Source organism: Balaenoptera physalus (genome assembly GCF_965194825.1).
Source record: "Balaenoptera physalus genome assembly, chromosome: X".
Taxonomy (NCBI): Eukaryota; Metazoa; Chordata; class Mammalia; order Artiodactyla; family Balaenopteridae; genus Balaenoptera; species Balaenoptera physalus.
In genome coordinates this window covers 130,166,505-130,743,220 of record NC_138903.1, presented here as the reverse complement: position 1 = coordinate 130,743,220, position 576,716 = coordinate 130,166,505, and the positions used below count along the sequence as shown (strand labels likewise).

The window sequence follows — 576,716 nt, the reverse complement described above, 5'->3', positions numbered from 1 at the left end:
CATATGATGTAAGCCTCTGGTGGAAGCTTCAGATCCATAAGGCAGCACCAAGATTCTGTCTGCCACCCCAGAAAGGGACCAGGACCAGCAGGAACTGACCTCTTCCTGCAGAGGCAGCCAGAAGCCACATCACCCCCTGGGCCAACAAGGCCTCACCTGATCTGGTGTCCATAACCTGTCTGAAGTTAGCTCCTCCCGCCCCTCCTCACTCCCTCTGCTCTCGGGCCACCAGCCTCCTTGCTGGACCTCCAACATTTTAAGCACAGTCCTGCCTCAGGGCCTTTGCATGTGCTGTCCCCTCTGCCGGTAACACTCTTCCCCTAGATACCCAGGGGGCTAGCTCCCCTACCTCCTCCACAAATATCACCTCCACAGACAGGCTTTCCTTGACCATTGAATCTAAAACAACACCCTTTACCCCTCGCTCCATCTTGATTGTCGTTGATAGCACACATCCCTTGTAGACGTGGCTCCTATGTATCTGCATGTTGTTTGTTTAAAGTCACACCGCACTAGAATGTCAGCTCCACACAAGCGGGGGCTCAGACTCTGTCATTCACTGCTGTATCCCCACCCCTGGCAGAGGGATGGTTTGTTGGATGAACAAACACAGGTAATCCCACCTCAAAAGCCAAAGTACGAGAAAAGAAAGCACCCACCTATTTCCAGAAGGAAAATAATTTTATTGTGTTCTCTGATTACAAGGGTAATATATGATCATTATAAGCCTTTAGAAAATAGAGTGAAGTGTTCAGAACAAAACAAAAAATGACATGTAATCTGGTTTTCTTGAGAAAAATCACTGTTACTATTTTGATATGTTTCTTCTCTCCCTCCCTCTTTCCTCCCCTCTATATATGGATAGATGGATAGATAGGTAGGTAGATGATATAGATAGATAAATAGAGATAGATGTGTATAGAAATATGTATACACACCTCAAAAAAATGGAATTCATGCTGTACAGGTTATTTTGTAAGATTACTCTGCACTGAATATCCTTGTAACTCAGTCTTTGCCCACATCCAGAATTATTCCCTAAGGATAAACTACTAGAAGCAGAATTGCTGGGTCAAAGAAAATGAACAGTCACACGGCTTAAACTGTGGGCTGACAGTTGCCTTCCAGAAAGACTGAACCATGTGCAGTCCCCAGTGCTGAAAGACAGCACCCACCGTCTTGTACCTGCACCAACACTGGCCGTTCTACCTTCTTAAAAATACTTGCTCATTTGATAGGCATTATTGCTTTCGTTTGCACTTCTCTGTTTATTAGTGAAGAGGAACTATTTTTCACATCTGTGGGCCGATTGTAGTTTATTCTTTTGATGCTCATTGTTATTCTAGGGCACAATCAAGCCCAATCCTTACCACCACCACCCCCACCCCTGCCAGCCACTGGCTTTGTGTCGTAGCTGCCTCCCAAACTTGCTGAGTGACTTTGCAACAGGGGTTACCTTTGCAGGGCCACCATGTCATTGACTGTAAAGAGAAGATACCACAGACCTCATAAGATTGGCATGAGGGTTAATCGCATGGTATGTGTAAGGTATTTATCACAGCATCTAGTGTTTAGTAAGTCCTGGTAAAAGGGCAAGAAGAAAAAATAAGTTGGTGTTACACTACTGTCAGTAATCCCTAGGGTTTCACAATTAGCTACAATTTGAGCTATTCATTTGGAATTGTTTTTTTTTAAATCAGGGAGCTTACCAAATCTTTACTAGAAATATTTGTTAAATTTTATCAAATATCTCTTTGGTATCTATTGAAATTATCATGTGCTGCTCAGTCACCTCTGAACTATTGGTTGATGTGATTAATGTTAACAGTGAATTTTCTGACGTTGAATCACCCTTACGTTCGTGGATTCATTCAGTGAGAAAATATTTATTCAGCATCTACTTTGTGCCAGGCACTGTTCTAGGCTCTGGGGATGCAACAACACAAGAGCAAACAAGACAAACCAAGTCGCTGCTCTCGTTCTAGTGGGAGAGTCAATACAGAAACAAATACAGAATGTCCATGCAAAAGACAAGAATACACTGGGCATTGTTTGAGGAATGACAAGATGACCTGCGTGGCTGGAAGCCTTTGGTGAGTATGGGGGGGAGGGGGTGTCTGATTTATGTGTGAAAACTTTCCCTCTGACTGCTGTGTGGGAAATGGGTTGGAGAAGAGCTTGGACCATGGAGCTAACAGTGGAGGTGCGTGTTGGACATATCTGGATATGTTTTGAAGGTGAAAGCCCACAAGAGTCACTGACAGATGGGCTGTGGCGCATGAGAGAAATAGAGGTGTCACAGGTAATAGAATGGATTTGCATATATTCAAATAAGGAGGACTGCAGGAAGAGCAGGTATTGGAGGGAAGATCAGGAGTTTGGTTTGGGACATGTTGAGTTTGGGATCCCTGTTTAGACACACAGGAGGAGACGTCAAGTGGGCATTTGGATACATGCATCTGGAATAACACTTGCTGGATGTGTTTCATCATTCATTTAATATTGTGCTGAATTCTATTTTTTGGCATTTTATTTAGGAATTTTTATTTTATTAGTCTGCACTTTTTTTCTTTTCTTCTTGGGCTATCACTTTCAACTTTTCAAACCCAAATTATGTGAAAGATTCTTATCTAATCGGTCTGGGTTGGAGCCCAGGAATATTCATTTTAAAAGCACTCCATAGGATTCTGATGCAGGTGGTCCAGGGACCATACAGCGTGCTTTAATGTTTTCAATTTCTTTCAATATTATTCATCCACTCAACTCTCTATTTATCCTTTGGTCAATTTTGGTCATTTATATTTTCCTATAAAACCATCCATGGCATCCCAGGTCTTCAAAATTTAGCATAGAATTTGCATAATAATATCTTATAATTTAAAAGAAATCTCTCTCTCTTGGCCAGAACTACCCTTTGGCATGCTGAGTCATGTAAACTTGTATGATCCTTTTTTTTTTTTTTTTTTACTGATAGTATTTGCCAGAGTTTAGACAATTTTACTTTATCTCTTCAAAGAACAAGCTCTTCAATTTATTTTTCAATTGTCTTCAACTTCAGTAATTTATTTTGTCTTTATTAATTCCTTTCCTTTATTTTCCTTACATTTTTCATTATTGTTGATGTAATAATTTCTCTCTAACTTCTTGAATTCAATGATCAATCTTTTCTTGTTAGTCTTTCTTTTTTACAAAAGGGGTTGACTTCTGGGAAAGATGCCAGTATACGTGTGCCTTGACAGAAATCTCCCATTGAAATGAACAAAAAGGCCCAAAGAAAGAAGAAAAAATTTTCTCTGGTGAATGCATATGCCGGGCACAATATAACTTATACTAAAGTGAAAGAGGATTCTAGGAGACAACACACAACCCTCCAGCTCCTGGCCATAGGGCAATGAAGATAATTCCAGCTGGTCTCACTAGTTCTCTCTGGTTTGGAGGGATGACATATAAAAAGTGCTTCAGAAAGGAAAAGAAACACTCCTCAACCTAAGCCCTTTCTTCCACTGAAAATCACTGGGGAGTGGAGTAGAAATCTTACTGGGTAATTATGATTTTTTTTTCTGCTAAAACCAGCTTGCAGTTGTGAAAAAAGGGAGGTAGAGCTTTACCACCTAACACAGGGGGTGGGCGGCAGCAGATTTAAACACAAGACAAGCTGCCAATACCAATAGACAAAAGAACAGACCACAGACCATCACTGGATATATCAGGAGTATCAGCAGAAAAACAAAAACAGTTTACAAGAAAGATAACATACCTTGACCAATTTGAGTTCATCCCAAGAATACAGGGATTTTGTAATGTCAGAGTTTTACTTTATTTTCTAGCTTTATTGAGATATAATTGACAAAGAGCATTATGTAAGAGTAAAATTATAATATGCTGATTGGATATACATGATATATTGTGAAACGATTACCACATTAAGGTTAGTTGACACATTCATCACCTCACAGTTACTACTTATGTGTATGTGTGAACATTTAAGATCTTCACTTAGCAAATTTCAACTATACAACAGTATTGTTAACTATTATCACCATGCTGTACATTAGATCCCCAGAATTTATTCATCTTAAAACTGAAAATTTGTACCCTTTGACCAACATCTCCCCAATTTTCCCACCCCCCAGCCCCTAGCAACCACCATTCTACTCTTTGTTTATATGAGTTTGGCTTTTTTAGAGTCCACATATAAGTAATACCATATAGTATTTTTCTTTGTCTGACTGAGTTATTTCACTTAGCTCTCAAGGTTCATCTGTGTTATCAGAAATAGCAAGATTTCCTTCTTTCTTGTGGCTGAATAATATTCTATTCTATAGCAGCTTCTTTATCCATTCATCCATTGACAGACATTTAGGTTGTTTCCGTATCTTGGATATAGTGAATAATGCTGCAATGTACATGGAGGTACAGATATCTCTTCCAGACAATTATTTCATTTCCTTTGGATATATACCCAGAAGTGGAATTGCTGTGTCATAAGATAGTTCTATTTTTCATTTTTTTGAGGAACCTCCATACTGTTTTCCATGATGGTTGTACCAACTTACATTCCCACTAACAGTGTGCAAGGGTTCTCTTTTCTCCACATCCTCACTAATGTTTGTTATGTCTCGCCTTTTTGATAATAGCCATTCTAACAGGTGTGAGGTGATGTCTCATTGTGGTTTTGATTTGCATTTCTTTGATAATTAGTGATATTCAGCACCTTTTCATGTACCCGTTGGCCATCTGTATGTCTTCTTTGGAAAAAATGTCTATTTAGGTCATTTGCCCATTTTTAAATCAGAGTATTTGGGTTTTTGCTATTGAGTTGCGATGAGTTCCTTACATATTTTGGATATTAAGCCCTTATCAGATATATGGTTTGCAAATATTTTCTCTCACTCTGTAGGTTACCTTTTAACTCTATTGTTAGTTTCTTTTGCTGTACAGAAGCTTTTTACCTTGGTGTAGTCCCACTTGTTTGTTTTTGCTTTTGTTGCTTGTGCTTTTGGTGTCATGTTCAAAAACTTATTACCAAGACAAATGTCAGAGAGCTTTTCTCTTGTGTTTTCTTCTAGGAGTCTTACAGTTTCAGGTTTTACATTTAAGTTGTTGATCCATTTCCAGTTAATTTTTGTGAGTGCTGTAAGATAGGGGTCCAATTTCATTCTTTGGCATGTGAACATCATTTTCCCAACACTTTTTGTTGAAGAGGCTATCCTTTTCCCATTGAGTATTCTTGGCTCCCTTGCCAAATATTAGTTCACTGTATATACATGGGTTTATTTCTAGGCTCTCAATTCTGGTCATTGGTCTGTGCCTATTTTTATGCCAGTATCTTACTGTTTTTAACTATTATAGCTTTGTAATATAGTTCAAAATCAGGAAGTGTGATGCCTCTAGCTTCATTCTTTTTTCTTGGTTTTGCTTTGGCTATTCAGAGTTTCTTGTGGTTCCATATGGATTTTAGGATTTTTTTTCTATTTCTGTGAAATATGCCATTGGAATTTCTATATGGATTGCATTGAATCTATAGATGACTTTGGGTAGTATGGATATTTTAACAATATTAATTCTTCTGATCTGTGAACATGGGATACCTTTCCTTTTCTTGTGTCTTCTTCAATTTCTTTCAGCTATGTCTTATAGTTTTCAGTGTACAGATCTTTAGTTAAATTTATTTAGAGATCTTTAGTTAAATTTATTAGGAGGTGTTAACAGTGTAACATCTCCTTAGTTAAATTTATTCTCAAGTATTTTATTGGATTTGATACTATTATAAATAGGATTGTTTCCTTTATTTCTTTTTCAGATAGTTCATTGTTATTGTATAGAATTGCAACTGATTTTTGTATGTTGATTTTGTATGCTGCAACTTTACTAATTTGTTTACTAGTTCTAACAGTTTTCTGGTGGAGCATTTAGGGTTTTCTATATATAAGATCATATCATCTGCAGAGACAGTTTTACTTCTTCCTTTCCAATTTTGATGCCTTTTATTTCTTTTTCTTGCCTAATTGCTCTGGCTAGGACTTCCAGTACTATGTTGAATAGGAGTGGTGAGAGTGGGCACCCTTGTGTTGTCCCTGATCTTAAAGGAAAGTTTTCAAACTTTTACCATTGAGTATGATGTTAGCTGTGGGCTTGTCATATATGACCTTCATTATGTTGAGGTACATTCATTCTATACCAAATTTGTTGAGAGTTTTTATCATAAACAAATGTTAAATTTTGTGAAATGTTTTTTCTGCATCTATTGAGATTATCATGTAATTTTTATCCTTCATTTTATTAATGTGGTGTTTCACATTTATTGATTTGCATATGTTGAAACATTCTTGCATCCCAGAGATAAATCTCACTTGATCATGATGTATGATCCTTTTAATGTGCTGTTGAATTTGGTTTGGTAGTATTTCGTTGAGAATTTTAGCACCCATGAGGGATATTGACCTGTAGTTTTCTTTTCTTTCAGTGTTTGGTATCATGGTAATGCTGGCCTTATAAAATGAGTTTGGGAGTGCCCCCTCCTCTTCAGTTTTTTTGAAGAGTTTGATAAGAATTGACATTAATTCTTCTTTAAATATTTGGTAAAATTCACCAAGGAAACAATCTGATCCTGGGATTTTCCTTGCTTGAAGGTTTTGACTACTGATGCAGTCTCCTTACTCATTATGGTCTATTCAATTGTCTGTTTCCATATGATTCAGTCTTGGTAGTTTGTATGTTTCTAAAAATTTATCCATTTCTTCTAGATTGTCTAATTTGTTGGTTTATAATGGTTCATAGTAGTCTTTTATCATCCTTTGTATTTTTGTGCCTTTTACAAATACAAATCATTTGTGTTTGCAATGTGTCCTCTTTCATTTATAATTTTGAGTCTTTTCTCTTTTTGTCTTGGTTTGTCTAGCTAAATGTTTGTCAATTTTGTTTATCTTTTTAAAAAAACCAACTGTTATTTTCATCAATATTTTCTATTGTATTCCTATTCTCTGTTTCTTTTATTTCTGCTCTGATCTTTGTTATTTCCTTCTTTCTGCTAGCTTTGTGCTTAGTTTGTTCTTTTTCTAATAACTTGAGATGTAATGTTAGGTTGTTTATTTGGGATCTTTCTTTTTTCTTAATGTAGGTGTTTACAGCTATAAATATTCCTCTTAAGGTTGCTTTTGCTGCGTCTCATAAGTTTGAGTGTGTTGTATTTCCATTTTCATTTATCTCAAGATATTTTTTGGTTTCCCTTTTTATTTCTTCTTTGATCATTGACTGTTCAGATATGTGTTAATTTCTACATATTGGTGAATTTTCCAGTTTTTTTCTTCTTTTTTTTTATAATTTATATAAAGGTTGTTTTTTGTTTTTTGGCTGCATTGGGTCTTCGTTGCTGCACATGGGCTTTCTCTAGTTGTGGCGAGCGGAGGCTACTCTTCATTGCAGTGCGCAGGCTTCTCATTGTGGTGGTTTCTCTTGTTATGGAGCACGGGCTCTAGGCACACGGGCTTCAGTAGTTGCAGCATACGGGCTCAGTAGTTGTGGCACACAGACCCTAGAGTGTGCAGGCTTCAGTAGTTGTGGTGCGTGAGCTCAGTAGCTGTGGCTCGTGGGCTCTAGAGCACAGGCTCAGTAGTTGTGACGCACGGGCTTAGTTGCTCTGCAGCATGTGGGATCTTCCCAGACTAGGGATCGAACCTGTGTCCCCTGCATCAGCAGGCGAATTCTTAACCACTGCACCACCAGGGAAGTCCTCCAGTTTTCTTCTTACGACTGATCTCTAGTTTCATACCATTGTGGTTGGAAAAGATTCTTGATATTATTTAAATCTTCTTGAATTTAAGATTTGTTTTGTGGCCTAACACATGATCTGTCCTGGAGAATGTTCCATGTGTGATTGAGAAGAATGTGTATTCTGCTGCTGTTAAATGGAATGCTGTATACATGTCTGTAAGGTTCATTTAGTCTATAGTGTTTTTAAAATCTGCTGTTTCTTTATTGATTTTCTGACTGGATGATGTATCCACTGTTGAGAGTGGGTATTAAAGTTTTCTACAGGGACAATTAAACAGACCAAAGGAACTAGAGACACCAGTGACTGATTCAGATATATATGGGCATTTGCCATATAAAAGAGGGGGCATGACAGATCAGTAGAGATAAAGGGATTATTTGATAAGTTGAGTTGGAAAACAATGGTTGTCCATATAAAAAGATGAAATTTGATCACTACTTTATACCACAATGAAATGAACTACCTTACACAACAATTAACTCCTGATGGATTAAAATTTGATTATCAAAAGAAAAACATTAAACTTTTAGTTAAAACTAGAGATGGATGAATATATTTCCACCTTGGAGTGGTGATCCAGTTATAAAAACAAAATCCACACTGGTAGATCACGAGAGGAAAACTAAGACAAAACTAGTTGCAAAGGTGTTGGAAAGGTGAAAAGGCAAGCAAAGGACAATGAAGCAACCCAGAGATTAACAACTGTAGAAAGCCCCTTCCACCCCTACGGATGGAGGGGAAAAAGGGAAGAGATGATATCACCAGATCTCAGGAGCTGGGGTCACACAGTAGGAGCTGGAATTGTAGAGTACAGACTATTCAGGTGGGGCAGAAACAGGTTTGCCTAATAGGAATTATAACTATGGAGGAGACATGGCCACTGCCAGAGATGCCACCCAAAGCAAAGAGAGAAGGGAGAAAATACCCTGGCTTCTCCCTCCTCTTGCTTTTAGATGTCAGGCCAGTTCCTCCCTTTGGCCAAACTCTAACTGGCAGCCAATGGACATGCGAGCCTGAAGGATGCCAGCCCCTGCTGTTTCAAACCAGAGCAGGGAGAGGGCAGAGAATGAATCTGAGAGCAAACAGGCAAATGGCCAGCACAGGTTTCCTAAATTAGTCACAAAAGCACTAACTAAAAGAAGACAAATTTACAACATTAAAATACAGAATTTTGGCTCATTAAAAGTCACCTTAAAAAAAATGAAAAGACAAGCTACAAATTGGGAGAAGATATTTGGTAGTATGTATGATTGACAAAAGATTGGTATATAAAGGACTGCAAATCAATAATAAGGAAAAAACTCCAAATAACTCAACAGGTAAATAGGCAGAAGACATGAACAGACATTTCATAAAAGAGGAATCACATATGGCCAATATCCATATGAGCAGATGCTCAACCTCATTAGCAATCAGGGAAATGAAAACCAAAACTACAGTGAGATGCCACTTTACACTCATTCAACTGGCAAAAATTAAAAAGTCTGGCAATTGTTGGAGAGGATGAGGGACATCAGAATAGCTTATGCTTTTCTGATGGGAGTGAAAATTGGCGCTACTACTTAGCCAAAACAATTTGGCCTAATATTGTGGAGTAGGATGTTCATGTCCCCTACAATGTAGCAGTCACTTCTAAGTACAATAGGAGACCTGTATAAGAATGTTCACAGCAGCACTGCCCACAATAGCACAAAACAAGAACAACGCAAATGACAACAGGAGAATGAATAAACAAATTATGGTATATTATTCAGTGGTGAAAATGAATGAACTAAAATTTTAAACAATAACATGGAAAATGTTAGTAACAATGTTGAGTGAAAAAAGCAAGCCAAGATTACACATATGGTATGACCCTTTTTTATGAATTTTGAAAAGAAAATGACAATCTATTGCATACATATGATAAAATTACATATATAGATATGCATTTCGATTATAAATACAAAAATTCAGGATAGTGGTTACCTCTTAATTATGGGAGAGACAGGGAATAGGATGGAAGATGAGCACAAAGCCAGATGTCAGGTAAGGGTAATGTCTTAGTTCTCAAGTTGGATATAAGGATCATAGGCAGTCTTTATATTAATTTAAATAATTAAAATGAATATATTAAGGCCGTGAAAAAAACAGTAGTGATAGTGCATTGTAAACCAAGGGTTATGGTTAATCTAATTCTTTGTAACAGAGGTTCTAAAGAAAAGAAAAAGAATTGGTTAACAATTCCGGTTAAGCACAGCAGATTTATTGAACAGATGAGTTTATTCTGCTCCCTCCAGAAACCTCACTCAGATTGAGTCTAAAATGATGTTTTAAAGTATTATAAACTCACAATGGCAAAAAGAGCAAAAGAAAAGATCTGCAAGAGAAATGGCAATTTTCAGAAGCGGGAACGTGGACAGAGGAACAGTGGCTGACTTAACCAGCTAGAGGAAGCCATCAGAGGGGAGAAGCAAGCTGATTTCCAGAGAACCCAGAGAGCCTTCAGAATTGGAGATGCCAGGCACCAAGGAAGGCAGGGTAATGCATGGGGCTGAAAATACAAGGGTTTATTAAAAATCTTATAAGGGGCAGGTCCCCATTTCTATCCCAGCCAGTCAGGTATCATACCTCCAGTCAGGAGACAAGAGGTTTATTCTCTGTGAAACTGTGAACACCAGGCACTGTGAAGGATGGGAGGGCAAACAGAGAGATTAGCAAACCTGCACGCTAAGTGATGTCTCCCTCTCCCCCAGCTCCCAGAACTCTGGAAGCTAAGGCCACCAGGTGACCAGCTTCCCACCTGCCCGCCGGCAACACATCCCCACACACAGATTCCAGCGGAAGCAGAAAAGGCACATTTCAAACAAACATTAATATTAAGGGAGATAACAGCAAGATGTTGCAATAATTAAAGAAGGAGAGGAGGTTATGGGAAAGGAAAGAGGAAAAGGAAAAGCTATTGGTAACTTTAAAAATATGATAGTTGGAATTTAAAATTCAAGAGGAAGTTTGAAAATAAAGTCGAGAAACTCTCCAAGAGATAGAGAGAGAAGAAAGAAAATATTTTAAAAATTAGGGTATCAGTCTAAGAGGTCCAAAATTCAATTAATAGGAGTTCCAACAAAAGAGAACAGACTAAATAGAGGAGAGAAAAAATAATACAGTGAAATTTCTCAAAACTAAAGGACATGAGTCTTCATGAAAGATGTGAAGTTGAAAAGGCCCCACCAAGTACCTATCAAAATAAATGAAAAAAATACCCACATGAATATACAGCATCATAAGAGTTCAGAATACTGTGGATAAGAAGGAGATCCTCAAAGCTTCAGAAAAGGAAAGGTGGTTCCAAAGATTGGTAATCAGAATGGTACATGACTGACTAATTGCAGTAATGGAAGCTAGAAGACAATAAAGGCATGCCTTAAAATTTTTCAGAAAAAATTGTTTCCAAGTTAGAATTCTATATCCAGCAAAGTATCAATCACATGTGAGGGGGAAATAAAGCTATTTGCAAACATATACAATCCCCCAAAATATGTAACTCCCATGCACACTTTCTCAGGAAGCTACCAGAGGATGCCCCCTCAAAATGATGAGTTAAAACATAAAAGAGGGTAACATGTGATCTAAGAAAATGGGAGAGAAAGAGGGAGGAGAAGAATATCTCCAGGATGAGCGCTGTGCACTACGTCTAAAGAACAAGTCATTGTAAGAAGGCGACCTCCAAGGGTGAAAAACAAGGAAGCAAATCTAATGTGTGTGGCTGTATTACAAGGAATTTTACATCTCTGATTAGAAAGCCTGGAAGAAAACTGAATCATAGGTGCAGAGAAAGTGAAAGCAAATCAACTAAAGGCAGCAAGTATTGACTCCAGGAAAAATCAAAAGGTGTGTTGTAATGGGAAAGAAAGATATTGTTTGGCTGTGAACGATATCTACATAGTCATGATAATGTAAACACTGAACATTTATTCCACCAAAGATTATGATAGAACTATATTGGGAGCAGGGGGAAGAGGGAGTATAGGGGTGCCCACTAGTGCGAGAGAGACCACTCCTCATCTTAAAATAGTTAGGCCTTATTAAATCATGTGTAAAATGAAAAATCAAGGAATATTAGTATAAGAATGTTATTTTGAATATAGGAGGTTAATACCAGTTTAAAAAGATGTGATTTGGACATGTTATCTCTGTAGAGTGATGTGCAGGAATGGGGAGGAGAGTGGGCCCTGCTGTTTTTCAAGATCAGTCCACTTATATGGAAAGTGCTACGATTTTAAATCGCATTTATATATTACATTGATAAAAGATTAAAAAAAAAACAACTGAAAGTCGGGACTTCCCTGATGGTCCAGTGGTAAAGAATCCGCTTTGCAATGCAGGGGATGCAGGTTCGATCCCTGGTCAGGGAACTAAGATTCCCACATGCCGCGGGGCAACTAAGCCCGTGTGCCACAACTACTGAGGCCATGCGCCTCAACTAGAGAGAAGCCCATGCGCCACAAAGAAAGATCCCTCATGCCTCAACGAAGATCCCGCTTGCCACAACTAAGACCTGATGCAGCCAAAAATAAACTAACTAAATAAATAAATAATAAATCTTAAAAAAAAACAAAAACAAAAACTGAAAGTCCTCCACCCGCAGAGGTCACCACTGTTAACTGTTGAGTATGTAGCCTTCCGAATGTTTTGCCCCATCTTACACCACGCACAAAAATCAACTCCAGATGATGGATCAAATGCTTAAATGTCAAAAGTAAAACTTAAAAACTTTTAGTGGACCATAGCGTTCTGACTTTGGGGTGGGGAAGAATTTCTTAACCAAGCCCCAAAATGCACTAACTAAGAAAAGATCAATAAGTAGGAAATTCTCCTACTCAAAAGACACGATAAGGGACTTCCCTGGTGGTCCAGTGGTTAAGACTCCACACTCCCAGTGCAGGGGACCGGAGTCCGATCCCTGGTCAGAGAACTAGATTCCGCATGCCTCAACTAAGAGCCCGCATACCACAACTAAAGATCCCACGTGGTGCAATTAAGACCAGGTGTAGCCAAATAAATAAATAAATAAACAAATTTTTTTTAAAAAACAAAACACCATAATCAAAACGAAAGGACTAGTCTGAGATTGGGAGATTTCTGCCACACATATAAACAACAAAATATCCAAGGCAAGGAACTACAAATCATTAAAAAGTGGGTAAGCGTTGCAATGAAAACAGGCAGAGGACATGAGCAGGTATTTCACAGGAAAGGAAATATATATAGTCTCTCTGTGTCTCTGTTTGTCTCTCTGTCTCTCTCTACTGTCTGTCTGTATACACACACACACAGAGAGAGAGAGAGAGAGAGAGAGAGAGAGAGACCACGTCATTATTGATCAGGGAAATGCAAATCAAGAGAAGCTGAAGCCTTTCTCAAATGTCACCTCCTGCAGGAGGCCTTCCCTGGTCACCCTATTTAGGATTCTAGCCCCATATATTCCCTGATTTATATAGCACTTATCACCATCGAATACACTATCTACTATATGTGTTTATTTTGTTTATTTCCTGTTACCTTCATCCCACTAAAATGTCAACTACAAGAAGGCAGGGATTTTTATCTGGCACAATGCCAGGCACTTGGTGGACCCTTAATAAATATTTGTTGACTGAGTGGATGAATGGATTTAATAAGAGCTCAAAGAGAACTTAATAAATAAAATAGGAGAAAATATTCAGAGGTCTATTGAGAATAAATTTCCTCAAAATAAAGCAAGAACTGAATCAGCAGGTCATAAAAGCATACCACATATGAAGAAAAGATGGATACAGAATCATTAACTTGGAGGCATGTCTTGATTAAATTATTTAACTTGAAGCAGAGCGTTCTTCAGATAGTCAAGCAGAAAAAGCAAATCACCAAAGGGAATAAAAACCAGACTTTCCTGTACTTCTCCATAGATACTATCAGTGCCAGAAGACAGTGGAGCGATGTTCTACAAAGTTCTGAGGGAAAGAAAGTATGACTCGAATATTTCACCCAGCCAATATATTATTCAAGGATAAATGCTATTCACAGTCAGGAAAGACTCAGGGAATTGAGTATGCATTAGCCCTTCTTGAAAAACATACCCAATGAGAAAAATCTTGCCAACCAAGGAGTAGATCAGAATTCAGAAATAGATAGCTATGAGCATTAGCTATCTATTTCTATTGAATCCATTAAAATATGAAACTAAGGCTAACTATAGAATCTCCACTAAATGACCGGAAGAGTCACAGCCTTGCAGAATAGAGTGCATTATAACCATTTAAAAAGTGAAGCCAAAATAACCAACAAAAATTGGAAAGTGGGAGAACAAGAAAATGAGGTGGAAAGATTGACTAGATGAGAACAAGTCTCATCTTCCATTGTGGAGAGTCAATTAATAGTAGCTATGTAGATTTCAAAAGGGGGGGAGAGGGGAGGGGCAGAGAGGAAGGGGAGAGGAGGAAAAGGAAACAATGTTTTCCAATCACTTAACCCACTTGATAATCCTTCTGTCCCCCAGAGGGGCCTCTCTGGAGCTAATAAACCTTAGGGGGAAGGAACATTTACATCAATTTCAGCAGTACCTTTATTTTTACGCTAGCTCCTTTTTTATACTTTAAATTCAAGTAAAACCAAATTTCACACTTTTTATTAAAAACAACATGACTGGTATGATCCCAGTATTATAAAATTCTTTCTAGACAGCTTGCTGTCTTCTACCTGGACATGTGTATAAAGAGACGGTTGGGAAGCTATTCCCCAAATGGTAACCGTATTTCTTTCTTTTCTGGGTAATGAAATTGTTGGCGATCTACTTGTTTCTTCATTGTAATTCTTAAATTGCTTCAGTTTTGTAATCTGCATTACGTACTTCATAAAAACAATAAAGTGATTATTCTCTTAAAACTATTAAGAATGAAGAAGCATTCTCCCTGTGTGCAAGCCAACACATAGAAAACCGTTTATCGCTGCATTTTCTTATAATGGGGAATAATGAAAACAACATAAATGTTCATGTTGGAGGAATGGCTAAAGAAATGTGACATTTGCAAAAAGAGCTACAATGTAGCAACTTTAAAAAATTAAGTAGAATTGTCCTTGGAAAGACTGCCAGGACAGGTGAAAAAAGCAAGTCACAGACCGATGTTTATAGTAAGAAGCCGTTTGTAGCTTTGGATTTTTTTAACACACACCAAAACTCTACATTTCTGTATATGGGTTACTGCAGAGGAAAAGGTCAGGAGAGAGATGCACCACTGAAGAGCAGCCAGGGATAGGGCCAAGGGCTGGCTTTATCTGGGAAGAATGACATTTTTAAAAGGAAGATTTATCATGTATTAATTGCATAATTTAAAACTCCTTTGTTTTTAAGACAAAATGTTCAGCTTGATAGTTTAAGGCTCATAGAAGGGTCAGCTTTGACAGTAGAATAATCATGATCTAGTCTAGACCCAGCATAAAGGAGCTGGGAGAACCTGCCCCCTCTCTCCCCAAGATGGGATGTGGTGGAGGAGTTGGCACCCTAACAGTGGCAGGGCGGGGGTGTGGCCATTCTCCAGTTAGGGCTGCAAGACAGTGAAGAAAGCCTTCTGGGAAGAGACTGAGAGGATAGTGGCATTTGTTTGCAGTGGAATGGGAGTTCTTGGAAAGAGCTTGCCGGGGAGGGGCAAGAGTTGGGAGAAGCCAAGGTGAGAATGGTCATAGCTATAAGGGGATGGGGACATTGGGTGAGGAAGGAGCTTGTCTTTCCTGAAGTGTCTGAGGATTACAGTGATGAGAGATCTGGTTGGAAATGACGGGCCTCAGACATGCCCAGGTTGGCTTATGGTCCCACTGGTGCCTGACAGCCCCAAACTGGCAGTGGGGCAGCAAGGAACCCCTTCTTGGTAAGGGCTGCCAAGAGGTTTGTGGAGGGCTGGCAAGAGCCCTGCTTACCCGGTGAGGTGGTGGTAAAGCGGTTTATCCCTTATTTGCAGATGTGATGGATATTTTATAATAGAAATAGCAAACACATATAGTGCTTACTATGTGCCAGGCACTATTTGGAATGCTTTACACATATATTCAATCCTCACAACACCACCAGGAAGTTGATCCATCCCCGTCATACTGTCGTGGAAACGAAAGCACAGTGACAGTGAGTGACTGGCCCAAGACCCCAGAGCTTGGACACGGCAGAGCTGGGATTCAAACCCAAGCAGCCTGGCTCTAGTATCAGGGCTCTTAACCATTACACTAATTACAAAATGCCATATTTTAATGATTCTGTGATGCACTTTTCTCATCTCTGAAATTGAGACGCATCTTACAAGCAATGGTATTTCATGGTTTAGCTGGCAACATATTCACTTTGTTAGGGGTATGCAAAATAACAGTGCTTCTTAAATTCAATGATACAGAGTATTAAACTGTCCAATTACCCGTTCTCTTGAAATCGTGGTGCCACGGCACTTTGCACACATTCGTGCTTGGGGAAGATCTTCAGCACCAGTAAGACCCAAGGTTGGGCTGCGTGGGGCAGTGGTGGCATGATCAGGGCTTGGTGGTCCACCCCCCGAGTTTCATTAATGCACCCTTCAGCAGCAGATGCCAGCAAGACACTCAGTGACCAGGTAGGACAAAGGACATGGCCACAGCGGCCAGCAAGAATGCAGAGGGCAGCACAGAGACCCCCGTGTGGATCTGGGACTCCCTCTCCCTGAAGATACATAGGAATCTCCCCATGCCAGATGCCATCTTGGATAGCAGAAGTGTTTGGAGAAGAAAGTCAAAAAGACTGAGCATTTAGTTAGATTGAAGTACCTAAAAAAAAAATGGCCTTAATCTGCAGAAGAGTTCGTATCCTTTAATTACCAAGTCCATGATTTTTCTCTTCTATGTCAATGGGAACAGGAGTTTCAAAGTGAGATAAGAAGAATTATAGGAAGTTAGGAAGGCTGAACTTCTTTGCCTATCTGGGTAGGGTGAGTATAAATTGTCAATCTCACAACATTAATTATTTCTTTATTTGTATATTTAGTCATTACAAAAAAGAGATTTAAGACAGCCTAAATAGTGTTATGACTAAAGGATTTGGAGAGAAGTGCACTCAGAAAGCCAGGGATGCCCACAGTGGCGTGTACACTTGGGTCTCTCAAGGCCCCAGTGACGCGCTCCCATCACATGGCAACCAGCAGCGCTCCATCCCTTACTCTCCCAGACTCCTCTCCTCTCCACTCACCACTCACCACTCACAAGCTGCGCTTGCTGGGGCCCATTCCATGCCCCAGCACATGATTCTGCTTCCTCAAGCACAATGCTGACAAATGCCTAGCTCTGCCAGGAAGGTCACCATGCCCCCTTCTGCTGGTACAGACTCAAATCTCTTTGCTGTTTCCCCTTACCATGCCACACAGAACTTCCCTAAACACCAAGAAAACCAAAACCAAAGGAGAGACATGACAGGCAGCACTTATTCTAGGGAGAGCCTTCTGGTTCCCAGAAAGAGATTCCTTCCAGTTTCCTCAAGTGGGGAGAGAGGGGACCCCATGGAGTGGACGTGACTGCTTTGGTCAGCCCATAACCCTTCCTCCGTCTTCTAAGAATACTGGGTTTCTCCTTTAGGAAACTACTCCTCCTCAATTAATATGGTTAACTGAGGGAGGGACGAGGCTGTTAATCATAGCCCAGGCTGGCCAATGAGGGTAATCTATCTCTCTAGCCAGAATTGGTCTAGGGGTGAACACCTGACTGAGGCTGGGTCGGTGAGACTCTTCACAGAGAAGAAGTGCCTGGTGGGTGAGGATCTCTCTCTCTCCGCTAGCACCAAAAACACTAAGAACCAACTAACTTCAGTCATCAGTGGCCGTCTACAGAAGAAATAAATTATCTACAGAATGAAGTCAATTTTTGAGAAAAAAACATCCCAAGACAAGGAAGGAGGGGCAGAGCCCTAGCAATTTTAAGCCCCTAAAGCCAGCTCAAGCCCTGAACTTCCCAGTCTAGTGAACCAATAAATGCCTTTTTGGCTCAAGCTAGTTTGAGGTGGGTTTCCATCACTTGTCACCTAAATTGTCCTGACAACTGCAACGCACATACATGGGAACCCAGAATTCTGTTTATCTTCACTCAGACCACTAACATGGCCCAGCTACTCTGCATTGATTGCCCATAGCTACTGTCACAGACTGATTTCCTCACCCTCTACTATTCATGCTCCCTGATAACTTCAGCCCCCCCAAGGACTTGGCAGAGGTACGTCTCTTCTTATGGCTCCTCTGCTCACTACCTCATCCTTTAGAAGTCCCCAGCCACAAGTTCCTTAGAGGACCTGATGGGCCAGGCTCATCTTTTTGTGTTGGGCCACAGCACAGATCAGTACATAGCTACACTGCAAGCTCCTTGAGGGCACCTAAGTATATCTTCTCCAACTTTAAATGGTATTATAATTTTTATTATCAGTTTCTACATGTTCATTGCTAGTATACAGAAATACAATTGATTTTTGTGTGTTGATCTTGTATCCTGCAACATTGCTGAACTCATTAGTTCTAAGAGTTTTTTACATAGATTCCCTGGGATTTTCTGCATAGATAATCATGCCATCTGCAGATAGGGACACTTTTATTTCACAAGGCCAAAATTGCTAGAACTGAAAAAACAAATACAGAAATCCACAATTATAGTTGGAGACATCAACAACCCTCTGTCAGTAATTGATACATCACACAGGCAGAAAGTCAGTAGGGATATAGATGACCTGAACGGCACTATCAATCGACTTAATGTAATTGACATTTATAGAATACTCCATGCAGCTCTTTCAGTACCTAGCGCAGCCATGGCTCATAGTTCCAAGAAGGATCTGAAGGGTGTAGCAACTCCAAAACATTGGACACTGGATAAACTGTCCAACGTGTTTGCTCCTTGTCCATCTACCAATCCCCACAACCTGAGAGAATGTTTCCCCCTCATCGTTTTCCTAAGTAACAGACTTAAGTATGCTCCAGTAGGAGGTAAAGATCTGCATGCAGCAGCTCATTAAGACTGATGGTAAGGACTGAACTGATATAACCCACCCTGCTGGTTTTATGGCTGTCATCAGCATTGACAAGACCAATCTATGACACCAAGTGTTGCTTTGCTGTTCATCATATTATGCCCAAAGAGGCCACATACAAATTGTGCAAAGGGAGAAAGATCTTTGTGGGCACAAAAGGGATCCCTTCTCCGGTGACCAGTGATGCTCAAATTATCTGCTACCCTAATCCCCTCAGCAAGGTGAATGACACCACTCAAATTGATTTGGATACTGTGTACGGTGGTGACCAGAGGTGCCAACCTGAAAAGAGTAGGTATGATCACCAACAGAGAGACATCCTGGCTGTTTTGATACGGTTCATATGAAAGATGCCAAAGGCAACAGCTTTGCCACCTAGATCTCCAACATTTTCATTACTGGCAAAGGCAACAAACCATGGATTTCTCTTCCCTGAGGAAAAGGTATCTACCTCACTATTGCTGAAGAGACCAGAGACTGGCTGCCAGACAGAGGAGTAGGTAAAGTGATCTATAGCAGGTAACATAATTTGACAAGGTTTTTTAAACTTAAATCTAATACAGCATGAAAATATAGTAAAATAATCCATTCAACAACCACAGAATACACAAGCTCACATGGAACATTCACCAATATAGACCACATTGTGGGTCATAAAATACACTTTACAATTTTAAAAGAGTAGAAATCATATAAAACATATTCATATATCACAATGGAATTAAATTAGAAATCAAAACAGAAAGATAGCTAGAAAATCGTCAAATTAATTAAACAACCTACTGATAAACAACACATGGGTCAAAGAAGAAGGCTCAAATAAATCTAAAAATATTGCTAACTAAATGATACAACTTATCAAAATCTGTGGGATGCAACAAAAGCAATGCTTAGAGGGAAATTTACAGCATGAAATGTACATATTAAAAAAGAAGAAAGATCTAATATCAGTAATCTAATCTTCCACTTTAGGAAACTACAAAAAGAAGAGCAATTTAAGCATAAAGGAAGTAGAATAAAAGAAATAATAAAAATTGGAGCAGAAATCAGTGGAACTGAAAACAGTAAAAACAGTATAGAAAATCAATGAAATCAAAAGCTGATTCTTTGAAAGATCGGTAAAAGTGATAAAACTCTAACCAGTCAAACCAAGAAAAAAAAAGAGAAGAAAAAAATTACTAATATCAGAAATGAAAGAAGAGCCATCACTACTGATCCCATGGACTACAGGATAATAAAGGAATACTATGAACAATGTTATGCTCACAAATTTGATAACTTAGACGAAATGGATCAATTCCTTAAAAGATACAAACTACCAAACTCACACAAGGAGAAATAGATAATATGAAGAGGTCTATATTTTAAAATTGAATCAATATTGTAAATCTTCCAAAACAGAAAACATGAGGCCCAGATGGTAAAACCGGTGAATTGTACCAAACATTTAAGGAAGAAACTATGCCAATACTCTACAGTCCCTTCCAGAAACTAGAAGCAGAGCAAACACTGCCTAACTCATTCAATGAGGCCAGCATTACACCAATACCAAAACCAGACAAAGGCATTACAAGAAAGGAAAATTACAGATCAGTATCTCTCATGAACATTAATGCAAAAATCCTCAACAGAATATTAGCAAATCAAATCCAACAATGTATGAAAAAATTATACACCATAACCAAGCAGGATTTATTCCAGGTATGCAAGGCTGATTCAACATTCAAAATCAACTAGTGTAATCCACCATATTAACAAGCTAAAGAACAGAAATCATACAATCATATAAATTAATGTAGAGAAAGCATTTGACGAAATCCAATATCCATTCATGATTTAAAAAAAGAACTCAGCTAACTAGGACTAAAGGATCTGTTTCAATTCTTCATTTTTTCCTTTAAGTATATGGATCATATCTTGTCTTCTTTTATCACTATTTTTTACTAAGTGAAAAATATTGTTTATTAAGAAAATTTAAGATACCATGATATTGTGAAGCTCTGGTTAATGATATATTCCACTATAGTTTTGTTTCTGGCAGACAACTAGGCTAGGAACAGATTAGCTTAATCCATTTCAGGACTGAGATGATTTTAAACTGAAATTCTGTCCTTTTTAGGATTAATCTAGTTTTGGTTAGCCCTTACTCTTAGGATGTAGCCCTTCAGGATCCCAACTCAAAACCTGGGGGTTGAGAAGGTGTCACCAAGGCTCCTCTCTAGTGGGTCCTGAATCTGCACAACTTCTCACCCTCTCAGCTATGGCTTTCAGAATTGGCACTTTCCCCTCCAGGGAAAAATCAGAGCCAAATGCCAGACTCAGCTCTCTGGACTTGCCTTCTTTTTCAGATCTTGGCCCTGTAAATTCTCCCTGCCTTTAGCTCACTGATTATCTTAATACTTTTCTAGCTTTTCTAGTTGTTCTCAGCTGGAGAATTGAATTGAAACAACCGAGTCTGCTGTTTCTGAAGGCAAAATTTTATTTCTACATTTTAGAATATATTGACATTTTATTTGTGGGCCAACATATGTTCAATTTTTGTGAACGTGCAGTGGTACTTACAAGCTGCATTACATAGTACAGAATATGATATATATCAGTAAGATACTGTGATTGTATTATTGTTCCCAACCATTTGCTGCCATCCATGTAAAAAGACTACACAATTCCTGCCCGCTGCCACATGACTTGCATTGCCATCCTGTGGATTGAGTATAACTCCTTATCTCAATGACATCAGGCTTGGCCATGTGACTTACTTTGGCCAGGAGAATATGAATAGAAGTGATCTGAGCCACAAGGAGCAGAAGCTTTGAGCCATCACTGGCTGTGCCATTGCTTTTTTCCCTCTGCCACAATGCTGATATATCCTGGAGAGGGGCTCCTCTTTCAGTTTGGATCTCAGAATAAAGAAAACCGATGGATGAGAGCCAAAGGCGACACCAACCAACATGTGATGTGATCACGAAATAAACATTTGCTGTTGCAAACCACTGAACCTTGGAAGTTGCTGTTATACCACAGCATAACCTAATAAAAGATGATACATATAGATAGACTTTATCATATTCTTTAGGTCTTCTATATATTTGCTTATCTTTTGTCCACTTGCTCTCCTATGTGCTGAGAGAGATAGATTTCCTTACTACAAATGTGTTTCTATTTCTCCTTGCACTTTCTGTACTTTTTTCTGCATGAACTTTTTTTTTAATAAATTTATTTATTTATTTATTTTATTTATTTTGGCTGCGTTGGGTCTTCGTTGCTGCACACGGGCTTTCTCTAGATGCAGCGAGCGGGGGCTACTCTTTGTTGTGGTGTGCAGGCTTCTCATTGCGGTGGCTTCTCTTGTTGTGGAGCACGGGCTCTAGGCGTGTAGGCTTCAGTAGTTGTGGCATGCGGGCTCAGTAGTTATGCCTCGCGGGCTCTAGAGCGCAGGCTCAGTAGTTGTGGCACGTGGGCTCAGTAGCTGTGGCGCACGGGCTTAGTGGCTCCGCGGCATGTGGGATCTTTCCGGACCAGGGGTTGAACGCGTGTCCCCTGCATTGGCGTTAAGTGGATTCTTAACCACTGCACCACCAGGGAAGCCCTCTGCATGAACTTTGATACTCTATTATTTGGTTCACAGTTTTTCTGGACTATTAGATCATTGTGGATCATATCCCTTCCTTTGTTTCTTGATTCAACCTTCTCTGAGAACAAGATTGTGATCCCAGCTCTCTTTTACTTTGACTTCACCTTTGCCTGAGATAGAGTACTCTTACTGACCAGGACTGAGTCATGCAATATCACTCCTAAGGCTGAAGTAGCTTGGGGACCATTCACCACTCTGAACCAAGTAGAATAGATAGGGATACTAGATAACAATCGTGATACTCATAATAGTAGTAATGCCTATTGAATGCTTAGTATGCTTCAAGCACTCTTCCAAGCACTTAATATATTAAGTGAGTGTGTTGTATTATTTGAATAATGTATTATTTCTCATGGAAACGCTATGAGGGAGGTACTGTTACTAGCCTCACTTTAAAGATGGAGAAACTGAAGCACAGAGAGGCTATACATCTAACAGGTGGTAGATTGAAGAGGAGGTGCTGTTGGCCCAACAAACAAGCATGTATTCGCTACGGTTAGTAAAACTGTGTTAATGCGAATTCTGCTGTAGCTGTGAGGAAGAGGACGCAGGGTTCTGACTCCTAGCAAGGTAAAGTTTCAGAACTCTGCTATGCAACTGGGACAATTTATCAAGATTTGCCTCCAAGGGACTTCCCTGGTGGTCCAGTGGTTAAGACTCCACACTCCCAATGCACGGGTTCAGTCCCTGGTCGAGGAACTAAGATCCTGCATGCCACACGGTGTGGGCAAAAATAAAAATAAATTTTAAAAAACCCCACAAAATTAAAAAAAAAATCTTTGGGACTTCCCTGGCTGTCCAGTGGTTAAGACTCCACGCTCCCAATGCAGGGGGCACGGGTTCGATCCCTGGTCTGGGAACTAAGATCCCGTATACCGCATGGCACAACCAAAAACAAAAAATCCTGTATAAAAGTTATTTTATGATTAAAAAATCCTGTATAAAAGTTACTTCAAGATCAACCAACCCCCTTGGTTCCTGAGAGATCTGTACTGACTAACTTGATTTTCCAAGCGCCCTGAGAGTGAGACAGAAATCCCCTGACCAGCAGGCTCCCATCGCTGTATAGCTCTCTTCCACAGAGGGATGAACCACCGATCACTTGAGGATTTAGGTAGAGTGAGTTACTGTCTCTCCTCACTCCCACTATGAACTTCCAACTTCAGGGTGAACTGACAAGAGAAATATTTTGGTTCCGCAAATTTAAAGGAAAGAAATCATGGGTTTGAGTGATGGATTACCTCCCCCGCAATAACTGCTAATGTTATTATTAGTATCATGTGCTTTTCTCTTTTCCCTGGAAGTGGGTTAGGCATGTGGTACCATCCATTACAGGCCAGGCTCTTTTCATGTAACGTAATGCTCTGGTCAAGTGTTTGGGATTATGATGACAGAAAGCTGTCTGTCCTTGGGTCCTCCAACATTCCCACCAGGCCCTTGAAACTGCCAGCACGTCGAATGGGCCCTTAGGAAGGAAGTGTTCCTTCATTCCTTCCAATTCCCAGATGGGGACATAGAAGCTCAGGGAGGTTAAGTGACTTATTCAAGTTCACACAGATAGACAGATGAAGAGAAAGTCCTCAGATTTTCTGACTCCAAGACTAGTGCTCTTGGCCCTACACCAAGCTAAGTTCCAGAGTGATGCCAAGACACAGTGACTGGGGCTGAGGGAGGAGCACAGGCCTGGTGTCTAGGTCTGTTGGGCTAGACCTAGGTTCAACACCAAGGTCACATGGTCTTCCCTTTGCACACATCTATGTCCTAACCTCCTCTTCTTAAAAAGACACCAGTCAGATTTGATGAAAGCCCACTCTAACGGCCTCATTTTACCTTAATTGCTTCTTTCAAGACCTTATCTCCAAATACAGTCACATTTTGAGGTACTAGGTGTTAAGACTTCAACGTATGATGTTTGAGGGATACAACTCAGTCTGATTCCATCCTGCAACTCCTGGCTGTCAGCCTCAGGCAGCTCCCAGACCTCAACATTGCTCCCTATGAAGACAGTTGGCCAAGGTCTCTAAGGCCAAGACAGTTGGCCAAGGTCTCTGTTCAACCCTGGTATCCTCAATGTCATAAACCCTCTCATCAGAGGTCTATGGCTGGGCAAATTTCCAAGGGACCCCTGTATGCTGGAGTAGAGGCTGACTCTTAGGAGAGCATCTGGGCAGGAAGGATTAGGGACCCCGTATCAGGGCCCATAAATTCCACAGCACCAGGGCAGGACAGAGAGGTGGGCCAGGAAGATAGGAGGAGTACTCAACTGTCCGATATGAGTCAACGTAGTGAAGTGGTGGCCTTGCCCTTGGGCTGTATCAACAGAGGCAAGGCATTCGGAACAAGGGAGGTGAATCCAGCGGTTAGGAGCTCACTCTTTAGAGTCAGATACATCTGCGCTGGAACCCCCATTTAGCTGCCTAGTAGCGTGGACCTTGGACAGGCTACTCAATCTCTGGGTCTCTTCTATAAAGTGAAATTAATTGTAATACTTAACTCACAGGTTTTGTGTGACGACTAAATGAGACCATTACAAAGTGCTTAGCAGAGTGCCTGGCTTAACATGAGTCCTCGGCGCTGGACAATGCAGTGGATGCTGTGGTGCACCCCCCAAACCTCCCTTCAGGGCTGAAGCACTTACTTCCGCAGCTGCTGGGCGTGTGGATTCTCGAGTGTCAGTTTCCCTGAGTGTCAGCTTCTGCGGGAATGGCCCACCCCTGATGAGAGCAGCCTGGCCCCAGGTCACATCCCCTCTGAAGGGCAGCCCCATCCAGTGACTGGTGGATGTACGGGGGAGGGGAATAATGGCCCAGCCCCCTCTCCACAATGCAGGGTGATGCTAAAGGGCCATCCCAGCTCCAAAGTTCCCCATCAGGTTGGCTGAGTCCTTGTTCCCTCTTCCCAGTGCTGCTTCCTGCCCTTCCCTTGCCCAAATATCGATCCTGAGAGCGCACTATGCTCCACCCCAAAGCCTGTGTCCCAGGGACCCCAATGGTGCAATGGGGGGAACCCCTCTGCGATCTCATTCCCTGTAGCTCCACCTCACTCACTGCACTCCAGGCCCACAGGCCTCCTTGTGTTCCTCATACACACCGAGCATGCCTCTCCTCAGGGCCTTTGCACATGCTGTTGCCCCGTGCCTGGGACGCACTTCTCTCATCCACGTGGCATCCCGCCTCTCCTCCTTCACGTCCAAAATTACAGCATCACCTCTACCACTTGGCACCTGCTGGCCTTTCCCATGCTTGATTTTTATCCTTAGCACTTACCACCTTCAAATGCACTATGGAATACAATTCTTCATCTTGTATATTGTCAGTATCTCCCAGCTAGAGCATCAGCTCCACGAAGTCAGGGAATTTTGTCTGTTTTTGTCTCTCTTGTCTGTTTGCCCAGCACCTTGATCCGTACCTGGCATATAGAGTTCTCAGTAAATACTTATTGAATGAAAGGATGGATGAATGATTAATTAACCCATAGGGGAATGAGGGCAAACAGGGGTAGGGGCCCTGAAAGATTTCCTGAAGGAAGGGCCATCTAAGCTGAGTGTGACCTTAGGGGTTTTTTTTCCCTGAAGTGTCTCCAGGCATTTGACTTGTGAGTTTTCCATCTTAGACTTTTGAGTAGTTTAAGGCTAGAAGGTTTTTTCGTTTAATTTCTTTTACAGCCCCACAGGAAAAACATTTTTTTCATTTTTTCACAAGTGTGAGCACTTGGGGAATGTGGGTGGAGGTGGGGGCCCACACATATATGGAAAAGGCACTCTCTAAACAGGTTTTACAGTCAACAGAAATCTTTGCCTTGAACATTTTTCAAGGCACACAAGGCCTTTGTGTGATGGGTAGAATTCAAGCGTAGTGTCCTTCCTATCTGCGTTGTCCTCATGTGAGAAACGTTTGGGAAACCCACTGAATATATTTTCAGTAAAATCTCTGCAGTAGCCTGGGAGACAGGATGGTATGTTCTGGTTAGTACAAGTCTCTTGCAAGCCTCACAGGCACCTTGAGGATCGTTAATTGTCAGAGATCTTGTGAGTCTGAGGAATGTGGGTGTAACTGACCTCTAGTTGGGAACGTGTTCCGTGGCCTTTATAATGAACTCATTAAATGAAAGTAAGTTCCTTAAGAACTTGTTGCCCACGTACCTTCCAATGAGGTAGTTCTCAAAGGGTGAGGGGGTTGGGAGAAGCCCTCTTGCGAGGAGGAGGGTCTCCAAATTATCTGGCGACATTTTTCAATGTGGATACCCTCACTCACCACAGCCAGAGATTCAGACCCTTGCATGGTGGATCACAAAGCACATTTATATCTGCATCGCTAACGCTAGTGCCAATCAGGCACAAGTTCTGAGCTTCAATCCCCGCCCATCACTGACTCAGAGTCCAACACTGGGCAGGAGGGTGGCAGAGATCAGCCTGCCTGCCATCTACACACTCACGGTAGGACCTTAGACAAGCTTAACATCTGTGAGCCGCAGTCTCCTATTCTGTAAAATGGGGCTAATAATCCCCGCACTGAGTGCCTCTGAATATTTTCTTTTTTTAATATTTTAAAATATTTTTAAATTTATTAAAAATGTATTTAAAATTTTTTAATTTATTTATTTTTGGCTGCGTTGGGTCTTTGTTGCTGTGCGCAGGCTTTCTCTAGTTGCGGCAAGCGGGGGCTACTCTTTGCTGCAGTGCGCGGGCTTCTCATTGCGGTGGCTTCTCTTGTTGCGGAGCACGGGCTCTAGGCGCGCGGGCTTCAGTAGTTGTGGCACGTGGGCTCAGTAGCTGTGGCGCACGGGCTTAGTTGCTCCACGGCATGTGGGATCTTCCCAGACCAGGGCTCGAACCCGTGTCCCCATGTTCTTTCCAGAACCTTCTGAATAGGGCAGGGATGAGACATCAAGAGGAACTTGCAGAAGCAGAAAGCTGTCTCTGAATATTTCCTACATGCAGGAAGGATGGCTATTTGCCACAGAGCCACCTGAAAACGGCCTCATCTCTGTGTGCGAGGATGTGAGTATGCACGTGCGCACACCAAATGGAGTCACACAGACTGCACTTCTATCCAGCTGAGACAGATTCTCAGTGCTGTGTCTCTCCACTGAGCTATCACATTCCCACCGACAGATACCCTTCCTTCTATATAGCGCCATCTCTGGTCAACCTCACACATGTCACCCCTGTGTTGGCACCATCTTCACGGCCACAGAACTTGCCCGCAAGGGGGAATGGGTATTACTGATAAAATCAATCAGTACTCCAAAGGGCCGGCTGCTCTTCTCAGACAGACACTGTCCTTTGATAAATTCCAATGTGATGCTTCTGTATATGTATTGAGTTCTACTCTGACATCTAGATCATTCTCAGTTTTCTGTGTCTGACCTGCTAGGAGTGGCCATTTTGAACTTGAATTCAATTTCGGTTTTCCAGGGTGTCCCTCACTTTCCCACGTTGTTGTCCAGGGCCAGCAAATCCTCAGAAACTGAGTTCAAGTGCATACACTCATTCATCTGTTTAACCATTCTTTCGTTCATTCAGCAAACAGGTGCTGAGGACCTGCTACGTGACAAGAACTGTGCTAGGCTGTGGGACACGATGATGGACAAAACAGGTAGAGTTTCCACCCTTATGGAGCTCATAGTCTAGAGGGGAAACCAAAAGTTAACAAGGAAATAGTTATTCAAAACCCATGACAATTGTCATGAAGGAAATGAATGGGGTGCCATGACAGAGGATGGAAGGAAAGGGTAATCTAGGGAGAGAGGATACTAACAGGCTATGTCTCTAAGGATGAGAAGCTAGACATGAAGAGAGGAGGGGAAGGACATCTCACTCAGAAGGAAGAGTAGGTACAAAGGCCCTGAGGCAGGAAGGTGTGAGGAGAAAAAGGATGACACCCACGCCCCCAACAACCAGGAGGTTACGCTGGCACTCCTGCCCTTCCATAGGCAAGAGGAGTCCCCATTGTCTATCCTGGCACAAGATGGTAAGGGGGTCCCTGCCAGCCCTGCCTCTCTGTACTGGGATGCCAGCACTGGGATGGAAGTGGCTTCCTTGCTAGTCTGGAAAGATGAAATGGAGGAGGAATGGGTGTTACTATGGAGATATCTTTGAGACAGTGCCATCTTCCTTAAAAAAGAAACCCCCAAAACTCCTGGTCATCACTAGAAGACTTCTAGGGGTAAGAGAGGGCAATATAGGCCCCAGACACTCACCCTGATCATTTTTCTTCCCATGGATGCCCCTTGCTTATCACCATTGCCACCCCCATGCCAGCCTCTGAAGGACACCACTCTTTTTCTGTTCTCTGAATGCATGTCATTTTCCTCAGCCCTAGGACACAACTGAGACAATGTTAGGTATCTAAAGAAGCCTCACCTGAGGGCTGAAGGGTAAGAAGAAGTTAAGAAACATAGAATCTGTATCCAAAGAGGGACTCTTTTAAGACTGAAAGAAAGCACTATTACTATTTAGGCTGGGCAGCATGTGTAAATTGCCTTGGCCAACCAGGACATATGTTAACCCTCCCAAAGAGAGACACAAGGGAGAGAAAGAAGCAGAAGCCCCTCCCAGGCTTCCTAAGGCCTGTTTTTCTCCAAATATTTCCAGTTCATTTTCCAGGCACGTGGTAAAATTGTTTCCCTGATGCCTTGAGATTAGGTGTGAACATGTGACCTGCTTTGGCCAATGGCGTATAAATACAAGTGTGGCATCTCACTTCTGGGCAGAAACATCAACAGCCAGTATACAATAGGCCATGCTTCCTTTTTCCTGCCTTGGGGATAGTGAAACCATGATGATAGAGCCTTCCTCAGCCTGGGCTCTGAGTGAGGAGGATATGGAGCTTAAACACTCCAACTGACCCATGATCAACATATTGCATAGTGAGAAATAATTCTTTGTTGAGTTAAGCACTGAGATCTTGGGGTTATTTGTTACTGCAGCACCACCTAACTCAACCTGACTGACTCTCCTCCAAGTTCCAGTTCTAGGTCTGAGGAGCCACCCTTCCCCCAGACCTCTGCCTCATAGGCCTGTGCCCTGGGTTGCCCTGGAGCTACCTTCCCCAAATAATGGTAGTGGCCTTCTCAACTAGCTGTCCCAGGCCCTAATGAGAACACAGAGCAAAGCCAGTCCGAAGGATGGAGTCAGAATCTTGTCAAGGTAAGAGCTTGGCAGTGAAATGAAGGACTAAGATGAGTGTTATGTGTTGAATTGTATCCCCTAAAATTCATAGGAAGTCCTAAGCACAAAAGTGTGACCTTAGGGACTTCCCTGATGGCACAGTGGTTAAGAATCTGCCTGCCAATGCAGGGGACATGGGTTCAATCCCTTGTCCGGGAAGATCCCACATGCCGTGGAGCAACTAAGCCCATGTGCCACAACTACTGAGCCTGCGCTCTAGAGCCCGCAAGCCACAACTACTGAGCCCATGTGCCACAGCTACTGAAGCCCGCGCACCTAGAGCCCGTGTTCTGCAACAAGAGAAGCCACTGCAATGAGAAGCCCATGCACCGCAACGAAGAGTAGCCTCCGCTCGCCACAACTAGAGAAAGTCCGCGCACAGCAACCAATGCAGCCAAAAATAAATAAAATAAAATAAATAAATTTATATAAAAAAAAAGTGTGACCTTATTTGGAAATAGAGTCAATGTATCAATAGATGTCATTAGTTAAGATGAGGTCATTAGGGGACTTCCCTGGTGGTGCAGTGGTTAAGAATTTGCCTGCCAATGCAGGGGACACGGGTTCGAGCCCTGGTCCGGGAAGATCCCACATGTCGTGGAGCAACTAAGCCCGTGTGCCACAACTACTATAGACCGCGAGCCACAACTACTGAAGCCCGTGCGCCTAGAGCCCGTGCTCCTCAACAAGAGAAGCCACCGCAATGAGAAGCCCACGCACCGCAACGAAGAGTAGCCCCCGCTCGCCGCAACTAGAGAAAGCCCGCGCCCAGCAACGAAGACCCAACACAGCCAAAAATTAATTAATTAATTAAAAAAAAAGATGAGGTCATTAGGGTGGACCCTAATTTAATGTGACTGATGTCCTTATAAAGAGGGGAAATTTGGACAAAGAGGCACCCACACAGGGAGAATGCCATGTGAAGATGAAGGCAGACATCAGTGATGATTCTACAAGCAAAGAAATGACAAAGCTTTCCAACAAACAACCAGAAGCTAGGAGAGAGGCATGGAACAGATTCTCCATTACAGCCCTCAGAAGGAACTATCCCTGCCAAAACATTGACCTTAGATTTTTAGTCATCAGAACATTAGGACAATAAATTTCACTTGTTTAAGCCACCCAGTTTGTGGTAATTTCCTACAGTGGTCTCAGGAAACTAGCATAATGAGAAGCAATGTTGGAACTAGCAACAGAGCTAACAGGCAAATTTTGTAACCCTTCCTGCAAGTCTCAGAGCATCTCCAAGTTCCCTTGACACATATACAGGTATGATACAGACCTAGATACAGGGACAGATAAAGACACGGATACAGGTATAGGTAGACAAACAGATTCGGGTACACATAGAGACGTAGATACAGGTACACAGAGAGAGAGAGAGAGATACAGGTACAGATAGACATCCAGATGCAGGAACATACAGAGAGACAGACATGGGTACAGATATGAATGCAGATATAGATAGGATAGAGGTAGAGACACACAAAAGAAGTGCAAAAGCAGCACAAACACAGGAACTAATAGAGGTAAAGATAAAGAAATAGATACAGATAGACACGGATACAGGTAGATATTGAGACACACATAGAAATACTTATAGCAAACCAGATAAAGGTTCAGAGAGAGCCAAAGGTATAGATACATACAGAAACCCAGATACAGGTAGAGATACATACCAAGAAAGCATTATAGGGTACAGTACAAAGATACATTTACAGATAGAGGGACAGATGAAGATACTGGTACAGGCTGATAGAGACCCAGACACAGGTAAAGAGATAGATCCATATACAGATCCAGGTAAAGACACTGATATATAGGTACCTACAGAGACCCAGATACAGGAACAGATAGAAACACAGATACAGGGGCAGATAGAGACATAGTTACAGATACAATTACAGACGCAGATGCAAGTACAGATAGAGACGTAATTACTGGTAGAGATAGACACATACAGGTACTTATAGTGACAAAAATACAGGTACAGATATAGGTAGTTACAGAGACAGACACAAGTACAGTTAGAGACACATATACAGATACAGTTACAGGTAGAAGCCCTGATACAGGTACAACCAGAGAACCAGATACAGGTATGATATAGAAACAGATATACGTACAGATAGAGACACAGATGGATCTACAAGGTAGAAACCCAGATTCAGGCACAGGTAAAGACATCGATTCATGTACAGATAGAGACCAAGTACTAGTTAAAGACAGAGACACAGTTTGAGGTGCAGATAGAGACACAGATTCAATTTCATATAGAAACCCAGACACAGATACAGGGATATACAGAGACAGAGATACAGATGCAGATAGAAACGCTGACAGTTATATAGAGAGAGACTCACAAAGAAATACAAATAGAGACACAGATACAAGTTCTTATAGAAACTCAGATAAACGTACAGATAGTGAAACAGATATAGGTATAAATAAAGAAAAAGATACAGGCACAGAGAGAGACACAGTTACTAGTATAGCCTGAGACACAGAAATAAGAATTTCTAGAGATACAAATGCAGGTACAAATAGAAACATAGATACACATACTTATAGCCACACAGATACAGGTATAAACAGAGACACAGATAAAGATACAGGGACAGGTAAAGGCACAGATCCAGATAGTGAAATAGATGCAGGTACAGATAGAGACACAGATAAAGTATAGATATACTTCTGCCCCATCATTGATATCAGGACCCAAGGTGAGCTTAATGGCATCTGGGATGTGCCAAATGCTGACAGTTGACAATATCATCGATAGTATTCATACATGGTTTTTAGAATTCTTTGCTTGCTACATTTTCTCTAAAGAACTTCTTACTGGTAATGAGAATTATAAAGATAATTGGCTTTCCCTTTACAGCTGGGCAGCCTGACAGCCTCTGATAACCCTGTCAACTGTAGCCCAGATGTTCTGCATATTCATACATTTCTTTACTTTGTTTTGATTTTCTACTGCTTTTTGTGTTTTCTCTAGGCTTGCTTCTCTATTTCTATTTTATTAAACTGTGCATATTCTAAGCTATCTCAAATTCATTGTCGAATGAAGTCGGGTGTCAATCAATGACACGGAGGCAGCTGTATAATATAGTGGTTCAAACAGACAGACCAGGGTCAAACCCCAGCTTTGCCACTTCCCAGTATGACACTTTGGGCATTCATGTTCCCCTGCTAGGTCTCAGTTTCTCCATCTGTAAAATGTAGATGGTAATATCTCAGTCACAGGGTTGTTTGGATAATTAAAGGAAATAGCATATATACGTCACAACACCGAGCTCCATGCCTGGAATGTACCATACGGTCAATAAGGATTTGTACACTTAGAGGAAACTACTGCTGCCCAAAGTAAAGAGAACGGATTCTGACAGAGAAAAGTTTGAGCCGATTTGGGATTCCCAGTGTCGACAAAAAAAATATTCACAAACTAAAAGTTGAGAGTTATGTTTTATTCGGCGGGAATTTTTAGGACTTCAAGGCCGGGAGGCAGCGCCTCAAGTAACCCTGAGAGGACTGCTCCGAGGAGGTGAGGGGGGGGAACCAGGATAGTAGGAGTTTGGCAACAAAGGGCAGGTAGTCAGAGCATCAAAAGTTTACTGTTAATTAAAGAAAACCAGACATCTCAAGTTAATGAATTTAGCACTTTTCTGTGTATGGGAAGATGCAGGAGTCTGGGCTCATTGAAATCATTCCTTTGATAGGCACCTCAGCTATCTGGAGCCAGTATCCTGTGTCTTCACATCCTCAGAGCTCACCGTGGGGAGTGGCTACAGTCTGATGGCTGCTAGATGGCAGGTATTCTTTCCTTCCTGAGTTCTCTCAGGGCTCACGTTGGAGGGCTGCAATCGCTGACGACCGTGACATCCTTTGTTTACCGATATAGCAGGCAGTGTTCCGTTTATCACCAGTAAGGATGGATTTTCTATTGGTCACTGCCACATAGCGTGCGTGCTTCTGGGCGTAGTGTAAGGCTGTGGTCGGACAGGCAGAGGATGCTGACCTTTGCGGGGCGTGGAGGGAGCTCCTGCTGGCGGGGAGTCCCGCATCGTGCTGGGACGGCACCAGATGATCTCCAAGGCTCCCTCCAGCGCTAAGACACCACCGCCCCACCCCCCGGCCTCCGGCCCTGGAGATGCTCCAGTTCGAAGGAAGAGGCAGCCAGCTGGTAGTGGGCTCCAGCATGGGTAAGAGCCCCTGAGGAGGACTGAGGCCCACGGTGCCGTGGAGAGCAAAAGGCAATGATTAACGAGGCTCCGGGCAAGCTGACCCAAAGCGCGAGCCCAGCTCCAGCCAGCCACCCAACGTAGACGCCTCCGCCCTTGGCCTCAGCCTCCTTTCGCCTTACCCAGAGCCTGTGTGAACTTGCTCTCAGTCACAGGGCGAAAGCCCGAATCCCAGGCTGGGGGGGTGGGGGGAGCTGGCTCCAGGCCCCAGCTACGCCCATCCCCCTTCTCAGCTTGCTTTCCTCGTCCAGTCACCACTGTTCACGTGTTTAATTAGCACTTTATAAAAAGATGAGCTCCCTTTTGTTTTTTTCTTCATATTACCATGAGAATTACATGTGCGATGTACAAGACTGAGAAAATACAGATGAGCAAAAAGAAAATAGTGCCCATTACCCACCACCCAAACACAGCCATAGGCGACAGTTTGCTACAGGGCCTTCCAGCCTTGATTCTATCAGTATGTATTAGTTGATCACAGGAAAGTGTTGTTTTGGTAGGTCAAAAATGGTTGAATATCAACAATTGCATGTGGCTCATCCTAATTATACATTTAGCTATGAATACATATCTATTTTTCAAAATGGGATTATATTGTAAATACATACTTATTTTTTACAACATTTCATTACTTGAAATATACAGTGAACAGAGTTCCATGTTAATACGCAGTGTATATCAGCATGTTTAAGGACATCTTAGTATTTCAATGTATCGATATACGATAAGTTCTTTAACTGTTTGCCTATTTTCAGTCATTTACGGGCACTAACGAATCACCGCAAGCATCAATGCCTTAAAATAACAGTAATGTGTTATTGCTCGTGATTTTGCTGGGAGGCTGGCGAGCCTTCTGCTGGGCTCTCCTGGGCTCACTCGTGCAGCTACAGACCCCCAACACCTTGACTGGGCTCAGAGGCCCCAGATGTTCTCAGTCAGTTGTCTGCCAGTTACTGCTGGCTGTTGGCCAGAGCTCCTCACTGCTCCATGTATGCTCTGTGACAGGGGTCCCCAAGACCACCCTCAGGCTCGCTGACTCACTAGAAGGACTCACAGGACTCAGGAAAGCTGTTATGGTTACGGTTATGGCGAAAGGATGCTGATCAAAATCAGCAAAGGCAAAAGGCACATGGGACAAAGTCCAACAGAAACGAGTCACAAGCTTCCAAGTATCTCCTGTCAGTGCAGTCTCCTGGGGACATGCTGAATTCCCCCGGCAGTGATGTGTGACGACACATGCAAAGTATTGCCAGCCAGGAAAGCTCACCAAACCATAGTGTTCTGGGTCTTTATTGCAGCACACATGTGACTGACCTCGGCTACTCAGACCCCAGCTCCCCAGAGGTCAGATTCATACAGCAGAGTCCAAAGCCTCAGGCATACATAAACGCTCTCAGGCAGGATAGGCCAGGGGCTCAGAGCTGTCTCTCAGGAGCCAGGAGAGGGCTAGCCCTTTCTTTGGGGTATGCAGCTTTGGAGCATTCCGAGCCTGCTGGGTTCCCCCTTTACTGCACACCTCTAATCTTCCGGTACTGGAGGATACCATGGTAGTCTGAGGATTCCAAGGGTGAAAATGGAAACTGCAAGGCTTCTTAAGACCTAGCCTTGGAAGTCACACAGGACCACTTCGGATGCACTGTATTGGTGGGAGCAAGTCACAAGTCTAGCCCAGAGCCAAATGGGTGGGAAAATCCACTCTTCCTCTTGATGGAAGGAGTAGTGGGGTTACATTGCAAAGGAGGATGCACACGGGGAGGTGTAATTCACAGAGGGCACTGTTATAACCACATACTAAGTAAAAATTCTTCTACACTTTTTACCATTATAAGCAAGGCCATGGCAATCAACCTTATTCGATCATTTTTCGTTGATGATGCGTTTTCTTTTTTAAAATGTACTGTGAAGTATTCCATACATACGATAAGTATGAAAATAACATAAAAAGCAGTAGGGGTACCAGGTTTAAGAATGTGTAGTCTTAAACCTGTGTAGACTTCTCCTTTGCAACCGTAGGTTTTACATCTGTAGGACATCGGGCACATGCGTCCACTTCCGAATGGGGTGTCAGTTTCTGCCACTTAAATATATTTAATATGTAATTTGGGAATTTTGGGATTCTACAATAAAGGAATACAAATGGAAAAATCTGTCAGTTTTCTGAAATTTTTAACTTAGATAAGTAGTTGGAAGAGAAATTAGAATGAAAATGTTTTTTACCTTAATACAAATATGCTTGTGAATGGGCTATATATATTTTTTTGAATGGGCTATATTTTTAAAGCACTATAGAAGTTTGCTTTTAATAAAAATTTGAATTATTCAAAAAATTTTAAAAGAATAATATGATGGTATGTACTTACATTTTTGATGTAGCTCAGTTGCTCTTAGGGTACACCCCAAGAGTAAAGCATGTGCACTTTTCAAAAATGTTATACATGTTGCTAAATTCTTTTCATAACTTTTTTCCAGTTTCAAATGTGGGATTTGTCTTTTATCTCTGGCTATTAGTGGCTCTTTTTAGATAAAGGGTATTAACTGGTTATCTGTTCATTCAGGACTTAAAAAGTATGTCAACATGCACGGTCTGATTTTATCTTCATAAGGCTCCGGCAAGGAAGGTATGATAGGGTTGTTCTTAACTCCATTGTATAGATGAAGAAACTGAGGCTCAGAAAAGTGTGTGCCTGTAGTGAGCTCCAGGAGAGGCTGAGGGTGGAATCCAGGCTTCTGTCTCCCAGCCCAGGGCACTTCCTCAAGACCCTGGGGTTCTTGCAGCACTGACATTCCAGAAGGAAAGATGACCTCCATGGGACTTTGACCTGAAGCTTGAATCTTAGCCCCAATAGCCCACTCCTCTAAGGAGACCGTGAACGACACCACTGGCAGAGCGGGGACGCGGGTCCCAGCAGACTTTCCAGGCTTTCCACTCCCACTGGCCACAGTGAGACTGCAGGTTTGAGGAAACAAGTGAACTGGCTAAAGGTCAAAGCTTGTAAAACTGAAAAAGAAAAGACCTATTATTCTCTCCCTCCCCCTGGAGGTTAAGCTCCGCAGGGGCTAAGCATACTTTGCACCTGGTTTGCAGAGGTCAGAGGGTTTGGAGGAGAAATCCATTTATCTTTACTTTTCTCAAGTGACTGTGGTTAACCTGTCACCAGGGCAGAAGACCTTGCTCTACCAGATCAGGGCACCCGCTCGCTAGTGCAGGTCAAATCCAGCTTTCGGCGGCTGCCCCGTTTGTCCATCAACATGAAGCTCTGGCTTCGTTTCTAGGCTGAGAGGCAACCAGCAGGCGCTTGCCCTTCCCCCTCCAGACAGCCCTGCTGCGTGCTCCCTTGCTGGAGAAGAGGGTAGAGGGAGGAATGTTCTTCTAATTCTTCCATCATGTGCACATCAGGAAGAGTTCTGCCCTGTCCACAGCTCCACCACCAGCGTCCTGTGAGACCCCAGACAGTTCCCCACCTTCTCAGCACCTCAGTTTCCCTCTCTGAATGATGAGGGTTTGAACTTGATGCCCTCACAGGGTGCTGCCAGCCCTGGCTTTCTGGAATTCTCTGTTTGCTAAGCTGGGATGCTTGAGTACCTGATTCTGGTAAAGCCACGATTCCCTCTGTAGGAAAGTCCTGGGCAACAAGGAGACCCAGTAAGATTTCAGGGGGGTGGTGGCAGCAGCAGAAACTGACCCAGACAAACCAAAGGCCCCAGCGTGGGGCTGACCTGCTGAGAGAACCCTGCCTTCCATGGACATGGCAGGGGGGTACTGGAAGGAAAAAGGAGCCTCGGACTGCATGATGTGGAATGATTCACTTAACGGCTCTGGGTCTCGATTTCCTCATCAGGGAAGATGGAGTTAACAGTCCTTGCCAGTAAGTACATGAAAAGAAGTTCAACATCATTAGTCATTAGGGAAATGCAAAACAAAACCATAAAGAGGGACTTCCCTGGTGGTCCAGTGGTTAAGACTCCATGCTTCCAACAGCAGGGGGCACAGGTTCCATCCCTGGTGGGGGAGCTAAGATCCCACACGCGGAGTGGCGTGGCCAAAAAAAAAATTGTTTATAAAACCATAAAATGATGCCACTTCCCACCTACTAGGATGAATTGGAACTCTCATACACTGCTGATGGGAATGTAAAATGGTGCAGCCTCTAGGGAAAACAGTTTGGTGGTTCCTCAGCAAGTTAAACATAGAATCACCATATGACTCAGCAATTCACTCCTAGGTATATACCCAAGAGAATTGCAAACATATATCTGCACAAAAACTTGTATACAAATATTCATAGTAGCGTTATTGATAATAGCCAAAAAGTGGAAACAGCCCAAATGTCCACCAACTGATGAGTGGATAAACATGAAGTGGTCTATCTATACAGTCACAAAAAGGAATGAAGTGCTGATACCCATTACAGCGTGGATGAACCCTGAAAACTAAGTGAAAGAAGCCAGACAGAAAGACCACATACTACATGATTTAATTTGTATGAAATGTCCAGAATAGGCCTGTAGAGACAGAAAGTTGATTAGTGGTTGCCAGGGGCTGGTATGGATGGGGAATGATAGCTAAAAGGTCCAGGGTTTATTTTTGAGATGATGTAAACATTCTAAAATTGACCATGGTGATGGCTGCTAACACTGTACGTATACTAAAAACCACTGAATTATTACATTTAAATAAATGAATTGTGTAGTATGTGAATTACATCTCAATAAAGCTCTTTACTAAATAGAGTCTTTTCCAAGTCTTTCTGATAGGATTGGTGTGAAGATCCAATGAGAGCAAAATCTTTTTTCCCTGCCCAGGCCATGCCATTCTTTTTTGGTTTACTCTTTTATTGTGAAATATAATACATGTACAGAAAAGCAAATAAAGCTTAAATATACAACCTAACAATCTATGGTAAAGCAAATGCCTGTGCAATTATCACCCTAGTCCAGAAATAGAAAATTGGAAGTATCCAGGAGTCCTCCCAGATGCCCCCTTGTATTAGTCTGCTCAGGCTGCCATAACAAAGTACTACAGACTGAGCGGCTTAAACAACAGAAATTTATCCCTCCCAGTTCTGGAGGCCGGAAGTCAAAAATCAAGGTGTCAGCGGGGTTGATTTCTTCTGAGAACTCTCTCCTTGGCTTGGAGATGGCCATCTTCTCCCTGTGTCCTCACATGGTCTTCCCTCTGTACATGTCTGTGTCCTAATCTCCTCTTCTCATAAGGACACCAGTCACATTGGGTTAGAGCTCATCCTAAGGACCTCACTTTAACTTAATCACCTCCTAAAGACCCTAGCTCCAACTATGGTCACATTCTGAGGTCCTGGGGCTAAGGACTTCAACATGTGAACTTGGGGGACACAACTCAGCCCCTAACACCCCTCTTGGTAACAATCGTCTTCATCCCCCACCAGGGGTAAACACCATTATGACTTTTAGATTATCCACTACTTGCTTTTCTTTATAATTGAGCCATCTCTGCGTACATCTCTAAACAACAGGGTTTAGTTTTGCCTGCTTATGAATTTTGTATAAATGGAATCATCCGGCTTCTTTTCCTCAGGCACAATGCCTGTGAGATTCATCCATGTTGCTGAGGGTATCTGAAGTTCATTCATTTCCACTGTGGGAATATACCACAGATTATTGATCCAACCTGCTATAGATGGACATTAGGGTTGTTTCCACTGCGTGCACATTACACACTGTGCTGCTCTGAATGCACCTCCGAGCCCTCACAGGCCTGCCCTTCTGTCAAGTGCACACCTAATCTGCTAAATGAAGCTAAACCGTGCTTCAAAGTGCTGGTACCAACATAAGGTCCCATGAGCAGTGCAAGAGTTCCCCTTGTTCCACATCTTCCTCAATACTTAGAATTGTAAGACTTGTCCATTTTAGCCAATCTGATGAGTATCTGAAGGTACCTCATTGTGATCTAAACATTTCATTTTCGTTATTACTAACAAGACTGCGCACCTTTTCATATGCTTGTTGGCCGATAAATAGCTCCTTTTGTGAAGTAACTGTTCAAATCTTTTGCCCATTTTTCTACACGGTTGTCTGACTTTTTCGTATTAACTTGTAAGTGTTCTTTGTATATTCTGGAGGCAAGCCCTTTGCAGTTATATGTACTGCAAATATCCTCTCCCCCTCTGTGGCTTGCCTATTCATACCTTTTGATGCTGATGTCTTTTGATGAACAGAAGTTCTGGATTTTATTGTAGTGCAATTGATCAGTCTTCTAGGGTTAATGTTTGTTTTGGGAGTGTTGATTACAATGTCTTTCCCTACCTTATTTTATGAAGACATTCTCCCAATGTTCCCTTCTAAAATTGTTATTGTTTCACCTTTTAGCCGTAGGTCTACAACCCACCCAGGATTTGTTTTTGTGTGTGGTGCCAGGCAGGGCTTTAATTTCATCTTTTCGTATGGCTCTCTCATTGTCTTAGCACTGTTACACGCTCGCCCTAGCACAGTGACACATCTGTCACAGGTCAAGTGTCCATATATGCTCTTGGTGGAGTCTGGACTGTCACTCCTTGTCCTAAGCCCCCAGCTGCTTCTTCTAGGTCAGCAAACCCCGAACATCTCAGGGTAAAAACAGCTCTAAGTGCCAGGCTCACCTCTCTCCAGTCCCTGGCCTCCTGGATCTTGGCTCAGTCATTTTTTAGACTCTCTAGTTAGCTCACTGATGCTTTTAAAGTGATGTTTTCAAAGATTTTGTCCAGTTTTTTCAACAGGAGGGTTGGTTCACATTACCTAGTCTTCCATGATCAGAAATGAAAATCCAGAATATGTACATCATTTTTCCTTTAAAAAAATATATGTGTAACTTTTTTATTAAGGGATAATGAATATACAGTAAAGTGTATAGAGTCTACTAATCTTACCTGTACATCCAGATGCATTTATATATATATATATGTATACACACCCCCATATATCTATCATTCAGATCAAGACACAGAGTGTTTCTAGCACACCAAAGGGTTTCTTCTTTCCCTTTCCTAGTCAGTACCCTGCTCCCAGGAATATCCACTATGACTATCCATTACTTTTGCTTGTTTTGAGCTTCATATAACTGGAATCACTCAATAAGTACTCTTTTTTTCATTCATCGTTATGTCTGCAAGATTCACTCATGTCGTTGTATGTACATATATTTCATTACCCTGCATTATTGCACAGTATTACACTGCATGAGTATTCCACAGTTGATTTTTCCTTTCTACTGTTGCTGAGCATTCGTGTTGTTTCTGGTTTTGCCTACTACACGTAGTGCCCTAACGAACATCTTGTTCATGGCTTATGAGTATGGAGCCATTTCTATTGGTATACACACCGAGAAATGGAATTTCTGCTTTGTAGGATATGCAAATGTGTATAAGATTTTTGTATAAGAAGGTCAGTTGCCCTACATCCTCACCAACACCTGGTCGTATCTTTTTTTTTTTTTTTTTTTTGATTTTAGCCATTCTGGTGGGTGTGCAGTAATACCTCATTGTAGGTTTATTTTCTTTTCCATTATGGTTTACCACAGGATATTGAATAGAGTTCCCCGTGCTACACAGTAGGACCTTGTTGCTTATCCACCCTATATATACTAGTTTGCATCTGCTCATCCCAGACTCCCAATCCAGCCCTCCCCTACCCCCCCTCCCCCTTGGAGACCACAAGGCTGTTCTCTGTGTCTGTGAGTCTGTTTCTGTTTTGTAGACAAGTTCATTTGTGTCATATTTTAGATTTCTCATTGTAGTTCTCACTTGCATTTCCCTATTAGGTGATGAGCATTGTTTCATGTGCTGGTTGGCCACTCTGATTTTTTTATGGTAGACCTTTAATTTCCTTTATAATTTGTGAATGATTATTTATATCTTTAATTTTTCCAGTTTTTCTTGGGTCAATGTTGGTATTTTATATTCTGCTAGGAAATCATCAGTTTTTTTCCTCTACATTTTCAAATTCATTGCCATAGAGTTTTAACAACAGCTTTATTGAGATATAATGCACATGCCATGCAATTCACCCATTTAAAGTGCACAGTTTGATGGGTTTTAGCATGCAAAGTTGTGCAACCATTACTGCCATGTAATTGTAGAACATTTTAATTACCCTTCCCCCAAAAAAACCCTTAGCAGTAACTCCCCATTTTTCCCCAACTCCCCTTCCTCAGCCCCAGGCAACTCAAATGCCCATCATGGGAGAAAACGAATAATCTATGATTTTATATATATATATATATATATATATATATATATATATATATATATATACACACACACATACACACAATGGAATACATATATATAGATATACAATGGAATACATGTATATATGTATATATATATACACACAATGGAACACAGCAGTCAAAATGAATGAACTAAAGCAACAAAACAATATGCAAGAATCCTCGTCGTAATTTTATGTGAAAAACAAGCCTTAAAAGAGTGCATATAGAATGGTACCTTTTTCTAAAGTTAAATACAACTGAAATTTTCTGACTTGGTTTCCAATGATCCCCACCACCTGGTATCCATGCCCTCATGTAATTTGCTCCCCTTGAGTGGGGACTGGGCCTAGTCACTTGTTTCTAATAGATAGAATACGGCAAAGGTGATGGGATCTCACTTCTGAGATTAGGTTCCAAAGAAACTGACTTCCGTCTTGCTCCTGCACTCTGTCTGACTCTTCTCACTTGCTCTCCCTGAATGAATCAAGCTGCCATGTTTTGAGCTGCCCTATGGGGAGGCCCAAGTGACAAGGGACTGAGGTCAGCTTCCAACCACCAGGCAATGAGAAACTAAACACTCCCTAGAACCATGTGAGTGAGCTTGGAAGCAATCCTCCTCCAGACAAGACTGGAGATGTCTGTAACCCTGGCCAAGACCTTGAATCACAGGATGCAGCTAAGTGGTCTGGATTTCTGACCCAAAGAGCTGTGAGCTAATAAATTTTGTTATATTTTAAGCCACTAGAGTTTTGGGTGATTTGTTCTGCAGCCATAAATAACTAAGACAGTTCTCACTAGAGGAAACTGCTTGCAAATTCCCAGGACTCACCAGGCTGCTTCTCCCCCCCATGCTTTCGTGTGTGCTATCGCCTCGGCCCATCCCTCTCCATTTAGCTAACTCCTCTGCCTTTAACAAATAGCCCAAGCATCTCTTCCTCCAGGAAGACTTCCCGAATTGAGCACTGTATAAGTGGCTCCTCCTCCTTATTCCCTAGGAACCCCCTGCTGACTTCTATTAGCACAGTTACTGTATTTTAATTACCAGTTTACTTAACCCTGCAACCGTCTATGAGCAACTCGAGGCCCAGGGTCATGCTCTAGTGCCATGATGTCCATATCCCCAGCTTTTAGTGGGATACTTGGCACAGAGTATGTGTTCTCTATAGGCAGGGTGGGTAATAGCACAGACTTTGAAGTCCACGGACATCAGTTTGAATCCTGGCTCCACCACCAACTGTCTGTGGAACCTCAGATGAGCCACTTAGACTCTCTAGACCCCAGACCTCCTCCTTCCTGGAGTGCGGATGGCAGCGAGCAGCATCTGGGAGGGAAATTCGTATTTGTACTCTTCCTGCATTCCAGACACCGAGCTAGGTACTCGACGTTCCCTCTACAATCCCGTGTGGCCTCTTAGTCTTAGGATGATCTTCCCAGTCTAAATCAAGGTAGAAACTTTGGGGATTATGCTCCTCAATCAGCTGCTTTCGTTTGATCAATTAAATATATGCAGAAGAGTGTTTCTTGATAGAGGAGTTAAAAGCAGCTCCAGCACAAGAGGATTAAAAAAAAATCACGGCTAACCCAATATTTTTTTTTTTTTTTTTTTTTTTTTTTTTTAAAGAAATTCACGTTCTTTTATTTATTTATTTATTTATTTATGACTGTGCTGAGTCTTCGTTTCTGTGCGAGGGCTTTCTCTAGTTGCGGCAAGTGGGGACCACTCTTCATCGCGGTGCGCGGGCCTCTCACCATCGCGGCCTCTCTTGTTGCGGAGCACAGGCTCCAGACGCGCAGGCTCAGTAATTGTGGCTCACGGGCCCAGTTGCTCCGTGGCATGTGGGATCTTCCCAGACCAGGGCTCGAACCCGTGTTCCCTGCATTGGCAGGCAGATTCTCAACCACTGCGCCACCAGGGAAGCCCCTAACCCAATATTTTTAAGTGACATATTTCAGCCTTCTGTGAATGTTTCATCACAGAAATAGGAGCCCTTTTTCATGTAAATGACTGAGGGTTTGGACAGAGGACAGAAGCATCATATGTTCCACACATCTTGCAATGGGAACTGTCAAATGTCGCAAACAACATTGCCACAGTATCAGAGCTGACATGCATGCAAAAAGCCACCACAAACCCGGAACAAAATACACAGCCTAGGAAAGTGTGCATCTCATATTTCCTATGCGGATTGAAAAAAACCAACTGTGGCCTGAGGCTAACAGCAGGAAGATTCTGTGAGCTTTTCCTCAAATACTCCCGGTTTAGAAACAGATTGAGAAGCGTGAGTATGGAAAGGGGGAAGCCCTCTTCTAGCCCAAGGGATTTTGTTTCCCTCCAGGGACATTTCCAGCGCTGACACTCAGGTAAGATCCTACCAGAGCAGACAGATCCTACCAGGGGTTGGAGCTAGAGATCTCCCTAGAGGGAAACTGATGAAAAAAAGCCTGAAAAATGCAACTTCCAGACTAGTCCTAAGAGGGAAAGAGTGAGGCTGACAGCATGAATGGTCTGTGATTCCAAGTTCCAAATTTTCCCTAGTCGGGAAACGTGAGCTTGGACCTCTTACCCTTTTTGAACACTGCTAATCCTGGAGATGATTCACTCTCAAACCTGCTTCTCCTCAGGGACTCTATCTTGCTGAAAGACTCTGCCACCCCTCCAGTGCCCCAAGTGAGAAAAAGAGGCTCATTCTCAATACCTCCTTCTTCTTCATCCCCCACATCCAACCCCCCACCAAGTCCTAGGGATCCTAAGTATCTCTTGAATCCAACTACTCTTTTCTACCCCCATCAGCACCACTCTGTACAAGCCCCCAGCATCCCTCACCTAGATGGACTCCCACACCACCCCTACTCCATCTCCCTGAATAGAATGGAAAATGCTATGTGTTCACGAATCCATTTCATATTCTCCGTGGGCACACAGAGTGACCACATCTCCCAGCTGCCCTTGCAGTTCATTCGGGAGCCCTGGAATGTGGGTGACAGTTAAGTAATGTCACTTCCGGGACTCATTCTAAAGCCTATTCTGTCCACCTCCTAGAGTAATGAAAATAAAAACAAAAATAAACAAATGGGACCTAATGAAACTTAAAAGCTTTTGCACAGCAAAGGAAACCATGAACAAAGCTAAAAGACAACCCAGAGAATGGGAGAAAATATTTGCAAAAGAAGCAACCGACAAGGGATTAATCTCCAAAATATACAAACAGCTCACGCAGATCAATATCAAAAAAAACCCAAACAACCCAATCAGAAAATGGGCAGAAGATCTAAATAGACATTTCTCCTAAGAAGACATACAGATGGCCAACAGGCACATGAAAAGATGCTCAACATCACTAATTATTGGAGAAATGCAAATCAAAACTACAATGAGGTATCACCTCACACCAGTCAGAATGGCCATCATCAAAAAGTCTACAAACAATAAATGCTGGAGAGGGTGCGGAGAAAAGGGAACCCTCTTACACTGTTGGTGGGAATGTAAATTGGTGCACCCACTGTGGAGAACAGTATGGAGGGTCCTCAAAAAACTAAAAATAGAGTTGCCATATGAGCCAGCAATCCCACTCCTGGGCATATATCCAGAAAAAAACTCGAATTCAAAAAGATACATGCACCCCAATGTTCATTGCAGCACTATTTACAATAGCCAAGACATGGAAGCAACCTAAATGTCCATCAACAGACGAATGGATAAAGAAGATGTGGTATATATCTACAATGAATATTACTCAGCCATAAAAAAGAATGAAATAATGCCATTTGCAGCAACATGGATGGACCTAGAGATTATCATACTAAGTGAAGTAAGTCAGACAGAGAAAGACAAATATCATATGATACCACTTATACGTGGAATCTAAAAAAATGACACAAATGATCTACAAAACAGAAACAGACTCACAGACATAGAAAACAAACCTATGGTTACCAAAGGGGAGAGGTGGGGAGGGATAAATTGGGAGATTGGGATTAACAGATACACCCTACTATATATAAAATAGATAACCAACAAGGACCTACTGTATAGCACAGGGAACTCTACTCACACTCTGTAATAACCTACATGGGAAAAGAATCTGAAAAAGAATGGCTATATGTATATGTATAACTGATTCACTTTGCTGTACACCTGAAACTAACAGAAGTATACTCCAATGTAAATAAAAATTAAATTAAAAAAAAAATAAAGCCTATTCTGCAGTGACACAGAGGCCGTGGATTGAAGATGGTCCCACCACCAAATGGAAGGAGCTGTGATCCCTGAGTCACAATATGGAGGGCTACCTGCCAAATCTTTGACTGGACTGTAATGTCAGTGAGATGTAACCTTCCTGTTGTGTTAAGTCACTAAGAGTTGAGAGTTGCTTTCACTCTTGCCCCTCCCCGTGTCTTCTAATCCAACCTCCTCACAGATGCCATCGTAATTTAACTACAATACCTATCTGACCATGTCATCATCCACCACACCCCAAACACCAACAGATGAAAATTCTTCAACGCTCACCCTTGACCTTAGGAAAGCTCAAATTTTTAAGATGGCCTATGAGGTCCAGCTCTGCTGAATTTTCCCCTTATCTGTCCCTCTTCATTCATTTATTTAGGCAATGAATACATACTTAGCACCAAGTATGCATCAGTGGCTCTACTAGGTCTGGGGATGAAGGAGGGGTAAGAGGGAATGCACGGAAATCATTTGGGAAGCTGTTACATTCATCCAGACAAAAGATAGTAAGGGCCCGAGCTACAGCTTGTCTCCGGCTCTGACGGTATCATGCCAGACAGATACAACCAGGGCATCAGAGTTGGAGATTTCCCTGGTGGGAAATTGGTGAGCAAACGCCTGAAAAATTTAAGTTCTAGGCTAGCTCTACGAGGGTATGAGAGAATTTGGAGACAAGAGCTTTACCTACACTGACAGCATGAATGAGAGGAGGTGTGAGAAAAGGAGCCCAGGATAACTGCTTAGATTTTATTGGTGACATTAGATTAGTGGTTGCATTAAATAACTAAATTCCCATTGTGATTATTAATTGAAATTTGTCTTTAAGTGAATAGTTATTTGTAAATATAAGCTGGGATGGAGTTCCAGATTGCAGGCTGGGATGAAGAACAGATTTGGGAGAAGATGAGGAGTTTACGTTTGAACATATGGAGTTCAAGGTGCCTGTGGGTCATCCAAGTGGCTTGTCAAAGAGATGATTTGATCTAGAGGTCTGGAGGTCGGGGGAGAGGCTTTGCCTGGCGATACACAGGTAGTGTCAACACAGATCACGACCCCTCATGTCTCTCCTATCTCAAAAATAAGAACAGCAACAAACAAAACCACCTACCCTGGTTCTGCTCCTCACCCCACGCCCCCCACTGTCTCCACTCTGGAGTCAGATCTCCATCGGCATCACTCCCCTGAACCAGCTGTCCATAAGGACCACCCAGTTCCCCACGCTGTCAAGTGCAAAAAAACACCTTTCTGCCGCTGCGTCGCCCATTTAGAGTATACACTTTTTACTATATTCACAGAGTTGTACAACTATCACTGCTATCTAATTTTAGAACATTTTCATTTTCCCAAAAAGAATCCCCCTATTAGCAGTCAGTCCTCATTTCCCCCCAGCAACCCCTAGCCCCTGGCAACCACTAATCTACTTTCTAACTCTATGCATTTGCCTTATTCTGGGCATTTCATATAAATGGAATCATACAATATGTGGCCTTTTGTGACTGGTTTCTTTCCCTTCGCACAATGCTTCCAAGGTCCATCTATGTGGCCTCTGTGTCAGTCCCTCCTTCCTTTTTATGGCTCAATAATATTGCATTGTATGGATAGACCACATTTTGTTTATCCATTCATTACTTGATGGACATTTGGATTGCTTCCATTTTTTAACTATTATGAATAATGCTGCTACAAATATTCACGTACAAGTATTTGTTTGAAGATCTGGTTTCAATTCGTTGGGTGTATACCTAGGAATGGAATTGCTGGGTCAAAGTCTATGTTCATATTCTATGTATAACTCTGATTCAGGGACCAAACTATTTTCCACAGTGACTGCACCATTTTACATTCCCACCATTTGTACATCTGATTTGGAGAAATGTCTATTCAGATCTTTGGCCCACATTTTAATTTGGTTGTCCTTTTATTATTGAGTTATAATGGTCCTTTACATGTTTTGGATACTAGCTTCTTATCAGATATATGATTTGTAAATATTTTCTCCTATTCTGTAGATTGTCTTTTCACTTTCCTGATGATATTGTTTGAAGCATGAAAGTTTTTTTTATTTTTTTGATGTTCAATTTATCTGTTTTCTTTAGTTGCTTTGTGCTTTCAGTGTCCTAAGAAACCATTGCCAAAGATTTACACCTATGTCTCCTAGGAAGAGTTTTATAGTTTAGCTCTTACATTTAGATCTTTGATCCATTTTTAATTTTTTGTATGTGGCGTTGAGTTATGGGTCGAAATTTATTTCTTTGCATGTGAATACCCGGTTGGCCCAACACCATTTGCTTAAAAGACTATCCTCTTCCCCATAAAGTTGTATTGATACCCTCGTTGAAAGTCTATTGGCTATATATATATGGGTATATTTCTGGACTCTCAATTTTAATCTATTGGTATATATGTCTGTCCTTATGCCATTACCACACTGTCTTGATTACTGCAGCTTTGTAGTAAGTCTTGAAATTGGGAAGTCTGAGTCCTCCAACTTTGTTCTTTTTCAAGATTCTTCTGGCTATCCTGGGTCCCTTGAATTTCCATATGAAATTCAGGATCACCTCGTCAATTTCTACAAAGGAGCCAGCTGGGATTCTGATAGGAATTTCATTGAATCTGTAGATCAATTTCAGGAGTATTGCCATCTTAACAATCTTTTCTGCCTACCCATGAACATGGCATGTCTTTCCATTTCTTTAGGTATTTAAGGTCTTTCAGTAATGTTTTGTAGTTCTCCCCATATACATTTTACACTTATTTTGTTCAGTTTGTTACTAAGTATTTTTATTTAACTTTTTATGTTGGAGAATAGTTGATTAACAATGTTGTGTTAGTTTCAGGCGTACAGCAAAGTGATTCAGTTATACACATACATGTATTTATTCTTTTGCAAATTCTTTTCCCATTTAGGTTGTTACATAACATGGAGCAGGGTTCCCTGTGCTATACACTAGGTCCCTGTTGGTTATCCGTTTTAAATATAGCAGTGTGTACATGTCAATTCCAAACTCCGTTACTATCCCTCCCCCACACCCTAAGGACTTCTTTTTGATGCTATTATAAATGGAATTGTTTGCTTAGTTTCATTTTCAAATTGTTCATTGCTAATATATAGAAATATAACAATTTTTATACATTGATCTTGTGTCCTGCAATTTTGCTGAACTCATTTGTTCTGACAGTTTTATTTGGGAATTCCTTAGGATTGTCTATATACAAGATTATTTCACCTGCAAATAGACATAGCTTTATTCCTTCATTTCCAGTCTGGACGCTTTTGCTTTGTCTTGCCTAATTGCCCTGGCTAGAACTTCCAGTACAATGATGAATAGAGGTGGCACAAGTGGCCATCCCTGTCTTGTTCCTAAACCTAGGGGGAAAGCTTTCAGTCTCTCATTGAGTAGGATATTAGCTGTGGTTTTCCTAAGTGTTCAATCTGAGGAAGTTCCGTTCTATTCCCAGCTTTCAGAGTGTTTGTTTTTATCACAGAAGGGTGTTGGATTTTATCAAACACTTTTAATGTATCTACTGAGATGATGTTTCCCTTATTTTATCAATATGGTGTCCCAGCTTTTTTTTTTATAAATTTATTTATTTATTTAATTTTTGGCTGCGTTGGGTCTTCGTTGCTGTGCGTGGGCTTCTCACTGAGGTGGCTTCTCTTTGTTGCGGAGCACAGGCTCTAGGCACGCGGGCTGCAGTAGTTGTGGAACGCGGGCTCAGTAGTTGTGGCTCGTGGGCTCTAGAGCGCAGGCTCGGTCGTTGTGGCGCACGGGCTTAGTTGCTCCGCGGCATGTGGGATCTTCCCGGACCAGGGCTCGAACCCGTGTCCCCTGCATTGGCAGGCGGATTCTTAACCACTGCACCACCATGGAAGTCCCCCAGTTTCTTTTTTAGGCTAACATCTTAGGAGGATGCTCAAGATACAAAACAAGGCGGAGGTTGCTCTGTTTGAAGCAGGAAGGGAAGGCTGGGGCTGCAGAGTTGGCCCACAGATCACCTCCTCCCAAATAGCTTTGGGCTCCACATGAAACTAAGCCAGGGGCCAAGTACAGCAAGTGGCCCTGTGGCTCTCATCCAAAACTCCTTGTTGGGCCTGGCTCTGCCAGCCAACTGAGCCCGGACCCTCGGCCTCAGGGAGTCCTGGTTGGCAGGGCTGGCCAATTACAAGTACCCAGCCACTTTATCAACAGCAGCTCCTGCAAATTGCATATTCACCCTGGCATAGGGCTCCAGAGCCAACTCTCCCCCTACCCCTCTGGCTGAAGGGTTGATTGAGTTAGGGGCTTTGGAGCCCTTAACACTTGCTCTTTTTGATGGCATCTTTCCATTAAACCTTAGTTTAGATCTATAGTTACAGCGAAGCTTGTACCTCTAAAACCTTGATTATAATCAGCCCAAAATACAGAGGCTCAGTATCTCAAACAGATTGCAGACAGCCCACTGATTACTTTTGGGGAAGACTGATTAAGAAACTTTATTACAGAAAATGAATGCATTCAACGTCCCCAAATACATTTGTGACAAGAACAGACACACAGGAGACACAGACAATAGTTGCTACATCACAGCCTTGTTCTCTCAAGGATAAAACATCATTCGAGAACGGGGTGAGGGTGTTAGAAGATAAAGCAGATACTGTCCTTTTGATTAAAAAATAATAACAGGTTGGCATTGTAGGAACACATACCTGGGCCCAGAGATCAGGCTAAGCTGAAGCCTTAGGTGGTGACACCATGCCACTTGTAGCATCACAGAGGAGCGACGAGGCATCATTCCATCAAGAGGAGCAATGGTAATGGGTGAAAATCTTACAGTAGTCCTCTTGCTGCAAGCAGCTAATGGGCCAAGCTGCCCTGAGTCTCTTTAGAAGTAAATGTCTACTTAATCAAAGACCACTTAACAGGTCCCCCACTTAGGTTTAACTACTGTAGCAGCACAAAAGAAAGTCATCTCTTTCTAGTCTTTCCCTTCCATAGGTGACTTGCCCAGTTTCCATCAGATAGAGGGGCACCTCTTAGCGAGAAATCTGTCTTTTGTGACTACCGGTTGAGCTTCTCGTATTTGACAAGGTTGGTCACAGCTCCCACGTCTTAGGCTGGTCAGCTGTGTGTCAGGTGGCAGAGGCTTTACCCAACAATGCCAAACAATGGCTGGAGGGAAGTGACCAGGCAGAGCTGAGGCACGGAGGGGCGATCTTGGACAAGCACCTCTGGGCAAACCTCAGGACCAAGGGTTTTTTAATTAGTGGTCATCTTCTAGAACTAGAAAAACACATTTAGGACAAACAGTTGTGATGTGAGAAGGAATGGCTATGAATGCAGATTAGAGATCGGGCCGGTGACCGTGACCATGTCCCTGACAGCGTGTGCAGGATGCTGTCTGCAGACATGCAAGCTTCTAAATAGTGAATTTTAAATAAACTGCTTTCTCCTCAGTGTCATTAAAACACCCGAGCGCTTCAGTCTCCAACACACACATCCGTGGACAAACGCTGGGCAATACCAACACTCACCTACAATATAGTCCCCTTCCTTACGGCCAGTACACAGCAGCACTGAAAACATTTAAGATCACCATCTGCCACTATGGTCAGCACCCCTCAGCCCAACTTGGGACAAAATGCTACATCTTCCAACAAGAATTAACCAGTGAAACATACACCAGGCTGGAAATAACCACTGAAACTTACACCAGGCTTCTTCCGGCTTAACAACAATTTAACATTTTAACAATCTGTGTTCCGGAGGTCAAACCACGGGTAGACGGGTCTTTTCTCCTGATGCATTTAGTGCTTAGAAGCAGTTGATTCCATCGCCCTGCCCTGCAGGTGCCCCATGATGGAAACTGCAACAGGAGCCCAGCCATCTTCCTTGGAGTGTTTGGTTTCTTTAAGTCAAGGGAAAAAAAGGACACTGCTCCCTCCTCCACACACCCCTCCCTGGGGTCCAGGAGAGATTGTTACAGCTCAAGACCGCCTTGATTGTTGAGCAGAACAAATAATATTCTAGTATGAGTACTGGGGGGGGGGTAGGGGCAGGCGGTGAAAGGAAAAACAAAGCCCAAAAGATTTTTTTTTTTTTTTTGCTGTTCAGCAATGAATTTCACACCCACAACGTGGGGGGCAGAGTGGGAGACCAAAAACAAAAACATCCTACACAGTAGTCAGCCTTAATCCTAACCACCCACCTTCCCGAACCTCTGAAGGGTGCTAAATCTGGCAAGGGTGCTAAATCTGGCCTGTACCATGACCTTAGCTCCTATATTCAACAGCTCAGACTTCATCTTAATGCCTCTCAGACACTAACAAAATCATGCAGCAGCTTCAAGTAGCCCTCTTCCATCTCCCTCCTCAGGAGGCTGGCCACATTAAGTCAGTCATTTACCAGATTCACCAGGAGGCTAGTCACCAGATACCATGGAGTAGGTTGTCCTGCTAAAACTGCTGTGAGTCAGACATTTAGACTATCACAGAGCACGATTTTAAAAATGTAATACTGTTTATTTAACTTCAAAAACATTTCAGCATTCTAAACATACAAAAAAAAAATAACAGAACATTGCAGATCGCGTTTAGTACAGAAGGTTCTTGAACTTTCATCAATGCAGTGGCTCTTGGCTTTGCTGACAATGAAGAGTTCTATGGTTTGTTTAAAAAACAAACATTTTAAAACTATCACACTTCAACTAAAAAGGATCCAAAACACTTCTCATGCCAGCTGACCCCCCCCCTTTTCCACAGCTAAGAATGGCAGCGGGATGCTATGTCTCTATATACAGAAACAAGACAACCTGAAGCTAAATGGATGCCCACTGCAGTGTCCACAGGTCCAGCCCCACAGTGCACGCCCTGAGCTACGGCCCCTCCGGAAGGCATCGCTCCTACAGCCTCCACGCCAAGCAAGGAGCGTCAAGAGTGTGTCTCGGTTGCTTTGTTCTTTTTACAAACTATAGATATGTACAGTTGAGAACTCAGGATTCCTAGTCAACGACCATAGAGTTAACACACCACCTCACAAATTAAAAAACAAAAAGAAAATGCGAGAAACTTCTTTAAATGCCTTGTCACACCAACAGCAAAGTGCACAGAGTGAGGAGAACACGAGAGCCTTTTCATTTTAAAAATGTTTGGAAATATGTACAACTTTGATACAGTTTCCGGGTGCTCCAGACACCCATGGCCGCTTCATGTAAACCACTGACAATTGCTAGAGCACTCTGAGACTACGATATGATCATGATCCAACTGGGTAATTCAACCTAATGAGGGCAACAGACACGTCTCGGGCGAGAGGTGTGTCAATCACGGCGCTCCCTACTCTAAGGTATTCACAAGGAGACAGATCAACAGTTTTTTTTTATTCATCCTCCTCCTCCTCCTCCTCCTCCTCTTCTTCGTCCTCGTCGTCTTCATCTTCCACTTCCACCTTTTTCCGGGCAACTTTAGCAGGACCCTTGGCGCCATCAAACTTCCCTTTAGACTTATAGTCTGCGACATCCTGGAAGGAACAGGGACACATTCCCAATGAGCCAAGGGGAGAAGCCAGCCGTCCCCGCCCCAGAATAAGAAAACAAGGGAGGAAGACAGGGCTGCTCTTTCAAGTATTTGTTTCCAGATTCAAGTTGGGTTCTCAGCCATTCCAGTTGCGGATGAACGGGTGTTCAAGCACTCGCAAAGTCCCGTGAATAGCAGTATCAGACCCTATGCCCGGGGCATCCCACATGATCCAAGTTCGAGGCCTGCCTGAAAAGTTGCCCCAGACACAAACATGGGTCAGAAGCCAGACCACCAGCACACCAGGCTGATCTCGAGCGGAGACGGGTCCTGCAGCCTTCCACCCCCAGCCCAGCCCCAGCCAGGGCAGCTGACTGCTCACCCATCCAGGCTCCCAGGGGCCCCGGCCCGCGCACGGCGCGCTGATCCCCCTCACCTTCTCGTATTTCTCCTTCAGCTTCGCTGCCTTGTTGATGTATGGCTGCTTCTCGCTGTCACTTAAGTTATTCCACATCTCGCCCAGCTTCTTCGCCACGTCTCCAATAGAGATGCCAGGGTTTGTAGATTTGATCTTCGGGCGGAATTCAGAACAGAACAGGAAAAATCCAGACCTTGGAGGGGAGAATGGTATACATTAGATGAGAACCCACCAAAATGGGGGCTGAAGTCGAAATCCCGTGTTCCTGAATACACAAATTCCTACCACTACGACTCCTGCCAAGTGAAGAAATGTGTGATGCCATGCACAATGTTACAAAGTTGTAGGTACCAGAATGCTAAGACGCTTCAGAAATATATGGTGCTTTCTCAGTTCCTGGGAAGAGGGTAGAGAACACGCCTACGGACCGGACCCTGACACCCAGAACTGGGCTGTCTGCCTCCTTCCCAGTGGAAAGGCCGACAGCCAACCAGGCACACAGCTCACAAACACAGCCGTAACTCCGGACTTCCCTGGCCCTGCATTTCAAAGCTCAAAGTACAGAATGTTTTGCAGAGGTATCTCAACATTTTTTAGGTAAAGTTATCTTTTAAAAAATCTTTCAAGCAGAAGGAAAGCTCTTAACTGTTATACTGAATCCTATAGTCACTTACGGTGGCCTCTTGGGGGCATTCGGGTCCTTCTTCTTCTTGCCTCCCTTAGCTGGTCCGTAATCCTTCATTTCCCGATCATAGCGCACTTTATCTGCCTTTGCCATTTCATCAAATTTAGACTTCTCTTTCCCAGACATTGTCTGCAAAGAATAGGACCTGTTAAATTCCTCAATGCCGTGAGCACATACCTGTTCAGCTGTCCTGTAATTAAAGTGGCAGCTGCTATAATCACTTGCAAAAGGGTAAGACTTAAACCCTGGTAGAGTCTTCGAAAATAAAAGCACACATGCAAAGTTCTAAAGACAGGCAAGATGAGTCTAAGAGGAAGAAAACAGCCACCTGGGGCTACACTGAAGGTAAGTAAACACAAAGTGTGAAATCCAACTAGGACTGGCTTGAAAGACACAGAAGAAAAATACCTTCCACCTCTCAGAGCATTTCTTGGAAAATTCTGCAAAATTGACAGGGACCTCAGGGTTTTTCTTCTTATGTTCCTCTCTGCACGTCTGCACAAAGAAGGCATAAGCAGACATCTTGCCCTTTGGTTTCTTGGGATCACCTTTAGCCATCTTGACTGATGAAAGGAAGTGAGACAAAGAAAAACAAATACAATGAATATATACAAGATACACCAAAGGTGGCCATTTAGGAAGAACCCTCCTCCCCGCAGCTGCCACTAGCAGCTGAAGGCAGAGTGGGGAGGAAATCAGTTTCACTGTCGCATGTCATTTAACTTTTGACCAGCACGAAGTGCGCTGGTTTGCGAGTTACTTCTCTGAGAGAGATCAAGTTCTCCAAATGGAACCAACCCAAGTGGGGTGGCTCAGAGGTATATTCCGACTCAGAACTACTACGTTTTGAAAACTACAATCACATAATGGGAAGGGCACTGGGGAGGACACATTTGTAGAGGGTGCAGGTGGATGGCAGAAGCTTGAAACCAACGACTTAAGGCTAGCTGGTCATCTGTTTTACTATGTTAGAGACGAAAATACTGTCACCACTGCCAAACACAAGATCCAAGCAGGAGAACTGTAAACAGGGAACATTTGAAATTTCACTATTTTTGAAGCGTTCTGGCTTATAAAAATGGCTTTTACAAGAAGGGTGAGCTGGCAAGTGAGCAGCTATCCCTTGTACTACTAGTTCAAATCTGTCACTTCATCGTTACCTAAAGGGGGAGGGGAGACCAAAAGGGGTAGTCTTGCTCGTCGGTAAAGCGGAACGCATGTCCAGCCAGGAACACTTTCTCCAAAGTTTCCAAATAAAAATGCAGCTGTGGCGTGTCATCGTCCCTGTCCCACCCCCCTGCTTCCCGCCATCTTTTCCTTTTCCCACACCCAAGGTCATCACGCAAAACTAAAGCGCTCCCCTTCGCAGGGGCAGACCGAAAGGCTGAATTAGGGCCCCGCGGCGGCGGCATGGGTGCGGCGGGACGGGTCGCGGGGGGAACCCCGGGCCGGCCACGGGCAGCCAGGCTCGGCCCCGCGCTGGGTCACCGGGACACACATAATTCACCTTCCATTTTGTCAAAAGCTTCCTGATGAAAGAAAGTGCCCCTGAAATCCGCCGCTGCCACCCCCGGGGGGCGCACGGGGTCGGGGGTGGCGGCGGCGGCAGCGCGCCGGGGGCGCGGAGCCGGGCGGGCAACGGCGGCGGCGACGGTGGCGCCAGCCGTGCCTCCGAGCCCCGTTCGCTAAAATGGCTGATCCGCGCGCGGCCGGCGCAGGCGGCGGCGGCGAACAAAGCGGTCCGGGCCCCGCCGCCGCCGCCGCCGCCGCCGCCGCCGCCTGCTCGCCAGCCCCCACCCCGCCCCGCCCCGCCCGGGGCTGCGGAGGCCGCGGGCCGGAGCCCCCTCCCCCCCCGCCGGCGCGGGGCGCACTGCTCCGGATAACAAAGGCGCCCGTGCGGCCATGACGCTCGGCCGCGCCGGGGCCCGCGGCGGCGACCCCGGCTCTCCACGCCTCCGGCCGCAGGCCGCGAGCACCGGGGCCGAGCCCGGAGCCCGCCCGGGAACCGCCGCCGCCGCCCACCCCGCCCGCCCGCCGGTCCTCCGCTCGCCCGAGCCGAGCGCCGCGCCAGCCATGTTCGCGGCGGCGGCGGCGGCGCCCGGCGGGCAGGAGAGAAGCGGGGGGCGGCTGGCCCGTGCCCCCCCCCCACGGGCCGCCAGGCGCTCCCGCGACGGCCATGTTAACGCAGAAGCAGCAGTGCAGCCCGCGGGTCTGCGCGGCGCCCGCCGAGCCCGGGAGCGAAGTTTGCCTGCGCCGTAGCCCCCGGCGGGCAGCGGTCGCCCGCCCCCCGCGGAGTCCGTCCCGGGCCGGGGAGCACCGGCCCCCTTCCCCGGGCCGCCGCCCCGCGCCGGGACGCGCGCCACCCGAACCCGCAGCCGCCCCTCGGCTCGCGCCGCCGCAGCTGCCCGAACATCTGGCTTCAGGGGGCCTCGGTCCCTGGGCCGCTGCCCCGGGGGCGTCGGCCGAGGGTGGCTCCCCGGAGGGAGCCCAGCCCCGACAGCGGGGAGCTCAGCTTGAAGCACTGAAAAGTTGAAACACCTGAATTGCTCCTTCCTTCCCGCACCTAGCAAGAAAGGAGGCGAAGGGGGAGGGAAGGGCGCGGGGAGGAGAGGCAGGGGGCGGCGGCGGAGCGCGCTCGCGGCGGCGCGGGCCGGAAAGTTGTGCGGGCGCTGCTTCTGCTGCTGCGGCGGCGGCAGCGGCGGCGGCGGCGGCGGCGGCGGCGGCGGCAGCAGCGGCGGGCGGTGCGAAACGTACCTGTATTGTTCGCTAGTCTGGGCAGCGCAGGGCACGACGCGCGGCTCAGCGCTCCACAGCCTCGCGCTAGCTGCCTCCACGAGAGCCGCCTGATTGGCCAGCGGGCTCCGCCGTTTAAAACAGCCTCCTCGCCCGGCCATTGGCTGCGGGCCTCATGAATATTAAACAGGCGCGGGCGCCCATTGGGCGCGGCCGCTGGGATCATTCATTCAAACAGAACAACCCGCCGGCGCTGGCTGCAGAGGCAAAACAGAGGAATAATAATAATCTCGCTATCCCACCCCCCGCACCCCCCTCTTCGAACAGAGCTGGGATCTCAAAGGACTTTGGAGAGGTGGCCCCTCCATTCCCAGCGGCCTCGGCCTCTGGTGTCTGGAGGGCGAGGTCGAGCCCGGCTGCGCTGCTCTCTGCTCCCTCTGCGCTGCGGCCTGTGAGCCCCCAGCCCCGACCCCTGGCCCCCAGACAGCCCCCCCCGCCCCGGGACACCTCCAGGGATCAACCGCGAGGGTCGACGGTCCTCCACCTTCACCGAGTTCCGCCGTGACTCTGCCGCAGGGGCCTGGCGGCAGCTCTCTCTCGAATGCCCGGCGGAAGGCAGCTGCTCGCTCCCGAGACCTCTGGGTTTCGGCACTCGCACTCCCCTGCCCCGCCTGAAAAGCACCTGATTCTCCTCCCGCGGATCGCGCTCGACTAGACTCTTTCCACTAATTGCCAGAAAGTCAATTTGTGCTGCAATTGCGGAAACGGCGAGCTAGGTGGGCTAGAGGAGGAAACCGGAGTTTGGCAAAAGGAGAGCAATCGTGGGAAGTAGTAGTTTTGCGGGCGGGGAGTCCCCTCTCCACTGCCTCAGTTCAGGCCCGCGTTCCCTTTGCTCTTCTGACACACACTCTATTGAAGAATAAAAGTTCTTGGAATAAATGAATGAGATTTGACTTGGCCTTGGCTTTGTCACTGGGTGGTTTGGCCTTGAGCAAGTCAATTCTTTTGGGGGGCTTCAGGTAATGGTTTTCAAAATGCGTGTGTTGGAGGGGACAGTGTCACCTGTAAGGGATGTTGGGAAATGCTCCATGACTGGGATTTGCTGCTGGAATTTAATATAAGGACGGGATGGCCAGGGATGCCAAATGTCCTGCATTGTAAAGGAGAGTCACGCAGGAGGAAGAAATGTCCCTTTCCAAATGCTAGTATCAGCCCTGTTGAAAAATATATGAGAGCCCCCTTCCCTCTTGGAGATACCATGAGCATCCTGGAAAGAATGGAAGAAAAAAGGAAGGGGGAGAAAAAGGAGCACATTTCAAGGGTTGAAATTTAGAGAAAATAGTAGAAGAGGCATCATGAGTTTCTATCGAAGTTCACTTTCTAAAGCACTTTGGAAGGCCAAGATAGCCAGCTATTTATAATTCCCATAGTTAGAGATGAGACCCACCAAAAGATGAGTTTTCCAAATGCTGTTTCCAGAAACTGTAGCTGAGTTTGAGGTATGCAAGGGAGCTGACCTCACAAGACACCTACCTCCCCACCCCCACCCAGCTCTTGCCAACTCCTCTGAATGTCCTGGGCAAGTCTGAGCCCCTGCAGCTGGCACTGCTGGGCTTCCAACATTAGGGATCCAATTGAGACCAAAAGGCAAAGATAGTGGTCTTTTGACAAGAGCCACAGGTATCAAGTCAGTTTCCTAGGTCCCTAGTTTACAGACTCTGAGGAATGCAGACATCTTAAGTCTCCCTCGTCTAATCCCCTGCCCTGTTAGAGCCAGCTGAGCGGTTGCCTACCTTCTCCTTGCATACCTCCACTCACAGTGAGCTTACCACCTCCCTTCTGGGCTGTCTTTTCCGTCTGGGGCTATCTCTGAGCCCTGGGGTCACCATCCTACACACAGTCCAATCCCTTACCCTTCAGAGATTTCGCAGCAGGCCAAGTCTCTTCCTCAGGCGGACAGCTCCAGCTTCTTCCACCATCAGGTTCTCAGGGTCTGATCTGCCCAAGCCACTCCCCCCTCTTCTGTTTCTACCCTTCCCGGAGGGGAGCAGGGCCTCCACTTATGGTCTGACCACTGTACAGAGTGCCCTAGCCTCTCAATGTTGTCAGGCCTTTCTAGGCCAGAGATGGGAGTCAGGGTCTCAGGCAGGGCAGGGGTCTCCCTCTGGTCCAGCCACCGCCTGGTGTCCTGGCCACAGTGGGAAGCTGCCCTTAGAAGCTGGCAAGCACCAAGCTGGGGGAACCGGAGTGGTCAGCCTCAGAGCCCACGGGCACTACTTGGCGAGCCCTCGAGTGGTTGGTGAGGGTCACACTTACAAGCACAGGGAAGTCACAAGCAGCACGTGTGTACACACTCACACCCAGGCACACCCAGGGCATTCCCAGGGGCAGGAGTTTGAAAGCCAAGCCAGAGAAATAAGAGCCTCTCCCAGCCAGAAGAGAGCTTACAGTAAGTGGTGTCCAGACACCACCCTCAAGACCCCCTCTTCCCTACCCGCCGCCTCCGATTTCTGTGTATTTACTTCGAATGACGAAAGGCTTCCTCTTATTCTTCAAAGGAAGAATGTCTGCTCCCGAGAAAGCCACTCCTCTTATCATGTTGAAGCACTTGGCCTGAAGCTTTGACCTCTGGTCACCAACATCAGAACTTCACAGAAAGTGTCTATGACATCGCTGACCCGTGTCAGAGATCTGAAGGTTGTTGCCATGGTTCCCTGACCTGCCCCCAACAAACACACATATCACCCCAAGTCTCCATGTCTCCTGCAGGCCCAGTCTCCCCAGTTCCTCCGCCTATTCCGCATGAGCCTCAGTTGGGAGGCTCCTCACAGCCTAGGTTTCTCCTCAGCACGGCCTGTCTGTGGCAGCAGCTGGAGCGCAGGCGGTGCCTGGCAGGTCCCTACCTCAGCAGAAACTCTCTCATAACTCAATCCCATGTACACGTCTTGAATGTCTACTAATAAATAAATAACAGAAGGGAGATGGGGTGAAGCGGGGGTGGGACTGGAGGGCAGGGGCGAGGCAGTGGCTTTGGACTCTGTCACTGACTTCATGGTGGGCCTTCTGCCATGTCACCTCAGCTCTGCCAGCCTCAGTGTCATGTGTCAAAGGTGATTCGACCTGCCTTATCCACACCAGCCACAGTCCAGTCTGCTTGTGAGGGTGTGTGTGAAAGTGATCTGATTGTCACCTGTGAAAGGCCACCCAGGGCAGGGCTAAGAAACAGCCTGGAAGGGGAAAAAAGTGACAGAAAGTCAGGGATGCCCGGCCATGGCCTGGACTCAGGGCTTCCAAGGCAAGTTGCCTCTTCTGTCTGCAGCAAAGTTCGGTGCCCAGTGGCTTGGGGTCGCTCCAGCTGGTCAAGGCGCTGGAAAGCGCTTTAGCCACATCAGTCCCCTTTGAGGTCAGGTGCATCCACGCAGGGGAACCTCAAACAAGAATCCTGTAAGCCACTTTGCTGCCTGGAGATGTTAGGAAACCATTCAAAGGCAATAGGAAATATGACAGAGTGTGGTAAAGAGGTTTTCGATGCCTGTCAGTTCAAGACCCCCTTCCCCCCAAACTAAGAGGAATCTTCATCATTCAACAAAAATGAAACCCTGGTTCCTTAGACCTCACCCTCCCCCAACCCCACCCGAGGTCTCCATCTGAGCACCCAGGGCTTAAAGGTGACATCCCCGAGGCCCAACCAGGCCAGCCTCCTTTGAAGAATCAATGGAAACGCGCCAGGGTGGATTTCGGGAGCAGAGGTGGGGTCAGATTGTTGAATCATTTAAAATATGTTAAGGGCACTCGCTGTGAAGATCCCACAGTGAGCACAGCCTTTCACTAGCCATCTGGGAGCCTTTGTAAATTCCAGTCTTCACAGGTAGGGAGTCTTTAACTGCTGGCTTCCAGGCCTTCCCAGGGCCCTTGCCCCACTCTGCTCACTCCCAGGGGATCCGGGGCCTCCCCTGGCGCCTCCACCTCACCTTCCCTCTGCTCTTGGGTGGGAGTTACATTCCAACTGGACTCTTATCCCGAAGAGAGGAAAGTGTTTTCCTAGCGAGGCTCTCCGGCGCGCTTCTAATGGGATGGTAGAGCAGTAGAGGCGCCTCGGAAGCCCACTAGCCCAGCCTCCTCCTGCCACAGAGGGCCCCGCAGGAGTCAGTGGCTGAGCAGGGGCTGGAAGACTGGTCTCTTGACCCTTAGTGTCACGCCTGTGTTACTCTTTTTTATTTTTGGCCGCGCCTTGGGGCTTGTGGGATCTCAGTTCCCCGATCAGGGAGCAGGGATTGAACCTGGGCCCTTGGCAGTGAGAGCGTGGAATCCTAACTACTGGACCACCAGGGAAATCCCACGCTTGTCTTACTCTTGGTAGCTCAGCTCCACTGTGGGTGCAACAGCCGTTGGCGAGGTGGCAGTGGCAGCCAGCGCCCTCAAGAAGAAGGGGTTCCAGGTGGGGAACAGATGGGAGGGCGGGGCCGGCCTGTGCCACCTCGCCCGCCCCCAAGGCCATGGGTCAGGCCGCTGGGAAGGGAGTGCGGGAGCCTGTGCTCTTTAACATGACGTGGCCGCACCAGCACCTCCAGGCCTGCCGGCCCCCCTTTCACATTGACTGAAAGTGAGAAGTGGGGCAACGACCGAAGGATTTCCTCCACGATACTGCCCACACTGCTGCCCTGTGGGCACACGGTCCTCATCCACGCAAGCCCATCCCGAGTCAAGGACGTGCCAGGCAGGCCAGGGTTCCTGGGGAAGATGAAGATGAAATGAAGGGTCCCTGCTCTCCCAGGCACCCAGTCCTGGGAGAGCTGTGATGGGGGAAGGGCGGGGAGGGGAGGAGACACTCAGCGGGGTCACCTCCGCTGACCCAGCCCGTTCCGGGAACAGCCGTGCCCTGTCAGGCCTTGAAGACTTTACCCACTGCTGGGTGACTGGGTCTAGACGGCCTCACCCCAGACCCCCTCCCACCTAGAGCACAGCGCCGGATTCTCAGAGCCGCCCCGGGTTTCTGACCACCTGATACCGCAGGCCCTTCTGTGACCGCCCAAGTGATGCAAAGGCCCGGCTCTGACTCACTGAGCAGCCAATGGGCCAGCATGCCCCTCTTTGGGAAACGGTACAAACTGTTTCTCCTCACTTGAACCAAAGGGATTCCTGCGGTGGGGAGGGGGAGAGCTGAAGATTGCCACTTTTGAAAACGGGATAGAAGTCGCTGCTTTTAAAATGCTCCTCATGCCCTCTTTCTGGGCCTAAGTTTCCCGTCATGAGAAGGAGGGGCAGCGGCTGGTCCCTGGCATCTCTTAGGGCATCATCGTTCTTAGGATGGCTGATGGGGCTTCACAAAGAGAATGATTCTCCTATCTTCACCCACCCTGCCCCTCCCCCAAAACCAAAAAGAACCTGAAATGTGGCCTTGCAAAGGCCCTCCCTATGCCCAGTCCTCTGGGAAAAGGGCTTTAGAAACAGGCCCAGTGGCCAGTGATAGAACCTGACTCTGCCAAGGATGACACTTGTCATCAGCATACATGTCATCTGCCCCAGCAGCTTCAGTCTGTCTCTGCACAGCGGCCGGAGGCAAGTTGCTAAGTCAAACCCTGTCCTTCCTCTGTTCAGGACCCTCGGACCTTTACCCTGTCCCTTCAGGGTACAGCTCAAGTCACTCCCCCTCACCACACTCACCTCTGATTCCACCTCTCAAGTCTCTCCTCACCCTGCCCCCACCTCACTTGGGAAAGGCCACCCCAGGCCCTTGGCACATGCTCTTCCCTCTGCCTGGGACGATCTTCCCGCTTATATCTGCAAGGCTCTTGCCCTCACCTCCTTTAGATCTTTGCTCCAATGTCACCTTCCCTGACTACCCTATTGAAAACCGAAAGCTGCAATTCCGCATCCCCTGCCTCCCTTCCCCCTGCTTTATTTACCCACATACACTTACCACGAGCTGGTGAGCTCACTCACTGTACCTTTACATTTGTCTTGCTGATTGTCAGTCTCCCCACCGGACAGTGAGCCCCATGAGAGCAGAGACTTGTGTCTGCTCTGTTCTCTGCCATCTCCCCAGCGTGTAGCACAGAGCGGGGACTCCATTCAGATTTGTTAACAATGAGTTTTCCATCGACCTTGACCACTTACACTCTTAAGGCAGCGTCCCCACCCTCAGGCAACTTGCAATCTAGAGAGAGCAGACACACCAACAGCAGTAAACGGGTTGAGGATGAAATAAATGCCAGCAAAATAGGACAAGCGAAGGCCAGAGGAAGGTGGAGCGGGTCTGAGAATGCTTTCTGAGCACAGCAGGTCACTTTGAGCCTGGCATCCAGGGTTAGTGAGGGTTCCACGGGCTGAGACGGAGCAAGTTACCACAGGCCGTGGGGAAAGCAGGACCTGTGAACGGAGGTGTGAAAGTGTGCACTGAACTGGCGTGAGGACTCGAAAGCTACAGTGGCCAGGGAACGGGGCAGTAAGAGCCGCTCTGGAGACACAGAGGTTGTCCTGGCAGACGCCGTAGGTTTTTACAGGCTCCGGAGAATGGGCAGCCATGGCAGAATTCTGAGCAGGTGGTGACCGAATCAGAGCTCCATCTGAGAAAGCTCTCCCCTGTCGCTGCGGGGGGATGGACCAGAGGGGGCTAGAGGCTGGTGTGGGCCTGGATTTGAGACCTTGGCAGTGAGGGTGGGGAAAGTAGCCGGATCTGTGACCTGCCCACCTCCCAGCCAGAGCCAGCGTGATCTTTTTCCAAATTGTAAATCTGGCTGTCACGTGAGCCCTCCGTGGCCTCTCCTCCCCACTTCTGCAGACCAGAGCACATGCTGCGTGCTTCTGCAACCTCTTCCCCACCCTCTGCTCCCTAACCCCAACTCGCCTTCACTCTTTTTAAAAAAATATTTATTTATTTGGCTGCAGGATCTCCGTTGCGGCCCACGGGTTCTCTAGTGCGCAGGCTCTGGAGCGCTCGGGCCGTGGGATCTTAGTTCCCCGACCAGGGATTGGACCTGCGTCCCCTGCACTGGAAGGCGGATTCTTAACCACTGGACCACCAGGGAAGGCCCCCTTCGCTCTTAATGCCAGTTCCCTCCGCAGGCCGTCCTCTCTCCCATCCCTGGGAGTGTGTGCTTACTTGCTGTTCCTGCTGCCTTGGACCCCCTCCCCTTTCTGCTCCTAAGCAAGTGCTGCCACCCGTGAGACCTCAGCCCAGTCCCCAGCCAGTGAGGGGACATCCCCTGCCCACACTTTCCTTGCTTCCGTCTGGTCTCCTTTGTGGCATGCCTCACAAATGTCATTTGGCCACTCTTTAGGCGATTGCTTGTTGAATGTCTGTCTCAATTGGGCTTCTGCCCAACGAGCACATGGCTGGGGACCCAGGAGACACTCAGAGAAATACTAGATGAATGAGCAAAGGCCTGAGAAAGCAAAGGCATGCCTGTGTTATCCGATGCTGGTGTGGAGGGCACGCCCTCTCAGAAGGAGGCGGCGGCCCTCTCTGATTGGGGGTAGAGGTGATGAGAAAACTAGAGGACCAGTGCCAATTCCGCAAAGGACTTCACTCAGCCAAGCAGGGGAGTTGCATGTATCTGCCCCACTCGTAGAAGACAGCCCAAGGCAGGCCCCTTTGGCTGCCCGGTACCCAGGGCAGTGCTGTGGGACCGCAGGGAGGGTGGGGACTCCCATTCTTTGTTTCTCAGCCCCGGAGTCCTGCGGTGGATTTGCAGCATTCACTAGGGCTCTGGCTCACAGAGGGAGCTCCCAAGTCCGAATAGCACCACGGAGCATTGAGGTCAGGCGTGTGGGAAAGAGCAGGGCCACATGCCAGCCGTGCAACTCGGGCAAGCAACCTCGGCTCTCCGTCCCTCAGTGTCTCCATTTGCAAAATTGAGAGTAGTAATGGTACCCACATCATAAGTTGTTGTGGGATCCTATGAAGCGCTCAGTGCGATGTCTCACTCGAGAAGGGTTCACGGTTCTAATGGTCGCCTTGGATCTCACTCTGAGCTCTTCAGACAACGCAGAGGAGTAGCAGTCAGAGGACAGCCCAAACATAGGCGGCACAAGCCTGAACCATATTTGTCCACAGCCAAGAAACCGTTGTCTATGCTGGGAATTGCATCTTCCTTAGCAAATCAACTCTCTCTGGGCTGTCTGCGACCTGAACTATAGGATCAAGGCAAACTGGGCCAGTGCATCTGAATGCACACGCCTACACCCGCCCTCACGCCCACACCAGTCCTACACAACAAACATTTGTCCTCTAAATACCTAGTGGGTTCCTGGTCCTGAATTCCTGGCACCTGAGCGGGGAGTGGGGAGGGGCCAGAACCCTAGCAAGGGGGCAGGTAGGACATGGTACTGTAATCGCCAGGTTCAGAGCAAGGACTGAGCTCCTCATCTCCCAACGGCCCCGCCTCCACAGTCTGGCACAGAGTCTAGGCTCAGCCGGCCAGTGTTTGCTGAGAGGGAGAGTTTTGTCCAAGGTAGAACTAATGTGCATTTGTGAAATGGACATTCTGAGTAATTGACAAGGGCCAACCTCACTGTTGCATTCTGAGGTGACAAGGAATATCGTTTGATGAAGTACTGGGCAAATAGCTTCGCATTTCCAAATCCAAACACACAGAGGTATCTTAGAAGGACTATCATCCTAGGATCACAGGCAGGGGCTCTGCCCTCTGCTCCTCCACAGCTGCAAGAGGCCTTGGAAAATCCTTAGACAAACCCCTGACCCTCACTGGTGCTCAGTTTCCCCTTCTGGACAGTCAGGGAATTGCACTAGATACTAGATGATCTCCAGGGCGCTGGAGCGTAAGCTCCTCGTGGGCAGCCATCCTCCCACCCGCTTTCTCAAATGCCTAGAAGAAAGCACGCTGTAAATGCCCAGTGAATATTGGTCGAATGAATAAATGGGTGGAGAGGCTCGGATTCTACGGTCTTGCAGTGAGGTGGCTGTTTATATTCATACAAAAGTATGTTTATATCCATAAATGGATCTCCTTTGCTTGGTAATCTTTGCAAATGATTCTAGACACATTTTTCAATATGATGTGACTCTCAGATCAGCCTGCCTTGAGATGTTTCAAGTAAAAGCCTTCTTTTTTCACATGATATACATAGATTATCATCTTAACTTTCCACTTACTTTTGGATATGCTCGTACCTGACCTGCACATTCACTGGTTATCAGAGAAAAGGACAACCAGATAAAATGATAAGGGTAAGGAACTATAAACATAAACTACAAATGGCCCAAGTCAGATCAGAGAACATGATAATGATGACGGTCTAATGCTACCTTGTATTTTGTCCCTTCACAGTTTACAAGGTGCTTGCATATCTGCTATCTAACCTGCACCCCACAAAGGTCCTGTGAGATATGTAGGCATATTTTGAAAAACAATTGAAATGGAGAGAAAGCAAGTGTTTTGCCGAAGGGAAGCAGGCCGTCAGGAGCAGAGTCGGGAGTCCATCAGTGTCTCCTGCCTCCCTGTCTGTTTAACAGGCTTCAATGTCAGAATGTTTCCCGTGGGCAAACAATGACCAGCCCAGGAACCTTCTGCCTGCCTACAGCCCCAGTGAGAAGGGCAGCAAAAGTCAAAGGGACTGAGGGCAATTGTTGCAGTCATCAGATGAGTGACCCCCCAGGACCTCACTCCAGTGTGTCCCAAACCAAGCTCCCCAATCTCAGCCCTTCCCCCAACCCCGTCCTGCCTGGCTCCCATCACTCCTTCACCTCCCGCATGCATGCCGTCCCCAAATCCTGGCGATTCACTCTTCTAAGTATCTCCCAAATCCAGCAGCTTCTCGCCATCCCACTACTGAGCCGTGATCATCACTCCCCTGGACCGCCACGACGGACCCCTAACCGGTCTTCCTGCTCAGCCTCACATATTATTCGTTCTCCACGCCAGCGACCCAAGGGATGTTTTATAAATGTGCATTTGTCCTGTTACTGCTCAGTTTAAAATCCTTTCGTGAGTCCCTGGAACCTTGAGATAAAGCCGCAGAAAGACCCCCTCAAGATCTGGCTCCAGCCAGGTTCCTGCCGCCCTACCCCCAATCACACACAGAGACCCTGTGACCCTCCTCTGCACTTCTCACACTCCTGCTAAGGGCCTGAAAGCCCCGGGGGCTCTAGTTGTTTCTGTACCCGCCCCAGGGATAGAACAGCCCACTGCCCCACAAAAGGTTTGGCCCCTGCTAGGATCTTGGAGTAAAATTTGAGTGAGGTAGAATTGGCTTGCCGGTGTTGAGATGAGGGGCAGCATTTGGTAACGAGTGCAGCCAACTAAAAGCTCTGAGAGGGCTTCCCTGGTGGCGCAGTGGTTAAGAATCCACCTGCCAATGCAGGGGACACGGGTTCGAGCCCTGGTCTGGGAAGATCCCACATGCCGCGGAGCAGCTGGGCCCATGAGCCACAACTATTGAGACTGCGCGTCTGGAGCCTGTGCTCCGCAACAAGAAAGGCCGTGACAGTGAGAGGCCCGCGCACCGTGATGAAGAGTGGCCCCCACTCGCTGCAACTAGAGAAAGCCCTCGCACAGAAACGAAGACCCAACACAGTCAAAAATAAATAAATAAATAAATAAATAAATAAATAAATAAATAAATAAACACAAAGTTAAAAAAAAAAAAAGCTCTGAGAAGAAAAACAAGGGTGAAGGGAGAGATCCGCAGTGGCCTTGCTGCTGCCGCCGCTGCGGCCTCTGGGAAATGCCCCCCGCTAGCTTCCTGCCTTTAATCTTAGCAGACGGATGATGATAACGATGACGGTGAGCCAGGGGTCACACGGAAATCCAGCTTCTGGAACACTTGACTGGGGGATCTAGAGCAAAGAGAGTGTCCAATCGGGCGTCACCCGCTCTCTTCCAGGTCGTGCTCCACAATCGGGGTGCTGGTGATTCTGTGATGAGCCCAGCGTGTGTTGCTAGCTAATTTAAATATTTATGATGGGTTCTCAAATCCCCTCTTAGCATGCCAGAGCGTTGACACTTGATAAATCATAGAACTTTACAGGTGGAAGGACCATTAGCATCTAGTGTGAACTTTTCCTTTTCTAGATGGGGAACTGAGTCCCGGGGTGGGGCATGGGAGGTCTCATGCGCTTCTCAGGCCCTCCTGATATAATCTTGCTTTGCCCAAGCCGCTGGTCAACTTGTAGCCAGATGAGTACCCCGTCAACCGAACTTCCTCTCCAGAAACCCAGAGTGGTGCGACCACCTCACGGAACAAAGCTTTGAGCAGAACAGAATAAAAGTGAATCCCAGTGAGGATACACTCTTGCAAGAACGCATCCTAGCGAGGGTGTGTCCTGGTGGGCTAATGCCCCCGCGAGCATACAGCCTTACCGGCAGATTGTTTTGACAGCTCCGAATACAAACTTGTACTTACAGTGCGTGGTGGGTGCAGAGGTCAAGAGCACGGGCTTTGTTTATTTATTTATTTATTTTGGCCACACCATGCGGCATGCGGGATCTTAGTGACCGACCAGGGATCGAACCTGCGCCCCCTGCTATGGAAGCGTGGAGTCTTAACCACTGGACCGCCAGGGAAGTTCCAAGAACACAGGCTTTGGAATCAGGAGTACCTGGGTTCAAGTCTCACCTCCATCCCTTCCTCATGCCCTTGGGCTGGTTGTTGAATCTCCCCGTGCCTCAGTTTCCTTATAGGTAAAATGGGTATGATAATACCCACCTCACGGGGTAGTTGTGAGGATGGCAGAGGATAAAGGATGGAGCTCGCTTAGCCTGTGTCTGGGCAGATAAGAAGCATTCAGTACATGTGGTTGTCTTGGAAAGGTGAAATTATGGGCCATCTTTTATTCTGTTTCTTCATACTTTTTGACCCTAAGCAGGGATTACTTTATGACGAGAAAAAAAATAGAAGGGGGAGAAAACTATCCTTGCAAAAAAAATTCTTTTTCAAACAGATTCTAGAAGGTACCGCTGTGAGGCCTTGCAGGTGTTCTCCCTATTGTCAGAGGGCAGACAGATGCTGCCGGGTCACAGGGCAGAGGAAAGAGGCCAAGCTGGGAGACAGGTGCCGAGACTCTGGTCTCGAGCCCTGGGACCAGCACCGGTGCTTCCCTTTATGCTGCCCGGTGGCCATGTGTGGAGCACAGCATCTTCCAGCAGCCAGGCCAACCAGTGCAAAACCAACTCATAATTCCCATGAGGCTTTTATAGAAATAAAAGCACCCAGGTAGGGTGGGGCACTCAAATCTACATGCATTCATGATGAAAGAATGAAGTTTGAGTTCCCTACTTCTGAGCTGAATGAAAAAATAATGCTGTATTTTTAGGTTCTTTAAGGCATGGGAATATAGAGAAGGCTACTAAGATGGGAATTCGGGGGAGAGGAGGTGATTTTTAGAATCTTATTGTCGGAAAGGTCTGTGGTCGGCTGCAAAATGGGCCCCCCATAGATATCCTTGCCCTAACCATCAGAACCTCTGAATGTTAACTTATATGGGAAAAAAAAAAAAGCTTATGGAGATGCAGATGTGATGAAGTTGAGGATACTGAGATGGGGAGATTATCTTGGATTACCTGGATGAGCCCTAATGCAATCGCATGTTGCCTTATAAGAAGAGGCAGAGGGAGGCTAGACTGACAGAGGAGAAGGAGATGTAAAGACAGAGAAGACAGAGATTTGAAGACACAAATCTTGATGATTGGATAGATTCAGCCACAAGCCAAGGAATGTCAGTGGCCACCAGAGGCTGGAAGAGATGAGGAATGAATTCTCCCTGAAGCACCTTGACTTCAGTCCCGTGATACTGATTTCGGACTTCTGGCCTTCAGAACCAGAACAGAGTAAATTTCTGTTTTTTCAAACCACTCAATTTATGATCACTTGTTATGGCGTCCACAGGAAACAAGTACAGGGCCCTTAGAGTTTATCTAGTCCAGTGGTTTCCATACCTTTTTAGCAGCAAAATCAAGGACTTTTAGAATGAAATCATATGCCACGGGCTTTTAAGATAACAGATGAAAGTACAGGGGCAGTGGTGGACAAAGGGGGCTAGATCCCTACCTGCTAGGTCTCCTTTCTCTGTGGTGGCTCCTGAAGCACCTCCCAGAACTCTCCACCAACAGACTGTAAAAACACATACCTAGTTCCAAGCACCTCATTTACAAATGGGAGGCCGAGGTTCTGGGGGGCTGGGTGATTGGCTGAAGGCCTCTCTTGGTAGGCAGACAAGGAATATTTGTGAGGAGTGAATGAGGTAAGCTACCTCTGTCTGCTCTTTCGTCTTCCCTTTCCTGTTGGACGAAAACCCTGTCTCCCAGGCAAATAGCTAAGGATACATTGGCGTCTCTAGATGAGTTTCTGTTTTGAACAAGGACTGCCAACCGTGTCAAACGCGGCAAGGCTCAAATGAAATATTCGTTCACGAAGAGCACCGACCTTGAGCCGGCTGTTAAAGCATCTTCAGAGATGAAAAGCCACTGCTTGATTCCTCACCTGTGTTTGGAAATTTAGTCTTCCGGGTGTGCCTGTAACAGGAGGGATGAGGTGGCAGGAATGAATAGCAAAATGAAGCAGCTGGTAGTGTACCCGAAAATACGAATCCTTAAGTGGATCAAAGAGAGCCCAGACAAGAACGCTGCTGAATGTCACAATGAGATTATTCTTGTTGCTCGATTCAGAAATACTGAAGGTCAGTTCTGCTAAAAGGCCTTTGTAGGGGATAAAGTAAAGGTTACAGTAAAATGTAACCCGCCCCCCTTTCCCGCTGGCCTTGGTACTAACAGACAAAACATTCTCTTTTTCTTCCCAAGCATAGGCAAGAAGGATGGCATTTTCAAAGGGAACTTTACAGGGAACTAAGAGGAACCCAATGGGGAAGAAGCAAACGCGATCCACCACCCCATCCCCACAGGTTAAAACGGCAGACCAAGTACCAAACTGATTCGGAATCCATGGTGATGTATATGACTGTTTCCAGGGCCACTGGCCTCGTTCTATTTTGCACTCCTGCTACTTGATCAAATGGCATTGGGAGAAGTATTGTACCTGGAAAAAGGGAGGCAGGGTGTGTTCTGCGCGTTCCAAGAATGAACAAAACGATGGGAGGTCTGAACCAAGACCAGTGGGTGAGCCAACGACGATGTCAGGCAATGGCACATGGCATTCATGTGGCTTTCTTTGTTCCTTGGAGTTGCTAGGGGGATGTTCTCCCTCCACTCTGGAGGCCACGTGGTTCCTCCCTTCCCAAAAGGAAAGGAAAGGTGAAGCTCACAGGCATAAAGATATCTTTATGCAAAACATGCCAAGGCGCTTCCAGAGTGGGGCAGCCTTCATGAAACGACTCATCTGGGACTTCTACTTTCCTCAGTTTATTTTGGCCTTCAGGTAAGGACGGTCCTCAATTCATGGCATCACCATCACTGGTGTGTGAGGTCCCACTCTGGCTGGATCAATCCATCCACCCATCCAGTCCCTGTAATTCCTGTTTGCCACCCCAATTTCCCTCCCCTTAGCAGCAAACACTTGAGTGTGTGCTCTGGCAAACGTGTAGGGTAGTGTGTCCATGTGTTTTCAATAAACACAAGTGAGAGTGTCCTGGAGAACTTGTTCACTGTCTTCCTGGGTCCCTTTTCCACTCAGCCCTGTGTATGTTACCACTCCATGCTGCTGCGTGTTTCAGTCTATTGCTTGTAACTGCTCGTTTGCTTCTCCTTTTCCCCAGTGGTAAACACCTAGGTTGCCTCTGACCCTCTGTTAGCACAACAGTGCGTGATGATCTCCTTCCTTGTGTGGGTCCGTGTAGGCTGCACACTGCGTAATGGCCTCCGAAGATATCAGGTCCTCATCCCTGGAATCTGTGATGTGACCTTAGATAGAAAAAGGGACTATGCAGATGTGATTAACTCAAGACTCGGGGGCTGCAGAGGTGTTCCACCTACCAGGGTGGGCCTGAAGTGCAATTGCAGAAACCAGGGGACTTAAAACAACAGACATTTACTCTTCCATGGTTCCAGAGGCTAGCAGTCCAAACTCAAGCTGTCAGCAGGACAAACGGCCTCCAAAGGCTCTAGGGCAGGATCCTTCCTACCTCTTCCAGCTTCTGGTGGCCCCAGGCGCTCGTTCCTGGGCTTCTGGCAGCAACCCTTCTGTCTCTGTCTCCGTCTTCACAGGGCCTTCCTTATGTCTCCATGTGTCTTTCCCTCCTTTTATAAGGGCACCAGTCATTGGATGAAGGGTCCCTCCTAATCCAGGATGACCTCACCTTAACTGATTACATCTGCAAAGACCCGATTTCCTAAGGTCACTTTCTGAGGTTCTGGGGGAACATGAATTTTGGGGAGACACTATTCGACCGGTACACATGTATTCTTATAAAAGGGAGGGCAGGTAGATGACACACACACACACACACACACACACACACACACACACACAGGAGGAGGCGATGTGAAGACGGAACAGAGACAGATGTGAAGATGCTGGCCTTGAAAACTGAAGTGATGCGGCCACAAGCCAAGGACCGCCTGCAGCCACCAGAAACCGGAAGAGGCCAGGAAGCATCCTCTCCTAGAGTGTTTGGAGGGAGTGTGATCCTGCTGACAGCTTGATTTCAGCCCAGTGGTACCGACTTTGGACTTCCGGCCTTCAGAACTTTAAATTTCTATTGTTTCAAGCCACTAAGTTTATGATAATTTGTTACAGCAAGCATGGTGAACTAATAGCCCCTTTGTGGGCCCGCAGGAGAATTTCTTGGGGTGGTACCCAGAAGGCGGATTGCTGGGTCAGTGTGGACATGTACACTTGACCTGAGTAGGTGCCACCAGGTGGCTTTCCAAAGCGGCTGCACCAATCTAGCTGGACTCCCAGTAATAGCACACAGTGGTTCCCCTTTCTCCTTGGCATCATATAGCTGCTTTTTGCCAGTCCGACATGTGTGTATCGTATCTCATTGTTTTAATTTGCATTTCTCTGATTACTAATGAATCCGAGCATCTCTTCACAGACTTCCTTTCTAGCCTTTTTGGTCTCTTCTTCTGGGAATTGCCTATTCATATGCTTTGCTCATTTTCCTGTTGGGTCTTTTTCTTGTTAGTTTGCAGAATTTTCATGTATGTTTTACCCATTAATCCCTTGTCAGCTCTAAACAGCAAATATCTTCTCCCCATCTGTTGTCTGTCTGTTAACGACCTGTGCTGTCCTTCATGGAATGAAATCCTGAATTTTGCTGTAATCAAATCTATCTAAAGCAAGCCTGTCAACAGAGTGGGGGGCAGAGCTTGTCAGGGACTGTTGTGCAAAGAGAATAAGTGCACGTGTGTGTGTGCACATGTGCACACACATACATGTACAACATGGGCCGGACTTGGGTGCACATTAGAATCACCCAGAGGGCTTGCTAAAACCCAGATTCCTGGGCCCAGCCCCAGAGTTGCTGAGTCAGCGAGTCTGGAGGAGGGCCTGTGGTTTTGCCTTTCTGATCAGCTCCCAGGGGACGCTGCTGCTGGCCCAAGGACCACGCTTGGAGAGCCGCTCGGGGAGAGTCCCCAAAAGGTCAGTGACTTGCCCACGGTCACACTGGTGGCCAAGTCCAGACGGCCTGCTCAGCGCTCTCTTCATTTCTTCATACACTCACCTCAAAAGGACTCTTTTAGGACACACATGTGCCCCTCCACGGCGTGGGGACTTGCTGGCGAATGGCCAGAGGGACTCCCGGCAGCCACCCTGTAGTGTCACCACGGCTGGTCCAGCGGAAAGAAGCCAAGAGGTGCCCGGAAAGCATCCAGGGGACACAGCAGCCCTGCCTTCGGTCATCAGTTCCTTTCCCGACCGGGGCCACCGGGTGTGTGCAGGAGGGGAGCGTGGCATGGTGGAGGCGGAGGTGTAGACAGGACTCACCTCTCCCACCCCACCGCCCGCACCAGGCTCCTCCCTGCCTACCTCCCCCACCCTCCCTCTGCTGTGCCCCCTGCCCCTGAAGAAGGCATGGAGACTGGGTCCAGCCTCCTGCTCCAACTGGTATGTTCCCGGAGCTGGGGGCGAAGATTGGAAGGCAAGCACGAACGGCTGAAGGCAGGTGAGGCAACTCCTGCTGTTCCATCCAGCTCCACTCGGAGAGGGGGTGGGGAAGGCGGGAGAGAGAGTGGGGGGGGGAGGGGGGAGGGCACTGGGGGGGAAGGTCAAGGGGAGGAAAGGGAAAGGAGGAGGATGAAGAGACAGGAAAAGGGAACAGCCTTGGCGAGGCGTCTGCAGGGAGGCCGCTGGATGGGGGGAAAGGCCCCTGGTGTCCCCGCCAGAATGGGCGCTAGGAGGCTGGCCTAGCCTCCGGAGTAGGGGGAAGGCTTTGGAAAGGGTGACATGCCGTCTGGAAAAGAAGCAGCACACCAGGATGGTCCCCACCCCCCTGCCGGCCCTCCCCCACCAGTCCTTGCTGGCCCTCCCCCCCGAGTCCTTGCCAGCTCTCCCCATCTTGCATTCCAGGTCTGACTTTCAGTTCTAAAAGTTCAGCCTTCCCAGGTTTCAGTAAAAAGCTGACCAGCCTGGGGAGATGGGGAGGCCATTCAGAGAGCCCAGGGCCCTGGGATTCCCCCACAAGGCCAGTCCAAGCCTCCACCACTCACCGGGCCCCCGCCTGCACCAGGCGCCACGGAATGAGGTCAGGCGCAGGCCCTGCCAACTGGGCTCAGGACTGGGTGCCCTTGCATCACGTGGTGGGGAGCAGGCCAAGGAAGAGAGGGCAGGGGGACGTGGCCTGGAATGACCCGTAGGCTGCTTGGCCTGCCAGCCTCTTGTCTCCTGAGCCCCCAGCTGCCCACAGCTGCAGCAGCTGCCACCACCGCCTGCCCCCTGAGCCCTGCGGGTCACCCCAGGAACCTCACAGGATCTCATGCAAATGGACTCCTGGGAAGACTCTCTCTCCCCTCATTCACCCAAACACATGATTGAGCTCCACCATTTCCCAGGCACTGAGCCAGGCCCTGGGACTTTCTCCCCTCGGAGAGAGGGACCTGTCATTTCAATGGTGGGGATGGTTCCAGCACGGCCCCAGCTTTCCGGACTTTCCCCAGCCCCTGTCTTCCCTGGCTCCCCTAGTACCGCTTCGGCCAGATTTCCTGGCTGCTGGGTCCTGACAGTCTCTCTTCCAACAAACTGTCAAGCCAGCCAGGCCTCGGCTTCAGCACTTGCTCCAGCTGGGGAGCCAGATCAAAAGATACTGTGCAAGTCCCACGGCCCTGACCAAAGCGCTCCCTTGCACCCCGTTCCCCCTCTGCACTCCCCACCCCACTCTCCGCACCACGTTGACCATGCCCTCCCAGCCCTGCCATCTTCGTTTACACACACACACTCTCTCCTCTTCCTCATCTCCTGCCAGACCTCAAGCCCCTGCCCCAGCTTTACCTTCCTCCCTCCCCAGCTGCTCCTCCTGGTCTCATTCAGATTCCTCCTCCTTAACCTGTCCCTTACAAGTCACCATCCCGATAACAAGTGTTGAAGATGTGGAGAAATCGGACGCCTCATTCACTGCTGGTGGGAATGTATCAATAAACTAGTGCAACCACTTTGGAAACAGCCTGTTAGTTCCTCAGTAAGTGAAACAGAGAGTTCCTATATGACCCAGCAATTCCACTCCTAGGTATAGACCCCAAAGATCTCAAACAGGGACCAGGATTGTCCACCCAAACAGGTATTATACATGAACGTTCATAGCAGCATTATTCATCGTAGCCCCAAAGTGGAAATAACTCAAATGTCCATCAATGATGAATGATAAACAAACTGTGGTCTCTCTATACAACGGAATATTTTTCAGCCATACAAAGGCACAAAGTACTGACACAGCTGCAACATGGATGAACCCTGAAAACATTACGCCGACTGAAAGGAGCCAGACACAAAAGCCCACATATTGTATGATTCCATTTATAGAAAGTGTCCACAGTAGACGAATCCACAGAGACAGAAAGCAGATGAGTGTTCACCAGGGGCTGGGGGTAGGGAGGAATGGCAGTGACTCCTCAGTGGGGAGGGGGTTTCTTCTTGGCATGATGAAAAGGTTTTGGAATTTGATAGAGGTAGTGTTTACGTAACACTGTGAATGAATGAAATATTGCTGAATTGTACACTTTAAAATGGTACGTTGTATGTTTTGTGTATTTTGCCACTGAAGAAACATGTCGACATCCAGCTCCTTCTGTCCTTGGCCCTTTTTGCTCACTCCACACCCTTACTCTGCCTGCAACGTTCAGCTCAGGTGCTGGATCCTTGGGACGCTGTGCAACCTTGCCTGCCCATCCACCTGTCCAACGATAACACTCTCTTTCCTCTCTGCCCCCCCAGCATCCTCTGCGCCAAGAGCCCGGCATAAGCCCGGAATACAGGAGGTGCTCAAGGCATATTTGGCCAACCAGTGAATAAACCACTGAATCCAGTCCCATCCCTTCGTTGACAGATGGGGAAACTGAGGACCAGCGAGGGGAAGTGATTTGCCCAAGGTCCCACGGCCCGTCAGTGACCGAGTGGAGACCACAAACCTTGGCTCCAGCCCCTTAGGTGGGTGCCTCTTCTGTCCTAGACCCTTCCTTCCCACTTCTCAGCGTCTTTTCTGGCCCACCTGCCCTCACTGGTTCCTGTTTCTCATCCCTGACTGCTCCTGGGGGCTTGAATTAGATGGCCTCTGGGGTCTCTGCAGCCCTGAGGCTCCGGAGTTGGTGCCAGAGTTGGCGCGCCCTCCCTCTCACTCACTGCAGGACCCAAAGGCCACTGATAAATGGCCCCTGGCAGCACAATAGCCAAGCCACGCCTGAGTCAGTGCTTCCTGGATGAAAAACCCGCTGTGCACAGGTGGGAGACGAAGACTGAGGGTGGCTCTTAATGACTCAGCTGCTTCTCCTGTGCGCTTCTGCCCTGGTTTGCAGAAGGCGCCCGCATGTTGGGGCTCACGGAGAAGCCTCAGGAGCGAAACTATCTGACTTAACTTCACTGCTGCCTTTCTTCTTCTCCAGGGCCCGGTCCACTCAGGTGTCCTCAGTCCCCAAGGAAGGCACCCTGGCCTGGGAGCTGGGTTCCTGGGCTCCTGGGGCAGCCCTTCCCCATTTCTGGGCCACGAGGGGTGGCGTGGCTTTCTGGACTTCAGCTCATACACTGGGGGAAGAAGAGGGAAGGCTAGCAACAGATCAGCCCTCAGGGCAACCTTCCACTCCAGCCCTGTACCCAGGGCAGCACAATAGCGTGAAGAGGCTGTAGCTGAACCACTGGGGCCACTTTAACGGTAGCTAGAGGAGGCCACAGGGTTTGGAAGGCTCCTACAGGCCTCCCACAGACCTAAATTCCACCATTAGAGATGCAATCCTTTGAGTGGAACGTGGCCCTCTTCCCTCTACCCCCTTTTAAACTCTATAACAATATTTCTAACAAGCTTGAAATTCATATAACACACGACATTCCTACTTCACATAGTCATTGCGCTAATGCCTGGAAGCATTAGTGCAAGACAGGACAAGAACTGCAAATCTGATTTTACCACTGCAGAAACCAAGGCCCAGAGAGGGTGATCAGCTTACTCTAAGGAGCCCAGCTAGCCTAGTACTCGTGACCTTGGACTCCTCTGTCTCTATTCCCTACAGCCCACAACTAACTATAACAGCTTCTTCCCCCAGTGCAGGGACAAGTAAACAATTAACTCCAAAATAAACCTTTGCTTGGGGGCCCAGAATCCACATCGAAGCCACTGGGTTTAGAGTTTAGAGTTCAAACTGCAATTCATTCAGCCAGCCCACAAACATCTTTCTGAACACCTCCTGTGAGCCGGGCTCCAGGCTAGAGACTTGAGGGTTGTGGGAGAGTAAATAATGCCCCCAAAGATATCCAGGTCCTAATCCCTGGAACCTACTAATGCTACTTTATATAGCAAGTGGGATTTTGCATATGTGATTAGGTTAAGGATCTAGAGATGGGGAGCTTGGCCTGTGTTATTCAGGTGGGCTCTAAATACCATCACATGTAGCTTTATAAGAGGGAGATTTTATGACACACACGCAGAAGAAGAGGAGGCCGTGTGAAGACGAAGGCAGGCACTGGAGTGATGTGGCCACAAGCCAAGGAATTCTGGCAGCTACCAGAAGCTGCAGGAGGGCAAGGAACAGATTCTCCCATAGAACCTCCAGAGGAACTCTGACTCTGCAACAACTTGATTTCGGCTCAGTGAGACCCATTTTGGACTTCTAGCCTCCAAAACTGAGAGAGACTCAATTTCTGTAATTTTAAGCCACTAACTTTGTGATAATTTCTTATGACAGCTACAAGAACAAGGTCCAAGCTCTGCCCTGGAGGCTCACCTGTAGGGTTAAACTGATAAATCTGCAAGAGAGGGATAAGTACCCTCCCACGACCTCAGGATGCTGTCCTGGGACTAGGGGGCTTCTGCGAGGTCACCATCCACTTTTAACACATAATAAACCTAAAGCTGACCATTTCCCTTTGCTGGGTCCCAGGTTGAGATCTGGATTTCCTGTAACAGCTTCCTGGCCCTCCCGCCGCACCAACCACGTGGGTTTCAAGATCACTTCACCTCTCTAAGTTTGGTCCCTCAGCCATAAAACGGGGGTCCCACTGGATCTACTTTATGGGGCTGCAGTGAAAATTCAAGATGGCGGGTGTGAAACCATTAGGGCAGTGCCTGCCCTGTAGTAGGTGCTCTCTTAGGATTAGCTGCCATTACTCTTTGGTTCTAACCTCCATTGCTGTAGTCCTGGCTGAATAATGCCCCCGCCCCTGATACGTCCATGCCCTAATCCCTATGAATCTGTTACCATACAAGGCAAAAGGGGCTTTGCTGATGTGATTCAAATAAGGATCCTGAAATGGGGAGATTGTCCTGGATTACCCAGGTGGGCCCAACCTAATCACAGGAGTCCTATATAGGGAATAGGGAGGCAGGAGGGTCAGAGAGAAGATGTGATGACCCGAGCAAAGGCTGGGGTGATACGGTCATGACCCAAGGAACTCAGGTGGCCTCTACAAGCTGGAAAGGGGAAGGAATGGATTCCCGCCTAGAGCCTCCAGAAGGAACACGGCTCTACTGACACCTTGATCTTAGCCCAGTGAGACCCTTGTCAGGCTTCCAACATCCACAATGATAAGGCAATATATCTGTATTATTTAAAGCCACTCAGTTTGTCGTGATTTGTTGCAGTAGCACTAGGAAACGAATATAGCTGTCTTTGTATAATTATGAGCCTTTCCTGGCGGAGCCCATTGCTCCCCTAAGCCAGATGTGCTCCTGCCCCTCCCCACACAGACGCCCACGGCAGGGCCTGAGCTGGTGCCGTTGTTCTCCAGTGTGGTCCCCAGACCAGTGGCGTCAGCATCACCGGGGAACGTGTAAGAAATGCACGTGCTCAGGCCCCACCCCAGACCTACAGACTCCGAAACTCTAGGGTGGGGCCCAGGAATCTGTGTTGTAACAAGCCCTCCAGGGGATGCTGATGTGCCCTCGAGTTTGCCGACCACAGAGCTCGTTTATTTGCATGTATGCCGCCCCCATCCCCCAAGCACAGAGCAAGCAGGGACTTCTGTTACACGGTCACCCTGGTCAGGGAGGGCCCTTTCCTTGATGTGCCCACAGAGCAGCTGTCCCAGCAGCCCTTGGGCCACACTGCCATCCACTTTCCACCAGAAAGTGGAATGTGGATGTATGCCTTTCCACTAGACCGTGAGCTCTGCCAGCCAGGGACTGTGTCTTCTTCTTCAAGGTTGCGCGTATTCTTGACATCTGGGTTCTCAGTAGGTGCTCAATCAATGCTTAGGAGTATGTGACAGACAGACTGACTGAATGAATGAATGCATGTGCTGGAGACACGTGTGTCTAGCCCCTGTGTTTCCTGTCACCTGGCAGGGGGCTCTCGAGGCTTGGTCAAAGCAGTGTGTTTCTGCACTGTGTACTGTATTGTCTACCATGTTCTGCATTGTCAACTGCCACAAACGACAGTGCAGAGACCGAGACCTGGAAGGAGGGAGTGGGAAGGTGGATGGGTGTGTGCTTGTGTGACAGTGTGAGCCTAAGGGTGTGGCTGTGTGAAGGGACGTGGATGTGCATGTGTGTAAGTGCAGACATGTATGTGAGTGAGAGTTTGCGTGAGCCTGTGTGAGCGTGTGTGTGTGTGTGTGTGTGTGTGGCAGCTCCGGGGTGTGTGACAGGGCACATGTGTATGAGCGTGTGAGTGTGTGTGTAAGTGAGGGCATCTGTGTGTGAGCGTGAGAAGGTGTGAGCATGGCTCTGGGAGGGCTGGTGTTGGCCATGTGTGGTGTGAGAGTGTCTGGGTGTGAGTGCGGGAAAGGGTGGGGGGAGGGAGGGAGGCGCCGGAGGTACGGAGCCCCAAGCCCCCAGCAGAGCGCCCCGGTCCCAGCGGGCCTGTGGGCTTTGGGCCCCGGGGTCACGTGCCCCCTGGCCCCGGGCCCAGCAGTGCTGAGCAGGTCAGCACCGGAGCTGCCACCTCACCTTGGATTCCCGTAGCACCTGCCCTGGGCCTGTCACCAGGGGCAGCGGTGGATCCGTGGCTGGAATTGAAGGGATGTTAATTACCACCGGCTTCGGGGCAGGCGCCGTGAGCCGGCCTGGCTGCCTGCCGGGCCCTTCCCTGCTCCTCTCTCCAGGCCTGTGATGGCCCTGAGCTCCGCGCCTGCCCATCAACGAATCGACCTCCCCAAGTCGCTAAGTGGGATATGACACGGCTTTGGAAGTCAGCAACAAACAATCACTGACTGCTGACAGTCTATAAAGCACACGCTTGTGAGAAGCTGGATGAATCCAACACGGCCTAAGGCGGCTTGTGGTTTACAGGAAGCCACCTGCAAGCCGGCCTGTGAGCTCTGTGGAGGTGGGTCCCGCGCCGCCGGCTGGGGAGGTGGCACCTGCTTGCGGCAGCACGTGCTTGGTGCTCCTGGCAAGGATGGGGAGCAGCTCTGCGCAGGCAGCGGCAGGAGAACCGGGCCCTGGGGGCCTCGCCCTCCACTCTGGCTCCAGCCCCTGCTGTCATGATCCCCTGGGAACGTGACCTCTTAGAGAGCTTTGGACCTTCCCAGGAGGGTGGAGGCAGCAGAGGAGTTAGAGGTGGGCTGGTGGCTTTACGTAGGACAAGGAGTGGCTGAGAAGAGAAGTCTTGGTGCCACTTTCTGCTCAACAAAGGGACGGGAGATAGACAGAAAGCAAAGGCGCTGAGAAGCACTGGGGCCGAGCGAGTGATGCCGAAGCAGGATGACCCCCCTGAAACTGACCATGGGGAGTACAAGGTGTGAGACTGGATTTACACGTGACTCTTCGGGAACATCTGAATCCTCAGAGCCTCCTGCAAATCGTGGTCACCTGCACGGAGGAGAGGGCGCTTAAAGACTGCAGACTCCATGGGGTTGAATGGGGCCCATATGGATGAGCCTTCCTTCAGGTGGGAGAGGGTTGGGATCTTCCTGCTGGATGATCTCCCGGGGGGGAGGGGGGTTGGAATATTCACTGGAGTTAAAGGACAAGGGCCACTCTAGAGGCCCAGGATGGCTGAGACAGCCTCCTGTCTCGGGGATGGTGCGTCAAGGCTCCACATGGGGATCTGGCTCAGCCTGGGCGCGTTGCTGTTCAGGGCGTGTCACACTCTCTCCTGTCCCCCCTCCTTCCCTCCCCGGGCTCTTCTTTGTCTGCCCCACGCTCCCACCACCCCAAAATGCAGGCCTTGACCTTGGGCCTCACACTATCTGGCCCTCAAAGAGCTCACCCCTTCCCATGGCCTTGATGAACTGTCCCCGGTACAGTGCCTCTTCTGCGTTCTGCATCCTCATCTGCGGTGCGGAGGCTTTACTTAGAAGTCCTGCTGTCGTCTCCAAATCAAAAGAGTCCTTCCTTTTCCCTCCCTCTGCCCTTCCCCTCCCCACAGCCCTCCCTCCCAGTCCCAGGCTCTGACTGAGGCTTCACCGTTCAGGTTGGCCTCTAAGTGCCACAGAAAGGAAAGGGTTTCCCTGAACTTGGCCATCCCTCTCGTTTGCTCCTCTTCTGCCATGGCCACCACCTTAGTTTCTACTTCCATTCCCTCTCCCTGGCCTCTTGCAGCAAACTTCTAACTGGTCTCTGCCTTCTGTCTTATCCCTCTCTCCCATCCGCTTGCCCCTTCCCCTCACACTCTCCCAGGACTGCCAGAGCCTCCAAAGAAAATACACATTTGATCTCCTCCCTCCAGCTCACACTTTTCCTTACTCCTCCGGAGCTGTCCAGCCCTCCCTCTCAGTCAGCAGCCGCCCTGGGGACTCTGTGAGGCCCAGTTTGAGAAGCGCTAACTCACATCTCTCATGCTCCAGCCTTTCCCTAAGCTCTAGCCCCACACATTGCTTGGAAGAGGCACAGATTTCTACCTGCCACTCCTGTTGCCTGGGTGAGATGAAGGGAACGAAGAGAGGGGGCCAAGGTTCCACAGCATGTTGGTGTCAGGTCCAGCGGCGTTGGGCAGGGCCAGGGCAGGGCCTCAGCAGGTCCAGCTGGCAGGCCCAGTGGACCACAGCTGAGACGGCCTTTGTGACCAGGACATTAGTGTCATATGGGGGATCTGAGTGAACAAGTTAATATGTTGAGAATAATAAGGACCAGGTTTCTCATTATTGGAAAAGGGAAATGCAGACACGGAAAAGTGGAGGGCAAGAATAAACTCTGGGTTGTTGGATTCGAAAGGCAGGAATTGGTATGTATTCCCGGTTTGAGATACAGAGATATGGGTGTAGATGTGTGTGTGTGCGTACACGTGTGCGATTATAGACACATATATTTCCTTGCTCTGTCCGTTGAGAGGGCCTAGACACCATGACATCCCAGTAACAACGAGCACACCTAGCCCCTAGATCTTAGCTTCTAAATAATTTTAAATGAACCAGAGTTAGAGAAATTGTTGACTCCCTGGTGGCAGTAAAGTTGCCAGATGAGCCTAGAACATCTTGTATTGCCAAGAGTGTAAGGATGGACTCAAAGAATGATGGGGACAGGTTAAGAGGATGCAGAAGCCAGTTTGAAGGGGCTCCCACGGACCAAGTCTGGGACAATATGAGTGTCAAAATAAAAAATGATAGTAATGAATGATATATTATCTGTTGAATAAAATAGGAACTCCCGAGCCCATACTGATATAAACAAACAAGTGGGAGAGGAGGGAAAGCACTTTCTATAGTAGAATGCCAATTAGTAAATGTAGAAAGAATGATGGAATTGGGAAAACCTCACTTGGCAACCATGATAATAATAATTGATTCTTCAGGCAAGAATTATGAACGGATGCTAAAACCAGTGGGTGAAAGTTTAATGAGGAACAGATATCTAATAATCTCAAAGTATTTCCCCCAATACCTATTAACTACTTATAAATTAATAAATATAAAATCCTTGCTAATTCAGCTTACAGAGGAAAAACCTGGCAAACAACACTTTAATCAAGTGATCAAAGTTAATTTTTTCTGTAATGGGACAAACCAAGATCCTATACCTCCTGATATGATGTCCTGAGGGCACATCATTCCTCAGCTGTTCCTGAGGAGACATCAGCCAAACCCAAATGGAGAGACAATCTACGAAATAACTGGCCTGTGCTCTTCAAAAGTGGTCAAGGTCATAAAAAACAAGGAAAGACTGAGAAAGTATTCCAGATTGAAGGAGACTAAAGAGAAATGTCAACTAAATACAACAGATGGTTGAGGATTGGTGGCCAAGGTGGGGTTTTGTTGTTGTTGTTGTTGGAGACCCATTTAATGTGGACGCTCAAGGCCTGGGCAGCGTGGGGAGTGTCCAGGAGTTGGGCGGGCAGGCAAGGTGGGTGGGCCGCTGGCCTACACCTGGCCCCAGGAGAGGATGCCCGGAGGAGGGGTGGGCCCAGGCACGCCAAGGGAAGTAGCAGAAGGGTGGCCTAGGCAGGCAGACCCCCCAGGAGATCTGTAGGCCAGCCCCTGAGAAGGTGTCTAAGCCAGGTGGTGAGCACTCAGGCCAGAGCCTGGCCCAGTGAGGCAGGGCTGGGGCCTGGCGGGGGGCTCCCAGAGCCAGGGGCTCGCATCGCGGGGGGCCTCCCCAAGCTGCTGCTGGAACTCAAGGTGCGTCTGCCGGTTGGATTCAAGCAGCTCCTGGAGGCGGGCGTGGAGGTGCTCCTCCTTCTCCTCTAGGTCGTCCAGACAAGAGTTGATCTGGTCCAACGTGGAGTTGATGGCAGCGTATCCTGCTTCCCCGAAGCCGTCGTCCTCGCCTTCTGTGCCCGCCTCGCCTCCACCGGCATGCCCAGGTCCCCGGTGGGGCCCGTGCGGGCTCGGGCGCCGCCGCAAGGACCGCGCGACGATGGAAGGTGGTGACAGTCGCACTGACAACCGGCGCGGGGCGGAAGGTGGAGGCGGTGGATGGAACTCGGGGCTGCAAGGGTGGACCGCCGTGGCGGAACGCGCCCGGGAGGCCGGGACCCAAGTAGGTTTTTATTTGTTCGTTTGTTCTTTTGCTACAAAGAACATGGATGACTGGACAATCAGAGAAATTTCAATGGGGTCTATGGATCAGGTAGTAGTGTTAAATGTTAATTACCTGCTTCCGATGTGTATACTGTGATTATATAGGAGAGTGTCCTAGGTGTTAGAAAATACACATTGACGTGTTTAGGGGCAATGGAGCATCACGTCAGCAACTTACTTTCCAATGGTTTGGGGAAAAATGACAACGAGTGCGTGCGCGTGCGAGTGTGTGTGTGTGTGTGTGTGTGTGTGTGTGTGTGTGAACACGTGCTGTCAGGCTGGGTCTCCCTGTCTGCAGTGTTCTCACCTGGCCTACTTGGGTGGCACCCAAAGGGGCTGCTCAATTGAAGCCTTGTAGGGTGGACAGAATAATGACTCTCCAAGATGTCCACATACTAATTCTGGGAACGTTCGGATATCATACCTTACCTGGCAAAAGAAACTTAGCAGATATGATAAGGATCTCGCGATAGGACAATTATCCTGGATTATTTGCGTGAGCCCAGTGTCCTTATAAGAGGGAGGCAGGAGGGTCAGGGTCAGAGAAGGAGATGTGACGACAGAAGCAGAGGTTGAGCAATGCGGTCCCAAGACAAAAAATGGGGGCAGCTCTAGAAGCTGGAAAAGGCAAGGAATTTGCCTCTCCCCTAGAGAGAAAGACTCTCTCTTCTGGAGAGAAGGAACATATCCCTGCCAACACCTTGCCTTTACTCCAGGGAGACCCATTTCGGATTTCTGCCCTCCAGAACTGTAAGGTCGGAAATATGCGTTGTCTTAAGCCACTAAATTGTGACAGTTGGTTACAGCAGCAATAGGAAACTTATATACCCTGCTTCCTCTGCTGCGCAGAACGTGGGGCCCTCCAGGGCCTGAAATGTCCTGCTCACGTCCACATCCCTTGCGGGGCCTCCCCACCTGAGCCCTGGCCCTTAGTAGACGTTCAGGAAACATTTATTTGAATTCACTCAGCCAGGGGAGGCAGTGAGGGCCACAGGGGCAGGGCAAATGTGTGAGGCCACCCAGGGGCCCCTCTGAAGGAATCAGCGTTCCTAAAGATGCTTACATTCTGCTCTGCTTGCCCAAGATGGGCCACACCTCCAGCTGCAGGCATGGTAAGTGTGCCTGCGGTTGGGGAGGGGATCATTTTACTGCCTGGGGAAGGAGTCCCACACCCAAGCACTGTGCCCAGGAAGCCTCTGGAACCTTCCATGCCCCCGCTCTGACCTGTGCAGGTGCCAGCTGGGCCCAGGTGATAGGCTGTCGACCTGCAGGGTTCTGCAGCTCCCTCATGCCAGGGCAGAGATGCCCGCATGGTGCCGGAGCTGGAGGTCCCTCCGAGGGACAGCCACGTCCCCTCCCCAGTGCCATCTCGCCACCTTCCAGGAGGGAAAACTGGCCGGAGAGGGGAACGGCTTCTCCATGGTCACACAACCACTCAGTAGCAGAGCTGTGGGGAGGACCCGGGGGGCTGGCCCCCAGGTCACTGAGCATTCACCTCCAGGAGCTGGGAAGGGGAAGAAAGGGGACATTTTGCACCTCTGGGTTTATCAGAATACGGGGGCAAGGTGGAGTTTAAAAGACATATTCAGTGATGGAAATGTTCTAAAAAGTGATTGTAGTGATGGTTGCACAACTATACAAACTTCCTAAAAATCACTGAATTGTACACCTCAGTTTACATTATCTATATTAAACCTCAATGAATCTGGGAAAAAAACAAAGACATTATAACACCTTTTTGGAAAACCCATAAAGAAACCTATTATTTTCCCAGCACAGACGACTGGAAGTAAAGGCTTGCATTAGTACTTTTGTCTAGTGTGGGGAGGGCTTAAAAAAGCGGGGCCCCTCGGCAGCCCTCCAGGGCCTCTCTGGGGCAGACACAAGCGATCCTCTGTCTGCAGCTGCCCCTCTCTGCCCTCCAGGAGCTCACGGTGGGCAGGGAGATAAGGTGCAAACAGCAGCATCAGGAATGCCAGGGGGAGCCGGGCGACAGGGATCAGTGTGGCCTGGGGGAAGGGACCAGGTACCAGGGCCTCCAGAGTGGGAGTGCGGGGAGCCAGAGGTCCGGGACTTAAGCCGCAGTCCCCAGTGCCCAGTCTAGCACGGAGCGTGCCAGTCACCACATCGGCGCCCCACTCCCCAGCCCCCAGCTAGCTGCCTTGGGGGCCGTGTGGCCGGGCCTCCCGCGCTGCCTTCCCGCTAGCCCTCCTTCAACTCAATCCATTACCTTCTGTTTACAGCCTCTTCAGACAGTTTTTCTTGGCCCGATGCCAAGCCAATTTGAATTCATTTTCCAAGCATGACCCTGTGAGTCACTATATTAAATGCCTTCCAGAGAGTTCTCACTGCTGCCTGCACACAGTGTGCTTGGCCAGCCATCTGCAATCAGATTGCGGCCGCCCGGCCCCGTGGTGCAGCCCCTAGCGCCAGCGACAACAGGCCCGAGAACGACGCCCATGCAGGCCAGGCACAGACAGACAGACCCACGGCATGCATTCCTCTGACACTTCTTGGAAATTTCAAGAGAGGTAAGTCAGCTAACAAAGGACTGCCTTTAAAAAAGGCTTTCTTTAAAAAAAAAACCCAGCTTTACTGACATATGCCACATACCATACAATTCACCCATTCGAGGTGGACGATTCAATGATTTTTAGTAACTTCACAGATATGTGTAACCATCACCAGAGTCCATTCCTCTCACCCCCTAAAGACACCTCATACCCTCTCCATCCTGCCAGCCCCCCCACAGCCACTCATCTACTTTCTGTCTCTATAGACTCCCCTAGTCTGGACTTTCATATGAATCTAATATGTGAACTTTATTTTTTAAAATATCTTTATTGGAGTATACTTGCTTTACAATGTTGTGTTAGTTTCTGCTTTATAACAAAGTGAATCAGGTATACGTATACATATATCCCCATATCCCCTCCCCCTTGCATCTCCCTCCCACCCTCCTTATCCCACCCCTCTAGGTGGTCACAAAGCACCAAGCTGATCTCCCTGTGCTATGCGGCTGCTTCCCACTAGCTGTCTATTTTACATTTGGTAGTGTATATATGTCCATGCCACTCTCTTACTTTGTCACAGCTTACCCGTCCCCCTCCTCGTGTCCTCAAGTCTGTTCTCTACATCTGCGTCTTTATTCCTGTCCTGCCCCTAGGTTCATCAGAACCATTTTATTTTCTTTTAGATTCCATATATGTGTGTTAGCATACGGTATTTGTTTTTCTCTTTCTGACTTACTTCACTCTGTATGACAGACTCTAGGTCCATCCACCTCACTACAAATAACTCAATTTCATTTCTTTTTATGGCTGAGTAATATTCCATTGTATATATGTGCCACATCTTCTTTATCCATTCATCTGTTGATGGACACTTAGGTTGCTTCCGTGCCCTGGCTATTGTAAATAGAGCTGCAATGAACATTTTGGTACATGAGTCTTTCTGAATTATGGTTTTCTCAGGGTACATGCCCAGTAGTGGGATTGCTGGGTCATATGGTAGTTCTATTCCTTAGTTTTTTAAGGAACCTCCATACTGTTCTCCATAGTGGCTGTATCAATTTACATTCCCACCAACAGTGCAAGAGGGTTCCCTTTTCTCCACACCCTCTCCAGCATTTATTGTTTCTAGATTTTTTGATGATGGCCATTCTGACCGGTGTGAGCTGATACCTCATTGTAGTTTTGATTTGCATTTCTCTAATGATTAGTGATGTTGAGCATCTTTTCATGTGTTTGTTGGCCATCTGTGTATCTTCTTTGGAGAAATATCTATTTAGGTCTTCTGCCCATTATTGGATTGGCTTGTTGTTTTTGTTTTTGTTTTTCTGCATCTTGGTGGTCACATTTATTGAAAGGGTTGGAGAAAAATAAAATTGTTTTTTTGACATTGAGCTGCGCGAGCTGCTTGTACAGGCAGAACACTCTGACACAAATCACAGCAACATCATTTTTGACCCACTTCCTAGAGTAATGGAAATAAAATCAAAAATCAACAAACGGGACCTAATGAAACTTAAAAGCTTTTGCACAGCAAAGGAAACCATAAACAAGACGAAAAGACAACCCTCAGAATGGGAGAAAATATTTGTTAATGAAGCAACTAATATGTGAACTTTAATAGTCAACTTTTCAACAGGAAACCTGCCCAAGGCTTGAGGAGCAGGATTTGGGGAATGGGGCTGGGTTCCTTGGTACTGAGGGCAGAACACGACTCCGTCATTGGAGGAGCATTCAGAGGTAAGGCCTGAAGGCGACCTGCCTTCACTCGGGGGCGTGGACCAGCCCCACTCCGCCCCAGCCTCTCCCCCAGGGGAGGGGCCTGTCCCCGCAGACACCTACCCTTCCCTGCGTCTTCACCCCGCAACCCCCAGGCTGGCCTTCCCTGGAGCTGCGTCCCAAGAGAAGAGGAGAAGGAGGGCTACCTGTTTAATTCTCAGGAGGAGGCTGGAGCGAGCAGGGTTTTCTTTGTACCCCAGGAGGAGGGCCACACGCGCAAGCATGCGGACAGTCACCTCCTTACAGAGTCTGTTTCCTGAATGGGGCCTGTCACCGCGTTATTTCCTGTCGTTCTCCTCCAGGTCACGAGAGAGCGCCGTCCCCTGACTCACTGTGGAATCCCTAACATTGAGCTGCCCAAGGTTGTCTGGCTCAGACCGGCCCAGGACCCGTCCAGGCTCTGCTTGCACACCTCCAGTGACCCGCTCCTCACTACCTCTCAAGGCGGCCCACTGCCTCCTGGGTAAAGCCCTGTAGAAAATTCTCCCCAACATCTTTCAATGAATAGTTCCTCATTTTACTGGTCAGGTCTCAGGGAGCAGAGACTGAAAGCAGACCTTTCAGCAAGCAGCTCAAGGGCACTGGCTAGGAAGGGAGGGAGTTGACATTTGAATCCGTGTCCCTCCGACTCTGAAGCCCATGCTCTTGACCCATGCACCCACCACATGCCCTCAGTGCGGCCCGTGCAGCTTATTTTTATTGAGCTAGAATTCACATACCATGACATTCACCCTTTTAAAGTGGTTTTTAGTGGATTTACAGGGTTGTGCAACCATTACTGCTATGTAATTCCAGAACATTTTCATCACCCCCAAATGAACCCTCATACCCGTTAAGCGGTCACTCCCCATTCTTCCCTCCCCCAGGTGCTGGCAACCACTAATCTATTGCTGTCTCTTATGGATTTGCCTATTTTGGACATTGTGTATGTGTGGAATCATACAATCTGTGGCCTTTTGGGTCTGGCTTCTTTCACTTAGCATGATGTTCTCAAGGTTCATTCATGTTGTAGCATGTATTATACTTCATTCCTTTTCGTGGCTGAATAATATTCCACTGAATGGATACACCACAATTTGCTTATCCATTCATCTATAGGTGGATACTTATGTGGTTTTCCACCTCTTGTGAATAGTGCTGTAATGAACATTTGTTTACAAAGTACTTGTTTGAACACCAGTTTGCAATTCTCTTAGATATATACTTAGAAGTAGAATTGCTGGGTCATACGTTCTATGTCTATTTTTTTGAGGAACTGCCAACCTGTTTTCCACCATGGCTGCACCATTTTACAATTCCACCAGCAATAGAGGAGGGCTCCAATCTTTCAATTTGTAGATAGTGTCCTTTGAAGCACAAAAGTTTTAAATTTTGATGAAGTCCAATTTAACTACTTTTTCTCTGGTCACTTGTGCTTTGGGTGTCATATCTAAGAAACCACTGCCCGCCTAATCCAAGGTCATACAGATTGGCACCTATGTTTTCTTCTAAGAGTTTTATCGTTTTAGCCCTTATATTTGGGTCTTTGATCCCTTTTGAGTTAATTTTCATATATGGTGACAAGTAGGGGATCCAAATTCACTCTTTTGCATGTGAATATCCAGTTTTCCCTGCACCATTTGTTGAAAAGACTATTCCTTCCCCCATTGAATTGTTGTGGCACAACTGTAGAAAATCAATTGGCCATAAATGTGAGAGTTTATTTTTGGACTCTCAATTCTATTCCATTGATCTCTATGTCCATTCTTATGCCAGTATCATACCTATGCAATTTTAAATTCAGGACTATCGAAAAAATATAATGGCAAAGAAGTACCCTTGCCAGGATATATCCTTGCCAGGATGTATCCTTGAAACAGAAAAGATTTTAATTTTCAAGAAGTCCAATCTATCTTTTTTTTTTTTTTTTGGTAGCTTGTGCTTTTGGTGTTGTATCTAGGAAACCATTGCCAAGGTCGTGACAATTTGCCTCTGTGTTTTCTTTTAAGAATTTTATACTTTTATAGCTGTAGCTCTCATATTTAAGCCTTAATCCATTTTGAGTTGATAGCAAGGATGGCTGGCCTGATTTACATTCTGTCTGGCTCAAAGTCTTACTCGCTAAGGCTGTTGTTTCATTTTGAGTTTCTAAAGGTGATGTTCAACCAGTGCTAAGTTCTGCTAGAAGTTGATCAGGAGGCTTGGGGAACAAAGCAAGACTCGTCAGCAGGGCCGGAGGAGCCTCTCACCCCTTTGGAGGGAGGGGCTGAGCCCTGGAATTTTCAACCACCTCCCACTCCCAGCCCCAGCCCCCTTTCAAATGAAGAGATAAGGCTCTGGAGGAGAGGTGGCTGGCTGAGGGTCACAGCCAACAGGTTCACGGCTGAACTCCAATTCATGTTTTCTGACTCCAAATCCCACGTTATTTCTATTCTGCTGTGATGCCTGCCTTCAGTGAAACAAATAGGAACCAGCAGGGGACAGAAACCCAGTAGGAAGAGATGGAAGGAAGGGGAGTTCACAGCAGACTACTCAGTGGGTATCTGTTAGCAGTGAGAGATTGGACGTAGGAGAACTTCTGGGTCTTTTAGGAAAACTGGAGTAAAGCTTTTTGCAGTGTGGGTAATTCCTAAGAAAGAAGGCCCTGCACAGAAAGCAGAAAGGAGCTGAAATGATTTCACCTGCTCAAATGGCCTAAGTAAATTAGTGGTGCTTTGCCAGTCTGTGCATGCTCTGTTCGGAAGCGATCGTACACTTGCCCTAAGAACTACACGAGAGCAAAGTAAACTGGCTTCCATCGTGGTAGGAGAGATTTAAAATAGCTCCAGCAAAGAGCTTCCACGAGGGGAGTTGTTAACTGAGAAGTTTCCTTAGTGATGACCTTGAAACAGCCCATCAACCGGGACCCAGTCAGCCTTGAGCCAGCGGTTACCAAGCACCTAGTGTGTGCAAAGCGGTGTGGCCAGGACTGAAGGCAGCAATCCTTCAGTTGGTGGCGAGCCTGCACACGGGAAAGTAGATTTACCTCATGGCATTTCCAAATGGGAGAGGCATCTACAGAAGACGCAGAAGGACTTCACTGTGGTCAGCTGAGTAATGGCCTCACAAGATGTCCATTCCTAAGCCCCAGAATCTGTGACTATCTTATTATATGGCAAAAGGGACTTTGCAGATGTGGTTAAGTCATGGCTCTTGGGATGTGGAGGTTATTTTGGATTATTCAGGTGGGCCCAATGTAATCACAAGAGTTCTTGTAAAAAGGAGGCAGGAGGGTCAGAGTCAGAGAGAGAGACAGATTGGAAGATGCTGTTTCTAGCTTTGAAGGTAGAGGAAGGGGCCATGAGCCAAGGAATGCGGGTGACCTCTAAATGCTGGAAAAGGCCAGGGAACGGATTCTCCCCAAGAGCTTTCAGAAGGAATGCAGCCTTGTTGACACCTTGATTTTAAGACTTCTGATATCCGGAACTCCAAGATAATAAATTTTTGTCCTTTGAAGTCACTATGTTTGTGGGAATTTGCTACAGCAGCAATAAGAAACTAAAGCACTCACTAAGCTAAAGGCCAGCCTTAATACTATAGAACAGAACATAGTGCAGGTAAATACCAATTATCTTAAAGAACTAAGTGTAGGTGATTTAGTAAAATTAGATTTCTTTGTTGCATGTCGACTGAATCCAAGTGATAATTTTAAAATAAACCCAAATTAATTAAAGAAAACAACCATGTAATGACAAGAAAGTTGAGTCTGAGACCTTCATGTAAGCATAACTGAATGGGAACAATGTAATATATATATAGTACATACTATGTACAGATAGCAAGAATTTGTAACATATGTTTTTAAGCAGCTTTATTGAGATATAATTCACATATCATAAAATCCACCTATTTAAAGTGTTCAATTCAATGGTTTTTAGTATATTCACAGAGTTGTGCAACAAACACCACAGTCAATTTTCGAGCTTTTTCTTTTTCTTTTTTTTTTTTGGCCACGCCCAGTGGCTTGCGGGATCTTAGCTCCCTGACCAGGGATTGAACCCGGGACCTCGGCAGTAAAAGTGCCGAGTCCTAACCACTGGACCACCAAGGAATTCCTTGATTTTAGAGCATTTTCATCACCTTAAAAAAGAAACCCTGTACCCTTCAGCTATCACTGTCTTTTACCTGCAGCCCATCCCCCCACCCAACCCTAAGCACCTACTACTCTACTTTCTGTCCCTATAGATTTCCAGTTCTGGACTTTCCTATGAATGGAATCATACAATATGTATGTGGTCTTCTGTGTCTGGCTTCTTTCCCTTAGCATGAAATTTTCAACGTTCATTCATGTTGTAGCACGTATTAGTACTTCATTCCTTTTGATGGCTGAATAACATTCCATTGTATGGAGAGACCATAGTTTCTTTATCCAGTCATCTGTTCATGGGTATTTGGGTTGTTTCTACCCTTTGGCTATTATGAATTGTGCTGCTGTGAATATCACTATACAGGTTTCACTTGATCTAAATTTGGGGCAGGGGAATAAGCACCATTGCTGACAGCCCCTTCTAGCTAGGCCTGCTTGATTGAAGCCAGCCAGGAGATTGATTATTCCATGGTGTGTGGAGCTGTACACATTTCTTCATCTGTTGTCAGCCAGTCTTGAAGGTCCATTGAGCCCACTGGCCAGTCTTGAATATCCAGGCCCTAGAGATGGCTGCTTCCTATCCCAGTATTGTAGCTAGCAGGAAGAAAAGAAACACAGCAGATACTGAATGGGAGGAACAGTCAGCTTTGCCTCAAAGCAGCAAGACATTGCCAAGACTGTTTAGAAGGTATCGTGGGTTGAATCATATCCCCCCAAAAGATAGGTTGGTGTCCTAATCCCTGGTGCCTGTCAAGGTGACCTAATTTGGAAATAGGATCTTTGCAGATGTAATCAAATTAAGATGAGGTCATACTGGATTAGGGTGGGCCCTAAAGCCAGTGACTGGTGTCCTTGTAAGAAGGCCATATGAAGGGACTTCCTTGATGGTCCAGTGGTTAAGACTCAGCCCTTCCAAGGCAGGGGGCCTGGGTTCGATCCCTGGTTGGGGAACTAAGATTGCACATGTGGCGTGGTGTGGCATGGCCAAAAAATAAAAAATAAAGAAGGCCATATGAAGACAGAAACAGAGATTGGAGTGATGCAACTACAAGCCAAGGAACACCAAGGATTGATGGCAGGCACCAGAACCTAAGAGAGGGGCCTGCAACAGACCCTTACCTAGAGCTTTTAGAGGGAACATGGCCCTTGGTGAATGAATAAACAAAGTTCAGACTGTAACCCAAGCATAGTTGAGGGCACAGAGTAGAAACTCATAAAAACCTGATGGTTACTAGACAAGCCAAGAGATACTTAGGAAAAAGCCACTGGATCAGGAGTTCATTTCTCTACCCTGCAGAGTAGATTTGTTAAGACAATGAAAGAATAATACTCTTTTTGACCATATTCTGCCCTGACAGGCAGGGCAGATGGCAGAGCTGGGCAGGACGGGCTCTACCCACAACCCCAGGCTAAGGGAGTAGGATTCTGTATACTGGGAAGCTGGTCTGCTAGGACTGAAGAGTATGGTCCTTTACCATGCCTCCCATTATTCCATGGAATATTCCAGCAAGTTCCAGAGCAGCCAGGGCATTGTACATAAAGGAACACAGGCAGACCAGTGTAGACTGTCTTTGGCAAGGAGCAAATGGACACTGAATGCCCTACTCCTGATCCCAAACTTCTGTGACCACAGCACCTTCTCGAAGCATATCACATCATGGGAGTTGTATTCATTTCCTTCAGCTGCTGTAACAAATTACCACCACCTCAGTGGCTTCAAACAACATACATTTATTCTCTTACATTTCCATAAGTCAGAAGTCCAGAATCAGTTTCACTGGGCCAAAACCAATGTGTTGGCTGGGCCACCCTCCCTCAGGAGGTTTTCGGGGAGAATCTATTTGCTTGCCCCTTCCGGCATCTAGAGCTGCACCTTCAAAGCCAGCATCTTGCTTCAGTGGTGACATTGCCTCTGTGGGCAATGTCCCCCTGCCTCTCTTACGAGGACACTTGTGATTATGTTTAGAGCCCAGCTGGATAATCCAGGATAATCTCCCCATCCCAGGGCCCTTAATTAAATCACAGTCTGCAAAGTTTCTTTTGCCATATAAGGTAATGTTCACAGGTTCTCAGAGTTAGGATTCAGATATTTTTGTGGGCCATTATTCAGCCTCCCACAGAAATGGAGGTGAAAACGTCTGCCTGTGGGTTTAGAATCTACATTGACCAACCCAAACCTTCTCCCCTAAGTAGCAACGATAGAGACTCCAGGATCCCTCAGGAGGCTCCCTTTCTGCTGGTCTGAGTTACAATGACACCAGTTGTAACTCCCATGTGGAGAGCGAGCAACCACCTGGTGGGCCTGAGTTGACTATAGATCTGCTCCACCCCTGGGGCCTACAGTGACCACCAGTCCCGGGCCTTGTGGATCCCCGAACAGTGAGTCAGCCCCACGTCCCCTGATTATTGTTTGTAAGCTGGTGCTTCTCGTCAGAAGGCCACCTGGTTTTCTTGTCGATGTATCATTGCGCTTTCCAGCCTTCATATATGTAACTGAGCCGTTACAGACACAGCAGAGCTGGGCACATCTATTCCCCCGAGGAAAGTCCTACTCTCAACACCTAAACTTCTTGCAAGGGCATAATGGCATGCCAGCCTGCCAACCGGTCTCTCTGATGAACACCCTGACCCCTCACCACCCCAGCGTGAACTTGCTCACGCCCATGTCTCCCCACATCACACCTGAGAAGTCCTTCAGTGGCTCCCCATTGCTGACTGTGAGACCAAAATCGACGTCCCCACTTGGCTTCAACGCATTCCATGATCAAGCCCTGCAAATGGGTCAGCCCCAGGTCTACCAACACCTCCCTTTACTACCTGCAGCCTTTACACCTGCCTCCCTGGACTACTTTTGTCTCCCATCAGGACTCAATGTTTTTTACTGAGATAAAATTCACATAAGATAAAATTTACCAGTTTAGAACTTTTGACACACGCTACAACATGGACGCACTCATCCACGACATGGATGAACCTTGAAAACATTATGCTCAATGAAAGAAGCCAGACACAAAAGGAAAAATAGTCTGTGATTTCATTTCTATGAGGGACCTAAAACAGTGAAACCCATAGAGACAGAAAGGAGGATGGAGATGACCAAGGGCTGGAGGGAGGAGGTCATAGGGAGTTATTATTTGATGGGTATGGAGTTTCAATTTGGGATGACAAAGAAGTTGCGGAGGTGACTAGTGGTGAAGGTTGAATACCAGTGTAAACGTAATTAACACCATTGAATCCATATACTTAAAATGGCTACATTTTATGTTATGTGTATTTTGCCACAATAAAACAAAATTTTAAAGACAAAATTTACCACCTTAGCCATTTTAGAGTGTACTATATCACTGGCTTTCAGTACATTTGCAGAGTTGTGAAATCACCATCATAATCAATTTTAGAACATTTTCATCACTCCAAAAAGAAATCCCACCCTTATTATGCAGTCCTTGTTCATCCCTCCCCTTCCCTCTACTTTTTGTCTCTATGGGTTTGCCCATTTTGGACACTTCATAGAAACAGTTTCATGCAACATGTGACCTTCTGTGATTGGCTTATTTCTCTTGGCATAATGTTTTCAAGGTTCATCCATGTTGCAGCATGTATCAGTACTTCATTCCTTTTTATGACTGAATAATATTCCATTCTCTGGATAGACCACATTTCGTTTACCTATTCATCAATTGATAGACATTTGATTTGTTTCCACTTTGGCTATTATGAATAATGCTGCTGTGAACACCCGTGTACACGTCTTTGTGTGGACAGATGTTTTCATTCCTCTTGTGTAGATACCTAGGAATGGAATTTCTGGGTCAGATGGTAACTCTAGGTTTATCAAGATGCACCTTGCAGTAGAATCCAGTGCCTCAACTCTGGATTTCTATGCTGATGGAGGATACAGACAGCCTAGAAAACAGAAAAACAAAGGTAATTGCAAGAATTTCCTTTTTTAGCTCCTACTTCCCTTTCTCTCCCCTTGGCAACCTGCTACTGGGGCTGTTATTGTGTTACAAAATTGACTAGTTTGCATCTTAGCTCCCCTCTTGAGCCATGAAATGACCCCCAAATCAGATTTCAGGTGTGGGGGAGGACAGGGGAGGGGCATCAACTGGTAAATCTGGAATTGACTTTGGCTATTATCTTTTTAAATCATTGCTTTAGACTAGAAAACCTTTACCTGCAGACCTCCTAGACCATAATCTAAGATCAACCTGTGAAAGGGCTGCCCCACAGATTCCCTATGTGGTGAGAATGTGTCCACATTGAATGCAGGAATAACTCTTTTGTTATTGACTGTTCCTCAACCTAAGTCCATTCAAGTGAATCTCCTTGAAGACATACTACCTACAGGTCAGGGTAGTTCAACATCAGCTGAACTCTTTCCAAGTACAACCTGTGACAATTTCTTCGTGTTTACAAAATTTACCCTTTGAAACAGGCCTTGAGCTTGTGCATTGCAAGTGAGGAGTGGGATTTAACGAATGGCTAGCAAGCTAAATGGTTTGGCTTGGTTCATTCTGTTCAGTGCCCATGAATAGCACTTGATTCATGGAGCGCAAGTAGAACGCCGCACATGGGCTCATCGTGGGGCGCAGCAGAATTAGACTCCGCACACTTTCCACACTTCCCTCTCTCTCTGAGCAGATGGGCAAGCCAAACCCAAAATAGGCACAAATCCTCTGATAAAGGGTAGTATCGTTTGCACTTCCAAACTGTCCACAAGAAACGGCACTAAGAGAAACAGCATGACTTGTAAATTACAAGTGTTAACTTACTAACATTTAAATCAACGATGATCACTCCTTCAAACACTGGGCCCCATTCGAGAGAGTCGAGTTGTTCCTCTGTCGGGTCAGAAGCTGGTCTCTTCTGTGGTTTATTTACAAGTGAAAACCCTGCTGCTGGTTAGAAACGATTCTGCTTGAGCTAAACTTGGCAGAAGAAGCTGGTACAAATGAAAGGTCTTAGAGCTGGGAGATCGGGGAGGCAGGTGTGGCCCCCAGGGTGCTGCTGAGCCGCCACAAGCCACAGCGCAGGAAGCCATGCCACCCACAACTCCACATGAAGGCAGGAGGCCTGGTTTACATTGCCGATGCCTCACCGTGTGACCGTGGATAAGTCGCTTCCCCTCTCTAGGCCTCCGTCTCTTCATCTGTAAATGAGGAGCTGCTGAACTAGGTGACACTGAAGGAAGGCACCTTCTTCACTATTGGGCTGTGTTCGGAAAGCATCCCATGTACCTTTCAACACCAATCTGAACGAAGAACTTTGTAAAAGACATGGATCACATTTAAACGCCAGGATTTCATTTTCAAGAGACGAAGGGGCGCATTGAGAAATGCACTTTAGAGTGGAGATCTCTGGAAAGGATGGACCGGGCTAGCAGCTAGACACTGGCCTTGATCTAGATAGGATCCCAGGAATTATTTCCGTACACATGCTCTCCCCTTCACCCACTCATCCTGTATCTAAAGACAAGATGACAAGTAAAAGCTCCTGGCAGAAGCTCCCTCCCAGCCTCGCTCCCTCAGCTTGGGCTCACAGGGCAAGAGCAGAAAGGCGGTGGGGGGATGGGGGGCAGGAAAAGCAGCTTACGTTCAGCTTGGCCACAGGCGGCACGTGGCAGAGTCTCAAAGGTGTGTCTCAAATTCGGGCTTAGACTAAACAAAGGACCTGCCAAACCCTCTGTTTCCTTTGCTCTAGCAGTTCTGGAAACCAGCCCTTCACTTTTGTCCTGGCCCAAACCTGGTGGGGGAGGGGAGTGATTCACAGGGTCTCCAGGTTAGAAGAGGCATCCAAGGGGGACCAGAGAACCAGACCTAAGCATCCCCAGGAGGCCAGCCGGCTCTTCCATCTTGAGGTTGTTCTGCCTCTTAGAAGGTTCCAGAATCCATCGTCCCATAGCTTGTCCCCTTTATCCTTGTTTCCAAAAGTAGAGGACACACAGAACAGATCAAATCCCTCATGACTCCTCCCAGGATTCTCCGTCATCACTCTTCTCCCCTTCATCCCTTAAAGTCATCTTTTTCTCTTGCTTAAACACTCCCCAAGATGATTGCTCGGATGAGCATCCTGAGTTCCCGTTGACATCCTGATCACTGGTTCCTGAGGTAAATCCAGCTTGTTAACATCTCTCAGCGAGGTTACTGGGAGCCAGAACAGGGCAGGCGGCCAGGCACTGTGACCGTCAGACTGTCACCTGCCTCCCTCTAGACCAGAATGAGGCCCGTCAAGAGGATATATGGAAAAAAGATGTCAAACTATTTCTGTGGTGATTCAGGAAGCATCTATAACCCAGATGTATCTCTTACTGTGTCTCCTTCCCTTCCCATCTGATTAGCCAAAATAATAACAGTTAAAACAAGATGAAACAAAAAGCTACTACTGTTGGGAGCATACGCTGTGCCAGGCACTGTTCTGTGCAATTTGCATGCGTGTGAATGTTTTTCCTCTCTATTTCATATATCCTGACACTGACGTCCAAAAAGGCAAGGTGACTTGCCCCAGGTCACACAGTATGTGCTAGTAAGTGGCAGAACCACAGCTGGAAGCCAGAGTTGGCTGGCTGCAGAGTCCACGCTTTCTACCTTTACCTCTCCGGCTGAATGCCATCCTCTATACACTGAGTGACCCTGTGCCTTTCATCTCCCACTAGCAACAAGCTGTGCCAGGCCCCAATATCGGCTTCAGGACTCCCTTTCCTTATGCCTCTGGTCCATGATGCAAGGTCCAGCACATACAGAGGCCGAGGCCCAGCCCTTGACATCAGGAAAGCCGAAGGCCAGTAATGCTCACCCTGGCTCTCTCCTGGCCCTCCAGAGCATGTCCCCTGGGATGACCAGCACCCCTGCTGGCTTGGCTTGGTCTACTGGCTCAAATTTCAAGGCTGAGGATGGATGGAGGGCAGCAGAAGCATATCTCTTTGTAAACAGGATCTGGGGGCTTATTCTGCCAGAACCCTCTGGGACAAGCAACTTTTAAGGGTTGGGAACCCCTTGAATCCCTCTTCTGGAGTGCAAAGGAGGAACCAATTCTTCCTTTTCTGACCATGAACCCCTAGTAGCACGTATTTGTCTACCTGAGAGGCAGTCAAGTGCAGGAGTTTGAAAGCCAGGCTGCCTGGGTTCACATCCTGGTGCTGCCCCTTACGGGCTGAGTGACACTGGGCAAGCTACTTTACTGTGCCTCAGTTTCTTCAGCAGTAAAATGGATATAAACATAGTACCTACCTGTCTTAGTCAGCTTGAGCTGCTATAACAAAATACCATAGACTTTGTGACTTAAACAACACATATTTATTTCTCACAGTTCTGGAGGCAGGAAAGTCCAAGATCAAGGTTCTGGCAATGTTCACTTTCTGGTGAGAGCTCTCTTCCTGGTTTGCAGACGGCTGGCTTATTGCTGTGCCCTCACATGGAAGAGAGAGAGAGAGCTGCAGTGTTTCTTCTCAAAAGGGCACTAATCCCATCATGGGGCTCCACCCTCATACCTCCTTTAAATCTAATTACCCCAAAAGGGTCCCAAGTCGTAATACCATGACATTGGGGATTAGGGCTTCAACATATGAAGTTAGCAGTGATTCATTCAGTCTATAACACTATCTCATAGGATTTTCTTTTTTTTAAAGAATTTATTTATTTATTTATTGGCTGCCTGGGGTCTTCATTGCGGTGCGCAGGCCTCTTATTGTGGTAGCTTCTCTTGTTGTGGAGCACGGGCTCTAGGTGCACGGGCTTCAGTAATTGTGGCACGCGGGCTCTAGAGCGCAGGCTCAGTAGTTATGGCTCATGGGCTTAGCTGCTCCGCGGCATGTGGGATCTTCCCGGACCAGGGCTCAAACCCCTGTCCCCTGCATTGGCAGGCGGATTCTTAACCACTGCACCACCAGCGAAGCCCCTATCTCATAGGATTTTGATGAGAATTAGGGACTTAATGCCTGGAAAATACTTGCTCAGTGTTGGGCATGGAGTAACTGTTCAATATACACTTGCCAAGTGGTTTCTTTATTTTTTTTAACAGCTTTATTGACATATAATGCACACACTGTATAATTTCCTCCTTTAAAGTGTACAGTTCAGTGGTTTTTAGTATATGCACAAAGTTGTGCAACCATCAGCACTATCTAATTCCATAACATTTTCATCACACCCAAAGGAAACCCTGCCCCTCGGTGCCGTCACCTCCCACCTCCGCCCCACCCCCAGCCTCTGACAACCGCTCATCTTTTTGTCTCTATCGATTTGCCTATTCTGGACATTTCATATATATGGAATCATATAATATGTGGTCTTTTTGGTCTGGCTTTTTTCACTTAGCATAATATTTTGAAGGCTCAGCCATGTTGTAGCATGTACCCATACTTCATTCTTTTTTATTGCTTAACGGTATTCTATTGTATGACTACACTACATTTTGTTTCTTTATTCATCAACTGATGGACATTTGAGCTGTTTCCACTTTGGCTATTACGCATAATGCTGCTATGAACACTCATGTCCAAGTTTTGCATGGACATACGTTTTAATTTTTCTTGGGTATATACCTAGGAGTAGAATTGCTGAGTCATATAGTAAGTCTATGTATAACTTGATGGAGATCTCCCAAATAGTTTTCCATAGCGTCAGCAACATTTTACATATGTCGTAGACTGAATGTGTCCCCCACCAAATTCACATGTTGAAATCCTAACCCTCAATGGGACCGTATTTGGAGGTGGGGCCTTTAGAGGTGATTAAGTCATGAGGGCAGAATCCTCATGAATGGAATTAGTGTCCTTATAAAAGAGACCCCAGAGAGATCCCTTGTCCCTTCTGTCATGTGAAGACACAGTGAGAAGACAGCCCTTTATAAAACAGGCTCTCACCAGACATCAAATCTGCTGGTGCCTTGATCTTGGACTTCCCAGCCTTCAGAACTGTGAAAAATAAATGTCTGTTTTTATAAGCCACCCAGTCTATGATATTCTGTTATAGCAGTCTGAACTAAGACAATGTTCCCAGCTACAACGTAGGATGTTTCCAATTTCTTCATACCCTCAACGACACTTGTCATTATCTGCCTTTTCATTATAGTCTCCCTAGCGGGTATGAAGTGGGATCTCATTGTGGCCTAATTGCTTTCTTCAGAGACTATTTATTGGCTTCATACTGTAGCAAAGTCCCAAGGTGGGAGGAGAGCTGAGGAAATAGAGCTTAGAGAGGAGGTGAACCTTTCAGAATTTGTCTCAGATGGTCAGACATTCCAGGAGGGGAGACTTGCCTGGACTGAGCACCAGAGGCATTGATATGTCCATTTCATTTTAGAAATAAACAAATTGTGACATAAGTGAAGTATCAGACTCATAGGAGTTATGACAGGGGCTGCATCTTGGGGGTCAGATGGTCAGAGTGCCTGGAACCCCAGTCTCAGGGTCTTGGTTTTTTCTCAGAGACAAATTGCCATTTGTCAGCTGGGGAGTAAAAGGAAGAAATCTGTTTTAGGACAGCCACCCTGAGCGCCGTGTGGAGCATCTGTTCATGTGGGCAGCGCTGGAGTCAGAGGGACCAGGGTGCAGCTGGTCCAACAATTCTGATGCAAGATGGTGACAGCTGGAACCATGGCAGAGACAGCAGTGGCAGTGAGGAGGAAGCAGTCCCAGAAGACACAGTAAGGCGTCTGAGTGGGGTACTTTCACTCAGTTCTTTCACTGTTTTTCGCCACAGAAAGATAGTCTTGGAAAAATTCAAAGGTCAGAGTTTCTAAAGGAAAATTCCCACCGATGAAGGAGGGGGGGACTACTGACCTCCCTATGTTCTGAGCCCAGGTCCCAACCCCCTGCTGGAGTCTGATGGAAAGTGTGAAGCTGGCACAGGAAGGAGGGACCGAAGTGCCAGGAGCACCAAATATTTAGAGGTACCCTCCTCTCCACCAAGCCTGCGTGGAAACAATGTTCATTTCATGTCAATGAAATGCAGGGCTCCCAGAGAGAAACACGAAATAAGATGTGTCCTTGGCTTCCACAAGCTTTCTCGATAGATAAAATCAACATCAGGGTATATTTGAAAATAACAAAAGATGGAAATGCCCACCCAAGGCAGTAACAAATGATTCCTTGTTAAATAGATAATATTGGACCTCCCAAGGCTTCGAGAAAGAGGTTTATGTTGACCTTGCGCTTAGGGGACATTAGCGTTTGGATATCAAGATAGAGGGGCTAAGGGAAGGCATGATGGGCAACAGAAACCTCATAAGAAAAGGCAAGGAGGCAGGGAGGCATGAAGCCTCTTCAGGAGACGGTGAGGTCACCTGTTGAGCCAGATGCACTAAGGCGGGGCAGGCTGGGAATTGAATGCCAGGTCAAGGCATGTAGCTTGATCACATAAGCAACAGGGAAGCAGGGGAACGTTACATCCAAAGGAGGAGATGATTGGGGTGGTGGACGCTCTCAAAGACAAGCCACCACTCACCAGCAGCCAGAGCGCGTGGAGCAGCAAGACGGCAAACGTCACTCTCAGGGCTCTGTCAGACTGGGGCAGGGGACCAAAGAGAAGTGACAGGAAGTGGGTATTTGTGATCACAAGTGGGCGGGATGTAGAGGACGATAAAGAGTGATGAGAATAAAAGAAGGAGATACAGGTACATGAAAACCTCTTTCTCCTAGGACTCTGCCTAAGCAGAAAAAAAAGGGTGAAACCCCAGGGAAAGAACCAGCTTCGGGGAACATTCACGGGAGGCAAGGCGAGGCGGCAGGAACTGTGCCCAGCTGGCTGTCATGCATTCGGGGAGCCTCGTGTTTTCTCTTCCAAAATGCTTTCCTTGAAGCTCATATGGTTTGTTTTCTTTTTAAACAGTCTTTTTTTGAAGAAAAAAATTGTGGTAAAATATAGTACATAATATTTATCATTTTAACCATCTGTAAATGCACAATTCAGTGACATTAATTACATTCACAATGTTGTGTAACCATCACCACTATTTATACCCAAAACTTTTCATCATCTCCAACATAAACTCTACCCATTAAATAATAACTTCCCTTTCCCCCAACCCCCAACTCATGGTAACCTCTATTCTATGTTCTGTCTCTATAAATTAGTCTTTTCCAGCTAGATACTTCCTGTAAGTGGAATCATACAATATTTGTCCTTCTGTATCTGGTTTATTTTGCTAAGCATAACTCTCCAAGGTCCATCCATGTTGTAGCATCTATCAAAATTTTGTTCCTTTTTATTTTTATCGAAGTGCAGTTGATTTACAATGTTGTGTTAGTTTCAGGTGTAGGAACTTTGTTCCTTTTTTGGCTGAATAGTATTCCATTGTGAGTATAGATCGCATTTTGTTTATCCATTCATCAGTCAATGGACACTTGGGTTTTTTTCCACCTCTTGGCTATTGTGAATAATGCTGCTATAATCATGGATACACAAGTAACTGAGTCTTTGCTTTCAATTCTTCAGGATATATCTATATCTATATCTATCTATCTATATCTATCTATATACCTATCCATATGGAATTGCTGGATCATATGGTAATTCTATGTTTGATTTTTTGGAGGAACTGCCAGACCATTTTCCATAATGGCTACACCATTTTGGATTCCCACCAGCAATGTACTAGTGTTCCATACCTTTGTCTACATTTATTATTTTCAGTTTTTTAAAAAAATTATAGTCATCCTAGTAGGTGTGAAGTGGTATCTCATTGTGGTTTGGACTTGCATTTCCCTAATAACAGTAGTGTTGAGCATCTTTTCATGTACTAATTGGCTTTGTATATCTTCTTTGGAGAACTGTCTTTCCAAGGCCTTTGCCCATTTTTTAATTGGGTTGCTTGTTTTTTTTGTTCTTGAGCTGCAGGAGTTCTTTATATTAATCATTTGTCAGATATACAATTTGCAAATATTTTCTCCATTCTGTAGGTTGTTGCCTTTTCACTCCGTTGATAGTGTCCTTTGACGCACAAAAGTTTTTAATTTTGATGAAGTCCAACTTATCTTTATTATTTTGTTACCTGTGCTTTTGGTGTCAGAGTCATGAAGTCATTTCTAAATCCAACATCATGAAGAATTTGACCAATGTTTTCTTCTAAGAGTTTTATAGTTTTTAGTTCTCAAGTCTAGGTCTTTGATCTAATTTGAGGTATTATTTGTATACAATGTAAGGTAAAGGTGATTTGGGTTTTTTGTATATCTTTTTTTTCCTGTCTATGAGAACTGAGGCATTAAAATAATACAGGACTGGGCATTGGTTCCTAAGTCACTAAGGAGCTAGCTAAGGGGGTAACTGCTCTCATGTCATGAGAGTGGGCTTCAGCTTTCTCAACTGTAGAGTGAGAATAATATTTCCTCCTGTAGTGAGTTGAATTGTGTCCCCCCAAATTCATATCCACCAGGAACCTCAGAATGCAATCTTATTTGGAAATATGGTCTTTGCAAATGTAATTTAGCTAAAGATCTCCAGATGCACTCATACTGGATTTAGTGTGAGCCCTAAATGCAAGGACCGGTGTCTTTGTAAGAAGGCTGTGCAAAGACAGAGGCAGAGATTGTAGTGATGAACCTACAAGCGAAGAAACAGCAAAGATTGCCTGACAGCATCCAGAAGCTGGAAGAGGCAAGGAAGGAGTCTACCCCTTGACTTTGAACTTCTCACCACCAGAACTGGGAGAGAAGAAATTTGTGTTGTTTTACCAAATTACCAGAGTTTCTGGTAATTCATTACAGCAGCCACAGAAAAACTAATCCTCCCTCACGGAGTATTTAAATTAGTAAATATGATCCTAGTCAAGTACATATCACGGTGTTGGGTGCATTGCCCAAGGCCTCTCAAGAATTTATTCTTCTCATCTTGGGTCCCACTCACAGCTGCCCACATCCACAACATAGAGCCAACCCAGCCACCACCTGCCAGTGTGCCCTCCCCAGCAACCCCAAGTTCTCTGAGATCTCATCAGCTTAAACAATAGGCACTTGGTACATCCATCTTGCTAGACAGGGTGAGGTGGGCTGGACTTGAGTTTGAAGGCCACAGACTTGCTGGGCAACCTGGCCAAAGTCACTTTTCCTCTCTGAAGATTTGTTTTGTCTTCTGTAAAATTGTGATAATGATAGAAATGGCACCCTCCTCGTTGGGTTGCTGGGAGAACTCGACAAGGTGATGCAGGTGACAGTGTTGGCACTATGACCACCAGAGAACTCAGAACTGCAAGGGACCTCAGAGACAGTCTTGTCCAACCCAGAAGGAGAGTGAGCTGCCCAAAGCCTCCGAGTGATCTCCTAACACCTTCCCCTCACCCTCACACACACCCCCACCAGCGCCCATATGAGGGGTGGAAGTGGCCCAGCTCCCAAACACGGGGCACCCGGATCCACCCCCATGGGGCTTCCCCAAGCTCCAGAGAGGCAGCTCCAGGAGAGAGCGGGTTTCCAGCTGTCAAGTGAAGAAGGTATCTCAAGCAGTAGGGTGATCAACGGTGCCGACCGCTGCTGAAAGACCAAGTATGAGAGGACTGTGAATGGATGAAAGCAAACTTTTTCTGTAAAAGACCAGATAGTAAATATTTTCAGCTTGGTGGGCCATACGGTCTCTGTCACAACTACTTAACTCTGCCCTTGTCTATAACAAAAGCAGTTATAGACAATAGGTAACTGAATGGGTGTCACTATGTGCCAATAAAACTTTACTTATAGACATGGAAAGTTGAACATTGCATCATTGCACGTGTCACAAAATATTCTTCTTTTTTATTTTTCTCAAGCATTCTTAGCTGGCAGCCCATGTGAACACAGGCAGTAGACGACCCTTGGCCCCGGGGCCCTAGTTTGGCCGGTCATGGTCTCAGTCAGTGATTCTCAGCCTTTGCTGTGTACTAGAATCACCAGGGGAGGCTTTAGAAAAACACGAGTGCCTTACCCCACCCTGGCCAAGCACATCAAAATCTCAGAGTGGTGCCTGGCAGGGGATAATTTTAAAAGCTTCCCTGATACCTAGCAATTCAGTATAGACCCAAGAGAAATGAAAACATACACCCACACAAAACTTTTACATACATGTTCATGGCAGCATCACTCATAATAGCCCCAAACTGGAAATAACCCAATATCCATCTATTGATGACTGGATAAACAAAATGTGGTGCATCCCTTTTTCCGCCCTCTCCCCCCTCCCCCCGAGCACCGCTCCGGCTGCACCGCGCTCGCTCTGAGCTCCGGGCTCCTACTAAGCTAGCACCGCCATCGTCTCCGTCCAGTCGCCATCAGGATCATCCACTGGGACCTCATCAGCCATGAGGAGATGTTCTCCGACATCTACACGATCCAGGAGGTCGAGGACGGCCTGTGTCTGGGGGTGGAGGGGAAGATGGTCTGTAGGACAGGGGGTAACATTGATGACTCGTTCATTCGTGGAAACGCCTCCACTGAAGGCCCCGAGGGAGAAGGTACCGAAAGCACAGTCATCACTGGTGTGGATATTGTCATGAACCATCACTTGCAGGAAACCAGCTTCACAAAAGAAGCCTACGAGAAGTACATCAAAGACTACATGAAGTCAATCAAAGGGAAGCTTGAAGAACAGAGACCCGAAAGAGTAAAACCTTTTATGACAGGGGCTGCAGAACAAATCAAGCACATCCTTGCTAATTTCAAAAACGATCAGTTCTTTATTGATGAAAACATGAATCCAGATGGCGTGGCTGCTCTGCTGGACTACAGTGAGGATGGTGTGACCCCGTGTATGATTTCCTTGAAGGATGGTTTAGAAATGGAAAAATGTCAACAGATTTGGCTGTTCCTTTGGATCTATCACCTGCTCGTCATAACTGGCTGTCTGCTGCCTTTCATCCACACAACACCAGGACTTAGACAAATGGGACTGATGTCCTCTTGGCCTCTTCATTTTGATGTTGATTTGTTTGGAGCGGAGGCATTGTTTTTGAGAAAAAAAAAACATGTCATGTAGGTTGTCTAAAAATAAAATGCATTTAAAGTAAAAAAAAAATGTGGTGCATCCATACAATAGAATATTATTCAGCCATAAAAAGGAACGAGATTCTAATACACGCTGCAGCATGGATAAGCCGAGAAAACATTATGCTGAGTGAAAGGAGCCAGACGCAAAATGTCGCATATTATGTGATTTATTTGTATGAATTGTCCAGAATAGGCAAATCCACAGAGACAGAAAGGAGATTCATGGTTGCCAGGGGTTGGGGGAGGGGAACTAGGGAGCGAGTGCTAAAGGGTTTGGGGTTTCCTTTGGGGATGATGGAAATATTCTGGAAGTATTGTAAATAGAGGTGATTGTCATGCAATATTGTGAATGTACTAAATGCCACTGAATTGTATACTTGAAGAGTGTGAAATTTACCTCAATTTAAAAAGAAAGAAGGCTTCCCTGATGATCCTATCGTGTCACTAGGGTTGAGAACCAGGGGACCAGTGGAAGGAGACAGTAAATTTCAAAGCAGCAAGCCGGAAGTGAGGTAGAGTCCAGCGCAGAGGCCTTGGGAGTAGAAAGAATGGGCCCTTAACCCTTCCTGGGCTGGGAGCGGCAGTACGTTCTAGTAAGGCCTGAGGGGTAAAGTGGAGCCAGCCAGAATGGCAGGAAGGTCACTGCCGACAGTGGCAACATGTAGGAAAATCTGGAGGCATGGAGCAGTACAGCAGGCTCAGGCCAGCTCATGTAGGGCTTTGTAGGCCGTGGGCAGGAGCTTAGATTTGCTCTGATTGAGATGGAGAGCCCTTAACATGAGATTGACGGATTTGAAGCAAAGGAAAAACGTGATTAGATTTACCTTTTAAGAGGCTCCCTCTGGCTGCTGGGTGGAGAACGGGCTGCAGTTATTCCCGACAGATACGGGTGCGCACGTCCAAGGCTGGTTAGAGGGCAGAGTTTGCGGGCCTTAGTCATGGAGCGGGTGAGACTAGGAGAGGGGTCGACGCTGCTTCCTAGCTTTGGGGCCCCAGCAACTGGGAGATCGGTGGTGCCATTTCCTGAGATGGGGACCACTCGAGGGAGTGGCAGGATGATTTCGGGGACAAGGCTGGACAGTCCTGTTTTGGACATTGCAGTGCCCTCTGAAAAGCCACTAGACAATGCAAAACAGGCCTTTGAATGGACATATCTGGGTTCACAGGAGGAGCAGGTGGGTGTGATCTGCCCGTAGGTGTGGATGAGATGGCCCAGGGAGCGGGGATAGAGCGAGAGGAAGACAGGGCCTGGTAGACGGGGCAGTGTGAGCAAAAGCACAGAGGCAGGAAGGAACACCGAGCTTTGGGGAACAGGGAGTGTTCTGGTAAGGCTGGAACCTGGGGCCAGGAGTGGTAGGAGGGAGACCATTTGGAGAGGTCATCTGGGCCCAGGGCCTGCAGAGCCTTGAATGCCGAGCTCAGGAGCTCAGACCCATCCCAAGGACAATGGGACAAAGGCACTGCGGGGCTTGAGTGGGGGAGAGCAGGGAAAGGAGAAGGAAGGACCCCAGTTAAGATGCTCTGTTTCCACAGGTGTCCTTAGTGGGAATGGAGAGAAAGGGGAGCTTTGAGAAGTCTTGAAGACCTCAGTGGATACATGTTCATCACTTTTTGTTCAAATTCACATAGTCTGTGAGAGGTAGATCCACACTGCCCTGATTTTTCCTTGCCTTAGTTTACCCAGGCCAGGTGAGAAAAGTCTGCACTCAAACAGAGCTTTCATGTTTGCGTAGGAGTTAAGGGAATCATTCACTTGTTGGTTGGACTGGGATTGGGCTCCCATAATATCTGAATTCACATACACTAATGCTCCGTGTGTGTGCACGTGTGTGTCTGTGTATGTGTGTGTAGGGAGGTGTTTGATGTATTAGTGCCCGAAATGGGAGGCGATGCCTATTGAAAACCGACAAGAGGTATTTTTTTAATTTTTTTAACTTTTTATTTTGTTTTTTTTAAAAATTCATTTTATTTATTTATTTTTGGCTGCGTTGGGTCTTTGTTGCTGCGCGTGGGCTTTCTCTAGTTGCGGCAAGCGGGGGCCCCTCTTCGTTGCGGTGCGCGGGCTTCTCATTGCAGTGGCTTCTCTTGTTGCGGAGCACGGGCTCTAGGCACGTGGGCTTCAGTAGTTGTGGCTCACGGGCTCAGTAGTTGTGGTGCATGGGCTCTAGAGCGCAGGCTCAGTAGTTGTGGCGCACGGACTTAGTTGCTCTGCGGCACGTGGGATCTTCCCAGACCAGGGCTCGAACCCGTGTCCCCTGCATTGGCAGGCAGATTCTTAACCACTGCACCACCAGGGAAGTCCGACAAGAGGTATTTTTGAACACAATGTTATTACTATTAATCGGATGCTGTTTCCACACTTGCATTCTGTAACTTTTTCCGGGAGGTTTCTTCAAGTGCTTCGATGACATGCAAAGACATAAAGAGGCCAAACGCTGGTTTCTGTGGTTTGAGTCTCCCGAGTGCTTCAGGGAGACTTCACCGGGTGCGTTAAATAAGGTCCACGTTTGGGAGGCAAATGTTAAGTCCTAGTCCTTCAGAGGTCAGGGTTCAGAGTGGGAAATGCTGCCTCACAAATATTACAGAGAGATAAGTTATTTTTTGCCAAGTGCTTATGCAAATTCCATATTAACTCGACTGAGCCCTAGAAAGAAATTTACAGAACAGTCTCTCGAATTAGGAAAATATGCAGGTATAAGGCTTTGCCCTGCTTGACTTGGCACGCAGGCTTCCAGAAGACGGATTGGTGTTCTGCATTTAGATTTCCAGAGCAGAGGACTCCTTCTCATGGTAATGAGCCTTGAAACTAGGTGGTGACCCACTGGCATTTTGCACCTGTCTTCTTTTCCTTCTGGATTCTTGTCACCGTGACCATCATTGACATGATCGTCACTGTAGTATGGTCCTTGATGTGTTAAGGAAACACTTCAAACACACAGTGGGAATTCTAACAGGGATCAAAAAGGATGAGATGATTTGTGTCTCCTGGGAATTTGTTGCACTGGATTACAAAATGCTCCAGTCCAAGGGTCCCTTCCAGGAGTGAGCAACTGTCGCATGCAGTAGCCATAGGAATGAATGAGGGAGGGGGGTTCTGTGGGAACACGGGATGCAAATCTGCCCACTGTCTGTGAAGCTGAAGCTCCTGACCGGCCACACTGCCTTGTCTCCGGGCGACAGAGCTGGAGAGCGGAATCCCAGCCCGCCCCCTTCCTGAGCCCGTCTCTCAGGACCCCTGCACTGGCCTCCTCACTCTTCCCCCTGCCTCCATGTCCCTGCCCAGTCTCTTCCCCACTTCTCCTAGCTTTTCACTCTTCAGTGGCTCTGGCGCCTAGAGCAGCATTTTCCCAGGCAGATGCTGGGTTCTGTACAACAGAGTCCTGAGTCTCCTGAAAGAAATTGAACCATGAAATACCAATCTGATCTCGTCACCCTGCAGCCTCACCCGAGCCCCACTTAAAACTCTTCGGGGTTCCCAGTTGCGTTTGGATAGAGTCCAAACTTCACCTGCTCTAGGAACCCTGCATGACCTGGCTCCACGCAGTTCAAATTCAAAGGCTCATTTCTGGGCTTTTGCTTCAGCGGTTCTCTTGGAACCCGCACGCCCCGCCATCTGCACGGTGAACTATTCCTTTTCCTTTAAGTCAGCTCTTCCATGCTCCCACAGTGCCCTGGGCTCCCCTCTCTAACTGCCTCTATCACCTGACTGTTTGTTGTCTGTTTCCTCCCTACAGGGCACCCTGGTCATCCTTTGTTCCCTGAGAACAGGGCCAGGTGGACACAGCCATCCCCTCCTTTCTATGGCCACTGTTGCCTCTGCCACATACATAGCCTGAATCCAGACACTTCTCTTCAGCCCCAGGCTCCCAGCTTCTCTGCCGAGATGATGCCAGTAGCCACTCCTGTGGACCACTTTCCCTGCCCCTCACTTTCCCTGTCTTTCTGCTGCTTAATGCTTACAACCCTTCAGTGGCTTCCCTCTGTTCTCAGGATCAAAGCTCTGCTCATTAGCATGGCATTCAAGGCTCTGCCTGACCTTGCCTTACTAGAAAATCCAAGAGAGGAGAGAATACCAACATTGTGGAGAGGAGGAGGCGACGGAGGGATAATTTGCTTACAACTCAAAAAATATGAGAGGGAACATTGTTTTAGAATCCATTTTCAGGGCTTCTGTTTACATATGGGGTGTGTTCCAAAAAATCCCCATGTATCAGGGCCCTGGATGGGCTAAATATTGCTGGCATAGCCAGGGCTTCGCAGACTTGTGAATTTCACTGGTGAGTAGATTTCTTTATTTTAAATTTGGGGACGGGCAGGGTTGCCAACTTTTTATTTTGCAAAGCAGGCACATTGAACAAAACACTGCCATCTTTTTGTGAAATAAAGGACTTCTGTGTACCCAGAAAAGTCCACGATTTCAGGATAAAGGTCAGCCCTCTCGCTTTATGGGGGGGAATTACCGCAACAGTCTCACTTTCTTCTTTTGCCTGAGACTGGTAAAGACTCGCCCCTGCTATCAGGCATTTGGGGAACTGTTGTAGCCCCTGGTGCACCGGCTCCCACCGCTGGCTGTCTGCATTCCAGTGCTTCGCAGGGAGGCTATGTCTCTTAATTGGCCTGCGTGGTGGGGAGCTGGGTGGGTGGGGAGACTGCTGGCCCCTTTCCCACCTACTCTGGAGCCCATCCCGGCCCCTCAAACTACTTTGGTTAAAGGGATTAGGACCCAAGGCTGTGGGAGGAGAGGAAGCAGACAGAAGGGCTGCTGAAGCCCTGAGCACAAGCTGAGCTGCCTTGGGCTCCGGGGCCCTTAAAGGGTGACCCTGAGTCGGGGCAAGTCCTTTGTCCCCGCCCCTGCCCTCACGTGGACTCCCTCTCCACTCTGGCGCCCCAAGGACCAGGAATCGGCACTGCTGACATGGAGAGTGGTGCTCTCCAGATGGGCACCTTCAACAGCGATGGGGCTGATGGCAAGGCCATTCCTAGAGCCCTGGTGGGCAGATGCTACCAGGCGGGTCTAATTTTGGCCACAGGTGAGGGTGGCCCCCTTGGGGGACTTTGCAAGGAGCGGTTTGTGGCACTTGGGAGCAAGCACGGGAACTCTGCGCTAACAGTGAGAGAACAGCTGTTTTGGAATTTAGAACACATCTTCCTAAGGATATGGTGGGGTGTGACGGAAGACCAGGCTTGCCCTCAGAAGCCTACGTAACTCAGATTAGTGTAAGCCCTCCCAGCTCCATCTGTGCCTCTCCTGTACTCCCAGACTAGCCTGGTGGCCATTTGTCCATGTCACACTTCTCTGCCTAGGTCAGTGCTGAGGCAAGGTGGGCGTTTTAGGAGAGGAGCTCGTCAGGCCAAATGGCTTCCAAAGTGGTGAACATCTGCAGGATATGAGAAGTTCAGGAAGGAGTGAGGAGTAGCAAGAGGGTGAGGACAAGGAGGGTGATGTGGAGACAAGGCAGGCTTGGCCAGGAGTCAGTCCCAGCACCCACATGCAGTGGCAGTGGGGAGTGTGTGTATTCAGGGGGCACAGAATCATGGTTTCTAAGTGTAGAATTTCCTGTATGTAAATCAGCTCCACGATCAATTGCAGTTCAGCAGGGTAGCAGCTACTTGAGAGGCTCACCAAGTTCCAGGGAGGTCCTCAGCCTGGTAGGCTCAGGGCCTGATGTCACCGGTTCCCTCAGACTCACACTAACCTAACTTATAAGAGACTGAGAGACAAACCAGGCCTCAGATGAGTCATTTTACATAGGGAGAGTTATCTGGCAGGATAACTGACCTCGGACATTTGCAATATTTTGACTAAAGGCCTGTTTTTTTGTTCTTTGGGTTTTTTTGAGTGGGTGTCTTTTGGCACACGATAAACACGATCCTTTTCTGTTGCTTCTTGTTCCCGTGCCAGCTCCTGTGCTCATCCCCTGTTCTACAGGAGCACACTCTTTAGGCCCCGCACCATCGCCTGTTACTATTCATCCTTGCTATAGTTCAATCTGCTAGAATGGAGGCCAACACACTTTTTCTGTAAAGCGCTAGGTAGTAGATATTTTAGGCTGTGTGGGCTCCATGGTCTCTGTTGCAACTACTCAGTTCTGCTGTCGTAGCACAAAAACAGCCGTAGACAGTACAGAAACGAATGTGCGTGGCTGTGTTCCCACCAGCTTCGTGGATCCTGACACGTAAATTTTGTCTAAATGTCCCCTGTCACAAAATAACCTTCTTTTGATTTTTTTCAACCATTTAAAGGTACAAATACCATTCCTAGTTTGCAGGTCATACAAACGGGCGGGTGGGCTGGATTTGACCTGCAAGCCAGTGTGCCAACCACCCCTGAGCTAGAAAACAGTCTTCCTGCATGTTACACTGTGGCCAGTGTCTTGCTGCTGGGATTGAGGTATCTCTACTACACATTGACCAGTTAGAGCCCCAGCTGCGTGTGACTGAGATGCCTCACTTAGAGGCTGCATTTTCCTCACCTCCTCAAGCCTCCTCAGTGTAGCTGAGTGTGTAGGTGCTGAGGTTCACCCATCAGAGCCTCAAGAGCTCTAAAAGAGCATGATGTCTAGTGCCCTCCTTACAGGTGGGACTCCTGAAGCCCGAGGGCAAGGGAATGGCACAGGGCATCCAGTTAGTGGGCAAGTTGGGGCATATTCGCATCCTGGAATACACAGCAACTGCCCAACCTCACAGTAGCCAGTATTTCTTTAGCTGTTATAAGAGTAACAAGTAATGCGTCTCCACTCACTGTGTCCGAGACCACTTGCTTTCCAGTATCTCATTTAATCCTTAGCACGACCTTATTGCGTCCAGCCAGGATCACCACTCTGTCTGGCTCGGAAGCACATGTTCTTAGCCATTCACATGCTGGGGTTCCTGGTGATCCCCGTGTCCCCCTTTGACACTATGGGACTGGACCTGGTTAACTCCCCAACCTCAAGGAATCTCCATTTTGCTCCTTTTCCCTCATTAATTATTGAGGTGATACATGAAGTTGTTGTGGGAATAAAAAATAAGAATAAAATGCCTGGAATATACCATGTATATCGTGTGTGTTCAATAACCACTAGCTATTTCTGTTAATTCTCCTGCTAGTGTCATAGAATAAGCACTGCCCTGAAAATCAGAATATCCGCTCACTCCTTGTATGTTTTGTTTTTGCAGCCCCAAGATTCAGAGCAATGGATACAAGTCACAGAGGGAAAGATTTTGGCTCCATCTCAGAGAGACCCCCACCCCCTACTATGGCTCAGAGTGTGGGGGAAGCCTCTGGGGGGGTATGGAGGTGTGGCCCTGTGGGAGACACAGGAAGCCTACCGAAGGGACACTGGGGGGAGATGGTACTAGCCACCCTCAAGGAGGATGTGGCCCAGGGCAGCCTTTGTCGAATAATGGCAGGGACAGGCTCGACGACTCCGGGGAGCAGCGGCGCTTTCTCTTTGTCTTTGAAAGCCGGCTGCAGCCGGAGCCCTTCTTGAGAGCGTTCACGTCAAAGGCTGCAGCGGGCATTTTGCTGTTACAGTCAGTGTCGGAATCTGATTTCACCCGGTCCCGGAGATGCGCTCGGTTGGAGGGGTTCATGGGAAAGGACTGCAGCGCGTGTGTCGATCACTGAGCACGTTTACAGATCGACTCTGCAGATGTGAACTCGCGCTTTCAGCGCATTCATCAAAGCCTCGGGGGAGCTGACCCTGTCCCTCCTCCTTCCTCCCCCGGGCCCGCGGCGCTCGGCTCCAGGTCACCCCGCAACTTCCCTCTCGCCTGCCCCCCGCGCCCCCGGCCTCAGGCTCGTTTCCTCCAGACGTGCCGCTGTTTGCCAACCGCGGCCAGCCACGAAAATGGCCCTTTTCTTTCATCTCTGGGCAGGGCTCCACTGCAGGATCAGCTAAGTGGGAGGGCAGCCGGCGGTTCTGACAAACAAGTTCCGCCAAGGCGACGGGGGCAGGAGCGCGGGTGCCGGGTCCTGGAGCCGCAGCTGGAGGGACCCCTAGGGAACAGCCCTTTACCGGGAGGACACCAAGGCCAGAAGGGGAAGAGCCCTGTTCAAGGTCACCCGGCTGGCAGAACGCACCAGGCTTGTGCGCCGCCTTGGGTCCTGCTCCGGGCCCTAGAGGAGTCTGGCGCGCCGGGTGGAAATCACCGCATACCCTTGCTGCCAGCGCCTCTGGCTCCCCAGCCACTGTTGACTCACTGCTCCGGGCCCGCAGGGCCCACCTCTGAGACTTCCCTTTCGAGGGCGGGGTGTGAAGGGGCCCGCGAGGCGCGGGCCGGCGCTGGCCGGGACCCAGACAGCCTAACATGCTGGGTGCCCGCGGGCTCCGCCCCTCAAGCTCCAGCCCCGCCCGCAGGCTGCCGTCCCGCCCCTCGCGCATAGGCCCCGCCCCCGAGACTGCAGGCTCGCCCCGCCCCTCGCACCACAGTCGCAGTCCCACCCCACCTCACCTCTTCTCCGTCGGGCACGGCCCGCCAGAGCTCGCGCGCGCCCCTCCCCCGCCCTCCCGGGGCCGCGCCGCGCGCGCGCCGGTTCTGGGCGAGGCCCTGCAGTAGCGGCAGGGTTCCTCCCTCTTCTGCTCCTCCTCCTCCTTCCCGGCTCCTCCCCGACCACCCCCTCGGGCGCTCTCGCGCTAACTGTGCTCCTCTGGGCCCCGACCGCCCGCTCCCAGCCATGGTGGCCTGGCACTCGGCGTTCCTCATCTGCCTCGCTTTCTCCTTGGCCACTGTGGTCCAGAGAGGTAAGGCGGGCGGGGGGCACGCGGGGACCCCGCCCTCTGGGCCCGTGGGGCGGGGGCCCTGCGCCCCGTGGGCCCGGTGGTGCGCATGAGCGGCTCGGCCCCCGCCCGAGGGCCTGCTGCGGAGGCTGCCGGCGGGCAGGCGGGGCCGTGCGGGAGGATGGGGCGGGGGTGCTAGCCCCGAGCCCGCGGGGGCTGACCGTGCCGCAGTCCATGTGGCCGGTGGGGAGGGACCGGGACCCCTCCTGGTGCTGGGCTAGAAACAGCGGGATACTCCCCCCTTAAAATCCTGAACAAGGTGTCTCCGCCGGTGACAACACCTGTCCCCGGGAGATTGCCGTTGGAAAAACCTTGAAGAGAGCACTCATTCCCCGAGCAGGGCTTCTCAAAATGTGTTTCCAGGCCACCTGCAGCAGAAGCACCTGGGGAGCTTCCTGTGCTCACTCCTACTTTGTCAGGATCTCGGCGGGGATGGGGGGGTGGACGGGGAACGGCGGTGTGTAAGTCTAACCAGCTCCCCAGGAGCTTCTGGTACCCCCCCCCAGTTTTCGAGCCATTGGTGATATTTTGCCAAGGAGGAGGAGAGAGAAATTCTACCAAATCAAGGAAGCAAGTTTCTTAGACCCTCGCTACTCAAAGTGTGGTCCAAGGCCCGCAAGGACATCTCTTGGGACTTGTTAGGAATGCAGCATCTCAGGCCCCGCCCCTGACCTACTGAGTCAGATTCTGCATTAACTAGATCTCCGGGTAATTCGCAGGCACATTTAAGTTTGAGAAGCATCTTCTTAGAATAAATGCAGTCTGTGGTTAAAAATAGGGTCGCCAAGGAGTCCCAGCAGAATCTTCTTACACTTACTTATCTCATCTCCACATCAGAAAAAGAGGTTGAGGAAAACAGTGCAGTGAGCACAGAATTGTGCTCTGAGCTTCCTGACACAAAGGCAGATTAAGCTAGTTAAAAACACATGAGCTCAGCAAAAACAAAACCGTGTCCTATAAGTGCGTTCTAGTGAGGGTTATGTTACTTATAAGGAACACTGGAAAACAGTAGACAGTCCAAAGCAGTTTTGCAAAAGATGTAGAAATGTTTCTCATGCGGGCAGCCCTCCTGGAGTCTGTACAAGAAGAGCCATTCAGCATTCTACAAAGGTGCCAGGCTCTGTTCTAGACACTGATGCTGCAGCAGTGAACAAAATTCAGGCTCTGTCCTTGTGGAGCTGACATCCTGATGCGGGAGAAAATAAGTGCAAACATCGCAATCTATATACAATTAGTGCAGTGAAGAATAATAAAGCAAGTTACAGGGTTGTTGAATTTTGTTTCATTTTTCCCTTTGGGGTTAAGATTTTTATTTTGTTTATGATGCATTTGTGGGGAAAAGTATGATCACTTGATTAACTTGCATCTAATGATATGGGACATTTGAAAGTGGAAGTGCAAAAAAGTTCGAAAAATGCTCCCTTCAAGGCTGTCTTCTGCAGGTCTTCAACACGGTAGGCACATTGAGAAGGTGAGGAATTTAAATGATGAGGTGTCAGGTTTTCATCATTACGGGTTACACTAGGTGATTTACAAAGTGGTGGGGGAAACTGCAAATGGGTGCAGCCATTTTACAGATGAGGAAACGGAGGCGCACAGAGGTGAAGTAACTTGCCTCAGGTGGCAAAGCTAAGATTTGATTCCAGGCTCGTCTGATTCCACTGTCCTTGCTTTTAAGTATTAGGCATAATGCCTTTACACCTGGAGGCTGCCCTCCTCCTACGCCTTACTGGCCAGGTGGCCTTGGGAAAGTGCTCTGAACTTGGTTCGGTTTGCTCATCTGTATAATGCCTAACAACTCATAAAGGTATCTCGAGGGAACCAGGCGTGTGTCACGCTCAGATTGGCAACCCTGCCACCAGCTACCATCTCCTGAGGGCTTGCTGTGTACCACTTCACACATATATTTTTTAATTGCCCCAGGAGTTTGGCTTGTTAGGTATAATCCCCGCCTTCCAGATGAGGGGTCCCTGGTCACATAACTCGGAAGGATAGAGCCAGGATCCCACCCATTTAAGATGGCTAGCCAGTGATCTTTTTAAATTTTAATTAACGCTGAACCAGAAGAAGCTTTTGCTTCAAGGTAGGGCCCCAGTTTCCTGGATCTTTTGTGCAGAACAACATGACAAATACGGGTTTTGCATTGGTGGTCCCCTTTGGGGATCCGGGCAGTTAGTTTCAGAGCTACTGTGTCAAAATGAACAAACACAAAGCAGGTCTCAGTTAGGTACCCACTGGCTCTCCGGGAGCCCCCAGGTGGTGGATCAGGTGGGTCTGCCCAAGAGCCACTTTCTTCTTGGTCCTGGTCCTCAGTAATGAGGTGTGACCTAGAAAGCCTGGCAGGCCTCAGGAGACACTCAGAACCTCGAAGCACGATTGTGAAATCCGCACGGACTCAGGCAAGTTGAGACAGATTTTAGGCTCCCAGGAGTTTAAAAGGTGGTTAACAAGTCATTCCTGTTCTAATTACAGATGGGCTTTTAGTTCACTGTGTATTTTACTAGTTCTGAAAAATCGTCTGAGGACAGGTATGTCCCCTGTCTGCACCTACAGAAATGGAAGCTGCGCTTTTGACTTCCGGGGAGAAGAATCTCAGTGGTACGGGTGGGTAACGATCATACGAGGGCTCCACTTCCCCAGTGTCTTCCACGTGCCAGGCCCTCAGGGCCTCACACACATTTACACCTCCTAACTACCCTGAAAGCTTGGCACTGTGACCCATCTTGTCTCCTGATGTTCGTAATGGCTGTTTGCATACAGCCTTGAAAAGTAACTGAGTGGTAACCCATAACTCAGATGAAAAATGTGGTCCAGTGAGGTTTTGGACTTGAACTCAGGTTTATCTGAGTAACCAAAGGAGGGGTCATAAATGCAGATATATCCAGGGATGGGGCAGGTGACAGAAATGGGAGCCGTGGCCAAGAATGTGTGATGAGCGTGCTGGCAGATCTCCAAGTGCCTGCTCCTTTAAAGAGAGGCAGCCGGCCAAGAGAGGGAGAGTGCCAGCTGCGAAGCAGGCCTGCCCAGTGCTACCACGGTGCAGGGCAAGTCACTTAACTGCTTGTTGCCTCAGTTTTCTCATCTGGAAAATGGGGATAATACCACCATCCGCCTCATGGGGCTGTTACTAGGATTAAATGAGTGCAAATGGATAAAGTACTTAGCACAACACCTGGCTCCGAGTGAGCTCTGTGCTAGTAACTATTATTCCAAGCCACATTTAAAAAATACACAGTGCAAACCTTGAAAATATTATGCTAAGTGAAGGAAGCCAGACACAAAAGCCCACATATTGCATGATTCCGTTTATATGTAATGTCCAGAGTTGGCAAATCCATAGAGACAAAAAGTAGATTAGTGGTTGCCAGGGTCTAAGGGGAATGAAGAGTGACTGCCTAATAGGTACCAGGTTTCCTTTTAGGGTGATGGAAATGTTCTGGAACTGGATAGAGGTGGTGGTTGTACAACCTCGTGAATGTACCAAGAACCACTAAATTGTACGCTTTGAAAGGGTGAGTTGTATGGTATGTGGATTATATCTCTGTTTAAAACATTCACTGCAGTCCAAGCAGAACAAATGAGGGAGGTGGCAGCATGTGACCCCTGGGTTGGGGTTGGTCTTCAGGGCCCCCGAGTTTGGTCGGGCCAGGGAGAGCGAGAGCAGGGGGGGCCCCGAGTGCTGGTGGCGCTGGGATCCAGGCAGAAGCCCTGTGGGCTGACTTGGGCTATTGGGTTTGAGCCAGACAGACCCCTGGGGCACCTGCAGGATTGGCTCGCCTGAGTGCAGCAGTGGCCCCTGCAAAGGTGCATCCTGGGCAGGGGGGACCTTCCCTGTCCTGCGTGGCTCAGGGTTGCCCTTACGCACCCCGGTCACTGCAGTGGACCGACAGGGTCTAGGGACTGTTTGCCTTTTAGTCTCACCTGTTTTGACTGGTTTGCAGCCCCTTCCTCACTGTCAAAGGTCACATCCCATCCCCTCCATCATTTTGGATACCAGGTAACAAAAATGTGTGTTTCTTAAACAGGCGCACACACACAGAAATCACCCAAGAGTCAGTGCCAGCAGGCACTGAGGAGGGGCCTCCAGCAGAGGTGACGGCGATGAGGGTGAAGAGGCTGTTGGCAGCTCGCAGGGGAGTGTGGGGAGCAGCTGAGTTTGGTTTTCGTGAGTTCAGGAAAGATCCTTTCCAGGCGCACTGACTCCCGTTCTGGGTTCTTCCCCCACCTGGTGGTGGTGCTTTCCCTGCTGTGTGTCCACTCCTCCCCTTTGCACTTGGCATGTATTCCTCTGCTGCTCTTGGCGTGTGGGGGGAGGCCCGGCTCTGTCTGGAGGTTCCTGTTCCCCAGCCCAGGCTGGGCCCTCCCTGAGGCTGGCTCACAGGTCCACTGACTGGCCAATCTTGGTTTGCATGTAAAAGCCTAAAGTCATCCTAAACGCGTAATAGAAACAGGGGAGAAATCTTTCATGCAGGTCAGTGTTCCAAATGGCCCCCAAAGATGTCCATGCCCTAATCTCTGGAACCTGTGACTATGGGAGGTTACATAGTGATTTCGGCCGGCAAGAGGACCTCAGTCTTTGTCTTCTTTGAAGAGAGAATTCAGCAAAGAGACCAAGACTGCAAAGCAGGTACAGACTTTATTAGAAGCACAGTACGTGTGGGAGAGCACACAGGCAAACTCATGGAGTAGGGGTAGCAATGCCTTGCGCTCTGGGGTAGCTTAGGTAGTTAATATGGGGTTAGTCTTCTGGGGCTTAGATGAGGGTGACCCTCCTTTTTTCTCCCCTATGATCATGTCATCTGCAGTTGCTTATTTGGGCTTCCACCAAGCACTATTTTTTTTTCTTTAATAAATTTATGTATTTATTTATTTATTTTTGGTACGTTGGGTGTTCGTTGCTGCGTGCAGGCTTCCTCTAGTTGCGGCGAGTGGGGGCTACTCTTCGATGCGGTGCGAGGGCTTCTCATTGCGGTGGCTTCTCTTGTTGCAGAGCATGGACTCTAAGCACGCGGGCTTCAGTAGTTGTGGCTCACGGGCTCAGTAGTTGTGGCACATGGGCTCTAGAGCGCAGGCTCAGTAGTCATGGCACACGGGTTTAGTTGCTCCGCAGCACGTGGGATCTTCCCGGACCAGGGCTTGAACCCGGGTACCCTGCATTGGCAGGCGGATTCTTAACCACTGAGCCACCAGGGAAGCCCCTCAAGCACTATTTTGAATCTTTCTCGTGAGCACCTAAGCAAAACCCAGGGGGAGAGGGGGAAGGGTCAAAACCGCAGCGCTAATGATATTACAGTGTGGCCAAGGTTACTAGAGGATGACCTGGGACCCCTTCTGCACATGTGTCGGGCTGGGAAATCTTGACCACAAAAATGAGGAGGCTGTGGTGGGCTGCTTTGTCTTTCAGCCAATCACGGTGCTTAATTCTTGTAGTTCATCTCAAAGGGTCAGCATGAAACCAGTTGAAACCAGTTGCAGCAGGTTAACCCAGGGCCTATCTATCTCCGTCCTCAACAGTAGAGGGGAATTAAGGTAGCAGGTGGAATTAGGTTGCCAATCAGCTGGCCTGAAAATAAGATTCTCCTGGGTTATGCTGGCTAATTAAAGGATGAGGTTCCTTTAAATATCGACGAGGAAGGTAGAGGAGTGAGGGTCAGAGTGATGCCACGTGAGAAAGAGTCCACTGCCTTTGCTGGCTCCGAAGATGGAAGGGGTCGGGAGCCAAGGAATACACAGACTCTGCCCTAGAGCTTCCAGAAGTAATGCAGCCCTGGCAATACCTTGATTTCAGCCCAGTGAGACCGCGTTGGACTTCTGACCTCCCAAACGGTAAGATAAAAGTGTGCGTTGCAGGGCACTACGTTGGCCATCATTTATTACAGCAGCAAGAGGAAGCTAGGAGAAGCTAAGGGGTGGATATTAGCGTCCGCTTCATTCTTTGAAAAAACTAGCTTGTGGTGTTTCTTTACATTGTTTCAATTTTGCCATTTTAAATCAACCCCCAATCTGCTCTCAGTTCAGGATTTTAAAATAAATGTGCAGAAAATTGGATTGTGGTGGTGGCCTTGGTGCGGCAATGAATGCTTTGAAGCACCTCTGAGGGCCCTGGAAGGCAGCTGGATTTCTTTTGCCTGGGTTTGATTTTAAACTACTCCTGAAGGAGATTGCAGAGTGCGCCCTGTTCAGTGGGCCACCTGTATTGGGGGCCCCCGGCTGTGTCCCAAAAGGCCTTTCCTACGCCCCGCCCCGGCCCCCCCCCCCAGTCATGATGGCTGCGTTTGAAGCAGGTGCAGTCTGGGTACAGCAGACAGGCTTTCTTCTTTGTCTGGGCTGTGCCTGCCCCTTTGCTGAGGAGGAGGAGTGGGCTGCCGGCTCACCGTTGTCCCCAGGCGGGTTGGGGGAAAGGACCAGAGCAGAAATGGGTGGGCCTGGACTGCCACTCCACCTTCAACTAGTTTTTTTTAATGAATTTATTTATTTTTGGCTGCGTTGGGTCTTCGTTGCTGCGTGTGGGTTTTCTCTAGTTGCAGTGAGCGGGGGCTACTCTTCGTTGCAGTGTGTGGGCTTCTCATTGCGGTGGCTTCTCTCGTTGCGGAGCATGGGCTCTAGGCACGTGGGCTTCAGTAGTTGTGGCACGTGGGCTCAGTAGTTGTGGTGCACGGGCTTTGTTTCTCTGCCGCACGTGGGATCTTCCCGGACCAGGGCTCGAACCCGTGTCCCCTGCATTGGCAGGCGGATTCTTAACCGCTGCGTCACCAAGTAAGCCCTCAAGTAGTTTTGAGCTCTGTTTTTGTTTGTTTTCTACATGGGGTTGCTCATCAGATGTCAGAGGGTTCTGCAACTTTAAAACAAAAACAGTTTGAAAACTGTAGTGGAATCCCACAGAGAGGAGTGCCACAGCTCAGTGAACATCTGTTTAAAGGAGCGGCCAGACAGCCTCTGGCTGGCATTGCAAGGTGGTTCTGTTTGGGACTGTTTTCCAACTTACAGGGGGTACCCTCAGCGAGAAACATTGTTGCAGTGTGGAATTCATGACCCCCAAAATAGTGCCAAGGCACTCAGGGCTCATTTTGACCTTCTTTTTATTTTTATTGCTGCTTCAGCTAGCCTGGGATGATGGAATTAACACGGGCCTGCATTCCAGTGTGGCCCCACCATTTGCTGGCCACAGTTGCCTTATCTGCACCAAGAGGCTGCTGACCTCTGCTTTGCCGGCCTCACAGAATTGTTGGAGTAGCCAATTAACTGCTAATGCAAATAGGCTGTGTTGTCCAGCTATTAGCCAAGTTAGGCTCCCCAGAGGGGAGGAGAATGGGAAAGAGGCCACCTGCCCAAGGGCTGCCTTCTTTGCTTGCTTGCATTGCTTCTAATGAGCATTCAGGGGCTTTCGTTTACAAAAGCCTTTATTGACCAGAACCAAAGTGCCCACCGAATTACTGAGCTGGGCTCAGAGTCCCAATGAGCTCAGAGGAAGAACTGTCCCGGGAGCAATTCTAATTTAGTTGCTCTTCATATCCCGTTGGTCTCCTGCAGAGTTCTGGGCTATCTTTCGGGAGCAATCCCTTTTACTTTCTCACCATTCATTCATTTGGCTCTGTCGTTTAGCTTAAAAAAAAAAAAGCAAAAATCCAAAGTAGTGCCTAAAAAGAAACAAACAAGAACTATATTTTAATCTTTCATTCGTAAAATACAGTATACCATGTGGACTTGTAGAAGTTTGGGGCTCCCATTAATTTCCTCCCAACACTTGGCTTCCCACCCCTCCCCCGCAGCTGCTCCTGGCCAAGGTTAGTGGTGACCTCAGTGTGGCTGGGTCCAAGGGTCATCTGACACCCTCCTCTGGAAACACTTTCTCCCCTTGGCTTCTGGGAAGCCGCACTGGTCATTCCTTGCCATTCTTCCTCACCTCTGACCTTAGGGCTTGTGGGGATGCCTTGGGCCTAGTCCACCTGCTTTACTTGCACTCGCTTCCCAGGTGCTTTCACCAGCCTCATGGCTTTAAATGAAATCCCATCTGCATACTTTTGACTCTTCAGTTTCTATCCCCAGCTCTGATCTCTCTTTACCTCCAGGCTCCAGCATTCAGCATCCCCACGTGGTCCTCTGATGTCTTGCTGGTGTTAAGTTACTGAAATTCTTCCAATTCATCTGTTTTCCCCTCCCACCAACTGAGTCCTCGCCCTTCGCTCAGGATTCCTGGACCTCCCCATAATCCAGCAACCAAAGGGTCCATGCCGTGTGCAGCCACGTTAAGTTATTTTGACTATTACCCTTGCTCATATACGTCACAGAAGACCCAGTGCAAACCTGAGCTGCTGCTGGCTGCCTCCCAGCCTGCCCCTCCCACCTGAGTAACTGGCAGCCCCATGCTGTTAGGGGCTCTGGCCACTCCTCCATGGCTTCCTTCCCTCATGGCCCCCGTCTGATCTGTCAGCGGACCACGCCTGTGACCACCCTCAGAATCGTCCAGACTCCCACCTGTTTCACCTCCTCTCTGGCTACCTCCCTTGGCTGGGCCACTGTCCCCTCTCGTTGGAGCCCTGGCAGTGACCTCCCAACAGGTGTCTCAGAGTTCACTTCTGCCCCCTACGGTCCAATCTCTACACTGCAGCCAGACCATCTTTAGAGACCTAAATCGCATTGCATCCCTCTGCCCAGAACCCTCCAGTGGCTTCCAGTTGTAATGAAAATAAAACCTAAACCGCTCTGTGGCCTACAAGTTCCAGCAGAATGGGGCCTACGCATGCTCTGACCTTGGCTCCCACCCCTGCCCGGGGCTGGCTTGCTGCTCCTCCAGTATGTTAAGTCCAGTCCATCGCCTTGGCATCTTCTTGTTTGCCCTCTCCTCTGGCTAGAAGTTCCTCCCCCAGGTAGTTGCATGGTGGGTCTCAAGGGCTTTGGAGTACCCCCATCAAGGTGGGACAGCTCGGGGCTTTGACTGTTTCTACTTGGAGAAGGGTCACAAAAGGTGGAGCAGTTTTACCCCAGATAGAGGCTATTGAGCAGGGTTTCTCAACAATGGCACCATTGACATTTGGGGTGGGAGAATTCAGCGGGAGGGCTGTCCTGTGCATCATGAGATACTTAGCAGTATTCTTGGCTTCTCCCCACTAGGTGCCAGTAGTACCCCCTCCCAAGTCAGCCAGCCCCAGATGAGTGCAGACATTGCCCAATGGCCCCTGGGAGCAGAACCGCCCAGGTTGAGACCCGCTGCTGAACAGACAGACGTATTCTTTGTGATTCCACTCTCCATTTTCAGTTCCTCGTGAGTCACTGGAGTTTTCTGTCATCGTCACATTGCCTCAGGATACACATGTGAGAGTAAATCCGATCACAGCCAACCAGGAAAACACCGTAGGCTCCTTGGTGAGCTTTGAACTCATCCTAGTTAGATCAGGCGCATCACCAGTCTCCTTAGGTAGTTATTTTCTGCATAGATTCCCACAGACGGCTTGTCCCATCTAGTTTGTGTTGATCCTTATTAGCTTCAGTTTTAGCTGACGACCTTGTCTTTTTAAATATGTTTTACCATTTTCTGAGAACTGGTGAAAAAGAATAAACAGAAAAATGAGCCAAAGACTTGACCAGGCAATTCATAAAAGAAGAAATCAAATTGGACAACAAACGTATGAAAAGATGCTCAACCTCATTAGTAATTGGAGAGATGCAAGTTAACCTGTAATAAGATAAAATTACATACCCTCCAGTAAGCTAAAAACTATAACGAAGTCTGACAATACCAGGTGTTTACATGGTTACATGAGTAATACATGCTCTTTGTAGTAAACTTTGAAAATGTAGAGAGGTGTCGAGAAAATGCAAACCCCATAACCCAGGGTTAGCCACTGTTAACATGTTGGAATACAGTACTTTTTTTTTTTTGCCGCACTGCATGGCTTGCAGGATCTTAGTTCCCCTACCAGGGATTGAACCCGCGTCCTGGCAGTGACAGCGCTGAGTCCTAACCACTGGACCGCCAGGGAATTCCCTGGAATACCGTATTTCAGTAGTAGTTTTTTTCTCTGTAGAAATATATATTTCACATTATTAATATTGACCTGTGTATATAGCTTTTCCCCTTATTGTGAAATATGACATAGATATAGAAAAGTGTGCAAGGCCTTTAACAAATAAGTATAAAGTGAAGATCTGTGTCATCACCAATCAGGCCAAGCAATAGAATGTTGACAGCACCCAGGTGGACCTCTGTGTGCCCCTCCTGATCACAGACCCACCCTCCCCCCAGAGGTGACACTAGCCTGCCTTTTGTGCAGTCATTTTTTTTGCTTGATACTTCTAACACCTATGCATGTGGCCCTAAATAGTTCAGTTTGGCCTGTCCTGTAGCCTTGTAGAAATGGAATTACACTCTACGTAGGCTTTTGTGTTTTGCCTCTTTCCCCCACCATTGCTAATGATCTGTTGTGTGTATTCGTGGCTTATTCATCTTCATTGCTATGTATTACTCCACTGTTTGAATATACCACAAGTTTTTTTAAAAATTCATTTCTTCTTTATTTTTTTAAAATTTATTTATTTATTTATTTTTGGCTGCATTGGGTCTTTGTTGCTGTGCGCGGGCTTTCTCTAGTTGCAGCGAGTGGGGGCTACTCTTCGTTGCGGTGCGCGGGCTTCTCATTGCCATGTCTTCTCTTGTTGTGGAGCGCAGGCTCTAGTGCGCAGGCTTCAGTAGTTGTGGCACATAGGCTCAGTAGTTGTGGCTCACAGGCTTAGTTGCCCCGTGGCATGTGGGATCTTCCCGGACCAGGGTTTGAACCCATGTCCCCTGCATTGGCAGGAGGATTATTAACCACTGTGCCACCAGGGAAGTCCCTTGTTCTCTTACTGATGGATGTTTGGGTGTTTCCAGTTTTTGAATGTTTCAAGCAGTTCTGTCATAACCATTCTTATGTAGATATGTACAAGTTTCTCTAGGGTACTGGTTCTTTTTTTGTTTTTAACTTATTGAAGTATACTTGGTTTAGAATGTTGTTAATTTCTGCTGTACAGCAAAGTAATTCAGTTATATATACATTCTTTTTCATATTCTTTTCCATTATGGTTTATCACAGGATACTGAATAGAGTTCCCTGTGCTCTACAGTAGGACCTTGTTGTTTGTCCATTCTATATATAACAGTTTGCCTCTGTTAATCCCAAACTCCCAATCCAGCCCTCCCCCACCCCCCTCCCCCTTGGCAATCACATGTCTGTTCTCTATGTCTGTGAGTCTGTTTCTATTTTGTAGGTAAGTTTATTTGTGTCACATTTTAAATTCCACATATAAGTGATATGATATTTGTCTTTCTCTGACTTACTTCACTTATGATAATCTCTAAGTTCATCCATGTTGCTGCAAGTGGCATTTTTTTATGGCTGAGTAGAGTTCCATTGTACATATATATATATCTAGGGTGCTGGTTCTTAAACTGTGGTCTGGGGACCCTTGGAGGGCCCCCAAAGTGTTTTCAGGAGTCCACAAGGTCAGGCTGTTTTCATAATAACACTAAGATATTAAATGCATTTTGCATTATTTTCTCATGAGTGTATGTTGTTTCCAGAGTTGATGTGATGTGTAACAACATTACTCTGATGGCTAATGGAATGTGGGCTTGCGTCTTCTTGTGTTTTACATTTTTCTCAGTTTTAATTTCTAATATGATAAATGTCAATGGATATAACCCACATAAACAAAAGCTTTTTGAGATTCTCAAGTTTTGAGCATATAAGGCCAAAAAGTTTGAACATTGCTGTCCTCGGATTCTACCTAGGAGTGGAGTTTCTGGGTTATGTAGTATTTGTAACTTCAGTCTTAGCAGGTGATGCCACACCGTCTTCCAAAGTGGTTGTGCCAACACTTGGCACTGTCAGACTTCTGTATAATTTTAGCTACTTGTGGGTGTGTAATTTTATATTTTTATGGTTTCGTTTGCATCTCTCTGGTTACTAATGAAGTTGGGCATCTTTCCATATGTTTATTGTCCAATTTGATTTCTTTATGAATTGCCTGTTCAAGTCTTGGCTCATTGATCTATTCTTTTCCTATGGTTCTCACACACGATGCTTTATTTCCTCATGTGCTTGGTTATTTTTGGCTGTGTACTACTCATTGCCCTTGAACTATATATGTGGGGATGCTTTGAAGTCTAGGATAAATGTACCTTCTTCCAGAGAAGATTTGTATTTGACTTTGTCAGGTGCCCTTAGGACATTATTAGCCTGGGACTACTTAAAACAAGTGTCTAATTTTTTCCCTTTGTTTCCACAGCACCAAGGCAGCCTTCCTTGCAGTCCTCTGGAGGTTGAATTGGGAAGGGGCAAGTTTGTTTCTGAGTCACCCTTACCCCAAGGGTATAGTCCTCTGGTGTCCCAGTTTAATGTGGGAAGAATTTTTCTATTAAATAGATTCCTCAATTTAGGTGGTCATGGTCCCAAACTACAGTCCCCTTTGCCTGTCTTGGAAGGTTGCCAAAATCAAAGGCAAAGTTTGTCCAGCTGGGTGTGCGTGGGTTCCCGCATCTCCGGATTTCCTGCTGTCTCTTAGGTTTTGCCATGTTTGTTGTTGTTTTTTACCATTTTGTCAGTTCTTCAGTGTTTTTAAGGGTATGTTTTTTAAAATCACCCATTTTAGTTGTTCTTAATTGGAAGGTTGCTCCAAATAATCTATCCTGCCATTACTAGAAACACAAATTGATATATCTTTATCCTGTTTATGTAACCTTACATTTTCTTGTGTAATTAAAATTGTTTTCAATACATGATTTCTGATGGCTATTAAGGTGGACTCCAGGTCTTTGCTATTATAAATTACATTTCAGTAAACGTTTGTACATAATATTTGGCTGACGATAATGGTACCTAATGACAGGGTGGCTGGCAGAGGGCGGAGAGAGAGGGTGTGAACCTTAGTGCTCCATTCACGTCAACTGTTGTTCCTTTTCTTATCACATACACACATGAGGTGGCCAAGGGGGCCTGCGGACGAGGAGACAGTCTCGTGCCGAGCGTGTGGGGAGCCAGCTAGACAGTTAAGGGTTAGAGGAGTAATGTCAGGTGACAAAGGGAGCCGATTAAGGAACGTGGATTGCCAGGGTACCCTGAGGGCCTGGCTCGAGTCACAAACCCTGAACTGGCAGCTGTGCCAACGCCAGTCAGCACAGGGGTGTGAGACCTGCTACTGCGGGGAGGCTCCGCCCCACAGCGTGGCCAGGCTGGTGGTTGCTGGGCATATGGTCGGTCCCCTCCAGGAGGTGTTAATTAAGTGCCTCCAGGCACCCTGCTCGGTGCTGGGCCAACGGAGGTGACTCGGGCACTGGCCTTGCTTCCAGAAGGTCCCAGCGTAGTGGGGCTAGAGAGTGGGTTCTCCTCTTGAGGTTGGGGATTAGTAGGGTGAGAGCAGAACGTTGTGACACGGATTGCTGATGCTCACTCGGGTCTCTGCCGTGACCACGCTGGGGCTGTACCCCAAGGAGAGCAGGAGGGGCCGCCAAAGGGCTGCCTGGCAGGCTCTGCAGGTCAGCTGGGGCAGGAGGTTCGGCCAGGATTGGGAAGATGGGGCCAAGACCAGAAAGTGGGATTTCCAAGGTAGTGCAGTTTCTTGTGCAGAGTGGGGATGCAGTTGCCTTTAGCAGAGTGAGGTGGGTGAAGGGTTTTGGAGATGCGGAAGGTGGTGAAGGGGCCGAGGGCAGGATCTGGAGGATACCCAGGCCGCAGTTAGCATACTAGGTTGACTTGGGCTAGAGAGAGAACCCAGCCACTGCCGGGCGGCTCCACTCGCTGCATGACTCAGAGGGAATATGCTGGAAGTCAGGAGAGGATGGCCTTAAGGATAGGGGCAGCAGCTAGGTAGCTGCAGCCTCACAAGAGGAGGGAGGGCTGACTGAGGGTGAGGGTGGGTTTCTTGGAGGGCCTGATCTTCCCTAGAGAGGAGGAAACAGGCAAAATGTCGTAAAGGTACTTGCCCATGGTCACAGATGGTAACCTTTATAACCACTGCCTCTGAAGTGCAGAAGCCTTTGTGTAAGCAGGTTGACTTCCCTTCTCCTCCCACAAGTTGAAATAGTTCGATTTTCACATACCGTACAATTCACCGAGTGAAAGTGTAAAATTCGGTGGGTTTTAGTATATTCAGAGTGGGGCAACCATCACATTGCATTCTGGAACATTTCTGTCACCCCAAAAAGAAGCCCCATGCCCTTCAGCAGCCCCTCTCCCAATCCACCCCCCTTCCTCCCTGGCAGCCACTAGTCTGCTTTGTTTCTGTGTATTTGCCTATTTTAGAGACTTCATAGGAGTGGAATCATGCAATGTGTAGCCTTTTGTATCTGGTTTCTTTCAATCAGCATAATGTTGACAAGGTTCATCCATATTGTAGCACGTGTCAGTACTTCATGCCTTTTTATGGCTCAATAGTATTCCATTGTATGGGTACAACACATTTTATTTACCCATTCCTCAGATGATGGACACTTGGGTTGTTTCTACTCTTTGCCTACTGTGAATACTGCTGTAAACATTCATGTACAGACTTTTGTGTGGATGTAAGTTTTCAGTTATCTTGGGTAGAATTGCTAGGTCATATGGTAATGCTGTGTTTTACTTCTCTAGGAACTGTCAGGCGGGTTTACAAAGCTGCTGCATCATTTTACAATCCCACCAGCAGCGTGTGAGGGTTCTAGTTTCTCCACATTCTCACCAATGCTTATTTTCTGTTGTTGTACTATCTCATTGGTTTTGCTTTGCGTTTCCCTAGTGACTAATGAAGTTGAGCGTCCTTTCCTGTGCTTATTGGGTTATGTTCTTGAGTGAAAGTCTCTCCAATGCAGAGGGCACTAAAGTGGGCACCAGGAGGCTTGGAGCTAACTCTAGCCGTGCTCTGTTTCACAGTGGGCGCTTCTAACATTGCTTGTTAGATTGATTGAATCACAGGTCCTTTATGGTATATTGTTCCTGTTATAAATATATCCTACCATCCCCATCCCTTCTTGAGAGCAGGGACCTTGTTAATCAAATCCATCAGTTACTGTCTGTGTTTCAGTCAGCACCCTCTCCCTTTCCTTGGTTCTCTTCACTCACCTAAGAACATGCTTAAGTTTTCTTTCATCCTGCAAAATCTCTCCTTCCCTTGCCTCCCTTTTAAGCTAATACCCTATCCCTTCCTCCTCCAGATCTCCAGTCCCTGCCCTTCCTCTTCATCTCCCTTTTTTTCTCAGTCAAACTGGAGTGTGGCTTCCGTCATTTGCCCCACTGGTCTACTCGGAGGTTTCACTGAGGCCATCAGGGCAAATGTATTTTTTAAGTAGATATTGAAGTAGCAGGTCCCAGATCATTGATACTGGTGACCTCACTGGGGTGTGGAATTGGAAGGAATGGGGTGATTCTCCCTTGTTACTGTAGGGTTATTTGGGAAGATGCATACAGGGAGCTTCTTGAATTAGTTTAGTAGAGAGCAGGCAGTGGAAGTAGGGGTGCATAGAACTGGTGGCAGGAAATGTCTAGACTAGTGATATTCAAATAGTGGGCCCCTGAGGCCTTTGAACTGACATTGGGGTCGAGTGTTGTCTGTAAACACAATCAGTGATGCAGCTGGGTCATTCATGTACTGGAGTTAAAAATGTATTTAGATGTTGCTCTGATGAAACAAATTGCAGAAATTTTAGAATCTGATAGGACAGGCTTTTCTTAAACTACTCTTTCTAAAACTTTCTGTTCCCATATGCAGACTATAGGGTCAAATTTTCAAGTTAAAAAAAAAGTCTGTTGGGATTTTGATTGGAATTGCGTTGACTAGGTCGATTTTTAAGAAAGCTGACTTTTTTTTTTAACAACAGTATTAAAATTTCCCATCCAAACTGGTTTTTCAATTTAGTTCTGTGTTCTTCTTTCACATTTTGTATCTTTCTTCGTGTTCTACCTGACATTTCTTGTTAGACTTATTCCCAAGTACTTTATATTCCTGTTATAAATGGGATTTTTTTCTCATTAAATTTTCTAAGTAATGATTGGTGTCTGAGAAAGCTACTGATTTTTGTACATATATGTAATTTTTTTATTACTAACCACCTTACTAAACAATCTTTATTTCGTCTAGTTTTTCACTTGATTCTCTTGGCATTTCCAGGTATATGATCATATCATCTGCAAATAACAATGACTTTGCCTCTTTTCCAGTTTTTTTTTTGCCCCTTAGTAGTCTCTTATCTGATTCTCCTGGCTACCACACCCAGGACTGTGTTAAATAACAGTAGTGGTGCTAAGGGACCTCCTTGCTTGTTTGTGACTTTGGTTTGTGATATATTGCTTTGTCTTATTAAGGGTAAATCCTCCCTCCTGTTTTACAAAGGATTGGGATTTTTGAAAAATCAGAATTAGACACTGAATTGTCTCTAGTGGTGGTTTGGTATCTCAAGATCTGTGTGTTCCCCTTTAACCCATGAATGTAGTAAATCCTATCCCTAGGCCTCTCCTGGTGAGCATCCGGGTGATCCCACTGTGCTGTGGATGTATTCATTTTGAATACATGCTTGGGTTCTATTTGTGCACACTTTTTAAAATTTTTTTAATTTTAATTTTTATTTTTGGCTGTGTTGGATTTTTGTTGCTGCGCACGGACTTTCTCTAGTTGCGGCGAGGGGGGGCTACTCTTCCTTGCCGTGCGTGGGCTTCTCATTGCTGTGGCTTCTCTTGTTGCGGAGCACGGGCTCTAGGCGCACGGGCTTCAGTAGTTGCAGCACGCGGGCTCAGTAGTTGTGGCTCGCGGGCTCTAGAGTGCAGGCTCAGTAGTTGTGGTGAACGGGCTTAGTTGCTCCGCGACATGTGGGATCCTCCCGGACCAGGGCTCGAACCCGTGTCCCCTGCATTGGCAGGCGGATTCTTAACCACTGTGCTACCGGGGAAGTCCCAATGCACACTTTATTTTTATATCAATATTCAAAAGTGAGATTGGTCTATAGTGTGCTTTTTCTATGCTACCTTTTCCAGGTGTCACTACAAGATGGGAGGTTTTTCTCATTTCTCTGCTCTAGAAAATTTGAACAGTAGAGAAATCATCTGTCTCTTGAGGATTGAAATAATTCTTATGTGGATTGAGCCTGGTTGATTCTTCTAGAGCAGTATTCATACACAGTTTTCACAGTTTTTTCCTCATGGTGCTCTATTTAGGTTTTCTCTATTATATATATTTATTCTGTCTATATGTTAGGTTTTCTTTCTTCTTGACTAATTTTTGAAAATTTATGTAGTTCTAGAATAATATCCATTTAATCTAGTTGAATATAAGCTTCATAAAGGCAGGATTTTTTTGTCTGTTCACTGGTGTATCCTTAGGACCTAGAACAAGGCAGGGCACATAGTAGGTATTTATAAATATTTGTATTATTATTTTGATTTCCTTTGTATTTTTTCTCACTCCTAATTTGGGTATCAGTTCTTTTTTTTTTTTTCCCATGATTACCTTGGTGAGTGACTTAGTGCTTTTGGTGATGATTTTTTAAAGAAACCTAGGCAGAAGGAGCAAGTCGCCTATTAGAGGAAAGAAAAATAAGTCCAGTTCACTTCACCCTGCTTCATGACAGTATTTGATGCTGGAAGACATGGGGTTAATACCTCTACACAGTTTTGAGGGGAAAAGTTTGGATCAAGTTGTCATTCTCATGGAGAGGCAATACAAAGGCATTCTGAAAAATGTAAGGCTTCCTGTACCCCAGTGTTGATAGCTTTATTTGTAATTACCAAATACTGGAATCAGCCCAAATGCCCTTTGATGGGTGAATGGATAAACTGTGGTACACCTACCCTGTGGAATACTACTCAGCAATGAAAAAGGAACAAACTGTTGATACACACAACAACCTGGATGAATCTCAGATGTAGTATGCTGTGTGAAAGAAGCCAGTCTCAAAAGAATACATACTGCATTATTCCATTTCTATGACATTCTTGAAATAACATCAATATAGAGATGGAGAACAGATTAGTGGTGGTCACAGGTAGGGGAGGGGAAGAGGAAAGGTGGGAGAGAAGTGGGTATGCTTATAAAAAGGCAGCATAAGGGATACTTGTGCCAATGGAAGTCTTCTTTATCTTGACTGTGGTGGTCACATTAATCTACACATGTGATAAAACTGTATGGTAGTTAATAAACGCACAAATGAGTGCAAGTAAAACCAGGGAAATTTGAATAAGATGTGTGGGTTGTATCAATGTCAGTATCCTGATTGTGATAGTATACTATTTTGCATAATATGACCTTTGGGGAAACTAGGCAAAGTATATGAGGGATACAAGGGATCTCTTTATATTATTTCTCTTTTTTAACATGTTATTTTTTATAGTTAACTATACAATATTTATTAATGTAATACTAACATAGAATTAGGTTAATAGGTGTGGATAACAGTATTTTTATTCTTTTGACTATTTAAATTAATTTTTTAAATTGAAGTATAGTTGATTTACAGTGTTGTGTTTGTTTCAGGTGTACAGCAAAGTGAATCAGTTATACATACATACATACATAGATTCTTTTTCCGATACTTTTCCCTTATAGGTTATTATGGGATATTGAGTAGACTTCCCTGTGCTATACAGTAGGTCCTTGTTGGTTATCTATTTTATATATAGTAGTGTGTATATGTTAATCGCAAACTCCTAATTTATCCCTCCCCCCGTATTATTTCTGATAATTGTATGGGAATCTATAATTATCTCAATAAAAATTTCAGTTAAAAAATGGAATGCTTTGGAAGCTATATGTCACTCAGCAACCCTCCTGGAGACATCTACTTAATAATACAAAACAGCTAAGCAAGAGGTGATTCAAAATAATGATTCTGAACAGGGGACACACAGGGAGAGAGAGGTATCTGGCAGGAAACCCTGGGCCCAGAGCTCAGAGCCACTTTGCCCGTGGGGATTTCTGTTTGGTGTGGTGGGCATTAAGAGCTGCAGTCACAGGAGGAGGTGGGATCTGGCTGGGAGACTGGGTGAGCGTGAGCGGTAGCTATCTGGGGAGCCCCAGAATTGAAGAGGGGGACAGAGCAGGACCAGCTTCAGGACACAGATTTCAGGGAAGGTTGCTCAGTGGTGTCAGAGCTGGTGGAGCGTCAGGAGGAGCCCTGAAGTCCACCACATGTGAACCTGGACATGGTGTTTCTCCCCCAGGCTGACCTCTCCCCCCGTGCTCCCCAGCTGGGCGGATGGTGTCGCCATTCTCGTCCATATGCCAAGGGATACATGTAGGTCATCCTTGCACTCCTCTCCCCCCCGAAACCCCTCTTAAGTCTCCCCACTGCCCTTCCCCAGCCTGGCCTTCCTCATCTGTTGCCGCCTTCTCTGACCACTCCCTGCCGCATACTCTGTTCCAGCCCTCCTGACTTCCCCCTGCTCTCTGCGAATGGCCGGCCCCTGCACCCCTGAGGCTTGACTCGGGAGGCTGCCTATGCCCCAAGGCCCTTTCCCTCTGCTCCCCTTTCCGATCTGAGCTCAGCTGCCGCCCCCTCCCTGAAGCCTGCCACACAATCACAGTAGCCGTCACCAGCTCCGCCTGGCACACGCAGCTGTCATAACCCCATTTGTTTAAATATCTCCACCCCTGGACTGAGGTCAAGAACTCTGCTTTTCTCATCTTTCTCTCTCTCCCAGTCCCTGGTCCCTGGTGTTTGGTGACTGAATAGTCCTGCGCTAACTTTTTGGTTCTGTAATCCTATGAAAAGCATTCACTGAAGGATTGCCTTCAAACGAAAACTCCTTAGGTCATTGACGATATGATTTGGACTTGCAGAAATCTGAATCAGACTTGTGTTATGTCTGAGCAAACCCTAGCAGCCCCTGGAAGTACGCCCTGTTTCGTGTTTGGGCAGTCAGGCTCCGAGCCTGGTTCGGGGCCAGGTGTATTTATAGAGAGCAAGACATCTGCCCTCTCCTCCCCCTCACCCCCGTCCTCCCACTCCCCCTCCTGTGGGCTGGCTCCGCCCGGTTCCCTGTAGTCTCTGACTCAAACCATCTTTCCACTGGCTTCCCTGTGAATGTCATCCTGAAATGCAGGTTTCCTTTTTTTTTTTTTAATGGCTTAAGAAATTGATATATAATTCACGTAACATAAAATTCACCCCTTTAAAGCGTACAACTCAGTGGCATGTAGCACATTCACCAAGTTGTATGACCGTCACCTCTGTCTAGCTCCAAGACATTTTCATCGCCCAAAGAGGAAACCTCATACCCATTAAGCAGTCAGTCTACATTCTCCCCTCCCGCAGCCCCTGGCAACCACTCATCAGCTTTCTGTCTCTGTGGATGTACGTATTCTGGATGTTTCATATAAATGGAATCATGCACTATGTGGCCTTTTGTGTCTGGCTTCTTTCACTTCGTATAAGGTTTTCAAGGCTCATGCAGGTTGTAGCCTGGCTCAGTCCTTCTTTTCCTTTTTATCACCAAATAATGTCATGGCACAGATAGACCGCTCCCAGTAGAATTCTGTGCTGTGAGGCCACTGTTTGTAGCTGCCTTTTTCGTGGACGTTTCCCAGGGCCGAGATCAGAGCTGAGCACCCCGTCCTGCCCATCAGGAACTCTTTGTTGGGTGAATGAATGCAGCTTCCTGTTCAGTGATTCTGCGGGTCTGCTTGTAGTTGTCAGTGGAGACGCAGCCGGAATCTCCTCGCCCGGGGCTCGGCGGTGGGCTGCAGCCCGGTGGATGGGAGCTCGCGGTGTGGAGAGGGGAAGGCTGTGGGTAGGGAAGGGACCAGTGAGCAGGCTGGGGCTAGCCTGAACAGGACCCTCTTCCAGGTCCCAGGCCCATTTGGGCCACCGGCTCCTCCTCGCCAGCTTGCTCAGTTTCTTTGGAGGGAAGATGTGCAGCTTCTCTTGTCGTGAGGAGGCTGCACAGGAGGCCGAGGGGAGAAGCAGGTCTGCACACGGTTCCCTAGGCTCCTCCCCTCCCCTCTCCTCTCCCGCTGTCTTCCTCCCCGACACTGACTTGAGGAGGGGGAGAGAGAGGGGGTCTTCCACCCAGCTTCCACGTCTCCTTCTGGACAGGGGATGTGCTCCTGAGCTTGGCTCCTTCCCACATTTGTTGTCATTCCCATTTTTATTGGAAACATGTCATAGTTAGAAATTTGGGAGAATTAGCACCTGTATGATATCGCATCTTCCTATCCACAACCTGGTCTTTTCATTTGTTCAAGTCGTCTTTTGTGTTTTTCAGTACGGTTGACCCTTGAACGATACGGGTTTGAACTGCGCAGGTCCAGTTATACACGGATATTTTTCAGTAGTAAATGCTACAGTACCAGACAGTCTGTGGCTGGTTGAATCCGTGAATGCACAGGGCTGACCGTAAGTTGCATGCGGATTAACCTGCGTTGTTTGAGGGTCCACTGTACTGGTTTCATTTTTTTCCTTCACTTAGTTCTAGTATACTTCTTAAGTATCTTTTTAAATTGAGGTATAATTTGCATACCTCAGATGTTAAGATTTTCAGGAATGTTCTTCAGTAGCGTTTTAAAAATTTGTGTGCACTTGGTTCTAGTAAGGCTCTTAAGTATTTTTTATTGAGGTATGATTTACATATAGTTAAATGCTAAGGTATTAAGATCCTTAAGTTCAATCAGTTTTGACGAACGCATGTCAAGACAGAACATTTTCATCATCCCAGAAAGTTCCTTCATATCACTTCCCAGCATCCCTCACCCAAGCAACCACTGAGCTGATTTTTACACCACAGGTTAGTTTTGTCTCTTCTAGAATTTCATAGAAATAAACCATATCATATTTACCCTTTTGTGTCCGGCTTTTCTCATGCAGTATAATATTTCCAAGGTTCATCCATGTTATAATACGTGTCAGCTGTTCCTTTTCCACGTCTCTTCAGCTCCTCTGACTTTGATTTATCTGTTGTTCTGATCTCATCCACCTTTGCTCTTCTGGAAGCTCGTCTCCCCACCCCCTTGTTCCTAGCGCTCGTCTGCATGTACTCACTTGTGCGCTCCTTTCCTGATACTCCCCAGTGGCTTTGAGAGACAGGGGTATAAATGTGCTTGGCGTCCACCGTCCGGAACGGAAAATCTGGGCAGATTTTTCGTTATCCAAGCAGTCTCTAGTGTGGCATTACATCTTGAAGGTCTCTGTGAGAAAGGACCAACTGTTCTCCAGTTTTGTATTCTTCCTCTTTTCCACATTTGTTTTCAAAGCAGCAAAGAACAAAAGTGATGATGTCTGTTTCGTCCAAGCCTTCTGATAAAGGAGTATTAACCTTTCAGCCTAAACTTTACTGCAGGTCCAAGAATAACTTATTTAAGAGGAAATGGGACTGTTGACATTTTACATGATTTTAAATGTTAAAGATCTTTTCATGGGTAGGATTGAATGGAAAGTCTCTGTATGAGACGGAGGTCGAAGGCAAGGGGTAGGAATTGTTTCGCTAGGTTCTGGGAATACTCAGCCCCCAGCCTGCTTGTCACATGGGCGACTGGTACCATCTCCTGGCTTTTCTCCCCCTTCTTAGGAGTAGAAGTGCGCATGGTCCTGCTTGTAATGTCTTCAGAAAAGTAACTGATGCTTTTCCTTCCCTCCCGGGGTAATGCAAGCTCTCCCCGGAGGGTTAGAGACTCTAGGGCTGGTAGGGAGGGGATGCAGTGGAGTGAGGCAGTGGCTCTGGCTGTCACAGCCCCTGTAAGACAGTGGTAGGAGGTGGGGCCTTGTGGTAGCAACGCCTGGGCCTGGGCTGGCGGGAGCCTGTGACCAGACATTAAAACGTGTCATCAACAAAACTCTAAGTTTGGGGTTTGAGGTATTGCTGAGGTTGTTATGGTTTCAAGAATAGAGTATGATGGACATATAGACACTACCAAACGTAAAACCGATAGCTAGTGGGAAGCAGCTGCATAGCACAGGGAGACCAGCTCGGTGCTTTGTGACCACCTAGAGGGGTGGGATAGGGAGGGTGGGAGGGAGACGCAAGACGGAGGAGCTATGGGGATGTATGTATATGTATAGCTTATTCACTTTGTTATAAAGCAGAAACTAACACAACACTGTAAAGCAATTATACTCCAATAAAGATGTTAAAAAAAAAAAAAAAGCAGCAGCAGAATAGAGTATGCTACGTCTTCAGAGCGGGATGAACAAGTTTGCACGGCGCTAAACTGCCAGGAAGCAGCTCCAGAAGCTGGAGGTGTTGCTACTTTTTTTGCCCCCAGCTCTGCAAGGGCGGCTCAAAATCTCCGCCCTCTGTCGTTCGGCCGCCTGTCTTTGGCTGTCTGTTAGTCCATCAGGGATGTGTTGGAGAAATGTGAGCACGCTCTTGGAAAGGAGTATTCCAGCCCGGGAGGGAAGTGCACGGTGCCAGCCCAGGTTGTTGGCCTGCGGACTCCACACACCTCCCTTCAATAGAACCTCTCACAGCCTGAGAGGCTGGGGATGGGAGTGGAGAGCAGGGGAGAAACCTAATTATGCAAATTTTGATCTTAAAGCTTTATTCGTCTGTTTCCTGGCAGGCTGTTCTTTAATCTCAAGAGCAGGATTGCTCAGAATTACCATATATTCCAGTTAATTGCATTAAAATTATAGCAAAGGTTGTTTTTGCTATAATCAAGAGTGATTTTGATTAATACTCATGAAATCAAATGCCTCGCCAGCGGTGGGGAAGAGAGCAGCCTTCTCAGTCCGCTGGGCCTTCTCTTCCCTTCCACCCGTTTTTCCAGAGGCCAGAGATGCAAACACATCTGAAAGGTTTTTCTCTTTTAAACCAGCTTGCTTACACGGATAGTCATTTTTCAAGACAATCTCTCAAAGAGGGGATCTGATTATTTGCCTCTGTCCTTAGTGCAAAGGTTATAAGATAGCTCTTTATTGAGGGAGGCAAGGAGAGGGCCCGAGCAGAGGTCTCAGCTGGTGACAGTGACAAGAGCACCTGCCATCTCATGGTGGGCTCTGTGTGACCTGGCAGAGATTCAGACCGTCTAAAGAGTGTCTTCTGGTGGGTCATTGAGCACCTCGGGAAGATGTGCAAGAAGCCTGACCACACGTATGGACAAGGCATTAGACTCACATACAGATGAGACAGACGCAAAATGCAAGTTAACCCTAGAGCATGGTGGTGACGGTGGGCATGGAAGAAATGGCTAGATTCCAGAGATTTTTTTTTCAGGTGAATTGACTGACCTCATTGATGGGTGGGAGGGGGAGGGGAAGGGGTCAAGGGCAAAATAACGCCCACATTTCCGGCTTGGGCAGCAGTAACTGGTGGTTCCGGTTACTCAGTTGGTGGTCATTTGGGGAGCCTGGTCTGGGGAAGGAAAAGAGAATGTCTGCTTTTAGCCCCACACGGAGGCAGCTTGGAGAACCAGCGAGAGACTCTGGAGTCATGCCAGGCTGTGCGCTTTCACCCCAGGGCTATGCCTGTGCCTCTCTTAGCCTTGTCACTCCCCAGTAAGGGCTGGGATAAGACCCACTTGGCAGGGGTAGTCACGAGAGCATTTTGGGACGTTATGGATGATGTAGAACACCTCGCACAGTGCCTGGTATGGAGGAGGCCCTCAAACACCAATGAGAAGCCTCTTCCAGAGCCTTCCGTCTGCAGTAACAATCCTCAGAGGGAAGACAGCCCGTCTTCCCCATCGGCAGAGAGGTTTAGAGTTGGAGTTGGCAAGGAGGCCCAGAAAGTGTTAGCCCAGTGGAACGATTTGCCAATACTGACAGACTGATAACCTCGAGATGCTTTGTGTTTCAGAGCCCTTTTACTTCCTAAGTATTTTAGCACATGCTGTCTGATTTTTGCACCTAGGGCTACTGTCCTGAGTACCATGTCCTTGAGACGTGGCGAACTCGAGGGAGAAAGAGGTTGAGGGCCTGCAGAGGGTCACACGGCACATTAGGTCAGAGCTTTGGAGTCAGCACCTGCTGTGTGCCAGGCACAACAGCAGCTCTGGGATTTACCGTTGCCAGTGTATTGAGGAGGAGACCAAGTCTCAGCAGTGACTGTGCTTGTGGGAGAGGTGATGGTGGCCTGGGCTAGGGCTGGAAACAGGAGTCTGGAGGTCTCAACATGAGGTGGAAACCAAGTCATGGGCCTGGACCACATCACCCAGGGAGTGAGTGGAGAAAGAAGGAAGGATGGATGGAGAGGGTGACAGCACAGGTTTAGGCTGAGGAAGAGTTGCCAGTCAGGAGCCAGGGAAGGGATGGCCACAGAGGGGGAAAGAAAATCAGAAGAAAAAGAAGCCATGTCCGAGTTCCAGCTCACATTCCTGAGAACGGTTTCCAGGAGCGGTGGGCAAAGCCAGCCTGCAGGGGGTGATGGAGTGAGGCCACCCTAGGGAAGGAGGCCCAGAGTCCCTACTCCTCCTGCCTGCGAGGGGCAGGATGGAGAGGGTAGCAGCCAAGGGGCAGGAGGGGCTGGGAGGCTTGAGCATTTCACAGGCTGCAGAGAACGAGCTGCCGGAGCTGGAGGTTGGGGGAGGGTAACGTCGCCGGACGGGGTGCCCCCTGCATGCCAGGCGCACTCACATCCCTGTCCACGATCTCGTTTTGTCTTCCCAGTAGCCTCAGGGACCTACAGTGATGAGCCTCAAAGGAGGAAACGGAGGTTCTGGGAGATGCCTGAAACCCGCCCAAAGTCCCGTAGCTATTGAGTGGCAGGGCTGGGTTTGGATGCACTTGGCCTAGCACTTTGGCCTTTGACCGGGCTGCCAGCAGGCACTTGGACAGGGCCCCCAGTCTGTCTGTCCTGCACAGGGGACACACTCCCCATCCCCTTGGTTGGGCTGCCTCCCCCTTCCTGATCGAGTGGGTGTGGCAGCTGTGGGATTAGTTATCCCTCTGTCGGTTCGTGTTAGTTACAAAGATGAGGGAACCACAGGGCTGGGCTCTGGGACTGGGTGATCACTGTTGGGGGTGGGGACTCGTGGCTCCCTGGCTGCTTCTGGGGACCTGTGTGTCAAAGACAGTTCAGCTCCAAAAATGGGTCCTGAGCCTAGCAGGTCCCCTGTGCCTCTTCTGCCGGTCACCCCAACCAAAGCCCCTAAGCTAGCTACTAGATTCATGTCAGGCCTACTGGTAATGACCTGACGTACACAGGGAAGCCCAGATGCTACTCAGATCCCCAGGGGTCCAGTGAAATGTATTACAGGGGAGCTCTGTAAGTGAGCTAGAAACTTCCACATCCTCTTGTATCACCTTGCCCCTTCACTCTCTCATCCTTGTCCCCAAGTAACCTTCCCAGTTTCATTGCTCAAGTTCACCCATGCATCTGTTGTTTTTCTTTGAGTTATAATTCACTTACTGTACAGTTGACCCTTTAAAGTATACAATTCCGTGGATTTTTTTTTAGTACGTTCACAATTGTGTAACCATCGCCACTGCTAATTGCAGAACGTTTTCATCACCCCAACCTGAAACCTGTACCCGTTAAGCGGTCACTCTGCATTTCTCCCCTCCTCCTCCCAGCCCCTGTTACCCACTAAGCTGACTTCTGTCTCTATGGACTTGCCCATTCTAGACATCTCACATCAATGGAATCATACGATATGTGGACTTTGGGGTTTGGCTTCTTTAATTTAGCATCATGTTTCCAAGGGCCATCCATGTTGTAGCATGAATCAGTACATCATGCCTTTGTATGCTGGAATAATATTCTGTTGTAGGGATGTACCACTTTTTTTTTCTCCATCGTCTGTTGATGGATGGGTTTTTTAAATTTTTATTGGAGTATAGTTGATTTTACATTAATGCCATTATACTCTGTGTATCACTGCTCCACTCAGTTGTATGTCTTGAGGGTCTTTCCATGTAGATCTCTGTCATTCATATACACTGCTGGCTCACGTCCACACTGTTGCTGTACCTGATTAGATGGAGGTACTGCTCCGTTGTTACTCAGCTGGGCTGTTTCCAGCGCTTCTGTGTAGCGGTGCTGCAGCAGGCATCCCTGTAGAAACCTCCCTGTGCCAAGTACTGCAAAGACAGTGTCTCCCCTGGAGTTGATGCTTTCGGTAACTGCTCTTAGTTAGGATTTTTTTTTTCCTGTATGTTTTTCCTGTTTTGACCTGACTTCTGAGGGCAGGGCAGCCCTCTCTGAGTGAAATCAGAGCTGCTGATCACCACAACTGAGGCTGGCGATGAGTCTGGGTGAACTGTCTGTGTGGTGGAGGCAGAGTCTAAAATATCTGCAAGAGCTTAGACCCTGCCTGAGACAAACGAAAACATTTCAAGGAGGTTTCTTAGGCTGGACACGGAACCCAATTCAAGGCCTCCAGGCTTTCCTGCTTGTGACAGCCTCCTCGAGGACCCAAGGAGAAATGCAGGGACCATCAGGACCCACATCAGGACAAGCTCATTCCCAGAACCTTTCAACTGATCATCCAGGAAAGTCCCATTCATTTGCCTTGACCGTGAGAGAGCCTATAGAAGAATGGAAAAGCCAGCAGACTACAAAAGAAATCAAAGAAGTCCAACCACTTATTGATTCGGTTTTAATTATCTTCTGTAATGAGACCTTTGCAAATATGCTTCCATGGGCTCTATTCAAAGGAATGAAGTCTCCGTAGGAAGCCACCTACGTCCTTGAGCTTCTGTCCTCTTTTAAAGTTGGGGCGAGAAGTGGGATGAAGTAAGTCTAGGGCCCTGCCTGGACTTTTTTTTTTTTTTTTAATACTTTTTAGACCAGTTTTAGATTTACAGAAAAACTTCAAAGATAGCGTGGAGAGTTCCCATATGCCCCACACCCAGTTTCCCCTGTTATTGACATCTTACATTAGTATGGTACATTGGTCACAATTAATGAGTCAATATTGATACATTATTATTAAAGTCCAAGCTTTTATTCAGATTTCCGTAGTTTTTCCCTTATGTCTCTTTTTTGTTCCAGGATCTAATCCCCTACCTGGCATTTTGCCTCTGAGAATTACTGGGCCAAATAGTCAAGAATTCCAAGATTGGAGTTCCCAATGTCTTTGGGTCCTCCACAGTCTGAATGGTTGAAGGTTTCCTAAACTGGGTTTTTAAAAACACTACTACCCAAACTTCAATGTAGGTTTCATCTTCTTTTTCTTGTTGCTGTTACAATTGATGGAGTTCAAGGTTACTCAGTGATTCTGCTTCCAAGGATGCCTGTGGAAAAGTGCATTACTGCTGGGGAGGGGAGAGTTGCCGTTTCCGGAGGACTTCCTGTGCACCGGTCACTGAGATGGGCCAAGGTCATCTTTGCCTCGTTAGTCTTTCTCTCTCGGCTCTCTAGTGAGGAGCATGGAGTTCATCTCGCTCCAGGGTCCTGGCCCACTGTCACCATGGGGGCCTTGCGAGGCCCCCCTTTCAGTTCATAGTTTCTATTCCCCTTCATCTCCCATCCCCACTTTCTTTCTCTTCCCCTCATTAAGCACTTGTTCTTGATATGTGTCATTAAATATGCACATGTCCCTTTGAAATATGTAGAGAGAGTGTGGGATTTGCATAAATTGTACCGTGCCCTTCTGTTTCCTGTTTGCATTCAGTATGGTGTTCTCAAGACCTCTTCGTGTTGCTACGTTGGGTGTGTTGCTTCCAGCTGCCCTAGGGTATGGATTTTTTTTGTAAGCATCACCATGTGTACCTCCGTGCTCTGCCAGTCGTGGACCCCCACCCAAGTTGTACCCAGTTTCCCACCTTGTGCTCAGCACTGCAGCAGGCACCCTCCTCTGTGTCTGTGGGCCCTGTGCACAAGACCCTCCCTGGGATTCGTGCCCAGGAGTAGGGCTGTGGGTCATGGGGTGCACACATGTGGATTCGCCCAAGTGCTGCCAGCTTGTTTCTACAATGGCTGTGCCGGTTAATACCCCTACCAGCAGGACCCAGAGGTTCCCGTGTTCCCACGTTCTTTCCAGATCTCAGCTTTATCCGTCATTCTCACTCTTGCCTTCACCATAGGTATAAAGTGGTATCTCATCGTGCTGAGCAGCTCTGATAAAGATTTCACCTCTGTGGTCCTACCCATAGTGCTTCATGCACGCCTGTGCAGATGTCTTGTTATCTCCTGGCTGGGGAGGGATTCTGTATTCTGGTTGAATGTCCTTTGTCCCCTGTCCTTCTCCTTCCCAAGCTATGTTCTTCCTACTGTTAGAAGCTTCTCTTAAGGTTATAGCTTCCGGGAAGTCTTACCAGATTAACCCTACCTTCTCTACTCCTGACTCTGAATTATTCTAGAATGCTTAGGTAATGTGTGCTTATATTGCTTTCCTAAGGCTGCTCTAACAAAGTACCACAAACTGGATGACTAAAAACACCACCAGTTTATTTTCTCAGAATTCTGGAGGTCTGAATCAAGGTGTTGGCAAGACTGTGCTCCTTTGCTGCATCTCAGACTCTGGGTAGACTCCTGTCTCTTCCTAGCTTCTCTCGGTGGCTGGCAATCCTTGGCATTCCTTGGCTTGCAGCTGCACCGCTCCAGTCTCTCCCTCCATCTTCATACGGAGCTCTTCCCTGTGTCTGTGTCCAAATTTCTCTCTTCTTATAGGAATACCAGTCATTGGATTAAGGGCCACTCTAATCTAGTATGACCTCGTTTTAACTTGATTACATCTGCAAAGACCCTGTTTCCAAACAAGGCACATTCACATGAATTTTGGAGGGACACTATTCAACCCAGTACAGTGTTATAGGTAGACTTCATTACAGCAAAGAGAAGTACAGTTGACCCTTGAACAACACGGGGGTTGGGGACACCGACCTCCCTAGCAGTTGAATATCAAAGTATAACTTATAGTCAGCCCTTGGTATCCGTGGTTCCTCCACACCTGTGGATCATGTAGTCCTTTAATATTTACTATTGGAAAATATTCATGTGTAAGTGGACCCACACAGTTCAAACCCACGTTGTTCAAGGGTCAACTGTGTACAAAAACCACCAAAAGAAGACTGTTCATGTCCTGATGGAAAGGAAGTCCACGTGGCTGCTCATGTTGAGCCCGTACTGCAAGATCTACATGGAAATGTGAGACAGGTACCCGCTGAATTCTCATTTCTTAACTTGCTGCCTTTGACTGGTTTGTGCTTTGGTCTTCTCACCTGAAAATGGGAATATAGTCAGCCTGCCTTTACCTGAGTATTGTGATAATTCACAAGATTAGCAAATCAAGTTCCTTGTGGATAGTTGATCCCCACTGAAAGCCTGTGTGTTTTGGGTTAGAGTCACCAAAAGATGTTTTTCTCAGGTAAATGAAAGGCTCTGGTAGTTGGACCACTGTCCATTGTTTTTCACCTTGTATTGCACTAATGCCCTGCAAGTACAATAATTGGAGAAAGCTGCACAAATGACAGACCAATGGTGTAATGCTCACAAATGCCAACTTGTAGCAAGGGTCTAATAATATACTAAGTGTGAATTATGGACCATAATTAAGGCCTTTGTCAGTCATATTACCCAATTAGAATATACATAATTGTAAGTAGGACTTTTTTTTTTTAAAAAGAATAATTGCCTGTTGAAATAACGACATTACAGGGTTAGCAGAATAGGATCTGGAAAGATTTCCAAATGAGTACTGCATGACGGTTACGAACAAAGGTGGACACTTGGCTTCTTTTGAACAGATGCCGGCTGTTCTGGTGACTTTTCTGGGCAGGTAATGTACTGTTCTTGCTATTCCCCAGGCCTAGGATGATATCTGACACAAGTAGAAGCTCAGCAAAGTTGTGTTGGCAGAAGAGAGAAACCTGTACATAGAAGAAAGGAAGGGACTCTTAGTCTCCTGTAGCTGCTGTAACAACTTACCACCAACTTGGAGGCTTAAAGCAGCACAAATATATTCTCTTACATTCTGGTGGTTGGAAGGCTGACTTGGGTCTTGCTGGGCTAAAATGAATGTGTCGACAGGGCTGTGTTCTTTCTGGAAGCTCTAGGGGAGAATCTGTTTCCTTGGCTTTTCCAGCGTCTGGAGGTCACCTGCATTCCTTCTCTCATGGCCTCCTTCCTCCCATCACATTGACTTTCACCCTCCCTCATCCCTCTTTTTACCTATAGGGGCCTGTGTGATTACCTTGGGCCAACCCAGATACTCCAGGATAATCTCCTCATCTCAGTATCCTTCATCCCTTTTGCCATATAAGGTGACATATTCACATGTTCCAGGGGTTAGGATGTGGACATCCTTGAGGGGTCCTACCTGCCACAAAGGGTATTGGTTGTTATAACATTAACTTTGCATTATGTTACATTGCTTTTAAAAAAATAGTTTTGTTTTTGAATGTAGAATTAATAGATTCTCAGAAAATAGGCATCATCTGTGGGTAACTACAGTTAACATTTTGGTATATATTATTCCAGACTTTATGAAAACAAGAAATGAAAAAACCTAGAAGAAGAGGTTCATAAGCAGGGGCTTATTGTGAGGACTTAGGCACATACATTTTTCCTCACAAGGGATGTATATCTCATTGTTTTTAAAATTTAAAGTGTACAGTTTGATCAGTTCTGGCATATGTATACACCTGTGAAACCATCAGTACAGTCGAGATCATGACTGTCTGCATCAGCTCCAGAAGTTTCCTTGTACCCCTAGTAATCCTTCTCTGTCCTTATTCCCATCCCCAAGTATTGCTTGCTGTCACCACAGGTTTCCATTTCCTAGCATTTTATAGAAATGGGGTCATACAGCACTTACTCTTTCTTTTTGGTCTGGCTTCTGTCACTCAGCATAATTATCCTGAAATTTATCCATGTTGGTGTGTATATCATTCATTCCTTTTCCCCCCTCAAATGAGGCAAGTCTCCTTTTTGAAGGTTTGGTGTTAATAAAAAAAATATATATATATATATATATTTATATTATATATATATAATATATATATATATTATATATATACAGGCTAGGTGACCTCATGTGAAAAATGTGCTGAGTACCCAGTGGACCTGTGCCACTGCCAGCCTTGCCTCAGACCTTCCAGACCCCCTTTCTGTGGAGAACATGGCCATGAACAAAGTTAGAATTCAACTTGCTGAATCTGTTCCTTTGTTTGGCAAAGCTGCCAAGACAGTTCAGCCAGTAGCACTGTGTTGCAACATTGGTTGCTACATAGATGTCTGATGTCTGATGTCTGCTGGTTGCTTGCCTGTACTGGTTGGGGATGCAAAGTACGTTTCTAACTGTGGGCGATCCATGTCAGGTGCAGTTGGGGAATAAACATAGTCTAAGTTGCTGAGGTTCTTAAAGGTGAGCATGCCTGCTGCTGAGCCTGGGTGGTTCATGTTTCAAGGGACGCACTTGGGCTGGAAAGAAGCTTAGAAAGTGGATAAGTTGGATTCTGCTCCGTGGTGCCCATCTATATTCCTAGCACCCACCACCAGCTTGTGTGCAGAGGCACAAGCACAGAGTGGTAAAAAGGGGAAAGGTCAGCTGAACAGCTGTGATTTTATTTTGCATAGTATTAATTCACTTATTTGATTTATACTCCCCCATAGAACTGGCTGATTTAGGGATTTGGTTGGCCAAATCAAGCAAACACAGGCTTGGATAAGTTCTTGGGAGTTGCTGGGTAACCCAGGACAGCAATCTCTCTTTTTCCACAGATGTGAAAAATGGCAGCCATGGGGGTGGGGGACCTCACTCCTTCTGAGAATTTGTGTTGAAGGATGAGCCAGATTGATTGCCTGCTCCAGTGGTAAGCTAGCCCCCGAAGGAGGTTACGGAGCGGGATGTATTTATACCCACAGGCTGACTCGTTCTGTGTTTTGACACTGCTCCTCGGATTGCTTAGTCACTTTTTACAGAGCACCACACAAGTGCCAAGGGCTGTTGATAGAAGCAGCAATCTGCCGTTGGGTATATCAGGGAAAGAATTAGGGCAAGCCATTTCCTGCAAATATGATGCACGTGGACAGGTTCATGGAGAAAAGTCGTACAAGTCAAAGGGGGAAGGTGTTGAGGAAGAAGCGAGGAGTATAGCAGGATTCAGATGTCTGAAGGACTGTCATGGGTAACAGGGGATGGGCTTATTCTTTATAATGCCAGGGGATCAGGGCCAGTTTTGAGGTGAACACAAAGAAGAAGTTTCCAACAACCTGACTCTTCCAACGAATGACCTTCAACAGCACCTGCCTGGTCCCCCAACCCAGGTGATTCTGGGAGGGAGGAGGTTCCTAAACTTAGCCTGTCCCTCCTGGCTGAGAACCTCCGAGTTACACAGGGAGATGAGTTCGCTGCATTTTAAGGGACGGTTGATTAGATGACATTACAGATTCTGCCCAAAGTTAATATGCCCGAGGTGGTTGTCTTTGTCTTTGTGAAGTTTCTTTTTAAGAAACCATCACTTGCTGTTATTTCTTTATTTTTAAGCGTGGTAAAAAACCCCACATAACCTGAAGTTACCATCTCAATCACTTCTGAGGGTACAGCTCGGTGGTGTTAAACATGTTCACGTTGTTGTGCAACCAGTGTCCAGAACCTTTTCATCTTGTAAAACTAACAACTAATGTTGTTCCCATTAAACAATGACTCCCCCTCCCCCACCCCAGCCCCTGGCAACCATCATTTTACTTTCTGTCTGTATGAATCTGACTACTCTAAAGTACCTCGTGCAAGTGGAATCATACAGTATCTGTCCTTTTGTGATTGGCTTCTTTCACTTAGCATGATGTCCTCAAGATTCATCTGTGTTATAATCACTTGCTTGTATTTTATTTCTTTTCTACATTTTCTAATGTTTCCATAATGGACATACCTTACTTGAAAACAAGTAACAAAAATCACATAACAGTGAGAGGCATAGTACAAGAGAGGCTTACAGAGAGAGTTAGGCGGGGGCCACATCGGGCTGGGCCTCGCAGGCTGTAATCAGGCATGTGGAGTGTATACTCCTTGTAGTGAGGAGGTCTTGGAGAGTTTTGAGCAAGGAAATGATGTGATATTTGTTTAAAAAAATAAAAATGGTTGTCTCCCTGGCTGCTGTGCGGAGAATGGGTTGGGATGGGGAGCAGACCTGGGAGGACCAGGTAGGTGGCTCTTGTGGTTGTCTAGGTAAGAGATGATGGCTGCAGCGGAGATGTGGAGAAGTGGATGCAGATGGCCGAGGGCATGCGGTAGAATTGACCGTGCTTCATGGTGTGGCTGTGGAGCATGAGAAGGAAGCTGTCCAGGATGATGTGCAGGTTTCTGGCATGGACAGTGGAGCGTGTAGCTGTACCATTCAGTGAAACAGGTGAACCCAGAAAGGGGTCTAGGTCGGAGGGCCGAGGGCAGGCGTTTGGTTTTGCACCTGCTGAGTGTGAGGTGGCTGTGAGACATTGAGGAGTGATTGAAAGGGGAGGGGGTTGGAAGCATCGAGTATAAACAGCCATTTTATAAGTTTGGTTATGAACAGGAGGAGAGAGAAGGCAGTATCGGGCTAGGGATGTACAGTCAAAAGAGAGATTTGAGCATGTTTAAAAATAGACAGGATAATACTTCCCAAGTTGATTTACAGATTCAAGGCAATCCCAGTCAAAATCCCAGCTGCCTCTTTTGCAGAAAATGACAAATAGATCCTAAAATTCATATGGAAATTCAAGGGGCCCAGAATAGCTAAACAGTCTTGAAAAGCAAGAATGAAGTTGGTGGATTCACACTTACTGATTTTGAAACTTATTACAACACAGCAGAATTCAAGACTGGATGGTACTGGCACAAGAATAACCATATAGATCAATGGAATAGAATTGAGAGTTGGAATATAAACCCTCAAATTTACGATCAGTAGAACTTTGCCAAAAGTGCGAAAACAATTCAGTGGGAGAAAGAATCTTTTCAATAAATGGTTCAGGTGCAACTGTATTTCCATATGCAAAAAAAAAAAAAAGTGTAGTTAGACCTCTACCTCACACCATACACAAAATTAACTCAAAATGGATCATAGGTCTAAACATAACAACTAAAACTATAAAACTCTTAGAAGAAAATATAAGAGTAAATCTTCATTACCTTGGTTAGGCAAGGCCTTTTTAGATATGGCACAAAAGCATATGTGATAAAAGAAAAAAAATTAATTGGACTTCAAAATAAAAAATGTTTGTGCTTCACCAGAAACCATCCAAAAAGTGAAAAGACAAACCACACAATGGGAGAGAACTTTTACAAATCACGTATTTGGTAAGAGACTTGTATCCAGATTATATAAAAGAACTCTTACAACTCAACAAGAAAATACAACGTGATTGAAAAATGAGCAAATAATCTACATATTTCTCTTCATGGACCTTTTTCTCTTTTCTTCTCACTAGCCCTATGGCATAGAGAACTCTTTGGTAAGAGAAGTTTTCACATCTTTTAGGCCACTAATCAGGGGAGTATTTTCCCTGAAAGTGACTTCTGTTTTCTGACTGATCCAAAAGGTTGCCATTTGATTCAAAGACTTATCATCAGGAACAGATGGATTAGTAAGGAAGCATTTCAGAATTGAGGTTTGACAAAAGATAAGCCGAGCCTGAAGTTCAAAAGTGTTCCCAGGATCCTGTCAAATATTACCATTTAAAACAAAAAATCTGAATAAATATTTTAAATTGTTGAACTTTAGTAATAAAGAATGTTTTCAGCAACCAAGAAGGGGTAGATAACGTTTAAAGAAACACCCAAAAAAAAAAATTGAAGTTTGAGGCCTGTACGTTCATTGTCTTCCTAAGTTGCAGGCACCAGCTTGTTATAAAGTTATTTATCAAAACTTCAGTGCTTACAGGAGAAACTATGGATTTCCTTGGCAGAAGATCTGTCTGTTCACTAATTTAAAGAATAAGTTGTAAGTGTTGGTTCCCTGAACGTAGATGGTCTTGGGTTTCCAATCTAAGCATGTGCTAGAAGAGTAGGAGTTGATTTGGGGCAGTGAACTGAGTGATATTATAGGACAAGTCCTTGTGCTTTTCTCCTGTCTTCAAAGAGGTTACAGTCAAATGTGAGGGTGACAGGCCCAGATGTATCTGATACAGTTAGAGTGAAAGATGGATGAGCCATGTGACAAGTTTTACTTGGCAAAGGGGGCGGCCATCAACGGGCTCCATGGAATGGGCACCTCTGAGGATGCTGACGGCATCTATAGGAAGAGAAGGGGGTTTGGGAAAAGAGCAGTGGGCGGGGAGGTAGAAAAGTGCAGAGAATGGTTGGGTTTTGAATGATATGCAAGGAGTTTGGACTTGTTCTTTAGGCAAGAATGGAGAGAAATTGGTAATTTTTGAGTAACAAGGGTTACCCAACTAGATCTTTTGATGTAGCATATTTTTCTGGCAGCAGAATAGAAGGCTCAAGCTAAGGAGGGCACTTAGAGGTCTGTTATGATAATTGAGGTGAGAAGTTAAGGGAGTGACCACAAAAGTGGAGGTGATGGAATGGGTATGAGAAATATTTGGTGGTAAAATAGATAAAATTTGGTATTGGATGAATCATAAATGAGGAAGGAAGAGCCAAGAATATATATACACTAGCATGTATAAAATGGATAACTAATAAGAAACTGCTGTATAAAAAAATAAATAAAATTCTAAAAAAAAAAAAGAATAATGGTCATGCTTCTGACTTGGTGCCTAGGTAGGTGGTCATGCGTTCACTTGAGCTCTTCTGTGCAAAAGGAGGAAGCCAGGCTGGGAAGACAAGGGAAGACAGAGGCCAGTTTGGGCACGTTTCTTTGGAGTTGTGGAAATCTCCCCTGGGTAGCGTGACCTGCAGGATTGGATTTCAGGAGAAAGATCTGGGCTGTGGATGTACAGGAGCCGCCTTGGGCTGGCAGCGCCTCTTTCCCGCTGCGCTGGCCTGGCCAGGTGGTAAGGCCGAAATCTTGATGGGCCTCTTAAGCGTAGACTCAGATTCAACCACCGATCCTACTCATGAACACGGACAGGGAAGCCCCTAGCTTAGTGCCGTACCTCATGACATGATTGCTTGGCTTTGCCCTTGAAGTTGACTGGGTAGATCAGGCTCTCGGTCCAGGCGGGCTCTTTGAGGGCCCATGATGCAACCCGGGCTTCATCAGAACGCATGTGTACTGCATAATGAGCTGTATTATAATGAGATTCTCCTGTTTTTGTTTAACCAACTTGAAACAACCCACCCCCTCAACTCTATCAACCTTTTAATGGATTCTCTTTACCTCAGAAATGAGTGGGTTGGACTAGACGATCTCTGAGGTCTTGTTCAGTGCTGCCTGGCTCTGATTAGTTCCATCTATGCAACATCCTCACTTAAGGAATTACACAGGATTAAAAAAATTTTTAATTACACCAATATCCACTTGTGTTTATGTTTATGTTGGCTAAAGGGGAAGGAAATGCCATGCGCATTGATGATTATTAGTCAAGAGCCTGTGGCTTAGAAGTGTTTCGGGATGGCCTTGTGACGTTCTTGTGCCTCGATTTCCCAGGCTTATATCACATCAGTAGGATCTAGAGGTTCATCAGACACTGGGTAAGTTCAGATCAGAATGTGACTTTGTTCTGTCTGCATCTATTAAGCTTCTGAACTTTTTAATACTCTCCTGTAAGCTATTTACTCATACATATTTTTTGAGGGCCTTCTACTTGTAGATCTACCAGGCAATTCTACTTTATTTAGTACCAAATATAATAATAGTAGCTGATAATTGAGAGATTCCTATGTGTCAGATAGTGGGTTAATCACTTTATATATAATGACCAATTTATTCCTCGTCTCAACCCACTGCAGTAGAATCTCTTATCTCCATTTTACAGATGAGGAAACTGAGGCACAGAGCTGTCGAGGCTCTTGTCCAAGGTGTCTCTGCTGGTGAGTGGCAGAAAGGGACCTGACCCCAGGCTCTTTAACTCCAAAGCTGGTCATCAGCGCTGATATCCTCATGTGTTGTCTTGAAATGGCCTTGGACCAGAGTCGGGAAGCCTTAGGCTCCAGTTTTTGATGTGACACCAGCAGGGTTGCTTTTGGCAAGGCACTTAGTATCTCGCATTGCTTCTCAGAAACTGTGACCCCAAGAGCAGTGTGCTCTTGTCATAGGGCTATCCTGAGACCCCTAGCCTCCTGGTACATCATCTTGGCACTTTATTTATTTGTCCATGGTGGCTTTGTTTCCATCATGCCATCCACCTTATTGCTTTGGGGATTGGGCAACCAGATGTGGTAGCTTCAGTTTACGTACGGGAAACAGGTCCCTTCTACGAAGTCAAGTGAACACTGCAGGACCCCCAGTCGGTGAGTGGCAGAGCTGTGACGAGACATCGCATCTGCTGGCTCCAGGACCATTTCTGTTTCTGCTGCCGAATGATTAACTGCTGTGGTCCTCACCTCCCCACCCTGATCTCTAAGGTCCCAGGGTACCCCCTTGCAGAGCTGAATGCTGGGGACGATACCTGGTGACAGCTACTGCATTTTTAAATTGAGATATAATTCGCATAACATAAAATTCACCAACTGGAAGTCTACAGTTCAGCGGTTTGTAGTATATTCACTAGGTTGTGCAACAATCACTACTATCTACCTCTAGGATATTCCCATCACCCCAGAAAGAAACCCCATACTTATTAGCAGTCAGTCCTCAGTCCCCCAGCCCCTGGTATCCAGTGCAGTTTTCTTTAGCTGAGGAGTCCCCTAGCTGTCAGCTCCGACTTCTGTGGAAAAGGTTATCCTTGCAGGCTTTCCGAGAACCTTTGGAATTTCCTCTGAACAGCCATCATAGGCATGTACCTTTCTTTGTGGAAAGGAAGAAACTGTCCTTTCTTTTTTCTTAATTATTTTTTTGAAACTGTCCTTTCAATCAGCAAAGTGACTTATGCAATTTGTAAAACAAACAAAAATCCTCCCCCGACATTGAAAATCAAGCTACCTGCCATGTATGTAGGACACTTAGACGCTTCCTGGAAATACGTAAAAAGACTTTTAGCCACGTCACCCGCATCTACATCCTTCCCTGCGTTACCAAGTTCCCCTTTACACAGCAGGTGCCTGGCAAGAGGTGTGCCCTGTGAATACGGGCAGCCAGCTGCCTGGGTTGGACACTGCGGATGTGTTGATGGTGGTGGCTGTTGGGGACTGAAATGCTGATCCCTGCCTTCTGGTGAACTGCTGCCTTTGTGCTATTATTGTCCTCTCCGGGACTGCTTTAAATTTATTCATGAAACTGGTGCGAGCTCAGGTGGCAGTAGCTAAATCCGTTTAGTAATCGGAATCAGAGGAAAGCCATTTTCATGTTCCCTTGCAAGGCTGCAGCGTCTAGCTAACCCAGAGGATATTAATTACTCAGTATGCTTGGAGGTGTAAAAGCATAAATTTATCAAGACACATGCGTTTGAATCTAGGTTGAGGCAACAAGAGTTAAAATGGTGCAGAAATTCAGGGAAATCGGGGACGAGCCTAACAGCGTTTTCAGTTTGCTCCCACCCTCTCTAGCACGAGGCGGGAGACAGAGAAAGTGTGTTCAAAGAGACGCTTGTAAAATTGACCATGCGTGCTGATGACTTTGTTGCGGAGGTTCCCCACAGGCAGTTTTCAGGAGCATCTCTGTGGTCGGCAGGGAGCCCCTGCAGCAGAGGGGCGGGAAGTTGTTTTTCTGACCTGCAGGTTTGCTTTTTATTACTCGCGGCCCAGTGGTCCCCTGCCAGAGGGCTGGGGAAATGCATGGCTTTACACGCAGCCGTGTCAGCCGAGGTCTTTATCATATTAAAGTAGAACATCCTTATTCCATGGTTCATTTCAGCTTCAATCAAGCTGTCCCCCCACCCCTACGTCAGGAGGTTCAGTCTTCTGGGGCTGATTTTAGTCTTATACCCCGAACTCAGATGATCAAGGGGCTTGTGCCGCGGTTATATTTACTGGGTTATGATTTGACCCCTCCAGTGTGAATTTCATTTTGACCCGTCTTCTGGTGTGGATCTTCTCTGTATTTGTTAACAGCCTCGCTGTTGACCGAGTCAGTTTCCTCTTGGATAAATAACTCTATTCCTTTGCAGTTGTGGCATAGATGCAGGGAGTAGCCCCGATGCCAGGCAGGTGGTGTTGTCCTGGCTTTCTCGGACAAACTTAAATGTAGTTTCAGTATTTATGGAAGCTTCACTCGGACAGACAAATGGGACAATCCTAAGATGAGGCATCTACAATTTACTAGTCTCAGATGTCCCTTGGGTTCTTTTTTTTTTTTTAAACATCTTTATTGGAGTATGATTGCTTTACAATGGTGTGTTAGTTTCTACTTTATAACAAAGTGAATCAGCTATACATATACATATATCCCCATATCCCCTCCCTCTTGCATCTCCCTCCCACCCTCCCTATCCCACCCCTCTAGGTGGTCACAAAGCACCGAGCTGATCTCCCTGTGCTATGCAGCTGCTTCCCACTAGCTATCTATTTTACATTTGGTAGTGTCTATATGTCCATGCCACTCTCTCCCTTGGGTTCTTATTCAGTCACAGAAAAAGGACAACATTTGAAAATTTGAGAACCAAAGCAGTTTGGGTGAATATTTATTCATTTAGGATTTGTACTGGACCCATTCCCCAAAACTTGAAAACTGCTTATACGTACAAAAGAAAAAGGTGGAAAAGAAACCATCCTTAGAGAGCGGGGCGATGGATGTGACTGGGCACTCGAGAGGCACGCATCTCCCTGGCCGGGTTGCGACTTTGCCTCTGAAATCCTCAGTAAGCAGAGATCCGGCTGCCCCTGCAGTTCTGAATCCAGCAGAGAGAGCAGTCTCTCCCTCTGCAGAGATGACTTTGCTCTTGGCATGAAACCCAAATGGATCTGTTACAAAGTCATATCAGGTGCGATCTACTGGTAGCCCTCTCACAGCACGGGGACAGAGTTTGGATGGTCACAGGGAACACACCTTGAGGGAGGGCCTTCTCGCTGCCAGGCCTCATCCCTGCTTCCCGCAGCTCACCGTCTAGAGCGGCGATGATGGGTGGTTCTCTGTCGGCCTGTCCAACACAGTCGCCAGCAGCCACTCGTGGCTGTTGAGCACTTGAAGGTGGCTAGTGTGACTAAGGAACTCAATTTTTAAATTTTTTATTGAATTTTAATTAATTTAAATAGCAGCATGTGGCTGGGAGCTACCATGTTGGACAGGGCAGGGCTAGAGAGGATGAACATAACACCTGACAGGGGTGGGTGTGCTTTCAGGATGAGCTCAGTAGAAGGGTGGGAGGACGACAGGGGAGAGAGGGAGGGAGGGAGGGAGGGAGGGAGTGATCGATCAAATCCACATGAAAGGTACTTAAGGGGTGCATCAGATGGGCTCTCTCGTGGACGAGATGTTTCAGTCAAGGCTTGGGCAGGTGCTGGATCTCAGCCACTTCATGGCAGAAACCTCTAACAAGGGCCTGCTGTGCCTGGTTTTATAGCCCTCATTAAATGTGCCCTTAGCTTCAGACACCAGACACCCAGGCACGGTGGGTCAGGTTGCAATATAAAGTCAAGTTTGTGTTCCCTCCCAAAGGGGCACAATCCACTTCAGGACAGACTCAGGCTGCTGGGGCATCTGTGGATAGAACTGGCACTTTCCTTATTAGATGTATCTTCTCAAGGACACACACAAGCCTGTGGGTACGATTTCCAAAGTTCTGCCGTATGTTTTCAGATAGGTGTGACCAGCTCACTACATGCTTTTTCCATTAAAAGAAATTTGTAGCCCTCTGCAGTGGAGCGAGATAACTTTTCTGCTGGATGCCGGAACACTGGCCCCCCAGGTGCAGTGATTTGGGCCTTGTAAATTGAGCCTACGCTGAGTCAGCTGCTTTCTAGGGTGTGCCTTGTGCCAGGGGGTGAATCTGTCCCTGAGGCACAGGATTCCTGTCTGCTATGCCCAAACTGAGTCGTTGAGTTATACGTTACATAGAAGAGCTGTGGGATACAACCCTTTTTTATTTCTTTTTTCTGATATGGAGCTATCTCCCTGGTACAGTTTTATTTTTTTATTGAAGTATAACTGACCTACAACTCTGTTAGTTCCAGGTGCACAACATAGCAATTTGATATTTCTGTACTTTACAAAATGATCACCACAATACAACCCTATTTTAGACCATTTGAGGTGTGGTATCTCTCATGAGAATATTTGTTCCCATCTTGATTTTAGCAGCTGTGCTTGGCTATAGACTCTGAAGTCTTAGTAGCTCAGGATGTAGATTGAGATTCTGAATGGTTTTGTCCACAGATGGTTTGGGTCCATTGAATCCAAGGTCAACGAGGGATTAATAAATACTGCAGAATTGTGTTATTGCTCTTTTTTTTAAAATTGAGGTATAGTTGATGTACAATATTTTGTATTACAGGTGTGCAACATAGTAATTCACAATTTTAAAATGTTATATTCTGTTTATAGGTACTACGAAATATTGGCTATATTCTCGGTGTTGTACAATATATCCTTGTAGCTTATTTATTTTATTCATACTAGTTCATACCTCTTAATCCCCTACCCCTATCTGACCCCTCCCCTGTTTCTTTTTTCCCCACTGGTAACCAGGATTTTGTTCTCTATATCTACGAGTCTATTTCTTTTTTGTTATATTCACTAATTTGTTGTATTTTTTAGATTCCACATATAAGTGGTATCATACGGTATTTGTCTTTCTCTGTCTGACTTATTTCAGTTAGCATAATACCCTCCAAGTCCTTCCATGTTGTTGCAAATGGCAAAATGTCATTCTTTTTTATGGCTGAGTAGTATTCCATTGTGCGTGTGTGTGTGTGTGTGTGTGTGTGTGTGTGTGTGTGTGTGTGTACACCACATCTTCTATCTTCTTTATCCATTCATCTGTTGATGGACACTTAGGTTGCCTCCATATCTTGGCAACTGTAAATAATGCTGCTCTGAACATTGGGGGGGTGCCTGTATCTTATTGAATTAGTGTTTTCATTTTGGGGGGATATGTACCCAGGAGTGGAATTGCTGGGTCATATGGTAGCTCTATTTTTAGTTTTTTAAGAAACCTCCATTCTGTTTTCCACAGTGGCTGCATCAGTTTACATTCCCACCAACAGTGTAGGAGGGTTCCCTTTTCTCCACATCCTCACCAATGTTTGTTATTTGTGTTCTTGTTGATGGTAGCCATTCTGACAGGCATGAGGTGATCTCATCGTGGATTTAATTTGCATTTTCCTGTGATTAACGATGTTGAGCGTCCTTTTATGTGCCCACTGGCTATCTGCATGTCTTCTTTGGAAAAATGTGTGTTGTATTGCTCTTAACTCTTAATGACATATAGCAGGATATATCAGCAAACAGGGGAATGGCTGAGGCTATAAACATTATTACTTGTACAAGGTGTTATTTGGAAGAACCTACTCTCTCACTTCTGGGGTGAAAAAGTAGGGATAGAGTTTTGTAGGATGATTGGCTTATGATTTTGGAGGGGTTGATACAGAACTTTAAAAATTATTTATAATAATAATAATATAAATACTTATACATGGTTAAAAACAAAAAAAGAGAAGGGTTTTAATTAATGGTACAGTGCTCCTCCCTGACCACTTTTCTCATTCCCTAAACATAACCACTGTTACCAATTACTGTGTGTAAGCTACCTTCCAGAAGATTTTTACAGCTATAAATGTAGATACACACTCATGGAAAAATACTTCTCTGCACTTTGCTTTATTTAGTTAATACTGTATCTTGGAGCTTTCTCCCATGTCAGTATATAGGCTTATGCCATTCTTTTGTTCAAAATAGACTTAAGTTTTTTATATCAGTTTTAGGTTCACAGCAATATTGAGCAGAAGGTATAGAGTTTCCTCATATACCTCCTGCCCCGACACATGCAAAGCCTCCCTCATTACCAACAGCCCCCCGCCACGAGAATGCTACCTTCGTTACAGTTGATTAACCTATATTGACAATATTATTATCACCCAAAGTCCATAGTTTACATTACGGTTCACTTTTGGTGGTGTACATTCTGTGGGTTTAGGCAAATGTATAATGACATGCATCCACCATCAGAGTATCATACAGAGTAGTTTCACTGCCGTAAAAAAAAAAATCCTCTGTGCTCCACCTAGTCATTCCACCCCATACAGGCCGTGGCAACCACTGATCCTTTTACTGTCTTAATGTTTGTCTTTCTAGAATGTCAGATAGTTGGAATCATACACTGTGTTACTTTTACAATTGGCTTCTTTCACTGAGTATGGGCATTGAAGGTTCCTCTGTGTCTTTTCATGGCTTGATTGCTTATTTATTTTTAGCACTGAATAATATTCCATTGTCTTGGATGTAACACAGTTTATTTATCCACTCACTTACTGAAGGACATCTTGGTTGCTTCCAAGCTTTGGCAATTATGAATGAAGAAATTATAAACATCCTTGTGTAAGTTTTTGTTCGGACATAAGTTTTTAACTCCTTTGGGTAAACATGAAGGAGCAGAATTGCTGGATCATATGGTATGTATGTTTTGTTAGAAACCACCAAACTGTCTTCCAAAGTGACTGTACCATTTTGCATTCCTAGCAGTAATGTGATTTCCTTTTGTTCCACATCCTTGTCAGTGCTTGCTGTTGTCTGCGTTCTGGATTTTTGGCCATTTGGATGTTTTAATTCGATTTTCCCTAATGACAGGATGTGTAACATGTTTTCATATGCTTATTTGCCATCTGTCTATCTTCTTTGGTGACGTGTATGTTAAGGTCTTTGGCCCGTTGTGTTTTTCTTGGTCAGCTTTTGTTTATGTGTATAGTTTTAGAGAAATATTCCAACAAGGCATACACCAACTCTGACTCACATGGTTCATATCTTTAATTTTTCTTTATCTCTTTTTTCCCCAGCATTATTGATATAATTGACAATGTGATGATTTGGTACACGTATATATTGTGAAATGATTACCATGATAAGATTAGTTAACACCTCCTCACCTAATTACCATTTTTTGTGTGTGTCTGGTGAGAACATTTAAGATCTACCCTCTTAGCAATAGTGTATTATATACCTGAAAATTGCTAATTATTGTCACCTATATTACTGTCTAATAATACTGTATTAGATCCCTAGAACTGATTAATCTTATAACTGGAAGTTTATACCCTATGACCAACATCTCCCCATTTCCCCCACCCCTGCAGCCCCTGGCAACCACCATTCTACTCTGTTTATGAGTTTGGCTTTTTTAGACTCCACGTGCAGGTGAGATCATACAGTATTTGTCTTTCTCTGTCTGACTTATTTCACTTAGCATAATACCTTCTTAGATATATCCATGTGTTGAAAAGGCAGAATCTCCTTCTTTTTAATGGCAAATAAGATTCTATGGTGTGTATTTATATACCACATTTTCTTTATCCATTCATCTGTCAGTGGTAGTTTCCATGTCTTGGCTATTGTGAATAATGCTGCAATGAGCATGGTGTGGGGGGGGGTGCAGATATCTCTTTGAGATAGTGATTTCATTTCCTTTGGCTGTATACCCAGAAGTGGGATTTGCTGGTTCATAATTCTCGTTTTCATTTTTTGAAGACCCACTGTTTTCCATAGTGGCTGAACCAATTTACCTCCCACCAGTGGTGCGTAAGGATTCCTTTTTCTCCACATCCTCACCAACACTTAGCTCTTGTCTTTTTCACTCTAGCCATTCTGACAGGTGTGAGGTGATAACTCATTGTGGTTTCAATATGCATTTCCCTGATGATTAGTGTTGTTGAGCATCTTTTCATATACCTGTTGGCCATTTGTATATCTTCTTTGGAAAACATATTTTCATATACCTGGGCCTGGATCCCAGGTCTGCAGGAGAAGACTAGTCACTAGGGACTCTTGGGATGTGGCCCATTTTTAATGGGGTTCTTTGTTTTCTTATTGTTAAGTTTTAAATGTTCTTTGTATATTTTGGATAACAGTCCTTTATTAGATGTGCCTTTGGTAAATATTTTCTCCCAGTCTGTGGCTTTTCTTTTCATTTTTTGGCAGTGTCTTTTGCAGAGCAGAATTTTTTAATTTAAATGAAATCCAGCTTATCAATTTTTTCTTTCGTGGATCGTGCCTTTGGTTGTATCTAACAAGTCATCACCAAACCCAAGTCATCTATATTTTCTGCTGTGTTAATCTTCTAGGAGTTTTATCACTTTGTGTTTTATATTTAGGTCTGTGATCCATTTTGACACTGATGCAAGAAATTGAAGACTACACAAAGAGATGGAAAGATACACTGTGTTCTGGGTATCAGTATTCTGTTTAATAGTATTATTAAAATGATGATACTACCCAAGGCAATCTACCAATTCGATGCAATCCCTATCAAAATACCAATGGCATTTTTCACAGAACTAGAACAAATAATTTTAAAATTTGTATGGAAACACAAAAGACCCCAAGTAGCCAAAACAATCTTGAGAAAGAAGAACAGAGCTGGAGGAATCATGCTTCCTGGCTTCAGACTATACTACAAAGCTACAGTAATCAAGACAGTATGGTGCTGGCACAAAAGCAGGCACATAGATCAATGGGAGAGAATAGAGAGTCCAGAAATAAACCCATACACTTATGGTCAACTAATCTATGGCAAAGGAAACATGAATATATGATGGAGAAAAGACAGTCTCTTCAATAAGTGGTGCTGGGAAAACTGGACATCTGCATGTAAAAGAATGAAATTAGAACATTCTCTAATGCTATATACAAAAATAAACTCAAAATGGATTTAAGACCTAAATGGAAGACCATATACTATAAAACTCCTAGAGGAAAACATAGGCAGAACACTCCTTCTCATAAATCGCAGGAATATTTTTTTGGATCCGTCTACTAAAGTAAAGGAAATAAAAACAAAAATAAATGGAACCTAATTCAACTTAGTTCCCTTTGCTGTGCAAAAGCTTTTATCAACAAAACAAAAAGACAATGTACTATGGTCCATTTTGAGTTAATGTTTGTGAAGGGTGTAAGGTCTGTGTCTAGATTTTTTTCCCATGTGGTTGTCCAGTTGTTCTAGCACCATTTGTTAAAAAGACTATCTTTTCTCCATTGTATTGCCTTTGCTCCTTTGTCAAAGATCAGTTGACTATATTTATGTTGGTCTATTTCTGGGCTCTGTATTCTGTTCCATTGATCTGTTTGTCTGTTGCTAATACCACACTATCTTGATTACTATAACTTTATAGTAAGTCTTGAGGCTGTGTAGTTGTCAGTCCTCCAACTTTGTTCTTTTCATTCAATATTGTATTGGCTATTCTGGGTTTTTTCCTCTCCATATAAACTTGATCAGTTTGTCAGTCACAAGATCATTTGCTGACATTTTGATTGTGATTGCACTGAATCTATAAATCAAATTAGGAAGAACGGAAATCTTGACAGTATTGAGCCTTCCTATCCATGGAATATCTCTCCATTTATTTAGTTCTCTTCTGATTTCTTTCTTCAGAGTTCTGTAATTTTCTTTATATAGAGCTTGTGCAAATTTTGTTAGATTTATATCAGGCGTTTATTTGGGGGGGCCGCTAATGTAAATGGTGTTGTGTTTTTTATTTCAAATTCCATTTGTTCATTGCTGGTACATAGGAAATTAATTGACTTTTGTATTAACCTTATATCCTGCACCCTTGCTGTAGTTACTTATTAGTTCCAGGAGTTTTTTGTTTTGGGTTTTTTTTTTGGGGGTGGTGGTGGATTATTTTGTATGATCATGTCCTCTGCAAAGACAGTTTTATTTCTTCCTTCCCAATCTTTATACCTTTTTTTCCTTTTCTTATTGAAGTAGCTGGGACTGCCCGTATGATGTTGAAAAGCAGTGGTGAGAAGGGACATCATTGCCTTGATCCCGATCTTCTAAAGCTTTGGTTTCTCACCCTTAAATATCATGTTAGCTGTAGGTTTTTTGTAGATATTCATTATCAAGTTGAGGAAATTGCCTTCTAGTCCTAGTTTACTGAGAGTATCCCATTCTTTTAAACAGCTACAGAACATTTCATTGTATTGAAGAACCATGTTTGCCATGTTTAATTCAACTATTCTTCTTTGAACACTTGGTCTGTTTCCATTTCTTTTTGCTGTTGTAAGCAGTACTGCTATGAACATCCTGTACATAACTCTTTGGGCACATGTATAAGTATTTTTCTGTAACACGTACCTGGAAGTACAATTATTGGATTAAGAAATATGCATATTTAAATTATTTTAATTCTTTAAATGTTTAAACAGTTACAGACCTGCAGGAAACTTGCAAGTACAGTACACGGAACTTTTTTCCCCCCAATAATTTAAGAATATGTTACCATGCCCTATCATCTCTTCTCCCACAGCATACTTTCGAGTCCATTTCCTACAAACATCCTTTTGTATATCATCAATGTAACCATCTGAATCAGAAAATTAACATTGATCCGTTAATACTACCTAATCCTAAGACTTCATTCAAGTTTCACCAGTTGTTCCAGTAATATCTAATACAAGGAATTCCCATTTACTCTTCACCTAGATTTCCCAGTTTTACCACATTTGCTCTGGTGTGTATATGTATCTCCAAATACTTTTCTTCTGAACAATTTCAGAATCAGTCCCAAACATGATGCCCATTACCTCTTGATACTTCAGTGTGCATTTCTTAAAAACAAGGACACCCTCCTCCACAACCAGAGTACGTCCATCAAGATCAGGAAATTGACAGTGATCCAGTATTACCATGTAGTCCACAGACCTCATTCAGATTTCACTGATTGTCCCAGTGATGATCTTTATAGGTTCAGGATCCAATCCAGGAACACCTGTTGGATTTAGCTGTCATGATTTCCCTGATCTCAGGGATTGTGGTCTCTCAGTGCTTATTCAATGCTGAAAGCTGTTGCCTCGTGTTTTGTCTATTTTATGGTCGTTTATGATGGGAAAGCTAATCTGATACCAATTACTTCATCATAGCAAGAAGCAGAAGTCTACTTTAGAATTTTAGAAGCTAGGTTATTAAGTGTAAGACTTTTATTTTATTGGTGGATTATATGCTTTATTCCCATAAAATATTGCTCTTTTCCTGTTTAGAGGTTTAGGTCTTAAATTTTATCTTTGTCTTATATTAATATTGTTTCCTTCCTGTTAGCATTTGCCTGATATATTTCTCTATTTTATATACATATATATATGTTTATATATATATGTTTATATATATGCTTATATATATATGTTTTGTTTTAGGTGTATATTTTGTCAACAGCATATAGTAATTTTTTATCGCATTTATCTTTTTTTAAAAAATTTATTTGGCCGCGTTGGGTCTTCTTTGCTGCTCGCGGGCTTCCTCTAGTTGTGGCGAGCAGGTGCTACTCTTCATTGTGGTGTGCAGGCTACTCTTCATTGCGGTGCACAGGCTTCTCATTGCGGTGGCTTCTCTTGTTGCAGAGCATGGACTCTAGGCGCACGGGCTTCAGTAGTTGTGGCACACAGGCTTGGTAGTTGTGGCGCACGGGCTTAGTTGCTCCGTGGCATGTGGGCTCTTCCTGGACCAGGGCTTGAACCCGTGTCCCCTGCATTGGCAGGCAGATTCTTAACTGCTGTGCCACCAGGGAAGTCCCCATTTATCTTTTGATAGGAGATTTACTCTCTTTACACTCACTTTTTACTGATATGAGTGTACATATTATGTTAAAGTCCATGTTTTCTATTTAACATGTTTTTGTTTCTTTTTTCTGTTTGGTGACTTTTGTTGAATTTTAGTTGTTGGTGTTGACCTTTCTTTTTTTTTCTTGGATAAGTTAGAGGTTATATATCATATAACTCTTTTAGTGATTACCCCTTTTTTTTGCTATAGAAAATGTATTTTTAAAAATAAACTTTTTAAGAACAGTTTTTGATTTACAATGCAGAGCTAGTACAAAGAGTTCTAATGTGCTCTACAGCCAGTTTCCCTCATTATTAACATTTTATATTAGCATGGTACGTTTGTCACAATTAATGAACCAACATTGATACACTATTATTAACTAAAGTCCATACTCTATTCATACTTCCTTAGTTTTTACTTAAAGTCCTTTTTTTATTCTAGGATCCAATCAGGGGTACCACATGACTCTCCATCATTACATCTCCTTAGGCTCTTCAGGCTATGCCAGTTTCTCAGACTTTGTTTTTGACAACCTGACAGTTTTGGGGAGTATTAGTCAGGTATTTTGTAGGATGCCCCTCAATTGGAATTTCTCTGATGTTTTCCTTATGATTATACTGGGGTTATAGAGTTACACTTCCTTGAGAGGAAGACCACACAGGTATAGTGCCCTTGTCATCACATCATATCAAGGGAATATAGTATCAATATGACTCATCACTGTTAAAGTTAACCTTGATTGCCTGGCTGATGTAGCGTTTGTCAGGTTTCTCCACTGTAAAGTTACTATCTCTTCCCCCCACCTTCTCATACTGTAATCTTGGAAGGAAGTCAACACTTATGGAGAGGAGAAATATCTATATAAATTAATTTGAATTCTTCTATTCCCTCCTTTTTATGTTTTTGTTCAATTATTTATATCAACCTGGACTCATGGAAATTTATTTTATACTTAGGGTCATAATCCAATGCCACTTTATTTTGCTGCTTAAAATTGTTCCAGCTTTAGCCATTGAGAACTCTTTCAGTCGGCCCTGTGGTCCTTTGACATATACCAACCAATATCAATATATTTTAAAGTACATCTAGCACTGTAAGATGCTCCAAACTCCTCTAGATATTTCCTGCCCCAATTCTAGAATCAGCCATATCTCCAAGGAGCTCTGGTTCCATTTACTGGAGAATGGTATTTAGAAACCAGGATCTGGGTGCTCGGTGTGTTCATTGCTACTGGGGTGTTGTTGCTTCTAGGTCTTTTCACCTGACAGAGCGAGGGAATATATATCTGCATACTAACCCATGTATATACGCATGTTTATGAATATTTCTGTATGTAACCATCTATATATATATTAAGCTAAATGTGGTTCATACTGAGGTCTCCAACTCCGATCCACTATCACATAGATCATTCTAGCCTTCTCTTCTTATCTGTAACCTCCCTCTCCAACAGTGAGAAACCTGGCTTTTATAATCCACTGTCCATTTACTTATTTGTTCAACTTCAGTATACATGCATAGTGGTTTGCTTGAGAGTTAATGTATATACCCCCATGGGAAACTACATGCCCATCTAGAGGGAATGAAAACTGTCAAGTTCAATAGCAGTCAGGGTTGGGCAGATGGGTCCACTTCGGAGGACAAATTCTCTTGTGAAAAACTCTTCCCCAGCGCCTTTTTAGTTATGTGTAATCAGTCAGAGATACTAGTCTAGGTGTAGTTGCTGGGATCAGGGGGGAAGGTGCCCTGGGTTGCCAAAATGCAGAGCAGCCTTTGTGTGAGAGACGGGATGGGGTGGAAGAACTTGTCGATTATCAGTGGAGTTTTTGGGCTCTGATACTCCCTGTTGCAAAAGTCATACTATAAAGTTTTTTTTAGTAAGATTGTACTTCATGTTTCATACAGTTGAGCCTTCAGCCTTCAAGTAGACTGAAGACTGTTTTGTTGTTGTTATTGTTTTGGTAGCAATAGGTTACTTGTCAAAGGATATCAATTCAATATATCTTTGGGTGGTTTCAACTGATTTCCTTTTGTGGCATTATCTTCATGACACTGTCTGAAGGGAAGTGACCATTACAAGAGTATTTCAGTATTATTTTGTGTCTTGCAAAGGCAGTTACATTTAAAAATCTTTTTTTTTTTTTTTAATTTTTAGGATCTGGGGACGTTGGTTTCAGTCTGGAGGATGCATTGGAAGAAACTTCCTCAGTAAAGCGTGAGTAGTAAATCAAACTATTAAAAGCAAATAATAATGCTTAATAGGCTTTACCCATTCAGAATACACATTCAGGGAAAACAATAGGTGGCCTGTATTTCACTTGATCAGATATAACATGGTTATCATAAATTGCATTATTTAAAGAAAATCTGAATATTTAAAATCCTTTGTTTCCTTTGTGGAGAATACCAAAAATGTGCAATAACTGATACAGGATTTTCTCTGGCTCAAGTCATAGCCTTTACTGGTGTGACACCTCAGCAGTGGCCTCCAAGGACTATCTTTTTCTAGCTCAGAAAAAGATACTTGGAAATGGATAAAGGATTTGTTTCTCCTTTTAGATATTTTTATAACAGGTATTCTTAGAACGGTATCTACAGGTAATCTCTCAAATGCTAAGCTTTGTCATCAGTTTCTCTTTACATTTTTTTTTGAGAAAAAAATTTAAACCATTCTTTTAAAAAAATGCATGAATGCTTAGAAAGTAACGTTGATATTTCCATTGATCCCTCCCCATCCTACAACACCCACTCCCATCCCAAGAGGGAGCTTCCTAAGTCAGTTTGAGATATGCTGGTCCCAACTAGTTTTCTCTGCTGTTGTGAACATCTGTACTCATAGATTATTCAGTGATTTTGTTTTGCATAACATGTGTAGGGCTTTTTTTCATTTCAGTTATATGTATTTCACAACTTTAAAAAAAACTGAATATGTATTGAAGACCTGAGTGAATATAGCTATCTATGTTAGTTTCCTTTCTTACAGGCAGCTGTAACAAAGTACTACAGACTGGGTGGCTTAAAACCACAGAAATTTATTCACTCACAGTTCTTGAGGCCAGAAGTCCAAAATCAAGGTGTCGGTAGGACAATACGCCTACTTGAAAGCTCTAGGGGAAGAATGCTTCCTTGCCTAGCCTAGCTTCTGGCGGCTCCAGGTGATCCTCGGCTCGCAGTTGCATGGCTCCTGTCTCTGCCCCCATCTTCACTTGGCCTTCTCCTTGTGTGTGTGTCTTCTCCTCTTCAGTCTTTTATAAGGACACTTTTTGTTGGTTTTAGAGCCCATCTGGATAATCTTGAATGATCTCATCTCAAGATCTTTACTTAATTACATCTGCAAAGACCCTTTTCCAAATAAGGCCACATTCATAAGTTCTGGAGCTTAGGACTTGGCTATATATTTTGGGGGCCACTATTCAACACACTATATTATCTATATATCTATATTTTTATACCTATATCTCATTCACAAACGTATGCTTCATGGAGCTGGCATTCCAGTGGTGTGGCTTTGGCCATGGCCAGCGATGCCACTTCTTACTGGCAGGCACGTGGTTTGTTTCTGTTTTGCACAATTACAAATGGGACTTCAGTGAACATTCTGGTCTATTTCCTTTGTGTCCAAGTATAATGAAACTATCAGGCCAAAGGGTATATGTATTTTATATTTTAATAGATTTTGACAAATTGTTTCCACAATGCATGTGCCATCGTCTACTCCCACTGATACTGTTACAAGAGTACCTTTTTCCCCCAAACCCGTACCATCGCCAGATTTTACCAATCAAAAACATTTTACCAGTATCATGGACAAAAAAATCATATATTTTTTTGCCATTTGCATTTTCCTCTTGGTGAATTGTCTGTTCATATCCTTTCCCCATTTTTCTGCCAGGTTGCTTGTATTTTTTTTTTTTAATGAGTTTGAGAGGTCTCTTTGTACGTTCAGGACTGAGAAAGGCACGGGCTCTGCAGTTAGACTGCCTGTGTCTGAACCCTGCCTCTGCCACTTATTAACTGTTACCTTGGGTGAGTTATCTGACTTCTTTGCACCTCAGTTTCCTCATCTGTTGCATGAGGTTAATAATAATAAATTAATAATAATTGTAAGGGTTAGATAAGATGGCCCCTGTGACGTGTTCAGCAGAGGACTCAGTACAAGGTGAGTGCTCAGTGTCAGCCATTATTATTGTTCTTTAACTGATTTCATTGGAAGGACTTACTGTGGCTGGGTCTCTGGTGTAAGAGTCAGGCATACATGAGGAATGCTCACCTGCTTAAACTGATCAACAAATTCAACATAATTCCCGTCAAACTTCCAGATAGAATTTTTGCAGACCAGCTGATCCTAAAATACATATGGAAATTCATGGAGCCCAGAATAGTCAAAACAATCTTGAAAGAGAAGAAAAAGTTGGAGGACTCGCACTTCTAAATTTCAGAACTTACTACAAACCTGCAGTAATCAAGACAGTGTGGTACTTATCATAAAGATAGACATAGAACTCAATGGAATAGAATTGAGAGTCTAGAAATGAACCATTACATCTATGGCCAGTTGACTTTTGACCAAGATGCCAAGACTATTCAATGGGGAAAGAATGGTGTCTTCAATAAATGGTGCTGAGACATTATACAAAAATTAACTCAAAATGGATCATATACCTAAAAATGAACTTCTGAGAGCTTTATAGTTTTGTGTGTGGTGTGAGGTGAGAGCCTTGAGCATTCTCAGGTCTTTCCTGAGCATGTCCACAGTCCTATACATGCAGGTGGCCTTTTAGCTTCCCAGGAAAATAAATATACTTAATTTATTAGCAGTGATGGTTTTAATGGAATTGTTTAACATTTCCAAAACCAAACATGACCAAACAACAAAACAAACACAGTAAGTATAAACAGACCCCTGACTAGTAAATTTGTTAATTTCCTGATGGAGGACTTTTTAATATTTATGTCCCTTTGTCAGTTGTGCACCGGCTTTTCTGATCTTCATCAGCACCCATCAGCCAGTGTGTCTGGGACCTGTAGGACCACCAGCACATGGTGTCTTCGGTTGAATGACATCCTTCAAGACCACATCACTCTGCCATCCTTTTTTTCTATCTTGGCTTGCATTTCATGCAACTGAGGTTTCAAAGAGATAGGCCCGTCCATCTCTCCTTGGCTCAGTTGTTTTTCTGGTTGGAGAACATTCTACTTTGTACATTGTACATTTCTTGTTGAAAAAGTCCCTGACACCTTGCTCAGGATATTTGTACATGACATTCATTCATGCATTCAACAGTGTTTGTTGAGTGCTTGTTTGTTGCCAGGCACTTCTCCAGTTGCTGGGCATACCATGTGGACTAGGTCATTGCCCTCATGGAGCTGTTCTCTCCAGAAGGACTCAGACAGTACATAAAATCATTTCAGATATCATAGAGTACTCTGGAGCAGATACGGTAGGGTGATGGGGCAGGGAGGGCCCCAAAAGGGGTTGGCTACTTTAGATCAAGCAGTAGAGACCTCTCTGAGGAAAGGTGACATGCAAGAGCAGGTAAAGAGCCTTCAAGGCCAAGGGATCAAGTGTAAGAGCCCTGAGGCAGAAAAGAACTGGGTTGACTCAGGCCTGGAAGGTGGCCTGTGTGGCCAGAGTGTGGAGAATGTTGGAGAAAAGGAGAAGTTGGCAGGGGCTGGATCATATAGGGTGTTATTGGGCATAGTGACCACTTTATTCTAAGTACAAGGGGAAGCTCCTGCAATATTTTTTTAAAAGCTTTTATTTAGAGATAATTCCCATACCATACAACTCACCTATTTAAAATGTACAGTTCAGTGGCTTTTAGTATATTCACACGGTTGTGTAACCATCACTATAGCCAATTTTAGAACATTTCTATCACCTTAAAAGAAACATTGTACCCTTCACTTATTACCCTCTGAGCCCCTGATTCTTCACCTCCCCCTCCCCCAGCCCCTGGCAACCACTGATCTCCTTTCTGTCTCTCTGGATTTCCCTGTGCTGGGACATGTCAGTGGAGTCATATAATATGTGGACTTACTTTTGGCTGCCTTCACTTAGCATAACGCTTTCAAGGTTCACCATGTTGCTTTCAGAATTTTGCCCCTCCCTCTCCCCTGCCTTCACTCCCCGCTTCCCTCCATCTCTCCCGTCATCTCTCCCTTTTTCTCTCTGTGAGCAATCATCTCACAGGGGGAACCCACTTCTGCTTTTGCCGAATCAAGCTTCTTATGAGTACCCCGATTTTCTCCGAATGCCGTGGCACTGTCGTTAAGCCACACCCAGGGGTGCGGCACACCTTGCAAAGAGGCGCTCCGGGCAGGGGTGCAGTGTTGCTGGCAGCATTTGCTGAGCATCAGAGAATCCTTTCTAAGTTTGTCGTTTTGAGCAAGGCTTCACAGAAACAGATGTCTTTATTTTAGCAGCTCTTTGCTTTGATGACGGTGACCTACTATTCTAATTCCTTGATAAGTAGCTAGACTTTGCTCATCTCAATTATGGATGATAATAAATCCCATTCAAAGGCTCACAACAAGAAAATCTGTAGTTAATGGTATATTAAAAGTGCACAAATCCAAGGTCATGCTCTGTATCACTGGAGGCTCAGGCTCTGGCAGAGCATCGGGTTCCCTAGACATGTAAGGAGCACTCTCTTGAACTGGCACCTGCAGATCTTCCGAGAAACCAGGCTCCTCAGAAGCTGTGAGTAGTAGGGCAGAGCTCCACAAAGCTATCGTGATCAGGACAGTGTGGCACAGCATAAGGACAGAACAGAAATCAGAGTCCCCCAAGTAAACCCTTCACATCTACGTTCAGTTGATTTTGTTTTTTTAAGCTGGAAAAAGAAATATTTTTACACAAGCACTGCATGAAGCATACGGATTTTAAGCTAATATCATATAAGTGGCAATTGCTTGTCTGAAAGTTGCACAAATAATGGTTTCAGTAATGTCATTTCTCTTTCCTAAGTATACATATCACCATAATATAAGGTATACATAAGGAGCCTCATTTAGACAGGTAAGCTGTACTTCTTCGTATTATAGGTGCAAAGTCAAATGGAAATTATAGATATAAAACTATCTCTAAACTGATGATCTAGATTTTAAAAAATACATAATGACAACAGATTATCACTTGTGGTTCCCTTACCGTAAAAATCCATCCACTGGTGTGGCCTCCACATTGAAGTAGGCATTCGTGTACCCAAAGCCTTCGCAAAGAGTGAAGGAAGTATGATCATTTTAAGAGAAAGACTTTCCATATTCTCAACTTCCCTATATACTTTTACTAAAACTGAATTGTGGTAGAATGCACATGCAGTTGTGATGATGTTCTCCTTTCCCACCCTTCCCTCTTTGTAAATAATCTATTGAAGTAAAATTCACGTAACATAAAATTAACCATTTTAAAGCGAACAATTCAGTAGCATTTTAAGACATTTCACCGTGGTGCAACCACCACCTCTATCCAGTCCTAAAACATTTCCATTACTCCAGAGTAAGAACCCTTACCCATTAAGCAGTTTCTCCTCATTTCTACCTCCCCCTAGCCCCAGACAATCATCAGTCTACTTTCTGTATCAGTTGACTGGTCTCTCCAAGATATTTCATATAAATAGTATCATATAATGTGGGACCTTTTGTCTTTGGCTTCTCTCACATAGCATAGTGTTTTGGAGGTTCATCCCCCTTATAGCATGTATCAGTGTTTCATTCCTTTTTATGTCTGAGTAATATTCCATTGTATGGATAGACCACAGTTTTATCTATTCATCAGTTGATGGACATTTGACTGTTTCCATCTTTTGGCTATTATAAAGAATGCTGCTATGAACATGCATGTACATGTTTTTGTTTGCATGTACATGTTCTTGTTTGAATACCTGCTTTTAATTCTTTAGGGTATATACCCTGGGAGTGGAATCACAAGGTCATATGGTCATTCTGTGTTTACCTTGTGGAGGAACTGCCAAACTTTTTTCCACAGTCGCTGTACCATTTTACATTCCTACCAGCAGTGTATGAGGATTCCAATTTTTCCACATCCTCACCAGCTTATTTTCCTTTTCCCCCCCAGACTTTTGTACCCTTTGACTGACACCTCCTCCATTTCCCTCTCCCCCAAGCCCCTGGTGACCACCATTCTACTCTCTATGAATTTGACTATTTTAGATTCCTCGTAAAAGTAGAGTCATGTAGTATTTGTTCTTTTGTGTCTGGCTTACTTCATTTAGCATGATGTCCTCCAAGTCCATCCATGTTGTCCCAAAGGGCAGGATTTTCTTATTTTTTAAGGATGAATAATATTCCATTGCATGTATATGCCACGTTTTCATTATCCAGTCATCCATCAATGGACACTTGAGTTGTTTCCATATTGTGGCTATTGAGATTAATGCTACAGTGAACTTGGACATGTTGATACCTCTTTGAGATCCTGATTTAATTTCTTTTGGATATATACCCAAAAGTAGGATTGCTGGATCAAATGATAGTTTTTTTAAAAAATAAATTTACTTATTTTTTATTTATTTATTTTTGGCTGCATTGGGTCTTCATTGCTGCGCGGGCTTTCTCTAGTTGCAGAGAGCAGGGGCTACTCTTCGTTGTGGTGCACAGGCTTCTCTTGCAGAGCACGAGCTCTAGGCACGTGTGCTTCAGTAGTTGTGGCGCACAGGCTTAGTTGCTCCACGGCATGTGGGATCTTCCCAGACTAGGGCTCGAACCCGTGTCCCCTGCATTGGCAGGCAGATTCTTAACCACTGCACCACCAGGGAAGTCCCCAAATGATAGTTCTGTTTTTCATTTTTTTGAGGAACCTCCATACTGTTTTCCATCGTGGGTGTACCATTTTACATTCCCACCGACAGTGTAGGAGGGGCTCCTTTTTCTCCACAACCTCATCAACACATTATCTTTTGTTTTTTTGATAGTAGTCATCCCAACAGGTATGAGATGATGTCTCATTGTGGGTTTGATTTGCATATCCCTGATGATTAGTGATGTTGAGCATCTTTTCATGTACCTGATGGCCATTTGTATGTTTTCTTTGGAGAAATGTCTAAGTCCTTTGCCCATTTTTTAAAATTGAAGTATAGTAGTTGATGTACAATATTATGTAAGTTACAGGTGTACAGTTTAGTGCTTCACAATTTTTAAAGGTTATACTCCATTTATAGTTATTATAGAATATTGGCTGTATTCCCTGTGTTGTACAATATATCCTTGTAGCACATTTTATATATAATAGTTTGCACCTCTTAGTCCCCTACCCTTATCTTGCCCCTCTCCCCTTCCTTCTCCCCACTGGTAACTACTGGTTTATTTTCTATATCTGTGAGTCTGTTTCTTTTTTAAGTATTCACTAGTTTGTTTTATTTTTTAGATTCCACATATAAGTGCTATGATACAGTATTTGTCTTTCAGTTAGCATAATACCCTCCAAGTCTTTCCATGTTGTTGCAGATGGCAAAACTTCATTCTTTTTTTATGGCTGAGTAGTATTCCATTGTGTGTGTGTGTGTGTGTGTGTGTGTGTGTGTATACACATCACTTCTTTTTCCATTCATCTGTTGATGGACACTTAGTTTGCTTCCATATCTTGGCAATTGTAAATAATACTGCTGTGAACATTGTGGTGCATGTATCTTTTTGAATTAGTGTTTTGGGTTTTTTTTTTGGATATATACCCAGGAGTGCAATTGTTGGGCCATATGGAAGTTCCATTTTTAGTTTTTTAAGAAACCTCCATACTGTTTTCCACAGTGGCTGGACCAATTTACATCCCTACCAACAGTGTAGGAGGATTCCCTTTTCTCCACATTGTTGCCACCATTTTTTTTGTGTGGTCTTTTTGATGATAGCCATTCTGACAGGTGTGAGGTAATATCTCATTGTGGTTTTGATTGGCATTTCCCTGATGATAAGTGATGTTGAGCCTCTTTTCATGTGTCTGTTGGCCATCTGCATTTCCTCTTTGGAAAAATGTCTATTCAGTTCTTCCCATTTTTTAATCGGGTTGTTTGTTTTCTTGATGTTGAGTTGTATGAGCTGTTTGTATGTGTTGGATGTTAATGCCTTATCGATCAGTCATTTGCAAATATTTTCTCCCATTCAGTAGGTTGTCTTTTCGTTTTGTCAGTGGTTTCCTTTGCTGTGACAGAAGTTTTAATATGTTGTGTTTTTATTTTCATTCATGTCAGTTTATTTTATGATTTCCCTTGTGATTTCTTCTTTGAACCATTGGATATTAGGAGTGTGTTGTGTAATTGCCATATAGCTGGAAATTTTTCAAATGCCCTTCTGTTAATGATTTCTATTTTCATTCCATGGTGGTTGGAGAACACAATTTGTATGATTTCAGACTTTTAAAATATATTGAGATATGTTTTGTAGCCTAGCATGTGGTCTTTCTTGGAGAATGTTCCATGTGTAATTGAGTAGAATGTGTTTCCTATTTTGAGGGCATGCGTTGTATAGATGTCTGGTAGATCTAGTTGGTTTATAGTGTCGTTCAAATCTCGTATTTCCGTTTTGTTCTATTTATGATTGAAAGGATTGTATTGAGATCTCCAACTATTGTTGAATTGTCTATCCTTCCCTTCAGTTTTGTTACGTTTTGCTTCATATATTTTGGGGGTTCTGTTGTTAGGTGCACATGTTTAAAATTTTATATCTTACTGCTGGGTTTATCCTTTTATTATTATAAAATGTCACTCTTTGACTCCTATGACAATTTTTGTCTTAAAGACTATTTTATCTGATAATAGTGTAGCTACCCCAGCTCTCTTATGGTTGCTATTTGCATAGTATACCTTTATCCATCCTTTTACTTTCAACCAATTTCTATTCTTGCTGTTTTTTTCTGAGTAGTTGATTAATTATTGAATGGTTGCTGTGCATAAAGCCAAACCTGTGTCATCTCTGCCTCTACCATTACTTAAATTTCATTTCCCTCTTCTACCTCTAATTGTAGGAACAGTTACAGCATAATCTTTTTTGGGGGGCTTCATTATTTTTATTTTTATTTTTTTTAACAACATAGTCTTGATGTTTAAGGAAAGAAACTATTGGAAAACTCATGGCATGCTACGTAATTGATGTGCAAGAAGTCCACAATTTTAAAGGAATATGGTTGAGCTGAAAGACCTAGTATTAACAGCAGTAACCACACTTACATAAAATATTTTGTTGGTGTTGTAACCACTTTCAGTTTATGAGACACTCCCATACTCTACTGGGAACATAACATCACTTCATCCCTGGGCAGTATTATCTGTGATTACGGTGCCAGGTTGAGAGTGGTGACAACCAAGGCTTGGAGCTCTCAGGGGTTGTGCTCAAGCTCTGGAACCCCCTGAAGCATGTGGTCATCTCCTGTCGATCTGGGCTCAAGTCCCAGCTCCACTAATCACCAGATCAAATGTGGGATCATGTCCACCTCACCACCCATCCTGTGAAGAAAAGCAAGCAGAACTCGTCTCATGTAAACCTTCTTACATCTCTTTGTCATCCTCAAGGTGATTCTTCAGAGGTATTAGAGGGGCCTTAAGGACCAGGACAGGAGTGCTGTACTCATGCTGTGACTTCCCTGAGCCGTGCAGTGGCTGCTGTGTGTTGTTACTAATGGTGCTCCCCTTGCTGTCCCCCTTCCCCCTTTTAGAGAGATGGGACCATGTCACCACCACAACCAGGAGACCGGGAGCGACCAGAGCTCCAGCAAAGCCTGCAGGTAACACGGCTGTTTGGAGGAGAGCACTAAGGAGGGACCCCATGGAGCTCCCTCTGGGGTAGTATCCATTTGAACTACCCATAGTTTTAAGTCCTGTGTGTGCAATGCCAACCAAGACCTTCATCTGAACACTGGGTTTAACTTAATAGAGTATGACTAGTCACTATGACTTCTGTGTGTTTTATGAAAAGTCCTGCTTGGGAGAATTTCAAGAGAAAAATGCATTTGGACTTCCTCCCCTTTTCAACCATTTTACACTCTAAAATCAGGGAAGATATAATTGTTTAGGTTTTATGAAGCCCATCAAACATTTTCTTTAGGCAGATGGAGCATTTTGAAATGGCATTTGCTTTACAGTGTCATCTTTCACTGAAGGATTTTGGAACTTGTTGCTTCTTTGTGACTCTTTCCTGGAGCTGTTTTAACTTTTCTCCAGATGGGCCATTTTACTATTCAGATATCTTCACTGATATAAAGAGAAACGTAGCCTCGGGGTGGGGAGCGCAGACATTGCTCCCATCTGGCAACTTGTTACTAGTACTTAAGGAGCATGCTACCATGTTCCTTGAAGTGGATAGCTGCCTTTCTTCTGAAGAGACAGTCATGACCCAAAAGAGTGAGTGCTGCTTTACAGTTTGCCCTCACGTCTTCACATCTGCGCCCTCAAAGAGGTGCATTGTGACCACGTAGCCTCCCTCTTGATTGTCCAGTTTCTGACTCTATGCAGCTGGTTTTGAATCTTGGGTTAATACCTATAATCAGTGAGTTTACTGTTAAAATGGTCTGACTGCTGGCCTAAGCAAAGCATGTGTGGGAATATAAAGTAGTGGAAAATTGGTAATATATTGCAAAGGCAGAAAGCAGTAACTTGCTCCATCCTGTTGGTATTTTCATTATCATTGTCTGTAGAAGGAGTCAGATCCCAATTTAAGTTTCTTTGTCTTAACTCATTGATTTCGCTGATCAGCAGAGCCCATGAATGTTGACTTGTTTTTTTGGAATCTTGTACCCAGTTGTTAATCAGTTGGCTGTTTTTTTTTTATGTTTTGGGGCTCACTGAAGGTAGTAAATTTGACTTGGCTGATGCTTTGGATGATCAAGATCATGGCCACAGGAAGCCGAGTGCAGGAGGAGGAGGTAAGTCATAGCTGGTTGAAGGCACAGGCCAGTGCTGTAGCTCCCTGGTCAGGGTGTAGCTCATTAACCACAACAGCCCACAGAGCCACTCCTGGCCTGGCAGAGCTGGGGGCACTTCAAGGCCCAGGAGAACCCTACAACAGTGGTTCTCAAACGTTTTGGTCTCAGGACTCCTCAAATTATGGAGGATCTCTATTGAGGTGTTGGTCACGTCTATCAATATTTATCATCTTTGAACTTAAAACTGAAAAAAAATTTTTTAATATTTTTATTAATTTTAAATGAACAATAATACAGCCATATCTGTTAACATAAATAGCATATTTTTATGGTAAATGACTATGCTTTGCAAGACAAAAACAGAATTTATTGGGAAGATTTTTTTTGTATATTTTTGAAAATTTCTGTGATCTCTGTCCTAGTGGAAGAGCTGGACTCTCACATCTGCTTCTAGATTCAATTGTTGTGATATATTGTTATGGTTGAAGTATATGAAGGAAATCTGGCTTCCTATAAATATGCAGCTGGAAAAAGGAGGAATATTTCAATCTACTTTTCATGTAATTGTGGGCAATCTTCTTTGATACGAGACAAAAATTCAGCCATTGGTTGTTTCTTACAGGTTAAGGGCAGTGTGGAGTATGAAACCGTATTAACGAATCTTCCATCCTTGACCTCAGTGAACCCGCCTCTCTTATCCTTTGAGTGGATCTTTTACTGGTCGTGGTTTGGGAGCATCGTGCACTGGTCCCTGGGAAAATGTCTGTGCCCTGCCTTATGCAGACCTTCCCTCTGTTGACGCATTTCATTCTACATCAGAACATCACATTTGTTACTATCACCACCCATCTCATTGGAAAAAGTCTTTAAATATCGGGAAGCTGTCAAGCTCACAGTAGTAGTTTTTCAAAATTCTTAATGTTGCTTGAAATCTTAAATTTTACCATTGGCAAAAAATACTGTTAGTTGTTTCCCTTGAAGTGATAGGCTCACTTCATTCATTTTCAAGAAAATGTCTGTCAGATCTTCAAGTCAGTATAACCGTAGTCGTACTACTGAATCTTCAAGGAAGAATCTTGTATGAGAGAAGTGGCTAGCACTGCTTAGAACCGATACAGTCGCGCAAATGCTTTTCCTGTGTCAACCTCTGTATTTTGAGGTGGCACAGAAATGCTTTAAACATACTTGCTGTTTTATCAGAATATTAAAAGGGCACACTTTCATAAAAGTAATAGTTTTTCTGCTCATATTCGTTTTCCAGTGCTGCCTAACATATTACCACAAACTTGCTGGTTTAAAACAATTTTCAATTATTGGGTTGGCCAAAAAGTTCGTTGGGGGTTTTTGGTTTTTTTTTTTTTTTGCCAATCCTATATTTTCTTTTTTTTTTTTAGCATCTTTATTGGAGTATAATTGCTTTACAATGTTGTGTTAGTTTCTGCTTTATAACAAAGTGAATCAGGTATACGTATACATATATCCCCATATCCCCTCCCTCTTGCGTCTCCCTCCCACCCTCCCTATCCCACCTCTCTAGGTGGTCACAAAGCACTGAGCTGATCTCCCTGATCTCCCTGTGCTATGTGGCTGCTTCCCACTAGCTATCTGTTTTACATTTGGTAGTATTTATAAGTCCATGCCACTCTCTCACTTCGTCCCAGCTTACCCTTCCCCCTTCCCGTGTCCTCAAGTCCATTCTCTAGCTCTGCATCTTTATTCCTGTCCTGCCCCTAGGTTCTTCAGAACCTTTTTTTTAGATTCCATATATATGTGTTAGCATACGGTATTTGTTTTTCTCTTTCTGACTTACTTCACTCTGTATGACAGACTCTAGGTCTATGCACCTCACTACAAATAACTCAGTTTCGTTTCTTTTTATGGCTGAGTAATATTCCATTGTATATATGTGCCACATCTTCTTTATCCATTCATCTGTCGATGGACACTTAGGTTGCTTCCGTGTCCTGGCCATTGTAAATAGAGCTGCAATGAACATTTTGGTACATGACTCTTTTTGAATTATGGTTTTCTCAGGGTATATGCCCAGTAGTGGGATTGCTGGGTCATATGGTAGTTCTATTTTCTGTTTTTTAAGGAACCTCCATACTGTTCTCCATAGTGGCTGTATCAGTTTACATTCCCACCAACAGTGGAAGAGTCCAACCCTATATTTTCTAAGTTTCTCTGTGCTGCTGAAGTCCAGATGTTTAACTGTCAAACCTTTTTTGACAAAATGACCTTGATTCTCAACTTTCCCTTTGCCTACTTTTATTTTTTATTTTTTGTACTTTATTTATTTTTATTTATTTATTTTTGGCTGTGTTGGGTCTTTGTTGCTGCGCGCGGGCTTTCTCTAGTTGTGGTGAGCGGGGGCTACTCTTCATGGCGGTGTGCGGGCTTCTCACTGTGGTGGCTTCTCTTGTTGCGGAGCACAGGCTCTAGGCACGCGGGCATCAGTAGTTTTGGCACATGGGCTCAGTAGTTGTGGCGCACGGGCTTAGTTGCTCTGCGGCATGTGGGATCTTCCCGGACTAGGGCTCGAACCCATGTCCCCTGCATTGGCAGGCGGATTCTTAACCACTGCGCCACCAGGGAAGTCCCCTTTGCCTACTTTTAAGAAATTTATTTTTAGATAATTACAGATTTACATGTAGTTGTAGGAAATACTACAGAAAGAGCCGTTATTCCCTTCACCTAGTTTTCCCCAGTGGTAACATGTTGCAAATTGTACTATAATATCACAAACATTTTTTTTGTTTGTTTTTTAAAAAAACTCATATGTATTTTTAAAACTTTGGTTTTTATTGAGGCAACATTGGCTTATAACATTATATAAGTTTCATGTGCACAACCTTATATTTCTACTTCTGTATACACTACAGGGTGCTCACCACCAAAAATTTAGTTTCCTCCATCACCATATAGTTGATCCCCTTTACCCATTTCACACCCCCCCCCCGCTCTGGTAATGACTCTTCTTTTCTCTGTATCTGTGTGTTTGTTTTTGTTTGTCACAACCATTTTATTCAGATCTCCCAGTTTTTACTTGTACTCACTTCTGTGTGCGTGTGTGCTTAGTTGTTTGCAGTTTTATCACATGTGCAGGTTTGTGTATTTGCCATGATAGTCAGGCACAGAACAGTTTCATCATTATAACTACTGTTGTTGGGTGGACTGTTCTCTATATGTCACTTAGATCCTGATGGTTGGTTGTGTTTACTGGTTCTTCTACATCCTTGATGATTTTTTGTCTAGTTGTTCTGTCAATTGCTGTGAGTAGGGTGTTGAATTCCCCAACTGTAGTTGTGGATTTATATCTCCTCTTAGCTCTCTGTTTCTGCTTCATGTATTTTGAGTCTGATTTTTTGGTGCATACAAAGTTAGGATCATTATGTCTTCCTGATAGGTTTATCCTCTTATCATTATGTCCCTTTCTTTTTCTCTAGCACTTTCCTTGCTCTAAAGTTTCCCTTATCCACTATTAATATAGCCACTCCTGCTTATTCTTTTTTTTTTTAATTAATGTTCACATGCACATTTAGACACCAAGACTGGAGAAGCTGTGGTTTCTTAAGGCTAAGTGGCATATCAGTAAACTTTCCTTATTTGTTTTCATTGAACCTCGTTGGACTTTCTTACCCTTTGAATGAATCTTTTGCCCATTCATGATTTTGTAACGTCCTACATACGTTATCTGGAAAACATTAGTGTCCTGAGTTGTGTTGAGCTTTTAAATGATGACACCTTTCCTTATGCGATATTCAAAAGTCATATTTGTTAATATCACCAGTGATCTGATAGGAAAAATCTTTATTGGGAAGCTGACAGGCTCATGGTGCCAGTTACACATTTTCCAAAGTTGTGTATATTTTTTTGAAAGCTAAATTTTCTTATTGTCAGCTAATACTGTCGGTTGATTTCCTTGAATTGACAGGCTCATTTAATTCATTTTCAAAAAAATTTTTGGCAAATGTTCAAATATGAATAGACACAGTTTGCTGTAATTTACTCTTTGAAATAAATTTGTTCTCCCATGAGAAAAGCAGCTAATTCAGCTGAAAACTGAAACAATCACACAAGTGACCTTCCTCAAGTCACCTGTGATGCTTTGGTGCGCAACAGAAATGCTTTAACAATCCTTCCCATTTCATAACACAGAATGTTAAAAAGTTGATATACTCAAGGTTGAGCGCTAATGAAATATTTTTGCTACTCCCTCCTATTAATTTTATATTGCCTCATAATCAGTTACCATAAATTATTGAGTTAAAACAATTTCCATTCATTCTCTTATTTCCCTGGGCCAGGAGTTTGGGTTCTATTTAGCTGGGTCCTCTGCTCTGTATCTCCTACGAGGCTGCCATGCAGGTGTCAGCTGGGGCTAGAGTCTCATCTGAGGTTTGAGGTTGTGTTAGTTTCCTGTTGCCGCACTAACGAATTACTGGCAACTTGGTGGCTTAAAAAACACACATTTATTAGCTTATAATTTATTGAGGTCAGAAATCCAAAATGGATCACAGTGAGCTAAAATCCATGTGTCCGCAGGGCTGGTTTTTTTTCTGGAGACTCTACAGAATTAGTAGAGTCTGTAGAGTCTCTTGTTTCCTTGCCTTTTCCAGCTTCTTCAGAATGCCTGTATTCTTTGGCTCATGGCCCTCTCTCTCCTTCTTCAGAACCAGCAGTGTAGGGTAGCATCTTCAGATCTTTCTCTCTCTCACCCCTACTTTTGTCATCACATCTTTACTTTGACTGTGACCCTCCTGCTTCTCTATTTCTCTTTTAAGGACTGTTGTGATTACACCAGACCCACCCAGATAATCCAGGATAGTCTCCCCATCTCAGTGTCCTTGATTTAAAAACATCGGTAAAACCTTTTGCCACATAAGGTAACATATTCACAGGTTCTGGGAATTAGGACATTGACATCTTGGGGGCGACATTTTAATGCTAACACATCTGCCGTCTGGCTCACAAATCTTCATGTCCCTTCCACCTGCAAAATACATTGTCCATTCCAACTTCTTTAAAAGTTTCATCCCATTACATCGTCAACTCAAATTGCAAAATCTCATCGTAATTTCATAAGCAGAAACGTCCCAAACCTCATCATCTAAATTATATGTCAGGCATGGGTGAAGCTTTGGCTTATAACACTTCTCCATCTACAAACCTATGAAAGTCAAGAAACAAGTTATCTGCTCCCCAAAATACAATGGACAGGCATAAAATAATGGTTATAGGCATTCCATTTACAAAAGTGAGAAAACATCAGGCAAAAAGATTTCAAGCTTTAAGTGGAAAAAAAAAAAAAGACTTCACCAGTCTCAAGAAATTCCCAAATCCAAGTCCTTTAGGTTCCAGGCCTAGGGATGAGGCACTGTGTTTCACAGCTCTACGTTCTGAGTTTGCAGCTCTGCCCTCAGAATCAGCCTCCCTTTTTCAGGAAAAATAGCACATGTTTGCAGCTGAGTAGTTATATCAGCCTATTTTCTGCCTGTAGAATTTGGGGCGTCTAACAGCCTTCTTACATTTTTTTCTGTTTCTGTCCCTTTTAATTCCAGGCTGGCAGTGTTCCTGCTGTTGTAAAATTCTCAAGAACTCTGTGGGTTTCCCATGTATATAGTGGTGATCACCCACTGGGAAAGAGGCTCCTCCACAGATCTTTCTTGGATAATGCCATCTATACTTCTGGCTTCTGCTGAGATGGCAAAGGGGATCCATGAATAATCTTATGTTTAATCTCACCTTTTGACCCTTCCAAGGTACTCGTATAATGTTTTCCAGCCACACCATTGACTTTCTCCCCAGAGCATGCTTTCTTGACAGTGAGTCCCCTAATTTTAGCATTTTGTGGCAATTAGGATAGGTTGAAAAATTCCCAAATCATCAAGTCCTGGTTCCTTTTTGCTCAAGAGTTCTTCCTTCAGTCTCTTCCTTTCCTCTTGCATTTTACTATGAGCAGCAAGAAGAAAATAGGTCATACCCCTAACACTTTTCTTGAAAATCTCCTCAGCTAAAACATCCAAGTTCATTGTTTAGAAGTTCTGCTTTCCGCATAACTACAGAATGCACAATTCAGCCAAGTTTTCTGCCACTACATGGTAAGGATCTTCTTTCGTCTAGCGTCCAATAACATTTTCCTTGGTTCCATCTGAGACCTCACTGGCAAAGCCTTTAACATCCACATTTCTGTCAACAGTCTGTTCGTGATGATCTAGGTGTTCCCTAGTATGATACAGGTCTCCTCTACCATGTTCCTGACCTCCTTCTGAATCTTCACTAGCTGTTACAAGTTGTTAACATCCGTATTTCTACTAAGTCGGCTCAAGGCAGTCAGGCTTCTTCTATCATGCTTCTCAAAATTCTTCCAGCTTTTGTCTATTACTCGATTCCAAAGTTGCTTCCACCGTTTTAGGTATTTATTTAGGTATTTCCTATTGCTGTTGTAATAAATTACAACAATGTGCTGGCTTAAAACAGCACAAACTGATTATCTTATAGTTCTAGAGGTGAGAAATATGACTTGCGTTTCACTGGGCTACAGTGAAGGTACGGGCAGGGCTGTCTTCCTTTTGGGAGCTCTAGCCTGTTTCCTCGCCTTTGCCTGCAGTTTTGCCTTGTTGGATGCCTCCTCCATCTTCAAAGCCAACAGAATAGCAACCTCAGGTTTCTCTCTCACTCTCACCCCTGCTTCCATCTCCTTCCTTGACTCTCCTGCTGGTCTCGTTCTCTTACTAGTATTCCTGTAATCACACTGGGCCTGCCTAGATGATCCAGACCAGTCTCCCCATCTCAAGGTGCTTAGCTTACTCACATCTGCCAAGTCCCTTTTCCCACATAAGGTGACATATTCACAGGTCAGGATTGTTGGCAGAATTCCATTCTGTGCAGCTATAGAACTCATGGCCACTTGCTTCTTCAAGGTCAGCAAAAGGATGAGAGTCTGCTACCTCTAATGTTAGCTCAGGGAAGGCCTACAGCCCTCTTTTCAAGGGCTCACTTGATTATGTCCAAATCACCCAGAATATTCTGCCTTTTGAGTAATTCAGTCATATGGATTGGGCATCTTAATTGTATCTGCAAAATCCCTTCACCTCTGCCATGTCATAACCTGGTCATGGAAGTAACTCAGTCCCTCCCACACTCAGCAGGCTGGAATTATACATGGTATGTACACCAGGGGGCGGGAGTCTCGGCAGCTATCTTCGAGTTCTGCCTACCGTGTTCATCTAGGACACTAGTGAAACTGGCCTTCTCTTTCAACTGTTATTGTATAGCGAAGGACCTAATGACTTCTCATAGCGTTTGGTGCTCCTTACTTCCTTGGTTCAGGCAAAGGGCCGGGAGGTTTACTCACCATTGCATTTGTAGCACAGTGCAAATGTCAACCCTGTAAAAAGGGCAAAGGACATTTGAGGATGATTATGAAAATAGTTATGACCTGACAGACCCCTGGGGTCCGTGGAACACTCTTTGTGAACTACTGACTGAGAAGGTGCCCTTACATATTTATGTGGCATCAGTGTGTTTTCGTTCAAATCTATGATCTCGTCAATGTTAATGTGCAGTGAACATGTATTTGTGGAGTTGGGGCGAGCAGGAAGATCATTTTATATGTCTTCTGCTGTATTGAGCTATACCTTTACAGTTTCACTTCTCTAGACAGTTGTATAAATTAGTTGAACCTTTTGAGAGGGCAATTTGATAAAATCTTTGAGCAGTTCTACTTCAAAGCATTTTCCGTCTGGGTACAGTTATGCATGCGTGCAGAGGTACATTTGAAATGGTGTTTGCAGCTTTCTTGTGTTTTGTATCGGCCCAAAATTAAAACACTCTTAAATAACACAGTTGAGTACATAAATTCTAAACCATTCATAGTCTGCAGCCATTTCAAAGAATAAGATAGATCTCTGGAACTGGCATGAGAAAAGCAAGTTACAGAACAGGATATATGTAATATGAATCGATTTCTATCAAATTTAAGTGTATGTGAACACAGACACACAGACACGCACGCAGAAAGACACGGACATGCAGAGAGACATATGGGCAGAGAGAGACACAGAAAGACATGCACAGAGAGACACACAGAGAGAGATGCGAACAGAGACACGGACACACACAAAGATGGGGAGAGAGACACAGGGAGAGAAAGACAGGGAGACACAGACAGACATGGAGAGAGACATGAAAGAGAGAGAGACGGAGAGAGAGGGGCACACACACACAGAGACATGGAGAGAGAGCGAGACAGATACATACAGATCTGAAAAGATTGAGAGTAGCTACCTGTGGGGATAGATTTGGCTGCCTTTTATATTTTCTTTCTTAGGATTCTACACCATTGCATTCGTTTTTCTACTGAGCATATATTACGTTTATAATAAGCCAGCAGTGTAGCTGGCCCGGGCCCAGGCATCCTGGCTTCACCCCAAGGGCCTCTTCCTCTGTGTGTGTGGCTCTTGGAAGTGTTTGCCCAGGAAGGTGGTGATGACCTGAAGGTGAGTGTAGGGTCAGCTCGTGCACCTGGCCGCAGGGGCGCCGGCACAGGCCTCCTCGTCCGCAGGCCGGCCTGCCCCCGAGGCCTGTCACGCTGGTCTGCTGGGCCGTTTCCTAGTCCGTGGAAGATTCGCTCCAGTGATCCAGAAAGCTGAAAAGGGGGCTGGTCTTTAAGAGGTAAGCACAGTGTGATAACAAAAATAGTGACCCGGGCCCTCTAGGAAGTGTGTACGTTGTATCTTCATTTCAAAGAGAAAAAGAGCTGTGCTGTTTGCTCTGTAAAGATATTCTCTCTGGAAGATTTTCAGTGTTGTATGAACCATTGGGATCAGGAAGGAATCGGCTTCATTTGTCTGGAAAACGTCCTTGTATGTACCGCCTCCCTTCTAGATGTTCTTACCCACTGCTCTTTCCCCCTAAGGTGAGGTCTACACGATTTGCTCCTTAGTTTTTAAGGTCGATAATAGACATTTGTGCACCCCTGAAGACCAGCCATTTACGTGTCAGACCTTTTTTTTTTCCCTGTCAGAAATGACTACGATGCTCAAATCAATCTTTAACTATTTTTTGATTGACATTTTCTTTGGAGCTAACTGTAAAATTCACATGAAGGTGTAAGGAATACTCCAGAGAGATCCCGTCACACTATACCAGTTCCCCAATGGTAACACCTGAAAAATTATAGTACAGTGTCACAACCAGGATATTGATGTTGATATAATCTAGTGATCTTATTCAGATGTTCCGTTTTACTTATACTCGTGTCTGTGTGTGTGTGTCTTCACATCTATGCAGTTTTATCACCTGTGTAGATTCATATATCCACCATGGTGGTCCAGACAGAGAACAGTTCCATGATCATAAAGACCCTCTTGCTGTGCTTTATAAAAACAACTATCTCCCTTCTGCTGTGCCCACCCCCATTTCCTGTCCCTAAGTGCTAATCTTTGCTCCATCTATAGAATTTGGCAATTTAGAAAATGTTATGTAAATGGAATCATGTAGTATGTAATGTTCGGGGATTGGCTTTTTTTTCACTCAACATAATTCCCTTGGGGTCCATCCAAGGCATTGCATGTATCAATAGTTTGTTGCTTTTCCTTGCTGAATAGTACTCCATGATGTAGATGTACTACAGTTTATTTATGAAGGTCACCTGGGTTGTTTCCAGTTTTGGGCTCTAGGTTTTTGTATGAACATGAGTTTTCATTTCTCTGGGATAAATGCCCAGGTGGGTAATTGCTGGGTTCTATGGTAGTCATAGGGTTAGTTTTTTAAGAATATTGCAAACCTGTGTCCCAGACTAGCTGTACCATTTTATATTCCCACCAGCAATAAATGAGTGGTCCACTTTCTCTGCATCCTTGTCAGCACTTAGTGTTATCACTATTTTTTTTTAGTCATTCTGATTGGTGTGTAGTGATACCTCATTGTGGTTTTAGTTTGCATTTCCCTGATTGCATGTGCTTATTGGCCATTCATGTAAACCCTTCAGTGAAATGTCTCTTCATGTCTTTTGCCCATTTTAATTGGATTGTTTGATTTTACTGTTCAATTTTGAGAGCTCTTCATATATTCTAGACACTAGTCCTTAGATGGGTATGTGTGTTGCAAATATTTTCTTTTACTCTATAGCTTGTCTTTTCATCTTCTTAATAGAGTCTTTCACAAAAGGAAATTTTTAATTTTGATGACGTCTGGTTTATCCATTTTTTTCTTTTGTGGATCATGGTTTTATTGTCAAGTCTATGAACTCTTCATCAAGCCCTTAGTCCTGAAGATTTTTCTCATATCATTCCTTCTGAAAGTTCTATAGATTTATATTTAAGACCCAAAAAAGTCATCAATTTTGAGTTAGGGTTTGTATGAGGTGTGTGAGGATGAGATCAAGGTTCATTATTTTTGCCTATAGATGCCTAGTTGCTCCAGCACCTTTTGTTGGAAAGGCTGTCCTTCCTCCATTGAGCTGCTTTTGCACCTTTAACAGAAATCTCTTGAGCATATTTGGGCAGGTCTTTCTAGGTAGTTCATTCTGTTGTACTGCTCTGTGTGTCTACCCTTCTGCCACTGTCTTGATTACTGTAACTATAAAGTAAGCCTTAATACTGGGTAGGCTGATTTCCCCCCCACTTTATTCTTCTTTCTCAAGGTTGTTTTAGCTATTCTAGGGCCTGTGCTTTTCTATACAAGTTTTAGGATAAGTTTATTTATGTCTAGAGAAACCTGGCTGGGATTTTGATAGGACTTGTGTTAAATATGTAGATGAATTTGGGGAGAGTTGATGTCTTTGAGGGAGTCTTCAAATCCATGAACACAGTATGTCTCTCCATTTATTTATGTCTTCTTTGATTTCACTCATAAGCATATTGTAATTTTCAGCCTGCAGGTCCTGTACATGTTTTTCAAGTGTACAGCTAAGTATTTCATTTTCTTTGGAACAATTTAAAATGGTTATGTGTTTTAATTTTAGATTCCGTATGTTCATTGCTATTATATGATTGATTTTGATATTTGTTGCTCCTATATTGTGAGACCTTGCTGAAGTCACTTACTGATTCTAGGAATCGTTTTTTGTAAGTTCCTTGGAATTTTCTATGTAGATGATCATGTCATCGGCAAATAGGGATAGGTTTATTTCTTCCTTCCCAATCTGTATGTCTTTTATTTCTCGTTGCAATGTTGAACCTCCCACGCTATGTTAAATAAGAGTGGTGAGAACAGTGGCCTTGGCCTGTTCCGGATCTTCAGGAGAGAGTGTTCAGTCTTTCACCATTAAGTCTGACAAGAGCTATGGGTGTTTTCTAGATGCTCTCTATGAAGTTGAGGTACTTCCCTCTATTCCTAATTTGCTGAATTTTTTTCATAAATAGGTATTGGATTTTCCATGTTGATAAGATTACAGGCAGACCTCGTTTTATTGCGCTTCACTTTATTGCACTTTGCAGATATTGCATTTTTACAAATTGAAGTTTTATGGTGACGCTGCGTTGAGCCAGTCTATCAGTGCCATTTTTCCAACAGCATTTGCTTACTTCGTGTCTCTGTGTCACATGTTGGTAATTCAAAACTATTTGAAACTTTTTCATTATTATTATATTTGCTGCGGTCTGTGATAAGTGACCTTTGATGTTCCTGTTGCAAAAAGATTACTACTCCCTGAAGGCTCAGATTATGGATAGCATTTTTTAGTAATAAAATATTTTCTAATTAAGGTACATACATTTTTTTTGGGACATAATGCTGTTACACTTCAATAGACTACAGTATAGTGTAAACATAATTTTATGTGCACTGGGAAACCAAAAAAAATCATGTGACTTGCTTTATTAATATTCACTTTATTGCAGTGGTCTGGAACTATCCCCACAATATCTCCGAGGTATGCCTGTATATGATTTTTTCTTCTTTAGGCTGCTGATATTGTAGGGCACATTGTTTTTCAAATGTTGATCCAGCCTTGCATAACTAGAACAAGTCCCATTTGTTCATGATGTATAATTCTTTCTATACATTCTGTTTAGTTTGCTAATATTTTGTTGAGGATTTTATATATTAGTTCATGAGAGAGATTGGGCTGTAGTTTTTTTCTTAATACAGTCTTTTTCTGTGTTTATTATCAGGTTAATGCTGGCCTCAAAAAATAAGTTGGGAAATATCCCTCCTCTTTATTTTCTGGAAGAGGTTTTATAAAATTGGTGTTAATTCCTCTTTAAATGCTTGGTAAAATTTACCAGTGAAACCATCAAAAAGCCTGGAAATTTCTTTTTTTAGGAGCTTTTAAATTAAAAATTCTGTTTCATTAATGGTTATAGAAATATTCAGATTGTGTTTTCATCTAGGTTGAATTACTTTTTTTATTGTGGTAAACATACTGACATAGAATTTACCATTTTAACCATTTTAAATGTACAGTTCATCGGCATTAAGTACATTCCCAGTGTTGTACAACCATCACCACTATCCATTTCCAGAACTTTCTCCTCATCCCAAACAGAAACTCTGTACCCAATAAACAGTAACTCCTCATTTTCCTCTACCCTGAACCCCTGCTAACCTCTGTTCTACTTTCTGTCTCTAAGAATTTTCCCATTCTAGGTACCTCAAATAATTGGAATCATACAAGATATGTCCTTTTGTGTATGGCTTATTTCACTTAGCATAATGTTTTCAAAGTTTATCCATGTTGTTGCATGTATCAGAATTTCATTCCTTTATAAGGCTGAGTAATATTCCATTGTGTGTATATACCATATTTTATGTGTTTATAAATTGGCAGACGTTTGAGTTGTTTCTACCTTTTGTCTGTTGTGAATAGTGCTGTATTGAACATTGTGCAGGTATCCGTTTGAGTCCCTGCTTTCAGGCCTTTTGGGCTTATACCTAGAGGTGGAATCGAAGGATCATATAGTAATTCTATGTTTAAATTTTTGAGTAATCACCAAAGTGTTTTCCACAGCAGCTGCACCATTTTATACATTCCCACCAGCAACATACCAGGGTTCCAATTTCTCCACATCCTCACCAACATTTGTTATTTTTCATTTTTCTTTTGATAATAGCCATCCTAATGAGTGTGAAGTGGTATCTCCTCGTGGATTTGATTTGTATTTCCCTAATGACCAATGACTTTGAGCATTTTTCATGAGCTTATTGACCATTTGTATATCTTCTTTGAAGATATGTGTATTCAAGTTCTTTGCCCATCTTTAAATCTCATTTTTTTAATTGTTGTAGGAGTCCTTTATATAGTCTGGATTTTAATCTCTTACCGGATATATGATTTATGAATATATTCTCTCATTCTGAGATTGTTTTTTTATTCTCTTGACAGTGTCCTTTGCACAAAAGGCTTTACTTTTGATGAGGGCCAATTTATCTGTTATTCCTTTTGTTGCCTATGCTTTTGGTGTCATATCCAAGAAGTCATTACCAAATCCAATATCATGAAGATTTTCCCCTATGTTTTTTCCTAAGAGTTTTATAGTTTTAGCTCTTATGTTTAAGACTTTGATCCATTTTGAATTAATATTTATATATGGTGTAAGGTAAGGGTCCAACTTCATTCTTTGGCATGTGGATATTCAGTTTCTTGGTACCCTTGTCAAGAATCTATTGACCATAGAGTTATGTCTGGGCTTTCTGTTCTGTTCCATTAGTCTATATGTCTGTTCTTATGCCAGTACCACACTGTTTTGATTACTGTAGCTTTGTAGTAAGTTTTGAAATCAGGAAAGTGAGTTCTTCTTTTTCAAGATTCTTTTGTCTATTTGGGGTCTCTTGAGACTCCATATGAATTTTAGGATGGGGTTTTCTAAGTCTGCCCAAAAAACTGTTTTGGATTTTGGTAGAGATTGCACTGAATCTGTAGATCACTTTGGGTAGTATTGTCATCTTAACAATATTAGTCTTACATTACGTGAACACGGGATTGAGTTGAGTTGTGATAGTTTGTGGGTTTTGAGGAATTGGTCCATTTCTTCCCAGTTGTCAAATACATAAAGTTGTTCATAGCGTTTTCTTATTATCCTTTTAATAGTGCAGAATCTATAATGATATCTGCTGTTTCATTCCTTATATTAGTATTTTGGGGTTTTTTTCTTCAATTATATTTGTTAGTAAGGCTAGAGGTGTATCAATTTTACTGACTTTTTCAAAGAACAAGCCGTTTGGTTGATCTATTTTACTTTCCTATTTTCAATTTCATTGATTTCTGCTCTTACATTATTTCCTTCTGTCTTCTTGCTTTGGATTTGTTTTTCTAGTATCTAGCTCTTCATTTTCTAGTATCTTGGGTTAGGAACTTGGATTATTGATTTGAGACCTTTCTTTGTTTCTAATTTAAGCATTTAGTGCTATAAACTTCCCTCTAAGCATTACTTTAGCTACATCTCCCATATTTTGATATGCTGTATTTTCATTTTCATTAGGGCTATTTATTCTTAAAATTTCATTTTGAGACTTTCTCATTGACCCTTGTTTTATTTAGAAGTGTGTTGTTTATTTCCAAGTGTTTAGAGATTTTCTTGTTTTCTCTTATTTGTTTTTGGTTTGGTTGTTTCTAGTTTGATTCCATTATAGTCAGAGATACCACTCTCTATCGCTTCAATACTTTTAAATTTGTTGAGGTTTGCTTTCTGGTTGAGGGTGTGATCTGTTGGTGAATATTCCATGGGTGCTTAAACAGTCATTTACTCTGCTGCGATTGGGTAGTGTCCATTATGCCAGTTACATCCTGTTAGTTGATTGTGTTGTTTAGTTCTTCTATATTCTTGCTGGTTTTCATTCTAGTAGTTCTGTCAGTTGCTGAGAGTAGAGTATTGATGTCCGCAACTATACTTGTGGATTTGTTTATTTCTCTTTTCAGCTCTGTGAGTTTTAGCTTCATGTGTTTTGAGACTCTGTTGTTTGGTGCATACACATTTACGATTGTTATGTGTTCTTGGTGGATTGATCCTTTATCATTATGTGACATCCCCCTTTATTGCTAGTGAGAACTGGCAGGTCATGTCTTACTGTGTTTTTAACACTCTTTCCGGAAGATTCAGACTTGTAATTCTTTGATCCATAGACAACCCCAAGGCTCTATCCAAAAAAGATAGGTAATGCATTGTAAATTACCTGGGCAGTTTGAGGATTATGTTATTGATCTGTAAAAGTCATTGAGGTTTTTTTCCCCAAAAACATTGCTGTTTCTATTCTAAGTGCTTACTGTATACAGTACTGTCTATGCCTTTCCCTTCCCTTAAATTTCCTGTCCCTCTGCTACTTCCAATTATAGGAACAGTTATGGGAGTCTTGAAGTTCAAGAAAAACTATTGGAAAACTCATGTGTGGCATGCTATGTAATTGATGTGCAAGAAGTCCACAATTTTAAAGGAATATGGTTGAGCTGAAAGACCTAGTATTAACAGCAGTAACCACACTTATATAAAATATTTTGTTGGTGTTGTAACCACTTTCAGTTTATGAGACACTCCCATACTCTACTGGGAACATAACGTCACCTCATCCCTGGGCAGTATTATCTGTGATTACGGTGCCAGGTTGAGAGTGGTGACAACCAAGGCTTGGAGCTCTCAGGGGTTGTGCTCAAGCTCTGGAGCCCCCTGAAGCATGTGGTCATCTCCTGTCGATCTGGGCTCAAGTCCCAGCTCCACTAATCACCAGATCAAATGTGGGATCATGTCCACCTCACCACCCATCCTGTGAAGAAAAGCAAGCAGAACTCGTCTCATGTAAACCTTCTTACATCTCTTTGTCATCCTCACGGTGATTCTTCAGAGGCATTAGAGGGACCTCAAGGACCAGGACAGGAGTGCTGTACTCATGCTGTGACTTCCCTGAGCCGTGCAGTGGCTGCTGTGTGTTGTTACTAATGGTGCTCCCCTTGCTGTCCCCCTTCCCCCTTTTAGAGAGATGGGACCATGTCACCACCACAACCAGGAGACCGGGAGCGACCAGAGCTCCAGCAAAGCCTGCAGGTAACACGGCTGTTCGGAGGAGGGCACTAAGGAAGACTCCGTGGAGCTCTCTGGGGCCATGTCCAAATGAGCTACCTGTAATTTAACCAACTGACTTTGTCTTTTATGTTTTAGGGCCCCCTGAAGAAAAAGAATTTGACTTGGCCGATGCCTTGGATGATCGAAATGATCAAGATCATGGCCACAGGAAGCCGAATGCAGGAGGAGGAGGTAAGTCATAGCTGGTTGAAGGCACAGGCCAGTGCTGTAGCTTCCTGGTCAGGGTGTAGCTCATTAACTACAACAGCCCACAGAGCCACTCCTGGCCTGGCAGAGCTGGGGGCACTTCAAGGCCCAGGAGAACCCTACAGCAGTGGTTCTCAAGCGTTCTGGTCTCAGGACTCCCCAAATTATTGAGAATCTCTACTGAGATGCGGGTCACATCTATTGATATTTATCATCTTCGAATTCTAAAACTGGAAAAAAATTTAAATGAACAACAGTAAACACACACATGTTAATAACATAAATAGCATATTTTATGAGAAATAACTATGGCAAGATAAAGACAATTCAGTGAGAAAAGTGGTATCATTGTACATTTTTGCAAATTTCTATAATGTCTATCTTAGTAGGAAAGCTAGGGGACTTCCCTGGCGGTCCAGTGGTTAAGACTCCGCACTTCCTGGCTGGGGAGCTAAGATCCCGCATGCTGTGGTGTGGCCAAAAAAAAGAAGAGCTAGACTCTCACATCTCCATCTCCTTCTGGGCTCAAGTTGTGATATGTTGTTACAGTTGATGTATATGAAGGAGATCTGGCCTTATAAGAGATACGCCATTGAAAAGGGGAAGAATATTTTAATAGACTTTTCAGATCATTGATTCACATCATTTTTCTTTGGTAAGACACCCAAACTCGACCACTGGTTGTTTCTTATAGGTTAAGTGCAGTGTAGAATGTGAAACCATATCAACGAATTTTCCATAGTTGATTTCATTAAACTCCCCAGGGATTCTCATGTACTTTTTAGTGGAACTTTTACCCATTCATGGTTTTGTGCATTACGCAGTGGTCATTTGGAAAATATTGATGTTCTTAAGTCTTTTGACCTTCCAAATAATGCCATATTTCATTATGCAGTGCCCCAAATTCACATTTGTTAATATCGCCACCATCTCATTAGAAAAAGTCTTTAAGTATTGGAAAGTTGTTAAGCTCGCAGTGGTAGATATAGATTTTCCAAAATTCTCTTTTTTGTTTGAAATATTATCACTGGCAACAAGTACTGCCAGTGGTTTTCTTTAAAGTGACAGCCCCATTTCATTCATTTTCAAGAAAACGTCTGCCAAATCCTCAAGCTGCCATAACCATAGTTAGCCCATCATTCTTTCTTTCTAGTAAAAGTAGTCTTTCATGGCAGAAAGCAGCTAATACAAAGCAGAATTGAAACAGTCACACATGTGCTTTTTTGAGTCAACTATAGGACTTTGGAGTGGAACAGAAATGCTGTAAGCGTGCTTCCCATTTCATCACAGAATATTAAAAGATGTGTACTCAATGGTTGAGCTATAATAAAATTAATTTTTCGGTTTCCTTGTATTAGTTTTCTGTTGCCACCATAACAAATGATCACAAGCTGTTTCTTTTGGTGAGGAGTTCAGGAACGGCTCCGCTGCGTTTTTCTCTTCAGAACCTCATACACCTTCAGTCACAGTGTCATCCAGGTCTGGGGTCTCAGCTGAGGTTGGGTTGTCTTCCAAGCTCGTGTGCTCGTTGGCAGAGAACCGTTTCCTTGCAGTTCTAGAACCAAGTGGCTGCTTGCTTCTTTAAGACCACCAGGAGATAGTGGGAAGCAACCACATAGCACAGGGAGATCAGCTCTGTGCTTTGTGACCACCTAAAAGGGTGGGATAGGGAGGGTGGGAGGGAGGGAGATGCAAGAGGGAAGAGATATGGGAACATATGTATATGTATAACTGATTCACTTGGTTATAAAGCAGAAACTAACACACCATTGTAAAGCAATTATACTCCAATAAAGATGTTAAAAAAAAAAAAGAAATAAAGACCACCAGGAGGAAAACAGAGACTAGATGGAAGGGGAGAGAAGGGAGGTGGGGGGAGGGGGAGGGGGAGTAGAGAAGAGTGGGGAGGGGGAGAGGAAGGCTAAGTCTGTTGCTTCTAGTGTTTGAGCTCAGGAGGGCCTCAACCCTGTTTTAAAGGGCTCACTTGATTAAGTTCAGGCTCACCCAGGAAAATCTGCCTTTTGATTAATGCCAAGTCAAACTGATGTGGTAACTTAATTACATCTGCAAAGTCCGTTCACCTCGCCATGTAATATAACCTAATCACGGGTTGATAGCCATCCTATGCGTGGTTCCACTCGCACCCAGTCATGGGATGCTGGGGTGTGTACACTGGTGGGCGGGAATCTTGGGGGCCCCTTTAGAGTTTTGCCTGCGCATTCATCAGGGATCCTCTTAAGTGGCAGTCACTTTCTGGGGATGTTGGACAACATTAAGTAACAAATTTCTTGTCTCTGAACAATGTGTTTGACATTGAGATGTGTGTTTCGTTTTCTCCAGGTTTTTCAGACAAGGATCTTGAAGACCTATTAGGGGGTGGTGAATACAAACCTGACAAGGGTAAAGGTAGGAGCACCGATTTGTCCAGATGCCTTATTCTCGTTAAAGATAGGATTATACAGCAGCCAGGTTGATTGGAGCTGTTCTTACTCAGACTCTGGGAAATCAAAGGTAGTTAGTTCCTAGACATCCCTGCTTGCAGTTTGGGGTTGACTTGGAATGATACAGAGACTGTGCAGCTCAAGGGGGGGATTTATGAGCCAGTTTGGAAAAGCCACACATTTTCCCTGATGTTCCTTAAGCCAAGGTGCTGCATGGGTTAATGTGTCCATACTAGCAGAAGCTGTTTGCCAAGGCAGCACCAGTTACAGTAACTGAAGGTCAGAGGACTCATTGGGAACAGCCTTCCCAACCTGGGGGGCCTGTCACTCTTGGGATGGGGGGAGCAAAACTCATCATGACAAGAACTTTTTTAAGACACCCGTAGCGAGTCAGATATCTTTTTTAAATATCTTTTTATTTTGCAATAGTTTGAGTCACAAGAAGTTGTAAAAATAAATTGTTCAGGAAAATTCCTGTGTACCCTTCACCCAGCTTCCCCTGATATCTTAACAAAACTATAGTTACATTGTCAAAACCAGGAAGCTGACACTGGTACAATATTGTTATTAAGTCACATACAGACCTTATTCAGATTTCATCAGATTTTACATGCACTTGTGTGTGTGTGTGTGTGTGTGTGTGTGTGTACACATGGACACATGCACTCGTGGGTCTGGGTCGATGAAATTGTATCAGATGTGTCAGCCCTTCATAGTCACACCCTCCCCCAAGGGCAGGTAGTTTTAGTTCCCCCGCAAATCACCCAAAGATTTAAACCTTTTATCTTAATATGTTGGCAAGATCTGATCCTAGTATGGAGACAATGTTAGCCAGACTTGATGTGGCAAAATAAGTTAGGGTTGTAATTTGTGGTTGGTACTTGTGGTTGTAACCTGTTCTGATGGTATGTTGTGATTATAACTTTAGTTCTGGTGGTAAGTTTTTATGATTGTAACTATTGTGATGGTAACCTGTTGTGATGCTAAGTTGTGGGTATAGCATTTTGTGGTGATTCCCTGTTGTGGTTGTGATTTGTGGTTATGAGTGTAACAACAAGTTCTGATTGTAACATGTCATGATTGTATCCGGTGTCAGCCTGCTATACTCCCCACAATCTAGGCCGTGGCACTAGCATCTGCTGCTTTCTTGTAGGAATTGTGTGCCTTTCGTATGGGAACAGTGTTGTCTTCTGATCAAAGGATACTGTAGTCAAATCTGTCCTTCAAACCACCTTTCCAAACAGTGTCATTTTGAGTAAAAAGCTCCAAAAACCTCTAAATGAAACTCACAGGTGTCAGGAGAACATGGAACATTTAAAGGGCAAACCCAGCAAATTAGCCAATTACTCCCAGGTGACAAATGGTATTTCCAGATGGTGAGAAGAGAGGGGTTTCCTTATTAAAAGTACATGTTTTAACAAGGAAGAAGTGTTAGGAAATTCTTTAATTAGGCTCATATTTGAATTTCTCTTGTAAAGAATAATCAATTGTTAGCGTAAGATATACTCTCTGTCATTATAGGTGTCAGTAAAAGAAAGTAGAGAGTCCCGGCAAAAAATACGAGTGTGAAACTGAAACTCAGGTTATGATAAGCACACGATGAAGTTCTCAGACAGTCTCCTCTATGCAAATGTGCTAATGCCATGTATGAAGATAAAACACCACATTTAAATAAATGATGATCTTCAGCATAAAAACAATCCTAATTAATGCATTTTCTAACTGGGTTTTAGGCACACAGACTCAACTATAGTTTTGGAGTGTATTTCTGAGATAGTATGTTATCTGTTGTATATTTTTTCTCAAGAAAACATTTCTAATGGCCCTGTAGGTGCCCCATATTTTGTCTGTAGGTAGTAGTGACTGTCTCTCGTCAACAGGTCCCGTCAGCCTCCTCCATTCCCTAGCATTTTCACTGACTGAGAAGCTTGAGCCAATCAGTTTCATCTCATCGTCCCCTCTGTGGTCTACACCTTAGTGTATGTAAGCCTCTACTCCCATTCCCCTGGAGTTGCTATTTGGTCCCCAGTCATTTCTTGGTGGTCACAGCCCTCTGTCCCATGTGACCTCTGCAGGATTTTACTTTGATGACCACCTCCTCCTTCACATTCTTTCCTCCTGGGCCCTACCTGGCACTCTCCCACTTTCTTGTTCTCATTCACTTCTTCTTCCTAAACACTGTTGCCTGGTGGGTCTCTTTCCTTGGGCGTCCAGTTCGGTATGTCATTCTCTTCCCCACTGAAAGGGAAGGGTATTAGAAACCAAGATCTGGGTGCTGAGTGTATTCATTAGTGGGATGTTGCTACTTCTAAACCCTTTAAGTGGGCAGAACTAGGAAACAGGAAGTACATGGGTGTATTTTATTAATAAACTGTGTATATATATGTATCTATAATTATTTCTGTATCTATTCATCAGCATCTGTATTAACCTAAACATGAGTTCATACTTAAGCCTTCTGGCAGTAGACTACAGTTGGAGACATATTTTAGTATTCTTTTCTTGCTGATCTTTAACTTCTCTCTCTGACAATGAGAAACCTACCATCCATCAACTGTTTGCTTACTTGCTCAATTCTGGTATTATACGTGTATAGCACAATCATAATTGTTAACCCATACCCCTATGAGACGCAGCTTTACCAACTACAGTCCAGTGTTTGTTTTTCTTCTTTTGTCTTTACCTTACAGTTTCAGTCAAAATACCATTTTTTTAGAGTTACTTGCATAGCTCCTTTATTACCCCTCCATTCAGTGCAGTTCTGACATACATTTATAATGCAGATACATTCATTTGTCACAGTCTACATTCCATCCTGGGATCCCCCACCAACCTGGTTGATGTTTTGCTTGCATACATGAAAGGTCACTCCTTGTGGTATACATTTGTATGGGTTTTTACAAATGCATATAGTCATGTGTCCACCACCCGAGTACCATACAGAACAGTCTGTCACCATAGAAGTTCTTCTGTATACCCCTTTGGTACTCAGCCACTCTCTCTTTCCTCAGCCCTAATCCATTCTCTCTTAGTGCAACTACTAATCTGTTTATCATCTCCATAGCTTTTGCCTTTTGCAGAATGTCATATGGTTAGAACCATACAGTAGGTAACCTTTCCAGACTGGCTTCTTTCACTTAGCAATGTGCATTAAAGGTTCCTATATGTTTTTTCATGGCTTGATAACTCATTTCTTTATAATATTATTTTATTGTCTAGATGTACCACAGTTTGTCCATTCACCTATTGAAGGACATCTTGGTTGCATTTAGCTTTTGATGATTATAAATAAAGCTGCTATAAATATTTACATACAGGTTTTTGTACAGACATAAGTTTTTAATCCACGTGGGTAAATACCTAGGTATATAATTTCTGGGTCATATGGTAAATCTGTGTTTAGCTTTACAGTAAACTTCCCAGCTGTCTTCTAAAGTGGCTGTACCATTATATTGGGTTGGCCAAAAAGTCCGTTTGAGAAAACCCAACCTCTTACATCTTATGGGAATAGCCGAATGAACTTTTTGGCCAACCCAATACTTTTCCATGAGCAATGAATGAGAGTTCCAGTTGCTCTACATCCTTATAAGCAATTGATATTGTCAGGGTTTTTTAAAAAAAAATTTTTTGAAGTATATTTGATTTACAATGTTGTATTAATTTCTGCTGTATAGCAAAGTAACTCAGTTATACATATATATATATATATATATATATATATATATATATATATATATATATATATATATATATATATATACTTTTCCATTATGGTTTATCTCAGGATATTGAATATAGTTCCCCATGCTATAGCAGTAGGACCTTGTTGTTTATCCATCCTATATATACTAGTTTGCATCTGCTAACCCCCAACTCCCAATCCTTCCCTCCCCCACCCCCCCACCTTGGCAACCACAAGTCTATCCTCTGTGTCTGTGAGTCTGTTTCATAGATAAGTTCATTTGTGTCATATTTTAGATTGCACATGTAAGTGTTATCATATGGTATTTTTCTTTCTCTGTCTGACTTACTTTGCTTAGTATGATAATCTCTAGGTCCATCCATGTAGCTGCAGATGGCATTATTTCATTCTTTTTATGGCTGAGTAATACCCCATTGTGTATATGTACCACAACTTCTTTATCCATTCATCTTTCAGTGAACACTTAGGTTGGTTCCAAGTCTTGGCTTTTGTAAATAGTGCTGCAGTGAACATTGGGGTGCATGTATCTTTTTGAATTGTAGTTTTGTCTGTATATATGCCCAGGAGCGGGATTGCTGGATCATATAGTTCTATTTTTAGTTTTCTGAGGAACCTCCATACTGTTTTCCATAATGGCTGCACCAATTTACATTCCCACCAACAGTGTAAGAGGGTTCTGTCAGGGTTTGTTTTTTGTTTTTTTTTCATTTTAGGCATTCTAATACTTGTGTAGGGGTATCTAATTGTTTTTTCATTGTATTTCCCTAATGGGAAGTGATGTTGAGCATCTTTTTATATTCTTATTTTATACTGTTCTTTGAAGTCTGTTCAGATTTTTTGCCCATGTGAAAAATTCAGTTTGCTTTTATTAGTTCTATTTTTAACCTAGATACAAATCCTTTTTCAGGTATATGATTTTAAAAATATTTTTTCCCAGTCTGTGGCTTGTCTCTTCCTTTTCTTCATAGTGTTGTTTATCAAATAATAAAATTTATTTTTTTTATAAATTTTGATTTATCAATTTTTTTTCTTTTACAGATCATGCTTTGGTGTTTTAAGAACAACTAAGTTCATGAAGATTTTTTCTTATGTCCTCTTCTAAGAGTTTTATTGTTTTAGCTTTTACATTTATGCCTTTGTTCCATCTTTTAGTTCATCTGTATATGGTGTGAAATAGGAGTCCAACTTTATTCTTTTGCATGTGGATATCCAATTGTCCTGGCACCACTTGTTGACAAGATTATCCTTTCCCTACTAAACTGTCTTGGCTCCTTTGGTGAAAATCAATTGACCACAGATGTAAGAGTTTGTTTCTGGACTCTCAGTTCTGCTCCATTGTTGTCTGTAGCTGGCCTTCAGCCAATACCAGTACTGTCTCTGCTGGGCATGTCCTCAGCTTCGGGGCAACGTGGAGAGTGTATCAAGCCCCCTATGGTTGTCTCACGTCTCTGTTAAATCCCTGGCTAGTTGACTGGTTAGCTCTCCCTGTTCACTTGCCACTGAGACTGCTACATTAACCGACGGTGCTCCAAGTCATGTGGGTCCCGTCTGGCAGCTGCAGTGCAGTTGCTGATTTCCATGGCCTGTCCACCTCTCCCCAGTTAAACTAGCTGCTGAAAGACCTGGGAGAAGGGGAAATGAGAGCAACCCTGGGGGAAAAGGCCTCAGATTCCAGCTGTTCTCACAGGAACTAAATCTGTTTCCTGAAATGGCTGTCTTTGATTGTCCAGGGTTATAGTTGCTTTTTGAGAAGAGGATTTGTTGACCTCCTCAACCCCTCATGCCAGACATCCTCTCCGCTAGTATCTTTTGAATTTGGAATATTCTTTCTCTTTGCCTCCCCTCAAGCCCAGGCCCATATCAGCTACCCTTGGGTCATTACCTTAATCTCTTAACTGGTCTCCTGGCTCCAGCCTGTCCTCCATGCAGCTGCCAGAGAGAATCACCAGGAACATGATCTTGTTAGTCCTCTGTTTAAAACTATTGTGTAATAATGAAAAGACAAACAGCCCAATTAAAAAAACGAGCCTAAGAGACACTTCATAAAAGAAGTTATATGAAGATGCTCAAAATCTTTATTGGGGAAATGCGAATGAAAACCATGATGAGTTATCACAACACAGCCACCAGAATGGCTAAAATCAGAAAGACTGACAGATACCGAATGTTAGCGCATAAGTGGAGCAACTGGAATGCTCGTACGTTGTTGGTGTGAATGTAAAGTTTCTTATAAAACTGAACTTAGACCTCCCCAATAACCCAGCAATTTCACTTATTTTTAAGAAAAATGAGAACTTATGTCCAAAAAAGACTTATAACAGAATTCTAAAAGCGACTTTATTTATAATAGCAAAACAACAACAAAAGAAACTGTAAACAGCCTAATTATCAGTAGGAGAATGGCTAGACAAATTGTGGTATATATTCATACAATGGAATGACTTACTGATACACAGAATAACATGAATAAATGTCAAAAATATTATGCTGAGTGAAAGAAGCCAGTGAAAGAAACAGTACATACTATATGAGCCCAAACATGTGAAGTTCTAATATTTGCAAAACTAATTTCTAATGTTACAAATGAGATCCACGGCTGCTGTGGATTGGGGTGAGACGGGGATTAATTGGACAGGGACATGAGAGAACTTTCTGGACTGATGTTAATTCTGTATCTCAGTGGGGGTATGGGTTTCACAGGTGTATGCATCTGCGAAAACTTACGAAATGGTACATGTAAGATTAGTATTTTATTATATGTAAATTTTACCTTAAAAAAAGAATCACAAGCAAACATGGAACTCTAGGTTATAATATGTGTACGGGTGAAGCGTACAGATGTCTGAGACTTACTTTGAAATGCATCACAAAAATAAGATTGGATGGCTAGAGGGATGGATGGACATATGATAAAGTGAACAATGTAAACTGTTAATTATAGAATCCAGATGGTGGGTATATGAGTGTTCACTGTATAGTGTTTTCAACTTTTTTGAACGTTTGAACTTTTTCTTAATTGTTGGGAAAAATTTTTTAAGCCAAAACAACAACAACAAAAAGTCTCTTTAATGGCTCCCTAATGCCTATAAGATAAGTTCAAGCCCCTTATCCTGCTGACATATCTTTCTGCCCTAGACCGTCAACTTCATTTCGCCTCCAAACATGTGAACGAGCTGGTCTGTGCCTATCTTTGTGCCTTCACATGCTGTTCCTCTGTTTAAATGCCTTTCTTCCACCAGATGAATTCCCACTCATGTCCAGCAAATGCTCAGCCACTGATCCCTTAAGGGACACCTCAAAGATCCCCTCCTCTCTGGAGGCTCCTCCCCTCTGTGGCCCTGTGGCACAGCACCCATCTCGTGCCTTTGGTTCTCGTAGAACTTCTGTCATCCTGCTGGTACAGCATAGCCCGTATCATTACTGAGTCACACCGAGTCACGTGCAGCTTTTTCACTCCTGCTAGATTGGGCTTCCTGAAGGCAGGCACCTTTTTCCTTGTGTATCCCTGGCACCCCCAATAAAAGTTTCCTGAAATGAAGGGGACCAGGACAGACCAAACACCTGGCTTTGCTCTCTACCCTCCCGCCCACGCTTTCCCATGAAGAGAAGAGTGACACATTTGATTGGCTAGGCTGACGACCCTCTGGGCCACATGAGTGATGGCATCGTGGCATGAAATGCTTTCTTTTGGACCCCAAAGGGAGCGATGAGGGAGGCCGTGCCCCCTCATGTAACTGGGGGGTAAGTGTGCACTCTTACGGGAGGTGAGCTCTATAAATCTGATCTGTGAACCCAGCTCTCCCCCAGGTGGTTGTGTGAGGGGCAGGGGGGGAGCGGAGAAGTACTCGGAAGCCCCGTTCATGAAGCGAACGCCTTACCTGATCTTCCTCTGGCTCCTGGTGTCTGTCCTCAGTTGGGAAAGCATGGAGGGGAGCAGGGATGTCATTAGCAGAAAATACTGCATCATTGTTTTTAGTCAAAGAAGAAAATTTCATATTAGAACCAGCTTGAGCACTCTTTTTACTCCCAGATGGTAGTTTTTAAGGCCAAAGCATGTAGTTCTTAAAACCAGAGGCAAGAGCCAAAACCCATACCTCTAAAGAGATGTAGACGTTCTCCTCCAGGTGTGTGCAGGTATCCCCACGTGTGAAGCGGGAACCCATCACCTTTACTTCCCAGGGTTAAATGAGAAGCTGTTTTTGGCGGTGGTCAGTTAACTGACTGTAGCTTCCAGTGCCCTTTCCCTCCAGCTGCAGCCTTCCGGGCCCAGGAGCCTCGGTCCTGGATTGCCTTCCAGGGCTTTGCACAGACGGCTTCCTCTGCTCTCCCCTCTTGTCTCGCGGGTGCCTGGACAGACTCAGCAGACTGCTTCCTGCCTTTGAATTTTCATTCCATGTGTTTCTCTTCTAATACCACGCATGGGAAGCCTTGCTGAGGCCTCTGCTTGCTCCCCACCTGGAACCTCCAGTCTTCTAGAGTCTTCCAGGCCCCCAGGGTTCCTGACTGAGTTTAAATTTTTTTTACTGTAGTAAGACATACATAACATTTACCATTTTAATCACTGAAAGTGTACAATTCAGTGGCATTAAGTATGTTCACAATATTGTACAACCATCACCGCCATCCATCTCCAGAGCCTTCCCAAAGGGAAACTGTACCTATTAAGCAGTTATGCCCCATTCTCCCCTCTCCACAGTCCCTAATAGCCACTAGTCTACCTTCTGCCTCTGTGAATGTCACTACTTTAGGTACCTCATTTAAGTGGAATCGTATAGCATTTGCCCTTTTGTGTCTGGCTTCTTTTACTTGGCATGTATTCAAGGTTCATCCACATTATAGCATGGCTCAGTACTTCATTTCCTCTTACGGCTGAATAATATTCCATTGTATAGATATACCACGTTGTGTTTATCTACTTTCCCTCCCAAGTCTAAAGAAATCATTCCTCTTCCATTTTTACTGTATTTACAGTCACTGACTCAAAATATCTGGGCCCTGTCATGGTCCCTTCCAAGCCATTAAGTTGATCTCATGCAACAGGGAATTGGGTCTCAATGGGAACATAATCATGGCAAAAGAGCTTAAGTGGAAGGGCTTACCCCAGAAACATTGCCTTCTATTGGGAGCTGAAAAAAGTTAGGGACTTGCCCCCAGACAGCCCTTTCCATGTCTCTCTATGGACACATTTCTGTATTTTTTTCAGCTTTCATAACATGAAGAAATAGGATGTTTCAGATGTGAAGAACAGCTCTCTGGTTCTAGTGTTCTAGAATGTGAAAAAACCCACGTGCTCCCTCAGAGCCCCTGCCCCCAACACACATGCACGTGCACGTACACACACACACGCACGCACGAGCGCAGCGTGAACACAGGGCTTTTCTCTGAGATAACTTCTGGTGTCTTGGGAGCTTGCCATAGGTAGGTGGGGTGTACAGCTCAGTGTTGGGTTGGGGCACCTGTCACGTTATCTAGAGGGTAGGGTGACCGTTCTCTTCCCTGAGGTGGGGGATGGAGGAGATCTGGGCCTTTGGAGACTTTCTGGAACAGTGAGGAATGGCATCCCCAGTGGTTAGCCTAGGGAGCCATGTTCTGGCTGACTCTTTTCAGTTCGATTTGACTTTGTAACCATGGGTCATTTGAAGCAAGTGTTTATCCCTCTTTGTTTATTCATTTTTCAGTTTTTTAAAATTTTACTTTGCATTTCTGCTGCCACTTTTTTTAATAATGAAGATAATTTTTAAAAAAATCTAAAACTCCTAGCTGTGGCTGCTGGAAGTCTAGCATACTTACAAAGGTCCTGAAACACTTGAACGTCCCCCCTCGGCCGTTCTAGCTGTTATCTACCACTGTCACATGGCTCTCCATGCCCGTAGCAAATCAGACGTGTCAGGCACTGGCTGTGAGCCTGGAATTGCACTGTTGCCAGTGAGGGACACGTCGGTGCATTGCATCCCTGTCTGACAGGCATGCGGCTGTTGCGACTCAAGATTGATATGTCTGTATGTATCAATATGTGTGTATTGTTCTTTTATGTTGGAAGATGCTGAGGTAACATTTCTGTTGACAACAGGGTAATGCCTCCTGTTCTACAGTGTTCTCTGTAGCTACAGTGGTCACTATAGCTATAGGAGCCCTTATAGCTATGGTGGGCACTATAGCTATGGGGTCCCTTGAGCTATGGTGGCAGTCCCTACAGCTATGGCAGTCACTATCGCTATGACAGTGGTCCCTAGAGCTCTGGCATTCCATAACTATCTACATGTATAGGTGTCTATACTCAAAGCAAATTGTAATCTGAGATATGCTGTACCGGGGAACTTCTAGTACAATAGAAGGTGACTCTAGACTCTTTGGTATGTAGTTGTGATGTATAATTGTGAACTCAGAAGGCAGGTGAGGGGCTTCCCTGGTGGCGCAGTGGTTGAGAATCTGCCTGCCAATGCAGGGGACACGGGTTCGAGCCCTGGTCTGGGAGGATCCCACATGCCACGGAGCAACTAGGTCCGTGAGCCACAATTACTGAGCCTGTGCGTCTGGAGCCTGTGCTCCGCAACAAGAGAGGCCGAGATAGTGAGAGGCCCACGCACTGCGATGAAGAGTGGCCCCCACTCGCCACAACTAAAGAAAGCCCTCGCACAGAAACGAAGACTCAACACAGCCAAAAATAAATAAATAAATAAATAATAAAATTAAAAAAAAAAAAGAATGGGTTGCACCTTTTAAAAAAAAAAAAAAAAAAAAAAAAAAAAAAAAAAAAAAAAAAAAAAAAAAAGAAGGCAGGTGAGGATACAAAACATATTGTCCATGAAAATGAAGGTCCTGCCAGTGACCTGTGAAATAACCTCTTTGAACTATTTCTCCAGTTGTGGGGAAGTAGATGTAGATAAATTTGCATGTGGCTTGCATATTTTAAACATTCTTTGAAAAATTCTATGAAAAATAGTTGTTTATTGTTTTACCATCTAGGGAGAATCACTAGTAATAATTGGGAGTATATGCTCACAGTACTTTTTCTATGCATAAAGTATATATTCGTAAATATTTTTACAAAAATGGGATCATGTTGCCTTTTTAAAACCAGTATTTTAAATTCAATAATACCCTGAATATCTTTTTCTGTATTAGGGAGTCCTTTAAAAAATCATGTCAACCACTGCATAATATTGTGTTTCACTGTGACTTCTTTAACCAGGGCCTATATTTGTACAGAGAGGGTTTTTCCTCCAGCTTTTTACTACTGTACACAGTGCTGGGATGAACTTCCTCATCGCCAAATGTATGAAACCTTAATTGTCTGTCAGACAAATTCCTAGAACTTGAACTGCTGAGTCACAGGAGGTGTACATTTTTAAAGATGCAGCTCTTCGAGTGTACTGCCACATGGCATTCCATTACAATTGTACCAGCCGCCATTTCCACCACTAGGAAGGAAACAGCTGCCTGTCTGCTCATATACTCAACCTTCACTGGGTATTTTAGTTTTGTACTCTTCGCAGATTTGATCGGTACAAAATGCTATCCTGTTTAAATTTTCCATTTCTTTGCATCCAAGAAGTGAAACACTTTTCACCTCTGTCTTATTAGACACTCTTAATACATTGTGTGAATTACCTATTCATGCCCACCCATTGTCCCATTTTCTACTCATTTATGTGTAAGGGCTCCTTTTACATTAGGGATTATTAATCTCTTTTCATACCTTCCAAAGACATTTTATTTACCCATTCATCAATTGATGAACCTTTAGGTGGTTTCCACTTTTTGGCTTTTACGACTAATGCTGCAATGAAATCAGTGTACCAGTTTTTGTGTGGTCAGGTGTTTTCAATTCTCTTGGGTATATATATATATATATATATCTAGAAGTGGAATTGTTCAGTCTTGTGGAAACTCTGTGTGTTTACCTTTGAGAGTAACCACCAACCTGTCTTCCATAGCAGCTGTAGCATTTTACGTTCTCATCAGCATTGTCTGAAAGATCCAATTTCTTCACATCCTCACTAACAGCTATTTACCTTTTTTTGGATTCTAGCCATCTTAATGCGTGTGAAGTGGTATCTCATCGTGGGTTTGATTTGCATTTCCCTGGTGACTAATGATGCTGAGCTCTTTTCGTGTGCTTATTGGCCATTTGTATATCTCTCTGGAGAAATGTCTTCCTATCCTTTGTCCATTTTAAAATTGAATTATTTGCCTTTTTATTGAGTAGTAGAAGTTCTTTATTCTCAATACTCATCCCTTGTCAGATATAGAATTTGCCAATGTTTTCTTCCATTCTGTGGGCTGTCTTTCCACTTTCTTGATGATGTCCTATGAAGCACAAAGGTTTTTAATTTTGACAGAGTCCGATTTATCCATTTTTCCCTTTCCTATCTTGTGCTTTTAGTACGGAAGTTTTGACTTTTGATATAATCTTTTCCATTTCAGGCTCCTGGCTTGAGGGCCAGGTTTAGAAAGTCATTCGTCACCCCAAGACAATATAAATGTTGTCCTACATTTTCTCATAGTGCTTTTATGGCTTCATCCATTTTATATTTATTGGAAACTTACTTCCATTGGTGGTGTTGGTTTGGATAAATTTGTTATGCCAGTGGGTCATCAGTTGTCCCAATACCACTTTTTGCATGGCATGCATTTCGTAAAGGAACTGGGTTCAGCCTGTGCTCAGGGGAAGTGAATGGAGCTCAGTAGCCAAATAGGGATCAAAACCGTGACATTGGCTTGGCTAACTCCAATGGCAAGCCTTGGTGGCCGACTTTACTTCAGGCTCATGCAACTAGAAGGGATGGAAGGATCTAGAATGAGTGGGGTCTTATTTTCCAATTGTTCTTTAACCTCTTAGTATCTCAGCCCACGTGCCCATCTGAGCAGTGAGTAACCCACAGGATGGGAATCACATTTTTTTTTGAGGAGGGAGTAACATTTATTTGTCATCTTCTTAGAAAAACGCTTTTGTCCAATCACAGATGGTCAGATAGTCAGGGATTCCTAGAGACTGAAGAATTGAGCATTTGAATATTTTTGACAGCCAGGGGGAGCCAGAGCTCTCCAGATGCCCCTGGAGATCAGGGGGCCTTCCTGTTTACATTTCATGTAACACCCTCGTAGCTCCTGGCCATACAGATTGTGAGGTTCAAGTTGTTGTGAATCCTCATGATCAAGAATTAATCAGGAAAGGGAGACTTGGGAACACTCAGCTTCATTCCAGCTCAAGGTGAACCAAAGAGTGGGTTGAATTGCTCATTCCTATCTGGAAATCTAGTGACACGAACACGTCAGCAGAGGACGCCTGTGAGGGGGCTCGCCGCTACCCTTGACGACAGCCACCTCCGGCGCAGCAGAAGGGACCAGTGATGGGCCAGCGCAGCCGGACTCCAAGTCCTCACAGGTGACCTCGCTGCTCACACGTTAATGCACAGGGTGACTCATGTCCTCCTCTCTGCTCTGCTTCCTCCAACAGCAGTGACTGTGTTTTTGAAAATGCCAGTGTTCCTTGTTTTGTAAATAACCATTCATTTCCAATCATGGATGTCTGTAAAATGCATTTAACTCAAGGACTCAGTCCCAGGTGGGAACATAGCAAACCTCATTTTCTCCCCCAAGACTCTTATTTTTAAAAAAAGACTGTATTTTTTAGAGCAATTTTAGGTTCACAGCAAAATTGAGCACATTGTACGGAGAGTTCCCCGCGCCCCCAGCCTCCCCATTAGCAGCATGCCCCACCGGAGGGGGTACATTTGTTACAATTCATGCACCTACATCCCCCCCAGCATACTAGAGCAGTTTCCCCCAAGAACCCTGGGCTCTGGGCACACGGGCTCCCTCCATTAATGAGCATTATGTCCTAAGAAGAAGAGGGCGCCGTGAAGGGAGTGCTCAAGGCTAATTAATGTCCCAAATGGCACCGGTTGCTTGTTAGGGAGCTGCTGTCTGGGCAGGGTGTGTGTGTGTGTGAGAGAGAGTGTCTGTTTCGTTCTATGAAATTTTATCACATGTAGGTTTGTGTGACCACCACTGCAGTCAAGAAAAGAACACTTCTGTCACCACAAGGATCCTTCCCGTTTTCCTCTTTTCATCACAGCCAACTCCCTCCGTCTTCACCCTCCCTAACCCCTGTCAACCACTAATCTGTTCTCCATCTCTGTGATATTTCAGAGCCTTTTGAATTTCAAAATCCTAGATAGGCGATTGTCAGCCTGCATTGGTTTATGTTCCAAGAACAACTCAAACTATAAGCCAAGCCAGAAGTGGATGGCCCTTAAAAAACTCCTGATTATCACTTAGTCCTGTAGCATGTCGTAAGGGCACCGTATGTGTACCTAAGTTACATGAGCAGAAGCATCTGGATTTGAAGAAAACCAGGTAAAGGGCAAAGGACAGGAGGAAAAGAAATTGAAATATTAACTGTAAATCTCTTTGGGTAGTAGGATGATGAAATATTTTTATGCTAGTTTTTCGTCCTTTTTTAAAACAAAGTTTTACATAACCGTGTTTCTATAATTAGGTAAACGATAAATATATTTTACAGGGGACACTAGATGCATGGGACCCACGCGGTGCTATCCTTCAGAGTCAGGCTCGCCTGGCGTGGGCTCAGCTCCGCCACCTGCCGGCAGGTCCCCCGCCTGCGCACCTCTGCTCCCTGCGCTATTGTTGGGGATGGTTGCTGGGCGCACCTGCGCCAGCGGACTGCGTGTGAAGAGCCAGGATGTAACACGTTCTCAGTGCACAGTCGCTGTCATTTCAAAAATAAAACGTCCCACCTGGGCTTTGGCAGGTGACAGGCATAAGGAAGCAGGTCTTGCTACAGTCAGGGCAGAGCCCACGGGGGCTGTGCTGGCGGGGCCTGGGGCAGAGGTGGACCCGGAAGGCTCAGCCAGTCGGGAAGGGGCTGTCCCTCCCGACCCCGAGCTGGTGGTCACGGAGGACACTGACGGCTTTTGTCCTTTCTGCAGGTGATGGCCAGTACGGCAGCGGGGAAGACTCAGGATCCGGTGAGTTTGAGTCCCGAGGTTTCTGCTGGAAACCACAAACTGGCCCGCTTTCTCTCAGAGCTGGTCTTCCCGACCCTCCCGTGACGGTTCCTGGTAGAGACCCGTCCGTGAGGCCACCAGCAGAGGAATGCAGCCCTTTAAAGGAATTAAGCGTGAAGCTCTGGATCCCAGGGGAGTGGCCCCAGGGGCAGCCTGCTGGCCTGTCTGGGCCTCAGCTGGCGGGGTGGAGGCTGCAGCACCTCCACGGCCACCTTTCAAGCCGCTCAATATGGGAATCCTTACGGCAAACGGGAAGTACTTGGTAGACACATGGGCACACTGTGTCATTTTACGCCCTTCGGTATAAATGGCACACTAGCTTGGGGGTCACGGGCCCTAGAACAAGCTTAGCTCGCTGGCTAGAGGAGAGCCAGGTGCCTGAGCCGATCCCCGTGGCGTCGTGGGCTTGACTCCGCCTCTCTCCATTCCCCAGGCATGTCCGCAGAGACCGGCACCATCGCTGGCGTGGCCAGTGCTCTGGCCATGGCCCTGATCGGCGCTGTCTCCAGCTATATCTCCTACCAGCAGAAGAAGTTCTGCTTCAGCATTCAGCGTAAGTGGACCTGCCCTGCGGCCGCCCGTGGCTGCACCCTCCCACTGCTCGACGTGAACAGAGGGGCCAGGGCTTTGGAGGGGAAGGGGCAGAACCCCGAGAAAGTTAAGATTCAGGAACCTTCCACAGCCTGCCCGAGACACCTCCCCAGCAGATCTCCCCGGGCTGAGGTGGAGGTGGTACTGCACATTTTAAAACCCTTGGGGACAGACCTCGGCCAAACTGAAGTGTAAAGTGGCCTGGAAGAGAGGACTGGGCTGGGCCCAATGACCTTCATCTTCCAAGGGTGAGCCGTGGGCTTCTCGTAGAACAGGAGAGCCCCTGAATATCCACGTGGCTTCAGACCTCACCCAAGGGGATGTGGGCCCCTCGGAGGCAGAAGGCAGGCGTCCCCGGGACCTCGGAGGTCCTGGCAGCCCTCCTCTCCCTCTCAGATCCCAAGGAGCCGCTGCCCGCTGCCTGGGTGCCCCCGCTCCTCCCCGTGAGCCAGAGAATCATGAATTGTTTTAAAGGAAGAGGAGAGTGTGGTCCCTGCCCCCCCTTACACACCAGCTTCGTAACATAGGCGGCTTTCATTTTCGGCTGTAGCTGTGACTCTATCCGAGGTGTGTGAACTGAATAGTTACAGATGGAATGTGTCTGAGAAGCCCAGCCACAGGACCCCCCGTGTCGGGGGAGCCCCGTGGGGATGCCATTGTTGATGGTTTCATAAGCACAGTGTCGATGTGTCGCTGTTTGCCGACAGTGTCTCTGGTTGAAGACAGGCGATTTTTAGTTCAAGTGAGGGACCCTGACTCAGCCATAGTTTTCCTCTTTCCTGCAGCTCAGGACCATCCCCTGTGAGGCTTCCCCCTCCCTTGCTCTGGGCCTCTGCGCTTAATTCTAGCCTGGACCTGAGCTTCCCAGGAAACGACTTGGGTCCCAGAATGCTTTGTGTGCGGATATTGCCGCCATCTCCATTGTGTTTGGTGCTCCACAGGCTGTGCTTAGCACACAACCTGCACAGCTGTTCATGGCTGCCCTGCTTGAGTTCCCACCCACTTGCTATCGTGCCCAAAGCTTGGCTGTAGAGTGGTGTGAACAGGAAGAGTGAGAGGGAGTGCAGAGCTGGAGGCTGGGTTGGCCTTAGAGCTATCACTTGTCCCAGCTCAAAAGACTTAAAACAACAGATCTATTCTCTCATGGTTCTGGAGGCCAGAAATCCAAGATCAAGGTGGCAGCAGTGCTGGTTCCTTCTGGAGGCTCTAGGGGAGGATCCTTCCTTCCTCTTCCAGCTTTTGGTGGCCCCGAGCATCCCTTGGCTTATGGCTGCATCCCTCCAATCTCTGCGTCTGTCTTCAGGTGGCCTTTTCCTCTGTGTCTGTGTCATCTTCTGTCTCTTAAAGGGCACTTGTCATTTAGGTGTGGGCCCCACCCTAAATCCAGGATGATCCCATCTTGAGATCCTTAACTTTGTCACATCTGCAAAGACCCTTTTTCCAAATAAGGTCACATCCACAGGTTCCAGGGCTGAGGACATGAACATAGCCTTTAGGGGCCACCATTCACCCCAGTTCAGCACTGTAACCCTAACAGTGAGATGAGTGCAATCCACGGCTGTCAAATACATGGCCACTGCAGAGCTGGGCCAGGTGGCTCGTGTGCCACGGGATGGCTTTTGAGACTTTAAAATGCATGTTGGGTAAACGAGAAACTAAAAGCTGGGCCTAAACTTATAGTAAGCATGGCTTCCCAGACGCTCCACGCTCGCCAGCGCCTGACACTGCCCGGCACTGAGTGTGGGTCACCGCCCTGAGCACTCCCACAGCCCAATGGCGCAGCAGTGCCGGGCACCCTCATTTTATAGCTGAGGAGACAGAGGCTGAGGGGATTGTTGAAGGAACTCACTCAAGACGGGAAGCGGTGAATGTAGAAGGGAAGGGGTGCCAGTAGATGGGAACAAGGAGGGGGAAAGAGGTTGATGTCCAAAGCCAAGAATAGATGTCTGGATTGTGTCTGTCTGTCCCAGTGGGGGCACTCAGGTGAAAGTACATTATTTTCACACTTGTTTCCTGAAACAAACAGATGTGAGGTTTTGCAAACTGGATTAGCGGGCAAAACCCAATAAAATGTGAGAACATGAAGGCCTTGGTACATAGAGTTGAGCGATTGGATGTGACCTCTCTCTCTGGAGGGTGGCCTGGAGGTGAGGGTGTTATGTTGCTGGGCTGGGTGCCGGGGGGCCCAGGCCAGGGGGGCCAGCGTGCTTGCAGGGCTGACGGGGGCTCCCAGGGGCTCCCAGGAAGCTCACGGAACCTGCGGGCCTCCCCCAGCCCCCCCATTCCGTCTGAGGGTGGGTGGCCCTCCCCCCGGTCCTCTCCCCTTAGTCTGTCGGTGATGTCCTTGTCATTGCTAAACCCACACTGTCCTGAGCCCCTCAGCTGGACACTCGTGCGAGTACCACCATCACCCCCAGTTTCCTTAGAAGGGAACTGAGTGTGGCGCATCCCCACATTTGAAGAAGCCCCCCGTTGCTTCTGTGTCCACCCGCTGTGCTACCAACATTTTTTTCCAAGTGTGTAAGTTGTATCCACTCCCGCCTCCCCTTATGAATCCCACCAGCCCTCCTGGGTCCTCCATCCCCTGACATGACATCAGCGGGGTCCCCGTTCCTGGGGCTTGTGCGCAGCTCTGCTCTCGGGCCGCACCTCGCCACCGCCACCGCCCTGGTCCTCCATCTGGATGGTTCCATCAGCACCCCCCCTCTGCCCCGGTCTCCCCCACCCTTCTCCCTGCTCTGAGCAGCCGGCAGGATCCACTTCAAATGCACACTTCCTCCCGGCCCAGCCCCTGAGCTTCACGTTCACAGCCCTTCATGGTTTGGCTCCAGCCGCATCCCTTCTCTTCCCCGCCCGTGGCCCCGTCCCCAGAAGCCTCTCCACAGCCGCACTGACTTACCCGAGTGGGCGCCGCTTGCTCCAGCATCCCGCCCGGCATCCTGTTCACTCCCCTAGCAGCCCTCTTCCTTCAGGCCTGGGACACCCTCCCAGGCAGCCTTCCCGCCCTCCCAGCCTGTGGGCCAGCGGAGATGTCTGCCTTGCACGCCGCCACAGCGCCCCCTGCTGCCCCGCCGTGCGGCCGCTGGGGTGGGACGGGGCTTGTGGGCTTGTGTCCGCGGCTGCTGCCCCACCCCCCAGCCCATCGCTCTCCGTGGGGGACTGCGTGTGTTTCAGCCACTGATGTGTCCCTGGCACCTAGGCTGGGCTGGCATCAGGAGGAGCCCCATGGATGTCCGTTGGGTGGTTAATCCCCTGAAGCTGGGGGACAGGACTCTCATGCCCACGCTTTCTGTTAAGCGCCTGCCCAGAGTGGCCTCAGCCATCTCCTCGGGGAAGTAAGTCAGGGAAGGCAGGGCACAAGCTGCTCTGCACCCGGCGCACGGGGACGCCCTGGGGGATGGCACTGACTGCTAGGAGGGCCTGACCCCGCAGTGGTGCTCAGGGGCTTGCGGTATCGACTGGCACCAAAGGGGTCCCAGCCTTGGGGACCCTCTGCTCCCCATGTCTCTGCCCTCAGTGCCAAGGGTCGGCGTGTCGCGTGGAAAGCCCACGTGTCTTGTTGCCGGGGGCTGAGTTCTTGCTCCAGGGTCCTAAGCTTTGTGTCTTGCCTTCAGATGCAGCAGAAGGTCAAGGTAACGACGTGCTTTGACTTACTCATCTTCCTCTTCTGCTTTGGCCTCTACACTTCATGGTCCTCCCCTCCCCTCCCCTCCCCCCACCCCCCACTGCTCTCGTTCCTTGTCGCCACTCTCCACCCCGCGCCCGTCCCCTTCCCTGGCGCTCACCGACTTGGCTGAAACCACAACCATCTTTAGTTTTCCACGTGCATTTCAGGGTGCTGGGGCGGGCGTGGAGGTCCTGTTCAGGACTCAGATGCCCACTGGCGGTCATCCCCGTGAAGCAACCAGAGGCCTGCCCATGGGCAGAAGGCAGTCTGGCGCATGCTAGCTTGGCAGCTGCGCAGAGATGAGGAGGCTCAGGGCGCATCTCCTGGCCCTGGCCCATCCGCTGGGAACAGCTTGCACCGGCTCCGTCACCCATCCCGCCCCACACCTGCCGACAAGCGACACCCGCATTTTTCCTGGGCCCATCTGATGCCCGCCTTGAGCCCAGCGAGCACCAGGGCAGGCAGGCGTCCCTTCTACGTGAGGAGCCTGAACGCAGCCCGGGATGGCGGAGTGACTTACGCTGGCGCCTGCTCAGTCGGTTGGTTAGAACTGTGGCCTGCGTTTCCCACAGGCCCAGGGCTCTGAGGAGGTTTCCAGTCCCCGGCTTATCCAGGGACAAGACATGGCCTCTTGAGTCTCCCCAAGCAGCGGCCTGAGTGCTGGCCTGCAGAGGATGCTTTGTAGAGTCCCCAGGTCCCTCTTGGACGCAGGTGGGGAGGAAGCCCAAATAACTCACTAGACCAGAGCAGCCGTCCGTGGGTCCTGGGCCCTCCACTCTGGGGCCCAGACAGCCGCCTTCCTGCTGCCCGGCGGAGCCCATCCAGCCATCTGCCCCGCCCCGTCTCCATCAGTCACTCACGCAGTGCTTGGCTCCCTCTTTGCCTCCCTGGCTCCTGGGCCAGCACGTGGACCCAGGGGTGGCGCTGAGCCCTGCCATCGGGTGCCCCCTCTGCCGGGCGGAGCTGCTGTGTGGCCCGCAGTCTCACAACGTGGTGGCACCTGCCAACGGGGATGGGTGTCGGGGCCTTTGCCGCACGTCACATCTGAGGAGGAGGGTGAGAAGTCCAGGGCAGGGCAACGCGTTGCCAGCCGCTCTCCGCCCAGATGAGGGGACAGAGACGTTTGGGGGGCCCAGGCTGCAGGGGTCTGCGTTCGTCAAGGGGGCTGGGCTTTTTCACCACGACGGAGGGCCTGGTCAGGAGTGCCCCCTCATGGCCGGGGACCCTTCGCTTCCACGTCAGTCACCAACTCCGCCCTTTGCCTTTTGCAGAGGGTCTCAGTGCGGACTACGTGAAGGGGGAGCACCTGGAGGCCGTTGTGTGTGAGGAGCCCCAAGGTGAGGACTTGCAGGCCACCGTCCCCCGCCGAAGGCCGCCTGGCGGGTGGGCGCAGCCCTGAGCAGGACCGGGCTAGGAAAGCGGGACGCTCAGAGGCGTCCATTTCTAGAACTTCCAGCCAGAACGATGGGCTGACGCCAGGGACACGGGGGCCACAGCCAGGGCGTCTGCTCCCCGCCAGCGGAAACAGACTCGCGCCGGCCAGATGCCGACGGAAGCTGTGGGGACCTTTAGACCTAGACCCGGGCCCTTTCCATCTGAAAACTGCCACAGGCAAGAGGGAGGCCCACCCCCGCCGTCCTGTGATCGTCAGGCACTTGCCGGGTGCGGTGAGCGATTACAGGCTGCGTGACGTCAGGCTGCCGGCCTGCAGTGGCCAACCTCTCAAGGCAGATGCAGCCTGTGGCCCCAGAATGCCAACGAGGCGACCGGGAAAGGCTTCACGGAGAAGGGGAGGAGGACGCTTGGCGTCAGCCGAGGCCGGGGAAGGGCTTCCAGGCCGGGGTGGGCGGGAGAGACCGGAGCCCAGGCGTGCTTTTGCTGGGCTGGGCGCTGAGGCTGCGGCCGGAGGGACCACCCAGGGCTGCGATGGGTGCAGGGCCCCATCCGGTCACTTAGGATAGAACGCCGGATGGACTCGATAGCGCTGGATTTCAAACGTGGGGAAAGGGACTCTACAGCTGCAGTCACTGTACTCATGTTTTCAATTCTTGGCCACCACGGTGTTGGTACCTACCATGGGCCAGTTGCTGTGTTACGTGCTTTATTTAAAGTACTCCTCCCTTGGGAATTCCCTGGCGGTCCAGTGGTTAGGACTCGGTGCTTTCACTGCCCGGGCCCGGGTTCAATCCCTGGTCAGGAAACGGAGATCCCACAAGCCACGCGGCGTGGCCAAAAAAAAAAAAAATCGAAAAAACTCCTCCCAGTCACTCCGCCGGGACCATTCCCACTTTACAGATGAGAAAGTGGAGGCTGAGCTGGTCACAGGGTCCATTTGCTCCCTCCTTGTCTCCAGGGCCACAGCGGGCGCCAGGGGCCAGTTGTCTGGGACAGACAGATGGGGAACCGGATTTCTGTGCCCAGGGAAGGACATGATTGTGTCTCTGTGTCTTCGTGTGGGCTGGACATGACTCCTTGCTGACGGGTTTCTCCTGTCCCTAGTGAAATACTCAGCGCTGCAGACACAGTCCGTGGAGCCGCCGCCGCCGGAGCCGCCCCGGATCTGAGGGGCTGACGTGAGGCCCCGCTCCGCCTGGCAGGCTGTGGGCACACAGGGCCGCTGCTTGGGACCCAGCTCCTTGTTTCGTTTGGACCCACGGCTGCCATGCTGCTCCTTCGATGTCATTGGCTTCTTGTCGTTCTCAGTTTCCGGACGAGCTCTGGGTGTTCGTGAGTTTGGCTCGTGCACCTGCCCTGCCGCACGGCCTCTGGAGAGCCTTTCTGCGGAAATCCTTAGTGAGCTGGGAAGGGGGAGACCGAGCGGAGGGCGGCCAGAGGCCACGCGTGCTGCAGGGCAAGAGTCTGAACCTGGGGCCCTGCCATCCCCTCCGCTGCACTGCCTTGCTGGGTGGGTTTCTGCGGGGAGGCAGTCCTGGCGGTGACCTGGAAGGGCTGTCGGCAGGGGTGCGGCCGCAAGGAGCACGCCGGTGAGCGCTGGGTGACACCGCTCACGTGCCACACCCAGGGGTGTTTTTATTTCCATCCTTCTTTCCAGCTGCAGCCCTTATGCCGCTGGGCTTCCCAAGAGCTGGCACAAGTGGTGGCCTTTCATTTAAGTGAAAACGTGCATGTCACAGTATCCCTGCCTTGAGAGTTCAGGAATCTTCTGGATGTGTAGGAGGCTGTGGCTCTCAGGCCTAATTCCCGTATGATGCCGTGGGACCGGACGTGGTCTCCAGGCTGACACGATTAGTTTGAGGGATCATTTATGCTGTGGCAGTGAGTTTTCTACTGGGGCTGGGGGCATGTGTGTGCTTATTTTGGTAGCAAAAGCTACAGACCTCAAGAACGAGCATCAGAGCCTGAAGCATGCCCATTGTTTGCCTGAAGATGTACGTAGTGGGGAGGGGCGGGGAGAGGGGCGTTGGCTTGGTGTGGGAGCTCACCGGACTCGGTGAGTCTCTAGTCACCCTGCCTGCCCTCTGACGGACAGCGCGTGGGGGCCCGCGGACACCCGGACCTGTGGCCGCTGTCGTGTTTGGCTGGAGCAGAGCTGCCTTCCTGGAACATTTGTCAGGCCCACGTGTGGTCCTGATCCTGGGAGCGCTGCTGTCCGGCTGAGCTAGAGTCTAGAGCCACCGTCTATGGATAATGAGTTTGCGGTGTCAGAGAGCACTTCTGGAAGCATCGTGTGAGTCAGCAGGAAGGCGGGGTCCTATTAATCCAGCTTCACGTGCTGCAGGACTGCTGTGTCAGCCCCTTCACGTCCGCTAGGTTGGGATGAGGCAACTCCGACTTCTTAGGGAGACGGTTGACATCTGAACAGACCCCGCAGCTTAGATGGCCTCGTGTGTTCGTGTTATACAGGGCGTGCCGTGGGCCCCCCGACGCCCCTGCCTGCAGGCTTATGCCAGGCAGGCTGGATCGTGTGCGGCCCCCGAGCTCCAGGAAGTGAGCAGCAGAGCGGTCGCTGGTGAGGTCTGCCTGTTTCCAGGACTTCCCCGCCCTGCCCTCATGGGACAGGTTGTTGTCAGCTTTGCCAGGCTCGTCCCTCTCCAGGCTGGCCAGGGCTGATGTCCCCACCCCCGTGCTGCTGGGCTGGAGGCAGCTCTGAGGGACTTTAGGTGACAGCAAGCTATGACTGCAAAACAGGGTGACCTCAGGGCCCAGGGAGGGCCCGTGTCCTGAGTAACAGGAGTTGGGAAGGGATCAGGGCAGTGCTCGGAAGCTCATCGCGTTAGGAGGGCTGCTCACCAACGTTCCCAAGCATTTTAAAGAAGGAGACGAGGCAGCACTTGGCGTGTGGTAAGATGCTTCTCTCCCAGCCACTGGGAAGGTGGACATTTATAGAGAAGTCAGTCACGGCAGTGACTAGGAAGTGACGTGGCCCATGTGATTCTGGGCATGGCCGGGCATGGCGCCCCCGGTGGGCCACCTTAGCTCTGCGGCGAGGCTCATCTGATGGTGAAGACCCTGAAATCCTATCTGTGATGTGAAGTCAGCGCCCTCTGCAAATCCATTTTCTCAGTAGCACTGACTTTGGTTAAGAGAGACCCATCGCGCTCTTCTTGTCTATCTCGGTGCCCTGTGTGGCAAGCCCAGAGCCTAGCACCCAGCCCTGTACCAGTGACCGGAGAGGCCTTGAAAGTCACTCACCCACCCGTTTGCAGGGCTCACATCCTGGGGACGGGGGGGTGGGGGACCATTGCTGGCTGATGCCCGGGGGCTCTTGTAGCTGTGTCCACCTGGAGGCTGCATCGACCGGCTTGGGCCCGTCCTAGGTGGTAGTGGAGACGGTGAGTGAGCTAGAAAGGCCAGCTGACAGTATCTGATCACTGTCAGCTTAACTGGGGACGGGGAGAGGGGGCTCAGTGTTTACAGTAGCAACTCCGAGCCCCTGGGGGAAGGAGGCAGGACTGCCTAGCCGGCTTGGGCACCCTCCCCCCATGGCACCCAGAGAGCAGCGCCAGGCCCAGCGCCTCGGCTGCTTGGGGTGGGGGTCAGTACCAGTTCTCTGAGGAAGAAGAGGTGGACACTGACCTCAGGATCCCCGATACTTTCTCTGTGCTCGTGTTTAATTGTGAATTGTAAGCTCTCTCGTGTTCGCATTAAACAAAACGGAACCTAACAGATCCCTGTATTCTGATGGTGTGAAGGCACTCCCTTTGTTAAGTGATGCTGGTTTTTCCTAATTAATTATATGGAGGCGACCTCCTTCCCCTCCCCGCCAGCCAAGGGCCTTTCTCAAGAGGGTTAGGGCTCTTGCACTTCCCCTCTTGCTGTGCGGCTTCGTGTCGGGCTTCCCGGGGGCGGTCCCCTGCGTGGCACAGGGAGCTGAGGCCGTGCCCCATGTCACGGGGGTAGGGAGGGGCAGAGGCAGGCCCCCAACTCGCGACTCCTAAGCCCACTGCTCTGCCTTCTTCAAAGAAAGCCAGTAGCCGGGGTCGACTCAGGTGACGTGTGGCTGTTTGAGCCCGAGAAAGCGGAGCGGGACCAGGGCCGCGCGTGCAGCGTGCTCTGCTGCGGACGAGGTGTGCGCTTGTCACACGGTGCGCCTTGCAAACTGAGAAGAGAGCGTGAGGAAGGTGCGGGGGCCGCTGGCAGGGCTTCACAGTGCGCTGGGTGGCGCCTTCCTGCCATAGCGGCCTTGTAGTAAAATAGCACCGAGTCCTCAAACCCAGCCCCCTCGTGACTCTGCCGGGCAGCAGTTGTGGCCCTCCCGGCCTTGCCACTCGGCTGTCGCTGCCGGGGCCCACGGCTGCAGGGACTGCTGCGTGGAGAAGGAAAGGGACACCAGGCCTTAGAAGAAGGGTGAGCCGCAGGGGCCAGCGTGGTTTCGTCCAGGCCTCTTATAGCCCCGTAAAGGCCAGCATTCCCTCCGGAGACTCTGGAGCGGGGGGAGGGGGACCCCAGGGCTTCTCAGAAGTCTGTCCCACTTAAGAGCTAGCACTCATGGGCTAGAAAGCTGGCCTTGCTTCCTCGGGGCCACACCTGCCTCTCAGGGGGTCCAGTCCTTTCCTCACATCTTCAGCATTTTCTCAAGGTTAAGGTGCAGGGGCGTTTCAGATTTTAAAATCAGAATAGTTACCCATTTCAGCCAAAACACTCAAGTCTTATGATAAATTGCACTTACAACTTAGTAAATGAATTAAATCACGTAAGGGTACTTTACATGCACTAACTGTGCTTGGCATATAATAAAATGACGTGTATTGAATGTTTACTAATTTTCCACAAGGGAAAAAATCACCAAAAAAAACCTTAAAAGGACAACAAAAAATGAGACCACGGAGCAAACATTATTTTAATTACAGATGGAAATACAGTGCATCAGATGACGCAAATAAAATACTGCACCAGTCTTTAAAAATCTGAACCATAGAGGTTTTACATTCTAGTACACTTAAATAAAACCGAAAAAAGAAGTGCTTAGGTAACAAAACTGTACTTCAAGTTGTTTTAGAAACAAACAGTTCTGTGCTAGGAACACAAAGGAAAATGATCTGTTGTGCTGCTTTCAAACCAAATGGGAGCCTCTAGGGGTCCTCCTAGGGCCCAGGATGCTGACATTGGCAAGGATGGCCCACTTGGCTTCGCTGGCTCTGTCAAAAGCCGCCTCCAGCCCACACCAAGGTTGGCAGTCTTAGTGCAGCTGGGGATTATGTGATATTTCTGGGGAAAAAAAGGGTCCCCATTTAAAAAAATCAGTATGTCAGTGAATAATCCAGTTTATCCCTTCATAAATAAGGTTTCAGCTATGTGGGAAGCATGAATCAAAAGTTATGTCAATTAAAACACAGTTTAGAAGCAAATCCCCCAGATGATAAAAATGGAGAATTGATTTTAGGTTATCAAATTACCTCGAATGAATATTTGATACCTTATAGATACCAGATAATTTTCTGTAAGACTCAGAAGGTTCCAAGTTGAAACCATCTCCTAAGTATCTGAGTGTGAGAAACCTTTAAGAATGACGTTGTCACAAATCAGGTCGCTGTGTAGGGCTCTGGGTAGCATCCAGGAATTTGAAACCAACCAGATACTACAAGGCGGCTGCATGCAGGTCTGACCCGATGAGCTCCCCCCACTCAAAGGCCAGCTTAATTCCTGCAGCGCTGGGGTCCCAGGCGGGGCTGGCAGGAATGGGCGCGGCCCTGGGCACCAGAAGGAGGAGGGTGGGGCGCAAATGTGCAAGATTCTGCATGACGCGCCACGCGGAGCAGCTCAGAGCTCTAGCTCTAGTGGATGAACCAGCTGACGGTCAATTAATTCCTGCCCAGACTGATGGAGTCCCAGAGCCCAGCCGGTGAGAGAAGGTGTGAGATGGGGAGGAGAGGCCCGAGTGGCTCTGAGATGAGGAAACGGAGGGAGGCGAGTGCTCTGCTTTCGGCATCTGAAGTCACAGCGCAGTGGTTGCTTTAAAATACCGACATGCAGTGACAGGAATAAACCGAGTTGAAGGGATCTCGATAAAACGAGAACGATTATTTCAGACAGCAGATAACAGGCGAGAGCAGACCCGCTGTGACAGAGAGCTGTCAGCAGTAGGAAGTGGCAGGTCCCAGAGTCGGGTGAGGACGGAACACATGGCCTTAAGTGGCCACATTCAAATTGTGCTTCAAATGTACCACGTCAAAGTTAGCATGAGCTTGGTTTGAAAATTCCTCACCCAGTCCCGTCAAGCAGATGCCTCCTTGGGTGACTAGTCTAAACATAAAAAAAGGACGTAGGAAAATAAAGGCATGTTTCTCTTTTTTAAAAATACCTCATATGTACACAACAAGAAGTGGTACCGGAGGACCCCTGGCGCGAGGAGGCCCTGGGGAAGACGGTGACGGCCTGTCTTCCCCGGCACAGAGTTAACTGAAAAGCCCTGGAGGGGGAGCGGAGAGCTGGAAGGAGCCACGGGGCTGCCACATGGCCACTAGGGGAGCGGGGTGGCTTTTCACGAGGATTCCCCACCTTGAGCCTGAGCCCTGCGTTCCGCTCGCTCGAGTGTCCCCCACTCGGCCCTGGGAAGGCGCTGGAAGGAGGGAAAAGGGTGTTGACGAGACAACAGCACTTACGCTGTCCCCTAGCACACGGTCGGTCACTGGTGGAAAGCGCCGTTGAGACGTGGCGGGCACGGGCCTTAATCGGACAAGTTGCAGGTGCCCCGCCCGGGCCGCAGGGACAGCGGCGTCAGACCGACGTGTGCACGGGCGTGACCGAGTGTGACGGCGAGGAGCCCCGCTCAGACGAGGCCGAGGCGCGCGCGGCCACCTCCCGCTGCAGGTCCTCCACCCGCTTCTGCAGCTCCGCGCGGACGGCCAGCAGCTCCTTGAGGTTCTGGTGGATGGGCGTCTGCGGGCAGAGACGCGGGTCAGCGCCGCCTCCCGCCGCTCCCCAGCCCGGCCCCCGCCTCCCGCCCCTCGCCCTCACCGCCGCGGGCACAGGGGCCCCTCCCCGCAAGCCGTGGCCTGGCCGTCCTCCCCAGCGGGTGCTCCCTCGGCTGAGGCCACCACCCAGCAGCATCGATGGCCGTGGCCCCGCACACCCCCTGCACCTCCGTTTCTGCATCTCCGTACGTCGCGCTGCTGACTGAAAACCCTGCTGTTAAACCAGCACTTCCTGCACTTCGCAGCCGCGTGTCTTCATCAGCCTGGACGGGCGCGGGCAGAAGGCCCTGGAGGGGGCAGTGCTGGGGGAGGGGCCCAGGCCACTGGCTCCCGTCCCTGTTCACAAAGCCTGTGCCGGCCACGCCAGCGCCGCCCCCCGCCTCAGCCGATTCCTGCACCCGTCGATGCGCGGAGCACAGAGATGAGAACGGTGCTCCCGGGCTGTGGGGCCTCCCAGCCTCCCAGCCCGACTCTTCTGGCCACAGCGCCCACTCCCTCCCGCGCTCAGTTCGCAAGCTGCCCTGGGCACCTGCCGCAGCCCAGACAGCCCAGAGCTGGCATTGCCCTCGTGGAGTGAAGCAGACCAGGGAGGGAAGTCGCCGCCTGAGGGGCGAAGGGGCAGCAGCCACCAGCCTGGGCCCTGAGCCCCGGCCAGGCTCCGGGACGCCATGAACAGCCTCCACTGGCTTCCTCCTGCAGGCCTGCAGGTAAGATCCTGACCTTGGCTTCAAGGCCCTGTGTGGTCTGACCCCAGCCTGCCTCCCCTGGTCAGCCCTCACCAAGTCCTCCCTCTTCTCCCCTCCTGCATTCCCGAACCTTCCAGGTTTTGGAAGATGCCACACGTGTGCTGTCCCTTCTGCCTGGGGCACCATCCCCTGACCCTTTTCGCTCACAGGCTGGGCTTCATGCTACAGGGACAGGCTGGAAGGGCACTTGCTCTGGGCGGGGGCCTTTTGGAGACTCTGCACTCCTGCCACGCCTGCGTGTTTCATCATGACCTCCCCACGAGGTCTGGGAGCCATCCCATCAGGGGTGCCAGTGGTGAGCACCCCAGGGGACGAAGAGGGAAGGTAGGAGACAGGTGAGAGAGACGCGAGACCCGAGAGTGAGCGCCCAGAGAGGTGAGCGCATGCGAGGGATGAGGGGCAGGGGGACAGGGACGACAGAGCCAGACAAGGCAGGGGCGGCGGGGGAGGCGGCCAGGTGTCCACGACGCGCGAGGGTGCCTGGTAACCCGCCCAGAAGAGGCTCAGAACACACTCCTGACTTCGGCCCCAGGGAGGAGAGAGGGGGCGGCAGTGGGGGAGGCCCATGGCAAAGGCCCCCAAACAAGGAGAGGCCACTGGGAGGTGGGCAACAGCTCCCCTCTTAGCCTCGGACCCACTGGGTATTTTCCCATTTGGTGGGACTTGATTCCAGTCGCTTTGCGATCAAGCTACCCTTACCAACAGCCAGGCCCTGGGGTCAGAGAGGCGAGCCATGCGGGTGACACGCGACTTCACACCCGCCCAGGCCCGAGACTCTCATCTTAGTCTCCAGGCAGCCTTCGTTATCTTTTGTCACACGTTATCTTCATTTACAATAGATCAAAGGCATGCTCGTTTGAGAAAATGCCCATCTCAGGGCCAGTCGCCCAGCGCCAGCATGTGTGACACTAAACGCCACGGGAGTCCCCACACAGCCATCCTCTGAGGGAGGCCCAGGCGGCCCCCTCCAGGCAGCTATCCTAGCCCCTCCTCCTCAAAGAGGCCAGCCGCCTTGTGCCCCTGCCTTTCTTTCCTGCCCCGGCCTCTGCTCTGCCCAGCCCGGCTCCCTGCCCCATCACTGGACACCAGCCTTCACGCTGATCCCCTGGCCAGGCCCCGCTGCTGCCCTTCCCGTGCCTGTGCTGTGCTGCGCTGCTACCGTGAGCCTCCTGCAAAGCCGCAGTGGCCCACAGCCCCTGCGATCAAGTCCTCACCTGAAGATGCACGGGGGACGCACAAAGCTAGACCACCCCCTGAGCCCTCCAAGCACTGTGCCGGGCTCTGTAGGGATCCGTTTGCCACTCGCACCCCTGCGAGGTCTCAGGAGGCTGGGGACCTTCCACGCAGCGGGCACTGACTCACTGCTAGGGTCGGGGTCTGGCCCTGGCCGGGGCGCCCCCGAGAGCCTCATCCCGGAGCAGCAATGCCTGTGCTTCTCACGATCGTCCTGAGCTGAGTGCGCTCAGGCGAGTACGAATTCGAGTGCTCTCGAAAACAGAGGAGGGTGCAGCAGCATGCAGGCTTGAAGAAGGAGTTGGGCCCTGTCCTCACCAAGTTCGTGACCAGCACAGGGCCAGGCTGGTAGCGCCAGCAGAGGGAGCTGGGTGGGAGAGGGGGGCGGGGCGGTAGGAGACCTCAGCCCTGGTGTATTTCTAACAACACAACACGTAGGAAGGAGCTGCCGGAAGGCTTGGGTGCCTAAGCGACTCAAGACTGGAAAGCAGCGCTCCAGGGGCCCTGGATTTGGCAGCCTAAGACCACGAGCCGGGTCAGGGCACCGGGTCAGGGCGGAGCGCTGCGCCGGGAGCTCGCCTGGGGGTGATTCAGTCTCATAACAGCGCTTGTGTCAGGGGCCAGCCTTGCAGAATGCCAAATCTAAGAGGAGAGGGAAATGGCGATGAACACCACCTTGTCCCTGTGGCCCGGAGAAGGGAATCCGGGAGCTGAGATGACAGACCCAGAGGCCTGGGGGGGCGGGGCGGGTGACAGGAGGCCGCCAGGCGCCAAAGGGGCCGTCGCGGGACTGACTTTGGCTGCACGAGTCCAGGGTCTCAAGACACGTGGGTTACTCACAAGAGGGAAGGGGACAGGTTTGGGGACCATGCTCGTGAGGTGGCTTTTTGAAGGCCACGGCCGATTGTTAACTTTCCAGATGCCATGGAACTAACAGGAGGGGTGCTCGTCGGTACAGGCGTGAGCACAGGACGCCTGAAATTAGTGACTGATGGCTTACTGGCCACGAAACTGAAAACCTGTATTTCGAATACTGACCACTGACCAAAGAAGTTGCCTAACTGTATACTGTTGTTTGGTTTCATGGGAAAAGAGCTGAGACTGTGCCTCAACTTCAGATGTTGTTCAATAAAGGGAACATTTTACAACTCCTAAAAGTTGGCATTTTTGCTACTCAAAACACACATTAAATCCAGAACCCTGGTGTTCAGTAGGTAGAAACATGCTCTGGCCCTGCTGGCGCCCAGCATGTCCGCGCCGGTGTGGACGTGCCCGCTGCCCTGGCCACTTCAACGCGGGAAGCAGCTAGTGGCCCCGTGCCTGCGTTAGACATTTGCCTCGTATGCGGTGACAGAAGCTGGGCCCTCAGAGTAAGTGCAGGGGCGGGTCAGGTCAGGGAAGGTTTCATAAGAAAAGGTTCTCTGAGCGTCCCCTGTCAGCATGGTGTGAGGCCGAGGGCAGGGAAAGCGTTCTGGGGTCAGAGGGTTTGAGGGGCCCCTGGCGGGATGCAGCATCCATCGCAGGCCAGGAGACGGGGGCGTAGGTGGGGGGTGACGGGAGGCCCGGTTCAGGGGCTGCTCTGGGAGAAGGACAAGTGCTGTGCTGAACAGGCCCTGATAGTGACGCTCTGGAGGACAGTCGTCAGGTCTCCAGGGCAGCGCAGCCAACTCAGAGGGTTAGAGGACGAAAGGGCTTCCATAGCTGAAGCTTCACGGAACTGGTGGACGGAGCAAGGAAACAGTAAGGGAAAGAGGAGGCGAGTGGCGAGGCGAGGCGAGGCGAGGCGAGGCGAGTGGTGAGCCGTGCACAAGCAGGAAGTGGTGCCCCAGGCAGCAGGCTGCACTGTCAGGACGGAGCCTGAAGCCAAGGCTACAGCAAGCGAATTCCTACCATGGAGGGAAGGTTAGTGAAGTGACGGCCTTGTCCACGTTCACGTGCCACGCGACTGAGAGGGACATGAACAGTTCAGTCCTCCCCATGGTTAGTGGGCTTGGGGCCTATTACAGGTGTCCCCCCCTAAATTCGTAAGTTGAAATTCCAACCCTCAGTACCAAAGAATGTGACCTTATTTGCAGAGAGAGTCTTTACAGAGGTAATGAGGTTAAAATGAGGTCAGTAGGGTGGCCCTAATCCAGTATGACTGGTGTCCCTATGAAAAGGGGAAATCTGGACACAGATACACATAGAGGGAAGATGATGTGAAAAGGCACAGGGAGGGCTTCCCTGGAGGCGCAGTGGTTGAGAATCTGCCTGCCAATGCAGGGGACACGGGTTCGAGACCTGGTCCGGGAAGATCCCACATGCCGCAGAGCAACTGGGCCCGTGAGCCACAACTACTGAGCCTGCACGACTGGAGCCTGTGCTCCGCAACAAGAGAGGACGCGATAGTGAGAGGCCCGAGCACCACGATGAAGAGTGGCCCCCGCTTGCCGCAACTAGAGAAAGCCCTCGCACAGAAACAAGACCCAACACAGCCAAAAATAAATAAAAATAAATAAATAAATTTTTCTTTTTTAAAAAATGAAACTTTAAAAAAAAAAAGGCACAGGGAGCAGATGGCCGTCTACAAGCCAAGGAGAGAGGCCTGGAACAGATCCTGCCCTCACGGCCCCCAGAAGGAACCAACCCTGAGACGCCTTGATTTTGGACTTCTGGCCTCCGGAACTGGGGGACAATACATTTCTGTTGTTTGACCCACCCAGTCTGTGGGACTTTGTCACGGCTGCCCACGCAGAAGGAGACAGATGAAACATGCTGGAGAGACTCTGAAGGCACAGAGCAAGAGGGAGGGACCAAGCAGGAGGAGGGCAGAGAGGAAAGGCGTATCTGCACATCTGGGGCCGACAGAAGTGATGAGGTCAAACTGGGCCCTGGAGACATGCTCCTGGTGCACGGCCAGTAAACCCGAAGACAATTCAACTTAAAAAAAAAAAAAAGCCCAGAACACTCAGTAGAAAGCCATCTGCCCGTGGAGGTGAGGGCTGGCTGCCTTGTTCTCCTCACCCACACCCACCTTATCCCGGCCACCCAGCTGGAAGAGCTCAGCCACCGAACACCAAGGGCGACCACAGCTCGGCTGCCTGGCCCTGCTGTGCACTGTTCTGTAATATTTCTTCAATCTCAGCAGATGTTACAGTGAAAAGGGAGGGGGAAACGACCGCTTCCTCAAGGGGGTGCGTGCTCTGTGACTCGGCACGTGCCCTCTTTCTGTTGTGCTACCAGAGTCTGTAAGCTGTGACCAAGTCGAGTCATCGGAAGGACTGACAAATGCAGTAATTTACAACACTTCATCAGCTGTGTACCTCCACATAATTCTACACCACCATGTTTCCTTGGGCAGAAAGATATGCTTTTTTTGAAAAGAAAAACAAAAAGGTACCTGAGGCCTCATTCGTGGATTCCATCGCACATAATAGTTTACCCATAATTCCAAATGACTCAGACTAGTAACAGGATATAGGACGTGGTTTTCATAATTCACAAAGAAGGGATTAGAAAATTCATCCAGCTGGCTATTGATATAAGACCATAAAGATATAGTCTTTGTATATACATCCTGAAAAACAAAAAAGGAATACATTGAAATAAATACAACTTTCCTTCATAGCCTCAAGAATTTGTACCACGTGGAGAAAAGGACTTGAACAATGAAGCGGGTTCAACTGATAAAAATCAGGAACATTTACTAAGTCCCACCCCATCCCTCTGCACGCACGGCCTCGTGCTGGGATGACCCAAAAACAAACCAGTTACTGTCCTAGAAAAACGTATTGCTGAGTCAGATGACATCTGGCGACTGTGTCTGTTTGAAGGCAGAATTAGAACTTTCTAACAATCCCAGGATGATGGGGCCCATATTTAACAAATACATTTTTTATTCTTTTTTGCACCTTGCTTGTGTGACCCTTAATATTAAGGACCATAGGTAGAATTTACAGATAAGATTCCTTTCACTGGAAAATCATGGCGATCTGGGGGGAAACCTGTGGGGTGGCAGGCTGAAGAAGCCTTATATAGAGAACATATCATTAAATTATAGATCCCCACCTCCCCATTTTACAGTACACTGTAACTTTGCATTGCTCGTCGGAATGCAGACACCCAAACCCACAGGCATGATGGGGCAGACAGACATTAAACATGGATCAAGTACAAAGCCAAAGTGAGAAAACGGTGAGGCCAGGAGTGTTTTCCACCATTCTGCTGCTCCCAAGACAGCTGACTTCTCCCCAAGTTATCTAGACACAAGAGATTAGGATCTTTTCATATTTTATATTTTATATTTACAAGAGAAACACCAGCAATAATTCAAGGGACCCCAAATAGCCAAACAATCTTGGGAAAAAAGAACAAATTTGGAAGTCTCACACTTCCCAATTTCAAGACTTACTACAAAGTTGCAGTAATCAATACAGGTGGTACTGCCATAGGATGGATAGACAGAGACATATACATCAATGAAAAAGAATAGAGAGTAGAGAAATGAACCTTCACATTTATGGTCAACTGATTTTCAACAAGGATGCCAAGAAAATTCAACGGGAGAAAGACAATGTTTTCAACAAACAGTGCTGAGACAACTAGATAACCACATGCAAAAAAATGAAGTTGAACCGTTACCTCACACCACATACAAAAAGTAACTCAAAATGGACAATAGGCCTAAACATAAGAGCTAAACTCTTAGAAGAAAACACAGGCTTAAATGTTCATGACCTTGAGTTAGGCAATGGTTTCTTAGATATGACAACAAAAGCACAAGCAAAAATAACAACAAAAAAACCCCAGATAAGTTGGACTATATCAAAATTAAAGACGTGTGTTTCAAATGACACCATCAAAGAAGTGAAAACACAGTGCACAGAATGGAAGAAAATATTTGCAAATCATATCTGATAAGGGACTTATATATGTAAAGAATACATAAGGAACTCTTTCACTCAGTAATAACAAGATAACCCAAATAAAAATGGGCAAAGGCTCTGAATAAACATTTGTCCACAGACATATACAGATGGCCAATAAGCACATGAAGCGATGCTCAGCATCATCAGTCCTCAGACAAATGCACACGAAAATCACAATGAAGTATCACTTCACACCCAACTGGGATGGCTAGAATCAAAAAGATAAACAATAACAAGTGTCTACAAAGATGTGAAGAAAATGGGACCCTAAGACATTGCTGGTAAAAATGTTAAATATTGCAACTGCTTTGGAAAAGTCTGGTGGTTCCTCAAAGGGTTAAACAGAGAGCTTCCATATGACCCAGCAATTGGACTCCTAGGTGTCTCCCCAAGAGACGTGAAAGCATATGTCCTCACAAAACCTTGAACATGAATGTTCACAGCAGCAGTATTCATAAGAGCCCAAAGTAGAAACAACCCAAATGTCCATCTGCTGATGACTAGATAAACAAATTGTGGTCTGTACATACAATGGAATATTATTCAGTCATGAAAAAGGAATGACACACTGGTATATGCTAAACATGGATGAACCTTGAAAACAGTATGCTTAGTGAAATAAGCCAGACACAGGAGGACAAATAACTGTATGATTCTATTTATACAAAATGTCCAGAAGAGGTGAATTCATAGAGACGGAAAGTAGATTAGTGGTTGCCGGGGGCTGGGCAGAGGGAGGAATGGGGAATGACTGCTAACGGGTATGGGATTTCTTTTTGGGGTGATGAGAATTTTAAGAAATTAGATGGTGGTGATGGTTGCACCCTGAATATATTAAAAACCACTGAACAGTCCACTTTAAAAGGGTTAATTGTATGGTATGTAAATTACATCTCAAGAGAGCTGATTTTTTAGAGTACATTTTGATTTAAAAAAAAGATAAGACCACAAGGATTTAAATTCTACATATGAATCATATTGTTCTGTTGACGTTTTCTTTAAAAATAGCTTTATTGAGATAAGTCACATACCATAAAATTCACTCATTTAAATTCTTTTTCTTCATTAGGAGGTTAACAGGGCCCCATTACACTGGGCCCTCAGGAATGTGGACTTGACCCTGATCACAGTGGGAAGCCACAGGGAGGTTTCAAGCAGAGGAGAGGCACGTGACCGGTCTGAAGTTTGGGAGCGCTGCCCTGGTCGCTATGCTTGGATTCCCTGGAGGTCAGAAATGCTCGTTTCTGGGCAGCTGCCTTAGTTCCAGATGCGAGACTGCGGGCTGGGTAGGCTTCAACTAGGCTTGTCGTGGCGGAGTAGTGAGGGGTGGCCAGATTACAAATCCATCCTGGGGACAGGGCTGGCAGTACTCACTGAGGGACTGAACATGGCAGCTGAGGTGAGGGCGAGGGAGGGATTGAAGATGGCCCCTATGTATGTATGTGGCCTTAGCAGCTAGATGGGCAGAGGTGCCACTGAGTGGGATGCAAAAGGGTGGGGGAGGAAGAGGAAAACAGCATTTGGATCCCCAAGACAGATGAAGTTACCTAGAGACAGAACAAGAAAAGGACCCGGGCCCGGGCGACTCCAAGTTTAGAGATGGGTTAAAAGGAAAGAGACTGAGCAGGGAAGGCCAGCGAGGTGGGGGAGAACCAGAGAGGGCATGGGGTGAGGGAGTGGCTAGCTGTGCACTGAGAGAGAGGGAGGTGGGCTCTGGGGGCCTGCCGTTTTCTCCTAAGTTCTCAAATGTTCTAGCACACTAAACCCACTGGCAGAAGTCCTTTTCTATGAACCAGAGGACACTCTTTAAGCTGCCTTCCCCCAATGCTTCCTCACTTTTGATCATTTCTGTCTTTTATCCCAAAGTGAGGAGAAAAGGAAGAGGTAAATCTAACAGAGAAGCTTGGTAACTGCTCCTTTATCAGCTTGATGGAAACAAAGTTGAGCTTGCTACCTCGGGTGAGGTTTGGGCTCATCTACAGACTTCCTTGTCCACGGTCTCCCAGTACCCTTCTGCCCAAGAGCACAGAGACAGACAAGCAGGATCATAGCATTTTGGAGATTAGGGGGTCCAGAGTCTAGTCCTGACCCTGGAGACCTCAGGGAGCTGTGGGCTCCCTGGGCCCCAGCACCCGTAAAGGAAGGGGCTTTCGTCAACTCAGCTGGAAGATTAGACACATGCGCTGGGGCTGGTGAACCCTGGGAGGGCATTTCGTGCAACCCCTCCATTTACAGACAGCAGCAGGGCGAGACCCAAGTCCCCTCTCCATTCAGTCCCCCTTCTGCAGTGGCACTTAATGGGAAAGGCACTCGAGCAATCAGGAAAGCCAGAGGCTATAATACACTTACCTCTTTCAGTCGCTGCTGTTCACAGTTGCACAAGAAAGTCCCAAAGAGACAGCTATAAAGGTGATCCAAAATTGTAATCAAGAATAGTTCATTAAACTCGAATGCTGAAGGAAACTTAAATGGAGAGAGAAATAAGGTTTAGTTTTAAAGTTCAATTTCTAAAACAAACTGGTACTAATTTTTTTTTGAAAGACAGCTAAGCTACAACTTGGAATATAGCCAAAGATGAAAAGGAAAACTGAGGCCATGTAGAACTTAATTGTCTCTAGTTTGCGGGCCAAGCTTATAGATCTGGCTGAGAAACAACCTGAAGCAACAAAAACCGTTGTACTTTTCAGTGCCTAAGAAAGCTTATGGGGCTTCCACTTCTTGCCACGATGACAGACAGCCTGCATTCACCCTTCTGCCAGAAACAACTAGAGAGCTGGACAAAATATACGACCCAGCTGTTTGTAGACATTGGCAACAGCCAGGAGCACAGGACTGGGATAACCACACCCCACCCCAGCTCAGAATGGAAACCAATGAGACAAGTCCTACTACCGTCCCAGCTTCCCTTGGGGAAGCACATTCTGAGTCACGGAGAAGGGAGGGGGATTCCCAGGTAAGTGACTGAAGAAGAAATAGAAAGTCCTTTTCTATTAAACAAACAACTCGAAATTAAAAACCTTCCCACAGAGACAACTCCATGGACATACATCCCCAGATTCTTACCAATATGTATGTAAGCACACTGAACCTGGCAATATATAATGTAAAAGGGGTAACACCGCATGACCAAGTGGGGTTTGTCTCAGGAATGCAAGGCTGGTTTAAGATTTGAAGATCAAGGTTACCAAAAAAAACAAAACAAAACTATTATTGTAATTCGCTATATTAACAGAATAAGGAGGAAAACCACACGATCCTCTCAGTTGCTGTTTCAGGTAATTCTTAATGGGGCTAGCAAAATTCCAGCACAGAATTACCATTGCCGTGACGTTCTAGCCAGTAGCTGACATTTAGTAGCCGTGATAGAGACGATCTGGAAATGATGATAGTGATCCTAGCAGCAGGCGTGCACTGGGAGCCTACCATGTACCAAAATTCTAATGTAAAAACATAGTGAAATACTCATCGCCTATTCAATGAAGCAAAGCCAATTAGAACAAAGCCAAATAGAACTACCCAGCATATTTTTGTGCATCAGCGTACTTTAAAGATCTATTCCCTAATCAGAGATGTCTGCACACTGTCACAACTAATTCTGTCATCTCTAGAGTGACAACCAGGGTCACTGATGGAAAGTTTATTTTTTAAGCTTATCTTTATTACTTTACTAGACCAGAGACAAGCTTCTCAATTCGAAACAATGGTCAATTCAGGACTGTCCAAACTCCATCTGAAATTGTTATTTTCCTCACCAGGCTATGACATTAGCCAACCTAAGGAATTCTGCTCAGCTGCCCTAGATTAAGATTTGCCTCTCTCTACCTTTAAGGATTGCTCTCAGAGAAACACAAAACTTTTTTTTTTTTTAATCGTGTTCTTAGATGAACCAAATCAATGATGAACTAAATCAACTAAATCTGGCCAAGTACATTATGTCAATTTTTTCTAGTATTTTTCTGTGCAGCTTAGTCATGCTCTATTTATAAGTTATTGGCACCAAGAAATTTATGAATTTTAAGCAAAAGTGTAACAGTTACATATATACTGAAGCAATTAAATCAAGGATAGAAATGGAAGGTCTGTATTTCATTTTCAAACGTTTAAAAATATACATTTATCAACAGGACAGCAAAGCTTCTACTGACATATTTTTGAAGTCATATGAGTCTTTAGTCCTAACCCTGAGTCCGCATTCTGGATCTGGGAGCTTGGCTGGGCGGGCCGTGGAGGTGGGTATCGCCACTGACTACAAGCCTTACTCTGGCCAGGTGGGTAGCAGGTATGGGAGGTCAGGGTGGGCGAGGCTCAGCCCAAGCCGGTTGGCACCCACAACACGGGGACACAAAGGCTCCATCTATTCATGTTAGGTCAGGACTGCTATTCGCATCCGAAGGGCATTGTAGTGTTAAACTCAGTTCAGGAAACATTTCATCAGAGGAATTAGCAACCGCTAGATACAGATAAAAGATTAAGCCCCTGTGATTCACAGTTTGTTTTAGCCTTTTCTCCTTGAAACTATACCATATACTGTAAAAAGTGTGGTCTCAAAAACCCCATAGAAATCCATAATGAAATTCTGCACCTATTGATGGACAAAAACATCAACTATTAAACCGATCCAAAAGGGTAAAAAGTCTGTTAAACTGAGGTTATTGCAGAATGTCTTTGAGACTCTCCTCTGAAGTCCTTCAATGACTTTTTCCCTCAGTTCCTTTGATATCAATTTGTGCACACAGACTAGTTCATTTCATTGAGATGTCTAACAACGTTACACTGACTTAGCTTATTTGATTTAGCAGTAGGAAACCTAAAAATAAGTTAATCTTGTCACATTAATGCATCTTTTCTGACAAGCTACATATCTCATTCACTTGTAACTTAATTCATAGTTAGACTGATTACTGGTGTGTCTCCTTCTAATGCATTAACAATGGTATTTTAAAAGAAATTAATTATACACATTTCATGGACAGAATCTTAAAGCTTGTAAGAGGCATCTGAAATCTTCTAACCCAAACCCCTCATTTTCTTTCTTAAAAATCCAGTAAACATTACAAAAATTATATAAATTAGACATGAAAATAGGCACTAAGCAATATGAAGAATGGAAGTCAGTTTGAAGATGCTACACACACACACACACACACACACACACACACACACACACACACACACACACACACACACACACACACACTCTTTGGGCATTTGGGAGGAATAAGCTACTTCACGTCCACAAAAATGGTGCTTATCCCTTCAGAAGCATCAGAATTATTTTCTGTGTTCAGCCTTTTTAAGTAATTTTTCTGAAATGTATTTCATACCTTCTTGTCTTAACCTGAATGTAACCATCATTTAACTTTGTTACGGGCTTGGAAATCAGTACAAACTGCGAGTACTCATACCATCGGGTGCCTGCCGCTGAGACCGCCCCTCCTCTACCTCCCACCCCTCTACCTAACTGGCTGCTTTGAATCAGCCGTGAACTAGCGCTCAGATGATGCAAGAGCCCAATCAGCTTGGGGAAGCTGGGTCTAAAAGTACGAGTAAGTTGTAAGGGAGGGCCTGAGGACTCTGTGAAATCGACTTTGGCTGCTTAGAACCCCACGCCACCCCACTTTTTTTCTAATTTCTGAAGGTATATCTGTCTATCCTCTCATGATCCTTGCTACCCCAGTGTGCTCTGTGGACCAGTAGCACAGCCTGGGAGCTTGTTAGAAATGCAGACTCTCAGGCTCTGCCCCAGACCCATGAATCAGAACTGCATTTTGACAAGATCCCCAGGGGATTTGTGTGCACAGTGAAGTTTAAGCAGTGCCCCAGTAGAGCAGAATCCCTGGAGGGCTTGTGAAACAGAGTGCTGCCCCCCATCCAGGGTCAGCAGGTCTGGGGCGGGGCCTGAGAATCTGCATCTCTCAGTTCCGGGGAGGCTGAGGCTACTGGCCCCAGGACTGCACTGGGAACCACTTGTCTGGATCACTTGTCCTGTAGCTCATGTTCATATCAGAACCACCTGGGGAGCTTTTAAGAACTACACACACCTGGGCCTCTCCCCAGGCCCACAGGAAGAAGGGTCTCCAGGGGCAGGGCCCAAGCAGGCGCATCTTTAATATGATATGGTCCCCTTCATGTGCCTGAAGCGGTCAAGGCCAGACCTCCAGGTCAACAGGAAGGAGAGAGCCCAGGCCATGCTCTTCTATCCTCTCTTCCCCACAATCCCACCCAAGCAGGCACTCTGGAAAGGGCTCCGTACTTTGCTTGCTCTTTCTCCCTCTCCCTCGCCTCTGTCCCTCTCACTGTATCTCTGCCTCTATTTCGGTTTCCCTCCTGTCTCTGTCCCTCTGGCTCCCTCCGGCACTCTGGCTTGCTCTCTGGCTGATTCCAGGTCCATTTGTACGGCACAATGTCCTATCATGAGGGTAAGACCCCAAACTCAGGTTTCGACGCTGGAGATGAGGGAAGAAACAGCACATGCCTTCTGGCCTGCTGACCATCGGGCCGACTGGCTTAGGGCAGGGAGACCCCTGCGTGGCCACCTGGCTTACCAGGGCCCCATGCACTGCCGGGTAAGGAATGACAAGACGCTCAGCAGCTTCCTATCTCCCACTGGTCCTGGGACAGTCCTTTTCCTCCTCACCTTGGGGTGGGAGGGGCTGTGGCCTGGGGCGAGGCGTAGAGGGTCCTGGATTCCCTGGTCTCCATCCCCTTTGTTCAGTCACATCCCCATTTCTAACACCTGGGAGTCTTCCAGCACCTGCCCAGCAGCGGGCTGTGCTTGCTTGCCCTGACAGAGAGAGGGCAAGTGAAAGAAAGAGAAGGACTGAGGGGCAGGAGAAAAGCACCTTTTGGTGTGAAGTTGGTTGTTTCCAATTTTCTGCTTATATTTCTAAGTAATTAGAATCAAACTGAGTTAAATGACAGAAGGGGTCATATTTAACACACACATCTTCACTTTGAACGAACCTGAAATTAAAGTTTGTCTTCAACTTTAAGATATGTTTGGATCAGACTATAAAGGTCAGAAATAGACTTGAAATCTCTCACCTGTCTCGTCATTTGCCAAACACAGTCAATAAACTGAAGAAATATAGGGGATCGGTCAGCATCTGCATGGTTGTCATTGCCATGGCCCACTCGCTGAAAACAATCAGGAGGTTAAACATTTTAATGTGTGCCGTGGTCCTCTCAAGGTCACTTTAAATTGCCTGGTGGCAAGAAGCATGTCTCATTTATATGTCCCAAGGCCTAACAGAATTCCCGGCACATAAAAGGCACTCAAAAACGTTCATTGCGTTGAACCGACTGCCATTACTCTTAGGAAACAAAATTTCAGTGTACTGTTTTTACATGTTGATTGTTTCATAACTTCCCTTTAATACAGTCGAGATCGAGAAGTTATAAGCAAAAGGCCAGCCAACTTTTCAGTCCACCCCAGCCACCACTCCGGGTGCTCAGTGTCAACGTGGGACCAGCAATTAGCAGCTCACAAAGCACGTGACGACTGCCGTTTTCTCCACAAGTGTAGTTTTTTTCCCCCATTTTCCAGAAATGTCAGGAAGTCTGAGAATCAAAACAGCAATTAACAATCTACAAGTTTTAGCCAATTCTGCATGACTCAGAGAACCTCAAAGCCTCACTGTTGAAATGGTAATGGGGAGTCTTCAAGACAGTCCGGGATTGTATCTCCAGGTTTTTTTTCCAGTTTTAAGACATAACTGATATCCAGTATTGTATATCATACCTTTTGATATTTTACAAGATGTTAATAGATTCACATTAAAAGGTAAAAGATAATTTCAAACACATAAACAGGACTGACAAAAACACTGAAAATATCAAGTTAAAAACAGCTCAGGAGTGAGCATTCTAACAGAAACTTCAAGTAATTTGATGACTAAGCAAAAGGCTGAAAAAGAAAGTTATGAACATACAAGGCGATCACTACACAGGAAGATCGAGAAATACTGGGCCTATGAAATCGCCACCAAGAAAGACAGAAAAAGAAAGAAATGACCAAGTCAACATGAACACCTCAAAGGAACAGTATACTGCCTTCTTTTTTAAAAAAATTTTTAATTGTAGTGAAATATACACATCAAATTTACCATCATAACCATTTTAAGTGTACAGTTCAGTGGCATTAAGTACATTCACACTGTTGTACAACCATCACCAGCATCCGTCTCTAGAACTTCCCAAACTGAAAGAGTAACTCCCTATTCCCCTCCCCCAGCCCCTGGCCCCCCTCATCCTCCTTTGTCTCTACAGATTTGACTGCTCTAGATACTTCATACACGTGGAATCATGCAGTTTATTTGTCCTTTTGCAACTGGCTTCTTTCATTTAGCATAATGTCCTCTTAATTCATCCGTGTTGTAGCAGGTGTCAGAATTTTCTTCCCTCTGAAAGCTGAATAACATTCCACTGTACGGATAGACCACAATCTATTTAACCATTCATCTGTTGATGGACACTGGGTTACTTCCAACTTTGGGCTACCGTGAATCATGCTGCTATGAACATGGGTGTGCAAATAAGCGTTTGAGTCTCTGTTTTCACTTCTTTGGGGTGCATACTCAGAAGCAGGGTTGCTGGATCACATGGCAGCTCTCTGTTTGATTTTCTGAGGCACTGCCATACTGTTTTCCGAGCGGCCGCGTGCACTGCATTACCTCTGTACTTCTTTATAAAATAATGTGTGGAACCTGCTCCTCAGTATTTCAGGCACCAGGGCAAGTTTTGCACTGACAGTTTACAATTTAAGATTCATTCTTTCTTTTAATAGACACGCACTGAACTCTTACGGTGCGTGCAAGGCGTCCCCCACCCCAACCCTCAGGATTTCAGGTGGTTTCATGGGGTCCAGTGGAGGCCAGGCCCCTGGCTAGGAACCTGGGGTGCCAAGACACATGAGACCCAGCATCTGGGCTCAATGAATAATTCACTTGTGGTTTAGTCGCAGGAGAAGACCTGTAAATAACAGAGGCGATAAAGTGCACCGGGGCTTCCCAGTCTGAGATGCGTATGGTGGGGCTGCAAAGGAACAAGCAGCCATCCCAGGATGGTCTAGAGGAGGAAGCTAGGCGGGAAAGTCACGAGTCACAGTCATGGAGGAGGTCTTATTTGAGATAGAACTTGAAGGACCAGGAGGAACTTGCTTCTGGCTGGCCAGGGAGAGATTCTATGAGAAGCAGTGGGGAGGCTCGGGGGGGGAGGGGGTGGTTGGTGGTGGCCACCAGGGGTGCCGTAAGTAGCAGGGCACGGTTGAGGCAAGGCGAGAGAGGTGAGATGAGGCTGGAAAGGTGGGCCAGGGCCAGATCACCAAGGGCCCCAAACGTGGCGCTGAGGAGTTTGCCCACAACCCAGTAGGCCGTGGGCAGGCTCGGAGGGGTTTGTGCTGAGGAGAGTCGGCACCAGATCTGCTTTATGTAACGCCCCATCTGCTACAGTGGGGACAGGGGGTTGGAAGGGGACAGGGAGACTGCCATAATAGTTCCAAGGGAGCTGGCCAGGCCTGAACTAAGGGGGACCCAGTGGCAATGGGGAGGAGATGACAGATTTGAAATACATGCATTTAAAATCGTGGGACTGGCTGAGATCAGTAAGGGATGAAACATACAGAAAGAAAAGAAACGATGTGAGGACTGAGCCCTAGGGCACCCCAACATTAAGAAGTTGGGGAGAGTGAAGCCTCAGGAGCAGTGGATTAAATCCCCACAGTCAGTTTGATGTACCCTGCATCTGTGGAATACCTGAATAGACAACGAATCATCCCAAAATTGAGGCGGTGGACTTTGGGAGCAACTGTAGACTTGGGGTTTGCTGTATGCAACTGACTTGTTCCTGATTTTTATGTTTATCTTAGTATAGTTTTTAGCACTTGATATCATTGGTGGATCTGTTTATTGGTTTGGCTGCTCTCTTCTTTTTTTTATTACTTAAAAAAATTTTTTTATTTTAATAGTTTTTTAAATTTTATTTTTTTTGATTTTTAAATTTTTTTCTTTCTTTTTTTTCTCCCTTTTCTTCTGAGCCGTGTGGCTGACAGGGTCTTGGTGCTCTGGCTGGCTGTCAGGACTGGGCCTCTGAGGTGGGAGAGCCGAGTTCAGGACTTTGGACTACCAGAGACCTCCTGGCCCCATGTAATATCAATCGGCGAGAGGTCTCCCAGAGGTCTCTATCTCAATGGTAAGACCCAGCTCCACTCAAGGACCAGCAAGCTCCAGTGCTGGACGCCCCATGCCAAACAACTAGCAAGACAGGAACACAGCCCCACCCATTAGCAGAGAGGCTGCCTAAAATCATAGTAAGTTCACAGACACCCCAAAACACACCACCGGACGCGGTCCTACCCTCCAGAAAGACAAGATCCAGCCTCATCCACCAGAACACAGTCACAGTTCCCTCCACCAGGAAGCCTACACAAGCCCCTGAAGCAACCTCAGCCACTGGGGGCAGACACCAAAAACAACGGGAACTACGAACCTGCAGCCTGCAGAAAGGAGACCCCAAACACAGTAAGTTAAACAAAATGAGAAGACAGAGAAATACATAGCAGATGAAGGAGCAAGGTAAAAACCCACCAGACCAAACAAATGAAGAGGAAATAGGCAGCCTACCTGAAAAAGAATTCAGAGTAATGATAGTAAAGACGATCCCAAATCTTGGAAATAGAATGGAGAAAATACAAGAAACGTTTAACAAGGACCTAGAAGAACTAAAGAGCAAACAAACAATGATGAACAATAAAGGTGTTAAAAAAAAAAGAAGTTGGGGAGAGAGGGAGGACCAGAAGGTAGGAGGAAATTCAGAAGGTTGTAGCCACCTAGAAGCCAAGAGAAGAAAGTGTTTGCAGAAGAAGGGAGCAATGACCAGTATCAAATGCTCAGGCCAAATAGGAGAAGCACCTGGCAGAGTGGCAGCCATTGGTGACTGTGACAAGAGCAGTGGCAGGGCGAAGGTGCGGGGGAGTGAGGAGGAAGCCTGGCTGAAGTGGGTTCAAGAGAGACCAGAAGGAGAGAAACAGTGAGAGCCAGAACAGACTAGTTTTGAGCAGATTTGTTGTAGTGGGGAGCAGATGTTCAGGGTGACACCTGGAGGGGGAAGTACAGTCAAGAGGGTTGGGTTTTAGGGTGGGATAAGTAACAGCACGTTTCTATCAATGGAAGCGATCAAGGGGAGAGGGGGGATGGAGGCAGGAACCGCCCGTGAGCCGGATGACGGGACAGGTGGGCAAGGACAGAAATTGGCTTCAGGTAGGAGCTCATCCACAGAAACTCGAGGGAAGGAATAGTCGACGGACCCAGCAGGTGAGTGACTGCAGGCTTGAAACCCCTGACTGAAGGTTGGCTGTACCCTCAATAGCTGGGTGACCTTGGCAGATAGCTCATACTCAGTTACCCCATCTATCCATGGTAGCAGCTGCCTCGCAAGGTCACTAGAAGATTAAAACTGGAGGATACACGTAACTGAGCACCACCGTGTGTCCAGCACTGTTGAAGTCCTAACCCTCAGTACCTCAGAATGTGACTGCATTGGGAGAGAATCAAATCCTTAAAGGCCCTAAGTTGAAATGAGGCTGTTCCAGTCTGACTCATGTTCTTATGAGAAGAGGAAGTCTGGACACAGAGAGACACCAGGGATGTGTGTGCACAGAGGAAAGGCCACGTGAGGACACAGGAAGAAGGCAGCCGTCTGCAAGCCAAGGAGAGAGCCATCAGGAGAAACCAACCCTGCCAGAACCTTGATCTTGGACTTCCAGCCTCCAGAATGATGAGACAATAAACTTCTGTTGTTTAAGCCACCCAGTCTTATGGTACTTTGTATGGCAAAATCTTGTACACCAACGTTCACAGCAGCATTATTCACAATCACCAGCAGATGGAAATAACCCAAGTGTCCACCAACAGGTTAATGGATAAACAAAATGCAGTATATCCACACAATGGAATACCACTCAGCCATGAAAAGGAATTACTGATAAAATTTGATAGGTTCTATGACATGCATAAACCTTGAAAACATTGTGCTTAGTGAAATAAGCCTGTCACAGCAAGACAAATATTGTATGAGTCCACTTATGTCAGTTATCTAGAGTAGGCAAGTTCAGGGAGATGGAAAGCACATTAGTGGTTGTCAGGGGCTGGTGGGAAGAGGGGAATGAGGCGTGACTACTTAATGTGTACAGGGTGTCCTCTCGGGGGTGATGAAATGTTTTGGAACTAGATAGAGATGGTGGTTGCACAACACTGATTGCACCAAATGCCGTGGAACTATATACTTTAAAATGGTTAATTCTATGTTATATGAATTTCACCTTAATTCTTTACAAAAATAAAGGCATACCTACATGGGAAATAAAAAAGATTGCCATGCCAGGAACATACAATGCTGAGGTCCATGGCATTCTCTTATGGCGATTCAGGTCTCACACAGAGCACAAAGCCGTCTCCTGTGTGTGTGTGTGTGTGATATGTGATACGAACATGCATAGGATATAGCAAAATAATGAAGCGTGCACCTCACTGTCTCAACTTACCAGTGCAAACCTATGTCCAAAGCTTATCCACTCCTTTTCTATGAGAGCCTCGAATCCTTTAACGGTGCGGTAATAACTGTCCAACATCAGCATGGCCAGAGACGTCAGCTGGGATGTTCGGTCCCAACCGTCGCTGCAGTGCACCACCACCGAGGTTTTCCCAGATTCTATTTTATCAGCAATTCTTACTGCCCCAGCAAGAAGCATCTTCAGAAAAGAAGGCACATTAAACCAGGCTACATTTAATTTCTGTTACAACAAAAAGAATTCTGTGGAGAACACTGGAAGTTCAGGTCAATGAACCAAACAAGAATGCAATCAATTTAAGAATCACTAGGAAACGTTAGTAACCAGAGGGAAAAAAGAGAAACTTACACTAAGAAAAAACTACAGTAGTAAATAGGGTCCTTTATCAAAGGGCCACAAAGTACTTTAAAAACCTGATCTGAGGCAAGCATTATCGCTTTCTGTTATGTCACAAAAGCCCCCCCAACAAAGACCACAGTTTGGATGCTGCCCATGGAAACTATGAAAGCCCAAGTACACAGCAAAGATGCACTCATTTGCAAGGCTAAGAAACCACCCAGATAGACAGCCAGACAGCCAGACAGCTTTATGGCCCAGCTGCAGAGAAATCTTAAGCAGAAAGCACGTCAAGTACCCGAATGTACTCCAGCCAGTGCGTCCCGTCCACGTTGGACAGCCACCGCGCCTCGTCGATGGCCGGGTACGCGATCTCCTTCAGTTTTCGCAGCGACTCTCTCATCACGTGAATGTTGTGGATCTCCAGGAACACGAGTTCTGCGTTTGGGTATGCACTTTCACTTTCATAGCCCCCACCCTTTGCCTGTGAAAACAAAAGATATATGTCACTTCATCTGAGTTAACTTTTCTGTTCCTTCTAGTGTTAACCAGATAGAGACCATTAAAGAAGCGACAAACTCATCTGTTTATAATAAGCCTCCTACATCCTTGTATGAGTTTCCCATGGCTGTTGGAACAAAGTACCACAATCTGAGTGGCTTAAAGTGACAGAAATTTCTCCTCTCTCAGTTCTAGAGGCTGGAAGTCCAAAATCAAGGTACTGGCAGGGCCGTGTTCCCTCAGAACCCTCTTGGGGAAGATCCTTCTTTGCCTCTTCCAGCTTCTGGTGGCCCCAGGTGTTTCTGGTTTATAGATACGTTAATCTCTGCCCCATCTTCACATGGCCTTCTCCTTGTGTCTGTATCTCTTCTTATAAGGACACCAGTCAGACTGGATTAGGACCCATCCTAATTCCATACGACCTCGTCTTAACTTGATTACATTTGCAAAGACCCTATTTCAAATCAGGGCCACAGTCATAGGTGCCAGGAGTTAGGACTTCAACACATTTTTTTTTAATGGAAACACAGTTCAACCCACAACAATCTTCCATCACCCATCATCAGTTTTAAAAATGATTAACAACTGGATCTTACACAAGGCGAATTGGGTTTTAAAACGTTCTACCATCTATCTGAATAAAAAAGTTGTATTGTGGACTTCCCTGGTGATGCAGTGGTTAAGAATCCGCCTGCCAATGCAGGGGACATGGGTTCGAGTCCTGGTCTGGGAAGATCCCACATGCCACGGAGCAAGTAAGCCTGTTCGCCACAACTACTGAGCCTGCGCTCTAGAGCCCACGAGCCACACCTACTGAGCCCATGTGCCACAAATACTGAAACCCACGCACCACAACTACTGAAGCCCACGCGCTTAGAGCCCGTGCTCCGCAACAAGATCAGCCACCGCAATGAGAAGCCCGCACACTGCAACAAAGAGTAGCCCCCACTCACCGCAACTAGAGAAAGCCCGCGCACAGCAACAAAGACCCAACGCAGCCAAAAATAAAAATAGATAAATAAATATTAAAAAATATAAAGTACTACCACAAAACTTCTATATAAAACAATTTGTAAATCCCAAACAGTGAGATATATTTAAGTAATTTAAGTAAAATAAAATGCAAGTGTAACAAAAAAGGGGGATATGGCTCACCCCTTGGTAATCTCATAACAAACTCTGGTCTACAATTAGCTTATATTTTGCAGAGGTCAACATCCAAAACACATCTGTTACGAGAATATAGAGAAATTGAAACCCTAATACATTGCTGGTAGAAATTTAAATTGTACAGTCTCTGTGGAAAAAAGTTTGATGGTTCCTCAAAAAGTTAAACACGGAACTACCATCTGGTCCAGAAATGCCAACTCCCGCACAACTAAAACCAGGTATTCACATGAAAACTTGTACACAACAAATCATAGCAGGAATATCCACAACAGGTATCAGGTGGAAGCAACCCAAATGTCCATCAATGAATGAGCGGATAAACTGTGCTGTATCCCTACAATGGACTATTTTTCAGCCACACAAAGGCACGGAGTACTGGTACACGCTACAACACGGAGGAACCGTAAAAACATCACGCCAAGTGAAAGCAGTCTGGCACATAAAACCACACAGTGTATCATTCTATTTATATGAAGTTTCCAGAAGAAGGCAATCTACATGGAAAGTAAATTAGTGGTTGGCAGGTGTTGGGGAGAGTGGGGGATGGGCGGCGACTGCCAGTGGGCACAGGGTTTCCATCTGGGGCTGTGGAAGCGCTCTGGAATGAGACAGTGGTGACTGTCTAACAACGCTGTGAACAGACCAGAAGGCACTGAACTGTAAACTGTGGACTGGTTTCTGGGGGAGGAACAGAGCGCTGGGCTTTGAGCGGTGGGGCTGTCTCGGGAGCAGGGCGCACAGCTCTGGAGCATGGAAGAGGGGCAGGGCGGCGGCTCTGGGGACGGTGTCCAGGGCTCAAGAACAGCGTGTGTGGTGAGGAGAGCAGTCAGTCCAGAGCCTGCGGAAGGCCGACATTTAGGGAATGCAGAGCAAAAGAGACTGAGGAGAGCGGCCAAAGACTGGAGGATAAAGAGAAAAGGGAAGAGAGTCTTTCAAAAAGGAGAGGGTACTCACTGTGTCAAAAGCTCGCGAGGTCGTGACAAGAAGGTACTCGGTGGCCTTACCGTGAAGAGTCCAGGCCAAGACGGGCATGGGGGCAGGGGAACGGTGGAGCCAGCTGCGAGGGGACGGGGACGGTGACTCCGGGGAGGGCTTATCTGCACAGCTGGGACAGACTTCACGGGAAGGAGTGGGCACAGGGGCAGGGCGTCGGGGGAGGACGCAGCGGGGAGGCCACCCTAGTTTCCGGGGCGTGGAGGTAGGGGCGGGGTGGGGGGGAGTTCCCGTCTGAGGCTGGGTGTGTTCTGTGCCAAAGGGTCGAGGACGAAGGGCGTGGGGCAGGGCCATCCAGGAGAGAAAGAGTTGTAAAGGGCTGACCCAGCCCCTGGAGGGCCCAGGGGAGGCAGGGAGCCCGGCAGGAACCTGGGGTCCCGCTCGGCGGCCCGGGTGTGGGCCTGGGGCGGGCGGGCAGGGAGGTGGGGGCAGGGGAGTGTGCCCCGAGCCCGTGCCACAGCCATGCCGGGGGACCGGAGCCCAGCCAGCGGGGGTGGAGCAGGGGCCGAGGACCTGCTCGAGCTCAGGAGCCGCAAACACGACTGGCGGCGAAAGAAGAGAATGTCGTCATCGGGTCTGGATGCGCCCGTCCTCTGGCCGGCATAGGATGACGTGAGGCGCTCTCACTCAACAGAACACTCTCTGAACACAAACTGTGGCCAAAGCAGCCTAGAGCTTGGTCCTGCCTGCGTGGCAGCATGATGTTTTCATAAACGATATCCTTGGCGCCCACTGAAGACACTGCTGGCCGAGGGGTTAAAGGCACAGGCTTTGGTGGCACGGCGCGTGGGTTCGTCATCCCAGCTCTGCCACCCAAGTAGCTATGGGTCCTCACCATCTCTCTGCGCCCAGCTTTCTCACCGGAAAGACTCCAGGGGCTCACTGTGGGGATTAAATACTAACTAAATAAATGATCTTAATGAACGCTAATCCGTGCGAGGCTTGGTGCGCGCCCCCCATACTCGGGCACTGATGTATTATGACCTCCCCCAGCACCTACCTCAAAAAGCCCCAAGCTGGGCAGGGACCCCGTCCCGCCGAGGAAGACCTGAGGCTGGGGCACAGGCCCCACGCCCAGAAAGCACTTCAGCATGGAGGGCGTGGGTGCTCAGGGCTGGTGTTAACCAGGAGAATGTAGTTAAAGCCAGTTTGTTGCCTGGAAACTGATTACTAAAGCTCCAAACAAGACAAATGACAACCAGAAAATGGGATCATGGGAGAAAATGAGCATAAGTGCCTACTCCATGCTAGGACAGAGAGCAGGCACCCGGAGGTCTGGAGACAGAAGAGGGGGAAGGAGGGTGAGAAGGGGCCCCACCCATACCCCAGCAGGGACAGGGGGAGGGGGCTCAGAAAGTTCTGGAAGACTCGAACCTGCTGGCCAGACCTCTCTCTATGGGGGCAAAGCAGGGTTCCAGAGGGAAGCCAGCGATGTTGGGACACTGTTCCCCACTGGCCCCCAAGTCCCCAAGGATCAGCTCATAGCAGCAGTGGCGGCAGGGCCATCCTCAACCCTCAGGGAGAAGAAAGCCTAACACCCCTTGGGACGGAGGCAGCTGAAGGATGGACTCAGGGTTCATGATTTCAAGCCAGCTGCTCAGCGCCTGGTGAAGGCCCGCCGGGATGCCGATCCTAGGCAGCAGGGAGGATTCCCAGGTGAGAAAAGCAAAGCCTCAGAGAGGGCTGGCAACTCCCAAAGGCCAAAGGCAGCAAGTGGCAGGACAGGTTTCCCACGCCCCCAGACTCCAAAGTCCACACACCTCCCCCTGTTGCAGACTGAGCATTTGAATCCCCCCAAATTCCCATGTTGAAACCTGAATTGCCGATGGGATGGTGTTAGAATGCGTGGCCTCTGGGAAAGATTAGGTGATGAAGGAGGAGGCCTCACGATGGGATTAGTGCCCTTCTCGGAAGAGACGGCACAGAGCTTGCCCTTTTCTGCTCTGGCAGTGTGAGGACACAGCAAGAACGGGGCTGTCTACAGCCAGGAAGCGGGCTCTCACCACGCACTGAACCTGCTGGTGCCTTGATCTTAGACTTCCAGCTTCCAGAGCTTTGAGAAATAAATATTGCTGTTTATAAGCTACCCAGCCTATGATGCTTAGTTACAGCTGTCCAAGCTAAGACACCCCTCCCCCTAGTTCTCTCCTGGACACTCCTCCTCTCCTGGCATCTGGGACCTCTCCCTTCCTCTCTGCGGTCTCCTCCCGACCACCTGGAGCACCCTTTCCTTCACTGAGTTCCTCTCTTACCCTCCACAGACAGCATTTCAGGCGGTCTGGTGCCTGGCCCCGCTCACATGACCTAGGCTCCTTAGGTAACTTCATCCACTCCCCTCCAAGGCTGCAACCTCCACTCGACCTCCACCCTGACCTTTTTCTGAGTTCCAGAGCTTTATCGTCCCCACACAGGCTCCTCAACTGCAACAGGTTAAAATGAAATTCCTTGCCTGCATGTTCACTTTCTCAAGAAGAAAGCTGACCTGAAAACCTCCATAATGGAGTCTGGACTTTTGAATTAACATACAATGCCACTCACCATCAGGTCCTCCATTGAGAGATGACCCTGCCCACCAGCCAGCAGCTCTTTGTTCCAGTCGGGGAGCAGCTACTGTGTGACGGCCCAGTTCTGGGGATCCAGCTGTGCTCAAGATCCTCCAGTCCCTGCTACCACGTGGCCTATGGCCGAGGGGCAAGATGCACACTGAATGAGGAATCCGCCATGTGCCGAGGGCCACAGAAAGGAAAGAGCAGAGCACCACGGCATGGGAGACTTCCACGCATCTGGAGAGACCGCGCTGGGGAAGTGACATTCGAAGTGCCATCCGAAGGACGGGGTAGGGGTTAGCTACGTGGGCAGAGGCTGGGAGACGACACTGGGATATGCTTAAGGAGCTGAAAGACACCTGTCATAGCTGGGAGGTGGGCCTGGGGGGTGTGGCGAGGCCGAAAGGGAAGAGCCCGCTGCTTGGAGGGCTTCAGAGCCCTGTTCAGGAACTGGATGTCACTGCCTCAAAGCGCTAAGGGCGCGCACGGAGCTGGACCTTTAGAAAATCCCTCTGGCCATGATGTGGAGACAGGATTGAAGGGAACCTCTACAAAGTACCAGCAAAATGAATCCAGCAGCATATTAAGGAACTTATACATCATGACCAAGTGGGATTTATCCCAGAAACGTAAGGGGGTTACATGAGTTTCCGAGGCCTGCAGTAACAAAGTACCACAAAGCAGGTGACTTAAAACAACAGAGATTGATTCCCTCACAGCTCTGGAGGCTGGAAGTCCAAGATCGAGTTATTGGCAGGGTTAGTTCCTTCCAGAGGCTCTGGTTTCTGGTGGCTGCCAGCAGTCCTGGGGGCTGTTTAGCATGTAGCTGCATCACTCCAATCTTGGCTTTCATCGTCACATGGCCACCTTCCCTCTGTCTGTGTCTCTACATCACCTTCTTATCAGGACACGAATCATTGGATTTAGGGTCTACCCTAATCCAGTCTGACCTCATCTTAACTAATTACATCTGCAAAGACCCAATTTCCAAATAAGGTCACATTCTGAGGTCCCAGATGATCATGAATTTGGGGGAGATGCTATTCGAGGAGTAGTCGACATACAAAAATCAGCCAATGTAATACACCACATTACCAGAATGAAGGGGGGAAAAAAACACATGATCATCTCAATTGACACAGAAAAGGCCTCTGAAAATCCAATACCCTTTCATGATAAAACCATTCAACAAACTAATAGAGGGGAATTTTCTTAACCTGATAAGGGCATGTATGAAAAACCCTCAGCTAATATACCCAGTGGTGAAAGACTGAAAGCTTTCCTCTTAAGATTAGGAACAAAACAAGGATTCCTGCTTTCACCACTTCTATTCAACATGGTCCTAGAGAGTAAGTACCCTGCTGGCTGCTAGATGGGATTCTGCCAGATTCATGAATTGCCTAATAAAGCCAATTAGATCTTCAAAAAAAAAAAGCAAAACATGGTACTTGAGGTTCTTGCCAGGGAATTAGGCAAGAAGAAGAAATAAAACACATGCAGATTGGAAAGTAAGAAGTAAAACTCTCTCTACTTGCGGATGACATGATACATATAGAAGAGCTAATGGGGACTTGGACAGATAACTATCCTTGCCTGGTTCCTAGACACATACACCACTATAGTTAACATCATTCTAGACAAGCAGTTTGGCGTCCTGCTCCTGTCTCCTCTGCATGGGATAAAATATAATGCACTGCCCTTGCTCTATTGGATGTTTAGAGATTGCCTCTGTGAATGTAGCTTTTCTCATTCTTTTTTTATTTCCTGGGGACAGTACTACAGTGGTGACAGGAAGTATGCAGAGACGGAGAAAGACTGACAGGGGTCGCTGATCCGCCAGGCGTGGGGAGTAAGGGGAGCTAATTAAGGATGACTCCCCGTGGTAGGCTGACAAATGCCGCCTTCCCCCCTCCCCACAAAGATATCCACACCAAATCCCCAGCAACTGTGAATGCGACTTTTTTTGGGGAAAAAAAAGGGACTTTGCAGATGTGATTAAGGTTCTTGAGATGAAGTGAGAATACTGGGTTATCTTGGGTGGGCTCTAAATGCCATCCCAAGTGCCTTTGGAAGAGAGAGGAGGAGAAGACCCAGAGACACAATGAGGGGGAGGCCGTGGGAAGACAGGGGCAGGGACTGGAGGGCGGTTGCCATGTGCACAGAGGAGCCACCAGAAGCCCAAAAATGCAGGGAATGGATCTCCCCGGAAGCCTTCAGAAGGAGCACAGTGCTGCCAGATCCCGGAACTGTGCGAGAATACATGTGTGCTGTTTTAAGCCACCAAGTTTGTGGTCATTGGTTCAGCACCTCAGGAAACTCACGCGCTGCCCATCTTTCTCCCCACCCTGGTCCTCTCCCAGCTTCCCCGACTCAGTAGCTGACACCACCACTCACTGCCAGGCCAGACCCCGGGGCAGGGTGGGGCTAGCCTCTCAGCATCCTATACTGATACACCCGGCACTGTGCATTCTCCTCACCCAATTGCAATCCTTACGCAGCCCTCTACATGAGACACTGTCACCTCCCCTGTTACAGAAGAGGCTTCTGGAGAGGTTAAGTAACTTGCTCAGGGTTCTATCGAACACTAAGTGGCAGAGCAGGGAGGAAACCCCACATGTAACTGAACACAAAGCTGAGGGTTCTCAATACCCTGTCTCTTAGGCTGGTCTGGATACACTGAGGTTTTGTTACCTGGGAGACAGCCAAGAGGGGATGCCAACCAGACGACGGGATGGAAATCCCATCTGGACCTCAGGAGGGATCAGAGCGGGATAGAAACTTGGGTGGCAAACTGAACACACAGGGAGTGTTGAGAATCAGGGCACTGGAGGAGATGGCCCAGCGAGATTGGGCAAAGGAGAAAAGAGGACCCCAGACTGGGTTCCAGGCGTGCTGCCATCTACCAGTTGGGAAGAGGGAGAGGAAGCAGTGAAGGAGGCTGAGCCAGCCAGGGTGCAGAGAGGGAGTGGTCCAGGGCAGAGATGTCATGAGAGTCAAGAGAATGGGGCCGTCCACTCTGGGTCAGTAGCAGAGATGGCGAACTTGACCCGAAAGCTTTCTGTGGGACAGGCACCCACGCAACCTTCACATCCACTCCAGGAAGGAGGTGTGCTGTCACTCCCAGTTCAGATGAGGCGATCGTGGTCTAGAGAGATGCAGTAACTGCCCACGGTCAGGTACAAACAACCACGCTGCCTCTACGCTCCCGCGGAGCACGCTGGACGCCCCCCGCCACCCCGCCTCACGGTGGGGGCCGCTTGGCAGTTTGTGCGCCTGGCCCATGGCAGGCACGTGCCTCAAGGGCCATGGGCGCACCTGACGGCTTGTTTGCTCTTTGAAGTAGGAGGGAAGGGCTCCTCCCGAGAGTGAGACGGGGGACGCAAGACGTTGGCTCTTTGGAGATTGTGGTCAACGATGGAATCATCAGTGAGCAAAGAAGGGGCACAAGCTGCCAAGAGAAACAAAGACCCCCAAGCACTGCTTAGGGGGACACGGCGGGGGAGCCCTCAGACACCCCCCTTCTTGCCATTCTCGTGAATGACATGCTCTGGCACACCGCTGAATGGGTCCCCGTGCTGTCTAGAATGCCCTAGGGGCCCGTCTCTTCCCGCTGATCATCCAAAGCCAGCTCAAATGTCACCTCCTCTGTGAAGCCTCGCCCAGCGGCACGAGCTCCCCCAGCACACTGAGCTGACACCTCCTACGTGTAGCCTTGTCTGTCCTGGTGTTTCCCCCAGCACCTTGTCCCTAGTACATGCTCATTACGTGTTTATTACCCGAGCGTCACCTTACAGGTAGGCGTGAGATGGTAAGGGCTGTCCCCACCATCCTCATACCTGAAATTCCTTGTGGAGGGGTCAGGACTCTTACTGCCAGAGGCCTGCCTGCGGGACCACACTATCAGCAAGTCATTTGTGGGAAACAGAAATGACGCCGTTCAGAGCCCTTCCCGTTGGAAAGCGGATACTGGAGGCTTGACCGCACAGCCTGGGCCTCTTCAGCTGGTGGGGATCAGATGGGAGCTGGGTGCGGATGGCAACTTTGTGTATCTGCCTTGTTTCACATAGCTGACTCCATTCTAACAGAACTTCAGGCAGATATGAATTAATCAAGTAATCACCATAGTTCACAGATTAAAGGGACTTCCAAGGGCCTCATGATCCTTTCATTAAAATACTTACTAGATTCTCTAGGCGATCATTCTCTTTCTGGGTCTTTACTTAATTAGTTCAGCAGACAGGATTGTGGAGGGGCAATGAGACGACAGGATTCCCGAGGGCTAGGGACCCAGGAGGCCCGGCTGTGGGCTACCCCGCCAGAGCCCACCCTCACTGGGCTCTTTGAACGGCATGATGGTTTACAAGCAGTACAGAAGGAAACCTTCTGCAGCGGCACTGACAGTGTACCTTGTTGGTGCTGGCGACCTTGTTTTGCCGGGCGTCAAAGATGATGAGTTTGTGGGCCTGCGCGTTAGCATCCATGATCGTTTGCAGGTACTTCTCATCTTCCTTGCAGCGTTTATCATTGGGACCCACAAGCGGCTGGCTGCAACGGGTAATCGTTGCCTGACTTTCTGGATGAATCCATGACAACACCTAGTGTTTGAAGACCATAAATATTAGTACGGTCCTAAAATAATACGTGCTCTAATGACCAGGTAGTGAAAACAAGTTCTCTTCTCAAGCACAGCTGCTTCTGCATATTTTCCTCAAAGGGGAGGAGTCAGCCTGAGGACAGCGTGATAGTGGCCCTGGGACTCAATGTTTGGGTCAGGCTGAAAGAAGTCTGACTAAATGAGCTCTAAGAATCCCCATCTACCTTTAAAATTCTATGATTCTAAGAAAACCAGAGACTAAGTCAAACTATGACTGACATCAAGCCCCATTTCTATTTGATTGACTAGTTTTATTTTGTCTCCTAATTTAAAAACACCTTTGGATCTCAACAGTGGCGTACGTGGCCGTATGAGGAGGACAAAGTAAATATACAGTCTCTTAATGAAATCTAAAGCTAAGACCCCAAACCTCCCATTTTCCTCCAGCAGCCAAGTGACTCAGGGTTATACCAGAGCACAAACTCGGGGCTCAAAAACGTTCGCTCCCTGCTTCTTTGTGGTGATAGAATCCTGGGTGTACACATATATCGAAACTCATCAAATTGTATCCATTAAACACATGGAGTTTTTTTTATATATCAACAAATCTGTTTAAAAAACTTCACCCCCTGCTGGCTGCTGTCTACTTTTGCAATGGTGCCCCTTCCAGTATAGGTAGAGCCTTGCACTCAGTATCTAAGAAAGAATGCATTTTCTCGAGGATGATTCACTAAATTTTTTCTGTCTTGCTTTTTTCCATATTAGATCGAGTACAGTATATATTTATATCTAAATGACAATGTTTGTTACTTACCGGGATTCTGCCTTTTGCTCGAAACGCTGCCACTTTTGAAAGGTCGTCATCTTTTACACTAGTTGGCACGACAATGATGGCGGGGTAGGTGTCACAGAGCTCATAATTACTGTTTACTTTGGATATTTTCCAACTCTCATTTGGCAAGCCCTGCAGGGTGTCAGGGGGCGGAGAGGAGCACACTTTTACATTTTCAAAAAGTACTAAGCGTGAACCACATCCATTTCTTCTTTTCTTTTTTTTCAAAAATTTATTTATTGATTGATTTTTTTGGCCATGGCATGCGGGATCTTAGTTCCCCAACCAGGGATCAGACCCGAGCCCCCTGCAGTGGAAGCGCGGAGTCTTAACCACTTGACCGCTAGGGAAGTCCCCATTTCTTATTTTCTACTAAAATCCATTTGTAATTCATTGTTCATTGCCACTTAAAAGTTTAAATACACATTTATTTAATATAAGCCATTTCCTACCTAACTCATTTTAAAAAAAAACCTAATGAAGCATAATTTCCAAACATACTAAAACATGAAAATTGTATACTTGAATCCCAGTCGTATGCATTTCTTGTCATGTTTTCTATAACAAATGAGCATAGTGCTGTTCCTAAAAATACCCATGGAAGTCATTTAGAGAAGCAGAAAGTTCTTAAAAATGTCTAAAATAAGGAATATAAAATGACCATACCAAATATAAGGTGCAGGCAAAGAGTAAATGTCATGAAAATAATGTCTGATTGGAGTATCTTCAAACTAACCACGCAATGAAGAGCTTCTAGGCATAGGGACACCTCATCGGACCACTGTAGCCATGCCATATACTTAAAATCGAATTTAAACCATTGGTTTTGATCCTTACTCATCAATTTGCTACCAGATCTAATAAAAACCATCTGGCTGGTTTGGTTTGTCAACCCCCGTCCCTGTACTCCACTTGCACTCTGGAAAAAGGAAGAACAAACAGCACCATAACCAAAGGTTTGGTATGGGGAGAACGGACATCCAGAGCTGAAGAACCCACAAACTAGATGAGTTACACCCACGGACAACATGTTTCAAAAGGTTTCTTCTCCACTACATTTCTACCCTTTTAGGAAAAAGGTGCTCAACCTATTATTTTCCGGTTGATAAGCAACACACTTTACCTGTCTTTTATATTCAGATACTGGATCATAAACTTTCCATCCATTCACTGGAAATTTTTCTTTATAGTTGAATGCAAAGAGTGTCTGGATATAAAACCACAAAATACATATGTCAGCATTTCTTTGCTATGTCATATGCCCACTATTAAAGCTTTTCATTCAGTTATGAGCTGAATGTATTAAGATTCCTACTTTAATCTGTAAATTTTGAAGCAACAAATTGGCAGTTTTCTTCATCCTACACAGAACTGACAAATTTTAAATATTCTAATATTAGTTACCAACAGGGAGAAAAGAGATAAAGGAAACCTCTGGAAGAAAGAATAGTTAAACATGAAATTTTTAGACCTCCATGAAGGCATTTAGACCCACACATAAAAAGATTTATTTTGGTATACTTACCTGCCCATTGGAAAGAGGAAATGCATGTTTGTTGAGGTTTTCAAATATCCCTAGTTTACTCTGTTCTTCTTGTTTATAAGCAAGTCGCAAGTTCCTCATATCCTGTTAAACAATTAGCAAAACTCGTTTATTCAACATGTATTGAGTACCTATGAAGTAGACACCATGCTACGAAGAGATAAATAAAATATTTTTATTCATTTCTCATGAAATATAGTCGGCCCTCCCTATCTGCAGGCTCCACATCCACAGATTCAACCAAGCACGGATCGAAAACACTGGGGGAAAAAGTTCCAGAAAGCTCCAAAACACAAAACTTGAATTAGCAGAGTGCCAACAACTACCTACATAGCACTGACATTGTATTAGGTATTATAAGTAATCTAGAGATAATTTAAAGTACACAGGAGGATGTGCATAGGCTGTATACAAATACTAACGCCATTTTATATAAGGGGACTTAAGCGCCCCAGATTTTGGTATTTGCTGGAGGGAGGGGGGTGTCCTGTAACCAATCACCAGTGGATACCGAGGCAATTCGCAAAGCACCTCCAACAAGATAATAAAAGATTAAGTGAGGAAATTGGAACAAAGGGGACATGTTGGGGAAAAACCTCATCAGATGGAACCAAGAATAAGGTTAGTACATAAAAGACATGCCATCAAGTCCTGTGCACTTACTTGCTAAAGGTGTGCCATAGAATCAGTTGTGGGCTTTAAGCTGCTAAAAGAGTCAATTACGGAATTCACACCATCCATCAAATAGAAATGCGACAGAGGTTTCTCCTCTGAACTCATAGCAAGGACTCTGTGTCATGTATGGCCCTCAGTGACTTCCTTACAGAAATTATAATGCCGTTTCTCAAGATCGGTTTCTGAAAGCACCCTGCCATGCGAGCTGCCGGCCCAAAGCTCAAGTGGAAGTTGTCAGGAGCAATGCCAACGAGGTGGCTCTGACGGTGCAGTTTCTTCCTGGGACTGATCTGAGCACTACCCCCTGACCCTTCTAAACCTACATCATTAGCTAAACACAAAAATCTCATTCTTCTTTAACCTTACATCAGATTTGAAAATAAATATGACCACAAACAAATTAAATCAAGAGCAATTGGGGAAGTGAGGAAGTTACTGTTGTGATATTATTTGTAACAGCGAAAGAATGGAAATACTAACCTAAATGTCCATCAATAAACAGGGTCTGGCTAGAGACTCCTACAAGCAACTATATGCCAATAAAATGGACAACCTGGAAGAAATGGACAAATTCTTAGAAATGCACAACCTTCCGAGACTGAACCAGGAAGAAACAGAAAATATGAACAGACCAATCACAAGTACTGAAATTGAAACTGTGATTTAAAATCTTCCAACAAACAAAAGCCCAGGACCAGGGGGCTTCCCAGGCGAATTCTATCAAACATTTAGAGAAGAGTTAACACCTTTCCTTCTCAAACTCTTCCAAAATATAGCAGAGGGAGGAACACTCCCAAACTCATTCTACGAGGCCACCATCACCCTGATACCAAAACCAGACAAAGATGTCACAAAGAAAGAAAACTACAGGCCAATATCACTGATGAACATAGATGCAAAAATCCTCAACAAAATACCAGCAAACAGAATCCAACAGCACATTAAAAGGATCATACACCATGATCAAGTGGGGTTTATCCCAGGAATGCAAGGATTCTTCAATATACGCAAATCAATCAATGTGATACACCTTATTAACAAATTGAAGGATAAAATCCATATGATCATCTCAACAGATGCAGAGGAAGCTTTCGACAAAATTCAACACCCATTTATGATAAAAACCCTCCAGAAAGTAGACACAGAGGGAACTTACCTCAACATAATAAAGGCCATATATGACAAACCCACAGCCAACATCGTCCTCAATGGTGAAAAACTGAAACCATCTCCACTAAGATTAGGAACAAGACAAGGCTGCCCACTCTCACCACTATTATTCAACATAGTTTTGGAAGTTTTAGCCACAGCAATCAGAGAAGAAAAAGAAATAAAAGGAATCCAAATCGGAAAAGAAGAAGTAAAGCTGTCACTGTTTGCAGATGACATGATACTATACATAGAGAATCCTAAAGATGCTACCAGAAAACTACTAGAGCTAATCAATGAATTTGGTAAGGTAGCAGGATACAAAATTAATGCACAGAAATCTCTAGCATTCCTATACACTAATGATGAAAAATCTGGAAGAGAAATTAAGAAAACACTCCCGTTTACCATTGCAACAAAAGGAATAAAATATCTAGGAATAAACCTACCTAAGGAGACAAAAGACCTGTATGCAGAAAATTATAGGACACTGATGAAAGAAATTAAAGATGATACAAATAGATGGAGACATATACCATGTTATTGGATTGGAAGAATCAACATTGTGAAAATGACTATACTCCCCAAAGCAATCTACAGATTCAATGCAATCCCTATCAAACTACCACTGGCACTTTTCACAGAACTAGAACAAAAAATTTCACAATTTGTATGGAAACACAAAAGACCCCGAATAGCCAAAGCAATCTTGAGAAAGAAAAACAGAGCTGGAGGAATCAGGCTCCCTGACTTCAGACTATACTACAAAGCTACAATAATCAAGACAGTATGGTACTGGCACAAAAAGAGAAATATACATCAATGGAACAGGATAGAAAGCCCAGAGATAAACCCATGCACATATGGTCAACTAATCTTTGATAAAAGAGGCAAGAATATACAGTGGAGAAAAGACAGCCTCTTCAATAAGTGGTGCTGGGAAAACTGGACAGCTACATGTAAAAGAATGAAATTAGAACACTCCCTAACACCATACACAAAAATAAACTCAAAATGGATTGAAGACCTAAATGTAAGGCCAGACACTATCAAACTCTTAGAGGAAGACATAGGCAGAACACTCTATGACATAAATCACAGCAAGATCCTTTTTGACCCACCTCCTAGAGAAATGGAAATAAAAGCAAAAATAAACAAATGGGACCTAATGAAACTTAAAAGCTTTTGCACAGCAAAGGAAACCATAAACAAGACCAAAAGACAACCCTCAGAATGGGAGAAAATATTTGCAAATGAAGCAACTGACAAAGGATTAATCTCCAAAATTTACAAGCAGCTCATGCAGCTCAATATCAAAAAAACAAACAACAAAATCCAAAAATGGGCAGAAGACCTAAATAGACATTTCTCCAAAGAAGATATACAGATTGCCAACAAACACATGAAAGAATGCTCAACATCATTAATCATTAGAGAAATGCAAGTCAAAACTACAATGAGATATCATCTCACACCGGTCAGAATGGCCATCATGAAAAAATCTACAAACAATAAATGCTGGAGAGGATGTGGAGAAAAGGGGACCCTCTTGCACTGTTGGTGGGAATATAAATTGATACAGCCACTATGGAGAACAGTATGAAGGTTCCTTAAAAAACTAAAAATAGAACTACCATACGACCCAGCAATCCCACTACTGGGCGTATACCCTGAGAAAACCATAATTCAAAAAGAGTCATGTACCACAGTGTTCATTGCAGCTTTATTTACAATAGCCGGTACATGGAAGCAACTGAAGTGTCCATCAACAGATGAATGGATAAAGAAGATGTGGCACATATATACAATGGAATATTACTCAGCCATAAAAAGAAACGAAATTGAGTCATTTGAAGTGAGGTGGATGGACCTAGAGTCTGTCATACAGGGTGAAGTAAGTCAGAGAGAGAAAAACAAATACCGTATGCTAACACATATATATGGAATCTGAAAAAAAAATGGTCATAAAGAACTTAGGGGCAAGACGGGAATAAACACACAGACCTACTAGAGAATGGACTTGAGGATATGGGGAGGGGGAAGGGTAAGCTGGGACAAAGTGAGAGAGTGGCATGGACATATATACACTACCAAATGTAAAATAGATAGCTAGTGGGAAGCAGCCGCATAGCACAGGGAGATCAGCTCAGTGCTTTGTGACCACCTAGAGAGGTGGGATAGGGAGGGTGGGAGGGAGGGAGATGCAAGACGGAAGAGATATAGGGATATATGTATATGAATAACTGATTCACTTTGTTATAAAGCAGAAACTAACACACCATTGTAAAGCAATTATACTTCAATAAAGATGTTAAAATAAATAAATAAAAAATAAACAGGGTCTGGCTAAATGTTCTACAGTACCACTAATGGAATACTATGGAGCTGTTACAAACAAGAAGCAGCTCGTTATATACTGCTCTTAAGGAGACACAAGATACATGGTTAAGGGGGGAAAAAGGGGGCAGCACAGTGTATGTAATATACAACCATTCACATTTTCAAATACATACTTGTGTGCATAGGCCATCTGTGGAAACTGGTAACAGTGGGTGCCTGCAGGGAGCAGATCAGGGTGGCTGGGTGTTGGGTGGAGGGAAACTTACTTTTTACTACACACAGTTTTTGTACTTTTTGAATTGCATATCACCTGTTTAAGCACGGCCCTGGTAATTCTAGGCTGGAAAACATTTTAAAGCAGCTATTAGCAAAAACTCACCCCAGCCACAAAATATACCATAGGAAAACAGCCACAGGACATCTGCCTAAGTGACATAAGTTCCTGCTGTGCCCTCCCTCCAAGCTACTCTGGCTACACACGTGCCAGCTCACTGACTGAGCTGACTTGCTATTTAGGATTGCTCAGAGGGAAAGGCGTTACAAGCAAAGGAAACAGCATGTGTGAAGCCCCAGGAGTTTGTGTGGGGTGGGGATTGGGGGGTACAAGGCAAGTGTGAACAACTCTAGGAACCTGCATGGCAAGAACAAGGGGAGGGTGGCTGTAGAGGGAGCTGCCGAGGAAAGGAAGTCCGGCTCACACCGCGGGGTCTCTGTAAGTTTTTCCTGCAGCCCAAGGGTAATGGGCAGCTAGTGAAGAGCTCTGAGTAGGGAAATGACCTGTTCCAGAATTGCAGAATTGATCAAACCCCCCTCTGGTTTCAGTTCTGCAACGGCTTCGCACTGCTCTGCGTGCAGCACGCTGGACTGAGAATCGGGACAGCAGTGATTGGTCCTAGGGGAGGACTGCCGTGTGGCGCCCAAGGTGAGCCTAGTAAGCCAGCAGATTCCCGACCTGGCACGGTAAAGGGTTATTTGAAAAAGTGGATTCAACTGCAGTCTAGGGCCAACCAGAGGAACGTCTCCTCAGAGACTTGATCAAAGCAAACAGACTGGCGGGAATCTAATCCAAACCCCAAGTTGGGAAGGGACCTTGATGATGCTGTAGGCCGGATCTCTTGCCTGGTATTTTAGGTGGGTTTGTTAGTAAACTGTATTCCATGAGGCAAAGTCATTGGGAATAAAACATCAGTTAAGGAGTTTCTTAAATGACTAGTCCTCATCAAAGCTGTCACACAAATTTTACTTAACCCCTTGGAGGAAGGGGCGAAAACCAAAAATAAGCATGGCTCAGGTGCAAATTCCAACATAGCCAAGAAACTTAACTGTGTTTTTAATCACAGAATTTATGAATATTGTTGTCCCTTTAGGAAGTCTCTGACTGAAGACTAGTCTTATCACGACAAACTGGAAAAAATATTGATCTCTGCTTTCCACTTGATTTCTCTGAAATGTAGCAAATATCGTCACCGCCTAGGTTACAGGTCCATGTTAATTAGAACACTTCAATGGAAAAGAAGCGGTTTACTTCAACGGTTTATATAATGGTCTGAATTGGCTGATGAAAGGTTGAAGAGGTCTGGGTCCTGAAAACATCTGAGTCACTAATGTCCGAATTACTCTTACTGTCCAAAGGCTGTGAAGAAGTTCCAAGCTAGCCGCCTCCTCTAAGTTTCTCTCGTGTCTGGACCGTACCTTGCACATGATCTCTATGCCACAAGAGTTGTCTCCATGGCTCTGCGCTCCAATCTTCTCAACTCTGCTGATCACTCCCAGGGGGACATCAAGGACGAAATGCGGGTCCTGGGTTCACAAATTAACATGAATGCCAGTCAGTGTCGGCTAACAGAGCCTTCCCGTTTTAAGTCTTCTCTGGCTTAAGACACGTTTGCTTACTTCGCGTTTCCTCTTGGTCCTGGCTATGACACCGAAGTCTGATTTATAACCTGCTTTGTGAAGTAGACGTCGAGACTACAATTAAACAACCCCCTCACCCCCAGTGTAGGTGGAAGTGCTACTTTAACAGCCTTTTTTTTTTTTTTTTAAGATACAAAATCTGCTTGCAAATGCGCGCATCTTAAAACTGACCCTCTGTTTCTCTCAGGGTGATGGGATTTCAGGATACTATTGTCTTCTTTATTGTTTACTTTCTTCTGCAGTTTTTAAAAAAATAAAACACACTTTTAAATACTCACTCTCTCTACATTCTTGAAGTACATCTTAAAGTCTGTCACTGTCAGGGTGCCACTCACTGCTCCCACAAATGGGCAGATATACATGACATCTTTCACTGAAAGAAAAAACCCAAAATATCATCTACTGCCGTTGACTTGTGTCAATAAATCTTAACATGAGTTTCCAAATATATAAATTTGTGATTCCAGTTCTCTAGGAATTTAAGTTCTTTCATTACTTTAAATAAAGGCATAGATGGACAGTCTTCTAATAAAATTCCATTTTTTAAAACAAAATTTTGATTTGCTACTTGAGGTTTTAAGTAAAAGGCCTCATAATAAGTTACATTTTGTCATTTTTTTCCAAGTGGTTCACGTTTTCCCTGAGTGATAAATTAATCACATTCAAAAACATTAATTAAACTCTGAAGAACCTGGGCTACCATTTCATAAATCACTGCTAATGAAAACTAACTAAAGCTAAACACTGTCCCCTGATGCACCTCCAAAGAAACTGCTTTACAGATGACAAAAACCAAAACCACATCAATGAAGTGGGAAAAGACTGCTTCAAATTCTTCATCAGCTTCCATATCAGTTTTATTTTCTTAATGTTAATATCAATATCAATACCTTTCATATCAAAATCAACAACATATATGACTCCTATGAATGTTAAGAAGCTCACGCCTATCACAAAGATACCACGTCTTCCCAATCTTCCCAAAGTGCTGTTCCATTGAAATGGCAGGAATGGACACAGCTACAGATGAGTCCGAGGGGATGAATAATGGTACTAAAGATGTCATTCAGCCAAATTCTCAAAACACTTGCATAAACTTTTCTGTAACTCATTATATACCGAGCGGCTCCTATTGTTGGGGTTCTGGGTATACCTGGACAAGGTTCCTGCCCACCAGGTGACCCGTGAGAGATACTACACAGAAAATTACCATATAACCTGATAAATGCTATCAGAACCATGTGGACTCAATGTGATAAGGGCTCAGAAAAGGAATGACTTAACTCAGCAGGGAAGCGGGGGAGGGGAAGGGAGGAGAGATCAGTGAGTTGCCAGAGGTTAGTGTGGCTGGGTCAAAGGGTGCACGAGGATGATGGGACACGAGGCCAGAGAAGACTTGTTCATGAGTGTTCATAGCAGTTTTATTTGTAATAGCCAAACAGCAGAAACAACCCAAGCGTCCATCAATAGATGAATGGATAAGCACACCGTGGTGTACCCACACAGTGGAGTACTACGCAGCAATGAAAAGGCATGACTGCTGACCCATGGCACTCACAATATGGAAGACTATCACAATAATTATGCAGAACGGGATAAGCAGACAGAAGAACATACTCAATGATTCCATTTCTATAAAACTCCAGAAAATAACAACTAGCCTATAGTGCCTGGGGAAGGGGGAGAAGGCACGGGGGAGAGGGATATAAAGGGGCCTAAGGAAACTTCTGGGGGCTGGTGGATATGTTCATTATCTTGACTGTGATGATCTTTTCCCAGGTGTATAAATGTGTCAAAACTGTTCACGTTCACTTTGAATCTGTGCAGTCTGTTGTCCGCAGAAGAAGAGGCATGACATAATTAGCTCTGCATTGTAGTCAGATCGTTCCCAGAGCAGCACGGAGGCAGGGCTAGAAACGCTCCCAGAGGAGGAAAGCCCAGAGAGGCCAGGAGCACCAGGAGTGAATGAAGTTCCAGAAGCCAAAGAGAAAAACAGTTTCGAAATTCAGGTCGGGCTGAACAGAGTCCTGAGCCACAGACTAGGCTATCCAGCAGGAGTAGTTGTTTGGAGGTCCTGATAGAGCCCAGCTACTCAAACACAAGATGACCGTGCTCTGAGACCCGGCACGCGCCTTCGGGAGAGAGCCATGAGGGAAGAAGGCGACACTCGGCCTCGCAAAGCAGGCCGTCCGACCTAACCCCGGCGATCGTGAGGTGAAGAGGCCACAGCCGGCTGCCCGCCCCTCCAGCCCCGGCAGTCCGCCTCAGGCCGTCGCCCTTACAATCCAGGGTGGCGACACATGCCCTTTTCCTGCACTAAAATTGTACTTTCTGGACTCTTATAAGCCACTAAAATGTCTTTGCCAAGTTCTCAAAACTGTCATTAAAAGTATGATATGGATCGTCTGTCAATACGTTTTCCTTATAGTGAAGCCTTCCAACAAAGCAGCGAACTGACGTTACCGTGAGAGTCCCATCAGCCTTCAGTTCATGCGGAAAAGCTGGACCCCTCTTCTGTTGGTACTGCCACCTAAGACTTGCTCGGAGCTTAAACGGGTCCTCTACAGTCCCTTATCTCTTAAGGTCATGGTGACATTAATAAGAATGACTAGGTCTAGTCCATCTGTCCCCTAATTAAATTGGTCTGGCTGATCTCCAGCACATACATCATCTGTGCTTGCGAGTAAAGTGCCATTTCATTTTATGGATCTCTATAAGCAAAGTGTACTTGTTAAACTTACCAATGGCCTTGATTGATTCTCCTGGGAAAAGGGGTGCCTCTTCCATCTGTGCCAGCTTATTTCCATCCCTTAGAGCCTGGCAAGAAACCAAACAGGAGTAAATCTCACTTTCCAACTGCAGACCTGGGAAGAATGGTAGTGTTCTGCGCTCTTGCTACGAGGTTACAGAAGCGTGCAAAATGTATGCCCCCCCCCTCCCCGTACAAGACAGTTTCAAAGCTCAGCATCACAGGACGCCATGCTGCATAGTCTAGCAAATTGTTACACATATTTAAAGTTCACAGTTAGAAAGCATTAATACAGAAATGGCTTGACGTGACAGATAGATACTGTGATCATGACACAGACAGCTATTACAAGGTGCCTCCAGAATTTGGAAATAAGGTCAAAAAAGGTTACCTTCTGAGCGTGAAACTAATACAAATAAAATCAACATTAGATGCAGATGCTTAGTTAGCTGTAGAAATGGCCCAGCTATGAGACTGCGTGGGAAACCCCAAAGTCTAATTAACAAGAAACCAGGGAGGGGTCTCTTACTAAGGAAAGCCCTAGGCTTCTGTACTGCAGCCCAGCTACCTGCGTCTGCACAAAGCGTACAGTTGGGACGGGCAAGTGGTCCTGTCAGTGTGTATCCCATCCAGGCCACAAGAATGCGCCCCCATCTGGCAGACAAGAGTATTTCACCCACTCCTGTGGAGCAGGGTGTGTTCATCAGGCTTCTCCCAAGTCAGTTCACTCTGTGCTGTTTCCACGCTCACCAAGCAAATTGCTAATGAGGTATCAGGGTTCCTGCTACAATGCCACTAGGAAAAGGATGTCTTGGATGGCTGGAAAGACACATGCCCACATTTCTAAATGTCCAGATCTGCACTGTGGCCCAGTAGCTAGTCTCTTGCAAGCTTGGTTGGATAGTACCAGATAACTCAGGGTAGCTGAGAAAATGGTGTTCTTGAACTACAATGCTGGGGACCAGAGCCTGAACTCGGTGCCTGTTCCACGGTACTGCCACCCTGTGAGATGCTGCCAAGGAAACTGGTCACTTTCTCCTGGGCATCTCTGACATAACGTGTCACGAATAAGAATAAGGTGTTCAAAACCCCAGCAATTCCCAAGCTGTGTTTCATAGAGCATTAAATTCCCAAGAGATGTGAATAGGACTTTTTGGGAAAAGTTTGGGAAATGTTGGGTTAAAGGAAACAAGTTTAGCTAGGTTTTTTGGGGGGGGGGGTTTGGGTTTTTTTTTTTTGGTGAGGCAAGGCTTTAGCATGTTAATGCATGCTGAATCAGCCAGAGGGCGCTGGAGTAGGCTGCATTTCCCCTACCTAGTCATCAGGGGCTTTCTCCAAAAAATACCTGTTAACATCAGGAGGTCACTAGTGTTCAGCGGAAAACAGATTAGACAATACTAATTTTCAGCATAATTTTGTAAAGCAAAATATTAAAAATTGATATTTTATAATTCTAATCAAAATTATTGAAAATTCAAAATAATTATTTTTTACAGTTATAAGAATATTTCAATATATTTTATAAAGGGACTTAAAGGTCCATTTAAAAACACTATATATAGTAGGTTCATCCAATTTTATAAAATAAAGAAGGGAAAATGTCAAAATATAAAGAGCAAACTCAATGCTAAATGTTGGTCAAGGTATGTCCGTTCGGGGAGGGCACAAAACGACACAGTCCGCCCTCCTCCTCAAGATACACGGTTAAATACAGATTAGTGTTCATGGCACGGTTAAAATCATACAGTTTAGTGTTCATGGTTCCCCTAAGCAGTTTTATTCAGTTTAAATTTTTAGCCCAGATTGGTGGGGTTTTTTTCAATTTTTTTTTAAACATCTTTATTAGAGTATGATTGCTTTACAATGGTGTGTTAGTTTTCAGATTGGTTTTTAAGACACTTCTCAATCAACATTTTTAGGGACATAGAGAACTGTTAAAGGGGACACAGAGAAGTGTTTGTGGATTCATTTATACTCACACGTGATTTGGAAATACATCTGTGACACAATAAAGCATAAACCAATATTTATACTTTTAAATGTCCAGTTTTAGAAACACTAAAAAAATCACCACTCTTAATAGAAGCCTTTTTTTTGAAAGTCTGCTTTCTTTAATTTATTGCCTAAACTAGTGACTATTTTTATAATATAGTTACAAAGTCAGAAAGCTATTTTAATCAATATTCAAGTTTTAAATAACTTCAAATGTTACACTGTTAAAGCTTATTTTAATGGGTAAATATTATCATGTAGACTTAAATTCCTTAACTGATATTTAAAAATAAATGGGAATATGTTATTTTGAAATATATTTACTAAAGCAAGCTGTTCTAATCAACTGAATCTGGAAGAGGTGAGGGGAAGTCTGATTCACTTTAAGCTTTATAGCAAGTCATGTCAAACACTTTAAAGTCCTCAACCCGGGACTAACTAATAAAATGTTGTTGATGGGAGGCGCAGTGATTGGGACCATTTTGAGAAGGTACAAGGCTCTCAAGATAGAGGCTGGAGATCAAAGGTTTCTCTTCTCTTCTGATAATCATGTTAAATCTGGCTTGAAATACTTGTGCATTTATATGAAGCATGAACGTGTTGGTGAGACAGAGTGAGACAAACCTCTCACTACTAATAATTAAATCTGGGACATGCTTTTTTAAGTGATGAAAAAGCAACTATTAGAATAAAACAAATCAATTGATCCTACTGCTTCAGATATCCCCATAAAAGGTTCGCTGTGTACAGGAAAGACATTCAGCTTTAGCATAGGAATTTGAGAGGAGAATGGCTATTAAAGGCTCACTGTTTTGCGAGTACAGTAGATTCCCTCTATAAAGCTGGTGTTAGGAGATAGCACTCACACTTGTGCTATATTAAGCTTTAACTGCAACTTCCAAGTTGCACAGGACATGATTTGACCCTTGATTTATCCAACCCATGTACAGCATAATCAAAGAAGGAATGTCCTTATGGATAAAATGTGTCTCGTGAACACACCCAGCCCTCTTGGTGCTTTTGCTCAAGGTGTTGCCCAGTTGAGGAATTCTCTCTGATGATCTCATCCCAAGCTTGTGCCGGCGACCCGGAAGGAAGGTCCAGCTGAAGGCCCATCAACTTCCTGGCCTCTCCAGTACTCTCTCCTCCTCCTGAACCTAAGGCTGCTGGGTGGATAGTTTCTGTAACAGCCGCCTGCCGAAAGCAGTGCTTTTCAAACTGGCTCTTCAGGGTGCTCCCAGGGTCACCAAGGGAGGGTGGGCTGGGCAAAGGCACAACTGAGCACAGGGAATTTGCCATGCTTCCCTAGAGCAGCTCTTCTAGAGGTTTCATACATAAGCTCTGGGGAAAATTCTGCTGCTTTAAAAAACTCCTGAGAGTCCAGAGGTACTGAGTAAAGAGTAAGCACTCAAGAAACCTCGATGATTTTTTTTCTTCTATAAAATACATGGACTCATTCCACAAACACCTACAGCGTGCCAGGCGCTGTGCTGGGTACAGACCTTGCAAATTTGAATAAAGCAAAGTTTGCACCCTCGAGGAGCACGCTTAGCGTATGCATCTGTCCCCTCTAAGTCTTTGTGAAGGCACTTCAGAATCCTGTCATGACTGACGCTCATTAACCTCATCAGTAAATCTACCTGGGAAAACCAAGAAGCAGAGATGAACAAATTTCTGGTTGACAAAATGTTGGATAAACCAATTTTTGCAAATAATGTCATAATGGAATCTACCAAACTTGGACAGGAGAGTACTACTGTAGTGGAAAAAGCATTTGCTGATTGTCTAGAAATCTAGTATGAAATGGCTTCTAAATACACGATCTGTAACTACAAACAGATGAACACGTAGAACTTGCCACCTGATCAGCTTCAGCTTCAGAAGGGTAGCCCTTGTGTTCTTCCTGAATCTCCTGCACAGCACCAGGTGCATGGACAAGAAAAGGCAAAGAGGGGAAAGAGAAACACGTGCAAACAGACAGGTGAAAGACAGAAGTTCTTTTTTAAAGAGACAGTAAGCATGTAAAAGTCGACACACCTTTCATGGCTTTGCATATCCCAACATTTTCCCCCTTGGAGTTAAGGAAAGTACGTGTAGGCCATCTATAGCATCCTCAGCCTAAAATGGAGTATCTATTCTGTGTTTGTGTTGGGGTAGAAAAATGAAAAGCAAACAAACATCATGGGGTTTCAAAGAATGTACTGTCTTTTTAAAATCAAGCAATACTGCAGCATACAGCCAAGAAACAAAATAACAGACGCATAACATGCTCATAGAAAATAAAACATACCACAGAGGGCAAGGAACAAAATCAAGCCAAAATACAAAGGCAGTTCAAAGACATGTGTTTTAAAAAGGAACTATTATGCTGTCCAGGGGTCAACACCACTGGAATTAACAACATTTCCACACACATGTGCATGCGCATATCACATGCTGGGGTCATACATATGCAGATACACACATACACTCTGTTACTTACTGCTAATTAAATATTGTGATTTATGACTCAAAACCATACTAAATCTTTCTAATTACAGTATCAACGTGCTTCGAAGAAAAGCGTCACATATCTTTATCTAAATTTTTTCCAATCCCTTTACATGTATACTCTTCTTAATTTCTTTATGGAATCAGTTTTTTTTTTTTTTTTTTTTTTTTTTTTTTTTTTTAACAATTTCTTTTTTTTTTTTTTTTTTTTAAGAAATTCACGTTCTTTTATTTATTTATTTATTTATTTATGACTGTGTTGGGTCTTAGTTTCTGTGCGAGGGCTTTCTCTAGTTGTGGCAAGTGGGGACCACTCTTCATCGTGGTGCGCGGGCCTCTCACCATCGCGGCCTCTCTTGTTGCAGAGCACAGGCTCCAGACGCACAGGCTCAGTAATTGTGGCTCACGGGCCCAGTTGCTCCGTGGCATGTGGGATCTTCCCAGACCAGGGCTCGAACCCGTGTCCCCTGCATTGGCAGGCAGATTCTCAACCACTGCGCCACCAGGGAAGCCCCTGGAATCAGTTTTTGAAACTCTAAGAACTTGGACTTTTAGTTTAGCAGGTGGTATAATGAGCATGAATATTGAAGATGACAAGATTATAACACCTTTTAAAAGTTGTATCAAGTCTCTGAGGCTGAAAATATTAAAATTTAGCATCAATATATTTTTCCTTCAAGAAACTTTGGTTCTAATGACTACATTTCTTTAAGAGGCAATCAGTGAAGAAGTAGCAAAGCTTTAAAAGAATTTACTCTTTCCCACCTTTCATTTTTGTCAATACAATAAAATAGCTACTTAAAATATTTTTATACTTTATCATCAGATTGAATTTAGTACACAGTTGGTACTGCTACCCTTCAGAGCAGGACAATTTTTTAAATGCAGCCAGGTTTTTAAAATTTACATTCTTTTTTTAAATACAAAGAAAACGGAATCATTCTTTGATAAAAATTTTAAAAACAGAAGAATGAATGACTAAACAACAACAATAAAAAAAAAACCCACAGCATTTCAAAGTCCATGCAAGTGTAAAGCCAAACACTAATATTTAACAATGTGAATCAGTGAAAGAAAATGATTCCCATGAGCAAAAGAAAACATGATAAAAACAAAATTAAACAAAGAAAAACCAACTAGAATAACAAGAATTTGATTTAACCTGCTTATTTTTGTACTACTTCATTGGCTTCAATAAGATTAAAGCTTTAAAACTGAAGTCATGAAATGATTCTGTCAAAATCCACATTGTTGTCATTTAATGGAAATAGGTTAATTTTCAACATCTGATACTCAGGTTTAAATGCATGCACATTACCAATCTTTGTCTTGTTTTATGAATATTCTGAAATAAAGGGAAGGAAAATCATGAGGAAACTATAAACTATAATCTACGAGCTGTAACAGCTACCTCTATATTTTAAGAAATACTAAATGGGGCTGATTTTGCTAAATTTATCTTCAAGATTAGCACTTCTGCTTTTGGGATTCAGCATGCAGACAGGAAATCTTACTTGATCTTGTAATCAAGACTTGAAATCTTACTTAGATCTCCTACTCAGGAAGGAGGACAACTGACCACTTTGTTGTTGTTCTTGTTGTTGTTATTAAATACTTCAGCATGAATTACATGACGAACGAGGTTAAATTAAGAGGACTCTGTAGGCCTAGCCTTATAAACCCGGTGCCATGAATACCCATTTGGTCAGAATTCATGTAACACAACAGAAGTCAGTATTGCACAGTGGTAACAATTTTAGCATCCTGCCCTCACACACACTGGCTTTTTCCGCACATAGAAACGTTGTAACAAATAAAGCATTTCTAGTGAACACTGAAAGCTATGACACAGCAGAGCAAACTGATCTGAGTGACTCATAAAATCAGTGAGAAGGCAAAGAACGCTAAATAGACTAAGTGTTCGATAAAGCACAGAAACACACGAGGAGGAGGCCCATGGGCTGAAAGCCAAATATCCTTACCCTTGTATCAGGCCTCCTGAGAACCTGTCAGTTAGAACACAGAACATCATCAGCACGGACACGTCACTACTGACCTGTGAAAGATGCCATTAAGTTCGCCAGCCCATGCCCTAAGAAACATCATACGCCTCCAAATAAAACCGAGCAGATCGATCCTAACACATTTGCCCTCTAAGTTCCATTCGATATCCAATCAATCCTAACACATTTGTCCTATAATTTGCAGGCAAGTCTATGACTTGGAGAAACTTATTGCCCTTAGGCTAAGACAAACTACATTATTTTAAACACAAACCCCTTCTGTCAAGGGCTATTACAAGGCAGTGTGAACAGGCTGTGTGTGAAAAATTCATTTGTGTGTCTGTTTGGAATACTGAACGCATTTTCCGCATAGAAACAATGATATGAAAAGGCGGTTCTGCTCCCAAACCAGCCCACAGAAACAAAACAAAACCGAACCAAGAAACCACGAAAGCGCCCACAGCTGGCGCAGAGCACAGCTCAGCCACAGCGTTAATGGGATCATAAAGCCTAATTAAGCACAAATCTTAATCTGGTTTCTACAGGAATTCTATTTCCAATTCGCACTTGGGACTCCAGAATTAAACTCCCCGATGCGGCCGCCCCACAGGGAGAAGGTGCCCGTCCCTTACTCTAGCCCAGCCCCGCTGCATGGGGAAGGGGTGGCCTCAGCTGGGAAAGGGTAGCTGCTGGGGAGGGGAGGGCCGGGGAGGGCAGGCTCTGTGCAAGGAAAGCCAAGCTTTACTAAATCGGGACACTGATTTTAGAGAGGTTATTCCTGTGACTCCTACTTGAACGTGCAGCATGAGCGTTCGGGGAAACAGCCCAGAGAACGGATGGAACTTTTGAAAAGCGAATAGTGCTAACAGTCTGAGGAAGACATGAATCATCTGTTCCCCACTCTCGAGTCTGAAATCCGATCATTGTTACAGATGATAAACACTGGAGGTTCTATGGAAAACAGATCACTTTAAAAAAAAAATCACTGTAGGTTCTTATTAGCTTTATAGGTTTTACTCAGGAAAGATAAGACGATCACATGAATATGAGAATATAGAGGTCATCATTGTTACCATTAAAAGAAAATACTGTTTGAAGTAAAAAAGGTATCTGAATTAAGGGATGCTGTAGCTCAAAGGGAATTAAAGCCCAGAAGTTCCTAAATATAGACTACTTAGACTAAGAAGCTTAAACCTGGCTTTTTTTTTGAGGGGGTGGTGGTGATGAATATTTTTATCATCTTAATTGTGGTGCTTGTTTCACAAGTGGGCACCTATCAAAACTTACCAATCTGTATACTTTAAATATGTGAAGTTTATCATTTGTTAATTACAACAGGAAAGTTAGTACAAAATAAATAAAATGCATGCTTATGTTAATAAAAAACTCAAAATGGGACATACATAGTAATAAAAAGTCAAAATAGTCTCCCCTCCCAAGCTTCATTTGTCAGTGATAACCACGTTTAACGAGACTTTTTTTTAATTCTGAGGGTTGCCTCCATAACCATGAGTATGTTTACACCACTACTTCTTGATTTGTCAGCTTTAAACAGTACCTAGTGACCTAGCTAGATGAGAAATATGCTTTCTCAAACTACTCCCTCCCTCTTCCCAATCTCTGCTGATTGAAATTGTAATTTTTAGTTTTTTATCGTTGTCCTTCTGCAGCAGCTGCATCATTTTAAAAAAAGCTCATGAAATAATTTTTCGGTGGTAGACACTCTTCTAAGAACCTTGTATATACTAACTCATTTCGTTCTCAGAACAACCTTGTGAGATAAAAATTATTATTGGCCCCATTTTTTGATGAGAAAACCAAGGCACAGTTAAGTAATCTGGCCAAGTTCAAGGTTTCAGAGCAAGTACTTATAACCCAGATAGTCTACTACACCGCCTCAGCCTAGCGCCGCTGTTTAATTAACCCACATTAACTAAAGCCTTCAAATGTTCATCTGCTTTCTCTTAACTCCCTCAAGGGTGGATGAAGAAAGCAATATCACAACCTCTTCCCTCGCTTCTCCTTGCTCCCTCCAAACCTCTGCTCCAACAGGTTATTTTCACTTTTGTTCTGTAACTGCAATTAATTTTGTAATGCTTTGTCTGTAAAGTGATAGTAACAATTGACAACTAGAAAGCAGCATTCACAAGCAGCATAACTGGGCCTTAGATGTAGGAGATATACCACTGTCACCAAGCCTTTTGCTACTGGAAGGAGAAACTAAATCAAAAGGAAAGGGGCAGGATGATCATCTGCTTTGCCACCCACACAATTCTTCACCTGCTGTATGTAAGTCCTCCCTACTCTTGGTCGGAGGCCGGGAAGGTCAATGGAGGTCACCTGAGTTGATACCCATGTGTTTCTGCTTTATAGTTTTCATCTCTCCTGAAATAAGCCATTTCAGGCGCACAGAGAGGTTCATTTCCTTTTTCTTGAAGCTGATTCTGATCGAAGCCAGAGAGAGGTGGTTTGAAGTCAGGCGGCCTGGGGCCAGCTCTCACCGGCAGACTCTGGGCCTCCGTGTGCCTGCACTCGGCCTCAGTTTCTACACGTACAAAAGGAAACGAGTCTACGAATGGCTGTGAGGTCCTGACCAGCGCTCAAACCCTAGGAGTCATTTAAGCTTCATTGGAAGACTTCAGAAAACATCTCCCCAAGCTAAACTTGGTGGGGGGCAAATCGGCCTCCAAGTGCTGACGGCCCTCGAGAACTCAGCCAGCCACACAGGCTGTATCTTTCTTTATATTCTTTATTATACAATGAACTGGTAAACCTCAGTGTTTACCTGAGTTCTGTCAGTTTTCCTAGCAAATGATCGGACTCAAGGAGGGACTTGTGGGAACCCCCGATTTGTAGCCAAGCTAAGCAGAAGTTGTGGGTAACCTGGGTACCCACTACTTGAAACCGGCATCTGAAGTGAGAACTTCTGTGGGACTGAGCCCTTAACCTGTGGGGTCTGCACTAACTCTGGTTAGTATCAGAATCGAATTGAATTGTAGAACACTCAGCTGGTTTTGGAGAATTCGTCAGTGTGGGGAAAAACCCACACATCTGGTGTCACAAGTGTTCTAAGAGGGTGGGGATTCAAACCCAAGCTGACTGGTTTTAGTGCCCACGCTCTTAATCTCTATACAGCCCCACCTAAACCTGTTCCCTTCTGAGGAGGCTGACAAATGCCCTCAAGGCTTAATGCCCAGAATGCCCTGTACTGTATTTTTTGGAGTCTCTTTTCTATGAATTCCACACAGGCCAGCCCAGCCCCGCCCCTGCGCATGTTAGGTGCTCACATCACATTTATGGAAGTGGACTGGCGTTCAGCAATTACAATACACTCCTCTTGTAGTCATTTTTACATATATACATTTTCATAGAGTAATAGCATACAGTAAATGAGCACTGTATGCATTTCATACATATGCTGCCCTTTTCAATACATTAAACCTCTGTTGTAACACCCACTCTACAGATGAGGACGCTTGAGGCTCAGCAAGGTAAAGTAACTTGTTGGGCAGCTAGTCAGGTACAGGGCTGGACTCAAGGCAAAGTGCCCTGACTCCAAATTTTATGATCTTTTTGATAAACCATATGATTCTAAGTGAAATAAATACCAGTTGTTTTTTTTTTTTTATAAATGAGTTATCTTTGAGCTTACACCTCTAAGAGTCTTCTTTTCACAAAAAGATTGTAATAGTGGAGTAAAAACATCACTGTTCTCTGTTTTAGGCATAAAGTCTATAAAGTAATTCTGCTTTAGCAATCAGACCACTACAAAATGAGTTAAAGAGTTTGACCTGTTGGGTCAGGAGATCGCTCCGCTTGCTGCAGGAGCCTCAGTAGGCAGGAGTCTGCGCAGCTTATTCCTTACCACCGGCTGCAGCCAGAGGCCAAGGACAGGCCAATACAAATCTCAACCAGTCATCCAAATACAACCCTGGTCTTTGGGAAACAAGCCACACCTGAACCTGGCCTGACTCTTGTCAAAGCCTAGCCTGAAACAATCACTCTCCACTCTCTAAAGTCCTCCAGGAAATGTGCCCAATGAGCCGTTCAATGAAGCATGCTGGCCCCAACTGCCATGTACAAAAGGCATAAGCATACTTGCAGCTGAACTAGCACAGGATAACTGCTGATACCCTTTCCACTAACCAGATTCTAACATCTTTATTCGCATAACTATACGCTCCATTTAAGTAATACTTCTGATACATCATGAATTGTTAGAAATATTAATCAAAATTTATTCTACATGCAATATAGAGTCGTTGAGCAGTCTGTAAAAATCTTGACTTTTTAAAAATTAAATTTCTAATTTTGAGATAACTGTTGATTCACAAGCAGTTGTGAGAATAATAGAGATTCCATGTACAGTGTACCATGTCACCAAATTTCCCCGATGGTGGCATACTATAAAACTATAGAACAATACCAGAACAAGGACCCCGACACTGACACAGCCAAGATGCAGAACAATTTCCTCACCACCTAATGTTGCCCTTTTATAGCCACATCCAGTTCCCTCCCAGCCCCTCCCCTTCTTAGCCCCTGGCAACCACTAATCTGTTCTCTATTTCTCTAATTTTGTCATTTGAAGACTGTTACACAAATGAAATGATACAGTATGTGATCTCTTGGGAGTGGCATTTTCTACTCAGTGTAATTCCCTTAAGATTTAGCCAATTCTTTTCTCTGTCCTCTCTGTTCCACTGTTGAACCCATCCACTGAGGGTTTGGTGGTTTTGTTTGTTTTGTTTTTTGTTTCTTTATCATATTTTTCAGTTTTTAAATTTCCATTTGGTTCTTATCTCATATTTTCTTGCTGAAACTTTCCTGTTTCTTGTCTCTCACTTTCTACATCTTCATTGTTTCAAGCATATCTGTAATTGTTTACTGAAGCAGTTTTATGATGGCTTCTTTAAAATCTTTTTCACCTAATTCTAACATCTGTCATCTCGGTTTTGGCATCTACTGATTCTCTTTTCTCATTCAGTTTGAGATCTTTCTGGCTCTTGGTATGATGAACGATTTTCAGTGGAAATCTGGCCATTCTGGATACTAGAAGAGTGCGGGTCTCATGTAACCCTTCTGTTGCAGCTGCTTTCTCTGCCGCTGCTGTAGGAGCAGAGGGGCGGTGAGCACTGCCTCCTTACAGCCAGGTGTGGGTACAAGTCCTGGTTTCCCTCTCGGCCAACGCTGCCATCAAAGGACAGGGGCCTCCTAGTTACTTCTGGGTGGGGGTGAGCGCTCTAGCTCCCAGTTAGGCTTCCGCCCGTACCTGCCCAGCTGGGAGTGGCAGGAGCACTCATGACTGACGCCACTGTAACCACAGTGGAGGTGTGGCCTCCTTGCCAGTGGGCGGTAGTGAAAGTCCTGACTCTCCACCAGGCCTCCGACACCACAGCTGCAGGGGTCATTGTGCCTTGCTACAGCCTGGCAACGGTGGAATCTAGGCTCCCCGCTTGGCCTTGCTGGCGGGGTGGGTGTGGGGCCGGAGCACAGTGGTGAGTTGTCTAAAAGTTTTCTTTCTACTCGGCTGCCCCCTTCCTGTCCTTTGGCTAGAGAGACTAGGCTTTTCTTGTCTGCACCCGTTGGCATTTCTGGGTTGCTGGCTTCTTCAGCAACAAGTCTGGGTTATATATGGCAAAAACATAACCCAGGGATAGGACCACCCTGTTGTTCCTTAGGTCCTGAGGTCCCTAACCGGTCTGCCTTCTCTCTACCTTTCAGGGCATTCTTACGTCTATTTTATAGATAACGTCCAGGGTTTTTATTTGTACTGAGAGTGAAAAATCAGAAAAAAGTACATCTGCTCCATCTTTCCAGAAGCAGAAGCCCAAATCTTGATATTTTTAAGAAATAATTCTACTCCACAAGTAATCCTGAGAGATAGGATAGTACTTTGATATTACAGTGGTTACCAACTGGAGGCCTATTGCTCAAACAGGCAGTAGCAGGGTTGTTTTTGTAATTTAATTGTTTTTAGGGGGACATGCTGCAGTCTCCAGTTCTCCACAGCCATGTCTGTTTAGCTTGTTAGCTATACCCTGTAGACATCTGTGTTTGCAAACTCTGATTTAATAAACAGATCACGAAGCCAAGCTATTAACAGTGGACTATGGTCATGAATTCGAAAAGATCGTGCTCAAGCTTCCCTCCTTCTAGACTAGTACTCAATTTAAGAAGTATTAACTAAGACCGAGCTCAAGCATAATGAAGCCTTTCCCACACACTGCATCCCATTTCCCTCCAAAGCCCTTCTGGAAATTTTTGTTTAGGATCCAGAGTTTAATCACTGTACTAACCTATTAAATGATTACATTTAGTACAGGACTCTCTCCATTTTCTCCTTTTTCTTCAGAATGTTTATAGAAGAGATCTAACTAATGTGTGTGCAGGGATGAGAGTAAGAGAAACAGGAGGAGAAGGACAGAGGGGTGGTGGTGATGGTGATGATGGTGATGATGACGACGACGACGACGACGACGACAATGTTGGAGCCAGAGGAAAGAGTATGATCACATTAAAACTATAGTGTCCTAATTTCCTGAAGGCTGGCCAGAATCAAATCCTTTTGGACAAAACAGAATTGAAGAATGTTCTAGAAAGAAAGGAATTTAGAGACTTCAAATCTAATCCAAATTCTCTTAACCTTACACAAAAGGAAACAGACACTCAGAGGTTATACAAGGTCACAAAGCTAACCAGTACCATCTGTACTACTCCACCATGTTCCCTCTTCTTGGCCTAGTTCTGCTTTGCAAACAATGGAAGCTGATCAACTGTGTCACTTCTGCTAATAGTTCCTAAAAATGTTTCATTTCAAGTTATAACTGTACTTTTTCATCTAATCTTTGGAACATGACATTCAGATCTTGTTCTTAAATGTTTTGACAAATTCAAGAGAGAGATTTGTACTCTTTCTTAGCCCGTTAAAAATGGAAGCAACTGAGTTAGTAGTAGGGGGTGGGCAAACAAAACATTTTATTACATTTCTTCTAGTACTCTTAATTATCAGGTAAATCTTCAGGATGACTTGGCATTAAGGCATACATTTATTAATTTAGTTAATCCATAATCCACATAATAGCTATCTACTCTTTCAACAGGGACAATGTTTTCCAAACTTCTGTCATCTTATATACCACCTCTACAAGTCTGGTTTGCTATATGCATATCACCTGTACTAATATTAGTATTTATCTTTATGTTGACTTTTATTATTTTTTTTTTAATTTATTTTTGGCTGCATTGGGTCTTCGTTGCTGCGCGCAGGCTTTTCTCTGGTTGCGGCGAGCAGGGGCTACTCTTCGTTGTGGTGTGTGGGCTTAGTTGCTCCGTGGCACGTGGGATCTTCCCGGACCAGGGCTTGAACCCCTGTCCCCTGCACTGGCAGGCAGATTTTCAACCACTGCGCCACCAGGGAAACCCTTTATGTTGACTTTAAATCCACTCTTTTTCATATTTCACCTGGCTTTAAGTAATAATACCCATTAAATCACAAGTCTGATGTGCCAGGTTTTCTACTACACATTAAAATAATTACATAACTGTTAAAATATGTCCATGGGCATATCATCTAAACTCATCTCATGTGATGCCAGTGATATTCTTACCACACCTTGGGTGATCTGACCCTAAGCTAACTGTCAATTTATGACATGGGTAAATAATAAAACGATTGTACTCTAAAATCTAACATGAGTTGCTAATTATTCAGGTTTGTGGGAATGTACCAGAAATGTATGGTCTCATCACCAATTTCAACAGATACAAACCTAGGGAAGCTGAACTTTTTACAATTTATTGTACGAAATAAATAGGGACTTCCCTGGTGGTCCAGTGGTTAAGAGTCTGCCTTCCAATGCAGGGGACGCAGGTTTGATCCCTAGTCGGGGAACTAAGATCCCACATGCTGCGGGGCAACTAAGCCCGCCCACCGCAACAACTGAGCACGCAGGCCACAACTAGAGAGTCCACGTGCCACAACTACAGAGCCCACGGGCTCTGGAACCCACGCACTGCAATGAGGAGCCTGTGCACCACAGTGGAGGATCCCACATGCCACAATGAAGATCCTGCGGGCTGCAACTAAGACCCTACACAGCCAAAAATGAAATAAAATAAAATTAAATAAATGAATGAACGAATGAATGAATGAAATACATGAGGGTGGAAGACCTAAAGAGATATTTCTCCAAAGAAGACATACAGATGGCCAAGAAGCACATGAAAAGATGCTCAACATCACTAATTATTAGAGAAATGCAAATCAAAACTACAATGAGGTATCACCTCACACCAGTTAGAATGGGCATCATCAGAAAATCTACAAACAACTAATGCTGGAGAGGGTGTGGAGAAAAGGGAACCCTTTTGCACTGCTGGTGGGAATGTAAACTGATACAGCCATGATGGAGACCAGTATGGAGGTTCCTTAAAAAACTAAAAATAGAATTAACATATGACCCAGAAATCCCACTACTGGGCATATACCCAGAGAAAACCATAATTCCAAAAGACACATGCACCCCAGTGTTCAGTGCAGCACTATTTACAATAGCCAGCTCATGGAAGCAACCTAAATGCTCATTGACAGATGAATGGATAAAGAGGATGTGGCACATATATACAATGGAATACTACTCAGCCATAGAAAGGAACAAAATTGGATCATCTGCAGAGATGTGGATGGACCTAGAGTCTGTCATACAGAGTGAAGTAAGTCAGAAAGAGAAAAACAAATATCGTGTATTAATGCATATATGTGGAACCTAGAAAAAAGGTACAGATGAACCTATTTCCAGGGCAGGAATAGAGACGCAGATGTAGAGAATGGACGTGTGGACACAGGGGTGGAAGGGGATGAATTGGGAGATTAGGTTTAACATAAATACACTACCATGTGTAAAAGAGGTAGCTAGTGGAAATCAGCGGTATAGCACAGGGAGCTCAGCTCGATGCTCTGTGATGACCTAGATGGGCAGGATGGGGTGGGGGGTGGGAGGGAGGTCCAAGAGGGAGGGGATATATGTATACACATAGCTGATTCACTTCATTGTACAGCAGAAACCAACACAACATTGTAAAACAATTACACTCCAATTTTAAAAAAGCAAATTTAACAATAATGTGTAGGATATAATCCCAATCTTGTAAAAATAAGTAACAATACACCATCAAAAAAAAAAGAAAGAAAGAAATGCATGAGACACACTGTTCCCTGCCTTCAGAGATTCTGATTCACTGAGGGGACGGGGACCATGGAAGCTGCATTTCTGCAGGCACCCCAGGGAGTGCTGGTGCGGGAACACCCAAGGGCCACATTTTGAAAAACAGTGAACAGGAAGGCAGTACAAAATTTTAAAAATCACTCTAGCTTTTCAATAGGATGACTTGGGTTCAAACCCCAAGTCTAACTGCATGATACTAAGCAAGTCACTTAACCGCTCTGAGCCTTGCTTCACTCATCTGTTAAATGATGATTATAATAAAAGCCATCTCACTGGGTTGTTTTAAGAAGTAAATGGGTGATACGTCACAAAAGTATTACAAAACCATAGAGCGCTGCACATGCTAGAGGGCTGATGAGGCTGCTGCCGCAGCCTACAGCTGAGAGCGCAGTCAGCGTTCCAAACCGAGGTGCAAGCGCTCTGCTCCACAGACATCTGCTCCCGTTTCATTACTGACACTGAGCTTAACCTATAATAAATTAACCCCCAAATTGAGTGTGTATTTCAAATAAGATATTTGCACAATATATAATTTCAAATATTATCAACGGATGACTGCACATTAAATCCTCAAGGAATTGTATCTGGACCTTCAGGGCCAACCCCTCTGGCTCCCATGCCAGAGGTGTCCCAAAGGCCCATGCTGGTTACCCTGATTCTAAGAACTACTTTACACACAGCATGTAAAATTATCTGTGGTTTAGAAACATCTTATGCTTTTATTATCTAAAAGAACTCTCTCCTTGAAGAAAACATAACAACTCCTGAATTATAAATTTAACACCAAATTTGCAGACTTGGTTACAGGGTGAATCTAACAAAGACAATGATTTAAAAATGCTCTCTTACAATAATTCATCTAAAGCTTTAGCAATGATCTGATGTAGGCACTTAAAATTCAATTTACAAAATATAGAAAAGCCTTCTTTTTCTCTGAATACCATCTGTTAAACCATTCCAACACGAGCTAATTCTGCTATACAAAATTCGTAAATAAACTAAAAAAATTTTTTTAAAACCTTAGTTGCTTCATGTTGAAGTGTAGATGCACTCTGATCTATTAATGTAGAGGTTAGACAGCTATGCACACAGTCACCGTCCTTTTCTAGAACCCACACAGCACTAACAACTATTCAACCATAATGAAAACATTACAGTTAACACATAATTGTCCATAAAGAAAATCAATCCGAGGTCTAAGAGCTATTCTCTGCTAATATGGGTCCTTGAGCCTCTCCACTCAGTAGGGCAGTTTCTCCGCTAACGTGGGGCAAGAGGGCACCTGGGACCAGTGGGGTCAGCAGCTGCCCAGTGACCAGCCACTCAGGCGTAGGTGACGCAGCAAATGCTTCTCCCACCTGGAAGCGGCAGTCACATTTTGCCCAGTCAGGTTCTGAGGAACAGGAGCCCCAGCTCCTCCGACGTGGGCAAACACGAAAACCAGATAGCGGAGAAACCTATCAAGAACTATACTGCCACTCTTCTGGCTGGCCATATTATCCAATTTCTGTTCATCTCCAGCCATGCTCTCCTCTGGGAGGCGTAAGCAACAGCATCCAATGGCTTGGACGAAGCAAGTCCAGCACCATAGCCAAATCTCAATTAAACAGCCTCTGGAGTCAGTTTCTGCACTTGTTACAGGACGGGCTAAAGAGGAAGTGAGGCTAGAGCCCTTCAACACGGACAGCTATTAAGAATGACTTAACATCGTTATCGTAGCTCTTGAACTCTTTGTAAGATTTGATGCCTGGCAAGGACTATGATTTTGAGAGCCGTTGACCTAGGGTAGGACAGGATACTAAAATGTAATTCATACATACTTGTGAAAATCTATTCTCTCTTACTAGTGGGCAAAAATGACTATAATAAACTGAATCCTCAATTCAAGCAAACTGTACTACTGAAATGTAAACATGGTTTCACTTAATGTACCTGTTAATAGTTTCTTGACATTAAAACAAAGTTAGTCTTTAGCCTTAACAAAGATGGAGCACGCAAGCGTTTTATTTGTTAATTGATTCAACAAGAATTTATTGAGCACCTGTTATGTTCCAGGATCGTGCTGGGGGAGCAGTGGTGAGAAAAAGAGCCCCAGTCTCTGCTGACAAGGAGCTTATCACTCTTAACTTTAGAATAAGCAGGGAATCCAACTTTTAAAATAAACAAGAAGAGATTTCTCAATTCAATAAGGACTAAAAAATGAGGCTGCCCATACAACATTCTTGAGATTTTGCAAGTTTTTTGCATTCTAGTATCACACATTAATGCTGAAAACCCATAGGTAGTACATAAATACAGAAACAAATTGTGAAGTTAGGGAAATACTATCTATCAGACATTTTCTGAAATTCAGAATACTAATAAAGAAAATATAGGCATTTATTATAATCAAATCTAAAAATATAATATATAATAAAATAATAAAATGGATCTGGATTTTTAAAAGAATGATCATAATCTAAAGTCAGCTTTTCCTCTCAATTATAAAACTATGATCGCATATACTAGATCCTGGTAAAAATGTCTCTTCTAAAGTTCAGATCTATAACAACAGAGACCCTTTCACCCTTGTTCCCAAGCAAATGGCCGGTGAGCATCAAGGGGCCAAAGTCTCACTCGAATTAAAACTGCAATGCTTCTTGGCTACTTAGCATATTGAAAATGAATTAAGGACTCAATTCCGCTTACCTTGTAATCTCTGGATACATTTTCTGATGTCACTGAACCTGAAATCTGACTAGAAATTGTAGCAGCTATAAGCTGTTTACACCATTCAACATGTGATCCTGTAGGACTAAAAGAAATAGTGCAATTAAAATATTTTAAGACATAGGCTCTGAGTGAGAAAAATGAGCACTGACTAGGGATATATGTACATTTCTTTTTTTAGAGAATGAACTTTAATTAGACTATTTGGTTACCTTTACATTTAATGTAAGAACTGAAATATCGACTGACCACTAGGAAGTAAGATTAGGTTCCAGGTTGATTTGAAATGAATCAACCAATTTATTTTAAGGTTAAGATTCTAGGCCTCAGACAGTTAAGCACGTTATTTTCCAGCATTTAATAAAATATCACTCAATTACAATTATATAGAGTGAATATTCTTAATGTTAGTAGAAAATTAATTCTAAAGTGAAATATTTATCTTACAGCATATGCTTTTCAAAAATGCAATCAATTTCATGCTGGTGGTTTTAAATCTAGAAAACGATGTAATTTCAAGCGAATCAAAGTGACTCTTAATGGAGCAAAGCTGATTGTATGATTTTAAAAAGAACAGACTAGAAAAGTTATGTCCTGTGTGTAGTAATAATGCGACCTTACATTTCTGTAAGTGCTCTGACAACGTACAAAAGGCTCTTCCAGGCCATTATGATATCAGAGCCTGACAACCGCATGTGATAAGAAGGCAGAACAGGGACTAGCCAACAGGTTTCTGCGATGAGAAAATTGAGGTGCAGAGGCGACATGGCCCGTCACAAAGTAGTGGGGCTGTCCTTCCAGGATATGGTACCACCAACGGTGACCAACTCACAGAACCACAGGGCAAAACAGAGGCCGGCGCCACAGATGCTAGGCACTGCCTTACAGGAGAACACGAGGACGCAGAGAAAATGGCATCTCGCGCTTGTGTGCTGCTCTCAAATGTTCAACACAGTTCTGCACACAGCACCACCCGAGCCTCACAGTGACCCACCTTACAGAGGAGAAAACTAAGGCTCTAGCGTTCGACTAAGGTCACACGGCTGGTAAGTGGTCGGGCTGTGCTCATCTGACTTAAAGGACCACGTAAGCAAAGTAAGCACTGAGGGAATTAAAAATTGCCTCCAGAGGCCAGGCTCCTCTCTCAACTCATGAAAGCACTGAAGAAATCAAGTAAAAGGGCAAAAGATACTTATGAAAGTTTACCTTGCAGGTAGCTTTCACTGTAAACAGTGTTCCAGACCTTTGAAAATCTCATCACTAATTAAATCCACACTCGTGTACTGGAAGGATAGAAAAACCTGGAATCCCTAGGCAGTGTGTAAAATAACGTAACTAGTGAAATAAAGACATCTGATGTGCTCTACGAGCGATCTAAATTGCGTTCTCTGACCAGGACAGCCTAGTAGTTACCTGTGGGGCCGAAAATATAAGTCAAAACATTCGCTGAATGGGCAGACATTCCTGTCATACGCCAAGACTCTATTTACCACAATTAATAACTAAGAGGAAGAAGGAGGGGAAAGGGAGGGATATTAGTTTCCTCTTAAAGGCTAAGGCACCTTTTTTGTCCGGTTCTCCCATGCTTTTCTTGCCAAGCTGCCTTTTCCTCTGCCAGCACCTGGGCCTGAGCGCAAATCTAACAGCAGGAACCCACCTGTTCACCCACCATGGACGGGGCGGGTTGGAGGGGGGCTGCTGCTATCCTCTACCTTCCTTTCCCCTTCCTTCTAGTGAGGACACTCCTCTCTACGGTGGGGAGTGTCACAGGATTCTGCAGGAGGGGGAGGGCGACCCCTTGCTCCTCCTCCTCCACTTGGAGGCGAGAAACCCCAAGCTTTCCTCTTGGGTCCGGAGCTGTGTAACCCGCCCCCAGCACTGGCGGAGGCCACTCCCCACGTCCACCACCTCGAGGAACCCACAGAGGCAGAGAGTAAGACATGAAGAAAACAGAGATGAGAAGCCTCATCCACACTGTCTGCAACTCTGGCTCTGAATGTGCCTGCGGCCATCTTTCGCCCTGGCTGCAGCAGTGATGGCTGGAGCTAGAATGATCTGTGTTTTTGGTACCTGCAACCAGAAGCATCCTGTCAACAGAGTTATAAACAGGGTGGCATGGTGGGCTGGTAGACAGGAGGCCTGGCTCCGGGTCCTGCTTCTGTCACCAGCTAGCTCCGTGACCTCGAGTGAGCCACATCCTCTCGCAGGCCCACAGCTCCGTCAGCATTAAGAGAAGTACGGTATTCAGAAGAGAGGGGAGGGCCCACGGTCCACGGCTGAGCCACAGCTGCAGAGCCAGGGTCTACTCTGGGGGTCTCTTAAAAGAAAAACGTGAACCAGAGCCGGTCACAACGCCGGGACTGAGGAGGAAGGCCACGTCTCCTCCCCCCTCTCTGCTCTTTAGCCAGTGCAGTCTCCCTCCACACTCCTGGTGGCAACGATCACTTGCAGTCTGGGGGCTCCCAGCTTTGTTTCTCCAGCCTGGACTCCCCCGATCTGGACACCGAGGATCGCATGAGACAGCTCCACTGGTCGGTCCCAGAGACCCTGCCGGCTCCACGTGTCCAGACCAGCATCAGCCGCCCAGCCTGCAACCTGCCCCTCCAGGCCTCACGTTTCCTAAGTCAGGGAAAGGCACAGCCTCACCCAGGGGCCCCAGGCCCCAAAGCTGGGGTTTACCTTGGAGCCCACGCCCCACTTCGCTCTCACATCTGAATGCTCACCGAGTCTCGTCACTCTTATCTGCTAAGTATCATAAGAACGCACCTTGCCCATCCCTATTCCAATTACCTTTTCCAGACGCCCATCCTTTGTCCGTGTTCTCCCACCTTGTGAGTTTAAGCCCCACCTCTATGCTGGTGACTCCCAAATTTTGGTCTCCAGCCCAGACACCACCCCGGAACTCCAGGCTTAAATAAACCAACTGCCTCTTTGACATCTGCTCTGGGAAATCCAACTGATATCTCATTACTGTTATATCCAGGGCTGAGAGCCTGCTAACTTCCTAACCCCACTCCACGTAGAGGCTTCTCCATCTCAGCAACATCGTTTTCCGCAAGCCAGAGACATTGGGATTGTCCTTGATTCTTCTTCTCTCCTACCCGACAACCAATCTTCGCAAACCCTACTGGCTCTACCCTGCAGATTTTCTTCAAATGATATCTTGAATCGGATCACTTCTCCCTTCCTCCAGCCCACGGCTCCGGTCGCAGCCACCATCCTCTCTCGCCTTGATAACTGCGACAGCCTCCCACCTGCTAGACTCTGTTTCTACTCCTTCCCCTTCCGGTGCGTTGTCCACACAGCAGCCGTGGAGAGCGTCCTGAAATCCACACCAGGTTTTGTCCCTCCTCTGCTCCCATGACTGTCCACCATCTGCCCCTGTGACCTCTCTGAGCTTATCCTCTACTGCTGTCTCCCTAGCTCCCTCCCTGCTGGTGACACTGGTCTGCTGGCTGAGCCCTGAACCCTTGGCTCACCCTCCCGCGTCAGGGAGCACAGGCCTGTGCTGCCACCTGGATATGTGCATGACTAGGCCCCTCACCTCTTCTGGGGTGCTACTCAAAGGCCACCCTTCTCAGCTAGGCTCTCCCTGACCACGCTGCACCAAATTCCAACCACTCCCCAGAACGCACAGCCCCACCACTTCCTACCCCCTCCCAGCTGACTTTTCTTCCCCAGCACCTAACACAGAACACATGTGACGTGTTCTTTTGTCTCTCTCTCTCTCGCGCACTACAAAGATGCTCCACGAGGGCAGGGATTTGTGTGTGTGTGTTCCCTGCCGTATCCTCAGGGCTAACAGTGCCGGACACAGAGCAGGCACTCATATTCGCAGAATAAATGACTGAGAGATTAGCGTTTCCAGAACCAACTTAACCCAACTCAGTGAGACGGCCCACCTGCAGTCCATTCACAACACTACTGCACAGCAATTGTTCTCAAATGCCTACCCCATCCTGTAGCTCCCCTGATGGAAATCCTTTTGTGCCCCCCATAACTAGGGTGACCATATAATTTCTCATCCAAACCAAGACACTATTGTGAGTTGCAGAAGGATGCTACTGATAATTACACTGGCTCGACCAGTACCCTGTACCATCTGGGGCCAAAGAGAGCACAAAGCCCACCCTACTTGTAGCTAAGGTGGTTATTAAAAATGCAGAATTTCAGGCTCTACCCAGGAAATGGTGGATTAGATTTAGGGTGGGATCCAAGAGTCTGCATTTGAATCAAGCACTGGAGGTGATCCTGACTCAGGTTATACAGAACTGAGCAGAGACGCATCGGCCCAGAAGACAAAGGCACAATTCCTTGGAAGGCACACAGGCCCCTTCAGGATCTAACTCCTGCCTTCCCGCAAGTCTTCTCTATTACCAGTTCCCCACATCCAGCATCCAGCCCACATGGCTGCACATTCCACTCCTGCGGCCAAAAAGCATCCCCTGCCCCCGTCCCGCCACTAAAAACTAAAGCGAATATCCCACCTCCGTGTACCGCAGTGCAGTGGACCACAGCTGAGGCTGTGGAGCCTTTTTGAAAAATTCTAACTCCTGGGCCTCACCCAAACCTCCTAAATCAGAAGCCTCAGGACTGGGGTCTGGCCGCCTGGTGTTCTTAAAAAGCTTCTCAGATGATTCCCACGCACACCACATCCAGAGCACTTCCAAGCGTACCTCCACCCTGGCACTTATCACACTTGATTTCAATGGCTGGTTTGTTTGTATTCTCCACTAGATGGTAAGCCAGAGAGCGAAAGCCGTCGGGCGTTATTCTCTGACTCTCCAAGCCCTCATACATTGCAGAGTATCTGCAGGTGAGTGAATCCCTGACCATTCCACGTACTGTCTTGGCTGTGATTAGTTTTCAGTGAAGCTGACCACTTAGGTAATTACTTTATTAAAATACATTGTAATTACACTGAGGTAGAAACAAAGGGAATGTTTCTTGTTGTTCCTCTGCCTTTGGAAACTCCCAAAAGTTCAGCTCAGGGGTGTGACTGAGACAGGCAGGAACCAGCATCTGAAACTGACCCAGTGGTGTTACAACACTATGTCTCGCCTAATTGCAATTTAGCGTCAGCGAAATGGCCAAGATGTGGAAAAGCTGCACATTCCAGGCTATGGGATCACCCACCCCTTGTCCCGAGTGTCAGGGTGGCCCTCCCAGTTGGATCTGGTCGGTTTGTGCTTCTAACTGATTCATCTTAGTTCTCGGACTGCCTAAGAAGCAGTAGGCTTACGTGTTTGTGAAAACAATGAACCGGTTCCTTCAAAGTGTGAAGAACTGAAAGTAAACGATGATGTGTTCTCGAATCGGGAGCAGTTTGGAAGTTTTCCATCCCAGCTTTTCAAATGAGGGTATCTGCCTCTATCTGCGCTAGCCCGACACCCACGGGGTTCCGCCCCCCAACTGCCCCCTACCAACCCCAGCATCAAAGACCCCAAGCAGCGGCGGCGGGATTTGGGTCTTCAGATCACACGAAGCAAGGTCACGCTAAAAAAGGGGCGCCGGGGCGAAATTTCCTCCCAAACGATGCGTGGCCGGGGCAAGGGCTGCCGAGGTGGCTCCAAGGTGCAGTAGGAAGCGGCCTGGGACGCGGTTTGACAGCTGTGAAGCCCCTCGGGGTGCGGGGAGCTCCGGCGCGAGGCGGAAGTGAGCCAGGTGCGGGCCCCGGGGACCAGGCGGGGGTTCCCGGGGCCCCGGAGGGGACGCGGGAGGGGGACGCCCCAGCTCGGCCTCGGCCCGGCGCGCGGGGAAGGGGCAGCCGGGCCTCGCGCGGGGCCCTCGGGAGTCGGGGAGCCGGAGGCCGCGGCGGCCGGGCCCCGCTTACCTGTCCAGGGTCTCCACGCTGGGCTGCCGGGAGCCGGCGGCGGGGGCCCCCGCGACCCGAGGGGGCCTCCTGCCGCCCGCCGGCCCCGGGCCCAGGCCCCCGCCGCCCTCGCCGCCCCCCGCCGCCGCCGCCGCCGCCGCCGCTGGCCTGTCCATGGCGCGCCGAGCCCGCCGCCGCCGCAGGGAAGCCGCCGTCGGGAGGGGAGCGGCGCCCCGGAAGGTCCAGCCGCGCGCCTCTGGCGGCCCCGATCTGCCGCCCGCCCGGCTCAGGCGGCCGCCGCCATTAGCTGTCACCTGGCGCCCCGCGTTACCCACAAGGCCTCGCGCGTGGGGTGGGGGGCGGGGAGGGCGGCGCGCGGCCGGGAGCCGGGTCCCCCCGCCCCCGCCCCGCCCGAACCCCACCTGGGCGCCCGGCCCGCGAGCCGGCGAGGTAGGGCCCAGGCGACCGGGCACGTCCCCAGCCACTTAGGGTCGAAATCCACCAATGGATTATGCAGAAAGAACGTGCTCTGCTCAGGAAACTACCAGACTGACATTAGAGATGCAGGGTTAAAAAAAAAAAAAGTTTAGGGAAATTCAACTACTCAGCGTGATTTGTTTTCCCTCAGTATTCCTTCCCAGAAAAGTTTGGCGGTGGGAGAAGCCCAGGCCCCCTGGGCCTCCCTGGTCTTGACGTCTCCAACCCCGAGCAATCCCACACATTTTAGCAACCCCTCCTCACTCCGTTCTTACCCAGCCGTCTGTAGGGCAACCAAGTGTTCTGATACCGCCCTCGGAACTTCCGCCCTTGCTTTATATTAACAGTAACATTTAACTTCTGTCAGCTAAATCACCGCTTGTGAAAATCAGGGCAGTATCTGATGATAAAGGCATTTAGGACATTTGATTCCTGTTCAATATTTATTTCCCTGCTCATTTTGTTAGGGTTTGCATATCCAACGGGCTCATCCCCTCTCAACCCACCCCTGATTTAGTTGGGGATGGGGATGGGAATCATGGCTAAGCCGCTTTGCCTGTGATTGCCCTGGGTATGACCTATGACCCAAGTCTGGCCAGTGAAATATAAAGGGAATACTTCCCATCCTGAAAAAAGGCAGACCTGTAGACAAGGAGTTACTAGTTCCCATCCCAAACCCATCCTGCCCTCCCAGCTTAATAACTTCCAACTGAACTGTGAGCATGTGATGCCTGAAACCCCAGCAGCCATCCTAACACCCACGAGGGGATGAGCCTGGGGTGAAAGGGTGACAGGGTGCGGAGAGCTGGGAGGAAGGAAGGGAAGATCTCCAGATACACTGGAGACCCACCTCTTGCAGGCTTCGGGTTTTCCAAAATTACTAAATCAAATGTTTAACCCACTATTATAGACTGAATGTTTGTGTCTCTCCCCCCACCTCCACCATTTATATTGAAGCCCTAAACCTCAAATTGGTATTGAGGTATTTGGAGATGAGGCCTTTGGGAGGTGATTAGGTCATAAGGTCATAAGGCTAGGGCCCTGAAATGATGGGAATAGTGCCTTTTTTTTTTTTTTTTGGTCTGCGTTGGGTCTTCATTATTGCACGTGGGCTTTCTCTAGTTGCGGCGAGCCAGGTCTACTCTTCATTGCGGTGGCTTCTCTTGTTGCAGAGCACAGGCTCTAGGAGTGCAGACTTAAGTAGTTGTGGCACACGGGCTCCGTAGTTGTGGCTCACGGGCTCTAGAGCGCAGGCTCAGTAGTTGTGGTGCACGGGCTTAGTTGCTCCGCGGCAGGTGGGATCTTCCCGGACCAGGGCTTGAACCCGTGTCCCCTGCCTTGGCAGGCGGATTCTTAACCACTGCACCACCAGGGAAGCCCTGCCAGACTTTTAAAAGGTTTGCCAATATGTGGGTGTGGGGTGGTAGCCCACTGTGGTTCGAATGTACATTCCCCTGATGAGATATCACCAAGCTCCTATTTAACTAAGAAGACTCAGTTCTGACTGCATTCCCAAGAAGTTCCTCCTTGACCCCCTATCTTGGCCCCAAAGCCCCCCAATCTGCCTCTATTAGGGCAGGGTACACCCTGCATGGGAATTACCAGTTAACTGAACTGTCTTCCTACTAGGCCAGACACTCAAAGGAGGCCACTGTTTTACTCAGTTTTGTTTCCCAACAAAGATCAGCTGACACAGGTCTGGGTCATAGTAGACAGTATTTGTTGATAAATACTGTATAAAAAAATACTATCGAAAATATTGTCTTAAAAAAAACCACTTCTGGTTCTTAGTCTCATCTATAAAATGACGCCCCCCCAAAAAAAACCCAAAACAAACAAAAAAACCCTAAAAAACCAAGCCTATCAATGTTATAAGGTTGTGGGGAGGCTAAATAGTACAGAGTTTGGCACATATGCCCCCAATAAATATCTCCCTTTCTTCCATTCAGGGACCAAGGGGGTTGAAAGTACATGGTCTGGCTTTAGATAGATGCGAGGATAGAAACAGGGAATAAAGTCAGAGGCAACTCTAAGTCTAAAAATCGCCTGAGATGTAACAAAATGAATTGAGCTAGTTGTTTCCCTAATTGTGAGTCACTGTAGAGCTGGTAACAGGAGAGTGTGTCTGACCTCTCAGCTTGCAGGCCCACCATCATCTGCCAACACGGACTGACGTGTGGTAACATCATAGCCTCCCCAGACGTCCACATCCTAATGCCTGGAACCTGTTCTGTGTTACCTTACACAGCAAGGGGGCATTAAGGTTGCTGATTCTCTGACTCTGAGGTGGGGAGAGCAGCCTAGGTTATCCAGAGGGGCCCAATATAATCACCAAGGTCCTTTTTTCCTTTTTCTGTTTTCGGCCACACGGGGAATCTTAGTTCCCCGACCAGGGATCAAACCTGTGCCCCCTGCAGTGGAAGCGCGGAGTCATAACCACTGGACCACCAGGGGAGTCCACTAAGGTCCTTTAAATGTCAACAAGGGAGGCGGAAGAGTCAGAGTTGAGAGATTTGAAGGTGCTGTGCTGCTGGCTTTAGACACAGAGGAAGTGGCCACGACTCCGGGAAAGCAGGCGGCCACTAGAGGCTGGAAAAGGCAAGGAAAGGATTCTCCCCTAGAGCTGCCAGAAGGAACGCAGCCCTGCTGACACCTTGACTTTAGGCCAGGGAGGCTAATTTCAGACTTCTGACCTCCAGGACTGTAAGAGAATAAATGTGTGGGGAAGATAATAAATCACCACTAAGTTTGTGGTGATTTCTTACAGCAGAAACAGGAAACTAATACACAGGGCCAACGCCATCTTCTGCCGTAAATATTGTATGAGCATAAGTGATGAAAATGTGTTTCTGACAAGGGCTGTTTGACTTGTAAGGAATCTTCGAGAACGTGCAGTCCATACCCTCACTGAGCAGGTGGACACTAAGGCCTCCTCCCGGGCCTCCCGAAGGGGTGCTGGGAGGACCTCACATCTTCCATCCAAGAAGCAGGTCCAGAGCCCAGACGGGAACCCAGGTCCCCACACGTCCCAACCAGGGTTCTTTCTAATACAGGTTTGTGACATAAAGCTCCCGAAATGAGATGAACAACTTTCTTTTGTAATTTATGTGGACTGCACTGTGGAACAGTCCATTTCAGAAGCACATACGTATTAACCACTATAAATGAATAAGCCGTGTTCTCCGTAACTACTAGAAAAACAAACTAAATCTTAATGGTCATGTCTAAACATTTTAGCTACCTTACATGGTTTAAATACTAAGCATTTAGCTACCCTACATGGTTTAAATACATTATCACCTTTGCTTTTAAATGACGAATTATTGCAAATAAGGAATAAACCATATCTGAATCTGAGCCTCATAAGGAAATGAGAATACTTTGTTTTGTTGATCTTTTCATCTTCCAGATATGTTTAATAGTTTAATACAAAAGACTTTACTAATAATTCCTTAACTAAGTTATAATAGATGCCAGAGTATTAGACTCATTTCAAAAATTGGTATTCCGGCAGCATGCTTTAGTGATTCTGTGAACCTAAAAGAATTCGACTGCAATCTATTTCAACCACTAGGTTTTCCTGCAGATGTGCTAATCCTCGTTCTTGTTTGTGCTGCATGCTGCATATACTTATTTCCTTTGGGTGTCCCCAGATTTTACTTTAATGGCCACCAATGGCTACATCCTCCAGTCAGAGGTGTATATACTCTGTAATAAATTCCTGTACTTTAAGAGCATTCCCTTTATATAGTCCTGCCTTTGCCTAATGCTCCCAAATGCCACATGAGCTGTCCACATGACTGACAGCTGCATTCTGTAGAGAGGGCTGCAGGTGATGAGATACTGGCCAACAGATTTTCAAACTTTTGAGTATGATTCCTTCCCCAAAACTGTGAGGAGGAGCTTTGCTGCATTATCAAAAATAGATCAGAAAGTACTATGACTATAGTTACGAAAAACCTGTTATATTATCAAAAATAGATACGATTCCAATTTACTTGAAGGGCTGTCCCAGGAAGAGATTATTCTATTTCATTCCAGAAGGCAAAGCTAAGGCTATTCAGTGGGAATGCAAGAGAGGCAGAATTCAGTTCGATGCCTGCATACATTTGTTTCAATGCTCTGGGACTTTGGGCAAGTCAATGAACCGCTGCAGCAACAATGCTCTCCACGGTTGAAAAACAGGGATAATAGAACACCACGTGGCCACGAGGGCGCAGTGAGGGTGAAACACAGCCGTGTCTGAAGAAGAACCTTGGAGAGCATTTCAAATACTCATAGTTTTAAAAGAGATACTTACTCTTTTAAGAGTCCTATTTGGATTTTTTTAAATGGTAAGTTTACTAGTATAACTATTTAGCATTCTTAGGACACACGTAGATAATTTCCAGTTGGCCGCATTTGAAGAATTTTAATAATTCTTACCTAAAGAGACATCGAGTATGACTTGTTTCAACCAGTCTCTTAATCTCCCTTAATGTCAACTGCTGTGTTCTCCATCCGGAGTCTGAAAGTCTTGCGTCTCTGCAGCCCAGCACTTTTGTGAAAGCTATCCCTACTTTAATAAAGACAGCTGCGGCTTGACATAGAGAACAGGCTTGTGGTTGCCAAGGGGGAGAGGGGGTGGGGGAGGGATGGATTGGGAGTTTGGGATTAGCAGATTCAAACTATTACATATAGAATGGATAAACAACAAGGTCCTACTGTATAGCACAGGGAACTATATTCAATATCCTATGATAAACCATAATGGAAAAGAATATGAAAAAGAATATATATATATATTTATAACTGAATCACTTTGCTGTACAGCAGAAATTAACACAACATCGTAAATCAACTATACTTCAATAAAATACATTTAAAAAAATAAAATAAAGGTAGCTGTGGCTTAAAATCTGCATTGTTAATGTACTTAAATTTCCAATATTGTTGGAATTTGGGGAGAGCCCTATACAAGGTTGCTAGTAAGATAAAGGGCATGTGAAGTAGATCCAGGAAAAGCAAGTAAGATGGGCAACATGCACATTTAAGAGACATACACAGTTACAGCCCTGGGAATAGAGTGCAATGTTTAGTTAATATATTTATTACAGCAGGTCTTTAGTCATTATTGCCATGAAACATCTGTCATGAAATTTCACAAAATCCTTTCAGCTATTAGTATTAGCTTTTTTTCTTTTCATGGAGTGACACTTTGTTAATTTATGAAATATTTACAGCGTTTACAAAAAGCAAGAGACTGTCTAAAAAATTTCTTATACATACAAAATTTATACATTTATACTACTGCATTTGAGATGTCTTATTTGGTAGACCATTAAGCTATGACATAAAATAATTTACAAAGATATATTTAATCTCTCTTAATTCACTGAAAACAAAACCATATTAGCTATAAATAGTCCTTTACAAATCATTGTAGAACACATTAATTGTTTTTTAACTGTAGCCTTAACTTTTACAAATATACTGACTAAATGAATTAGTTCAGATATCAAATAGAACTGCATTTGAAATTGCATTTAATACTACAAAAAAAAAAAAAAAAGACCTGAAAAAGCAAACCGCTGGGTACTTCAAGTAAAAATTTGTAGAACCAGTTTTTATGCACGCCTGGGTGGGGAGGGGTGTCGAACACCATTGAAATTGAAATGCATAAACACCATACTTTCAAGAATACGCTCAACAAATGTACATCTGCGGCTTTTATTTCAAAGGATGCTGCTCTAGCGACAGCTCACACATCCAAGATGGTCAACCCGACACTTTGGCAGATCAGCTAGTTTGACTAGAGCAACGTTTGCGAAAACATTCACGTAAGCAGCATAATGCATCCGACATCTTCAAACAGTGCTATAGAAGGGGTTTCCACCACCTGAAAATAGGTCAGAATTCTAGGCAAGCTCATGAAAGAACTTAGGAAACAGAACTGGCAATGTTAAAAATAATCAAATCATATTTAACTGGGCCCTATCAGGTTTTTTTAAATATAAAAATATGCTTCTCTTGGGGAAAATACTTCATATTCCAAAATTTCAAAATAATGGAAAGCTCATCTACACAGCTATTTGTCCTTAAGTCATCACACTTACGATGGTATGAAATTTGGCAATTATTTAAACACCTTGCTTGTGGATTATGCCTCAGAAGCTGAGCTCAATTTGGTTTTGGCAGGAACACACATCTTTCACATTTGGGTTCCTTTTAGATCACCCTAAGCAACTACTATAAGCAGTTCGAGGTAAATCCATTTCACAAACATATATTTTTTCCCCTTTAGTTAAAAATGTTGTTGTTCCAATGAGGCCCACAAAATACATATTGTACACATAGCATTTCTGAAGAGGTAAATATAATTTAAATATTATCTTTCAAAAACTGCTTTTGGAAGGTATCAGGATTTTCCAAAACCCCATCTGGGCTCCTTTCTTCCAATTGCCGTGTAGACACTGTAGTTTTCTTGCAATATGTATTCTAGAAGGCACATGTTCAAGAGTTTAAGATTATGTTAGTTCAAGTTCTACATGGAGGCAAATATTTTAACCTACTCTGTACAGAGGCCCCGAATGAAAGTCAGCTATTTCCTCTATTAGAAGTGAGTCTGCACGTGGGGCATCATTTGCGAAGGACTCGAAGGGGAGGTCGAGGGATCGGAAAGCTTGGGAGAGTTGGCGAGCTGCAGCTCCTCAAGTCGCTTTATGTACTCGTCGCGCAAGGCCAAGAGCTCCATGTAACGCTGCTCCACCGGATTGGGCTGCTGGAAAGAAGCACAGATGTGAGTTCCCGCTTTCCGCCACCACGACACGCCTGTGCCCCACATCTGCTGCGGCTGCCACTTTCTGAACAAACCCGCTCGTTGTGGGTTAACACACATCACTTCCTTCAATACTGCGTCATTTACAAATACAGAAAAGCACAAAGATTAATTAAAAAAAACACCCAGCTATTTGCCACCAAGAGATAACTCACGTACACATATCCACACACATGCGCCAGCATCTTTTTAAAATGCATCAACCCAGGCACAGCTCCGGGCTCCTGTGTCACCTGTCCCTGCTGCCCGCTTTCACTCCCAGAGGCAACAACTCTTCTCAGGTTGGCATGCAGCCTTCCTTCCCGAGCAGACTTGTGACACTTTTCCTCTCAATGAATATCCAGAAACAAAATACACCATTCTTCTCTATTTGGTGAAAATTTACATCAATGGTGGTATTCTGTACTTATCAACCGACATTGTGATCCGACAATATTTTTCTCAAGCGGATCCCAGTTGAATTCGTTGAATGAATAAACCACAGCTGATCTATCCATTCCCAATAGTGGGATATTCCCCACTATTATAAGCTACGCTGGGCCATCTTTGGACACATCTCCTCAGACTTGTATGTGAATGTTTCTCGAAGGAATTTTCCTGGTGGGTGGGGAAGGAATTGCTGGAGAGGACAGTATGGTCTTTTCAACTTTACTAGATGCTGCCCAATTGTCCTCTGAGGTGGGGAGATGACCTTATGCTCCCACTAGTGGCATCTGGTGATTCCTGTAGCTCTACATCCTCATTAGAACTTAGCAACGTAAGAGAAAGAGTTTTTGCCAATTTGATGAGTATAACATGGTATCTCATGGTAGCTTTAGCTTGCATCACTCTGCCTTAGCACATCTTTTCACGTGCATGGCTGAAAGCAGTGACTCTGACGGGCAGCCTAGTGTGAATCTCCAGCCTGCCTCTTAACAGCTGTGTAACAACTCTCTGGGTGCCTCCATTTCCCTATCTGTCAAATGGAAATAAAACCAGCCCAGACCACAGGGTTGTTGTGAGACTGGAGTTAGTCAATACAGTCTGTTCTGGTACAACACTGATGTCTATGATTGATAAATAGGCGACTGATGGCAGTACAAAGGTAGAAGTTACACCAGAACACAATGAGATTCTCCCTGGTACCAATTTAAGTACCAATTTAATACGTGGTACTTTTATTTAACATCCCTGGGATGTTAATTGTTTGAACTTTTGTACTGAGATAGAAATTACATACAGTAATGCACACAAATCTTTAAAAAATGTTCAGCTCAATGAATCTTTGCATACATATACACTACTGTAATCACCACCCAGGCCAAAATATACAACAGAACAGACCCTCGACTCCCTTGCCAACATGTTAAGGTTCTGAAGTGATCAAGGGCAAGCTTCTAGAAAGCTTGAGCAATATATGAAGACATTAAGAAAAAAGCTGAAAGTCTACAGAAGTGCTTTCCTTTATGGCTAGTGGCTTCTAGAACTGTCCTGCTTTCCACTGCATTAAGCTATCTGCTGAAGCTGCGAGTACCAACAAGGAAGCTGCGAAGGCGCTACACTGATGAAGAAGGCTATACCCTGGATCTGACTTGTACTGGTCAGGAGAATGGTCTGTATCAGAAGCAGATGCTCTCCAGGACCTGCATCTCAGAGAAGGGGGCAGGAACCCAACAGGGCCACACTCCCTTTGCAGGCTCTAGGGGAGGCGCCTTCCTGGCCTCTTCTAGCTTCTGGCAGCTCTAGGTTTCCTTGGCTTGTGGCCACATCACTCCAATCATTCTCTGTTTTTACATGGCCTCATCCTGTCTGTCTTTCAGATCTTCCTCTCTTCTCTTATGAGGACACATATCATTGGACTTAGGGCCTGACTAAATCCAGGAGGATCTCATTTTGAGATCCTGAACTTAATTATATCCGTAAAGACCCTTTTTCCAAATAAGGTCACATTGACAGGTTCCAAGTGGATGTGTCTTTTGGAGGCCACCATTCAACCCACTACGGGCTGCCAAGGCCTGATTGCTGCTTTCATCAGTGCTCTGGTTACAGAGGTGCATGGGTTTGGAGAGGTCTCCTCCTACCTCCTAGCCCCATCCCTCCTGTAAGTCCCTGTTCTTTTTACTGCATGACTTTGCAGAATGTAAGGTTTTTCCAAAATGCATATTGGCATTAGAACAGGAAAGCCTGGTAGAGCACCTGACACCCAGTAAGTGCTGTGCACTGCCCGTTAACACCCTTTGCCCATTCTTCTCTGAATGTGCTCCACCGAGGGCCCGACGCCGCTCTAGGTGCTCAGGATCCGTCAGTGGACAAAGGAGGCCCAAATGCCCACTTTTATGGTGTTTCTCTTCCAGCAGGGGGAGACAAACAACGAAGACAACCCCGTGAGGTACATGGGACGTGGAAGGTGATGAGGACTACGGAAAAGGAGAGCAGGGTGAGAGGGACGGGGACACGCTGGCTACACTCTCAACAGGGTGGTCGGGGTGGCCCGCCTGAGGAGGTGACTCTTGGGGGAGCGCTTGAGGGAGGCGACCAAGCAGATGCTTGAGTGTCTTGAGGCTGAGCAAGGAGCCCAGTGTGGCCAGATCAGGGTGTGTGAGAAGGAGTCGCCGGTGAGGAGGCCGGGAGGTCAGAGAGGTCAGGCGTGGGGCGGGGGCCACACAAGGCCTCAGAGGTCTGAGGCTTTGGGCCTTGGGCTTTGGCCTTGGGCTTTGACCCCGGGGGAGGCGAGCGGCTGCCAGGACAGTGCTGAGGAGAGGAGTGCTGGCATCTGGGAGGTATATTTCACAAGGAGCACTTCGGCTGCCGTGTTGAGAACAGACTAGAAGGAAGCAAGCTGAGAATCAGAGGGTCCAGCTGGAAGGCTCTGCAGCAACGCACGGCCCCAGGCTCGGAGGCTGGACGGGTTTCTGAAGGCCGAGCCCAGCAGGCTCTCCTGACAGCCTGGGATGAGAGAGCAGGGAGACAAGGGTGACTGTCTGGAAAACGGAAGCTCACCTGTAGTGACAAGAGCGTTTGCTGGGGACGGGTATGTTCACAATCTCGACTGTGGTCACAGTGTCACAGGTATCGACACATGTGAAAACCGACCGCACTGCACACTTTGAACGTGTACAGATCACTGTATGTCAGTTACACCTCAATGAAGCTGTTTTTCCAAGTGGGCGGGCGGGAGGTTGACTGTAAGGTTTCTGGGCGGGGCGTGTAGGATGGAGCTGCTGAGCGCTGCGATGAGGAAGCCGGCGGGGGGAGCAGGTTTGGGGAACGGGAGGTCTGTGCGGACGTGTGACATCTGCTGCGCCAGCACCACTTAACAGTAAACTTTTACCATCAACAGTCCATTCTTTCCCCTCTGCCACCTTCTCACCCTCCCCAGTCTCCGAACCTCCATGCTCTGTTTCTGGTCTTGGCTATTTTGAAAACCTCTCTTTCCCATATGACTGTTAGAATCTGTTTGTTATTGTACCAGCAAGTACAATTAAGACAAGACAAAGAAATGAGAGGTAAAACAATCATTTTTGCCGATGACGAGGCTATAGAGTTAGAAAACTATTAGAAATAAAAAAGACAATTCGATCTAGTAATGGGTACAAAATATGTAGAAGTCATTAGTCTATAAACAAACAAAACCAATTTAGAGGATGTAATAGAAGGAAAGAGTGCATTTGTGACAGTGTATCAAAGGACACAATGATGAGAAATGAAATTCGTAGTCAAGTGACTATAAATCCCACACCTCAACATCGCCCTTGGGGAATGAAGCATGAAGTTCTAACTTTTCTATCAGAAATGACTTAAACCTCACCCAGGTAAGCCTGTGAATGTCTGTCCTCGTTGTCATCCTAAGCAAAATGGGAACTGCCCGGGGCAACTCTGGTTCACAGCCACGTGGAGTGCAGAGGTCCCCAGAGGACAATACGCGACTCACCAGCAGCCGAAGGTCCCACTCAGGTTTACGTGACTAAATTATCCTTTGGCTTTCGGCATGAGCAACTTCCTCATATTACATAAAAGTACCAAGTTTGCTTATTCATAGCTTGTCAAATGTAAGCATCGGTCTGATAGTTTACCACAGTAACTGCCTGTATACCAACTGGGCCACACAACTGAGTAACGATTTCAGTGGTTAAGTATATTCTTTTAGGTCTACGTTATATAATTTGCAAAGTCCTATGTGATTGGATTGTAATCTATTTCTGTATGAAATAATGTCCTGCATAAGATCTTTCGGGAAACCTGATGCACTTCATTCACACTTCCGTTTCCACATTTCTCCTCGAGTGTTTAATCATCATTGGCTTATGTTCCTGGGCACCCCTGCCAGTCTGGGAGCTCCTTGTGGGCAGAGACCACCTCTTCTTAATCTCTGGGTCCCCCCAGTGCCTGACGCATGGGAACGCTCAGTATTTCGTAAATGAAAACACAAGGTGCCGAGCGACAATAAAGACACGTGTAGGACCCTTGACGTTCAGAAAATCTATATAGAAAGGGTAAGTTATTTTCTTGGGGTAAATGTCACAGATCCTAAAACACACCAATCAGTGTCTCAAAATAAAAACCTCAATCAAACAAATATGCATTCCTACCTGGCCCAGTTCCATTTTGCTAAGCTCTGGGAGAATAAGGGGGAGAAACACATCACAGTAAGTTCTGCCAATGATGTCCCTGCAAACTTGACTTGTCACACAATTGTCATTACCTTTGTATATCATAAATGAATTGCTCTAAATGCCTGCAATTTCAAGAATTTCTCCAAGTTCAAATGGGTGATGGGAGATTACAGAACCTGTACAGAAATTGTCAACATTTTCTAAAAAACAATAGTTTTTTAAAAAGCCACGATAAATACAGAAAAGGTGAAATTTATAGGACAAACAGTGCTCATCTATATTTTTTAATCAGAAAAGGAACACGCCCCATGTAACACTGCTTAGAACCCTGTAAAAATTCCCATTTCCTCTTTACTTGATATTCCAAATGCTGGAGCTACGCTAAAGGCATTCCCTCTGTGTGCTTCTCAAATCCCAAACTAAACAAGTGAATGTTCTCAAGCCCTGGAATCTGTCACTTTCCAAAAGACTACACATTTCAACCATTACGAAATTGCAAAAGGCTTTCATGCAAGCAAGCAGAGACCTTGAAACAAGAGGGCCAGCTTAAACGTGCATTTCCCCAGTGGGAAGAGAGAGCACACACACACTGGAGTGTGGCCAGCTGCCAGAGTGGAATAAACAAACCGAGGGACAGACTGAGCACCGGGCCCTGCTGTTGCCCGACTATTTGTAGCGGGATTAAGCTGCTGCTTACGCAAGACTGGCCTGGGACTGCAGGAAAACGTGCAAACCTTTACAGAGAGCAATCGCAAATATTGACTATTTAGAGCACTTAGAACAAATGGCTCAGTGGACATACTTCTGAGCCCTCACAAACAGGCTGGACTTTCCTTCTGATATTGGATGCAGTGAGGCTGGGAGAAGGGAAAGCCTGACTGTGCCTTTAATAAAATGTGCAGTCTTTCGCTTCAAAAATCACCATTGCCATGTTGGACCGAGAAATGGCCAAATGACTGTACTATCCTTTGACAGATCAATTATCTTTACTTTAGAAGTAAAGACCTTCAGTAAAGAGCACTCTGATATTAGCTGACAAGTACATACACCTGAATAGAGAGTAGAAAATGTTCCTTTTCCTTAAAGGATCATCTCAGTCTAGTCGCTGGAAAGAACCTTCTTATGATGTCTAACAATTTATAATGATTAAAGAAAATCCTTGACAATCAAAACTCAGAAATTTTCCAGAGCTTTAAATTAGTTTACATCTTAGTAAAAAAAAAATTGTATTATTCATGTTGTCAGGAAAAATGTAAGTTTAACACCAATCAAAATAAATGGTTTAGTGGGGCTTCCCTGGTGGCACAGTGGTTAAGAATCTGCCTGCTTATGCAGGGGACACGGGTTCGAGCCCTGGTCCAGGAAGATCCCACACACTGTGGAGTAACTACGCCCATGCGCCACAACTACTGAGCCTGTGCTCTAGAGCCCGTGAGCCACAACTACTGAGCCCACGAGCCACAACTACTGAAGCCCATGCTCCTAGAGCCCATGCTCCACAACAAGAGAAACCACTGCAATGAGAAGCCTGCGCACCGCAACAAAAGAGTAGCCCCCACTCGCTGCAACTAGAGAAAGCCCACGTGCAGCAACAAAGACCCAACACAGCCAAAAATAATAAATAAATAAATAAATAAATAAAAATTTTAAAATAAACGGTTTAGTAATTAAAAACAATTTTTAACTAAAGTTGTGTTTAAAAGCAAGTGTCATAGATGAATGGATAAAGAAGATGTGGCACATATATACAATGGAATATTACTCAGCCATAAAAAGAAACGAAATTGAGTTATTTGTAGTGACGTGGATGGACCTAGAGTCTGTCATACAGAGTGAAGTAAGTCAGAAAGAGAAAAGTAAATACCATATGCTAACACATATATATGGAATCTAAAAAAAAAAAAATGGTCATGAAGAACCTAGGGTGAAGACGGGAATAAAGACGCAGACCTACTAGAGAATGGACCTGAGGACACGGGGAGGGCTAAGGGTAAGTTGGGACAAAGTGAGGGAGTGGCACGGACATATATACACTACCAAATGTAAAATAGATGGCTAGTGGGAAGCAGCCGCATAGCACAGGGAGATCAGCTCAGTGCTTTGTGACCACCTAGAGGGGTGAGATAGGGAGGGTGGGAGGGAGACGCAAGAGGGAGGAGATATGGGGATATATGTATATGTATAGCTGATTCACTTTGTTATACAGCAGACACTAACACAACAATGTAAAGCAATTATACTCCAATAAAGATGTTAAAAAAAACCCATTAAAAACAGATGCTTAAGTCAATAAAATAGTTGAGCCAAGTGAACTCAAAAAATAAAAAATAAAAAAAATAAAAGCAAGTGTCATTTTTTTAGTCTGCTATTTTTCCTTTCATAATATTTTTGAAAAGCCATAAAAAAGAACAAAATAATGCCATTTGCAGGAACATGGATGGACCTAGAGATTGTCCATACTGAGTGAAGTAAGACACAGAAAGACAAATATCATATGATATCGCTTGTAAGTGGAATCTTAAAAAAGGGTATAAACGAACTTAGTTACAAAACAGAAGTAGAGTCACAGATGTAGAAAATAAACTTATGGTTACCAAAGGGGAAAGGTGGTGGAAGGGATAAATTGGGAGACTGGGAGTGACATATACACACTACTATATATAAAGTAGATAACTAATAAGGACCTACTGTATAGCACAGGGATCTCTACTCAATACTCTGTAATGGCCTATATGGGAAAAGAACCTAAAAAAGAGTGGATATAGATATATGCATAACAGATTCACCTTGCTGTACACCTGAAAGTAACACTACATTGCAGATCAACTATACCCCAATAAAAATTTAAAATAAAAATTTTTTTAAATGTACTACATAACATTATTTAAGTCCAGAAGTAGTACTCAGTCGACATCACTGTAATTCACAACGCTACTTCACTTACTTGTTGCTTGATTCTGGGGTTCCATCTAATGTAGTAATTCACCCAAAGTTCCAAGTGACGCATACTGGCAACTGGATATAAAACTCGATTGATTTCTTTAGTGTAGAAGGGATTTTTGAATTTGTCTTTATTACTGTTTATCAGCGACCATAAAGAAACAGTTCTTTCTGTAACTTTCTAGAGGAAAGAGAAAGTGGAAAACCTAAGTAAAAACACACCCTGGTACACAAACCATTTTGCAGGCTGCGGCGATACAGCTGAGCATCAACTTGAATCACACACGTACATTATCCCCATAATAGCTCAAAAAGCCTTCTGCGCCTGGGAGTGCTGAGCACCACTTCCCAGTATTTGCATAGATAATGGCTTGAGAGCCACTGTTTCTGCCTGAAGAGAGAGGGGAAGGATGCTCTAACATTAAATGCAGCTCACTGACCTAAGAAGACTATTCCTGGCTAGGGAAAACATTTATGAACAGATGGGCAGTACGCTCTTTTGAATTCAGCAGCAAGAAAAATTATCATAAGATCTCGCTGACTTTTTCCATTTTTGTGTGTGTTAGAACTACAAAATCTCAACCTGTGTCTACTTGACAGTAGGCATCTAGACAAAGCGTTATGTTAATCAAACATCCAGATGTTTAATGCATCATGCCAGTATCCAGATATTTGAAACACGTAGATAACTGACTTCACTGAATCTTCAATTTTCAGTCTGGTGTCCATCATCTCATACAGATATTCACATCTTCATTGTTTTTTAACTATAGATTTTTACCCATTTTGATCATAAGTAGAGGAAAATCAAAACTTGGGAAATAAAAATACAAATATTAAAATTACTGAAGGCAAAATTGGAAACTCTTCCTAGTAATGACGTCAAGGAGAAAGGACCAGTAAGCTAAAACTGGAAGCTGAAAAGAACAGCTTGAAATAAGTGACTGAAGAAATTTTTTGAACATACACATTTCGTGAATGTGAACGGTAATAATAGCAGCATAATTTTGCCTTCCTTGGGATCCACCTAAAACTTCATTTGTCCCTTTCTGATGCCACAGTCTACACTGCCTTGTGTTTATTTGCATGCTTGTTTTTATTTTTATACATACACACAGTTGATTTAAAGTCAAACAGCTTGACAAGGTTTGTTATGAAAAAAGTAGTCTCTCACCCTTCTCCCCCAAGCAACTGTGTTTGATTTTTAAAATTGATTTCGTTATTTGGTACTTACCTCCGCACCTGTGAGAAACACCCTTTTCTTGATACTTGTTGACTATAAAGTTACAGGCATTAACTCCTGACACTGCCACAGTGAGAATGGCTCCTCCCCATCCTGCTGCGCTCACACCTTCTACCCTGCCTCAGACCCCCAGTTAACAGCGTTGCTTTGGTTAGATCCATGTTTAGGGTTTAGATTGCTATGACTCAGCAAATGCTATTCCCAGGTAAGTCATGTCTTTTCTACTCTGATTTCTTTCCCTGTCCAATTTTTGGTTTTGTTTTCCTTTAATTTAACAGCTGTCTATTCTGCTTGCTTACTTCTCCTGGCATCTATCACTCATTCAACCCCAAACTCTTCCTCCAATGTCTTTAAAACTTTGATCAGGACACTCAGCACATCTGGAGTCCCCAGGTGCATCCTGGGAGCAGGGAGCTGCCCCGGCCACCCCCACGCCATGCACCCAGCTCTCATTCAGGAAGTCTCTTCTGTTTCGCCCTCTGAGGCTTCCCTCTGGCCTCTCTGTACTGGAGCTCCTGGCTTCCTGAACTCCATGCAGTCTTCTTTCTTGATGCCATGTATGTCTGAGGATATGTTTGGTCTACTTCACATCTGGTTGACAGCTGGGTGGTGAGAGGATTCTAGGTTGAAACCATTTTCCTTTAAAATTCGGAAGGCAATGCTCCGCTGACTTCTACTTTCCAATATTGCTGCTGAAGAATTCAAAGTCTTCCTGACTTCTGTTTCTTTGCAAATAACCCACTCTTCTTCTCTTCGGAAACCTGAAGGGTCTTTCCTTTCTCCCTGGTGTTCTGAGACTTCACAAAGATGTGCTTTACTGTGGGTCTCTTCTTGTCCACTGTGCCTGGGCACTCGGTAGGCCTTTCAATGTGGAAACTCACACATCTCAATTCTGGGAAATATTCTCACATTATTCCGGTGATTTCCTGCTTTTCTTTCCCTATTTTCTCTTTCTAGAACTCCTATGATTTGGATATTGGACTCCAGAACTGATCTTCTAGTGTTCTTATCTCCATTTTCTACCTGTCTCTATGCCCTACTTTTTGGGAGACTTCAACCTAATCTTACAACTCTTCTGCTGAATTTTAAATTTCTATTGATAGCACAATTTTTTTAATTAATTAATTAATTTATTTTTGGCTGCGTTGGGTCTTTGTTGCTGCATGTGGGCTTTCTCTAGTTGTGGTGAGTGGGGACTACTCTTTGTTGCGGCGCACCAGCTTCTCATTGCGGTGGCTTCTCTTGTTGCAGAGCATGGGCTCTAGGCACAAGGGCTTCAGTAGTTGTGGCTCGCGGGCTCAGTAGTTGTGGCGCACGGGCTTAGTTGCTCCGCAGCATGTGAGATCTTCCCCAAGCAGGGCTTGAACCCGTGTCCCCCGCATTGGCAGGCGGATTCTTAACCACTGCACCACCAGGGCAGTCCCTGATAGCACGTTTTTAATTTCAAGTTTTCTTATCTCTAAATATTCCTTCTAAATAATATCCTGTTATTATTTCATGGTACCAATATTTTCCTGTCTTTCTTGGGATATTAACTGATAGCTTCCTGTCTAGGTTTCTCCCCACCCGACATGGTAACTATTTTCTCCAAGCTGTTTTATTTCCCTCCTGCTTGCTGCTATTATGTAAGCTCTGAAGTCATGAGGCTTGTCAACTTGAGCTTCACCATGGGGAACCCTAGCTGTTGGTAATCTTTAGGTCCTTCTTCTTGGGCTAGTCAGTTTCTCTAGAGATGATTCCTTCTTTTTTTTTCCAAATTGAAGTGTAGTTCACGTACCATAAAATTCACCATTTTAAAGTCTACAATTCACTGGCTTTTAGTACTTTCCCAATGTTGTGCAACTGCCACCTCTATGAAGTTCTAAGACATTTTCATCATCCCCAAAGGAAACCCTGTACACATTAAGAAGTCACTCCCCATTCTCCCCTCCCTCCAGCCCCTGTCAACCACCAATCTGCTTTCTGTCTCTATGGACTTGTTTTTCTGGACGTTTCATATAAATGGAATCATACAATATGTGCCTTTTGTGTCTGGCTCCTTTCACTTAGCATGTTTTCAAGGTTCCTCCATTTGTGTCATGGGTCAGAACGTCATTCCTTTTGATGGCTGAATAATATTCCACTGAATGGATAGACCACATTTAGTTCATCTATTCATCAGCTGATGGACAGTGGGGTTGTTGACGTCTTTTAGCTATTCGGAGTGGGGCTGCCATGAACATCTGTGTCTAAGTTTTTGTTTCAACCCCTGTTTTCATTCCTCTTGGGTATATACCACTAGCAACATCCAAGGGTTCCACTTTCTCCCCATTCTTGCCAACAGCCTCTCACCTGAAAGATAAGGACCTGCTGCCAGAATGCTGGGAGTGAGCAGGGGACATGGTCTCTCACAGACCAGCTCTTCCCATTCACCTCATCCCCTGAGGACACTCAGGTCCCCAGCCCGGATGCCTACTCTCACCCTCTCTCGAGAAGAAACCTCTGTCCTTAACTCCAGAGACAAGTGGAGGTGATCTGGGGAAGCTACCTGCTTATTCTAAACAGACCTTCAGGTTATCTTACCCTTCCCTCTTTGCCCCATACGCTGGTACACCTTTGCCCCAGAACCTCTGAGTCATATGGGGTTGCTGCGATGCAAAGTGGCCTGGTTCTTGGCTTCCCCACTGCTGGTTTGCGAGTCACTTTTCTCAAGTACAGTTATTTCCCACTTATCTACTAGGTTTCCAGCTTCCAAGTTTGTTGCTGTGTCTCCTTCCTTATTTCCCCCTGTTCTTGTGGGTTTATGCCTTTTAAAAAAAATTTTCCCTTACTGACATTTTTATGGCATTTTGGGACGGTGACCTTGCATGCCTTTAACAGCCATTCCTACTCCAATAGCCAAGATATGGAAGCAACCTAACTGTCCATCAACAGATGACTGGATAAAGAAGATGTGCTATGTATATACAATGGAATATTACTCAGCCATTAAAGAATGAAATAATGCCATTTGCAGCAACACGGATGGACCTGCAGGGTATTATGCTAAGTGAAATAAGTCAGACAGAGAACGACAAATACTGTATGTGTCCACTTATATGAGGAATCTATAAAACAAAAGTGAGCAAATGTAACAAAACAGAAACAAACTCACCAATATAGAGAACGAACTAGTGGTTACTAGCGGGGAGAGGGAAGGTGGGAGGGGCAAGATAGGGGTAGGGGATTAAGACGTACAAACTATTAGGTATAAAATAAATAAGCTATAAGCTATATGTAGCACAGGGAAATATAGCTGTTATTTTGTAATAACTTTAAATGGAGTATAATCTATAAAACTACTGAATCACTGTGTTGTACACCTGAAACTTATACAATATTGTAAATCATCTATACCTCAACAAAAGAGTCATTCCTACTCCCTGAAGGCAAAGTCAATGTCTTACCCCTGAAATAAACACCACACACTCAATAACCCCTGGTTGAAGTGAAAACGCCCAAGCTTGGGATACAGAATGAGAAACTTTGCATTAACCACAAACCAAGCTATCAAATTCTTTGTTATTTCACAGCAGACTAAACACATTTTGGTGAGTCTTTAACTAAAAAGATGTTACAGATGTTAAACACTCACCTGTTTCTCTCGAGCGGATTCACAGTTGTATAAGAAAGTACCAAAGCGGCAACTATACAGATGATCCAAAATTACAATCAAAAGCCGTTCATTGAATTCAAAAGCTGTCGGGAACTAGACAGAAACAAACAAGCGAACAATGCATGAAAACTTGGGGCTGATCTCGCATAGAGCTGAGAAGAGGTGCATAAATGTTCCAGGAGGACAGCTGAGGCTGTGGTCTGTGGCACGCTACAGCTCACTTGTTGGTGCTTTGCACAGGGCTGAAGAGCTTAACTGAGCGTCAAGTAAAGGAATAAAGAGGGAAAAAGGGAAAATAAGCCCATTTTCTGGGCTCTCCTGAGCGTACAGGACACACAGGATGGTTTAATTATTTATGGTAGTCTAAGGTAGCAGACACGCCTATACACAAATGCCAGCGTAGGATGAATTGAAAAAGACGACTTGCTATTGTCAATTATGCTGCTCCTCCATTAGCAGAGAGAGTACAGTTAAATATTAAAATTTTAAAACTTTATTATGAAAACTCCCAGTCAACATAAATAGTAGTGAGAATAAAAAAAGTGAACACCATGTACCCATCACTCGGCTTCAACAATTATTTGCACGTGGCCAAACTTGTTGCATCTCTGTCTCTACCCTGTGTTACTCTGAGGCAGATCCCAGATATTATATCAAAATATTTAAACATTAAGTCAGATGTATTTTCATCCTAATATCCCTTACCTGTTTTGACATCTGCCATACACAATCAATAAACTGGAGAAAAATAGGAGATCGGTCAGCGTCGGCGTGGTTTTTGTCGCCATGACCTATTCTCTGAAAGGAAGTGATGATTTGTTTTAATCTCTGGGTACAAAACTGAGGAAGCATATAACTCACAAAATGTGACAATCACAACTCAGCAATCTGCGTTCCAAACGCCAAGCTTCTCAGAGAGTGAATAGTATTTTTTTTTCCCCATGGCAATACAGAAAACAACGTATGGTTTCAAAATAATGGAAATTAAGTATATAAACTTCTATAATATATCAATACAAACTGAGAAAGCATCATGATGCTATGTGAACATGACAACTATTTTATCCGATTGGAATTTTGTACAAGTCGTGGGCAGCTGCAGGTAGAGTTAAGTTACCAGTTGCTAAGGGACCAATCCCAAAGTTTCAAGTCTTGAAACCATGTCCAAAAGGGTGTGATTATTATAATTAAAAGTTCTTTAAAAAAAGGTTCTTTCTCAAAAACAAGACAAAAACCTCACCATTTATTCATTTACTAAACAATGACTCTTTCTACTTGACGATGCCGTTCACACTACCTGTGAAATTGAGATGAAGGCTACAAGGCTACACAGCAGTGTTTCTGAAACTGTCTATGGATTCTCTTCATGAGAACCATGTGCGGAACTTGTTCAAAATGCTTATTCAAAGGGTGTCTGGAAACAAGACACCCTTTTAATAGGAAATTTAATTTTAATAGGTTCTTTAGGAAAATAGGAAATAGGAATTTTAATAGGTTCTTTTGGTTTTCAAAAGAAATAGGAATTTTAATAGGTTCTTTTGGTTTTCAAAATGTCTATCAGAGAATAGTAAAAGCCTCAACAGAAAGTCTAGCATTTCTACAAAATATTTGGCTCTAATAGTTATAATATTAGTTGAGAAAGGAGTATCTTCCTTCTTTTGCACAATTTCAATTTAAACACTTTTTGTATTACTTTCAAGCAAAACTGTAAATAGCGCAGATGGACAAACATGTCTCCTAAAAAGACTGGCTAAACCCAAGGCGTCACACATTTCAAACCTGCAGAGTGTTTTTTATTACACTCCTCAGATTTTCTTTTTAAAAGGAAATCACTGGTTTCACAAATAGTTTTTTTAATCCCAGACGGTGGTGATCAGACATTTAAAAAACTAGCTTTATTGTTTACTTACAGATGCGAATTTATGTCCAAAACTGATCCATTCTTTTTGGACCAATATTTCAAAGCCCTCGATGCTCCGGTAATAACTGTCCAACATCAGCATGGCCAGGGACGTCAGCTGGGCAGTCCTGTCCCATCCATCGCTGCAGTGCACCACCACTGAGCTCTTCCCTGAAGAAACCCTGTCTGCGACCTGGATGGCTCCCGTCAAAACGAGCTGCCAAAGAAAAACATGCGAGTCAGTAGCTAGCTGGGAGGGACTGCTTAAATTTGAACTTACAGCTTTTAGCCCTAGTTAAAGTCCGTTTTAAAATACTATTAACATCTAGAACAGAAAGAGTTCTGAAAACAGAAGGCCAGAAGCTGCAGGGTCTGTTGCTTTTCCTCTACAGAAACGGCCTTCGAATGCAAGTAGGTATTAAAAAACAAGACAAATACACGAAAAGCCAAACTGCATTTCAAGCTTTCTTTCACATATGTGATTGTACGAGTTCACTAGGGCTGTCGTAACAAAGTCACACAGACTGGGTGGCTTAAATGACAGAAATGTATTATCTCCCATTTCTGGAGGCTGGAAGTCCAAGATCAAGGTGTGGGCAGGGTCATGCGCCCTCTGAAGGCTCTCGGGAAGGACCTGTTCCAGGCCTGTCTCAAAGCTTCTGATAGTTCCTTGCCTTCTGGCAGCATAACTCCAATCTTCAGATGGTATTTTCCCTGAGCATGTATCTGTGTCCAAATTTCCCCTTTTCATAAGGACACCAGCCTTATCGAATGAAGGGCCCAGCCTACTCCAGTCAGACCTCATCTTAACCAATCACATCTGCAGTGACCCTATTTGCAAATAAGGTCACACCCTAAGGTACTGGGGGTCAGGACGTCAACATATAAATTTTGCGAGGACACAGTGCAACCCATAACAGTGATCACATTAGAAAAATCACTGGCCCAAGAGGTCCAGTCTAGACCTTAAAGGCATGATACAATGGAAATCACCTTCTGGCCTTTAAATTGACAAGATATGAACTCTTATGTGGCTCATAAATAGCAGAATCCTTACCTAAAGATAAACTGACAGCCTCTGGTAGAAATTTGAGACCTACCAGTGACTAAATGTATGCATACAAAGAGCTACTGCTCTGATGTCATTTTTTGATGATTTAAGTATTTACAGAAGTATACTTTACAAACAGTAGAATTTACCTGTAAGTGTACACTTCGATAAGGTTTAATAAATTTATACAGTTTTGCGACCATCACCACCATCCAGTGGCAGAGCAGTTCTATTACCCAAAATAGTTCCGGGTGCCAATCTCTGTTCCCACCCTCAGCCCCAGACAACCACTGATTTGCTTTCTGTCTCTACAGTTTTGCCTTTACTAGAAATTTCATAGAAATGGAGTTCTACATTAGGTGGTCTTTTATGTCTGGCTTCTTTCACTCACAGAATGTTTTCGAGGTTCATCCATGTTGTAGCCTGTACTGGTTACGCTCCATGACCACAGGCCTGGGTTTGAAACCTCATTCCATTTTCAACATGTCTCACATTGAGCCAGTCACATAACTGTGGTTCTTTTCTTGCTCAAGTGAGGAGTGAATGGTACCCCCAACCAGTATATTTACCTTTTCAGACCTGTGTGGTTATTTCCTTTAAAAAATTAAAACCACCTACGCAGTGGTTAAGAATCCACCTGCCAATGCAGGGGACACGGGTTTGAGCCCTGGTCTGGGAAAATCCCACATGCCGCGGAGCAACTAAGCCTGTGAGCCACAACTACTGAGCCTGTGCTCTAGAGCCCTCAAGCCACAACTACTGAGCCTACACGCTGCAACTAGTGAAGCCACAACTACTGAGCCTGCGCTCTAGAGCCCTCGAGCCACAACTACTGAGCCCACACGCTGCAACTAGTGAAGCCTGTGAGCTCTACAGCCTGTGCTCCACAACAAGAGAAGCCACCGCAATGAGAAGCCCACACACCGCAACGAAGAGCAGCCCCCGCTCGCCGCAACTAGAGAAAGCCTGTGCGCAGCAACGAAGACCCAACGCAGCCAAAAAATAAATTAATTTAAAAAAAAAAATTTAGGGCTTCCCTGGTGGCACAGTGGTTGAGAATCTGCCTGCCAATGCAGGGGACACGGGTTCGAGCCCTGGTCTGGGAAGATCCCACATGCCGCGTAGCAACTAGGCCCGTGAGCCACAATTACTGAGCCTTCGCGTCTGGAGCCTGTACTCCGCAACAAGAGAGGCCGTGATAATGAGAGGCCCGCGCACCATGATGAAGAGTGGCCCCCGCCTGCCGCAACTAGAGAAAGCCCTCGCACAGAAACGGAGACCCAACACAGCCATAAATAAATAAATAAATAAATAAAATTAAAAAAAAAAATTTAAACCCACCTAAACTGTATCTTTTTGCTTTGTCTATAAAAGCCCTTGAAGAGCCATTCTCAAAATCTACAGAAAAGTTATAAAGGTACTACAGAAGGTTCCCATATACTCGACCCAATTTCCCCTATTATTGACATCTTAAAATAGTATGGTACATCTGTCACAACTATGAACCAATATAGATATATTATTAAATTATTAATAAACTTAATTTTAATGAAGGCCATGCTTTATTCATATTTCCTTAGTTTTTACCTAATGTTCTCTTATTCTAGTCCAGAATCCTACCCAGGATACCATATTACATTTAGTTGTCACAATTAGATTTTTTGCAATTCAGTTTTGAGGATGATAAATTATGAAAAAAAACCCGAAAGTTCGAGAGACTAACTAAAATTATAACTCCTATCAAGTTGGAAAATAAATTTTGACTAGAAAACACTCTATCTTAATAATTCACCTATTTAAGGTTGGCTTTTTGTTTGTTTATAGAACTAAATGGTGACTTCTAAAATTGTTAGTTCCCTCACATAACTTCAAGTACTTTTTTTTTTAATTATTATTTATTTTATCTATTTATTTTTGGCTGCGTTGGGTCTTTGTTGCTGCGCACGGGCTTTCTCTAGTTGCAGCGAGCGGGGGCTACTCTTCGTTGCGGTGCGAGGGCTTCTCATTGCGGTGGCTTCTCTTGTTGTGGAGCATGGGCTCTGGGCGTGCAGGCTTCAGTAGTTGTGGCACAAGGGCTCAGTAGTTGTGGCTCGCGGGCGCTAGAGCGCAGGCTCAGTAGTTGTGGCGCACGGGCTTAGTTGCTCCGCGGCATGTGGGATCTTCCCGGGCCAGGGATCGAACCTGTGTCCCCTGCATTGGCAGGCAGATTCTTAACCACTGCGCCACCAGGGAAGTCCCAACTTCAAGTACTTTTAAAAGAATGGAGGTTTTTGATGCCTCTATCAAGATGAAGGATTGAATATAATAAAAACACAAAACTCATTCTTTAAACAAAGTCAATTTGAGATAAGTTTCAATAAAAACAATTGCTCTAGGTTCTTGAGGGTCATACCCAGTAATGGTTCAATAATAAATTATCTACTCCTAAATAAACCTGGGTGAAAGGCTCAACTACTTGCTATTGACGAGTTGGAAAGTGACATCTCTACAAACTCTAAAAAATATTCTGGAGATATTGTGAAATCTTTAATTTAAGTAAGCAAATTATAAAGAAACACAAAATTGTCAAACGTAGAGCCATATACAACAAATATTCTCTCTCTCACTGTTCAGTTTTTTTTTTAATTTAAGGAATCAAAAAAATTTCCTGATCCACTAAATCATTACTTTCTTTTTTATATATGTGTATCTTTTTTCAAAAAAATATACTTGCCTTGATATGTTCCAACCAGTGAGTAGATTCTAAACTGGACAACCAGTGAGATTCTTCCACATTAGGATAAACAATGTCTTTGACTTTTTTCAAAGATTCTCGCATGACATGAATGTTATGAATGTCTAAGAAGAAAAGTTCGGCGTTATGATATGCATCATCACTTTCATATCCTCCTCCTGTTGCCTAAGAAACAATACGATACACAAAACAGTAAGTTGGGTTTTCTATTGCTTCAGTAACTTACACAAATATTTCAAAGGTTATTGGTCCTCCAAATCTCAACCTAAAAACTTGCAACTTAGATACAATCATTGATGTGACCTGACTTCCTATCTGACACTAGGCCTCAACAACATTTAGTCACACTTTGAGCTAGGGAAAAAAGATGGCGAGCTGGCAATTTCCTGAGGATCTGTATTTGCGAGAAAAAGTCATTTTCAAAATGTTCTATAATTACTAGCTCTTCTTCCGGATCTGGAAAGGCAAGAGCAGGGTGTGAATGGTCGCTGTCTTCCATCAGATTTGAACAGTGCTCTTCAGGGGCAGGCTCCCACGGGACTGGATGGGCTAGAGGAAAACGACTGGCTTTGGAGACAGACAGACCCAGGTCGACAGCTCAGTTTCAGCCCCTCTTTGCTGTGTGATCTGGGGCAAGGCACTTAACCTCTCTGCGCCTCAATGTTGTCTCCTGTAGAACAGGGGATACTACTACCTAGGTCTCATAAGATTAAAAGGAGCCAGGCTCTATAACAGCTAACACCAGCCACCATTTAATGAGCCCCTCTGACATCCCAGATACTGTGATTCTTGCTTTACATAATTTTATCTAACTCTTACAGCAATGCTGCAAGACAGGTATTACTATCTCCATTTTGAAAATGAGAAGAGATGCTATTTAACTACCCCCAAAGTCAGAGGTAAGCAGCAGAATTTAAGTCATCTGACTTCACAGCCAGGGACAGCGCTGCACGTGGTGGGCCCTCGAGGGACAAAAGGTTTCAAGCGGGGACGAGATGGCTACCACCTGCCGCGGCGCCTACCAGCATCCACCCGCTAGGGTGGGCGTCACTTCCCTTTCACAGGGTCGTGAAGATGCCCGTTTTCCACGAAGACAAAAAGAAACGCTCCAGCTTTGTTTAGGAACCTGGCTGCATTCTGCTTAATGCTTTAAAATGCCATGGAACATGTGGCCTCTGGCCTTTTAAGAAAAAGTTGAATTATTCAGGGACCTGCGAAGAAAGCAAGCTGAAATGGAAGGATGCTAATTAACATCATAAAAACATATGAATATGTAAACTCACCAGTAAAGGTAAGTAAATAGTCAAAGCCAAGTTGTACTATCTTGGCAGTGCCTGCAGGGGACGGACAGACAAGCGACATGCCTGCCACTGCCACGGAATACCTCTTCTCTTTTCATTTACAATAGAAGGAATATAAACTTGTAGCTCGGGACAGAAGGGCCAACACATCCTATGGTTTTTTCCGGGGTTAGTCACAGAGAAGGTTTCCTGCAACAGAAGTAAGGCTACCACTTGAACTTCAAACCTGGAGACCTATGTACAAGCCAGAAGCCTTGATCTCCACAGACTCTAGGTAAGAAATTGTATTTTATTTAGACAGAAATGTGTTTTTAAAGCTTGCTGCAAATGGCATCAGTAGTAAGTAGACAATAAACGCTCACTTTGTTGTTTTCAAATCGTTATCAGCTAATGAATCCATATACAAATGGGTCATATTCTCCTCTCCTACCGCAGGGAATAACACCTTGCAGCTGCCGTCAGAGGTCACAACAGAGGTGCACCTATCCCCCTGGCAGTCACTGTTGCGAACTGGATCTGCAAGCCTCTCACACAACGACGACACACGTTACCCTCCCACGGACACATGACCTGTTTCTCTGTACATGTGGTTTGTAAACAGTTAGTGATTTTCAAAGACATTCCTAACTCTGGAGTTTCTTTCATAGATCACTGAAGATGATAGGAGGAAAAAGTAATAATTCATTGCCAAAGTTTCTGCCAAAAACAGACATTGACACAGTCCCACTTTAATTCATCACAGGCTGCTGGATCTTATCTGCCTCTAGGTTTCCTTTGTTTGTTTTTTTGTTTCATTTAAAATGGTGCAATGTTGCTTGTTACATTATGGGGTTGTAAATTTCTAAATATCCACAAGGGCAGAACAATTAGGTCCAAAGAGGAGAGAATTCAGAAGGGTAAAAATCAATTAGTCAAGCATAGACTGAGTTCCCAAAAGTTCAAATTCCACATCTCTGATTAGTTTTGAAGTTTTCTTTTCAGTTTTCTTCAACAAAAAAGAACAACCCACGTTACCTAGTACAACCACGTACACAGCCTGTTGCTATGGATACAGATGACTAGGAAGACACAGCCGAGGGAGGAGGGGAACCTGAGTGTGTTTTTTTAGAGAATGATGCACAGATCTTTCAAGCCTAGGTTTTTTTCCTTAATTTTTTCCTTCCCTTCATTCCTAAATGGACTAGAAACACAGCCGTATTTCCTGAGTGTTAAAAAGGCATTCAAGAATTCAACTGCTACAACAATGAGCTTTAGAGTTAATACAATAAAGTTATTCATTTTATATATTTTAAAATATTCTTTCTAAATACCCCATTGTAATGTTATATGATATCTGTTTCAGGCTAAATGTATACATGAAAATACTTCATTTTATACATGTATTCAACTCTGAATTATACCTGAAGGATAGCAGGAACAGAAATATAAAGGTAAGGATAATACAACAAGATATTCATATTTACACTTAATTTCCTAAATGTTGTCTTATATTTCCTAACCTATTTATCGATTTCGCTACCTGATGGCTTTACAAATAATTTCAATATCAGTTTTGTTATGTAAAACAAAACCAACTGCAGTAACAAATACCGGGTCCAAAAGTAAATGTGTAAGGTGCACAATCTGTGTGCAAATAATTATGAGTGGAGCCCCACACATGCGCCTGTGTAGACAGACATCACAGGGTCCATTTAGGAAGCTACTGCATCTATCTGAGCTGCTTGAGGACTTGTTTTGCTTTCAGGTTCTTGTCTTGTGCTCTGAATAATTGAAGATGCCAGATAAATGACCTTGGGATAAGCAAAATATTCAAGATGATGAAATTTAAGCCTACATCTGACAAGAAGCCATACATCTGAAAGGTGGAATGGGGCAGGCCCACTGTGAATACTTATAAGTGACAGCTGGCAATGGGAGAAGGAAAGGAAAAAAAAAAAACAAAACAAAAAGGTGAAACTGAATGTCAAAGGTATTTCTGAATCTTGGGCCCTGTAGTGCAGGGGCAAACAGCCTTCCACCTTGAGCATCTGCTGAGGGGTCCTGCAGGCAACACTGCCTTGTCATTCAACTTTAGGGCAGTCTGCATACTCTACTTAAGAAGGCCAAGAAGACCCTTGAGACAGATTTCTTTGAAAATATTACCATTATGTGTGTAACTGTAAAATTCACATACATGGATCTACTCATTTCTTGGATTGTCTCATATAAATGAGAACATACATTTCTGAGTATAGTGAAGAGAATGCTTAGATAAAGCTACAAATTTAGGATTTTAACAATTACAGCTTCCCACAATCCTCACAGATGCCTCACTAGTGTATACACTGAGAATGACTGTCAACAGCCTAAAGGGCTCCAAAGAGATTCTAACTCTTTCCCAAGTTCACTACAGCTCTAGACTTCTAGTTTACCTAAAGCTTATTTTCATTTGGTTTTAATGTATTCAACTTTTAAGATATGTTTTGTGCTTAAAACTACTTTCTACGTTCAGTGAACTCGTTTTCCTCTTTAAGCGAAGTTTAATTTAAACCCACATGTTGATACGCCATGGCAACAACCTTCATGTAGAACACTGCACACTGTATGTAAGGCAAGTTTCTACCATGTCATTAAATATACTTACCTTGTTGGCCACTGCATTTACATTGGGTCTAGCATCATAGATTGTGAGTTTGTTAATTTGTCTATTCGTCTCCCTGATGACGTCGAGATATTTCTCATCATCTTTATTTCGTTTACCACTCATACCAACAAGAGGCTGACTACAACGCACGATGACCGTCTTGTTTTCTGGATGAATCCATGACAGCACCTACGGTTGGTTCAGAAATTTTAAGCTATCGAGAAAGAACCAAATGTCAAAACAATTAAAACTATAAAAAAAAGAGAGCACTAACAATCATGACGAAGTGAATCTCATTTTGCTGAAACAGGATGCTTGTTCACCTGCCATTTCCATGTGTGCCCAGAAACACACATTTAACGATGATGACTATTCAGAGCCAATGAGAATAACCAATTGCTTTACTGGTATTTTCTTAATTCGCACCACATCTAAAAACATTAAATGCTTACCTAAAAATAGTTATATCACTTAAAGGAAACAGAAAGCTTCAGATATTTTATTTCAGTCCTGTAGCTTGCACTGGATTTGTCATCACCCAGAAACAGCTTTAGCAAAAGGTGAGAGGTAAAGAAAACCACCCCGGTACCTCACATCTGCAGGTCATTTTCCCAACAGTCTCAATTCTAGAATCTAACACAGGGGCTTAAAAACCCAAAGGAAGCAAACAGGATCTCAGGACAGCCAAAGAGCTGCCAGAGTCTCCACAATGAAGCTTGGACACCCACCTCCTGGGAGAGCTCTGAGCCTTTACTCAGAATCAACCTTCTCCAATTTTACACACAAGCCCAGCACACTTGCTACCTGGTCTCTCAGTTCATAGCACCTGAGAAACAAGACCTGTAAAAGGAAGCTAAAAATGTAATAGAGCAAAAGCTACAGAACTGTCCACTTTCAATGAATGAATTGCTTCATAGATGAATTATATCTCAATAAAGCTGTTAGAAGAGAAAAATAAAATAAAATAAGCAGAAGCGGGAAGGTAAGTGTGGTGGGTGACAGCATGTGCTCCGGGGCAGGCGCACCTCTGGGGTGGCTCTGACCTGGGCACTGAGTTCACAGCCTCTGTAGCATCCTTTCCCTCTTTCATCAAATGCGGAGCCACGTGACGGCATGACGCTGCTGGGCGGATGAATGGAGAACGCGTGTACCCAGCACAGGGTACGAAAACCCATGAAAAGCAGACACAAGAACCTCAGAAGCACAAGTGTTCGAGCTCACTTAATACAAGGCCAAGTACGCTGTGGTCTCTGAAGTCACCTCCCCACTATGGCAAATGACGAGCACTGATGTTCATAAAAATCACTGTGTATAATAATGACAACACGTTAGTGAGAAAAGATTATATGATAATACGAATGAATACTCATTCAATTGAGTCTCTGTGCCTGCCAGGGCCCAGTCAAAATACCACTGTGGCCCCCAACTAAGAGTCCAAAGGCTCAGGCCTGGGAGGCCTGGGCACAAGCACTGGCCTCCCTCAACCTCCATTTTCTAATCTACAACGTGGAGGTGAGACCTGCCCTGCCCACCTCCTATGGCTTTGCCTCCAAGAGGGAAAAGACGTGAGATCGCTTTTAAGTATCTATGTATGTTTAATTTAATTTTTTTCAGGTTTATTGACATATACTTGACCTATAACACTATGTAAATTTAAGGTCTACAACATGTTGATTTGATACAAGATCATTCTTTTTTTAAAATTTTTATTTATTTATTTATTTTTGGCTGCGTTGGGTCTTCGTTGCTGCGTGTGGGCTTTCTCTAGTTGTGGCAAGCGGGGGCTACTCTTCTTTGCGGTACACAGGCTTCTCACTGCAGTGGTTTCTCTTGTTGTGGAGCACAGGCTCTGGGCATGTGGGCTTCAGTAGTTGTGGCGTGCGGGCTTCAGTAGTTGTGGCACTCGGGCTCAGTAGTTGTGGGTTGCAGGCTCTAGAGCGCTGGCTCAGTAGTTGTGGCGCACAGGCTTAGTTGCTCCACGGCATGTGGGATCTTCCCAGACCAGGGATCGAACCCGTGTCCCCTGCATTGGCAGGCAGATTCTTAACCACTGTGCCACCAGGGAAGTCCCCACTCTTTTTTGGGGGGGCCGCGCTGGGCAGCTTGTGGGATCTTAGTTCCCCAACATAGGGCTGGAACCTGGGCCCTCGGCAGTGAAAGCGTGGAGTCATAACCACTTGACCACCAGGGAATTCCCGATATGAGATCACTTTTAAAAGAGCAAATTGCTGCACATACAAGACAGTTATTATTTGATAAAGACCCTCATCAAGTTTTAAATTTAAATCAGGTCATATGCAAGAAACTGCCCTGTTCCCCCCGTGCCCTCCGTTCTTCTGCCCTTCTTCCCTCTGCTTGGGAGATTTAAGACTGGAATCACCAGGTCATGTTAAGAAATGCTATTCTTACGAGTTGTTTCACCTCTTACCTGCTTTTTCTTTTGGGATCTCAACTACCTTTATAAAAAGGATGCTTGCTATATAGCTGACCAGGTACAAGTAATGCAAATTTCACAACATCAACTACTGTGAGTGCTTTTAAAGTATGTGCTACTACATTAGGCTATTCTTTTTGAAGTTAATATGTAGAAGCCATAAATAATTAAGGATGTACACAAATATTTAGCCACCAAAAGATGTTTATCACAGCACTGTTTATAATAGGAATAGAAAACTGATTGACAGTTTTCTGTCAATCTACACAGTACATCTACACACTGGCACATGAACAGAGAGTCATCGGTGTAGAAAAAGCAGATTGAGACATAAACCACAGAATAATTTCCTTTTTTTCAAATAAAAATATGTATGCATAGAAGGAAGTCTGGAAGCACGTAACTGTGGATCTCACTAGGTGGCAGTCTCCCTTACGCTTACCAGTATTTTTGTAAATGTCTAAAATAAATATGTATTACTTATATGTTAAAGAATTCGATAACATTAAGACCAACCTGTTTGAGAACAAAGGAGTATGTATCCATTAATGGGAACACTAATGCATGTGGATTATTTTGTTATTCAGTGATATTTTATAATACTCTGCATCTTATTTATGGACAACATAACAAGACTGCTTTCTCATCAATGCTTTTTATATCTTTACATGGCTTTTTTTTTAAAAAAGAACTGAATATCAAATATTAATGATTTCATATCAAAAGCAAATATATTTCCTGGGTTATAGTCAAGAGTCAGGTGGTTAGAAGGTATATCAGAAAGAGTACATTATCTATTACTAGATATTATTAAGCATGGTAATCTATAAAGATAGAGAGGTGATGGACAGCTTAACCTTAGTTTTTTTTTTTTTTAAATTTATTTATTATTTATTTATTTTTGGCTGTGTTGGGTCTTCGTTTCTGTGCGCGGGCTTTCTCTAGTTGCGGCGAGCAGGGGCTACTCTTCATCGCGGTGCGCGGGCTTCTCATTGTCGTGGCTTCTCTTGTTGCGGAGCACAGGCTCTAGAGCGCAGGCTCACTAGTTGTGGCTCACGGGCTTAGTTGCTCGGCGGCACGTGGGATCCTCCCAGACCAGGGCTCGAACCCGTGTCCCCTGCATTGGCAGGCAGATTCTTAACCACTGCGCCACCAGGGAAGCCCAACCTTAGTTTTTTTTAGGAAAAATAAATGCAAATTGGTGGCCATCACAAAGTAAGAAGGATCAATAAAATGGCTAAGTAAAAAGCTAAGCATTCTATTTGCTGTACAGTGGGCTCCCATTCACTCAGAACCGGGGCAACCACTGGATCAAGATGGCAGCCTGAGCACAGTGGACTTGGTTCAGTTGTTTCATTTCCTCTCCTACCCCTGATCCCGTGAAATTCACACACACACACACACACACACACACACACACACACGCACACACAGTAGATGTTCAATAAATATTAATTGAATGAAGGAGTGAACAAAATCAATTCACACTATCCTAGCCCAGTTCTCCTGTGGGTGAGGCATGGATTAGCAAGACAGCTAGCCAGGGCAGGGGTGGAGCACAAGAGGAGCGAAATGGTAATTCTAGCTTCATTAGCACAGTGTTCTAGCAAAATGAGCTAAAGAACATACTTTCAAGTATAATATACATCCTGAAGATATGAACGGACACTCGTGCTTAGCGAAGCAAGTGCATTAAAAAAGTTACAATTCATATTATGTTGATAGCATAACAAAAGTTTCACAGAAATATCCTTTTAGGGACAAAAATGTCTAGACTTGGAAGTTAAAGGCAACGTGACATTAAATCTTAATTTTTCAACCCTTGTTTTTCAAAATCAAACCAAAACAAAATAAGACAATGTACTTATTATGACATGCCCTGGAAATTAACAGAGGGGAAAAATTCTCTAAATTTTTAGCCAACAAGATTTATGGGCACAGAGTAGACAGGGTGACTCGTACATAAATATTTAAGAACCAAAGACTAATTTATGAACTAGGTCCAGTGATACCATAAATATAGTTTGGGATAGTCTGCACCTGACCCCAGGTTGCTAATGGTATGAAGGCAGCTTACAAACGTGATGAGGAGAGACGAATCCTAATAAAGGTGGTACGTAAAAGCCTATACTCATATGCTCCATAACATAGGCTAGTGCATGGTTTCCAGCATAACTCAACCGACATTACCCAGAGCCTAACGCCTGTCACTTATCGTGCTACAAAGACACAAGCCACAGAGACCTTGTCCTTCCTTCTTCCTTTCCACCTGGCGTTACCTGTACCCTCTCCTGTATAAGAATTACTTGAGTTCATTCTCTGTCCTTGATCGCGAGCTCCTGGAAGGTAGGTGACGTCTTACTTCTTTCCCCATTTGGCCTGCTGCTTTGCACTCAGAGGACACTTCATAATTATTTGTGTGACTGAAATTCCAAAAGAGTGTTTCTCTGAATTGCTTGACTACTGTTCTCATGGAAGAAAAAGCACTCCTTACAGAAAATATTAATTGCAGTACTCACTGGAATTCGATTTCGGGATCTAAAAGTTGCAACTCTCCTGAGATCATCATCTGAGGCACGATATGGAACCACCAAGAGAGCCGGGTAAGTGTCGCACAGTTCATAGCACTTATTAATAAAAGTGATTCTCCAATGGTGATTGGGCAAGCCCTGCAGGAAAAAAGGAAGTCCACGTCAGCACTGATGATTTCATCTCTGGATCTGGCCTTGGATGGGTCTCCTTTCTTCTTTTGAGCAGAATGTGCACGTGCCTCTGACAGCAGGGTAGTAACGGTGTACTGATTTATAGTAAGGGAGCCAGATCGATAATCCAGACAATGTAAGAACAAAACACTGGCGGGTTCCAGAATTCTAAACTATCGTTGGTAAATACAAATTCTCTTGAACTTGAGATCTTCCTTGATTTCATGTCAAACTTTTCTCTACTACTTGTACAATAAAGAGAAACCCAAGCTCCTCCCCGACCTGTGCAAACCACCCCACGCCCTAAAGAAAAGTACACTGTGTATTCTTCATCTGTGTCTGATTGAGGGTAAAAAAGAAATCAGGCAACTTCCACTCCCCACTCAAAACAGAGGGAATGCTTCAACCTGCTCCAAAGTAGAAAGAGGCTAAGCTTGTGAAGAAATTCACAGAAGGGAAGTAAGGAAAACCCCTCTGGGGAGGCTCATTTCCCCACCCCCTAAGAGTTTCTTCAATCAAGTGGTTTGGGATGGGTGACTGCTCTATGGGCTGTGTGAGAAATACACTCATCTGCATTCTAAGCAGACTGCTAGTGTGACACGGAAGACACCTCCCATCCTATCGCCCACCCACAAAATTGTAGGTACTGTGGACAAGGTCCAGAGGTGGTGTAATAACTCTCTCCCCACGCTCACAAACACACAAGTACACACACAAAAGTGAGCCGTGTGGGTGCTTGCTCTGGGGACGCAAATTGTACCTCGTCTTTAGGTCTGGCCCTATAGAGCTCGGACCAGACAGATGAGTCTGATGTCGAGTCCAATTAGAGAGTTACAAGTCCCATCAGAAAGGTATAAGAAAAAAAGATGGAATATAATGGCATTCTAGAACTAAATACCTTCAAGAGTTCGTATATGCATACAAGCTTAAAAACAGGAACTGTTTTGTTTGAAGCTAGAAGCCCTAAAAAGTAAGTCTTAATATTGTCAATAACACTCAAAAACTAAGGTGCAAATATTTTAATACGTAACGCTACAGAGGTCTCCAAAACATGCAAGATGTTTTAATGGTCCTTCTTCTGCCTCCACAACTGACCTAGAATAGAGGTTATTAAAATGAGAGGTACACACAGCCTTCGAAAACTCAACAAACTAAAGCTGATTTCTGGAAGCAACAGGACATACTACCGCACACATGTGCTCTAGAGATAAATTCCCACACCCACATCCCTGAGCATCGAATCTTCTTATGAACAGAGGCAAACCACTGATCAAGACTAAACGGGTCACCACAGAGCACTGAGTAGAGTTCCCTGTGCTACAGCTGATTTACTTTGCTGTACAGCAGAAACTAACACAACATTGTAAAATAACTATACTCCAATAAAAATTAATTAAAAAAAAAAAAAAGACTAAACCGGGAAGTCAACCCAGGTGCCCGGTAGTGGAAGTGGTGGCTAGAAGGTTCTTCTCAAGTCTAGGGTTCTGCGATTTTACTTTACATTCACTGGGCTTGATTTGATTCTCAAACCTCATTCAACAAAACTTCCCAATTACTTTATGAGCTTTGTAGAAGGAGAATTATGAAAAGCCTCATCACAAAACTCCTAACTGTCCTATGATTTGGTTACAGCAGAGGTCAAAGTGTAGCTCTTGTTCCGTAACAGGCATGGGAATCTTCTTTAAAATGCAGAGAGACCTTTGCCGCGAACAGCAACAATACACGAAGCCTCCCACTTTATTATTGCAAATAAACATGCATGTGGGTGAAGTTTACTAAGAGGGCAGTAAAGGCAATTCTCATACACATTCATCAAAGCATTCTTGGAAAAGTCATTACAGGAAAACAGTTCTAATTCATTTGAATCTTTAAACTGAAATGAATATAACAGAAATCTAACTGCCAGTAATAGTTAAGCTCCCAAATACATACATACATCATGACATCAACTCCTGAGTAGTAAGGTACAGAAGTCTGGCTTTTCTAGACTCTGAGTATTTGATTCATTTCATGGACAACATATAACGGACGTTCTTCGCGTAGCGGAAGGAAAGAGAACTTAGCCATGCAGCCTTCAGTGCAGCTTGAACATGGCCCTGGGATGAGCCCGTAGGTTCCACAGTACTAGACAGACATAATGAGCCAGATTATACCACTGCCAGGAAAAATTTATTTAGCAAGGGTGTTACTGATACTCAAAGAGCATGACTGATGGCATATCATCACCAGGCAGGTTTGAGATTCCCCACATCTACAGTATCTACTGACTTACCTGCCTTCTGTATTCTTCAACTGGATTATAAACCATCCATCCATCCACGTCAAACTTTTCTTCATTTAAAAATGCAAATATTGGCTAGAAAAGGCAAAAAAAAAAAAAAGAAAGAATTTCAAGTTCAGTGTAAAGGAACTAATACTCTATTAATACTACATCCTTTGATTTTTTTTTTTTACCAGATTTGCCTACCATGAAATCACAACCCCAACTGAGACTTCTAAGCAAGAAATAACAGTGAAAAATTTAGACTAGACTTACACTACCTTCTATCTTGATTAACAATTGTATATTTTTGAGACCGCAATTTCCTATGGCTACAAACATCTCTTTTGGTGTTTTTTTTTAATGCTGTTGCACAGAACTCAGATTTCCAGACCCAAAAATGCCTATCAGTTTTAAGCAGTATTAGCAATCGACGGGTAAAAGACACTAAAATATAAAAGAAAAAGAAAATTCAGCAATGATTATTAAATAGTGCAACTGTCTCAAAAGGGACCAGTGGTGTGTTAATCTATTAAGAAAGTGACAGAACGTTAAGAAAATTCTTAATTAACTGTCCTCTGTGAATTCGGAATCAATGCCCTGATCTCTGAAACAACAGGCCTCAGGCCTCTCACCTCTCCTCTCTGCTCACTCTCAAGATGATACTGATGAATTTCATGGCTTTGAATACCATCCATACCCTGGCGACTCCTAAACATCTATCGCCCTCCAGCCCCACTGTGATCTGCAGACTTGGCCACTGCAGCCGGCCCCTCCCAGTCTCCCCATTTCAGTAGATGACAGCGCCATCCTCCACACTGACTGAACCCAAAACCTTGGCATTACCCTCGTCACCTCACTGCTACCACCCTGGTGTAAGGCTCTGCCACCTCCACTTGGATTATAATAACACCTCCTAACTGGTCCTCTGCTTTCATCTTTACCTCTAAAGTCAGAGTAATTGTGTCACAACCTAGGTCAGGTCAAATCCTTCCCTTGCCCCAAATTCTCCTGTGGCTTTCCATCTCACTTCGGGTAAAAGTGGAAGTACTTGCCACCTGGCCACGTCCCCCACCACGTCTCTGCTCGTCCTCTTGCTCAATCCACTCCAGCCACGCTGGCTTTCAGTGCCGCTCCCGGAAAGCAACAAGCGTGCACCAATCTCAGGGCCTTTGCACCTGCTGTTCCACTTGTCTGGAATCCTTTGCCCTCACGGTTTCCTCCCTTACTTCTTTCACATCTCTGCTCAAATGTAACCTTAATCAGTGAGCCTTTCTCTGACACATGTTCCCCCACAACAGGACCACCCATTCTCCTTCTCATTTCCATCACTTCTGACCATTTGACCTATATTTACTTATTTGTTACTGTTGGACCCCTACCGTCCTCCCTCCTAGACCATGGGCTCCATGAAGGCAGACACTTGCTTTTTTTCCCACCCTGGATCCGCAGTAACCGGAACGGTGTCTGGCCCGTGTAGGTGGAATACATATTTGTTGACCGAATGAGGACGGGAAACCTTATACAGCCCCTGCTCAAGCGCTTTCTCTGGAGGCACTTTTCCTCTAAGTATCTTCCTTCCACCCATTTTCCTGTTATCAGCCTGTGGCCTCCAATGCTAGTGTCCCCCCGACCCCAACGTTACAGAGAATTTCTGGTAAAGCATCAGTTAGTGGCAACGGTTTTCTGTACTTAAGTGGCAAAGAGGTTTAAGGTGAAAACTGATCAAGATTGTGCTCTCCGGACTGTCTTCTTCAACTTTCCAAAGCATGTGGCACCCTCAGCAGGTCTCAACTCTGGCAGCACTAGGCCCAAGTGCTGTGTATTCTGTGACCGCACATTAGCAATGACGCTGACCTAGCTATGCAATTGAGGCTTTAGGCTGACAGTGAATCCACAGGAATACTTAATTATTCAGTACTCCCGGGGAAAACAAGTGATTTCTGTTAACTGAAGTTCAACTCAGAGACAGAGGGACTTCTGGTGCAAAGAGCACGGAATCTACAGAACATGTCCAAGCACCCTCCTGGTGACATCTGAGCACGGGATACTGCCCTGGTCAGTACCTGGCCCGGGGAAATACTCAATACTGCTGAACCTTGTGCTGGTGACATACTTGTAGATGACGTAAGGCTGTACTGTCACTCACTTTAGAAGAAACCCTAGAATCTGCTTTCTTGAAATAAGTTCCTGATCTCAACGTGAGTTTTGTTCATTTTTCGGTTTTTAGCTATTTGCATCTTTCCCATGAAACTCAAGCAAATATGGTGGCCTTTTAAGAAGAAAGAATAAAATTGTTCACTCAGAGGCCAGATAAAGCTTTCTCTCCAGAAAAACCATCAAGTGTATTAATGCCCAGAGTGTCCTCTGACTTGCCAGCAGCATTTTCAATGTAACTTTCTATTTCTCAATCACTAATAAAGCAACTCCTTCTTTGCTTCAAATATCTATCCTCTTGCGTCTTACATTAAAATTACCAGTAAGTGTAATCTAAGTATACAAAACTGTTATCATCAGAAGATAAAGTTCTATAGCCCAAACCAAAATTATCCCCATGATTTCTTTAATGTCTGAAAACAAGTCATATAAAAGAATTGTCATTAATATGGGAATGATAGTGTCCTCAAGGTAGCGACCTACCAGGTGGCCTTTCTCATGAAATCAGTCTGCAGTGACACTGAGTGATGTCCAGATATATAGGACGAGTGCATGACTGGCATCCTTTACCCGGGAAACGCGCCTATGGGAACTCTATGACGGACAGAGCTTCCAGGAGACTCTTGATGCTAAGAGCCAGACTTGGACCTCAAATATTTCAGGCAAGTTTATGAATCAAATAACAGCCAGATAGTTCTTGCCATGAAATACATACCAACACATCTAACAATGAACTGGAGCTTAAGGTGGAAAAGGCCAGGTGCTCAAACCAATATTTTAATCATCCAAATAAATCAGCTTACAGTTACAAGAAAACATTTTTTTAAAAAAGCATTACTTGTTAGTTTTTAAAGGAAAACACAATGTAAACACTAAGTTGTCATTAACTCCTTGGCTCTATTGAAGCAAGCGTTCTACCAGAACCAACACTGACAGTTTCTAAAGTTGAATGTACAGGACTTACTTCCCAGATATTTCAATTTTTTACCTTATTTCCCTTAAAGATTCAGATAAGAGAACAAAGCAAGACTTTTAAAACACAAGCTCTCAATAGACTAACATAAAGGTGGATTATTACAAAAAAATTAAAACTACTAAGCATTAAAGCAAGGACAACAGAACCCATTCATCTGTACCTCATTATTAAAAAGTACAAAATTCCCTACAAGTGGTTACTTGTTACAAGGCTAATTACAGCTCTTGCCTGGAAATTGTTAAAACCTAAAGTTAGCGGGTTACGTGTCTTGAGGTTTTTGGCTGTCCTTTATTTTCTTACAGACTCGCAGTTTTTAAGGCTTTGAGTCTTTTAGAACTTGATCCGTGGGTTGACGTTTTCCAGTTGTTCCTAACGACACCCCTGGGTCCGTTGGGACCCTGGTTGGGAAACACAAGTCCCACAGAGGGAACTGCTTCTAGAGACTCTCCCTCCTGAGGGCACGCAGGGAGTCAGGTTCGCCAAGTGGGTAATGACGTGCCCTTGGTGACCCCGTCCCCGCACCCATTGTGCTTCACGGCCTGTGCAGAACCCGAGGATTCAGTCCCAGCTCAGCAAAGCCTCGGGGCAGAGGACGGTTTGCCAAAGGTCAGCGTTCAGCGGGCACTTCCAGAAGCCCTCCTGGCTTTCTCCGGGGGCCTGGGCCCTGCCTCGCCTCTGCCTTGGGACCCTGGGACCCTGGGGTGGGGGGCACTTCCCCAATGTGCCAGGCACTGCCTGTGCCCCAGCTCGCCCCGCTGAACCAGAACCTCCAGGGGGTGATGCCCTGATCCTCAAGGGCCATGGAATACTCCAGAACACGTGGGAATCTTGCCTGAGGGTTCTGTGTGGCCAAGCTTTGGGGGGCTGCTCTACTTTTTTAAAGTGATTTTGCAATAATTATAGATATACGAGAAGTTGCAGAGAAAGGTACAGGGAAGGCCCATGCACCCTTCACCCAGCCTCCCCAATGTGAGCATCTTGCATAACCGGAGCCCAGCATCAAAGCTGGGAAACCGACATCAGGAAACAGACACACTCAAGTGCTCACCCCTGGCTTCAAGTGAGCAGGTCTTCCTTTATTTGGCTCTGTATGAATATTTGGGCATTTCACCAATTCAGATTCCTACTAGTCAAGAGATACCATGCATGGAGTGCATGGAGACTTGAGAGGGAAAAAAAAAAAAAAAAAGCAATCGTGTGCATTTTTTCCAGGATTAAAAATAGCACAATGTAACATTTGAAAAATGTTAAAGGACAAAGTTGAGATGAAAATCTCCAATTTCACACTAGGGATAAAAACAGCTCTGACAAAGAGAATGTAACTTGTCTTTTTAACTTAGCTACATTTATCACTGTTATGTCTTGTGGGAGCAAACATCTGAAATGACAGCAAATTTTAGCTTTCACTTAATTAGCCCTTATTTTTAAATGGCACTTATATAAAGATGCACTGACTTGCTTTAAACATCTAGATTGGATTTATTCTTACTGAGTAGAATCTATAAATAATGAGTGATTCATGAGTTTCCTTCTTTGAGGAGGGAGAACTGTCTGTCACCGAATTAGGATTCCCTGATCTCACGACGGCCCCTCGTGGACAGCCTCTTCTCCCAAAGGCTTGTCAAAAGTGTCGTGTCTCAGAAATGGATGTTTGAGAGTCAGATTTATAGAAATTAAAGACCATTCAATAGGGAGACAGTTACAGAAGAAAACAATTTTCACAGTATTGAGGAAAATAAATTGATAAGCTATGTAGATGCAATAGTGCTTTCAAATGATGCTGCCACCACACAAAGGCATGGTCATCAGTGGACACGATTTACTACATCTCTGAAGACCTAGCCTTAAAAATGCAGGAAACTGGTCACTAACTCTTTCCTGATAGAATTTTGGAATGTTTGAACAGGAATCTAAGTGAGCATTTTTTTCTAATTTGATTCCTGAAATTGAAGACATTCGCCTTTTTCAAAGCTTCCATCTACCACTGAAGGAAGCAGCAATGTAAAATTATCTCATTTTCATCTTTTAGATTACACTTAAGAAACAAGACCCCTTCCTCTAAGAAAAATAACTCTTTCATTCAGGTTAGGAGAAAAAGTCTAAAATTTTAAGGAAGAACCATAGGAGGTGCTGAAACTTGGCAGAGTTTATAATTCTAAGTAACAGCTTCACGCTAGATAGGGATTTCAGCCTCTTTTCACACGACTTGACATAGTTAATTCATACAACTGCATCAAAAGTAATTTCATCCAAAAATCTGACAAAAGTCTCATAGGTCAAAAAGCAACTTGCACATGAATTACCATTGCTATTTTTGTTTGCATAAAGAATTCTCCTAGTCCTATTTCTACCACTTTCCCTGGAGAAAATGGCTTTAATATTCTTGAGTCACCCTTACCTTCATATATAAATGTACATATTCATTTTTTCAGGAAAGGACTACAAAAGGACATTTGAAATGTCATTTGAAAGCATTTTAGAAAAAGGACATTCTTTACTACTTGGCCACAATCATAATCATTTAAGGCTGACATTTCTCAGGGTTCATCCACTGCACCCCGATTCTCACTGTAATTCTCTCTCCCGGCAATTTTGGTCGCATCGATGAAAATGCCAATGATCACAGCCAGTCTACCAAATAAACCTCTCCCCAGGCCAGAACTCCAGGTCTTCGTAGCCACCGGCCCCCCAGATACCCATACCTGGTTGTCCCACAGACACCTGCAACTCAGCATAGCCAAAATGGAACTTGCCCTCTCTGCCTCACTCCCCTCCTATGTTCCCCATCTTGACCACTGGTCCCACCATCGACCTGTTTATCCAGGCTGGGTTCTTCCCTCTTTATCATCCCATCCCCCCTCATAACTATAACCAGTCAATCAACAAAGGAATCTTTTTGAAACAGAAATCTAATCATGTCACTTTCCTGCCTAAACCCCTTTAACGGCTCCCTTCACCTTCAAATAAAAAACGAAGCTTCTTGGTGGGGCACATTAGGCTCTGCAAGCTTTGGCCCCGCCTTCCCCTCCAGTGCCATCTCTCCCTGCCACCCTCACACGGACACCAACTCCCGGACTCTAATCCGCATGTGGGATCAGCCTGTGTCCAGCCCCTGGACACCTGCACATACTGTCCCAGCACGCTCATCTTTCAGGATTGGCCCCCTCTCTAGGAAGCCCTCCTCGACACCAACCCCCTGACTTTCCCCTCTCCTGACACCCTGTGTATCTGTATCTGTATTGTATGCATTTGTTCGTCCACATCACCCAGGAAAACTGTGCTCCCTGGGGACAGGGAGTGGTATCAGCTCCAGCCCCAGCGCGCGGCTGTAATGTAGGCATCGTCTAAATGTCTGCTGACCAAGACTAGGGATGAAAGGAATGAAAAAGAGAAGGAACAAAAAGGGGCTTGCCCTACCAGACATTACATCTTACAAAGCCTTGATAGTCACAAGACTGTTACTGGTGCATGAAGAGTGATTGATGCGTGAAATGAAACATTCAGAAATAAAACCAAATACAGAGAGGAATTTGGTGTGTGGTAAAGGTGGTATTTCAAACCAGTGGATTGGTCTTCAAATGATGTTGCAATAAAAGGGGGAGAAAGAGTTGGATCCTTACCTTACAAGGCAACCCCGGATAAACTCCAAACTGCTCAAACATTTACATGTTTAAAAGGAAATTAAAGTATTAGAGGAACATGGGATAATTCTTTTATAACTCTGAGTGGGGAAGACCTTCCTACCTGGGATGTAAAACCCAGAAGCTATAAAAGAGAAGTGTGCAGAAAAGAGTTAACCTAGCAGGTCTGAGACTGCTGTCCTTACAGAGGCCTGTGGCATGGTTGGCCCCTGGCTGGCATCGGGGAACCTGGATTTTGGGAGAGTGCCCACCACTCCTTAACTGATAAGAGTTTAAGTTTACGGCACCTAAAATGTTTATACCAACAACATGCTTTAAGTCGAACCCCTGCCTTCCTTCTGGGACTCTGGAAGTTTGGTATGTGCTAGGCAGAGGGTGTCCACGTGACCAGCCCCCTGGTTGGTAACATTTCCCATGGGTTGTCACAACTTGCTACTATAGGATTTAAGTGTGTCCTGGTTTCCCCCCAACATCGCCCCACGCACCTTTTCCTTTTGCTGCTTTTGCTCTGTATCCCTTTGCTGTATTAAATCATACTTGTGAGTATGACTATATGTTGAGTCCTGTGAATTCTCCTAAGGAATCTGAACTTGGGAGTGGGCTTAGGGACCCCCATCTCTCTCTCACACACACACACGCACGCACACACACACACACACAAAATCGATAAATTCTACCAAATAAGTATTTTTAAAATTCTCCACAGCAAAAGCCACCATAAGAAAAGTCAAAAGATAAATGGGAAAAATATTTACAACTCATAAAGAGTTCCTACAACTAACAACAACAAAAAAGACCAAAATCCCAAAAGAAAATGGGCAGAAGACAAAGAGAATGAAGAAACAGAAATACAAATAGCTCAAACCAAAAGATAATCAATTTCACTCAAATAGGATAAATACAAAATAAAACTAGGAATCTACATTTTCACCTATTAGATTAGCAAAGATCAAAAAATTAGAAAGTATACTGGATTGGTGTGGTAGGCAGAATAACGGTCCCCCAAAGATGTCCATGTCCTAATCCCTGGGACCTGTGTTATGTTATCCTACACAGCAAAGAGGAATTAGGTTGCAGGTGGAATTAAGATTTCTAATCGGCTGACTTTAAGATAGGCTCTGAAGACGGAGGGAGAGGCCATGAGCCAAGGAACGCGGTGGCTTCTAAAAGCTGAAAAATGGGTCTCACGGGCTAAAATCAAGAGCCTCCAGAAGGAACACAGCCACGCTGAGACCCTGATTTTAGCCCGTGAGACCCATTTTGGATTTCTGAACTCCAGAACTGTAAGATGACAGACTCATGTTTTTAGAAGTCACTACGTTTGTGATAATTTGTTACAGCAGCTATAGGAAACTAAGACAGTTGGAGAGGATGTCTGGAAACAGGCACTCTGACACACTGCATGTGGGAGTGAAAGCCAGTACCTCTTCTGTAAAGGGGAACTTGGCAATATCAGTAATTCCACTTCTAAGAATTTATCGTACAACATACATGAACACGTACAAAATGATGTTTATGCTAGGTTATCCATTGCAGTAGTTTGTGTAATAGCAAATGATTGGAAATGATGTCAATATCCATCAACAGAGGATTAAATAAAGTATGATACAGTCAACAGAATATTGTGCAGTCATTCACAGAGTGAAGAAGCCCATTTGGTAGGCAATATGTGCTGGTAAATTTAAAAAGCAAGGTATGGAAGAGCATATGTAGCATGCTCCATTAGGGTCCAAGGAGGAAGGAATATAAATAACAACTTGCCTGCATATGCCTAAATATCACTAGTTGCCTGTGAGGAGGGGAATGGCATGGCTGAAGGGTGCTGGGAGGGAGTTATTTTTACTGTTGGGCCTACTACAATATAACAAGATACCACAGACTGTGTGGCTTAGAACAATAAACTATTTCTCACAGTTCTGGAGGCTGAGAAGTCTGAGGTCAAGGAGCCAGCATGGTCTGGTTCTGGTGAGATCCGCTTCCTAGACGGCCTTCGTGCTGTACCTCACGTGGTGGAGAGTGCGAGTTCTGGTGCCTTCCTCTTCTTTTAAGGGCACTAATCCCATCGTGGGGCTCCACCCCCATGACCACGTCTAAAGCTAATCACCTCCCAAAGGCCCCACCTCCAAATACCATCACACTGAGGGTTAGAGCTTCAGCACATGATTTTGGGGGGGACACAAACATTCAGTCCTTTTACCCTTCCTGACTTTTCAATCACGGGCATACGTTAGCCATTTTTGAAAAGTTTAAAGTATTGGGTTGGCCAAAAAGTTCGTCCAGCTTTTTCCGTAAGATGGAAAGGCTTTTTGGAGAAAACCAGATGAACTTTTTGGCCAACCCAATAAATGCTTGCTGCATAAATGCCCTAGTTTCTAAACAGCAGAATATTCTTATTGGTCACTTGGTTGCTGCTAGCTCCTATTCATTCACTCTACTGCCATTAGTAGATTCACTTAACAAACATTTACTGAGGGCCCACTTACGAACAAGGTATTAAGTAGAGAAAAAGATACAACACCACCACTGTCTTTAAGGAGTTAGAAATCCTCCAAAGGAAAGAGATGAGGAGAGCGCAACTACTGCTCACGTAAAGAGGAGAACGGTAAGTGCCATGAGAGGTACAGATAAAGTGCCATGGGGCGCCAGGGGATGCCAGGGTTACTTCTGGACAGATGGGCCTGGAGGAGTGGTGATGGCATGTGAGCTCCCCTGGAAGGGTAAGACAACTTTGGACAGGGTAATGACGACGATGGCAAAAAAGTCACAAATGGGAGCCAAACTCAGAAAACACGTGGCCATCAGCAAACACCTCGGTCTGGCAGCCAGAGCATAGACAGGTAGAAAACCAGGAGACCATGGAGAGATGCAGCCCCACAGTGGAGGAGACAGAGGTCTGCATTTACACTGACAGGGAGGGAGGAATGGCTGAAGTTTCAGAGGCGAAGGGATGAGATAAGCTGAGCTGCATCCCAGGGACAGCGACCTGACAGGAGGCACGTGTAGAAGTGGGTTGGATTGGAAACAGAACAGAAGTAGGAAAACCAGCAAAAGCACCATCCCCACAGTTTAGAAAAGAAGAGATGGAAACCTGAACTAGGTTGGGCTGGGGAGGAAGAATCCCTTGGATTCAGTAAATGTTATGGAAAAGGGAAATCTCACAACAACCTTGATTTTGGAGGAGGAGGAAGAGGTGGAGAAAGCAGTGACAGCACTAGAGAAACTGGGAGCTCAAAGGAGGCTTGAGGGAAAGATGAGAGATTAATTTTAAACAAAGGTTTAGGCATCAGTTGAAGTTATGGAGCAGCTAATGGGAAACATGAAGCTAGGAAGGCAATGCTGGTCAAAGTGAGAGAAATACAGCTGAGGGGATGGCATGGAGCAAGGAGGAGGGGAAGGATGGACTTCTCTAGAAAACCCATATTTAGATGACAGAAGGAAGCCGAGGAACTAGAAAAGAAAAGGAAGCCCAGGAGATCAAGACCTCAGAATCAACAGGACAGGTAGGTGGCCGGCAGGATGATGGTCTAGTTCCTCTAATTTAGACTTCTGCCAACAACATCTAAAACCGCTGGATAAAACAGAAACCCTTTTTAAAAATGCATTTATGAGTCAACTAGGGAAGAAGAAATACTCAGAAGCCCAAGCCAAACTGCGAACAGAACAGAGAGCAAGAGGAGCACGCCGGCTTTCCCCCCAGGGCAGGACCGGTTTTCCTGGCCTCTTGGGCTCTAGGAGAGAGGACGTAACACCCCGGGCCTGCCCCAAGATGCCAAGATGGGTGTCAAACTGGAAACTTCCTTCAATAACACTGCACCCTCAGGGTGAGGACGAACAGGAAACAAGCACCTGAGACTCCGAGGGAACTTACCTGTCTAGACGATCCGTGCTGAGTAATGGAGCCTGCAGCACAAGGCAGCCAAAACTCATAAAGCTTGGATGGTCCGAAAAACATCAAGCAGAGAAGTTAATCTGTGACTGTCCCAGGTTGGGAGTGCCCCCCAAATGCCTGGCAGAAGAAAACGTAAAACTGCCTTCAATCCCAGCCTCGGAGTCTTCCCATACATAGATAAAGGTCCAAGGAATGAGTCCACAGGCAAAATCATCACAAAATAGCCCAAGAAACTGGGCCCCGTGAGCCAGCAGATAAGACGGCAGCAGGCCAGGCCCGGCTGAAGAGAGAGGGGGTAAAGGACGTAGAAGACATAGCAGCCCCGAGACAGAGGGCTGCTCTGAAGATCCTGACTCTGGGCATTTGATGGGCATTTTATAAACATTCTCTTGCAGCTACTCAATATTTTTTAAAAACCTTTGAATGCTGGTGCAGTGGAAGAGGCCAAGTCCTCCCAAGTAGCAGGGCGGGCAGTGGGGCAATAAGGTAGGACGTGCGGGCGGGCCGTGAGCGCTGTGCTTGTGGGCATGGAAGGCAGTGCGAGGGGTGGTCCAGCCGGGACCACGGTCCCTGGAGATGGGTGCGGGGAGGACGGTCGGCACGTCCCGAGGCCGGGGGGAGAGGGCAGCGGAGAGAGAGCCACACAAAAAGAACCGAGGGCCAAGTCTTGGAGGAGGCACGAAGGGAGGAGATTTAAAAGCATGATTAGACCCTCAATTAGCCAAGTTTACCGTTTATTCTAGAAAAAAAAGGAAACGGAGAACGAAGCCACACTTCAGTCTCAGGCCGCATCCAGGCAGAGAAGTGTGGCTTCTCGTTCAATTCCCAGCTGAAAATAAGCTTTTTGCTTTTAGCTATTAATTCTGTAATCGGCCTAGAAGGTAAGAGTCTGCTCCATTTCAGTCTGGTTTACAATCTCAAAGCAATTTATAAAAATGTCCCCGCCTTCTGAACTGAAAACCGAAGGCACAGGAAAAAGTACCCTATGCTGTTCATTTTCTCTTCGTAGGGTCATTTATACGCCTCATTCAAATGGTCAGAAAAGATGCACAGCCCCATAGCCCAGTGTAGTAACCTTTATGGAATTACTTCTGTAGGCAAGCGCCATGGGAGTAGAGCCAGAGAGGGCACAAGGGGAAACGGCACTGCTTATGCCACACGGCAGGGCGTGACGGGGTTCAGTGAAGCCCGGGAAGAAGGGAAGGGCCCTGCTCGCCGGTCGCCACAGAAAGGCCTTGCGAACCTGTGGCTTCTCTCGAGATTAGAGCCAGCGGGTCTTCTCTCCTGTGTCCATCTCCTCCGCCCATAAGATGGTCAAATTTATCAAAACAAACAAATACCAGAAAACTTTGAAACTCTATGACTGCCGATTAGCTCACAGAATAACAAAAAGTAGGAAACACTGCAATGCGGAAGAGCTGAATCCTGAGAGAGCTACGTTACCCCGCACGCAGAGTCACCGGTGGAAAGAAAAGAAAGGGAAAACAATTCCTGAAGAATTCTGTCTTACATAGCATCGCTGCCCGTATTTCCCATTTCTACTTAAGATGCTTTCTGGGTTTAATGCTCTGAAACTGAAGACTTTCGACTAATCCTTTAGCAACGCACAGGCAATGGTTTGTTAATAAGAATACGGACCATTATCTGTAGAGCATCTTTCTTTTACAGGGCTCAAAGTGTCCCACATATGATCACAATTACTTTACTCACATTCTTGGGAAGACTGGGTTGTGGTAATCATCCTTACTCTCTGCACCTGCTGGGAAAAATGGGGCGCTAAGAACAGAAGCGCTGACACTTATTGGGCACTTACTGCGTGCCACGCACTTTTGTGAGCACTTTCCGTTTAATCCTCACAAAACCCCTGTGAAGCAGAGAGTGTTATTATCCCCATTACAAATGAGAATGCTGAAGCACAGAAATATTACATGATTTTCAAAGTTGCCGAGCAGGGTCTGGGCCGCCGGGAGCCTGGCAGCCAGGTCTCCGGCTCCGTTTCTTCAAGCGCTACGTTTCCCTTATGTGAGTCTACAGGCCATGAGTTTAGTCATACACTCAAGCCCTTCACTTAAACAAAAGTCAAGAAAATCCACGCAGGCCTATAGCTGTAAAGATAGATTTAAGTGACTGTATTGGTGCCTAAATTAACTTAAAATGCATTTTATTCTACATATTCTACCATTATCTAAAAGATTGTTCATCAAACTTTCTAGACTATGATTAACAGAAAGCCATACACTTTACACCATGACCCAGACACACACATACACATACACACACATACACACACACACACACGGATAACCGAAAGAAATCTTTCATGAAACCATACTTATCTATATTATGTGTTATGCTCTTAATGTTTTCTATTTCATTAAAAAATGCTGGTTACAACCTAGTCAACTGATTTCACGACTCAATAATACAATGGGATTCAGAGTTTAAAAAAAAACTCCCATCTAAAATTTGAATTATCTCTGACTATCCCATCTGAGTAAAGACTGAGCAAAAACAGTAAAGGAAATCAATGAAAGAGGAACTTTGGCATTGAACATACCACTCCAACAATTAAACTCTTTATTTTTCTGTAGCGCTATCAGGCTCTGTTCATATGTACACAATTTTTGTTCCTGCTTTTAAAAAAAAATTACCATCATATCAGAGGCATTGCCACATTTCTTATCATAAAAATGTAGCATTTACTTAGTATTGAGTTACAATGCAGTTGAGAAAATGGCATACAATTTCTACTGTTTGAAAAGCAAAGCAAAAATAAAACAAGAAAATAAATGCTTTGGTGGAAATAGAAAATGTAATCTAAATAATTTTCAAGTCTTAATGGATTGACATAATATAGAAACAATCAAGGTAATGGTTTGGGGTCCACTGTGTGTGGCTAAGTTTAATTCAAGTTCAGTTCAAAGTTTAAGTCTCCAACTGAACACATTGAGTGGTGAAAATACTAATGCGCAAGGAGGCAAGAGAGCCGGGGCTGGTGCGAAAGAAAAAAGCTCACTCACACACCGCTCACCCCATGGCTGGATTTAGAACCCAGCTCTCTTGGCCTCCAGACACCATTTCAGGAGGCAACAGCAAGTTTACTTCTGGCTTCCAATGCCAGTAACAATCACTGAGATAATCTGCAGCTGCTCTAACAGTTTCAATAATATTAACAAAGTGATATTTTTCAAGCAGGAGCCCTCTGTATTGTTGAATGCAATCAGGCTTAGATTACGCTTCCAGGAAATCCCTTTCTGGCACACTCTCGCATTCCCCACAGTGGCAGTTTGGAAACTTTTCTTCCCCTCCTGTCTCAGAGGAATAATTGTCCCTTCTCCTTTCCCAAACTGCCCTACAAATTGGCCTTAATCCCATCCCCCTCTGCCTTCCCCAGGATCCCGCTCAGGAAAGGAACCCTTCTCTCTCTTGCCCACAAATCTTCATTCACCTTTTTCAGATTCTCAGGGAAACACGTCTTCCCTCAACCTGGCCGCTACCACTATTTTTGTTTTTAAATACCACCTACTCTCTCTTTAAACCTCTACCAACTGGCTCTGGTCCCCTCTACCCAGACCATCCTCTGTGATTCAAAAAAGTTCAATAAGTGTATGCCAGGCACTGAACTCGGCGCTGGGGAACAAGATGAGGAAAGAAGGTCCCAGCTTCAAGCAGTCCACAGCTAGCGCGTCCAGCGCCCAAGGAACTCGTAATCATCGAATGTAAAGGACTCTTCCTGAGCCTCTTCTCTGTCCCCGCAGCCTCACACACCCATCACTACCTTCTCAGGCCTCTGTCTGCCTTCGGCCTCTGCAGACCCCACCCTGCAGGCTCTCCCCTCACCTCTCTAACCATCCTCATTCACCTTGCTGGCTCCTCTGTTACACACCAGGGCTCCTCACCTGGGACCCACAGGTGAGCTTCCGAGGGGCTGCGAGTCCCCTCAAATTGTATGTCAAGTTTTGTACATAGCACATCTTTCAGGGGATGAGACACCCTAATTTACACCGTATCACCAAAGGAATCCATGACTCTAAACAGATTGAGAACCACGCTTCTAGATCTACACCTCTGAACTCTCTTCTGAGGGGCAAGCCCGCGATTGCTGCCGGAAATTCTGTCAAAAGATGCCAACTGCCCTGCAAACAAAACAGAACTCCCCATTCCTCCCTCCTCGCCCCCTCTTCCACCTGCTTCCCCAAACGAAATCCTTTTCTCACTTCCCTGCTCTGTCATCACTCGGGCCGCAGACCTCAGAAGGAAGGATGATTCAGCCTTCTCCCTGTTCTCCGGGATCAAACTACCGCCCAAGCATGTGGTCTCCGCCCGCATCACCACCACCGTCTCGCCTGGCCCTCCCTCTGACTCCCCTCCCAGCTTCATGAGCTCTCCTATCCTATCTGTTCTTCGTGACGTTGTATTCAGTCCCATCACTTACTTCAAAACCTTCAGTAAGTCTCTGCTACTTCCCAGGGTACAAGCGCCTGACTCCGGCAGGGCCGTCCACCAGATGCGCCCAGCTTTCCTCCTCCCCGCCACACTCCAGCCAAACATCCCTGGCGACGCTCGTAAGCTCTCAACACTTCCAGCTTTCTCTCCCTTATGCTGAGGGTCAGGGTCTTATCTCTGCCTGAAATGCCACCTCCTCCGCCATCCTTGCCCACTGGCAACGATGACCATCCTTCCAAGGCCCAACACAAATACTATCGATTCCATGCAAACTCTTCCAGTCTAGGCTGGACCTGTTCCCTTCCCCCTGGGACTCCCCAGAAGGCTTCCTCGGCCTTTCTCTTATAGCACTGAATATCAACCGCCCTATATCGGAACCATACACATCTGTCATATCACTTCTGTCACATCCCCAAATGGGAGCAGGTATCATTCATCCTACTATGACTTCTCATCTGCCTTCATGGCTCCCCAACACCACCCAACACACTACTCTGAAATGAACCTAACTGATGAAATAGCTGCACACATTGAATGGAATAGCAGGGGCTAATATTCCAAGAGCCATGTCACTAGCTGATCTGTTTTTATCTGTATCTTGTATTGTTTTGGTGACTAGTTTTTTTTTTTTTAAGATGACTTTTACTGGTTAAAACTTTGAGAATGTAATTTTCCAAAACTTTGTATGAGCAATTCAGTTCCCATTTTTTTCTCCAGTTTTTTACTTTACTGACTTCCTAAAGAAAAAAGTAGGGATTCCTAGCACAGACACGAAAAATAAGGCAAAGCACCATAGACTTGAGAAATCAAACCCTCTGTGGACCACTCCAATGACAGCAACCCAGAATCCTATGCTCTGGTACTAGATCCACAATATCCAGAAATCCAGCCCATCTATTTCCATAGAATGGATTTTTCCTTCACTTTCTACTAAACCTGTGTTCAATAAAAAAGCCATCATTATACAACTGCCATGCAGAAGTCATTATGCTGAGGTTAGAGAGATAAAGCCTGATCCCTGCCTTGATAAGCTTACAGTATAGGAGGGGGATGGGTAATTACTACATAATTATGACATAAGGCAGACTGAGGGAGATAAGTGCTCTAGTAGAGGGACCTGCAAAGTCTAACAGGTTGAGAGGTAAGATGAACTCCCACCAGGGAACGCACATGCCATGGGAAAGGACCTAGGACTGAGCAAGATGGTGGATAGGCTCTAAAGAGATGAGGGGACCGCAGGTAAAGGGGACAGGGAAACCAAAGTTTCCCTGAGTTGAGAAAGTTCTATGCATACCAGAGAAGCCCAGGGTGGGCCTGTGTGGTTGGAGTCTAGGGTATAAGCCATGGGAAGTCACTGAGAATTTTTTGTGTGTGGAGAGTGGGACATAGAGTGATATGATCATACCTAAAAAAAAAAAAAAGACAACAGCATTGTGTAGCATAAGTTGGAAGGGAAGGAAACTGAATGAAGGGAAGTGAGTTGGGAAGCACAGGTAGAAATGGGAAGAAATATTTGAGAGTTACTAATAAGCAAAACCTATGGGATTTGGAACTGATGCGGCTATAGGAGAAGTAAGGCAGGGGAATGAGAAAGTTGACTTCGTACATAAGACACAAGGTTGTAATGTAAAGCACAGGGAATATAACCAATATTTTATAATAATAACTTTAAATGGAGTATAATGTGTAAAAATACTGAATCACTATGTTGTACACCTGAAACTAATATAACATTGTAAATCAACTATACTTCAATAAAATAAATAAATTTTATGCCTCATTGGGGTGGGGAATTGACTTCAAGTTCTCGAATCTGAGCAACTGAGGATCATCCAAATGTCAGGGCTAGATTTAGAAATCACCCATACAGCAATGACAGCTTAAGCTATGGATTAAATGAAATAATCAAGTCAAAGTGAGTAACATGAGAAGAGGGCTGACAGGGAACCACCACCAAGATGTCTACCTTTAAGGAAAAGACAGAGGCAGTGGAGACTGGGAAGGAACAGTCAAGATGGTACAGAAACACAGAAACCAAGACTTTCAAGAAGAGGGTGGTCAAAATTATTGAATGCTGGGGGGAGATCAAACCGAATGAAGATTGAAGTGAGTCACTAGATTTGGCCAGTAAGAGGTCTGAGTTCCAAGAAGGTACTTGCGATAAAACTGGATACTAGAATGAGCTGGAGGAATGAGTGAACCGGAGATGTGGACAGCCTAGAATATTCTTTCCAGAAGTTTGGATTGAAGTGAGAGATGGGACAGTAGTTTAGAGGAAAGCTGGTCCAACACTTGACCTCTTTTTAGGGGAGTAAACTCTCAAGGAGACAGAAGATACCAGAGAAGGGGGATGACTGATGGAGCAAGATTGTGTAGGAGACAGACTGGGGCCTCAGCTCGAAGGAGGTTTGAAGAAACCTGCTACGTGGGGCTTCGTTGGTGGCGCAGTGGTTAAGAATCTGCCTGCCAATGCAGGGGACACGGGTTCAAGCCCTGGTCCGGGAGGATCCCACATGCCATGGAGTACCTAAGCCCGTGCGCCGCAACTACTGAGCCTGTGCTCTAGAGCCCGCGAGCCACAACTACTGAAGCCTACAGGCCTAGAGCCCATGCTCCACAACAAGAGAAGCCACTGCAATGAGAAACCTGTGCACTGCAATGAAGAGTAGCCCCCGCTCGCCGCAACTAGAGAAAGCCCACGCACAACAACGAAGACCCAACGCAGCCAAAAATAAATAAATAAATAAACAAACCCTGATCTGTGAACCATCTTTAAATCTCTGATCATTTAAGGCCAGATATGCAAAACCCAAGACATAACCCATTCCCTCACTGAATTTTCGTGGATTAGATGTACATTCTCACTTTCATGGTAATTCTGAGGATGTGTTCCCATTAAACTCTTTTTATCCTAATAGTTTAAAATTTTTAATATTGAAATATCTTTTAAATCACATATTTAATCAAAAACTGAGAAAAGGCTAAGAATGTATTCAACTCTATGATATCATTGCATTTCCTGGAAGCATCACATTTGAATCTACAATCAACACATGACCCATGACTAGTACTCCAGATCCTTCTAGACCACCACGGTCTTTGTGTAATTGTCCTTTCCATCAACCATGAATTTCCTTTGACGGAAACAACTGCTGATGAAATTTGGGAAGAGAGAAGCCTTGTCTTGCTAGAAAAAAATTCAGGCCCTCATTGCCCCAAAATAAATAAATAAATAAACAGGTAGATAGATAAATAAAAGACAGGCATAGGAAGAAGAGCTCCATTACAAAGCAGCTCTTCTATTTAATGATCTCTTTCATCACCTTCAGTCTAGCTGGAGGCATATTTACTCCATACTTAAAATAATGGCATACGTTTATTTATTTATTTATTTAAAGAATTATCTTTAAAGAATTATTCCCCTGCTCTCCCCTTAGCAGATGTCTGCTTCCACATTTGTTTAAAGTCAAGCAGAGAGTCTGTGATAAACCATAATGGAAAAGAATACGAAAAAGAATATATATATATGTATAGTTGAGTCACTTCATTGTACGGCAGAAATTAACACAGCACTATGAACCAACTATACTTCAATAAAATTTTAAAACAACAATTTGGGGAAAATGCTAAGAACACTATCAAAAATAAAATCAATAAATCTTTTGAAATTTACATTTCAAAAAAAACCAAAAAAACAAAGTCAAGCAGAGGAGAAGGATGGGGTAAGAGGACAGAAAAAAAGGTGGCAAGATCAAGGCAGAATATGAAGAAAGATGGTTTGAAGAGCAAGACGCGTGGAAAGCTTTATTTCAGTCCCGTGGTAAAACAAAGTGAGATTACTCAGTCTACTAAATAGGAAGGAAAAGTTCTAGGTATACACAGCCCAAAACTTGCTATGGACTAAGTCATAGGTTGTAAGTAATTAAATGCATAATAAGTCTGTCCTGCCAAATATATAGTAAATGCTATCAAATGACATTTAAAGTGTCATTCCTTAAAAATAAATAAATAAACCTCCCCTGTCCAGTGATGGCCTGCAGCACCTAAGCCACGAATCTGCATTTGAGAAGCACATTGGCTTCAATGGCACTTAGGCTCTCTCTTGGTTCCCAAGTAGGGGGCGACGAGCTCTGGGATGTGACGTCACAGTGCTACACTGACATGCTTGTGGTCACCTCGCCACCTTCTGCCTTTGGAAGAGGGCTGGCCCAGGTGGAGGGCAGGCTCGGGGCTGGCAGGAGTCACCTGGGCTGAGCCACCGCATACAGACTGGCAGAGGAGAGGCCCGCTCCCTCGGGGAACAGGTCAACCTTCTGTAATAAACAGCCTCGTACACACATCACACTGGGGAGTGCAGCACAGAGAGGAATGAGGGGACACCCAGAAACCCTCTGATGCCACCGAGGAGAACCCTGGAATTTACCAGACTGTGGGCCAGGGGGAAGGCATATCTCGTGAGGATCTCAAACATATCTCTTCTGCTGTGGCCCTCCTGTTTCAGCGCGAACCTCAGGTTTCTCATGTCCTGGGGGCAGAAGAGAAACGTGCCAGTTCAGTCTGCAAATCGAGTCACATTTGTTAGCAAAAAACCTTCTATTCAGGTAGAAGATCGACTTACCTGAATGGGCAATAAATCTAGACTACTAAGAAAATTACTTTGTTTTGTACAATATTTTGAAACATCCGGTTTAAGAACACCTGAAAATATTCCCATCATAGTCATGATTGTCAAGACAAGACAACTCGTGTTAAAGAGAAGACAGAGCTAAAGTTCACTTGATAGAAAAATCAAACCTTGCCTTGAGCATCACGTCTGTGTCTGTCTACTCTGACTGGTTTCCGAGGTATTTTATTTATAAAACGGTATTTTATTCTTAGGACTTTTCAAATGTGTATCTGCCATAAAATATCATTTCAAAATTGTCAAACATGTCATTAAAATACAGAAGCTCTCTCCCTCTCCCCTCATGCTTTTAACTTTAAAGTCTCCCTTTTAAAAATTAGGAAATGACTGGCATTTTAAGCTCTAATACAAGTAATGTAATACATTTTTTACTAAACAATTTTACTTTCACAGACTTCTATAAAGACCACATTAAGGTGCCCCATAGGAGGAGTGACTATGCTTCTAGGAACTAAGAATTAATGCTCAAAACCAGACTTTAAGGATAGTTTCCAATACATATCTCTTTAAGAAGCAGGAAAACCTTCTTTTAAACTGAATTCAAATAAAATAAGCTCCCTTAAATATCAATTTGTATTACACAGCAAAAGATATAACATTCTAACTTATTTTCGAAGCTGGCAGTTTTTGAGGTTGTCTCTTAAATCACTCATGGTGCTGTGGCTGAGTGATGGCTGTTACCTTCTGCACTGCACTTTCAACACCTCAGGAGTGAGACAGATCCAGCCCCTGCCCTCTCGGATGTCACCATCTTCATATTTTTCCAAGTGCTTTTTCATTTGTTATCTCAACAGCATTCTTGAAGCTTCCTAAGTCTTCAACATGTAGGAGCAGCAAAGGCCTTGCCATACACATCCCAAAATGCAAAGGGGAGTGAAGGGAGTGTAAGGCAACAGGCTCTCAGACCCCTCATCAACGACCCAAAACCGATCTCTCTGCATACAGATGGCATCTACTGGGCCTCGCCAGCGCCAGGATTCCATGCTTTCTTTTTTAAAAGCACGTAACTTAATAACATCCAAAAACTGATTCACAACATATTCCAAGAACACTGGGATACCAGTTGTTGTCTCATGATGCAAAGCACTAGTCAAGTAGAAGGAAAAAAAATCATTTCAATCAGAAGACGTGCTTTCAAGGGATTTGCAACGAACCCCGAGTACAGCACCGGCTAGCTGAGTATCCCCAAGGCTCACAGACATATGAAGGATTTTCTTCCGACCAGCCTTGGTTCCGATGATAACTCTGTAACATCATGCTCTTAACCACTCAACCAGAAACTAGACCATTTCTAGATAAATATTTATCCTGGTCCATCAGTGATTCAAACCACTACTTTCGATGTGCCAAAGTACAAGTGATTGAAGCGACTTCATGTGGCCATCTGATTCAGATGTAATCAAAGGACAGAAAGAATCACTACCTTGTCTTGCCAACAAGAAAAATGCAGTGGATAAGGCAAATGACTCACAGGTGGCAGATCACCAAATCTGTAACAGAAATATGAGCATATACGGAGGCGTAAGTTGCACCTGGTCTCCTAGAGCCTGACCCATCAGGGAAGGACACCTGGGAAAGAGCCTCTTGGTAGAAGAAGCTCGCAGTCAGACCCCTGGCGTTTAGCAATTGGGGCACTGGGCGCTGAACCAAGCCTCGTGATAACAAATGAGTAAACACACCCCTGTTGCAACAGCCTGGGTGGGATGGTTTGGCTCTGCCTTTTTTTTTTTTTTAAGCTCTGAGTTGTCAGCAGGGGATGGCATGGGGCCTGGCGGGTAAGAATTCATATATTCGGAGCTACCTTCTCCTCGGTTGCTAGATGACAACCACTGGGACTTCTATCCATCATGTGCAAGTTGCCACTGGCAAGCAGAAATCCCCATGTACGGACCTGGTAGAGCCAAATTTGTAGGGGTTCTACGTTCTTGTTTCGGTGAAGCAGCACAGTTGTACTGTGGTTACTGCCTGCAGATGAAAGGGAACCTACGGGAGACAGGAGGCGAGTCTCTGTCCCACTGCAGCAGATTCTCTTTCTGTCACCTTCAGGTCTGTTCCTGAGAAAACGGAATTCGACTCTCAACATCCGTGTTTCCAGGGAGATAACTGAGTTAAAAGGTTGTGCTACAACACTGTTCTAGGCCATTCATTGTCTTTGGGCTTGACATTAATTCCAAGAAACATACATATGCAACATTTGAGAATTATGCCTGCCCAGCTGTTCCCAAGACCTTTGTTCTTAGAGTAAACAGTCAAAGGGTAAGAGTGTGCTTTGTGTTATTAATTTGGGGGGATTAACATTTAAATACAAGTTTTTCCCATTGATAAGGCAACAAATAGGATTTTTTTCCACTTGCTTAGAATGAAAGTCACTTTGAAATCATCAGAACCTCCTTTTCCCTGGAGTGCTGTAATATAACACTCTCCTCCCATGGGTTCTTTTATGCAAAATGCAAAACCTTCCTTAAAAGTAAATCCCCACATTTCTAGGCCCAAAAGGGTAGACAGTAGCTGGGATTATAGATAAGGCATTAAGGGAGCTTGGATTCAACCAAAAACAACAAAAACAAGCCAAGATGGGGAGTGAAGGAGAATTTCAGTTCAAGTCTCATCGTGACAAAATCCTTTGCTTTCTGATAGAGTGTACTAGTCTTGACCTTGTACAAACTGGAGACAAAAAAAGTATCATCTTCATAATCCAAACAAAAGTACAGGAGATGGGCTTTAAGAAATTACAGTGCACAAGACCAGGAAAGGGAGACTTGGGGTGGGATTCTGACTCCTGCATCAGCTCCTCGGGGACCCATAGGCAAGGAAGCCCGTTGAGCAAATGCCTCATTTCCCATCCACAGAATGAAGGACTCGGATTGCCCAGGGGTCAGCAAGTTTCAGCCCAGGTCAGTCTTGGTGTGGTCTTCAAGCTAAGATTGTTTTTTATATTTTAAAAGGGTTGAGAAAAAACAAAACGCAAAGAAGAACATATGACAGAGATCTTGCTGGCCCACAAAGCCTAAAATATTTGCTTTCTGGCCCTTGGCAGGAAAAGTCTGCTGACCCCTGCACTAGATTGATGGTCAGATACTTGAAAGAGTCCCAGCCTCTGGGACCCAGCCTTCAGAGATTATCTGGGGATTTGGGGTAGAACCCAAAGCTTTACCTTTGTCAACCCGAAGAGGGCTTCCCAGGTTCCCTTCATGCATATTTAGCTGTGGGAACCACTGGGACAGATGACCTCCAAACCCCTTCTAGCTCTTTCTAGGACTGGGCACTGTAATCTTCCGATACAGAATATCTGAGAAGGAAGTTTTCTTGCAAGAAGGTTTATTCTGTCGTTTGCAAAATGATTATCTCACCGGATTTGGATTCCAACTTTGCCATCTGTTGGGTAATCTTAGCTAAGTTACCGAACTCTTCTTAGCCTCAGGCTCCCCATCTATACAATGGGGACACCACTGTCCATCTCAGAGGACTGCCCTGAGGATTTAATGCAAAGCCCCTAGTACCTGTTTGGACCGACAGAGATGCTCAATGAACAATTACTATTATAACTGGCTGAACGTTACTATCACTAAATCTCTGCTGTTCCCCATGCTGAAACATAACAGGAGGCCACCATCTCTGAACACCATCTAAGCAAAAGTGGGAGGGGCTGTGAGAGGTAAGAACACAGACTCTTCACAGAGGGAAAAATCTCCTGTATTTCTCCTTCCTGTTACGATGTGAAGGTGTCTGGCTGGAAACACATCACACGAAGGAACACCAGGAGCAGACTTGTGCAAAAACAAAAAAGTGTGAAATGTGATTTATGAACTTTTCTTCCTAGTCAGTCAAGCAAACCAATTGACTGGCTCGGGTTCTCACACTTAAGGACGACAGCAGGTCCCTTTCAAAGGAGCTCTTTCCCCAGGAGGTTCTGGAACGCTTGATCATGAAGGGAGAACTACACCAGGGCCTCAGATAAACAAGGGTCTTTGATTTTTCTTTTAAACCCACATTCACTTTTTACTTATCATTCAACGCTAACGTGCCTATTTTCCCGTAAGAAAGTACTGAATCTCTTACTTTACAAGTAATATCTAGCCCATAGGAATTCTCTCCTCTACTTGTGGCGCCTCCCATTTTTTCAATTCTTGAGATCACACCCAGAGGAACATCAAGTATTAGAGCAGAATCCTGTAATGGACAAAAAGACACAAGTCAATATTTCTGTCAGTACAATTAAAACATCAAAAACATATTTTTAAAAAACCCATGTGCTTTCAGGGCATTTTTACCTTGGCCCTTTTACCACCTTTTATGAGTAAAAACATGACAGCGATCACACATGAAAAAGCAAGCATGATAATAGTCAGTTATGCAACCAAAATCCATCCCCAAACGTGTGCCATTCTGCACTGCCTGCAGAATAAAGCCTGAACTCCTAGGTACACAACTCGAGGGCCCCGGGACGCTGCTCCCAACCTGTCTCTGTGGGCTGCTGTCCCACAACGTTCTATGCTACAACTAAGTAGATGCCTTCACCATTCTCCAAACATTTTGTCTACACTCAGGCCTAGGGGTTCTGTGCACGGCGTTCCCTTTGCCTAGGATGATCTGACTTTCCCAACTACTAACATTCTCCAACGACGCCCCGCTTCCCATTAGATCAGACAGAGTTGACCACTCCCTCGTCTGCAGTTCTGCAGCACTCGGTTCGGACTGGTGTTACACCACCTGCTTCAAGTCTCACTGCCGTGAACTTCCACATCCGCATTCCCCCACTGGAAGCCAAACATCGGGAAGCACTTCTCCATAGCTCCTCACCCAACGCTGGACGCAAGGGGTCCAGAGGGCTGCTGGCACGAAGGACGGAATAACGTCAGTAAAGTCGTACCGAGATCGTCACACCAAGATAACAGCAGCTGCTGTGTTCGGAATACATCATCTGTGCCGGGTACCACAAAAGGCCTTTGCGTGTATCATCCTCACAACCATTCTGGACACAGGTGAAGTATTCCCATTTCCTGATGTTGCAACCAAAGCTTTAAAAAGCTTCGGTAACTGGCTTAGTAACTACAGGGAAGGGTTGAGATTCAAGCCAAGGTCTGGGAACACATATCAAAAGAACCATAAAAATGGTCCTACCCTTTGACTCCATAATTGCACTCCTAAGACCTTATCTTACAGCTGTGGAGCAACAGGAGGAAAAGCTACATGCGTGAAGATGCTCGATAGAGCCAGAGGTGGTCATTGGGGCAAAGAAAATTAGTCAGTCAACTTGATGGAATAAGCACGCAGCTACTAAAATAATTATGGTACATGGAAAAATAAGTTTAAGTGCAAAAAAGCAGCATACAAAATACACTGTGACGACAATAATGTAAAATATATATTCATATGGACAGAGATAGAAAGGGCTACACAAATTTTTTAAGCCAATATCTTCTTTAATGCTCTGTTAGATGACTTCGCTAACAAATATTTTAAAAGCTGCTTATTGAGTTTTTGTTCTTTAAAAGATGTCCTCTGGGGGGAATACAAATAAAGTTAATTTATTCTTTTACTTTAAATGCTTCTCTTTAAAACACAATACAACAAACTAAGCATCTCTTCACAAAATATAAATATAGCTCATGGGTGTTCTAGAAATTTAAAAAGTATAAGACTGTGGTGTATCCATGCCATGGGATACTGCTCAGCCACAAAAATGAATGAACTATGGATACCCGCAACGACCCGGAAGAATCTTAAGGGCATCATGCTGAGTGGATAAAGCCAATCTCAAAAGGTGCTGTATGGTTCCATTTATATCATTCTTGAAATGACGAAGTTTTAGAGCTGGAGAACACAGAAGTGGCTGCCGGAGCTGAACGGAAGGAGGGTGTGGCTATAAAGGGAGCATAAAGGCTACAAAGGGAGTTCTGTAGCAAGAGAAGAGTCGCATATTTTGACTGGTGGTGGTGGTGACATGAATTCACACATGGCAGCAGATGTCACTGAACGGTATGCAAAAACACGCCAAAAATGAGTGCATGCAAAAACTGGTGAAAGTCAAGTACAGAGTCTTAGTTAACTATACTGTGCCATTCAATGTCCTGGTTTTGACAAAGCAGTGCAGTTATTAGAGAAGCGGGGTGATGGGTACCCAGGAACTCTCTGAACTATTTTTCCAAGTTCTTGAGAGTACATAATTATTTCAAAATAAAGTTTAAAAAGTGTGAGAGTATGGCTATCGTGGTGAAGAGAAAAGAGCACAAACTCTAAAGTTGGACAAAATTGCTTCCAAACTGAGTTCTGACATTTATTAACTGGATGACTTTGGCAAGCTACTGTACCTCTCAGCCACATTTACCTGTAAAATAGGCATGATTAGAGATAATGGACTTAAAGTAACTGGCATGGTGCCCAGTACATGGTAGCTAGATAACAATGCAAGTTATTATTATCATTATTATTATAGCAAAGACTATCTTAGTATGTGAAAGACATAACTGTGCTCTGCAAATACAGTGGATCAGTATGCTGTAGCAAGTAGTTACAGGGCTTTCTGTTTGTACCTATAAGGAGGCATCTTTTAGCTGGCGCCATGCGGTGAGACCCCTCACTCCATGACTGAATTCCAAATGCTTAGAGATTAAAGACACTACTTAGTAACCATCTACATATGTAGCTGAATATTATAATGTATTTACTTCTCAATATAATCTAGTTATTAAAAATATACTATCAAGGGACTTCCCTGGTGGTCCGATGGTTAAGAATCCACCTTCCAACGCAGGAGATGCAGGTTTGATCCCTGGTTCGATCCCTGGGTAAGATCCCACATGCTGCAGGGCAACTAAGCCTGCGTGCTGCAACTACTGAGCTCGCGTGCTCTAGAGCCCACATGCCACAACTAGAGAAGCCCGCAGGCCACAATGAAGACCCAGTGCAGACAAAATTTAAAAAAAAAAAAGATATTAAAAAAAATACGATCAGGCTTCCCTGGTGGCACAGTGGTTAAGAATCTGCCTGCCAATGCAGGGGACACGGGTTCGAGTCCTGGTCCAGGAGGATCCCACATGCCGCGGAGCAACTAAGCCTGTGCGCCACAACTACTGAGCCTGAGCTCTAGAGCCCACGAGCCACAACTGCTGAGCCCGCATGCCGCAACTACTGAGGCCCGCACGCCTAGAGCCCGTGCTCTGCAACAAGAGAAGCCACCACAATAAGAAGCCCGCATACTGACACGAAGAGCAGCCCCCGCTCGCCACAGCTAGAGAAAGCCCGCGTGCAGCAACGAAGACCCAATGCAGCCAAAAATAAATAAAAATAATAATAATAATAAAATACTATCAAGCAGTCTGTTACTATGCTTAGATTATATTGAAATTTACGAGTATCAATTCAACTGTACTCCTAAATATCAAACTTGTACCTAAAAATACATAGACAATAAATGAAAGTCTGATATCCTAATATCAAGGTGGAAGCAAGAATGCAAATTTAAAAAGCAGAAGGATTAGAAGTGAGTGAGACCTTACTGTTCTTTGTCCCTGCAGTGAGAAAATTCCTATAGCTCTGATTACCCTGACCCAACACATACCAGAAAATGGGACACCGAGGAGAACCAGCCAGCTCCTGACCAAAGGCACCCAGAGTCTAATGAGGCTAACCTGCCACATTCTCCCCGAATGACAGGTTCAAGATCAGATAACCCAGCAAGCCCAACTGGAAGATCCAGGAATAGGAAAATTAGCTTTACTCTCTAGAAACCTGAGTCATCACTATCTAAGTATCATTAAATATTTAAGGATTCCCAAAGGTCCATTCTAACTCAAAATCTATTCCTCTGTACCTGTACGTATCTAAAATAGCTGAGAAGTAAATGTAACAGCTTAAAAGATGCAATCATTTGCCTTCTATCTTGAGTGCATACTGAGTAACAGAAACTACTGGATGCTAGGGACCACGGAGAGAAATAAGATGTAGGTGCTGCCCTCACAGAGCTCAAGGCCCAGTCTGGGAAATGAGACACATGTACCCAAATAGCCACAATGCTAGGTTGTAAGTGCCAAGAGCCATTTAAAAAAATCCAGATGAAGTGGAACGGGAGGTCAGAGGGCAGGACGATTTCCTACTGATGGGGTCACAGGATGGCTCTGCTGTGATGGCAACGTTAAAGATGATCCTTAAAGGGTGGAATAACAGCAGCTGGAGACTGGCCTTCCAAAAACAGGTAACAGTGACAGTGGCTACACGTGTGGGAAGCATGGGAATTTTATTTTAAAAAAACAAAAACAAAACCAAATGGGCCAGGTTTAAGATCAGGTGGCAAGGGAATCCCCTGGGGAGTACCCCAGGGCTTGAATCAGGGTGACTGGGATCTGGGAAACGTGTCCTGGGCAGAGGACTGCAATGACGTAATGCTGCCGTATGCACATGCATCCAGCAGCGCTGAGCGCTCCGCACCAGCACAGGGAGGGCCCACCCATTCCCTGCAGTCCTGGAAGCTAATGTTTCAGTGCAAGTGAGAGGATCACCAGGAGGATCTGAAAGTGGAGACTGTCCGCGGTGGAAAGCAAAAGAAGGAGGTGAGCCATAGGGAAGAATCACAGAGGCAGGCCCAAGTGTCTGGGACAACGGTGGTCCCACCAAGAGACATGAAGGGCATAGGAGGGGGTTTTGGAGAAAGATTAACATTGTGAATTTTAGACACACTGGGTTTGAGTGTCTAAACACACTGGGTTTGGAATCTAAAAAAAAAAAAAAAAAGAGGCTTCCCTGGTGGCGCAGTGGTTGAGAATCTGCCTGCCAATGCAGGGGACACGGGTTCGAGCCCTGGTCTGGGAGGATCCCACAGGCCGCGGAGCAACTGGGCCCGTGAGCCACCACTACTGAGCCTGCGCCTCTGGAGCCTGTGCTCCGCAACAAGAGAGGCCGCGATAGTGAGAGGCCTACGCACCGCGATGAAGAGTGCCCCCACTTACCGCAACTGGAGAGAGCCCTAGCACAGAAACGAAGACCCAACATAGCAATCAATCAATCAATAAATCTTAAAAAAACAATAAAAAATTAAAAAAATAAAATAAAATAAAGCAGGACAGCGACTAACACCTCATGGAAAAAGCTGCATGCCTCCCTCTCTGCGCGGCTACTCAGGGACTTACCTCGAGGCCAGTACTCACGTTGAGTTTCCCTTTAGCTCTAGAGCGTGGCAGGATGAGCTCCACCCCGGCCATCGAAGCACCTGGCTTAGCTAGAGAAAACTCCTTTTCTTCCCAGAGCCATGCCTACCTACAGTGGCTAGTGGCCTGTCAACAGCGGCTAGTGGCCTGTCAACAGCAGTCAATTTCAAGTAGCTTCAAGGCAGCATGAATGGAGCTTTCAAAATGGGAAAGCAAGGCTAGTTCCATCAGGCCCCCATTTCCACGGACACACGCAGCATACATCCCTGTGCTTTCTAACAAGTCCAAAGAGACACTGGTTACCCAGTGGTTCCTTCCCTGAATCAACTCCTCGAAGCAGGGTGTTCTGCATCTAGTGAACTGCCTCAACCAAGGAAATCCCCAGCTAGGCCTCCGGGCCCGTGGCTCTTCAAAAGCCTGCAGTGTTACACGAGGAACTGGGCTTTAGTTGCAGTCGGAACACAAGCCGACATTCTCCCGGACGCAGGGTGAGTTCAGGCAGGGGGTCCCAGATCGAATGCGAAGCCGAGGGTTATTCTCAGTGCAGCTCAGACTAAGGCAATGAGTCAGACTTGCACGGCATGTTGGACCTGCTAGAACGGTGTTCGTGGACCTGTGGGAGTGCTGGGGAAACCAAGCTGTCCCAAGAAAGAGTGCAGTCTGTTGCCCTACACTTGGCATACACAGAGTGGCTCCGAAGGGCTACGGGCCTGGATGTGGCTTAGCAGGCCCATGGGGGCCTGAGGGTACTCAGTGTTCTTGCAGGGAATAGGGTGCCCACGCGAGGCTCCTAGATGTCCTGCAAAGCGTACTGACGTTAAAATAATGCAGAGCAACGGCTACGGCCTCCTGGAAACTGCTGCACGCCTCCGCTTCTGCATGGCAATTCAGGGCCTTACCTCGAGACAACTGCTCACGCTGAGTGTCCTGTTAGCGACACAGCATGGTAGGATGCTGACTTTCTTCTCGAGCAGTGACTTCAGGTACGAGGTCCTCGAAGAATCCTAAGCAGAGTGTTTTCTCAGGGCAGCTCAGACGGGGGCCATGACGAACACTTCCATGGCACGTCGCACTGGCTAGAAATGTGGTCCTGAGGCTGTTCCAGTGCTCTGGAAATGTAGCTCTCCTTAAGGAACGAGCAGTGTGTTGCCCATCACTCGGCATACACAGAGGGCCTCCGAGGGACCGACCTTTGGGCCTCGATGTTGCTCAGCAGGCCCACAGGGGTCTGGAGGTACTCACTGATCTTGGACGGAAAATGATGCACAGCCAAGGGGCCTAGGAGTCCTGAAAAGGGTACTTCCTTTAAAATAAAGCAGAACAGGGGCTTCCCTGGTGGCGCAGTGGTTGAGAATCTGCCTGCCAATGCAGGGGACACGGGGTCGAGCCCTGGTCTGGGAAGATCCCACATGCCGCGGAGCAACTAGGCCCGTGAGCCACAACTACTGAGCCTGCGCGTCTGGAGCCTGTGCTCCGCAACAGGAGAGGCCGCGATGGTGAGAGGCCCGCGCACTGAGATGAAGAGTGGCCCCCACTTGCCGCAACTAGAGAAAGCCCTCGCACAGAAACGAGGACCCAACACAGCCATAAATAAATAAATAAAAATTAAAAAAAAAAAGAATCCCTGCTCCTTGAAAAAAAAATAGAAAAAAAAATAATAAAGTGAAAAAAAATAAAAATAAACACCCTGCGTTTGACTGATAATCAAGTACAGATATCCAGGAGGCAGCTGGAAATGCAGAAGTGCAAGATCCCAAAGGCCCCTCAAACTCAAAATGCCCAGAACTAAGCACATGATGTTTCTGTCTCCAAACTACATCTTCCTATCTCAGTGGCTAGCACTCCACCCGTCCAGTGACAAAAGCTGGAAACCTACAAGTCATCCTTGACATTCCCTTTTCCACTAGGCTTAATCCAATCTCCATGTTTACTTCTTAAATCCATCTTGAATCTGTCCGCCTCTCTCCAATTCTACCAGCAACTTCTCTGGGCCACTGGAATAGACGCAGGGGTCTCTTTGCATCTACTTCTGCTCCCTTACAATCTGCCCACCGCACAGCAGTCCAGGTCATCTTCTACAGAAGTAAATCTGATGCTACCATCCCTCTGCTTAAACCATTTCCAAAGCTTTTCATTGCTCAACTCTAAAAACCTAAATCCTTAACGGGGTCTACAAGGCCTAGGTCATCTGGCCACTACCCAACTCTCCTGCTCACCCCTTGCTGTTCTCCCAACCCCCAACCCAGCCACACCATCACTTTTTCATGCTCCCTTTGGTCCCAGCTCCTCTCCTGTGCTGTTCTCTCAGCTTACTGTCTCTGACCCAGTCCACGCCAAGCATCTAGGGAACTGCTATTCATTCTTCAGACCATGGGTCAAGCATCATTTTCTCAGGACAATTTCCCAGGCTCCTCAAACGACTGCCCTCCTGTGCCGCTCCCAGGCAACACTTAGCATAGCCTGTTGTTACACCCTGGTGTGATTATCTGATTCATGTCTGTCAGTCCCACCGGAACCTAAAGCTTCATGAGGGCGACACCGTGTCTGTTGTGCGTGCCACTCTATCCCAGTGCCTGGCATGGTGCTTGGCACACAGCAGGCTCTCAAATAGTGAATAAAGAATGAAAGGTCGGGTCTGGCGCTATAGAGTTGGAAAGCAACTGACAAGTGAGAAAGAAGAGGGTAAGGACAGGGGAAATAGACATTTAGGGGGTGGGAAGGAGAAATGAACTGCAATAAAGGCAAAAGGACGCATGGAGAAAAGGACAAAGAAAGCGGCAGTAAGCAGCAATACTGACTGATCACTGCAGAGAAGGTAAAGAGCTGAGAGTCTACCAAGGTCTACAGAACTGAGCAGCCAGAGAGGAGCTTTAACAGGGCGCATAAGCCAGGCCATGAGAGGTGACGGAGTTAACAGTCCGGAAGCAGAAGCAGCGTGTGTGCACTCATTTTTTAATGTTACCAGGTGTGATAGGTCAGATTTCTGAAGCTCATAGTTTACAGAAAGACTCATGAAAATCAATCTGTGAATACAGTGTTTTAGAGTATTTTTAGTTAAAAAAATTTTTTTTGCTCAAAGCATGAAACCTTTGTGTCCTCAGAAGTGTAATGTAGTGGTTTGGGGGAAATGGAGATGGAATAGGGAGAGGATAACCTTCATATTCTTTGTCTCTTTTCCACCTCTTTCCATGAGCCCCTTAGTATCTCCATTTCTTCTCTCAGAGGCACCACTGCCCTCCCAGTGCCTCACTTTTTTTTTGAATAATATTTTCTTTCCCACTTTTTTCCTTATCTGTTTTTCTCCCATTTTGTTTCAGGCCTTCTTCTATTTTTTTTGTAAACATAATTTAATGTTATTTCCATTCCATATTTAGCTTGTATATATGTATACCTAATGAATGGTAGATTTTTGGTTGAATAATAATACATTTATGTAAACTTGGCATTTTATATTCAGCTCCTCTTAGCCTTAAAGCAATCCGAAAAAGTAGATACTGTATGTCTGTTTTATAGATGAGGAACTGAGTCTGAGAGAGAATAAGTAACTTGTGAAAGACCACATAGGTAATATATATATCAAAACTCACGCTTTTTTTCCACAACATCACATTCCACTCTTAGAAGAAAAAAAAAAAAAAAAGAGGCTGAGGGCTTCCCTGGTGGCGCAGTGGTTAAGAACCGCCTGCCAGTGCAGGGGACACGGGTGAGAGCCCTGGTACGGGAAGATCCCATATGCTGCAGAGCAACTAAGCCCGTGTACCACAACTACCGAGCCTGTGCTCTAGAACCCGTGAGCCACAACTACTGAGCCCACGTGCCACAACCAGTGAAGCCCGCGCACCTAGAGCTCGTGCTCCGCAACAAGACAAGCTACCACAATGAGAAGCCTGCGCACCGCAACGAAGAGTAGCCCCCGCTCGCCACAACTAGAGAAAGCCCGCGCGCAGCAACAAAGACCCAACACAGACAAAACATAAATAATAAAAAAAAAAAAAAAAAAAAAGTCTAGCAAGGAAGGGGAAGAAAGAGGATGGTATTGTAGTATCAGGGTAGCAGGGATGCAAGAAGGTGTTTTAAAATAAAGAGACTTGAGCAGGTCTGCGGGCTGGGGAGCCAATGAAAATGACACACGTAAGACACAGAGTAACCGGTGGGGCACTAGGGCTCCAGAGGGACTCGAAGCAGAAAGGCTCGCTTTGTAAAAGAAGACATCTAGTTCCTTCCTCTGAGATGGCAGAGGAGGAGGAAAGGAATTTATGGGAGCTCAGCGAGGATGACTTTTAACTTTGCAACAAAGCAAGAGATGAGGTCTGCAAAGGAGCTCAGAGGGGTCTGTCACTGGTGTGGTGGGGAATGTGATGAGAAGTCGATCTGAGATGGAGAGAATTGCCAAAGCAGCCACGAGCCCCTTTCTGAGGTCTGAAAACCCAAACTTGTAGTGGAGCTAAATCATCACTTAAATCCACTGTGTGACTTTCAACAGGAGGGCTCAGTAGTGCACAGCCTCTCGAGCTTGGTGACTGGCAAATTGGGAATGGATGGCAACAAGGGGCAAGGGGACCTGGGGTATCAGCAGGGACTGTTTTAACCTGAAGATCTCCGTCGTTTTGCAGCAGCAAAATAAAAGAGACGATTTAAGACTGAAATTTAAAAGAAAACCTAGAGTACAGATCCTACGTTCCCACTGACACTCCTACTTACAGACACTCTAGGATGTTTTATTATTATAGTCTTTTTAGCATTATTTCACCTCTTTTAAAATGAAAAAAGGTGCTAACTCCATTAGACGGAAGGAACTAAAAAAGGACAACGTTGAAAAGTTTCCAACGTATTTTTTTGAAAAGAAAAATACTATAGGAACCCTTTTTGTTCATGCTTGTGATAAAGTGGAAGGCAATACAGGTCTGCCACTCGTGTCAGATGCCAGCTCTTGGGTGGTACGGTACCTCGCACCTGCCCAATGCTCATTTCAGAACCAGATATTTGAGAGGCAGAAACGAGGGCCATCCATCCACCTTGATTCTCCAAGTCCTGTCTCCGCGCTGGTAAATCATCAAAAAGCAAAGTCAACAGACCCCATCATGCTAGTCACTCCCAGAAATACCTTTACCCAGTAAAAGTTAACATGTGTTCTGTCCTTAAAGAGAGTCTTGAATGGTATTCAAGAATCTTTAGGTAATACTCTGCCTAAAGAATGAAAGCACTACGGTCCTATCTCTTAGAGGAAACCCTAATGACAAATTTCTCCTTGAATTTAATCCAGGAAGAACGTACTGTTTCCGACTGTCAGATAATGAAAAGTGTACACACGACACGCTGCTCATCCCACCGGCAGTGCTAAGGGTTATCATCTGCTCATATGTGCATCTCCGGAACTCCATCCTATTTTTAAAGAGGGGTTTGTGGAATGACCAGGAGTGAGACCTAGGAACTTTCAGATGGTATCTACCACTGATGGGGAGGGGGGAAAGGATTTCTTCAGCTTGGGGGGTAGATCCACAGGTGTTTATGTTATTCTTTACAAACTTTCTATGTTAAATATTTCAAAACAATTTTTTAAAAAGTGGGGGTGTGAATGGCAGAGATGGGTGGGGATGAATATGTATGAGTTCTAGTGGAGAAAACAGCCAGGGCAGAGAAGCGGAGGGCCGGTTTAGGGAACAGTGAGTAGGCCACCTGTGCCAGCATGCGGGATGTACAGAGGAGAGAGGTGGGGAGGCGACTCAGGGCTGAGCTGCAGAGGACCAAGAACACTGAGGAATCTGAAATGAGGGAGGAAAGGAGCCACTGAAAGTTTCCAAGTGGGGGGCAGGGAGAATGTCTGTAAGAATGTCTGTGGGAGCCAGAGAGAACGCAGTGGGGAGAAGACGCCGGCAGGGATGGGACAATGAAGACTGCAGAGGAGAACGGAGGAGGGGGGAGGAGGTGACTCCACGGTGACTAGAAGAAGAGTAGCACCATCTAGAGAAGCAAGAACACCCACAGAAGGAAGTGGCAGGGAGAAAAAGCAGGAGAGTTTTGGCTCGGCCGTGCACCTGGGATGCCAGGTGGAAAGTCAAGGGATCCCCAGCAGGTGGTGAGAAAGGAGAAGCTGGGGCCTGAAGAAAGGTCGGTGCTAGAAAACCAGGACCGGGCTGGGGGGATTAGGGAAGGGGCCGGGCGGCGGCTGCTTTGCCCGGCAGCTGCCGTCAGATGGGCTGAGTGCGTGGGCAAGAGCTCGGCAGGCTCTAAGGAGCTTTGCTGACACACAGTGCTAACTGGAGAGAAGCGAGTGCAGCCGGGAAGTGGAGGAAGCCGTGGGGAGAATGAATAGAGAGAAGTGTGCTGAGGGCCCGGGAGCTGGAGAAGCTTCCACCAGGGAGTGGAAGGGGGAGTGAAAGCAGGAGCAAGAGGGGGACCGTCTCCACAGCCTCTGTTCTCGCCGGGGCTCCCAGCGACCTCCCCATGGCCACCCTCCAGGGCCTCTGTTCCTTCTTTATCTCACTGACCCTTGCAACATTTCACTCCCTTGTCCACTGCCTTCCTTCTAGAGATTTCGCTCTTCTCCCCACTTCCACCAAAGCCTTGTCTTACAAGCCTGCCCTCTGCTCTGACTGCGGCTTCTTCCCCTCCCCGCCCCGGAGAGCCGGGCCCCCTGTGGCTCCCTCCGCAGCCGCATCTCTGTTGGCCGTTTGGTCCCCTCAGGTAACCCTGTGGCTAGACCCGGCTGTTACGGACACCCGTACGCTCATCACTTCAGCAGCTTCAGACTCGTGTTTCCAATGGCTCCTGAGCCATTTCCACTTCGCACTCACGCAGCTGTAAGTCTGCACATTCAGACTTGTCCCCCGGGGGCTCAGCTCCAACCCACTCCTTCTCCTGTGATGTCTATTCCCACGAATGGGAGCGGCTGCAACCACTCAAGCCCAGAACCACAGGGGTGATCACTGCTGACTCCCAACTCCAAATGCCACCCAGATCCGCCTGCCTGGCTCACGGCTGTTCCTTCCTTTCTACTGCAACGTGGGCTTGATTAGGACCTGCTCGCCTGGAAAACAGAGATAACTTCCTGGATGGTCTCCCCGCCTCCAGTCTCCCCCTCCCCCAATCTGTCACACATGCTGCGACCCGACTTCCCTTCCTGAAACGCATGTGTCGTTCCCCACGTGACACGCACACTGCTGAATGGTGACTGATGACATGCTAGAGGCTGGCTAGGCTTCCAGCTTCGTCTGCTCCCTTCCCCTCCACACTCCTGTTCCAGCACATGCCTCCGCCCCTGCCGCAGTACACAGGCCCCTCCATAGCACTGGACCCGCAACGTGCAAAAGCGCCCTATAGAGCCTCCTCCCTCTCTCCCTCCTGTCCGGGAAATGGTCCCCCTTCTTCGAGACTTGGTTCGAACATCACCTCGTCTACAAGGCATTCTGTGACTCAGCATATAGCTAACCCGCCTCTCCCTTGTAACCTCATGGCACGCTGCACCCGCCGTGGGCTCTGCCACAAGACACCACACCTGCTCGTCTCCATGTTGCGCACCCGGCACCGTGGCAGACTCACCCAGGTGCTCAGTGAGTGTCTCTGGGATAAGGATACGGCCGCATGAATGAACAAAGGGTTAATCTGTCTTCCTCACCCACCACAGCGCCTGAGCCCGAAGTATTCCTGCGAGGGAAACTGGAAGCGGTCTTGCCCCCGGGGAGTCCACAGATGACAGAGTATTACAGGCCTAAATAGCCCTACTGGAGTCACGAGATCGAACGCAAGCCAAACCCCTCAAGGTCAAAAGGCGGCTATGGGATTTCTCAAAGCCAAACGCAACGGTGGTGTTCGGGACCACCAGGTCTCGCCACTAGTGAAGGCCAGAGAGCGTGACAAATAAATACGGCTGAATTCCTTCCCTGCCAGGCGCCACGCTCCATCCTCAGCCTCACGGCTTGGTGGCGAACAGACACAAAGCATCCCCGGCCTCGGACGGACGGGAACGAGGCAAAGCAGTGAAATATACAAAATAGGAGGCAGTGGCAAGTGCTCAGGAGAAACAAATAAACACGAAAGGGGGAGAGGAGGAGGGGGAGGGGGTTTGGGACCTTTAGAGCCCGTGGGCAGGGGAGGTTTCCCAGTGGTAAGTGTGAACATGGGGACACGAACACAGAGAAGGAGTGAGGCCTTCGGCGGAAGCTGGCGAAGCCTCCAGGGAGGACGTGATTTTTGAGGTGGGTTCTGAGGGACGAGAGGGCATCCAGGCACAGTGAAAACAGCCCAGAAGGGCCTCAGGTGCTGGGAAGAGGGCCGGGGCTTTGTACAGCTGGACAACAGCATGGGGAGAAGCGGTGTGAGTCGAGGCAAGGGAAGTCAGAAGGATTTTTCTGCCACACGAAGGAAAGTGGATTTTACGCTGCGGGCAATGCGGATCCAACAAGAGTTTTCAGACTGCGAAGTATGCTGCTCAGAGTGGAGGGGGAGACCCCAAAGGACGCCCAGGGGAAGAAGGCCGCGTGACAGTCCAAAGACCACGGTGCGTCTACTGCCCGGGACATCGGGGGCAGGCAACCTGCCCTTGACACCTGACGAAACAGGACAGCTGACTCCCGAGGCAGGCCGTGCTCCCACTGCAGTGTTTACATACCTGAACCACACAGGTGTCCGCTTCAAAAGGCCAGTGAGATGGCGGCTCTTTGTCAAACACATGAGAGACATTCACATTTTGCAGCAGAATCCACAATTAATGTTCTTATTTAGGACTTTGAGATACACTATAGTGACTATGTTTTGAGGCTTCTGCATAACCACCCAAAGGGCTTGCTTTATATGATGTTTTCTGCCATTAGCTGCTTGTTTTTAAACTTGGACTAAACGATGTGGCCACTCGGTCAAAATATTTATGTAAAACTTGGTGGAAGAAGAAAAAGATTAGCAGTCAGTGTCAAATGGGCATTTTATTCACCCACTCCGCGCTAATCCCTGGCCTCTGGAGTGCCGTATGAAAACGAAATAAATAAAGCTGGCCAAGTGCTCGCCCAATTACAAAAGTAATGTATGCTCACGCCAAGTGCGAGGAGGAAAACAAAAGCATACATAATTCCACCGTCCAACTATCGCAAGTACTAAACCTTTTGGTGTATTTCTTTCTGGTCTCTTTTCGACAGATAGTTTTTGTTTGGTTTCCACAGTTGAGATCACAGAACAGACACAATCTTGTCACGGCACCGCAGTTTAAATAATTTCCCCAGTTCATCACCAGCGACAGCACGAAATGGAACCGGGCATGTGTGGCTGGTCAACAACTTGCTCTAATTCGATTTTTGACGATTCTCGCATATATTAGCATAAAATCTCTCAGTGTGTCCCAATTTGACACTTGGAAGCTGTACAGAATGAGTCTCACTTTGGCTGGCCATATTATATTGTACAGTACAGTAGAGTATAATATAATATTATATAATGTTATATTATACTTTTGTTAGTTCAGCCTACAGGTATGTTAACTTTTTAACCAATCCCATCCAACTACTGGATCAAATAAGCTTGAGCCCCTGTAAAGACAGACCTCTTCCATCCTTCACCAATACAACTGGTTTTTATGAAGTAAATGTTATCTACACTAAATTTTACATTAGCAGTTTCACTCCAATATCTTAGCCGATTAAGACTACTTCAAACCCCTTCCCCTTCCCTTTAACCCCCTTCCAAGTTAAAGGCTTGATACCAGTTACACAGTCTGTCAATAATACTCCCAACGGGTTTCTTTCTTTCCCGGGTACGTAATCATCTGTTCAAATGATAAATTCTACAATTGTTGCCAACTGTTGCCAATGGTTGACATCCAGCTCACTGTTCTGTTAATTTCCAGAATCTTCTTTCACATTCTGGAAAACTAAAACATTTGTTCAGCTCCAGTCTTGCTTAGAAGCCTGAAGAGAGTCACATAAATAAAATGCCCAATCTCAGGACCATGGTGGTCTAGGAACACTACAGAAGTGGGCTCCCACAGTTAAGGCAATAAAAGTAATAAACAGCATTTTTCAGAATTTGGACACAAAGATGAACATAATTTTTTAAAAATCAAAAGGTGCAAACTAATCTAGATTAGAACTGTCCTGAAGAAATTCTGAGGCAAAAGCAGTAAAACAAAAGCTAGATTCCCCCAACACTCTCAACATCTCCTGCGTTTAAGCTGATGTTGGGCTCCTCTTCCACGTGCCCCGGACCTATTTATCCCTCCTCGGTCCAGCCCATCAAAATACAGCTGCCCCTTCAGGCTGGCCTGGGCAACGGCAACCCACCACATCCACCACAGGCCCTTCTGGGACAGCCTCAGCAGCTGTTCATTCATTCTTTCCCTTCTGGAGCATCTCGTCTCCATCACATTGTTCCATCAATGGAACATTCCTTGAAATACCATGGCAAACATCTTATGGCCGTGGAATGAAAAGGTAGAGTAGCACTAAGCCACACCATAGTCATCCTAGTTCTAAACTGCTACCTGGTGTTCTGTAATTGAACACTTGGAAAGTTCTAGAGCAGTGGGCCTTAACAAGGGATTCACATCAGATTCACACAGATCAGCATCCTCATCTGTGGTGTTTTAAAAAATGACCGCTGTGCCTGGACCACAAGCCTGAACATTCGGATGCAGTACATCATGGCATCTGTAGTGGCTGCTAAGCACCGCAAGTGGTTCTCATCGGTGCTTCTGGTAAAGAACCACTGTTCTACACCTAACTAACTTCTCCAAACTAGCAAATGGGTACAGTTACAAAACTCCCCTCCCCAGATCATCAAGGACAAAACTTATTTTAATTCACTCTATTCCTACATATACAGGTGTTAGTGTGAAATGAGCTTTGCATAAGCCAAAAATTAAGAGCTGAGAAGCAAATATACCCCCATGTTAATCTGATCCACAGTCAATCTTGCAAGGTAGAAGAGAAACAGTTTAGCATTATCTTTAACAGTTAGGGTCATCTTTATGGTCTTAGATTCTACTTACCATTTCCAAACTTCTTAAATAAAGACGATAATTTGTGATGTAAACTCTTCCCTTAATGGGGCCATTGAAAGGACATATGTAAATAACTTCTTTGTCTATTAAGATAAAAAAAGTACCCTAAAATAATGGAAATATATACCAAGATACACAACAAATGGCACTAATTTAATATAAACTATTTGGCTAAGAATAACTACAATTTGAAAAAAAGGTCACTGAAAAGGCCTAAAGCAAGCACTGGCAATGCTTCTACATTACCATGCTAGGTCGAATGGGGCTGCCACTACCTAGGGACAAGGTGATAACAGCTGGAGAGCAGAAGTGAAAGAGGGTACTGACGCTGCTCCCCTCAGGTGGTTGTCAAGGTAACTCGTGAACTGCAGACTTCAACCAGAGGATGGCAATTCATGTAGGACAGTCTCACGGACTCACCACCAGATCGGCTTCGAGATCTGCCAAACCTCTAATCACACAAAACATCATGATGTTTTTAATAAATGAACGTCAGCAGTAGAAATGTTTAGATAGTCTATTCTTTCTCTTTTAATAGGCCAGAGAAGAGTGGAGCTAGATTCATTTCACATATTAAGTAAGATGAAACAGATGGCCAAGAAATTAGTACATCTTTGGTAGAATCAAACAAAAGGAGAAACTAAATCAGGAGAGTTGAGTTGTTATAATAAAATATATCTTTGTCTTATCTTTCAAGGATGTCCTTGAATGTGTTAATGGCATTTGTTTATTTGTTTATTTATCTATTTATTTATTCATAGTAATTTTGAAATCCCTTTCTCCTCAGGTGCTAAATGAAGAATACCCAGTAAGGCTACTTCATGCTCATTCAGTCAGTTACTACCTCAGTGAAGGTTCTGGCACTGATACAGAGCACCAAAACTTTATATATGAAGACCATCAAAAGTAAGCTATCCTCTTTGTTCTTATCCAGAAATTGGGATGGACACACGCCACCAGTTTCCTTTTCAAGACTAGGATCACGTGTGCAAGTCCGTGGACATGGAATAGTTTCTCATGGTGCATGGCTAACTCATTCACAAAGGTACCACGTCTATGACCTTAATCTGATTAGCACCATGCTTTCGGCCATTTAAGCTAAACAACCCAGATCTTAGTCAATAAAACGAAAGGTTCTCTGAAACAATGGTAACTGTATCATCACCAAATGGGAATCTGAGAGGGGGGCGTTGACTCTAATAAAAAATGTGAATGCCCACAACATGAGCACTTCGCTTAGAAGCTGTCAGGTGCTTCTGGATTCTTAAGCCAGAACGATCTAGTCTTTCCAAAGTAGATACCTTCCTTGTAATATGAATTTATAATTAAGAAAGTAAGTCAACAATCAGAATGTTACATCAACATAACTAACTTCGGCTATCTGGCAAATGAAAGGTATTTTAAACCACTGTGGTCTCCTATATTTCAAAGAAGAGAATACTTGGACTTTAAGCCTCCAAGTTGAGGCATTTTAAAGCATACATCATAGACTGGAAAACCTTAATACCATTTTGTTCTTATCACCTCAAACCATAAGAGCTTATAGCTCCAATAAGAGACTTTCGAGAGATAATCCACATTTTTTTTCCAAAATAATTCTGTCTTTGGTACAGAGAAGAAAAATATCACTATCCTGGAGAGCATGAAGCTCTTGAGAGAACTCTTTGATCAAGAAATGTAACTTCTAAAGAGTCAGTGGGATTGAAGCCACTTGATCCTGCTGGACCTCTCATCAATGTACAAAAATCCTAACTTCACAGGCTCCTTACCAGTGATGCGGGTTTCTCCTGGAAGTCGAGGAAGAGCCTCACCGATATCCCGATTAACTCCATCCCTAGAAGTCTGGAAACAAAATGGTGCCATCAGGAGTAATGACATTACATTTGCACAGGATTTTAAGCAACCAAACAGAAATATCGTTTTCAAAGAAAAAAATTAGAGAAATAGTGACCATTATAAAAAATTGGCACAGAAAATCAAAACGACTAAAAAATACAACTTAGCATTCAACATTCATTAGCTGTGTTAACTTTCAGTCTGTAAATAACATTAGCACGCTTTTCAATGATATTAATTAAACACCCCTTCAAGCACTTTACAGTTAACAGTGTTCAGGAAAGTGATAAAAAGTAAATATTAAGTGTATTCTATAGATACACATATATTGTGGCAGCTTTTTTTTTCATATTAAATATTTAGTCCTATTTTGTTGAGAGAAGAAATGAAAACTTGATTTCAATGGGGCCTTAACTGAGCAACAGTAATTACAGCATCTTCTCACGACACCAGAAAATAACAGTCACTACACACTGGGTTTCCTATTTTATTAAGATCTTTCTTCATGTAGGTGACAAGATAAGAGGACGGGGTGGCCTGTCATTGAACTTTTGAGCCAACAGGGGCCTTGGGAACCATCTACACACAAATTCTTCATGTGACTTTACTACGTCTCTAGGCCTCCTGGCTTTACAGGTATCCCCATGCATGGTCCTCATTCAATCACCGCAGCCGCTCTGCCAGGCAGGCAAAGTATTAGCCACTAAAAGTGAAGGTGAGTTCTGAGAGGCTCATTTGCCATGTGACTTGGATGCCTGGGAAAGGAGTCTTTCAATCTATTCAGCCGCCCCAGCAGATCAGTGGCAGGCACATCACTAACATCTGTTTGGGCAAAAGGTTTTTTCATTGTTGTTTTTCATTCATTTTTTTCTAGTTGTTTTCCAAAGTCACGCTGCAATTATTTCATGTACGAAGCTAGTAATCCTTGCCTCAAAGGAGTTTCGTGAATATTAAGTGAAACAAACTGCACAAGCACACTTCTGAGAATTACCAAGGGCTATGCAAATGTAAAGTATCCTGAAACAAGAGAAATGCGGCTTGTGTATTTAGGTGAGGGATAAGCTGTCAAAGAGGGGGGGCTCTGCTGGATTTTTAATGGTTTTAGTCTTTTTATTCAGGTACAAAATGAAAATTCCTAGCTAATTTTCAATATGTTTTAGTGCTTGTAAGCTAAGCATTTCATAAATCGGAGGGTAAGGCAAACTGTTCCCAGCCAGGAATGCCTTCTTCAATGAGGAGCAAAAACCACACGTTTTATATAAACGATAAGACTGGAAAGAAATTATCATCCTCCTTTAACACTGCCTCAAACTAAAAACAAGTATAACGAGCAAATTTAATATTCATACAGCCTTTAAATACCACAGCTCTGGGTCAGGAGAAGAAAGCGTAATTCAGCCACAACATAAGGGAAACAAATGTCTGATTAACACAGGAAAAAATGGGATTAACAGAAGATGTACTTTCACAGTAGAGTAACGTTACACAAGGACTTACAATTACCTTCTTGAAGTTACTCTTGTGTTTAGAACTGATCCTTGTACCATAACAATACTAAAATACAATAAAGACTTATAATTTGGGGATGAAAAGGTCCTTACAAACATGACACCAAAAGCAGAAAATGTAAGAAAAGACTGATGATGTGGTTACATAAAAATTTAAAACTCTGTATTTCAAAATCCAAACACCATAAATAAAAGGCTAACAGTAAACTAGGAAAAAGTCTTATATGTTATTATATGTATTATAAAGAATAATATATATTATAAAGAGTTGATCATCATAATTTATAAAGAATGCTTATAAATCAACAGAAAAGGATCCCCCAAACACCCCAAAACACAAATAGGCAAAGGACACAGACAGCCACTTCACAAAAGAATTACAAATGGACAAGAAACACACCTTTAAAAAAAAACCAAAAAAAAAAGGTACCCTTGTTAGTACTCAAGAAAATACAAATTAAAAGACACTAGTTGGCTCCCTTCTGATTGCTTGGGTATCTCTCTACACTGCTTGTGGATGTGTAAATGAATCTCTCTGGTGGATAGTCGGTAATCTGTATCAAAAGCCTTAAAGGGCCATGAATAAAGCTTATTTAAAATTCCTTCTTTCCAATAGTTGTTCCAATATCTCCCTCTAATTACACAATTTCTCCTTGACACCTGGAACCATTTTCTGTTAATGTTGTATTTGTTTTGGTCCTATAACTCTTTTATCCTCATAATTAGAAAATAACACCAATATTTAGGAAGGTGTTAACAGCCTGTTCAGCGGGCCCTGGCTTCCAATCTCTCCTTCAGAAAGCTTTCAGGGGCAAGAGATTGCCTAGTATCTTAAATGAAACACTGGAAGTAGTTCACAAGTCAGAGGTTCTCAAAAATGAAGTTATGTGAAAGGATTTACAAACAAAACTCACTGAACACACATAAGGTAATCAGTCTTTTACTGAACAAGGTGGGTTAATAAAACCACATGTATCACAGAATTTACATTATGTGAATAAATAATGAAATTAATAATTCAAGAAACCCAGAATGAGCACCTAATATTCAAATACGAAAGGAGAAATGAGAGAAAGAGGTACAGATAAATCTGAAAACTCAACTTACCCTCTTAATAGACTCATTCTCCAAGGAGTGTGAATTATATTTAGAAGTCGGTGCAGAGGCCATACTGGAAACTCTACCAAGAAAGACAACATTCAATATCAACGGAATTGTATGCAATTTCAAACATATTGCAATTGAGAACAAACAGGAGTACGCTTGACAGGCCCTATTTCCCTCGTAGTCTCCGGTGGGAATGAGACACACGAAGGATCAACCACAACACAGCTCATGGGAAAGAGCTCCGATGAAGGTGCAGGGAACCGTGGAGGAACAGAGAAGGGGGAGCTCAGCAGAAGACACCACACATGTTCCCGGAATTTTTATTCCTAGCCTTCAAACTGTCATGGGAGAAAACTTAATGTTTACTAATTGTGCAACAGGCTTCAAATTTCCACATTTCTTAATTTTTAAAGACAGTTAAGAGGCAGCCAGGCGGAGTGATAAAAAGGGAGACTGCTGAACTCACACTTCTTTCCCCTTTAATAATTCTGTTTTCTCTAAATTAAGGCAAGTTAAAGTGGCATGGATTTGATGGAAATCAAATTAGTAAGATTTGATTTAATCAGCATTTTCTAGGGAAAGTATATACTTCACTTAAATAAGGCATATTCATCACAATTCAGACATAAATGAAACCATCATATTCAGAATACATACAATACCTTGGTAACCCAGGGGTTTATTTAGACTTTTGAAGATGATAGCAACAACAGGAAACTAAGTAGTGCTTTGGTTATTTTATTTATCAAAGTTAATGACACAGAGAGATACATATGAAGTCACTGGTGGTTAAACCATATCCAATTCAGCAAGGTGATTGTGGATATTTATAGGATCTTTTTTGCCAGGCTCATTAAAAGACCAACCACTCACTAACAAAATCTGGCATGGAGAACATTACCACCCCTTGGCACAAAACCTAGTGATCTGATAGCTGTGCACTGCTGCTCAATGTCCTTAAGTAAGGCCTGAGAGGTGACAAAAGATGCAGATGAGGGTACCCATCAGGACAAAGAGGCAGCAAGATGGCCAGGTGAGAACAATCTTACAAGATTAGCACCACCAGGCTTCCTCCACCAGCACTCAGCTCTCCAAGGACAAGGCTGGGGGTCCATTTGGGTCACGGCAATCTCCTGGCACACGATGACACTCATAACTACTCGATGAACGAATGACTGATTATGTGCAAAACACACACTATTGTGAAACATGATGATACTCTGAGCTTGTGTATCAGTTCACCAAATCCCAGAACACCGGAACTAGGAAACTACTGCAGACACTTCAACATGAACACTTAGGGCAAAATAAAATACTTCTTTATAGAAAGGAATACGAAACTTAAAAGACCTGAAACTATTAAGAGGTAGCACGACCTAAAATTAGAAATAACTTTTTAAAAAAGATTAATGAATAACTCTAGAATGAATTAAATGCAGACAAAATAGTTCAGACAATATAGCCTTGAAAAACCTCTCTAATCGTAAATTCAAATCCAGTCAAAATAACCCATTATTCTCTGAGACAGCAGAACGGATGAGATGGACTGGATAGAGCAAGTCAGATGTTTCTGCCCTGAAATTATTCTACTGACTAAACAATATTATATATTTGGGGGATTTTCATCAGGAACGGATATAAAATTACTTTTAGTAATCAGATGCTATAATATTTAAAATGTTTTTATCATATAAGTCAATGTCTTCAAACACATGTTAAATTATTACTGTCAGGTCAACGTAAGACATTTCAAATGCTGGGTTACGTAATCAACTCGGTCTTCACGGTCCTGTTTATAAACCATAAAAGAAAGATGAGTCTTCCTGTTTTCATCAATCCTCATTTAAAAACTTCAATTTAAAATGAACTAAATAGGGACTTCCCTGGTGGTCCAGTGGCTAGGACTCCGTGCTCCCAATACAGGCGGCCTGGGTTCAATCCCTGGTCAGGGAACTAGAGCCCGCATGCCACAACTAAGAGTTCACATGCTGCAATTAAAGATCCCGCACACCGCAACTAAGACCTGGCGCAGCCAAATAAATAAATATTTTAAAAAAATCAATAACATGAACTAAATATAACAGAGGGAAGTCCTCCTTTTCCCCTTATTTTTAACTATCTGATTGAGCTATAACTCACATACTATATAACACACCCCTTTCAAGTGAACAATTGAACAGTTTTAAGTATATGCAGAATTGCACAACCATCACCACAATCGGTTTTAGAACATTTTCATCACTTCCCCCGAAAAACCCCATACCCATTAGTAGTCACTTATCACTCCCCATTCCCCCAGCCTCTATCACATATTTGCTTTCTATCTCTATAGATTTGACCATTCTGGACATTTCATATAAACAGAATCAAATAATATGCAGTCTTTATGTCTAAAGCCCTCATTTTTAGAGTTACCCTAGAAAACGCTACTATTAAAAGCTGGATTGAGTACAAAGCTGAGAAATCCAAGGGTCTGGGTAACATGGGTTAGTTCCATGATGAGGTTTGCTTTCAAATGTCATCAGTGAGCCTCTCTTTGTTGAAAGGTTGCAACAGACCCTTGAAATGTACAGGAGCTGGAGCAGCCTGACACTGAACAGCACAGGTACTGAGCCGACTCCATTCAAATCCCGACTGTGCAATTCACTATTTGACCTTGGGTAGATTATTTCACTTCTCTGGGCTTCAGTTGCTATTATCTCTATCTTACTACAGGATAGTTGGGCAAAATTAAGTAATACACATGAAGGGCTTAGAACAGTACATGATATATTTGCTAACAAATTATTAGCGTCCTTTTCAACAATGAAAGGATAATAACTGAATGCTGACGCCACAACCAATTCTTCTACAAATTAGGTCTGACCCTAGAAATACTAGGAAGAAAGTTAACTACCACAGGGATAGTGCGTGGCCAGTGGTGATCTAGCTATAAAGCTTCTCTTGAAAAAGTACATGGAGGGACTTCCTTGGTGGCACAGTGGTTAAGAATCCGCCTGCCAATGCAAGGGGACAGGGGTTCGATCCCTGGTCCGGGAAGATCCCACATACTGCAGAGCAACTAAGCCCGTGCGCCACAGCTACTGAAGTCTGTGCTTCAAGAGCCCACGAGCCACAACTACTGAGCCCGTGTGCCACAACTACTGAAGCCCACACACCTAGAGCCCGTGCTCTGCAACAAGAGAAGCCACCACAATGAGAAATCTGCACACCACAATAGAGTAGCCCCCGCTCGCCACAACTAGAGAAAGCCCGCGCGCAGCAACAAAGACCCAACGCAGCCAAAAATAAATAAATAAATAAATAAATTTATATTAAAAAAAAAAGTACATGGAAATACTGTCTCATTTGGACCCTGGGAAGCAGTGCAGAGCTGTGGAAAATGTACTAGACGGGTGAGTGCAGGCCCTGAGCTGTCTCTAATATCCATATCTTCATCTATAAAATATCTCTGTTGGTCTAAATGGGGTTCAATAATAATTAGAAGCTATAGTAAAGTTTACAAAAGTCAGCTACCCTTTTGGTTATAGTGTATTTTGCCCCAAACCCCTAAAGATCAAGCTTCAATCCTTTTAATTTTAAAAAACATTGAATTTGGGCTACCTTGGCTTTAAAGTGAAAATTGAAACTTAATTCCCTATATATATGCTAATTTCAGGAATCTAACCAAAGGTAGACTTCTACCTTTTTTGATCCTGAAAAAAACTTTTGTGATGATTTAAGCCCAGTCTTCTCCTATTACAGAGAAGATGACAGGAAAGCCTAGAGAGGGTAGGACAAGACCCCAGCGTGAGTCAGTGGCAGGACCAGCTCTAGCTGATGTCTCCTAACACGGCAGTATCCTTTCCACCCAGGGAAAAGTGCGTCCAAGTGATCTCTATTTTTCAAGAAACCAGGTTGGATGAGACTGGTCCCAGTCTCAGTAGAGAAGGAGTTTTAGAGTAAGAAACATAGTTAGGAAAACTCATCTAGGCAAGCAATCTCTGAGACCCCCCCGCAACCCCTTCAAATAAAGCTACATAAAGGTGGCATTATTTAAAAAATCAAATTTTAAAGTCACAACATGGCCTCAATTGTGTCTCTCTTTAAATTCAAGCCAACTAACCTCAATGGTCTCACGGTATCTCCCTCTCTGTCCCTCCCTCTGTGTCCCTTCACCTCTCTTCCCCCTCTCCCTCTGTCTTCTGTCTCCCTCCTCTCTTTCTCTCTCTGCCCCTCTCTCTCCCTCTGTCTCCTTTCCCTACCACTTACCACCTTTCAGATAACCTGTTGCTACTGTCCACCCCACACACCAGAATACAAGCTCCCACCAGAATACAAGCCCCTACCAGAATACAAGCTCCCACCAGAATACAAGCTCCCACCAGAATACAAGCTCCCACCAGAATACAAGCCCCTACCAGAATACGAGCCCCCAGCAGATGAGGATTCTGGTCTGTTTTACTTAATGCTGCAAGTTACAGCACCTGGTACAGTGCCTGGCACCCAGTAGGTACTTAATAGGTATTCATTAAATGAATGAATGAACTGGGCTTTAATAAAGGCTCGGCCAAAAAACTTAACTGTTGTTTGCCCGGTATTTCACTTAAGCCAGAAATTTATGCAAGCTTAAAAAAAGGGTAAAACCAATCCTTGGCTAATCAAGGTGCTCAAGGCACCATGGCTCTGCGCAGCAGGATGGCATTAACTTCTGGCGCCTTGAAGCACCATAAGGAACTTGCACCAAAAAGAACCTACCATCCTGCACTACAGACTTTACAATGGAATAGATATTTCAAATTAAGGTACAAAGACCTCTTCCCCCAAGCCCTTCTTCCAGACTAAGAAACTGATCCCCTCTCCACTGCATATGAAAAATACGATTTCACAAAACACCTGCGGCAGACGTAACTATAAACGCTCTCAAATAAATAAGGACCATTTTTACCCTTACTGGAAACATCTAAAAGCAGTAGAATTAGAAAATAAATTTGACCTCCACCTCATTGGGCCTTTGCAAGCAAAATCTAAACTCCAAGGGGAGCTCAGTTGCCATGGTCACCGATTTGCAATCGATGGCCCTTGATTAGGGGTTTTCCCGCACTTTCCGTGTACAGTGACAAAAGGCACACAGGCCTTCCTCTTTGGATTTTACGCGCTGTGCTTTCTTACTCTGTGTTGCTGTTTAAATGAAGTTTACAGGTGATCTCTCTCTGGAGGCTCCCTTGAGAGCTGTGGGAACCTACCCAGTCTGCAAACCAACTTCAAAAGGCTGCCAGCGAGCAAGAAGTCCTGCACAAGCAGCCTCTGAGTCCAGAATTCCAAGTCTTTCGAAGGGAGCTTTCTTTAGTTGGAAGTCTGTTTTGAAAAAAATGCCAAATACTCAGGGCAGAGCTGCTCAGTACTCCCAGACCCAATGCTCCCCTTGTTATAAAACAAAGTTGTGCAAAGCCCCTTTGGCTAGCCTGCAGTGAAAGTCAGGGATATTATCAAACCAACCACAATTTTAAAAATCATCAATATAATGCCTGAGCTCCAGGATAAAGGAGAAATATAATAAAAGGACAGTGATTTATAATAACGTATTTTTCAATACAAATTACACTAAAAACAAAAACACCCCCGTTTCCAATTTGGCCTCTAGGGGGAGTTTCGCCCCCAGTGAGAACCACTCGCAAAGAGAGTTCTGTTCTGCACCTGAATGCCCAGAAACACAGGATTTACAAGACTAACTTGTGCTGACTTTTGCATTAAAGTTGCTCTGACTGTAGGCCACCTCGGAGGCAAGAAATGAAAAAGATGTGTTAAGATGCGCTCAACCAAACCACCCCGCACCAAAGAGAAATGTTCACGCCCCAGCCATTTAGAGACCAGGAACAATCAATTCAACCTCTATACTTGCTCATCCCACATGAAGACAAACAATGAACTGCAAAAGTAGGAGTTTATTTCATCTTTATACATTTTGCTTTGAACAAGGGTTGCAAACTTTTTCTGTGAAGGGCCAGAGAGTAACTATTTTAGGCCTTGTGGCAGCTACAGGCAATACGGAAATACAGGGGTGTGGCTGTATTCCAGCACGACTTTATTTACAAAAACGGGCTGCCACCCTCTGCCTTAAACTACCAAAAAAAAGTTATTTCCAAGTGAAATTTCTTCAGCCAAAGTAAATAATAATGTCCTTTTTTAAAATCTTTTATATTGTTTTATTAGTACTTCTACCAGCAGTCTGTGTGCACTTTTTTTTTTAACATCTTTATTGGAGTATAATTGCTTTACATTGTTGTTAGTTTCTGCTGTATAACAAAGTGAATCAGCTATACGTATACATATATCCCCATATCTCTTCCCTCTTGCATCTCCCTCCCTCCCACCCTCCCTATCTGACCCCTCTAGGTGGTCACAAAGCACCAAGCTGGTCTCCCTGTGCAATGCGGCTGCTTCCCACTAGCTATCTATTTTACATTTGGTAGTTTATATATGTCCATGCCACTCTCTCACTTCGTCCCAGCTGACCCTTCCCCCTCCCCGTGTCCTCAAGTCCATTCTCTACGTCTGCGTCTTTATTCCTTTCCTGCCCCTAGGTTCTTCAGAACCATTTTTTTTTTTTAGATTCCACATATATGTGTTAGCATACGGTACTTGTTTTTCTCTTTCTGACTTACTTCACTCTGTATGACAGACTTTTAAACTAATATGTAAGCCATTAACCCCACCATTCGTAGCTTATACCTTGTAAAAACGCACTATGACCAGCTGCAAAATTGTGTGACACAGCTGAAAAGAGGAAGGGAATCTGTATTCGGACCAGTTTGGCTTTCAAATCCCAATTTTGTCACTTGGTTAATAATAGTCATTCGACCTTGGACAGACTGCAGTTTTGTCTGTGAAATGGGCATGATACTACCTACTTCATGGGGCGGTGATAAGTAACGTGTAAAATGCTGGCACGGCAGAGGGCAAAACAGAGGCACTCAAATACCAGGTCCCTTCCTCTTACAAGAGATGCTTTGAAGTCATTCCTCAAAGTGGCGCTGACACACTAGGCCGGATTTTCCATAAAATATACAATATCTAACACTGCCTAACCATTCTGCACACATTTTCTAAGATAATCCACCTAATCTTGGCAAAGCTCTGGACAGCCTTAAAGCAGGTTACTCTCAAAGCATGCCTACTTCCATTAAAAAAAAAAAAAAAAAAAGACAACACTCAACTCCTAGCCCAGGGAAACTTTCCATGGGATCCCTAACATGGAGATCTTGCCTCTTTGCCTTCTATTCTGACTCAAGGATATAGAAATACACTAGAGGTCTCAGAGTAGATCTAACTGTAGTTATTCCAAAAGAGTAGCCCCTGTCAATGTAAGTGGCTTATTGTCCAAAAAGATACCTCCAACACATGTGTTAGAGCCTCTTGATTTAACTCAGCCAAATCAAATCTCAGGGCTCAAGGGACATTGTTTTGATGACTCTTCTTTGGAAATTATAAAATGTTAAACAGTATTTCATTTAGAAACTCACTCTTTGTATCATTTTGATATTTACTATTCATTTTAAAGATCACAATACACTTACTTCCACTTCTTTAAATGTTGCCAAGACCTTTTGGCTAAAAACACTATAATTCAGATTCAGTGAAGAATGCATTTTGAATCACTTTTTCCAGTGGTTAGTGATGGATTTGAGCTGATCCATTCAGCCTAGTCCTTGGTCTCCTCATGACAAATGGCACATCTTCAAGACAGCTGATTGGCTCCAGCGGCATGCGCTGTGGCCATGGAACAGGGTAACTTTAGAAATGCTTCATAACTTAAAATTGGTATGCTAAAGCAACTATTAGAAAAGCCAGCTACCATCAGGTTAACTTTTTTTAATGTAAAAAGGCTACCTAGTAATTTTATATACACTTAAACAGATCATTAAATTCACCAATGGATTTTGTAACCGCCAAATACCTGCCGGTAAACAAAGTTTTAAAATAGGAACAAGATCAAGTTCCCCATCCACCTGCCAATTCCCAAACTCATGAACCCAGCTGATCTGCTCCATGACAGAACTATTTTGCCCCAGGGAGAAACTATTCCCCAAAAGTGTATTTTCAATTTACAAGTGAAAAGTACCTTCTTACACAGAAGTGAAAACGGTAATTGTTGAAGGTAAGAGTAAACACATAAGAGCCACAGCTATAATAGTGACGAAGGTGCTGGTTCAGAACACTGAACTTCCCACAGACCTTCCCAGACTGGGCATTATTAACAATGAAACCTCCAACTGGAATTAGCGCTGGAGGGGAAGGATTGGAAAGAAACTGAACAGCAGATGCGCAGTTTCTAGAAAAACAAAGAGAGGAGAGAAGGTTGGAGATGACAACCTGCCATTCAGCCCAATTCCTCCAGACACATTCACTGGGAGGAGAAGCAGGAGCTGTGTTGGCACTCGGTCCTTAGGTAACTGCTTCAAGACACAGGAGGCTTCTGCCCATGTACACACGTGCACACACAACGCACATGCTTCATTTCTCTGTATGTTGCAGAAATTTCTAACATTTCACTTCTCATGCTGTACTGCACTTACCTCTCCATTGACATTTTACGTCTCTCTGTTGGATTAGAGCTTCCTAAGGCCAAGGGCTGGTTCCCACTGCGATGCCGTGCGGAGCGGCCCGGGCCCTCAGTTGATGAGTCAGTGAATACACTTCCACCCTCAGAAACCTGCGTGATCTTGGAGACAGTCCTTGGGCATTAAAGGTGCTCCAGCCTCCCTCCCTACAGCTGATCTTTGCGTTGATAACTCCCTTGCATACCTGTATCATTTTCTACATATGGATATATCCCCAAATAATACGTTGAGTGTGCGTGGTTTTGAACTTTTATACGTAGGTGGAATGGTTACACGTTCTGCGGGCCCTTGCTCTTCTCACACGACACTGTTGTGAGAGCCACGGATGTGGATGTGAGGCGCCGGGCTCTGCTCCTCTTCCCTGCTGCAGAGCGGTCCACCGTTCCACACGCTGCTTTCCACTCTCTTCTCAGCGGTCACGTGAACTGGCTCCAGGCTCCGCTATTACGTTCCGAACAGCTTCTGGCACACGTGTCAGAACTGCGATGGCATCTGTGTGCCAGGTTTTCCAACACCTTTGTCTGACCTTGCAGGAAACATTTTTTTTTTAATTTCAAAATATATGGAGAAGATGGATAATGGATGAAAATGGAGGCAAATCAACCATTTGAGAGGAAATGAAATCTCAGGGTTGTCAACACTCTAATTCAAGCAGCAAAGGGGAAAAGGGCAAAATAATGGATGGGAGTCTGAGTTTCTTGGGCCTGCTGAAACAAAGTACCACAAACTGGATGGCTTACAACAGAAATTCCTTCCCTCACAGTTCTAGAGCCTACAAGTTTGCAATCAGGACGTTGGCAGGGCCATGCTCCTGTGAAGGCTCTCGGGGAGGAAACTTCCTTGCCTCCCCCTAGCTTCTGCTGGTTACTGGCATTCCTTGGCTTGCAGCTGCATCACTCCAAACCTCTGCCTCTGTTGTCACATGGTGTTGTCCCTGTGTGTCTCTGTGTCTTCACGTGGTGCTCTCCTTTCTTATAAGGACACCAGCCATAGTGGATTAAGGATCCACCCTACTCCAGTATGACCTCAACTAGTTATATCTGCAGTGACCCCATTTCCAAATAAGGTGACATTCTGAGTTACGGGGGGCTAAGCCTACCAACATATCTTCTATGGGGACACAAACCAAAGCAGAGCAAGCAAGAGGTTAGCTTCAGAAATTAACAATCTACAAAATGGTCAACATACGGTTACCAGAACAATTTAGCTTGTCAATCCATATATAAACGTTCACTGAACACCTATTAAGTTAACCAGCACTGAAATATTAATATAGCTTCCTAGAAGAAATAATGAAATGACACCAGGCTAATCATTTCTGAGATACTCCTTACTCGGCATATACAATTATTTAATCCTGTTTCCAAAGAGGTCTAATATCAGTCAACAAATGCATACTAGGCAACTACTCTGGAGCATGGTGAGAAATTCTAAAAAAAATTGAGATAGGTCTTCAAGGAGCTAGCAACGGAGTTGGGGAGCTGAATAAATATAAGACAAGTTAAACGGCAATAAAGACAACGAACAGGTGTAAGTTAAATAGACAATTAAAGCAAATTGGCTTCCATTTACTGATTTTCTGCTACGTGCTAGGCATTGTTCTAAGCACAGATGAACTCCTTCAATACTGCCAACAACCTCATAAGGCAACTACTAATACTCCTTCATATGAAAACACACAACCCTGAGAATAGGAAGGTTAAACATGTCCGCTAAGAACTTTCGAAACTGGAATTCAAACCCAGGCAGTCTGGTTCTCTTACCCACTATACCCACTAACAGATGTCTGTTGCTCTGAATTCTCTAATTGATGATCAAATTAAAAAATGAAAACGTTATGCCTCCTGCTTACACAGCTGAATAAAAAAATTTTTTTTGGAATTCCATCTCTATGTAATAAAATCTGGTCACAAAAAAGAACACTAGACTTCATTTTAAATATGATTAACCAAATAGTGACTTTCCCCTCCAAATCCATGTCTGTGAGGCCCTGAGCCAGTATATTCCTTCTTGTTTGACTGCAGTAGTACTTTGTATTGTGGAAGAGTCTTGTCAAACTGTATTAAAAAGAAGGACAAAATTTAATGAGGGTTAAAAATGTCTATCAGAGCACACGTAGCTAGATGAGTTATTCTACAAAGTCATCCCTTTTGATGGTGTGTACTTATTCCAGGGACACTGTCACCATGCAAAGTATTCTTCCAATTCTTTTGAAAATGCTTTTAGAGCTTAAAGCTAGATAAGACACCATCTCATGACTTTTACCATATCTCAATTTTTAAACAAAAAAGAATGCTGCCCATGAGTGCCCACTCTCTTTATTTAATAGATGGGCCTCAAAATGATTTGGGGCTGAAGCCAAATGCCAAGTCTTTACTCAGAGATTTGACTCCACTGAGGATATTTTGTAAAAGTTGTCATGGTCATGGTCTCTGAAGGCAATTACAAAGAAGAGTTCCAAAAACTGGGCTGGAAAATTTTGATTTGGAGCTACCTGTCCCTTCTCTACATGGGCTAGAAGAAAAAGCAGCAGGTGAGGTTTTTGAATGTTGCCTAAGATCTCCCAATTGTTAAAAATGCTGGGCTTGATACTTCTTAATTAGTCCTAATTACAAGAGCAGGTTGACCTTGAAGGTTAACAGAGATCAGCAGTAGGACTCGTAGTCTGTGCAATAGGCACTTCGCCATAGTAGTTAAAGGAGTGTCTAAAGGGAATCTCCAAAGACTGGCTTCACTAGAAGCCTTGGAGTTTCAGAAAGAGAGACTTGCAGTGACCCAGAGTATGGACAACGGTTATCTTCCTACTTGGCGCAGTTACCTATTATTCCAGCCACAAATACAAGTGGCCACCCATCCCTGCTACGGACACACACACACACACACGCACACACTTCAAGAACTTGGCAATATTAGCAGGGAGGAAGTTTTCATAGATGTGGAAGAAATAATCTAAGAAAAAAAGGCAAGGACATGAAGAGGAACCAAAACCAGTGTCAAAAGAATGGCAAAGAAAGAAGATGAAGAAATTCCAGTACCATAACAATGACACATGAATCCGACATAGAATTGCCATGGCTTTTGAAGGAGCAATACAGTCGGCCCTCCATATCTACGGATGCAGAACTCACAGATACAGAGGGCTGACTATGGCCCTTGAGCATCCATGGATTTTGGTATCCACAACGGGTCCTGGAACCAATCCCCCATGGATACTGAGGGATGACTGCATATGCTGCTCCATAGAAAAATAAAAGAATCCCCAAAGCTCCAGATGGAAATTCTGTTATCGACACTAGGAGGAAAAGCTGGGGAGTGGTGCTTGATAATAGTACGAATGTGGTGATATGTAGAGTCAACAGGGCTATTCATGAGGTATATTATCTTCCTGAAGATTATATCTGAGACACAGATTCTACAAACATAATTCAACATCTAATAATGATTTTTTTAAAAAATCTCAGCAAACTAGGAATAGATAAGGTAACCTATGGAAAACCTATAACATCTACTTAATGGTGAAAGATGCAATGCTTTCCCACCAAGTGTGGGAATAAGGCAAGGATGGTTGCTCTTATTGTTTGCATTTGATATATTTTAGAGATCCTAGCAACTTTAACAAGACAAGAAAAAGAAATAAAAGACATAACATATTGAAAGGAAGACTTAAAATTGTATTTGCAGACAACATGGTCACTTGTGTAAAAAATTGTAAGAATACTAGAGAAAAACTACTAGAACTAGTAAATAAATTTAGAAAGTCAGCATGATATACAATATCAACATAAAAAATTGTATTTGTATCATTAGAAATGGACAAATGAACACTGAAGTATAAAAATATCATCTGCATTAATTTAAAAAATGAAATATTTAGGGATACATTTAACAAAAATGTGTACAAGATCCATACACTGAAAACTGTAAAACACTGCAGAGAAAAATTAAAGAAGACCTAAATACATGGAGAAATATATCATGCTCAAGGATCAGAACACTCAACATTGTTATGATATCAATATTGATCCACAGATTCAATGCAATCTCTATCAAATCCCAACAGGCTTTGTCATAGAAATTGACAAGATGATTCTGAAATTTATATGGAAAAGCAAAGGACCAAGAATAGCCAAAATAATCTTGCGGGGGTGGGGGTGGGGAATAAAAAAGAACAAAGTTGGAGTACTTCCACTACCTAATTTCCAAACTTACTATAATGCCTCAGTAATCAAGACTGTGTGGTTCTGGCATCATAAGATTGGACATATAGATCAATGGAACAGAATAGAGTGCAGAACTAGGCCCATCTTTTGGAGGTCCTAGCAATGGTTAATTGACTTCCAACAAAGGTAACACGGTTATTCAGTGGGAAAAGAACAGTCTTCTCCACAAATGATGCTGGAACAATTTGATGTCCATATGGAAATAAGTGAATCTTGACCCTTATTTCACACAATATGCAAAATTAACTTGAAATGAAGCACATAAGTATTAGTTTTACACTGTTGTATAACAAGCTTAGTAGCTGTAAACAACACATGTTAATTATCTCACAGTTTGTGTGGGTCGTGGGTCAGGAGTCTGGGCATGCCTTACCGGGATCCTCTGCTCAAGGTCTCAGAAAGCTGTATACTCAAGGGAAGGGATTACACAGGGTATGAACATGGGGGTGGGGGGCAGAAATCAGGGGTGCCACCCTAGGGTCTATCTGCCAAAATAGGTCTAAACAAAGAGCTAAAACTGCAAAAGTCTAGAGGGAGACACAGGGGGAAATCTTTGTGACCTTAGGCAAAGTTTTTTTAGAGCTCAAAAAGCATAAACCATAAGAGAAAAACACCAATAAACTGGACTTCATCAAAATTAAAAACCTTTGCTCTTTCAAAGGCACAGTTTAGAAAATGAAACAGTAAATCACAGTTCAGGAGAAAGTACTTGCAAATTACCTATCTAATAAAGGCCTGTATCCAAAATATCAATATATAAAGAACTGACAGACAATCCAATAAGAAACAGGCAAAAGATCTGAGTGGACACTTTATCAAAGAAGATATACAAATGCTCAATAAGCACAAGAAGACATACTCACCATCATTAGTCATTAGGAACATGCAAATTCAAACCACAATGAACTACTATTACACACCCACTGGAATGGCTACAATTTAACAGGACAACCAATAACAAGTGTTAGTGAGAATGTGGCCCAAACAGAACTCTCATACTTTATTTTGCCAGTGGGATGGGAACGCAAAATGGCACAGACACTGGAGAATAGCGTGACAGTTTCTTGTAAAGTTAAACATACACTAAGCATATGGCCCAGCAATGCCACACCTAAGTATTTACACAAGACAAATGAAAATATGAGTCCACACAAAGACTTGAAAACAAATGTTCATAGCAGCTTTATTCATAATGGCCAAAAAACTGAATTAACTCAAAAGTTCATCAACTAGTGCATGGACATATTGTTACAGCCAAACTATGGAACAGTACTTAGCAAAAGAAAGTCACCAACTGCTGATACACGATGAATGACAAAACATGGATGAATATAAAAAGCTTTACACTAAATGAAAGAAGCCAACCACAGAATACTATCTATATAAACCTACTGTCAAATCACTTCAAAGAACTACTAGTATTCAGACTATATTCTCTGACCATCATGCAGTTAACTTAGAAATCAGTTTTTAAAATACCTAGAAAACATATTTGTAAATTTAAAAATAAACTTCTAAACGACTCCACTGTGAATGAAATAATCACAACGGAAATCAGAATATATTAGAACTAAATAACAATAAAAATACTGTGTTTTGAAACATCCAAGCAGCAAAATAAATCCAAAGAAAGAAGAGAGAATGAAGAGAAAAAGATTTCAAGGGTATATTTTAAGTGAAGAAAGCAAGAGGCTGGGACTTCCCTGGCGGTACAGTGGTTAAGAATCCACCTGCCAAGGCAGGGGACACAGGTTCGAGCCCTGGTCCGGGAAGCTCCCACATGCCGCAGAGCAACTAAGCCCGTGCGCCATAACTACTGAGCCTGCGCCCTAGAGCCCGCAGGCCACAACTACTGAGCCCATGGGCCACAACTACTGAGCCCACGGGCCACAACTACTGAAGCCCGCACGCCTAGAGCCCGTGCTCCACAACAAGAGAAGCCACCTCAATGAGAAGCCTGCGCACCGCGACGAAGAGGGGCCCCCTGCTCCCTGCAACTTGAGAAAGCCCGTGCGCAGCGATGAAGATCCAATGCAGCCAAAAATAAATAAATAAAATAAAATAAAGAAATTTATTTAAAAAAAAGAAAGCAAGAGGCTGAATAGTGTATGTAGTATGCTTTTTTGGTGTAAGAAAAGGGAGGAAATGCAGTAAGTGTGAGAGTGTGTGTGTGTGGTGCACGCATGTGTGCACTAGCTCAAATGTGCAAAAGAAGAAACACAGAAGAATGAATTAAAAACTAATAATATTGATTGGAGTGACTGGGAGAAACAGCATGCCTAGCAGGAGACAGGAGTGAAAGTAAAGCTTTTCAGAATATACCTTGGTAAAAATTTGACTTTCAAATCATATCGTTTCATTAAAGTTAATCAAAAAGACGCTGGAGAATACAATTCTGCTCATTCCTTTCTACATAGTGACAAACCTCATAGTGCATAACCACAACTAGACAAACCTTCGGTAAGACTCATCAAGAAAAAAAGAGAGAAGGCACAAACAAACAATATGAAGATTTAAGAATGAAAAGACAGATGTAAGTACAGATATGGCAGATATTAACTGGTAGTTTAAAACCTTCCCACACCAAAAGCACCAGGCACAGCTGGCTCTGGGGCAAGTTCTACTAAATATTCAAGGAACAAATAACTCCAGTTTTATACAATCTTCCAGAGACCAGAAAAAGGGAATGCTCTCACTCACTGTATAAGGCTAGCAAAACGATACTAAGCTAGACAAAGACAGTAGAGGAAAGTAAAATTAAAGCCCAATCTCACTCACAAATACAGATGTAAAGATCCTGAAGAAAATATTACCAAACAAACCCAGCAGTAAGAAACGCGTCCATGCCAGCAATGCAAACCTGGTTAACGCTACCAAGTTATATCAGAAAATCCCTTAAAATAGCCCATCGCATTAACAGGTTTAAAGGGTGAGGGACAAATCTCCATAAAGGCAGAAACGGGGGTTGATAAAACTCAACATCCATTTGCACCACCCCGCCCCCCAAAAAAGTGCACTAGAAATGCGCCTACGCAAACCCTAAAGTCAACATAATACTTTGTGGTGAAATATGGAAAACATCGTGCTTTCTCAAGTACAGATCCTGGGCCCCACCCCAAACCTCCTGAATCAGAAACTCCAGGCTAGCTGCCAGGGAACGTGGAGTTTGGGAACCGCCCTCAGGTGATTCTGGAGCGCAGGCTCCTCGGAGTCAGAGCTCGGGCCGGGCCGCGGCTCCAGCATCCGCGTCGCCTGCGGGAGGAGGGCTCTCCGCCCGTCCCCGTCCCCCTGAGTCAGGATCTGCACTTCAACCCCAAGTCCGGGTGGTTCTCGGCGCAGCAAAGCTGCGGACAGCTGCTCTCGAGCTGGGCGGCACGCCAGAATCACCCAGAGCACTTCTTTAAAATGCAGATGTCTGATCTCTTCCCTCCCACCCCATCAAATAAATCTGAATGTCTGGGTGGGGCTGGGGCAGCAGGTCATTAAGGCTCCCCAGGTGATTCTAATGAGCAGCCAGCGTGGCCAACCACGGGTCTGCAGGTCCGCAGCGCGCAAGGAAGCTTCCATTTCCGCCCTGAGCCAGAGGAGAGGCGTCCCTTGAGTCCTTTGAAGATGCCCCCGAGAAAGAAGCTTGCATTCCACACGTCTACCGATGGCGATTTCTCAATACAGGTTACCAAGCTGAAACCCAGAGAAGAACTCTCTGAAACAAAGTTGTGAGGATTCAAATGAGATGTACGCGGTAGCACCGGGCAAAGGGCTCCGCACCGATTACACCGAACGTTAATTCAAGTTATTACCCAGGCAGCAGAGGCTCTAACTGCTCTTCGAGCATTGACAGCAAATCTCATGACATCATCATCTAATCAAGGCCAAAATGTATCTCTCAAAGCTATACTGTCCAACACTTGGAGCTGCTAGTATGTGGAGCCTGAAATATGGCTAGTCCAAACTGAGGCGTGCTGTAGATGTAAAATACCTGCTGGATTTCGACAACTTAGTGCAAATAAGGGGAGGGGAACATCTCACTAATTATCATACTGATTACATGTTGAAATGATAATATTTTGGACATACTGGGTTGAATAATATATATTATAAAAATTGATTTCATCTGTCTTTTTTAATGCGGCTACTAGGAAAACGGGATTACACATGTGGCTTGAATTATTTTTCTAATGAACAGCGTGGTCCCAAAGGACCTGGAAGCCGGGATGTGAACTGCTACTTAGACCAACTTTCTCAAACTTTAATTTACAAACAGATCACCTGGCGGTCTTGTTAGCCTGCAGATTCTGGTTGTGTAGGTCTACGGGGGCCTAAGATTCTGTATTTCTCCTAAGCTCCCAGGAGCACGGGCATCAGAACAATTTTATCAACAAGGAAAAACTGTTTTGTGGCACAGACATGATGGGAAGCTCTGGAGAAAGGATCATGTCATTTCAGAGCTGATAATAGTGAAGAAAGGAAATGGCAGCAGGGTTACACTCAGCCTCAACTTTAAAAAATCAGTTATTATGTCTCGCAGCAAGGGCTACAGAGAGGTGAGGGCCAGCTCCGACTGTCCTCCACCTGGGAGGGCGGCAGGGACTCCCACTCCCTCTGACAGATCCGGGAGCACCGACGTGTGCAAGAACATCTCAGGACCAGGAAGCTCAAAATGGAATCCTGACTGGGGGTTCTTCTATCCTGCCTGCCACACAACCAGTGTCAACGGCAGCACCCTCCTGGCGTCTCACTGTAACCGAGTGCAATCTTCCTTCTCACTGTGACGCACGGATAGTACTGACAGGTCGCAGCTGGTCACTGCTGCGCAGGTACATTTCCTCTTCCAGTAAAACAGCTCGGGCCGATTCCAGGCCCGCTGGAATGAACCCTGACGGCTCAGTCCCCGCCTAAGTCGTCCCAGGGCCATAAAGGAACTTGAGGGTCATACAAGGGCATTTCAAGCAACACCACCTGATGCTAAGACTCCCTTTTATGACCCACCTCCGCCTCAAGAGCTCCTGTGAAGGTGAAAGCAGGACACCCTGGCGGAGCAGCCCGTTCCATTGGAAGAGGAAACACACAGCGCCTGCTTCTCACAAAATGCCCAAGGACAAGATAGCAATATATAACAATTATCACAAGGTAAAGAAAGGGCATCGCCTATAACAATTATCACAAGGTAAAGAAAGGGCATCACCGTGTTGCCGAGGTCTGTAGGCAAGGGAATAAGAGCTGAATGAGTTACAAACAAGTTACTTCTATTTTTACTTTCAATTATTACCTTCAACTTCCCTTACCCCTTCCCACCCCCAAACATACCAACAAGCAAAGCAAAAAACAAACCTAAACTCAAACTACTGGTGACAATAGTCTAAAAATCCAGAAGCTGGGAAGAAAAAGGTAGGAAAGCAACGTGTGGGACCTCTCGCCCCACTGGACTCAGCGCTTTCTTATTCATTTGCTAATTGACCATGGAAAGAAAGACTAAGCATGAGCTCCCTTTCATCTTGTGCTCATCGGGTACTCTGATCTCTAGATAGATAACAGAATTTGTTGAAATGAACACATCCCAACAATTCTAAGCTATGCCCCCTTGTCCAGTTCAAGTCAAAGAACATTTACTAAATGTCCACTGCGTGTACAGGGCCATGTTAGGTTTCACCTGCCCAGAAAAAAAGTCTTCAACCTCAGCCCTCTTTATTACAAGCTTGGAAGATGAAAAAAATTACTGCTGAAATACGCAGGTGCTACATATCACGAGAGTCAAGGAAGAGCAACACTAAACATACATGAAATTTCAGAGCTACTTATGGAGTCATTTCAAGATCCTGAGAAACAAATTCAAGTAACAAGAAGAGTACTCGGCACCCATCCTGTTCGAACAGGGAGGGTGCTGTGAACCTGGAGAGCAATCAAGTCCCTGGATTTCTTCCCATCCCGACCCCAGGAGTGGAGGAACTCGGCAGGGCCTCAAGCTGCGTTGTGGAGCTAAGGCAAAGTGTTGATTTAAAAAAGGAAAGGCTTCCATTCTGAGACAGGAAAGGCAGGCAATATTCCCTGGTGCAGAGATCGCCTCGTTATCGCCCTGGGATTGTTGGCTACACAGTACTATCATTTTAGGAATAAACAAAATGGAAGCTCACAAGGTGTACCAATGGCTTCAGGTCTGAGAGAGGCAACAAAACACTTGCATATTTCAATGCTGACACCAGCTGGGGGGGGGCGGTCACAGAGGCCACACCTACAGCTCCGGGAGGGGGGGGAGATGGGCCAAGAACAGGAAGGATGCTGCCCTCTCACACCAGTTCTCCAAATAGCGACGGCTTATATAACGCACAGATGCGATAATAATAACGCCGTACAGTCTGCAAAGGACGCTGATGCACACTGGATCTTCTGAAGAGCTCTGGGAGCTCGGTGGTGCAGGCTGTCTTAGCTCTGTCTTACAAATGGAGGAACCACCAGCAGTGAGGCGAAATGACTCGTCCAGTGTCACGGAGTTAAGAAGGGGGCTTTCTACCACCTCCCACAGACACAAGGCTCCTTTACCACTCTTTGTTCCTCGGGTAGAAACAGAAAGCACTAGTGCACGATGCCAATTTTCTGAAGAGATGCCTGCTACACATTCTTAAAAAGAAAAGGATGCAACTCTCCTGGTGGTCCTGTGGATAAATCTGTTGTAAACGTTTAACATGAGAAACCATCCTCTGACTACGGGATGGCAACTGGATCTCACTCGACTAACCCCAACTGGGTCTCCTGGTCCTCTCTGCCTCTCGAGGGAGAGGAACTGGAAGAAAGCCTCTCTTGCTCTAGTCCTGTCTGTAGCAACAAACAAAATATGGGCTCGAGTAATTTCTGAGTCCAAACAGTAAAGAGAACTTAGCCGTGCAAGAACTGTGTGAGCTGCTGCCAATGTCACCTGAAACTCAAAGCTCGGGTCAACAATGAAATGCAAGGAAATGTCTAGAAAATCATGCTTACTGGATTTCCAAAAGTTTATTGGAACATGGTTAGAATCATTTTTTTTTCTTTAAAAGAAAGGAGTTCCATGTAGCTCAAGTCAGTAACAGTTAACATTTCTTGAGTGCCTACTATGTGTAAGATGCTATTGTAAGCACCTAACATACCTTATCACGCAGGCCGGCCAACAACCCTGGGAGGAAGGTACTGTTGTTAGTATCTTCATTTTACAGATAAGGAAGCTGAGGCACAGAAGTAAGGAACTCGCCCAAAGTTAGATAGAATTCAAATCCTGAGTAAACACCTTAAAGGTGAACGACAGCCCTGGTCCCCCCATCTGCCAAAAAGGAATAATGAACAGAGAAACTAGAAAATAAAGAAAGCAGAACTTCAAAGAGGTCAGAAACAGGGAAGGGAAATTACTAGCAAGTAATGAAAACAACCACTTATTCTTTGATAAAATTGAAAAAACTTTGGAAATAAGAGAAACTCTGGCCTTTTGAAATCCTTGGCCACCAGTTCAAAATGTGGCCTAAGCCTTGAAGAGGCTCCGCTTTTCTCCTTATTTTGGAGCCCCCAATAAGAGCAAGAACCCCATGTTCTTTCAGTGGTTTTTAAAGTAACTACGTTCTGTTAATCCTCCTTTCATTTTGGAACAAAGAATACTGGCGTATTTTTTGAGTAACTTTAATGATTTTTTGGAACCTATAAAAATGAAAACATTTGCTTTGAAGCCACTGAACATACAGAATAGGAGAGAACTGAAAAGGTACTAAGCAGATGCAATTCTATGGTAAGTCATCACTAATGCCATTTCACTGGCACTCTTCTGGGAAAGTTGGGCGCTTCTTGACTCTAGAGCTAATTTCAAATTGAACTAGTTTCTTTACAAAGCACACAACACAAGGAATGAGGATCCCTTCCCATGACAGGTTCCCAGTACAAACCAGTGTGCGGGAAGAGAAATCCTCGTTGTCAGGTAGCTCACAGCCAGCAGACACTGGCATGGGATCAACACCCAACCCTGACGTCAGTCAGCAGGGCCTTCCGTAGCTGGAGTGAGGCAGCTACTGAGATGGCGAGGGATTTGAAGAGCGCCTCCCTGAGTGTTTGAAACCACTTACTGTTCGCATGGGAGGGGAAAACGCAAGTAAAAATGAGGCTGTGACAAACTGATCATCCAAGAGGCAATGGCGGGAGAAATGATGACCCCGTAGGATCTCCCGGATTCAGACAGATTTACTTTTGGATTTGGCGATTTGCTTTAATGGAGCCGCCGCTGACCATCTAAGACTAGCGATGCTAAGTGATACCCAACCCCCTCTCAATCATGCTGGCCTGCTGGATGGTCATGTCAGAGTTTCAGAGCTCTATTCTTCCTCATAGAGCTCATCTCCGCCGGAAAATCTATCACTGTTTATTTTTTTATTGTCCGCTTCCCCACACAGAAGCTCTGTAAGGCAGGGACCTCGTCAGTGGTGCCGTCTGCTGTCTTCCCAGCACTCAGGACACTGCGGGCACAGCATGGGCATTCTGCGTTTAATGAATGAACCCACTGACAACTTAATAAATACAAGTTAGAATTTTAAGGTAAGGAGGCCAATCGTTAAATAACCATACTAGACTCTAAAAGCCCCTACGGATGCTCTCCACTTTCAAGTACCTCGGGAAGCTGCTACACAGTGGCAGGACCTCTGGTTTGAACCTCCTCTGTGCTGTGGAATCTCTCAAGGGTATACTGGGTTTTGTGAAACAGCCAAAAGTCATTCAGAGTCAAATCTGGTGAACAAGTGATCATGCCCAATATATATGTTGGATGAAAGGGAAAGCTGTCTATAAATGAACAAGCCTAAGAGTCTTATCTGGCTGGTAAACTGGTTTGAAGGTAATTCAAACATGGTTTGGACTACAACAAAATCGCTGGCTCGGTCTCTAGACTCTACGGTGAATACTTTACAAGGAACAAAACTGAGCTGTGATAAAAACTACCCAGGCTACACAGATGCTGAGATGCCCCCAGAAACCTGACTTGTGATATTAGCTTTGCCTTTAAGTTGCCATTAAGTTGTCACATTAGTTAACCTCTCTGGGCCTTAGCTTCCCTATCGGGGAAACAAGTGAACTATATAAACGTAAAGGTCCCAGTCAATTCTAATACGGCCTGATTCCATTCTTGTGAAGGTCTACTATGTCTGTTTAAAAACCAGTCTCAATCCACTTCGCTTCATACTTTGCATGCGTCTATAAAGCCCGTGATATAGTTTTTGCAGCAGATTGATTTCATATTTGCTTAGGCAAAAACTAAAATTAGTTTTCACTTCCTGAGCGCAGCAAGACAGTTAAGGGAGGCAACCCGGCAAAGGGCGCTTGCTCGTGCCTGTGCATACTTCCGACTGCGTATCAGGGAACTAAGCGTTCCCTCCTCAGATCTTCCCTCAACTGTTGCAAAAGCAGATAAACCTCCCGTGCAGGGCACAAAAACACTGGCCGGGAGCGCCGATCGAGTCTTCGCGGACAGTGCCGGGCTACGGCCCCTCCGCAGGACCCACAGGGGATGCGGCAGGCACCCGCCCCGCCCGGAGGGCCAGGGTGAGGACCAGCCGCGACGCGTCGCCGCTCGGCCCGCTCGCCGCCCCGGGACTGGGAAGGAAAGTCCGGGCAGCGGCCGCGACGCCCCCACTCCCCCAGCCTCCCGGCCCGATTCCTGTCCCTACCTTCGCCCGCCGCCGGCCCGGGACCTTGGGCGGGGAGAACGAGGGAAGCCGGAGGCACCTGCCTGCTGCTCCCCGGCCTCAGCCCTAGCCGGCCGGGACAGCGAAGGCACTCGGACTAATCCCCCTCCCCCCGCCCACCCCCGCGGGTGCTGCGAGGCCCCGTGGGACTTGCCGGCCCCGGGAGTCCCAACTTCCTCTTCCCGCCCCGCCCCCACCACCACGGGTCCCCGCAGCGCCCAGCTCGGAGCCAGGCCAGCCGCGACCGCGCACCCACCTCGGGGTCCCGGCGCCACCGCCGTTGCCAGGCTGCTCGGCTCCCGGGCCCCGCTCCGCCCCCTCCAGGGCCCGCCCCCTGCGGCCTCCCCGCCCTCGGCCACCGCCCGCCGCCCTCCTCCGCGCGCCGGTTGGTGGGGGTGCGTCACGTGCCGGGGGCGGGGCGGTTAGAGGGCGCCGGCCAAGCCTGGGGAGCAGCTCCGAGGGGCGGGGCTCTTCGCCCTGGAGGCTGCTGGGAAACCCTGTTTCAGGGGCCTGGCGCGTGGAGACAGCTAGGAGTTGTAGTTCTAAATACGGTGCCGGGAATGGGCGGGACCAAGATGCTAGGGGCCACCCCTGTTAAGAGAAGTTGGACTACGCGCCGAGCGGAGGCCGCTGGGAAGTGTAGTCCGAGAATTATTCTTTGCGTCTCACTGTTTTTCTCCTATAAGGGGGAAACCCAGAGGGAAAACTTCTCTAGATAAAACTTTAGCGGCTGTCGCTAAATTGAGCTATTTGGGGGCTCATAGGGTTGGCTGCGTGAAGTTGAGATACTGTAAGGGAAAAAAATTTCACTGACTCTGGTGTCCTTCATGCTGTGTCAGCACCTTTACAAGAACTCTCTTGAGACTTAGTGAAAGGGAACATTTCAGGACAAAGTTCCTTCTACTTTTTTGAGGTTTGGGACAGGCGACCATTAACCCAGTAAAAAGAAAGGAATATAAAAGACAATTTCAGGAAGATAATTCAGTGTGTAATTAGAAAAAAATACTCATAGAATATCTGTAATAGTCCTTGTGCTACATTATACTTATACATAAGCAGCTCAGGTAAATGACGGTAAATAGGATTACTTTAACATGCCGTTTTTTGTCTCTTCTACTCTTAGTACTCCAGCATCTAAAAACACGATACCACTATATGTGTGTCTGTGTGTGTAAATAACCATATATCATTTTATATATATATACACACACACATTAACGCTACTGAAGAGTCAAGATTTCTCATCTGAGTAACAAGGCCCTTCAGACGCGAGCCCCACCTACTCTTCAGCCATGTCTCCCAATGTGCCTCTTCCCTCTCTCTTCACTCCAAGTTCTGGTCTAATCACGGGGAACTTCTTTCTATTCTCTGGATGCACCACTGTTCTTTCCTCCCTCCAGCCCCTTACGCTTGTTCTTCCTTTCTCCTGGATTGACCAGACTCCTAGAAAGGCAGCAGAATAGCACTTGCTCGGGGCCAGGCAGAATTAGAAGCTCCCCCCTCCCCCAGAGCCCTTCTCATAGCACTGATGAGAAGTGCTTACCCTTCTGCCCTGTCAACTCCCCTCCCCAGACTGGGAACTTCTTTGAAGCACATTCACTTTTGTACCCGATTTCAAAGAGTGCTCAGTAAAAGCTTCTTGACTGCATGCATTGCGTCAGTAACCGAATTCCCGAACCTGTGAGTCTTGGAGCAGAGGGAGAGAGGGACCTGTGGTTGGATGGAGGGAGGGCGGCCGCTGGGTGGGAGGCCTTGCCTACCGTAGGCACTGCGTTCAAGGATGAGGCTGAAGCCCTTTGCTCAATGGGAGTGGGGGGCGAGGGGCAGGGCACAGAGCAAGGACACTCCTCGTCCTAAGGAGGTGGTTACTGAAGAAGATTTCTCCACCACCTCCAAACTGGGTCCAGCCCCGGCCCAGCCCAGCTCCAGAAGGAGGCAGCCCAAGCAGAAAGGGCCGAGAGAGAAGACCAGTCTTCTGGCCTGTGAAATGGAGGGCGAGACCCCTGCCTGCCTGCCTCACAGCGTTGTTGCGGGATCACGGGATCATGTAGGGAAGAAAAGTGAAAGCACTTGGAAAACTGTAAAGGCTGAACCCTGCAGAGGAGTTCCCACCTTGCCCTTGGCGAGCTGGCCGTAGTCTTGACCAAGTCCTGCTCTCCCTCAGGCTGGGGCTGCAGCTCACAGTTCAAAGTATATGTGTGAGTGTCTGTGTGTGTGTTGGGGGTTCTTCAGGCTTCCTTGTGTTTCACACGTGCACACACACTTCAAATGCAGGGACCTGTGGAGAGATGGCAGGCCTCCCAGTCAGGGACTTCTGCACAACAGAGAGGGAACAGCAGTAGACTTGACAGAGGCTGCTTCTCCGATAAGCTTTCTGGTAGGGCGTCCTGCACCCATCCCCACCAATGGCCGCCTGCTTTTGCTAAGGCACAGACTAGAGGTGCCTCCTAGGTTCTGGGCTCCATCCTGTTCCCCCAAGTTGGGGGAAGTAAAGCAGGCAGAACCAGGAGGGGCCTACACCATTGGCCTGGTTAGGTATGCCCCTTCTCCCACCCTCAGCCTCCTGGGGGAGAAGCAGGCCTGAGAGAGGAAATGGCCTGTTTCCTACTTCTCTCCCTCAGCACACTCACCCCAAGGGCCCTGGTGATGATACTCTGACCCCTGCAGTCCCCACCCCGCCTCGGCTTGATGGAGGCTGGGGGCTGCGATCACCTTGTTCTACCAGGTTCCCTACGTTGGGCCTTAAGTGGAGGAAGTTGGAGGAAAGGGAAGGGCGTCCTTATGAAGGAGAAAGCTGAAGACGGAAGTGGTCAGAAATGAAAACTTTTCGATGTGGCTACAGGCCACTGGGCTCTGGCAGAAAGTGCTTGGAATCAGGAAACCTGGATGCCAGTCCCAGCAATTCTGTAGACAAGCTGTTAGCCTTGGGACTAACCCCTGTTAGTCCCAGCAATTCTATAGACAAGCTGTTAGCCTTCACCTCTCTGATCATTAGCTGCTTCCTCTGTAAAAAGGAGTCGAAGGCCACTTCCCAGGGTTGCTGTGTCCTAGCACAGCAGGGATAGGGGTGAGTGTGCGGTAGTGTCAAGGCAGCAGTGTGCCCAAGCTGCCAGGTGGCTGATGGGAAGAGAGGTGGGAGAGGGCGGGAACAGGCCCCTGGGCATTGGCACGAAGGCCCCTGGGCTCGTGCTAGCTCTTCCATCTGTTGGGTGTGTGACTTTGGGCAAGTACATCTCTCGGAACCTGGATTTCCTCATCTGTGAAATGGGGATATTAATATCTACTTCATAAGCTTGTTGTGCAGAATAAACACATGAATGCCTAGGACTAACTTCTGCTTCTAAAAGAACCGCAAAGTCCTTCTGCTGCCTCCTCTCCACCCCGCCCTTTATTTAAAAAGTAGCCTCAGCAGAATGGTGCAGCCACTTTGGAAAAGAGTTTGGCAGTGAATTATAAAGTTAAATGCACACACGACCAAGCAATACCACTCCTAGGTACTTATCTGAGACACAAGGAAACTTATGTTCCTAAAAAGACTTGTATTCAAATATTCATAGTAGCCTTTTAAAAATAATAGTCAAAAAGGTAAACATCTCAGATTCCCATCAGCTGATGAATGGCTAAACGGGGATAGGTCCACACAATGGAATACTACTCAGCAATAAAAAGGAAGAACCACTGAAACGTGCTACAACAGGAATGAATCTCAAAAATGTTATGCTAAGGAGAATACATAATATACAAAATGTTATATACTGTATGATTCCACGTATATTACATTGGGGGAAAGGCAAAACTATACTGACAGAAAGCAGATTTGTGGGGCCAGAGGTATGGGAAGGGGATTGACTGCCAAGGGACAAAGAAGGGAGTTTGGGGGGTGATGGAAACGTTCTGTGCTTTGATTGTGATGGTGATTACATGACTGTATACCAATGCCCCAAACTCATTAAACTCTAAACATGAAATAGGTGCATTTTGTTGTAGAGAAATTATACTTCAGTAAAGTTGAGTTTTAAAGGGCGGGAGGAAGTAGCCTCAGTGAAGGTTCCTGAGGCTGCCCACAATTGTTCATATGCTTCTGTTTGGTTGGTTGGTTGGTTGGTTGGTTTGTTGGTTGTTTTTAAGAGGCCCAGGGCCTTGAAGGGTAGAGGGTGGTGATGCTTGCCTTACACATACCAAGGGTGTGCTGTAAGGCAAAAGCTTGGGTGGGGCTAGGGAAGAGCCACCACCAGGAGAAGATGGTGGCCCAGCCCCGTAGGGGTGGGATGAGGAGTGCTTACCTGGATGGAGCATGACACCTGTGGGCCCCAGGGACAAGAAGTTTCCCCCTCCTTCTCTCTGGGAATTGCCAGTGACCTGTGGCGCACATGGAGGGACTCCAGGATACTGTGGGGGTCCACCTGGACCCTGTGTTCATCTGTAGACCAGGGTGCTGTTGCTGCGGTTTCCCTTCCAGTTCCCTGCGAAACTCAGTGTTGAGTCAGGGCCTCCTCGGCGGGGCCCCGCTGGTCAGCAGGGTCTATTTTCCCAGGTGCTGGGTGGAAGTCTGAGCCAAGGAATGGGACATGAAAACACTTACACACAGAGAGAAACCCAGATTTTTTTTGTCTAAGGGCCTCTTAGACACAGGGACCAGACATGCAGGGATTATTGTTATGACATCACAGTATTTCCAAGGGCCATCTCCATCTGTCTCCCTCATCACCACTAGGCAAATAGAGGGTGTTCAGGGAGGGCTTTGAGGTTTAATCCACAAGCAGCCTGGTGAGAAAATTGCCCCAGGCCCCAGTCAGATCACACATCAAAACGAAGCCACTCGGAAGAAAGGCCAACTCACAAGATACCCTCCCTCTGCCCCCAATTATGAGTTTTATTTAAAAATCTCAGTTTCTTACACTAAAATTTTTTTGAGGAAGTAAGCCCCATGAGGAACTATTTCATGATACATTCGAGTGTGTTTTATTCAAAACAGATTTTTAAAAAGAGCTTTATCATTTTATTTAAAGGGGCTGGCCTGATTCATGTTGAGGTAAATAGTATGCTATTTTCAAACACTGAGAGATTTGGAGACCCAAGATTGAAACTGAACAAGAATATATGAGAAAGGGAGAAATGAAAGGGGAAAAACATGAATCTCAGCAAATATTTGCTGAACCTGAATCAAATTTTGTTATTTAAGATTAATTAATCAAAAAGAATAAAATACTTAGGAATAAACTTAACCAAGGAGGTGAGAGACTTGTACAGGGAAAACTACAAAACATTGCTGAAAAAATTAAAGGCAAATAAATGGAAAGACATCTGTGTTCATGGATTCAAAGATCTAATATTATTAAGATATCAGTAGTACCCAAAGCGATATACAGATTTAATGCAATCTCTATTGAAATCCCAATGACATTTTATTTTTGCAGAAGTAGAAAAATCCATCCTAAAATTCATATGGAATTTCAAGGGACCCCCGAATAGCCAAAACAATCTTGAAAAAGTAGAACAAAGTTGGAGGGCTCACAGTTCCTGATTTTAAAGCATACTACAAAGCTACAGTAATCAAAACAGTGTAGTACTGGCATAAAGAGAGACATACAGACCAAGGGATAGAATAGAAAGCCCAGAAACAAATCCTTACATATAGGGTCAAATTATTATTAACAAGGTTGCCAAGACCATTCAGTGGGGAAAGGACAATCTTTTCAATAAATGGTGCAGGGAAAACTGGATATCCACAGGCAAAATAATGAAGTTGGACCCTTATCTTACACCATACACAAAAATTAACTCAAAATGGATCAAAGGCTTAACTGTTAGAGTTAAAACTATAAAACTCTTAGAAGAAAACAGAGGGAAATCTTGACACGGATTTCTTAGATATGACACCAAAAGCACAGGCAACAAAAGTAAAAATAGATAAATTAGACTACATCAAAATTGAAAACTTCTGTGCATCAAAGGACACAATCAACAGAGTGAAAAGGTAACCTATGGTATGGGAGAAAGTTTTGCAAATTGCATATCTGGTGAAGGATTAATATCCTGAATGCATAAAGGACTCCTACAACTCAACAAGAAAAAATCAAATAACCCACTTAAAAAATGGGCAAAGGACTTGAATTGACATTTCTCCAAAGAAGATATACAAAAGGCCAAAGGCAAGGGAAAAGATGCTTGACATTGCTAATCATTAGGGAAATGCAAATCAAAACCACAATGGGATACCACATCACACCCATTAGGCTACTATCAAAAACAAACAAACAAACAAAACCCCAGACAGTAACCAGTGTTGGCGAGGATGTGGAGGGATGGAAACCTTGGGCACTGTCAGTAGGAATATAAAGTGGTGCAGCCACTATGGAAAAGTGTACAGTGGCTCCTTGAAAAGTTAAACATAGAATTGCTATATGATGCAGCAATTCCATTCTGGGTATCTACCCAAAAGAATTGAAAGCTGAGTTACAAAGAGATTTTTGTATACCCATGTTCATAGCAACAATATTCACAATAGCCAGAAGGTGGAAGCAACTCAAGTTCCCATCCATGGATGAATGGACAAGCAAAATGTGGGCTACCCACACAATGGAATATTATTCAACCCTAAAAAGGGAGGAAATTCTGACACTTGCTACAACACGGATGGACCTTGAAAACATTATGCTAAGTGAAATAAGTCAGGCCCGAAAGGACAAGTATTGTATGATTCCAGTTACAGTTATGTGAGATACCTAGAGTAATCCAGTTCATAGTGACAGAGAGTTAAATGGTGATTACCAGGAGCTGGGGGAGGAGGAACGGGGAGTTATTGCTTAATGGGTACAGGGTTTCAGTTTTTCAAGATGAAGTTAGAAGCCTTCACAATTGCACAGCAATGTGAATGTACTTAACATTACTGAACTGTACACTTAAAAATGGTTGAATGGTAAATTTGATGCTTGTATTACACCACTATTTTTTAAAAAGATTAATTAAGCCTCCACAGTAGTCTGAGCTAAGGGGACCAAAAACCTAGACTCATTGACAAGGTCCTTCATGGTCCATTTCAGATGTGATTGTACACTGCCAAGGTCAGCTTCCACCCAGGACTGGAGGTCCCGTGTCCTGCTTCAGAAACAAAGCCTCCCACAGGGAGCCAGAATTAACCAAGAGCCCCAGTCCCAGGCAACTAGAAGGATGAGGGAAGCAAGAACACAGGTTCTTTCCAAAATAAATACTACCACCTCTTCTTTGTGTCACTGCCAAAAACTCATGGGAGTTGTGGAGGGAGATCCTTTCCCAGAATGTCTTCTAGACCCTTCCTCTCCACTCCGGAGGAAAAACACCAGGGAGAAGGCTGGGGTGTGCAGAGGAGCAGGATGCAATGGAATTGCCCTAGAAGCGGCCTCCTAAGGGTCACACCTATCAGGGGTTGGGAGCTGGGGGGAGTTCTTTGGGAAAGTGCCCCAGAGACAGTCTGAGCGAGGCGCTTCATTCCCAGTTAGAGCTTCCAGGGATCACTTCAAAGACGTCCTCAGCCAATGGGGGGGCATGTGCACCCCCCAAAGGAGCTTGTTAACCCTATGAGTCTTCAAGTGGGGACCTCCAGGGGTAGCTATTTGTGAGCAGGATGGAGCCCCAGCCATCTCAGCCCTACCGCTGCCCCTGTGGGGCCTCTAGGGAGTAAAATACCAGTGTTTCTAGTGACAGCTGCAGACCACCCACCTGCCCTTCCTCACACCATGGGGCTTATGGGAACAAAGCCGAAATGCTGGGGAATGAGAGCGCTGGCAACTTTTCAGACTGCTAAGGGAGCACTGGCAGAGCCCGGGCCTCAGTGCTACACGTGGGAACCTGCTTGGGCTAAGCTCCCCCTCCCAAATCCTTGCCCCTGCCCCCAACACAGAACGTGGCGCATGCACTCTGTTAACAGTTTTATTGAGATATAATTTCTACACGATAAAATTCACCCACATAAAAGGTACAATCCAATGGTTTTTAGTATAGTCACGGAGCTCTCTAACCACCACCACTAAGTCCAGAATATTTCATCACCCCCAAAAGAATCCCCATATCCGTGAGCAGTCACTCCCCATTTCTCCCTCCCCACTACCCCCTGGAAACCACCAATGAATTTTCTTTCTCTATGGATCTGCCTGTTCTGGACATTTCATAGAAATGAAATCATACAATGTGTGACCCTTTGTGTCTGGCTCCTTTGGCCTAGTATAATGTTTTTAAGGTTCATCCATGTTGTAACATAAATCAGTATTTCAGTTCTTTTTTTAATTGAAGTATAGTTGATTTACAATATTATATTAGTTTCAGGTATGTACTTCATTCCTTTTTTAAAATTTTATTTATTTATTTATTTATTTAGGTTGGGTTGGGTCTTCGTTGCTGTGCATGGGCTTTCTCTAGTTGCATCGAGCTGGGGCTACTCTTCGTTGCGGTGCGTGGGCTTCTCATTATGGTGGCTTCTCTTGTTGCAGAGCACAGGCTCTAGGCACACGGGCTTCAGTAGTTGTGGTGCACGGGCTTCGTTGTTCCACGGCACGTGGGATCTTCCCGGACCAGGGTTCAAACCCGTGTCCCCTGCACTGGCAGGCGGATTCTTAACCACTGTGCCACCAGGGAAGTCCCTTCATTTCTTTTTATGGCTAAATAATATTCCAATGTATGTCTATACCTACCACATTTTGCTTATCCATTCATCCATCGGTGAACATTTGGGTTGTTTCCACTTTTTGTCTCTTATGAATAACGCTGCTATGAATACTCGGGCACAATTTTTTGTGTGGACCTATGTTTTCATTTCTCTTGGATATACACCTAGGATTGGAATTGCTGGGTCATATGGTGACTCTCATGTTTAACATTTAGAAGAACTCCCAGACTGGTTCCCAAAGTGGCTGCACCATTTTACATCCTCACCAGCAATGCATCTGCGTTCCAGTGCCTCCATATCCTCACCAATGCTTGTCATTGTCCATCTTTTTTATTCTAGACATCCTAGTGGGTATGAAATGGTACCACATGGTGGTTTTGATTTGCATTTCCTGGTGACTAATGATATTTACCATATTTTCATTAGCTCACTGGCCATTTGAACATCATTTATGGAGAAATGTCTATTTAGATCTTTTGCGCATTTAAAAAAATGGAGTTACTTACTTTTCTATTGTTGAGTTGCAAGAATTCTTTATATATTCTGGGTACAAGTCTGTTATCAGATATATGATTTGCAAAATTTTCTCCCATTCTGTGAGTTGTATTTTCACTTTCTGGATGGTTTCTGTTGAAACACAAATGATTTTCATTTTGATGAAGTCTAATTTGTCTTTTTTTTTTTCTTTTGTCACTTATGCTTTTGGTTCCATATCTAAGAAATCACTGTCAAATCCAAAGTCATGAAGATTTACCACTGTTTTCTTAGAAGAGTTTTAGTTTTAGTTCTCACGTGTAGGTCTATGAGCCACTCTGAGTTAATTTTTGTGTTTGATGTGAGGTAGGGGTCCAAGTTCACACTTGTGCATGTGGATATCCAGTGGTTTCAGCACCACTGGTTGAAAAGATTATTCTTTCCCACTGAATGGTCTTGGCACCCTTGTTGAAAATCAATGACCATATGTGTATGTGTTTCTTTCTGGACCCTTAATTCTAGTCCATTGATCCATATGTCTAGCCTAATGCCAGTACCATACTTCTTTCTTTCTCTTTTCTCTCTGGGTTCATTAGGAAGGCCACCTTGGATGGCTCCTAATATACCCAGTACTTTCAAGTTCCCCAGGCCCTCTCAACCCCTCTTCTTCTCTGGTCCACACAACAGCACTCAAGGACAAATTAATAAGGTGATCATACCTCTTTTACAGATGAAGAAACCAAGGCTCAGAGAGGCTACAGGTAGCTCAAGGTAACTGTGTAGATAGGTGGCAGAGCTGGGACCAAAACCCCAGTTTTCAGCTATAAACTCAAGCTCCCTCCTGGACAGCCCAGCTCTCTTTAAATGGCAAGACTCTGAAGACATGCTATTTGACCCTTTGAAATAAAGGCCGCTTCCGCTTCTCCTTTCCCTGCCCTCGTTAGTTTAGAGAGGTGTGAGATTCAACGTAGTTCATTTAAGTGAAAACGTTTTATAAACTCTCAAAGACTAAAATACACATGAGGAGTCACTAGTCCTGTGTTTCTACAATGGCTCTTGCCTGAAATCATCTGGATCAGGGGCTGAAATGGGCCATTTCGCACACCGTCCCCCACCCTGCAACTATTGCTGGACAGCAGACTACTGTCACTGTATCACTTCTCCATCCCAGTAGAACAGTCACTCCGAGACCCACGATTGCCCCAGTTGCATTTATTGTCCAGGAAGGCCCCAACATCACATGGTATTCCCGCAGGGAGGGAAGAACATACAATATCCCTTTTGACTCTTAGTATTGTTCAGCCACTGAGTTACGTTCTTAAATAAAACACGATCTCAGTAAACAGGCATCGAGCCCTTGGATGTTCTAGACACAGTAGCAGGTGCTAAAGGGGAGAGAGAGGATGAAGACACAGCCAAGATCGGCAAGAGGTGACAGCTTTACAGGGAGGGCAAGAACTTAAACAATCGCTTGTGATGTTTCTTCATTCAAATTGTGTGCCAGGACACAGACCTGGTGCCTGCCACCAGTGGGCGGGAGCAAGTACTGGATTACCATCACGATAAGACTCACCCAAATAGCTCATTACAGCCCGGGCTACAGACCACGAAGGGAGTGGAGCCCATGGTACCATGAAAGCAATGGCCAGGGCTCTGGGCCAGTCAGGACATCAGGGAGTCATCCTGAGAAGAGCTGATTTGAGCTGACATGACGTAGTGACAAGCGTTGTGAGCTGGAACTGTATCAACTGCCCTGGGGACCCAGAGGACAGATTGATGAGAACCTGGCTGAGGCTGGGTATGTTTCACAGAAGCAGTGATATTCAAAATGGGCTTTGACCAACGAGTAGAAGTTTACCAGGTAGAAAAGGAGAGGAGGATCACTCAAGCTGGAGTTAGCACAGACAAACGTTAGTGGGACCACAGGTACAGCGTCCAAATCAGGATGCCTTTGAAAAGGGGCACTGTTCACCATTATGCTGCGACGACGGCCATAAGCCGGGACTGTTCCTGGAAACCCGGATGCGTGAATCCTCCGAGCCAAAGCACACGATGGAAGTGGCGAGGCTGCTGGGAGCGGGTAAGGAACAGAGCAGTTGGAGTGTGAGCTTTGAGGGTGGGGGAGGGATCCGCGGAAGGTGAGTGCATTAGGGCTTTGGGAACAAAGTACAACAAACCGAGTGGCTTAAGCAACAGAAATGTATCCTCTCGGTTCTGGAGGCCAGAAGCCTGAGATCAAGCTGGCCTTTCTGTTCAGATGTCCCTTTTTTATGAGGACACCAGTCATTGGACGAGGGCCCACTCTGAAGACCTCACCTTAACTTGTTACCTCTGTAAAGACCCTATTTCCAAAGACGGTCACATTCACAGGTACTAGGGGTTAGGACTTCAGCATACTTTGGGGGGGACACAATTCAGTCCTTAACAGTGAGGCAGAAGATGGAGACAGCTGTGAAAGAATGACAAGCTAAAGAGTCTAGACCATCCTGAAGGTCATGGGGGATTACTACCAGTTGGTAGGCTGGCATGTAGCACGATCTGTTTCAAAACAGTCACCCTGGCAGCCCAGCCCTTCAATTTAGTCCAATTAGAGATGGACAGCGCTTCGGGGGCTTTTTTTTTCCTCCTCACATTTACAAAAATATCTTTTCTTCGTATTGCACTTCCCTTTGGGAAATCAAAGAAAGCAAAATATGCATCCTGAAAACAATGGGATCCCTTTAGTAGAAAGGGTAGTTCCTCACTCGAAAACCATTTTCACCACCTGCCTTGCAAGATAACAATTGTTAATCTGTTAAAGTACACCGTGGAGGCTGACTCTCAGTGAATGCTTTGGGGGGAGTAGAATAAACAGCTGTGTCATTTTACGGGGTGAACTTTAGGGGTGGTTGTCAATGCCTTGGTGCTGTGTGTGATGTACAACCAGCACTGGAAAATCTCATTTGCCTTTGATTCCTGACTTACGACCAGGGTTTCCACATGGCTCCTGGTGCCCCAGGATGTACCCCGGGGACTGCCCAGAGGGTGGGCAGGGCAGACCGGAAGAGCTCAGCTTGGACTGCTTTTACACTTGTCAGATTTGTCTGAAAAAATGCCCTGTACTCTTTTGTTAATAGCTGGGAAAACCTGGGACTTTGTGCCCATGAGCGGCTTCTCTCACCCGAAGGGCAAGTCCTTTGGGCCATTAAATGGATTTCATTCTATTTATTCATCTGGCAAATGTTTATTGAGTACCTACTATATACCTGGTACTGTTCTGGGGACCGGCATACAGCAGTGGTCAGGGTGTGTTTCTGAGGTAACACCGTTAGAGGGGAATTTGGTGATGATGGAAACCACTTTGAAGCACATTTTTGTCAATTAACAATATTCTCATAAATAATAGCTAATAAAGATTAAATCTGAAATGCTTACTTTGGCACAAATTTCAGTTAGGAGTGTGTAGTGGGTTGAATAGTATCCGCCCGCCCCCCCATTCATGTCCAGCCAGAACCTCAGAATGTGACCTTATTTGGAAATAGGGTCTTTGCAGATGTAGCTAGTTAAGGATCTCGACATGAAATCGTCCTGGCTTTTGTGTGGGCCCTGCATCCAGTGGCTGGCGTTCCTGTAAGAAGGGGAGAGGACGCAGAGACACAGAAAAGAAGGCCACGTGGAGATGGAGGAAGAGATTGGAGTGATTCAGCCCCAAGCTAAGGAACACCTGAGGCCACCAGAAGCTGGAAGAGACAGGGAAGGATCATCCTCTAGAACCTTCAGACACAGCACGACCCTGCTGTCTCCTTAATTTTGGACTTCTAGCCTCTAGAAGTGAGGCAATAAGTTTCTGTTGTTTTGAGCCACCCAGTTTGCGGTAGCTTGTTCCAGCAGCTCTACAAAGGCCTTCCAGCAAGTCTCTGCAGACCCCTTATTTAGCCTTCTCTCACTAAAAGAGGGACAGACCACAGCCCTTTCCACCCACACACGGCATGACATGGTGCAGCACCAGCCCTGCTGGAGCAGAGAAATGGGCTGCTTCTCGTTGCTTCTCGGCCTTTTCCTCACCTGCTCACTCAGAGCATGAGTGCTGGGGCCCCTCTGCTCCAGAAGGCCACTGGGAGAATCTAAACAAGAGGAGGGGCGGACAAGTCTGGATCACTTCCGCCCCCCCCCCCGCCCCCCCGCCTCCCCGCCTCCTGTCTCACGGCAAACATGCTTTGCACACGGTGATCTCAGCAGCAGCTCCAGCCCTCTGCACACCCCGGCCTAACCAACCCAGGCTGGCCAGCGCAACCTTGGTGGATAAACATTAACCAGCAAAGCCCCGTTCCCCTCTCCCCACACGGAGCCATCCATTCTGTACCCTCCACCTCGCGGCATCCACTAGGCCAACAGGAAGCGGGGTGCAGTCAAGCCCGCGCCAGGCGGGTCTTCACTCAGTGAAGAGTGCAGAGCGAAGAGTGGTAACTGTGCGAACAAAATGCCCCCAGCCTGACGCCCACAGCTTCCTGTCTGTGGGCCATTTATTAGCTCTGACTCTGACAAGAGGGTCCATTTCTTGAGCCCTGAACAGAGCTTCCCATACAGTATCTTATTAAATCCTCACAACTGCCCTGCAAGGTCAGGATGATCATTAGACCCATTTTAGAGATGAGGAAACAGAAGTTCAGAGAGGGTCGGGGGCCATCCTAAGGTCATGTGGCTCTTAAGTGCCACCCAAAGCAAACTGAAGCCAGGCCAATCCTGCCCAGAGCCCACGCGTGTGCCCTCCACTGTGGAGAGGGCGAGCCTGGTGCCTCAGCCTGCACTGGGCCGCTGCCTCATCTGCTTGTTCATTGTGGTTGTTTAACGGTCACTTCTAAGATGGATGGGCTACTTCCCAAGGCCTCCAATTCCTACAGTAAATGTATGGGAGCTAGAAAGAAGGCATTGCCCCTACCTTCCTCGGGGCAGGTGGGTGTGTGTGTGTGTGTGTGTGTGTGTGTGTGTGTGTGCCTGTTTCAGGAGTGGAGCGATCTAGACCTTTAAAATACTGTCCCCCTCTAAAATGCTTCTAACTTGTGCAAAAGCAAAGAAAATCATTGCTAGTTTGCAATTTCTTCCTGTTCGCATCTTTTATTATAGGCCAAATTAAGTTCTGGTTTTATGTGGGCCATGTACACTTTGTGTGACCTTGTTCACTTTGTGTGTCCCGGGCCCTGTATAACCCGTGTCCAGACAACATCCGTGCCCTGGTGAGCCCTGATATCCCTTTTCTCTATTTTCAGTGCTTCTCGGGATTTAGAGAGCTGCTGCAGTTCCTGGGGACCACACCTGCACCCTGGGAGCCCTGAGTTGCTGTCAGGACCAAAGCCACTCACGCTCCCTTCCCCAACTCGACCCCAAGCCCTGCTGGGGAAAATGACGAATTCCACAGCCTCTCGGAGTTCTCAGGGCATCGCTGGCCTGGAGCTCGGCAGTCCCTTCTAGAAATCCTCTCCAGGAAGCCTCTAACCCTTCAGGCCTTTATTCCGTGGGTGGGACTCATCCTAATTCCTCTCTTCCTCCCCTCCCCCACCGGGGGCTGCCCCTCCTTTATCACACAGGGTCCAGGGCACTACTGGACAACAGTTGCCGCTCGTTCCAGGGCTCCAAGTTGCTGTAGAGACAGTTTCATTCTAGGGGGTAGCGCCAGACTGGGGACTCTAGTCAATGACCCCACCGCTGCTCTTCCCAGACAATGTCCCTTTGGGCCATTCCCACACGGCACTCCCCAAAGTTCCCAGATTTAGAAAATAAAAATACAGGTTGCCCAGTTACATTTGAATCTCATGTAAACAATGACTATTTTTAGTGTAAGTACATCCCATGCAATATTTGCGATATACTTATACCAAAGTGATGCCCTCACCCCCGTTTGTTTGTTTGCTTATCTGTAATTCAAAAGTACCTGGGCATCCTGTATTTAACCCCATACCTCGCACCCTGCAGCCCCATGATTCACACCCCACCTTGGTGTTTGCACAGGGCAGCGAGTCCCGCTCGCAGCCCGCGCTGGAGCCTGAAATGACTGGTGTTAGCAGAAAGCCCAGGCCCGCTCACACTGCATCCTCTGGGCGCGCAGAGTCAGGCCTTGGGCACAGCACTTCCTGGCTTCCAGTCTAATTAGGGGTTTTCTCGTCTTACTCTCCACTGGGCTTTGGGAGCTTCTTGTGGGCTTCTTGTGGGGTGATTCATCTTGACTCTTGTCCCCCACTCTCTCCAGCCAGCCCTCCGTAAAATGCCCAGCAGAAGTCGGGACCCAGGGTGGGGAGAGCTCAGGGGAACACCCACAGAGATAAATGAGCCTCTGATGGCATCTAAATACAAAGGGCTGGGCCACTAGAATGGCGGGTCCGTAAGGGCAGGAATCTTACCTGTTTCCAGCCCTACTCTATCCCCGCCCCCCCGCTCACCCAGCAGGCGTCCAACACCCAGCAGATGCTCAGTAAACACACTTGGCTTGAATCAGCGGTTGCTTTCACGGCGACTGGCCCACCGTGTCTGCTACCCACCTCCACTAACACTTCAGAGCTGCCGGGTCCCCAGCTCCCACGGAGGAGCTGAGCTGAGTTGACAGTGACCGGCTGTAAGTCCGCGGGCCGGAGGGCAGCGGGAGGGAGGCTGAGGGACGCAGAAGGGGCGCACGTAGGGGGGGAGCGAGCAGCGAGCCGGCGGCGGAGCGAGGCGGGGGCCCGAAGGGGTGGCTGCGCGCGGGGGAATTGCGAGAACCCGGCTCGGCGGCCGCTCTGAGCTGCCGCCCGCTGGTCAGGGCGGCCGCGCACGTGACCCGGCGGCCAATAGGGAGGAGGCGAGGCCCGCGGTCAAGGGCACGGGTAGCCGCCGAGGCCCTGGGAGGGCCGTGCTTTTCCGGGGCGCTGTGGGGTGGAGGGGGACGGGCTGCCCGGAACCAGCTGGGACTCCCCCTCCAGCCGAGTCCTCCGGGAACGGGACTCCCAGTGAGGCCCGACGGGGAAGGGGAGGCGGCCCGTCAGCAGCCGGCCTGCCCTCCCTCCCGGGGAGCCACCCTCTGATGTGCCGGGGACAGCTTCGGAGGCCCCCGCCTCCCTGTTCCACACACCTGGAGCCTGAAAGAGGGGCAGAGAGGTACCCAAGCCCTAGGGGATGGTTAGTGAGGGAACCCCATTGTTCACGATCAGCTAGGCGGGGCTGGATCACTCAGCCCGCACCTCACAGCTCGCACCTAGTAGGTGCTTCCCAAGTATTTGTTGCTGAAGAAGCACGTGAACGGTTGAATGAATGAATGAATGAACGAGGCCTCGGCAAGTGCTGCAGAGGCTGAGGACTGGCCTCTTGGGGGATGCTTCCCGATCATCATCGTGGGTGTCTCCATCTGAGGGGCTGTGAGCATTCTCCAGTGAAGTGTGACTTTTGCTGCTGTTCTCTTGTTCCCAAAAGGGGTGACCTCAAGCCAAATAACCACAGTGCCCCCTCTGGGGGGGGATATCGGAAGTCTGAACAATATGATAATACAAGTCTCGTTCTTGTCCCAATGTCCACTCCTTCCAGCACCGCTGTCCTCAGGCAGGGACCCTCATGGGGTCCCCACTGCCACACTTTAGGGGCCCTCCAGTTCAGCAAAGCCAGCTGCTGGACCTCCTTCTTCCACCAGAGGCACGGACCCCTCCCTCCCCTGGACCTCCTGCACTTTGTGTCATAGTTCCACCCTCTGGGCGGGTCCAGTCTCCTGGAGTCTGAGAAACCTGGGTTGAAATCCTGGCATCCCCACCCCCTAGCTTCTGTCTTTGAGCCTCTTTATCTGCATCTATAAAACTGGATGGTCATAATAGCACTAGGATCATTATGAGGCCTGAACGCAACGATTCCTATAAAGTGTCTGGCACAGAAGCGGGCCTTGACAAATGGTAGTCCTGGGGCTGCTGGAGGGCAGGGGCTGGATCTTCTTAGCTCACCACCGCATCGAGCTCCGAAGGCTCTCAGACAGCCTGGTGCAAGTAGGCACTCCCGGGAAAGGCGCTGAGCGAGCTGGGCAGGGCTGGGCTTGCAGGCTGCTGCTGGGGGAGGGAGGGAGGCTGACCAGTGTGGGGTAGTAGTTCAAAAGTCCCCACCACCGAGAACAGTTGGGTCTCTTTTAGAGCTGGGTGTGGAGAACTGCCTTCCTGGGAGCTGAACCCACAGACAGGAATCAGCGTGCTTGGCTGTCCCCCTAGTTCAGTGGCATCCACAAGATGGCTACTTCTGGAGGGCTGGGCAGCCTTGAAACCCCACTGCAATTTGCCTAGTGACCCAGATTTGTGGCCAGGAGCCGGTCTAACTCCCAGCTGGTTTGGCTGGAGCCAGGGTTTCCAGTTTTAGCAAATAAAAATACAGGATGCGCAGTTAAATTTAAGTGTCAGATAAACAGTGAATAATTTTGTAGTATAAGTATGTTCCATGCCATCTTTGGGACATACTTACACTACAACACTATTTACTGTTTCTCTGAAAATCCCATGTAACTGGACTCCCTGCATTTTCCCTGGCAAACCTAGCTGGAGCTTGTCCAGCCGCTGGGGATTGGAAGGGACTCAACCCTGGGGGAGTGGAGAGGGAGGGGACTGCTCCCACCCAAGGCACTTTGAATTGATGTCAGAACAATGGCATGGGTTGTTCTGTTTTTCTTTGCATAGAAAAAGAGCATTCCATGTCACTCAAAAGAAAACAGAGCGGTGGATTGCAGCTCTGCCTTGCTCGACTGATGTTGACCCGGAACATGCCTGGATTCTGAAAGGGATATTGACTCTTAGACAAGTGGCTCTTTCATCTTTCTCTGCACCACGCCTTCTCATGGTTGGTGCCCACCACCCCGTGGCCTGTTTGAAATACACTCGGGATGGGATGCACAGTAGCCATTTGCCTCTCCAGAGGTCCCTGTTCCGCTGGGCTATTTGGATGCTCCAAGTACAAAGGCCAATTAGTCAAGTGGCTTGAGCGGTGGACTACGGAACAGATACTGTAAAACAAAGAAGGGGAGTTCAATTTCCCGAGTATCTCTGAAGCATCGGGCCTTTTATGTCACATAACTTCTTCACAACAACTCTGAGAGGCCATGCCATTATTCCCATTTTACAGATGGGGAAACTGAGGCCCAGACAGGGAAAAGCCTTGTGTGGTGTCATACAGCAAGCACGTGGTGAGGCTGTGGTTCAGACTCCGTTCTCTCCGAATCCAGTGCCTAAACTCTTCCCCCTCCAGCCCCCTGCCCTGTGACCCTTGTGCCTGCCAGTTTGCTCAGTCCCTGCTCCAGGCCTCAGTTTCCCCATTTGGTAAATGAGGGGAGACAGACGAGGTGATTCCTGAGGTCTGTGCAGAGATTGTCTTTTCACTCACCGTTTTCATGCATTCGCTAGTGGCAGGAAAGAGACTTCTCAGGATATTGTCCTTGTCTCAGAGCAAAAAGACTGACCAACATTCATATTGCAAAACTTGGCCAGTAACACCCCGTCCCCCATAGCATGGGTCTGGTGGCTGTATAAACACACTGAAGGTCAAGGGCTCACAGCACTTCCTATGCAGGCTGCGGGCCACTGCAGAAAACCCTTGGTCTTCAGGCCTGAGTAGGAATGGGGCAGTAGGATTAGCTATGTGCCCAAAATACTGCGCACATAACCCACACGTAACTCATGAAGCATGGGCCCGGCCTCTTCACCTGGACTCCACTCCCCCAAACATCATGAGGACACAGGAAAAAGCAGGTCTGAGAAGACTTGCTCTGCCCTCCCCTCCCAGACCTGCTCTGACCCAGCAAGTGGCCAAGATGCCTCATAGATGCTGCCAAAGCACCTGCCAGTTGGCGGCTGTGCAGCAGCGTGACTGGAGTTGGCTGGGGCTGGGGACCAGGAGGCGACGCTCTTTCTCAGTGGGAGCAGCGTTGTGGTCTCAGGAGTTCAAGGCTTTCCCTTCTAATAGGGAAGAGCAAGTCTGACTCCCTATGAGATCTGTTCCTTTTACTTTAACCGTTTGTGCTTTGTTGCCTGTGCTTAGTCATGCTGGCTCTGCACCTTTTGTAAAAGAATGCTGCCAGTAGCCTGAAATATACAAGATAGACCATTCTCAGGACTCTGACCTTTAAGAGTCCATTCATATAGAGATAAAAAGTTGCAGAACAGAGAATAACATTTGTTCTGTTGGAGGTTTACAGGAACATCGTGACCTGACCTATGTGGACAGCGGCAGGAACGAAGGATTCCAGCACCAAGAAGTCTGCGGCAACCAACCTTGCCCCTCCCTCACCTTGCCTTTAAAAATGCTTTGCCGAAGCCCTTTGAGAATTGGGGGGGTTTGTGGGCAGGAGCCACCTGTCTTCTTGCATGACCCTGTAATAAACCTTTCTCTGCTCCGAACTCTGGCATTTCGGTTTGTTTGGCCTCACTGTGCGTCCGGCACACGAACTTGCGTTCCGTTAACACCCCTTCTTCTTGCCCTGGCTGACTCTTGCCCCATTCTTCGAGGGCCAGCTCAGGAATCGTCTCCTTCCCTGCCCTCACCTGCTCACCCAGACAGAGTCGGCACCCTCCTGTGTGTCCCCCCAGTACTCCATGCCTGTTGCTCTCGGAGTGATTTCACTGTCACTCAGCATGTCTCCCCCACTGGGCTGCGAAGGTGGAGTCCACGTCTTTCTCATCTTGTCCTGGAGTGGCCTTCTCCCAGCTCTTAGTGTGACAGGCTGATTACCTTCAAGTCTTAGCTTAAATGTCATTTTCTCTGAGAGGCCTTCATTGACCTCCCTGGCTAAAACCCACCCCACCCTGGTTGTTCTTTTTTCAATGTCTACATAGCACTAATTGCTACTGAAATCAAGTCATGTATTTGGTTTTCATGGAGGTGAAATTCACATAACCATCTTAACCTGTACAGTTCAGTGGCAGTTAGTATATTCACAGTGCTCTGCAACCATCACCTCTACCTAGTTCCAAAATATTCTCATCACCCCAAAAGGAAACCCAATCCCCATTAGCAGTCACTCTCCAGTACCCCCTCCCCCAGCCCCTGGCAACCACTATCTGCTATCTGTCTCTATGGATTTGCCTATTCTGGACATTACACATAAATGGCATCATACAATACGTGGCCTTCTGTGTCTGGCTACCTTCACTCAGCATAATGTTTTCAGGGTTCCTCCATGTTGTAGCAGGTGTTAGTACTTCATTCCTTTTTATGGCTGAATTATACTCCATTGTATGTATCTAACACATTTTGCTTTCCCAGTCACCAGCGGATGGACTTTTGGGTTGTTTTCACCTTTTGGCTATTGTGAAATATGCTGCTATGAACATTGGTGCACAGGTTTTGGTGTGAACATCTGTTTTCAATTATTTTCTGTCTATAGCTAGGAGTAGAATTGCTGGCTCAAATGATGACTCAATGTTTAGCTTTTTGCACAACTGCCAAACTGTTTTCCAAAGTGGCTGCACCCTTTCACCTTCCCACCAGAAATGCACAAGGTCTGCAATTTCTCCACATCCTTGCCAACAATTGTTATTATTTGTCATTTTGATTAGAGTCATCCTGTGGGTGTGAAGTAGTATCTCATTGTGGTATTTTTTTAAATATAAATTTATTTATTTTATTTATTTATTTTTGGCTGTGTTGGGTCTTCATTGCTGCTCACGGGCTTTATCTAGTTGCGACGAACGGGGGCTACTCTTCGTTGTGGTGCATGGGCTTCTCATTGCAGTGGCTTCTCTTTGCTGTGGAGCACGGGCTCTAGGCGCGCAGGCTTCAGTAGTTGTGGCTCGAGGGCCCCGTGGCATGTGGGATCTTCCCAGACCAGGGCTCGAACCCGTGTCCCCTGCATTGGCAGGTGGATTCTTAACCACTGCGCCACCAGGGAAGCCCATTGTGGTATTTTTAAATTTCTTCTTGTCCTTCTCTCCTGAATGTGGGTTTCACGAGGTCAAGGGTCATGCCTGGCCTGGCCTTTACTATATCCAGCTCCTGCCCCTGGCACATGGAAGGTTCTCAACACATGGAGGTCAAGTCAATGCATGAGTGAAATCGTTCTTGCTGAATCCTCGGCTCACAGCCCAGGGCCTGGCACAGAGAAGGCCAGTAGTGGCTGTGTGTTGCGTGTCCTGACCCAGTGGCCCCAGGATGTGGTCTGGCCCCCAGGGGAAGGGGCTCTCAAGGACCACCCAAAGGGAAGGACCCCAACCATGTGGGTTGTGGCTCAGAGAAGTGGTCCTGCCTCCATGGGACCTGGAGTAACAAGGCAGGGACTGGAGCTGGGGCTCAGCCCATGACAAGGATCCCTGTTCCAAGTGAGGGTTTGCAAGGAGGTGAGTAAGCAAGGCAGCGGCACCCTAGGAACACTGGCTCACAAGCTGACGGCTCCCTGGCAGTCCCCCTTCATAACTCCTCCTGTAGCAGCCCCTTGGGAAGTTCCTTCTAGCCTGGCCTCCCCATCTCATGTTGCCCTTTGGGATTTGGAGACCAAGCTCTGGGCTACCAGCCTGTGGGGACTGAACCTCTTCAGATGCAACTCCTGGTAATTATCTCTCAGCTGCAACCACAGGGATGGGGGGCTCCTCTCACTGCCTGGTGGGGGAAGTGTAATAGGGAAGAACAAATCTGACTCCATATTCAATCGGTTTCCTACTTTAACCTTCTTCTTCTATTGCTTTTGCTACAAGTTAAGAATGTTGCCTCTAGCCTGAAATATACAGCATAGACCATTCTCAAGGCTCTGACCTTTTCCATTCATATAGAGACAAAAAGTTGCAGAACAGAGAATACCATTTGTCTTGTTGGAGGTTTGCAGGAACATCATGACCTGACCTACTTGGACAGCTGCAAGAACAAAGGATTCCAACACCAAGAAGTTTGCAGTAACCAACCATACCCCCTCTCCTTTTAATATAGAAGAAGCCTGAATTCTGACTTGGGGAAGATGGTTCTTTGGGACACAAGTCCACCATCTTCTCGGTCTGCTGGCTTTCCAAATAAAGTCGATATTACTTGCCCCAGCAACTCGTCTCTTGATTTATTGGCCTGTTGTGTGGTGAGTAGTTCAAGCTTGGACTCGGTAACAGTTTCTCCAAAAGTTAAGCACATAGAGTTACCCCGTGACTCAGCAATTCCACTCCTAGGTTTGTACCCAAAAGAATTGAAGACAGATGTTCAAGCAAAAACTTGTGCACAAATGTTCATAACACCATTATTCACAATAGCCAAAAGGCAGAAACAACCCCAATGTCCATCAATGTACGAATGTATAGAATGTGGTATTTTATTAAACTATTAAAACATGAAGTATCAAATCAGTATGTTGTACACCTGAAACTAATGTAATATGTCAATTATATCTAAATTTAAAAAAAAGTAATAAAGTATTGATCCATGCTACACCATGGATCAACCTTGAAAGCATTATGCTAAGTAAAAGAAATCAGATATAAAAGGCCACTTAATGTGTGATTCCATTTAAATGAAATGTCCAAAATAGGCAAATACACAGAGACAGAAAGTAGATTACTGGCTGCCAAGGCCTGGGGGTAGGATGGGGACTAATGGCTTAATGGGCACAGGGTTTCCTTTTGGGGTGATGGAAATGTTTTAAAAATAGGTAGAGATGTTAGTTGAACAACATTGTGAATATACTAAATGCCACTGATTTTTTTTTTTTTTTGGCTGCGCCACACTGCATGTACTAATAGGATCTTAGTTCCCCGACCAGGGATCGAACCCACGCCCCCTGCAGTGGAAGCACGGAGTCTTAACCGCTGGACCACCAGGGAAGTCCCATTGATTTATTTTAAATGGTTAATTTTATGTCATATGAATTTCGCCTCTATTTAAAAAAAAAAAAATGCAGTCTTCTCTACCCAATGCCCCTTTAGCCTCAGGATTGCAAGTCCTCATCAGAGCTCCGTTTCAGGTGAAGGCAAGAACATGGTAGGCAGCCTCATGCCAGGAATCACCGGACTTTGGCATAAGAGCCCGCTCAGGCCCTGTCACCCTGCTGACAGCTCAGGCCCATGGAGCCTCCCCGACCACGGCTTCCTGGCCTTTGTCCATCACCTCAACTTGCAACGTCACTATGCCCACTTTAAAAAATTTAAACAGGAAGGAAAGTTATTCACTCATAACAGGAAGTCCAAAGGTAGGGCAGGCCCCACAATATCATCAAGCACTCAGATTTTTCTGCCCCTCTTCGCTGTCAGCCATAGCGCTCATCCAAAGGCCGACCCCCCTGGGGCCCCTAATATGACAGCGGATAGCAATTCTGGCTCTGGGACTTCTTGTTTGCATCAAGAAGAGCCAGTAAAGAGCCAGTAAAGAGCCAGTAAAGGTTTATGAAAGAGCCAGTAAAGGTTTCGATGGGCCCGCTTAGTTCACAGGCTCGCCCGTGGATCAGTGACTGTCACGGAAGGAAATGCCACGTGCCTTTGGCTTAAACCTAGGTTCCTGCTTTTCACCCTGAACTTCGGAACTGCACGTGTGGCCAGGCCCCACCCAGTCCCCGCCCCCTCACCCCGGGCTGAGTCAGGCCTTCCCTTCTCGGGGCTCCCCCAGCCCCTGAGCCTCCTTATCACAGCAGCGCTGCCGCTGTGTGTTCATGGAGGGTTTTCTTTTCACTATGATCTCTGGGAAGATGGGGGGTGGCGGGGCGGCTGTCTTGGATGCTCTGTGGCCCTAGGGACCGTCCCAGAAGAGCTGCTTTGCGTTACTTGTTGAATGAAGGAGAGGATGAGTGAGTGAGTAGTTGGGTGGGTGGAATGCCAGGGATAGGAAGGAGTGGGGGTGAGGGCAGGCCATTGCTACGGGCAGGTCCTGGGGAGTAGAGGCCAGAGTTGAAGTGGGATGTGCCTGCGTGTGAGCGCTTGGAGCAGCTTGAAGTCCCCAGAACTCTCCTCCCATCTGGAAGTCCTGAGCTGCAGCCACAGGGAGCCCCGGGTGACCAGAGGCCAGCCTGGTGTGGCTCCTTTAAGCAGCTGGGCCCGCACCAGGTCTGACCCATCCTCCCTCCCTCATACTGGCCTTTCCTGGCCACTGACCTCACTCCTCCTTTGCCTGCCTGTCTCACCCTCTGGATTTGACACACACTGGTGCCCTCTGGTTATTAATAATACTCCAGGGTCATGTTAACAGTGCCTGTTCCCGGAGAACTTTCTCAACGCCAGGCCCTGCGCTAGGGGCTGCACCAGGCACTGGATCTCCTTCCAGACACGCAGTGACGTGGGAGTCATCACCCTGATTCCCAGAGGGCACTGGGTTGGGGGCGCAGGAAGAGGGGTGCTGCCTGAGGGGTGGAGACTCTGCGGCTGTGCCTGGAGAGAACAAAGCTCAGTTGAGGCCGAAGTCAGGGTGCAGCGCAGTGCAAAAGCTGCAGAGCCCCCTTTCAGGGAAAACATAGGTGTGTCCCTGTAGAAAGATGGATGACGATGGACCTGCTGGGGCTGGGAGTTGGGGACAGGAGCCCTGCCTCTTCAACTCCCCATTTCGTGCTCAGTGGACCCTGAGGCTCAGCCTGTGCTCGAATCTCATCTCTGCCACTTAGTAGCTTGGTGCCCTGAGCAAGTGGCCTTAGCTCCCTAAGCCTCCGGTGGACCATCTATAATGAGGGAGGGGGGAGGGGTAGAGCCGGGAGAGTCTTCGCCTCTGAGGATTCTTGTGAGCATTGCTTGATGTGCTCGGTGGGCTGCCCAGCACACCTCTCTGCATTCCGAGGACCCCTTCAGAGTGCAAGCCTGCTTTCCCTGTAGCTCTCCCCATCCTCTCCCAGCCTGCCCTGTATCGCCTGTGTTCCCTCCCCATCCCTGCATCCGCCCATCCACTTATTCATGTGACAAATCTCTGTCGGGCACCTACTATGTACCAGGCATTGAGCTGGGCATGGAGACCCCGCCAGGTCTCTGCCCTCACGGCGCACTTGTGATCATTCAGCGTCAGGAGAGTTGGACTAGGAAGGCATCCCTCTCCAGCCTCCAGCCATTGCCACAGGACCAATCCATTAACATCTCCCCATGGCCCCCGCGCTTGCTGCAGGGGAGGCTCTGGGGTGCGTCCTGATGGCGCTGGGAGAAGGCAAATGATGCTAGGCTAGGCTCCCGCCCCCCTCCCTTGGCCAGGCTTTCCCCAGGGTTCTGCTGGTGCCCTCAGCCACGCACATGTGCTGGACAGTCCTGAGCCCAGGAGACCCCCTCGGGGCCACTCTGGGTAAACCCTTTGGGGCTTGACTCAGGCAGCTGGAGAACCCCTCCCTCCGCTGTGAACCTAAAATCCCTTGAAATCACAGTCACTATGGAGGGGAAGACAGCATTTGATTTACAAAAATCCTGTGCATATATGTCCAGCAGCCTTGAGTGACTTTCTGGGCACTCTGTGGTTTGCCACTCTCCTAGTCCGTTTGGGCTGCTATGACAAAGTAGCACAGACTGGGTGGCTTATAAACAACAGAAACTTATTTCTCACTGTTTCGGAGCCTGGAAGCTGAGATCAGGGTGCCAGCATGGTCGAGTTCTGGTGTCAGCCCTCTTCCAGGTTGCAGACAGCTGACTTTTCGTTGTGTCCTCACATGGAAGAGAGCAGAGAGGAAGCAAGCTGTCTCGCATGACCCTTATAAGGGCACTAATCCCATTCACGAGGCTCCACCCTCATGACCTCATCTAATCCTAATTACTTCCCAAAGGCTTCATCTCCAAATACCATCACATTGGAGGGAAGCGCTTTAATGTGTGAATTTTGGGAGGACACATTCAGTCCATAGCAGCCCCCTTCCCCTGCCATAGGCATGGGCATGGGGAGTTAGGGGGATGCCCCTCCCTTCCCCCCGGATCCCTGAACTGGGCCAATGGGGCCCTACTTTGGCAAGCTGGGATGCCAGGTGGACGCACGAGCTGCTCATGTGCTCACGGGTGCTAATCTGGCCTGCCAGCCTGGTTCCCATAGCACACACGTGGAGGTACTTGGAGATCCTTAGCTGAAAAGGGTGGTCGGTTCTCTGATTATTGAAAGGTCAGCACAATGGCAGGAGCACGTGCTGTTGGCTTCACCTGGAACGCCTTTCCTTCCCAGACTCTTAGGGGTCCTTCTTGCCTCATCGTACACATCACTTCCTCCAGGCGTGACCCCTCCCCCGGCACCCCCGGCCCTGGCCAGGCCTGGCCTCCTCCTTTGCGGTTTCACAGCTCCCGGAGCTTGCCTTGACCAAGACACCTACCAACCTACCATCCTGTACTATCATGTCTTTTTCCACCATGACCCTGTGATCACTTCCTTACACCCCAGCTCCTGGCCAAGGACCTGGCATAGAGTAAATGATCCAGAGCATGAATGAGTGAGCATTCCACTGTCGAGGATGTCTTCAAGGGCAGGAGAGATTAGCCATACGGAGCCCACCAAATGCCTCCGATCGCCCAAGCACAGCCCTGGCATCTCAAGTGGTGGGATGCAGGGCCCATTGCCAGGCCTGGGGGCATGTAGGGGCCCTGGGTTGCTGCCTGGGTGAGGTATGCAAGGCCTTGAGCCCTCACAGGGGCCAGGAGCACAGACGGCCAGCTAGGGACAGCATGGGGCCACCAGGAGGAACAGGTGCCAGTGCTGGGAGGGGGAGTGAGCAAGGTCAGGAGGACCTCTGCCCCATGGGGAAGGGGGAAGTGGTGAGCACTTGTTAGTACTGAAAGGCAGCCTGGAGCAACGCCAGCTTTCTCCAGCTGGGATCCCTACAGCCTATGCCCTGTCTTCCTGGAGGGTAAATTTTGCTCCAAAACTGGGATGAAATAGTTACTTTAACTGGTCAGTAATGTAAAGATTAGGTTTTTCTGTTTAAACAGACATGGATGTAGTATGCCTTCGAATGCAAACTCCATATGGATTTTTGAGCTATAACGTGAGGTATCAAAATGGCAACTTTGGGCTATGACCCAGCCCATCCTCGGGGGCTGCACCTCACTCTGTTCAGTTGTTAGGGAGACGCAGCTGAAAAACATGAGGGGCACTGGCATGTTGGGGGGGCCTGGGGAAGGTGGCCTTCAGCGTCAGATGGGCTTGAATTTCCATCCCCCTTCCCTCCATAGCTTGACCTCCCTCCCCATGGATGAGACCTCTGGGAGCTTGAGCAGGCAATTCTTTTTTTTTTAATTTAATTTTTATTTTATATTGGATTATAGTTGATTTACAACGCTGTGCTAGTTTCAGGTGTACAGCAAAGTGAGTCAGTTATACACGTACATATGTATATGTATCATCGAGCAGGCAATTCTAATACTTGGGAATGACGCCTACCTTTGAGATGGGCGCAGGATGAGAGACCAAGGAAGGATGGCAGGCCCTGCACCGACCCCGCCTGGGGCCAGGAACCCAACCACCTCCCCCCATGGGCATCCCCATCGGAAGTGCCTGCTCTTGCTGTCTGGTGGAGGTGTGTGTGTGCTCCTGCACTTGTGGGGCGTCTGCTGTGCCAGGCACTGGGCTGAGCTTTTACCCCCATGATTCCCCGCCATCTTCCTTGCAACTATGGACGAAGTTCGGGGGCCTCTGGGGCTTTGGGGGAGAAGGGAGACGGAGGCTTGAGGGCCCAGGAAGGCTCTAGTTTGGACACTGAGTGTTGATTGGCTGCTCCCCCCCTTGGAGAAGCGCCCTCCCTCCCTCCTCTCTGGCCACCCCAGCTTGTGGGTCAGCCTTCCCCGGTCTGGACTCTACATGACCCCAAGCAGTAGACTGACTCAGCCTGACAGCCTATTCTGCTCGCTTGGCCACGGTGACACCTGGGCCTCCATGTGGGGCAGTGGTCCGGTTCCCGGGCCCAGGCAGGACTCTGGCAGGGGCCGCCATCCTTCCTCAGTCTCTCGTCCTCACACCAGCCTTTGAGCAGGTGTCATCAACCCCGAGTGTTAACATCACCTGCTCAAGGGCCCAACGATCTTCTCAAGGGTGAAGTCAAATTGCGGAGGGAGGTTGTATCAGTTTTCTGGGGCTATGATAACAAAGTCCCACAAACTGTAAACAACAGAAATGCATTGTCTCCCAGTTCTGGAGGCTGGAAGTCTGAGATCGAGGGGTGGGCAGGGTTGGTTTCTTCTAAGGGCTGTGAGGGAGAGTCGGTTCCAGGCCTCTCTCCCAGCATCTAGTATTTTGCTGGCCATCTTTGATGTTCCTTGGCTTATAGAAGCATCCCCCCAATCTCTGCCTTCATCTTCACTTGACTGTCTTCTCCCTGTGTGCTTGTCTGTGTCCAAATTTCCCCCTCTTTTAAGGACCCCAGTTGTATTGGGTGAGGGGCCCACCCTATTCCTCTAGGACCTCATCTTACCTAATCACATCTGCAATGACCCTATTTCCAAAGAAGTTTACATTCCGAGGTCCTGGGGGTTAGGATTGTAACATATGGATTCTGGGGCGGAGGGGGGTACGCAATTCAACCCATAACAGAAGTGAAGTGGAAATTTAAATTCATCTGATACCAAAGGCCGCCTTTGATCCCAATTCGCTGGTGCTTCTCAAATTTTGCCACCGAGTCTCCCTAACAACTGAAGAGAAGGAACTGCATTCCCTGGGCCTCCACTGGAGACTTGGAGTGACCAACCCCAGTCCCACCCTCCCAGGGTGCCTTTGCTCAGGGCCACCTCCTGCTGCTTCACATGCCTTGGTCTCCCATTTCCCATCCTACCCCCAGCCCAGGCCAAGTCCAGGGTAGGTTTCAGCTCCCCAGTTTGTTCTAGAGTCCTAATTTTGATATCCCAGCCTTTCTTCCAGAAGGGAGGGCTGGGAGCTCTCACGCAGAGAAGATTCCCATTGGTCTACTACCCAGAGCATCCCTAGTGGCACCTGGGTTCGGTTTCCATGGGCACCCTTCCTGCATTTCATCGTCCCACCCATCTCTGGCTTTCCCTAGGCTGGGAGAGACATCATCCTGGCCCAGGCGCCTGTGTTTGTTGGAAGCCTCCAGACTGCGCCTTGAAGAGCAACTGCTGGGGGGGCCACGTGGAGCCCTTCCCTGGAAACGTGCCTCCTCGTTCGTGCGGTCTGTGTCAGTCAGAGCGTAAGGTTTCCATGATTGCCTTTGCTGCATGCTAACCGCTCATTTATCTGGACTCCTCTCGGGAAAGCACCTGCGACTTGATTCCTTTCAGCCACACTGTTATGCTGCTCTACCCTATTTCTATTTAACAGTTTGAGCACTGAAGTGCCTTGATTAGAATAATCAATTCTGTACCAAGAAACAGCCTCCCCAGGAATGCAGAATGCAGCCAAGTGCCCAGATGCTGAGTAAACAGACCTCTCTTCCCAGCCACCTCCCCCAGACCTCAGGAGAGCTGTGCGTGGTGGGCTCCCCAGTCCCCAGGTCCTGCCACTGTGAAAAATGAAATCGATTTTGACTGGCTCCTTCTCACAGGATTTCCGAAGGCAGGCTGTCCCTCCTGCACCGCAGCCGCAGGTTTGAGGCTGGTCAGCATTTTCCCGCAATCCCGTTGGTGGTAGGCGCATTGCAGGACGATCAGGAGTGTGTGATAACAAGATGCGAATCGCTCGCCCTCCTGGAGCACTCCTGGGACAGCTGCTTTCCCTGCGTGAGGAATCTCACTTGATCCCTGCAAGCCTTCTTCAGGGCAGGTCTCATTATGACGCCCATTTTACTGATGAGTAGACTGGGGCTCAGAGGAGGTAAGTAGCTTTGGGATAATGTAGTTAGGAAGTGGCAGCGGCCAGATTCAAACCCAGATTGTCTGGCTCCAGGCCCCCAGAATAGAATCACCCTGCGGAGCTGAGTGATGGTGCTAGAAAGAACTTGAGGATTTCATCAAACCCCTTCGTCTCTAGGTGAGGAAACTGAGGCCCAGGGAAGGAGGGGAACCTGCCCAAGTTCATAGAGCAAGTGTGATGTCACACGTCCCCACGGTGGGTGGGGGGGTGCGTCAAAGGGCACCGGTGGCGGGTTTAGTGGGAGACTCTAGTCCTTTGGTGAGGTCCACTCGCTGCTGCCCCTTCAGGGACACCTTGCAGTGGCACGGCTGCCAGAGGCGGTGGGCAGTGGCGGCAGCAGAGCAGAGGAGGAACGTGGCCTATGGCAGAGGTCAGCTTCTGGCCGGCCCTGGCAGGTGGTGACTTCCCGCCGGCAGCAGGGGACCAGCTGTCCCCCTCCTGCCACGGGCGAACCTTGGTTTTCCCCAAGTCCTCTCGGGTATCAACTGCAACCGGAGCCTGAGTTCCTGATGCCCATAGGAAGAGTTCTTAGTCATCCGGGAGGTCTGTCTGAAGGACAACAGACACTGGACCCTCTCCTCAAACTTTGTGAAGCCTGAACTAGGCACCTGAGGAAGCCCCCTGAAGTCTTCACGCCAGGAGCCTCGCAGGGACCACTCAGGACCTGCCGAGCTTCTCATCTGCAGAACCTCGACTGGTGACTTTTATAAGAACTGACGTGGTGAACTGATGGCCCTGGGAACCCGACTGGAGTGGACTCGGGAGACAGTGGGAGTGAAGAAATGACAGCAGGCTGTATAGATGACTCTTCTAAGAATTTATGCTGTGAAAGGAAGCGGGGAAGCGAGGCAGTTAGCTCAGGGAGATAAGGAGTTGGGGGAGGGAGATACTAGAGAACCGTGCAGAGAAGGGAGAAATTGACAGTGCAGCCGTGAAAGAGCATAGCTGTAGGAGCAAAGCTCTTTCAAAGGTGACGAGACTGGGATCCAGGATCCTGGGGAGGGGCCCGGGGCCAGGTCTCCTGTGGTAACAGCAGGGAAGGCAGGTGAGTGGTTCCAATTATGAGGCCTTGGTAGGTATGGCGACCAGAAGATGAGACAGTTCTGGTCTGATTGTTTCTACTTGTGGGTGGGAGGGAGGTGAAAGTGTGAAATAGCTGTTTAGGGAAGTGGAAGAACACGTGTACTTGGGGGGTGTAGTTGGATAATGGACAGTGTGGAGGGCTCAGATGCTGTGTATTGTTATCATTCTAATTCGGAAGACAGATAACATCATCTCCTGGCATCACTACTGGGCAATGTGGTATCATGGTTAAGAGCACTGGCTTTGAGCGTCTGCATCTTGGATTGGCCCTTCCTGGCTAGGGAGCCTTGACTGAGGCACCTGAGTTGCCCAGGATCACACCGCCAGAGAGGGACTGAGCTGTGACTCAAACCCAGAGCCTGCATGCAGCCTTCCCCCTGGGCCACGTGGCCTCTATTCACCAGAGAAAATGTCAAATACCAAGAAATAGCCAACGTGCTTCTTGCCGTTAAGATATTGTTTCGGAAAACATGACTTTGGGGGCCCTGCACTTTGCCTTATGTTCATTTCTGGTTCTTCCAGCCTGGATTTGAGAGACTCAGGAACGCTCCCTGGGCTGCCCCTGCCAGGTTCCCAGGCTCTGCTTCTTTCCTCTCCCCAACCCTTGGGCAGCTTGTCCCTGGCACCTCTGAGCCCCTCTCTTGGGGCCTGGAGCCCAGCCCAGCCCAGCTCAGCTCTGTGCATCGAGAGTTTTGAAGAGAGACAGCCTTTGTCAGGCTCTGTGGGATCCTTCCCTCATTTTCCCAGAACTATGAAGGGTGAGGCCTGGGACTCTCTGATGATCAAAAAAAAAAAAAAAAAAAAAAACCCCAAAAACAAACAAACAAAAAGCTTCTCCAAGGATCTTGAAGAGACTGGCAGAGGGGCAAGCTTCCACCTCACCAGGCACCCATTAAAAACGCTCAGCCCAGTGCCGGGCGTTCACAGAGAAAACACAGCAAGCACTATGATTGGTATTGAAAAGAACTCTAGAGGCAAAGATATTTTAAGCCAAAGACAAAATCTCTTATCAGAATTTTGGGGAGAAATCTTCCATTTTTAAAAACGTTGGCAATGAACTCAAATCAGAACATGACATTGAGTGCCCTGCACTCCTGTCCTTGTCATAGCTGCATCCCAGCAGAACATGAGCCTCTTTGGTGGATGGGAGAATACGGCCACCGTGTCTTTAAGGCATCCATGGAACCCAGAAGAATCACAGAGGTGTCCAGTTGACTTTATGGGTGAATTGAAGCTCTGTTTCGTCAAGGAACATTCTTGGAGACTGCCTGGAGTCTTTTTGATGTTCTAGTGCTGTCTGCCTTTTTCGAGTTTGTAGCAGGCCATTTTGATGACAGACTTGTGTTCTGCTGACTTTTATGAGCACGTGCCCGACACCGCGCTGTGACTCTGTGGGTGCCTGCCAGGCACTGTCGTATTTGCCTACTAGAGTTAGAACAGGAAACCAAGAACCGTCGACACTGGCCATGCATATGGGCTTCGTTTCTGTCCAACTGGGACGCCCTTCAGCAAAGGCATTTAACAAAATGCTCTCAGATGGCTCTCAGATGGGGAGTGGGGGGTTCTCTTAGCTTTCAGCTTCCCTGGACCACCTTCCAGTGTGGCCCCAGCCCACACGTAGCCTGCACGGGACTCTAGCCCCAAGTGGGGAGGTGAGACTTGCTTGTCTACTTCTCGCTCTTTCTTCCTTTTCCCACCATCCCTTTGGCCTGAAGTAGAGTTGGGGGGATGGGGGAGGAGAGCCCTTACCGCCTCTTTTTCATCTTATCTGGAGTTTCTGCACCTCTAGCACGTAAGAAAATGGGCTTGGTTCTTGATCTGATGACGATGGGCACTGCATCAGTCAGGGTTCTACCAGAGAAACAACAAGCAGGAGGGAGAGAGAGAGACAGAGATAGAGAAAGAGGGAGAGAGAGTGTGCGTGTATTAAAAGGAATTGTGATGGTGTGGGCTGGCTAGGCCAGCCCACATTTGCCGGGCAAGTCTATAGGCTGGAAACTCAGCAGGAATTGATGCTGCAGGCTTGAGGCAAAATTTCCTCTTTCTCAGGGAAATCTTAGTCTTTGCTCTTAAAGCTTTTCAAGTGATTTTCCACTGGATGAAGCCCACCCAGATGATGGAGGATAATCTCCTTTACTTAAAGTCAACTGATTATAGATGTTAACCACATCTACCAAATACCTTCACAGCAACAACTGGATTAGTGTTTGATTAAATAAGTGGGGACTACAGCCTAGCCAAGGTGACGTGTAAAGCTGACCATCACAGTGAGGCAGGAGATAGATGGGCCCCAGGCTGAACAGTTTCTCCCCTGTTGACAGAAACTCCATAATAGCAGAAACTCCGTAAAAACAGAATGATGGAGGAGGCTGGGCCCTTCCCAGATAAGAGATAAAAGACGACAAAGTCCTCATTTTCGAAGTCAAGGAGACCTCCCCGACTACACATGCGCAGAAAGGCTCCTTGGAGGTCAAAAGGGAGGGGGCGCCGCCTCATAGTAAGTGACGTCAACTACCCATAGGCCTCTTCACTAGAATCCATGTTGGCTAAGAGATGCGCACGCACACAGGGGAGGACCCTGAGATATACCAAATACGGACTCAGAACCCAGCAAAGCAAGACGACTGGCCAGAGGAAACCCGGAAGAAACGCCCCATAAAAGTGATTCAAACCACCACGCGGGCGCGACTCTCTCTCTGAGCCTGCCCTGCGTCTATCCACACGTACTGGACTCTTCTTCCTCCTAATAAACACTTTACTTGTTTCACTACTTTCCTCCTCTATGTGGAGGTTCATTCCTACACAGCTGACGGGCCAGGCCCTTGTCACGGGCCGCTGGTCCCTGGCGGCCTGGTGGTGAGGGTTCAGCGCTCTCACTGCCGCTGCCTGACCTCCATCTCTGTCCGGGAACCAAAGCCCTGCTTCAAGCCGCTGCACGCCGAGGCCACCGGAGATCACCAGGAGCCAAAGGAATTTAGAAGAAAAATCTTTTCTCTGTAGATGAAGTCTGGTTTTCCAGGCCATTGTCTGGTCATGGACACAAAAATCCTATTTGAGGTATCAAAAGTTGTCTTTATCTTTCTTGTTATCTTTCTTGTTATCTTCTTCCCGTGATTGGAATACTGTGGGTGGAATATCTCCCACAAGGAAATGTGATTGAGAAAAACATATTAATAAATTTTTAGTGTGACATTTTGCCCAAGGAAGGACATTTTGTCTTTACGATTACAAATCATCTCCTTGAAGAATAAAAAGAAGCAACTAATGAAACCAGCGAGCTCCCGTTTGAAAGGAGCACGTACAAGGGTAGGTGGCAGAGTTTGTCCCCCGGCTGGGTGGGGGGTTGTCCCCGGGCATGATGGGCACAGACTGCTGGAAAAGTGCCAGGAGAGCCAAAGCTGAGGAAGAGATGAGGGCTCGGAAGATGCCAAGGGTGGAGCAAGGGGCGTGTTTTGAGCCCTGCTTGGCACTTGGTGACCCCAGAGGAGATGGGTCCCTTGCTTAGGGAGGCAGATTTAATATGAGCAGCTGCTAGAGGTAGAAGACCAACTCAATCCCTTATTTATTGCTCATTCAAGAGACAGTCTCACCCTGCAAAGGGTCCAGCTAACGTCACCATGTGGGAACAGCCACGTGAGACAGGGCGGGGTGGCAGCCTCCAGCTCCCCTCGGGGACTTTTGTCTCCAGGGTCAGGCTGACCCTGACTCACGATCGTGTGCTCCCAGAAGACTCGAGGTGGACGTGGGAGGGAAAGAGGTCAAGGTGGCCATCCGTGTCTGGTAAATTTGCCTACCGGTTGCTCGGTTGAGGCTCCCTGACCCACCCTACCCTCTCCTCTCTCAAGGGCCTCTGCCCTCCCCCGAACCGGAGGCCCCCTCCTGGGCAAGGCCCCGGTCTGATGCCTTGACCGTCGCAGCCCACTCAGTGCCAGGCTGGGCCCAGAGGTGGGGAGTCGGGTGCTTGGGCTCTGCGTTCAAATCCCCCGCGGCGGTGAGGCTCGCAGGAGAGGGCAGTGGCTGGTGTCCAGCAGTATTCTCCAGGCTTCACGTGTGTTGCTGCTTCTTTTTTTAGAATTTAATTCAATGGGAAAGGACAGGTTTTTGGAGTGACAGTTTATTTTCAGTAACATAACATTTTTGGTTGTTTTTTTTTAAACCAGTTTTGTTGAGATATACCTCACATAGCATACAGTTTACCCAGTTAAAGGGCACAAGTCAATGGTTTCGAGTCGATTCGCAGATCTGTGCGGCTATCACCACAATCAGTTTTAGGTTTTCATCACCACAGTCATTTTGAGAACGTTTTCACCGCCACAAAAAGAAACGTTATACCCTTTAGCTGTCACTGTCCTACCCCTCCATAGCCCCCAGCCTCTGGCATCCACTAATTTACTTTCTGTCTCCTTGGATTTGCCTATTCTGGACTTTCAAATGAATTAAATTATATAATATGTGAGATTTTGTGACTGTCTTCTTTCACTTACCATATTGTTAAGGTTCATCCAAGATGTAGCATGAATCAGAATTTAATTCCTTTTAAAGGCTGAATAATATTCCACTGTGTGGAGAGACCACATTTTGCTTACCGATCCATCGATGAACATTTGGGTTGTTTCCACTTTTTGGCTACTATGAGTAATGCTGCTATGAACATTGGTGTACAACTTTTTGCGTGGACATTTGTTTTCATTTCTCTTGGCTATTGCCCAGGACTGTCAAGTGGTGGAACTCTATGTTTAATTGTTTGGGGAAGGTATTGGCTCTTTTCCTCCTCACAACAGCCCTCTGAGGTGGAGATACTATTATTTTTTTAAAATTTATTTTAATTTTTTAAATTAAAAAAAATTTTTTTTAAAATTTTTTGGCTGTGTTGTGCCTTTGTCGCTGCGCATGGGCTTTCTCTAGTTGCGGTGAGCGGGGGCTACTCTTCGTTGCGGTGTATGGGCTTCTTGTTGCGGTGGCTTCTCTTGCTGTGGAGCATGGGCTGTAGACGCACAGGCTTCCGTAGTTGCAGCACGTGGGCTCAGCAGTTGTGGCTCAAGGGCTCTAGAGCGCAGGCTCAGTAGTTGTGGTGCACGGGCTTAGTTGCTCCACGGCACGTGGGATCTTCCCGGACCAGGGCTCAAACTCGTGTCCCCTGCATTGGCAGGTGGATTCTTAACCACCGCACCACCAGGGAAGTCCGGAGATACTGTTATTATCTTCAGATGGGGAAACTGAGGCACAGGACGCTGAAGTGGTTTGCTGACCTGACCTGCCCCAGGCCCCACAGGTATCAGGAGGTTCAGCCGTGCTTTGAACCCAGGGGCTTTGGCGCCAAAGTTCCTCGGCTTCACGGCTGCCCCGTGCTGCCCCTCGGCTCACAGACTCTGTCCAAGTCCCACGAGGCCCTGGGCCAGCCAGGTGCTTGCCTTTGGCTGGAGTCCACACTTGCCAAGCCCTCCCACTTCTGCTTGCAGGCCCAAGTGGTCAGCGTGCCAAGCCTGTCCCCTTGGTCCCCAGAGGAGCTTTGTAGCCATGGCCACTCGGAAGGAGGCAGGGCTCTGGGTTGGCAGGCAGGCAGGGCAGCCAGGGCTCTGTGTGATGTCTCCTCATTTGTTGCTAACTGTGGGCCACGTTGTTGAATGCAAGCAGATCGATTTATCAAATCCAAAGGCAAAGGACTTCCTTGGTGGCGCAGTGGTTAAGAATCCGCCTGCCAATGCAGGGGACACGGCTTTGATCCCTGGTCCGGGAAGATCCCACATGTCGTGGAGCAACTAAGCCCATGCACCACAGCTACTGAGCCTGTGTGCCACAACTCCTGAAGCCTGCACGCCTAGATCCTGTGCTCCGCAACAAGAGAAGCCACCGCAATAAGCCCGCACACTGCAATGAAGAGTAGCCCCTGCTTGCCGAAACTAGAGATAGCACGTGCACAGCAATGAAGACCCAACACAGCCAAAAATAAATATAAATAAGTAAATTAATTTAAAAAAAATCCAAAGGCAACGTGACGCAAGGAGGCTGCACCTCTATGAAGGCTCTGTGCCCTGGGCCTTGCTTCTCCAATGACCAGAAGATTCAATTTACAAAGAACCAGCATTCGCTGCTGCGGCGGTGGTGAGGCTCTAGATCTTCCAACAGTGAAGCCTCCATTCAGGGGGACGCACTACAGACAGGGGGAGGGGGCTGGAAAGAGAAGGAGGAACATCCATGCCAGCAGAAAAGAGATGGAGCTGGCCTGGGCCGTAGAGGTGACCTGGGGACTGGAGCCGAGGCCAGGCAGACGGGCCAGGGCGAGAGCCTTTTGCACTGGGATCTGGAAAGCCCTGGGCTGAAATCAACAGCCCCAGTGCCATGTCAGCTTCGTGAAGGCCTAGCCTGAAGCCCTTTCAAAAGTGGGCCAGCTGACTCTGGGACAAATAAAATCTGCTGGAAGGCAGAGCTCTATGTTTCAGAACCACAACAGCAAAAGCAGGAGTCCCCCTTGTTCCTGCCCCAGGGATAACCTCTGGGAACAGCTCTGGGGACCTTCTTCCTGATGAGCAGACTGGGTTAGTGCAGGTGGCAAGAACTCTTGTGAAAATATCACTCTGTGTGTGTGTGTGTGTGTGTGTGTGTGTGTGTGTGTGTTCTCTCCTTACAGGTCCCCTATGTCAATGTCAAGTGGCGAGCCTGGCCTGGCTTCTTCAGGCGTCCCTGTCTCAGGGGAGGTTAGAGAGGAGGGAGTAGTGCCTTGAAGCCCACTTCCTATCCTACCATTTGAAAAGCAGATTGAAGCGATGATGCAGAGTAGTGGATGGGCAGGGCATGAAGGGCAGGGAGAAGCAGGGCTTGCACTGCTGTGGGTCTCAGGTATGTGCATGGGGTGGAGGCGGAGGGGGCTCCTGCCACGCCCTTTGTTTTTTAAGGCAAACTGAGTTTTTAATGGTAGGTTCCTTTAAACACATGTATTTGGTACTGAAAATGGAAAGACAATTGGTATGGAGCAGAAAACACTTACCTTAATGCGATCATGTTTACTTAAACTATACAATGTCAAATCACCAATGCCTATTTCCACATCCCTTTCTCCCAACAGTATTTTGCTTTATACTTTACCCTTGATACAGGGTCTACTCTTACCATCCACCTTAGAATCTGAAGACACACATGTGATGTGCCAAAGAAGGGCGAATCAGTACAAAGGGACTAAGCACATTAAAATCTGAAAGGCATTCCAACTATGTAGATAACTGTATTTATTTATTTATTTTTTTGGCTGCTCCATGTGGCATGTGGGATCTCAGTTCCCCGAACAGGGATCGGACCCACGTCCCCTGCATTGGAAGCTCGGAGTCTTAACTGTTGGACTGCCAGGGAAGCCCCTATGAAGATAACTTTAGATTGTAGATAGCATGGAAGGGAGAAAGACAGACCTGGGAAGGAAAAAAGACAACTGCCATCACAGAAACCTACCAGCTTGCCCCATCGTGATCCTAAGATTACTAGTGGAAAGTTTGGATACTGGCCCTGAAATTGAATCAAACCTGCTGCTAATAAGATTCTATGAAACACAAGAGAAGGAAAAGACCTACAATAACAAACCCAAAACAATTAAGAAAATGGTCATAGGAACATACATATCGATAATTACCTTAAATGTAAATGGATTAAATGCTCCAACCAAAAGACATAGACTGGCTGAATGGATTCAAAACCAAGACCCGTATATATGCTGTCTACAAGAGACCCACTTCAGACCTAGGGACACATACAGACTGAAAGTGAGGGGATGGGAAAAGATATTCCATGCAAATGGAAATCAAAAGAAAGCTGGAGTAGCAATTCTCATATCAGACAAAATAGACTTTAAAACAAAGACTATTACAGGGACAAAGAAGGACACTACATAATGATCAAGGGATCAATCCAAGAAGAAGATATAACAATTGTAAATATTTATGCACCCAACATAGGAGCACCTCAATACATAAGGCAAATACTAAAAGCCATAAAAGGGGAAATTGACAGTAACACAATCATAGTAGGGGACTTTAACACCCCACTTTCACCAATGGAGAGATCATCCAAAATGAAAATAAAAAAGGAAACACAAGCTTTAAATGATACATTAAACAAGATGGACTTCATTGATATTTAGAGGACATTCCATCCAAAAACAACAGAATACACATTTTTCTCAAGTGCTCATGGAACATTCTCCAGGATAGATCATATCTTGGGTCACAAATCAAGCCTTGGTAAATTTAAGAAAATTGAAATCGTATCAAGTATCTTTTCCGACCACAATGCTATGGGACTAGATATCAATTACAGAAAAAAATCTGTAAAAAATACAAACACATGGAGGCTAAACAACACACTACTTAATAACCAAGAGATCACTGAATAAATCAAAGAGGAAATCAAAAAATACCTAGAAACAAATGACAATGAAAACAAGACGACCCAAAACCTATGGGATGCATCAAAAGCAGTTCTAAGAGGGAAGTTTATAGCAATACAATTCAACCTTAAGAAACAAGAAACAGCTCAAACAAACAACCTAACCTTACACCTAAAGCAATTAGAGAAAGAAGAACAAAAAAACCCCAAAAGTTAGCAGAAGGAAAGAAATCATAAAGATCAGATCAGAAATAAATGAAAAATAAATGAAGGAAACGATAGCAAAGATCAATAAAACTAAAAGCTGGTTCTTTGAAAGATAAACAAAATTAATAAACCATTAGCGAGACTCATCATGATAAAAAGGGAGAAGACTCAAATCAATAGAATTAGAAATGAAAAAGGAGAAGTAACCACTGACACTGCAGAATACAAAGGATCATGAGAGATTACTACAAGCAACTATAGGCCAATAAAATGGACAACCTGGAAGAAATGGACAAATTCTTAGCAATGCACAACCTGCGGAGACTGAACCAGGAAGAAATAGAAAATATGAACAGACCAATCACAAGCACTGAAATTGAAACTGTGATTAAAAATCTTCCAACAAACAAAAGCCCAGCACCAGAGGGCTTCACAGGAGAATTCTATCAAACATTTAGAGAAGAGCTAACACCTATCCTTCTCAAACTCTTCCAAAACATAGCAGAGGGAGGAACACTCCCAAACTCATTCTATGAGGCCGCCATCACCCTGATACCAAAACCAGACAAGGAAGTCACAAAGAAAGAAAACTACAGGCCAATATCACTGATGAATATAATGCAAAAATCCTCAACAAAATACCAGCAAACAGAATCCAACAGCACATTAAAAGGATCATACACCATGATCAAGTGGGGTTTATCCCAGGAATGCAAGGATTCTTCAATATATGCAAATCAATCAATGTGATACACCATATTAACAAATTGAAGGAGAAAAACCATATGATCATCTCAATAGATGCAGAGAAAGCTTTTGACAAAATTCAACACCATTTATGATAAGAACCCCTCAGAAAGTAGGCATAGAGGGAACTTTCCTCAACATAATAAAGGCCATATATGACAAACCCACAGCCAACATCATCCTCAGTGGTGAAAAACTGAAACCATTTCCAGTAAGATCAGGAACAGGACAAGGTTGCCCACTCTCAGCACTATTATTCAACATAGTTTTGGAAGTTTTAGCCACAGCAATCAGAGAAGAAAAAGGATAAAAAGCCCAGAGATAAACCCACGCACATATGGTTACCTTTATCTTTGATAAAGGAGGCAAGAATAAACAGTGGAGAAAAGACAGCCTCTTCAATAAGTGGTGCTGGGAAAACTGGACAGCTACATGTAAAAGAATGAAATTAGAACACTCCCTAACACCATACACAAAAATAAACTCAAAATGGATTGAAGACCTAAATGTAAGGCCAGACACTATCAAACTCTTAGAGGAAAACATAGGTAGAACACTCTATGACATAAATCACAGCAAGATCCTTTTTGATCCACCTCCTAGAGAAATGGAAATAAAAACAAAAATAAACAAATGGGACCTAATGAAACTTAAAAGCTTTTGCACAGCAAAGGAAACCATAAACAAGACGAAAAGACAACCCTCAGAATGGGAGAAAATATTTGCAAATGAAGCCACTGACAAAGGGTTAATCTCCAAAATTTACAAGCAACTCATGCAGCTCAATATCAAAAAACCAAACAACCCAATCCAAAAATGGGCAGAAGCCCTAAATAGACATTTCTCCAAAGAAGATATACAGATTGCCAACAAACACATGAAAGAATGCTCAACATCATTAATCATTAGAGAAATGCAAATCAAAACTACAATGAGATATCATCTCACACCTGTCAGAATGGCCATCATCAAAAATTTACAAACAATAAATGCTGGAGAGGGTGCGGAGAAAAGGGAACCCTCTTGCACGGTTGGCAGGAATGTAAATTGATACAGCCACTATGCAGAACAGTATGGAGGTTCCTTAAAAAACTAAAAATAGAACTATCATAAGACCCAGCAATCCCACTACTGGGCAGATACCCTGAGAAAACCATAATTCAAAAAGAGTCATGTACCACAATGTTCATTGCAGCTGTATTTACAAGAGCCAGGACATGGAAGCAACCTAAGCGTCCATTAACAGATGAATGGATAAAGAAGATGTGGCACATATATACAATGGAATATTACTCAGCCATAAAAAGAAAGGAAATTGAGTTATTTGTAGTGAGGTAGATGGACCTAGAGTCTGTCCTACAGAGTGAAGTAAGTCAGAAAGAGAAAAACAAATACTGTATGCTAACACATATATATGGAATCTAAAAAAAAGAAAAAAAAGAAAAAAGAAAAAAAATGGTCATGAAGAACCTAGCGGCAAGACGTGAATAAAGACACAGACCTACTAGAGAATGGACTTGAGGATATGGGGAGGGGGAAGGGTAAGCTGGGACAAAGTGAGAGAGTGGCATGGACATATATACACTACCAAATGTAAAATAGATAGCTAGTGGGAAGCAGCCGCATAGCACAGGGAGATCAGCTCGGTGCTTTGTGACCACCTAGAGCGGTGGGATAGGGAGGGTGGGAGGGAGGGAGACGCAAGAGGGAAGAGATATAGGGACATATGTATATGTATAACTGATTCACTTTATTATAAAGCAGAAACTAATACACCATTGTAAAGCAATTAGACTCCCATAAAGATGTTTAAAAAAAAAAGATTCTTTGGCAAAATCCTGCATCTTGTTGCTACTTGCTCATTCCTCATTGCTTTCAATTCCCAGAAAGCATCTTTGCAAGGCAACATGGACATTCACACCTGTATCCAATCTGATCTCCATCCTATGAGTAACATAAGCCTTTACACATAAATCACTGGTGTCTCAGAGTTTCTCTTTCACGGAGAAATGCCAAGTCCCATTTCTGGTTGGATCTTTCCTTCTTTGTCCTGCTGTTGGAATAACTCTTCTAGTTGGTAGGACTGATGGTCAAGTTACTGAGGTCCTTAACTGGCATCCTGGACGAGGACAGATGAGAGGATCTGAACAAGAAGGTGATGCGTGAGGCTCTCAAATTGGTAGAAGTTGGCCTGGGAGGGATTCCAGCCTATTTTGGACAGTGGAACCCAGACTTCCAACAAATGAGAAGTCGTGCGTGCTTTTTAACAGCTGCGTAATACTCCACTGAATGACTTTAACTGGCCCTTATTTTGGACACTTGGGTTGTTTGTAATTTAGGGCTAGGTCCAACAATGCTGTAATCAACAATTTTGTGCCCAGATCTTTGAATGCCTGTGTGAGTTTTCTCTGTAACAGACTCCTATCATGTCCAAAGCCAAGCCAGTTATCCTCAATCCTGGAGCTTTAAATACAGATTCCTGGGCCCCACCCTAGCCCCTCTAAATGATATTCTTTGAGGTTAGGGCACAGGCAGTTGTATTTTTCAAAAGCTCCATGGGTGGTTCTGATGCATGGCCAAAGTTGAAATTCGCCCAATAATTGCCAAACTGTGCCCACAAAAGTTGCATGAGTTTGTCCTCCACTCAGGAGTGGAGGAGAGAGAACACACGTGTGCCCAGGCCCCAGCTTCACCGACTATTATTTGTTGTTACGTCTGAGGCGAATCTGATAGAAAGGGCTTGACAGAGCACCACTGGTGCTATTGGCCTTCCTTTCATTACGGGGGAGGTTTAGCATCCTCTCTGTGTTCACTGGCAATTTCCATCTCTTCTGTTAACTGACTACTTGTGTCCTTTGCTCATTTCCTCCTCCTTGGGCAGTTAGTCTTTCTCTTAGTGATTTGAAAGAGCTCTATTTTAATTTTTTATGTAGTACATACAAAAGAATAAATGCTTATCAAGGTAAATACTTTAACTAAGAAGATGAAGATAGAAACATTTAAAAAGAACAGTTAAAAAAATATTGACAGACATAGAAAACAAACTTATGGTTACCAAAGGGGAAAGGTGGGGGGAGGGATACATTAGGAGATTGGGATTGACATATACACACTACTATATATAAAATAGATAACCAGCGAGGACCTACTGTATAGCACAGGGAACTCTACTCAATATCTTGTACTAACCTATAAGGGAAAAGAATCTGAAAAAGGATACATATATAGCATAACTGAATCACTTTGCTGTACACCTGAAACTAACACATTGTAAATCAACTATATTTCAATAAAAATTAAAAAAAAAAAAACCACTTACCTGTGATGAAAAAAAAGAATATCGAGCCTATAGAGATAATTCAAGTGAGCAAAATGTTGTCGGAAGAGGTGAGATAAAACCAATTTGTCTGGTCCTTTCATGTAGTGATTGGCTGTTGAGGTGCCTGTAGTTTTGTGCTCAGCTATGCTGGCTTCCGGAGAAGAGGCCGTAGGAAAATCAAACATTCCTCTTCCTTCTCCCAAATACAAACTTGGTCTCTATGGCCTTTTCCTTCCACCTCAAATTGCTAGATTCGTATTTAAAAAGCACTCTTGTAGTTTTAAAAATTATTTTCCCCCAATATTTGATTATGAAAATTTTTAAGTCATCAGAAAAGTTCAAAGAAATGCATATTGAATCCTTATAGACCCACCTCCTAGATTCTAAAAGATTAACACATTTTTCTACTTGCTTGATCACATCTCTCTATCTCTCTACCCATCCCTCTATCCATCCATCAAGCATCTTTTTTTATGTGTTTCGAAGTCAGCTGCAGACATGAGTATACTTCACCCCTAAGCACTCCAGCAGATCATTAACTAGAGTTCAATATTTAAGATTTTTCTATTTTAGGCAAAATGTACTTAACAACAAGATGTCCTGATCTTCAGTGAACCATTCTCTGAGTTTTGGCAATGCATACACACGTGTAACCCACATCCTTAGCAAGACAGAGAATTGACCATCACTCCAGAAAGTTCCCTTGTGCCCCTTTTCAGTCAACCCCCATACTTGTTCTGATTATTTTTCACCACAGATGACTTTTGTCTATTTTACCACTTTATATAAATGGAATCATACAGTACGTGTGTTTTTGTGTCTGACTTCTTTCTGGCAGCATAATGCATTTGACACGTGGCCGAGGAGTATCACTCTGTGTTGATGCTGGTATTGCATTGCATGGATACACTGGAGTTGGTTTATCCCTTCTCCTATTGATAGACACCTGGGCTGTTTGCAGGTTTTGGTTACTGTGAATGAAAGTGTCATGAATTCTTGTACTTGTCTTTTTGGAGACAATCTACTACTTTTATTTGTAAGTATTGAGTAAATCACCCTGTGTCTGTCATGTGTTCCAAATCTTTGTTTTCTAAATTTGTCACTTATCTTCTGACTTTCATGGTGTGTTTTTCTGTATGCAAGTTTCAAAATTCTATGTGGGCAATTTTATCAGTTTTTTCCTTTATGGCTTCTGGATTTCATGTCATGATAGGAGAAGGTTGATTGACCCTGATATTATAAAAATACCTACCCTTGTTTCCTTATAGTGCTTTTCTGGGTTCTTTTTTCTATTTTAATCTTCGAATCATCTGAATTTATCTTGATGTCAGGAGTGAGGTAGAATACCCAGATTTATTGTGCAGATGGCCAGTCAGTTTTTCCAGCACTGTGTATTTGAAATGCCACCTTGCTCATTGTCTTAATTCCCATATATGCTTTTCATCTATTTCCTTTCCACTGACTCATCTGTCTTTTCCTGTGTCAGGGCCACATTGTTTTAAATACGGTAGCTTCACGATACATTTTAATATCTGGTAGTGCTAGAACCCTTTCTTGATTCTTCTTTTTTAGAAGTTTCCTGGCTATTCTTGTCTTGTTGACCCACTGGATGAGTCACCTTGAATCATTTTGTCATGTTCCAGAAAGTAATCCTGCTGGGATTTTTATTGTGATCACAGAGATTTTGCAGATGGATGTGGGGGAGAAATCCCATCTTCCCAGGATACAGAAGCGGTGAGAGAAAGACAAACATCGAAGATGACTCCCAGGTCTGGACTTGGAGACCAAGTGGATTTGGGTCCCTTAGCAGGCTTGCAGGCATGATGAGGAGTTCAGCTTAGACCTCCAGAGCTGGGGATGTCCAGGGGAAGTCCTCATGGAGAAGGAGGCCTTCCACACTGGCCGCCCTCATTCTTTCTGGAGTCCATCCTCCACATGGGTTCAGGAGTGACCCAAGGCTTCCCTTGCGGAATCAAGACAGCCTCCAGGGCCCTGCCCTCCTCCACACCCCCTCTCCTGCCTCCCCCCCATCTTGCTCACTGGCCCCACCCACCGACTTCTTTTCCCTTCCTCCCCGCATTTGTACGTGCTTTTTCCTCTCCCCGGAATATCCCTGCCCGAGCTCTTTGCGTGGCTTGCTCCCTCCCATCCTTTAATCTCAGCTCAAATTTCACTCCCTGAGAGTTGTCTTTCCCAAGTGTCCCCACCAGCGCTACCACACTGGGGTCTCTCACTCTCTGCCCCTTTTGTGTTTCCTTTGTAGACCTTAATGCAACTTGTTACTATTTTCTTTGTTAATGTGTCAATCATCTGTCCCCCTGTCAACTCGGCTTGGCTATATGGGCCAGTTATTTAATCAAATACTGATCTGCTGCTGTGAAGGTATTCTGTAGATGGGGTTAACAGCTATAGTCACGTAAGGTGAAGGAGACTACCCTGAATGATCTGGGTGGGCCTCAGCCCATCAGCTGAAAGGCCTTAAGGGCAAAACTGAGGTTTCCTCGAGGAAGAGAAAATTCTGTCTGTGGACTGCAGTGTCAACTCCTGCCTGAGTTTCCAGCCTGCTCTTCTTGATAGCTTGTCCTGTGGATTTCAGACCTCAGACTGGGGTTTACACCACCGGCGCCCCTGGTTCTCCGGCCTTAGGAATGACACTCCCGGCTTTCCTGGGGCCCCAGCTTGCAGATGGCAGACCATGTGGCTGTGGAGAACACACACCCACACACACACACACACCCCTCCCACATCTCCCCCTGGTTCTGTTTCTGTGCATGACCTTGACAGACGCACCCCCTGGTGTACTCCATGAGGCTGGGGACCATGTCTGTGTACCTCCCGGTGCCTGGCACAAGCATGCTTGTTGAATCATGGAATGGCCACACACTAGTGAAGCCAACAGCGTGTGCTTTTTCCGAACCTTGTGTCCACTGCCCGATCCCCTGACTTTCTAGGCTGAAGGGGGACAGATGATAGACCTCCAGGGGCCTGAGCCTGATCTAAGGGAGGACGGAGGCTCCGGGGGTCTCACACACCTCCCTGGGGACTTCTGGCCTTTACCCCGGGGCTGGCCTCAGAGTTGGGGAGCGGGGTGATGGGACAGGGCGCGTAGTCACCAGCCTCCCAGCTGGTGACTGCGGGTCTTTGTGCGGAGGCCTCAGGCCCCACCTGCAAGCTCCTCCCAGCCCTCCCAGTGAAGGACCTGTGCAGGCCGGGGCCTGGGAGGGGCTCCCATCAAGGCTGCTGTCTGATGCAGGCTGAGGGTGAACCCTCTTGGTGGGGCGCATCCAGCAGCCTCCAAACTCTTTCACTTTTTCTTCAAGGGGCCTAGAAGGCTTCAGCCCAACGTGCAGACCGGTCCAGCAGCGATCCCCTGGGGACTGAAACTTAGGGCCCTGCCCAGACATACGACACTCTTTGTGGCTGGACTGTCAAGATGCTGAGATGCTGGGGTGCTGGATGCGGGCTCAGGGACCTGCTCGTCTCCCAGGGGAAGGAACCGGAAAATAGGGAGAGAGGGAGAAGCCCTAGTTGGGTGAGAGGAAGCTACGGAAGGAGCAACGTCTCCTTACAGAGCGACAGGAGAGAAGGGACCTCAGAGGGGAAGAAGCGTCCCAGGGGACTGTGGCTCCCAGGACCCCGGGGGCGGTGCTGTTCTGGAAGGAGGGAGAGTCCTATGCTGCTAGAGGGGCAAGTCCACTGAGAACTGAGAAGCTTCCATTGGGTTCAGGACTGGAGGGAGTTGGTCCTCTGGCCAGTGTCCTCGGGGAGGAGCGGGGACGGGAGCCAGATGGCTCTGGGCTGAGGAGTGAGTGCGGGGCGTGGCAGCAGGGCGTTGGAGCTGGAGCTGGCCGGGCTGAGGTGGCGAGGACCTTTCTCACGTAGCCCAGTTCAAAGCCCCTGAGAAGAATCCAGGAGAGGAGAGGCTGACGGTGCCGGGGGTGCAGGAGAGAGGGGAACTGAACGATGGCAGAATGGTGGGAGCTGGTGTCTCCGGGAAGGAGCAGCCTGGGACGACCACCGCCAGGAGCAACAGAGAGGGCAAGGCCTGCTGGGGGTAGTGAGGCCAGGCTGGGGTCAGGTAGCAGGAAGTGCTGGGCGTGGGTGCTGCCCACGCTGGCTCAGCCTTGAGGTCACCACGTGCTTGAGGTGAGAAGTGAGCCCTCTGGGAATGGAAGGCGGGACAGTTCAGCAGGCCAAGCTCAGCTTTTATTTCGGACTCTGAGGGCTGGCAGAGCTGAGCGGGGACAGCTGTGGCTCCAGAAGCCCTGGGGCGGGCTGAGGAGGCCCCGCTTCACAGGCTGGCCTTCAACACCCCAACTGGCTGGCTGTGAACAACAGTCTCTGGGCAGGTGGGTCCAACCCTTCCTGCCCCTGGGCCCGCAGGAGAAGTGGGCCCAAATGCCCCGGTGTGGCCCTGAGGGGCAGCCGGGGCCTGCCTGGGGCCTGGCACCACTGGGGCGCTTCAGTCAACACCGGGGGAACAGAGGTCAAGCCCGAGACCCAGGGTCGTGACTGGAGCTGAGGGACGCCCGCGGCACGTATCCGTTCCCCAGACCTAAGAGGAACGCTCTGCAGGAAGCAGGAGGGGCCTTGTGAGCAGGTGGGCCAATTGCCCAGGCTTTGGGGCCATGACTGTTTCCACGACCCCTCTGGCCCACGGACTAGGGAGGCCTGCTTCCCCCTGTGGATCTTTGCCCTCAGTCACAGCCATTGAGAGTGGCGCGTGGCGGCATCTTCTTAGTATTTCAGGCTCTGCTGGACGGGACAGGCCTGCCTCCGTGCACCTGGCTTCCTCAGCCCCCAAAGTTCCAAAATGTGTTGGAACATTTCGTACCTTGAGGATGAGGGTATAAACTCTCCCTGCCAGTTAGGGGACTAAATGTGTGTATTCAGTCTGGTCCACACCTGATCGCAGCTGCTGCTTCAGCTGCGCTCTTACAGCACACGGTGTGTGTGTGTGTGTGTGTGTGTGTGTGTGTGTGGGTTCCCAACTAGCTTCCTGACTACCTTTGCGGAGATGTGGTTCCATTTGCAACGCCCCTGCCACCTACACGCCAGATCCTGGCCACCTCGTGGGAAAGGCACAGGTCCCACCCATCTCTTTAGGGTTCCCTTCAGAATGAGGCCACATTTCGATGAAGCTCTGTGGCAGCCACCTTCTTGCTGTGAGGGGGGGGCCCGAGTGTGAGGTGACAGGAGTCCCTGTAGATTTCGTGCAGTTTAAATTGGAAACAGCCTGCAGCCAAGATGCTGGTTGCAACTGCTGGCGGGGAGGGCGGGGAGAGGAGGAGGCCGAGCGGGGATTGAGTAGCAGGTTGGGGCGGGGCTCCAGGAGCCCGACGTGGGAGGGACGGCGGCACAGCCCCTGCGTCCCATCCGCTCAGCACCCCTGGCCGCTGAGCTCTACCCGCTCCAGTGCTAAGGACGAACAGGGCTGGCCTTAGCTTAGACTTTGGGGGAGGGGCAGGGGACGAGGAGGCGGGAAGACCCTTCTCTCCCGGGACCACGCCTTCACCAGGCTCTTCTGACTCTCTCTGTGAAGTGATGGACAACCTCCAGCCGCCCTAGGTGGGTCCCCCTTACGTGGGAGGAGCTGGATCTTTAGTTGGGTGTGTCACTCTCTCAGTGGAAAGAGGCTGGTGGTGGGAGAGTCTAGATTCTCAGCGCAAGCCTCCCCCCGCCCCCTGCCTCCAGCGCAGAGTCACCTTAGCGGCTCCCCTGTTTCGTCCTCTGTAGGAGGCATTCGAGTCAGAAATGATGTGCTTCTATGCTGTGATGTGAAAGGATCGCAGCGCACGCTACACAAGCTTCTCACCCCTCTCCCCTCGGTGCCCAAGCATCCCAAGACAGGCAGTGGCCTCAGAAAGGCCCGAAGACACTAGCGGGCTTAGCTGACAGGGGTTTGTAGATACTGAATGCTCCCTGGAGAAATGAAAACATAGAGGCACTTTTCTCCTGGCTGTTTATTACAGTACGAAGAAAAAATGCACTGGTTTGAAACAGAAGCCAGGTTTCAAATGTAGAGGTGAAATACGAGGTGGCAATTAAAATGTGATTACACAGAATTTGGACACTGAGAAAAGTTTACAGGACAGTGGGTGTGGGTTTTCTATAACAGACACTTAGATACACATGACGATAATTGCAGATAGAAACCATCAAAGACAAAGCCCGAATCAACAATTAATGTTTACAGACTCATTTTCCCCCAGACCACAGAGCCTGACATCAAAACAAATACCGAAAGGCTTTAAACCGGGGGCATCTTGCCTCCACCCTGCAAGGTGCGGCTGGAGTAGTGCCAACCGTCTGAGTGATAAAGGGAGGGCGCTCAAGATACTCAGACAGTGCCCAGCTCACACATTCTCTCTTTGCTTCTCCCAAATCTACAGAACTCTCCGGCCTCCTGGCAAATAATTCCTCTGAGGGGCACTTAACAATAAAACGGCTTGTGCTGTAATATGCTCACCAGGAAAGAGCTAGCAGAGACTGAAAGGTTTGCGAAAGAGGTTAAGAGCCACACAGGGCGACAGAAGTTTCAGTGGAAATGGCAATAAATGGCCAAGTGAGTTTCTATTTGGTATTCGTCAGTTTGCACAACACCTCTTGATCACATCCACCATTGCATCTAAAGCGTACATGACTCCACCACCTGGTTGATAAGGTATGGCTGGAGCGAGGAACACAGTCTGCGTATTTGCAACAATGTACAATAAACACAGACAATGCATGATGAACACAGCTCTACTGAAAGGAAAGCCGTCACTTTATTTACAAAGTCACAAAACGAAGTATAAATACTTCTGTCATGAATGTTTAGGAAAACCATTTACAAAATTTTCAGATATGTACAGGTAGCTTGAAAAATCACCAGCTTTCCATTTTGTCACAGGTAGAGAGAGGGGTGGGCGTGGGCTAACGCCCCTCAAATTGTAATGAGGCAACAAGCGTGTGGCTACGTGGGACCAGCTGCGAATTTGCTGTGGACTCACACCGCTCCCCACGTGGAGGTTTCTCTGGGCATTTAAAGCTCGCCAGCGTCCTGCGGGATGTGGCCAGCCTGCTCAGGGACGTGGCCGGCACTCTGGGCTGCGGCAGTCTGGGCAGCAGCGTGCTGTTCTAGAACGTCATCGATCAGCCTCAGGTTGCACACCCAGTTTTCATCTGGGCTCACGTCGGGGCCTTTCAAGAGAGCTTCGATGAAATCCACCTCAGTGCAGTCAGGGGGTGAGGTGAGATCGTTCAGGGAGGCCTGGGGCAACAAGGCATAGGGTGGCAACTCAGGGGGGCTCCCCACGCTGTTGAAGGGACCGGGGGACGGGCTGGCAGCGACGGTGGAGGCGGCGGCGGCGGCGGTGGTGGCAGTGGCAGCCACATAGCTTGGTGGCTCGATGCCCTGGATGGGACTCATGGGCCTGAAGCTGGCCATGCCTTGCTGGAGGGACTTGGTGGCGTGCGGCGGGCTCTGTCTGAGGCTCTGGTGGCCCAGCAGGCTGAAGCTGGGGTTGGCGGGGGCAGCACCCACCTTCTGGCTGGGTCTGCCTCCCGGGGCCACCTGACTGGGGGACACAACTGCCTGTTGTGAAGGAAACGCTGGGGCTCCCAGGGGGACTCTCACGGGGGCCTTGGCAAAGAGGGAATTGCTATCGAAATGCTGCTGGATGCCATGGGCTGCTTGGCTCGGGGGTGGCTCCCTCAACACCGTGGTGGTCAGAGCTGCTGCTGCCACCCAGGCAGCGCTGTGGAGCACGGTGGGCACTCTCGGCACGCAGGGCTGTCTGGACTGGTGGGGACTCAGGGGCTGGCTGCCCAGGGGGCTGGGACAGAAGCCGGGCAGGGGCACTCCCGTGGGGGCGGCCTTGGGAATCCGCGTGCGCTGGCAGACGGACCCGAGGCTGCCCGCGGGGTTGTGGCTCAAGTGCAAGGGTGTGGGAAACGGGGGGCTGAAGCTGAAAATCCCTTGCTGCTTGCCTGGAGTTGGTGAGATCAGGCCCATGCCCTCCCGGCTCCGGTGCCTGGTGGGTGGGAGCATTCCTGGACTCAGACTGTTCTGAAGGAGTCCAGCTCTGGGTGGCATCATGGGTTGGCTAGGTAGGGAGCTTGCCTTGGTCCGGCTACACTTGGAGGTGACTTGATCTTGGACGGCTACAGAAAGAGAGAAGTGGGGGTCAGTTCCAGCACTGACCTCTCACCTTCTTCCCCTGGCACCTCCCGAGTGTCCCCCGCTCCCCTGGTTCCTCCACCCTCAGCCTGGACGGCAGTTCTTGGCGGAAGCCCTCCCAGACCCCCTGGGTCTGTGCTCACAGTTTCTACTCAGTATCCGTACGCAGGCCTGGCACCACCCACCCCCTGAAGGATGTCCACTCCAGCCTGGGCAGGTGCGACATTCAGCTGGTATCAGGCCCAAAGGAACAGGGGTCTTTGCAAGAGAATGGAGGAGCAATGGGCCATTGCTGGCCCCTGGGCTACAGTGAAGCTGCTGAACACCTGTCGGAGGGCAAGCAGCTTCCCCCAAACCCCAGGCAAGAATACCCTTGGGCTGGTCCAATGTCACTACTGGCTGGGGAGGACTGCTTAACGCATGTCTCCCCTGCTAGTCTGGCAGAGACCATGTCTGGTTTTTGGCTAACAGCTGTATCTGCGGCCAATCAATGTTGATTACAGTCATAGCTGCCATGGTTGAATCAATCTCTTGAATCAAACAGTGATTTCAGAGTCATTAAGACTGAGCGTTTAATTGGGACTCTGCTTAAGCTTTCCATGTGACAGATCCAACCAGGCTGCTATGGAAGTGCCTTGCAGGCCTCCTCTCTTTCCCTCAATGCTTTTCGGAAACATCTCAGTAACTGTTTATGCTGGAATGAATTCTCCCCCAACCTCACACACACTCCCCCTGTCCCACCCTTTCGAGAACATTGACTTTAAGTGCTTACCTTGAAATTGACTCAGCTGTTGGGCGAGATATGCTCTCTGCTGTTCAGGGATCATTGCCATAAGACCTGATTTCTGCTTCTCTTGCTAAATAGAAGACGAAAAAGAAGTGTTAGATTAGGGCTACCGAGAAATACTAGCCTTGGGATCTCTGTGTGGGGACTCAGGACTTGGCTTTGGTGTAGCAGAAAGCATGAGTGAACACACCAACACACACTCGCATGCATGCCCCACCCTCCCAAGCAAAACTCCGCAGGTATAAATAAAAGTAGGATTCTGCACCTGGGTTAAAAAACCAACTGCGACAGCGTAGGATGGGGCGGGAGACACAGAGCTTAACAGCAAGAGCACGGAGGAAAAAGATTTAGGCATTCTGGATGTCCTCCTGCTCGGGATGGGGCAGCAGTGAGATGTGGTCACCAGAAGAGCAAATGTGACATTAGGCTGCATTAATAGAAGCAGAGTATGTAGAAGGAGGGAGGTGACAGTCCTACACTACTCTGCCTTGGCCAGACCATGTCTACGGTGCTGACAAGAGTTTGGGCATGCCAGCCTCAGGGAGACCCAGACAAACTGGCTGCGCTCGGAGGACACTAAGTGATGGAGGTAGGGCTCGGACTCCCAACCACGAGGGCAAAGAATGGCTGAGCGAACCGGGGATGTCGGGGCTGTCATGGGGAAAGGGCCAAGGCTTGTTCCGGGTGGTCCTGGCACGAAGGGTGGGATGATCACACGATCACTCGGTCCCAGCTTCCCTTCGCTTGCCTGACTGGCCACACATGGGCCATGGGAACGGGCTCCCGGTCTCCATCTCCAAGCTGGGTGGGCAGGGGGAGGAGCCGCGCTTGAGGGCTGCAGTCCCAGTCCTGAGTCTGGGAGGTGCTCAAGGGGACAGCCGCGAGAGCGCCAGCTGAGGGCCAGGAGAAGGCACGCCTGGCCCCAAGCCCCTCGGCCCTTCGGTGCCAGGTTGAGACTGGGTCCCAGCTCTGACTCCCAGGCCAGACTGCTCACCCGCTGCCGCCTCTCTCCCCTTCTCAGGAAGTCTGCTCCCGCGTGCGCCACCAACCAAGGCGGCTCTGTCGGGGAGCACACCTCCCTGAGTTTACTTTCGGAACAGCGTCCCCCGCCCCCCCAGATGCCAGAAGACTTGACCCGACAACACAGGCTGCCCGGGGCCTGCTTCTCTGCACTCAGAGGGCCGGCGCCCGGGAGAGTGCCCGGCTCCCAGGCCTGTCGGGCAGCTCTCGGCCTTGGGTCCTGCCAAGGCAGAGAGGACTGACACGTGGCAGCGGGCGGACCACGCCGCAAGCGATTTCAGCATCCCGCCCTCGGCCTGCTTCCTGTCCGAGCTCTTGCCCCCCTTGCCCTGGGGCTGCTGGGAGGTGGGTGTCAGGGACGCTGTTCTTCAGCCCTGGAGCTGCCGTCTTCCTGCTTAAGCGTGGGGTGCGGAGACAGGGCCTGAGGAGCACAGGGGTCACATGACCACCCAAGGCCACCCCCCCCCCCCCGGGAACTGGGGGAGCCCTGCGCTCTGCCTGAGCTTCTCAGGGTGGGCCGGCCTTTCTGAAGGCAGCCCTCTCACCTCTGTTCTTCCCATCGAACCTCCCACCAGCCCTAGGAGATCTGGGCAGAAGACCTATGGCCCCAGCTTACTGACACGACAACTGAGGCTCACAGAGGGTAAATGACTTGCTCAAGGCGACACGGCTGGGGAAGCGCAGGGTCTCCTAACCGCAGATCCAGTGCTTCTGCCTCCCCAGCCCGCTGCTGCCAGGAACCGGCTCCTGGGCCCTGCTGTCTACACCAGCCCTAACGCCATCCCCACCAGCTGCTCCAGTAGGTTCATCAGGTAACAGAAAGTTGTACAGAGCGGGGGAAGGGCAGGGGGAGGCTACAGAGTGCGACCAAAGACAAAGCAGGGGACAGGCAGAAGAGTCCAAAGGGAAGGAGGTAGAGAGGGCCTGGGAAACCAAAGTGAAGGCGAGGCTGGGGCATAGGTTAGAGTGGAGGAAGTGGGCAGTGTCTGCCAGATGAAAGGGAGTGCTTCTCGAACGGTCCACGGTTACAGGGACAACGGGATGTTGGCCAGTGTTCATCCAAGGAAGCACAAAAATCCAGAGCATCCAGAGTTCAAGCCAAAGTCTGGTGAGCGGCACGATTACAGAAACTCCCAAGTCCAAAGGGCACGGCCGACGCCGGCCTGGGGGACGGGCCTCTGCCATCCTGGGGTGCCGCCATCAAGCGGGGGTCTCTTCACGCTGCTGGGGCATCCGGGGGGCACCGCCAGCCCTCTGCTCCCGGCCTGGCCTGTTGTCCCTGGCAGAGCAGCCAGAGCATTCTCTCCAGGCCTCCCGAGGAGGCTGCTTCCTTTGTTTTGCAGACGGAGGCCCCCATCCTTTGTTCTGAATCAGTGTGCTCCAAAGATAAGCCCCAAGAAAACAGTTGTTGCCTTTTGACACTGACAATTAGAATCGTTGGAAAATGGAGAAAACAGGAAATGACAAATGTTTTCAGTGACCAGGAGGAAGCAGTGGCTGAAAGTGGCTGCTTAGTGATGGACACTCCGAAGGATGGCCCAGGCAACCTGTGGCTTTTCACCAGCATGGTTATGGAGGAGCTCATCCAAGGACTGCTTTTCCTAGGGCTGCGGTCGGTTGTCATGGAGCTGGGTGCTGCTGTACCAGGTGACGCCGGCGGGGCAGCGTCAGGTGGGCCCTGTGTGAACCTAGGTGTGCTTCCCCACGTGGTCCCCGGAAGGAAGTCTCCCCAGGAACGAGGGCCCTGGCTCCTCCTCCCACCTGGCCGAGGGGCCACCTTCACAGACAGGCCTCAGCCAGGATGGTGGTCCAGGAAGTCCTGGGGCTGCCTTTCTAGGAGCTTCATGCTGATGCCCAGGAAGCTCTGGGGGCTCACTTGAGGGCTAGCGTTCACCTGTGGGTGCTAGGCACAGGCAGCAGAGACAGGCGAAGGGCCGGCCCGAACCCCAACACAGCAGAGCCCAACCCTGGGCCCCCCAGGAGGCCAGGCCGCCCTATGGGCCTCACCCTTTGGCCACCACAGGAGGATGGCTCCTGTGAGCCCCAGAGCACGCACCTGATGCGTCCTCTCCCCACTGCAGGCCAAGAACGGTCTCATGACTGATTCAGCCACTTCATGAGACCCAGGGACGCTCTAACTGGATGGGGGAGGAGGCAGAGGCAGAATATCAGCAAGCCTTCCACACGAATGCGCACACAGGGTTCCTGCGTTTCGGGCAGATTCGACCTGAAGTTACTTGCCCCACGATCCCCAAGAGGAGAGCGTTCTGACTGGGAAGGGGACTCCAAGGGAATAGCTCTGGGGGAATGCAGGGATGGATCTGAAGCCTTATTTTGTGCAGCACAGTTAAGAGAGGGAAGGAGGGGGGAGGGAGAGAGGGAGGGGAGGGGGGAGACGGAGACAGACAGGAGGAAGAGGAGGAGAAAGGGGGAGGAGGGGGAGGGGGAGGAGGGGGAGAGGGGGAGGAGGGGGGAGGGGGAGGAGGGAAAGGGGCAGAGGGAGGGGCTTTCTTTTTCCAGCACCAGGCAGCTCCTTGCTCCTCTCTCAGTAGACAAGGCCCTGGGTGCCCCACGCAGAGCCAGCCTGCCACAGCAGAAGCCACTCGCCTCTGTGTTAAAGGTTCAAAGGTTAGTGAGCTCTAGTGTGTGGGTTGGTTGGTTTGTTTCTTCCTCCAATAGGAAAAGCACCTTCTTTCGTGGTTTCGGGAAGCCAGATTTGGAAACAACTCACCCACTCTTCTGACTTTTCCTTTGAAATGACGGGAAGACAGCGTTCTGCATGGAGATCTGAATTCTAGGGACTCCCACACGCCTGTGGACGGGAACCCCTCAGACCCGAAGCCCTGTTTGAGGGGGCGCGATTGCTCTTAGGCTAAACTCTCCCCACGTGTCCTTCAGAAACGGGCTGCCCACAGCGAATGGCAGGCCAGCTCCAGTGTTTCCTAACCCCCGCTCCTAACTCTCTGAGCCCGTGACTCAGTTTCTCCAGAGTGCCTCCAGATGGGAGTGCCGAGTGGGTCATCAGGCCACTACTCTTCCCTGCGGACCTCAGAGGCCAAGGCCAGGGCGGGGGCAGGGGCGGCCGCACACCTGCCCTTTCCTTGGGCCTCTGCTCAATGCCTTTCCCTGCCCGGAGGGCAGCCTCCCTGACTCCGGGTGGGAGGTGAGCCCCTCTGTCAGTCAGCTGATAGACATTTCTCATGGGTCTACCATGGACCAGGCTCTGTCCCAGGCATGGGGGTGGCACTGTATGTCTCTACTCTCATGAAGCTTACAATGGAGGGGGCAACTGACAAGACGCAAGCAAATCAATCAAAGAAAATCACTGCCAGTGGTGGCACATCTACTAAAGAGAATACAACAGAGTGAAGGGATGGGGAGTGGGCGGGCATGGCAGAAACCCAGGCTCAGGCCGTGGGGCCCTCAGGGTACACGGGAACCAGCCACACCCGGAGGCCGGGGCACCAGTGGCCTGCTGGGGTCTTTCTTTGACCCTTGGGGCCTCTGGAGTAGGAGCCAGGGACCTCCCCCACGGTCATGATGCTGCCCTTGGGTCTGAACCGATCTGAAGCTGCCGCTGGGGACTTCACAAAATCAACGCCATTGAATATGACCAGAGCTGTAGTTCAGTTTTTCTCTTTTCCATTTTCTGCCTTTGCAGTTGACCTCCAACTATACGAACTCTCTCCTGACTCCACCTCCATCTCGGTGGTTTCAGGGCCGCCTGGTCCCGGAAGGGCTGGGTCTACATGCTGGGATTGATCTGGCCGCAAAGGAAACAAATGTCTTTGCAGCTCGCCTTTCTTCTTCCCCTGGGGTGCCTGCATCCTCCGTCTCACACTGTGTCTGGTCTTCCTGAGTCATGGCTGAGCTGGAGGTCCTGTCCCTCAAAGCCCCCCGAGGTGGGCCCAACTTCCAAAGCTTCGTAGGGAAGATCTGAGGGCCAAGCCTCTGCCCCACCCTCCAGCGCAGGGTGGAAGGCCTGGCTTGGCTTTGAAGAGAGATAATAAGGTGGGGAAATGAATTCTCTCGAGGCAAGCTAGCTTGGATCCCTCATTTTTTTGCCTTTTGGGGACAGGGCAAAACAGGTCAGACCAGGGTGGAACTCAGAGACGTCCTGAGTGGACGATGTCCCCATCCATTTTGTTAATTCTGTTTCCCTGGCAGCTTTGTGCTGGACAAGCCGAAGAGCACTGTCACTCTGAGAGCACGCAGAGAAAAGGGGAAAAAAAAAGAGAGAGAAAAATCGATAGCCCTTGACTGGAAAGCACTGCTTGTTCTTGCGGGCCGAGGCAGGTGGGGTGGGGAGAGCAAGGCCTCACATACCAAAGCAGCATTTCCATTAAAGGCCAGAATCCCGGAGGTCCTTTCAGCTGGATGAGCATCTTCTGATCGCTATCACTCAGCCAATGCTCATTTCTCTAGCTTTCTCTGCAGAGAGGTCTGACATCCTGTACACACTGATATTTCATGCACCAGAACAACAACTCCACGAGCCAAATGAAATTCTCTGCAAAGGCCCGCTCTGGCTGGCGTCCACCATCTTGCTCTCATGACCACTAACGTGACTCTTCAGGGCATATGCAAACTCACAGCCATCTTGGACAGGCTTGGCTTGGCTTCCTTCTGCCCCCGCCCCGGGGCTACCAGTCCTCCAGCGGGGCGATCCAGCTTCCCACTTCCTGGGGTGCGTGAGTCCCAGGTGGGGTCAAAGAACACCTTGGGGTTGCGGAGTCCACAGCAGATCGCTGGAGGGAGAGGCGGTTCCCGAGCGCCCACCAGCTATGGAGCAGGCAGGCACGGGGTCGGGGCGGCGGGGAGGGATTCGGAGGTGCAGAAGCGCAGCCCCTGTGCCCCACGGACTCACAGCCTGGCCGCACGGACAGACAGGCAGGGAATGCGCTGGGGTGCTGGAAGGCCAACAGCAGGGAGGGAGCAACTGCACCTAGGGCGACCCCCACTCAACGCCCCGGAGATGAGGTGCCTTGAGCACTCGCTTGCTTGGGTGGTCTCTCTGCTAGAAATCCCTCCTAGGTGAACAGAGCTTTACCGGCCGGGCTGTCACCTCCTCTGTGCCTCCCAACAACCCTGTGCGGCAGGCGGGCAGGCTGAGCAGGGGACGGTGCCCAGCTGACAGATGAGGAAAGCGAGGCTGGGGGAAGTGACTTACCGACAGCGTCGCAGCTAGGCAGTAGTGGAGCGGGCACCTGCCTCCAGGCCTTCGGATCCCAGCCGCCCCAGGGCGCTGCCTCTGAGGTGCTGTACGAGGAGGTGACTCGGGCCAGCTCCTGAGCAAAGGAGCTGCCGGGCAGGAAGGACTCACTCCCCAGGGCCTGGCAGGATGGGGGCTGTCGCCCGAGGCTGACCTGGGGGGGCCTGGCTTCCCCAAGCTTGCAGGCTTTGTCTACATGAGTCTACAACAACCATTGAACAGTCCATCAGCGGCGTGGCCACGACATGCCTCTGACTGCTCTTGTCACTGCCCTGACCACCTAGCGGGGTCATCTCGGTGCTTGGTTAGACACACCAACTGGTCTGGGCCAACCAAACCCAACAGCTTTGTGGTCTTAATTATTGTCTTGGGTCACAGACTCCTTTGAGAACCGGTTAAAAGCTATGGTCTCTCTCCACAGAAAAAGCACTTACGCTGGTGTCTCCCCCTTCCCAGCCCACCGACATCTTACCTATAATCTCAGGGGTTTTCTGGACCACTTACTACCCATCCGTGGGTCTCAGTTAAGGAGCCTCTGCCTCCATCAGTCACTGTCTTGTTGGAAATGGGAGTCAAGCTAGGTCATCAGCAATGACCTTGACCAATCCCGATCCCTCCCCACGCCCCTCCCCCCCAACAGAGCACACCATTCTAAACTGGTTTGTAGGTACGTGTGTGTAGACACATGCTGAGGAATCTGCAAAACCAAATGGTGAGTGCAAAACCAAGCAGTCAAGTGGCAATCTCACAGCAGCCCAGCCCTGAGCGGCAGCCCTCACTGTACTTCACCTTGCCGGGGCCCCCACGGTTCAGGACTTGCGTGTGAGTGGCACCTCCCCTTTCCGTCATATTTTAGAAGGCAGGGATTTCGCCCGAATTGAACATCTGACCCACTTCTTTCAGCCAAAGGCAATTAGAACCCCTCAAACTTGATATCCACGTCACAGGAAGCCTCAAGACTCCAAGGAGCTGCCGAGACAGCTCTGACATCCTGCCGAACGCACCGAGCGCTCGGCCACAGGGGTGCCCAAGAGGACCAGGGGGAGCCTGCCTTGAGGAGAAGGTCTTTCTACGTGAAGCAGCCTCTTCACTCTCGTGCTTTTAACACCTGAGCTTTGCATGATCACCTGTGTCTATCAAACAGCCCAGTAGAAAGGGAGATATTTATCCTCCGAATCTAAGCTAAACAGTCGGAGTCAATTCAATTCATGACAATAAACACGACTAAGCGCCTACTGTGGGCAAGTCTCTGCGATGGATGACAGGCCAGTAGATATTTGGATGCCGTATTTGAATTAACGATAAAAACTGCCACCACTGAATTTATCGAGCATTTGCTACGTACCAGGCACTAACCCAAGTGCTTTCAATACTCAGTCTCACTCAATCCTTGAAACAGCTGTATATGAGGCAGGAACGATTATTGCCCTTATTTTACAGATAAGGACACTGAGGCCCAGAGAGGTTAACGAAGTTGCCCAAAGTCACACAGCTAGTTAGTAGCAGGGGAAGATGCAGATCCAGGTTTACCTGGTTCCCAAGTCCACATGAAGTTTGGCATGGTGTGTGCGTGTGTGTGATTAGCTTGTCATATGGAAAACAAGTTTTGAAATGTAGAAACTGTTCAAGTGTGTCATTAAGAAAAGTACAGGCCAGGTTTTACAAGGGACCCCCAGGCAAAATTTTAAGAACACATTATAAATACTTAAAGATGGGATTAGGAAGAAAACCTAACTACTTGGAGAGTTTTAGAGATGACACCCCTCTCCCCAAAGAAAAACAAAACCAAAAAACCACGTGAAATACGCTTAGCAAGTGAACTCACTGCACGTGGGAAAGAAAACTTCTTTGCCATTCTGACGATAAGCCAACTACAGAGGGCCCGGCGCCCCTCCCCTTGGGCTGGTGCATTAGTGCAGGGCTGAGCTCACTGGCCACCTGAAGCTTCGCTTCGTCAAGCTCCAATTTGTCCTTGGACCAAGGTCATCTGGGACATGAGCAGAAACGTCGCTCTCTACAATGGACTATTCTTTCTGCCTGCATACCTAGCGCCTTGATAATTCAAAACACTATTTTATAGCCACGTAGGAGTTTTTACAGTCCCGATATGCAACTATTCCTAGAGGTCTGATTCCTTGCCCACCCCATGACGACACAGTCTGAAAGCAATGAGTGGGGCTGATTTGTAGGGAACTGAAGCATTTTAAGCTTTTGCTCAGGAATCCCTGGTAGCTTCATGTGACTTGTAGGATATTAATGACGGGTCAAGAAGCAAGAACCCCCATCAGCACGAACATACGCTCACAGTGCCTCGGTAGTTCATCAGGCAGAAAAAACCCTGCAGATGGCACATGGAAATTACCAGCGGCAGAAGATGCCCCGACCGTGTGGGCAGTTCTGTTTCGGCAGCAGTTGGGAACGGGGCTGCAACCACCCATTCGAGTGGCGCAGAATGGGAGCAGGCGCTTCGCGGGCCGATGTAACCCTCGGTTAGAAAAAGAAAAGAAATAAACTAGAGGAGATTCCATCTTGACTCTGACTGACAAGGAGCTTTGTAGCTGATGCTTGTGTGTCTTCTCCGTTTTATTTACTTTGGAAAAGAAACAGCTGTCACACGCCCTGTAAGTGGGAGGTCCAGCTTCCAAAGAAAAAGTGGTTGGGACTTTTCAACGCCTAGAGGTTTCCACACATAAGGTAAACCCATCTCTCTCTTTGGAATCACCGAAAATCTCAGAAAAGCAAGTCAATCCATAATTGGTGGGCATGATTACTACCTCTCAGACTGGCTGGTTCCGCGTGATTCCAAATTTCAGAGAATCAGACCCTGGGATGGATAGTGCCTGATGCTGGTGCCCGATTTCACAGAGCTCACACCCACTGGGCTTCCCGTGATTGCTAGAGAACTTGCTGGAACGAGGTTGTCCCTGGGTCCCTCTGATGGCTTGCAGCCACTTAGAGCCCCAAGCACATCCTGCTGAACTTTGCAATTAGGGCTCTTTGTTCCTTGGCCTCCTGCCTTCTTGGCGGGCAGGTTTCCTGTCCCATGGTGTCAGGTACACTACCCCGCAGTCATACCCACGTCCTTGGAGTTCCCCAGACACGCTGCCGCCTGTGTTCAGTCCCCTGTGCCCGCGCTCCTTGCTTCGCCAGCCCAGAGAGCCCTTTCTCCAAGTTTCCCGTCTGGAACCCTGCGTGTCCTTGGAGATCCACCCTGGGAATTCTGTCTCTCCTTTGGTCCAGCTCCTCTGGCTGACTGATACATCCTTGTCGGGCCAAGTCTTAATCATCCTTAAACCCCTCTGGTGCCCAGACAGTGCCTGGCACAGGCAAAGGGTTCAGCAAATATTTGGAAAATTCAACTGACTGTATCTGTTATGAGCTTGGCATGATATCCCAGGCACTCGGGATATGAGAGTCCAGTGAGCACTGTTAATGATAAAAGTGAGCCTTGACCCTCATTTTAAGCACATTTACTCATCTCTTTTCAACGCTGTTGGGTTAATAAGACCCATCAGCAGAACAGAGATCATCATCACACCGTGGAAATCACATCAGCTAACATTTACTGCACTAACTGTGCACACACACATATATTTGAGACTGTCCCCAGTTTACAAGACAAGGAAGTGGAGATAGGTTTACCCAGGACGCACAGCAGGAAGGTGGGTACAGGCCTGGACCTGATTTACAGAGTGACTAAAACCCAAGCAAGTGCTGGGTTTGGGAGAAGAGGGCTCCTTCTCTGCACACGGAGAGAAGCAGTCGGGTGTCCTTCATCCACACTGGAGTAACTCCACGTTGTTGGCTATTCTGTGACCTCACCGTAGAACAAATGGGCTCTGATGTAAGGAGCTCAGATTATGACTAACCTCCACAGATACTCAGACGCTTTGCAAGAAGCAGATGACTGCTCTGGCTTTATCAATTATTGACTGGATTAGATTTTGGTCCAGTCTTTGCCGTGGAGGTCAGAAGGAAATATATGTGCATTCACAAGGTTACAGTTGTGTACTGTAATTCCACTGGCTTCTGGGAGCTTGTTGATCTCTAGACTTACTCATCCTGAAAATTCAGGCAACAAATCCTGTTCAACTCCTCCTTTACTTTACTAACCGTGTAACAGAGGCGAGCAGAGAGAGCCTAGAAGAAGGAACAGGAGACTTGGTGCATGTGCCAGAGACTCTCAGAGGCCAAGGTCACTCACGGCTGGGCTGACTTCAGAAGCCAGCCCCAGCTGTTCAAGTCACGAGTGAGATGAACATGCTAGGGTACTAAATGCTATCCAGATAGCTCAAAGAGGGCAAGGCAGAGCTGCAGAAGAAGCTGGATCTCTGGGCAAATGGATGAATGTGCCGACTTGTCAGAGGTGACAGGAGACGACTTTGTAAATGTGAAGTAATGCTTTGGGAAACCAGGAAAGTGTAATGTGAGTCAGACTTCTTGGCCTCTTACTTGCCATTACACTACTTGGCCAAATGCAAATGGGATTTCAATATATCGCAAGCATGCATCTATTAATAACACTAGGAGAAAGCTATACAACTCAAGCCTGAGATTTTGTAAGAAATAGAATCGTAGAAGCTCAACAAAGCAGCATAGTCCCACAGAACTTTGCGATGATGCTGAATCATCCTCCAGAAAGAACGAAATGCTCTATACCTGCGCTGTTCAGTATGGTAGCGCCTGACCACATGCGACAGTAGAGCACCTGAAATGTGTCTAGCGCAAATGAAGAACTGAATTCTGAATTGTATTCACTTTTAATGAGTTTAAATACCCCCTGTGAATGCTGGTGACAGTAACGGAGAGCACAGTTCTTCCCCATACTGGCTGAGTGCAGGCTCTGGAGAGAGAGGGTCTGGGCTCGAATCATGGATTTGCCACTTCTTAGCTATGTAATTGGGGGAAGTTACTTAACCCTTCTGTGCCTTAATATCCGCAACTGTAAAGGGGAAGTAATAGAAGTGCGTCATTCACAGAGTGGCGGAGGTTATGAGGATTCACCGAATTAACTAACACACATGTAGTGCCTGCATGCTGTATTCTCTGAAGGTTAGTCAGTGATAGTCTTAATCAACAATAATACCTCTGCCATGTATCAAGCACTTTTACAATGTTCCAGGCACTGTCCTGTGGGCGGAGGTGAGTTGCACGTCCCTTTATTCCACCATCTTGAACCGCTCCTCCTAGAAGTGAACATGCTCTAAGGCGTGGTCTGGCCAACATAGCTCAGTGGAGCTATCACTTTTCCTATCTCTTGGTAAAATAGACTTATAATAATAATAAACGACGATGATAATATTAGAAACATTTACTGAAAACTTAATCTAAGGCACTGGGTTCAGCCCTTCCCTGGAGTCATTTCAATTAATTAATTCTTAGAACAATCCGAAGACGGAGGCACTGTTATGATCCCATTGTAAAGATGAGGAAACTGAGGCACAAAGAGAAAAGGTTAAGCAACTAGCTTGATGGAGGTCACTCGTTAGTAAGTGCCAGGGCCTGGACTAGAATCCAGACATTGTCTGACTACAAAGCCCGGGCCCCGAGTTTTGCTTGATCCAATTGCCTGACTGAAACTTTTGCTAATGTGATATATAAGCAGACCAGCAGCAAGAAGATTCTGGAGTGCTGCTAGGGTCTTATAGCTGTGCAAGGGCTGCTGGGTGGGCTACTGTGTGACCCAGGTGTTGTTTTCCTTTTATAACAACTGTATCCTAAAGTGAGGAGAAGTCCAAGTTGAGGGATTTCTGTTCTGATACATGTGGTACAGGGGAGTGGGAGGGTCACTAGAGAGATTCTGCAAGAAACCCTCTAAGGCAGCACCAATCCTATCATTTGCTGGATCTCTTCTGTACATTTGCATTTTGTAAAAGTTTCCTTTCAGCTTTTCTGGACTTTTCCTCTATAAATGTATATAATTGAATGTTAGTATTTCCAGGTTTAAATGTCTGGAGCTGTTTTTCCATGGGGCGTTTTTGCAGAGTGGCCAGGGCTGTGCCCGTCGTTGGTAACGCTGGGTTATAGAGAAGGAAGACTACGTGTCTTGTCAGGCTACGTGGGCCACTGGGAATCACTCTACGAGCAAGGTGAGGTCAAGATCACTGCTACGAGCAGTGCCAGGGACTGGGTCAAAGGACACCAAAGCTCTCGAGAGTCCAGAGCCTCTGGAGCCAGGCTCTGACAGCTTCTGGAAGGCTCCGATCGTCTCATGATGATGGGGGAGATGACGATGAACAGCTGCCACGTCCAGCACATAACCCTTCTGCTTCTGCGCGCCGAATCCTCCCCCGTTCCGTCCAGTGTCTCCCCGCCGGGTGCAGTAAGCACTGCTGACAGGCCCTGGGGTTCCAAAGAAGCCATCCGACTAACCATCACATTCAGGCAACCGAGGAAGGGAGCGGCAGGATTTCCTTTGGAGACTTCCGGATCGAGACAGCAGATCTAATGCATGCATCTAAATTCACTCCCTCACAAAGCCCCACTAAAAGTCCCGTGAGGGGTTGGCCTGGTTTGGTTTTTAAAGACACAATCCTGCAAGGATAAGGCGAATGCATTATCCCAAGCTCAAAAGCAGTCAGACCAGGGTTAACTGACTCCACGGCCCCAAGGAAGCTGCATCACAGAATGGCAGAGGGGAGGGCGGAAAAGCAGCTTGGTCCACATGGCAGGCTCAGGAACAGCAGCCCCAGGTGGTCTCTGGCGCTGGCAGGTGAAGTGCACGTGGGTGGCCAACACAATGAGGCAGACGCCTGGATGGCCGTCCTGCCTCCATACCCCTGGGTATCTGCCTCTCCTCCCCTCTGGCAGAGATCTGGCTTGACCATTTGCTGCTGAATTTCCTGCTCTGCCTTCCATATCCTGCTGCCCGGATTTGCTTCACCCCACAGAGGTGTTCTCTGTTGACCTCCACCTGGAAGCTGGAGGGCCTGGAGGCAGGCTGTGGTGAGAAAAAGCCCTCAGGCCAGATTTCTTCTGCCTGTCCGGTACCATGCCCATGACTCCGGTACCATGCCCATGACTCCGCCAGGAGTCCTGACGGCGGTGGGCTGTACAAGTGGCCGGACCCGTCGTACCTTTAGTCACTGGCTTCCGTAAGAGGGGAGCGGCTTCTCTTCTGGAAGCCTCCACTGAATAGTGGCACCCTGACCCTTTGCTGCCTAAGCACCTAGATGGTGCCTGCCACTTGGTTATTCAAAACAAATCGATCGCTTGTTGAAGAGTTCATGAATAAGTAGTGGAACCATATAGAAAAGCAAGAGAACGTTGGAATCAAGATAGTGGTTAATTCTACCAGAAGGGGCACATGGCAGCAGGGGTATGGGGTCTACTCGGGGGTCGACCATGTTCTATTTCTCAACCTAACCAGTAGTGACACAGGTTTTCACTTTATACTTCTTTAAACTGTTCATATAGGCCTTGCATACTCTTTTGTATCTATGTCACGTTTCACAATAAAAGGAAATGTTATATACACAGCTCAACGTCAGTCATGTGAAATACATATTTTGGCACAGAAAAAAAATAATGTGTATTCCAGCACGTTAACAGCGGTTATCTCTGGCTAATTTATACATTGTATATTTATGTATTTTATTATCTCATGGGATTTGTGTTTTTGCTACACTTTTCTGCATTTTCAAAGTTTACTACAAAGAGCATATATTATTCTTGTAATCAGAAGATCTTAAAACATACTGAAAAAAGACAAGGTCTCCAGCTAAGATTGAAACTGGTAAGGATCAACACAAAAGAGATGGGACGATCCGTCTGTGGGAATCTATGCAGAAAATAAGTACCTAAAGAGACTGGTGATGCGCCTAATCTAACTAGAATGAGCTCGAAGGTCACCAAGGAGCATGACTCATAAAAGGAAATATTGATAAATTAGACTTTATCAAAAGTAAAATCTTTTGCTCTGTGAAAGACCCTGTGAATAGGATGAAAAACACGACTAGTAGAAAACATCTGCAAACCTCGTATCTGATAAAGGACTAGTATCTAGAATATATAAAGAATCTCAACAACTCAACAGCAGGAAAACAAACTACCCAATTAGAAAATGGGAGAAAGACATGAAAAGACATTCCACTGAAGACTTTCTACGGAAGGCAAATAAGCACAAACAAAGATGTTCAATATCATTAACCATTAGAGAACTGCAAATGAAAGCCACAATGAGATACCACTACTTACCTATCAGAATGGCTAAAATAAACAGCAGTGGGAACACGAAAAGCTGGTCAGAAAGTGGAGAAACTGGACCACTCACTGCTGGTGGGAAATGTAAAACTAGCCATGCAGCTGTAGGATGACACAGCACTTGCACTCTACGGCCTTTGTTCCAGGGTATACTACTGGTCAGTTTGTAGACTTCATCTGTAATAAATAATCTGCCTTCTCTAAATAAACAATTTTCAGGTTGGGTTGAATTTCATTATAAAATTATACTTAATAGTAGGGAATTACAGCATTGGGGATAAAAAGTGTACGAAGGAGCTTCCCTGGTGGCGCAGTGGTTGAGAATCTGCCTGCCAATGCAGGGCACACGGGTTCGAGCCCTGGGCTGGGAAGATCCCACATACCACGGAGCAACTAAGCCCGTGAGCCACAATTACTGAGCCTGCGCGTCTGGAGCCTGTGCTCCGCAACAAGAGAGGCCGCGATAGTGAGAGGCCCGCGCACCGCGATGAAGAGTGGCCCCCGCTTGCCACAACAAGAGAAAGCCCTCGCACAGAAACGAAGACCCAACACAGCCAAAAGTAAATTAATTAATTAATTAATTAATTAAAAAAAAAAGTGTACGAAGTTCATATCTCATTCCCAGATCTGAAGCCACCTGTCTGCTTCAAGATGCAGAATTCGTGAGCCCAGAGTCTGAGCCAGGAGTCAGGAGACTCAGGCTGTTGCTTGGGGCCAGGCATTTCAGGGCCTCGCTAGACTCACACCACCCCAGGGGGAAAATGCGGGCTTCGCCCAGACCAGCTCTCTAGGCCCTGCTGGGTGGGGCATGCTGTGAGCTGCGGGGGCTTCCACTGACTTCACCCAAATGCCTATCTCCAAACTATGGCTGTGGGAGGGGTGGAGCTGGGCGTTCAGGAAGCTGCTGTCTGGAGAGAGGAGGCCCAGGGTGCCTGGTAAGGAGATACCTAGTTCCCAGGTGCCAGGTTCCCAGAGAGAAGGCAGGAGGGGTATGAAAGATTTGGCTGCAGTTGCCAGGGACCCTGAGGCTCTCTATCAGTGTGTTTGTTTCTTCTGAGGGCTTGTCTGTTTCGTTCCTTTGGAGCAACCATCACTGCACATAGTAGAACGTATAGTATAGATTGTTCGATAGCTTTCCTTGTAATAAAATACGGTGGCTGGAATCTGCTCACAGTCTGCCTTTTATAGCATTCGTGCAACACATATTTACTGAGCACCCACCAGGATCCAGGCCCTGTGCTGTGATAACACTGGTGGACAAAGCAGAGATGGTGTTGCCCTTTTAGAGCAGGCACGTTCATGTAATGGAGATCACTTAAACGGGATTTATAACAAAGGTGGTAAGTGCTATAAGGGAACACTGCAGAGAACAATAGGAGAACCCAGCCTGGCTGGGGTGAGGGGTTAGTGAGAGGAGGCTTCTTGGGGGAACTGAACTTTAAGCTGTGACCTGAAGGACAAAGAGATGTTGTCCAGGTGAGGGGGTCCTGGGCAGAAAATTGGCAAAGTTCTCAAATCAACTTTATCTACATCACAGCTTCACCCAGTGCCACTCCTGTCCCAAGACCTGATGGATACGCAGATTATGTAGGGAGAAGGCTTTCAAAATGAGGCCTAAGGATCTGGGTTCTCCCTGGAAAAAGGGCTGCTTTCTGGAGTCACACAGAGTCAACCCAAAGAACATCGTGCTGCAGTGGATGGGGGCGGGGAAGACAGATGAACAATCTTCGTATTTCTATTCCTAACTTATTAAATTCAAGAAAGTTGTTGGCTCTCCTGAAGCCCTAAGCCCACTTGCTGAAAATCAGATAACAAACCAAAGCTGGGGGTCGGAGATGTTTTTAGCTATTCACATGGTAGGGTAGGGTGTGTCCCATTTATAGAACAATCTGTTGTAAATCAACGTAGAACGAAAGAGATAGCTAAGAAAAAGCTGAGTCCCAAATGTCAGAATCAGCAGGGCCTGTGGGGCTCATCTACACCAGAGGTTCTCAAAGTGCGAGTCGTTGGGCCAACAGCAGCAGTTAGAAATGCACGTGTCTGGGTCCCACCCGGACCTACTGAAGCAGAAACTCTGCAGGTGGAGCCCAGTACTCTGCACTTTCACAAACCCTCCAGGACACACTCCAGAGAGAACCACTGCTTTAATCCAACCCTCTCGTTATACAGAAGAGGAGACTGAGGCCCGGAGAAGCAAGGAACCCCTAAGCCCGTGGATGCTGGGCTAGTGACCACTGTGTGTTGCTTTCCAATTCCTCCTTTCCAAATGGGAGCTTCTTTTTTTTTTTTCCTGTCCTGTACTTCTGCTTTTTCTCTGCCAAGGTAAGCGCGATGGCCAGGGGTCCCGGGAACAGGAGGGGCTATGCTCTGACCAAACTGAGGGGATGGCACGACATCTGCAGTTTCTGGATTGGAACTGAACCCCTCTGGGGAGGGTGTACATAGGTTTTCTGGAGGAGTGAGCATTTCGGGAGGCATACGCATGGCAAAGAGGGAGGGTATGACTGTGGATGGCCAAAGAGGCCGATTACAGCAAAGACAGATGATGGCTAAGCTGGCACCTAGTTCTCCTGCTCTCAGTGCCTTCCACAGTTTCCGTTCAGGCGGCCTCACTTGCCCCATGTGCCCATGTGCTTTGGGGAAACCTGGCTCCACCTGGGCTTGCAGAGGCCGGGCACCGAGCTCCGCTTACACGAAGCCGAATAGTAGGCATGTGATCAATTCAGGCCACTGTGCCCAAAGTGCCAGGGGCTTTCTGGGAAAGACGCCTCCTTGCTCTTCTGACAGACCTTCTCGAAGCAACTCTCTCTTCTGCTCCCCTGGATGAGGGCAGGAGGCGGCCTGCAGCCCCTGGAGTTGCTGAGGGCTGTCCTGTGCCCACAAGGGGGAGCCGGCCTGAGGATGAAGCAGGGAGGAAAGAGCATCTTTGGTGACACTACCTGCAGTTTGCCCAAGCGCCGGACTTCCACTTACAGGACTCAGTCAGTTCCCTTTATTGTTTCCTGCTATTTGCGACTCAATACATCCTAACTGCTAAAGACTCTAGCCTGGCCGGACCTTCACGACGTCTGCGTCACACCTCCAGCCTCACGCTGGAGGACAGCCCATCTCTGACGATGACGCCTGGGGCCTGTGGGACCCTGCTCAGCCTTGAGTCATCTTCCTTTACCCACAGACCAGTTCATCTAAAGAGAATTCTAGCACGCCTAAGCTGTCTGTACAACGTGACCCAGCAAACGCATCGAGTGCGGATCCCAGATTGCAATCTTGGGCTCTTTGCTCAGATCTCAAGTGTGGTACTCAAGCTCTTAAATACTCTATTTTGCATTAGTTGAATGTGATCCACGTTTTAGCAGCAATAATCTAGCTTAACAACATTATGAATTCCTGGATCAAATTCAATTCCGACGCTAACTCAAATATGTACTTTGTGGCTTTCTGTGAAGAAAATAATTGACAATCCAAACTGGAATTCATCTATAGCAAATAAGCAGTGCTGGCTCCTAAAAGCAATTACTGGCACCGAGCTCCTAAATTTTTAAATCCCTTGAAAAGCCCAAGACCATACCAGAAAGTCAAGATTTGATTTCAGAGGTAATAACTATAAACAAAAAATTAAAAGCCTGTAAGAGGTGTTGGTGACTCGGGTGCTGATGGCTCTAGGAGGGTTCATTCTCTCTCTCAAACCCTAGTCCAATATTATATCAAAACTTTATCGATTAGCAGATATACACTAAGGTATATAAAGTAGATAACCAACAAGGACCTACTGTATAGCACAGGGAACTCTACTCAATATCCCATAATAACCTATAATGGAAAAGAATCTGAAAAATATATATATAAAGGAATCACTTTGCTGCACACCTGAAACTAACACAGCATTGTAAATCACCTATACTACAATAAAAAAAAAAAAGAGTGCCAAAAAAACCACCTTTTATCTACTGAAGAGTGGGAAATAGACATGGGAAGGCGGAGTCACAAGTTGGAGTTGCCTGGGCAATGAGTGTGGGCAGGGCAGGTGGGGCTGTGGCTACTGCCATGGCAGGTGAGATGGAGGAGCAGGAATGAAGTGGCGGCGTTGCTGGGAACAAGGGGAATGACCCTCCTGCTCTCCCCTGCGCAGGGCTCATGCACCTGAAGCATTTGGGTCAGTGCAGTAAAGCCTTTCCCACCCAGAGGGCCTCACGCCAATGCCTTGTGCTCAGTTCAGAGAGAAACAGCCAGGAAACGGGCAAAGAATTGGGGGTGGGAACATCCCAGTTGTCTTCAAACTTCTGAAGGGCTCTGAATTCTCAGAGAGCATATTGGACTACAATGTCTTTTATTTTTTTTTTTAATTTTTAAAATTGTATTTATTTTTTTATACAGCAGGTTCTTATTAGTTATCCATTTTACACATATTAGTGTACATATGTCAATCTGGACTACAGTGTTGATCAACCTCACGATTTTGTAATTTGTTTCCAAAAATGGGGCACATGGAGAAGGATTCTAAACTCTAAACTGGATGTCAATCTAGCTCTGACAAGTCACAAGCATATTCGTTGCTTGCAGCGGAGTCCGGTCAGTTCCTGAGGCCATGAGGTCATTCCGATAGTCGGCTGACATAGTTTCATCAAAGGATGGGTCCTCTGCTACAATCCTGCCTTTTGCAGTGAGGATGGGGTAACTACAGCGCTTGGAAGAGCAGTACTGCCCACCGGCTGCTGAGGAAAGGGCCAGGCAGAACAGATCTATATGATGCTGGAGCTCTATGAGTTCAGAGGGAATCGACAGGGTCAAGGCCATTGCCAGAAGCTGTCCTTTTCAACCCCATTCTGCTACTTTGATCTGTACCAATCTCAAACTCTAACAGCTAATATAGCAATAGGGGACATCAGGAGATCTTTCTGGAGGGTGCCAGGAAGGAATCTCTGTGATGTAATTATTCTGCTAAAGAAGACACTTCCAAATGAAAAGTGAATCAAGCAAATAGAAGAAGCTAACAATACAGCTGTCAAAATGACAAAAACAAACAAATCAAAACGAAACCCCCAAAGATCATTTCCACAAAGGATATAAAAATCTGTGCTCATGAACTAGTAAAAAAAAAAAACCTTTTAATTCTTTTAAACCAATGGGGAAAGCTTATTCAAATACAACCAGCTGTTCTTATAAGTTAACATTTAAAGTCTGACAGGACAAGAACACACGCTGAGCAGCCTTCAAAACTGAAATTGATTGGGTTACGTTAGGAATAACAGTGCCGCCCCAGAGCGGCATAAGCGAATCTGAACTGGGGAAAAAAGCAATGGAATGAGTGGCCTGAATTTCTAAGCCAGCTTTTTTTTCTTTTCTTATATCATGTGCTGCTATCATTGTGGTATGTGAAATAGCAGCCAGAGGTCTTGTTTGTCCTTCTAAAATGCATGAAACAAGCGCTACCACCGCAACAGAACAACCAGTGCAAATTACCCCTGGAGGTCCAAAACTGTGCTATTTTTGTTAGAGTTTGAAGAAATCAAATGTATTCAGATAGCGCACTTGTAGAATTGTAGGCAAGTGTCTGTCCTCGTGGACAGTCACAGTCAGGGGGTAGGGACCCTGCGTGCAGAGGCGGAGCTCTCCCTTAAGTCCAACACAAGAATCTGAGCTCATCAGCCTCCTGGGCTTCGAAGATTGGGGATTTCTACCAATAATTACTCTAAAACACTCGAAATAATCTCAGGAGCGTCATTCTCAGAGGCCAGCAGATGCAACTGATTTATAGGTTCATTCCTTCCTGCCTTCTTCCAGTCATTTGTTCAAAGGCTCCTCGAGCTCACGTTTACAGACCTAGATAAGACATCGTGTGCCTGAGGAATCTGCTAGCAAATGGGGGCACAGGCAAGACAGAAATGACTCTGATTAAAAAGCGGACACTGCCAGGCCCTGAAAGGCAGAAACCGAAGGTCTTGAGAGCTGGGGTGTGAGTGGGGACACAGTGACCAGGTGTGTCAACTTCCCAAAAGTCATTTGGACAATGGCTAGGGGCTCCTGTTTCCTACTTTGTGTGTCAGTGTCATGCCTGGTTCTCACCGTAGCTGAGACCCCTTAACCTTTTCCAGAACTCGACCCCAGGGCCTAGCACTTGCTCCAGAGGGACACTGTGCACAGAAAGTGAGTCCCTAGCATTGTTCCGTTGGCTCTTGTATTAATCAGCAAACTGTGAGCCATCCTAGCGTTTCTAGGCTTGCAGATGCACCAGAGAACCCTTGAAGCCAGTGGGCTTTCTTACCCCATTCCGGAGCAGAGACCCCATTCTGTCTACATCACTTCTTTGTTCCCCCATCCACATGTTGTCATTTCTCTAAAATGCCCAGAAAAGGACAGAAGTTGTGATCAATTTATCAGGAAAGTTCTTTCTAGGCGTTGGCTATGCCCAGGAACCCTACGCCGTGCGTGTAACACGCATGCACTAAGTGAAAAGGGGAAGTGCACGCATGTCACTAAGGCATCTAGGAAGTGCAGCCGGCCTGCACAGAAGAAACATGGGTATGGTACTCATGCAGTCAGTACTCTCCTCTCCATGAAGGAAGACAGGCAGCTCAGCTGCTGCCACCTCAACATCACACGTTAATATTATCAAAATTAAATACTGCCTTGACTAGGAGAGGATTAGCTCATGTTTTAAAATTTGTTTTTTCTTTTCTTTTTTTCTTGCTGTTAAACTGACCGTTTTAAGCGCATAGTTCCATGGCATTAAGTACATTCGCAGTGTCGTGCAGCCATCCCCACCATCCATCTCCAGGACTTTTTCATCTTCCCAAACTGACACCTGTCCCCATTAGACACTAACCCCCAGTGCCCCAGCCCCAGGCAAGGACCACTCTGCTTTCTGTCTCTATGAATCTGACTCCTAGGTCCCTGTTATAAGTAGAATAATATGGTATTTGTCCTTTGGTGACTGGCTGATTTCACTTAGCATAATGTCTTCAAAGTTCATCCATGTTGTAACAGGTATTGGAATTTCCTTCCTTTTAAGGCTCAATAATATTCCACTGTGTGGATGGATCACATTTTGTTCATCCATTCTTCTCTCTATGGACATTTTGGTTGCGTCTACCTTTTGGACATTGTGAAAATGCTGCTAGGAACACTGGTGAACAGATATCTGGTCAAGAACCTGCTTTCAATTCTTTTGGGTATATACCCAAGAATGGAATTGTTGGGTCATATGGTAATTGCATGTTTAATTTTCTGAGGAACCACCCTACTGTTTTCCACGGCAGCTGTACCATTTTACATTCCTACTAAGAGTGCATATGGTTTCCAGTTTCTCCACATCTCACCAACACTAGTTTTTTCTATTTTTAAAAAAATAATAGCCATCCTAATCGGTGTCAAGATTTTGTTTTTTGACGACATGAAACTAGAAAGCCATATTTGAGAGCTTTGCCTGTTCACATTTTCTAGAGCTCATCTTTGAAAGTGTTGCCTGATAGAGGGAAAGGTCATGGAATTGTTCCCACTTACTGCCACTCAAGGGTGGTTGGAGGCCTCCCACATCTTTCAAAGCTTTGTCACATGGAAATAAATGATCATTATGCAAAATTGCGAATAAGGGGTCCACCTTCATCTACTGGCCTCCTGAGTCAGCTGGCTTGGCAAATTCTTTTCACGTGCCACCCAGACATGGGCCTGTAGAAAAGTCTGGGTCCCCACAATTCTGCTCACTTCCTCTGCTCAAAAATGGCCAAACATGGTAGCATGCTGCAGGGGGTAAGGCCAGATAGAGCCTCCGCATTTAGCTTCAAATCCAAAGCTCCCAAAAGCAAAGCAAGAGTTGGAGTAATTTCTGATGAAGTAGGGCTATGCATCTTTCAGGCTTCCAAGGTCACATTTAGGCCAGGACTTTGTGATCATTTCCTGGACTGCCCACTTCCCCTTTTCCTGTGCACCTAGCTCTCCATCACTGAGTCAAGGTCTACGGGCTCTGTGCGAGTCCATGCTGCCCACTTTCTAATCTAACATGAAACTCGGTTCACATGGGGAGAAGGAGCGAAGGATGGAAGAAATGGAGAAATGCTGCCCCTTTCTTCCACTGTCTTAGAAGCTGTTATTCCCCTGGGAGGCAGGAGCCAGGGAAGGCTCAGCTCGGGGCACCGCATGGGCTCTCAGGACAGCCACGCACGCACGTGGGCCTGGGGTGGAGGTGTGATCTCTTTGGACCTTTACGCTGCTTTTAGCTCTCAACAACCTCACTGCTTTTGTTGGGAGAAGCTAACATGATAAGCCCTCATCCAACAACAACAGAGCACAATCAGACAAAGCAGCGCTTGTCACTGTGGGCAAAATTCACGAGATCAATCAAAACCTAAACTTTTTCAGCTCCTTAGGAAGAAGCAGAAACTCTCTGGGGGTAGGGGTGGGGTGGGCTGCTTTCATCCGCTGCCCCCTTCAAGCTCGCAAGCCACCAGGAGCATATGCACACTGTTGCTTTGCCCAGCAGGCCCAGGTTGTGCGATTTGACAACCCCCAAGGGACAGAAGAGGCTGAACGTACAAACGGGCTCAGGAGAGGTTGCCATAAATTTGTGCTATGGCGCCACGAATGGATTTGAGAGAGGGAAGCTGGGGAGGGTGCAGGAAGGAGGGGCAGGGGTGCAGTGGAGCCCCCTTAGGACACATCCCTTGCTCGCCCGGAGGGTCGCATCTCTGACCTGCGTTGCTCCTCTGGCGCCATCCTGAACTCAGCGACAACGCTGGCTGTAGGTGTTAGGGTCACAGCCGAACGGTGCAAATCCACTGTGACCCTCCATCTGCCCTAGACATTTTTTCTATTTTGCTAACTTTTCACTTGGGGTCACAACAGTAGCTGACCACTTCACTTTCAAACCTGTTTTATGTGTGGAAGTGGACGGCCTCTCCTTGACGTGGTCTACATTTTGGGTTTGTAGATATTCATAAGCAGTTACAGTTTAAAGGAACATAACACAATGATTTATTTCTGTCCTCTTCGACTCTTTGAAAACTGAAGTCAGATTCCTTTCCTTGCTTTACAGTGACAAATATGCAGCTTGTTTCAATGAACTTAGTATAAAATAATTTACACACTTCATTTTTAAAATGTCTTATTTTGGGCACCCCAACTTCAGCAAAGTTTAGTGTTCCTTTCAGGTATGTGAAGACAAAAGGAACAAACAAAAAACCAAACAAAAACTTCACAGGAGGTTTCTGAAAATGGCTGCCTTTCTAGCTTTCATGAGTCAATTGTCAAGCAATTAAAAATTAAGGCTGGTGATCGCCATTATGGAGGCATCTGAATTGGGGGGCTTTGTGCATCCCCATTAATTTTGTTGTTGACCTTACTAAGTGATGGATCATTACTCCAGGGGCAAAAAGTAATGCTGCCTCATTGCAACGCGACGTCTCACTTATTCTTCAGCTTCTGACACAGAAAAAGCTTGATGTTTAAAAAGTTAGCATTTGATAGGCAGCTCATTTAAAATTTCCACTTCTTGAAAAAAGGACATAGCTTTGAGGTGGAGGATCATTAATGGTACTTAGAAACCAAAAAAGAAACTGAAAAAAAAAATCTGATTCTTGGTAACATTAGTACCAAGTTCTGAGCCTGCGTTTTGCCAAACAGACTTTCATTTCCTGGCAATTCAGAGTGGTTAAAACAAAACTTATTCAACACAGAGATGTCGGTCTCTAAATTATCAAAATGTATTATAACAGTAAGTCACCTACATATGAATGAGTTCTGTTCTGAGAGCGCATTTGTAAGTCCAATTTGTTTGAGGTCCAACAAAGTTAGCCTAGGTACCCAACTAACACAATCGGCTATATATTACTGTATTGTAATAGGTTTATAGTATTTTTCAGACAAATAATACCTAAAAAACTAACAAAGACAAAAAATAAAGAAAAATTTTTTAAAAATTCATTAATTTATTTATTTTTGGCTGCGTTGGGTCTTTGTTGCTGCAAGTGGGCTTTTTCTAGTTGTGGCGAGCGGGGGCTGCTCTTCGTTGAGATGCGCAGGCTTCTCATTGCAGTGGCTTCTCTTGTGCGGAGCACGGGCTCTAGGTGTGCAGGCTTCAGTAGTTGTGGCACGCGGGCTTAGTTGCTCCGTGGCATATGGGATCTTCCCGGACCAGGGCTCGAATCCATGTCCCCTGCATTGGCAGGCGGATTCTTAACCACTGAACCACTGGGGAAGTCCCGGCAGGCGGATTCTTAACCACTGTGCCACCAGGCAAATCCCAAGAAAACATTTTTAATCTTACAGTACAGTACCTTGAACAGTACTGTAGTACAGTACAACAGCTGGCATACAGGGGCACGTGTGCATCTTTGAAAGCTCATAACTTGGAGGTTCGTATGTAGGGGACTTATTGTAAACTTTGTCTAATTATATTTCCTCCCAAAGCAGCTAAAAAATGTTTCCCCAAACTAAATAGTTCTTTGCTGCCCAATTTAAAAAAAGAAAGGAAAAACTAAGCTTGTATGTACAATCGTGCTTAAATACAAAATAAAGATGCTTAGGGACTTCCTTGGTGGTCCAGTGGTTGAGAATCCATCTTGCAATGCAGGGGACACCGGTTCGATCCCTGGTCAGGGATCCCACGTGCCGCAGGGCAACTAAGCCCACGCGCCGCAACTACTGAGCCTGAGTGCTACAACTAGAGAAAAGCCCACGTGCCGCAACTAAGACCCAACACAGCCAAAAATGAATAAATAAATAAATCTTAAAAATAATAATAATTTAAAAACAAAATAAAGATGCTTATTCAGGAAAATGTCCTCATGTCTGGTAGAGAAGACGTGTGTAAGGTGAGGCCCGAGCTCGGACACATGGGCTCTTTGAAATCTGACTTGCCTGCCCCGCTTCTTCCTTAGTGCACCCAGAGCTTCCCCCAGGGGCCTCTGCTCTTGCATTTCAGCAGTACTAACCTTTGAAATGAAATCTGTGATGCTTCTCACCAGAATTCGTAGAAGACAAAGGCGAAGAAGCTTTCCTCATTACACGGGGAGCAGTGCCGCTCTGCCCTGCCTCTTAGCCTCAAAACAGCAGAAGAATTAAGGGAAGCTGCTGAAAGGACTCTCAAGTCCAAGGTCACAGGCCCTTCCTTGACAACGTGTGGTACATCTGATCCCACGGGGGTGTAGTATTCTGGCAAGATAGTGGTCACTTGCTTTTAAAGGGCCATGAACGATGTTGAGGCTAGGAGCAGACTCACACGCTGCCATTTCTCCTGACTCTCTTCCTCCAGTGGAAAATGGAGCCGGCGTAACTTTGACAAGAATAGGGAATTCTCTTGGTCTAACTAACCTGGTTTTATCATTTTGGTTTGCAATGGGAGGTCACGGTGTGAAGGGAAAGATTTTAATTTGCAGTGTTAATCGAGACAGCAGTAATTCAAGGTTCTGCTCTACCGAGCAGTCGAGTCCAACCTCGGAAGTCCAAACCAAGTCACCACACTGAACCAGTGCTCCTGGCGGCGTTGGCGCCGGGGGGCCGGGCAAGGCTGGCCCTCACTTGCCCTCCATTCTTTCTCTCCGCCCATCAGCAGCAGTCCCTCTGGATCTAGAAACCCAGGCAGCCCTCGGCCTGCTGCAAGCGGCGGGGTTGGGGCCCAGCTGAATGCAGGCAGAATTTGTTACTGCCGTTTGTTACTCAGCACACACGTGGGGATGGTGCAGCCCCCCACATGGCTCCCAGCACCTCTGCCATCTGTGCTTGGAGGGAAGAATGGCCAGCACTGTCCCCTCCCCACTGGCCAGGGTGCTCGGGAAGCTGCAGCCGGGCCCGGCTGCTCTGCTCCTTTCGGGGGTCACCAGTCTGTGTCTGCCACTTGGCCTCCCTGACACCCCACGGCTGGAGGGCGCTCCCCCGCCCTTCCTCTGCAAGCCACCACCCAACTCTGGGAGCCGGAGAGGAGCCTGGCAGCCTAAACGCATTCCACTGGGTGCCGAGTTTCAAGAGCTTTCTCGAAACAGTAGAGCTAACATCGGTGGAGCATTATTGCGTGCCAGGCCCTGGGCCAGGCACTTTTACCTCATCTCGTTGAATCCTCTCAGCAGCCCCATTTGATAGGTATACTAGCATCTCCATTTTGCAGATGGAGAGACTGAGGCACAGAGAGAGGAAGGAGCGTGCCAAATGAAAAAGTGGCAGAGCCGGGATTTGGACCTCAGTGATCCAAGCCTCAAGCCCAGTCCCGGCGCCTGCACCCTGCCAGGAACCAAGGGCCAAGGCCCCGCTGTCCCTGGCTCTGTGCTGTCTCCCTCCAGGCCCTGGGTGCTGGGAGTGCTGTGCTTCAGGGGCTCAGTTCCCAGGGACAAGAGGCACCCACGGGTGAGGGTGACAAGAGGGCTTCCTCACGGTCCCACTTCAGACCGAGGCGCCTAGATCCCCCTCCGGCCCAGCCCTTCAGGAGGGTGGATGGCAAGTTCCCCCGATGAGCCCACGCCTCCGCCATTGCTGGGTGCTCACTGCTGCCTAAGCACGGGAGACTGGCGGCTGGCATTAAAGGCGATAAACGGGGCAGACGCAGGTGAGGGCTCGTCCAGCCTTCCCAGAGGCAGGCTCAGGTCCCCTCTCTCGCCCCTCTCAAAATCTCTCCAAACCATAGCATGTGCCTCTTTGGTCTATTTCTCTGCAGCTGCTCACCCCCCCACTCGGCCTGCCTCAAGGATCAGATTTCAGGCTTTTTTGTTCTTATTCCAACTGGCCACCATCCTCGTTCCTCCTCCCCGCCATGCTACACTCCCAGCTCTGCAATCGCACGTGCACCCAGGGCGCTCTTGCTGCCTCTTGCTTCCCCGACTCTTCCAGAGCACAAGTCCCATCTCCTGGACAGAACTGTCTCTGTCTTTGAGTAAATGTCAGTTCCTCTGCCAGTGGCTGATAGTCAAATTGAAGTCCTAACCCTGATGTTCACAATACCCTAAAGTATCCTCAATGGTTTTCAGCGAGAAGGGGCATTCAATTATGGCAACAAAATTCATTTTGCCTCACTTCGATTAAAAACAGAGAGAAGGGCTTCCCTGGTGGCGCAGTGGTTGAGAATCTGCCTGCCAATGCAGGGGACACGGGTTCGAGCCCTGGGCTGGGAAGATCCCACATGCCGCGGAGCAACTAGGCCCGTGAGCCACAACTACTGAGCCTGCGCGTCTGCAGCCTGTGCTCCGCAACAAGAGAGGCCGCGATAGTGAGAGGCCCGCGCACCGCGATGAAGAGTGGCCCCCACTCGCCGCAACTGGAGAAAGCCCTCACAAGGAAACGAAGACCCAACACAGACAAAAATAAATAAATAAATAAAAAACCAACAACAAAAAAAACAAAACAGAGAGAAGTCACCCAGCCTTGAGAGTAGGGTGGGGAATACAGTGAGGAGATTTGGGGGCCTTGAAAGTCAACACACCAGGGCTGGGTGTCACGACTCCATAGTCCTTTCCTTAATAATTCTAGGTCCACATCCCTTATCTGTAATTTCAAGGCCAAAAGCTCTGAAAGCCTATTTTATTTTTGTAAATTTGGTGCCAAAATTTATTTGGGAACAAAACTTGACCTGGGCTTAGTTAAATATTCATATTTCTCTGCAAAAATAATAAAATGCTGCCCCAGATTCCACCGGAGGGTCGTGTCATATTTGGTATATGCACCATATTACTTTTCTAAAGTCCCGAAAGTTCTGAATTTGGAAACGCGTATGACCCCAGGGGTTCCAGATCCAAGTCCGGGAGCCCACGCCTGCCGTGCCTGGGCGCGGAGTGTGGGCTGGGCAGGGGTCTGAGTGGTATCGGTTCAGCATCTCCTGTTTTTCAAGGCCTTACGAGATGGGGCCCATCCCTTTCCCCAGGTGCAGCTGAGGCTCAGGGGGCTTAAGTGACACTGCTCCTGGCACATTGCCCACTTAGAGTTGCTGTCTGGACTTGAACCCCAGTCTGTCTGCCTCCAGGGCCCTTGCCATGCTGAACTGCTGCCCTGATGCCAGATGGCATTTACCTTTTACCTTCAGTGCAAGCAAGCGGGTCACTGAAATTGGATCGCTCACGTAACTGGTAAAGTGAAATCCCCCAAGCTGAGAAAAACTAGTCTGAAAATAAGAACGAGCTCCTCGCGACAGCTGGATTTGGCATTTCTGGTTTAACATGAATGCCCAGTCCTTCTGTGGTAACCACTACCATCCCCGGAGGTGCGACGAGCTAGTCAACGCCATCCAGGGGGTAACGAGTGTTTCCCTGAGGCTCAGCTTGGCCATCAGTAAAACACGGCAAGTTCTCCCTGCTGGGAGCAAGAAGCATGTACTTGCCCACCACGGGGGCCTCAAACACTCGCCTCTCCCTTTCTTCCACCTTCTCCTGGACAAGTGACCGGAGCTGGGTTCTCAGGCCTTAAACTGAATGCGGAAAGGCCACGAGAAGGAACAGCGGAGCTGCTGATGTGCCCGTTTGGAGGCCTCGTCAGTGCATCTTGGCTAAAAGAACGCCGTGCACAGAGCAGGGTGCTGGGAAGCGGGGCGGAGCCAGCGCGAAAGCACAAAGGCGGCTCCTTCCCCTCGCCCAGCGGGCCTGCGGTGGTCTAGGCAGGGCAGGGCCTAGGACGAGAAGAGCCCACGAAGCTAGTGGGCCCCACCACTCCTGTCCATCTCACTGGCAGGCATGGGGTCTGGAGAGAGCACTGCTCATATTCTGCCCCGACACAGCCCCAGGTTTGAGAACCATCTTCGCCCCCAGGAAACAGATCTGGAGACTCATGACTAGGAGTGAGAGCAAGCTTTCGTTGGCAGTTTTTGCACCAGGCTGTTTGGAGTGCTTCAGATGCACTGAATCGACGCTTTTAATCCTCAGACAACCTCAAACAACCTACCATCACACCCACTTTGTAGAAGAGGCAACAGTTAGAAGGTCAAGGCAGGAACTAAGGGCTCTGGAGGCAGGGCCCCGTGCGTGGGGTTACAAGTGTGGGCTCTCTAGCCAGACTCCCTGCTCTGGCCCCGACTTGCTGTGTGACTGTGGGCAACCCTGGGGACTTCTCAGCTTTAAAGAGAATGATAACAGCCCCTATCCCTGAGGACTAAGACGAGAAAAGGCAGGTGAAGTACCAGGTAGCACGCCCAGCCCCTGGGCACTGGCCAGTGCTGGCTGGGAAGGTAGCTCTTGGCAGCAAGAGCATCCCATTGGGGAGCCCAGCCTCCTGCCTCTGTCGGCAGAGATCACCTGAGCCCCTCCTGGCCTGGGGAGCTCGGCTGCATGCGCTTTCTCCCGGACACTTTCTCCAGCCCCACCTAGCGAATCAGTCCGGTGTGATTTTCACGACCCTAATCATGAAAGATTCTCTCTGTGAGCCAGCTGGTCTGGCTCCGAGGCAACACAGTCAGGCTACACACGTTCCCCACTGAACACAAAAGAAACCAAAAAGGCTCACAATGTTAGATGGTGACACGGCTCCAGGCTGAGGATCTTGCCTGCTAGGATAAGGGCTCCGGTGCTGACGCTGGCGCTCCCCCAAGCCAGCTGCAGAAGTCCACGAAAACAGTTGGCAACAGGCCTATAACAAAATCAAACCAAAGTGCTCCTGAACTGTGGACAAGGGCTGGCCGCTCACCCTGGCCACCCCCACGGGTGCTCCCATTGAAGGACCGATCCCTGGCGTGGAGTGCTCTGCTTGGTGATGCTTCATGAGACCTGGATGAAAAAGACACGGTCTCTCTCCTCTGGGGACTGCCACGGCCATGGTCATCCAGGGCCCTCAGCAAAGAGGTCAGCCCACACCAGGAGCTTCCCTTGGGCCACATTCCCAGCCAAGCACTTTACGGCCACCTACTCCTTGGCTTCTCTACAGAAGAAGGAGGCAGAGTGGGAGACGGAAGTCCAGAGGACAGTTGGGGAAAAGCTTCCTGGGGGGCGGGGGGGATGGTGACTGAGCCTTAGGAGCTGTAAGAGTGGGACAGGATAGCAAAGGTGGGCAGGGAAGGCCAGACACAGGCAACAGTGGGAGTCAAGGCCAAGAACGCAGAGTGGGCCGGGAGCTGCAAGCACTTTGGGGCCCGATGGACACTGAGTCTAAGGAGGTAGATGGAGCCAGCTTATGGGCCTCCAGAATCTTCCGAGCAAGTGTGAACATGATCAGGTCTGTGTTATAGCAAGGTAATTCTCAGAGAAACGGATGGTTTATTGGGGCGACCAGTTTAAGAGTCAACTGTACGAGTTCGGATGAAGAATCAAGAGGGCCTGAACTTGGGCAGGCCTGAGAGCAATGGAAAAGAGGAAGCATGAAAGACGGTATTTGGGGCAGGGAGACATCTAACGTGGTTCCCAGGGATCCCTGCCTCCTGGTACCCTCCCCAGCCTGTAATCCCCTGCTGGTATTCACATCTTCATGCTCGCGTCTAATGAACAGAATACTGCACACGTGATGCAGTGTCACTTCCCAGACTAGGTGATACAGACTGTGACTTCTGACTTGCTGGCACTCCCCCTGCCTCTCTTGCTGGCACATTCTCTTTTGCTTGCTCTGATGAAGCTGGCCGTCATGTTGTGAGAGGCTCTATGAAGAGGTCCACGTGGCAAGGAACCAAGAAGGGAGGCCTCTGGCCAACAGCTCATGAGGGACCGAGACCTCAGTCCAACAACCCACAAGGAACTGCTTCCTGCCAACAACCACAGCAGTGAGTTTGGAAGCCAGTCCTTCCCAGTTGAACCTTAAGATGACTGCAACCTTGTGAGAAACCTGGGGCCAGAAGGCCCTGCTAAGCTGTGCCAGGATTCCCAGCCCCCAGAAACTGTGAAGTTATGTATGTGTCTTGTTTTAAGCAGTAGTTACGGGCTAATTTGTTACGCGGCCATAGGTAACTAATACAGGCAGAGGTCAGAGCAAACGAAAAGTGGGAACTATGATAGTCACCGCCCAGGGAGAAGTAGCTGAACTGAGTGATTGACAAGACTGTAGGAGATGAGAGAGACATCATGGGGATTTTGAGAAGAGCACGGGCTCTGGAGCAAGCCTGCCTGCCTTCAAGTTGCTGCTGGGCCTCCGGCTAACTGTGTGACTCTGGGCGAGTCATTTCAACACTCTGAGCCTCAGTTACTTCGTCTGTAAAATGGGGATGGTAAGAGTAACTACCTGACACGTCTCTGACATTTTCATTTAGGACCTGCCTCAGCACCTGGTGCAGGGGTGAATGGCACGCTGCCGCTGCCCAGCAGACGTTTGCTGTGACACTTCTAGAAGGTTCGGTGTGCAGCCTTACGCCAGCAGGGAGAAAATTTAAATGCTTCAATGCAATTTCCTTGCATCCTATGAAGGCTTCACTGGTCCTGGGTGAGGGAACGTGCCTCACGGCCCAGGTCTGTGTGATTCTGACTCGTCTGCCCTGGTTCCTTCCCCTGGCGGCACCTTGTGGGTGCACTTTTCTTCCAGGGAAGCTAAGCGACCTGCACAGGAACTGAAACCATAACCTTGACCTCATGAATACTGTGCTTCGACCGCGCAGAATAAGTTGGCTTCAACAGACTTTTCCAGAGTGAAGTCCACTCTCAAAGAGGACTACAGCCTGGATCTGCCTCCAAAGCCGGCTCTCAATACCATGAAACATGGTTCTTATTTCCAAAACCAAGGGACGCAACCAGAGATGAGATCGGCTTACCTGTCTGGGCAGAGAAGGCATGGAATCCGAGGCCACCGACCGCCGAACGCGCTGCGGCTGCTGCGTCACGTGCTGCAGAAGGAACGAAGCAGCGTCCGGCTGCTGCTGCAGCTGCAAGCTGGCTGTGGCCGTGGACGAGGCCGTGGCAGAAGAGGCCGGCGTCAGCGTCGGCTGCTGCAAGTAGTGGAGCAGGGCAGGCTGCCGAGACGCGGCGGGCACCAAGGGCATCTTCGGGGGGCCCGGCTCAGAGACGAAATGTGACAAGGGCTTGGTGTGGCCGAAAGTAAAAGGCTCCAGGGCTCCCGGGCTGGGGCCGGCCAGCCCCTGCTGCGTGATCAGGCTCAGGGTTCTGGGTGAGCTGGTGGCCATGGGCTTGAGGATGGCACTGGCCGGCGGCGGCAGCGGCGGCAGCTGCAGCTGCAGCTGCTGCGGGCCGAGTGGACTGCTGGTGGGAGTGAGGCTCCGGATCAGGGGGCACTGCGGCAGGCCGGAGCTGGACAGCTTCTCTGGGTGGTAGGGAGTGGAGGGCCCCGGGTTGCTGGTGGGCAGAGTGGATAGCAGGTGCGCTTGAGGGTGTTTGATGGTGGAGGACACCAGGTTGGCGAGGATGGAGGGCTGCGGGCTGAACTGCGGCTGCTGCTGGAGCGCGGGGCTGGGGAGCTTCTCGGGGGCATAGGTCATGGCCGGCCCCAGGGCAGCGCCGCTGCTGGGTGCCACGCTGGACAATAAGGCATTGGGAGAGCCCTGCAGAGCACTCGCCGGCAGGCTGCTCGACGACATGCAGGACACCATGAGGCCCTGAGGGCTGAAGGGCTGCAGCGGCTGTGGTGAGGGCAGTGGGCGGTAAGGCGGGGAGAGGCTGGGAAGAGGCAGGCCAGACCATCTGGGAGCGGGGCCCGGCTGCTTCGTACTAGAGCCCTGCTTGCTGGCCGCCAGCGCCTTCAGCTGGTGGGCGTGGTGCCACTGAGGCACTGGGAGCGGGGGCAAGGCAGCCGCAGGGAGCGGCGCCTGGACCTGGCTCTTGGCCTGTGCTGTTGAAGAACTGGGGGAGACCATCTGCTTACTGGTGGAGGGAATGACGTAGCTGATCCCCGCGGAGGAGGGCGGGATTTGAAGCGACACCCCAGGGACCTGGCTGCAGCTCGAAGCGAAGTCCTTGCTGGAACCAAGGCTCTCCAAGTGTGGCATCTGAACCGCAGGCTTGGGAGTCACGCCTAGGGTGGCCGGGGGGTGATCTAAGACCAGCAGTTCTTCTGGCTTGCTCCCCAGGATTTTTTCAAGGTCGAGCTCACTCGGAGAAGGTTCTTGAATTTTTGTTAGCTCCTCCAGCAGATCTTGAAGTTCCTGGTCCACAGCAGGCACAGTGTTGGTCTTGTCATAGTAAGAAAGAGGGGGGCCTTTCAGTCCCATTTCCGCAGTTGGTGGCACCACAAACGGTGAGCCCATTACGCTGCCGTTCATGGGGTTATTTTCGAGTAGTAATGAATGGCCAGCTGCTCCCATCGCTGCAGAGCTAGGGTTCATGGCTAACGCAGGAACCTGCAGCTCTGCACAGGCTGTGCTGGGATGGGCGCCGGGGCCCATCGAAAGGGTGACATCTTCAAGGCATGGTCTCTTAATTTTATTAGGGTAACCTCCTTCGGCCATGCCTGAAAGCTGGAAAGTTTCTCCTTCCTGTCTCCTCTTAACGGTTCCCTGTGGCTGGAAGAGAAAAGAGGGGTGGGGAGGAAGGGCGGGAGGGAGGGAGAGGGAGGGGGGGAGACAGAGGAATGTTTATAAAGGCTTGGCACATTAAAGCTATTGAACAGGAAACTTGCAAGATAAAACAGATCTCTCAGTTTCAAGACTTAGAAAGAGTTGTCAAAACTATACAATACAGCCTATTTTTAGAACCATGAGGCTTGTTCTTTTGTTGCTGTGTTTCATTTAGACTGTCGTGTTACAGTTCAAATAAAGCATTATGCTGTCTCTACACCAAACACTACAGAAAGTCACGCGAAGGATATTCTCTGCCCACTTAAAGGAGCTTTCAGCGAAACTATGCAGAAGGCACGGAGTGCACTGGGCCGCGGGCAGACATTGGAGGGCAAAGGAGAATCGCTAGGAAACTTGCAATTCCCACCTGTCTACTGGTAACCTGATTTTTTAAAAGGAAAAGCGTGACGTAGACATTGAACTTTTTAGGTTGCTTCCCTGTCTCGGTTAAATGCATCAGGCTCTGGTGAGAAAATGGGATAAAGCAGAGGCTTTGGAGGAGTGAAGTAGATCTGGCGTGTTCTTTTGGGCAGCTGTCTGAGAGACACTGTTTGGAGCGTAACACAACTGCATAACAGTCACTATAGCATGGTTCCATTTATCTGTACACACACAGACACACACATGTGCACGCACATGCACACACATTGCTATGAGTGCACAGAAACACCTTGGAAGGAAGTATATGCAACTCTTTGGAGTAGTCATCTTTTGGGGGTGACTGGAAACTCACTTTCTATTCTCTGTATTTTTCTATTGCTTGTTTTTAATGGAATAACTTACAATCCTCCACCAAAAAAGTATAAAGCTATCTAATTAAGAAATGCCTCCGTGCAGATGCATCCTCAGGTTGGGGAGATAGGAAACAACAGGAAAAGGCCCCGATCTGTGATCTGCACTTGGGGGAACTGCCCGCCATTTATAAAAGCCTAGCCTTTGGGAACAAATCAAAGAAGTTACTAATGCCGTATTTCCTACTCTTTCAAGGCTTCATACAGTCATCCGTGGCTGTCTTGTAAATGACCATGACCTGCAGTGAAGGGGAAGGGAGTGGAGTGGAGGATTATGTGTGGGAAGAGATGGGCCTGGAAATCACCTAAAGGCCAGCGCTCTACCAGATACATTTCCCCTGAAGCACTTTTGCACGAAGAAACCTCTTTCCAGCTTTGAAGTCTTACTGGGACATCCAGTGCTGATCCTCTGACGTCCCCTTACGTTTGGCTCACTGGAGGGTCAAGGCGTGCGTGAGGGCCACCTACTAGCACGACAGTGGCCGTGACTCTTACAGCAGAGTGAACGTCAAAAGAGATCCCCCAGGGCTGCACATCTGGAGCCTTGGCACCCATCAGATGCACTTAGAAACCCCCAGATTCCCAGGCTCTCCTACCACAGCTGAACTGCTTCAGTCTCCTCCGGGGCGGGGGCGGGGCCCAGGCACCCAAGGTTTGTTACAGCCCCCTGGCTGACTCTCAGTGGACTGCCAGGTTGAGAGCATGGGTGGAGGCAGGATGGCCTAGGGCCCTGGTCCCGAGGCAGACACAACCACTACGTATTGGCCTCCACACAGAATCTCTTGAGTTCTGTCTCTTCATTTGTAAAATGAGTGTCATTTTAGTTCCCATCTCAGGATGCTGCTCGGGCTATCATGTGAGACGGGACAGATTCCATGGCACCTAGTGGACCCTCATTAACTAGTAGCTGGCATTACAGAGGGCAGATCTGGAAGTGCTCTGGGAGTCCAACCCTGGCCTTTAAAGACAGGGAGGGCCCCTGAGACCCTGGGATGGGCAAGGCTTGCCCCAAGCGGCTCAGCTAGAGGGCCCCAGGGCCCAGGCAGATACAGGGGCCTGCCACCGTCACTCAGCTGCTCCCCGACCCGCAGCCTCCATCCTCCCCCGCCGATGGCTGGACACTGACCGCCCCATCCCCGCAGAAAGGGCTCCCCCTCTCTTAGCGAGGGGACTTGCCTACTTCCCTGCCTTTCCTTTTGAGATGTCCACCACCAGGAAAAGGGCACTTTGAGGGGCAGGTCCGCCACCAGATTCACCCGAGGCCTGACTACCACGGGGCAGGCAGGAAGGGGTTGGGGGGTGAGGTAGAGTAGGCACAGGAAGAGGCCTCTCCAGTCATCTGCTCCACTCTCCCACCCAGGAGTGCTCACTAGGTATTTGGCCCACGGCAGGTGCTCAGTAAACAGAAGCTGAATGAATCCGTGGACCAATGAACACAAATGACTCAGCACCCAGCGAGCTCCGCCTCGTGTTTTCCCGGCCGTTCACTCAATCAATTATGGGCCACAGAGAAGTCACTGCATTTCAGGCTGAAATTTGGTCTCTTCTACATTTTCCCAAAGACTTAAAACAAATCCAATATATTGAAAACAGAAATGTCTAAAATGGATCAGTAAGGAACGACTCAGTGTGGGCTTTACATAGGATCCCCTGCCGGGAGTCCGAGCTGGCGATGGCCGTGCCCAATGCGCTGTTCGTGATGTCTTGGACTCAAGGCGAGTTTAATGCCAGTGAAGTCTGCATAGGACCAGGCGGGGGAAGGATGGGCTTGGGGGATGGGAGGGAAAGGAGGGAGGGCAGGAGCTGTGAGTTGGAACGGCCTGGCAGATACTAGGGCTTTCATTTAATTGTTGGTCTGCCATTATCCTGTTGGGACTAAGGTGGCAGGAGGTGGGGAAGGTGGGACATGACCACCAGATACTAAAGTTAATACTGGGAACCACTGGCGAAGGAAAGGGGTCTCCAGCTCTCTGAACTGAGAGTGTGTGTGCCCCCAACTTTTCAGGCCCTCAACCCCACAGCGGACCCCAGGACGCCCCTGCGAGGTGCTGGGGGCCGCCGTGCTGCTGGTGGATCCCATCTGCTGGAGCAGGTGCTACCCTTGCTGTGCCAAACCTGCAGCCGGACGCCGCTGGTGCTAGCTTCCCTGAACGCTTTGGGAGGCTCCCTAGTCGGTGGGCAGGCTGTCCTTGCTGTCCCTGGGGGTCCAATGGGGGGCGCTGGTTGACTCCGCAGTCTCAGCGGCGGGGCAGGCGGGAGCCTCTTCCCAGCTTTTCTTTCTCAGTGGACTAAACGAGACTCCACTTTGCTAGAGGCCGCAGCTCTGCATTTCAGATTTTACGGGGAGAGCTTTCAACAGATTGCCTAAAGCACCCTGGCCGGATGGCCAGATCCCCAGCCAAGCCTAAACAAGCCGACGGAAGGCGGCTGTGTTGACATCTACTACGAGTTAATTTCACCCCTAGACCCAGGCTGCTGCCACCACCGAGGTCAGCCTGTCTGGGCTGTTGTGCTTGACTGAACCCCGTGGCCACCCTTCTAGATCAAGTGCAGCAGAGAGCTTGCTACCCCGGAATGACTTCCCCTCTCAGCGTCATGCTGGGGGTGGCAGGTCCCCACCAAACTTCCAGACCCTTCTAAACAGCTTTACCTATGTGCCGTTTGCCAGTCCCTGTGGACTCTGTATAGCCAGCCCCTACTTCCTTCAGGCCTTGTACTACACGTGACCCTGCCCACTCACTGGGAGGACATTTTTTCTTTTTACCATAAGTGAATCAGTAGCCGCTAGCAGGATTGCTAGACAACACATCTCAACCTTCACTTTTTACAGAAAACAGAATGGGTGGTGATTTGCTTGTGGTCCCACGGCTAGTTAGGGGCCAACACCAACACTAGACCCCAGGAGGCCCAGCCCTCACAGGTCTGGGCAGTGGCAGGGCAGGGAGGGGGAATGAGGGACGGTGTCCTGGCGTCTTTTAGAAAGGAATGACTTTATCTCCATCCACCAGTGCCGGCGGAGTCCCATTTCATAATCGGGCAGACAAAGCCACCAATGTGATCCCCACGACCTTATAAACATTCATTAAAATGCATTTCAAAGCATGTGATGCCTTCCCCACCCCCTAAATAATGAGAAAACAAAGGCAACCCTTCTGATAGAGGCCAAGTTCAGCTCTGAAGTCAACATTATTTCTGGTTCTGTCTGAACAATGACATATGGCAATTCTTCCCTTTCTACATTTTTTTAGTCCAGAATGGCAAAAAGGGCAAAGATTTCTTGGGATAAGAGTACAGTCCAGGCTCAGAAAATGGGCATAAGGAGAAGAACATATATATATATATATAATATATATATTATATATATATAACTCTTTCCAAAGAAGTCTGGCAGGTTGCTATAAACACTTGATTTTGAACACTCTAGCTGGAGGTTTAACACAGACATCTACAAAAGGCCAGCAAAAATATGCACAGTCCCTCCTGGGTAAGAATGCAGGAAGCCGAAGGTGTCCAGGAGAGATTGGCTCAGGCAGCCTCGTTTTTCCCTCCAGAGAGCCCCGGGCAAGATCGTCAAAAAGCTGGAAATCGCCTGTGGCGTATTTAGTCTCCCCTTCCTCTCTCATTAGCGCCTCCCGCGGGGCAGCCCCGGCCAATCTGCTTCTGCTTCTCCCAGCCTCTCTCACACGAGTCCACGCATGCTCCATCAACACCTTTCCTCAGTACTGTTACACATGCTCCCTGGGAGTTCCCAAGAACCTCACGCTGGCCAACGAGCTTGCATTTCAAGCCCTCTGAGACAGGAGTGTTCCCCAGTAGACTTGCTCAGAAGAAAGGAGAATAGCTAGGACACGATGCAGCAGGACTGGGTTTGCAGGAAGAGAGACAAGGAGGGAAGGAGGGAGAGAGAGGGAACCTGCCTGCGTGTAGACGTGGGATCAGAGGAGCACCCAGAGCTGCCTGTACTTGAGCTGATGTATCACTTGCACGGGTGTTTTGCAGAACGATGTCCCCGCAAACTGATCTTTTTGTAGAACAAACAGGACTTTCAGCATTTCCAGAACTGCAAGACCTGAGGCTCTGGAGAAGCCCAGGGTGGATGGGAACTGCAGGGAATCCTGACTGGCTTCAAGAGGAGTCGGTTTGTCTCAGGGATGAATCTCTGCTAACAGGTGGTTTGGAGCAAGAATCTCACCCTAGAAAGAGGGGCTGTATTGGCGCCCCGGGCTTGCCCCGAAGTGACAGAGACTGCACGCTCTGCAGGCAGAGGCGGGCTGGGGTGGAGGGAGGAGCATTGGAGTAGGCAGCAAAAGACCTGATGGAAGTCCTAGCTCCTCCATTTGCTGTGTGACTATGGGCAAGTCACTCCCCCTCTCTGAGCCTCAAGTTTTCTTCTGTAGAATGAGTCCTCGGCCTGCCCTGGGTGCCTCACAGCACCTTTGAGGAGTGCACATCAGAAGCAGTCACTGTCACTGATGTCACTCTCCAGGCCCTGGGTCCCCAGGCTGCCCCAGTGCCCTCCAGTGTGGGCCTCGGCTTGCTCTCTGGCAAATAAGGACACATGCTCTAGAATCGGGACATGGGGTGGGATTGGAGGGAGACGAGCAGCCTGGCACCGACCTGACAGCCAGCGCCCACCACTCTGGGCTCCACCGCACCGTCTGCACCCTCAGGCTTCCCAACATGAGGGTGTGGCTTCAACAAGCTTCAACCAGAGCGGCCCCAACAAATGCAGAAATGAGCAGACCTGGGGGTTTTTGAGAACCGTGCTCTCCCTTTCTGTAGTGTAGACACACCAGCTGGAAGAACTGGCAACTCTAAGAATGGCCCCAAACCGATAGATGCATGTGGATTTGATGGGCTCATAATTCAGCGGTACCACCCCCCGAGACGCCTCCAAGTATTCCGTCACTGACCAGGCGTTTCTGGAGTGCAAGCCTTGCACTCCTAGGCTGTCAGAACTGCCAGGTCCTTAGTGACAGGCCGGTCCCTCCCATTCACATGAGGGCTCATGAGGCTGAGAGCCAGGAAGAGATGTGCCCGTGGGCCAGTTTCTCTGACTACCAGGTTGGCCTCTTTCCACTGGAAGAAACCCTGCCCCGGTTTCCTCCAAAGGCCTTCCCATGTAGCATCATTAGTGGGATAAAGATGACCACTTGCGGGGAGAAGAGAAAGATGGAGTTGGTTTCAAGCACCTGGACTTGATGAGGTTGGCCTAGAGATCAAGCAGGTACTGCCTGCGGAGCCACACTAGAAGCCGAAGGTCAAAGGCAAGGGCATCGTCTCAGCCCCGCTGAGTCTGTCTGCGCAGGACTCAGGTTGACAAGCGTCATCTGTGTCTCACCTGAATTAGGCTGATGCGCCCGGAAACATGCAGGCAAGAGGAAGGCAAGAGGAAAAGCGAACGCAGAGCCGAGGCTGGAGACCACCAGGGCCACTGGGCAGACCTGGGTTTCTACATATGAAGAGGGCAGAAGGGTCCTCGGAGTTCATTTAAGCCCAACTTTCTCACTTCTCCCAGGGATCTGCTTCTAAGTATTGATACCTTGTGGTGTGACCTCTCATAGGTCCCTTACTCACTCTGAGCCTCAGTTTCCCCACCCACAAAGTGAACGGGTCCCAGCTTTGGTAAGCTGATGCTATGACTTTCTTTCTGGACTGCTCCTGCAGAGAAAAGATGAATGCTCTTCTCCCCCACCTAAGAGGGCCTCTCTCCCTGGGGTGCAGATAGGCCAAGGAGAGCCTCGTGGTTCACAAGTGTCCTTGCCATGGCCAGGAGGTGTACATCACCTCCAATTCCAGACCATGTTAAAGAAAGCACAGCTTGCCCCAGACCAGCTGGGGTCAAATTATGATCTTCCCCAAATAGAAAACCAGCTGGGGATAGATCAGTACCTCCTTCCCTGCGCCCAGGTTCAGACCTCTGCTTTGTGGGGACTGAAGTTTATACAATGTGAGGCACCAGCTTTATAAAAGGGAATATAAGGTTCAGAGAAGAAAATTACGTCCCAGACTTTGTAAGGTTCGAAGGCCAGTCCTGAAGCTTAAGCAGAAGGGGACTTTGCTTCTGCCTGTGTCCCAACAACGGGCTAAATAAAATGGCGACAGGCTTTAGACCATGGCAGGAAGTTCCCTGCATGAGAAACCCAACAGCTGTGTAGGTGGGGGAAGAATCCAGAGACACCCGGTTAGTCCAGTGTATTCTGGAGGTCACATGCTTACTGAATAAGCACATTTTAGTGGCTAGGTGCCAACTTCTGGCTCTAAAATATACTAATGGCCTGCAAATGTACGCACCCTAGTTAGTAGATCTTTGAGCCAGGCTGTTGGAGCTCTGATGCCACAGAAGCAGAGGCTGCGAAGGGACATGGGCTAAGGAGCTTCAGGTCAGTGCAGAGACCCTCCCCATGGTCTAGGTCCTCTCTTTTTTCCAGCTTTACTGAGGTATGATCAACAGCTAAAAATTATACGTATTGAAGTTGTACAATGTGATTTTTTGAAAAGTGTGCAACGTGATGATTTAACATATGTATACACTGTGAAATGGCTTAGGTCCTCTTTTTTTGAAATTGAGGCAAAATTTACAGAGCATGAAATTAAGCTTTTGCAAGTGTACAATTCAGTGGCCTTTGGTACATTCACAGTGCTGTGCAACCAAGACGGGGAGAGTTGAGGCCACCTCACAAACCTGTTATCAGAATCACATGAGCTTAGAGGTGGAGATGGTGTGAGCGTAGTGCCTGGCATGGTGTTCATACCGAATAAATACTCTCTCTCTTTCCACTCTTGAAAATGCAAACACATTCTTGGTGGTCCTAAAATAGCCTGTAACATAGTTACTCAGCAGCATTTGCCATTCAAGGCAGATCTGCCTTTACTCATTGGCTGCATTCCTGAACAGCTGTGTGCAAGGCTAACTTTTGTCAACCAAATCATACTAAAATGCAACAAGAATCTGCCATTGAAAGGAAATCCTCAGTAAATCCTTTTATGAAGTGAAGATCTCTCACCCAAACTTATCTGTCTTAAAGGTGTAGTACTCGGAGATATTAGCCTTTCTTGTAATGAATCCTAGTTTAATTTTGGCCACAAACACATGCTGATGTTCCATAGTCCCAAAGCTCACAGCAACAAGAGTAGATTACATAATGAAAATAATGAAAACCTGAAAATATTTCTTTCTTTCACTGTGTGTGGAAGGTGTCTGCGATTATATCAGGGAGCATGTCATAGAACCTGAAAAATTTCCCGTGTGTGTGTGTCTGTGTGATGGTGGTGGTGGAGATGGTGTTGGTGGTGGAGGTGGTGATGGTGGAGGTGGTGTTGGTGTAGGAGATGGTGTTGGTGGAGGTGGTGGTGATGGTGTTGGTGGTGGAGGTGGTGATGGTGGAGGTGGTGTTGATGTAGGAGATGGTGTTGGTGGTGGTGGAGATGGTGGTGGTGGTGGAGGTGGTGATGCTGGTGGTGGTGGTGGTTGGTGGTGATGGTGTTGGTGGTGAACGTGGAGGGGTAGTGATGCTGGTACTGGTAGTGGCCGGAGTGCTGACAGTCAAGGGGCTGTTCCTACAGAGTGATTCCTCCTCGCTCCACCTCACTGTAAGGAGCTGCCCTGAGTGGGCTGGAGAAAGAAGACTCGCCCTGAATGTGTTATTAACAGAGACCTCAAAACTGTCTCCTTGCCATCATTCGTAATTACTTTTTTCTCACTTGGAAAATTGAAGCTGAATTACCGGTGAAAACACAGGAGATTTTTGTTTGTTAAAATGCTGCCAATAAAGTAATTTTATGTCAGATTTAACTACAGGAAAGGGCAAGGCATTTCTAAGTTCCTTAGCTGTCCTGTGGCTTAAAAACATAGGACGGACAGCACTTAGCTACCGTACACTTAGCTCTTTGAAGCCATATATTCAGAAAGCAGATGTTGGATGTTGGTGTTTGGGGGCTGACTTCCTGGAGGTATTTTATATCGGCCAAGTTCATTGTTCTAAAGCCCGAAGGCTTGACTTAAAGGAGAAAAAGAGGCAAGAAAATGTTGAGATTTTCTGACAGCGTCACAGACAGCCCTAACACTAGACAACTTTATTGCCTCAAGTTTATTTTAGAAAGAGGCAGCTAGCGAGTGGCACTGAGCACCTGCCCACTACAGAGACGGAGGCATCTACCTGTACAGAGCAGGGCTGTCGAGGGGGCCCGGAACAGAGAGCCCCTGAGAATGAGCACATGCCGGGTGAGGGGCGGGGAACCAGAATGAGACGGAGTTGGAGTTCTAGTGGAACAGACGGTATGAAAACGGCAAGAACAAGAACAGGGTGTGAGCAGGATCCTTCAGGGGACTGAAGGGGCAGTGATATGACAGAGTAGCCAGGAGAAGGCCTGGGAGCAGAACGCTCCAGGCAGGAGGGCAGAAGGGAGAGGTCCTGGGGAAAAGCTCTCGGCGTGCTCCGAGGACGGGCAGGTGGCCACTGTGCTTGGTGCACAGCGAGCCGGGGGGACAGCCGTGGCTCACAGAGGGACCTGCAGCCCTGGGAAGCGGGCAGACTGTCAGATGTCCGCGGTGGGAAACCACTGGGCGGGGCGTTACACCGAGGAACGGTCGGCTCCATCTGTTTGTAAAAGGTCTGCCTGGATGCTGATGGGAGAGAGAAAGGGATGTTGCAGGAAGGACAAGGAAGAGTTAGAGAGGCCAGGCCTCTGGAGAAGGGATAGGTCCAGAGGGGGGTCAGGCCAGCTGCGGCACAGGAGAGGAAGCAGAATGCCTGGAGAGGTGCCAGGATCTGTGATTGTCCCTCAAGTGGCACAGAGCCGAGCACCCACTTATGGGAGGAAACTGCGGCCTCGGAAAATATGATCCAAAGCCCAGTGACCTAGATCAGGGGCTCGTAAACTTTCTGTAAAGGCCCAAAGAGTAACTATCTTCGGCTTTGCAGACCAAGTGGTCCCTGTTGTAATTCCAGATGATATGTTAATGACTAGGTGTGGCTTGTGCTAATAAAACTTTATTTACAAGAACAGGCTGCGGGCTGGATTTAGCCCACGGGTGGGAGTTTGCCAAGCCCTGACTTACAGCACAGGCTGGGCATCTCCCCCGAGGCACAGAGGTTATTTCCAAATTGCCCTCCTCACACTGCAGGGGGCCACGTAGGCCTACTGTTCACGAGACAGTGGCAGGCAACATTTTCAGAGCTGAAAATCTTCAAGATCTCTACCATCGTACAAGTTAGGTGACCACTTCTGAATGGGTGAGGCATGCAGCAGTCGCAAACGCCATGTTTAACCTTCACTAACGGTGGTTATTGTTACTGCCCATCTGTCGGGCGCTCCACGGGTTCCATGAAAGAGAACGCCGCCTCCCGCAGAAGGCCCGGCCGTCTGCTTGCTCTACCAGCCTTCGTATCCGCAGCAACAATTCGCACCTTGTCCAGCAGATGAAAGCGCACCCTCCTCCCTCGGGCCTTCAAGGGTCTCTAGGATAACCCGGCCCCGTGTCCCACCCCTTCCACCCCCGGCCTCCACAACGCAGCTCTCAGAAGGCTGGGGCTGTCTCCTCCTCATCTCTGTACCCGCAGAGCACCTAGTGTCGTGACAGGGCTCAGCTGGCATCTGCAGATGTGAATTAAGCCCCGGAGCAGGTTTCCTACAAATGATCCTGTTCTCTTCCATTCCCAGCACAAGGCCCAGAGGCAATCGCTTTCCAGAAATGGTGATGAATTCACTAACTGGCCCCGTGAAGGACACGCCTTCTCCTTCGTGTGTCTGGGCCTCTTGTGGTCAACAAAGGAGGCGACCTGGACGATTTCTAAGGGACCTTCTGGCCAAGAGGAAGGGCAACCGCTGTCCACCGAGCATTTACTCAGGGTCACGAGAGTGTCTGTGTGCCAGCTGACAGCCTTGGAGGGGGGCGACCGGCCTGGAGAAACGGCTCTGGATGGAGTCAGAAGAGGGACCGCACCCTGCTGCACCAGGGGGAGGCACACAGAGGGGGTTTGTGAGGAAGGGCGGGGGGGGGGGGCAGGGAGGGCGGGTGGCAGCAGCTACGCCTGGGCCTTGGGTCTGGGCCCTCAGGGGTCGAGTCCGGCCTGGGCTCCTGCCTGTCTTTCTAACTTTGGTACTTTGGGGTTGGCGATCTGGTGAGACAGGGGAGGTGGTAGATGAGGAGGAGAAAGGAAAGGCCAAGGGGCAGGAGGCAGGGTTCTGACAGATTCTTCTATGTCAACTGCAGAAATCAGAATCTGTAGCCTAATCTTCAGAAGTGCATGCTTCCTGTCGCCTCCCCAACCTGAGGTCTAGAACTGGGTACCCCAGGGGCAGCTTATGACCCAAATATCTGTCTGCAATCAGAGCCACGTTGAGTTCTCCAGCTGGGGATTTTCAACAAAAGCAAGGGGCCTCAGCCTGCACAGGCCAAGCCAGAGTTTGAGGAGCCCTGGGTCTGCGTCCCAGGGCTGCCCCCCTCTGGTTTGCACACACCCTAGATGGGGGTCGTGCCTGAGTGTCAGCTCAGCCAGACTCTCCTGACACCCTGACCTGGGGTCCAAGAGTGTCCACCCTCCCCCTCCCCCGGGCAGCTCAAGCTCCAGACACCTGTCACCTCAGGCCTGATGTCAAGGAAGCTGTGGGCAGAGGCCGGGCAGGAACGCAGACACGGCTAACGTGGGCTCCTAGAAGTTCAGAAATAGGCAGTGCCGAGCGCCCAGATGCCAGTGGGCGCCAGCTGCCAAACAGACCTCCTCCTCCCGGCAGCCCGCCCTGCAAACTGACTGCGATTTTCAGGTCACTGCTTTGCTGGACGGGGCTACCCAGGTGGGACCCGGATGCAGAGCCCAGTGGTGTCCTGCCAGCCGAGCAGCGCGCAGCCTTCGCAGAAGAGCCGAGCTGAAGGCAAGGCCTCTGCCTGGTGGCCCAGCCCGGCGGGGTGTCTGGAACAGGGCCGGGCCCTCACTGCAGGAGGAGGGGGCGGGAGGAAAAGGAGCGAACAGCTGCGTGCTCCGTGGGGAGGATCCCCAAATAGAAAGGCACATACGCACTGCAGGCTTTGACCCAGAATGCTCAGAGCTACACCATAAATCCAGCGCTCTTCGAGCAGCGGGGCTGTTGATGAGCCTGAGATATCCTCAGGGGCCCTGTGTCTCTACCTGAGCTCCAAGGACACTTGCCTCTCATCGCCTTTCTGAACCAATGCCCATCTCTGATCGTTAAAAAAAAAAGTGCTCACAGCGGCAATACCCTGTGTGGTTTACCCTGCGTTCATATCCACACCGTGTTCATCGTCATCTGACGTGGGCAGAGGGCACAGCCTCGTGCAGGATCCCAGTAACTGTCGGGGACAGCTGCCTCCCCAGTGAGCTGATTCCTTGACCCCCTTGGTTCCTGGAAGCCGGGGCCATACACCCTGCTCCCTTCTCCTGGGGCCAGTGCACCCTGCCCAGAGCCGGCATGAAGCAGGGGACACTGGCTGGCTGTCCCTACTCCCTGCGGGGTTTTAATTAGCCTGGCTCTCGGCTCACAGGCTGGGCATTGGACGATGCTGGTCAGGGCACCTGGGTTTGAGATCGGAATTTCCAACCTACTGCCCGCGCCACACTGGGAAAGTCCCTCGGTCTCCTCCCCGGTGAAGTGGAAATATTAGTCCCTGTGTCACAGGAGTAGACGAGCTATTGTCTACAAAGGAACGTGCACAAGGGAGCCACTTGGCCATCCTCTCCTCCCGGCTTCCGAGGAGGACAGGCAGAACTACAGAGTAGGACACATCTGTTCCCAGTGCAGGAAGCCTGGGAAGAGTCTACCTACCCCTTGACTGGGAGCTGCTGTAGCCCATGGTCTAGCACAGGGCTGGGCACACAGGAGGGACCCTGGAAATGTGGCAGGAGGCCTGAGATATGCAGGCCCTCTGACCTCAAGAGCAAAGGGACTTACCCAAGGGCTCAACAAAGTGCTAGTTAGAGCCCTGGGATGAAATTTGAGGTCTCCTTACTGAGTTCCCTGCGCTTTTTGCCAAGAAAAGTGTGTGCTTCTGAGGATGAGGGGTACAAACCCCCAACCTGACCACACGCCATGGCAGCCGGTGAATAGCCCTCCTCCTACCGGGCATATCTAAGGTCACCAGTCTAAAGCAGAGGGACAGACAGGACTCCTTTCTGCCCCTTCCTCAGCTCCATTTGCATTCGAGGTGACAAGAAGGAGAAGAAGGGGTGAGCCGTTGGTTTAGGTCATACTGCAGGTGGAAAGCAGGCTGCACTTGGGGCCACCCAAATGGGGACCCTTGATAGAGCTCTCCACCTTCGCCATGAGCATCTTACTACAAGTCACGGGATTTCTTGGATCTTAGCATCCTCATCCATAAAGAGGGGCAATGGCTGGGAAGGCCGGAAGGAAGACTGGGCATGCCAACTCATGGTAACCGTAGAGTCAGCCATTCATTATCATCACATGACGACACACAGAAGGTGCGCCGTGAGCGCAGCATCCCGTTCCTTCTCCGACTGTATGTCTAATGCCCTTCATGCCTCCATTTTCTCAGGAGCTGCCTTATGAACGGAATAGGCGGCTGCTCAGAGCTGGGGAATCTTCGCAACTTTGGGTGCAGACTGAGACGGAGACGACTGGGTTCCAATTCCATGTGGGCTCTGAAGTGCTCCCATCTGGAGTGTTAGTATTTTAGAGATTCGTGCACTAGTAATCAATCCACTCACCGTTCTGGGGGAGGAGTGGAGATCTTAACTTCAAAAGGAGGGAGCAAACATTCTGCCTCCTGTTAAAACTCCATACACTCACTGCAGAGACTGGATGCCTTATTAAACTTGGGTGGATGCCCAAGTGTTCAAAAGGTAAAACTCCAGATCACGAGTCATTAAGCAATCAGGCTGCTGAATGAATGAACAAATGCTGAGAGGGTGCTGCACTTTCTTACGACAACTACTCCCACCTGATATGTGCTTGGAGCTTTGTGGTTTTCAACATGCTTCAGATCCAAGAGGCAGCAGAGCACAGTGGTGAAGAAAGCAGGCTCTGAGCTCTGTGTCTTGCCTCTGTGACTTTGTCAAGTTGCTTAACCTCCCTGAGCCTCAGTTTCCTGGAGCTAACCTCTTCATCTCAGGGTTATCCTAAGGATTACAGGAGATAAGGCGCCCCGAATGCTTAGCAAGTGTGTAGCACCTAGTCAATGCTCAACTAAACGTGGCTGTTCTTACTCTTGGTTCGTTTGATCTTTGTCTTCAGGGTGGGCAAAGGATGGACAAAGCCCCATAGCTAGTTAGGAGCAGAAGCAAGACTGGAATCAGGTGTCCTGGGCCCTGGTCTTAGGCCAAGAAAAATCATCACATCAGATGCACGTTTTCCTGCAAGGGGACTCTCAATAATTCACATGGAGAAATGTCTATTTAGGTCTTCTACCCATTTTTAAATTGGGTTGTTTGTTTTTTTGATATTGAGCTGCATGAGCTGCTTGTATATTTTGGAGATTAATCCTTTGTCAGTTGCTTCGTTTGCAAATATTTTCTCCCATTCTGAGCGTTGTCTTTTTGTCTTATTTATGGTTTCCTTTGCTATGCAATAGGTCCCATTTGTTTATTTTTGTTTGTACTTCCATTTCTTGAGGAGGTGGGTCAAAAAGGATCTTGCTGTGATTTATGTCATAGAGTGTTCTGCCTATGTTTCCCTCTAAGAGTTTTATAGTGTCTGGCCTTATATTTAGGTCTTTAATCCATTTTGAGTTTATTTCTTGTGTATGGTGTTAGGGAGTGTTCTAATTTCATTCTTTTACATGTAGCTGTCCAGTTTTCCCAGCACCACTTATTGAAGAGGCTGTCTTTTCTCCATTGTATATTCTTGCCTCCTTTGTCAAAGATAAGGTGACCATATGTGCATGGGTTTATTTCTGGGCTTTCTATCCTGTTGCAGTCATCTATGTTTCTGTTTTTGTGCTAGTACCATACTGTCTGGATTACTGTAGCTTTGTAGTATAGTCTGAAGTCAGGGAGCCTGATTCCTCCAGCTCTGTTTTTCTTTCTCAAGATTGCTTTGGCTATTTGGGGTCTTTTGTGTTTCCATACAAATTGTAAAATTTTTTGTTCTAGTTCTGTGAAAAATGCCATTGGTATCACCTCACAGCGGTCAGAATGGCCATCATCAAAAAATCTACACACAGTAAATGCTGGAGAGGGTGTGGAGAAAAGGGAACACTCTCGCACTCTTGGTGGGAATGTAAATTGATACAGCCACTATGCAGAACAGTATGGAGGTTCCTTAAAAAACTAAAAATAGAACTACCATATGACCCAGCAATCCCACTACTGGGCATATACCCTGAGAAAACCATAATTCAAAAAGAGACATGTACCACAATGTTCATTGCAGCACTATTTACAACAGCCAGAACATGGAAGCAACCTAAGTGTCCACTGACAGATGAATGGATAAAGAAGATGTGGCACATATATACAATGGAATATTACTCAACCATAAAAAGAAATGAAATTGGGCTTCCCTGGTGGCGCAGTGGTTGAGAATCTGCCTGCCAATGCAGGGGATACGGGTTCGAGCCCTGGTCTGGGAAGATCCCACATGCCGCGGAGCAACTAGGCCCATGAGCCACAACTACTGAGCGAGCCATAACTACTGAGCCTGCGTGTCTGGAGCCTGTGCTCCGCAACAAGAGAGGCTGCAATAGTGAGAGGCCCGTGAACAGCGATGAAGAGTGGCCCCCGCTTGCCGCAACTAGAGAAAGCCCTCGCACAGAAACGAAGACCCAACACAGCCAAAAATAAATAAGTAAATATTTAAAAAAAAAAAAAGAAATGAAATTGAGTTATTTGTAGTGAGGTGGATGGACCTAGAGTCTGTCCTACAGAGTGAAGTCAGTCAGAAAGAGAAAAACAAATACTGTATGCTAACACATATGTATGGAATCTAAAAAAAAAAAAAAAAGGTTCTAATGAACCTAGGAGCAGGACGGGAATAAAGACGCAGACATAGAGAATGGACGTGAGGACACAGGGAGGGGGAAGGGTAAGCTGGGATGAAGTGAGAGAGTGGCATGGACATATATACACTACCAAACGTAAAATAGGTAGCTAGTGGGAAGCAGCTGCATAGCACAGGGAGATCAGCTCGGTGCTTTGTGTCCATCTACAGGGGTGGGATACGGAGGGTGGGAGGGAGACCCAAGAGGGATGGATATGCAGATATGTGTATACATATAGCTGATTCACTTTGTTATACAGCAGAAACTAACACAACACTGTAAAGCAATTATACTCCAATAAAAATGTTTAAAAAAAAATTCACATGGAAATCCCAGGGCTGTTTCAAAGAACTCTCCTTTGGGACTGGTGTAATTTCATTAACAGAACTTGACTTGAAATTTGTTTTTTGTTGTTGTTGTTGTTAGTCTGTTTCTTGGGAAAGGACAAAAAAAACCAAGTAAGCTGAATGTCTGTGTCAGACCTCTATGCTGAGGATGCTGGCAGGACAAGGGAGGGTGGTGCTAGGGATGTGCTTCCAGAGGCACACAGTTTCCTGGGGTGTGGTGTGGGGTGTCATCCCTGGATGTCATAAAGCATCCGAGGGAGCGCAAGCGTTGGAAACAGCCGAGATCCAGTCCAGGCCACACCTGGGAGGTGCCAGCCCAGCTCCGACAAAGGACTGCTTTCTGCTGCTGCCATCCTGGGCCCTGTTTTAACTTATCTGGATAGCAGGTTTCATGGTGAACTGACTGGCCATTCTGCTTTGAATCTGTCCGTCTCTGTCCACAAACACGGGGCTGCTGAGCTACTCAGCGTGTGGAGCAGAGCTCCGTGTGGGCACCAGGTACCTTCCTGAAGCTGCAGGGATTGACCAGCTGCGAGAATTCAGCTGTGCTCAAACCAGGAACTGCTCAAACCAGAACTGGCTGCATCAGCAGTGCCTGGCTCGGCCAGACTCTAAGCATAGCCATCAGGCACAGCCAAAGGAGCAGGTGCCCTGTGTCAGCTCCTTCAGAGGCCATGTGCATCTTCCAAGAAGATGAATGTGATTTTTACCTTTTGGAGCCCGAGGCTTGGTTTTTTGATCCCCTCAACTGGGGAAAATCCATGGTCTTCCAGGACAGCTTGGCTTTTCAGAAACAACTCACTCTGAGCCACTGGCGGAGAATAAGGTGTGCCACGGAGGAGGGAGAAGGGCTGATTTTGATCAATACCGAGGTGTGACTCTAAAGCAATTAATGTGAATTTTTGGCAAGACTTACAAAGGACTCTAAAGGCCACCTGCAAAGAGAAGCTTAGCCCGGAAATGGCGTGAGCAAGGGCCGCTTCTCCAGAGTGAGGGCACGGGTGGCAGCTCCAAGAACCTGTTCTAGGAAAAACCCATCCTGCGCTGAGATCTACACTGATCAAAACCAAAACAATTACTTACTAGTCACACTTTTTAAAAGGGTGTTGGTGGGGCACATGGAGGGAAGGGGAAAAGGATCCTGCATCTACAACCCACCCACTCTTTTCCCCTAGGGATGTAAACAAGCCTGAAACAAAGGAGAAACTGCAAGGCCCGTTGAAACTGACCACGAACTCTGGATGAAACAAAGGAGAAACTGCAAGGCCCCTTGAAACTGACCACGAACTCTGGATGAAACAAAGGAGAAACTGCAAGGCCCCTTGAAACTGACCACGAACTCTGGATGAAACAAAGGAGAAACTGCAAGGCCCCTTGAAACTGACCACGAACTCTGGATGAAACAAAGGAGAAACTGCAAGGCCCCTTGAAACTGACCACGAACTCTGGATGAAACAAAGGAGAAACTGCAAGGCCCCTTGAAACTGACCATGAACTCTGGATGAAACAAAGGAGAAACTGCAAGGCCCCTTGAAACTGACCACGAACTCTGGATGAAACAAAGGAGAAACTGCAAGGCCCCTTGAAACTGACCATCAATTCTGGATGCATTATGGAGAGGCTTTCCTTCACTGACTTACTTCTTGACCATAAAAGAGAAGCAAGAACTAAAAAGGGTAATTAGGATGGAGGGTAGAGATTGCCATGGAATGATGCCTGATGGGAGGGCTGGCAATTTGGAGCACAGGCCAAAGTAATTGCTCCCTCTCTGCCATCCCATCTTTCTGCCATCTCTGTGAGAGCTGGAACTCCAGTAAACAAAGTTTTGTAAATGTCTCAACTGGATACCACATTTTCAGTACATTGTTGGTGGCAGACAACCAGGGCAAAAAAGAGCAGCAGGATTGCAACAATGTGCCCGCACACTTGTGCACAGATCAGAATCCTCAACTAAATAGAAAACTGACTTACTGAAAGTGGATTGCCCTTGGAATTGGAGAAGCCAGGCCCTCTAGTTATGTGAAATGACATTACCTCAGGGCCCCCAGCTCCCAGTTCTCTGAACAGGAAGGAAGCAGACCCACGGGTCTAGAAGAGCCATTTCCTCTCTGCTCTATTAATTGCAGAGATTAAGTGAGCCACTCCTTTGTGGACCTAATACACTGAGATAACAGCCATTGTGTTTGCGGCACCTCCTACTAACTGAGCTAACCCTGGTAGACTGGCGAGGTTGCAGGCTTTTATTGTCAGATTCAACCAACCAATGGCTCTCTGGAATCCCTAACCCTGAGGTTCGGACCCATGGATGACATCTGAGTTCCAAGGGAGGAAAGCAGAAATTTGTCAAATGAGTTTTTGAAAGGACATCAGGGCCAGAGAATCGAATGGGAATATCTTTCTGTGCCCCACTCACCGGCTTCCTGCTCTCAGTGGTACTAGGAAGCTAATATAATATATCTAGTGCCTGTCATCCCCACATTCCTGGTTTCTATTAAGGGAAAAAGTAGGTCTTTTTCCCTTTGCACCCTTCATCTCTTTCCAGTTGAACGGGTGCAGTACAGAGAGAGCTGGACTGGGAATCCACATGGAACCTTGGACTCTATTTCCTGCTCTTCCAAAAACTCACAAGGGGCAAGGTCAGCTCATCTCCTAGATCCTTTCTAGGTCAGATTTCAGTTCCTTACATTTTGGGTTGGTTGCTTGCCACCAAGTTCGCACAGAGAATTTCAATAACACATCTTACGTTCAAGTTTAAGATTAGAAGCATTCAAAACCCCCCTCCCCCCGATAGCCCATTGTCTGACCGATTCCTGGAGCTTTCTGGGCTCCTGACGATTTCCCACCACGGCGAAATGGGGAAGCATGCTCTTGATTACAAGCCGACTTTTCCAGTCATCCATTGTTTGACCTGCAATTTTATTCTTGACTCTCCAAGGCGCTTCCCAAACGACCTAGACACAGGGCTTAGGGAGACAAAAAGTACACTGTCTTTCAGATATGAAGATGAGACCATTGACCCCGTGAATCACAGACTTGCATTCTGAGGACAGGTTTAGGTGGAGTCAGCCACGTTCGTTTTCCTGTCTCTCTTCCCACCCCACCACCCTCATGGAGCCCCTCCCACCTCCAGGGATGAAGGGCACCAGTGGGAGGCACTTGGCTGGGATGAGACCGCAGTCCCTGGCCATGGGGCAGAGTGAAGTTCACTGGAGAGCTGAGGGATGGGTGCAGAAGCAGCCCAATGTACCTTAAATAACAGCGGGCTTAAAGGCAGGGAATGGGGCTCCTGGGTCTGGCTTTGCTTGTGTGGTACGCAGTGAGATCTGGGGAAAGGTTTTTCTGTTTTCTGACACAGTTTTTTTTTTTTTTTTAATATGAAAACCATGGTGGTTGGATCAGGTGATGGCTTATTGCCCCTTCAGCTCTACTGAAGCCTTTGGCCCATAGAAGGAGCAACTCCCCACTCTGCCCGTTAGCACCCAGCCAAGTGAGCTGACTAACAGGTCATAACCTGACAGTCAATGGAAAGAAGCAATGGATGTTGGAAGGGGCTCATGAAACCCTGGTGCACTGGTTTACAAAAAACTAACCGAGCCGGCTGCGATCATGGCTGCCCCAATTTATGCCCTCCATGACAGATGAGCGGACACGTGCAAACCCAGGTACAGAGGATTTTTTTCCTTTTGTTTTGTTTCATTTCTTTTTGTTCTCACAATGTAGACATGGAATAAGAGCTCTGCTAAGACATTCATATGTGAGGGAAGCTCTCCCTCCCATAGATCTACTTGGCAGTACAAAACCAGGTCTAAAATTTCCATGTCCAGATGCCTGGCTCTGGAAATATGGAGAAGTACTTTCCCCATTCTCCCACTGAGTACAACTGAAACCTCTGGACATTACATATAAAACAAACATAAGAAGACCCTGAAAGGTGGAGAGAAGAAAACAGGCTGGGTAGGGACCTTGGGACCTAAGGAACAACACGGTGGCGAGCTCCCTGGGTTTTCATTCTGCCTCACAGATCCCAGATCAGGACCTGAAGAAGCCAACAATCCAAAGTGCCAATGAACACAGACAAAGAGTCTCCAGCAAAAGCCAAAGGACCGGGAAAGGGGCAGCCTCCCAAGACCGAAAACTTTTATACAAGAACCACTCTAATTCAGCTAAACACCATAGAAAAAAAGGGTGGTCCCACCCAGCCCCATCAGTAAAGGCCAACTGGGGGCCTAGAATCCACTCCCACAGAGCAGTAATGAGTCATCTCTCCCTGTCCCTGCTAGGGTGGTGTTAGAAGAGGCCTCATAGAGAGCCAGGACCTTTGCCCCTGGCACAGTGGTAATAGGTCCACATCCCATCCCTTCCAGTGTCAGTGGAGATCACATGGGGAACAGTAATGAGGCACTCCTACCCATCCCAGCCAGGGTGGCATTAGTGGAAGCCCAGTGGGGAGCTGGAACTGTCACCACTGCCCAGCAGTAATGAGAAGCCCCGACCTCCCCGGTGTCAATGAAGGCTAAGTGGGGAACCTGGATTTCCATAGCTACCTGGCAGAAATGAGAGCGTGCTCCCTTTTCCCTGCCAGAGCATTGTCAGAGGAAGTCAGCTAAAACAGAAGATCTAAATAAGTGCTGAAAAATATGCTTCAGGTATGGAAGGGGAATCAAGACATTCTTAGATGAAGGAAAACTAAAAAGGAAAACTATAAAAAGGAAAACTAGGGGCTTCCCTGGTGGCGCAGTGGTTGAGAATCTGCCTGCCAATGCAGGGGACACGGGTTCGAGCCCTGGTCTGGGAAGATCCCACGTGCCGTGGAGCAACTAGGCCCGTGAGCCACAACTACTGAGCCTGCGCGTCTGGAGCCTGTGCTCCGCAACAAGAGAGGCCGCGATAGTGAGAGGCCCGCGCACCGCGATGAAGAGTGGCCCCCGCTTGCCACAACTAGAGAAAGCCCTCGCACAGAAACAAAGACCCAACACAACCAAAAATAAATAAATTAATTAATTAATTAAAAAAAAAAAAGGAAAACTAAAAGAATTTGTTAACAACAGACCTCTCCTAAGAGAATGGCTAAAGGAAGTTCTCTGAACAGAAAGGAAATGATAAAAGAAGAAATTCTGGACATCACCAAGGAAGAAAGAACAATGGAAAGAGAAAAAATATGGGTAAATAGAATAGACTTTCCTTTCCTTTCAAGTTTTCTAAATTATGTTTGGTGGTTGAAGCACCAATTATAACAGTGCATGCTGTGGTTCTAAATGTATGTGGGAGAAATATTTAACGATTACATTATAAACAGAGGAGGGTGGTAAAGCAGTGGTAAGAGAGGTAAGGTTTCTATACTTCACTAGAACTGGTAAAATGTTGACATCACTAGACGCTTATAAGTTATGTATATACGATGTAATACCTAGAGCCACCAAGAAAAATGGTATACGAAAAGAAACATGCAAAACACTGTACGTGAATCATCAAATGGAATTCTAAAAAATATTCAAGTCACCCACAGGAAGACAGGAAGAAGAAAATAGAGAAACAAAAATAGAAAGCAAACAGAAATTAAAAATAAATTGGCAGAATTAAGCACTAACATCAATAGCTACATTAAGTGAAAATGATCTAAATACACCTATTAAAAGACAGAAATTGACAGAGTCAATAAAAAAACATAAGCCAACTATATGATGTCTGCAAGATGCTCACCTCAAATATAATGATATGGGCATGTAGAAAGTAAAAGGATGAAAAACGTGCAAATGTTAATTTAAAGAAAAAGGAGCAGGGGTGGCTCTAGTAATACCAGATAAAGTAACTTCAGAACAAAGAAAATTACCAGGCACAGAGAGGGGCATTATATTATGGAAAAAGGGTCAATCTACCAGGAAGAAAAAGTAATCCTAAATGTGTATGCACCAAACCACAGAGCTACATGATATATGGAGCAAAAATTAACATAACTGAAAGGAGAAATTTACATTTATAGTGGAGACTTCAATGTCCTCTCTCAATAATTGACAGAACAATTAGACAGAAAATCAGCAAGATATAGAAGAACTCAACACCACCACCATCTAATAGGATCTAATTGACATTTATAGAACACTCCACCAAGAAACAGGAAAATTTACATTCTTTTCAAGCATTCAAGAAATATATACCAAGATAGACATATTCTGGACTATAAGACAATCCACAACATTTTTAAAAAGTTGAAGTAATACATGATGGCTTAGTACATTGTGAATGTACTAATGCCACTGAATTGTTACGTGAATTTCACCTTTATTTAAAAAACTCAATACCACCAAATAATGGCAACAATGGGAGAAACTGGATTACTCATACATTGTTGGAGGGAATGAAAACTGGCACTTTCTTAAAAACTGAACATGCAACTCCTGGGTATTCATCCCACAGGAATGAAAACTTGCAGTCATACAAAAATTTGTAAACAAGTGTTTATAGTAGATTTATTCATGATAGCCCCAAACTGGAAACAACCCAGAAATCTTTCAATGAATGAAGGATTAAACAAACTGGTACCTGTATACCATGGTATACTCCTCAGCAAAAAAAAGACACGACTGTTGATATATATATAATGACCTGGATGAATCTGCAGAGAATTATGCTGAGTGAAAAAAAAAAAGGCAACCCCTCCAAACTTACATACTGTGTGATTCCATTTATATAATTCTTAAAATGACAAAACTATAGAAATGGACTGATTAGACGTTGCCAAAGGGTAAGGAGGAGGTTGGTGTGGGAAGGAAGTGGATGTGTCCATAAACGGGCAAAACGAGGGATTCATGTGGAGATGGAAATGTTCTGTACCTTGACTGTACCCATGTCGGCATCCTGGTTGTGATATTATACTACAGTTTTGCAAGATGTTTTCATTAGGCGAAGCTGGCTAAAGGGTACATGGGATCTATTTGCATTATTTCTTACACCTGCATGTGAATCTACAATTATCTCAAAACGACAAATTCAATTAAAATCATATGACCGTATCATGTGATGCAGAAAACGGACTTCGCAAAATTCAACACCCATTCACAACGAAAACTCTCAGAAAACCAGAACTAGAGGGGAACTTCCTCAACTTGATAAAGAACATCTACAGTATATCTACAGCTAACATCACACTTAATGATTAAAGACTGAATGCTTTCCCTCCACGATTGGTAGCAAGGCAAGGATATCTTCTCTCTTCACTGCTTGTACCAAATTGGTATGTTGTACATCTTAAACTTACACCATGTTGTGTGTCAAATATATCTCAATAAAACAAAAACACAGTACTGGAAGTTCTAGCTAGTTCATTAAGGCAAGAAAACTAATAAAAGGCATACATATTAGAAGCAAAACTATATTTATAGGTGATATGATTGTCTACATGGAAATCTTAAGAAATTTACAAAGTAACTCATAGAACTAATAAGTAAGTTCAGGAAGTTCTCAGGATACAAGATCAACATATAAAAATCAATTGCACTGGGACTTCCCCGGTGGCGCAGTGGTTGAGAGTCTGCTTGCTAATGCAGGGGACACGGGTTCGAGCCCTGGTCCGGGAAGATCCCACATGCCGCAGAGCAACTAAGCCCGTGCGCCACAACTACTGAGCCTCCGCCCTAGAGCCCGCGAGCCACAACTACTGAGCCCACGTGCTGCAACTACTGAAGCCCACGCGCCTAGAGCCCGTGCTCCGCAACAAGAGAAGCCACTGCAGTGGGAAGCCACGCACCGCAACGAAGAGTAGCCCCCGCTCGCTCCAACTAGAGAGAACCCGCGCACAGCCTAAATAAATAAATAAAATCAATTGCACTTATAAATACCAGCAATTAACGCATGGAATTAAAAATACGATGCCGCTTACTATTGCTCAAAAACTTCTTAGGTGAAAACCAAGCAAAACACGCATAGAACTTGCATGCTAAAAGCTATGCAACACTCATGAAAGATCAAAGATGATCTAAACGAATGGAGGGATACTCCGTGTTCACAGAATGAAAGGCTCAACATTCTAAAGATGTCAATTTTTCTCAAATTGATATACAGCTGTAACCAATTCCTATCAAAATCCCAGCACGATTTTTTGCAGATATAGACAAAATTATTCTAAAATTTTTATGGAAATTGCAAAGGAAGTAGAAGAGCTGAAACAATTTTGACAAAGAAGAATCAAGTGGAAGGAATCAACCTACCCGGTTTCAAGACTTATCATATGACTGCATTAGAGAAGATAGTGTGGTGTTGGCAGAGGGACAGACACATAGATTACTGGAACAGAACAGAGATTCCAGAAATAGACCCACACAAATATGCCCAACTGATTTTTGACAAAAATGCAAAAGCAATTCAGTGCAGGAATGGTAGCATTTTCAACACATGGTTCTGGAACAACTGAACACCTATAGGCAAAAAATGAACTTCAAACTCAACCTCATACCTTACCCAAAAGTTAACTCAAAATGGACCATATAGTTAAATGTAAGATGTAAGATTATACAAGTTTTAGAAAAAGGTAGGAGAAAATCTTCGGGATGTAGAGCTAGGCAAAAAGTTCTTTCTTAGACTTGACAGCAAAAGCATGACTCATAAAAGGAAATATTGATAAATTAGACTTTATCAAAAGTAAAATCTTTTGCTCTGTGAAAGACCCTGTGAATAGGATGAAAAACACAACTAGGAGAAAATATCTGCAAACCTCGTATCTGATAAAGGACTAGTATCTAGAATATATAAAGAATCTCAAAAACTCAACAGCAGGAAAACAAATTACCCAATTAGAAAATGGGAGAAAGACATGAAAAGACATTCCACTGAAGACTTTCTACGGAAGGCAAATAAGCACAAACAAAGATGTTCAATATCATTAACCATTAGAGAACTGCAAATGAAAGCCACAATGAGATACCACTACTTACCTATCAGAATGGCTAAAATAAACAGCAGTGGGAACACCAAAAGCTGGTCAGAAAGTGGAGAAACTGGACCACTCACTGCTGGTGGGAAATGTAAAACTAGCCATGCAGCTGTAGGATGACACAGCACTTGCACTCTACGGCCTTTATTCCAGGTAAATTTATGTCCTCAGAAAAACCTGCAGCGATATCAATTTTCTGGTTTTGATACTGCACAACTATTTTATAAGATGTAACCATCCAGGGCCTCTCTGGACCCTGTTTGCAACTTCCAGTGAATCTATAATTATTTCAAAAAAAGAAGCTAACTTCTACTCAAAAAAGATTTCAGTGTCCAGACCCACGGGGACACATTCTTCTTATTGCTTCTGGGGCACGTCCAAGGTAGCATTTTTTAAAAGTTACTTATGTATTTATTTTTGGCTGCCTTGGGTCTTCGTTGATGCGTGGGTTTTCTCTAGTTGCGGGGAGCGGGGGGGGGTACTCTTCGTTGTGGTGCACGGGCTTCTTGTTGCGGTGTCTTCTTTTGTTGCAGAGCACGGGTTCTAGGCGCATGGGCTTCAGTAGTCGTGGCTCTCGGGCTCTAAAGCACAGGCTCAGTAGTTGTGACGCATGGGCTTAGTTGCTCCACGGCATGTGGGATCTTCCCGGACGAGGGCTCGAACCCGTGTCCCCTGCATTGGCAGGCAGATTCTTAAGCACTGCGCCACCAGGGAAGCCCCTAAGTGGCTTTCTTTTTTCAAGCAATGTACAGAAGTTTGCGCAGACCTTTTTATTCTTGAAAATACAAGTCCCATCCAAATCTTTGTTGAGTGTTTCAGGGGCCAAGCCCAAGGCCTCAGCTGTGACCACACTCAAATACTAGGGTCTAGAGACACCCTAACGAGGACAAAATGTCATATAATATGCAGTGCATCCAAATAAATATGGAAAAAGGAGACCTCATTTACTGCTGAAGCATCACTAACTCCCTGGCCCAGCATCTCGAGCCTGTGTGAGGGATGGAGGCCCAGATCTCATTTTAGCACTGGCAACACAAAACCTACCAATACCAAACAAGCTACCCATTTAGCTCTAAGGAAAAAAGGCAAAATTAAAAAAAGAAAACGCCACTTTGGCTCTTAAAGACTCCACTCTAGTGATTTCTTGACCCGCCCCTTTGCAGTTCCCAGCAGCCAATGTAGAGAGAACAGGTGGAGGTAGCGGCCAGAGCTCTGAGGATAAAGGTCCGATGCTCTGGTCTGCAGGAGCGGCCTACTGACTCAGCACCGCATCACGGAGCTTGGGTACCGGCTGGGCCCAGGGCTGGAGAGCGTGGCCAACAGAGGAAACGCAGGTGAGAGTTCCTTGCCTGGAAATTGACTTTGTTTGGTCCAAGTCAGAAGGCGTCTCCTGCCGTCGGCACGCCAGTCTCTGTGGCCATGGTATCGTTTCCTCTTTCCCTGGAGATGAATCTGGGCCTGGGAAACAGCCCTTGGGCAGACCTCCCTGCCACAGCAGGGGTATGCTACCTTCCCACCCTCTCAGCAGCATCCATGAACACCTGCACAGGAAGCCTATGTCCCCCACAAAAAGAAATCAATCCTCAGCAATGTTTCTCCCCCAAGCACAATCCAGGACTGTGGATGAACCCCCCAGGATCATCTGCCATACACACTTTGGATTTCACCCTCAGAAATCCATGTGAATTCAGTTTTCTATATCCGTGTCGGGTTTAATACACAAAGAAAATGCCCCCCACACCACCCATCATCAAGTAAGTCGATGCTCCAGGGAGAGGCTTTGCTCTGGGGCTCTGGAGCCTGTTCACGTGGGGAGCGCGGTGGGCTGAGGGCTGTACTCACACTTCAGGTTCAGAGCAGAGGCCTGAGGGCAGTCTCTCTTTCCCCGTCAGCCTGGGCTCTGAAGGCACCCGAGGGCCCCCAGCGTTATCACTGGCTCACCCCTCTCCATCTTAGCCAAGGCCTCTACTACTGGACCTCTTGCTGCCCAGACCTGTGGACTCTGCCAGATGCCTGATGTCCACGTCAAAGTGCCAGTCGGGGTCAGAACTACGTTGTGGCCCCTGAGTCTGGACATGACAGAGGAAGGAAACGAAGAACCAAATCAGAGGCACTTGGCAAGGAGGCAAGCAGAGCGTGAAGACGGAGCAACCCTGAAGGACTGAAACCTTTCCGAGCGCTAAAGAGTCCCAGTCCCCTGCCCCCCAGGAGCTAAGGAACAGAAAGAGGCTCGGGCTTCAGACTGGAAGGTATACAGGTGAGCTGCGCTGTGAAGCCAAGCTGGGCGCACCCCACATCCCCGAGTGCGTCCCCCATCTTAGCTGCTTCTTCCTCTGCGCTCCCCGGATGAGGTGACGGGACAGGTCCTGCTCAGTCACTCCCAAAGGAACCTCTGACACCATGATGTCCCATCCTGGGTCTCTGGCTTGTTGGGCATATTTTTGGTCAGGATAGGAGACATTGGATATTAGAGTCCTCATTTTTGCAAGGGTGAAATTGAGCTTCCAAACCAAAGAAAAAGCCAAAAGATCTCTGGACTTCAAATGGGCTTACAGAGGAATGGAACACATCTAGTCGGGTGAAGGTAACGTGGATGGCAAAATAATTCAAATCTGTCTTCAGACGTGTACATTGGTGTTAACACTGAATTGTGTCTCCCCCTCCCCATTCATGAGTTGAAGTCCTAACCTTCAGTATTTCAGAATGAGACCTTATTTGGAAATAGGGTCATTGCAGATGTGACTGGTTAAGGTGAGGTCATACTGGAGTAGGGTGGGCCCCTAATTCGGTATGACGGGTGTCCTTATAAAAAGGGGAAATTTGGACACAGAGACACGCACACAGGCAAGGGCCACGTGAAGACTGGAGTTATGCTGTCATAAGCCAAGGAACTAGCACGCACTGGAAGAAAGCTGGAAGGGACCCTTCTGTGGCACCTTCAGAGGGAGTGCAGTCCTCCTGACACCTTGATCTCAGACTTTACCTTCCAAGACTGTGAGAAAATTCTTGTCTATGGTTTAAGCCACCCAGTCTGTGGAACTTTCCCACGGCAGCCCTAGCGAACTCATACACTGGGGATAAAAACCTTTCTATAGCAAAGGCGTGGATGCCACTGAGGGCCGGCCTGTGCCAGAGAGGGCTCCCTCCGGGAGCTTTGGGGCTTGTTTACTCTTCGGTTGTGAAGGATCCTCTCTTGTTTGGATGACTAGGAGCTGGAGCGTTCTGAGCCCAGGGCCGTCTTTGGCTCTCGGCACTTAGAGAACGCCCTGTTCTGGACCCGTATTACTCTGCCTGCCCCATGAACCTGCAGCCAGGAGTCATCTGATCCCAGGCAGCTCTGGAGTGGAGCACCAGCACAGGGCTCTGCTCATGGCAAACGCATCACAAACTTTTGTAGACAAAACTGGGGTGCAGGGCCATGCGGAAAGCGAGAGGAAGCAATGGGAAGGAGGGACCTCTAGTGAAGAGTCACACGGCTTGATGGCGGGCTGAATACAGGCCAGGAGGCTAAGGCCATTACTACCGTCCAGACTTCCAGCAGAGAACGCCTCGTGCGGAAGAGATCCAGAAGCTCACTGCCGTCAGTCATGGGCACTTTGGGCTGTAATCGCAGCACATGATCCCACTCGAAAGGAACTGGATGCTGCTAATTCCGATCTGCCGCGAGCAATCTTGCTGTGAAGGTGTAACGAGTCAAGTGAGACGCCCCGGTCCAGCGGGAGCCAGTCCTGGGAGAGGCAGGCAGAGCCCAGGCTGGAGACAGGTGGGTCGAGAGTGAAGAAGGTCGGCCTTCTAGATGTTAGGAGAGTCAGGGCCTCGGAGCCCAAGGACAGGCCGTGAAGCAGGAAGGCTGGCTGCTAGGTCATGAGTTATGGGGCTCTGGGAAAGCTGCTTAACCTTGAAGAGTGAGTTTCTTCATGTGTAAAACACAAAGTTCTGTACAGAAATCTAAGAGCTACCACTGCGTGTGAACGGATTCAAGCTTGGGTGGCGGCTGCCCTAGAACCATTTGAAGGAGTCCCTCAGCCTAGAGCCTTGGTGACTCGTTGGGTTGGAGCCCATGTGTCCTTAGGAAGGCATAACACGCTGTTCAATATTTCTGTGCATTTGAAAGGACTGCTTTGACAGTATTGAAGAGCCACAAGGCATATAATTATAGCCTTGTGTTAATAAATACAACAATATTCTAAAACACACACTTTTCATTTTTAAAAGTTGACTTGAAAAAGCCCAAAGTGATGTGGAGAAATTGGAACTGTCACATATTGCTGGTGGGAATGTAAATGGTGCAGCCATTCTGGAAAACAGTTTGGCAGTTCCAGAATAAGTTAAACATAGAATAGCCATATGGCCCAGCAATTCCACTCTTGGGTATATATCCAAGAGAAATGAAAACATGTCTACACCAAAGCTTGTACATGACTGTTCACAGAAGCACTATTCATGATAGCCAAGAGGTGGAAACAACCCAAATGTCCATCAACTGGTGACTGGATAAGCAAAATGTGGTCTCTCCATACAATGGAGTATTACGCAGCCATAAAAAGTCATGAAGTACTGGTACACGCTACAACATGGATGAACCCTGACAACATCATGCCAAGTGAAAGATGCCAGGCACCAAAGACCACACAATGTATGCTTCCATTTATATGAAATGTCCAGAATAGACAAGTCAAAACAGTAAAACACATTGAATTGTATACTTTCAACGAGTGCATTATATGGTATGTAAATTATATACTAATTAAGCTTTTTAAATAAAGCCCAAATTATTATCACTCCTTAATCTCACTTGGGGTTTTAGAAAGTTGTTCCTTTTAGAGAAACGATGAAGCCACATCTTTTAAGTTTAGGGAGAAAAATAAAGTTTGTATCCTGCACTCTTAGCAGGACTAGCTCCCTTTGAAATGGGGTGTCAACAGGCCTTTTCTTCCCTTAATGACACAGTGGTGCCGCGACCTTTCCCTAGTGACCCATGTCATCGATAAACAACTTACAAAGTTGGTTTGGAAATAATACCTCAAGATCTGGTTGACTTGAATTTTGACAGCCACTGCCAGGGACCTCCCGAGTCCCCCTCCTTTTGGATTTGGGATGTCATGCCACTGAGGTTACAAATGCCTGTCCTCCACACACACCCCTGACCGTCCCATGCCACCCAGTGATGAATCCGCTTGGGGCCGGGGCTTCCTGGCAAGTACAAATGTTCTACGACCCCATACAGTGGGCTCGGATGGCAGAATACTGCTTTAAGGAGACAAGACTTGCCCAAACCCACAAGTCAGCTGGGGTCACTGTGTCTCTAGCTGGCCCTGCCTGGAAATGGATTCGACTCTAAAACCGAGTGGCACACAGTGTCCATCCATGATAGCAAGCAGAGAACAGAGTTTTCTGGAACTTGGGGACACCCAGAAATGAGGGCAGACCGAGACAGTCTTACAGCAGGGAAAACAATGCGGATCTTGTCACGTGATCGACTGCAGCAGAAACAGCCTCAAGGTGATGTGAGGCCAAGTTTCGTCAAGACCTCATTTCTCCCTGAACTTGTTCAGCATCATCTTTTTCTGTTCCGGACATCATGTGCTTTGAAAATTGAAAGAGCCCTGGGATTTAAAGTGGTAGTCCAGACGGCCCTTCTAGGTGCTGGCTTTCCTGTGTGCTGAATGCCCACAAGCTGAGTTCCCCTAAGCTTCCCCACAGCTGATCACCAAGGTTGGGGTTGGCCTGGGTGGGGGGTGGGTGCCAGGAAACTGTCCCGGTGTCCTCTGCAGGGCCAAACCATGCCACTCACACTGTGGTACACACACAGACACAGATGCACACATGTACACACAAACGCACATACAAATAGACACACACGTGCACACAGATAGAGACATGCACACAGACACAAAGTCATACAAATACAGAGGCACACACAGACACACACAAGCATGCAGACAGATACACACGGGCACACACATACAGAGACACACAAAGACAGGCACAGACAGAGACTCTCTCTCTCTCTCTCTCTTTCTCTGTCTGTCTCTTTCTCTCTCTCTCTCTGTCCTAGAAAGTACCCAAGCACTAGAGGCCCAGGGGGAAAGGCTCCCTTTCTATGTCCCCATCAGTCCCAGTGGGTGCCTGGCCCCTCTACCTTGCCATCCAGCTGGGCTTCTGCTGAGCAGCCCTCGGGCAGCCCTGGCACCGCCAGCAGAGGGGAGAGAACCTAAGGTGCTCGCCTCCCTTCCTGCCCCTGCTCTCCCCTCAGTGGTGGCCCTGAAGGCAGATATGCAAGCAAGATTCTTTTCCCCTCAAAATGATTTTTTAAACAATGCTGTCCTTAGACTTATCGTACAATAACTGGAGATGCTGGGCTAGGGAGGAAGTGGCTTGGTTTTGTGGCAATTTCGGCACGCGATAGCTTCCGCGTGTAGAAACAACTTATCAATGTGTGCCACTTGGGCCCTGATGCCAGCCGTCACAGCAGGCCAAAGCAGGCAAGTGCAGGTTTGCAAAGTGTTTGTAGCTGGTGACCTAGGAGAAATTGTGGGCGGAGCACCGGAGCCAGGAGACCTGGCTTCCACTTATATCTTAAACAAATCATTGACTCTCTGACCCTCAGATTCCTCATCTGCAAAGCAGGGCTGATGCCCTTTGCTCTTCGCCTTTCACGTGTACCGTGTGAGGGTCAGATGATAACTTGAACCTGAAAGTCCCTGTGACAGAGGCTCTGGGGGAAGGCAGCCCCTTTCTGCACCTCTGAGCAAATGAACTGAACAAAAGGAAGCAGTCCCCTTTGTCCCCCGACCCTTTATAGTGACGCTTGGTTAGAGCCCTAGAATCAGTTTTGGGAGGCAAACTAGAGATTGTAAGGTAACCCTCTTCTTGAGCAGAGAGGGAAATCAAGGCAGAGACTGGAATGAGGCAGATCCTTGGATGAGGATCGCAAGGAACGGAGGAGGGCAGGAGGTTCACTGACTCCCGAGATTGCGGTGGGCTGGGCTGGACACAGACACCCCATCTAATGCCCCCTCTGGTCCACATTGCAAAAGGTACTGACCCAAGAAGCCTAATAAATATCCGAGGCCGCCTCCCAGGCCGTCCAGTGACCCCGCCTCTCTTCAAAGTGTCAGCAGCACTGAGGTTGCTGCCTCCCTCTGCCAAGGCCGAAGAGCGCACCGCTTCACCTCTCCGGGGTTCACTTTCTTTCAACAGACGAAAGAGTCTGGCCTGGACGATCCTATGAGCCTTGCCAGCTGGCGCCACCTCAATGGTCATCCACCTACTATAAGTCCCCGGCCGGAGGGTACAGACTTCCCTTCAGCGGCTGTTGGAAAGACCCTCAACTACCTTCAGATTCCTAGTGGGGCCGGGCAGAGTTTGGGGTCCCCTCTTTCCACATTCAACCAAACAGTCGTGTGACCCCCCCCCCAGATTCTAAACAAGGCCATCTGGGGATCAGAGCCCTGCATCGTGAATTAGGACAAGGATCAAGAATTCAGCAACCTCAGGGTCCAGAGCACTCTCAAAAGAAAGTGGGAGGAAACAAGGAAGGCCACAGCTGCGAAATGTGGCACTTGTCACCGGGCATTGCACGGAGGTGTCCCCGAGGTCTGCATCCACGGTCCAGCCTTCTGTCTCCATCTACACTGTGGCGGGTCCAACTTAGAAAATTACCTAAGAAGGCGTGTCGGGGGAGGGGAGGGTACGTAACAAGTGGCCTAAGGAGCAGTGACATAAAAGAGCAGCCTTTTTTTTTTTTTTTTTAAATAAAGACCATTAGGCTAGAAAAGATTTGTGAAGAGTTCATGTTTAAATTGCCTTCCTGGGGACTTCTCTGGTGGTTCAGTGGTTAAGAATCCGCCTGCCAATGCAGGGCACACGGGTTCGAGCCCTGGTCCGGGAAGATCCCACATGCCGTGGAACAACGAAGCCCGTGCGACACAAGTACTGAGCCTGCGCCCTAGAGCCCGTGAGCCACAACTACTGAAGCCCACGCGCCTAGAGCCCGTGCTCCGCAACAAGAGAAGCCACCGCAATGAGAAGCACATGCACTTCGAAGAAGAGTAGCCCCTGCTCGCTGCACCTAGAGAAAGCCTGCGCACAGCAACGAAGACCCGACGCAGCCAAAAAAAAAAAAAAATTACCTTCCTGAATACATTCCACTCTCCTGATGGATTTCGAATAATAAGAAAAACCTTACTGTTGCACTTAGAGACTTCATGTGAAATCCCATTTGATGGGAGGAAATGTGCCTTCAGTACTTACTCTGATGCAATAAATTCTCTCCATTCTTGGAAATCCTTCTCTGCAAATATTTTAGATATTATTTCATAAATGAAAGAAAACAGTCAAGGCTGCTACCATCAGCTTTGGAGGAAACAATCTAATTTCGAAGATATTTATCTATTGCAAGTTGGCAACAATGGCTCCAGTTACTAAAGAAAGTGGGAAAATGGCTGTGCGTTTCAGTAATGGTCCCCAGACATTTCCCTTCGAGAACACAGTTAACAAAATACATAGAAGCAGGCATTAAAGACGAATGCAATTTAATAGGCAAGAGCAATGTTGAACACACGGCCCGATTCTGGCTTCTAGAAGAGCTGGAGGGGAACAGTGACGTGAATGCTTTTGGTAGGCTACTCGGGTTGAGAGCAAGAGCGGATCTCCACAGTTCAAACTACACAAGTTGATGTCTATGGCCAGCCCTATGCAAAGTTAGCCTACCTATCAAGCAAAAACTATTCCAACCCAGAAGCCCAAGTGCTAATACCAGGGCAAATAGGACGTTTTTGCTTGATCAAAAGTGTCTTCCCTGAGTCAGAAAAATACGATGCCCTTGGCTGGAGCTTAAAACTAGGGGGTGGGGTGGGGGGTGGGGGGAGGGGCCCTGTGCAGTGTGCTAGTTTAGCAGGAGGAAGAAGGTTCGGGAAAACGAACAAAGTCCTGCTTCAGGCTCTGTGCACCTGAGGAGGCAGCCAGGAAACATGAAGTTCTGGTTTCTCCTTGATTTTTATCCACTGTATTCTTCTAAACTGATTTCTTCGAAACCCAAATCAGGAGCACCTAACTCCATTGTGGGTCAAATACAAATGTATATTTCTGTTGTTTAAGGGTTCCAACAGCTAAAGCTTCAAAGGCATATTCCTAAGACCATGACAGACCCACAGAGCTCAAGACTCAGATGGTGTCTCACCCATTCCCGATGCTCAAATGTGCACAGAGTTGACTTGGAATTCAGAAACGCTCCAAATAAACACTTCTGTGCCAAGACTTTGCAGTTCTTTCATCCCATCAGCCATCCGTTTATTCATCCAATCAAGCTGCCTGTGTCATACTGATTCATCCTTCCTCTTTTTCCTTATACTAAGCAAGTCTGAGAGAGTCGTAGAGAAGGTATAAGAAAAGAGACAAACTTTCCATTTTGTACTGCAGCGAAGTTAAGGCTCAGTAAAGTCCTGTTACTTCTCTAACCTTGGTGCATCCAAAAGGTACCGTTTTAATAACGCTTTTGTTTTTAATGGTTAAGAAGCCTACGGTGGTTCATGAAATTCATTTCATAGTCATATAAGAAACTGCTTTTTATGAGAGAGGATCTCTGCTGAGTCTCCCTTGGGCACTGGAAGTTAGAGGCCGATAGGGTCTCTGCTTTCCATGAGGGTGTTTTCCAACTCTCAAAGCATTTGTCAATATACTCAGAAGAATCAGAAGGAAATGAGCCCAAGGCTTGGTATTCGGTACGCAGCAGACTACGATGCTGCCTGCGGGGTCGTACTCAGCCGCTCACTACAAAGCTCTGAAGTTGGAATCGGGAGCCCTGGGTTCAAGTCCCAGCTCGGGGAGGTCACTGGTTACACCGCCTGTAATTTGGGACCTGCCCATCACCCTGTCTTTCCCCAGCTTGACGACCTCCGCTTGTGTATATCGCTGGATGGGAAGTGGGGAGCCCCAGGCTCTAGGCGCGGCCGCGGCAGCCACTGCACCTTCACACCCAGTGGGTCATGGCAGACGCTGCCGCCTGAGGCCATGGTCACCCTGACGGCAGGCCCAGCTCACTGCTGAATCACGGTCATGGCCAACTAGAAGCTCCCTGTTGTTTTCTCTCAAACCCCCGTTCCCCCATCCTATTCTTGGGCAGATGGATTCAGGACCCAAATATAGGACCTTGCCATTTGTTCAATCTCGCATGTCAATCTGGAGCTCGTCAAGATCTCTTTGGATTCTAACTTCCCGCTACAGAGAATTCATCACCCTCTGGCACTATGTCAGGGCCAAACCTGGTAAGAGCAATGAGAAACAGCGAAGCAGGCCAGGAGGCACTTGCCTTGAGACTTCCCTCTCTAAGGGGGGACACGAATCCATGATCCACGGCCTTTGGATTCATTCCTTTCATTGGTTACACAATCACATAACTGAGCTGTAAACGAGGATTTCACAACCGCCGCTGCCAAATGCTCTGCTGAGGTCCAAAAACACTTGCCTGCTTTTCTCTGCCCTACCTGCCCAGGGGGCTCCTCCAACAGAAAGAAGATTCTAACCCGACGCACTGCTCCCGTGAGCCAGTGGTGGCTCTGAGGGAGTCCGCTCCTTCTGCTTTCGTTTCGGACCCGCTTTTTGCTGGCCTCTTGTCTAACTACCCACTCGCTCGCGATTGCTCTGGGAGCATGTTCTACAATTTTCCCAGGGAGCCACGTCAAGCTAACTAGAACCACATAAGCTATCCAGTTTAAGGAATTTCTTTTCTGGAAATTTGGAAGTAGCTGCCCTTCTGGTGGTTTATGGTTCTTTTTGGCAGTTCTGCATGATTCCAGAATGCTCTCCCTCCCTCTGTGCCCAGGCCTGTCATTCACCCCGGCCCTCAGTGAGCAGGCAGCCTCCCGAACCCCTTCATCCATCACCATCTTCTAGTCTAGCTGAACCGTCTCACCAGCTGATCTATCACTCCCAGGTTGAAGGGCATTCTCTTCTACAAAGAAGCCCGAAGTTTTTCTCCCAAAAGCCTGGGTTCTCCTTCTGTGGGAATGAGTCTCTTCACCAGCCCGGGGCTCCCTGGGTATGGGGTCTCTTTACCTTCTACTCTGTCTCAGGTCACATTCCCCCTGTGCTCCACCTCTGACTCAGATGCATCTCGGCTGCTTCTGTCCGATATTGCTGCCTCTCCAGATGGTCTGGAGCTTTGAACTTACAACTGGTTGTTTCTTGCTCATGGAACAGGGTTTCTTCTCTTCTTCCCTGTCTCATGCCTCTCTCCACTTTCCTGACTTTATCTTCTGTCTTCAGAACAGTGTTCTTCGGTAACCGGGGGAGGGGAGAGCCACACCTCCATAACAAACTCCGAAGTGTCCAGCGCAGGCTTATGATGACTTGTCCTGGGCTCAAAGCCGCCCAGTGAGTGTCAATCGCTGCATTTCCAAAACAGGAAGCACGTGATGCTTACACAGAAGGGAGGGAATCTGAGAAATACTGTGCAAGAGAAGCCAAGCGGGAGCAAGGGAACAAAAAGACATCTCAGATGATTTCTCAAGATCCCTGAATAAGTAGGAGAGGTGATCTGATCATCTGCAGTAACTAGAAAGAAGATGTGGTCTATATATAAACTGGAATATTACTCAGCCATAAAAAAGAATGAAATAATGCCATTCGCAGCAACATGGATGGACTTAGAGATTACCGTACTAAGTGAAGCAAGTCAGACAGAGAAAGACAAATAACCATATGATATCACTTATATGTGGAATCGAATAAAAAATGATACAAACGAACTTATTTACAAAACAGAAACAGACTCACAGACATAGAAAACAAACTTATGGTTACCAAAGGGGAAAGGCGGCAGAAGGGATAAATTAGGAGTCTGGGATTAACAGATACACACTACTATATATAAAATAGATAAACAACAAGGACCTACTGTATAGCACAGGGATCTCTACTCAGTATAGTGTAATAACGTGTAATGGAAAAGAATATGAAAAAGAATATATATATAACAGTCACTTTGCTGTACACCAGAAACTAAAACAACATTGTGAATTAACTATACTTCAATAAAAAAATTTAAAAAGAAAGGAAGATAGGGACCAGCAAGTGCACACCTCAAAAATTCCAAAGTTGGGTTTGTGACGCCTGAGGTAGCTAAAGGAGTATAGCAATTGGAATAAAATGAATAGTATTCAATTCGATTAATAACAAACTTGTCAGGCTATTTATGAGAGACGGAGAGATCAAATTAGTGGCAGAGGTTGTCACAGCTCCATATGGACCTGAGGCAAAGCCCATCCACCCAGGCCGCGTCCACTGGGCTGGGCTCTAGTTGCCAACAAGGTGCACAGCTGGACCAGGGGAGGGACTGGCCACAGGACACAAAGGGCTGCAGAATGGCAGGGAGCTGGCCGAGAAGGACAGGCCACCTTGAGGGATGCAGGAAGGGGAGAGGCTGAGTCTGGAGGTGGCCCTGCGAGGCGGGGAGCGGGTCTCTGTCCTGGGGGATGGTTGAGTCAGCCAGAGCCTGGAAGGGGCAGGGTGCCGGCTGAGGGCACAGTGTTAGGACAGGGGAGAGCTTCACACGTTGTTCCCCAGTGAATAACAGGATTTTCTTTCCTTCACAGTCAGGATTGTTTTGAGGTGTTCTGATGTCGGGTCATGGGCCTCAGGGTCGCACAAAATAGCATCCCAGGGCTGTTGATTTGCTGATTTGCTAATTCGTCCTCCTTATGAGTGACTATGTTTCCTTCTATGAAAATCGGTATGACCACATTAATACCATACTAGCTTTCGAACATTCTGTGTGGTCATTTTCAATCCTTGACTTTTAATATGGTTCTAGATCTTATGTTTTTGTTTCTTTAATTGATTAATTTTATTTATTTATTTTTGGCTGCATTGGGTCTTCGTTGCTGCGCGCAGGCTTTCTCTAGCTGCGGCGAGCAGGGGCTACTCCTCCTTGCGGTGCATGGGCTTCTCATTGCGGTGGCTTCTCTTGTTGCGCAGCATGGGCTCCAGGCACGCGGGCTTCAGTAGTTGTGGCACGTGGGCTCAGTAGTTGTGGCTCCTGGGCTCCAGAGCGCAGGCTCAGTAGTTGCAGCGCACGGGCTTAGTTGCTCCGTGGCATGTGGGATCTTCCCGGACCAGGGCTAGAACCCGTGTCCCCTGCACTGGCAGGCGGATTCTTAACCACTGTGCCACCAGGGAAGCCCGATCATATGGTTTTAATGACTAAATTTTGATTCCCTAAATCTGACTCTAAATAATGTGACGTGCAAAGCAAACAGGCCAGTCATACAAAGTGGACTCAGTTCACTTGTGGCCCGCCTGCTTCTCCCGTCAGGAAGTGCAGTTTCTGCTCCCAGGGCTCTGACAGCTTGCGACAGCTGGCTTCCTGGGACCCAGGAAAGAAGGAAATGGGCCAGAGAAAGCCACCTTGGCAGCAAAGGGTCCCACTGGGCAGGTCTGTAGGGCAAGCTTGAGATCAGGGCAGTGTGGGATGTGGTGACAGCCTCCCAGACATGGTGACAAACAGCCTCTGGGCAGCCTCTGGTCCAACTTGTTGCTCACGACGCCCCTGCTCGCCACAGTGGCCTCGGCTAGAGCCTCCCCGCCTGGCTTGGAGGCCAAACCCAAGAGGCACCGTGCGCAGCAAAGGCTGAAACGGCCTTGCAGCTGGCAAGACTGCTCCTTGGTACAGGCAGTGGCGGTAACCAGCTCACCCGGCATGACACGGTCTCCCATTCTCTGCAAAACCTGGTGCCCCAGCTTGGATCCCAGAGTGACGGTGGAGGGGAGTCAGTGCTAATACACTTTTGGGTGGGGAGCTGGTGTGATCAGAGCTGGCGCCTCAGAGCCTCATCGTGATTCTGTGAAGCAAACAGGGCTGGGCTTCCTTCCCGGCGGAGGTGTTTGGGCTGAGAAAGGGGAACGGGGCACTGGCCAGGTCTGGCCAGATAGCACCTGGCTGTCTTGGAGCTCCTTCCAGGGTGAAGGTACTCACCCTTAGTAGGGAGGACCTAGGGTTGGACCCTGGCCTGGGCCTTCCTTGAACACCACGTGGTGACTTCAGATTCTGCCCCATCCAGACTTCAGATTCTGTCCCAAACTGAGAGTGCAGTAGCCGAGCAGTTAAAGCATGGACTCTGGAGCCCAATGGCTTGGGTTTGAATCTCAGCTCTGCTGCTCATTAGCTGTGTGGCTTTGGGGAAGTTACTCAACCTCTCTGTGCATCTGTTTCCTTATCAGTAAAAGATATGATAGTAATAGCATCTGCCCCGTAGGGTCGTGGTGAAGATCAAAGGCACGGTATCTGTAATGTGCTTTAAACGGTTGCTGACGTGTGGTAAGCCCCACCAAACATTAGCTAGTGGCACTGTCTTCCTCTAGACCGCCCTCCAGGTCCTGGCAGAGGGGAACCTGGCCACAGTGGCCATAGCTGTTGGGTGGGGTGAAATGTTGTCATGGCGCAGACAACCACGTTGACTCTTTTTCTGTCCAGTCTCTCCTGACTAGAATACGAGCCCATGCTATCTGTCAGTCCCTAGAAGAGAGCCGGGCATGGGGCAGGTACACAGCGACCAGCGATGAGCAGGGGCCGGGAATCCCCCCTTGCAGCGGATGACCCTGAAAAGGGTCTCAACATTCAAAAATTACCCACTTGGCTGCAAACACTTTTGGGTGACAGAGAGCAAAACAGACCAATGCAGGCTGCAGACATTCTACTGGGACAGAACTACGAGCCGGCCTAGCAGTCAGGAGGCCGGGCTTTGAAAGGTTTTGCTACTCCCTCGCTGTGGGGCTTCGGCAGTCCCTGACCCTTTCTGGGCCTCAGTGTCGTCTCTGGATGACAAACAATGTAAGGTGGGCCCCTGCTCTGCGCCCTCCAGGAAGTTCCTTTCCCATCAGGGCCCAGAACACACAGGGCACTAGCCAAACAAGAGGGGAAGGGACACACCCAGTTCCGAGGCTCAGGCTCACTCCTGTCAAGTTCAAGGTCAGGCTCAATTTCTGACAGCCACATCCACACACGATTTCTATGTCAACTCTAGGAGCCAATTTCTCTGGCTTACTTTCTAAAATGTTCATTTCCCTTCCCCCCAGTTCCTAAATGTGAAACTCACACTTAAAAAAGACATTTTGGAAAAACGGATACACTTTCCCTTCTGGAGCACCCCGTAGCACCCCCACAAGAGAGGCTGCCTGTTCTCTGCCTCCTCCTCTGCCGCAATCTACGTCTCTGTAGTTTGAAGTTCTCTTGCTTGCCACCCCCATCGTATTTCCTTTCTCCATCATGTGTTAGCACATTTCACAAGCGGAGAGCAGCATATACAAGTGGCTTATAGACTGTGGCAAGCTAGCAGAGAAGCATCTGAAAACAGCTCATGCTGCGCTGCCATTCGCAGACATAAACATCCACTTACGAGTTCCGAAAACACCGTCTAAGCCAACATTTGGACCCAAGGAACGCTAACAGGGCTGCATAATCAGCCAAGTGACTTTTCTGCTGTGTGCCTTTACAGAACTCTCTGGGAAGGACACACTGGAATCTTCCAGATAAGAGTCGACCAGTACATAGAAATACTGGATTGTAAGTTAAAAAAAAAAAAAAAATTGCACTCTGCAGATAAAGAGAACAGAGATTTCTTTTTTCCTCACCTGAGAATAGATCCTTTTACAGAATTGCTGAAATGGAAGTAATTATCAAGAACTGAGAACATTCGTTAAGAAAAACCTGTTCTTTCCTTGATCTAAAACTGTGTAGATGGAAGAACCAATCGACTGAAAATGAAATTAACTTGGACCACAAGAAACATTTAGTTTTCTCTCCCCAAACCCATCTGATGTTTTACATTTTTCCCAGACACAGTATAGGTTGTCCCACCGTCACTGTAGTAAGAGCGGCCTCCCATCGCCCCCCCGCCCCAACCAAGTAGCGTGCGGTAAATGTTGAACAAGCAGCTTTCCAGGGGAAAAAAAGCTCTGATTAAAAGCTCTGTCACACATATATACACTAATATGTATAAAATAGATAACTAATAAGAACCTGCTGTATAGCACAGGGAACTCCACTTCTCTGTACACAGAAACTAACACAACATTGTAAAACAACAATACCCCAATTTTAAAAAAAAACAAAAAGAACCCAAGAGCTCTGTCACAGCACTTGATGATTTCTGTTGAAACTATTCTCATATTCTTACTATGGCTGATTTTGAGCTACCAACATGCTATCAACCAGCTGGTAAATTTCCTGAAAACAATTGGCTTTGGGGAGCCAGTATGAGCCAACTCCACCGCACCACTGCCCCCTCCGCTGTCTGTGTATCCTATGCGTTCTATTCTGGGATCATGGAGACAGCAAAGAGATAAATCACCAAAGAATAAGGCAGATTGCTACAATGGTCCCCACGTGCTGCCTTTTGGTTGATAAATTCTTTCCATAATAATATTTATTATAGCTGACCTTTATGAAGGACCGACGCAGTGCCACGACGTTTGACAAGTATTATCTCATTTAATTCTTGTGTCAACACTACGAGATAGGTCCTGTTATCATCCCTGTTTCACAGGGGAGAAGACGGGTGTTCAGAGAGGTTCAGCAATTCACCCAAAGTCACACAGCTCATTAAGTGGGGGAGCTAGGATTGGAATCTAAGTTCCCTGCTTGTGCTTTGGCAGTAAGAGGAAACTGCGGTACAAGAGAAAGGTGTTAGGTCGACAGTTTCACTCAGCTGAGGAATCAGGGAAAAAAAATCCCACCTAATTAAATAGGTTTCAGTGTTGCCTTAGCAGGGGACTCTTAACCTAGGGCTCGTGAACAGAATCCAGCGAGTCTGTAAACTCGAATGAGGAAAAAAATCACATTTCTATTTTCACTAACCTCTAACAGAAATTTAGCATTTCCTTCAATTATGAATGTTGGCAACAAACCACAGTAATATTTACAGAACCTGTGACTGTGTCGCCAAGAGAAATCACAGATATTTTTATTTCACATTACAGTCATAGCAGGGATCTCCAAATATCACTACTTTGAAGTTACAGTAATTATGAGACCTACTGCTAGATCTTATTTACTGTGTTAAGAAACACATCTATAAATATGTCACAAATTTGTTTTGTTAATAACTATTTTGATACTATTTTGACCTGACTGCTATCCTTTGTGATAGCATTGTTTTCTTTCGTGCATTTTAAAACATTTATTTCTTTCTTTTTGACAAAGGTCCACAAGTTTCACCGGAAAGCCAAGGGCAACCATAGCACAAAAAGAGTTAAGAATCCCAGCCTCTGAGAGGAATTTCACCAGCACCCAGTACTAAGCCTCTTCCCTTCCAGGTTTGAGAACCAGCTCGGCCCTGGTGAGCTCAGAAACCACCCATCACAATTGCTGTAAGGATCCTATGACCTACAGCCCTCCGTGCCCCATGCCCAGGTATAATGAGCCTTTTGATGGCTAGTTAGAGGTTCTCCTGAGAGCTCCATGTCTGGTTTCCAGAAACAGGCCTACTTGTTTATTTAGAATGGCTGGGCCCATTCGGACAGAGGCTGTGCCCATGGCCTGGGATCATCGACGGGCACTCCAACATTCTTCCCGAGTGAGACAGCTTGGGATCATGAGTCAGTCCTTCCTGGGAAATAGCTGAGAAGCAGCTTGCCGAGATGAAAACTGGAGTGGAGAGGGCGCTGAGGGAGAGGCAGGGGAGAGGCTGAGGCAGGCCCCTGACGGCTCTCGTAGGCTATCCTGCAAGCCCTGCTCCTCTGCCTGCATGCCCTTGGTGGGGGCCCAAACCCGGCCAATGTCTGCCACAGAGAAATTCTAGAACGAGTGTGTTACTATTTTAGCGGAAAAATATGAACAGGGTGGGCCATCCAGGCAGTAATGGGACACAGCTCGCCTTGGCTGAGCATCAAGGGATCCCATCGGCACCCAGACGATCCCGGGGCACCTGTATTTTAACAGACTAAGGAAGCAGAGCTGCAGTCTGGGACTTTTGGAGCAGTTCAGTTTGGGCGGCGCTTGTTTTTGCTCATTTTTCCCCAGGCTCTGCGAGGTGATGGAGGTCCGAGGGCAGCGTGCCTTTCCTTCCTGACTTGCATGTTTGGATTTCATCTTGCTGGAAAAGGAGGTCCTTGCACGAATTCTTTTTCTTCTGAACAGCTCTGCCACTCCCTGGCCATGTGACAGGGATCAAAGACTTTACCCTTTCCGTGCCTCAGCGCCCTCCTCTGTAAACGGCAATAACAATAGAATCTACCCATCAGGTGCTCTTTTAAAGCCACCCTAGGAGCAGGTCTGCTCCAGAGGATCAACTGCATGCTTGGCTAAAGGGCAGGCCCAGTACATGTTCAGACCTTTCTCTTCCTCCTCATCCCATCACTTCCACCCCGAGGGTGGCCGGAGGAGACGGTACCGCGCCAGGGTGGGAAAGACCCCGGCAAGTGCTGGCCGTGTACATTTCAGAGATGCAGAGACAAGAGCTTTGACGTGGAACGTCTGCAACACACTCCTTTCTGCAAGTCAAGGACTAGGACGAGGCCCTGGGGCTGGGCTCAGGTTCTACTCCTTGGAGTCAAGGACCGAACACAACCCCGGAGAGCCACAGAGGAACGCCTGGCACAAAGACCTCTGTCCCTCCGGTAGGGGACTTCCAGGAGAAGGTGTGGTGTCACCCAAGCCCCCTCTCCACCTTGCCTCTCTCCAGTCAGCCTTTAAAGAGATAACAGGAAAGAGAAGGGTTTACAAAACAGTCAACGCTCCAAGGGTGGAAAACAGGTTACGGCACAACTGCCCTCTTTTTCTAAGAAACTCATTCCAAGTTAGAGGCCAAGTGTCTGCCGCCCCATTGCAACGGGTTCCCAAAAGCAGGCAATAACATGGCCACACAGATGGGCTCCAGGGCCTAGAAGTGGGCGCCCAGAAAAACTGTCCACTCATTCTCCAGAAAGTTTCCGTTTCTTCAGCAGGCAGCTAGAGCAAGGCTCTGAGCACTTCGTGGGCCCCTCCCTTCCCGAAACCTCTGACCCCCTCATCCAGTTTTCCCTTCACCACTTGCCCCTCCTTCCCATCTTGTTTCATAATATAGACCAAAGGTTATTTCTGGATCAAGCCCAATGCCTAATTTGCTGCAGAACCTGTGAAAAGCCACGGACTTCTGTCAACCCCATAGAAAGCCATGGATTTAAAAAATCACACCAGCATGGAATGCGATATGGTACAACTACTTCGAAACAACTACTTCGAAAAAACACCTTATGACCCAAGCATCCTACTGCTGGGTATTTAGCCTAAGAGAAACGAAAGGGTACGTCCATGCAAACACTTGTATGCTTATGTTGACAGCCACTGTATTGATGGTCGCCCCAAACTGGAAAAAACCCAAATACCCATCAACAGGTGAATGGATAAATAAACCGTTGCATAATCCATACAACAGAATAATCCTCAGCAATAAAAGAAAAAAAAAAGAATGAACAGTGGATACACACAGCATCACAACATGAGTTGGATCTCAGTCATTAAGCTGAATGAAAGAAGCCAGACACAAAAAAAGAATCCCTATTCTCTGGTTCCATTTATACAAAACTGCAGAAAATGCAAGCTACTCAGGATTGACAGAAAACAGATCACTGGTCGCCTGGAGGTGGTGGAGAGGGGCAAGAGGGAGGGATTACCAACGGGCATAAGGAAACCGTGGGAGGTGATGAGTATCTTCATTATCGACTGTGGTGATGTACACATGTGACAAAACTAATCCAATGGTGCTTCAAATATGTATAGTAATTGTTTGTCAATCACACCTCAACAAAGCGCTGAAACCATCCCACCAGCAGCTCAGTTTCCGGAGCCTCAGAGTACGGCAGTGTGCGCCGTGTTCGGCCTTTCATAGGATGTGTCAATGCACTTTGCTCAGCCTGTGCTTTCCCAGCTTTCTGGGTGAGAGTCTCCCGTATAATTTCACTTGGACTTTGTGGAGGGCTCCCAGCAAGCGATCGCACGAATGCACTGGGCCTGGCCTCTTTCCACTGCCATTCTACCCCCTGTCCACCACAGGGGGCACTCAATCCACCCAGAAGTGACGCCCAGGAGGGTCTGGCGACCTTGCCCTTCATTCCAAATGAGAGCCAGTGTCCGCTCACTCGGGCCCTCCGGGCTGCCCGGCCCTCCTCAAGGCCACAGATAGGATTACTGATCTCCAAATTTTCAGAAACCAAATAATAAAATATGGTTGGTTTCAAGCCCGCAATAATTTTGTTTATTGGGGTAAAAATCACATACCCAAGTTAGCCATTTTATTTATTTATTTTTAACATCTTTATTGGAGTATAATTGCTTTACATTGTTGTTAGTTGCTGCTGTATAACAAAGTGACTCAGTTACACATATACATATATCCCCATATCTCCTCCCTCTTACATCTCCCTCCCACCCTCCCTATCCCACCCCTCTAGGTGGTCACAGAGCACCGAGCTGATCTCCCTGTCAAGTTAGCCATTTTAAAGTGTACAATTCAGTGGTGTTCACAATGCTGCACAGCCGTCACGTCTGTCTGGTCCCCAGATACCTTCCTGAGCCCAAAAGGAAACCTTGTGCCCATGAGCTGTCACTCCCCAACCCCCAGTCCTCACCCCTGGCGACCATTAATTTGCTTTCTGGCTCTTTTGGACATTTCCTATAATGGGGTCATACACTACGTGATCATCAGGGTCTGGCTTCTGGTCCTTGGCATCATGTTGTGGAAGTCCATCCACGTAGCGTGGCTCAGTATGTCACTCCTTCTCAGGGAACTTCCGGTCTGTGCCCAGGAGGTTACCGCGTTGTTACCACTGAAGCCACAGGGCAGAAGGAATTTGTAGATCTCTTAGGTTACCATCTTGTGTCTCTGACAATAGCACGTGACAAGTTCTGAGCAACACCCAGCATTTTTTGTTCTAATGAGCATCTCTTTAGAGAGCAATGGAGCAAGCTGGGTTACAAATATAAGACGATCTCTTCCCAAGCCGCCAATATAATCGCTGCCAGATTTCTACACCATGAATATTTCCTCCTAAACCCCCTCAAGAGTCCCTGAGAGCCCATTCAATTGTTCTTTCATACCGTTCATATTAGTTTTCTGTGGCTGCCATAACAAATCACCACAAACCAGGTGGCTTGAAAACAACAGAAATTGATTCTTTCACACTTTGGGAAGCCGGAAGTCAGAAATCAGCGTGTCAACAGGGTTGGTTCCTTCTGGAGGCGATGAGGGAGAGTCTGGTCCAGGCCCCTCTTCCAGCTTCTGGTGCTGCCAGCAGCCTTTGGTGTTCCTTGGCTTCTAGATACATCACTGTATGTCTGTCTCCATCTTCACGGGGCCTTCTTCTCTCTGTGTGTCTGTGTCCAACTTTCCCTCTTCTTAGAAGGACACCAGTCATACTGGCTTCGGGCCCATTCTAATGACCTTATCTTGACTTGATTACATCTGCAAAGACCTTACTTCCCATGCTTAGGTTGTGGAGGTTAGGACTTCAGAACATATCTTTTGGGGGGAACACAATTCAACCCATGACACCATTCAAGTCTCTGAGTTGTTGACAACGGTAGTTCCATCGCAGATTCTAGCTCACATCTCTGTATGGGTGAAACACCCGTGAAGCCTGTCTTTGGAGCGATAGCCATCTGTTGATTGTGCCTCTTAAGCGTCTGTCTGGTCTGTCTGCTTCCACTGCCCTGGCTTAGCCTCATCGTCTTTCCCCTGGAACCCTGCCACACTCCTCCCAGGGAACCTCTCCTGCCTCCAGTCTCTGCTTCCCGCTTTGTCATCTACGCTGCAGTCAGAGCAATCTTTCCCAAACACTGATCTGACCACCTTCCCGGCTCAAAAATCTGGGTGGCTCCACACCCCCTCTGGGGAAAGTTCCAAAGCACGGCCCCTCCCTGGCCTGCCTTCGGGCCTCTGGACCCCCTGCTGGTCCCGAATTTGCCACCTGAGAGCCTAAGCAAAGGCCAACCTGCTTGGGGGATGCCTTCTGCCCGGCATGACCCGCTACTCATTGCGCGTGGCCTCTGAGCCGTACGTCCCCCTCCTTTCCCTGAATGTGAATACTTGGTTTGGACCTTTCTAGCATCCATCCACCTAACCCCTGAGAGCTTACTCTGGGCTGGGCATTGGGCTAGTGGGAGAGGCTGACCTATGACACACATCAGATGGTGCTGGAAACCAAAATTGAAGGCCGTGAGGGTGACAAAGCCCGGCCTGATGGTAAGGTCCTGCACGGCAGAAAGCATCCCTCCCCAGCATTTCATAGTCAGTGCCTCGCCTGGCCCAGAGCACATGCTCAGGAAATGCTGTGGAATGAATTCTGACAAAGGAGATGACAGAGAGCTTTCCAGAAAAAGTGACATATGAGTGAGACCCTAACGAGTGAATGGGATTCTGATGGGGAAAGAGACAGTGGAAGATCCAGAGGTGGAGCTAAGACAGTCCCTACCCTAAAGGAACTAACCTTCTAGAATAATTCCACGACAAGGCTGCAAATAAGCAATACCTTCCAAAGAAAGAAATATGCTATTGGGGTCCACAGAGGAGGCTGCCTTCTATCGTTTGCTTTGTACTTATGGCCACTGATACATTTATTTATTGGCCTGTCTCTTCCACTAGCCTGGACGCTCCCTGATGGCAGCATATGTGTGTCGCACACTCCAACTGTGTCAAGGGAGTAGGAAATGGCTGCTGAAGATCCATTATTGAGTCCACGTCAAAAATGCCCCCCCAAAAAAAATGCCCCCCCCAAAAAAATGCCCCAGTGTATCTGCAGCAACATGGATGCAACTAGAGATCATCATACTAAGAAGTGAAGTAAGCCAGGCAGAGAGAGACAAATACCATATGATATCACTTATATGTGGAAGCTAAAATACGACACAAATGAACTTATCTATGAAACAGAAACAGACTCACAGACACAGAGAACAGACTTGTGGTCGCCAAGGGGGAGGGGGGTGGGGAGGGATGGATTGGGAGTTTGGGATGAGCAGATACAAACTAGTAATATATAGGATGGATAAACAACAAGGCCCTACTGTATAGCACAGGGAACTATATTCAATATCCTGTGATAAACCATAAAGGAAAAGACTATGAAAAAGAATGTACATATATGTCTAACTGAATCACTTTGCTGTACAGCAGAAATCAACACAACATTGTAAATCAACTATACGTCAATAAAATGAATGCCGCAGTGTAACTATCACTGACTGTCTTGCTACTAAAGAGGCCGATGCTGCCCGTTCTCTTCAGCTCCATGGATAGAGGAAGAAAGAAGGAATATCCGCAACCACTGTCGATAAGGGCCTTTGGAAAGCTAATGTCTTCTCGATCCTTCCTCCTCCCCCTCCTCCTTCTCCTCTTTCTTCTGGACTGCCACATAAAGCAGTGACTTTCCTGCCCCTAGAAATGTATGTTCAAGCGTATGCCAGGAAACCACTGAATGGAGGCACTGAATACAGAATTTAGGCATCAGAAGTATGGTTAGGCTAGAAAACTTTATGATCCTGTCTGACTCGGAGATTACATGATCACAGCTTCTAAAATGCTAGAGAATCAGGACTTTGTGACCAATTAGCTAGTGAGGGGGTGTAAAACGACGAGTTGGAAGTAACGCCCCAGTTTCTGGTGAGTGTTTACTATTACTGGAGTGAGGGTGAGGGTGAGGGTGAGCAGGGAGGAAGAGAAGTTGATTCTTGCACGCAGGGAGCTGAGGGTGTAACAGAGCTACCAGGTAAGCAGGTGGAACAGACTGTGACAAATCTGGGTCTTGAGCTCACACGACACGCTGGAGATCCAGACGTGAGAGTTACAGGTTTACTTCCTATACCCAACTAACCTTAGGGAGGAGACACACATGATAGGAAAGAAAACCCCATTTACAAAAACAACAAAGAAAATGGCACCCTTAGGAAGAAACATAACAAGCATGTACAAAACCTCTCTGAAGGAAATGCTAAAACACTCCGGAAAGACTTGAAAGGAGACCTGAACAAATGGAAAGACACTTTTTGCTTTTGAATAGGGTGACTCAACATCATAAAGATGTCAGTTCTCACTTACTTAGTTTATAAATATCAAATGCAATCCCAATAAAAATACCAACAAGCTTTTTAACGGTGCTAGACAAGTTGATACTAAATTTCATACGAAAAAAGCAAACATACAAGAACAGTCAGGGAAACATACTATAGGACTCTTCTGGTTCTGACCAAGATGGAGTAGCCCCATTCTTCCCAGGTCCTCCCTCTATAATTAAAAAAAAAACCTCGCACATTGTCCAACAACATGAATATACTTAATAATATTGAACTGTACGCTTGCAAATGGTTAAGATGATAAATTTCACGTTATGTGTATTTTACCACAATTAGAAATGTTTTCAAAAGCAAATTGCAGAGACAAACAAGCAAAACCTGGACATAATACAACAAACTAGCAAAGGCAGATTCTAGAAGGTAAAAAGAAAAGGCAGTCAACCTAGAGACTTGAGGAACAGGACAGCAGGGAGTTTCCTGGGTTGCCTCGTTGACTCTCACATATCCTGGACAAATTGCTGCAGAAGCCTCCAACATGGAACCTCCAATGGGTACAGGCACACACGTGCATGCGGGCGTGCACACACACACACACACACACATCCTCTAATAAAAGCCTTTCCCCTCAGTCAAAGGACTGTGAAGAAGGTAGCCTATGTGACAGAAAGCTTTCTTGAACATACTCACTCTGCTCTAGCCAACACCAACAGAAAAGCCATGCCCATCCTGTGGCTTCCGCCAGGCAAAGTGCGTTCCACCTCACCCCAGCCCCACCCTCATGTAAGCAGGTTGCGCCACTCTGATTCCTCCACCCAGAGGTGTCAGGGGTCTAAGCACGCTCCCAATCCCTCACCTGGGTAGTGTCAGCCAGGTCCAGAGGGGAGCTGAGCCTCCACATCCTCCTGGCAGGCCTAAGGAGGTGTTGTGAGTTGCAGGTCATCAGCACTAGACTTGACCAAGTCCTCCCCTCCCCAGGTATCAGTGAGATCATATGGGAAGCTTAACATCCACCCCCAGCCAGCATTGATGACACTGAACAAGGTCTTGCAAGTCTGGGCTGGACAGGACTCCACTTTCCACCTGACCACTGGTGTGAGTTAAAAAGGACCAGTGAGGAACTGAACCTCCACACCCTCACCTGCAACAAGACTGAATGAAGCAGAGTGAGGCAGGCCGACACTGCCCTCTTGTCCCCCCTCCTGGCCTGATGTCAGCTGGACCCAGCAGGGATCTGAGATTCTGCTCTCACCTTGCAGCAAAATGACAATGTGGGTCAGGCCTCCACTTCCCCCCTCCCCAGCAGGACCTAGTGGGGAGCTGAGCTTACACCCCACTCAGAGGCTAGGTGAAGCAAGGCAAGGCAAGTCCATGCTCCACTTTGCCAAGGAAGGTATCGGCACAGCCCAGGGGTAGCTAAACATCCACTCCAGCCATCAGCAATAAGGCTATGTCAGTTCAGCTCTCTACTTTTGCCAGGGTGGTGTTAGTGGGGCCCAGCAAGAAATTAAACATACATACCCAGTAAGCCCTCACATTACACCTCGACAGGGGGACTGCCTGCCTAAAAGTGAGATGGAATACCATCCAAGGTCTCATAATATAGCATGCAAAATGTCTAGGATATGATTTTTTTAAAAAAAAATCACTCATCACAACAAGAACCAGAAAAATCACAGTGTGAATCACAAATGATGATCAACAAATGCCAACACCAACATTATTCAAATTTTGGAATTATTCAGTAAGAATTTTAAAGCAATTATCATAAAAATGCTCAACAAGAAATTATAAATACTTGAGTCAAATTAACAAAATAGAAAATCTCAGCAAATAAATAAAAGTTATAAAAAAGAACCAAGTGGAAATTATAGAACTGAAAAATAAAATAAAAAAATAAAGTAACCCACTGAATGGACTTAGAGTAGAGTGGAGATGAGAGAAGATAGAACTGGTGAACTTGAGGACATAACAATAGAATTTGGCCAATCTGAACGACAGAGAGAAAATAAACTAAAAAAGGAGGAGGAGGAGGAGGTAGCCCTCAGGGAAATGGGGCAACAAAAGTTCAAACATTTGCATCATTGGAGGCCCAGAAGAAGAGAAGATTGAAAAATTAGTCAAAGAAATAATGGCTGAAAATTTTCAAAATTTGGCAAAACCATAAACCCACAGACTCCAGGATCCAAGATAATCCCAAACAGGAAAAATCCAAAGAAATCCATGCCAAAACACTTCAGAATGAAACTTCTGAAACTAAAAGACAAAGAAAAAAATCTTGAGAACGACCAGCCAATAATGACACATTATGTAAAGAGAGCTATCAAGTCAAATGACAGGGGATTTCTTTTCAGGAACCATGGGGTGCAGAAGGAAGTAGCATAACATTTTTCAAGTGCTGAAATCAAAGAACTGTCCACTCCAAATTATATATTTGGCCAAAAATATCCTTCAGGAATGAAAGGGAAAGCAAGACGTTTTCAGATGAAGGAAAACTAAGAGATGTTGTTGCTAATAATCCCACCATTAAAAGATGGCTAAAGGAAGTTCTCTAAGCAGAAAGGAAATGATAACAGAAAAAGATCTCAAACTTCATAAAGGAATGAAGAAATTCAGAACAGGTAAAAATAGTGATAAGCATAATAAACGATTCGCCTGAGTTTCTTAAATCACATTTGATGGGTGAAGCAAAAATCATAACACCATCTCATCTGATACTCAATGTATACAAAAGAAATGGTTAACGCAATTTTATTTTAAAAGTGGGGAGGTTAAAGGAGTTTAGATGAGGTTAAAGGGATTTAGATGGAATTAATATTTCTATACTTAAAGTGATAAAATGTAGACTGTGGACTGTGATAAATTACTTATAGCACACTGTTATTAGAGTAACGACTAAGAAAACTATGCAATGTGATATACTCAAAAACGCTAAATAAAAATCAAGATGGAATCCTAAAATATGTCTAAGTAACCCACAGGAATGCAAGAAAAGAGAACAAGAGGAAGCGAACAGAAAACAAATAATAAAATAGCACACTTAAGCTGGAGCATATCAACAATCACCTTACATTTATGTGGTATAAATATACCAATTAAAAGACTGACAGTAGCAAAGTAGATTTTTTTAAAAAAGGACCTTACTATATTCTATCTAGGAGATACTCCAAATACAATAGCACAGGTAGGTTGAAAGTAAAAGGATGGAAAAAAAGATATACCGTGCAAACATTGTTTTAAAAAGCAGTAGTGGCTATATTAATATCAGAAAAAGACTTCAGAGCAAAGCAAATTATTGGAAACAGACAGACATTACATAATGATAAAAGAATCAATCCAGTAGTAAGATATAATGTACCAAACAAAAGAGTCTCAAAACACATGAAGCAAAAACTGAGAGCTAACAGGACACACAGACAAATTCACATTATAGTTGGGGACTTCAACACCCTACTCTCAGCAACAGATACAACCACTAGTTGGCACCAACAAAGATGAACTCAAGAATATTTCACTTATAAAACACTCCACCCACAACAGGTGATTAAACATTTGTTTCAAGAGCCCACAGAACATATGCCAAGATAGACCATACCTTGGGCCCTAAAACACACCTCAACAAATTTAAAAGAATGGAAATCACACAGAGTATGTTCTTTTATCACAATGGAATCATACTAGACATCAACAACAGAAAGAAATCCGGAAAATCTCCAAACACTTGAAAATTAAACAACACACTTTTAAGTTATCCATGGGTCAAAGGGGACGTCTCAAAGGAAATAAAAAATGGCATTGAACTGAATGAAAATGAAAACACAACTTATAAAAATATGTGGGACACGGCTAAAGCAGTGTTAAGAGGGAAATGTATAGCGCCAAATGCGTATATTAGAAAAAAGGAATGGTCTCAATTTAGTAACTAACCTAAATCAATAATCTAAGCTTACACCTCAAGAACCTTGGAAAAGAAGTGCAAAATAAACCCAAAGCAGCAGAAGGTAAGAAATAAAGATAGGATTAAAAAAAAAAACAACAATGAAACTGAAAACAGAAAAACAATAGAGAAAAATCCATGTACAAAAAGCCGGTTCTTTGAAAAGATCAGTAAAATTGACCTCTAGCAAGACTGAAAATAAAGAAGAGAAAAATGACCAGTGTCAGAAATGAAGGGGATAACATTTACAAGACCTGGCAGACATCAAAAGGATAATAAGGGACTATTACGAAAAACTCTATACACATAAATTTGACAACTTAGATGAAATGGACCAATTCCTTGCAAACCACCAAAATAGATTATTTGAATAGCCCCATCACTATCACTCTTAAAGAAAATGAATTCATAGTTTAAAAACTTCCCCCCAAGACACCAGATCCAGATGGTTTCATTATAGAATTCTACCAAACATTAAAGATAAATTAATACCAATTCTATACATTCTCTTCCAGAAACTAAAGGGAAGACTTTCCAATTCATTTCATGAGGTTAGTATTACCCTAATATAAAAACCAGATAAAGACAGTACAAAAAAAGAAAACTAGAGGCCAAGGCCCATTATGAACATAGATGCAAAAATCCTCAAGAAATTATTAGCAAACTACCACAACTCACATAATATGAATTATAGAACCCAAGTCACCCTATAACTATCAAGAAGATTAATTTGTAGTTTAAAAATCCTCAGAAAGGAAATCTCCAAACCTAGGTGGTTTCATGGGAGAATTTTACCAGATGTTTAAAGAAGAATCAGTACTGCTTTTACACACTCTCCTTCAGAAAATAGAAAAGGCAGGAAAACTCACCAAAACCAGTCAATCACAGCACAGAAAAAGAAAATTACAAGCCAATTTAAAAGACTTGAATTAAAAAAAAATTAGCAAATCAAATACAGGAATATATAAAAGGAATAATACACAATGACTAAGTGAGGTTTATCCCAGCATTCCAAGGCTGTTTCACTTTAAAAAAATTAATCCAGAGAAAGACAAATATACGATATCACTTGTATGTGGAATCTAAAAAAATAGTACAAATGAACTTATTTACAATACAGGAACAGACTCACAGACATAGAGAAGACTTACGGTTACCAACAGGGGAAGGGGAAGGGATAAATTAGGAGTATGAGATTAACAGATACACACTACTATATATAAATTAGATAAACAACAAGGATTTACTGTATAGCACAGGGAACTATATTCAATATCTTATAATAACCTATAATGGAAAAGAACTGAAAAAAAGAATATATAAATATACACCAAATCACTTTGCTGTACATCTGAAACTAACACAATATTGTAAATCAACTATACTTTAGTTTAAAAAAACAATGAAATAAGAAAAAAATTAATCCATGTTATCCACAATATCAACAGGCTAAAAAAGAAAAACCACATGATTATATCAACTGATGTGGAAAAAGTATCTGACAAATTCAACGCCCAGTCACAATAAAAAAAAGAACTCTAATAAAAGTAAGACTATGTAAACAAGAACCTTCGTCAACTTGATGTAAAGCATCTACAAACTCTACAGCTAACATTATACTTAACGGAGACAGACCGGATGCTTTCTCCCCACGATCAGAAACAAGGCAAGGATGTCTGCTCTCACCACTGCTATTCAACAAAGTACCTGTAGTTCTAGCTAGTGTAATAAGCTACGAGAATAAAGTAAAAGCCATACAAATCAGAAAGGAGGAACTACATCTGTCTCTATCTGCAGATGACATGATTGCCCATATGGAAAATTCCGAAGACTTGACAAAATAACTCCTAGAACTAATACGTGAGTTCAGCAAGGTTGCAGGATATAAGATCCACAAACAAAAACCAATCATATTTTTATATTCTAACAACATTTGGAAATGTTTGGTTCCAAATTAAAAATTTTTAAATTAAAAACACAATACTCTACTGGCATAAGGATAGATGTATATAGATCAATGACATAGAAATGAGGGCCAAGACCTAATCAAATTTATAAGCTTTTGCACAGCAAAGGAAACCATAAAAAAAATGAAAAGACGATCTACAGACTGGGAGAAAATATTTGCAAATGATGCAACCAACAAGGGGTTAATTTCCAAAATATACAGAAAGCTCATACAACTGAGTATCAAAAAAACAACCTAATCAAAAAATGGGCATAAGACCTTAATAGACATTTCTCCAAAGAAGACATACAGATGGCCAATAGGCACATGAAAAGATGCTCAACATCACTAATTATTAGAGAGATGCAAATCAAAACTACAATGAGGTTATCACCTCATACCTGTCAGAATGGCCATCATCAAAAAGTCTACAAGTAATAAATGCTGGAGAGGGTGCGAAGAAAAAGGAACCCTCCTACACTGTTGGTGGGAATGTAAATTGGTGCAGCCACTATGGAAAACAGAATGAAGGTTCCTTGAAAAACTAAAAACAGAGTTACCATAGGATCTAGCAATCCCACTCGTGGGCATGTATTCAGAGAAAACTCTTAATTCAAAAAGATACATGCAACCCCATGTTCACATCAGCACTATTCACAATAGCCAAGACATGGAAGCAACCTAAATGTCCACCTACAGATGGATAGATGTGGTATGTGTGTGTGTTCATATATATATATATATATATATATATATATATATATATATATATATATATATATATATATGATGGAATATCACTCAGCCATAAAAAAGTATGAAATAATGCCATTTGCAACATGGACGGACCTAGAGATTATCATACTAAGGCAGAGAAAGACAAATATTCTATGATATCATTTATATATAGAATCTAAAAAAAAATGACACAAATCAATTTATTTACAAAACAGAAACAGACTCACAAACATAGAAAACAAACTTATGGTTATCAAAGGGGAAAGGGGAGGGGGAGGATAAATTAGGAGTATGGGATTAACAGACACATACCACTATATACAAAATAGATAGACAACAAAGATTTACTGTATAGCACAGGGAACTATACTCATTATCTTGTAATAACCTATAACCTGAAATAACACAATATTGTAAATCAACTATAGTTAAATTTAAAAAATAGATAAAAGAAATGAGGGTCAAGAAATAAATCTTACATTTATGTTCAATTGATTTTTGACAGGAGTGCCAAGACAAAATAATAGTCTTTGCAATAAATGGTGCTGTGACAAACTCGATATCCACATGCAAAAGAATGATGTTAGACCCTTTTTTCACTATACACAAAAATTAACTCAAAATGGAAGACAGACCTAAATGTAAGAACTAAAACTATCAAAGTCATAGAAGAAACATAGGAGTAAATCTTTGTGATCTTGAATTAGGCAATGGTTTTCTTTGGATATTGGCATCAAAAGCACAAGTGATAAAAGAAAAAATAGATAAATTAGACTACATCAAAATTAAAACTTTTGTGCTCCAAATAATACCATCAAGAAAGTGGAAAAATGACTCAGAGAGTGGAAGAGAAGATTTGCAATTCGTATAACGTATAATAGTTATAGGTTTAGTATTTGGGATATATAAAGAACCCTTAAAAATCAACAATAGAAAGACAAACACCCCAATTTTAAAATGAGCAAAGGATCTGAACAAATATTTCTCCAAAGAAGGTAAACAAATGGCCAGTAAACACATGAACAGTGGATTGACATCAGTGGCTATAATGAAAAAGACAGGAAATTACAAGTGTTGGTGAGGATGTGGAAAAATTGAAACCCTTATATATTGTTGGTGAGATTGTAAAATGGTACAACTACTTTGCAAAAGTCTGGCAGTTCCTCAAAATGTTAAACATAGTACCACCATATGATCCAGAAATTCCACTCCTAGGTATCTACACAAGAGAAATGAAAGCTATCCCTACACAAAAAACTATACACGGATGTTCATAGCACCTTTATTCATAATAGTCAAAAAGTGGTAACAATCCACATTTCAATCAACTGATGAATGATACAATGGATTATTTGGCAATGAAGAAGAATGAAGTAGTAATCCAGGCTAAAACATGGGTGAAACTTGAAAATATTATGGTAAGGGAAAGAAATCAGTCACAAAAGGCTGCCTATTGTATGGCTGCATTTATAGGAATGTACAGAAAAGTCAGACCCATAGACACCCAAATCAGATTACTGGTTGCTAAGGGCTGAGGGTGAGGAGAAATGGGGAATGGCTGCTAATGGTTTCTTTTGGGGGTAACTAAAATGTTCTGAAATTAGGTAGTGGTGATGGTTGCACAGCTCTGTGAATATACTACAAAGCACTGAATTGAACACTTTAAATGAATTTTGTGGTTATGTGAACTATATCAATAACGCTGTGTTCAAAAAACACAATACCATTTACAATTGCTCCAAAGAAAATGCAAAGTAAATCTAAGAAAATGTGCACAGAATCTGTATTCAGAATATTACAAACTGCTTATGAAAGAAATGAAGATCTAAATAATGAAGAGACACACTGTGTTTATTGATTAGAAGACTGAACATAGTAAATATTTCAATTGTCCTCAAATTGATCTACGATTTTAATGCAATTTCCATAAAAATCTCAGCAAGATTTTTTTTTTTTTGTAGCCAAGACAAGCTTATTCTAAAATTTATACGGAAAGGTTCAGGTCCCAGAATAAAACAATTTTGAAAAACAAGAATAAAATAGGAGTCACTGTACCTGATATCAATGTTTATTATATAAAAAACATTAATCAGGAGTGTGTGATATTGGCAGAAGAATAGGCACATAGATTAATGGAGCAGAAATAGACCCACGCAGATGTGCCCCATTAATTTTTGACAAAGATGCAAAAGTAATTCAATAGAGGGACAGCCTTTTCAACAAATGGCGCTGGAGCAACTGGCCATTCATGGGCAAAAAAAAATGAACCTCAATCTAAATCTCACACCTTGGGCTTCCCTGGTGGCGCAGTGGTTGAGAATCTGCCTGCCAATGCAGGGGACACGGGTTCGAGCCCTGGTCTGGGAAGATCCCACGTGCCGCGGAGCAACTAGGCCCGTGAGCCACAACTACTGAGCCTGCGCGTCTGGAGCCTGTGCTCCGCAACAAGAGAGGCCGCGATAGTGAGAGGCCCGCGCACCGCGATGAAGAGTGACCCCCGCTTGCCGCAACTAGAGAAAAGCCCTCGCAAAGAAACGAAGACCCAACACAGCCAAAAATAAATAAATAATTAATTAATAAATCTCACACCTTATACAAAAATTAACTTGAAATAGATCACAATCTTAAATGTAAAATGTACGGCTATAAAACTTTTTCAAAAATGAGAAAATCTTGGTGATGTAGGGCTTTATGAAGAATTCTTAGACTCAACAACAAAAGTATGGTCCATGAAGCAAGTTCTCTGCGAAAGAACCTGTTAAAAGAATGAAAGGACAAGCTACAGACTGGAAGAAAAAATTTTCAAATAACATATCAGACAATGGACAAGTATGTAAAAAAAATAAAAAGATGTTCCAAGTCACTCATAATTAGAAAAATGCTAATTAAAATTACTGAGGTACCATTTCTCACCTATCAGATTTACAAAAAATTAAAAAGTATAGCAAACATTTTGTTGGCGAAGCTTTAGGGGAAAAGGCACTCTCACGCATTGCTGATAGCAACACAAACTGATAACAACCTTTCCGAAGGGGAATTAGGCAATACCTGAGAAAACTACCTACGTGTTTACTTTTTGACACACAAATTTCACTTCTAGGAATCTACCCTGAAGATGCACCTCCAACAAAATGAAAAATACATCTGCATGCGGTTGCCTTATGGCATTGCTTGTAATCGCTAAATACTGGAAACAACATACATGCTCAAACATAGGAGGGTGGTCGAATTAGCTACAGTCCATCAACACAATGCCATACTATGCAGCTGTAATACATGCATGAGGAAGATCTCTATGAATTGATACGGAGTGATTGCTAGGACATACTGTCACATTAAGCAAAGCCCAAAAGAGTATCTATAGTACACTACCTTCATGTAAGAATGAAAGGGGTATAGGAAAATACACAGATACCTGCTCATTTGTGCAAAAAGAAACCCAGGAAAAAGAATGAGGTTGGTTACTTAGAGGGCACGAATGGAAGGTACAGTTTTAACCTTTGGAATTATTATTTCACATGCTAAAAAAATTAAAATGAACAAAGATGGGGAAATAAAAATCCTCAAAGGAATCGAGACAGAAACATGTGAACTGAACCATATTCAAATGAGCACATGGGGGCAAGGGGGATGAAGAAGTAGTCCAGGTGATTTTGGTAACAGTCTTCCGGCAACACACCCTTAAGCTAAACACAAAAAGAATTCTAAACAAATATTTTACTCTAGTTAGTAGGCTTCTTTTCATAGACTTATGGATTAGCAATTCTGAAACTCCTTTCTGTGTATTCTAGAATTCAGTAAGTAAGTAAATCTATTAGGGATAATAGCTGAGAGATTTCTGTCATGGAAGGGTTTACAAATATGGAAAGGGGAAAAGACAGAACGAACTCTGGTGTTGGACTGGAATTTTGAGGTAACAGTGTGAACTCATGGTTTATAGATAGGTAGGTAAGTGATAGATTACCACAATAATAAAAATGAATAAAATAATAAAATGAAATATTGATGGAGATAATTACTTCATTTCCTAGCTTTGTGGACTGAGAGGGTCTACTAGCAATAGCACTCCTGTAGAAGTGAGCACACATTTAGTTCCCACACTTTGATTTCTAAATACTATTCTCCACCAAAAGAAACTAAGGCTCCTTGGAAAAATGGCTGATTTTTAGGGCTGGAGCAGAAAATGTACAGATGAGCCTGGAGCATCTTGTTGTGCCATAAATTAAGGCCATGCTCAGAGAATGATTAGGGACATGTCAAAAAGACCTAAGAGCCAACATAAAGGGGCTCCCACTGGCCAAACCTGGGACAATTTGAACATCAAAATAAATAACAATAGTCAAGGATCATAACTCACTGAATAAAATCATAATCCATGAGTTCACCTGATATAAATAAAGACATAAGTAAATAAATGATGGCAGAAAGAACACTCTCTTCCAGTAGAAAGCCAAATATAGAAGGGATAATGGAATTAGAAATTCATTATTTGGCAACCAGAATGATAAACTTGCCTCAGGCAAGGATCATTGATGGATGCTAAGCTAGGGAGTGAAACTTTGCAGAGTAGCAATTTATCGACATATTTTCAAAATATATTCCCATAAGATCCTTATTAATTACCAAGGAAAAAATAGTAATTTGATTGTGGAGAAACATGGCTGATGACCACATTAAGCAAGTGCAGAACCTGAATGTAATCATGAGGAAACATCAGACAAACCCCAAATAAGGGACATTCTGCAAAATGACTGACCTGTACTCTTCACAAATATCAATGATACAAAGATGAACTGAAGAACTGTCTCAGTTTAAAGGAGACGTAAGAGACATAATGACCGAATGCACCATATGATCCTGAATTTTCTTTTGTGATAAAGGACATTATGAGACAATCACTAAAATCCGAAGAAGGTCTTTAGATTAGATTGGTACCAATGTTAGCTTCCTGATTTTGGTCAACGTTCTGTGCTTATGCAAGAGAATGTCTTTATTCTTAGGAAATATACATTCAAGTGTTTTGAGATAAAAGTGCATTGTGTCTGCAATGTATTATCATACAATTAGGAAAAAGAAATGTATGTGCGTGTGTGTGTGTGTGTGGGCGTGTGTGTGTGTGTAGAGGGGGGAGTAGATAAACAGAGAAAATGTGGTAAAATGTTAATATTTGTGGAATTGAGTAGAAAGATATTCAGAAATTATTTGAACTCATCTAGAAAAATGGTACAGATCAACCGGTATGCAAGGCAGAAATAGAGACACAGATGTAGAGAACAAACGTATGGACACCAAGGGGGGGAAAGCAGGGGTGTGGGTGGTGGTGGTGGGATGAACTGGGAGATTGGGATTGACATATATACACTAATATGTATAAAATAGATAACTAATAAGAACCTGCTGTATAAAAAAATAAGAAAAAAGAAATTATTTGTATTATTCTTATAGCTTTTCTTTTTTTTGTTGTTTTTGTAAATTAATTAATTAATTAATTTATTTTTGGCAGCATTGGGTCTTCGCTGCTGCGCGCAGGCTTTCTCTAGTTGTGGTGAGCGGGGGCTACTCTTCATTGCAGTGCACGGGCTTCTCATTGTGGTGGCTTCTCTTGTTGCGGAGCACGGGCTCTAGGCGCGTGGGCTTCAGTAGTTGTGGCACGTGGGCTTCAGTAGTTGTGGCACGTGGGCTTCAGTAGTTGTGGCACGTGGGCTTCAGTAGTTGTGGCGTGTGGGCTTAGTTGCTCCGTGGCATGTGGGATCTTCCCAGACCAGGGCTCGAACCCATGTCCCCTGCATTGGCAGGTGGATTCTTAACCACTGCGCCACCAGGGAAGTCCCAACTTTTCTTGAAGTCTGAATTTGTCAAGCTAAAACTTAAATTTAAAAAGCTTAGAAGTGATCAATTAACCCACCAGAGAGATGGTGTAGACTAGAGGCCTGAGGGCCAACCGTTAGAAAATATTCACAGTTGATGCATGGGTTTACAAGAGGCAACGGGACAGGAGTCTCAGGTACACACAGGCATTCGGGAAGTGCTAACTGATGTTTTGATAAATTTCAAGTCAAAACTGGAGCCTCTTCCCAACAAACGACCTGTCTCCAATGACCCTCAAACCCGGCTCAGTGTGGCGGACAACAGCTGGTCCACTGAACTCCCTCTAGGTCCGCATTCAGAACCCAGAACACGAGGCAGAAAAACTGAGAATCCGAGGGCTCATTTCCAGTAGAGTCAATTTGGAGAATGGATGGATGGATGGATGGATGGGTGGATGGATAGATGGACAGTAGACATATGAGACTTAAGATATAAAAGGCTACTAAATACCCATGGTGAAAAAACTTATGTAAGTTAATGATGATTAGCAATATTAGTTGTTTTAAATAATTTCAGTCCAGTCAGCAAAGAAAGCACTCTATAAAGTACAGTTCATCAGTGACCTGCTAAAATGAGAATGTTTAACTTGAATAGTCTAGTTGTGTGCTTTCCAATATGGTAGCCACTAACCACATGTGGCTACTGAGCACTTGCAATGTGGTTAGTCTGAATTGAGATGTGCCGTAAGTGCAAACTATACACTGGAATGTGAGGACTTAGCATCATAAAACAAAAACTGTGTACAATATCTCAATAATTTTTGGACTGGTTACATGCTGAAATCATAATTTTAGATAGATTGGGTTAAATAAAACATGTTATTCAAATTAATTTCATGTTTCTTTTTTACTTTTTTAATGTGGCCACTAGAAAATTTTAAATTGTATATGTGTGGCTCGTATTTATGGCTTGCATTATATTTCTAGTGGGCAGAACTGGCCTAGTTGATAAATGGTTTTGCAAGTTTTTGCTCAAATCTTACCTTCTCATCAAGGTCCTTGCTGGCCACCCTATTTAAAAGTGTACCCTTGAGGTAAAAGACTTACACTCTGGGAACTATAGAACATTGATAAATGAAATTGAAGATGATTCAAAGAAATGGAAAGATATCCTATGCTCTTGGATTAGAAGAATTAACATTGTTAAAATGGCCATACTACCCAAAGCAATCTACAGACTTAATGCCATCCCTATCAAATTACCCATGACATTTCTCACAGAACTGGAACACATAATCCTAAAATTTATATGGAACTGCAAAAGACCCAGAATTGACAAAGCAATCATGAGGAAAAAGAACAAAGCTGGAGGCATAACCCTCCCAGACTTCAGACAATACTACAAAGCTACAGTAATCAAAACAGTGTGGTATTGGCACAAAAACAAACACATAGATCAATGGAACAGAATAGAGCCCAGAAATAAACCCACACACCTATGGTCAATTAATTTTAGACAAAGGAGGCAAGACTATGCAATGGAGAAAAGACAGTCTCTTCAGCAAGTGGTGTTGGGAAAGCTGGACAGCCGCATGTAAATCAATGAAGTTAGAACACACCCTCACACCATACACAAAAAGAAACTCTCAAAATAGCTTAAAAACTTAAATATAAGACACGACAGCATAAAACTCCTAGAAGAGAACATAGGCAGAACACTCTCTGACATAAATCGCAACAATATTTTTTGGATCTGTCTCCTAGAGTAATGGAAATAAAAGCAAAAATAAACAAATGGGACCTAATTAAACTTAAAAGCTTTTGCACAGCAAACTACAAACAAAATGAATTGGAATGGGAGAAAATATTTGCAAGCAATGTGACCAACAAGGGATTAATCTCCAAAACATACAAACAGCTCATACAGCTCAGTATCAAAAAAAAATCCAATCAAAAAATGGACAGAAGACCTAAATAGACATCTGTCCAAAGAAGACACACAGATGGCAAACAGGCACATGAAAAGATGCTCAATATTGCTAATTATTGGAGAAATGCAAATCAAAAGTACAATGAGGTATCACCTCACACCGGCTAGAATGGCCATGATCAAAAAATCTACAAATAATAAATGCTGGAGAAGGTGTGGAGAAAAGGGAACCCTCCTACACTGTTGGTGGGAATGTAAATTGGTGTAGCCACTATAGAGAACAGTATGGAGGTTCATTAAAAAACTAAAAATAGAGTTGCCATATGATCCAGCAATCCCACTCCTGGGCATATATCCGGAAAAGACAAGAACTCTAATTTGAAAAGATACATGCACCCCAATGTTCACAGCAGCACTGTTTACAATAGTCAAGACATGGAAACAACCTAAGTGCCCACTGACAGATGAATAAATAAAGTTGTGGTATATATACACAATGGAATATTACTCAACCCTTAAAAAAAAGAATGAAATATTGCCATTTGCAGCAACATGCATGGACCTAGAGCTTATCATACTAAATAAGTCAGACAGAAAGACAAACATCATGTGATATCACTTATATGTGGAATCTAGAAAAATGATACAGATGAACTTATTTGCAAAGCAGAAACAGACTCACAGACATAGAAAACAAACTTATGGTTACCAAATGGGAAAAGGGTGGGGGAAGGATAAATTAGGAGTATGGGATTAGCAGATAAACTAACATATATAAAATAGACAAGCAACAAGGTTCTACTGTATAGCACAGAAAACTATCTTCAATATCTTGTAATAAACTACAATGGAAAAGACTCTGAAAAAGAATAGTTGCTGTACACCAGAAACTAACACAGCATTGTAAATCAACTATACTTTAATAGAAAAAAAAATAAAGTACCTCCTAAGGAGAAAAAAAAAAGTGCACCCTGACGTGACATCCCCCAACTCCCTTCCCTGATTTATTTTGCTTCAAGACACATCACCTCAAACATACTATAGTTTTTACTTATTAATCTTGCCTATTGTTGGTCTCCCCCACTAGACTATCATCCATGAGGCTTTTTGTGTTTTGTTCACGCTTGTATCCATGACACATCATTAACTGGCATAAGTTCTTTCTCCTTGGGTATTTTTTTTCAATTTATTTATTTATTTATTTTTATTTTTGGCTGTGTTGGGTCTTCGCCGCTGTGCACGGGCCTTCTCTAGTTGCAGCGAGCAGTGCGCGGGCTTCTCGTTGTCGTGGCCTCTCCCACCGCACAGCACGGGCTCCAGGAGCACAGGCTTCAGTTGTTGTGGCTCACGGGCTCTAGAGCGCAGGCTCAGTAGCTGTGGCGCACGGGCTTAGCTGCTCCGCGGCATGTGGGATCTTTCCAGGCCAGGGATCAAACCCGTGTCCCCTGCATTGGCAGGTGGACTCCCAACCACTGCGCCACCAGGGAAGCCCCACCTTGGGTATTTAGTAGCCTTTTACATCTTAACTCTCATGTATCTGCTTATTCTTCCTTCCATCCATCTGTCCACCCATCTATCCCCATCCATCCATTTTCCAACAGTGCCTGGCACATAGTAGACACACACACCAAATCTTTGCTGAATCAATCTTTCAAAATGACTTCTGACCAGTTCCTGAATTGACCAGCATCCAAGTTCCAGTTTCATCCTGACCCCACCTTTCCTGCTGTTCAAGTGGCAGAGGACAGGCAGCCCCATGCGCCCTTCCCCCCGCCCACCTGAGAAGGTCCACAGGAGAGAGGAGGGTCTTGGGCACTGCCCTCCTTTCCGACCTCCCTTTTTGCTTTGATTTCAAGGCCAAAGCTCTTTAATCTGTGTGAGGGGGAAGGAACAGATACATTTTTCCGAAAGGCAGACAGCCATCAGGAACTATGTGGGCAGAGAAGCACATATACTTAAAAGTGCCAGAGCATTTCTTTTTTTTTTTGGACTTGTCTCCCTTCCTCTTTCAGACAATCACTGAATTTTACCACTAGAAAAGATTTAAAGGTAATATACTCCACTGGTCAAATCATATTCTCCAAATAGAACAATCCAATCCAATGAGAGGAAAATCTCAGAGAGTCTGCCATCCCTCTAGCCAGCCCCTCATTGTAGCCAAGGGAACCACGGGGCCCAGAGGGGGAAAGGGACTCATCCAAGGCCACACAGTGAGGCAGCAGAGCTGAGCCTGGCACCCAGGCTGCCTCCCTCCCAGACCAGGGCCTCCCGGACTCTGCATCCCCACACAGGTCCTATTCCAGGACAGAGGGGGTGGTGGCCTGGACCAGACAAGAGGTGGTTGGGCCGGGACCAAGAGAAACAGTCCCAGAGCTGGTGGCCGTGTGGGGATGAGCGGGCAGCTTTTGTCATAAGCACCCCATGAACCACAGGTGGCCAACACATTTCTGTGATTTGAAAACAAACAAATACGCAAACTTGGCGAGTACTATGGTGCAAAAGCTTCTTCTAGACAAGACAAACTGTTACTCATTACAAAAATCAGGGTGGGGTGGCTTGTTTTTTCATAGTGAAAATTAGCAAGTATGAAGTTAAAACGAAAACATCCTATATGTTTAAATTAAAATCATTTCAAATAATAAGCCGACAACGACCACCCCTCCAATTATTAAAAAAAAATCTGGTTTATTTAAAATTAAGGGCAACAAAGGTATTTACTTTAGCTGAGACCAACTCGGATGCTGGGGGCAGAAATGGGGACAAAAATCCCTTTTTTGGTAAGCTGCTATCTGATTGCTAGAAATGAAAATCTCTCAGTCCTTTATTCTGCTGACTGCAGGCCCATCCCAGCTGGAAGACCGTATGCTTCTTCTGTAAGGGTCTGTGACCTACGGGGTGGGGCAAACAGCCCCCAGGTGGGCTGAAAGCAGGAGTGCCTGAGCCCTGGGCCAGCATCCTCATGTGCAAAACCAGGGATATCTAAGGGAACTTGTGGTTTCCCCATTCTTTGGCCCTACATAAATCCATATCCACTTTTTGTCTTTACCCAAACTTCTGGAAGTGTTCTTGTCTCTGTAACAGTCATAGCCACGACCTACCAAAGTGAAATGAAACCCCACGCTTTCAAGTCTCAGGTCATTTCAAAGAGAACAAATTATGATCTATGCTTTTCAAATACTGTAATTAACTTAGAGTTTAATTTGCAACTCAGAATCATGAAATGGCAGAGGGGGAGGAGCCTTCAGACGTCCCTAGTCAATTCCTTCACTGCACAGATGGGGAAACTGAGGCTCCCAGCTGGACCTGGAGCACATGTTGGCCAACCCCCAGGTGAACAGTCTTCCCACTGTGGCACTAGGGACCCTCCCAGACTCAGAAATTTGGATGTAAACAGGGACTCTTCCAAAGGGCAAGGACCAACTGCCATACTTTCCGATTTAAGAAGCACTGTTGTTTCGGTTGATTATGTGACGATGCCTGAAATTGCTGCGTGGCACCTGCTTTCCAGTGACCTGCACGATTCCTTCCCCTCCAGGTTAACAATGAAGCTAAGGCCGAGACACTCCAGCAAAGGACAGGAATGGGCAGCACGCCACATGATGGGCCGGTACCAAACATCCGTGTTCATCATCGTCTCCACTGACCCAGCCCTGGTAAATCTGGCTGCTTTAATGAAAGAAAGAAAGGGTGGGAGGAACACCTCAACCTGTCTGCAAGCCAGCTAGAAGCCAACCAGCACTCTTCTTTACAAAGGAGAGGGGAAGCCCAAGCTCCTAGCAACACACTCTCTTCCAAAAGGTTCCTAACCTGGGGCTGTGGGGAGGGGGAGAAACAGCTCTACAGAGCCGCCGAGCGGCCAGGATCATCGTCTGAGGGTTCCAAAGGGCTTTCCAGACCTGCTACTGACTCTCTCGAGCTGACCCTGATGACTGGAGCATTCCCAGGTGAATCCGATGACGGGCTTGTATTTTTAAGAGGAGAAAGACACCATTGTGAGGACCCGGAGAGCCTGGAGGGAGCACAGGCCCCACAGGGGCCAAGGACATGTCTTCTTGGCTGGCCCCTGACTTGTCCTGTGACCTTGGGCAAGCACTGAGCCCTCCCAGGGCCTCAGTTTCGCCATCTGTGATTTACGGGCCCTCCTGGCCTTGCCAGGCAGATCCCGCCCAATGCGGCTTCTCTCCAAGGAGAACACGACGCTCTTCTCCCTCAGGACACGGCCCTAGACAGATCCCAGGCAGGTCCACTACCCATCTTTCACCAGGAGCTGGCCAGACTTTTTTGGTGATTTGGGGGGGGAGAGTCAAGGATCCACTTTGGCCTCCAGGTGTGACAGTACTGGACTGTGGAAGACTGAACCCAACCATTTGCCTTCTCAGATCCCGTTTGCTAACTTCCGTGGCAGGCAGACGCGGAGCTCCTCCAGGGCACGGGGCCGGGGACACATCCCCTGACCCCACTCCAGAGCCAAGGAGGGCTGGGCAAGCAGGACCCCTAACCAGGTGTGGCCTCGGGAGCGGTCTAGATCCCAAGACACACATGCCCTTGCAGGGCCCTCCCAAGCCAGAAACTCTTTTATACTCGTTTGCCTGGGTGTAACTTATGTAAGGTCAAAAGAAGGGACAAAAAGACTGTTCACGTCAAAAGAGACCTGCCTTTCTTTTGTTTAATTTCTCAGGCCAAATGGTAAGTCAGCAACCCAAGAGTGTGGCCGAGCTTGCCGTTTGCAAGCCGGACTCTCCAACACCATCTAGTTGGAATCTCCCACGATGCCATTGCACTGGGTGGGGCCAGCCTTCTCATATTCCCACCTGACAAGTGAGGACACTGAGGGCAGGTTCATGGACCTGATTAAAATCCCGCAGCTGGCCAACGCCAGGCACCAATGGCAAAGCGCACTGTTCTTCGCACCACAGCACAGCGTTTCTGCCCGTGTGGTAACCAGCAGTGACCCCTCAATCCGGCACAGCCCAAGGCACCATGCTGAGGTGTTCTTAACCTGTCTCGAAGGATCCCTGAGGGAACCATGAATGGGCTTCTAGAAGGGTCTATGAGCCCCTGCAATTAGACGCAACATTGCATATAATTCGCAAAGAAGTCCGTGACCCACAAAAGGCAAAGAGCTGCCCCTGCCCCAGAAAGACAGGAATCAGTTTTGTTATGATCTGGGTCTCAGGAGACCAGCTAAGGTCGGCTTCCCTGAAATCAACCTCAGAAGAGGCTTGGCAGCCAGGTGATCCTGGCCGTGTTCCAATCTCATGGACAGAACCAGCTTTACGTGGGCAAGATGCCACTTGGGGGGGCCCAGAGGCCCTCTCTAACCCTTGAACCCCTCCTACTTGAGCACTGAAGAGCACGTGCTCTCCAAGGCATGGCAACCCTTACGTACCATAATTCAAGTCAGAGGTTCCAGATTCTCCCAAGGAAGGGCTGAGGATGGTGCCTTTGCGGCTAAGGGAGAGGGGACAGGTCTAGGACCCAGGAAGGGAAAAATGGGGGGACTGAACCCAAACGAGTTTGCTCAGAATTTTGCAAAGGGCCAACCCCAAGGCATGACCGAAAAGGCCAGGCAGCCTGTCCTCAGCCATGGGGGGAACAAGGGCTGCTGACTTAGCCCTTTCTATCTGGGTCCCGCCTTCCAGAAAGGATGGGCTGAGGATACTAAGAGAAACAATGTCAGCATCTTGTTTTTGACGCCTGGGACAAAATGTGCTCTAAAAGGCAAAGTGCCTCTCCTTTCTGGGAGGAAATGAAGAGCGATCATGCTTCTCGGCTCCTGAGATAGGGGTGCGAGTGTACGAGTCTGGCTCTCCATGACTGCCGGGCCGGGAGGCGAAGCCCCACAACTGGCTCACCCGCTCGGCACTCTCATCCCACAGGTCTATTTCCGTGCACTTGGAAAGAGGAAGCAAAGGATGCTGCGAAGGCCTCCTGCCCCGGGTCTGAGAAGCCAGACTTTCCAGCCACCCCGGGGTGGGGAACGGGCCTCTGACCGCCACAGTCGCTGCCGCTGTTTGGGGAGGGCTGCTGCTCCGGCGGGGGTGGGGCGCAGGGAGGAGGAGGGAGATCAGCCTGCTTGGAGAACCCCTGTAGCTTAATCTTGCAATTTCCCTGTCGCTGCGCTCTGAATGGGTTCTGCCTCGGGAGCAGGCCCTCGGGAGGCTCCAATTTGATAATGGCCTCACCTCTACTGAGGGTACAGACCTCACCACCTTGCCCTATTAGCGGGCAGGAAGCGCCTCCAGGCTGCCCTCCCGTGCAGGGCATTAGTCACGCTCCAAAGGCAACACACGGGCCACGTGTCGGGAGCACTGGCTGCCCCAGTGGGACTGATGTGGTGACTCTCCCATATTTTCAGGGCTCATTTTGAGGGCTGTGAGGACCACGATAATAATATACAATCATAGCACATAACCATAATACTCTGTACCCCATCGCTGGGGGATCACTAGAAACAACCAGATTGTTCACTTTCATTCGAACGTCAGCACCATTATTTTAACACTGTGTCCGATTTGACTCCGTATCCCCCCCAGACGAATTTGAGAGCGGCGGCGAAACGAAATGGCATACTTCTTTGAGCTTTTGTTACAACATGTTTGTGCAGCAAACTGCGAAGAAAATGTAGTAATTAGAGGTTAAATTAATCCTTGACAGACAAGCGGCTTAGAAACGCCCTCCGCCCCAAACCCAGCATAACGCACGCCAGTCTTTGAGAATTAGACACGCAAAGCATGTGACGCTGGCAACTGCACCGAAACTACTCTCCCACTTAAAATTCCGAGGTCGGCGCTGCAACTTCCAGAGACAGATCTTGACACTGAGATCTCATTAAGAGCAAAACCCAAACAACCGTCGCCACTGCCAACAGAGCCCACCCAGCCAAGCCCTCCAAGAGGCTGGCGGCCCAACTCTCTGTCAGCAACTTGAAAACAAGACATGACACACGCCTTTTGGAGGCACCAAAGCCTGGGCCCCAGTCTGATCCTTCATTTACAACCTCCGATTTCAACTGGTTCTAAGCTTTGGCTTCTGATGCCAGCATGGCCCTCCGCCATCCTAACAATGCTAAGCAAAGCACACACTGATCCAGGGCAAATCACGTTACCCCACAATTAAACGTGGTTCTTCTCCACGCGCTGCATCTCCTGTCATATCTGCTCTTCCTCAAAAAGGGAAGCCCGTGTGCCCACAGCATGGGTGCCAAGTGGGCATTCCGGACCCAAGTACTTGACTGAGAGCAGGAGACCGGAGTTCTATCTCCTTAGGGCTCCCCTCACTGTGTCTCCTCAGGAAAGTCGGGCCCCCTCTCTGGGCCCCCGTTTTTCTTTTGTAAAGTCACAGGGCTTTACTCCTCCAGCTTGAAAATTCTTTCAGCATCTGAGTATGTAGGTGCCTTGATTCATCTATGCCAGCTATGTGCAGGAACTCAGGTCAGCTGGCTACTGGGCCCGCGAAAAGGAAGGCAAAGCTGGATCCTCTCCCCCTCGCCCTCCATGTCATGTGGGGGTTTCAGGTTCAAACGCTGGGCAAAACAGAAAAGCACTGTTAGGGACGGGGGAGGGGGACTCGGGACAACTGGACAGAGGACCCAAGGTTGTCCGAAGCATTCAGGATGACTTGACTTGGTTTTTGTGCTGTCTTCAGTTCCCAAAGGCCCACACTTCCCCTCCAAAGAGGGAAGGCACCAGCCGGGGCCACCAGGCCCTTCCGACGCAGATTCCATTCACTATCTCAGGCCCCGCGGCGTCCAGTGGCTTCTTCTGGAATCAGCAGAAATGTGTCCCTGTGGCCTCGAGTCCAGGTACTCCCACAGGTGGAGGAAAGGGGGAAGCACGTGATGAAATCCCACGATCGGCCCCATCCTCCTCTGGGCCTCGTGGAACAATTCTCAGTCTTAAGAAAGTGGCATTTCCCAAACCGCACTTAATGGTTGTTATTTACTGGGCAGAGCCAGCAGCAGGGCACACCGGGAGGGGAAGGTGGCTGGGACCCCACTTCGAGGCTGGGACTGGGCTGTATGTAAAGGGGCGCTGTGTGCGCCAGGGTCAGAGGGCAGCCGGGGTGGGACTTAAGCCCTGTCTCTGGAAGCCTTCACTCTGCAGAGCCCACAGTCAGCAAAGCCCCTCGCTATGCCTCACTCCGGGGGAGCTTTCTGGGCTGTGACAAGTCTGATTGCTTTGGAAATTATGAAGAGGTCAGATTTTAGGTGGGGGGACTTGAGGCCCTAAGGAAACTGGAGAGGTTCTGTGAATGGGGAGAAAAAAGAAAGCAATGGGGTGGGGGAGGGAGGGAACCCCAACTTTTTGCTTCCATCCTCTCCCCTGGAAGAAAATGCTCCTGGGGCTTCAGTTGCCCAGGCTGGTCATTTGTGAGCAGGACCCCACTGGGACTGTGCATCGAAATCGTCCCAGGTAAACCGTGTAACACAAGCCACGCCCCTCATCCCCACAGGGACCCGCCCCAGACTTGCTGCCCGAGGGCTCCCCGCTGTTCCTCCTTTGCTACATTTGCAGATGAAATGATGACACAGTGATGACAGAAACAAGTAATAAGCACTGCCATAAAACCCTGTCAGGTTCATACAGATTTATGAAGTTTCTCTCCTCAAAGTCCGGAAGATGTTTCAGGACTCAATGTCTGAAAAATCAGACTGTTCCAACTGAGCTTCGTGACGCCGCTTTCCTGCCGTACAGTTGACTGCTGCTGCCTAGGTTACCTCGGTGGCTGGCGTTGTGAGAGGTGTATGATGGGAATTGGTTTATTGTGCTGATCCATAGTAACTGACTCCTGTTCCCCCATCATTTATCTCCCTCCCCAGCACATCTGGGTCGGTCTATTCACACTCTCAGCATTCTATCTGCTCCAACAAACACTCAGCCTTTTCTGCTTGGATAAGGAGATTTTTTAGTTACATCCATTATATGTGTATCAACATTTATGGCAGCAAGATAATTGCCAAAGAGCTCAGAGGATAAAAGGTCCTCCTTCATAATGTCTACCCCCCCATCCGTTAAAAAAAAATCAATATTAACATCAAGCAGGACAGTGGCAGATTCTTGCATGGCTGCTGCGTCCTCCAAGTTGGTAATGTGATTTTTAAAAAATACCCAGGTGGACTAGGAAGAAACGGTTCAGCACTGAGTTCAGAGCCCGCACTCCAGTGGGGCACGTGTGTGGAGACGGAAGGCCTTTTTGTCCTTGAAACCTTTGCTGAATAACTGCAAAGCAGCAAGTCTGTTCTACATTAGATGAGTCCTTTGGAAACATGCCAGTCTAATTTCAGAGTTTGGATCCCGTTAACTGGAAACCAACCCGATGATGAGAAGGCCTGCAGTCAGTAGGTCCTGAGACCACCAGATTAAGGGTACCGAACAGGAAGCCCTCAGGGTTGCTTCCCAGCCTCCACCATCCAGGCTTCTGGGTTAGATGTTCACATGGGTGAAAGATACAGAGAGGGAACAATTCCGACTTCTATGTTGTTTGGATTGGCCTTCTGTCCTTTTTTCCTCCTCCCTCTTCTCGCTGCCCCTCAAAATCTCAGTCCCATTTCTTTATCAATCCAGCTGTTTTCCCCCACAGCATTTCATTTTCCCAGAAAATGACTATTTCATTCACAAATCACAGTATGTTAGAGCTGGAAGGGACTCGGACTCCGAGGTCACGGTGGTAGGGGGACAAGGAGGGAGGACTGACTTGCCTAAGACCACTGTGCTAATTAGTTGGGAGACTGTTCTAGAACACAAGTTTCCCAGCTCCTAGGCTAATTATCTCTCCGACGCAGCGCTGCAGAAAGAAAAAATCAGAATCGTAAAAAAAGTTTACTGCAGATAGGAAGCCCCCCCTTAAAGGAGGAGAGTGGTTCTACTGTCAGAAGGACCACTTGCCTTAAGATCAGTTTCTGCCCATTTCAGAAGCCTAAACAGCAATTGAGTTTCCTAGGGATGATCTATTAACAGGTGCATTTTAAGCCTTTAGGTGATCCACTTAAAAGGGGAAAAAATGATATTAAATGTGCTGGCCAAGCTTGACAAAATCCCTTTCCTTAGTAAAAAGAATCAACAACAGTAAATCTCCTACCTTAAGATGCAATGAATGTATGGCCCCGCTCCCACCCAAGCAACAGGCTATTTCCTGGTTGAGTTTAAAAATTCAATGACGTTCCTGTTTCAACCCACACATCTGTGTCACTGTCAGCGTCAGTGGCAGGAAAACAGACGAAGTCACCCTTTGCTAATGATTTCCTAACATGGAATTTCCTCGTATCTCCTCAAGCCTTTCTTCTTCCAATGCCAAACTGTTTTTTTTTTCCCCCTTCTCAAACACACTGTACTGAAGGAAAACTGAAAATGGTCACAGCCGGAAGAGGATGATTTTTAAGGAGATCTTATAAGGAAGAGCTGCAGCTCTTTGTGATATTTTTTAGGGGTGGGGAGAGAACTGCTAGTTTTTCTAAAGCCAGTACCAACAAAACAGACTTCCTCCTGGGCATCTGGGAATCTCTCAGTCTGGCTCTCTTTCCCTTTTCCCGCCTCCTTCCCAAGTTCCACTTTGGGCAACGTTCGTACATCAGTGTGGAAGGAAACACACTCAAACGCTGGAGGCACGCGTGGGGTGAGGCCAAGGCAGCCCTCAGGGCAGGGGACCAGCTTTGGAGAACTACCAAAGCACAAAGCAATATAGGAGCCCATCACGTTTCTGCTCTGGAGAATATCCTATTTAATATGCAAACTGGTCATCAAGAGAAAAGAGGGCTGTTACTTTAAGGGGAAGACGCTGATTAGCTGCTCTGGCTGGCAGCAAACAGCTGGTCTGTCCGGCAGGTTCAAGGCCATTTCAGCTTCTCTCTTATGGAGGCACCATATGTTCCATCTCGCACATCAGCAGCTTTATTTTCCAATGATCTTGTTCCAGAAGGGAAGCACAAAGGGGGAGGAGAAGGTAGAGCCCACAGTTTACCCTTTGAGTACTTTCTTGTGGTTTTAGATGCAGTTGGGATGTGTGTGTTTCGAGGGTGGGGGGAGTGAACGCTTCCCCTTCTGTTCCAAAGACCAGAGAACAAATGTTCGACCAGCACTTACGAATACCCTCCAGAGATCGGAGGAGAGCGCAGTAGGGGAAAGATACGTGAAACAGCACACACACTGTGTCGCCGGGAGATTAAATGGGAGGAGGGGGTGGAGCTGGCGAGAGACCGGGAGGAATTCGACTTCGCTCAGGAGACCTACCAGTCGAGTTTGGGCCCCGCCCACTTCTCCTTATTTGTCAATTTTTCTTATTGTCAGTATTCCCCTTCCGAACAAACTTTACAAGTAGAGAGGCGGACCGGTCCGGGGGGCGGGGGCGGGGGCGGGGGCGGGGGCGGGGGCGGGGCCGGCCAGGCCGACAGGCTGGCTAAAGGTTACTCCAAACATTATGTTTAACATTCCTCCGCGCAAGCCCGAGTTCCCGCAAGTTTGGGGGGCAGGGCAGGTGTAAGGGATAGGGGCCGGCTGAATCCTCACTCCAGCTAATGCCGGGAACCCGTGGGTCCTGGACACCCCCAAATGCAGGGCCTTGGCTCCGTCAGAGGCGGTAGGCTGACGCACGTTCCGGAGGTGCATCCTCGTCCCTACCGCCTGCCGAGCTACACGAGCCTCGGAGGTGGCAGTTCCAACGCCCTCCCTCCGTGCAAACAAAGAGGCCCCGCGGAGCGTTTGAGCCCCTGTGTAGGGGGTTGGGGGTGGCAGGAGGGCGCGGGAGGAGGGAGGAGTGCAGCCGCGGGGTGGCGTTAGCCTCAGAGTCGCCGCCGTCGTCTCAGCCGTCGTCTTGGCCACCCGCAGGTGCGACAGCCGCCCTGAGTCTAGGCGGCGAGGGGCGCGGGCTGCAAAGCGAAACCGAGGAAAGAGCGCCCCCTATGCCCGCGCCCGGCGAGCGCAGCGGCGAGCGGCGTCTGCCCAACCCGCCGAGCGTGCGCCGCCTCTGGCCTCCGCGCCGGCCCGCTAGCCGAGCCGCCCGCCCAGCCGTCCGGGCCGCGGGGGCCCCGGGTGTCCACCGCCCGGCTGCCGGGCGCGCTGCAGGCGCCAGGAGCCGGGGGCTCCCCACGCCTTCTGGGGTTCCCGCGGAGGGGCTTCGAGACTCAGCCTCCTCCCCACCGCCTACACTTGCCCTCCTGTCCCGGGCGGCTCGCCCCCGCCCCCTGCCTCTGCGTCCCTTTCCCCTTCCCTCTCTCCAGCCTCCAGGGAAACAAAGGGGCTTTTTATAAAGCGGATTGTCGGCGGCAGCAGCGGCGGCGGGGGTGGGAGGGAGGAGAGAATCTATAAAGACAAGAAGAGGTGGAGTGGGGGAAGAAGCTGCGCGGCCTCCGGGAGCCCCGAGCGGCGGCGGCGGCCGGGAAGCCCCAGCGGGAGCGAGGCCGACACCACCCGGCCCGTGGGCACCCGGGAGGCGGCCCGCGCCTGCGGAGGGCTGGGCTGCCCCGCTGCGATGCTGCCCTCCGGCTTGCCGCAGCCTGGGAACGGGATCGCCCGGCCGCGGGGCCCGGGCAGGCGGGGGCGGCGCGATCCCCGCGGGGGTCTCCCCCGGGAGACTCGGGCCCTCTTCCCAGCCAACTCTTTCGAAATTGCTCAGGCTCGGGGAGACTTTGCGTCTTTGTTCCAGCGCGACCGCCTCTCGTACGCCCGGCTCGCTCGCCCTCACAATGTCCCGGAGCTAGCCTTGGCTGGCTACCCGCAAAGGGCACGTTCGCCGTGGGGACGGCGCCCTGGGGCGGGGGGGGGGGGATTCCTCCTGCTGCCAAAAAACGACAAGCCACCCCAGCAAGTGGAGTCGCTTCTCTCCACCTCCCTCAGCCATCCTGTGCTCCCGCCCGCGCACACTCTCCCACCCACACTCGGGGTGTCCCGCTCGGCCGCACCCAGCTGCAGAAGCGCGGCGGGGCGAAGCCCCCGGCCCGAAGTGCGTCTGTTTGCTCAGGTTCCGACGACTTCAGGGCAGTTTACTGCAAGCTAATCCTATTAGTGTCTGCTCAGTCCGAATTTAATCACGGATCAAAATAAGACCGTATGGCTAGCTTTCCAAGCAGCTTCGGACACGCTGCATCGGGACGGAGCCTGGCCGAGCCAACTGGCCGTGAAAAGTATTTGGCGGCGCTCCGGGGGGCTTCCCGCCCGCCCTTGCTGGCGCCGGGCGCCGGGCTGTGCTGCCGCTCCGAGGCCTGGGAGCTCGGGGCGCGGGGGCGCCGGGAGCTCCGGGCAGGAGCCCAGTCGGGGCTGCCTCGAGCCGCCAGCTTTGCTCGGGGTTGCTCTCCAGAGGAGAATTTGGCAGCGGAGGGAGCGAAAGGCGGCGGGCTCGGCGCGCACACACTCCACACTCCCGCTCGGTGGCGGCAAACTGGGTACGGGTGGGGTTGGGGGAAATCCTGCGCCCAGCGCCCACTGCCGACTGGCCCGAGCTCTGGGAGCCGGTATGCGAAGGCAGCGTCGCCGATGGCATCCGGGCTGCGAGCGGCCCGGGGTGCGTCGGGTCGGAGCGGGAGCCTACCGGTAGCCCGGCGCGGCCGGGGGAGCCCTCGTGGCCCGCGCCCCTCTGCCTTCCCTCCTCGGTACTCGACTGCCCCTGCCCGATTCCAGACGCCCGGCGGGCGCCGGGGTGCAGGCACAGGCCACAGTCCCGGGCGATGCGAGCTGCGCTCAGCTCGGCCCAGCCAGTCCGAGAAGGGGGCGACCACGCGCAGCGCCAGGTGGGCCGTGTGCTCGGAGCAAACTTCGGGGTTCCTCGGCTCTCGGTATCCCCGGGCCCCCGCTTCTCCGCGACGGGGACCACAAGTGCGGGCCACAAGTGCAGCCCAGCGCCCCCAGACCAGTCGGACCTCCCGCGCCCGCCCTCAGCCTTACCGTGCTGCGGAGCTCCCGCGGCGGCGGCGACGGCGGCGGGGGCAGTGCCCGAGGGGCGGGCGGCCACCGGCGCGGGCAGCCTGGCCTCCGGCGCCCGCCGAGCGGCCCGGCCCGATTGCAGATCACCTCTGGCTAGCGGCCGGTGCCCCCGCGCCCGCCCGCGTCCGGCCGCTTCAGCTCGCAGCCAAGTTCATGCCGGCGGCGCTGCAGCGGCGGCCTCAATCTGCTCGCTCCATTCCCACCGCCCGGCTCCGCGCCGCGCGCCCGGAAGGTGGAGTTTCGGGGGTTTAAGTTACTGATAGGCATTTCTCACTGCTGTGTCACTCGGGGAGGAGGAGACACGCACGCCGCACACTCACACACCCTCACACTCGCGGCGACGAGCGGCTCTGGCCTTAAAGGGGAAGCCACGCCGCCCCGCCCGCGACCCCGCCGGCCCCGAGCCCCGAAACGCCGAGTTTCCAGGCCCGGAGGGGGCCGGGGTTAGCAGAAGCGCGGCGGCCGCCCGAGGGGCCTACCGGGCCCTCCGGTCACTCTTTAAAAGGGAAAGCGGCCGCAGGCTGGCTTCGCCACGGTTGCCTCGTTTCTCCACTCAACTCGAGCCAGGGCAGCCGGGCAGCAGCGGGAGGGAAGGAAGGGGCACGGGCGCACTCACCTCGGTGGCTCCGCACGCAGCGGGAAGCGGTCGGTGTTTTAGGTGGCAGGTGGCCCGCCTAGACGGTGCGCTGCTGGCGAGAGGCGACAGCGGGGTGACCGTGCGCCCCCGGGCACGAGCGGATGGAGCTCGCCCGAGGGCGGCAGGCGGAGCCCCGCGCGCTCGGGAAGCCGGCTCACGGCAGGTAGACTTCCCGCTTCTGGGCCGAGCGAGCTGGTGAGCGGCGCGCGCCCCTGACGGACGCGGAACGAGCAGGGAGAGCGGGAGAGCCGGCGCTCACCGGCGACAGGGTCGGAGAGCGCTCCAGACGGACCGAGACCGAGGGAGACGAGAGACAGGGAGAGACCGAATCCCAGAGAGGCCCTGGCGAGAGAAAGAATGAGAGAGATGGCAGCTCCCCGAAGGACCCCGGATCGTCACCCGGACCAGGGCGTCAGCGTCAAGTAGCCAGTTCCATCCCCTCCTCCCCCTTTTCCCGTCCTCGGCAGACACCGACCTCGAGCAGCGGCCGGGCCTCCTCCCCCTCGCCCCGGAAGGGTGCTCACCTTCCGCGGGCGGCTGCGGGCCGAGGAGCGCCGGTCTCACGGCCGCCGCGTCTGCCCGCTGGCTCCCGCCCAGACGGCCAAGGCGACCCGCTGTGACGGCAGTGGCGACCAGGGCTCTCAGGTGGCTACTGCCGAACTGCACCCGCCCCGATCCTGGCCTAGCGGCCCCCCTCCCCCCACCGGGCCCCCCGCCGGGCCCCCGCCCCCCTCCTCCTCGTGCACTCCCCCGCCCCCCTCCTCCTCGTGCACTCCCCCGCCCAGGTGCAGACCCTGTCTGTGCCGCCCGCCGAGGAGCCCGGGCGCGCCAGCCAGTCTCCCGCCTCCCTGGCCTCGGGCCGGCGGAGCCCCCACGGGAGCTGGGCCGGCCTGGCCTCTCGCAGCGCGGGGTTATCCCGGGGCAGACACCTGCGGCTTCTGCAGGAACACGGGTTCCTCGTGAGCTGCCCGGCGGCGAGCCGGAGCGCGCCGTCCTCCCTCTGCCCGGGCGCCAAGGCCGGTGGCTCCTCTCCCCGTCTCCCCGGGGGCTGGCCCGCGCCCCTCCTCCGGGGTCCCCAACCGGGCCGCGTTTCCTAACCTGCACTTCCCGGGCGGCGGCAGGGAGCGAGCTCAGCTCGCGGACGCCGCGTCCGGCCCGACAGCAGCAGCGCCGAGCGCAGCCCCAGAGCGGGCTCCGGGCTCCCGCCTGCACCTCTCAGGAGCGACCTGTCACCAGCACATCTGGTCACACTCGGCCGAGCTGCGGGCCGGGAATAAAGGGGTGGGCCCACCGCCCACGCGGCCCCTCCTTCCCTGCACGCCCACGCCCTCGGCCCGCGGGAAGCGCGGGGCCCCCTCCCAGAAGCGAGCGAAGTCCTTTCGTGGGCTGCGTAGGCGCGACGGAGCCGGGCGCTTGCCTCTGAGCGTTTCCCAAGTTTCTTGACTGACGAGCGGCGTCCGGGCCCCACCGCGGGGTACAGGTGTCGGACTCCTGCTCCGCGGCCCCGGTAGCGGGGCGAGCGCGGCCCAGCGGGCGCGGCGGGGGTCCGCGGCTCAGCCGGGCTACTGGGAAGGAATCCACCTTGGCCGGGCCCAGCCGGGGCTGCCCTGGAGAAGGCCAGCGGCCAGGAGAGGGTATTGCTCTCTGGTGACTGAACTGATGGCAGCCCTCACCTTCACTCCCGACAAGGCCGCGATGGAGTCCCGGTCCCCGGCCTGTTGGGCTACTGCGAGGAGGGGGGTGGCCATCCTGGAGCGAGTTCGTGTCGGCCGGCTTCCCGCGGGCCGAGGGCGAGTTCGTGTCTTGAAGGGAATCGGATTAAACAAAACGGAACCAGGGATACCTGTGTCTATCACCGAGCACGGCCCAGTGTTTTTAAAATTCGATTCCCGCCCGCCTCAAGGTGCACTGGTCCCAGAGGTGGAAAATGGGGATCTGTTCCCAGAAACCTTCACTCCACCCTCATGTCCCTTCCCGTCTGCTTCCCCAGTGGAGCGGGTGATGCCCACTCCCCCCGTGGGTCCTGGGAGCCTGTGAGATCACAGCTGCACCTGTGCCAGAGGATCAACGGCCCGTTTCGCACCACCACCTGGATGGCTGCTGGACATCTTGAGCTCTGCGCAGCCTGAGCTGAGCTCCTGATATCTCTGAAACCGGCTTCTTCCATGGTCTGCCACCCGAGTTCACGGTGGCTCCATCCTGCAAATTGCCCAGGCTGAATTCTCTAAATTGTTTTTCTCTTTTGCTCACACCCCACATCCAGAGAAGCAGACGGTTCTGTTGTCTCCATCTTCAGGATGCATCCACACTCCCAGCCTTCTCCCCCCGTCCACTGCTACCCTCTGGGCTCAGCCACCAGCATCTCCCACCTGGATTATTCCAGTAGCCACCTAACAGGTCGCCATTTCCCACCTCCCTCATCCTCCCCTCCCCACCCCAGTATGGTCTCTGTTCTCTGAGCACCTGCAGCCGCTCCTCTGTAAACTAAAGTGCTTCTGGTGGCCTAGCAGATGTGCCCCCATCCCCCCACCTGGATGACATCATCTTCCTTCTTGCCCTCGCTCTCGCCCTGCTCCAGGCCTCCTGACTCTTCCTCAACACACCAGGCACGTCCCTCCTTAGGGCCTTTGCACTGGCTGTTCCCTCTGTTGGAATGCACTTTCCCAGATATCCACTGGGCCAGCTCCCTCATTTCCTTTCATCTTGACACAAACGTCACCTGGCCAACCTATGTAACAATTCAAAGCCCCACACCCATCTCTGGCACTTCCTCTCCCCTTCCCTGCTTTGTTTTCTCTTTAGTACTTAATGCTAGCTGACCTCCTCTATAGGTTAGATCCCAAGAGGGCCACGATCAGTGTCTGTTTTGCTCACTGCTGTATTCCTAGCTCCTGGCGCGGTACCTGGCAGGGAATATCTGCTCACTGAATGTTAGTAGAATTTTATTTTCCTGGAACTTTTCAGGAGACTCTGGGGGCCACAGGATTGCACACATACGCTGGGGAAGGGGCCCATAGCTGTCATTACATTTTCAGGAGGTTCGTGGTGTCCTTAAGAAGGATGGAGGTCAGGCAAAGAGCTTTGCATTCACATGATGAAACCAGTCTCAGGTCACGTCACCAAGGGGCACTGTGGCCCAGATGTGTTGTGATTCTTTCAGTTACTGTTGGAAACAGAGGTTCCCTTCTAGTTGTCGCCTTGGGTATTCCAAGTTTGTTGGAGAAATGGGAGAGGAGGCCAGAGACAGTGAGGGTGAGGGCTTTGTTCTCATTGAGTAGACTGGCTGTGAGACCCTTTTGTCACTCTAAATGTGGACCAGGTCTGGAGCTAACAGCTCCCTCCATGTATCAAGGTGTACCACGTACTTTACCTGCATGAGTCCATGTACCCATTGCAGTGTTAGCCATTGTCATCTCCGTATTCTCGATGAGGAAATGGGAGGCTCGGAGAGGCGAAGGGGCATGTCCCGGGTCAAGCAGCTGGAGAGTGGCCGAGCAGTAAGCAACTGGGCCTCAAAGCTTGGGCTGCTTCCACCTGCCACGTGGCCACTCATGTTTAGCATGTGCAGCCCTGGCCAGCGGGTCCAGGCAAGGAAAGGGATCCCACAGGTTCTCCAGGGGCTGCCCTTCTCCTGGGGGAATCTCCTGGCCCTGTTGCTGAGAAGCTGCCAAGCAAAGGGTTGGGCTTGGGCTCTGGGGGTCCAGGAGCACCATGCCAAGGCCAGTGTGGGCCCTGCCTTTGGTCTGACGCAAACCTGGAGCTCAAGAGATATGAAAACAATCAGCAGCCACCTGTCATTCAAAGGCATAGTCCTGTGAACATACACGAAGTTTTCCCGAGTTTATGTGACAGATGTTGGGACCTTCACTGGGCAGCTTCTGGAATTCCGTGTGCGGCCTGCACAGGTCGGGGCCCATGGAGAACAGGCATGCTGAGTGCCAGTAAGAAACACACATCCAGTTGCACTGTTCATCGTTACACCCTTGTTCCAAAGCCTCCTGTGGCTCCCTATTGCCCACAGCTCTAAATCCCAACTGCTCAGCCTGGTGTTCCACAGGTGGCCCCAGCCTCCATGTCCAGATTCATCTTCCGGTGTTTTCACACATGCTTCTGGGCCTCCTGCCCGGCTGGACTGTTGATTGGACACCAAACAACTCTGGTTCTTCCGGCCTCTCTACCTTTGCTTATGTATTTCCCATGCCTAGAATGCCAGCTTTCCTGTTAAAATCCCACCTGACTTTCAGGGCTCATCTCAAAAGGCTCGTCCTCCGTGAAGCCTGGCCCAAGTTGCAGCACAGCACTGGTGCCCTCCCTCTCTCGCTCTGCCAGCCATGAGCCTGTCTGTACCTCTCTGACTCTGCAGGCCTTTGCCCTAAGCTCTTCCCGTTTCACTATTTTACCAGAGACGTTTGGGGTTCCCCCAAAGCCTCCCTGATGAACTCACTGCTGACCCCTGGCTGGGGCAAAGGGGGGCTCAGAGTGCCCTCCAAATGACGGAATCTGGACCCAGAGGGAAGAAATGGGGTGATGCACGTTGCAGGGCTCACCACAGCACCTGACGTTTCCCACCCCTCCCCCAGCTGCTGCGCATGTGCAGAGGCTGTTGGCTGTGCCCCCCTGGAGGTCACCCCTCCACCTGCTCCTCCAGCCTCTCCCCTGGCTCCTGGCCCCCTGCAGCTATGCGCCCCCACTCCCCGCACGCAGAGGCCACACCCCACAGCCCGGGCTCTGAGCCCTAGGCTCCTGGAGCATCCACTCAGGGCTTCGTAACTCCTCCACTGCGTAGAGTCCTAAGCCCGATGACCAGTGTTTTCTGATCCCAGCGGACTGGAGGCCACAAGCAACAGGCACCTGGACAGACAAATGCCCGTGGGGAGGCCCAGGGTGGTGACTGGCCCACGCGGAGGAAGTACAGCTTGACCTGGGAGGCTGGCGGCCGGGCTGTAGATTCAGGTTCTGCCACCTCCCATCTGTATAAGCTCCTGAGCCTCGGGTGTCTCCTTTGTCAAATGGGGTCATAGTGGGACCTGCCTTACTGGGGTGTAGTCAAGAGTTGCAGCCCTCTCTGTATGGGACCACCCTTGGCAGGGCGCCTGGCCCATAGGTTGTTTGTCCTCAGAGAATAGGCTACTGTTATGTACCCCAAACACCCCCGAAGACAGGAGGCAGGTACTGAATGAAAGATGTTGACTTTGAGGTGAAACACGTTAGGATGAAAGCTCGGTCCTGAACATGGGTCGGAACCCTGTATGACACCGGGCCAACGGTGAGTGTTTTGATATGTCTGGCAAAAGGTGATTCTGTGCCAGGTGAGGAGCCAGACTGGGGCACTTGCGGAGCACACGTGGCATTTTGCCCTGGTGGGGTGGACGAGAGCCACTGGGAAATCATTTGGAGCTGAAGTATTATTTCGAGTTGAATTATTTCTCTTCACCATGTTCTGAAACAATTTTAATTTTCTCAGGGACGTTGGTGGTGGTAGGAATTTTTAAGACTCACAATGGAAACAAATGGGAAATTGTTAAAATATTGATTGTAATTTCCTGGTGACTTCACTGTTTAAAAAATAGGAACCTTTAAGAAAAAAGCCCTCATTAGCAAGCGAGCAGTTAATTAAAGGGCTGTAGAATGGCTTGCATTGATTTCACCATGAAACCAGAAAGCCGTGGCTACAAGTCAATTTTTCCCCTGCAGCTCCTTGCTTACCATAAATGCCACTTCCAGAATGCCACAGGTAATATCATCAAAACATAGATAAGGACGGGAAATGGTTATTGAAACAGAGATGGATAAATAATTTAGGGAATTAACGTAAATCCAGATGGCTGCCAGTTTTCCTCTTGCACCATACATACAACTGAAAGACATTGTCAGAGCTTTTATATAGAAAAAAGTATGCAGATGGCTTGCTAATTATTACTCTTTATGCAATGACATTTTTTCCCAATAGCACAGGCACGACTCAGGCCCCACATGGGAATAGGCTCCAGCCACTATTCTAGGACCCTTCAGACCATTTGCAATTTTGTTATTAAGGAAAAAACACACACACACACAACAAAACCCAGGCCTGTGGCTGTCCTAGCAACCAGCTAGGCTCTTGCTGCACCATCACTACAACCATTCAGAAGGTTAATATGACGTAACACCAGGGAACCAGCCAGAGCCCAGCATCGAGCAGGCATGCTATCCAGGCAGACGTCGGCGGGGGCGGGCGGTGGTGGTGGGGGGAACAAAAAACGGACAACGTGCTCCCGCTGTTCTACGTTTGGAAACACAATCATCTTAACAATAAAAGCAGCCCAAACTCTGGGTACACTAGTCCCTGTGCTTCACATCGTGAGCTCAATGAAGCCTCATAAGAACTAATTTCAGAGTTGAGCAAACTGAGGCTCAGAGACGTTCAGCAACTTGTCTGAGATCACACAGCTACTCACCGGTGAAACCGAGATTCGAATGTCCTAGGTGGCCTGGGACCCAGCAGCCTCCACAAAATCCCATTAAGACAAAGCTCACCAGGGGATTGGGAAGGAGCACGCACTTCTTCACATGTTACCAGCTCTGAGCCTGGTGCTTTGGCGCTTTGCTAGTTGGCTGGCTTGCACCAGCTCATGAGAAAGAACTGCTACATCTTTAGTAATTTTGTGAACTTGTTGATGACTCTTTGGTAGCTTGAAATTGGCCGTGGTGGGAGTAGCTACACCACAGAAATGGGCAAATGCTGCAAATCAGGGCTGGTTGTAAACACTTACCAACATTCCATTGCATGCAGGCATTAGAGCCAGACTGTCCGGTTCAAATCCTGGGCCCACCGCTTACCGTGTGGCCTGGGGCAAGTTTCCTAGTCTGCAAGACGGAGATACCACAGTGCCTGTCTCATCGGCTTGTTGCAAGAGTTAAACATAATAATCCATGTAAAAGCACCTGGCACAATAGAAGTGATGGGCTAGTGTTAGTTGTAAAAATAAGTGTACTGCAACTACTAATTATTACTATTACTATTATTATTATATTAGGCGGCCATCCACTTTCATCTAGAGTACAGCAGCATGTCGTAAATATTCTCCCTGCCTCTGGTCTCGTACACTCCAGTGCATCCTCCTCACAGATGCTAGGGTAAATTTCTAGAATACAGATTTTACCTCATTCCTCCCTTGCTCAAAATATTTCTATGGCTCCCTATTACCCTCAGGGAAAAGTCGCTGCTCCAAAATACCAAAATCTCTTAGTCTGCTCGGGCTGCCCTAACAAAGTACCACGGTCTGGGGGCTTAAACAACAGAAATGCATTATCTCTCAGTTCTGGAGGGCAGATGTCTGAGATCAAGGTGTGGGCAGGCTTGGTTCTTTCTGAAGGCTGTGAGGGAAGGCTTTGTTCCAGGCTTCTCTCCTTGGCTTGTAGATGGCTATCATCTCCCTGTGTCTCTTTACATTTTCTTCTTTCACTGCACGCCCTGTGTCCAAATTTCCCCATTTTTATAAGGACACGGGCAGTATTGGATTAGGGTCCCACCCTACAGCAGTATCACCTCGCCTTAACTTAATTAATTACATCTGCAGTGATCCTAGTTCCAAATAAAGTCACATTCTGAAGTACTGGCAGTTAGAACTTCAACGTATGAATTTTTATGGGACACAGTTCAACCCATCACAGTCTGCCCTCTGGCCCCCCCCAAAGTTTGTGTCTTTCTCACATGAAAAATACATCCAACATCCCATCCCAACATCCGCAAAAGTCTTAACCCAATTCAGCATCAACTCTCAGTCCAAAATCTCATCCACATGTCATCTAAATCAGGTATGGGTGAGGCCCAGGGTATCATTTGTGAACTTGTGAAACCAAGCAACAAGTTATCTGCTTCCAAGATGGGTGTAAAGGTTATTCTGTTTTTCCTTTGAATCCAGCTTTTTTTTCTTAGAAATATATTGGAGGCCGTTTTTCAAATTAATAGGTAAAGATCTATGTTAACATTTTTAATGCCTTCATAGTATTGCATTTCATGTGTCTTAGCATTTATTTAACTTAACATATACTAATGAGTATTCAAGTTGTTTTCAACCTTTGGCCATTATGAACAGGATGTCTCTCTTTTTTTTTTTACACATGTGCAATTATTTTTATTGATATTTTCATTATAATTCAGAAATTCTGTTTGATCAGAAAACTTATTGCATATAACATATTGTTAAAACCATAACAAAATTGTACTTTTCACTCAGAGGAAGGATTCTTGACCCAGTGTTTTCACAATGCGAGTGCTTGAATTAAACTATGAGCTGACAGCAAAAGATAACTGACATATTGAATTAAAAGCCTCTCTTTTATGTTAAACTTTGACTTCTATACCCAGCTTGATATGTGGACATTTTCCTTCTTTTTTATGTGTATAATTAGACTTGGTAATGTAGCTGTCCCGTTGACAGAGTAAACTCTTGTAACAGTAAGGGTGGGTGACTTCCAGATATCCGAAGGACTCACAGAGTAATTCAGACTGTGCCAGTGTGTGCATTAGCAGTGACTAAGAAAAGCTCAACAAGCAATATCTACCAACAGCTCCATGATTGCTGGGGACGGTGTTGAAAGACTTGATTTCATCTGCACGTTCTTGCATGGAGGCAAATGAAGGTGTGTGTATGTCTCCGGGAGAAGGCATTTAATGAGCCACTACTATGATGCAAGAATGGATGAATGTATTTTTCAAAGGTTTTGGAAGAAACGTAATGGGTGGCCGGGTACCCGTGCCAAGTAGATCGTGTCTGGGACAAAGAATTACTCAGAAACAGTAACTTTACCCAAATGAAGAACAGACTCTGCGGTTAAACAAGATCACCTCCCCCCAAATTGTTAGTTAATCTCCTGATTGTCACTCAGGTTTTTCCCAAACGGATCCATTTGGGGACAGCTGAGTGTTTCCTTCATCCAGCAGATTTATAGCTTTTTCCCTTTCCTTCAGAACTCTGAGAAGAACATGAAGAGGAAAGGTGCACGCACTCTTACACACTCTTCTCTTTGAATTAAAATCTGCAATCACACACACATATGAAAAATTTTATTTAGACTACTTCATTCTGTGAGTCACAAATACTAGATAAATGCTCCAATGGGTAATGGTACTTATTTTATAAACCTTTGAAACTAATTCCACTCGGCATTATATGTATGTTTCTCCATTAGCTCAGAATATTTCATATTTCCCCTCACGTATTCCTTTGGAGGGGTTAAAAGGTGGTCATTTCTATCTACATTTAACATACTGACTTCCAGCTGAAACATCCAAAGTTATAAACGTGGGAGAGGCAATACTAACTAAATCTAAGGAACATAGTTGCTTGCATCTACTTTGTGTTCTTTCCAACTGACCAGAGCTTTCCCCTGGTTCTTGGTGTGGGAGGATCCCTGGGGAATTAACTAGCCTGATTTCTCATTCCTGCCTCTTTTCCTTCAACTGTAGTGATCTTTTCTATCTTCATTCAATATCTCCTTTAAATTTGGCTGATGTCAGAATACCTCCAATTAGTCTCCCTTTGATTGTAATCACTTCTCTACTCTAAAGCACCTTAGCAATTAAATACAGCATTCATTGAGAGTTTATTTTGTGATCTTGAATTTTATGTGGGTATCTCTGTTCTTCTCTAGTCTGTAAACTGGTCATCAGGGACCCAAGACGCTATTTATTTGGAATCCCCTAAAGGCACCTCGCACTTTAAATAACACACATATTGAATATAGTATTTTAAACTATACTGTATCTATACAGTAATGAGAAATATTTTAGCTTTTGGACACCGTCAATACTTTCTCATTATATTATGTAAAACTATTTATTTACTGTATTAATTAATTTAAAGAGAAAGGGTACTTCAGGTAGTTTTCAGTTCTACTTTGAGTTCATTTTGGAGAAGCGATTTGAAATACAAAATCCATGATTTGGGTTTTGTTTTTTTTTTAATTTATTTTTGGCTGCGTTGGGTTTTCATTGCTGTGCGTGGGCTTTTCTCTAGTTGTGGCGAGCAGGGGCTACTCTTCGTTGCGGTGCATGAGCTTATTGCGGTGGCTTCTCTTGTTGCGGAGCACGGGCTCTAGGTGCGTGGGCTCAGTAGTTGTGGCTCGTGGGCTCCAGAGCACAGGCTCAGTAGCTGTGGCGCACGAGCTCAGTTGCTCTGCGGCATGTGGGCTCTTCCCGGACCAGGGCTTGAACCCGTGTCCCCTGCATTGGCAGGTGGGTTCTCAACCACTTCACCACCAGGGAAGCCCGAAAATCCATGATTTTTGAATGTTGAAAACCATTAGACTAGAATGAAAGAAATATATGGAGCTGTATTACATATAAATATTATTATAGCATGGTTTTTTAAAAATGCTTGATAGTTAAGTCAATCTCATTTGATTTTTTATGTTATTTACTATAGCATTTTTTGAAGAACCTTTTAGCAAAAATGCATATCTTTATACAATTTGTCCAGCTTTTGAATACAATTTTCCATACTTTCAGAGGAGATCAAATGATGGCAATACAGTTTGGAAATCCTTGTCACAGATCCATTTCTTAGGATTTTCATCTCAGATATGTTGACTTCCATAAGCATCAGGACCATACTTGCTTGATAAATGCATTGTTGGGCCGTACTTTTTATTTTTATGGTAGAAAGAAAATGGCAAAAACATATTGTCATTCACATTTCGAGCCCATTCCTGTCTCTGGAGCTGTGCTCTGGCCCCATTTAGCCCATCGATCGGTTCTGCCACTCGCAGTGTCGGTTCCAGAGGCTTGTAGCGCTGTTCCCATACTTCAGAGACATCTCAGAAGGGTCCCTGACATCGTTTCCTATCAATGGGTGGCAGAATTCCGGTCGGAGGAAAGGATCAGGCACTCGGCAAGCCAGCCAGCTGCCAAGGCTGACAGAGTGCTTCGGCTTCACTTTAGGTCTTCAGTGCATTAAAGGCTTTGCCCTCTGTAACCACAGCTCCCATGGATCAGGATCTTTTCTGAACGGTGAGTTGTATAAACCTGGAATCTGCTAGTGTTGGAGGGTCTCCCGCCGAGGTGGGGGGGCGGCTGTGGCTCACCGTGGGGACAAGGACACTGGCCAAGGTTATTTTTATGTGCTAACTTGACTGGGTTAAGGGAGGTCCAGAGAGCTGGTAAAGCCTTATTTCTGGGTGTGTCTGTGAGGGTGTCTGTGGAAGATATTTGCATTTGAATTAGTAGACTAAGCCAAGAGATCTGCCCTCACCCGTGTGCGTGGGCATCATGCAATCCATAGAGAGCCCAAATGAAACAGGTGAAGGAAGGGCGGATTCCCTCTCTCCTCTAGAGCTCAGATGTCCATCTTTTCCTGCCCTAGAACTTCAGAGCTCTTGCTTCTCCCACCTACAGACTCTGGCACTTACCCCATTGGCTTCCCGGGTTCTCAGGCCTCTGGACTTGGACTGAATTGTACTCCTGGTTTTCCTGGGTCTCCAGCTTGCAGATGGCAGATCTGGGGGATGGGACTTCTTGGCCTCCATCCCGTGTGAGCCAATTTCTATCATAAATCTCCTCTTCTTTCTCCTATCTGTGTATCTATCTATCATCTCTTCTTGGTTCTGTTTCTCTGGAGAACCCTGACTAATACAGTGGGACAGGCAGAGGATAGCCATTCCCATTCCAAAAGGGAGAGATTGGAAGGAAAATAGGGACCACGGGTCCCAGGAAAGTCTGAAACCTAGCAGGGCAAATTCCTTTTGATTTTAAGGCTTGCGAATAATCCTCTGGCTCAACGGTCTGCCCTCCGGGTTTGTCCCTCAGCCCCCGCAAAAACAACTCAGGCAGTGGACACAGCCAACAGCTGGCTGTTCCAAAACACATTGTTCTTTCACACCTCCATGCCGCGCACTCCGTGTTCCCCGCGGACCAGAGGGCCCTCCTTTCCCTGCTCACTTGGGCCACTCCTCTCAGCCATCAGGCCTCGGCTGAAGCCTTCGTTCTCTCCTGTGTGACCTTCATGGACCACGGCCCCTCCTCCCCAAGGTCAGGAGAAGGGGCTGCCTTTTTACAGAAAGCACCTCTGGCGGGTGAGCTGCCGCTCCGGTGGATCCTTACAGCCCTGGCCTGTAACTGCGGATCCGCCCACCTCCCCACTAGACTGGGTGCCGCTGGATTTCAGGCACCAGCTGTTGTGTATCAGGTTTTAGCCCAGGGCCGGGCGCAGAGCTGCTGTGCGATATGTGAATGCCTGTGTGTCTGAGTGACGAACTGCACAAAGGAGCCTTTTCTGAACACCTACTGTGTGCAGAGCGTTGGACTTGGGCTGGACACTCTTGAGAGGGCGGGGAGGAACCATCTCACACTCATCATTAGAGACAACAGATGTATCGCCCTGCAGAGCTGGAGGGGCCCTTGGCAGCAGGCGCTGGCACCTGACACATATTAACTCATCAGATCCTCAAACCAACCCTGCGACCCTGCGACCCTGTGAGAGATTATGTAGCACAGTGTAAAGGCAAGCAACCAGGGGCCAGCCTGCTTTCAATCCAGGCTTTGCCACTTAGAAGCTGTGTGACTTTGGGCAGTTTATGCCTCCCTCTCTGTGCCTCCGTTTCCTCTTCTGTAAAATGGGGCTAATTGGGGTACCTACCTCACGGGGTTGGAGTGAGGATTCGGTGACTTCATATCTGTCAGGTGTCAGCTGTCACTCAGCTACAGCCAGTTTCTAGCTGCTGCTGCAAAATGCTTGCCAGTGCAAAGCATGCTTATGCACCCAGGGACAGGGCTGGGAAACGCGAGTCCTGTACATGAAATGACTATCGTGCACCAACAGGCAACATGGACAAATAAATGTGTGTATGTGGGGAGGGGGACAGTGACACTGGATGTCTGTTGGTGGCAGCTTCTTCACATGATAAGAGGCCTGGCCTGGGAGGCAAGACCCCGGGTTCCCAGCTCAGTCTTGCACCTGACCCAGTGTGGGACGTGGGGCAAGCTCCCTTCCGTCTCTGGGCTTCACTTCTGGCTCTCCACAGGCTTGGACCTCCCATCTGCAGCATTTTCCAGAAAGTCCCCCCACTTGCCTTGGTGGTTGAGAGACCAGTCCTGGGTTGCAGGCGGCCACCAATTGTGCTGTAGCTGTAGCTATGCCTTCACATCCTGCCCCCTGGTTGCACAGTGTGTCTTCCAGCAGGGAAGCACTGCTGCCTTGCGGAATGAGTATAGGTGCCACCTGGTGCAATTCGAGTAACAAAACCAAAGGGCAAGGCAGCGGCTTGCCACTCTTCCAGTGAGCTGGGCCATTCGTCTCCCCAGCCCTTTCTCCTGAGCACAGAGGCAAGCAAGGCCAAGAAGATGCTTCAGTACCCAAGTGCATTCTCTCCGGGCACCTCATCACTGCCCCAGCACCTCAGGACCTAAGATGCAGTGCAGTCTTCTTGCCCCTGACATGCTGCCCGAGGCTCTTCCAAGGTGGCACTATATGGGGAATTACGGTACTGGGCATTTGCCAGGAGGAAGAGAGTGTGTGCTTTACATGGGACTGAAATGTCCCTGCTGTTCAGAGAAAGGAGATTCAGAGAAGAAGGCAAAATCAGTGCCTTTTGCAGCAGCCAAATTTCCATCTCATTGCTGTGCGTGGCAACGTGATGCCCAGAGCCAGATCACACAGGCTGGTGTCACGTTGCATCAGCGGCAAAACAAACAGCTTTAGTAATCAAGTCCCCTGGATGCGGTGGCAGATGCCTGGCTGGCGGGGAGGGCCACAGTGATCACTTTAGAGATGTGGGGCTCTAAGCAAGCCAGACATGGCGCCACACCGAGCCTTGAGGAGGGCTCAGCGTCTTCCCCGTCCTGCCCCTGTCCCCAGCCCTGTCCCACAGAAGCCCTCCTTCCCAGTATGCGTCATTGTCTGTGAAGCCATAGCCACACACTGGCTCCTCGTTCCTGAAGAGCAAACGTGGCAGTGTGCCACATCACGGGCACCGCCCCGCCATGCCACTTCGTGGGCTCAGTGAGGCTGGTGGAATCGGAGCAGAGCCCTCGAGAAAGTTCTGGACTGTAAATTCTGTAGTGTGGCCACGAGGGACCGCGTTTCTCTCTAGTAGGATCGACAGCAAGCAGAACATTTCCTGCCCCTGATGGAGGCAAGAACCCGCTGTCCCAGCCAAACTCCATGCCAACCTCTCTTGCTCTCTACTCAGGGCTTGTTCCTGATAATGAAATGGCCATTTTGCCTGTGTAACATTAGTGATTTATTAGTGATTATTGATTTTCTTTTTAAATTTTGTTTATTTATTTATTTATTTATGGCTGCGTTGGGTCTTCATTGCTGCGTGCGGGCTTTGTCTAGTTGTGGCGAGCGGGGGCTACTCTTTGTTGCGGTGCGCGGGCTTCTCACTGCGGTGCCTTCTCTTGTTGCGGAGCACGGGCTCTAGGCGCTCGGACTCAGAAGTTGTGGCTCATGGGCTCAGTAGTTGTGGCGCACGGGCTCAGTTGCTCCACGGCATGTGGGATCTTCCCTGACCAGGGATCGAATCCGTGTCCCGTGCATTGGCAGGCGGTTTCTTAACCACTGCGCCACCAGGGAAGTCCCTGATTATTGATTTTCAGTTGTGGTTTCTTGGGACTGGGGGACAGAGCAAATGGAAGGCGTCCTGCCTGTGGATCTCCATGCATTTGCTTGAGGCCACGGGCTCGGATGCAAGCGGCTCATCCATGGGTCAAAGGGCCGCTTCCGGCTGCTCAGTTTCCTTCCACTCACTGGCTCCCGAAGAACCCTCCCTCCCTCTTCCTCCACAGCCCTAGCTGCAGATGGGAGCGGACAGGGCTTTAAGTGGCGGCTCTGATGATTTCTTTCCATGGCCCTGACTGGGTCCTGTTCCCACCTCTCAGGACCCGCTCTGCCCCCTTTTTCCCCAGAGGCCTCCCTCCTTTATTCTCCCTTAAAGGATTCTTACTTCTTCTGGCTGTCCCACTGTTCCCGGGCTTGGAAAGTGGTGGCCTCCGTCCTGTGGCGGGAAGTAAGCAGAAGCCCCTGGGCCCGTAGTCTGTGCTGCTCGTGGCCTTGGTCCTTCCTACCAGCAGCTTCCTGGGTCTGGAAAGGATCCTAAGAGAGGGGGTTCAACTCCTTCCCCGACCCTGTCCCTGAATCCCGGCTCCAGCTTCCAGCCTGAGAAGGGGCAGGCCCTCCCGCATGTCTCCTGGGCACCTTGCCCCAGCACCATACGAGGTGTGGAAGAAAGATCTGGTTTTTTGGTTTTTGTTTTTTTAAAAAGGATGAAAAAGAAGAAGAAGGGAGGGCTATTTCAGATGTGTTTAGCCGCACCTGTCTCTTACTCCAGTTCTTTCCGTGTGGACGTTCAACAGACGTCACGCGGGTACAGCTCGAGAGCACCTCACCCCAGGTGCTCAGCTGCACGCCTCTGTCCTGGCCTCCTTTGCCGCTGTGGCATGGAGGCCCAGGGCAGCTTGTTTGCCATGCGCACGTGCCACATGATGGGCAGTTAGGCTCCCACAGAGGGAAGCTGGCCAATGGGGAGAGGAGATGACAGGTAACTGCTCCCCTTCCTCCCCCTAGTTCCGAGACATATTTCATTTGGCTTCTCAGAGGGTCATATGGCATCAGACAACCAGTCACCCACCATGGTGCATAATTAGATATCATATCCTTGTTCTGGCTCTTCCTCCTTCCCTGTGTTGCCCCCTTGCTCACCCCCACCCCTGCTCTCCGGGCTCCCGTTTCCCAATAAAGATACATGCATATAACCCTTTGTCTTAGGTTCTGCTTTCTGGGGAACCGGGTAGTTGGTACTGTGAAGGGCCTTAGAAATCCTGAGGATGGGATTTGGGAGCTGGATCTCTAACTAGTCAGTGGTAATAAGGACTCCCTTTCTGGTGGACAAAGGGGTGTGGTAAGCTCTGACGTGCAGTGGCATCACAGGAGTTCAGATTTTCACCGTGAAGCACGTGGTTCTGCGGTAGCTGTAGCCCTCGAAAGCATGGGAGCGACAGGAACCATTAGGATCTGGGGGCTGTCTGGCTTTTGTTACTTTGAGAAACTTGCCGTAAAGAAAATGGCAGACTTGGGTCAGCCAACCATCAATTCAAAACAGCCTGTGGAAACTAGAAGGAAGCATTTAAAGGGATCCTTGTGTCCTTCAGCAGTAGAGCAGACCATGACGAAAATCCGACCCAATATCAAATCAAAATACAATGCAGCAAAGGAGATTAAATAGAGCCCCAATAGTTTTCTGTATCAAGGTCTCAATGGGAAAACAGTGGGACTTGGAGACCTTGAATGGGGACATTTGGGTGGATAAGCCTGAGACTGTTGAACCCCCATACTCTCTGGAAACCTCCACTACCTCTCATTGCCTTCAGGGTGCTAACCAGGGTTAGCTCTCAGTGTAGCCTAAGCTTGGAAGTACAGTTCTTGTTCTGAAAGAAAGTAGCTTGCATGAGAATTGCAGAAACTGGCTAATACATGCGAGCAAGAATTGTGACAGTGCTGATGGGAGTTGGCTATTGAAGACGGTGGACCCAGTGACTTGACAGGGGAGAATTTATTGACAATAGTGGCACTCACTTGTGCCCAGGGATTCAATGTTCAGACAAAACCATCGGGAAAGGGTCCTAATGCTCTGCTGGGGTGCTCCTTGAAACTGGACAAGACAACAGCCTATAATAAATGAGATGGAGTTGTCCTAACGTTCTTGGTATGGTAGCATAATGTTGAGAGACGTGTTAGAACAGATACATTATGTGATACCAGAAAACCTACCATTTGACTGTGTTCCTTGCGTAGGGCAAAGAACGCTTCTGTCATCCAGGCAATATATGAGAGGGGCACTGGCATATTTGAGAATCTTTGTAGGTAGCTGCCTTCTCTAGGTTGAGTGTTACAGTAGGAGATACCACCATGGAACTGGGTTCCTTTGTATCAGTGGAGATGATGAGATTCTATTGATAGAATGGCAGAGGCCAGGTGGCAACACTTAGCCATTATTGTAATGGGAAGCAAGGTCAGACTAGCAACTGGGGTGCCATACCTGCTGGGATCTGTACAATGACCAACAGACCATGTGTTCCTAGGATGGATAGGTGGATCGATAACTAAGGTGTCACTTGATTAGTGTAATTTTAAACAAAATCTAAAGCTTATGAGCAGAAGGTGGGTGTCAGCCACCACAGTGAAAACCTCAGTTTCTTATTCAGTTTCCAGATCTACGTCACGTTCCAAACCCAGAGCCCAGATTGAAGGGGAGACTGGTTTCCTTGCGGAAGAACCCTACGGTGCCACCACAGTTCCGTAGGACAAATATTCTCCCAATCCTTCCCCAAAGGGACCTAAGGACATTTGTGACAGTAACTGTGCTAGGAAAAGGGAACTACTTATACTTTTCGAGAACTGTTGAATACAGGGTATGAACTTACATCAACATCAGGAAACCCAAAATGCCATCATGGTTTTCTTGTTAGAGTTGGGACTTACTGAAGTCAAATGATAAGTGGAATTCTGGCCCAATGATCTAATGGGTCTGTGGACCCATCCTGTGCCATTTCCCTGGCTCCCAAGTATATAATCGGGATAGACACCTTTAGCAGCTAGAAGAACCCTCACATGGGTACCTGACTTGTGGAGTAAGAATTATTTTGATAGAAAAAAATCAAGTAGAAAATGCTGAAACTGTCTGCTCCCTCAACCAAGATAGTAAATTAGAAGCAACAGAGGAGGAATTGCCAAAATTAGTTCCACTATCAAAGACGTAAAGGATGCAAGGGTGGTGGTCCCCATCACATCCTTGTTCAGTTCACCTATGTGGCTCCAGCAAAAACCAGATGAATTGTGGAAGATGATTGTGGACTGCTTACTGTAAACTTAACTAGGTGGTCGTTCCAGATGTGGCTGAACTGCTGGATGTGCCATCTTTACTAAAGCAAACCAGAACATCCTTTGGCACTTGGTGTGTGGCTATTGGTCTGGAAAATGCATTACAGTAAGTCCCCTACATACGAACGAGTTCTGTTCCAAGAGTGCGTTTGTAAGTCCAATTTGTTCGTCAGTCCAACAAAGTTAGCCTGGGTGCCCCACTGACACAATCGGCTATACAGTACTGTACTATAATAGGTTTATAATACTTTTCACACAAATAATACATAAAAAACAAATGAACACAAAAAATAAAGAAAACAATTTTAATCTTACAGTATAGTACCTTGAAAAGTATAGTAATCCAGTACAAGAGCTGGCATCCAGGGGCTGGCATCGAGTGAACAGGCAAGAAGAGTTACTGACTGGAGGAGGGAGAGGAGGTGGGAGATGGTAGAGCTGAAGGATCGTCAGCCATAGGAGTCAGAGG

At 46.5% G+C, this 576,716-nt stretch overlaps 5 protein-coding genes, 2 long non-coding RNA genes and 2 pseudogenes across 37 annotated transcripts; 3 read left to right on the top strand and 6 right to left on the bottom strand.

Moving 5' to 3' along the window:
• Nucleotides 1-52,780: 52,780 nt before the first annotated feature.
• HMGB3 (high mobility group box 3) lies at nucleotides 52,781-57,758 on the bottom strand. 2 transcript variants are annotated; one of them, XM_082444896.1, is made up of 5 exons: nucleotides 57,657-57,758; nucleotides 55,311-55,465; nucleotides 54,892-55,031; nucleotides 54,236-54,410; nucleotides 52,781-53,803 (listed from the first exon to the last, which is right to left on the bottom strand). In XM_082444896.1, exons 2-5 carry the CDS (start codon nucleotides 55,458-55,460, stop codon nucleotides 53,663-53,665), a joined length of 606 nt encoding a protein of 201 aa, XP_082301022.1. In that variant the 5' UTR covers nucleotides 55,461-55,465; nucleotides 57,657-57,758; the 3' UTR covers nucleotides 52,781-53,662. The 2 variants fall into 2 exon arrangements, with proteins under 2 accessions (XP_082301022.1, XP_082301023.1); XM_082444897.1 differs by lacking the exon at nucleotides 57,657-57,758 and adding an exon at nucleotides 57,441-57,558.
• Nucleotides 57,759-106,769: 49,011 nt separating this feature from the next.
• LOC309652685 (translationally-controlled tumor protein pseudogene) lies at nucleotides 106,770-109,775 on the top strand (annotated as a pseudogene). The gene has a single exon. The product of its transcript is annotated as a translationally-controlled tumor protein pseudogene (transcript).
• Nucleotides 109,776-116,878: 7,103 nt separating this feature from the next.
• CD99L2 (CD99 molecule like 2) lies at nucleotides 116,879-222,308 on the top strand. Of its 5 annotated transcripts, XM_082445802.1 has the most exons (13): nucleotides 117,714-120,703; nucleotides 121,217-121,356; nucleotides 121,663-121,818; nucleotides 168,816-168,875; nucleotides 178,326-178,394; nucleotides 179,457-179,531; nucleotides 195,443-195,511; nucleotides 195,626-195,721; nucleotides 198,077-198,142; nucleotides 212,836-212,874; nucleotides 213,347-213,466; nucleotides 218,443-218,508; nucleotides 219,671-222,308. In XM_082445802.1, exons 3-13 carry the CDS (start codon nucleotides 121,722-121,724, stop codon nucleotides 219,733-219,735), a joined length of 822 nt encoding a protein of 273 aa, XP_082301928.1. In that variant the 5' UTR covers nucleotides 117,714-120,703; nucleotides 121,217-121,356; nucleotides 121,663-121,721; the 3' UTR covers nucleotides 219,736-222,308. The 5 variants fall into 5 exon arrangements, with proteins under 5 accessions (XP_082301929.1, XP_082301931.1, XP_082301928.1 ...); XM_082445803.1 differs by lacking the exons at nucleotides 117,714-120,703; nucleotides 121,217-121,356; nucleotides 121,663-121,818 and adding an exon at nucleotides 116,879-117,155; XM_082445805.1 differs by lacking the exon at nucleotides 195,443-195,511 and having other exon boundaries at nucleotides 117,709-120,703; nucleotides 121,217-121,818.
• Nucleotides 222,309-223,454: 1,146 nt separating this feature from the next.
• On the bottom strand, nucleotides 223,455-290,923 carry MTMR1 (myotubularin related protein 1). 15 transcript variants are annotated; one of them, XR_014258610.1, is made up of 19 exons: nucleotides 290,594-290,920; nucleotides 284,740-284,845; nucleotides 272,804-272,827; nucleotides 272,140-272,166; nucleotides 270,193-270,243; nucleotides 266,332-266,407; nucleotides 263,869-263,963; nucleotides 263,369-263,476; nucleotides 257,495-257,596; nucleotides 257,093-257,176; nucleotides 255,952-256,101; nucleotides 254,950-255,138; nucleotides 245,632-245,817; nucleotides 244,971-245,177; nucleotides 239,477-239,569; nucleotides 234,782-234,895; nucleotides 230,905-231,081; nucleotides 225,235-225,511; nucleotides 223,697-224,875 (listed from the first exon to the last, which is right to left on the bottom strand). XR_014258610.1 is itself a non-coding variant. In XM_082445761.1 (18 exons), the coding sequence occupies exons 1-18, from the start codon at nucleotides 290,746-290,748 to the stop codon at nucleotides 225,350-225,352; spliced, it is 2,106 nt and encodes a 701-aa protein (XP_082301887.1). In that variant the 5' UTR covers nucleotides 290,749-290,920; the 3' UTR covers nucleotides 223,697-225,349. The 15 variants fall into 15 exon arrangements, 13 of the variants coding, with proteins under 13 accessions (XP_082301894.1, XP_082301895.1, XP_082301896.1 ...); XR_014258611.1 differs by having other exon boundaries at nucleotides 223,713-223,840; XM_082445761.1 differs by having other exon boundaries at nucleotides 223,697-225,511.
• Nucleotides 225,521-230,029, top strand: LOC309652244. The gene is made up of 2 exons (XR_014258617.1): nucleotides 225,521-226,253; nucleotides 226,370-230,029. It is a non-coding gene; the product is annotated as an uncharacterized lncRNA (long non-coding RNA).
• On the bottom strand, nucleotides 245,825-254,941 carry LOC309652242. The gene is made up of 3 exons (XR_014258615.1): nucleotides 250,536-254,941; nucleotides 248,998-249,167; nucleotides 245,825-248,879 (listed from the first exon to the last, which is right to left on the bottom strand). It is a non-coding gene; the product is annotated as an uncharacterized lncRNA (long non-coding RNA).
• Nucleotides 290,924-296,110: 5,187 nt separating the features above from the next.
• On the bottom strand, nucleotides 296,111-394,482 carry MTM1 (myotubularin 1). Of its 4 annotated transcripts, none has more exons than XM_082445774.1 (15): nucleotides 394,411-394,482; nucleotides 371,652-371,724; nucleotides 368,970-369,042; nucleotides 367,189-367,283; nucleotides 351,133-351,243; nucleotides 346,813-346,914; nucleotides 327,293-327,376; nucleotides 324,838-324,987; nucleotides 319,885-320,073; nucleotides 315,940-316,125; nucleotides 312,186-312,392; nucleotides 310,981-311,073; nucleotides 310,255-310,368; nucleotides 305,403-305,579; nucleotides 296,111-297,809 (listed from the first exon to the last, which is right to left on the bottom strand). In XM_082445774.1, exons 2-15 carry the CDS (start codon nucleotides 371,712-371,714, stop codon nucleotides 297,642-297,644), a joined length of 1,812 nt encoding a protein of 603 aa, XP_082301900.1. In that variant the 5' UTR covers nucleotides 371,715-371,724; nucleotides 394,411-394,482; the 3' UTR covers nucleotides 296,111-297,641. The 4 variants fall into 4 exon arrangements, with proteins under 4 accessions (XP_082301900.1, XP_082301901.1, XP_082301902.1 ...); XM_082445775.1 differs by having other exon boundaries at nucleotides 296,111-297,806; XM_082445776.1 differs by lacking the exon at nucleotides 367,189-367,283.
• Nucleotides 394,483-443,171: 48,689 nt separating this feature from the next.
• On the bottom strand, nucleotides 443,172-559,031 carry MAMLD1 (mastermind like domain containing 1). Of its 7 annotated transcripts, XM_082445734.1 has the most exons (8): nucleotides 558,914-559,031; nucleotides 558,369-558,731; nucleotides 499,318-499,476; nucleotides 478,665-480,365; nucleotides 476,444-476,566; nucleotides 455,199-455,321; nucleotides 446,590-446,674; nucleotides 443,172-445,801 (listed from the first exon to the last, which is right to left on the bottom strand). In XM_082445734.1, the coding sequence occupies exons 3-8, from the start codon at nucleotides 499,411-499,413 to the stop codon at nucleotides 444,681-444,683; spliced, it is 3,249 nt and encodes a 1,082-aa protein (XP_082301860.1). In that variant the 5' UTR covers nucleotides 499,414-499,476; nucleotides 558,369-558,731; nucleotides 558,914-559,031; the 3' UTR covers nucleotides 443,172-444,680. The 7 variants fall into 7 exon arrangements, with proteins under 7 accessions (XP_082301860.1, XP_082301862.1, XP_082301861.1 ...); XM_082445738.1 differs by lacking the exons at nucleotides 455,199-455,321; nucleotides 558,369-558,731; nucleotides 558,914-559,031 and adding exons at nucleotides 452,795-453,038; nucleotides 557,714-558,351 and having other exon boundaries at nucleotides 445,678-445,801; nucleotides 478,665-480,359; XM_082445737.1 differs by lacking the exons at nucleotides 455,199-455,321; nucleotides 558,369-558,731; nucleotides 558,914-559,031 and adding exons at nucleotides 452,795-453,038; nucleotides 557,714-558,350 and having other exon boundaries at nucleotides 445,678-445,801.
• Nucleotides 559,032-566,213: 7,182 nt separating this feature from the next.
• On the bottom strand, nucleotides 566,214-569,897 carry LOC309652195 (spermatogenesis-associated protein 17 pseudogene; annotated as a pseudogene). Its single transcript has 2 exons — nucleotides 569,781-569,897; nucleotides 566,214-569,407 (listed from the first exon to the last, which is right to left on the bottom strand). The product of its transcript is annotated as a spermatogenesis-associated protein 17 pseudogene (transcript).
• Between the last annotated feature and the right edge of the window lie 6,819 nt (nucleotides 569,898-576,716).

Coding starts and splice junctions, on each gene's coding strand:
- CD99L2 (XM_082445802.1), top strand. CDS start 121,722: ATGGGAGGTTACATAGTGATTTCGGCCGGCAAGAGGACCTCAGTCTTT. Junction 195,722..198,076: donor GCCGAATGCAGGAGGAGGAG/GTAAGTCATAGC, acceptor CGTTTTCTCCAG/GTTTTTCAGACAAGGATCTT. Junction 213,467..218,442: donor GTTCTGCTTCAGCATTCAGC/GTAAGTGGACCT, acceptor TGCCTTTTGCAG/AGGGTCTCAGTGCGGACTAC.
- MTMR1 (XM_082445761.1), bottom strand. CDS start 290,748: ATGGACAGGCCAGCGGCGGCGGCGGCGGCGGCGGCGGGGGGCGGCGAG. Junction 257,597..263,368: donor GCATAGAGATCATGTGCAAG/GTACGGTCCAGA, acceptor ATTGTTTAACAG/GATATGAGGAACTTGCGACT. Junction 256,102..257,092: donor TATCTGAATATAAAAGACAG/GTAAAGTGTGTT, acceptor GACACCCTGCAG/GGCTTGCCAAATGAGAGTTG.
- MTM1 (XM_082445774.1), bottom strand. CDS start 371,714: ATGGCCTCTGCACCGACTTCTAAATATAATTCACACTCCTTGGAGAAT. Junction 351,244..367,188: donor ATTTAAGAAGTTTGGAAATG/GTAAGTAGAATC, acceptor TGTCCATTACAG/GATTCTGCTCTAATACTTGA. Junction 316,126..319,884: donor TAAATGCAGTGGCCAACAAG/GTAAGTATATTT, acceptor ATTGTTTCTTAG/GCAACAGGAGGAGGATATGA.
- HMGB3 (XM_082444896.1), bottom strand. CDS start 55,460: ATGGCTAAAGGTGATCCCAAGAAACCAAAGGGCAAGATGTCTGCTTAT. Junction 54,411..54,891: donor AATGCCCCCAAGAGGCCACC/GTAAGTGACTAT, acceptor CTCCCCTCCAAG/GTCTGGATTTTTCCTGTTCT. Junction 53,804..54,235: donor TGAAGGAGAAATACGAGAAG/GTGAGGGGGATC, acceptor TGTTCCTTCCAG/GATGTCGCAGACTATAAGTC.
- MAMLD1 (XM_082445734.1), bottom strand. CDS start 499,413: ATGGATGACTGGAAAAGTCGGCTTGTAATCAAGAGCATGCTTCCCCAT. Junction 476,567..478,664: donor TGCCTTCTCTGCCCAGACAG/GTAAGCCGATCT, acceptor ATTTTGTTATAG/GCCTGTTGCCAACTGTTTTC. Junction 455,322..476,443: donor CCGTGTCACCATCTAACATT/GTGAGCCTTTTT, acceptor TTTCTAACCGAG/GGTTACATCGGCCCGCGAAG.